At 40.3% G+C, this 576,284-nt stretch overlaps 2 protein-coding genes, 1 long non-coding RNA gene and 3 other non-coding genes across 7 annotated transcripts; 3 read left to right on the forward strand and 3 right to left on the reverse strand.

Moving 5' to 3' along the window:
• Positions 1–13,149: 13,149 nt before the first annotated feature.
• On the reverse strand, positions 13,150–438,623 carry SLC35F1 (solute carrier family 35 member F1). Its single transcript, XM_081530916.1, has 8 exons — positions 437,979–438,623; positions 181,130–181,305; positions 102,428–102,555; positions 71,283–71,442; positions 63,061–63,217; positions 60,850–60,902; positions 52,625–52,779; positions 13,150–14,242 (listed from the first exon to the last, which is right to left on the reverse strand). The coding sequence occupies exons 1-8, from the start codon at positions 438,143–438,145 to the stop codon at positions 14,018–14,020; spliced, it is 1,221 nt and encodes a 406-aa protein (XP_081387042.1). The 5' UTR covers positions 438,146–438,623; the 3' UTR covers positions 13,150–14,017.
• LOC145522171 (U6 spliceosomal RNA) lies at positions 32,523–32,629 on the forward strand. Its single transcript, XR_014065969.1, has one exon. It is a non-coding gene; the product is annotated as a U6 spliceosomal RNA (small nuclear RNA).
• On the forward strand, positions 68,357–71,944 carry LOC145521976 (uncharacterized). Its single transcript, XR_014065818.1, has 2 exons — positions 68,357–68,805; positions 71,105–71,944. It is a non-coding gene; the product is annotated as an uncharacterized LOC145521976 (long non-coding RNA).
• Positions 330,828–330,900, forward strand: TRNAW-CCA (transfer RNA tryptophan (anticodon CCA)). Its single transcript has one exon. It is a non-coding gene; the product is annotated as a tRNA-Trp (tRNA).
• Positions 438,624–458,062: 19,439 nt separating the features above from the next.
• TRNAE-CUC (transfer RNA glutamic acid (anticodon CUC)) lies at positions 458,063–458,135 on the reverse strand. The gene has a single exon. It is a non-coding gene; the product is annotated as a tRNA-Glu (tRNA).
• An 85,702-nt stretch (positions 458,136–543,837) lies between these two features.
• Positions 543,838–568,232, reverse strand: NUS1 (NUS1 dehydrodolichyl diphosphate synthase subunit). Of its 2 annotated transcripts, none has more exons than XR_014065819.1 (5): positions 567,625–568,232; positions 553,152–553,277; positions 551,689–551,747; positions 549,964–550,063; positions 543,838–547,476 (listed from the first exon to the last, which is right to left on the reverse strand). XR_014065819.1 is itself a non-coding variant. In XM_081530917.1 (5 exons), exons 1-5 carry the CDS (start codon positions 568,037–568,039, stop codon positions 547,386–547,388), a joined length of 882 nt encoding a protein of 293 aa, XP_081387043.1. In that variant the 5' UTR covers positions 568,040–568,232; the 3' UTR covers positions 543,838–547,385. The 2 variants fall into 2 exon arrangements, 1 of the variants encoding a protein (XP_081387043.1); XM_081530917.1 differs by having other exon boundaries at positions 551,598–551,747.
• Positions 568,233–576,284: the final 8,052 nt, after the last annotated feature.

Here is a 576,284-nt window from a genome sequence, read left to right on the forward strand (position 1 = left end):
TCGTTACTTTTCTTTTCCTTCCGGAAGATCATTGTTTCCTGGCATGAAGTCAGAGTCCCTGGGGCTAACACTGAGGAGTCACAAAAGTAATGAAAATGCTTTTTAAAATTCACTTTTTAGAATTTTTATTAATTTTTTTCAGAACCTTGTTTTTCAATAGGAGGGTGTGTTTATATCATAATGAAAGTCCAGCTGACAAACCCTCAACTACTTTTCCTCCATACTGCTAAAAGGTAGTCAGATTCAGTTTCTATAACTAGAAAATCTTATTTCTCTGAGCTTTTTTTCTTCAGAGTTTGTCACTGAGAGAAAAGATTCAATCCCAGCCTATTGGATATCAGACTGTCTATGGCAGGACTGTAATGACTGGTCTTGAAAGAACATGCATGTTTCAGACATTGTTGTTTCCAGAAGGTATACTGAGCTGAGTGTCAAGAGAATCTGGAAAGGGCTATTCAATAAGGATATTTCATATTATGTTCAAGAAAAATCCTAGTTATTTCAGTAAATGTTTACATTTTTTAAATTCAAAACTAAGTTGCAAGTTTGATATTGACAGGTTCAGAACTTGCTATCCCAGAACATGGCACGTTGATGTGTTGAGTATTTTAAGCTGAAGGTGTATGAGATAAAGTCAGGAAGCAGGAGAGTCTGTCTGACCTCCTCCTGTGCTCCCTCCTGTGAGACGTGCCCTCCTCACACCCCAGGGACAGGAACATGCTCATCTCTAAGATGAAGAGAGAAAAATCCAAATACGTAGGACTTAGTAAATTTCCCCAGCTTATTACATGTAGCTCTTACCTCCTTTGTCCTGCCATAATTCTCTACAACTGTCCACTCTTGGCCTAATCTAGCCTGAAAACACTCAGGTTTAACCATTTCTTTAATTCTTCATTTCTTGAGGAAGTCTCCCATGTCACGTAAAACTTACATTAAATAAACTTGTATTCTTTTCTCTTGTTACCATGTCTTCAGCAGTTTAACTTTCAGACTCAGCCAGGGACCCAAGGGAGTCAAGGAAAAGTTTTTCTTCCCCTATAATATCAAAGGTTAGTTCATGTTTTATTAAACAAATATTCAAGTTCATTGCCACCAGGGCCAAGATAAATAATTTTTTATTTTCCTTTTTTTTTGAGTTAATGTTCTAGCTGAATCATTTCTCTAAGAGACAGTGTTCATCATCATTGTTGTCTAACTTCATATTTTCAGCCAGGAATTTTTACCACTTCCCTGAAGGCTGTTTTCTTTTTGTCCAGACTTGGATAAATGATCATGGATCCACAGTCCAAAGTCACTCATTCACTTTGGTATATATCTGTGAAGGGGTTGAATATTTTTGAAAACAGTATTTCTTGTTTAAAAAAAAAAATTCTTCCCAGTGATTGTAAGTCAGGTTTTGTTTACTAAGGTCACACCAGGAGCATAAATGCTATTAAAATTCAACCTCGGAGAATTAGAACCTTCCCAATGAATTTCTTCCTCCTTAATCTGCTCACCTGGTGTGAAGAGCCGACTCACTGGAAAAGACCTGGGTGCTGCGAAAGATTGGAGGCAGGAGGTAAAGGAGATGACACAGGACGAGATGGTTGGATGGCATCACCGACCTAATTGACACGAGTTCAAGCAAATCCAGATGGTGAAGGACAGGGAAACCCGGCATACTGTTGCAAAGAGTCGGACATGACTTAGTGACTGAACAACACTAACCTGCTCAGAGCCCGTTTATGTTTGCTTCAAACAAAAACAACTACCTAATATTCTTTCTAGCCTTACAGAGTTTATACTCCAGGAGAGACTACGGTAATACAAGTACAACAAGATGCTAAATAGCAAGAGGTGTGATGAGAAACTAAACCAGGATAATAGAAAGATAAGACTAGGGTGAGGATGATCAAGGCAGGCCCTTCAGGGAGACAGCATATGAGGTGAAATCTTAAGGACAAGCACATCCTACAGATGGACATGAGGGTCTCGCGGTAGGAACAGGCTTGGTCAATTGGAGAAAGAGACAGGGTGTGGTGAGTGAGTGATGAGAGTAGAAAAACATGCACTTGTAAAGCTTGGCAGGATCCAGGTCTGGTGAGTCTTGAGAACCACGCAAGGCAGTTGAGTTTTATGCTAACAGCTGATGGGAGAGAATGGAGGGATTTATGCAGAGAAATAACAGGATGTAATTTACATTTTAAAAAGATCTGGCTGCATTGAGTCTTAGCTGGCACGTGTGACCTTTCATTGTGGCTTCTCTCTAGTTGTGTGTCCTGGCTCTAGAGCTCGTGGGCTTAGTAGTTGTCCCGCAGCAAGCAGGATCTTAACTCCCAGACCAGGGATCAAACTTGCATCCCTTGCATTGAAAGGCAGATTCTTAACCACTGGACCACCAGGGACAGCCTGTAATTTACATTTTTAAAAGATTACTCTAAGAAGGTTATAGAGAGATGGGAGAGCACTTGGATGGCAGTTTCCACAGCTGAGGCTAGAGAGGGAGGAGGCTTGGACTGGGGCGGTGTTGAGGGGTCAGATTCAGAACACGAGTTGTAGTATTTGACAAGATTTCCTGGTAGGTTGGTTGCGGACGCGGATGAAAGAACAAAATCGAGGATGTCTCTGGGGTGTCTGGCTTGAATAACTGGGTAGATGATGGGCTGATGAGATGCAAAAGACTGGAGGAGAAGCAGATTTGGGGAAAACTAAGAGCTCTGTTGTGGACAAGTTAGGTTGGAGGGTGTCAACCAAGAAATGCCGAAGGCTGCAAATAAGAAAAAGAATTTGCTTGCTGCCTTAAGAATTGAAATTCAGGAGGCACTGATTTGAGTAGTAACTCAAATTTGTTCTGAGAAAAATAGGAAATCGTGGGGTTAGGGTTCCAGAGGGCTTAAGAAGGCCGAGTCAAAAGTTTCTATTGCATCCAAAGTAGATATAAGTTTCACATCCTTAATGGCCTCCTGGATTCATTCTAGGTCCTTTGACATAAGTGACTCCATGTTGTTGTTCATCATCCATAAGAGGCTCAGTGGACGTTCACGTGGAGACATTGAGCAGGCAAGAAGTGGTCTGGGATGGGGATGCAAAAGTGAGTTGTCAGCATGAAGCTGGTATTTAAAGCCATGTGCGTGAGTGCAGATAAAAAGGAGAAGCAAGCTAAAGGCAGAGCCGTGGGCAGGTCCAAGGAAAGGCTTTGTGGACGAGAAGGAGGACCCAGTGAAAGACACCAAAAAGGAGTGGCCTGCGAGGTGCAGGGATGCCAGGCTACTGTGGTCCACAAACTTAAAGTGAGAGAAGCATTTCAGGAAGAAGGGCATGGTAGGCTGTGTCAGGTCTCCTGAGAGGAGGGGCAGGAGGGGTACAGATAAGATGTCCCCCTGGGAGAGGTGGGGCGCCTGCTGCCTTGGCAGATAGGATGCGGCCTTTGGAGGAGAAGTCAAAGACATTGCCCCTGATCTCATCTTTCTACCTCCGGGGCGAGCTAGTATTTCTTCTATTTTTGTTTTGTTTATTCTTTTCTTCAAATCAGTGTTGCTGTTGGGATTACACAGGGTGAATCTGTCTGTCACCCATTTTCCATATCAAAGGAAAGTCATAAATATGGTTGGCATTGGTTTCTTAGGCTCACTGATTTCATCATTACAATGTAATCCATTCTTTATTTGGTTACAGAGTCACTTTATTCTTCCCCGACGTGCTTCTTTTTACCGGGTCCTTGTGAGTAGCTCCTCAAAGGCAGGATGAACTTGAACCCTTTTCTGAGTTTCATAAGACAACTTGTTTAATGGAATCTTCCATCTTTGGAGTCAGGCACACCTCGATTTGAATCCTGGCCTCATTGCTTGCTTGTTTTGTAACTTGGCAACTTTATACAACCCATGTGTGCCTCCATTAACTCATCAGAAAACAGGGATTACAGGACTTCCCTGGCTCTCCAGTGGTTAAGACTCAGCACTTCCACTGCAAGGGGTACAGGTTGGATCCCTGGTTGGGGAAGTGAAATACCACATGCCACTCAGTGAGACCAAAAGCAAAACAAAACAAAAAACTGGGACACACTTTACAACCCACCCACAGAGCTGTTTTGAGATAATTGCTACAATGCCCAGTGTCTAGCACACAACAGAATAAATGATATCAGTTGTAGCTTCAGCAACATATAAATCTGTAATAGATTCAAATAAAATGCAATGGCTTTGCTAAAATTTTGAATCAAGATGCTGCAAGATTAAAGATCTCTTTAGAGGGAGAGACAGTGAGATATGACACTTAGCAGTGAGCTTCATCTTCCCCTTGACGATCTTGCACTAATTACTGTAGCTTCAGCATTATTCCCCAAGTATTGGGGCAGTCTCCATCCATTGTCAATATCAGAGGACCAGGGATTGATTTTATAAAGGGAGCAACAGGGTTTCCCTTACAGATGCAAATGAAAAAGCTGGGTTTTGCCTGTTTGGGGGCTTTCATTTGTCTAACTTTAAAAGGCATTCAGGGAAACGGTGTCCTAAGCACAGCTCTAGTTGTATACAGGAAGAAAGAATGTATTGTAACTACTTTGTTCTCAGGCATTGTCTCATTCTGAACCACATATGCCATGGGATGCTGGGCAAAATTAATGTCTTTGGTCTTATTATTAGCTGCCCTTGGGCTTCCCAGAGAAATCTTGGAGAGCTGAGTTCACAGCTTTGCTGGAGATTCACAGCTGGAATAAGATGTTCAGGCAAGGAACACGAAGAGGAATACACCTTTAATGTAAAAGTAGACTAGATCAAGTTGCAAAGGAGAAAGGATTTTCAAATTTCCTTTCCTGGAGAAAACCACCATCTCATGTTCGTAATAGGACATAATCTGAAAGCAAGTGGCTGAAAGGTGGTCTGCAGTTCCCATGTGGAGGTAGGTTTTGGAATCCCCTCTGGCGAGTCCAAATAGGAGCATTATCTGGAGCAACCCTGGACTCATAGAAGGTGACCTGGATTATTTCATGTAACTTAGATTCTCTTACCGCATCTTGAGGTGGCCTCCTTGTAGGCACAAAGTTTTGCTGGCACCTGCTTTGCCACATTGGCTGAACATGTGAGCTGAGCTGTGTCTGTCAAAAACCCTGTCTACATCTGTCCATTTACTGCAAGTGGGTCAGTCAAGGGCAGAACCTGGGTTGGTGCAAAACATCTGACTTTAACCGAAACTTTCATTTAGTTAGATTCAGGGGACCTGAATTTATTGCCCTATTTTTTTTATATTTCATCTCCAACATTAATACTTTTATTTATTACTCTGTTCTTCTAAGGATAAAGTATGTAAGAAAAAAGAAAAGCTTTTAGTTCCTTGTAATCAGGATAGCAATGCACTATTTGTGATACATTATTATCTCCACATTATCTACTTGGTCATAACTTCCTCTCAAGAATGTTTCCTTGAGAACATTATGAATAAAAGAATAGTGTAAAAAAATTTTTTTTAATGCTGCTAGTGAAAATGCATTAAAGTAGCTAATAATCCCAATTGAAGAGACTAAGATTGACTCTGCAGGATGGATGGTATGAACCAGCTCCACTAGCAGTAAAGCATTTCACAGTGTTTTGCTAATGTGGGAATCTTGACGTATGGTGTTGACAGGTAAGGACGTTAGACAAAGATAATAATCTTTAATTTAAAAAAAACATGATTTGATTTTAAAATTACTATTATTTAGGACCCAGAATATTTTCATTTAATGAATATGCAGTGTGATAAAAAAAAATCTAATTCTATTCTATTTTTTAAAAATCAAATGTGCATACAGCCTAGACAGTATCTGAGATACGATCATTCCTGCTCTGTAGTTTTGTCCTTTTCTTAAATAATTTTGAAGGCAAAAGATCAAATACCACTGAATTCTAAAGTGAAGAAAACTATTTTCCTGAAATGCTCAAAGAAGGAATGCTCAGCAAGAATGAATTCGGGAAGCAGAAAGACCTAGCTGAGTAGATGGTAGGAGGTGTGGACACTGCTGGATCAGCCACTTCAGGAGGAGGAGACAGAAATAGTATGAAGCCAAAAACCAGATACTGGCACAATCACATTAGAAGCAGATGGGAATTACATTGTACCCTGAAAAAGAAGGGCTTCCCAGGTGGTGCTAGTGGTAAAGAACCCACCTGCCAATGCAGGAGACTTAAGAGATGTGGGCTCGATCCCTGGGTCAGGTCGATCCCCTGGAGGTGGGCAGGGCAACCCACTCCAGTATTCTTGCCTGGAGAATCCAATGAACAGAGGAGCCTGGCAGGCTGCAGTCCACAGGGGCAGAAAGAGTCAGACATGACTATATTGATTTAGCATGCACCTCCTTCTATAAAAGAAATTCTACTTTTTCATGATAATGTAAATAATGAAACTTGCATTAGTACATAAAAGTCTATTCCTTTACAATGTCGAGAAGCAAGGAAAGGAGACTGCATTATGAACAGAAGCAATCCATTCAATAGACCACAGAAGAAATAGCAAAGGGGTGTTTTCACCCTGTTAGCCCAGGAGTAGAGGGTGGTGGCCCCACAGAGCTCTGAGAGTTCTAAAGAGCCTCTGGTGCCTCAGGACAGGCAGGGGCAAATTTTGCTTCAAAAATTTTTGCATCTCCAGTTACCATGATTTCTTGTTCAATAACTTTTATTTCTCTACATCTTTGCATCCCAGGGGCCACTGGACTGAGTGGTTTCTATTGTGCCAATAAGGAGGAAAATAGAAGCTCCTCCACCTCTAAGTCAAGTGGGCTCCACTCAGGGCAGGTAAGTGTCTTCCCAAGGGTGGTGGCCTCACTAGTGACACTGACCTGCCACAGGTCTTTGGAGATTAGAGCAGCGGTGGCTAGTGGGTGTCTGGGACTAAGAAATCCCCCTATGGAAGCAGTGAGCTCTCAACTCTGGCATAGCTGTTGCAGATGGTTTTGGGAGTCTCACGGGCAAAGGGAGTCCCAAGGAACCCTCTTACACTTGTGTGTTGAAAAGGAGTAGCAGAGGGAGAATTTCCTGTCTGTGTACTCGCCTGGATGGGTTCAATCCAAAGGGCAAAGACAGTCAAGCTTGGGTATGTACTGGGTGCTTTTCCTTCCTTTTCCCTTTGGGATCCCACTTTCAGAGTTGGTTGGAAGTAGGAATCCTCCTCAGGATTATTTATCCAAGCTGCCTAACAAGCTGCCTGGCCCCTTAATGGGAAGGATCTGCATTGATCTCTGACCCTGGTCTCCGGTGATCACAAAGCAGCCTCTTGAATGGAAGTATTGCACATTGTTGGTATCTACAGGATCTTGCCAGTGATGAACAAGGCTATATAGCTTCTCCAGGCTAAATGTCTTGTCTTCAACTAAATTATCTCCACCCTTAGATGTCATAACACAAGTTGAGATTTTGAACGCAGTGATCTCCAGTATTCTCACTGGCTCTCAAGTTCTGTGTCTAAGCTTGTGACTGAAATGAAAATGAACATCACAGTTGTTTGAAGGGTATAATTATGAATTGAAAATTGAATGCCAAGTGAAGTCTCAGTCTTCAACTAGGACACCAGACTCCTCACGTTAAGTTGTCCTCTATTCCTGACGATTTTCCTTTTAATTAAAATGCAGCCTGATAGGCAGAATCATGGGGCCCATGAAGCAGTTATGTGATTCAATCAACCATTTATATGCATGTGTGACCTATTTAGCTTTTAAAATCCTATTCAGTGCCCAAAACGCGACATCAGAGAATTCAAACAAAAGCTCTCAGGGAGTCCCATAATGAGACTGTTTTGATTATTCCAGTGATTAGCCCATTTCCTCCCTCTTTAGTAATTTCATTTAGAAAAGTAGTCATTTTAAGAACAACTAGATTTTCTTTATTGCTTTTCTAGTTTACTGTGAAATTGGCAAGTGGCCAACCATCTGTGAAACTGCAATCATTACTATTACTTAAAATTTATCAAACCTCTTGAGGTACTATGGAAGTAATTCTCCTTGCCTACACAGACAAGGCCAAGAAAGGCAGGAATGAGACCTAACGTCGCACAAAAGTAGGTATCACCCCATGTTTAAGTCTTTTATCCCCAAATCCCAGAAATGGAGTTTGGGGACACTGTTGGGGGAATGTCGGGTGCAGGAAGCTTTCGAGCTGCTGCCAGGAAGCCATGCATGCATTTATCTGCCATTCACCATTTCGTGTTGCCCTTGAATGTAATTTACTTCTGAATAATTCGTATCCTTTAGCCTTGCATGTTTCTCTCTTGTTCTTTTACATTTTTACACATTTAGCAATGACACAGTGGAGAAGATGTTTGAGAAAGTACCACTGGAACTCCTCTCACTTCACTGCCCCTGGCCACAGATGTCTCCAAGGAGGAAGGCTGAACGGTAAAATGAGAACATAGGCCAGGGCGGCCCTCCAGGAGTAAGAATCCAATGTTGCCACCGCTGTAGGCAGGCGGTCATCCTGACGTTTCCCCTCAGACAGCGACATCTAGTGGCCGAGAGTCATAGGCACCGCGGTGCTGCCCAAGTTCCCAGGGGCGGGGAGGCACTGGTGTATGCCTCTTCCAGCCAGTGTAACCACACAGCCAGGTTCTTCTGCAACAGACCGGGTCTATGGTCCTGTTGTTCAGGAATAATTATTAAAACTGCCTGCTTGACGGATTGGATAATGAATTACACAGCCTACTTACTGCCTGATTGTAGTGCTCCCGTCTATTCAGTGACAGGACACATTTTTAGCCAGTGTCATCACTGTGGGGTAATGAGTTTGGGAAGATTACTCCCCATTGTGTAAAGTAATATTTATGGTTATCCATTCTAAAATTATCCTTCAAGCATTATGGAATGGCTCCCAGCTCTAACGCTGAGGCCTGGTGAGCAAGTTCATTTTCATGCTTTTGTAGATTTATCTACACCAGGCCTTTGTCTACCCAGATGGACGCCCCTAATTTTAGTCTATTCCCAGGGACCTCCCTCCCTCTGATCATTAGTTTCCCTTGTTAATCAGGCTGCAGTAGTGTTTGGAGGCGACTCGCCTGGCTGTCTAAAAAGTGACACGCAATGCCTTGTCCTTTCAGGCACTAATGAAAGGCCATCTGGTAGGTGTGGGGCTTTCCAGCTGTATTATAATTTTTTGAATTAAACGTTTCTGACTACGTACAGAATAAAGGGCAGAGACTGAGTAGGTGGCCCATAGTGAACCCTCTGTTTATGTTTGCAGGAAAAAATAAAGAAAAAAAGAAAATTAAAAAGGAAGAGAAGAAAAAAAGAACAGTGAACATAATTAAGAAGCAATGTTATGAATTCAAAGACACTATTTGCAAGGGAAAAACGAGCTTCACTGTGTTGTTTTTTATCCCAAAGTCAACCTGAAGGAACACCCTAACGTTTTAAAGGTTTGTTAAAAAATTCAAGGGTGATTTAAGTGAATCTCATAATTTCTGCTTTTCCAGGAATAGGAATTTTACAAAAAAAAGTACTTAAAAGAAGTAGAAGGAAAAGGGGGAACATTTTGTAATCCATATCTTACCCTTGTACTTTCTGTTTTTGATTTAGGAGTAAGATTCCATTATATATATATAAAAAAAGATGTGTGAGAGACTTCCCTGTTTTGCATGGGGGACCTGAAAAGAGATTAGCTGGATCTGATTCCAGTCCCGCCTTACTGCAGATGTTACAATCTGTCTTCCTGTGAAACATCAAGAGAATGTAACACTTAACAGGTCCTTTGCTGAATTTGACTTGTTTCTCCTCTTCATGCTAATCATCACAAAAACTGTTTTAGTACTGCCTTATCTTCCCTTTGTAAGAACTTCCAAGCATTTAGGAAACCGATTTCCTTCTCTTAAGAAAATTATAATTCACTGGGAACACAGTCTAAACATGAGATACATGTTTATTGTGTATACTATTTGGACTCCAATCATTTAGAATTGCTGGACATTTAGACACAGACTAGATTGAAGTTCAACTGTATTTCATCTTTGATCAAAGAGTTTACTAAATAAAAATAAACCATACTTTGCAGAAAGAGTTATATTTCTCAAGGAAAAAGCTATTTTTAAACTGAGTCACATTGTTTTTGTTAAGCGCTGTTTTGTACTATACTATTTATAGAAGCAGATCACAATGGATCTGTACTTAAGAGTCCTTTATAAAGGCTGTATGCGACTGTTCCTTTTTTCCTGCAAAATGAGTTTTTCTTTTAAAAAGATTTTAAATATATAACTCGGGCATACAGTCTTTCAGCTCATTTAATTTTTGAGATCTGATTATGAACATAAATGACAAAAAAGTGTAAATTTATATACCATCATCTCTAAGTATTTCAGAGTTATTGGATAACTATAGTTAGCGGGGGAGAAGGACATGGCAACCCACTCCAGTATTCTTGCCTGGGAAATCCCATGGACAGAGGAGCCTGGTGGGCTACACAGTCCACGGGATCACAAGAGTGGACATGACTTAGCAACTAAACAACAACAGCAGTTAGTGAAGAAGTAACCATGACAATACTGTATGAGTTCAGAGCAGAAACATAAACAGCCCTGCTTTATAAATGTGCTCTTTCTTTATGCCTGGCATTGTGCCGAGGGCAGCATACAAAGAACTTTCTTCTGTATGAGAAACAGTTTCTTGAGGGCAAATTTATAATTGCCCCACATACGTTTTAAATGTGGGTTTAGAGGTTGTAGCCCCAGTCTCCTTAAGTACCCAGATAAATAATTAATTTTGCAAATTACAAACATGTTTAATTTGGCTTTTTGAAGCTACAGCTCTGAAACCAACTGTGCCCTTCCTAATTTGGAAATATTTTCTGATTTTTATTTTGACATGTACCCTGCTATCTACTTTCGTTGCTATTTCTAGCATCCCATGAGAGCTGCTTCCCTGGTTGTCATAGAGCAGACAAACACTCAAGAAAACCAAGAACTTGGTGCTTTCATAAAGCATTTATTTTTATTTGAAAACATTATACAGGCATTACATTGCCACAGCCAGTCCATAGGGGAGCATGCAAATATCAAAAATGGAGAGTTTGTTTAACTTACTGGTGTCAATTTCCTTTTTTGGTTCATATTTTCCATTTGCAGTGTTGGGATTAGTGTGCTTTGTTATTTATGTGGCTTGACAGTAGAATCCTACCCATGGGGTAAAAATCTGTACTGGTAGCTAGCTGGGAACTACTAAGTGGTTACAAATCAAAAACAAATCCAAAACAAACAGTACTACACACTTGTCAAAAGGTTAATAGCACAAGTTAGCAATATCTAAACTAAACATTGAAACATTTTCATGGGACAGAGTGGTACAAATTTTTCCATTGCTTGGTCTACCTGGTGGTGTATTTCAGAGCGTGGAAGTGTGGGAAGGTGTGACCAAGGCAAGCGCTAGCCTCAGGGCAAGTTGTCATGGAGTAAGTGAGGACCACCACTTATCTCGAGCAAGATTTAGGAGAGCTGTGGTTTGCTTACCCAACCAAATTCTATGCAAATTGCTACAGTCTTATTTGTGGAAGAGAGAGTTATGGTAGATTGAAAAGCTGAAATTCTTGCTGGTGTCTACTGAGGTTATGAAATTCCAGAAACTCAAACAGCTAGAGTTAATGATGTCCTACTCCCATTTCCTACCCCATTCCCAAAGGATTGATGTCTTAACACAGAAAAAGAGTTTGTTTCTTGCTATTGTCTTTTCTTCCCCCAAAAGGTCAGTCTGGAACTCCTGATTCATGGGATGAGTCTCGGACAATTCGAGTATGTTATCAGCCTTTCTAAATGGAGAAGAACCAACACAGTGAGGCACCCCAGTGATGTGAAAGTCTTGTGTACAAAGATGTGGGATGATAAAGGGTATATAGTGAATTCACCTTAACATTCACACTTGGTTTCCATACAATTTGGAGTCAATTAAAATATCCTAGAAAATAATTCACAGGGCAACCTGTAGCCATCCATTGATTGCAAACCTTTTTGAAATTTAAAAAAAAATTCGCATCCACTGAGTTGACTTGGAAATACTTTCATTCACTTATTTGTCTTAAGACTTTACTAAGCTTCTACAAATTAGTGTCATAAAAATGAATAAAAAAAGATGAAAACATTTGGCTTAAAATAAATACTTAAAATGCAATAAATCAAACAAATTATGCAAACCAAAGGAATGTAAACACAAAAATAAAACCACAGTCTTTAAAGGTCTTCAGATTTGAATGGACAAAATAGTCAGAGAAAGGTATTTAATTGGTTTGAAAGGTAGCAGAGAGCAAACATTGGCAAAGTTCTTTTGATTTGATACAGCTTTAATGCTGATTTTTTTCACCAGACATAAAACAGGCTTCTAAGTGGGCTGAATGGAGATGAGCATAAAATTTGCATATCAGGAAAGATAACTTGTCTGCTCCAACTCCAAGGCAGGACTACCTGTCCCCAGGGTAGAGGGTAGACAGAGGCGCCACGTGAGTGCTGACTGACAGCATGGGACACTTTTGCAGGTCTGTTTAGGCCTTGTTCAGGCTAGTACCGGAATCCTGACTAAGCTGCAATCTGTTCTCTACCTTACAGAGACCCCACTGGGGTTTTGTTTTGCTTACTTAACTTGAACTGATTTGAATTGCCCAAAGTTTCATAAACATTTGTTTTTCCTTTACAAATCCTGTAACCCTATCGAGGATCTTTCTGAATGATACTGAAGCCAGCCAAACGTAAAGACTATTGCATGTACTGATAGGGAGAAAGAGAATCTACTGTAAACCACAGAGCTCTGTGGTGTTTCTTGATTTTCTGCATTTGAAGAAAGAGCTATTGTAAAGGCGACAAAATTAGATTAGTGACATACCCCTCAAAGCCTTATCAGGACCCTGGAATATTCTCTGTATCCATAAGAATGTTGTGTTGATACATTCTGCTATTGAATGGATGCCAAATATGACCAAAAATGCCAGACTTTTCATTGGTGAGATTTTTACTACTACACAATGGCTGTATCAGATGAGCTCTTGTCAGAAGCTGTGCCACAGCAGCACCCTGACTTTGTTGGGAGGCCAGACAACCAATGATATGCCACAATCCAGATAATTTCCATGCCGGTATATTTCAAAAAGGGTGTCACACAAAAGGGCAGAGAACCATGGTTTTTTCCAATGCCTTGATTGATCTCCATATTATCACTAAAGAAATCTAGGGGGAAAAAGAAAATTAATTTTTTTTTTTTGAAAGAGGGAACAAAGGAAGGGGCAGAAAGATTTTTTAAAAAAAGATATTACCCTAAGCACAAGTGATATTACTCTGGGGTTTTCCATAAGCCACAGAAATGGAACATTCCTTATCCTGTTATTACAGGGACTTGATTAGCAGAATCATGTGTTGCAACAGAAAGGCAATGGCCTGGAGTAATCCGAGGTTGAAATATAAAAAGGCTAAAATGTTTGTTTTATATCTATTCCTAGAATAGAGAATTATATGGTCAGTTGCCACTCCCCACAAGGGTCACAGCACGAAATACATATTGAGCAGGCGATCCAACAGGTAACAGAGGGAACCATGAGCCCCCAGGTGCCTAGGATAAGGAAGCGTCGCAGGGTGGGGCTCCTGTGGCATGCAGCACTCAGAGAAGGTGCACAAAAATAAAGTGTGATTCTTAAAAAGTGACTTGCCATAGAAAAGTGGGAGTGATGCTAACTACATGTGGGTCTGGCGAGAGTTCCCATCAGGAGTACAAAACCTCCTCCTGAAAGTCGCTATCATAACAGTAACCATAATCATACAAACAGTAATACTTGCTTTTGATTCAAACATTTTCACAGTAATTAATGTGGACAGGGGGTGGTGGTGTATGTGTGTGTGTGACCAGGATACACACTCGGTAGGCATCCCTCCAGGTGGATCAGAGCCTGCATCTCCAGGGATGTTTAGCGTGTGCCTCTTACAGGCTTTCGGATTTGCTACCTTGCAGTCCACCTCTGTAAACCGCACCTAATAAATACCTTTCTCTATGTACAAAACAGAGATGACGGGCGGACACACAGCTGTGGAGGCGTCCTCCGTGGTCAGGGAGGGTGTCACCCTAGGCCACGCGAACATGGGGCTCATCTTCGGTCTCCTGGCCCAGGCTGGTGTAGGTGACCGAAGGCTCCACCTGAGCTGTGGCTGGTAAGTCCACGACGGGTCCCGAAGGGTTGCGGAACTGCTTGTAAACCCGAGGGTCCTGGGCTGTGTACGTGGAGGTGGATGAGTAGAGCACCAGCCCGAGGAGGATGGTGAAAAGAGACAGGAGGTACAGTCCTGAAAACTGAACAACACAACAGCCAGGTCACTTAGCAGCCAGAGCTGAACCACGTACACAGGAGTGAGAGGGAGAGAGACCGAGGGGAGCCGTTCTCTCTCGTGACAGGCAGCTTGATGAGGCCACCAATGATCCTGATGGAAGATGAATGTTCTCTTCTACCCTGGCTTGGTCTTATTGATCCTCCTTATCTTTTTTCTTGATTCTGTGGCTAACACCGAGGACCATTTAGCTAATTGTCTCTAAAGCACCCATCCAGGTTACCTGATGTGGGAGAGCTAGTTAATCACGAGTTGAAATACATCAGGTTAAAAGCAAAAAACTCCCCAGTATCACTCAATAAAGAGTTGGTTGTGTGTGGCTTCATTAAACACAGACGAAATATAGATACACCACTTAAGGCTGTAATGAAGCCATAAACACCAAGTCCCTCACTGACACAGCTGCAGCAGGCACTTTCGTTTCACCTTAACCCAATTCAGACACTATTTGTCTTCTGAGTAGGAATTGTTATTGACTTTGGTAACTGTCTTTGCAAGGTTAGATTATCCTTGGATAGAAAGAAATAGTATACCCTTTCATTCTTGCTCCACTAATCTAAAACCAAAACCAAACAGGAATGGATATATAGTGGTGTGTTTCTAAACTACTGCTTGACAACTCAGAGTTTTGTGGGGTAAAAGAAAGAAAATATTGGTGTATACAACTTCTCTGAGAATTTGCATATGTTTTAAAAAAAAAACACTATACCTTCTGGGCCTTCTTGAGTAGTTATTACAGAATTACTTGAGTAGTCAGTGAGAGAGAGGGAGGTAACACTATGAGTATTGCCATGGTAACAATGTGAGTGTTGCCATTTTTGTTGTTTCATTCATTCATTCACTCCTTCATTCATCCACTAGTTTCTTCTATGCCTTCTCTGTATCAAACATTGAACTATGCACTGAGAAAACAGAAATGAAAACATATTGCCCTTACTACCAAAGACTGAATAGTCTCAGTGGAGAACCAGAGGTACAGATAGAAAAAAATAATACAATGCACTTATGGCATGCTGATTATCATTGTAGTTGATGGCTGTTGTCCTAGTCTTGACCACATCCTGCATTTGTTACCCAGTCCAAGCTCGCTCTGCTCATTGCACTATAGGCTAATAAATCTGGGTATCGAGATCTTGAGGCAAGGAATAAAACTTTGGAGAGCCAGCTGACCCAGAAGATGGCAGACTAATGGCTTGAGATAACCATCTTGTTGGGGCCTGGATGCCAGGTTCTATGGATCTGAGATGGGGGGAGGTTAGGACACAAAGTAAAAAAGACCATTTAATTCTTGCAAATGTCTCCTAGAATGGCAAGCCTCAGGCAGGGGGATATGTGAGTTTCACTTCCTTACAGTCATTTCACTGGTGGTATGAAATGGAATATCTTCTATTATATCAACAAACAAAGATGCCACAGCTATCTGCAATTCCAGCTCTCCAAATGTGAACTTCTGAGCCACTCCAGTAAGCAGGAGATGAGGGGGCGCCATTTCCCACACAAAGAACTCAGGAAAGTCACAGTCTTTCACAGGTGGGTAGGGTCAGGCTGTCTCCCTGTGAACCAAACAAAGACATCCTAGCCCAAGGGCCAGGAGGAGGAGGGGCAGGCAGGGCTCCCTGAGGCAGGCTGTTATAAGCCTATAATAACAAAAGCAGCAAAATAAGAGTTAAAGTCACAGAAGCAGATCCAGTATGGATTTAAAATTAACCCTTCCCAATTACACATCCATTTGGAAAAAAAAATCAATTTGATTTTCCTTTTGTGGGGAGGGGTACAAATTACTTTATTTGAGGGAATGGTACTAAAGAAAGAACTTAAGTAGACATTTTGGTACAACTTATAGAAAAGGTGCAGCACAGATGTGCATGTACTGCCTTGGTGACCAGGGACATCACCCCTCTAGGCAGCCAGACTGAGGATGTTTAGCTCACATTATCACTGTTTCCCAGGGTGTGTTTGTCAAAGAGATACTCTGCCATGCCAGATTTGATTTTCCTATTTTACTTTTTTATGCTTATAGTCTTAAACAACCAGGCTTCCTTGGTGGCTCAGATGGTAAAGAATCTGCCCGAAATGCAGGAGAGCCAGGTTTGATCCCTGGGTCGAGAAGATTCCCTGGAAAGGGGAACGGCTATCCACTCCAGTATTCTTGCCTGGAGAATTCCATGGACAGAGGAGCCTGGTAGGCTATAATCTATGGGGTCACAAAAAATCAGACACTGCTGAGTGACTAATACTTTCACTTTACTAAAACTAGGAGAAACTGGGGAAAAAATTAATAAATAATTGGAAGCTGGAAGAAAATAGGAAAAGGATCCAGAGAGTCTAAAAAGTTGCAATGTTATAAGAAAGAGTTATAAGATGGCTGTGTGGTGTGTGCGCTCAGTTGTCCAACTCTTTGGGATCCCGTGGACTGTAGCCTGCGAGGCTCCTCTGTCCATGGAATTTTCCAGGCAAGAATACTGGAGGGGGTTGCCATTTCCTACTTCAGGGGATTGTCCCGAATCAAAGATCGAACCTACATCTCTTGTGTCCCCTGCATTGGCAGGCGGGTTCTTTACCACTACGCCACAGTATTCAATAATAGGAAAGGCAGTTTTGAAAATGGCACATAGAAAAATTATTCATGTGGCTAAAAGTCCTTGCTGTAATATTTTGTTGTTTACCTTACTCTCTCTCTCTTTTAGCACCAACAAGGTAGTTAAGACTAAAGATCACTTTTTAATTTTCTTTCTAGAGCCTGCATCACTGCCTTTAATTCCTTATCAATCACAGTCATATGATAATTCCTTTATCAATCACAGTCATGTGATAATACTTCCTCAGATGGCTTGTATACTGGATTCAGCTTATAACAGCTTCACTAAACTTGATTAATTCAGCTTTTCCCAATGAAAATAATTATTTTTCTTTATGAATTTGCTTATAAAATAAGATGGTAGCAAAACAATACGCAGGTCAGGAGGAAACAGAAACCACGGACTGGTTCCAAATCGGGCAAGGAGTCCATCAAGGCTGTATATTGTCACCCTGCTTATTTAACTTACATGCAAAGTATATCATGCAAAATGCTAGGCTGGATGAAGCTCAAGCTAGAATCAATATTGCCAGGAGAAATATCAATAACCTCAGATATGCAGATGACACCACCCATATAGCAGAAAGCAAAGAGGAACTAAAGAGCCTCTTGATGATGGCAAAGAGGAGAGTGAAAATACTCGTTTAAATCTCAACATTCAAAAAACTAAGATCATGACATCTGGTCCCATCACTTCATGGCAAACATATGGGGAAACAATGGAAAACAGTGACAGACTTTATTTCCTTGGGCTCCAAAATCACTGTGATGGTGACTGCAGCCATGAAATTAAAAGATACTTGCTCTTTGGAAGAAAAGCTATGACAAAACTAGACAGCATATTAAATAGCAGAGACATTACTTTGTCGACAAAGGTCCATCTAGTCAAAGCTATGGTTTTTCCAGTAGTCATGCACGGATGTGAGAGTTGGACCATAAAGTAAGCTGCGTGCCAGAGAATTGATGCTTTTGAACTGTGGTGATGGAGAAGACTCTTGAGAGTCCTTTGGACTGCAAGGAGATGCAACCAGTCAATCCTAAATGAAATCAGTCCTGAATATTCATCGGAAGGACTGATGCCCAAGCTGAAACTCCAATACTTTGGCCACCTGATGCAAAGAACTGACTCATCTGAAAAGACCCTGATGCTGGGAAAGATTGAAGGCAGGAGGAGAAGGGGATAACAGAGGATAAGATGGTTGGATGGCATCACCGACTCAATGGACATGAGTTTGAGCAAGCTCTGGGAGTTGGTGATGGACAAGGAAGCCTGGCATGCTGCAGTCCATGGGGTTGCAAAGAGTTGGACATGACTGAGTGACTGAACTGAAGAGCTTCATCCTTTACTTGAAACTTTCCCTGATGTCTCAGAAGATAAAGAATCTGCTTGTAACGCAGAAGACCCAGGTTTAATCCCTAAGTTGGGAAGATCCCCTGGAGAAGGGAATGGCTACCCACTCCAGTATTCTTGCCTGGAAAATTCCATGGACAGAGGAGCCTGGTGGGCTACAGTCCATGGGATCTCAGAGTTGGACACAACTGAGTGACTAACATTTTCACTTCACTTTCAACAAATGAAATGAGCTTGTTCCTAACAGTAGCAACATTTCAAATATTTTGATACCGACTTTCATTTTCACAAAACCCCTCATGCATCTCCAGTTTCAAGTGAGAACCTTGCAAGGGAGGTTTTGGGTGTGAGGCTGCCTCTGTTGCAGCAGATGGAGGCAGAGAGATTAAGAATGGGGCTCTGAGATTAGAACTGCATTCTATCTATAAACCAGATTCAAATCCTAGCTCCACTCCTCTCTGACTGTCATTTTGGACAAGTTTTTTTCCAGGTCCAAGTTCCTTATCAGTACAGTGGGGATAATAATTGTACCTACTGTATAGAGTGGTTATAAGGATAAAATTAGGTAAAGCATATGAAGCACTTTTCCTAGCACCTACATCACAGTGAGGATTCAATCTCCATTGGCTCCATTGTTATCATCAGTGACTATATGTATCAGTGTTACCATATTTTTATATAATCACTGATTAAATTGCCTTTCTTTTATAGGCTCTTGACTACAGGACTATGTCTTTCTTGACCAGTGTTGTGCAGAGTCTGGCATAGTGTGTGTGCTGTAAGTCGTGTCTGACTCTTTTTGACCCCATGGACTATAGCCCCAGGTTCCTCTGTTCACGGAATTCTCCAGGCAAGAATACTAGAGTGGGTTTCCATTTCCATATCTATTAAGTTTCATTTGCTCTTTGTTTACAGTTTGAATGAATTAATGCATTTAACTGAAGTTTCGTACTAAAGAAAGAAACAATTAAAAAATCAGCCTGTACAATAGTGGATTTCAAATGTTTTAGCTTTCAACTCAATCCAGCATTATTTCTCATACATAACATGCTAAACAGAGACTCCTTGAGAGAGAAGTTGTAGTAGTGATACTTAATCATTGACTCCAAAAGTCATCATCTTCAAACCTGTAATCAATTAGGGGAGAGTGATAAGATGATGAATTGGGAGGGGCAATGCTGAAGGCAAGAGTCTGGTAGAAGATTGTAGACTGCTGATCAGAGAGCTAACAGAGGAAGTTTCATAACTTGAGGTGAACAGTCTTTGGCAACTGAAATAATGTAGGGTCAGGAAAGGATCTGATACAGGATATGAGAAAGGTTTGAATTTCTCTCAATTTCAATTTTTTTTTTTTTGGTTCCTATATACTGACTTGATTAACATGATAAAGATTTTAATAGCCATTTCTTGTAAAGCTAATGTCTTTGCCAGTGTTAAAAAAGATACTACTTGAACCAATCACTTTTGAGACATGGAACTATTAAGTTGAATGATAAATCCAATACAAAGAGTTTTTTTGGGACACAGCTTTCACATGGCAACACATATCTTACTTCCAATGCATTTCTACTTAATTCAAATAGAATTAACACTAAAATAGTTCAAAATACAGACAGAAAGGAATTTTATATGACAGAGGTGTCTTGGAAGTCATCAAGAGGTTTTATTAATAGTTAGGAGTGAAAGTTTTCATTTAACACACAAGCTCAAAAAGGGATCAGAAAAAAAAGGATTATGGTGAATCTGGATAAATATTGAATGTTAAAAAGAATTACAAAAAGATTTGGTATTTTAAAAGGTAAGAAAAAGTTTCCTTTTCCTTTTTTCTTTATAGATTGATAATACCCCTATTAGGGGGACCTAATAGGTTGACCCTCAGTTCTGGATGCTGTACTTATCCTGATAGAGTGTTTGTTTTTTTTAAAAAGCAGTCAATCAAACAAAAAGTCTGCATATTCTAGGCTGCTTTACTTGTTAACTTCAAAGAAATACTCATGCCTACTTCCCAGAAAGCTATCTGCCAGTGAAAGATATGGCGAGTTTCAGGTGGAAGTTTGCTGTTTCCTGTATGAATATGGGCTGCTGTTTGCAGTATACTCTGTGAGCCTCTCCAAGGTCAATTGTGGCCCATCAGAAGATGCTGTGGTCCACATATGAGCGTCAGAAATGCTGCAGTTTGCCTGCATTTTATCTGACTTGTAATTTTGAGAAGTTGCACAAGGATGCACCCTTTTTCACTACCCCACTGCACATGCTGCCGACTTTCCTCTTGCCGTTTTCTATTTTGATAGGTGTCTTTGCTAACAAGGATCAGAAAGTACTCGCTGTACATAAGGAGAATATCTGTGGTGTTGCCGAAAGCAATCTGACTGGAATAAGCCTTTGTCCAGAACGGGGTGGCTTGGAGGACTGGTGATAAGGCTATATAAATCTCTCTATCTTCAACTAGAGATGAAATCTAGCTCTTAGCCAGTTACTTGTTAGCTAATGGGACATCTGGGCTTCCCTGGTGGTTCAGTAATAAGGAAACGGCCTGCCAATGCAGGAGAAGTGGGTTCGATCCCAGGGTCAGGGATCGATCCCCTAAAGAAGGAAGTGGCAACCCACTCCAGTATCTTGCCTGGAAAATCCCATGGACAGAGGAGCCGGCGGGAAGTCCATAGGGTCACAAAGAGTCGAACACGACTGAGCGACTAAAACACCACTGACAATGGGATATTGGGCATATCAGGTAGGGACAGGCCAAATTTTCATTTTAGTTTTGGTATTAAACATCTAAGTTGAGATTTAATACTCAAATGACTTTAATGGGCCTAAATCTATACGAATAGAAAACCACATGGTTTTAAAGCCATTTCAATGTACTTTTGCAAATATATTGACTAGATTCTGTGAGGAAGAGGACCATTTTTAAAGAAGGTATTTTTTTATATTGATGAAAAGATGGCAGGGGTGAGCAGAGAGAAACACGGGCAACCCTCAGAGAGTGTGCAGCAGGATATGAAGTGACCATGGGCTAATGCTCTACTTTTACTGGATGTGTGTACCAACTACCTCCAGGAGGACCTGGATTTTCCTTCCTTCCTTGAGCATGAACGTCAAAAGATGTCTTTTATGATGTATGCCTCTCTGTAACATGGCTTTTACAAGGTTCCTGATGTTGGGCTCTGATTGTTTTTCTTCAGTGACCCCACTTGGACCTATTCATGATCAGAACTAATTGTGATTTAATAGGTAATGAAAAGCTAAGAGATTCTCTTAGCTCTTAAAGAGAGACATATGGTAGTTTTGTCTCCAAAAGCACAAAGATTCAACAGAAATAGATACTATCACTTGTGAGAGGTAGAGAAAAGACCTGGAAAAGAACAGTTGTTGGTGGGTTTCTTAGGAAAGTGGGGTTCAGGGGAATGAGACTTGCAGCTCCTGCAGCAATCTGAGAAAAAGGAAAGGTTTAGATTTAAATCCAATTTAGATCTAACTTATAGAGCTGACTGTGGCTCAGATCACGAACTCCTTATTGCCAAATTCACACTTAAATTGAAGAAAGTGGGGAAAACCACTAGACTATTCAGGCATGACCTAAATCAAATCCCTTATGATTATACAGTGGAAGTGAGAAATAGATTTAAGGGACTAGATCTGATAGACAGAGTGCCTCATGAACTATGGACTGAGGTTTGTGACATTGTACAGGAAACAGGGATCAAGACCATCCCCAAGAAAAAGAAATGCAAAAAAGCAAAATGGCTGTCTGAGGAGGCCTTACAAATAGCTGTGAAAAGAAGAGAAGTACAAAGCAAAGGAGAAAAGGAAAGATATATCCATTTGAATGCACAATTCCAAAGAATAGCAAGGAGAGATAAGAAAGCCTTCCTCAGCAATCAATGCAAAGAAATAGAGGAAAACAATAGAGTTGGAAAGACTAGAGATCACTTCAATAAAATTATAGATACTAAGGAAACATTTCATGCACAGATGGGCTCAGTAAAGGACAGAAATGATAGGGACCTAACAGAAGCAGATGATATTAAGAAGAGGTGGCAAGAATACACAGAAGAACTGTACAAAAAAGATCTTCACGACCCAGATAATCACAATGATGTGATCACTCACCTGGTGTCAGACATCCTGGAATATGAAGTCAAGTGGGCCTTAGGAAGCATCACTACAAACAAAGCTAGTGGAGGTGATGGAATTCCAATTGAGCTATTTCAAATCCTGAAAGATGATGCTGTGAAAGTGCTGCACTCAATATGTCAGCAAATTGGGAAACCTCAGCAGTGGCCACAGGACTGGAAAAGGTCAGTTTTCATTCCAATCCCAAAGAAAGGCAATGTCAAAGAATGCTCAAACTACCGCACAATTGCACTCATCTCACATGCTAGTAAAGTAATGCTCAAAATTCTCCAAGCCAGGCTTCAGCAATATGTGAACTGTGAACTTCCAGATGTTCAAGCTGGCTTTAGAAAAGGCAGAGGAACCAGAGATCAAATTGCCAATATCCGCTGGATCATTGAAAAAGCAAGAGAGTTCCAGAAAAACATCTATTTCTGCTTTATTGACTATGCCAAAGCCTTTGACTGTGTGGATCACAAGAAACTGGAAAATTCTGAAAGAGATGGGAGTATCAGACCACCTGACCTGCCTCTTGAGAAACCTGTCTGCAGGTCAGTAAGCAACAGTTAGAACTGGACATGGAACAACAGACTGGTTCCAAATTGGGAAAGCAGTACATCAAGGCTGTATTTTGTCACCCTGCTTATTTAACTTATATGCAGAGTACATTGTGAAAAATGCCGGGCTGCATAAAGCACAAGCTGGAATCAAGATTGCTGGGAGAAATATCAATAACCTCAGATATGCAGATGACACCACCCTTATGGCAGAAAGAAGAAGAACTAAAGAGCCTCTTGATGAAAGTGAAAGAGGAGAGTGAAAAGGTTGGCTTAAAGTTCAACATTCAGAAAACTAAGATCATGGCATCTGGTCCCATCACTTCATGGCAAATAGATGGGGAAACAATGGAAACAGTGACAGGCTTTATATTTGGGGGCTCCAAAACCACTGCAGATGGTGATTGCAGCCATGAAATTAAAAGACGCTTACTCCTTGGAAGGAAAGTTATGACCAATCTAGACAGCATATTAAAAAGCAGAAACATTAATTTGTCAACAAAGGTCCGTCTAGTCAAGGCTATGCTTTTTCCAGTAGTCATGTATGGATGTGAGAGTTGGACTATAAAGAAAGCTGAGTGCCGAAGAATTGATGCTTTTAAACTGTGGTGTTGGAGAAGACTCTTGAGAGTCCCTTGGACTGCAAGGAGATCCAACCAGTCCATCCTAAAGGAGATCAGTCCTGGGTGTTCATTGGAAGGACTGATGTTGAAGCTGAAACTCCAATACTTTGGCCACCTGATGCGAAGAGCTGACTCATTAGAAAAGACCCTGATGCTGGGAAAGATTGAGGGCAGGAGGAGAAAGGGATGACAGAGGATGAGATGGTTGTATGGCATCACCGACTCAATGGACATGCGTTTGAGTAGACTCAGGGAGTTGGTGATGGACAGGGAGGCCTTGTGTGCTGTGGTTCATGGGGTCGCAAAGTCAGACACAACTGAGCGACTGAACTGAACTGATAGAACTGAGGAAGCTTAGTGAAAGTACAAGTGGAAGGAGGGAGAAAATAAGGTCCAGTTAGAAAGACAAATGATACAGGAAAAGAAAATTTCTCAATAGCTAGGAGGAAACAGGACTGAAAAACTTGGATTAGCCACCCCTTCATATAATTCTTTTCTATATTCATTTAACATGTATTTTTTTTCTCTTTGTCCCAGTTTGTGTATGTACACACATGACACACATACCTCCGAGCCACTAAGACTGACCTGATAGGCCTGCCATGTGAACTTTACTTAAAAAAAATTTTTTTTACTTTAATTTATTTGAATGATATAAAATATTTAATTAAAACCACAAAAGGCAAAAAAAGGAATGAAACATAAAAATAGAACAAAAATCAAGGGCAAGGAATAGAAAATAGTAACAAACATGGTAGACAATAATTCAATTATATCAATAATCACTTTAAACATCAATGATCCAAATACATTCTGAACTTTTCTTGAGAGAAGCTGAGTAGCCTGAGAGAACACCATCCCTGAAGGCTTCTCATGTGGCAGATGAGCAAAGGACAACACTTCCAAGCCTCCTGAGGTTCCAAAGCTACATATGAAGAGTGGAGGAAGGAAATACCACGTTCATCAGTCAATTCAGTGGCTCAGTTGTGTCCGACTCTTTGCGACCCTATGGACTGCAGCACGCCAGGCTTCCCTGTCCATCACCAACTCCCTGAGTCTACTCAAACGCATGTCCATTGAGTCGGTGATGCCATACAACCATCTCATCCTCTGTCGTCCCCTTCTCCTCCTGCCTTCAATCTTTCCCAGCATCAGGGTCTTTTCAGATGAGTCAGTTCTTTGCATCAGGTGGCCAAAGTATTGGAGTTTCAGCTTGGGCATCAGTCCTTCCGATGAATATTCAGGATTGATTTCCTTTAGGATGGACTGGTTGGATCTCCTTGCAGTCCAAGGGACTCTCAAGAGTCTTCTCCAACACCACAGTTCAAAAGCATCAATTCTTTGGCGTTCAGCTTTCTTTATAGTCCAATTCTCACATCCGTGCATGACTACTGGAAAAAACATAGCTTTGACTAGATGGACCATTGTTGGCAAAGTAATGTCTCTGCTTTTTAATATGCTGTCTAGATTGGTCATAACTTTTCTTCCAAGGAGCAAGCGTCTTTTAATTTCATGGCTGCAGTCACCATCAGCAGTGATTTTGGAGCCCCAAAAAATAAAGTCTGACACTGTTTCCACTGTTTCCCCAACTATTTCCCATGAAATGATGGGACCAGATGCCATGATCTTAGTTTTCTGAACGTTGAGCTTTAAGCCAACTTTTTCATTCTCCTCTTTCACTTTCATCAAGAGGCTCTTTAGTTCATCTTTGCTTTCTGCCAGAAGGGTGGTGTCATCTGCATATCTGAGGTTATTGATATTTCTCCCAGCAATCTTGATTCCAGCTTGTGCTTTATGCAGCCCGGCATTTTTCACAATGTACTCTGCATATAAGTTAAATAAGCAGGGTGACAAAATACAGCCTTGATGTACTGCTTTCCCAATTTGGAACCAGTCTGTTGTTCCATGTCCATTTCTAACTGTTGCTTCTTGACATGCATACAGATTTCTACAGGAGGTAGGTCAGGTAGTCTGGTATTCCCATCTCTTTAAGAATTTTCCACAGTTTCTTGTGATCCACACAGTCAAAGGCTTTGGCATAGTCAATAAAGCAGAAATAGATGTTTTTCTGGAACTCTCTTGCTTTTTCGATGATCCAGCGTATGTTGGCAATTTGATCTCTGGTTCCTCTGCCTTGTCTAAATCAAGCTTGACCATCTGAACACAGTTCACGTACTGTTGAAGCCTGGCTCAGAGAATTTTGAGCATTACTTTGCTAGCATGTGAGATGAGTGCGATCGTGTGGTAGTTTGAGCATTCATAGCCCAAGGACAACATTACTGGTAAAACTTCAAAAGACAAGTTGCCTTGCCCAAACAAAGGGGCTCTGGTGTGCATGAGCCTGCCATGGAAACATGAGAATGGTTAAGAGTTGAAACTGGTTCCTCAACTGCGCAAGGAAGCTGCTCAGAAATGAATTCAAGGCTATTTCTAGGTCTTAGACATGGTTTCTGACATGGAGGTATTTCAGGTATACAAAGAATGTGTGGCCACAATAATGATATCCTCTCTAGTTCTTATTCATCTTTTAAAGAGATACAGATATAATCAAACCTTTCCACATTAAAAAAACTTTTTTTAATTGAATTTTTAAAAAACTTGGTTTTTTTGGGCCACACTATGAGGCATGTGGAATTTTAGTTCCCTGACCAGGGATTGAACCCACATCCCCTGCACCAGAAGCATGGAGCCTTAACCCCTGGACCACCAGGAAAGCCCCCACTTTCCACATTTTAAACTCTTAATTAGAAAATACCTAGGATGGTAGAGTCTGGGAATCTGCAAATTTAGCAGTTGCTTCAGAAGTCAATGCAACCATGGGTAAATGGAATGATGAAGGTTATACACACAGGCTGGTAAAGGTGAAGTTCAGTAGCTGCTGGAAAGAATTTCTGTGTATGGAGACTGGCCTGGCATTTCCAGTGGCAAGTTATGCCTGGGAAGAATTAGACTTTTCATTAAACTTGTAAAACTGTCCTAAATATTCTGCACATAAAGCACAGGCTCCTCTCCCTAGTACTACCACTCTCTGTGATATGAAAAGCATATATAAAGATAAAGCTTCTGGCACATCTAATTGAGATTTATAGATCAAAACAAATAAATGAGCCCAATACTATTTCAAACAGAACCAGATTTCATAGTTTGGAGATCTTAGGTACTGCTGCTGCTGCTGCTGCTAAGTTGCTTCAGTCGTGTCTGACTCTGTGCGACCCCATAGACGGCAGCCTACCAGGCTCCGCCGTCCCTGGGATTCTCCAGGCAAGAACACTGGAGTGGGTTGCCATTTCCTTCTCCAATGCATGAAAGGGAAAAGTGAAAGTGAAGTCGCTCAGTTGTGTCTGACTCTTAGAGACCCCAGGGACTGTAGCCTACGAGGCTCCTCTGTCCATGGGATTTTCCAGGCAAGAGTACTGGAGTGGGGTGCCATTGCCTTCTCCTCTTAGGTACTAGGGTAGTTTAAAGATTCAGTGACAAAGTTGGGCAAAATACCAGTCAAAAGAATGAATCATAATTAAAGATAATGCTGCTGCCGTGGAATTTTTAAGTCCCAATATTATGCATAGGTAAAATTGGGTTTTATAATTAAATTGCCTGAAGAGCCCAAGGTCTCAAGCGAGTCCCCACTTGATATGTGGTTTGAAAGGTGGATCCTGTGGACCACAGCTGACCTGCTGATTGTCCTGGGGCAGGAAGGAGAGGATGGATTATCAGTGACGACACGTCTCAAAGCAGCTGGTATGAATCTCAGGGATCTGTAGCCCACACCTTGAACCTGGGAGTAGAATGGTAGGGAGAGAACCAGAGGCAGCTGGCCATTGCTGGCAGGCTGCAAACTGTGTCCTCACTGGGATCCTGTGACAAAAGGCCCTGCCTGGTTCTGATCTATTGCTCCTGAGTCTGAGCCAGCTGCTATTCAGGGCAAGGAAACTAGACAGACTTGACTCCACAGAAACACCAACATAAACACGCTGGTACTTGACCTCCTAATTTTGGCTCTACCCTAACCTAACAAGATCACTTTTATTATTATTAAGGGCACTAAAAATGCAAAAGTTCTGCTTCTGGGTTTACTGAGCTGGAAATAAATTGCCCACAAATGCCCGAACTTTTTCAAATTCTTTGCATCTGCCTCATTATTGCTTTGTCTCCTACTCTTGTCTCCTTTTATTTCTATTCTTCTTCTTTTTTCTTCATTTTTTTAAAGGAAAAAATAAAGGGCTAAATTTCTCTGGCTACATTTTGCAATATTTCTTTATTCTAAGTCATAGCACAGAAAATATTAAATGTGGCATGGTGCACGACAGACACCAAAATTGGTTGTTTTTAGGGACTAAGAATACTGACCTCTAAGCCTGGTTCCACATGCTTTCTCCAACTGGGAGAAAAGAAATAACCCCAAATTCATGCTAATTTAATCAAGAGAGAAAGTAAGTTAATAAGTGCCTTAGTTAAAATGCCAAATGGTCTTTCAATCCATATCAGAGAACTAAGACATCATTAAGGTTTAAATATTTGGGAAACAACTTACTCTCCAAGAATCTTATTGTTAAGGAGAGAAGCAGTAGCCAGGGCCCTTACCTCTCTGTGATCTGAGGCTGTCACTCAGGGCAAGCCTATACCCTCACTGTAATCTGAGTTCAGTTTATGATGCCTTCTGTTTGGTTTGCAAAACCAGTTCATTTGGCAGTGTTATCTGTGCAGCCAATCACATCTAAGGCCAATAAGAGTTCTTTTACAGGCAAATCTCTTCCCCTGTGGGTAATTTCACACATGAGTACAGCAATAAGGAGCTAAAAATGGATTCCTGCCACTATCTTTTATATGACAAACAGACATTTTCACTTGGTTTGATGAAGTGATAGAAATCCTCATTCACACAGATTACTATTCTCTGCAGTCCAGCAAAAGAAGATCATCATAGCCAAGTTGGAAGTGAAATAAAAGGGGCAATAGTCTGTGGGTAATTGGACCATAAAGAAGGCCGAGCACCAAAGAATTGATGCTTTCGAACTGTAATGCTGGAGAAGATTCTTGAGCGTCCCTTGGACAGCAAGGAGATCAACCAGTCAATCCTAAAGGAAATCAACCCTGAATATTCACTGGAAGGACTGATGCTGAAGTTGCAATACTTCAGCCACCCGATGCAAAGAGCCAAGTCACTGGAAAAGACCCTGATGCTGGGAAAGATGGAAGGCAAAAGGAGAAGAGGGTAGCAGAGGATGAGATAGTTAGATAGCATCATCAACTCAATGGACATGAATTTGAGCAAACTCTGGGGGATAGTGGAGGACAGGGGAGCCTGGTGTGCTACAGTCCATGAGGGTCACAAAGAGTTGAACATGACTTAGCGACTGAAGAGCAACAAGGTTGTGGGAATGTTTAATTATAGGCTCAGTTACAACAAAGCCATTTGATGGCTCATTAGGTCACCCCACAAGGTAAAGAACCACAGGGTCAGCTGAGATACTTGCTGAGACAAGTGGAATACAGGATATTGGAAGAAGGTAGTTATAAGTTCCAGCTACAGTAATATGATCAGTTACAGAAATAAAGACAGTAATTGTCATGAGTATTTACTCTTTATTTTGTTTTAAATATGCTTGTCTCTGTGTGTGTTGCCTATATAAAATATTTTTGTTTTCTCTCTTCTCTTATCTCCTTATCAGATAAGATGTATTGACTTTACATCTTAGTATTTAACTAACAGGATATCAAAGAGAAGAGTGAACATTCCCCAAGTTGTTTGCATCCTCTTCTAGGGAAAAGGTTAGTGTGTTTTCAGTTGTGTGCAGGCTAGTTGTGTCATGTTGGGCAAAAGTGTGACTTTGTTATTGTCTTTATGTTGAGATTAAGTATGATTTAAGGAGATGTGTGTATATGGGTGCCAAGTTGAGAAGACGTAGACTTGTGATAGTTAATTTTACATGTCAGCTTGGCTAAGCCATAGTATCTAGATATTGGTCAAACGTCAGTCTAGATGTTGCTGTGAATATATTTTCTAGATGAAATTAACATTTAAATCAGTAGACACTGATTAAAGTAGATTAACCCTCATAATGTGGATGGACTTCTTTCAGTCAGTTGATGTCTTGAGAGAAAGGACCGAGGTCACTGAGGAAGTAGAAATTGTGTCTTTCCACTCAACCTACAACAACAACTCTTCCCCGGGACTCTAGCCTGCCAGTCTGCTCTTCAGATTTCAAGTTCGCCAACCTCTACAAAGGCATGTGCCACTTTCTTAAAGTAAATCTATCTCTGTATCTCTCTAAATAGGAAGGTATATAGATAGGAATGTGTAGAGATAGAGAGAAGGATAGATACACAAACACACACAGACATCCTATTGGTTCTATTTCTCTGGAAAACCCTAATACAATTAACAATGCAAAAATTTGTTATACTAAAGGTCTAGATGCTGATGTGAATTTTTATAACAATGTATTCCCATGGTAAGTTTTAGAAATGGAGTGATTAATGATGTTTTCCAGGCAATATCAGGGCTCCCTGTTGGCTCAGTGATAAGGAATCCAGTTGCAATGCAAGAGATATGGTTTTGATCCCTGGGTCGGGAAGTCCCCTGGAGAAGGAAATGGCAACCCACTCTGCTATTCTCGCCTGTGAAACCCCATGGACAGAAGGGCCTGGTGGGTTACAATCCAGGGGGACTCAAGAGTCAGACATGACTTAGCAACTAAACCATTACTTCCAGGCAATATCAAGTGGCGATTCACAGTATGAGCTCTCGAGTCAGAATGTAGGGGTTTGCATATCTGTTTGATACTTCCTTGCTATGGTCTTGGACAAGTTCTTTACTTCTCCACACCTCTGATTTCTCATCAGTTAATGAAGGATAATAATAGTACCTCCCTGTTGTGAGCATTAAATTAAATACATGTATAAAACTTTTGGTGCAGTGCTTGGCACACAGCAAATGTTCAATAAATGTCAGCTATATTGTTATCTTTACATCAGAGGGAGTAAATGCTAAAGCAAAGATAGATATAAAAATCTTCTTCAGTAACTCCCTCTGAAAAGTTCAACACGAATCAAGTTGAACTGAAAATGCATTTATAGAATTGGCAACTTAAAAGAAGAGTGTGACAATCAATCCATATGGAGAGAAGGCTTTCTTGGCAATGAAAATAATAACCCCCTGGCTTATAAGTTCAGTGTCTTGACTTATTTAAGTTTTCCTACAATGGTGATTATGGACATGAGTTTGGGTAAACTCTGGGAGTTGGTGATGGACAGGGAGGCCTGGAGTGCTGGGATTCATGGGGACGCAAAGAGTCGGACACGACTGAGTGACTGAACTGAACTGAACAATGGTGATTACATAAGTCCTTACAAATTCCTATTCTGCTTTACTTTGTTTATTAATTGTAAGCAACTACTCCCCATTGACACAAATCATGTTTGAGTAGCCATGAGTATGTGTAAGTTTAGCAGTTCACTTTGCTTCCTCATTATGTTAAGCTTTAAAGTGGACCCCAAATTACATCCACATCCTAATGCCTGGAATCTGTGACTCTTAGTTACCCTATCTGGAGAAAGGGTCTTTGCAGATATGTTTGAGGATTTTGAGATGATAGATTAGGCTGGTGCTATGGACTGAACTGTGCACTACCCCTCACCCCCAACAAATTTGTATATTGAAGCCATGACCCTCAATGTGTCCGTATTCCGAGATGGGGCCTCCATCAAGGTGAAAAGTGAAAGTGAAAGTGAAAGTTGCTCAGTCGTGTCCGACTCTTCGCAACCCCATGGACTATAGTCTATGGAATTCTCCAGGCCAGAATACTGGAGCAGGAAGCCATTCCCTTCTCCAGCTCTATCAAGTTAATTAAGGTTAAATGCAGTCATAAAGAAGAATTAGAGTCCATATGAGAAGTGATCAGAGAACTCTCTCTCATTGCCCCTTACTCCTCCCATGTGTACACACAGAAGAAAGGCCATGTGAAGATGTGAGAAGGCAGTTGTCTGTAAGCCAGGAAGAGAGCCCTCACCAGAAACTGGACCCTGCTGGACCCTGACCTGGGACTTTCAGCCTTCAAAAGCTTGACAATAATTTTTCTGTTTTCTAAGCCACCCAGCCTGTGGTATTTTGTACGGTGGCTAGAGCAGAGTAATAGATACAAGTTATTCGGCCACATGTATCTTACAAGGTGGAGCAGAGGGAGATTTCAGACTCACAGAGAAGAAGGGGATATGAAGAAGCAGAGGAGCAAGAGATTTGAAGATGCTGTCCTTAAAGACTGGAGTGACAGAACCACAGGCCAAGGAATGTTGGCAACCAGAGAAGCTGGACAGGAACACATTCTCCCCCAGAGCCTCGAGTTGGAACATGGCTCTGTTGAACCTTAGTCTTGCCCTGGGGAAGCTGATTTTGAACATCGGGCCCCAGAACTGTGAGAGAATAAATGTCTGTCTGTTTTAAGCCACCGAAGTTTGTGGTAATCTCTTAACAGTAGTCCTATGAAACTAACATAGTCACTAATTAATTATTCATTTAATAACTGAGCTTAGCTGTGATCTGAGATTCTAATCATTGCCTCACCATCCATCCATTCAAGAAATGCTTACTGAGTTCCTATTATGTGTCATGTGCTGGGAATGCAGTGACAAATACTATAAAATGGATACCGCCCTGTTCTCAGTTTCCAGTCTGTTGTGGGAGACAGAATAAAACAAAGTTGAAGGAATTAATCTGCAATACAACTTTGGGAAATACTGGTGTTACTGCAGAAACTCTTACATATTTTGGCTCCCCCATTTCCTCCTTGGAATAGTTTTCTCAGCATTTATCTGAGAGACTGTCTGCCAGACTTGAAGTCCTAAGCAAGTCTGCTGAATAAAATATAACTCTCAACTTTTAGGTTTTACATTTTTTTTTTTCCAACTGACAGAGCCATAGGACATAGACATTCAGGAAAGTTATCATTTGACCTTTAAGTTGACCTTAGAGGTCAGGAGGGCACCTAAATTTTGCTCCAAATGCAATAAGAGAGAAGTGTTAAGTGCTCGCTTCGGCAGCACATATACTAAAATTGGAACAATACAGAGAAGATTAGCATGGCCCCTGCGCAAGGATGACAAGCAATTTCATGAAGCGTTCCATATTTTTAAGAATTAATATAGTGAAAATGAGTATACTACCCAAAGCAATCTATAGATTCATTGCAATCCCTATCAAGCTACCAATGGTATTTTTCACAGAACTAGAACAAATAATTTCACAATTTGTATGGAAACATAAAAAACCTCGAATAGCCAAAGCAATCTTGAGAAAGAAGAATGGAACTGGAGGAATCAACCTGCCTGACTTCAGGCTCTACTACAAAGCCACAGTCATCAAGACAGTATGGTACTGGCACAAAGACAGAAATATAGATCAATAGAACAAAATAGAAAGCCCAGAGATAAATCCATGCAGCTATGGACACCTTATCTTTGACAAAGGAGGCAAGAATATACAGTGGAGAAAAGACAATCTCTTTAACAAGTGGTTCTGGGAAAACTGGTCAACCACTTGTAAAAGAATGAAACTAGAACACTTTCCAACACCATACACAAAAATAAACTCAAAATGGATTAAAGATCTAAACGTAAGATCAGAAACTATAAAACTCCTAGAAGAAAACATAGGCAAAACACTCTCCGACATAAATCACAGCAGGATCCTCCATGACCCACCTCCCAGAATATGGGAAATAAAAGCAAAAATAAACAAATCGGACCTAATTAAAATTAAAAGCTTTTGCACAACAAAGGAAACTATAAGCAAGGTGAAAAGACAGCCTTCAGAATGGGAGAAAATAATAGCAAATGAAGCAACAGACAAACAATTAATCTCAAAAATATACAAGCAACTCCTGCAGCTCAATTCCAGAAAAATAAATGACCCAATCAAAAAATGGGCCAAAGAACTAAACAGACATTTCTCCAAAGAAGACATACAGATGGCTAACAAACACATGAAAAGATGCTCAACATCACTCATTATTAGAAAAATGCAAATCACAACCACAATGAGGTACTATTTCACGCCAGTCAGAATGGCTGCTGTACAAAAGTCTACAGGCAATAAATGCTGGAGAGGGTGTGGAGAAAAGGGAACCCTCTTACACTCTTGGTGGGAATGCAAACTAGTACAGCCACTATGGAGAACAGTGTGGAGATTCCTTAAAAAACTGGGAATAGAACTGCCATATGACCCAGCAATCCCACTGCTGGGCATACACACCGAGGAAACCAGAATTGAAAGAGACACGTGTACCCCAATGTTCATCGCAGCACTGTTTGTAATAGCCAGGACATAGAAGCAACCTAGATGTCCATCAGCAGACGAATGGATAAGGAAGCTGTGGTACATATACACAATGGAATATTACTCAGCCATCAAAAAGAATACATTTGAATCAGTTCTATTGAGATGGCTGAGACTGGAGCCCATTATACAGAGTGAAGTAAGCCAGAAAGAAAAACAACAATACAGTATACTAATGCATATATATGGAATTTGAAAGATGGTAACGATAACCCTATATGCAAGACAGAATAAGAGACACAGATGCATAGAGCAGTCTTATAGACTCTGAGGGAGAAGGTGAGGGTGGGACATTCTGAGAGAATAGCACTGAAACATGTATATTATCATATGTGAAACAGAACACCATTCCAGGTTCGATGGATGAGACAAATGCTCAGGGCTGGGGCAATGGGATGACCCAGAGGGATGGGATGGAGAGGGAGGTGGGAGGGGGGCTCAGGATGGGGAACACATGTAAACCCATGGCTGATTCATGTCAATGTATGGCAAAAACCACTACAATACTGTAAAGTAATTAGCCCCCAACTAAAATAAATAAATTTATTTTAAAAAAAAAGAAGTATTAAGTGGTATTCAGAAGAAGAGAACATAGTCTGGTTGCTATTTTAAAAGAAACACCCTGGCTTCTGGTGGGCCATTAACTGTAGAGTATGTCAACTAAAAAAAAAAAAAAAGCACAACATAAAAGTTGAGAATTATATTTTATTTGGCAGACAAAACTGAGGACTGAAGCCTGGGATGCAGCTTCTCAGACAGCTCTAAGGGACTGCTCCAAAGAGGTAAGGCAGGCGTCAGACACATAGGAGTGTATGAAACAAAGATCAGGTTGTCAGAACATCAAAAGATTACTATTAATTAAAGAAGAACAGACATCTCAAGTCAAGGAATTTAGCACTTTTCTATTAATGGGAAGATGCAAGAGTATGGGAGAAGGCAATGGCACCCCACTCCAGTACTCTTGCCTAGAAAATCCCATGGATGGAGGAGCCTGGTAGGCTGCAGTCCATGGGGTCGCTAAGAGTTGGACACGACTGAGCGACTTCACTTTCACGCATTGGAGAAGGAAATGGCAACCCACTCCAGTGTTCTTGCCTGGAGAATCCCAGAGACGGGGGAGCCTGGTGGGCTGCCGTCTATAGGGTCGCACAGAGTCGGACACGACTGAAGCGACTTAGCAGCAGCAGCAGCAGCAGCAGCAGCAGCAGCAGCAGCAGCAAGGGTATGGGCTCACTGAAATCTGAGTCTCCTCAGGGTGCACCATCCGGAATGGCTGTGTGTGCATTCTGTTTCTATACTGAATTCCCTCAGGGCTCACTGCTGGGGTGGCTGTAATGTGGGGGCTGTAAGTGATGGTTGCAACAGCCTTTGTTTGTGGGTGTGGCAGGCAGCATTGTTTCATTGACAAGAGGAATAAGTGGAAGCAGGAAGACCAAGAAGCTATTGAAATGGCCCTATTCCAACAACACAAGAGAAGACTCTACACGTGGACATCACCAGATGGTCAACACCGAAATCAGATTGATTATATTCTTTGCAGCCAAAGATGGAGAAGCTCTATACAGTCAGCAAAAACAAGACCAGGAGCAGACTGTGGCTCAGATCATGAACTCCTTATTGCCAAATTCAGACTTAAATTGAAGAAAGTAGGGAAAACCACTAGTCCATTCAGGTATGACCTAGATCAAATCCCTTATGAGTATACAGTGGAAGTGACAAATAGATTTAAGGGACTAGACCTGATAGACAGAGTGCCTGATGAAATATGGACAGAGGTTCGTGACATTGTACAGGAGACAGGGATCAAGAAAATCCCCATGGAAAAGAAATGCAAAAAAGCAAAATGGCTGTCTGAGGAGGCCTTACAGATAGCTGGGAAGAGAAGAGAAGCGAAAAGCAAAGGAGAAAAGGAAAGATATTCCCATCTGAATGCAGAGTTCCAAAGAATAGCAAGGAGAGATAAGAAAGCCTTCCTCAGTGATCAATGCAAAGAAATAGAGGAAAACAACAGATTGGGAAAGACTAGAGATCTCTTCAAGAAAATTAGAGATACCAAAGGAACATTTCATGCAAAGATAGGCTCGATAAAGGACAGAAATGGTATGGACCTAACAGAAGCAGAAGATATTAAGAAGAGGTGGCAAGAATACACAGAAGAACTGTACAAAACAGATCTTCACGACCCAGATAATCACGATGGTGTGATCACTCACCTAGAGCCAGAAATCCTGGAATGTGAAGTCAAGTGGGCCTTAGAAAGCATCACTACGAACAAAGCTAGTGGAGGTGATGGAATTCCAGTTGAGCTATTTCAAATCCTCAAAGGTGATGCTGTGAAAGTGCTGCACTCAATATGCCAGCAAATTTGGAAAACTCAGCAGTGGCCACAGGACTGGAAAAGGTCAGTTTTCGTTCCAATCCCAAAGAAAGGCAATGCCAAAGAATGCTCAAACTACTGCACAATTGCACTCATCTCACATGCTAGTAAAGTAATGCTCAAAATTCTCCAAGCCAGACTTCCACAATACGTGAACTGTGAACTTCCAGATGTTCAAGCTGGTTTTAGAAAAGGCAGAGGAACCAGAGATCAAATTGCCAACATCTGCTGGATCATCGAAAAAGCAAGAGAGTTTCAGAAAAACATCTATTTCTGCTTTATTGACTATGCCAAAGCCTTTGACTGTGTGGATCACAATAAACTGTGGAAAATTCTGAAAGAGATGGGAATACCAGACCATCTGACCTGTCTCTTGAGAAACCTGTATGCAGGTCAGGAAGCAACAGTTAGAACTGGACATGGAACAACAGACTGGTTCCAAATAGGAAAAGGAGTCCGTCAAGGCTGTATGTTGTCACCCTGCTTATTTAACTTATATGCAGAGTACATCATGAGAAACGCTGGGCTGGAAGAAACACAAGCTGGAATCAAGATTGCCGGGAGAAATATCAATAACCTCAGATATGCGGATGACACCACCCTTCTGGCAGAAAGTGAAGAAGAACTAAAGAGCTTCTTGATGAAGGTGAAAGAGGAGAGTGAAAAAGTTGGCTTAAAGCTCAACGTTCAGAAAACTAAGATCATGGCATCTGGTCCCATCACTTCATGGGAAATAGATGGGGAAACAGTGGAAACAGTGTCAGACTTTATTTTTGGGGGCTCCAGAATCACTGCTGATGGTGACTGCAGCCATGAAATTAAAAGATGCTTACTCCTTGGAAGGAAGGTTATGGCCAACCTAGGTAGCATATTTAAAAGCAGAGACATTACTTTGCCAACAAAAGTCCATCTAGTCAAGGCTATGGTTTTTCCAGTGGTCATGTATGGATGTGAGAGTTGGACGGTGAAGAAAGCTGAGCGCTGAAGAATTGATGCTTTTGAACTGTGGTGTTGGAAAGACTCTTGAGAGTCCCTTGGATTGCAAGGAGATCCAGTCAATCCGTCCTAAAAGAGATCAATCCTGGGTGTTCTTTGGAAGGTCTGATGTTGAAGCTGAAACTCCAATACTTTGGCCACCTCATGCGAAGGGTTGACTCATTGGAAAAGACCCTAATGCTGGGTAGGATTGGGGGCGGGAGGAGAAGGGGACGACAGTGGATGAGATGGTTGGATGGCATCACCGACTCGATGGACATGGGTTTGGGTAGACTCTGGGAGTGGGTGATGGACAGGGAGGCCTGGTGTGCTGCAATTCATGGGGTCGCAAAGAGTCGGACACGACTGAGCGACTGAACTGAACTGAAGTGAGAAATGGTTGTATTCTGAACCAAGATGATGGCAGTGGAAACAGAAGGGGGTCTATTTTGGAGGAGGATGGGCAGAATTTGTTGATGGAGTAAAGAAAGTTCGGGAGTGAAGAAAGAAATTAAGAATCTCAGTTATTGAAGCTGACTGTTCTGAGTGTATATAATTCTCGTCTAAGCATTTCTCGTGGTACTTTAATCCTCCTGTTGTCATATATCATCTTTTTAAACAGAGAGGATTTACTCTAAACATCTTCTATAGTGCTACTATATGCCATGCGGTGTTGTAGGTATAATTCCTGCTAACATTTAATCTATAAACTTATCTCATTTCTCCATTAGTCTACTTTCTTGCCACCTGAGAAGTGTTCTAAGATGAGAACCATATTTAAGAAAGTATGCATGGGTGTGTGCAAAGTCACTTCAGTCATGTCATACTCTCTGCGACCCTATGGACCATAGCCTGCCAGGCTCCTCTGTCCATGGGATTCTCCATGCAAGAATACTGGAGTGGGTTGCCATGCCCTCTTCCAGGGGATCTTCCCAACCCAGGGATCAAACATGCATTTCTTACGTCTCCTGCATTGGCAGGTGGGTTCTTTACCACTACCACCATTTGGGAAGCTGTAGGAAAGTATAATTCAAAACAATTCTAAATTAAGATTTATAGTTACTAAGCAAAGCTGAGGTCTACTTTCTCCAAAGTATTTTCATGTATATCATCTCATTTGATTTTCAGAAAACCAGTCCCTCAGAGAAGCATGGAGCTCCACGATGAAGGACTTGGAGCTGAGGACTCGGGAGGTGTGAGAAGGGAGAGAACCTAGAGCTCCATCTTGCAGTGACACCTGACACAGTGCGCAAGGCCTTGACATTCCACCCAGTTCTCTTCCCATCTCCTAACTGCATTGCATTGGTTAACTGCATTGCAACATAATTCTTTTTGTTTCTTCCATTCCCTATATCCAAGCTTCTAGGGCAATCCATATCTCTTACTGCATGGGGTGGAATTTAATTCAACATATAATTTGGAAGCTGTTCTTTCTCAATTGGTAGAAATGAACAATCGTCAAAAAATATCCCAGCTGCAGGAGGGGAAACCCCTTGACAAAATGAAAACTGAACTTTCCTGCAACGGTAGTGGGCTTCCCTGATGGCTCGGTGCTAAAGAGTTTGCCTGACAATGCAGGAGATGTGGGTTCAATCCCTGGGTTGGGAAGATACCCTGGAGAAGGAAATGGCTATCCAGTCCAGTAGTCTTGCCTGGAAAATCCCATGGGCAGAGGAGCCTGGTGGGCTAAAGTCCATGTGGTCGCAAAGAGTCGGACACGACTGATCACGCACACACGCTACCATATTGGGACTGACTGATCACGCACACACGCTACCATAATGGGATTCGACTGATCACACACACACGCTACCATGTTGGGACCGACTGATCACGCACACACGCTACCATATTGGGACACAACTGATCACACACACACGCTACCATGTTGGGATCAACTGATCATGCACACACGCTCCCATGTTGGGACCGACTGATCACGCACACACGCTCCCATGTTGGGACCGACTGATCACGCACACACGCTCCCATGTTGGGACCGACTGATCATGCACACACACTACCATATTGGGATTCGACTGATCACGCACACACGCTACCATATTGGGACACGACTGATCACGCACACACACTACCATGTTGGGACCGACTGATCACGCACACATGCTACCATATTGGGATTCGACTGATCACGCACACATGCTACCATATTGGGACACGACTGATCACGCACACACGCTACCATGTTGGGATTCCTCGTTCTCTTCTCTCATTTGCACCTGGTGGTGGCAGGAGAGGTGGAAAAATGAAATAAATTTATCATAAAGAATATCTTGATGTGGCAGCTGTCAAGGAAGGAATCATTGTATGGTTTTAATGGCTAATCAATTTTTTTCCTAAATAAGAAGTTTGGTACTGTTGACTGAAAAAAATGCACTGCCTATAAGTTGAGAATTATGTTTTATTTGGTGAATTTTCTGAGGACTTAAGCCCAAGAGACAGGCCCTCAGGCAGCTGTAAAAGGGAGTGTTCTGAAGAAGTAAGGAGCAACCAGGATAGACAGGCATTTTGCAAAAGCAAATTGGGTAAACATCAAAAGATTTCTGCTAATTAAACAAAAAATAAACATCTCAAGTTAATGAATTTAATAAATACCTAATGAACTTATGTATGGGAAGATGTAAGAGTCTCAGGTCATTGAAATCACTCCTTTGACATGCTCATTAACTATCTAGGGTCAGTATCCTGTTTTTCTCCATTCTGAATCCCCTTAAGGTGCACAGTCTTGACTATAGTGGCTGATAGCTTGATGGCTGCAACATTCTTTGTTTACTGATAAGGCAGGTAACATTCTTCATCCACAGAACCTGATAAACAGCTGCCACCTTCTCTTACATAGCCCCAAAACTCACTTTTTAATTCCAAAATATCACTGAGAAGTATCAGCAATATGTAAGAATATTTGGTTATTTCATCATAAAATCTTATATAATTATTATTACATTTTCCCAGAATTGCATAATACTTGAAATCCACAAAGTGCTTATAAAAAATGTGACAGACATTTAACATTTGTTCATTTCTTTTCCCCCTTTTTTAAAAAAATTAATTTATTTTTTATTGAAGGATAAGTGCTTTACAGAATTTTGCTGTTTTCTGTCAAACCTCAAGATGAATCAGTCATAGGTATACATATATCACCTCCCTTTTGAAACTCCCTCCCATCTCCCTTCCCATCCCACCCCATTTTTCCCCTTTTAATTTAAACTTTGTACCTATTATTGGACATGTATACACTGCTATATTTAAAATGAATAACCAACAAGGATCTGCTGTATAGCTCGTGGACTCTGCTTGGATGGGAGGGGAGTTCAGGGGAGAATGGATACCTGTGTATATATATATGGCTGAATTCCTTTGCTGTGCATGTGAAAATATCATAACATTGTTTGTTAATTGGCAATACCCCATTACAAAATTAAAGTTTTTTAAAAATTAAGTTATCTAATGTCTTAAGACTTGAAAACAATGTGACCTTTGGGTTATGTTACTATTATATAAACATGTTTTAAAAAATAAAAATCTAGAGGCATCCCCTAAATTTGACCTCCACGAACTGATATACTCATCTATATGTCTCTCTTAATATATAGTTTTGGGGGAGATGATGAGAACTCACTAAGCTGTAAAGAGATCTGTCACTTGGAAATGACCTTCTTTATTGTCAAGTTAACCTGTGCGTACACACAATGGCATCTTTTCTCTGGACTCGTGATTCTGGGAAAGTTAATTTTAATCTTTCTGTTATTACCTGATATTATTGTTTTTTTCTGGGATACACTGTATGCAGAAAATCAGTTTAGAATGTGCACCTTGTCTCCAAATGCTTTTGCTCATCCTTCTCTGTAAGCTATGGCTTTAATATCCTTCATCTTAGCTCAGAGGTGCTGTTTAGCACTGGAAGTCCACTCATTTCTTTACGTAAAATGAAAACAATTAACCAATAAACTGAAGACTTCTCATTGTATTGTACACAAGCCACAGATATCCTTAAAACAGAACTAACAGATGTGCCCTTAGATGCCACCAAGAACTCAAATAGGCGGCAGACATTCCACTTACTCTAAAACTGCGTGGAAATGATTACAATTAGCTTTGAAAACAAGTCCACACACTTGAAGTCCAAAAAAATTTGCAGCATTTTGTGTAGAGCTTTCATTTAATTAATGATGCACTTGGCAGAGGAAATGGTTGCTTCCTGGTGCTGAAGATTAGGGAAAAGTTTGCAAGGACAGCTATAGTCTATGTCAGGGGTCAGTAAACTAATATATCTGGCAGTTGTCTTGTTTTGTAAATAAAGTTTTACTGGAAGACAACCATGTCCATGGCAGAGTTGAGTAGTTGTGAAGACTGTCTGGCCTGCAAAGTCTGAAGTATATGTTACAGATCTGTTATTTTATAGAACTGCTTGCAAACCCTGTGGATGTAGACACAGCAACAATACTCATACAGATACAAAAATACAGTACATGATGATGACGTCTCACAATTTTACTTTGGGTTGACTTGCAAATAATAAATCTGAATATTAGATATGATGTTTTTCTGTAAACAGAATAAATTTCTTAGCAAATGTTCAACCCTTGATGTGAGTTCCATTCTTCTCATCTTCCATGACAATATATACAGTTATTATGGCATTGAACTGGTTTCTAATATTCATGTTCCTTAGGCAATCCATCAACTCAAAGAATGAATCAAAACAGTGACTTGTTATTGTGGGATCTAAATGTTTAACTTTTCAGCTGGTGTCATCAACTTGAGATCTAAAGAGTCCATATCAATCAAAAGCTTTTTGCTTCCTATGTGAACATTCCTAAATAACATTCAGTGTAGAAAACTGAAGTTTAACCTTTAATGTTTTTTTTGTAGAAGTAAGCCTGCATGCATGTACATGATAAATTGCTTCAGTTATGTCCAACTCTTTGTGACCCTATGGACTGTAGCCTGCCAGGCTCCTCTGTCCATGGGATTCTCCAGGTAAGAATACTGAAGTGGGTGGCCAAGCCCTTCTCCCAGGGATCTTTCAGACCCAGGGATCAACCCGCATCTCTTGCATCTCCTGCATTATCAGGCAGGTTCTTTACCACTAGTGCCACCTGGGAAGCCCAGAAGTAAGTCTATCATTGAATAAATAATTGTGAATACCTACCATGCCAGGCACTGTACCAGATATCAGGGATGCAGCAGAGAAAGAGATGTGCATGGCCCCTGTCCTGGGAATTTAGTACTTACTTCTAATACAAGGTGGGACTTTCACTTAAAGTTGGGACTGGCTAGTGCACAAAGACAACACCAATACAATCCATAATTGCTGAGACTTCCAGAGCAATGGGGGACAGCTCTACTCCTGCTCAAAAGTGCCTGGTTCCATGAAACATCAAGAAGGAAATACATGTGACACTAGTAGCCAAAATTTACATTCAAGCTACACTGAGTTACATTGCTAAATGAGAAGGCCTGCAGAATGGTTTACAATGTATCTGTTAAAAAAAAAACCATAGTCTAAAATATATTTAAATAAGGAAAAAACTACATGTATGACTAAGTTAGTGTTTAGCAATGTAAGAGTGAAGAGTTTTAGTTATGTACAAAGAATGAAGTAAACAGAAACAGGGAAATGATTTAATTTGCTGTACATGTTTGCCAATTAAAACTGAGAATAAGCCACTTATTGATATCAACTTCTAATCAGCATCTCATTGCAATTTTGTCCCATTTTTCAATAGCACTTTTTCAGTGACTATAGTCTCCCTTTTTTTAAGGTACTTGACTACCATCTACTGGAAAATATTCCTCATAAATGGACAAAGAGCACTGTGGGCAGCCTGGACAACCATGCATGCCAGCTTCCTGATATGAACAGTGATGAAACTGAACCATTAAGAGATTAATCAAGATAAGGAATTCAGATAAGAAGAGCTGGCATTTCAGAGACTGGTGGTATAGCAAATGTAGTAAGTATGGAAATACTACATAGAGACTATATTGATAGAAATTAGCTAATAAAATAACTACAATATAAAAATAGTAAACAGAAGTCAGGAAATAAAGAAAGGATAGCATGAATTATCTCTTATAGAGGGAAGTAAATAAAAACTCTCAAAACTGTAAGTGTAGTCTTTTTAAAAAACCTCCCATCTATGGTAGCCCCTAAAGATGTGTAGAGTGATGTTTCAGCTTTAGTCAAGACGACGTCTGAGTCAATCTTTATTCTTTATCTTAGCAAACTGATGCTCTGATTTCTGTGACCCCATCCATGAGAGATGGATCCATACAGGTCTGCTGACAAAATTAGGTGTCTGAGAATGCAGGAGGGGGCCAGGGTATGCACCAGGATGACAAACACACCCCACACATTCTCCTGGAAGACAGCTAGCTGGTTTTTCCTGGCTATGCTCCAGTCCAACCACAAGCCTTTCCATTTGAAACTTCTGCATCACTATTAGCTCATTCTGTTCTTCCTTACAGCTTGTCCTGAAGAGACGAGTTCAAAATATCTGCTTGTGATGTGGAGTTTATGAATAGATTTGTGTAGCAGGAATTTTGACTTCTGGTTATAATTTTGAATCTCCCTCACAATTTATCCCCAGCTTCTCTAATCCTTTCACTATTTCTGGTAAATGGAAATTGCTAATGCACCAGAGACTGGCTACTTGCTCACTAAACCACTTTTACTTTCTTCCCACACTGTTTGACTACATTTCCCAGGCTCCCTTGCAATAGAGTGTGGCCACATGACTGAGTTCCGGCCAATAGAATGAGGAGGAGGTTTGTAGACCAAAAGTCTCTAGGCTTTCTCACAGAGAGCCCTGAAGCAGACTGCAAGAGCCTGGCCCAGGAGCCAGCGAATTTTTTCTTAAGGAGACAGACAGTAAATATTTTAGGCTTATGTCATACAGACCCTGTTACAACTCCTTGGTGCTGCTGTTCTAGGCCAAAAGCAGCCATGAATAACATACAAAGAAATGGACATGGCTATAGTCCTATAAAATTATATTTACAAAAATGGGAGGCTGGCTCACAGTTCATAGTTTTTGATCCTTGCTCCAGAGGATGGCAGAGCCACGAGATGAAAGGAACCTGGGTTCCTGAATGGCTATCTACTGAGCACTTCCTCCCACCCATTAAAGCACTTGCTCTAATTCAGCAATATAGAAACCTCAGGAGACACTATACTGAGTTTTCGGGCAGGGGGAAACCAAGTCTAAACATTCATTGCTCTCACTATTTGCTATTTCATGTGAAACACTTTGAGGCCTCAGTGATGCTGGTTTCTCCAATATTCTACTCACCAGTCATAGTTTAAAAAAATACGAAGTCATAAAAGCTGTGTCGGTTTTTAAATCTACCATTTATAATTGTATCAGGGATAATGAACTTAAAATTTACAGCCTTTTAAGATGTTGTTCTTACAAAAGAAATATAACTGGTCACATATGTGGGTATTTTTCTAAATAAGATGTGCAGTATTGCTTTATACTTATTGGCTGCAATGGGCTGGAGCTGCCTGCCCCGGCTTTTCAAGTGCAGTTCCATTACTGAAATTGCTTACTGTCGCCAAGGATGAACAGGGTTGCTTGGCTGCAGATTAAGATCCATGGCTAATGAAAGATTCCACTCTTGATGCAATCTCTGCAAACTCTGGCACTGAAACTCAGATGTTAAGGATGCTTGAAATTGCTGGTCTATTCAAGTTTCAGTGGTTTGGAATCTCTTCCTTTGCATTAATCCCCCTGGTGATTTTTGGTGTTCTTGTCACCTTTATTTATAAATAAAGAGTTAAGAGCTGAAACAGTGCTTGGAGCATAGCAGGCGCAGAATACATAAACATTTGCTGAATGAAGTTCTTTCAAACTTAGTGCATAACAATATTTTATTAAATTAGCCCTACATTCAGAGTTATTAAATTTTTCTCGCCAAGTCTCCTATAACAACAACAACAAAACCAGTAAGAGAAACTGGCACACACTGGGGGGTAATTTTTAGTGGCTGACAGAGAGGGTCAGGTTGAATCAGGGAGTTTGACACCTGTCCTCATAGGATATAATCTGGATTGCTTGAATAGTCAGTTGACGATGTAAGAAACTTTTCTGATTATTTGTCAAAAATAACTCATGGCAATTACAAAAAATTAAGTTTAAAAATGAGACTAAAACATACAGATAAAGTTCTAAGTGTGTTTAAAAATGAGACTAAAAATGTGTTTAAAATATGGTTTAAAATGAGACTAAAACATACAGATAAACTTCTAAATGTGATTCATAGGAATCACATTACCCAGAATAAAGTGGCCTTCTTGGACAAATGATTTTGAAAACTCTCTCTTTTTCAGTAGTGAATTTTTGGGTGGTATAAACATCTTCCTGATGTAAGTGTGTAAGTTTTATGAAGCCCTTACCTTCCTAAAATATTGCTCTTGCACTAGAATCACCTGTGGCTTCATGCTGCTCCATTTGGGGAACAAGGTAAGCCAATGGACTAGGTGGAGTATTTTTAAAGGGGACTTAGACTTTACAGTGTTCTTTTTTTTTTCTCTATCAATTTTTTATTTATTTTGATAAAGCTACAAAAAATAATCACCTCTTATGAAGTTACTCTCAAGTTTAACCATTACAGCAATTCTGTGGCAATATTAAGTAAGCCTTGATAAGGTAATAGCAAAATGAAGTGAGGTAAGCCATTTTCTATTTTAAATATCAGGCAAAAGGGAATATCCTGTATGTTTAACACTGGCTACTTTTTTTCCTGAAGAATGTTCAGTACATAATGGCATATCATGAAAGAGTGATTGATATTTTATTTTAACATTTGAATTTTTTTAATTTATGAGTATCATCTAAAAATTCTACTATAATGAAGGAATCGAGGAAGTCAGTTGAAAATGACTGATATAATATTTTAAAAAATTTTATGCATGAGACCCAGTTCTGCCTTTTCAGATAAGGAATAAGAGAAATCTCAAACAAAATTGTTTAAAGCTACATATCCAGTTATAAAATCTGACTGTTTAAGAGCAGCATCCTAAAAATGGAATGAGAGAGAGATTACTAATCCTGAATTATACTTTCACTCAGAGAGATACATCACCACTGGTCACCATTCAAAAATTATGTAGTGCCTTCAAAGCCTCCCTAAGGAAAGTCTAATCACCTTGAAGTTTGGAGAGAATAAATAACTGGATCAAAACACTTAAATAAGAAAGAGAAACCACAAGTTAAATCTAGGCTCCCTTGGCTTGGCAGCCCAAGCTCATTTTGCCACACCAGACTGCTGAACTCATGCTGGACACAGCAGACACTGAAGTAATCTTCCCACCCAATTCATTTTCTCACCACCTGATGTAGTGTTTTCTTTCTAAAGTCACATATCAGCAGGCAACATAACTACTTTAAAAAGCAGCTGGGAAATTCAGCAAAGCACAGTTGTATAGATAGGTGGAGGGTGGCTTCACTGCCCAGCATTGGCTTCTGAAGAGCACATTCACATGTCCCAGGTGGTCCAGCTTGAAGCCAATGCACCCTCATTTGTCTTGGGGTAAGTTATTAATGGGCCTCCTGCGGCAGGCAGAATAATGGACTCCCCAAAATGTTCACATCCTAATACCTGAAAGCTGTGAATATATTACCTTAAGTGGTAAAAGGGGCTTTGCATATGTGATGAAGTTAAGCATTTTGAGATGGTGACATTATTCTGGATTATCCGGGTGGATCCAATATAATCACTTGAGTCTTTATAAGGGACTCAGGAATGGCAGAGTCAGATCTGAAGATGCTACAGTGCTGGATTTGAAGATGGAGGAAGGGGCCACAAGCCAAGGAATGCAGGTAATCTCCAGAAGCTGGAAAGGACAAGGAAACAGATTCTCCCCTAGAGTCCCCAGAAACCACACAGCTCAGCTAACTCTTGATTTCAACCCAGTGAGACTTCTGACCTTCCTCAGAGTGAAAGTGTTAGTTGCTCAGTCATGTCTGGCTCTTTGTGACCACATGGACTGTAACCTGCCAGGCTCCTCTGTCCATAGAATTCTCCAGGCAAGAATACTGGAGTAGGTTGCCATTCCTTTCTCCAGGGGATCTTCCTGATCTAGGGATCAAATGCAGGTCTCCTGCATTGCAGGCAGACTCTTTACTGTCTGAGCCACCAGGGAAGTCTCTGACTTCTAGTACTGTAAGGTAATAAATCTGTGTTGTTTTTAGCTACTAAGTACATGCTAATTTGTTACAGCCATCATAGGGATACTCCTTCAATTTCAAAAGTGTTTTTGTGTTTAGTAAATAGGGGGATAGAGTTCATAACTGGTCAAGCTTTGACCTTGAAAAGCCATGACACCATCAACTTGAAAACTTCCCATGTGAATATCTTCCAAGGTTTGGTTTTAGGGAATCTCTGAGGTCCAGCAGAGCTCATCTCCTGTAATTTCCAAGGATTGCTATGGATTTACTGTTCTGGATTCCATAGTGTTGGTGTAATAAAGAAAAGAAACATGACCACTTCTCAAAAGTCTCATAAAATTAGAGTCTGAAAGAGCTCTATACCATGTAGACAGCATAATTCAGAATTAAGTCCTTTGCTTCCTTGAGATGTGGGGCTTTATTGCCCAGTCAGCACAAGAGGCAGAGAAGCTGCAGACAGTGGACTGGTGGGTGGGGAAGCGAATGGATTTTTTCCAAGGATAGAAAGCAAGAAAAAAAGCAAATAATCAATGTAGGGCAGGAGAGCTTCATTTAATTATTTAGTTCTGCCTGGGTAAGCAACATCTGTGAGCAAAAAGCCCTCCTCTCTCAACTGGTAGATATTTATAACCAGACCAGAGGTTGTTCGAAGACATCATGATGAGCTGAAAGAATAAACTCTAACTGCAGACTATAGTAAAACTAAATGAGGTCCCAGAGGTCACGGGTTAATCATCGGAAGAGTGAGTCCCCTCCACAGCATCCCTCTAACATTTTTGTACTGCTTCCTCTGGTGAGGGGAACTCCCAAGACAGTGTATTCCACTTTTGGATGACTAACTGTTAACAAGGTCTCTTTCTGTTTCACTATAATCTTATAACCTTCACCCTCTGGTCCTGGTGCCACCTGCTTGCAGCCACATACAGTAATTCTGAACAAGTGACTCAATTCTGGCCGCACACCAAGATCAATTGTTGTTCAGTCGCTAAGTCATGTCTAACTCTTTGTGACCTCATGGGCTGCAGCCCGCCAGGCTTCCCTGTCCTTCACCATCTCCCAGAGTTTGCTCAAACTCATGTCCATGGAGTTGCTGATGCCATCCAACCATCTCAGTTGGGGGGTCTTTAAAAATCGAATGCCCAGGCTGAACTGCAGACCGCCAAAATATAGAATCAGTGAATGGGATCCAAGCATCGGTATTTTAAAAAACTCTCCAGGTGATTCCAACATGTAATCAAGGTTGAGGGGTACTAGCTTAAGCTGTCTTCAACACTACACTCTAAATAAAGACACTCTGGCCTGAAATGAATCTTCTCTTCCTTAGGCTGTGACTTTCAGCCATCTCATTAGGGCAGACACTGTGAGGCAACTGGCAGTCATTACTAAACCCTGGAGAGGAGTGGTATCCAAAACCACCTGGGAAGACTTGGTGGCTCAAAGGCCATGGTGGGCTTGAATTGGTTCCTTTCATGTTTTTAAAAGTATGTGTGTGTGTGCTAAGATGCTTCAGTTGTGTCCAACTCTTTGAGACCCTATGGACGATAGCCCACCAGGCTCCTCTGTCCATGGGATTCTCTAGGCAATAATACTGGAGTGGGCTGTTATGCCCTCCTCCAGGAGATCTTCCAAACCTAGGGATTGAACCCACTTCTCTTAAGTCTCCTGCATTGGCAGGTGGGTTCTTTACCACTAGCACCACGTGGGAAGCCCCTTTAAAAGTATAACAGATAGATAAATTGGAATTCATCAATATTAAAAACATTTGTGCTTCCAAGGACACTAACAAGAAAATGAAAAGACAATCACAGAGTGGGAGAACCATAAGCCCAGTAATTGTACTTTTGGGTGTTTTTTTCAGAGAAATGAAAACTTTGTTCACACAAGAAGCTGTACATGAGTGTTCATAGCAGCTTTATATGTAATAGCCTCAAACAGAAACAACCCAGAGTCTTTCACTGAGTCTGTGTTAAATAAATTTTGGTATAACCATGCCATGGAACGGTACTCAGCAATAAAATAGAATGAGCTACTGATATAAATATCTGGATGAATCTTCAGATGACTATGCTGAAAAATTATGCTGTGAAAAGAGTCAATCTCAAAAGGTTACATACTGTATTATTCCATTTACATGCCATTCTCGAAGTGACAAATTTAGAGAAATGGAGAATAAATTAGTGGTTTCAAGGTGTTAATGAGGTGAGTGAGCGCTAAGTAGGTATGGTTGTAAAAAGGCAAGAAGAACACTTGTGGGGATGGAAATGTTCTGTTTGTTAACTGGGTCAGTGTTAATATCCTGATACTATATCACAGTTTTGCAAGATGTCACCAATGAGAGAAACTAGATAAAGGGTAAATGGGAACTCGTATTATTTCTTAAAACTTGTAGATTCAAAACTGTGAATCTATAACTTTGTCTTGAAAGTTTGATTTAAAAAAAAAACAATAGGAATGAATTTAGAGAAAACACATATTGTGTTGAACCAATTTTGCCTTGAGGGAATTTATCTGTTAAACTGTAACCAAATACATCTGTATAGTGCAAAGCATTGTTTTAAGAATTAAAAAACTGCTATGACTTCTCCAAATTGGTGAATCCAGGAATGTCATTTTCAGATAACACAGGTTCCCTTCTGATGGCAAGATGAGAGGTACTACATGACTTCCTCTTCTCCTGAGTTACTTCTCCTAAGTTAGCAGTAACATAAATGATAAGAGGAGAAGATGGACGTTGAAGAATTGGAATTTACCTGGTTCATCAGCCTTCTCAGTTCCTGATGTCTGTTTATGTAGAGAGCCCCAAGTCTAACCAAATGAAGTGAAGTGTGAGGAGTGACAGACTCGGATAGGCACAAACACTGTGCAGGCCCCCCTTTCAGGTATTTGTTCTCACAATCAGAGAACATCAGCTTTACTGGCAGCAGACTCCCCCTGAAGATCCCCAGACGCTTATTCTGTGGCTATGGACCAGGAATCTGCATTTTTAGCAGTTTCCCCTGGTGAAAGCAGACTTTCTGAGCACTGCCATGAGGGATGCTGATAGCTGAGCTGGATCTGTACTGCCCAAGAGCTGACCGCAGTCCTGCATAAAAACAATAGGCTTTAGTCATCTTCCCTTAAGGACATTAAAGGGATTCTTCTAGTTCAAGAGCTTATAAAGAGGATTACAGGAGGAAGTGCTGAGATTGGAACTCATGCTGAGGAATGGATGCGATTTGGATGCTTAGTTGTAGAGGAGAGAAGAAAAACGGCAGCAGCGGCACTGTGCTGGTGAGACCCCGGCTTAGGGGGTGCTTGGGGGTGATTCTGAGGGAAAGGGGCCCTGCCAGCTCTGTGGTGGGGAGCAGTGGGAGGAACATGCTGTGATTTTGCTTTTTACCCTTATGAGGACCAGGGTGCACTCAGGACTCAAAGATTGCACCAGGCAGAGAAAATGAATTACCAACAATGTATCAATGCTATCTGACAATACACAGTCTGTTTGAAGCTGCCATTGTTGCCTCAAGGCTGGGCAGAAGGTTCCATGTAAAGCAGAGACTCAGCATTTTATCTCTTTCTGCTGCCACGGCTGCTTTCTCCACCTCTCCTCTCCCAGATCTGCTTCTGGTCCTCCCAGCTGCCAACCTTGTTGGTGACCTCCTTTCCACCTGTGTCTGCTCTCCCTGGTCTGTTTCTTGGCTATGATTTGGCTTAGCACAGTAATATTTCTGATGATTTGCTTCTGCTGCTTTGCCTCTGGACCTCTCAAGTGTATACTCACTCCAGCTCAGCACTTCTCTGGGAACCTCCCAACTCAGTGTGACCTGATTGGAGATGCCCTGCCCAGTAAGATGCCCCATCCGCTGGCCAAACCCGTGAGAAGGTGATATTAACTATAATGCCACTGATGAGGCATTGGCTAGAAGTGGCCATAGCAACGCTTCTTCTGCCTCTTCTTTCCTTTTTCCTGTCCTAGCTTGGTCTTTTGTGTTGGATGTCCCATGTGTGCGTGTTAAGTCACTTCAGTTGTGTCCTACTCTTTGTGACCCCATGAACTGTAGCCCGCCAGGCTCCTCTGTCCATGGGATTCTCCAGGCAAGAATATTGGAGTGGGTTGCCATTTCCTTCTCCAGGGGATCTCCCCAACCCAGGGACTACACCCAAGTCTCTTAAATCTCCTGCACTGGCAGGCAGGTTCTTTAAAACTAGCGCCACCTGGGAAGCCCTTGAATATCCCATATTTGTCCCTTTTCGCACTTGTCATAGTCCCCGCTGGCTAGTTATAGGACTAGTTAAGGAATGGCAAGTGGGTCTCTTCTCATATACCAATTCTAGTCAGTTGTTAATGAATCAGTTAGTATAGCATTTAAAAGACAGCATCTGATAGTCTAGCTCCGGGGACCGTTAACCAGTCAGTCATGCCTGTCTTGGTTGAGGATATGGGTAGAGTCTTACTCTTGAAGAGATTGATATCTTTGGACTAAATGATTTCTTCTTTCCTTTGGGGCTGATATATTAACTGCAACTGCTTCATAGTATCTCTTTGCACTCCTTTACTAAAACCCTGCTCTTTTAATAAAGAAACTATTTTGAATGCATTAGCATTTTCCATTCATATTTACTATGAAAATATATGCAAAATAGAAACTGCAGGAACTGTCTTTTCTCCAAAGAGAATACACTCCTCAGGTGCCTTTGGCAGAATCCATTTGGCAGTTATAGTTTTGGAACTGGATGTCTTCTGAGCTTTAGGTTGGAAAAGGAGTAAGCTTCTGGGGTGAACGACATCAGAAAAACTGTCCCCCATTATCTGCAAGCCCTTCCCTCTATGGCTGTTTCTTATCTTTCATTATCAAATGTCATAGTTACTAGTCTCTCATAACAAAATGTTGCCTCTGTCTTATGTGAGTGAAAGTTGCTCAGTTGTGTCCAACTCTTTGCAACCCCATAGACTAGCTCAATAGGTTCCTCTGTCCATGGAATTCTCTAGGCAAGAATACTGGAGTGGGTTGCCATTTCCTTCTCCAGGGGATCTTCCCAACCCAGGGATGGAACTCATGTCTCCTGCATTGCAGGCAGCTTCCTTCCCATCTGAAACACTTGGAATGTAAACACCCAGTCATGGGGGTCAGCACACAGAAGTACAGTCCTCCTTCTTGATGCAAAATTGCAGCATTAGGGCAATTCCACTGCAGAGCATTCCTACCTATATGTGTTCTTTCCTACAGAGTATCATCTTCAGACAGGAGCACTGACTCAACTTACCTTGTAATGGAAGAGAAACAACCCGCAGAACAAGCTGTACAGATCTGCGGTGAGCAGGGAGAGGTTGACCGACGTGGCGCTGGTTTTCTTTATGACCACGGGCATGAAGCTGTAGAGACCAAACATGCAGGCACTAAAGCCGACGTAGAGCAGTCCTGGAGGCAGAGGAAAGACAGGTGACATCATAGCCTCCTCCAGGGCCTCAGTGGAGCTACAGTGGGTGAAAGGGCACAGCACCCTCCTCCATTTCACTCTCACACAGAAGTTTTCCTTTCACTCTATCAACTGATGTTTTTTATTGGGTAATACACAGCTAAAACATAAAATCAGAAGTGAGAACCTGCATGTGGAGCAAGAACTATATGCTTCTCACACACATCTGATGTTTCGCCTCTGCTTTGAAGGAGAGTGGCTACAATCAGAAATAGGGTCAAGGCTTCTAAATTCTATTTCTGGTTGTGCTGTAATTACTTTCTTGTACCCATGTCTTTTAACACTTTTTTCACTTCTTTTTTATTTGCAACATAGGAACAAAACTACATGGTACTATGTATTGCTCACAACAATGAATAACAGCATAATCCTTAAAATGAAAGTGCTTACATGTCAAAGAGATGTGGACTAAGTCAGAGTACTGAACTAAAGTCCTAACTGTGTGACCTCAGATAGATCACTTCACATAAGCTGTCAGTTTCTTCCAGATTTCTGAATCCTGCTTAGCACTACTCCTGAGACCAGAGTCCTACTCCACCATCACTTCTCCTAGCATATGTGGGCTCTCACACATAGGCTCTGCTCTTTTATAAATAGGTAAATGCTTTGCAGGCCGTCAAATAATTAGGTTTGCAAAACAGAAAGGTTAAAAAAAAAATGCCCTTTTGCTACATGATTAGCTTCTCAAACTCTGAAATTCTCTCTCGCTCTAATTATAACTCAATACACAATTGTTAATACTAACCCCATAAGTCTATAATTTTGTTCAGTCCAAAGCAGAAGATTATGGCTAAATCTATGCTTTGGTTCTTCATTTCCTCAATGTTGATACAACACAAATGCAGAAAAATTATGCTCGTTTCTCTACCTTAAAAGAATAAGGCATAGAATAAGCACAAGTATTACAACTCAGTGGATCTTTGGGCATTTTTATATAATATTAAATAAAAGATCCAACCTATCCAAGGGAACCTTGATGACATGTCTGGTTTAGGCTGTAGGCAGATCACTTCTTTGAATCTTGTGAATTTTGGAATATTTGGCAGGTACTGGACACCCAGTCCCTTTGACCATGAAGAACAGAGATCCCTCCAAAGGGAAATTTGGTTTTCCCACATGGAAATTCTTTAAGGTCACAAATTATTATTCTACATGTTTCTGATATTAAGTTTAAGGGTAGCCATGTCACATCCATATAAAAATACTAAGTAAGCAAACTCAGTGCAACAGCCCCCTCTAGTGTGGTGGAAATTCCCTAAGAGGAAACTAGAATAATCACTTTTCTATTAATTGTTCCGTAAATTATACAAGTCCTCTTGTGGAAATTCTGTCACAGTTGTGTCAGATGGCTTTTGACTCTCTGTCTGAAGTTTTAATTCCCTAAAATTGGTCAATTTTCCTGTACTTGGGTTTCATGCTATTTATAATTCATCTTCCTTTTAAACAAGTTACTAAAAAGTCAATATTAAATAACCTATGATTAATACATGAAAAGACATAAAAATTAATTCAGTATTCCTTTAAGGAATCTGAGATGAACAAACTAGACTAGGGATAAGATATACCCTTAAATTAATCTACTAAAAGTAATCAAACTTGATTAAAATATAGTCCAGGAACCAGAGGCTCCCCCCCCACTACTTTTTAAAATTTAGATTATACATGACTGGGTTAGGCAGTTCAACAATCCCACCCTCCCATCACCTGACCTAGTGCTGATATACTGTGAACTCTCACATGTGAGATCTGATGTTGTATATTCAATTATTCAACCATGTATTCACTGCATACCTACTGTGTTCTAGGAACTCTGCTATGGGCTAGCATGCAATGAAAAAAAGGATAGACAAGAAGCTTAGAACTGATATTAGTGCTATGAAGCAAGAAAAGGGTTGCTTATGGGGAATTACAGGGGTATTGCTTTAGGAAAGGTGGAAGTAGCATTGACCTTAGATGCTGAAGGACTAGAAGGAGATGGCCAGGGGAAAAATAATTTAGGCAGGGAGACGTACAAATGAAAAGACCCTAATGGTTTCCAGGAGCTGCAAGAGGCCAGAATATCTGAGCAGGATGAACCGACAGGCAGTGATAAGAGAGGAGACCGGAAAATTAGGCAGGGGGTGGATTATGTGGGGGGCGCCTTGTAGGTCTTGGAAGGAAGTCGACATCTTATTCTAGTTGTAGTGGGAAGCCATTGAGGAATTTGTAGCAGAAGGCTAACTTGTAGTCTGATCTACCTTTCTAAAAGATGGCTTTAGACATGCATGGAGAAGGGACTGAAGGAGAGCAGCTCAGAGGAGACCAGTGAGGAGTACAGGGTCTCAGTCCAGGCAAGAGATGCTGGTGGGTTTTGCTCAGAGTGGAAGTGGAGATGAAGGGAAGTGGCTGGTTTATGAAGGTTCAACATGCCCTGCTGGTAGACTGGATGTGTTGCTGCTGTTGTTTAGTTGCTAAGTTGTGCCTGACTGTTTTGTGACCCCATAGCCTGCCAGGCTCCTCTATCCATGGGATTTCTCAGCAAGAATACTGGCTTGGGTTGCTGTTTCCTCCTCCAAGGGATCTTCCTGACCCAGAGATTGAACCCAAGTCTTCTGCACTGCATTGCATAGTCTTGCAGGCAGACTCTTCATTGCTGAGCCACTGGGGTAGCCTAAAATCTTTCTACTCAATTTTACAACCTTTCAGAGTAGCTGTTCAGAACCATTTGTGTTCTCCCAAGACTTTCCTGGTGGTCCAGACTGGATGTATGTAGTGAGAAAAAGGACAGCATCAGAGATACCCATGGGTTCGTGTGGTGGTGGTAGTTTGGTCCGTTAAGTCATGTCCGACTCTTGCGACCCCATGGACTGTAGCTTGACAGGCTCCTCTGTCCATGGGATTCTCCAGGGAAGAACAACTGGAGTGAGTTGCCATTTCCTTCTCCAGGGGATCTTCTCCAACTGGGAATCGAACCTGGGTCTCCTGCATTGTAGGCAGATTCTTTACGAACTGACCTACAGTGGGTTCATGTGGATTCTGGCTAATTAGAAATTGACACTGGATTATGACACCATTTACTGAGTTGCAGAGGACTGGGTTTTCAGGGGAAATAAAAAGCTCCATTTTGAACATGTTAAATTTGAGATGCTGGTGCATCATCCAGAAAGATTTGTCCAGTGGATTTATAATTGGTTTTTCTGAGAGAAGAGTGTGACTTTACAAGCAAACTGATGAGCCAAGGAGTGGAGGAAAACAGACACAGCAGAGTTCACTCTACTCATCAGGCTACCTTGAGATTCTCCGAGCTTAAACACTTAAACATCCTAAACTTATTCTTTAAAAATGCAGAAATTAAATTTAGGGGGATGGGAGTAAAATACAGACACCATCACATTTAATCACTTTGCTGGGTCCACCAGCGTTTCTGTGTGTGGATATCCAGGCAGCCAAATGAACACAAGATTGAGAGCAGGCATGTTGTGTTGCTGCAATTTGCTGATTTTTTGTTCTCAGATAAAAAATTAACTAGTTAATGGACATTAGCGATGCATCCAAAGGCCCAACTTGCTGTCCTTATGGGATTTTTCAAGCACTCGATCGACAGGATCAAACAAACTGAATTCCTTTTGACTAACAAACACATGGTGGGTACAATAACTACATTTTCAGACAAAGTATATGGATGATCGTTTCTTTTTGGAAATGTTTTCCCTCTCACTAAAGACAGGATTTGGTAACTCTTGTCCTCATACACTAAAGAGACTTAAGCTAGAGAAACTGGGAAGAATGCCATCAACTAAGACTGACTAAGTACTTGCTGTGTGTCACGTACTTTATGTACATTAATCTCCACAGCAGTGTAACACCATGGCTATTGTTGTCCTCTTTGCACACGTGAGGAAACAGGCTCATAGAGTGTATCGGTTAATAAACACAGTCCACAGCAGGTTCAACAGAGGAAATACAGTATGGGGTACAAGTTATAAAGGAGTTTGAATGGGAGGTGGGGAAAGATGGATGGTAATACAACCCAGACGTTAGCAACGGCAGTAAATTATTCATATCCCTGGGGCCAGAGAGGTCCAGGGAGGAGGCCATGTTATCAGAGGTCAGAAGTCAGGGAGGCCCAGCAAAGGTGTAATCAGAGGACACTTGGCCACTTCTAGAGACTTGACCTGAAACAGGGAGACACATCCTGGTCCCTTGCTTCCTCCCACCCTCCAGTCTCCTTCTACGGCCTCCCAGTGGCCAATCTAGCTGAAGTCAATTAACATGCCAGCCTGGGAGGCATTGTTTGCATGGGTCAGTCTCTGCAGTGCAGAGCAGAGTAAGGGTAAGAAACAAATCTGTGAGTAGATAGGCAAAAGACAAGCTGATAGAGGTCGAGTAGCTCACCTTCAGGTCACTCAGGCTGCCTGACTTTAAATTCTGAGTGCATACCACTAACCTATATTGTTTAATTATTATGAAGAGAAATAGGACTTGGATGAAGCATTCTATTTGACTGTAATGAGCATCTCATTTTATATGGGATATATACACAATGCATTGTAATGCATGATATATCATGTGATATGGGATATACGTGTTTATTTGTAATGGATATTGTATATACTTGCATATAGTATATGTCTATGTTTGCTGCATATATTTTATCTCATCATTTTCTTTGGGATCCTACTGGTATTCTTTCACTTTCCTTTGACTAGATTAGATTTTTAAAATATCATTTTTAATTCTTAAAAATAAAGGCTAGGTAAGATGATATCAGGACATATGTACTAAGGCGCCAGGCTGGGGGGCTGGCTCAGAGGGTGCAATTAGTCCCACCACAGGCAGCCATGAGCCCAGTGAAGTGGCTTCAGTTCCCCAGCCTCCAGTTCAGCATCAGTAAAAAGAAAAGCTATACTATTCTTAATGATATTTAAAGTTTTTTCTGCTTTGTGGTCCCATTACTGCATCTTCAGAGAAAGGTCAAATCTCTTGTTTTGGCCTCCAGGACAAAATCAAAACCAAAGCAATCTTTGCCCATGGCAAGAAAAGTGAAGCCCCAGGGGCTTCTCTCGTAGCTCAGTCAGTAAAGAATCTGCCTGCAATGCAGGAGACCTAGGTTCGATTCCTGGGTCTGGAAGATCCCCTGGAGAAGGAAATAACAACCCACTCCAGTATTCTTGCCTGGAGAATCCCATGGACAGAGGAGCCAGGCAGGGTATAGTCCATGGGGTCGCAAGAGTCAGACATGACTTAGCAACTATACCGCCACCACCACCAGCACACCACAAATCGGTACTGGGTGACCCGCCTCTCACGTTCCCTTCCTTTGACAGCAGACTTGCACATCAGCTAACACTTGTCCTTCAACACAATGGCAAATGGGATAAAGGGAATGCTTAAGCGAGTTATTAGATTTCTCACATGCCTGCTCCACTGGAGACCATGTTAGTCCTATAAGGTCCTACATTTCACTTGAGTTTCATGATTACATAAACAGCTCCAGTCTTTCTGTTCAGGAGAGTAAAATAAGGAAATAAAAACAAACAACATCAAAGACTGTTATTGTCTTGCTTTTAATTACTCTTTGTATCTTGCAATTGGCCAATGCTATTAGAAAGTAACAGAAGCTGTAAAAAAATGCTTTCTGAATCCAGAAAATATGAAACATGTTTATTATCCCATTTGATCCATAGAACAAAAAATGTTTTTACTTTGGTAAAATGGCAACCACAGGAGCTGTGCAAGAGGCTGTGATGGGATCACTGATGGGAGATAAAGAGAGTCTTGGATCTTGGTCTGTCAACTAAGGCACACTGATCAGAGCTTGGCAGTCTAGGGTGATTTCCTACGGCATGTGCTCAGGCCTTGATGGGAGCTCCATCCCCCTGGGTGTCTCCCTGCCTCCAGGGCCCATGAGTTGCTGTAGCTGCTATGCCATCTCCTGGTTTCCCAGAAAGAAATGTCAAAGCCAAGCCTAAGCCCCGTGCCCTGTTTCCACTGTTTTCCTTTTTTTCTACATTTTTGTAAGTTGAGAGACAGCAAGACAAGCCCGTCTCCTTGGCTTGTCATTCATTCATTCACTCATTTAAAAAACACTTGTTCATTAAATTTTATGTGCCTGGAACTGAGCTAAGCACTAGAAGCTTGTAGTAGGTCGGGATGAGGTAGGAGGACAAAGATGACCCTTATCCACGCTTCAGAAAGAAAAGATGAATATTTGGTTCCTTTTCTAGACCATTAGAGACTCATTCCAATCAGGAAAATTAAACAAATGGCTTTATAATGTGTTCCTTTTACACAGCCCTTCATCATCTTGGACCACAGGGAACTGACATTTTCATGGCAATACGAGGGCTCAATGTGCTCTGATGACACATTTAACTAACACTGAATTATAACAGAGCCTTGGTGGACATGCACATGACATCTGCATAATTGGAGGACAAATTATTTTTTATTAGTGCTACTACTATTAATATAAAGTTAATTTATACTCATGGACCACTGCATGTGAAGTGTTACCAAGCACAGCTAACATTCTGGCTCTGAGACTCACAGAGGCCAATGAGGCTGTAACCTGCAGCTGGCTTCCCTTCTCAGCCTCCTTCCTCTCCTCCCTACAATCCCTTCTCTTTATTGACTTTCATTTAATTGTGTCATTTTACAGCAAAACTCGAGAGAAATTAAACAGCCGGACTGTGACAGACACAAGGTCTGGGGAGCCCTTGAAGTCACTAGAGAGAACCCCAGGGGAGTGGGGCATAGTTCTGTAGTGCCTGCTATGTCTTCAGAGGGAATCTGTCAGCAGCAAGTCAACCCTGGATGCTTCAGGGTCAGAGGCAGGTAAATGGTACAGGGAGCTTTCTGTCTCTGTTGTCCTTGTTCAGAGAAGCAGAATTTGACGGGAGCCATTCCCTTGTAGCTCAGTCGGTAAAGGATCTGCCTGTAATGCAGGAGACCTGAGTTTGTATTCCTAGGTTCGGGAAGATCCCCCGGAGAAGGAAATGGCAACTCACTCCAGTATTCTTGCCTGGAGAATCCCCATGGACAGAGGAGCCTGGCAGGCTACAGTCCATGGGGTCATAAGAGTCAGACATGACTTAGCAACTAAACCACCACCACCACCACCATTAGTTCTATGAAAGCACACGTAAGCTGGGGATGGCTCGAACAGTCCGCTTCGGGGTAGCGAACCACCTGTATTTTCACGTCCCATTTGCATTCATTGGGCAGGCATTTTCCAAGCACCCCCATAAGCCAACCTCCGTGCTCGGTGCTGGAACCCAAGTGTCTTGGTATGGACACTGAGGGGAGGTTTCAGGGCTCCCTCCCTGACATTTGAAGGTGTGAAATGTCAGTCCCTTCCAAGGCTTGCTGAGTGATCATTATCAGAGCATCACCTAGGATCTTAACTCCTTGTCCTGATTTTTTTTAAGAGAAAAGTGACTTTCGAAACAGGTGGCACATAGCTGCCCTGGATGACTGTGAAGTAGCTCAAAGCGTGTCTGGTGTTTTCCACTGAGTCCATTTGGAGATCAATTAACCGTGTCTTTTGAGCAAACTGCTCCCTTCTGAAAAGGTTTTTATGGGTTCAGAATGCCCATTACATTGTTTTCTTTTGTGCCTTTTTGTTAAGTTCAGTTTTTGTTTTTCCTTTAGTAAAGTGTCCCTTTTAATGATTGCATCAGTTCTGTGTTTCTCAGCTGGAGCAAATTGCTGTCATTTATGTCCCACCAGCACATCGGGGCATTTTTCTTTCTGGTTGGTCTTTAACCTAAAAACACACTTCTGTGTCTACACTAATGGCATCTTGATGATGATCATGGGCAGAGGCTCACTTAAGAAACATTATGAATCATACAGTTCAGTCTCCTCTAGCGGGTGAGAGTCCCGAAAGTGACAAGGGGGGTTTCATTTTCTTTTGTCCCCTGCAGTCTAAGTCTTTTCCCGGTTGGTGCCTCAGCACCACCCCAGTCACTCTCCAAAGGTTATTTTTCTGGTTTACTAAAAACAGCATCTCAGGTGAGCAAACCCCTTACCTATTTGCCAGTCCCAGGGCACCTTCAACAGCTCCTTGTGCTCCATTATAGCTCTGTGGATTGAAAGAAAGCAGAGCTGATGAGCAATGCGGCCTACTTTTTTTGTTGTTGTTGTTCACTAACCAGATTTATACAAATCGTGAAGCAATCAATTGAATTCCAAAAATAACTGTGGCTCAGCGCAAGATTGGTTCCCGCAGACCCACCACCGTCCTTCTCATCCAGTCTGCCTCTAGCTTTTACTTCTCGCTCAGATGCTTTCTCAAAAGTACATGGCGAGGTTTGAAAATTTCTGGGCTTGCGAGTTTAATCAGTTTTCTGATTGAGCACTCTCCAGGGCCGTGTTTCTCAAACATCAATGTACAAAAATACCACCTGGAGAAGATGTTAAAAAAAGTTTCCTGGGGACTTCCCTGGGGGTCCAGTGGTTAAGAATCTGCCGTGTAATGCGAAGGATGCAAGTTCAATCCCTGGCCAGGGAATCAAGATCCCACATACAACTGAGCCCATGTGCCACAATGAAGACCCAACGCAGCCAAAATTAAAATAAATAATAAACCCAAAAAAATGTCTGAAAAAAAAAGTTTCCTGGGCCCCATCCCTCCAGAGGCTGATTCAGTAGATCAGGGTGGGGCTCATGGATGTGCATTTCTGACAAGTTCCCACGTGGTGCTTGTACTGCTGGTCAGAGAATTACACTCTGAGAACCACTGTTCTGAAAGAGGACCAGGAGGGGAGGGTGGCTCCCTCCACCTGTGTCACTTTGGTTTTATTGTGCCCTTAACGTAACCTATTTGCCAAACACACTCATATGCCTCTTCTGCGATTTTGGCAGCAGTGTCTCTGAAGGGCTCCATCAGTTATAATGGTCTATAACTGAAGCAAATGAGTGTTAGATCTCCGAAGATACTTTTTTTTGGATTCAAGAATAATAATCCATAAAATCAGCCATTCATCTACAAAATGTTGGTTATGAACAGTTGAACCAGGCAATTTCTTTTCCTCTTATGAAGCTGAAGTGCCAAATTTAGGAACTTTAAAATGCCATCATGCTTTCAAAATGAATCCCAAATAAATCTGTCTTAGAGAGTCTTCCTCTCTCCTGGCCCTGTTTGCTATGGAGTTCCCCACCTGTATCTCAGGACACCAAAATTTGGAGAATTCTTGGAAAGAGCCTGTTTGTAAAACAGATTTAAAGTGATGCCAAAATAGCCTCCTTAAATAATTTCAGACACAGACGCAATGACAAAGAACCTGCTTGTAGAAAGTGATGTGGTGAAAATCAGAATTACTCAGTTTGCAAATAGGATTTGTTGAAATTAGACAGGAGGATATGTTATGCTTCTTTATCTCTTATGTGAAGCTAAAATACATGGCCTTTATTGATGAAAAATTAGGCTTTGCTTGACACTTATTCTCATAGCAACTTCTGAGCCCTAGTCAGTGATGACATATATACTCCAATGCCAGAATTACCAAAAGCTCCTTGTTTCTGACTTTTTGATGCTTAGTGAATGCCTGTGTTATATCTTGACCCATTTAAGGAAAATGGAAACACTAAGTTTCTAAGAGATGAATTTTTGTTGTTGCTGGTGTTTGTTTTTTTCTTTGGCTGAGCCACAAGGCTTGAGAGATCTCAATTCCCCAACCAGAGATTGAACGCTGGCTATGGCAGGAAAAGTCCTAACTATGGGACTGCCAGAAAATTCCCTAAGAAATGAATTTGAAACATGGTTCACTTGTGCAAACCCATGAGCAATAAAAGAAAAGAAATTACAAAAGGACAAATTTAAACTCTAAGTTTTCTAGTTGTGGTTACTAGTAAAAGACTAGTATACTAGTTGTCACTAGTTAACAGAATGCCCCTTTTTGGAAGTGCATCAAATCATGGCATTGACACTTAGTTTTCCTATTTCTCTAAGTATTAATAAAGCCTCATTGGCTGGTTTAAGAGAATCAATGTACTTTTAATGCTTTCTTATAAATTATCTTCAAAGTCCATTACATAAATTCACTAAAAATTCATTTAGTTTGGAAGAAATTTATTAATAAAGATACTGAGTTTTCAGATTTCATGTGGGAGGTTGGTAACAGGTTTCTAGCTCCGATTTTTACAAAATAAGGTGAGCAGCCATAACCTAAATGAAAAACATTTAAAAAATAAACTCTAAGAGTATCAACTGCCTGAATTTCTTGTTATTTTTTACTCACAACTGAATTCCACTGAAAAATGCCCCGAAGAGTCCAATCATTCCCAGGAATTCCACTCGGCTCAGAGTTCGGATGATGTATTCTTCCCAAACGTTAGAGATACCATACAGTGTGGCTCCTCCTAAGACCAGGAGATCCCCCACCAGCTTATTTTCCCCTAGGAACAGAAAAAGAAAAAGGAAGCTTTATTAAATCCTAACAAGAATTTGGTCCCAGCAAAATCAGATTCCTGTGCTTAAGACCAGGAGATCCCCCACCAGCTTATTTTCCCCTAGGAACAGAAAAAGAAAAAGGAAGCTTTATTAAATCCTAACAAGAATTTGGTCCCAGCAAAATCAGATTCCTGTGCTTATTCTGAGGCTTCCCTGGTGGCTCAGACTGTAAAGAATCTGCCTGCAATGAGGGAGACCTGGGTTGGATCCCAGGTTTGGGAGGATCCCCTGGAGAAGGAAATAGCTACCCACTCCAATATTCTTGCCTGGAGAATTCATGGACAGAGGAGACTGGCAGTCTCAAAGAGTCAGACATAACTGAGGCACTAACACACATTATTAGTATATGCTGACATTTTTATAGAAGTTCTGTATTTTGCCTACTGAGATTAAGTAAAGTCTGTTTATGTGCGCTTCAGATATGTTGTGATATGAAAAGGTTGCTATGTCTACCCAATAAGAAGTCTTCCCTAGCTAAGAAAGAGACTAGTTTCTTCTGGATTGTACCCTCTCTGAAGAGTACCACGTCTTCTGTCCATGGGTTGAAAAGTCCATAGTCTGAAATGAACTATGGGTTGAAATTTTCAACTCCCCTAAAGTAAGCAACAGAAGAGTGAAAATATATGTAATTCGCTATCACATAAATATTTTTCTTCTTTCATAAAAAGTATCTATTTGTTCTAAATTCACTTTTGGCTAGTTTTGGTTTATGTCCAATCTCTCATAAATTATGTACCCAACTATTTCCTATAATTAGGCCAACTCTTTCTACTCCAGGAAGTGTGAAGCCAGGGAAGGAGAGTGGGAATCAGCAGCCCCAAGTGGTCTCCAACTCTGACCTGTGTAGTCGGCTCATGGGCACTCAGTAGACGTGAAGTTCTGGGGCAGAAGAGGTGCAAGCTGGGGAGGGGACTCTGTCCAGCGAGATTCTAAGAGAGAGACTCACCCTAGAGTAGCCTTGCATTCCCAGCTTAGCTGGAACAATCTAAAACCGCAAAACCAGATTATCTCTGTATAGCTGGGAGCACTGCGTACTCTCCACAAAGAGGTTTCACATAAAAGAATCTGGGTGGGGTTTGGGGAGAGATCTCATGCCTCTGTGGTCACCTCCAGGGATACTGACTCCAATTAGTGTCACTTTTTCTGAGACAAGTTCCACTCCTAGTAAGGATCTCAGAGAGAGAAGAAAGCCTGAAAGGCCAGAGAGCTTGCTGGGGTCACTCTCAAGGGAATGGAGCTGAGAGTCTGGATCAGCAAGGGCTGGCAGCCCTCACTGGGCTCCTGGAGAGTAGATGACCCAAGAACGTGATGAGGCTCCAAGGAACCTCAGGCCTGTGTCCTGTGTGCGTCTTCTGGGGAAATGAATGTTGCCGTTCCAGAGTAACCTGATTAATCTTTTTTAATTTAATTTTTATTTTTTTAACATCCAGAACATTTTGTATTGGGGTACAGCTGATTAACAATGCTGTGATAGATGTGGTATATATATATATATATATACACAATGGAATATTACTCAGCCATTGAAAAGAATGAAATAAGGCCATATGCAGCAACACTGATGGACCTAGAGAGTGTCTGCTGAGTGACGACAGAGGAGAAATATCATATAACATCCCTTATATGTAGAATCTAAAAATAAATGAAACAAATGAACTTACAAAACTGAATAATCTTTTTTATGTGTCAACTAGAAAATCATGACAGAACTCGTAATTTTAAGGAGTTCATTTGAGGAATAACTAATAAAATAAAAAGCATCCATTACTAAGATTACCAGAGAAGGCAATGGCACCCCTCTCCAGTACTCTTGCCTGGAAAATTCCATGGATGGAGGAGCCTGGTAGGCTGCAGTCCATGGGGTCGTGAAGAGTCGGACATGACTGAGCCACTTCACTTTCACTTTTCACTTTTGTGCATTGGAGAAGGAAATGGCAACCCACTCCGGTATTTTTGCCTGGAGAATCCCAGGGACGGTGGAGCCTGGTGGGCTGCCGTCTATGGGGTCGCACAGAGTACGACACGACTGAAGCTACTTAGCAGCAACTAAGATTATAAAATTATAATGAACATGATTTAGTCACTTTTCAATAAGGAGTCATTTCAGAATCTTGTGACATGGGGCCATTACTACAAATCTCAATGATTGTTGTATTAGCGCAGTGTGGAAATGTTGCTTGATAGAATTGTTGGTTAATGAAATTTATTTTATATGAATGGATTCAGGAAAGTTAAATTATAATGAAACATTTTAATAGAAATTAGAGAAACATCAGTCCAGCTTGTAAAAGTCCTAAAACGAGGCTGCACTGTTTCAATGAATAGTCCCACCAATCTTTTTCAAACTCCACATTTGTTTCATTATGGTCTATTCTGTTAAGCCTTTGACTATGTGGCATCTACTCCCCAATACTTTCAATTTTTCACAGTCATAATTTTTGTTAATAATGATACAATGTTGTGTAACTGCAAGCTCAGAAGTATTTCCTAAGTTATTGGGGACAAAATGATTAAATACTATCTATTAAAATTTTACCAGTAAATGTATTTATCAGTTTTTAAATCATTTGAAAGTAGATACTTACACATACAGCATGTGTGAAATTTTAGGTGATTAAATAGAATTGAACTAACCAGGACATGATTTTATCATATCATATAGTGAAGTGTTTAATATAATACAATTTGTAGTTAACTGGAAATTACAACATGCCCTATTAATGCAATAGATATTTAACATGGTTGAGTCAGTTTTTCTGAATGTTCACAGGGAAAATTATATCTAGCAAATGCGTCATTTATGTATGAGTGAAACCACAATGAGTGATAATGATTTGCAGATTTGGGGTAAACGGACACATCTGAAATTATGAGAAGTCCATTCAAGCCCATGCCTTCTTTGTCTCCTCTGAATTTCACACTCTTGTACCTGTGTGAATTTGAGTAAGCTGCAGGAGTTGGTGATGGACAGGGAAGCCTGCTTGCTGCAGTCCATGGGGTTGCAAAGAGTCGGACACGACTGAGCGATTGAACTGAACTGAACTGTACCTGTGTGTGGCCCTCACTGCACTCTGCTTCAGGTCTGTTATTGGTTACCTTGCAAGTCTTCCCTTCTCTCTGTTTTCTTCCACAGTAGGGTTGAAGGGTCTACTGTGACTTACTTGGTTTTATATTCTGTGTGGTCCCTAGCACAGATTCTGGCGCATTGTAAGTTCTCAATAAATGCTTGAATGAGTTGAGCTGACAGAAAAGGTTTTTCTTTTTCCATCCCATGGTAAAGATGTTGAGTGGCGATGACATCTTTCAATTCAGGTAGACATGGATTCTAATTGCATCTCTATCACTTATTACTTGTTAAACATGGGCAAGCTATAGAGTCTTTCTGACTTGAGTTTCCTTATTTTAAAATTAGGTTATGGTGAGGATACTGTAAAATAATGTCTGTAAGATTTTTAAAATGCAAAATAATGTAAAATGCCTAGTATATCATCTGGCACTTATTAAGTGTTCACTAAATGGTGGTTAAAAAGAGTGAATCATGTAAACCCATGGCTGATTCATGTCAATGTATGGCAAAAACTACTACAATATTGTAAAGTAATTAGTCCCCAACTAAAATAAATAAATTTATTTAAAAAAAAAAAAGAGTGAATCAATCATTCTCTTTGAATCACCACCTGTCAGATTGGGTTGGCCATTTCTCATTTTGGATTGCGTCTTGGTTCTAATCAACCTAGTCATAATTGCTCTGCAAGAATTGGTTTTCCTTATTAAAGTTTTCATTAAGTACTAGAAACACTATTTTTGGAGGGATACTTGTGCCTGTGTAGTAGAGAGAGAGGGAATGTTATTTAAAATCACTACTTACCATTAGTTCAAGAATAAGTGGTGAATTATAGATAGCATCACTGTCACAATGGATATGAATTTGAGCAAACTCCAGGATACAGTGGAGGTCAGAAGAGCCTGGCGTGCTGCAGTCCATTGGGTGGCAAAGAGCTGGACATGACTTAGCGACTGAACAACAACAACATAGTATTCTAGAGTGTTGAAAGACTACTAATGAAATTAATGAAAATGAAGCCGTCTCACTAAACATTTTTGAGTTTTAAATGCAACCAACTGCTTTGTTTCTCTGAGACTCATTTGGCTTTAGCACACAAAGTCCTACATCTGGGAAACACCTCCATTCTGGACAATCTGGGACAGTCATTCATCCTAATTTACTACAATTGAACAATAGTACAATTGAACAATTTTTTACAAGAGTCACAATTATGGAGAAATAAGTATTAAGTGGTATAGCTGAAAAATTTCACATCCTACGACACAATTTTGTAGTGGTGTGCCCTTGCACAAATTTCTTATCTTCCCTGAGTCGTGATTTCTTCAACTGCAAAAGTGAGAATAAAAATACTTTCTTTGCTTAATTAGGAGGATAAAATGAGATGATTCATAGGAAAGTACTTGGCACCTATAAAACTATCACCTTCTAAAATTATGATTAATTATCTAATTCCTTGAAAATATTTTTTCTCTTTTGAAATAAATATAAAGTTATATCTGGTAATAAAGAAAAGTGTCATTATGTTATCTAACATCTTTGATAAGTGAACTATAAGCTGCAATATAAGTGCACTGTGATAGAAAGGAGATATTTTGAAGAGTAAGAAATACATTTTATGACAAAGATCTATTTTAATTGAGTTTTAATCTTAAACCTATTATTTTCTAACCTTCTCTTTTATTATATATTCATACATTTTCCAAGGAAAGTAGAAATATCATAGAGAAACCTCTTTGGCCTTATTACTAAATCATTTTTACACCCTCCAACACCTATCACATTCTCAAGAGCCACTTTCTCGCATGTCTTTCCCGCAGGTATCAGTAAATGCAGAGCTGGTCTCTTAGAGGAGGCTTGTGACACTACAGGAAGGTGGCAAAGAATGAATGCACATACTAGGCCCCCTGAAGTTCACTGACAAACTTGGAAAAGACATTTCCTTTGAGTTCAGCCTGGGAGCACCTATAGTAGATGATCAGTTGTTCCCAAGACAACCATAGAACTGGAATGTGTTTTTGTGTCCGTCCTACTTTGTAGACCATTCCACCGGCTCCAAGGCAGTCTCCACGGCCAATATCAAAAGTCCTTGAGGACTGATCTACCGTATAGCACATGGACCTCTGCTCAGGGTTATGTGTCAGCCTGGATGGGAGGGGAGTTTGGGGGAGAATGGATACATGTTATATGTATGGCTGAGTCCCTTTGCTATGCACCATAAACTATTACAACATTGTTCATTGGTTATACCCTAATACAAAATTGAAGGTTTAAAAAATAAAATAAAAAGGTAACAGATCAAGTCAAAAAAAAAAGTCCTTGAGGACAGAATTTGAAAAATCCCAAGCTAAGGAGAACCATGGACTAGCACTATAACAAGGACTAAGTCAGTCATCCTCTTTTCCTGCAAAAAGCTATTGATACAGTCATGAAAATTTATATCAAGTTGAATGCCTGATTCAAGTTCTGGTGAGTGCTTGAAGGATTTTACAAAAGTTCTGACCCTGGCTAATTAATGCAATTTAACCAACTCTTACCGTTAGGGTAACCAATGGAACATTTTTGATAATGATGCACATAAGGCTTATATTGTCTTCAAAACCAGTGAGTTATTTTCTCTTTTCAGAATATTTCATATGATAGCTTAAATTACTGCATAATTTAATATTTTTAAAGACATAAGATGTGTCCAATCATTGTTTTACAAAATGAGCCCTTGGGTCCTAAATTTGGGCTGCCTTCAGAACATCAAGCCGTATACTTGGGCACCATTATGTGAGCATGGATGGTACTCAAAAATTTAATTTTGTTAAAACTGGCCCTTCATATGTTACAACAGGAACAAAGCTACAGGCCTTAAACAGAGTCACACCAACAGATAAAACACTGCTCCCGCATGTGTCATTCTTTTAAAAAATGACCACTTTAGAAAGACTCCCAAATGGACTTACTTTCTTTTTCTTAAGTGTAATAGTATTCCTTTCCTAACACTTCACTTCAAATAAAAAAAAAATTTTTTTTACAGGATTAGTGAATACAACCTAGTGAAATCATCTCAAGTCAGTTTAACATTCTGGGCTTAATCGCAGATTTATCATGACAATTGTCTTCCTTGACTATGATGCAAAAAGATGGCCAGGGCGAATGGGGAGGGTTCAGCAGAGCAAAATTTTCATAAATAAGAGCACCTGTTGCTTAGTCTGTGCTTACACAGTTCAAGCAAAGCTGAGAAAGGGTAATTCAATTGTGGCTTTATGACAACTAGCCACGTTGTATCAGATAAAAATACTGTCTCACTGGCTCAAAGAGATGATCTACATTGGGACCATGATGGAAATACAGCAAAAACTAGCCTTTTCATGTAATATCTATCAATATCCCACGGAACACTATTTCATAGAAGAGAATCTGGGAAGAGCTGGTGTGTGTGTTTTTAGCGCATCTGTTGCAGTGGGGACTGATGACGCTGTGTTTTAGCAGCATTTGGAAGGGATACAGACTGCTCTTTTGCTCTGTGTTATCCCTTCAGTTCCCAGCAATGTGGGAGAGGGAAGGAAGCCTGTTCTAGTCTCAGCTGTGTGACCTCGGGCAGCTCGCTTGGCTTCTCTGTGTCTTGGCATTTTTTGTGTGTTAAATACAGGGCTGCCAGACAATGTCCCTTTCAGCCAAAAAATTCTATGGTGCAACTTAAAAACATAAATGATGCTCATTTCACATATTTCCTATTACCTAGTCTCAGAGAGAAATGTCCCAATTTTAACTTTTTATCCTTAATTCCGTCAAGGAAAAGGCAATTCCAAACCGACAGAGCTGTACTTTTTATCCTGTTCCTGATGCTGACAAAGAACATTGTTTTTGTTTTCCTGCCCCCTGAAGCTTTCTGTAGCTTGAGGATCTGGAGTATGTTTTAAAGAAATACACCGCTTTAAAAGTGATCCTCTATTGTAATATTGTAAAGTAATTAGCCCCCAACTAAAATAAATAAATTTATAAATAAATAAATAAAATAAAAGCAGAGATATTACTTTGCCAAAAAAAAAAAAAAAAAGTGATCCTCTAGAAAGCATTCTGGATCAGCGTCCCCCAGAAGACCGTAGCTTTGATGAGTAAACATTGAAGCTTACCATGTAGGTCTACAAGGTAATTACCTGTGAAAGTGAAAGTGTTAGTCCTCAGTCATGTCAGCTCTTTGCGAGCCCATGGACAGTACCTTGCCAGGCTCCTCTGTCCATGGAATTCTCCAGGCAAGAATACTGGAGTGGGTAGCCCTTCTCCAGGGGATCTTCCCAACCAAGGGATCGAACCCAGGTCTCCTGCATTGCAGGCAGATTCTTTACCATCTGAGCCACCAGGGACTGCTACCCAAAGCCCTCCCCTCAAACAAACAAACCAACAAAAAGGATGCATGAGCAGATTGAACTTCACTCTCCCTCACAAAAATATCGAGTATTCCTAATCTAGTCTTCAAAGTTTAAGTAACCACTCGTAAGCCTATATGACTAGCTTCACCTAGTAATTTGAAAGCTCAGTCTTTCTCTGACTTGGGAGAGAAGGCATAGGCAGGTGGGGTGTGGGGATGGTCCCGGTGGCTCAGGAATGGCCTGACCCACTGAAACTGTCTCTAACAGCTGGTCTGGGACAGGCAGCTTTAGCCTCCAGCACATGCTCCAAGTGGGTCATGACTCCCAGCTTTAAATACAGTCTGAATGTTTCTGAATTCCTGTAGAATGGGCATGAAAGCTGTGTTTTGCTTCCTTTGTTCACTCAGGAAACATATCTGAAGCACCTCCGATGTGCCATTCTCCTGGGTGTAAGGGAACAAACGAGGGAAGGACACAGACTATAGGGCGCCCAGGTTCCTGGTTTGCACCATGAGCCACAAACGTCCCATGTCATTCCTCGGGCTCACCCACAGAGGTAAGTAACCTGGCGGACTGGAGACTCACCTGCTCCCTGGTGCCTGCCCACAAGCACGTCGGCGCCCGCCATGCAGCCCATTCCCAGGATGCAGACAACGATGCCGATGAAATGTACAGCCTTGTACCGGATCAGCAGGAAGAACCAGGAGAGCAAGATCACCACCGGGATCACAAAGCAGTCCAGGAGCTACAGCAGGGAGGGAGGGAAACAACAGTAGGGAGTTCAGAGGGAAGCTTTCCATACAACGGAAACTTGGAAAAATGACTTCTCTCTGCAGAGAGGACATTGCCCCTGAATCTGAGTTTTGGGGAAGACCCAGGACTGCTGCAGTTAAAACAGACTCTGAAACAAATGACATGAACTTTACTTAAACCCAAGCCTTGAAGAAAAGGGGAGAAGGCGAATCAGTAAGACAGGCTGGTGGTGAAGATTCTCCTGCCCCTACGGTGTCAGGGCAGCTCAACTTTTATCTTCCTTAGCACACAGGCTCACTCCATGGAGACACTCAGGGGAGAATAGACGGAGCCATTTTAGATGGTCCCAGAACTCTGGAAGCAGATGTGGAAATGGGAGGTGAAGGGGCAGTGGTCTTATACTAATCTATAAACTATTAGGATCTAGACAGAAGTTGAACTTAATTTCTCCCGGAGCTTTCTCCCCACTACCAATAAAAATTACTTTAATCTGTTTTAATCTGTCACTCTTTATAGGAAAAAACCCTAAATATAAATACAAATATTAGTCTCAAAAGTTTACAAATACTTAAAAGATACTGTAAAAAAAAAAAAAGTAAAAAAGGAGAGCGAGAAAAGAAAGAGTATTAAGAAATCTTTGATTTCATTTCTTATATATTTTGCACAAATAGTGAGATTCCATCTGACAAGGAAGCCCTAAGAGATGGTGGAGAGTTTGTTCCTGATCATGTAGTAAGAATCTGATGAAATGAGAAGACCCCTGTGTTGGGAGCCAAAAGACCTAAATTTGAGTACTAAATCCTTATTTAGAGCAGTGTGACCTTGGGCAAACCACCAACTCAGGAAGCCTCAATTTCTTGTTAGTATAAATAAAGACTATCTCTAAAGATCATTGTGAAGTTTGAAAATAACCCATGTGAAAGCATTTTATAAATTCTGAGGGCCCCAATTCCAGTCTGTGCCCTGCTTCCAAACACGATGCTCTGGACTCCACAGAGCTGGTTGTCTCTACCACCTTCTGGTAAGAAGTGACCTCTGGACACTCCATGAGAGGTAACGTCTCATTAGACTCATGGATGGCCCCCAGGACTCCAGACTCCATGTACTAAACAAGAAAAATGAGGAACTGGTGATCCGGTCTCATGGCCCAGTACTGCTCCTCTGCTAGAATCCTAAACAGGTCACCCTACCACCCAGTAGCCAGATCCAGGGCAGTGGTCACTAATACCCCTTCCCTTTCACTGTCTACATCCTATGGATCACAAACCAACAGTCCTTCCTTCTTACTGTCTACATCCTGTGGATCACCAAAGTCTGTCAGCTCATCTTCTAAACAACCTCTCAAATCTACTCTTATCACTTCTGCCACGTAGACTGGGCTAGCATCCTCTCCCACCTGGAGCAAGCCCTTCCTTCCTGCCTCAGGGTCTTCATTCATGCATCTCCTTCCTTCTGGAATGCTCCAACCAATTCTTGAAGACCTGCCTCCTTCTTCAGGCCCACACCTATATACTGCCTCCTCAAACAGCCTCTAGGGTCCCCAGGCTAGGTCAGGTTCTAGTGAATGATTACCTTGCATTCTATACCTCTCCTTTACAGTGTCAATTATAATAATTCATAATTAATATGGAATTATTACCATAATGTCTGACTTCCCCACTAGTCTGGAGGTCCCTGAGAGCAGGACTAGATTTCTAGCACTCAGAGTAATGCTGGGCTCATGAGAAATGTCCCATAATAGTTACTGAACAAATACATACAAGGATTTTTAATAATCAGTAACATCAAAATGGGGTCTCCAAGATTCATTAAAGGCTGAAAAATGTTTGTGTATTTCCTAAGCACCCCTGACCATCAGAATAGCTTTCAGGCACTGTAAACAACACTTGGGATCGTCACTGTCCATAAAGCTTTTTGTGACCTGGACAGACCCTCATGCTTCTCTGTGTTGCAGTCATCCCCTCTGCAGAATGGAGAGAGCAGTCAGAAGAGTAAGTTGTCCCTGAGGTTACTGGGAAATGATAATACTGAGCTGCACCACAATGGATGAGGGGCTGAGCCCAGAGGTCATATACTCTGGCACAGGGGTGAAAGCTGGTAGGATGGCACTCCAGCATACGGTCCCTCATTGCACACTTAATTGTCAAGTTAATGATAACTACTTGATGTGACAAAATGCTCTTAAGGCAAGTTTTACAACTGGCCTCAAATACCATTTATTAGGAAATTTGAGTTTGCCAGTGAAAACTCTTCACTGGGCATAAAACAGTTAGTGTTTTGCTTTAAAAATTAGAAATGATTGACTCAACGGTTAAAATATCTAGCTGCATGCTCCACAAATGGGATTTCATTATCTGGCTGGAAGCCCTCAGTCAGTGAAGCTGAAGGCTTCCATGCTTGAATAATGGACGGCAAACCAGGCCATTATCTAGTCTTTGAGGAGGGCTCAAGTGAGCTTTTCTGGTTCTCAGTGTCATCAGAAATCCCAAAGCACTCAATGAGTCCTGGCATCTGTCCCCTTAATGAGCTGAGCTGAAAAATCTGTACTTGTGAGTGTCAGTTGGTCCTATGGGTAGGGAGGACTTTTAGAAAGAAGAGAAGACAAAAGAATACTACAGTACAAGCCAGAGTTTCTGGGACATTTCAGCTGGGAACCTTGGTGCCAAGCATACAGTAGGGTTCAATAATGGGTGACTAACGAACCAAAGAATGGATAGGCACTTGGTATCACTGACTATCAGAAGGGACATTAGAGGTAATCCAGGCTGCTTCCGGCATTGGGAGTAGGACAGTTCTTTGTTTTGCAGGACGGCCCCATGCTCTCTGCAAGGCATTTAGCATCCCTGGGCTCTGATCACTAAAAATGTTGTTGTTCAGTCTCTCAGTCTTATCCAACTCTTTGTGATCCCATGGACTGGGGTCCATTCTTCCCTGTCCTTCACCATCTCCCAGAGTTTGCTCAAACTCCTGCTCATTGAGTCAGTGATGCCACCCAACCATCTCATCCTCTGTTGTCCCCTTCTCCTTCTGCCTTCAATCCTTCCCAGCATCAGGGTCTTTTCCAATGAGTAGGCTCTTCACATCAGGTGGCCAAAGTATTGGAGCTTCAGCTTCAGCATCAGTCCTTCTAATGAATATTCAGGGTTGATTTCCTTTAGAATCGACTGGTTTGATCTCCTGCAGTCCAAGGGACTCTCAACAGTCTTCAACACCACAGTTTGAAAACATCAATTCTTTGGCACTTAGCCTTTTTTATTGTCCAGCTCTCATATCCATACATGACTACTGGAAAAACCACAGCTTTTACTATATGAACCTTTGTAGGCAAAGTAATGTTTCTGCTTTTTAATATGCTATCTAGGTTTGTCATTCCTTTTCTTCCAAGGAGCAAGGGTCTTTCAATTTCATGGCTTCAGTCACTGTCTGCAGTGATTTTGGAGCCCAAGAAAATAAAATCTGTCATTGTTTCCATTGTTTCCCCACCTATGTGCCATGAAATGATGGGACCAGATGCCATGATCTTAGTTTTCTCAATGTTGAGTTCTAAGCCAGCTTTTTCACTCTCCTCTTTCACCTTCATCAAGAGGCTCTTTAATTCCTCTTTGCTTTCTTTCATAAGGGTGGCATCATTATGGCCTAAATGTTGAGCAGCTAGTTGCAATTTTGGTATTCTTGCAGGAGATGAGCACAGGTCCTTCTGCTCTGCCATCTTGATGATCATGGAAAATTGGGGACCACTAAAAATAAGTGCTCCTAAAAAAAAAATGTTCCTATACAGGTGGCCCTAGTGGTAAAGAACCTGCCTGCCGATGCAGGAGACATAAGAGAAGCAAGTTTGATCTCTGGGTCAGGAAGATCCCCTGGAGGAGGCATGGCAATCTACTCCAGTGTTCCTGGAGAACCCCATGGACAGAGGAGCCTGGCAGGCTACAATCCATAGGGTCACAAATAGTTGGACACGACTGAAGTGACTTAGCACACAGCACACATTTACAAGTGCCCTTGGAGGCAGTATCTCCCCAGTTTAGAATCACAGAATCCTTTATTTAAAAACAGGATTCAGAAGTTTCAAGACGTGAAGTGACATGCTCCAGGTCACTCAAATGGCTGATACCAGAGACAGTCCTCTCCTGATTTTTTAAACCATATTTTAATGAAGGTCAGTGACAGAAATTGCTACAGGTGGGAGATCACACCACTGTATCTGTAACTAGAGAGAGAAAAAAAGATACATTTGGGAGTTGCTGTTAGTAAACAGGCTATTATTTTTTAGCGATTTTTAGCTCCAACTTTTCCCCTGTGGCTTTATCGCATAAAACATACTGACAAAATAATTTTCCAATAGATTTCTGGTAGCTTAACTCCTTAGCAAAGTGGTTGTTAGAGTAATAATAGAGAGCAGCATTGTAACATATGCTCACGACTGGGACTGTTAAAGCAGAAAAAGAAGTGAAAAACTAGTAGATTTACCTTTCTTTGCATACATTTCTATATCCAAAAGGAAATTATAAAATATCAATACCAAAAAATAAACAAATGAATACTATTTCATAATCATATTACACTCTGAAAAATCTCAAAGAACGTGAAGAACTTTAGAAAGAGAAGTTCATTACCTCTTAGATTTATATAGTATCATTCCCCTCTAAAGGTACAAGCTAGTTTTGCTCTTCTATGTCAGTAATCCTTAAGTGATACCTGCCAGTAAGGTCTATGACCCCAAGTTATCTGATTCTATTGATGAGATACTGAGGCACTCCATGCTTAGTGGCTGACAAATTCTCTGAAGTCATTATGATAATACCAAGATTATTATTTGAGCTTGGTAGTCTTAAATATTTCCTTAGGATAGATTCCTAGCTGGAAATTACAGAGTTAAAGTTTGAGTTTCCCTTGTGGCCCAGATGATAAAGAATCTGCCTACAAGGTAGGTGGTCTGTGTTTGAACCCTGGGTTGGAAAGATCCCCTGGAGTGGGCTCCAGTATTCTTGCCTGGAGAATTCCATGGACAGAGGAGCCTGGCGGGCTACAGTCCATGGGGTCACAGAGTCTGACATGACTAGGTGACTAACACACACACACAAAGTATACATTTTAAAAAACTATGGATGCATATTGCATTTTTCTTCCAGGAAGTTAGCAGTTCAGTTCAGTTGCTCAGTCGTGTCTGACTCTTTGCAACCCCATGGACTGCAGCGCGCCAGGCCTCCCTGTCCATCACCAATACCTGGAGTTTGCTCAAACTCATAACCATCAAGTTGGTGATGCCATCCAAATATCTCATCCTCTGATGTCCCCTTCTCCTCCTGCCTTCAATCCTTCCCAGCATCAGGGTCTTTTCTGGTGAGTCAGTTCTTCACATCAGGTAGCCAAAGTATTGGAGCTTCAGCTTCAGCATCAGCCCTTCCAATGAATATTCAGGACTGATTTCCTTTAGGATGGACTCCTTATTTATTTTACCTACTTGTCCACTTACTACTTAGTAACTACTTACTACTTAGTAAGTACTTACTTGTCCACTTACTACTTACTACTTAAGGGGCTAACTTACCTGTCCACAATTAGCAGACAAATACAAACTAAGATGAAAGAATTGCTTTGCAAATTAAAAATAGGTATTCCCATTTTGTACTTATAGATGTAAAAACTCAACATGGCTTGTAACTTATCATCAAAATATGACCCTTAAATATCTTCAGAAAAGCTGAGAAATAGCATTATGTTTTCATTCTGATAAAATGTCTATATTTAGAGGCTGTATTTTGGGTCTAAATTGCTCCATGTACTGTTTTTTTCTTTAACATTGGATGCTTGTGGTCATGTCTCCTCACCTTTGGATTCTATCTGGCAGGAAATAATAGCTTGATCCATTTGGAACGGTCATTTTTGTAGGTAAAAAAAATGACTATTTCAATATTGACAATTTCACATAGTTCACCTAAGAGATGCAAGGAACTAAGTAGAGATGAGACCCCCCCCCCCCCCTTATTAACTTTAGACTTGGGATTACAGAAGCAGTGTTGCCTCCTGTCTCCCACTCCGATTTTAATTTAGCCTAAAATTTCTTATGGGCTTCCCAGGTGGCTCAGTGATAGAGAATCCGCCTCCAATGCAGGCAACACAGGAGACTTGGGTTCAGTCCTTGGGACAGGAAGATCCCCTGGAGGAGGGCATGGCAACCCACTCCAGTATTCTTGCCTGAAGAATCCCATGTACAGAGGCATCTGGTGGGCTACAGTCCACAGGGGTTGCAAAGAGTCGGACATGACTGCAGCGACTGAGCATGCATGCAAACTTTCTTAGGCAGATATATTGTAGTAAAGGGCCCTCAAGTCTTGGACCCTGTCTCAGGGGTCCTTCCAGCAAAGAACAGTTCTTACTAATCCATAAAGCAGGCAAAAATGAAACACTTTGAAGACAGCTTGTTTCTTCTTTTTTGTTTACCTTTAAGGCATAACAACCCCACCAAGTGGTAAAGTCCCCCACTGGATACTGAATTAGCTATTTCCCATCTGGGTTGGAGCAAGAAGGAATGGGGAGAGAGGAAGAGATTTCTTCCAGTGTCCCAGCATCGGAAGGGAATGGATGTCTCCCCTGGCCTCCTGGGTGGTATGATGGGGAGAAGAGAAAAGTCCCTCGACATTCCTTCCTTACCACCACTTGGTTTGGGTGACATCTATCTTCACGTAAAAGTTATTGATTGAAAATCTACATATCATAGTATTAGGCATAACAATCTCTGGAAGAAGAAAATCGAACCTATACAAATAAAATGTTAATAATGGCTATCTTTGAATAGGATCACTGAGTCTTCACACCTCCCCCCAATTCTCTGTGGTTTCCAAATTTCCTCTCGTGTGCATATAGTACTTTCAAAATACATAAAACAACACCTGTTATGAGAGTGTAAAAAATCTACAAGAGTCAGATCAGTCTTTCTCTAAGGAAGCAAATGGTTTTAAAAAACAAAAAGTCATACAAAAATGTCCCGATACCCAACTGCTCCCATTCCAGGAGAGCATAATGAGGAGGTGACCTCACCCCTCTTTCTAATTCTCTCTGCCCAAAAGAGACTCCTCCACCCGCCTTCAGCTCCTCATTAATGCTCCCCTCCGGCATTGCACAGGGCTCCGCGCCCTCCTCACGGCCCAGCTGTCAGAGGCTAAACCTGAGGCAACTGGTAGGTGATTCCAGGAAAGAGAACATCTCCTCTCTCCCTGCCTCTGCTCCTAATTGGCAATCCTCTTGTGTTTCTAAAAGTGATGTATATTATAAATTCATCTCCGGTGAGTAAAACTGAATCGTTAACAGGGAAGGATCTTAAAAAAGACAAACTTCAGTAACACACACACAACAAAAGTCCTCTTTTGGCTGACAGTCCAGCTGAAGAGAGCGGAATATAATTTGGGAAATGCACACTCATACGCAATCAAGAACCATTTGATTCAGTGGCCTCGACATGCAGCCAGGCCAGAAGCATTTGAAAACCCAAATACAGTTGCAGAGAGCAGTATCTTTCATCTGGAACAGACTTCTCTGGTAGATGCCCTGACCCACTCCACCTCCACCAGATTTTTTTCTTTCCAGAGCTATTGTATTCATAACACCTCGACTCGAACTAACCCCAAATCTTAGGATTTAATGTTTAGGTTTTACTGCCTTAAAATGTCCATAATGGATGAAGCCATGTTTCCATCAAGTTGCCCAGGAGATTTGAACTAATAGAATGTGTCATTATGATGACTATATGACAGTCATTTTCCAGCAAATGTCCTATTTTCAGAATTTAGAGATTTCACCAAACTTTCTTGTTTCAATGTGTGAATTTTATGGGGTTTTTTGTGTGTAATTCATCAGAACTTCCTACTTGTTAAAATATCTTATTTTACTTTTTCAGCTTCAACTCTAAAGACAAAAGAAAGACACTACCATGCACTAAAAATCTAGGTGATCACTGGAGCGTCTCTTTAGTTGTTTAGTCAGAGTTCGATTCTTTGAGACCCCATAGACTGTAGCCTGTCAGACTCCTCTGTCCATGGAATTCTCCAGGCAAGAATACTGGACTGGGTAGCCATCTCCAGGGCATCTTCCCAACCTAGGGATCAAAGCCAGGTCTCCTGCATTGCAGGCAGATTCTTTACTGTCTGAGCCACCAGGGAGGCCTGTATCTTCTGGTGGTCACCTAAAAACCTGGGACAAGCACTGGAAGATGCAGAAAATTAGGAAGACACATGCTCTCTAGCTCTGCTGGATGGAAATCTTTCTTGGGTGAGAGTAGAGCTTTCCCACAGGAAAAACTCCTACAAGTGAGCATCACTAGAGCTTTAATCAGATTTAAAAACAAGCTCTGACTGTCAAACTGGATTCTAAAAGCAGAAAGCAAGGAATTAACATTTACCGAATGCCTACAACTTCCAGATGTTCAAGCTGGTTTTAGAAAAGGCAGAGGAACCAGAGATCAAATTGCCAACATCCGCTGGATCATCGAAAAAGCAAGAGAGTTCCAGAAAAACATCTATTTCTGCTTTATTGACTATGCCAAAGCCTTTGACTGTGTGGATCACAATAAACTGTGGAAAATTCTGAAAGAGATGGGAATATCAGACCACCTGACCTGTCTCTTGAGAAACCTGTATGCAGGTCAGGAAGCAACAGTTAGAACTGGACATGGAACAACAGATTGGTTCCAAATAGGAAAAGGAGTACGTCAAGGCTGTATATTGTCACCCTGCTTATTTAACTTATACGCAGAGTACATCATGAGAAACGCTGGGCTGGAAGAAACACAAGCTGGAATCAAGATTTCCGGGAGAAATATCAATAACCTCAGATATGCAGATGACACCACCCTTCTGGCAGAAAGTGAAGAACTAAAGAGCCTCTTGATGAAAGTGAAAGAGGAGAGTGAAAAAGTTGGCTTAAAGCTCAACATTCAGAAAACTAAGATCATGGCATCTGGTCCCATCACATCATGGGAAATAGATGGGGAAACAGTGGAAACAGTGTCAGACTTTATTTTGGGGGCTCCAAAATCACTGCAGATGGCGACTGCAGCCATGAAATTAAAAGACGCTTACTCCTTGGAAGGAAGGTTATGGCCAACCTAGATAGCATATTTAAAAGCAGAGACATTACTCTGCCAACAAAGGTCCGTCTAGTCAAGGCTATGGTTTTTCCAGTGGTCATGTACGGATATGAGAGTTGGATGGTGAAGAAAGCTGAGCGCTGCAGAATTGATGCTTTTGAACTGTGGTGTTGGAGAAGACTCTTGAGAGTTCCTTGGACTGCAAGGAGATCCAACCAGTCCATCCTAAAGGAGATCAGTCCTGGGTATTCATTAGAAGGACTGATGTTGAAGCTGAAACTCCAATACTTTGGCCACCTCATGCGAAGAGCTGACTCACTGGAAAAGACCCTAACGGTGGGAAGGATTGGGGGCAGGAGGAGAAGGGGATGACAGAGGATGAGATGGTTGGATGGCATCACCGACTCGATGGACATGGGTTTGGGTAGACTCTGGTAGTTGGTGATGGACAGGGCGGCCTGGTGTGCTGCGATTCATGAGGTTGCAAGGAGTCGGACATGACTGAGAGACTGAACTGAACTGAACTGAACTACCATATACCATAGGTGCAAGGCCAGTTCTTTTTCCCCATTTTACAGATGAGAAAACAGAGTGCTGAAGAGAACAGGTAACTTACTTGAAGCCCCATAATAGAGTCAGAGCCAGAATGTGGTCCCAGGTCTGCCCTTCTCCCACAGAGTGAGCTTAAGCAGTCAAGGTCTAGGTGCAGTGCTGTGCTTAGTCGCTCAGTCGTGTCCAAGTCTTGGCGACCCCATGGACTCTGTCCATGGAGATTATCCAGGCAAGAATACTGGAGTGGGTTTCCATGCCCTCCTCCAGGGGATCTTCTCAACCCAGGGATCGAACCCAGGTCTCCTGCATTGCAGGCAGATTTTTTACCATCTGATCCACCAGGGAAGCCCTCTAGGTGAAGCAGAAAGTACATAAGATCCAGTTCTTATAAAAGCAGTCTAGGCTGGGTCAACCTTAACTCGATCGAGCAGGTTTGTATGTTCTCTCTTATGCTGAGAGCACTCTAGGAGAGAGGCAGACTCCTAGAGTACTGAAAAAATAATCACTAGTTGTCTGCATTTTTCATACGAAAGAAGGTGAAAGGTATATGAAAAGTATATGAGAATCAGAATCATTTCTTTTTAGTGATGGGTTTCTGATACTGTGTAGCTATCTTGAGAGCTTTTGGAGAAGTGCTTGCCTTAAGTCATGCAAGCACTATGAACTCGTATTTCTTATTTATGGAATTCATGAACATAAGAACATGAACAATAACATTAAAGAAAGTACACATTTCAAAGCACATATTGAAGGAAATGAACGTTTTCTGATAAAATATTAATTCCCCATTAATTTTACATTACTTGTGATTCTTTCCAGCATTAAAACAGCAGGGAGAAACCATTTCAAAAGCCAGAGGAAAGAATCTTGTACCTTTTGGGGTCTATCTCTAGGTCTAATTCAACTATTCCAAGTTTTATTTAAAAAAAGGTGAAGTCAGATTTTCATTACCTTATACTTGTCACTGGGCTTCCTTGGTGGCTCAGACAGTAAAGAATCTGCCTGCAATGCAGGAGACTTGGGTTTCATCCCTGGGTTGGGAAGATCCCCCTGGAGATGGGAATGGCTACCCACTCCAGTATTCTTGCCTGGAGAATTCCACCAGAGGATCCTGATGGGCTATAGTCAGCAGGTATTTATTTATTGCTTACTGCTTGCTCAGCATTGTTACAGGTGCTGGGCATGACCCAAACACTCTATATGGAGATTCAAGTAGACAACTGTCAATAAACACACAAGTCTTTCTGCCAGTTCACAGCCAGTGTCTTTCCTTAAGGACTTGCCTGGCACTGAAGGAGATTCTGCCCTCTGTTCTTTAGGACCCTTTCTCCCTGCGTTCCTTTTGGGTCTTCATCCCTCCCTCGCTGCTGTCTGTTTTCCTTCACCATATAGACATGCCCCAGTCTCACCTTCAATGCCCAATTGCTCTGTAGCTATTTATCTTTCCCTCTTCACAGCCAGGCTTCCTGAAAAATTAATCTACAGTCTGTTTCTTGTATCTGGGCCCCATCCACTCCTCAAGCTGCATCGATACAGATAATGGCCTTTGCCATGATGACCAAAGCTTCACTACACGTTCAGTTTGGACTAACCCTTTCTGCAGCATTTGGCATTATTAACTACTGTGTCCTTGAGTCCCCTTCTTTCCTGTTTCTTTTTCCTCCTCCCTCTCTGGCACTTCCGTCTGACTTCTTGTGGGCTCATTTTATTCTTTCTGTTCCTCATAGTTGGTGTGTTTGAGGTTCAGTCCTTAGCTCTCCCATTTCCATTTTCTAGGTACCCTTTGGTTCTCACCCAACTCTGACTTCCTTTCATGCCAAACCTCTTGAGAAGGCATTCAGCCTGAGCATTCAGCATTCAGCATTCAGCCATGGTCTCCATCTCTTTGAAATCCATTTAACCCCTCAACTCAGGGCAGTCTGGGTTCTGTTCCCCAAACACCATCAAAATCGCTCAAAAACACATCCCCTGTTTCTGAACTGGGCAGAGACATCGCAGTCCTTCCCTTACTCAGCGCAGCATCTGATGTTCTCTCCTCCTGTTGGTTCTTACCTGCCACGCCTGCCCGTCTCCCATTTCATCTCTCATGCCTCATGTGTTCCTGGTCTGTGGGCCCCTAGATCTACTCTTAATTCTCAAATGCTACACTCTCAGGACTTTGTCACAGTGTCTCTTCTCAACTCTCCACATTTACCCTGCAAGATTTCACCTATTTGTTCTGGCTTGAAAAGTCGTCTCTATACTGGTGACTCCCAGATCTGCATCTCCAGTCTGGATCCAGCGCTACACTCTAGAGCCATGCAACCTCCTGATGATCAGGTGCAGAGGTACCAGGAGCGCCTACCGCTCAGCGTGGCTCACCCAGATGCCCAGACTGCTCCTCCCTCACCTGAGTCTTCCCTGGGTGAATGGAACCACTAGGAACTTGGCATGTCTGGTGTCTAGGGGGTCACTCCTTCCCTCTTGAGATAACAGTCTTGGCTTGCTTCCAGATTCTCCTCTTAGCACATTGGCCCCTTCTCAGCCTACTTTCTTCCATTTATACTCACTCCACTGGTGACCTATCGGACCATGACTTTCAGCACCTTCTATAGGAAATGACTTCAGATCCGTAATTCCAATCCCACCTCTCTCCTGAACCAGAGACATAAACCCAGTTGCCTCTACTGAGCTCTGCTTGGATACTCACAGGAAGCTCAGACCTACATGGCCAGACAGAACCCTTGACATTCTGATCCACATCAGCTAGCCTCCAGTCTAGTTCATCTCATCACATGACACAACCTAGCAGCTCAGGCCATCCATTAAAGCATCATTCTTAACTTTTCCTGTTCTCTCAGACTTTCCCCATCCCTCCATTTAAACATTTAGAAAATCCTGATGGCTTTATCTTATCAATGCACCCAACTACCCCTAACCACTTCCACAGTTGGCTTCAAGTCCCCATTACCCATCAACTTCCTTTTTTTTTGGCCACCTGCTTGACATGCAGGATCTTAGTTCCCAGACCAGGGATTGAACCCATACACTCTCCAGTGGAAGCTCAGAGTCTTAACCACTGGACCACCCAGGTAATTTCCCCTGCCCCCACCATCAGCTTTCAGCTGTGGCCTCCTGACTTCTAACCAGATTCACTCTTCCTCCTATGTAATCAATCCTCCGTGAGCAGCCACAGCCACAGTGATCTCAAAATACAAACCAGTTCATGTCACTCCTCTGCTGAACATACTAATGATTTTCCTCAGAACAAAGTCAAACTCCTTTCCTTGACGTGCACAGTGTTCTAGCATCTGACCCCTCCCTCCTTCCTAATGTCATCTCTTACTACTATTAAATGCATTCACTCCTTCCATTTCTTAAATGTGCATGTTCAGGACTGTCACCCTTGTACTGTTCCCCCCATATCTTTACATATCTCACTCCCCTGCATTCTAGTGGGAGAGACAGAGAATAAAAACTAAGCATGACTTGGCAGGGAAGCATCACGAGGGTAAGAGTGCTGTCTTCATGCTATATGTCTAGCGTCATGGAAAAGTATATATAATATGGGCTGGGCTGTGCTAAGTTGCTCCAGTCGTGTCTGACTCTTTGCGACCTTATGGACTGTACCCCACCAGCCTCCTCTGTCCGTGGGATTCTTCAGGCAAGAATACTGGAGTGGGTTGCCATGCCTCCCTTCAGGGGATCTTCCAAACCCAGGGATCGAACCCAGGTCTTTTACATGTCTTGCATTGGCAGGTGGGTTCTTTGCTACTAGTGCCACCTGGGAAGCTCCATATTTATAATACAGGCTCAGTAAATATTTGAAAAATATTTGAGTGACTAAAACAGATTGATCCTTCTTTTTCACCCACACATTAAATAAGTCACCAAGTCCTGTCTGTTTAGCCACCTGAATATCTCTAGAATCTCTTGTCCTGTCCTGTCTGCCCCTTCCTCATTAGGACATGTGACTCTTTCTAAACTGCACATCTTGTCATGCCATTCCTACACTAGCAACATTCAAGGTTAAGCCCAAACTCTTTGATGTGGCTTATAAGTCCCTTTGTGATGTCACCAGTTACTCCTTCATTCTCTTCTTTGACTATGTCCTTCTTCAAAATGCCTTCAAACTAAGGCATTTTTAGTTCCTTAACATGCTATGGTTTTCTCATGTCTATTTCTCCTTGGCTCACTCAGTCTTATCTTTCAGAGCTCAGACAATACTTCCTCCAGGAAGCTCTCTCTGATTTCCTAAGGTAGAGATCAGACACCCCCTTCAGGGTCTCCCGGAGAAGGAAATGGCAACCCACTCCACTATTCTTGCCTAGAGAATCCCATGAACAGAGGAGCCTGGTGGGCTCCAGTCTATGGGGTTGCAAAGAGTTGGACACGACTGAAGTGACTTAGCACAGCACATCAGGGTTTCCCACTGATCTCTGTATTATCAAATTGTACTTATGATGCTAAAACACAAACACCTTCCATAAGGAGACAACTTCTCCTCCGTTGCACTCAGTTACCTCCTGCAGCTGGGATGGTGCTTAGTATACAGTAGGGTCCCTTAAGCAGTTTGTTAATTCCTTGCAAAATATTTATGGAGCATCTTCCAGATGCCAGCTACTATACTGGGAAATAAAAAAATTTAGGTAATAAAAAAAATCACCCCCCCCCCGCCTTATGGGGGTTTGTAATCTTGCATAAGAAGAGATAAACAAGGACTATATATCCTATGTCGATAAGAAGAACTACAGAGAAAAAGGAAGCAGAGGGGAGGGAGTGTTGAGTGGGGCAGGATATTGCGATTTTTAACCAGCGGTCAGGGAAGAACTCGCTGACCCCTGAGCAAAGTCCAGAGGTGCTTATTCCATTTGCAGATAGTAAATGTTGAATGAATGAATAAATCGTGAGTGAGTAATTTTGATTTATTTGAGCCACTTAGGGGAGATTTGTTGCTGCTGAGGTGAAGGGTACTGTCTAAAGCTGCAATTTGACCTGATTTCAGTCAAGAGGAGCTGCAGGTGAGCGTCCTGTGCAGTTGCTAGTTGCCTCATCATTCTCTGGCCCAGATGGTGTCTCAACTCCTAATCTGGTCATGGAGCCCCCTAACTTGATGGCCCCAGAAAATGCACACAGGCACACTCTGTCTTCTGGTTCAAGGGCTCTTGAATTGGAAATGGCCCCAGCCCTGAAGATAGAAACAAGAGGGAAGACAGGAAGAAAAGGGACAAAAATAAATCCTGCTTCTTTCTCATATGTTGGTGTTTTTATGAATTCTCATTGTCTGAGTCTTAAAAAGTCTGACAGCTTTAAGACTGCACCCTTCAGTCTGAAAGTGGCTCACAGGATTTTATTGACTCACGATTTACGAACAAACACATCCCTCCAAAGGCATTGCCAAAGGAAGCAGGCTATGCACGCTTTTCCTTTAAGGGCAAGGCCATGCTCTCACTTTAACCATTATTACAGGTAAATTCTGTACAGTGATTGAGTCAAAATGAGAAGTTCTGTAAAAGCAAGCAGGGGAATATGCTCAGGTGCATCTACTCGCGGCAGACAGCACCGAAGTGCTCCTCTAAGGAGCTCATCTAGGGGCTTTGGGAGCACTCTTTTCTCAAAGGATGAAAACACCAACACAGATGGGCAAGAGAAGCCTGCTTCGGCTTCCACACTCAGGTTCTTTTTGGAGAAAGCCCTGCAAAGTTCAACGCCTTCAAATGTGCTTGGGAGTGGAGGTGGGGGAGGAATTAAATATTATCTCCAACTGTATTTGTTTCCTATTGCTGCTGTAACAAATGACCATACATGCAGTGGCTTAAAACAATACAAATTCATTATCTTACAGTTCTGGTGATGATATCCTTCTAATGATAGAAAGTGAAGAGGAACTAAAGAGTCTCTTGAGGGTGAAAGAGGAAAAAGCTGGCCTGAAACTCAACATTCAAAAAACTAAGATCATGGCATCTGGTCCCATCACTTCATTTCAAATAGAAGCGGAAAAAGTGGAAACAGTGACAGATTTTATTTTCTTGGGCTCCAAAATCACTGAGGACAGTGACTGCAGCCATGAAATTAAAAGACGCTTGCTCCTTGGAAGGAAAGCTATGACAAACCTAGACAGCATATTAAAAAGCAGAGACATCACTTTTCTGACAAAGGTCCATATAGTCAAAGCTATGTGACTACTAGTTTCTCTAATAGTCATGTATGGATGTGAGAGTCAGATCATGAGGAAGGCTGAGCGCCAGAGAATTGATGCTTTTGAACTGGGGTGCTGTGGTGGGTCCCTTGGACTGCAACGAGATCAAACTAGTCAATCCTCAAGGAAATTAACCCTGAATATTCACTGGAAGGACTAATGCTGAAGCTAAAGCTCTAGTCCTTTGGCCACCTGGTCCAAGAGCTGACTCATTGGAAAAGACCCTGATGTCGGGAAAGAATGAGGGTAGGGGAAGAAGGGGGCAACAGAGGATAAGATGGTTGGACAGCATCATCAATTCAATGGGCATGAATTTGAGCAAACTTTGGAAGACAGTGGAGGACAGGGGAGCCTGGCGTGCTGCAGTCCATGGGGTCACAAAGAGTTGAACATGACTTAGAGACTGAACAACATAGTTCTGGAGATCAGAAATACTAACACAAGGACAATGCCTGGCTTTTCTCTGGAGACACTAGAGCAGAATCCCTTTCCCTGCCTTTTTTCCCGTCCTGGCTTCTGGTGTTCGCCTGCTTTCCTCGGTTTGTGTCTCCTTCCTCCATCTTCAGAGCTAGGAGTGTAGCATCTTCAAATCTCTCTCACTCTTTGACCTTTCATTCCATTGTCACAATTCCTTGCTTCCCTGACCTCTGCTCCTCTCTTCAAAGAACTTCTGTGATTACGATGGGGCCACTCAGATAATTTGTAATAATCACATCACCTTAACTTCATTAATTTAATCACACCTGCAGAGTCCCCTTTGTGTTAAAACAGTGTAACATATTGTAAAGTAATGTATTTATGTATTACAGGGATTAGAACATCAATATCTTTGTGGGGTCTTTATTCTGCCACTATACCAGCTTTGTTCATGCATAATGAAAAATGTGTCTTGAAAATAATGAGGATTTTTTTTTTAAGGAAAAGAAAATCGCTGCTTATTGAGCAGGGTGTGCAGATGTTTACATACCTAATCCTGTTTAACACACTGGAATTCATTCATCTGAACATGGTTGTCATTCAATATAGTCACTCTGAAGGTCATGGGTGTTTTTTAATGAAGTTCTTGTTGCTCAAGAACAATTTGAACTCTTTGAAATTGCCTTCAGAGCACTCACTGGAATATCCTTAATGGAAGCAACTGCTCATTCTTTGGGATAAAGATTTACTTTTTGGAAAGAAGCAAAATGCCAGATTAAGCTAGATAATACTTTTTAGATCCAAGAGGAGGATAAATTATAAAGAAACCTGCATAACTTAAGACTGGCTCTTAAGATTTTAAAAGAGAAATTATAACATATTTTGAACACTGATAGTCACATCAGAATAAGAATATAACAATAAAAGATAAGCACTTTGAATATTGATTTGAATGTATAAAGTTTTGCTATTTACCAAACTACTTTGTTTGCATTGTGTATAGTAAAATATCATTATTATGTTGAGGACATTTTTATTTGAAAAGTAAAGAGAATTTTTATATAGAAAGATGTTTCTAATGAAACTATCTGGAGTTTGCTTACTCTTAATTCTCATGTTATGTTGCCTAATTATGGAAGCTATTTGTTACAAAATAGCTCTTTTCAAGTCCATTATCTTTCATATTGTGTTCTCTAATTAAATCCTTTATAGACTATACTATCATGCTTTAATATGATCCAAAACTAGATCATTGGTTTAAAAAAAATCCTCAAGTCCTGTGCCCAACCCAGGAAATCACTGACTTTTTCTTTCATCTTACTAATGATCTTTAAAATTTCAGGAACCACATATGAGAAAATTATCAGTGATGTTATTTATAGAATTTTGCTTCAAGAAAGCTGGGAAGGATGACTTAAAACCATGATTCTAAATTTTTATGAAAAAATTTCTTATCTATAAAAATCACTTAAAAGGCCAAATGAACACATGCAGCCAATGAACATACCCTAACTGGCAAGATCTTTAAGCATGACTCATTGGAACATTCTGACTTTAGAAAATTTAAAATTAGCTTGTATCAAGGCTTATAAGTCATAAATTTCTGAAGTAAGAAAATTTTGAGTTTTAAAATTTTATTTATTTTGCCATTAGACAACTTGTCTACAATGCTAAACTTTCTTTCTGTCTCTATCTTGGTTTCTCTCTTTCTCTGTCTTTACACACACATACACACAAATTCCTTACCATTGATTAAAACTGCCCATTCGTACAATCATTTGCCCACAATTCTACCAGGTGTATTCTGTAGAAACCATTCATGTTCAGAAGGTCTCAGGCTGTCAGTGGTTAACAGATGAAGCACTGAGCACACAGCAGCTTTGAGGGCAGCCAAGGCTGGACCTCCTGTATCTTCTCACCTGCCCTATTCATCCTCATCCACCTCATACGCCAGGCTGGGCTATTTGGCCACTAACTCTGAAAAATATGAATCTTTGTGTGTGGTGTAATACTGGACTATTGGGCTTCTCTGGTGGCTCAGTTGTAAAGGATTTGCTTGCCAATGCAGAAGATGTGGGTTCAGTCCCTGGATAGGGAAGATCTGGAGAAGGAAATGGCAACACACTCAAGTATTCTTGCCTTAAAAACCCCATGGACAAAAGAGCCTGATGGGCTATAGTCCATGGGGTCACAAAGAGTCAGGGCACGACCAAGTGACCAACAACAACGATATTGGACTATAGGAGTGTTTTACCTTTCACAAACTCAGTATACGGAAAGAATACCTAAGGAAACAAGTATGAGTTATTAGTCATAGCACAAAATGATTTTTTAATTTACAAGAAATACTCTGTATGTTTCCAAGTATGTTAAAAATATAAATTATTCATAGAAAGTTATTTGGAGGTATTATTTCAGGAACATGTTCACTGCTGAAAAGGGGTACCATTGTACCATAGGAGAAAATTTTCTTGATTTTACAGGTCAAGCAACAGCATTCCAGGGCTTTAAGGCTTGTTTAGCCTCTGGTACTGTGAAAACATTCCAAATAGGATATTACCATATTTTCTTGTACAATTTCCCTTGATATTTTCACTCTCCAACAGAGTGGGTTAGGAGAATTTTGTTTGTACCTAGAAGCAATCTCACTAATCTTTATGAGATTTTACCTCTACTGACTGGCAAATGGTCCCACCTGAGGTAACACAGTCATCAGTCAGTGGCAAAGCTAATTGGAATGTGGATTTCCATAAACTTCTCCTTGTGTCTCAAGCAGTTCTTTCACCTAGACCACTTTGCACGCAACTGTGAATTTTTTCATTGCTCTTAAGTTTGCTGTACAAGAGTGAGAATGTAAGAGAGGATGGAGTGGTTTAGGCAACGTGTCTCTTTTTAGCTTTTTTTCCCCCTTAAACTGGATCAGTGGACAGAATATGTGAAGTGAAAAATATGGGAGTAAAAGGAGCTGGCATTTAATGAGCCTCTACTACATTTTGGAGGCGTTGCTAAGGCAGGTGCATCACTGATTGGCTGACTGGCTGTCACATGGATCTCAGACAACTCTGAGGATGTCAGAAGAGCAGAGATAGGTCTATTTGTAGGAAAGACAGAGGAAATTTACTGAGAAAGGTGCTAGAGTTGGCTTAGGAGATGATGGCAGGATCAGACAACATCAGATGTTATTGTTTGTTACATTATTTTTGCCTTAGAGCTGGTAGAGAAACATGGACTATAGGATGTTGTATTTGCATACCCACAACTGCAGCAGGAGACTGGTTTTTTAAATTTTTTTTAAATTTATTTTTAACTGGAGGATACATCGCTTTACAATGTTGTGTTGATTTCCACCATACGACAGCATCAATAGTTGTAAGTACACGTATATCCCCTCCCTCTGGAAACTCGATCCCCAAATAAGAGGGGAAACTCATGTTCAGAGAGAGAGAGAGAACAAACACATGAGGGCACTTCACTATTTTAGAACCCTCTACATAAGCCAGGGGAGCTGACAATCATCAGGGAGTCACGTTGTCTAGTTTTACTGTTAGATTCTTGTTGTCAGCAAAGCCCACTGAAATGTGTCCTCCAGAGTCTTTTCTGAAAACCGGTGGATTCAGTCATTCCACCTCTGTAATCCCACAGTATTTTCTGTATAGATCCATTTTGTTGCCTTTCCTGTAATTTGTTCACAGATCTTTCTTCCAGTAAAATAGGATAACATTTTTTGGAAATTTAATTTTCCCTCTTAATCATGCCCCATCCACCTTCTAACTGTAAAACTGAGCCATGAGGAACTCAAGAGCAGGTGATTATAGAACAGAGAGGTCACTGATGTAAATGGTGGCTCAATGGTAAAGAACCCACCTGCCAATGCAGGAGATGCAAGAGATGCGGGTTTGACCCCTGGGTTGGGATGATCCCTTGGAGTAGGGAATGGCTATCCACTCCAGTACTCTTTTTTTTTTTTTTGTAAATTAATTTATTTATTTTAATTGCCACTCCAGTATTCTTACCTGGAAAATCCCATGGACAGAGGAGCCTGGCAGGCTACAGTCCATGGGGTTGCAAAGCCCGACATGACTGAGCACACAGCATGCAGGAGGTCACTGACGAGCTTTTAAACACAAAACAAATTCTCCTGATGCCTTTAGCAAGGAAGGGTCTAGAGAGTCAGGTCTGTGGAAGGAGAAGGGGTTCAAAATTCTATAATGTCTTTCCAACCTATCAAGAATCCATACTACCAGCTCCACTAGAGTTTTCTCCAGAATGTGGAAGGTTGCCTTTTCCTCTCTTAGGGCTGAGCCAGGAGGGCAGGTGTCCCAAAAGGAAGGTCCATGCTAGAGCGAATGAGGGAGGGTGCACTTGTCCCTCCCATCTGTGGACATGGCCAGAGGAAAAGAAATTGACAGAGGAGAAATGGGTGTTGAATCATCTGTGCCCAGAGGGCCCCTCTCCAAACAGAAGTCCCAGGGGGGAGAAACAATGCTAGATAGTTTGAAAGGACACTGAAAGCAAAGCATCGGTTTCCTTTTGAGCAGCACCGCACCAACTTGAAGAGGCCACATCGAGAGCAAGCAGAGGTGGGGTGTCATCAGTAGAACACTCTGGCTCCCCAGCATCCTTCTCAACCCCTCTTTTGCCAGAAGTCAGAGTGCTCTGTAAAGAGGTGCAGGCTGGCTGACCTGGGGTTGGAACAGGGAGTTCTATGTGGCAGGAACCACCGTGGCTGGAGACCAGATACAGATCATGGCTGGAGACCAGACACAGATCCAGACCAGCCAGATACCTGGAGGTGCCCAGCATCAAAGAGAATCAGGGGAGGCTCAAGAATGGGGGAGAGAGCACTAGAGGCCAGCAGAAGGCCAGGCACACAACTGAGCCACAGATTCACATCCAACCAGCAAGCGCACACTCAACAATCAGCCAACTGCCCAATGGTGGACCGCAGCCAAAGGACCAACGAGAGGCCAAAGGTCATCCTAGAGACCCACGTGCCTTCTCAGAAATGCATAAGGGAGAGAGGAATTCTAAGAGCCTGAGCGTTTGTCCAAAAGCAACTAAACTATCCAAACCAAGTGTTTAAACTGGAAGAAATTGGCAAGGTTTACATCTAACCAGACTTTTCCCTCTATCCACTGCTATTTAGCTACCTTGAGGATACTTAGGGAAGGTTCACTATGAAGATTAGAGAACTCAGCTGCCAATGCAGGCGATACAAGAGGCACGAGTTTGATCCCTGGGTCGGGAAGATCCCCTGGAGGAATGCATGGCAACCCACTCTAGTATTCTTGTCTGGAGAATCCCATGGACAGAAAAGCCTGGTGGGCTACAGTCCATAGGGTCGCAAAGAGTCAGACAGGACTGAAGTGAATAGCATGCAAGCACAATTCCTTTGAACATCTAAGCAGAGCATGAATGAATCTGCACCCGCAACACCTGAACTTCTTGGGAGCTAGGACAGTTTCATCATCATCTTTATATCCCCAGAGCATAGTAGAATACTTAAAAAGGTGTTTTAGAGTTCCATACTTGGGTCTTATATGAGTAAATGCACTTACTGACAATAAAACTATTAAAGGTGACTTGCGCAGCCTGGCCCAAAAGCTGGTCTTTAGAAATTAATCCTTTCATTCTTTAAGCTTTTTATTCAAATATTTCATTTATTTTTGACATCTATATGTACATGATCTTGTGAAGAAGACAAAGATGAACTGTTTCCACATTTATTCAATACATCAGACATTTTTTTCAGCACTTATTGTATATCAGGTACACAGGTCTCACCTCAAGGACCTTACAGACTTAAAGGAGAAAGGAAATATAATATGTGAACAACTACCAAATAAAGTAGAAAGTGACAGTTACAATAAGGGAGATGAAGATGAAAAAGCAGAGTCAAGACAGGATCAAATGCATGTTTTACTGTGAGCATGGCTATTGTGGCATGAAGCGGGAGGAAGGCAGAGAGATGCTCTCCTTACTTGCCAATGGAATTACCTGATGGCATCGAGGGACCAGCCCACTTGACCAGGGTCAGTGGAGGTAGAGTATGAAAGCTCCCTTCACTAGAAGGTAGTTTGAAAGAACACATTTAAAGACAGGTTTAGGGATAGGCATCATATGGAACTAAAGAAAGACTGAAGGTAGTTTTAGCATGTCCTTCAATAATGTACAAGGGGCTCTCCCCTACATTAGAATGAAAGGCTGATCAAAAACTATGCCACAACCAATCAAATGTTTAGATTTAGACTGCTACATATTTAAGTTATTTTCACAATCATAAGAATAGGAAGTCCGGGTCTAAGAAATCTGAGAGTCAGAGTATCATGTTCCCTTTAGGGGTAAGAATGTTGCTTTTGAATGCTTTGCCTTTAAATGCACTTTAAAATAGCTCTTGAATAGTCATTAAACTGCCATACTCCTGCATCGGTGACAGGTAGAAACAGTGAGGATAAAGAAGGAAATACAATTTTAAAAGCTGAGCTCATAATCGTAAACTCAAGCCCACAGGACACGTTTCTAATGTGCACAGGCGTGCTTTCTCTCTGCTCATCCATGCAGGTGGCAATTCAGGTTGGCTACAAATAAAAAGCCTACTTTGTGACTTTCTCTCATGTGTCACAACTTCTTAACTATAGGACCACTGTTATATACATCTCAGGGGTGACAAGTATTGCTCTCCTGTGTCTGCACTGAGCTGAAGGCATATTTTTCCTACCATACTGCCACATTGTGTTCTAATTGTTAACATAGCTGTCTATCATCCCATGGTACGGCTCAGGTCTGATCAGTGTCTGTGTCCCCAGCATCTAGCCACAGTGTTGGCATTTTTTTAATCAATAAAAGAATCTGTTGCCAAGTCTATTCATTTGTCTTAAACTTTAGACTCCAGGGAGACATAAGAAAGTACAAACTACCCAGCCTCTCTATCATATACAACTTAATTCTTAGCCTACTGAAAATCACAAAGAGTGGACCTAGAAAGAACTGAGAGTTACAAAAAGCCATTGCTTCAGTAAAAAATTGTTGCATGAGTATAGTGTAGTATGATGTGTATGCAACACATGTAGGTTGCATGTGTATGCCTTGCACAATGAGTCCCAGGGTCAGTGTGCATGGGAGAAGCTGGCTTTCATTCTGTATTAACCTCTGCGAACACACCCAGGGAGAGGATTGGGGCAGAAGGAACATAATCAGGACTAGAAGTATTTCTTTCTTGTTCTTTGCTCTTGGAAAACTGCTTAAAAACAGGAAGAGCTTGTACATGTGCACTGTGTGAAGGAAAGGTTGTGTCGGAGATGCAGCCTTCTCAGCATGGTTAGCAAGAGAAACGGAGACTGTGTCCCATGTGAGTTAATTTTAATTACCAAACTATCATGTTTGAAGAGACCTTCTCTTTTCTTATTTCACAGATACACTAGTTTCATCTGTTTGCATTTTAGTACTACACGGCTGAAGAAAGATGAATCATCTTTGGGTGAGAAGTTGTAAAGCTGGTATTTCTACTGAAATGGTTCATATAGCACAGTTATAAAAATAGCACAGCTTTTAGAATTTATCCAAATGTCATTGCTAATCTGTCTCAAAGTCACAGACACAATCTATTCATTCTCTACAAGTCAAGAGATACAAATCCACAAATGTGTCTTTAGACTAAAACCCTTATAAATCCAATATGATGGTGTTACCATTTCTCGTTTGACTTTCTAATAAAGAAAACAGCTCAATTTCTTCACTTCAACGTCCATCTTTCATCACCTTTTTCCTGAATAAATGTTATCTCTTGCCATTGTTAGCTTTCTTTATCTTCTTACTATAAAGGTAAAGTTAAATTTTTTTTCCCCAAAAGATGTTTGACATTATTAGCCATTAGGGAACTGCAAATTAAAAGCACAATGAAGTATCACTGCATATCTCTTAGAATGACTAAAGTAAACAATAATGATAATATTAAATGCTAGTGAGGGCAGGGAGAATTGGACCTCCGATACACTGCTGGTGTGAGTGTGAAAGGGTGCAGCCACTCTGGACAGTTGTTTAACTGTTTCTAAAACCAAATAGTCATTTCCCACATGATCCAGAAATTGCACTTTTGAGCACTTATCCCAGAGAAATGAGATCTTATGCTAATATAAAACCTGCATATGAATGTCTTACTAGGTTTAAATGTAAAACCCCAAAGTTGGAAACAACTTAAAAGTCCTTCAACAGGTGATGGTTAAACAAACTCTGGTATATTTATGCCATGGAATACTACTCAGACTATGGATATATGCAGTTATTTTGATGGACTTAAGGACATTATAGATTGTTGGACCATAAAGAAGGCAGAGTGCCAAAGAACTGATGCTTTCAAACTGTAGTGCTGGAGAAGACTCTTGAGAGTCCCTTGGACAGCAAGGAGATCAAACCAGTCAATCCTAAGGGAAATCAACCCTGATACTCATGGGAAGGACTGATGCTAAAGCTGAAGCTTCTATACTTTGGCCACCTGATGCAAAAAACTGACTCACTGGGAAAAAAAAAAAAACCCTGATGCTGGGAAAGACTGAAGGCAGAAGGAGGAGAGTGTGACAGAAGATGAGATGGTTGGATGGCATCATTGATTCAATGGACACTAACTTGGGCAAACTATGGGAGATGGTGAGGGACAGGAAAGTCTGGTGTGCTGCAGTCCATGGGGTCACAAAGAGTCAGACACGATGTAGTGACTGAACAACAACAGGGCATTATGCTTAGCGAAAAATGCCAATCTCTAAAGGTTAAAAAACTAGAATCATGGCATCCGGTTCCATCACTTCATGGGAAATAAAGGAGAAAAAGTGGAAGCAGTGATAGATTTTACTTTTTTGGGCTCCAAAATCGTTGCAGATGGTAACTGCAGCCATGAATTAAAAGATCTTGATTCTTAGAAGGAAAGCTATGACAAACATGGACAGTATACTAAAAAGTAAAGAGATCACTTTGCCGACAAAGGTCTGTATAGTCAAAACTATGGTTTTTCCAGTAGTCTTGTAGGGATGTGAGAGCTGGATCATAAAGAAGGCTGAGCGCTGAAGAACTGATGCTTTCTAATTGTGGTGCTGGAGAAAACTCCCTCCCTCGGACTGCAAGGAGAGCAAACTAGTCAATTCTAAAGGAAATCAACCCTGAACATTCACTGGAAAGGAAAGACTGATGCTGAAGCTGAAGCTCCAATACTTTGACCACCTGATGCAAAGAGCTGACTCACTGAAAAAGACTCTGATGCTGGGAAAGATTGAGGGCAGAAGGAGAAGGGAGCAACAGAGGATGAGGTTGTTAGATAGCATCACTTACTTATTGGACATGAACCTGAGCAAATTCCGGGAGATAGTAAAGGACAGGGGAGCCTGGGGTGCTATGGTCCATTAGGGTCACAAAGAGTTGGGCATGACTTAGCAACTCAACAACAACAACAAAAAGGTTAAATACCATGTAGTTCCATTCCATGCATATTCTCCAGTTCACAAAATCATATAGGTTGAGAATAGAGCAGTGGTCGCTAGGGGTAGGGATGAGGCTGGTGGAATGGGTGTCACTTCACAGGGGTTGTTTGAGGGATTTCCTTTGTGGTAATGGAACAGCTTTGTATCCTGACTGTGATAGTGGTTACATAAAATTACACGTGGATCAAACTGGGTACAGCTACAGAGGAGGCTGGTGGGCTACAGCCCATGGAGTCACAAAGAGTTGGACACGACTGAATGACTAACACACACACACACACGCACACACACACACAAGTGAAGGCAAAGTGATGAAAACTGAATCAGGTCTGTAGTCTAGTTAACAGTATTGTACCAATGTCAATATCCTGGTTTTGACATTATACGCAAGTCATACAAAATGTCACCATTGAGGAAAAGCTGTGTGAACAGTTCAAAGAATCCTATGCAGTTTTGCGGTTCCCTGTGAGTTTATAATCATTTCAGAAATATGTATTTTCCTCTCATGTTTCATGTATCAATTGCTTGTGACATTTAATACTAAGTTTGGTGAATGAACTGAAAGGGCAGGAGGATAAAGCACGGAGAGGCTCTTCATCGCTGTTTCTGAGTCAGAAAACAAAAATATTTGGTGTTCTGCCAGCTAGTAATGAGGACTGTCTTGTAGAAGCAGAAGTGCCTATAAAAAGGGCGGTGGGGTCACATTCTATCACCTCTTTCCTCAGAAGACTTTACGGCTCTCTTTTACTTACAAAATTAAGCCAGACTCTTCATCCTGGCATTAAAGACCTCCTCTTGTATGACCCCAACTTAACTTTCTAGCTCTGTCTTCCTTTATTCCCTTGTGAGCACGCATTGCTCCAATCTGTTCTCTGCACCACAGCCTGACTGCCTTTAAAACTCAAATGTGGCTTCCCGCGGCACTTAGCTTATAGACTCAAACCTTTGCACTGGCTGTCAAGACCTGTGGAAGCTGGCTGGCCCCTGCCTCCCTCCTCAGCCCATTTTATTTACCACTCTTTTCTTCACTCTCCTCGCCCAGTCACAAGCCCTTGCTCACAATCTCATCCTCTCCATGGTCCTTCCCACCACAGAGCCTTGGGCATGCTGTCTTCTTTGATTGAATCCCTTTCTTTCCCAACTAATCTTCCACTTCTCTCACAAATCTCACTCCATCAGTTCAGTTCAGTTCAGTTCAGTCGCTCAGTCGTGTCCGACTCTCTGCGACTCCATGAATCGCAGCACGCCAGGCCTCTCTGTCCATCACCAACTCCCGGAGTCTACCCAAAACCATGTTCATTGAGTCGGTGATGCCATCCAACCATCTCATCCTCTGTCGTCCCCTTCTCCTCTCGCCCCCAATCCTACCCAGCATTAGGGTCTTTTCCAATGAGTCAACCCTTCGCATGAGGTGGCCAAAGTATTGGAGCTTCAGCTTCAACATCAGACCTTCCAATGAACACCCAGGATTGATCTCTTTTAGGATGGATTGATTGGATCTCCTTGCAGTCCAAGGGACTCTCAAGAGTCTTCTCCAACACCACAGTTCAAAAGCATCAATTCAGCAGTGCTCAGCTTTCTTCACCATCCAACTCTCACATCCATACATGACCACTGGAAAAACCATAGCCTTGACTAGACGGACCTTTGTTGGCAAAGTAATGTCTCTGCTTTTAAATATGCTATCTAGGTTGGCCATATCCTTCCTTCCAAGGAGTAAGTGTCTTTTAATTTCATGGCTGCAGTCACCATCAGCAGTGATTCTGGAGCCCAAAAAATAAAGTCTGACACTGTTTCCACTGTTTCCCCATCTATTTCCCATGGAGTGATGGGACCAGATGCCATGATCTTAGTTTTCTGAACGTTGAGCTTTAAGCCAACTTTTTCACTCTCCTCCTTCACCTTCATCAAGAGGCTCTTTAGTTCTTCTTCACTTTCTGCCATAAGGGTGGTGCCATCCGCATATCTGAGGTTATTGATATTTCTCCTGGCAATCTTGATTCCAGCTTGTGTTTCTTCCAGCCCAGCATTTCTCATGATGTACTCTACATAGAAGTTAAATAAGCAGGGTGACAATATACAGCCTTGACTTACTCCTTTTCCTATTTGGAACCAGTCTGTTGTTCCATGTCCAGTTCTAACTGTTGCTTCCTGACTTGCATATAGGTTTCTCAAGAGACAGGTCAGATGGTCTGGTATTCCCATCTCTTTCAGAATTTTCCAGTTTATTGTGATCCACACAGTCAAAGGCTTTGGCATAGTCAATAAAGCAGAAATAGATGTTTTTCTGAAACTCTCTTGCTTTTTCGATGATCCAGCGGATATTGGCAATTTGATCTCTGGTTCCTCTGCCTTTTCTAAAACCAGCTTGAACATCTGGAAGTTCACGGTTCACGTATTGCTGAAGCCTGGCTTGGAGAATTTTGAGCATTACTTTACTAGCATGTGAGATGAGTGCAATTGTGCGGTAGTTTGAGCATTCTTTGGCATTGCCTTTCTTTGGGATTGCAACGAAGACTGACCTTTTCCAGTCCTGTGGCCACTGCTGAGTTTTCCAAATTTGCTGGCATATCGAGTGCAGCACTTTCACAGCATCACCTTTGAGGATTTGAAATAGCTCAACTGGAATTCCATCACCTCCACTAGCTTTGTTCGTAGTGATGCTTTCTAAGGCCCACTTGACTTCACATTCCAGGATGTCTGGCTCTAGGTGAGTGATCACACCATCGTGATTATCTGGGTCGTGAAGATCTGTTTTGTACAGTTCTTCTGTGTATTCTTGCCACCTCTTCTTAATATCTTCTGCTTCTGTTAGGTCCATACCATTTCTGTCCTTTATCGAGCCTATCTTTGCATGAAATGTTCCTTTGGTATCTCTAATTTTCTTGAAGAGGTCTCTAGTCTTTCCCAATCTGTTGCTTTCCTCTATTTGTTTGCACTGATCGCTGAGGAAGGCTTTCTTATCTCTCCTTGCTATTCTTTGGAACTCTGCATTCAGATGAGAATATCTTTCCTTTTCTCCTTTGCTTTTCGCTTCTCTTCTCTTCCCAGCTATCTGTAAGGCCTCCTCAGACAGCCATTTTGCTTTTTTGCATTTCTTTTCCATGGGGATTTTCTTGATCCCTGTCTCCTGTACAATGTCACGAACCTCTGTCCATAGTTCATCAGGCACTCTGTCTATCAGGTCTAGTCCCTTAAATCTATTTGTCACTTCCACTGTATACTCACTCCAGCAGCAATCCCTTAAAAAAAACCTCCCCTACTTTCCAGTTTAGGTCAGGTCATTCTACACATGTCCTTGTAGAACTGTGTTGCTTTCTTTTAAAACCTTGATCCCTGACTATAATGATGTTGTTGCTGTTTAGTCGCTAAGTCGTGTCAAACTCTTTTGTGACCCCATGGACTGTAGCCTGCCAGGCTCCTCTGTCCATGGGACTTTCCAGACAAGAATACTGGAGTGGGTTGCCATTTCCTTCTCCAGGGGATCTTCCTAACCCAGGGATCAAACCCATGTCTGCTGCTTGGCAAGTGGATTCTTAACTGCTGAGACGATCTATCCATTCACTTGGTTATTTGACCAAAAGCTGCCTTTCCCATTTCCTGGAAGCTCCATGAGAATACAGAAAGTATCTATTTTGTTCTTTTGCTCACAAGTGTTTCCTCCCTAATACACTGACTTGAACACAGAAGTATTCAGTACTTATTTTTGAAGTGACCAATTCCTCAGGTTTCCTGCCCCTAAGCTTTTGAAGTACAAAACAACAGTACCAACATGGTTCCAAGAGCAAATGCCTTTTCTTTTGACTTTTTATTATTATTTAATAGTTTTTTTTTTTGTAGGAAGCAAAATGGTTCTAAAATTATTAGATTCAACTTGTTTTTTTACTTCCCGCATCCCTTGCTCAGTAAGTTATAATGAAGAAAAATGTGTATCGGTAGCATTATTATTTTTCTGCCTTTCTACAGAGTTAAAATAAACTTTTTATAGAATGCAACATTAAACGGGATGTGAGACAGTTAATTTGAGAGACGTGTTGGATGGATCAGTGGTTATGCCTAACATGGGTTGAACAAAACACTTGAGGACAAGGGGAATGTTGTTAAAAACCTTGTCACTGTTCACAAAAGGAAACTGAAAAAATAATTTGTATAAATCCCCACAGAACTTGAGCAACCAGTAATTGGTTGTGACTTTTCAATGCTTAACAAAAGAAAACAAAGGTCAACTGGATTTCCAAAGGGAGAAGTTTCCTTTTCATGCTCCCCAAGCCAATTTATAAGTTTCGATACTGCACTAATGGGCCCAGTTCCACCATGAAGCCAGTGCTCCTTTTTCTTCTCCCACATACCAGGGGCCTCCACATGTGGGTAGAGAACGGCTGGGAATTGCTGTGCCCCAAAACACTGGAAATCAATGCAATTTCATTAAGTTCTTTTTTTTTTTTTTTTAATAAATTTATTTATTTTAGTTGGGGGCTAATTACTTTACAATATTGTAATAGTTTTTGCCATACATTGACATGAATCAGCCATGGGTTTACATGTGTTCCCCCTCCTGGACCCCCCACCCACCTCCCTCCCCATCCCATCCCTCTGGGTCATCCCATTGCCCCGGCCCTGAGCCCTTGTCTCATGCATCGAACATGGAGTGGTGTTCTGTTTCACATATGATAATATACATGTTTCAATGCTATTCTTTAAATAAATTTTAAATAAATAAAACTTTAAATATTTAAAGTTCTTTAAATATTTTTGAGTATCTATTATGTGCTGGGTTTCCTATGAGGTACTAGAGAGTCAAAGGTGAAGAAGATATCCTTCTTGCTGTGAAAGAGCTCACAGCTTGGTGGAATAGGTAGAAATAGTCAAACAGCATTCTTAGGTAAGACATACCATGAAGACAGAGCTTTAAAAGGAAGTGTTGGGAACGTACGAGAGAGAGACAGAGGGGTGTGTTGTCATTGTGGGGCTTCTGGTAGTGGGTAGGAGCTAAGCTGGTTTTGGAGCACTGTGGCTGTTTTCCCAGCACCCATCTACCTCACCTCTCCCTTAATGGGTGACAATGGTTCTTGTGGTATACTAAAATCAAAGAAGAAAGAGATGTCCAATTACATGTGAATTAAGAAAAAATAAAAAAACACAGAAATAAAGTTTGATTTGATTTCCTTCTCACTGCAAAATCTACAGACTAGTATTCAGATTCCCAAGTGACTAAACTGAAAGCAAACTACATCTATAAGATGATACGGAAGATAAGAAGGAAAAAGAGCCTTGGTACCTGGATACTGGTCAGAGTCGTGTACTGGTAAGCCTTGACCACCAGATAGTTTGCTTCCAAGTCTATCAGTCCCAGGATCATGTATTTCCACCATCTTCGTCGTAAAATTGCCAGGAGGTTTTCTTCTCCTGCATTACAAAGTTTAAAAGAAATGGATTAAGTTCTGAACACACTGAGAAACTATATTTAGAGGATGGTTAGATGGCATCACCGACTCAATGGACATGAGTTTGAGCAAACTCTGGGAGACGGTGAAGGACAGGGAAGCCTGGCATGTTGCAGTCCATGGGGTCACAAAGAGTCGGACATGGCTTAGAGACTAAGCAACGAAAAAGCATTATAGTATTATATATATATTTTTTACCATAACTTATCAAACATTTAATTAAACAAATACATGAGCGTGTCGAACAATGACGTTTTTACTTAGTTTACTAGACTTTATGGTAGATTTCAGCCCTTCAAATTAGCTCCTATCCCAGAACAAGACAAGTTTTTTAGTTCATGATGTGAACTAATTTTCTCATGAACATTTGAGAAAAAAATTTCTCATGAACATTTTAAAAAAATTAGGTCAAGTAAAATGAAAAGGAAAAATGTTCAGAAAGGCTGCATAAGCACGTGAAATCCAAATCATCCTAAATGTCTGGATTGTGGTAAACTAGACAAAAACAGAAAGAGCTGGTCAAGTGGAGAAAAGCCTGTGCTCTGCTGCAGATCTATAGTCAGGCTCCAGGATGCTACGAGGAGGGCTTGCTCAGAGCTGAACCTTACATTCAGGTGGTGTGTGGGTGATGGGAAGACAGAGGAAGCTGGGGGTCACTCATGGACGAAGAAGAGTGCCATGGGCCTTGGCTTCAATGCTGCCTGCAACTGCAATCTTCACATCTTGCTTAAGCTGGTGGCATCAAAACAGACTTTGAGCTGCTTAGTTCATCATCCTTATTCTTACATATTTCAGGCCTGAAACATAACTTTTCTTAAAGTAGGGCAACATGTTATTAATAATTATAGCTTTCTGGGGCCAACTTGTGAGGTATTCTTAGAAGACGTGGAATACGCAAAAACCCTGAGTGAATGGTGATTCTTGATACCAAAGAAACAATCTGAATATCTGGTCCACAGTATGCTTTCTCTTTGGCTTCTTTGGTGGCTTAGTGATAAAAAATCCACCTGGCAATGCAGGAGATGCGGTTTCAACCCCTGGATTGGGAACATGCCCTGCAGAAGGAAATAGCAACCTGCTTCTGTATTCTTACCTGGGACAGAGGAGCCTGGCAGGCTACAGTCCATGAGGTAGCAAAAGAGTTGGACATGACTTAGCTACTCAACAACAACAACATGCTTTCTCTTGCTTTTCCATGTGTGAACTCCCCTACATGGACTATTCTTATGCCAGCCTTCAAATGAAGAAGCAGCCTAGACTCTACCACCAGGAAGCCTCCCTGGATCTCTCACTTTGATCTTCCAAGACTCAGTTGAGTTTCCTTGCTACGGGTTCCTTTTTTTTTTACCATTTTTTTAAAAAATAAATTTATTTATTTTAGTTGGGGGCTAATTACTTTACAATATTGTAGTGGTTTTTGCCATACATTGACATGAATCAGCCATGGGTTTACATGTGTTCCCCATCCTGAACCCCCCTCCCACTTCCCTCCCCATCCCATCCCTCTGGGTCATCCCATTGCCCCAGCCCTCAGCATTTTGAGTTTCCTTGCTATGGGTTCCTTTAACAGTCTTTCTTATGCCACAGATACAGTATTATCTCCCTGTATTACAATGGTCTGTTTTCTTGATTCAGTTTCTCATTAGATTATTAATAATTTGAAGACAGTGGCACTGTCTCGGTCACCACTCTAAGACCCAACCGTGCATGGTGAGTAGTCAATAAATAACACAGTATCTGTGAATGCATTTCATGTTTAATAATCTCAGCAATGTTAAATAACACTGAAATAGAAAATTTTAATTTTTAAAATATGTATACTAGAAACATTCATGCTCCAGACAATGAAAATTGTTTTCTAGGTAGAATGTAGACAACAGCTGACATAAATTAATTTGGTGACCATTTTACACATTACTACTCCATAGATAGGACATAAAAAGGTCAATGGCATATTGAGCCACAAAGCTGCAATTCTAAGGTCACAAGTCATTGTCCCAGTTAATTTATACGATGAACAGAGAATTGCTAAACTCAGAGCACACCGGCCACATTTCAATACGTGACATTGAAAATCTAGGTCACGGTGCTGTTTGTTTCACCAATCAATACATATTCAAAGTGATAAAGATTCAAAGGGATGATTTGTTTCTTGCTGTTCTGTTGAAGAAGTTTGCAAGCAATCCACTAAACTGCTCCCAATTGTTTCATTTGAGCACCTGAAAATGTACAACACGCTTGCTTAGCAAAATTATCCAGGAAGTCAAGAAAGCACTTTTTATTTTTGGCTGAGCAAAAAATGCAACCCTTCAAAGGACTGCTTAGGGATTTATCTACATGACTGTCATTAACACTGATGAACGATAGGTCATTAAAATTCTTTCTAGAATAATGAAGATATATTCTTAAGAGCCTTTGTGCCAAAGTGCTTTCTAAACCTCATGAAATGGGGCCATCCATAAAAACACTAGCACAATTGGTAGTATGTTAACATTCTGAAGAAAAAATAATTTAAAAAAATTAACTAGGAGGAGTAATATAATCTATGGGTGGAAACTTTAGAATTATAATTTGGCATTTAAATGGGTTCTGTTATTATTTTATTATCAATATGTTCAAATATAAATAAAAAACACAGAGAATAATATGATAAGGTAATCTTCAACCTGATTTTAATCAGTGTTAAATGTTTCCATGTTTGTTTCAGAATTTTCTTTTTTTTGAGAAAGGAAATGCTGAAATGATGAAACTGAGCTCCCCTTTGTGCTCCTGCCAGATTCCATTCCCTTCCCTCCTTTCTTAATTTCCATCTTGATATTGTTGCGTATCCTTCATGTTCATGTTTCTGTTATACATTTTCTACACGCGTATGTATTTCTTAAATAATTTTATGTATTTATTTTTGGCTGTGTTGGGTCTTCATTACTGCTCGGACTTTCCTCTAGTTGCAGCGAGTAGGTGCTACTCTCCACTTGTGGTGTGTGGGCTTCTCACTGCGGTGGCTTCTCCAGTTGCAGCTCCCGGGCTCTAGAGAACAGGCTCAATAGTTGCGGCGCACAGGCTTAGCTGCTCCACCGCATGTGGGATCTTCCTGGACCAGGGATCCAACCTGTGTCTCCTGCACTGGCAGGTGGATTTTTTACCACTAAGCCACCGGGAAAGCCCTACATGCGTATGTATTTAAGTGAAAGTTTATTGTATGTACTGTACATGTCATCCTTCTAGGGTTCTTTAAACTCAACATTTTTCTAGAAATATATCCCTATCTTTTATGTAGAGAATAAATGTAATATCTTTCAAGTATATATAATCATATATATATAATATATATGATCATGTATATATAAATAATATGTAATAATAATAGATATATTTTATGAATATGCCACAATTTATCCAGTCTCCCACTGACAGACACCTAAGTTGCTTCCAATTTTTCTCTAAAGAACATCCTGTACATATATATCTCTATAATTGGCTTAGAGTTTAATTTTGTTTTCATTCTCTTTTTAAAGAAATGTGGAGTATGCAAGTGTTCACAAATATGTAAAACATAGTTAAAGGTACCCTCCTAATGGCACCCCACTCCAGTACTCTTGCCTGGAGAATCCCAGGGACGGTGGAGCCTGGTGGGCTGCCGTCTATGGGGTCGCACAGAGTCGGACACGACTGAAGCGACTTAGCAGCACCCTCCTAATTAAGTAACATAGCATTCTGGCAACAATAATTATGGCAATAATTGAGAATAGACAGAGAAATTATTAAACAGTCTTGGTCATGTGAGTCATACCTTAATTCACTAAGCATCAACAGAATGATCAATGTGGTTTTTTTTTCATTTTTATAACAAATACTTATATGATACTATGTATCAGGCAGTGTCTATGTGCTTTACAAATATTAATTTACTTAATCCTTATAATAATCCTGTTTGGTTTCTATTAACTTTATTTACAGATGACAAAGGTGGGACCTGGAGGAGTTAAGTCACTTGCCAGAAAGTTCACACACATGAGCCAGAATTTGAACTCATGACGATCTGGCATTAGGTTTCATACTCATTGGTACTGCACTATTTTGCCTCACTGGTTTGTAATCATGGCACTGTCCTCAGGAGTCATTCATTTCTCATTAAAGGAGCTGTTTGTCCAAACTCTCCTGCAGGGTGCTGCTGCTAAGTCACCTTAGTCGTGTCCGACTCTGTGCGACCCCATAGACAGCGGCCCACCAGGCTCCCCCGTCCCTGGGATTCTCCAGGCAAGAACACTGGAGTGGGTTGCCATTGCCTTCTCCAATGCATGAAAGTGAAAAGTGAAAGTGAAGTAGCTCAGTCATGTCCAACTCTTCCTAACCCCAGGTACTGCAGCCTCCCAGGCTCCTCCGTCCATGGGATTTTCCAGGCAAGAGTACTGGAGTGGGGTGCCATTGCCTTCTCCATCATTCGGAGGAGCCCGGTAGGCTGCATAAAAGGAGTGAATAACGTTGTTTTGTTCCTAAAAGTCCTTTTCTTATTAATTCCTTGAGATGAAAAGTCCTGGCTGCCACCTGTTTTAAGTTTCTGTAAATTTAGCATATTTACAAGGGACAGAAAGAAAACTCTTTTCTCCCTAATACCAGCTGCACTTCCTGTGCAATAATTTCAGTAAAATTACTCCACTGCCTAAATAAAAGGAAGGTGTTTGATCTCAGAAACAATGAGTCAGACTGTAGAAAACTAAGTAAGGTACTTGGAGCTTCTTCAGGGGTATACAAGAGGTAAAATCAACCCATCCTGTGAGTCAATTCAGCATTTGCTCTGAGCAGTTTGGTAAATTCTGTTTTATCTAGACTGAATATCGGTGTTATCAGGATATTTAGAAGATCATTATAAACAACTCTAGCAGTACAAGCTGGAGTTCTTAGATTCTTCTCATCACACGGTTTAAATACGAGGTTATCATTGTCTTAGGTTCCGTTTCTAGAAATGCGGCCAACTCCAGGGAAGTGCCCGTCACCTTGAAGCCGACATATATGGCGCCCCCTGGCGTTGCCTGTGCTCAGCACCCCAGCCCTGTATCCACCCCGAAGCTGCTTTGGAATGCGCACGTGTCCCATCACCATCAGTCCAGTACAAACATGTTGATGCCTCCCTGCCTGTCTAACTGCACGACAGAGTTTCCCTTGTGAAATGTAAAATAAGGCTTTCAATCAAATTTATGGCTTAACAAAGTCTAATGATAAAAATTACTGTTACGTGCTGTCCTGCTAGTTGAAGCCTCGGGCATAATAACAATGGTTTCACATCGAGTGGGGCGAGCGTGGCGGTGGTTAATCAATGCTGAATGAAGGAAGAGGAAATCCCTGTGCAAAGAACTGCCACGTTCACGGCAGCGACTGGAAAACAAAAGGGCCTTGATTCATAGGACTCTTGCTCACCCCCAGTGGTGGCTGAGCAGAGAATAAAAGGACTGTGAGACAGCACCCAAGGTGAATTCAGCAAAGGGAACAAGAAGCTTCATTATTCTCGGGGCTGCATTTTCATTAAGGGCTTCCATAGGTGGTGTGATCCTTCACGGTGTTTTTCTGCAAGAACGGAACACAGCACTCACTGCACAGAGGGTCCCCAGCAAGAGTGAAGCCCCTGCACAGGGGGAGAGACCCCTGCTTGAATGAATCCCTCCTTGGCTCACGGCTTGAAGCCATAACGCCATCTTCCTTTATCAGAACTCCAAGGGAGGAGGTTAAATATTCATCAGTGAATTTTAAAAAAAGGAACGACTGACGATGGAAGTTTTAATTACTCACCTTTAAAAGCTGAAATTTAGTATTAGGATGTGGAGAAGTCAATGGCAACCCACTCCAGTACTCTCGCCTGGAAAATCCCATGGATGGCAGAGCCTGGTAGGCTGCAGTCCATGGGGTCACTAAGAGTCGGACACGACTGAGCGACTTCACTTTCACTTTTCCCTTTCATGCATTAGAGAAGGAAATGGCAACCCACTCCAGTGTTCCTGCCTGGAGAATCCCAGGGACCGGGGGAGCTTGGTGGGCTGCCGTCTATGGGGTTGCACAGTCGGAGACGACTGAAGTGACTTAGCAGCAGCAGCAGTATTAGGATGTAGAATTCAAAACCATTCTCCTTCGTCAGAAAGGTGAACCAAATAAATGTGCTAATAATAAGGAAATGGAAATGGTTCACAAAAAGCACTGTAACCATTTGCACTTTCTATTGTGAATCTGAGGGTAGGGATGGACTATAAAAAGACAAATAATGAATATTAAATTTTGTTTTGTATAGTTTCATTCATTTTTACTATTAGAGTCAGAGAGTGAGATTAAGAAGAGCATAAAAGTCCATCCTTTACTGTTTTAGTTTAATAGCAAACAGACTTTGGTTTGGCCTCTGATGTACATTAGTAGTATAAGTTGGTTGATGGCTCTGAACCTTAATTCCTCTATTGTAAAGTGGGGAACATCACAATAATTTTATAGGGCATTGTAGATTACAAGCAGTATGAGTGTCATATTTAAGCTAATATCAAATGCCAGGTATGTGCACGAGATGAGCTAGCAAGTAATGTGGTCCTGGAATCCCTGAATCCTTGACCAGTCACACACCACACACGTGCTCAGCAAGTGTGATGGAGACTGCATGGAGGAAGCCCAGGAAAGTGAACTCTCTGCATGTCTCAGTAAGGCTTTGGCCGCACATCCTGTCTCCTACTCTTGTGATTGTGGTGGATCACACTGCAGCCAGCATATGATGTTTGTTTGTCCAGACTAGAGGCAGGCTGAGGGCTATGTCCTTGACCTTGATGCCTCTCCTCCGGGCCAGATCCTCATCGTGGCCCTCTGGATCTCACTACTTGATCTGGGAATGGAGGCCCTGTGAACATACCCTTCCCTTGAACTAGACCTGACTTTGTTTCCTGCGACGCTAGTCCACCTTTCCAGGGTGGGGGTCTCTCAGGAGGTGTTTCCAAGGTGTTACAAGGTGACCACGTTGTCTGCCCGTGACAAGCAAAACATGCAAGAGGAAACCACACAAAAGGGTTCAAAAGAAGCCGAGAGGAGAAGAGACACGGCCTCAGTTCCCACCTAACTCTTTGCACATCCTTCTCACTCAACTCCCACTTAGTCTGCACATCCTGGGCTAAACGCTCCCTCCCATGTGAAGCTTCCCCAGGTTCTCTGCTCCCCCCTCAGCACTTATTTCTCTTTTTCGCATATCCTCAACTATGCCTAGCAGAGTGAGTTAGACAAATTATTACTCAATGTAAGACCTTGTTATCAAGGTAAGATATCTGAATAACACCCTTAAAGTCTACTCAATCATCTGGCTGTTTTTTAGAAATGCCTAACAAAGCTTTGGAAAAATATCTAAAAGTAACTAAAAATTAATCATAATCACATAAGGTTCTGGTGGCCATGACTTTAAAAGTCACACGTGTGTAAAAATGATTGTGTACAGTATAGGTTTCTTAACAGTAAGTTTATTTTATTTTTTTCAAAGTTACATTTTTGCATTGATGAGTAAAACAAAGTATTCTAGCTCTAGTTACAAACACAAACCTTTCTGATGCAAAAACATATACACATGGTAATATGAAAATCTCAACTTCTCAACATGTATCTTTCTATGTATATTACCCTTTTAAACATGAAACAGATCTCTTAAATCTTAGAAACCTTCTTTTTGTTTTTTTGAAGCTGTCATCTTTTATGACGGAGAAGGCAATGGCACCCCCCTCCAGTACTCTTGCCTGGAAAATCCCATGGACGGAGGAGCCTGGTAGGCTGCGCTCCATAGGGTCGCTAAGAGTCGGACACGACTGAGCGACTTCACTTTCAATTTTCACTTTCATGCATTGGAGAAGGAAATGGCAGCCCACTCCAGTATTGTTGCCTGGAGAATCCCAGGGACGGCGGAGCCTGGTGGGCTGCTGTCTATGGGGTCACACAGAGTCGGACACGACTGAAGCGACTTAGCAGCATCTTTTATGAAGCTAAGACACACAATTTCATGTGTCATACATATACCCTACATCTTTTGAAAGAGAAAACATTCCTGTGTTCTTGATATGTCATAGGAGAAAAAACACAATTGCTAACATTTTCTTCTTCATAACAATATAAAGCAGTATGAGTGTGCCTTATATTGACAGTATGATGCTGTGAAAGTGCTGCACTCGATATGCCAGCAAATTTGGAAAACTCAGCAGTGGCCACAGGACTGGAAAAGGTCAGTTTTCATCCCAATCCCAAAGAAAGGCAATGCCAAAGAATGCTCAAACTACCTCACAATTGCCCTCATCTCACACGCTAGTAAAGTAATGCTCAAAATTCTCCAAGCCAGGCTTCAGCAATACATGAACCGTGAACTTCCAGATGTTCAAGCTGGTTTTAGAAAAGGCAGAGGAACCAGAGATCAAATTGCCAATATCCGCTGGATCATCGAAAAAGCAAAAGAGTTCCAGAAAAACATCTATTTCTGCTTTATTGACTATGCCAAAGCCTTTGACTGTGTGGATCACAATAAACTGTGGAAAATTCTGAAAGAGATGGGAATACCAGACCATCTGACCTGTCCCTTGAGAAACCTGCTTCCTGCAGGTCAGGAAGCAACAGTCAGAACTGGACATGGAAAAACAGACTGGTTCCAAACAGGAAAAGGAGTACGTCAAGGCTGTATATTGTCACCCTGCTTATTTAACTTCTATGCAGAGTACATCATGAGAAATGCTGGGCTGGAAGAAACACAAACCGGAATCAAGATTGCTGGGAGAAATATCAATAAACTCAGATATGCAGATGACACCACCCTTATGGCAGAAAGTGAAGAAGAACTAAAGAGCTTCTTGATGAAAGTGAAAGAGGAGAGTGGAAAAAGTTGGCTTAAAGCTCAACATTCAGAAAACTAAGATCATGGCATCTGGCCCCATCACTTCATGGGAAATAGATGGGGAAACAGTGGAAAGAGTGTCAGACTTTATTTTTTTGGGCTCCAAAATCACTGCAGATGGTGATTGCAGCCATGAAATTAAAAGACGCTTACTCCTTGGAAGGAAGGTTATGGCCAATCTAGATAGCATATTTAAAAGCAGAGACATTACTTTGCCAACAAAAGTTCGTCTAGTCAAGGCTACGGTTTTTCCAGTGGTCATGTACGGATGTGAGAGTTGGACGGTGAAGAAAGCTGAGCGCTGCAGAATTGATGCTTTTGAACTGTGGTGTTGGAGAAGACTCTTGAGAGTCCCTTGGACTGCAAGGAGATCCAATCAATCCATCCTAAAGGAGATCAGTCCTGGGTGTTCGTTGGAAGGACTGATGCTGAAGCTGAAACTCCAATACTTTGGCCACCTGATGGGAAGAACTGACTCATTGGAAAAGACCCTAATGCTGGGAAGGATTAGGGGCAGGAGGAGAAGGGGACGACAGAGGACGAGATAGTTGGATGGCATCACTGACTTGATGGACATGGGTTTGGGTAAACTCCGGGAGTTGGTGATGGACAGGGAGGCCTGGCGTGCTGCAATTCATGGGGTCGCAAAGAGTTGGACATGACTGAGTGACTGAACTGAACTGAACTGAACTACTTGGATTTTACCATAAAGGCAATTACAAGTGGATAAACAAAGAGCTTTTCTGAAAGTTCAGGACATCTAAAACCACATACATGGAAACTGAACACTATTAAACTCTGGTGACTAAAATCTAGGTATTACAAGTTGCTCTACCTCTTAAGGAAAATAATGTGTGAGATCCAAACAACTCCCCCAAAGTCCATTCAGAATTGAAAAACTAGATATACATTTAGAGCATCCATTTAATATTCTTAGAAAGAACACACTGTAAAGAATACAACCACTTGCATGGCTAAACACTGTCACTATTGATCACTGGAAGAGGAACGTGAAAATATTAAAGATGTTCAGTTGTTGTAAGATCAAATACAAACCAATACTATTGTCCCATAGTAGGGACATAGAAGGCTTTGGGTCACACCTAGTGACTAGAGACTCAGATCACCAAGTGGGCAGTCGATCATGCCTACATAATGGAGCTCCAATTAAAACCCAAACACAGAGGTTCCAGTTTCTATGATTGGCGATATTTTATCCATATTGTCACACACTGGTGCTGGGAAAGGAACATGTCTTGTCTCCACTGGCAGAAGACCATGGAAGCCCTGGACGTGGTACTTCTTTGGGACTCTGTCCCTTGATTCTACGTTGTATCCTTTTCCTGTAATAACTATAACTATGAATGTAATAGCTTTCAGGGAGTTCTGTGAGGCTTAGTAAATTTCTGAAACTGGCAGTAGTTTGGGGGACCACAGTTCCATCTGTGAACTTGCAATTGGCCTCAGAAGTGAAGGTGTTCTTGTGTGGACTCTAAACTTTCTCATTTGGACTAAACTCTCACACTGGTGTGAGGTAAGCGTAGTGTTGAGGCCGTGCCCCTAAAACTTTGCACTAGGTTTTCCTCAAACACAACTAAAGTTGTCCCTCACTTGCTCAAGAACTTGAGTACTGTATTTGGCACATCTCAACAAAACCAGAACCCAGAACCCTTCAGGTCTGAATTCAAATTAAAATGAGTGTCCTTTCCAGGTGATTTTAAACAATGTATGTGATTAGTTGTTGTCTTGAAAGAGTATTACAACTTTACACTTTCAACCTACATTTTCCATCATTATAAAGATATCACTTACAATGGGAAATATTGTTCATCAGCTCAAAATGGTTAATGATAGGTTGGCTGTGTGTGGGGGGAGGAGGGGAGATAGTGGATGCTTTGATTTGAAATTATTTAAAGCAGTCACAATGAATTGATGGACGAATATAAATCCATTTTCCTGTGGCGAGTCTGCAGAGAAGAAAATGTATTTGTCCTTTTTAATGACAAGACTATTTTCCTTCTCTTCATCCCATTTTGTGAAAAGTGACAGTATTTGCCTTCTGAAGTTTTCCTGTAATTGGCTCTGATGCCTCCCGACATTAGCAGATGAATCTGTCAGCTCTGTGAATTTTGTTTTGAACAAAGAGCTGTGTAGTGGCTAATGACACACGATGTGAGGGGGAAGAGGCCAGAGCAGCCTTGCCTCCGGACTCCTGCCACTTGCTGAGCATATTCAAAAGACAGCATGACAGAAGGTGCCAGGCTGAACTCTCGAGAGCTGACCTTGAGTTCTGACATGAGAGCATCTGTCATGATGGACACATAGGTTAGACCCAACACGGGAAATTAGCAAGAGGAGCATCAGTGGGCCAGAAGCCTGGCTAAGCAGAAAGCTGGCGGCCTCCCCCTTCCTGTCCGCGCTCCCATCTCCCATCCCAAATGTCAAGCACAGATCTACCAAGGCCACTTCTGCTACCTGACATTTATTTTTCATTGAACACCGTTTGTCAGGACAAGGCCAGAGGCACCATATACTTACTCTCTCATTTAACTGACATGCTCTATTCTAGATTAAAAGCGTGGCATCAGAGAGATCTGTGCTAAAGTACTGACTCTGTCACTTAACTGGCTGTGTCACCTTGAGAAAGTTTACTCATTCACAAAAGGGGAAGAACACTACTTAGTTGAAAGTGTTGCTATACCAATTAAATGAGAAAATGTATGTAACGTTTCTGGCTTCCAGTAAATACTTGGTGAATGACAGTTTTGCTATTAATAGCTTTATGAAGAAGCTATTTTTCAGATCATGAAATCGGGTTTTGAAGAAGTTTAAGCAATTTGTCCAAGGTCTGTCCTGATTTTTACTGCAAAGCATTCATTATTCTAAGAAAGATGCTTTTTGTTTACAAGGTATGTTTAATGCAACAAATCAGAAATGTTTTTTATTTATATAATCTTTCTGAAATTAAGTTCAGTAGAAACAGGCAGCGTCTTCTGAGAAATGCAATAATGGTATGCAATGTATACTTTAAAAATACAAAGAATACACATACATATATTTTGAAATATATTTCCATCTGAAAATATTGAAGAACATATTCATGGAATTAAAGAGTTTCCACTCTACTAGCCTAATGGAAATGAGCACCATAGCACCCAGATTATCATCTTAAAAGTTTCCACCAAAAGAAATAATTATCTTGGAGAAATGATCGATTGCAGATCTGGGTCAGGAAATGTAATACAAGTCAAACCTGGAACATTTCCATACACAAAAGAGCAAGGAAGCAATAAAAAAACTACTTGAGTTGTGTCAGAAGGACTCAGAGGCCAACTTGAAATGTCTTTCATATAAAAATAACAGAAATGAATTGAAATGCATCAGATACATTTAAATCTATGAGTTCACAAAGAACCCAAAAGCAATAGCAATAACAAGATGTCCATCAGCAGACGAATGGATAAGGAAGCTGTGGTACATATACACAATAGAATATTACTCAGCCATTAAAAAAAATACATTTGAATCGGTTCTACTGAGATGGATGAAACTGGAGCCCATTATACAGAGTGAAGTAAGCCAGAAAGAAAAACAACAATACAGTATACTAATGCATATATATGGAATTTGAAAGATGGTAACGATAACCCTATATGCGAGACAGAATAAGAGACACAGATGCATTGAACAATTTTATGGACTCTGAGGGAGAAGGTGAGGGTGGGACGTTCTGGGAGAATAGCATTGAAACATGTATATTATCATATGTGAAACAGAACACCATTCCATGTTCGATGCATGAGACAAGGGCTCAGGGCTGGGGCAATGGGATGACCCAGAGGGATGGGATGGGGAGGGAGGTGGGTGGGGGGTCCAGGAAGGGGAACACATGTAAACCCATGGCTGATTCATGTCAATGTATGGCAAAAACTATTACAATATTGTAAAGTAATTAGCCCCCAACTAAAGTAAATAAATTTATAAAAAAAAAAAAAAAAGAATCACAACCAAACAAATTTAAAAAACTAACTGGTTGCTATTGGAAGGTAGTAGTAAACAAACTCATTAGTTTGAAGATTGGTAAAGGAAAAGAATCAAGTTTTCTGTTCAGGGACTCTTATATGAACAATGCCACTAGGTAGCTAATATTAGTAGATGAAGGGAGAGTGTTCTTTATGGTATTACTCTAGCTAATGAAGAGGAAATAAGAGAATTAGAATACCAGGAGAAAAGGGAACCTTCTTACACTGTTGGTGGGAATGCAAACTAGTACAGCCACTATGGAGAACAGTGTGGAGATTCCTCAAAAAACTGGAAATAGAACTGCCATATGACCCAGCAATCCCACTGCTGGGCATACACACTGAGGAAACCAGAATTGAAAGAGACACGTGTACCCCAATGTTCATCGCAGCACTGTTTATAATAGCCAGGACATGGAAGCAGCCTAGATGCCCACCAGCAGATGAATGGATAAGGAAGCTGTGGTACATATACACAATGGAATATTACTCAGCCATTAAAAAGAATACATTCGAATCAGTTCTAATGAGGTGGATGAAACTGGAGCCTATTATATAGAGTGAAGTAAGCCAGAAAGAAAAACACCAATACAGTATATTAACACATATATATAGTATTTAGTTAATTGGTAAAGATAACCCTGTATGAGAGACATCAAAAGAGACAGAGATAAATAGAACAGTATTATGGACTCTATGGGAGAGGGCAAGGGCGGGATGCTATAGGAGAATGGCATGGAAGCATGTAAATTATCATATGTGAAACGAATCGCCAGTCCAGGTTCAATGCATGATACAGGGTGCTCGAGGCTGGTGCACCGGGATGACCCAGAGGGATGGGATGGGGAGGGAGGTGGAAGGGGGGTTTTGGAAGGGGAAAACATGTACATCCATGGTGGATTCATGTCAATGTATGGCAAAACAAATACAATATTGTAAAGTTAAAAAATAGAAAAAAAATACCATTATTTTTGTACTCTCTAATGAACTAATGGATATATGCCTTGAAGATTAAGCTACTGGCGTTTTAAAGAAAGAGGCAATGAATGTTTTATGTAGTTGCAGATAAAGGAACCAACCACTACCTATGGGAAAAAAGAAACCAAACCTGATCGATTCTCAGGACTTAACTATACCAATTTCTCAAATATAGAGGTCACAAAAGTATGTGTTGACACTGCTATATTTAAAATGGATAACCAGCAAGGACCTACTGTGTAGCACATGGAACTCTGCTCAATGTTATATGGCAGCCTGGATGGGAAGGGAGTTTGGATACATGTATATGTTAGCTGAATCCCTTCACTGTTCACCTGAAACTATCACAACATTGTCAATCAGCTGTACCCCAATACAAAATAAAAAGTTAAAAACATATGTGTTGAATTTCTCTAGAAAGATTCAATTAGCAAAAGTTCATCTTGGAGGTGGGAGGAGAAGGGGATGACAGAGGATGAGATGGTTGGATGGCATCACCGACTCAATGGACATGAGTTTGAATAAACTCCGGGAGTTGGCGATGGACAGGCAGGCCTGGCATGCTGCTGTCCATGGGGTTACAAAGAGTTGGATACAACTGGGCGACTGAACTGAATTGAACTGATACTGCGGCATATACTGTAGGAGAGCTTACTCAGTTTGGCATGGATGATGGCAGGGACAGCAGCAACTGAGAATTTGTCACAAATGCAGACTCTTAGGCGAACCTGAGACTACTGACTCAGAATCAGCATTTGATCAAGGGGCCAGGCAATTTGTATGCATCATAGTTTGAGAAGCAGTGATTGCATGAGCCACATGATTCTCAAACAAATAAATTACAATTAAAATGAAGTCTGTAGGTTAAAAGAACTCAAGAAAAATATCAACCACATGCAATTTGTAGACCTCATTTGCATCCTGATGCAAACAAACTGTATATCTATTAGACCATTAGAAATGTGAACACTGACAGGATATTTGGAATTACTGTTAATTTTAAATATGATCATGATACCATGATCATGTTATTTGTAAGCTTTTATCTTTCAGAAACACACACTGAAATAATTAGAGATGAACTGATATAATATCTGAGATTTAATTTAAAATCATACAGGAAGAGGGAAGTGGCAGGAGTTAAAGATAAAATAAGCCTGACTATGAGCTGAAATTTGTTGAAGCTCATAGGTGTTCATTATACTATTGTCTACTTTCCTATATGTTTGAAAATTTTCATAATAAGAAAGTTATAAAGAGAAGTTCCACTGTGAAGAGAGAGTTTAGCTGGTAGAGTAGCACTGGCTGAATGTCTGATTATCAACGGTGTCTGTGTGCCTGCAGCCCTTTAAAGCATGTTACTGGTGTAGTCATATCCCCCCTTACAGTGTCTTTGAGTTGCAAGTGGTATTATCCTCTTTGGCAGTCAGAGAATACAGAAGCTGGAATTCCGTTTCTTTCATGTCCTCATTTTGGTCTTGGAGGTCAGGAAGAACACTTGGTGACTCCTCCAGCTGAAGTTCTGACAAGCACTTAATAGCTAGCTAAGCTTGTTCATTTCCCTGCAGTCTGTGTTTGTGGCAGTGGCGCCCTTGTGCTAGTGGCCAAGATGTTCCCTGGCCTTGTTGCTTCCTTTACAGGCAAAGTCTGTCTTTGTTTGGACCCCAAAAGCCCCCCTAGGGAATCTTTTGTTGGTGCAATGTAGCATCTGCACCAACCACTGACGCTTTGTCAAGTTACAGATGAAGTCACGCCTCTCAAGGTCGGTGGCGCTGTGTTCAGGCAGATAGATGCTGTAAAAGTGGAGCCCCCTGAGTGCAGTAACATCAGACACAGTTTTAAGAATGGCATGATCTGAATCGTGACTAACACGAACCAGGAGAGGAAACGATGGCAAAAAATAATCTAATGTCCATACCAAGCAAAGCCTCCTGTGTCATTTGGCAAACACATTCAGAGCCACAGATATCAATCAGTTATTTCAGGTCACAGTGCAGGGAGGCTCCAGACTATGTCACCATCCTTAACCACAGACATAGGTCTAGTAAGCCATTTGACAAGGCTAAAATATTTGGACACAAAAAAACAAAACAGTATAGCCAGTGATTCAGTTGTTTCTGCGTGCGTGCCAAGTCGTCACTTCAGTCATTTCCAACACTTTGCGATCCTATGGGCTGTAGCCCACCAGGTTCCTCAGGCCCATGGGATTCTCCAGGCAAGAATACCAGAATGGGTTGCCATGCCCTCCTCCAGGGGCTCTTCCTGACCCAGGAATCAAACCTGCGTCTCCTGCATTGCAGGCAGGTTCTTTACCATTGAGCCACCGGGGAAGCCCTCAGTTGTTTCTAAGATTATATAGATGTTTACTTCTTGATGAAATCAGATTTTTGCCATCTCCACCCCCTCCATCCTTCCGCCAGCTTTTTTAGTCTGGCTCCTAACCTTGAGTGCACAGTAGACACTTAGGGAGCTTTTAAAATTGCCAATTCTGGGCACTACCTCGGTAATTCTCGCTTAGCAAGTCTGGGTAGGGCCCAGGAATTTGTATTTTAAAATGCTTCCCAGAGACTTCAAGGCTGCTTGTCATCGATTCCATACATGTTGGCAATCTTGATCTAAATTAATACATAAACTGACCTATTCTTCCCTGAGGCATTTAATCTCCTGGGCTGACTACCTGGTCGGCTGGTGACTAGAACCAACTGACAGGGTGGCTCTCTGATGTCTGTTCTAAATCTATCGACCCCAAGGGAATGGAGGGGCTGTTAATGGACAAACAGAGCTTTGTCCTAAATCCTATCTTCTAAGAGAAACAGCCCCAATTTCACCCACATTGACTTTTCCTCTGAATTTTTACGGGCCTTATGCATAGTTTTATTGATTTGGGAACTTATACCATTTCCCATATTTTTACATTTTGCAAGTGTGTATTTTTCCTGTCCCGAAATAGTATTAAACTTAGGAAAAGCAAAGCCTCCATTTTATACTTTTTTTTCTGTTACATACATTATTGTCTGCTTGACAAATATTTATTGACTTTCTATTACAAACCAATCCTGAAATATATATATTATAGAGCTATTCCATAGGACCTAAAACCTCTATCTTTACTATCTTCTATTACACTTTAGGATGATTTTAACTTTCCACAAATTTATTCATTTATTTAGTGTGTGTCAACTATGGCACTAGTGAATCAGCTTGTATGCATTGCCAATGTTGATAAAACCTAATAATCCAGGTTAAAATTCATAGACATGTATACTTCTAAGGAAAAGGTCAATTTTACCATATAATATTTTTTACAAAACTCCACAACAAATACAAACCTTAATGACCCCATACTAATTGTCTTGCTTGAAAAGTGTTTCTGTTCTTGGATATGTGTCCATCCAATGAATGTAAACCTCTGAGAGTTAAAAGAATAATGTCTGTGAATGTGTTCCAGAAATCACAGACTACACAGTAGCTTTTAATACGGTGTTCCATTGGGACTTCCTAGGACACGGAGAAATAGTAAGAGCTTAAAAGTGAAAAAGAAAACTCTTCAGATTTCCAATCAGCAGTCCGGATCAGAAGTAGGAAGCACAGGCTAAAATTAGCATCCCTAATGTAAACCTGGAAGACAGTTCAAGCTATTCAGCCAAGTAGTCCCATCAACCTTGCTTTCTTCACTTCTCAAATCTTGGATTGAATTCAAGACCAAAGGTGGCATCATCATCCCCCACACCCAACAAACCCAGTCTATTTTCAGATCTGACTTCAAATGAAACACAGACATCTATTGTGAAAGTTATGGAGGTGATCTGAAGGCTGCCTGAAGGTTGTGGGTGTTCACTGGGCTGAGACACGAAGACGCTAACACAGCTAACTCCTCTGGAGGAAACTTGACCACGAACAGGCACAGTGTCAAAGGGCATTTAGAGTGTTTCTTCCCACCAGTCTTCTGAGTGCCCCAGGCCAGTAAGCACCCTTCCTCCATTCTCCTTACTTAACCATTTTGCTGAGAGGCCTCTGCCACTCTCATTTCTTCCTTGATAATGGAAACTTAGACCCACCAAAAGACTGATATAACCGCACCCAAATCCCAAGACTCGCATTCCACTTGAGAATAAAACTTGGGCCATCTGTCCAGTCTGTGGACCTGCCGTCTGTACCCTGCCATCTGTCCTACAAGCTCCATCCAGGGCAGGAAAAACTAGGCTTTTCTCTTGTCATCTCCGTGCTGCTCCAAGCATGAAGCTGACCTTAGCAAGTAAACAGATAAATAAATAATGCTTCAGGAAAGCAACAGAAAGAAAAATTTCCAAGAGAGGAAGTTATTAAACTGACCTTGCAGTATCCTACCAGAGTTTAAATAAAGGCCCATTGTGATGTCACTGCTGTATTTTTGAACCTGAGGTCAGGAGTGGAAAAAGCAGACGGGCACAGTTTCAGCAAGGAATATTTCAAACGCTGAGTTAGGATGAGATGATTCTTTTTCAGCGATCATTTCTTTTTTTCTCCATGTGGTAAAATATACATAAAATCGACCATTTTAACTGTTTAAGGGTACAGTTCAGTGGCATTAAGTACATTCACACTGTTGTGTAACCATCACCACCACTCACCTCCAGAACTTTTTCATCACCCCATTCTGAGACTGTTTAACAGTGATTCCCCATTTCCCTCTTCCGCTGGCCACTGGTAATCATTGTTCTATTTCCTGTCTTTATGGCTTTGACTACTTAGATTCCTCATATAAATAGAATCATACATTATTTGTTCTTCTGTATCTGGCTTATTTCATTCAGCATAACATTTTCAAGGTTCATCCCTGTTGTATTAATAGAAAGTACCTGGATTCCATTCCTTTTGAAGGCTGAGTAATATTTCATCATATGTATGTTCCACACTTTGTTTATCCATTCAGATGTCAGTGGACCCTTGGGTTGGGTCCACCTTTTGGCTATTGTGAATAATGCTGCTGTGAACATTGGTTACAGGTATATGCTCAAGTTCCTGCTTTCAATTCTTTTGGATATATACAAGGAAGTGGAATTGAGGTAATGATTTTTTTATAAATTCTCGACTCGTTAATCAAGTTATGTAATGAAGAAGCTACTACAGAGAGCTCTTTTCGTGATTGTTTTGGCCCTTCTTTGTAGTCATCAACACTGGGTCTTTGAAATCACTGGGTCCTCAGGCCAGTTAGATAATCATTCAATTTTTATCACTTTGGAATCTAACTCAGTTTAAGAGCAGTCTAGGCGAATGAGGATAGGCATGAGAGTGGGACTTACACGTTATTACATTCAAGTTCTATAGGAAGCCTGGATAGCTGCTATTTTTGGATTAAACTAAAGTTCACATATAAAACCACTTCACTCTTTATAAAATTTGAAATTTTGCAATCTTGTGAACCTCTGAAATCATGACTGTAATAAAGTGATACTGTGTTAGTATTTCAAGCTCTTCAAATAAAGACCATAAGGAAATCAATCCTACATTGTAAGCATATGATTGACAGTGAATGAATAATCTTCATCAATTCTTATAAGGACTTGCTTGTAAATAAACTACTATAGAAGCCTCTGACCCAATTAATTTCAACCATTTCCTAACTTTTAACTCTGCCAACTTAAAATAATTAGACAGCCCCCTGTTTATTTTCTTCAACATTTTTTTCTGGAGATACTTACCTTCTTTACCTCCCATAAAACTTTTTAGTAGTAAGAATGATAAAATAAGAGTTCTAAAGACTATGGGATCTAGAATAAGAACTGTGCATGCCAAACATCCAAAATCTTTGGATTCTTGAAATGAACAGTGTTTATATCCCTATGGAAAAAAAATTATGATATGAAATACACTTTAAAATCTGTTAGTTTTAAGTGACATGTCACTTTTAAGTGACAACCAAATTTCTTTGATAGGTGAGTGAGGAATCAAAAGTCCTTGTTTCTAATTCGGAATACACCACATTCACACTGCTATGATGATTTCAAGCTTTGCTGCTGCCTGTAATATTTGTCTAATATACTCTGAAATCCTGGAGCTTCTGACTGACAGAGTCATCATAAGCTAGAAAGTTGAAAAAATTTCAGATAAACAGGCCATTCTGAGTTAAAAATATTAACTGTATCACACAAAAATTTGATATATTAGGCAAATAAATCAAGACACCTCACCTCGCTCAGTCCATCAGATCTTCATTTCTGCCATTTCCCATTATAGGAGAAGCTCGTCAGCCTGGTTCCTATTGTGGCAAGAATTCACACTAAAATACTCATGAGTTCCTCTACCTTTCTGGCCCACCATTGTCTTGGTGTTTCTGTTGCCTAGCAACAAGACCATCTTATCTATGCAGGCAAATAACCTTTAATACATATTAGTTGAAAGTATTTCTTGGTCTTTCTTTTTTTAAAACTTTCAAAAATACCCTTTTCTCACATGCATTTTAAGTTGTATATTTTTTTGACATATAAAACAACAAGGGAAGAGTCACTGTGCAGTTTTCAAATCTCTCCTGCTTTATCTACCTCAATACCTTGCAGTCTGGCCAAATATAGAAATCCTCCAGGAACGGAACACATCTGAATGCCGATGTACACTGTGGTTGACAGCTTTTTTCCTGGCTTTTCAATGACACCTGCCACATAGCGCACCTTGCTCAGGTCAAGGACACCAATGGCCAGATCCTGGAGGAACACTGAGGTTCTCCTTTGCCTTCTGATACTAGGGAAAATAGTATAAGCAAACTCCTTGGGGAGAGATCTTTGGACACATTTTGTTCACCAAATACTGAAGCTGTATCTTTCACTTACAATTTCAAGAAAAGTGGGAGAGAAGGAACAGAAACTAAAGAACAAAAGTCACACATTCATAAAAAGAATTAAGGATGTTATTGCTTCTCTGTTTCTGCTCCCCTGCCCCCACTCCCCGTTTATACTTCTGTCCTCTTCTCTCTCTCTCTCTCTCTCTCTCCCTCTCTCTCACACACACACACACACACACACACACACACACACACACACACAGAGGCAGTCTGCCATTTTTTGTCTCTCTGTAATTGCTTAGGGGTTTTTCCATCACATCAAACCTGGCTGCTCAGGGAAAAGGGAGCACAGACAAGGTGCAAAAGCATGTGGAAAGCCATTGTATTAGCTGAGGGAACCAATCTAGGATCATCCTTCAAGGGCAGGGCTCTTGTGAGTGTAATGTTTCAACCCTTACCTTCAGAGGTAGTAAGCTGTATATGCTGTGGATTCAAACTCCTTTTGATGCCCCAGAAGATTCATGCATATACGATGCATTCAATATTCAAGACCTCAGTCAGTGGACACACATTGAGTTTCTACTGAAGGTACAGACCTTGCAGGACAGTCTGCCTTATCAGTACCCTTCAAATTCCTCTCCTCTCACTTAGAGTGCATATCAATTCTCTTTGCTTTCACTGATGACCTTGACCTTTCTAATTAGCTCTATGAAAAACACAGACTGTATTTGGATTCCGCCCCTTCTTCCAAAACTCATCCACCATCCCCTTTCTAGTCAGGGCAGAGGTGTGATTCTTTGACTTCTGATAGACAGCTTTCAGCTTACCATTCTTCACCTGGCTTCCTCCACTTTTGGCATCTGCAACAATAATTTGTATGTTCCATCCACTGTTGCTTTGTGGAAGGAAAATAAAAATGGAGTTGGTTTTGCCAAGAGAGCTCTCTAAATGGAGCTGAGAGGCCACTGCAGAAGTGTGACTTATGCACATCTTGTCCTGGATGGAATCTGATCTTTTGGTCACTTACTGTCCTAATGAAGGCATCCAGAACATCTGCCAGAAACTCAAGATACTTATCAGACCCTTATCCTAAAATAATGTGTGACAGCTGATATACCTATTGAGTTCTTAACCTAAAATAACTCGTGACAGTCTATCTACTTATCAGACCCTTATCTTAAAACAATTTGTGACTGCCATGCATTACAGACAAATATTTCCTTTCTTGTATCAGAGTATAGCCTCATGGCTTTTGCCTTTGAAACAAATTTTTTTGAAATTTTTTTGGCTATGCCATGTGGCATGCAGGATCTTAATTCCCCAGCCAGGGATTGAACCTGTGCCCCTGCAGCTCAAGTGTGGAGTCCTAACCATTGGGCCACCAGGGAAGTCTCACAGCTTTTGCCTTTTAAAGCCCGTGACTCTTTCTCTTCCCCAGAGCACTTAGTTTTACCCTAATCCATGTCTCCCAAATGCAATTCTTCCCAAATAAACTCTTTCCCTATTTGCAGCTTTCTGTGTTTCTTGACATCTATTATATCAGGTTAAAGTTCCTGTGGCATCTGCAGTGGAGAGACACCTCAGATGATGGTTTTCCACTGGATTTCCAGCCCAAGTATGATCCAATTTATCCACTTGGAATATCGATATTATAGAGAGATACTGGGAAAGCATAAAAACATGATGATGTATAGTCATGCAGAAATGGATAGAAGACACTCTGAGTATAATCAGCAATTTTCCAGAAAATAGTGCAGAGCCAGACAAGGAGCTACTATGAAGGGCTCCACCTACATGTCTCATGCAGGCTTGACCTATGTACTGTGTAGCAGTGAAACACTCTCCAGGTGAAAAGTCTCTGTCCTCTACTGGTATTCTTTACATAATGAATGTGTTACCCAAAAAAGTCAATGCAAAGAGATTTAAAAAAAAATAGCATCATATTTTGTATCTTTGAGAAAGGGACCTACAATGAATCACTTTTTTAAAAAGTAATAATTCCTTTTTAAAGTGTCAATCACACTCTCATTTAATCTTTCATAAGTGGTGATTTTCTTGTTATGTTTTCATAGAGTGAAGCCCACCCATATGTAAGTTCATAACAACTGGAATAATTTCATATCATGTGCCTATTGAAAATATCTCTACATTGAGGCATGTCTAAGCCCATATGTACTGTCTACAAGAGGACTTTAAAGTTCTAAAGCCACAAGATCCTTTGAAAAGGACTAAGACCCTGATGCTGGGAAAGATTGAAGGCAGGAGGAGAAGGGTACAACAGAGGATGAGATGGTTGGATGGCATTACTGACTCAATGGACGTGTGTTTGAGTAGACTCTGGGAGTTGGTGATGGACAGGGAGGCCTGGTGTGCTGCAGTTCATGGGATTGCAAAGAGTCAGATGTGACTGAATGACTGAACTGAACTTATATGCCTTTGTTATTTCCTATTGTACCAAACATAGTGTCTTATACATAGCAGTCAAGTAACACATATGTGTTGAAAAATGAAGGAATGAATCAAGCATCTTGTGTCATAGATAGTGGTGGACTTGAGAAGAGTTTTGGTTTTGACAAAATAAAAATACAGAAAAATAGTTGGCAGCATCAACATTATCAATAATGAAAAAATGGTAATTCTTAACATTTTCCAAAATACCTTCAAAACTATTTTAAAAACACAATCAAATAAAAAGTAAAACATTCCATATAAAGTTGAAGTCTTCACTTTCCTTCATGCCCTACACTATTTCTCCCATCCTCAGAAGGAAAAATAGGGAATTTATGAATTGCCTTCCAATCCATTTTTGTTTTTATACACATGTACATGCATATGTATACATAGCCATAAATATCATAGTTTAGTAAGAGTTATATAAAATTTAGAATACTGGTATCATACTCTAGTTACTCTATATATCAATTTGCAACTTACTCATTTTCTATTCAACATTATATTTGTGAATTAGCCATGTTTCATTCAAATAAACCTGGGCATTTAAAAAAATCTGCTGAATAGCATGCTATATTTTATTTATTCATTCCCCTCATTCTTAGACTCACAGACTGTTTTCAACATTTGTTACTATAAATAATGCTGCAATGAGTATGCATCTATGCCTGTGTCAAACTTTTCAGTTCCCAAGCTTACTGGTTTATGGAAAATGCATATTTTTTACATTCCTAGCTATAACCAAATAACTTCCAAAATGTACCAATTTACACTCCACTTGCAGTGAACTAGAGTTTTCCTTCTTCTATCCTTGCCCATATGAACCACAAACATCTCACATGCTTATCTCTCAACAGACAAGCAGGATAAGCTCTCATCAAATTTATGTTTTGTGATCAAGACAATGAAATTAAATAATCCTTAAATGATGGCTAGTACAGTTCCCATAATTGTAACGTGCTGTAGACTTGCTGATTTTAATACAGTGGGTTTTTTTTAATTTTTATTGAAGTATAGTTGATTTACAAGATTGTGTTACTTTCTGCTGTATGCAAAGTCAATCAGTTATATATATATACATATATCCACACTTTTTAAGATTCTTTTCCCATATAGGTCATTGCACAGTATTGAGTAGAGTTCTCTGCTATACTGTCCTTATTGTGCTAAGTCACCTCAGTTGTGTCCAATTCTTTGAGGTCCTATGGACTGTAGCCCACCAGGCTCCTCTGTCCATGGCATTCTCCAGGCAAGGATACTGGTTGGGTTGCCATGTCTTTCTCCAGGGAATCTTCCTGATCCAGGGATCAAACCTGTGTCTCTTATGTCTCCTGCATTGGCAAGTGGGTTCTTTACCACTAGTACCACCTGAGAAGCCCCAGGTCCTTATTAGTTAGTTAGGTTAGTGAAGTTGCTCAGTCGTGTCTGACTCTTTGTGACCCCATGGACTGTAGCCTACCAGGCTCCTCTGTCCATGGGATTTTCCAGGCAAGAGTACTGGAGTGGTTTGCCATTTCCTTCTCCAGAGGATCTTCCCAACCCAGGGATCGAACCCAGGACTCCCGCATGGTAGGTACACACTTTACCGTCTGAGCCACCAGGGAAGTCACCAGGGAAGTCTGAGCCACCAGGAAGTCCTTATTAGTTATCTATTTTATATATAGTAGTGTGTGTATGACAGTCCCAATCTGCCAGTTTATCTATTCCCTCCAACACAGTGGGTTCTAATAAAGAGGTAGGTAATTCTTCACTGAGAGTTGAGATGTGATAACCTGAGCAGAACTGGAGTGCATCCTTATGCATGGCTAAATTTTAAAAAGATGTCTAGGTGCATCCAGGCTTGCCTTAATTTGGATTAGCCACATAATAATATTGCAAGGTATCCCACCTCTAAGTAGTTTCTTCAATACTTACACTTTTAACTTTTTATAGGTGAGGTCCAGGCTAGATATCAATTACTTCCCAATATAAATGGTGTTCGAACACTAGGAGATTTCCCACAGTCTGTTACACTATTTGTTTCTATAAGAAAACTAGATTAATTATTGCTCTAAATGGCTTAGAATAGTGCTCATATAAGAAGGTGGATGACCACTAGCTATATGATTATTTCTGTAGCAAGATTTTTATAATTGAAAGCAACAAACATCAGCTGTGATACATGATAAGCAGAAAAGACAATTGTTGGAAGGTTGGGGAACTGAGTTTGAAAAAGTCAGGACCCAGGATTTCTGGGACATCTCTAAAGACACATAATCTTCTAGGATTCAATGGCTGAAACAAATCAAGACCATTTGTTTTAACAATATGCCTCACTCTACTCAAGATTTAAAGACCTGGGAGAAGATAAAACGTTGACCTAGCTTATATCACATGCCTAGCTCTTGCTCAGAGGAAGACAGGGTGCTTTAAGTAAAGTTACACAAAGAATACATACATAGGAAAAGAGCTTATTTCTCTGAAAAAAAAAAGGCATAATCTAGCTAAAGCAGAGGAGACTGGCACAAAATAGCAAATAGCTGTCACACGCAGTGGGCTGAACAAATATAGATCTTTAATGTCTACTATATGCCAAGAATGACCAACACAGACAGGGCACCATGCTCCAGGAGGCTCCCACAAAGCTGCTGAGCCTGCAGACTATAGCTTAAGTAGGTCTGTGTGAGTCCACCACCTGCAACACCTCATGGCACGGCCAGTGGCCCCCCAAGTATCCAAAAGGATGTGTTGTAAACAAGTGAATCTTTAAAACTGAGGGCACGTATGCCTTGCTCTGCAATGCTTTCCTCCCATTAGACTTCCAATTCCTGTTAATGGTGTCAACAAAGTCTTAAGCCTCAGAATCATCTTTGATGTTTCCCTCTTTCTCAGCTTGTCATTTTGAATTCCTGCTCATTCTCTTTCTCTGCTTTCTCTTCTGCAATCACCATATCTCTAACCTCCTGTGCTGATTCAAGTTAAGTCTTTTTATAGTTTCTCACCTAAACTATTATACTCGTCTCCTGGCTGATCTCCCCAGCTCTCTTTCTGAACCACTTGGCTCCGCTATATACCAGCACTAGATTTACCCTTTCTGAATACACTGAGAAAGGAGCAGGACAAATCAGGGCAAGAGGGTGGTTTCAGGTTGGGACAGAAAATGCCACGTGTATACTGGCATTTACCTTTTCAGCTGCTCAATATTCATATATCCTTACATATCTTCTTGGCTTCCTTATATTTACATCCAAATAAAATTCACTCGCTTTCCTCTCACAAAGGGAAACAACTGACGTCTCATCCAGCTAAGGTCTTTTCTCGAGGGCTGAAATCACTGTCGCCAGCATTAAACTTGGAACACACACTTGTTGGTGGTGGTTTAGCCCCTAAGTCATGTCCGACTCTTGCGACCCCATGGACTGTAGCCCGCCAGGCTCTTCTGTCCATGGGATTCTCCAGGCAAAAATACTGCAGTGGGTTGCCATTTCCTTCTCCAGGGAATTTTCCCAACCCAGGAATCAAACCTGGGTCTCCTGCATTTGCAGGCAGATTCTTTACTGACTGAGCTACGTTAGATCCAAGTCAAAAATTCCAGAGCAACAAGCAACCTCTCAGTACCTCTTAAAGGTCTAGCAACCTTCCTCTGAATGAAAGCTGACCGTCCCTAATGCACTGACTTACACCATGAGGGAGAGAGAGAATAGGAAAACCACACAAGAGCCCTCATTTGAAACAGTGGAGAACTTTCTGCTTTGGTATCCAGATACTTTTGTTCAATCAGTGTAGCTGACTGCACTTCTGCCCTGAGAGGCACCTCTTGACCCTTGCCCTCCATAGTCCTCGGTTCTTCCCTTGGGGAGAACGTTTTTGTCCATTTTGCTCTGTGGCCACATGTTGGATGGACACACTGGGGAGGAGTCTTTTGTGATCTGTGTCTTGTGAGTAACCCCCTTCCTGGGACTGGTGGATGGCTGGAGGGTCAGACTATCAAGAACCAGGGCAGAGTGAGATCCTTGCTCTTGTCGTCAGGGCTGCAAACGGAACATGGTATCTCCACCTCTTCCTCCTGCTTTTGTTGTGTCTTTTCACAACACACCTCAAGGCCCAAGGTCCCAGGAGACGATGTCCCACTGGCTTCGTTTTGGTCATACATCCACCCTTTCCCTCAAGTAAGAATTGGGGCTTCCAGAGACTCACAAGGCCTGGATAGGAGGTGGAGGTATGACCTTCTGACAAAAGCTGGGCTTCTGCTGAAATAGAGTGAATGGATGCTGGTTGAGTACAAACGAAAATGTTCACCCCGGAAGGCCTTATGATACATGGTTCTGGTTCTTTGATAATCTGTGGATGCCTCCGTACTGCATTCAGTGTGAGAAAATCAACAGTTAATACCCAAACCTGAGAAATCCAATTATTTAGGTAATGTATCAACTAAGTTCCCATACTCCTTCCCACCTAGCTGTGCACGGTTCTGGTTAAGGTCAGACAAGGCATTTATTATAATGATGACCTGTTAATACTATGTAAGCTCCTAGCCCTGCGGGGATAAGCAACATGAACGTATTAAAATGCTGTAGTCAGCATAACCTGATCTTGGCACCACTTCTCCTCCTCACAGGTCCGTATGTTCTGGGTTGTTGTTCTTCAATTGATCAAATGTTAAGAACTGACATTTCATAATGATTTATGACAGTCACCTGCCTCTTCGGGGTCACATTTATTCATTCAGCAAATATTTACTGAGTGACTAGTAAGATCGCACTACGCTCATGGTTTATTGCAGGCACAAAATGACTATATGATGAATTAACGACTGCAACATGGGCAGTGTGAAATGAATTAGACTTAGGTCTTGCGAAAGATCTCATTTCATATTGCCCGCATTGCAGGCATTAATTCATCAAATAGTCATCTCTCTCTTCACATGTAATACCAGCACATGCACAGCTGTAATACACGTAGAGTTTGGAGGCTAAAACTGAGGTAGATTTCTTAATCACAAGCAGAGAAAAGGCTCATTGGATAGTGGATTGTACCCAGGGCAGAGCTTCCCAGGTGGTGCGGTGGTAAAAAATATGCCAATGCAGAAGGCTCAAGAGATGCAGTTTCGATCCCTGTGTCAGGAAACTCCCCCAGAGGAGGAAATGGCAAGCCAGTTGAATATTCTTGCCTGGTGAATTCCATTGACAGAGGAGCCTGGTGGGCTACAGTCCATGGGGTCACTAAGTGTCAGACATGACTGAACATCCAGGGAAATCCAGAGTGAAAAGATGTAGAAATGGACAATTAGGTCCTAACGCATAATTTGAGCCAGGTCAAGCTATTCAATACATGAAGCCAGCACTACCCTTCAATTTCTCCAGTCTTCTTTCAAAATTCCTTTTTGTTTTATTTAATAGAAAATGAGGGACATGAACTATTTTAGTAAATCAGGTGGATAATTTTTAATTGCTAAAAATTATTGGAGAGTAATAGTAGTAATCACTAAGTAGATCTGACTTTAATTGTAAGAAGCACTAATAACTCGGCAGAAAACTCGGCCTGCCACTTTCTCCATTTTCAGCTAACCTGCTCTAGGTGGAAAAGCACACATTTGCATAATAAAATATGCTCCTTTTGTTCTTTTACTTGCTCAACTAAGTGTCTTGGAATGCCCTGCTATTGTTTCCACAGTCACATAGAAAAGAGGTAACTTCCTTTTTTTCATTAATCTTTATTGGCTTATAGTTGCTTCACAATGCTGTGTTAGTTTCTGCTGTACAGTAAAGTGAATCAGCTATATATTTACACATATCCTTTCATTTTTGGATTGTCTTCCCATTCAGGTCACCACAGGACATAACTTACTTTTAACAGGTCACTGAAATGATCACTGCCATTACTAAGTTAATTTAGAAAAGCAAAAGTACAGATAAAACCTTTTAAAAAAAGGTTGACAATTGAAAAAAATACTAATCCCTGTTCACCAGGGTAATAAAATTACCTTAAATTATCTCTAAAGAATTTATAAACTTAAACTTGTGGTGTTCCTGGTTCTATGAGAGTCCAGCAATGTCCTAACAATATGGTCCTTCTGGGAATCTAAATACCTAATAACCCAACTATAAAAGTAAGATTTACTACATCTACTTGTTAGAATATTTAACAGTTATTTTAAAAAAATCACTTTTAGAAAGGCTTTGTAAAACAATGTAAAATGATGAAATATTAAATGTACAAAAATCAGGTGTGAAAACTGTAAACACAGGATGACTTCAATTATGTAAAATAAAAGCACAAATACTTCAGTATAGAAAGGCTCTAAAAATGATGTCAAAATACTAACAGATGTGTTTGTGATCCGGTGTTGGCACAGTGGATGTTTTTTCTTTCTGGTTACAAGTATTCTCCTAATTTTCTTTAATAAGCGTGAATTGCTTTCATATTAAAAAGCACTTATTATTACATAAAAAACCTGTGCACTCCAAATAATAAAAGGGTTATTTTAAAATAAATTCCTCTTCACAAGTTTGAACTCTGATAATTTTAAAAAGATTTATAAAGAAATCAGAGAATGATTTAATCTACCAACCAATAAATGTCTTGGTCAAAGGAAATTGCAAAGTCATTTGTCATTATTTTATGAGCATTCTTCACACTCTGGGGTAGGTTCTCATTTCATTATCCAGTGCTTCTGGATCAGAGAGAGAAAATTACTTTCCAGGGTCACTTATGAGTGGAACATAAAGAACTGGAGACCTCATCACAACCTGGCAAAGTGGAGGGTATAGGGAGGTCATATAGGACGTGCTTAACTGTGCGGGTGCGCGTTTGTGTGTGTGTGTGTGTGTGTGTGTGTGTGTGTGCGCGCACGTGCGCACGCATGTGCACACGTGCTCATCCCTCCCTTGATACCTTCATTTTCTTCTAAGGACTTTATTGCCCTTCTTTAGGGGCCCTGAGCAGAAATCATCACCCTGATCAAAAAAGGTAAAAGTAAAGAATTACTATTATCCCTTAAACTTAAGGGATTCCATTCATGCCAGGTGGCTAACTCTATTAAATATTTAAATGTCAATGGTATTTATGTCTAACAATGGGGGGGGTTTCAATTAAGGGAATTTGAGGTGATAGTCAGCAGGCAGTTTAGATGCAGGGGGTGAGGGAGGCCGTCAGGAGACATAGTTTCTTGCCCATGAAATCAGACTAGCTTTCCAATTTGGAAAAACAAAGAACAGCTTCAGTTTTCCTTAGGTACCTAGGAAGTTTCTGCTGACATTGTCTTTCAACTTTCTTTTTCTTTTGAACTTTACCTGTCCCTCCCCATCTGTGGGCCATCACCCCAACCCAAAATTCTACCCATATTGATGACCACCACTTGCCTTTGAGTAGAACAGTAAATTTCACGTGTATAGAGAAATGTAACCTTTGTGGTTTCTATACATGTATCTTCCCTGGTGGCTAAGGTGGTAAAGAATCTGCGTGCAACGTGGGAGACGGAGGTCCAATCCCTGGGTGAGGAAGATCCCCTGGAGAAGGAATGGCTACCTACTCCAATATTCTTGCCTGGAGAATTCCATGGACAGAGGAGCCCGGTGGGCTACAGTCCATAGGATCACGAAGAGTTGTACATGACTAAGCAACTAACTTTTTCACTGTTTTAACTTCATACAAGTATCTTAGGTGCCTAGAACTCCAGGAATGGACTGTAAATCATATTCAGAAGAAAATACCTCCTAAGACTTACAAGTCATTGCATATGAATATTTTAAAAGAAATTACTGCTTAAAATCAGTCAACTAACCAGTCAATAAAATTCTGACTCATTTACTGGTTTATTTTAAATATGCCTTTTTATTCTAACATATAACTTAGGAATATTAATTTTGATGAATTGACCCAATATTTTCTTCTACAAAAGGCAGCAAATGTTTCCTGAGGTTCTCTCAGTGGTCTGTGCTCACATTCCTTGGTCATATATTCCTCCTTCCTTTTACAGTATGCTTGTGCCTAGACTTATCCTTTATGTAAACATAGATCGAAGCATTTTTCTTACTTTACCCATTTATTTTACCTAAGGGATACTTCCTCTTCTCTCTTTTTGTTTTTCAATCAAGAGTCTTATTTATAACTGAAGGTGAGCATGTGTCAGAACTTGTTATATGAATTGCTTTAAATTTTTAAAAAATTTTTTAAAGAAAATAAGACAAATTGTTCAGAATATCAGCTTCTTTGCTGCAACAAGTGATTAAATCCTGAGTCTTCTAAGTGCTAAGAGATTTGATAGGAAAAATAAACGTTTCTGTGCAAAAGCTGTGATCCTGCCAGATACAGTGCAGATAATTCAGTTTGCCTCTTGGTCCCCTGAAAAGGATGGAGGGTATTCGGTTTGTTCACCAGACAGCCTCTGTGACATAAAGAGTGGGAATGGCCCACTTCTTGTGGCCCTGTGTGATTGATTGCAAGATTCTCAAACCTCGTTGGAATTTTTTTCTGTTTAAAAACATATAGAAATATAAGGTTAGAGTAGTCACATCATTCTTTGAGAATCCCGAAATGTTTTCTATAGCTTTGTTTAGAATGAGAATTCACAAATTCAAAATTTGATTTCATGTAAAAAGTTTTGTCTGTTGGTGATGTCCTCCTCCTGGAATAAGCCACAGATCACGGAAGTAAGCTAAGAGAGGGATGGGTATGGTCCCTAAGTGCTTTCTACAAAATTGGCCCCTTATCAGATTTTTTTCTAAAGATGTTAACATAATGGCTACGAGGATGACAAAAAAAAATTGTTAAAGGATGCAGTGTGAAAGCCAAGTCATCAAATAGGCAGAGAGAGGAATCAAAGAGTCGTAGCTTTTTCTTTTTTATTATGGTAAAAGTATTCTTGCCTGGAAAATTCCATGCAAAGAGGAGCCTGGTGGGCTACAGTCCATGGGGTCACAAAGAGTCGGACACGACTGAGTGACTAACACACACACAAATACATGTAACATAGTATTAACAATTTTAACCATTTGTAATTGTACGATTCATTGCATTAAATATATTTACAAGGCCATGCAGCCATCCGCATGCTCTATATTCCAAACTTTGCCATCATCCCCAGCATAAACTCTGCATCCATTAAACAGTAACTCCTCATTCTCCCTGCCCCCAGCCCCTGGCAACTTCTATTCTGCTTTCTGCCTCTACGAATTTGCCTATTCTAGGTAACTCAGTATAAGTGGAATCATATAATATGTGACCTTTTATGTCTGGTTTGTTTCACTTAGCATAATGTTTTCAAGGTCCATCCATGTTTTGGTATGTAGCATAATTTCATTTCTTTATGACTGAATAATATTCTATTGTATATATATATATACATGACAGTTTGTTTATTCATCAGTTGATGGACACTTGACTTGTTTCTACTTTTGGTTCTTGTGAATAATGCTACTGCTTTCAATTCTCTTGGATATATACCTCAGAAGTGGAATTGCTGAGTCATACAGTAGTTCTATGTTTAAATTCTGCAGGAACTGCTCAATCGTTTTTCACAGTGACTATACCATTTTACATTCCTATTAGCAATGCATGAGAATTCCAGTTTAAGTATATCCTTGACAACGCTTATTTTGTTTTCTGTTTGTTTTATTATATTCATCCTAGTAGATAAAATGGGATAATTAACTGGAGTTTTCATTTGCATTTCCCTAAACAAGCAATGGTATTCACTTTTTATGTACTTATTGACTGCTTATTTTCTTTAGAGAAATATTTATTCAAGTTCTCTGCTCACTTCTGAAGTGGATTTTTGTGTCGTTTTTGTAGATGGTTGCTTTTTAACGCGTTGCTTTACTTCTAACCAACAGCACAGGCACCGTCTTCTATCTACGTGAAGCCACCCACTAGCTTACACTCTACTTTAGAACTGCACACAGGTTTGCAATGTCCCATGACCTTCCTTCCCAGCACTGTCCTGTCTTTATGGAAGATGGGGAGTGCAGGCACACCTGCAGCAGGAAAGAAGGGGAACATCTTCCGGGGGGCCTGGATGTTGCAGGAGCCAAAAAAACTGACACAAGAAGTAGAGATGAGAGGCAAGCACCCTTTTCACTCCACTGTGGCTTTCTTGCAACCAGGATCATGTCATACTATTCATGGGATCCATTGCTTTTTGGATCTTCTTGCCTTTTTTCCTTGGTTCTCAAGGAGACTTAATTTTTAATGTACCTAATCAGCTGGTGAATGGATGATGTGATGAAAAGTTTCTTCTCACTCTGGATTTCAAAAGTAGACAAAGGGGTTTGCAGTAGACTGTGGTAGGTATTATAATGGTGGCCCCCAGAATCATGCCTTCCTAGGAGCACATCCTTGCACAGTCCCGTCCACACTAGCTCTGGACCAGCCCGGGGGGTCTGCCTCGGGTCATTAGCAAACATGACACAAGTAGAAGTTTGAATAGTACTTGGGCATTCAGGTTTGCTCTTTTCAGGCTGTGGTTGGAACGTTGAATTTTCCATGTGAACAAGCTCAAGTCCACCTACTGGAGAAACCATGGAGGGAAAGAGAGGTGCTCCAACCAACAACCAGACATGTGAGTGGGAACACCTTAGATGGTCTAGCTTCTGTGGGGTCTTCGGGCACCTGCAGCCACATGATCAAGCACAGGTGAGCCCAGCCCAAGTCACTACTAACCCACAGTATCATGAGCAACAGCAGAATCATTGTTTTAAGCCAAAGTTTTGAGATAGTTTCTTATTCAGGAATGCATAACTGGCACAGTCTTGCACTCACTATATTTAAAGAGTTACAAATCAATAAGAAATGGACAAAACTCCAAAGAAAAATGGACAAGGCTTGAATAGGCATTTCACACATTTCACAAAAAAAGATAAATATAAACATACAAATAACAAATAAACATATGAAGAAGTGTTCAATCTTCATTATGCATCAGGGAAATGCAAATTAAAATGATACTGAGATCTTCAACAGAATGGCTAAAGTTAAAAAGACAGAAATAATTAAGTGTTGGTGAAGATATAGGGTGTAGTGATTCTCTTAGATTGCTGGTTCCCTGTGGGAGTGGAAATTGGCATGATTACTTGGGAAACCTGCCTGTCTGTATTTACTAAAGATGAATGTATACAAAAGCCAAGGCTCTGGAATTTCTCTTGAGTATCTACCCACAGGTGCTATTATATGTTTAACAACTACCCTTCTAGGAACAATAAAAAGAACAAGAAATAAAAGCCCCAATTTGTAGCATATGTTTATTTCCATTGTATAAATATTCTCATTGTGTGATTTTAAGCTACAGCCTGACATCAGTGAGCACAAATTGGGAACAACTGTGGACAACTGGCTTTGTGAGCTGTTACAAGCTAGTTCCAGAACACCAATGTATATACTCAACAGAGAGAGAAGTAGGTACAAGAAAGCTTATAGCAGCAAAATACCTGAATGCCCATAGAGAGTGGAATAAATTGTGGTGAATCCACACATTGAAAAACCATTTAGCATTAAGAAGGAATGAACTACAACTATATACAACAAATATGAATGTATTTTATAAATATAGTGTTGACTGAAAGCAGTCAGACATAAAAGGGTACAAATGTTAATGATTCTATTTACACAAAGTTAAAAACCAGGTAAGATTAATTTATGTTGTTAGAAGTTAGGATTGTGGTTAACTTTGAGAAGAGAATAGAGACTAAAAAAGTTTTGGTTTGAGCGGGGCTTCTGCTCTGGAAAGTGGATAATACTCTGTTTCTTCATTTAGATGCTGATGACAGGGCTATGTAGTACATTTGGAAAAATTCTTAGAATTTACTGACTATTCTCTATGTATGTTATATGTCAACAGAGGATCAGAAAAGAAGAAAAAACCCTGCCCACTCAACAGATTCAATAGCTTCATGATAAGTCTATTTAGTAAGTAAGCCACCTCTGAAGGCACATCTAGACTCAAGCCTAAAAGCTTAAATAGTTTAGAAAAACAGAAATAGAACTTTTCTAGTGGTCAGGAATCCAGAGAAGACGCTTTATGTGCCCAACTGTTATTATAAGGCAGAGTGATGTTTTTTGAAGGGAAATTTGATCATCTCTGATTCTAAAGTAAGACGCTTCCGGGACTTCCCAGCACAGTGACAGCAAAGTCTGCCATCTTTCCCCTGATCCAGGAGGCCTCCCGGATCTTGCACCTGCCTGTCTCTGCCTTGGCGTCAGGTCCCACTGGTTCCCTGGCTTTCAGTGCTGCAGGAACACAGGTCTTCCCTCAGTCCCTCAAGTCCACCCACTCCTCTCCCTACCCTCCACCGTCTCACCTTCGTGTCTGCTGCTCCCTCTGCTGGGATCCCTGTCCCCATGACTTGCTACTTCTCTCTCTCCCTCTCTTTCTTGCCTTTGGTCCATCTCAAGCATCACTTCCTCAACACCTCTTTAAACCATCTTGTGTAAAATAGGCCCTCCATCATTATTAATCTCTATATCATATTCTTGTTTCTTTCTTTTATGGCCTACACTACTAGTAGCAATTATCTTAATGACTTGTCTTCCTCACTAGCATATTATTTCCCATGAAGGCAGAGTCTTTGTCAGTCCCATTCATGGCTATATTTCCTGAATGCTTGCACATTCAGTGTTGCAGAAATGCCTATTTGCTACATAAATAAATGAAGTCAAGAGTGGCTCTAAATTAATTGGAAAGAAACCAGGTCAAGGTGGAACACAGCAAACAAACAGCATGTGCTCCCTTAATATGGTTTCCAAAGGACGATTTAGATTAGATGGGTACTCAGCTAGGAGTAACAGGGATTTTGCAGTTATTTCTCCTCTAACGTCTCTGTGGGGACAGACTTGTCTATAAGTCTTGGCAGGAAACAGATACGTCCCTCCCAAAGGCATGGTTCCCTCCCCTTCACAGAGCAAGGTGTCCCTACAATAGCCTTGGACGCTTGTCTATTGCAAACAGAGACCTCACAGGGAGACGTTTATAGGCGCCCTCCCGAAAGATGGGAGAATGTGAGAAAGGAAAGAGACTAGTACAAGCCACTTACAGAAGAGGCTGTGAGAATCCTCACTCTGTAAGCTCCTGCCTTGAGTTTTGGAGAGGCAGCTCCAAAGTCAGGCATCTCTCTGGCATTTGGTGTTCATTCATACAGATGGCCCTTGATAGCAGAGTGCTAACAGAGGAGGACATGACTGCTCAAGTGGGCTGTGCTTCACTTAAGGGAACCACTGCCCTGAGTCCTGTGAATCTCAGACAAGGATTGAGATTCTTCATCAATAAGGTGGAAGAGTGTGTGGAGATGTGGCCCAGCTTAGGAGCGAATAACAGGCATGAGCAGGAGAACTCCGAGCCCTGCCGTGAAGTCTTGGCCACTGTGTGAGAGCAGCTGGGCTGACATGTTGAACACAGTTTGCCAGAAATCAGTTAGCCACAGGTAGGAACAATAGCCTCGCTTTCCTCAAGGAAGTTGGTTCAGACTTTTTACCTCCTTGGGTTTTTATGCACAATTTGTAATCAAAATCATTGGTACCTCTACTTAGAACGCTCTTCACCTACATTCTTTCAGAGCTAGAATTTACCATTCAGGTCTCAGCTCAAATGTCATCTCCTCATTAAGGCCTCTTCGAGGACTCAAACTACAGGAGTGTTTCCAGTCTCACATAAGCCGCTCCATCACACAAGCCTATCTAATGACCTTCATAACATCTGTTATAACATGAAATCCATCCATGTGATTTGTTTCTGCAGTTGTTTGTCCCCCTTTACCAGATCAGAAATTCCACAAGGACAGAAACTTTGTCATCATCATAACTTCAGTGTTTAAAACATCCTAAGAGCTCAATAAATTTATTTATTAAAATACTGGAGATTTAAAAAGTCATTCCATAATGTAAAATGGTTCGGTCACTTTGGAAAAGTCTGACAGTTCTTCAAAAGATTATACATAAGTTACCATATGACCCACAATTCCACTCTTAGGTATATATCAAAGAGAAAAGAAAAACTTGTATATGAACATCTATAGCATAATTATTCATAATATACAAAAAGTAGAAACAACCCAAATTTTTATCATCTGATGAAGAGATAAATAAAATATGATATATCCATATAGCGGAATATCATTTGGCAATAAAAAGGAATAAAGTGCTGACATATACTACAAAATGGAAGGAACTTTAAAATATTATGATCAATGAAGAAGCCATTCAGAAAGACCCATATTATATGGTTCCATTTCTATAAAATGTCCAATAGGCATGCCTATAGAGACAGAAAGAAAATTAGTATGTGTTTAGGGCTAGAGAAGTTGGCTGGAAGTGAGGAGTGATTGGTATAGGATTTCTTTTGGGGTGATGAAAATGTTCTAAAATTGACTATGGTGATGGCTGTAAACCACTCTGAGTATACACTAGAAACCACTGAACTGTATACTTTGAGTGAACTGGATGACATATAAATTCTTATGTCAAAAAGCTAGTATTAGAAGTTTATGTTTAATAAAAAATATTTAATGATAAAAAACTATCATAAAATCACTCAACCATACATGATACCTGAAAGTATTCATTCATTCAGTCTTCCAACATGTATTCATCAGCTGCTTTGCAGCAGGCTCACGACAAAATGAGAGAGATACACAGATCAACAACTATGATCTCTACTTTCAAGAACAAGTAATCTACTGAAATGTTTGTAGTCTCTGTGCCAACTCCCCATCTTATTTCTCATTCTGTAGGAGAAATCTGATTACAAAAAATGAGGTGGAGACTGCTATTTGTTGAGTAAAATCTTCATCTTTTTTTCTCAGGCACACAACTAGATTATATTTCCTAGCTTCCCTTGCAGTTGCGTGGCCTTGTAACTAAGAGTTAGCGAACACTTTGTAAGGCTAAGGAACAGATCTTCCAAGTCTGGTATATAACATCGTCTGCCTACTCCTACAGGCATTTCCTCCCTTCCTCCAATGGAATAAGCAAACTGATCTTGGAAGCCACATGTTGAAAATGGCAAAGTCTTCACCAACTTGAGCCCCTGAATGACTCTGTGGAGGTAAACTTCCCAAGCTGACCCATAACTTCATTCTTATGCTAGGAAGAAATGCACCACTAACACTAAAGCAAAACCTAGTGTTACCCTAACAAACACGTTGGGGTATAATGAGAGGATGGAAATATTGTAGGCTGTGAGGCCCCTTTCAATCCCTTAAAAATTTCGGCTTATATCATATTGATAGTAAGTGATCATTTTATCAAGCTTTAATTAGACATGTGTTATTGCCTTTATTGAGGAGGGCATGGCAACCCATGCCAGTATTCTTGCCTGGAGAATCCTCATGGACAGAGGAATCTGGTGGGCTGCTGTCCATGGGACTGCACAGAGTCGGATACGACTGAGCAACTAAGCACAGCACAGCACATTGCCTTTATTACTTAACCCTGGTTTGGTTTTTTTCTGTTCCTTGAAACTCTTGCTATTCCTTGAAACTCCTGCAACCAGGTACCTGGAGTGACACTAGCAGGGAAGAAGGTAGTTGTGGTTAAATACAGTGGTCCAGGTAGGTGATGCTAAAACATAAAGGCAAACAAAACACCATGGTGTTCATATGTAAATTATCTAGAAAACACTGGGTTGATCCCTTAGCAAAAGCATTGCCTCATCCAGCCTCCTCCATTTTCCTTCCTGATTTATTTTCCCACTAAACCTTTCATTTTTTCCTGCTTTTTGACTAACCTTGATAGTAATTTAAACTCGTTTTTGCTCATTTTATCATACTAGATGGTAAAAGACACTTTGGGATGGATTCTAACTCAGGGATTGCAAACAAACTTTGATATTTGTTCAAATAAGCCCACTTTAGGAAGGTCAAGTTGCCATGAAAATATCATCAAGCATTTGAGAAAACAGGGAAATGCACAAACAATAACAACTGTCCCAGTGTCTATTCATTTGTGGGAAAAATTGAAAATCATTTCCCATTATAATTCCTGGACTTACTGCCAAGACCCAAATTCTTCCACCTGCACAGAAACAAAAGATTATAAAATTATGTAAACATGGGCAATTCTGCTTTTTGAATTACTTTTCCCACAGGCCACCAGGTGTTTAGCTCTGTCCTAACAATCAGGGGGCTTCCCCAGGTGGCTCAGCAGTAAAGAATCCACCTGCAATGCAGAAGACGTAGGAGACACGGGTTCAATCTCTGGGCCAGGAAGTTCCCTTGGAGGAGGGCATGGCAACCCAGTCTAGTATTCTTGCTGGGAGAATTGCATGGACAGAAGAGCCTGATGGGCAGAGGTCCAAGGGGTCACAAAGAGCCAGACATAACTGAAGCGACTTAGCACACACAACCACCAGAGGGTCAAGGGAAGAGGAGAAAGAACCTGGGAGAGAAAAATATGGCCAGGGCAACTGGCACCAAGGTTCTAGCTCTGGACAGAGTGAGCAGAGTCCCTGTGCCTGAGACTTCCCAACAATAGCTAAAGATTAAAAAGAGCAGCCAGGGACAGCTTTAAACTAACACCAACGAAGATGCCCAGAAAAAGCATGAGGGAAAATGAAAATTGATGCAGAAAATAGAGAAGATCATATCTGGTACACACTCGAGGGCTTTGCTGCCACTCTGGAGCTCTTATTGCTCATGGGACTTTGAAAATAGAGGGTTGACAGGACTTCCCTGATGGCCCAGTGGTTGAGACTCTGTGCTTCTGATGCAGGAGGCATGGGTTTGATCCCTGGTCAGGAAACGAAGATCCCACAGGCTGCCCAGTGCAGCCAAAAAGTAAAAATTGAAAAACAAACAAAATAGAAGGCTGTTGAAGCTACAGTTCCAGAGTGCTATGAAATAGACATCAGACGAGAAAGACACAGGAGTCTGAAGGGGTGCATTTTATGAGGTTTTAAAAGTCATAATCTCCATCACAAACTGAAGCCGTTTATAAAAGCTGAGTAAGTTTTGGTGTGATCTGGGGGACCTAGCACTCACCTACACTGCTGGTGGGAGTGAGAATGGTACAATCTTTCTAGAGGACAGTTTGGCACTATGTGTCAACCGCCTTCAAATACGAGCTAATTCTCCATGCCTTCAGTTGCAGACTCTGTGCTCTCTCATCTAGGTGTTACAGGTCTAGCAATTTATCCTACATTTTAAAATGAAAACAGGGTTTTCATTGTTGGAATTTTCACAGTACAGTGTATTATCTGGAAAATATGATATAACAGTGAGATTGTAAGGGAAAATTTAGAGATTTTGAAACTTACTAGGTGTTCTGTTTAGCTCTCTATCATTATCTGTGTTTAAGTGTGCTATTTCATAATTCTGGAGGGAAGTTCCCATGTAGAAAACAAATAGTAATGCAAATAATTCTTGTTTATAAAAATACAAATCATGTCTGGTGGAAAACAACTGATTATTTCCCTGTGGATGTTGACCATTTTTTTTTTAACCAGTTTTGCCTCTATTTGTAAATTTATTTCAGTATTCTTTATCTAACTCTAAACATCTGAGATAATTTGAGGTCTTTTAAAACTGGTTGTAATAATTTCCTGGTTCCTCATTAATTAATGAGATAAAATCTTTGACATACATTTGTTTTAAACTTGTATGGGAGTCATGATTTTATCCTCTTTAAAATGTACCCTTTAATATGGAGATTAGTTAAATGTGGAGATTATATGATACATTCATATAACGGGATGCGACATAGCCTTAAAAGTTGTTGCTACAGAAGAACATTTGATACCGAAACAACAAGGCAAGCTGCAGAACTAATGTACAGTACATAAACACAGAACAAGAGTTCTTCTCATATGAAAATGTAGATATAAATATGTAAATATATATAGATGGGGTTCAGGACACACTACCCCAAAATAAAAATTAAAAAAAATTTTAAAGTTAAAAAAAAAAAGAGGAGAAGGGGGCAGCAGAGGATGAGATGGTTGGATGCCATCACCGATTCAAAGGACGTGAGTTTGAGCAAATTGCGGGAGATGGTGAGGGACAGGGAATCCTGGTGTGCTGCAGTTCGTGGGGCCGCAAAGAGCTGGACATGACTTAGTGACTAAACAACAGCCACCTCAAAATATGGCACCTTGGTGTATTAAATATTTTAAGCTGATAGAGTTGAGAAAACAGTAGAAGCAGAAAGATCTTTCTGACACTCCCCTGCCCTCCTCCCCAGAAGCAGTCCTAAGACCCTCCTGTGAGAGGTACCCTGACTGTACCCAGAGGAAAGGAGCCTCCTTAGCTGCAGTTTGGAAGCACACAGAGAAGATTGAATACATAGGCCTTGCTAAATCTCCCCTACTTCACTACCCTTAGCTCCTATTCTTGCCCTATAGTATTTCTTCACAACCTTCCACTCTTCACCAAAACTAGAATAAAACCACTCAATTCAGTTGTTTCTTCAGGTCTTCATTTCTTTAAGTTTCAGGTAAAACTTATATTGCAAGTGAAAGTATTAGTCTTCCAGTCGTGTCCAACTCTTTGCAACCCCATGGACTATAGCCTACCAGGCTCCTCTGTCCATGGGATTCTCCAGGCAAGAATACTGGAGTGGGTTGCCATGCTCTACTCCAGGGGATCTTCCCAACCCAGGGATATAGAACCTGCATTGCAGGCAGATTATTTACCATCTGAGCCACCAGAGAAGCTCCAGAAACTTGTATTAAAGAAATCCACAGGCTTTTCTTCTGTTAATCTGTCTTTGTCAATTTAATTTCCAGATCAACCGAGGGACCCTAAGAGGACTGAGGAAAAGTTTTTCCTTTTCTACTAAATATGTATATGTGTGTGTAAACATAAATGTGACATACGGGTATATATTCCAGTTCTGGGGTAATATACATCAAGATAATAACAGGGATTATCTCTGGAAATGAAAGTAGAATTATTTCACTCTTCTATACACTTAAATGTATTTTCTTGTTTTTTTGAAATTAATTACACTTTTACACCAAAAAAGGGCATTTTAAAAAATGCAGTGGGATGGGCCAGAACATGTTTATCTTGTGCTGATTTATCTTCATATTTAAAAACTCAATCACTCATGTGTACATTTGCTCAGGACAGTCCAGATTTCTGCCTGATGTTGCCATATGAATAACAACAGCCCCTTTCATTCTTTAAACTGTCCCAGTTTGAAAGGAAAACAATTCATGGTAATTTTACTTCTGTGATATAAGATCACAAGATTTGAAGCATGTCATTCCTGACTGCAGGGAGTAAGCAGTATAAAGAGAAATTAAAATATCTGTAAGCAATTTCATAATTCATCAGTTCAAAATCTGAATTTTACCTAATCCAGAAAGATATTCTTGCAAAAAACACAGGACGCTTGCCTTCACAGATTGCACAATTGAATTTCAAGTTGATTTAATTGTCTGAATAAATGGGGCGAGTGATCACAGCATTTCCTGCCATTTACATCTACTAACATTTACATTGCAGTGGAGAGTCCTCAAGTCAATTGAAAATTTTAGCAGGAAAAGTGTTCCAGAAGAAAAATACCTATGATATAAAAACTGCTCTTAATAAAAGAAAATTTTTTTTCCTGTGTAAATTTTATATAACTGCAAACAATGTACAGATTTTAGGACAGAGAAGAGACTTCAGATGTAAAGCAGCATTTAAGACAAGATGTCTGCACAGAGATTAGAGTGATGCCTTGACAAATCCACCGCCAACCCCATCCGAGGCTCTCCCAGCGGGGAACCAGCCGTTTCAGAAAGTGAGCTTTTCAAATGTAAACTAGGTTTTTTTTCCCTTCCCTCTGCCTTCTTCCCTCTGAAAGGAGACAACTTAAAGTCTTAAAAATTCCACCCCGAATTGTTACAAGGCCATTCGTAAGGGCTGAGTACAGTCTGGACCTTAGGCCACGGTCTTAATTCTGGCTGAAGCCTTACAAGGCGGGAGATTGATTTTTATAAGCTCAGAGTTGTATATTTTCCAGAATCCTCTTTCACCATATTAATATTACAGTGGAATCAGATAGGAAAATTTTTCCTTTATCTGAGAGATAGTGGAGTTGGTCTGATCCTCTGTGCTTTCTAAGCTAGATGTGGGAAACTTCATAATAAAGTAAAACCTCCTTTTGTTCATGTATTTTGCCATAATGAAGAAGGAATTCAAAGGGCCTGGACTCCATCTTAGGCCTGTTCGTGCTGATTATGCTTGGCCACCTCTCTAATGGACTCTGAACTCTGTGCTTAGTGCCTGTGGAAATGACAATAGAAGGATAAGACCCCCTCCGGACAGGTCATAAATTCTTATCTGTAACCTCAGGCTTATTGATTATTGACTGTTTGGAATGTAACCTCAGGCTTATTGATTATTGACTGTTTGAACACATAACACATGAATGATGGAGTTATTGTGATTGCATTTACCTTTCCTTTGTTTATGTAAGTCACAAGGAAGTTGGGTGGTGGGTTCAGACACGTACACATGGGGTATAAAAGATTTTCACAAATGCTGGTCGGGGTCCTTGGCTAAGAGGAGACTCTGCCTTGGGCCCGCCGGTGTAATAAACTGCACTTCACTATCTGCATCGTCCTTCTGAGTGAGCTTGTTTCCCGGAACGCGTGGCTATAACAATAAAGGCAGCACAAAGACTCCCTGAATTTTTTAAAAAGAGAAGTATTCTAACATTATTAATTTTTCACGTCATTTGGTTTCTAGACACTTGGAGAATTAACGATACATCTTAGGAAATCTAATGAAAAAAAAGAAGCGAGGTGGGGAGGCAGAGAGGGAAGGGAAGAAGTTTGAAAAGGAAAAGAAAAAAGAGAAAAAAGGGGGAGGCAAATAGCTGATTCAGTCACTAAGCAAAATAACTAAGGCAGGCTGAGAAATTTTTTACACGCCACTGAGTTACCAGTGCTCCGATAAGCCAAAGGGATCTCAACCAGAAGCATAGTTTTTCTTGCTGTGTGATTTTCTTTGGCTGGACTTTAGTGAATGAAGACAGCTCAAAAGACAGTGGAAGCACAACAAATATAAATGGAATTTTCATGAAGCAGAAGTGCCATCCCCAGGAAAGATTTAATCATTTTGTGGAAAGCCCAGCTGGGGTCCACAGCAGCAGATCTATCTCCCCTGAATCTGTGAGCCTGGGTCAAGTTCTAAGTGTTACTGGAGCATCATGGCTTAAGCTAAGGACAGTTGCACATAATGAAGCAACTGAGCCAGTATTAAATGCTTTGGTAAGAGCTGATCACTCAGTGACTTATGTGAATTAAATACTCTGTGTTGTGGTTCCAGAGGTGCTGGGCAATAGTAATTTATCCCGTTATTCTTGAAACAACTCCGTCTCTGGCCAACAGGGACTGGTGTCAGCTTCTTCCCAGTGTGGAGCTGGCGGATGATTTGTAGGCCAAGAGGGAGAAGAGTGTCTCATTGCCTGTAACAAAGACTATTTTCAACTCTCTCAGTTGAGAAAATTCTGCTTTCTGGCTCAGGCATCTTGTAGATTAATACACTTCCTAAAATTGCAATGACTCATTAGGCTCTGTGCTTGGAATGGGTGGCAAGCTTTATTTGCACATCTCTCTTCGAGAGGGCCGTTTCATCCCACAGCCTCCAGAGAAGTCCCTTCAGCCACCCACACACCAGACAACCAGAAGAAACCTGATTAACAGGCTGTCAAGGAAAAAGACCCAAACAGTGCAAAGTGTAAACTCCTTTACGACTGAAGAAAGGCTTTCATGACCAAAAGGTGAACTAGTGCAGAAAAAATTCAACTTCTTTTGGTCGTTGGATCTTTTTCATGGTATATGCTCAGAGAACTGCCTTTATGAGTTGGTTACAGCTTTCAGGCCTCTTCCCCTCCCCGCTTACATTTGGGGGAAGGGGGTTTGGCATTAACTGGAACACCTGTCAGTCTCAGCAAAGGAGGTGAAGAGAGAGAGACATGGAAACAAACACAGGCTCTGAGACTGAGAGCGCTCCATCTCACAAAAAAGCAATTTCAGCCTTGGCTCTTCAGGGATGAAGAGAGAAGAGAGGTAACGTTCATGTGTCTGCCTTGTACAGAGTGTTGGCACATAAATTATCTCATTTAACAGGTTTGACTCAGTGACAGAGTGGGGGCCATGAGCAAATCCCAACTTGTGCACATCAGGGAAACATGAGATCTTTTGCAAAGACAGCTGGTTGAGATGGAAAGAGAGAGACAGTGGGGCACAGTAATGGGACTGACAGGAGAAAAAAGGGGAAATGTTGAGAGGGAAACAAGATTCTAGAGAAAATATTTGCCCAGGCCACACCCAGCTTGAGAAGGTACCCAAAGCCCTGGGAAGCTGGCTGTGGTTCCAGTTGTCCAGGAAACTCATCATAAGACCTCAGTGGTTCACCAGACAGGAAAAGTTGTATTTGGGTGTGGGAAGAGCTCCCCGTTCTCACCATTTCCCTGGGGATAGATCTCTGTGGCTTCCTTTACAGAATGTGGGCTGCCTGTCTCATTCACTTCTCCAGCCCTGGTACCCAGCTGGGCACCCGGCAAATAAAAGCAGTTCAATAAATGCTCATTGAATCAGTGCCATGAATAGTTGAGCCAAACACTTATCTGTCATTTGAAAAATTGGGGCAGACTCTCTCACAATAAATTTACTCCATAGGAATGGCTAAAAAAGAGAAAACTGGAGACTGGGAAGAAGGGAAAAAGATGCAGTGACTTACATGGTATGCTAGGAATAAATGGGTTTGCAAAGTGGTTTGGGGACATTGGACAGGATAGAGGCTGAAGGAAGGTATAGTTTGATGCCCTGGAATTGTACTCCTGAGAACTGTCCTGGATTTAACTGAGGGGTGTTGGTCTTTTATTTCCGTTCACATGTATTGAGTGCCCTTTTCTGTGCTGGGCTTGAGGCTACAACAGAAAAAACTCTTCTTTCTCCTCTCCTGCACTCACATTCTAGATGTGAAGACTGACAAGACATATGCATCAAAAATAACTCTCTATATAGCCAAGATACAAGGCGGTGATAGTGGGGGTGTATGGTGTGTGTAATGTGTGTTTTTGCATGTTGTGTATGTGTGGTGTGTGTTAGAAAAGGCATCCCTGGTTCTGGACAGTTTGGCTCCAGGAGGCCAAGGAGTCCCATGACTATGTCTTCTGTGTTATATTCCCTCGAATGAGACCATTGAGAATAAAACTTAAGCCTCTTGACTTTGTACATGGTGGGAAAATGGCAGAATAGTCATATAAACACATCAAATCTTTTTTTGAAGGAGGGAACAAAGCAGAGTTGAATAAAAATAAAATTTTTTTTTTTCAGCAGGGAGAAGGATCTGAATCTATTCATTTTAGACACATATGTCGAGTACTAATATGCAATAGACTCTGTCTGTTGTAAATGAATGAGAGACCCTCCTTGATATCCTAGAACTTGAAACTTACAAACTTAGACCAGGGCTCACAAACTCAAGTGCCCACCGGCTGAGTAAAGGATGAGATGGTGGCCACCTGGAGGTGTGGGGGGTGAGCTACAGCAGCTCACTTCCTGGGACTGTTGCTGTTGGCCATGTAGACCCACTGTTGCCATTTTGTTACTTCTGTGTTAGACAATTTTAGTAAATCATTATGACAAAAAGAATCATCAGTGTACTACCTGAAGACCTAAAGGGGGTCCCTACACTAGCTAGAGAATGCCTCCCTGAAGCATCTACATCAAAGTTACCACATGCAGAAGAGAACTTCTTATATTATCTGATTTTCTTTTCATGTTGACTTGTAGCTAGAATCCGTTTTGTGTTTCCCCTTCCTCCTCCAATTCCTTCCACTTATTCAAACTGAGAGTCGAGTTTCTGTTTCATTACCTCAGAGAAAATATGACAGGGCCAACGCAGAATTAGCTTGCAAATCTTTCTGGCTTTTATTTTCCCAAAGCTTCATACCTTAGGAGTCATTTGCAAATGAGGTAAAAGAAAGAAAAGATTTTCCAGTATATGCAGAACCTTGGATATCCACAGGACAAAATACGACTTATTTCATGCCCTGAGCAAGAAAGAAACTCCTTCCAGAGTGGGAAGAAGTAGGGGAAGGAAAGAAACAATAATGGGCTTCAGAGCAGTCGGGATCCCAGCCCAGCTCTTACTGATGCCACTGCTGGTGCATCTAGACAGAGGGATCTGTAGGCAACTTAAAGGATATAGCTGGATCCCAAGTGCAGCATCGGGAGCAGCTGGGAGCTGGTAAGAAGGGGCCATGCAGACAAGTAATTCAGTGGAGACTACATCTCCTGGTTACCCATAGCCACAGAACCTCTGCACAGCCCTGACCTTGGAAAATACCTTGGAACCATGGCACAGCTCTAATGGGAGAGGAGAGCCCCAAGGGCAACTGAAGTGAGGTTTTCTTCCTCCTCATCAGTAAAAATAGAGTAAGTCACAAAAAGTGTGAAGATGTGTTATTTCCTCCAAATCTGAGGATGTGGCTTGAAATTGAAACCCACCATAGTTTTTAGTTATAGGAATCATACACTAAAGTGTCCATGTTTTCATATTAAGTTCTTTGGAATTCTTTTTTAAAAATACAGATATGGAACATATTTTTCTTTTTTTGCCACTAAAGACAGTTCCTGCTGTTCCCTCCCTAAAAATTCAGCTGCAGGCTACACTTGTCCTTTGAGGGACTGATACGCAGGAGGAGTGGAGTCGGGGCATTTGTCGCCTTCTTAGAGCGAGGTCTCTGGGTGCTGGTGAGAGAAGACTTCACATGGTATATTATTTGCCTTTAACAGAGTCGTTAAGAAGGATTCCATGCTGTGGTGAAGCTCCGGCACCCCTCAGACTGCATTTCCAGAAAATCTAACCCATGCGGTAGGGCCAGGTACCACATCATCTAGAAACACTTTTGAAAGTCATGCTCTTAGTAAGTATTCTAGGACATGGGCACAACAGTACTGCCATATGCAAACCCTCATGTGCGGAGGTCCTGTTATGGTATATGGTACATGTTCTATTGTAATCTGTTCTCTGCGCTTTGTCAGGAAAACATCACATCCTAAAAAATTACTAGAAACTTCTCTTTTCTACATGACCCAGAGGAATCTGAACCAATAATGAAGGTGAACCGTGTGCTGATGTGTGTGCAATTCCATAAGGTCTTTGCTGGAAGATTCACTCTCCCAAGATGGGTGTAGAGAGAGACAAATTTTTCTCTGCTCCTTGATTCTGAAAGATTAGGGAAAAGAATGAAAGTTCAAGGAATAGAGAATATTTTTACCTCTTGCTAATAAGAAAAATATAAAATAAATGATTAAAAAAATCACAGAAAAGAAAAGAAACAGTAAAATATCATAGTAGGAAGAAAGACGGATTTACAGTAATTTGCAAAACACTTATATTAATTTTCAATTACTTGCAGAGTGGGTTGTAGACTGTAGGCCTACAGAGCCCTATTCCAGGAAGGCATCTCTAGAGAGCTTGACTCTTCTTGAACTAACTAGATTGGGATTCTAGGTGACAAGAACTTTGGGTTCCAGGGACATATTTTAAAATGAGTGTTTTTTGATAGCCACTGTTGTGTACCTGTCTCTACTCATAGTGTTGTCGTTTCACAGGATCCATCCAATTTTTCTCTAAAAAGCAATTTCCTCTTTCATGTAGGTCTTAGCACTAAGGAAAATTTTGCTCTGACACCGTCACCCTCTGTCATCAATAATGGTTCTCAAATATCCAGGTGGAATTTACCTCTAATCTTAACTTTGAAAAGTGGAATTTTAACTTAAATTGTGACCACAAAACACACAAACACATGCTACCCAATCATTTGCTGTCTATCACTATCTGTCATGGGTTTTAAAGCCACCTAATAAACTTTAGAAAATAAAAGTCTTCACTGCTGGTATTCAAGACGTCTGGGGGGTGGACCACAATTGATTGTAGCAACCTGAGCCATATAATTTCTCTTATTTTGAAACAGATTTTGAGAGAGGTGTTTTGAGAGTCAGACCAAAGAGAAATCCTTCCATGGAAAACATTTCCAAAAAGTAAGAATATGTGTTACGTCATTCATTTGAACAGAAGAACCATGAGAATCACCTAAGATTTACGCAAATGGTCTTTAAGGATTAAATTTGGTCATGAAAGAGCAGAGCCAATACTAATAAATAACCAAATAATAATAATAAATAACCAAATTATTTTACATTACAGGGCTTTGATAAGTATAAAAGAATAATTTTGTTTCAAGTGTTTTTTGTGCATATGTTTATAAATGAAAACAATAATGTCATTTCATAACAATAAATAATATAGAACCTCTATATCCATTTACCTCTTAATTGTTTTCAAATTGCTTTTTTATGATAGGATTTATTAATGCCTTGGGCTTATTTGTACTCTACTGAATTTCTTAATCCCCCCAAAAAGATAAGGAAGGAGATAGTAAAGGATAAGTGGAGAAAATAATAAAATAGAAAACAAAGACATAAAGAGAGTATCATCCAAGTCAAAAGTTGTTTCTTTAAAAAAAATAGCAAACATATTTCACAATAATTCTTGATCTATCAGTTACTGAAAGCCACCTTAAAAATCTCCTACGTTGATTGATCAGTTTTTATCTTATCTATTTTTAATCTGTATTACTAGGTCCTGAATTTATTCTAGGTCTTTGGTCCTACAGTCTATATTTGCTGTGTTCTAGGCTTTTACTTTTAAATGCATACATGTGACCTATTAAAACCCATTTTCTAAAATCAACCTCTGAACCAACAGGATGGTAAAGAACCTGTCTGCCAATGCAGAAGACATGAGAGACTTGCATCCGATCACTCAGTCGGCAAGATTCCCTGGAAGACGAAATGACAACCCAGTACAGTATCCTTTCCTGAAGAATATCATGGACAAAGGAGCATGGTGGGCTACACTCATGGAGTTGCAAAGAGTCAGACACAACTGAAGCGACCTAGCGTGCACGCAGGAGGGTAAACAGCACCCGTATATGTCCATTCAGATGGGCTGCTGGCTGCCAACTGTGTCTGCCCTCTACAAATTCCCCTAAGCTTCCTGTAAGGTCAACTACGCTTAACAAAGAAGAAAAAGTGAAAGTGTTAGTCACTCAGTCGTGTCCGAAAAGACTCTTAAAACAATGTAAATTATAATCTTAGAGGTGCTGTACTGGGAAAAATTTCTCAGAATATATATCCTATGTCATGTTTACAAATTAAAAAAAAAAGGAAGAAATCCTAACGTGGCCATTCTGAAAAGTACTCGTTATATGGATTCCAGTAACATAAAAAGACATGCAGGCCCACCTTGCCAAAATATACTAAATGAAAAATAGAAGATAGAAGACTGATTTATTTATAGGCTATAGAATTCTTGAGGGGTTTTCCAGGTGGCACAGTGATAAAGAAACCACCTTCCAATGCAGGAGACACAGGAGACATGGGTTTGATCCCTGGGTCAGGAAGATCCCCTGGAGAAGGAAATGGCAACCCACTCCAATTTTCTTGCCTGGAAAATTCCATGGACAGAAGAGCCTAGTGGGCTACATCCATGGGGTCACAAAGAGTTGGACATGACTGAGCACGCACACACAGAATTCTTGAAGGTTAACCCATTCAACTATATCAACAGTAAAACTACCTCTTCACCTCCCCAAGGCTAGGAGGACAGGCTCTGATTACAGCTCTGAACACTAGATATACATTTAGAGGGGAAGTATAGAGCTGCCTTTGTCCTGGAAACCTCTGAAATAGGCCTGGCTCCTGTCTGTTTCTCCTTAGTCCCCAGGTATGAAAGGGGTATACATGAATTTAACAACCATAAGAAAAAAATTAGTTTAATCTCTGTCTAGAAAAGAGATGAATCCATTGAGTCATACATGTTCTGCATTATAGACTCTTCATTAAAATCTTTAGTAACGTGGAAATAATCCTTTTATGGCTCCTCATAAAAATATCCTTAAGGGTTATGTTCAAAACTATTTTGCTGTTTACCCGAGTTTAGTTTTAAGAGACTTAATTTCTGAACCACCATGGGCAAATCTGATTTTGTGTCAGTTACAGACATGGGCTTTTAGAGCACAAATCTACTCACTGAGGTACTGAAAAATCCTGGAAACAAGATAAGGAGTTATCTCTGGGATAAATGTTACATCTGTCTTGTGATTGTCTGGGTTTCTGTATCAGTCCTGTCGTCTCTTCTAGTTGACTCTGATTAGGATGGTGTCCTCAATGAAGCTCAGTGCAGGGAATTTTCTTCATTTCCAGGGTATAGTGGAATAAAAAAGGTATCTGGTTTTACTTCGTTTGATTCTCCTTAAGCTACTGTCGATCCTTCTTTTATAAGCAAATGTTAGGTAATAGGCATCACGAGAAATAACATGCCAAAATTCGCTTTCACTGTTAAAAAAATAATACTGAAAGTAAATTCTTATAACTAAGATGGTCAGGTGAATTGAATACAAACATCAAAGGACATGAAAGCTTTTTTAAAATGTAGCTGTAGACACAATGAGGTACTATCTCACGCTGGTTAGAATGGCTGCTATCAAAAAGCCGACAAACAATAAATGCTGGAGAGGGTGTGGAGAAAAGGGAACCCTCTTACACAGTTGGTGGGAATGCAATGTAGTACAGCCACTATGGAGAAAAGTGTGGTGACTCCTTAAAAAGCTGAAAACAGAACTGCCAATACGACCCAGAAATCCCACTGCTGGGCATACACACCGAGGAAACCAGAATTGAAAGGGACACGTGTACCCCAATGTTCATTGCAGCACTCTTTACAATAGCCAGGACATGGAAGCAACCTAGATGTCCATTGACAGGTGAACAGATAAGAAAGCTATGGTATATATACACAATATTACTCAGCTATTAAAAAGAACACATTTGAATCAGTTCTAATGAGGTGGATGAAACTGGAGCCTATTACATAGAGTGAAGTAAGCCAGAAAGAAAAACACCAATACAGTATACTAATGCATATACATGGAATTTAGAAAGATGGTAACAATGACCCTATATGTGAGACAGCAAAAGAGACACAGATGTAAAGTACAGACTTTTGGACTCTGTGGGAGAAGGCGAGGGTGAGATGATTTGAGAGAACAGCATTGAAACATGTATATTTTCATATGTGAAACAGATGACCAGTCCAAGTTCGATGCATGAGACGGGGTGCTCAGGGCTGGTGCACTGGAACAACCCTGAGGGAGGGGATGGGGAGGGAGGTGGGAGTGGGGTTCAGGATGGGGGACACATGTACACCCATGGCTGATTCATGTCAGTGTATGACAAAAACCAGCACAATATTGCAATTAGCCTCCAATTAAAATAAATTAATTAATTTAAAAAAAAGTAGCTATAGAAACACAAGGTCAAAATATATCCTTCTGCACATGGGCCAACAGCTGGGCTGTAAAAACAGGGCGTTCTAACAAGAGAGGCATGGAGGACATGAGGCAGAGCATTCCAGCTGGAGAATGGGGGTGGGTGGTGAGAGGACAGAAGAGTTGACATCCTCTAGAGGAGGGTCAAGAATCCACATTACCAAGCCTTAGGAGGTGTTGATGTTTAGTGGTGCAGACACCCTATGGGTCGGAACAGAAGGGATAGGAAGTGGTGATGGGGATCTGGTGCCCTGTGGTTTTCATTTTAGGGGTTACTGGAGTTGCAAGGTTGGAAAAGTTACTGTTGTAGGAGTGGTAGCAACCACACCTCACCAAAGTGAGCATGAGAGAATTCAACGTCCACCCAGCCCAAAACTGCAACAAAAGGAGGTTTAATAGTGGGACACGGGAGGTAAAGAAGTAAAGAGGAATAGGGACTGGCTTGATAGCACTTAATCAAGACATTGGGTTTCCCTCATAGCTCAGTGGTAAAGAATTCACCTGCCAATGCAGGAGATGAGGGTTCCATCTCTCGGTCAGGAAGATTCCCTGTTGAAGGAAACGGTATCTGGTCCAGCATTCTTGCCTGAAGTATCTCATGGACAGAGGAGCTTGGTGGGCTAGAGTCCATGGGGTTGCAAAAGAGTCGGATACCACTTAGCAACAAAACAACACCAACAACACCCAAGACACTGTCTTCTGGTCAAAGGCCAGTGTGGTCTATGTACCCACTGCCCCTTAACATTCATGCAATGAAAAACCATTCCCAAACAGGCAGAGACTATTCTTCTCAGGGTTCATGGTAGATGGCAAAGAGACTTGGAAACTACAGTAACAAATTAAAAAGATCACTCTCTAAAGATGATCAGAGGTTGTGAGTAGGTGGATGAAGAATTATTATTGTTTAACAGGTACACAGGGCTTCTGTTTGAGATGAAAAGGTCTGGAAATAAATAGTGGTGGTAATGGCACAACAATTGGATGTATTTAATGCTACTGAATTATACAGTTTAAAATGGTTAAAATGATAAACCTATGTTATATTTTCTTCACCAAAATGAAAAGATCATTGTCTAGAGCAATGGAATGATTAATGAGGAAGATTCTACTTAAAGTATGAATACTGATTATTACATGTATTACTGTATTACATGTATTACTGATTATTACATCACATGTATGGATGTGAGAGTTGGACTATAAAGAAAGCTGAGTGCAGAAGAATTGATGCTTTTGAACTGTGGTATTGGAGAAGACTCTTGAGAGTCCCTTGGACTACAAGGAGATCTAACCAGTCCATCCTAAAGGAGATCAGTCCTGGGTGTTCATTGGAAGGACTGATGTTGAAGCTGAAACTCCAATATTTTGGCCACCTCATGCAAAGAGTTGACTCATTGGAAAAGACCCTGATGCTGGGAAGGATCAGGGGCAAGAGGAGAAGGGGACGACAGAGGATGAGATGGTTGGATGGCATCACCGACTCGATGGACATGGGTTTGGGTAAACTCTGGGAGTTGGTAATGGACAGGGAGGCCTGGCGTGCTGCGATTCATGGGGTTGCAAAGAGTCGGACACGACTGAGCAACTGAACTGATTATTAAAAAAAGACTGAGAATTATCTGAAATCTATAACCAATCTGTCAGAGATCAATGAGGAGTTTAGAGGACAGTAAAAGAAGAGACTGAACTGGATTAGAACAGAGATCATTCCCTGTCAAAGGTTCGAGCATTTTCCCACTTAAATTCAAGAGGAAAATTCTTAAAGAAATTCCAACCATCCTTTTCATTTTGAGTTTCCACAATGGACCAAACAACTATCCCATTCTCCAGCTATAAGGGGCATAGAAGGGCTTACCTCCTTTACTTTCTTAACCACTTAACAGGAGAAATATAACAAAATAAAATTTGTTTAAGACCATGAAAGGATAGGGAGGCTTACTCGGAAAAGATGAACTTCTGTCAGTTATACTATATTTAACAGTATCCAATGTATAGCTTCCATTTTTAGGAACCATGGAGAGATCAAAGAGGGTATGAAGGTGTGCAGTGAAAGCTTTGATAAGCCTAGAAAAAAGGACCTATGAAGCAAGTTCTAAAAAGTGTGCAGTAGTCCTTAATCAAAGTTGGAAAGGTTTTAGTGATTTCATATAACTTAAGATGACTTTGAGGGATACAAGAGATAATTAGAAACAAGTGGGTTTATAACACAGTGGCAGAAATTCTGGTCAGGTATAAGGAAAAAAAAACTTTAACAAGTTAAAAGTTATGGAAGTAGGTGCTTGGGAAAATTCTTTCCTACAATAAGGATAGGAATATGTAAGAAAATAAATCACTTTTTCATTTGGCATTATTTAGGTTGCAGTGAGCTTTGAGTACAAAAGAGATCAAGCACAGGTTAAAATTTTATTTAAAGTGTATTATTTAGAAAGAGGGAAGTGATTACTCTCTTTTCACTCTGAACAGCAGGGAAGTGGGTTTTTCTCTCTCAAAGGGAAAAGGAACAAATGGAAGATGAGCAAAATGTACAGGAAGTGTGTTTCAAATAGCTCAAGAAGAATTTAATATTCTATTGCTGTTGTTGTTCAGTTGCTAAGTCATGTCTGACTCTGTGACCCCATGGACTGTAGCACGCCAGACCTCCCTGACCCTTGCTATCTCCCAGAGTTTGCCCAAGTTCATGTCCATTGAGTTGGTGATGATATCCAACTATCTCATCCTTTGCTGCCCTCTTCTCTTTTTGCCTTCAATCTTTCCCAGCAACAGGTTCTTTTCCAATGAGTCCCATGATATTCTTTCGGGCCACCCAAAATAGATTTCGGATATAAGGGATCAGTGAAAAGGAAACAGGTTTTGATTCATCTTAAGGAAGAAATTTAATGTTCAGAGCTACCCAAAGATGGGATGAATTTCCCTGAATATAATGAGCTCAAAATACTTAAGTATAAAAGAAGATGTGGTACACATATTGCTGTTGTTCAGTCACTGTCATTTCTGACTCTTTGTGACCCCAAGTACGGCAGCATGCCAAGATCCTCTGTCCTCCACTATCTCCCGGAGTTTGCATATATATACAATGGACTATTATTCAGCCATAAAAAGGAACGGATTTGGGTCATTTGAGTGATGTTGATGGACCTAGAGTCTGTCATTCAGAGTGAAGTAAGTCAGAAAGAGAAAAACAAAGATCGTGCATATATACGGAATCTAGAAAAGTGGTACTGATGAAACTATTTGCAAGGCAGGAATGGAGATGCAGGAGTAGAGAATGGACTTGTGGACATAGTGGGAGATGGAGAGGGTGGGATGAATTGAAAGAGTAGCACTGACATATATACACTACTGTGTGTAAAACAGATAACTAGTGGGAAGCTGCTGTATAACACAGGGAGCTCAGCGCGGTGCTCTGTGATGACCTAGAAGGGTGAGGTGAGGGTGGGGGAGGCAGGCCCACGAGGGCGGGGCTATAGCTAATTTACTTTGTCGTACAGCAGAAACTAACACAACATTGTAAAGCAATCATACTTCAATAAAAAATTTGTTTTAAATACTTAAGTATATTCTGAGTCCCTGGATATTGAAGAAATAGAAATTCTACAGTTGGAGTAGGTGACTCTTAAAGTTATCCATCAAGACTTTTTTGTCCTTTAACAGCTTCACAATGAAAATGGTGAAAGTGAGGCTGCTTCATGTCACCAAACTGGAAAACATTGGAGTAATGACATGTGGAGTTAACAGAGTATACTTGGCAGGAGGAAACCACATCAAACTTTTGCTTTCTTTTATAACTCAGATAGGGCTTCCCAGGTGGTGCTAGTGGTAAAGAACTCGCCTGTCAATGCAGGAGACTTAAGAGTCTTGGGTTCAATCCCTGGGTTGAAAAGATCCCCTGGAGAAGGGCATGGCAATGCGCTCCAATATTCTTGCCCGGAAAATCCCATGGACAGAGGAGCCTGGTGGGCTACGCATTCATAGGGTCGCAAAGAGTCGTACACAACTGAAGTGACTTCGCATACACACATGCATAACTCAGATAATCACCTAAGTGTTACTGTGGTAAACTCATTGAAAAATTTTGCTCTTTCTGATTTTTTTTTGAGTTAGAAAGAAATAAAATATTTCAAACTTGCACATTTAAAGTATTGAATTTCTTATTTTTATTGCCAATGAGGATTTACTTTAATAAAGAAGGGTTGACAAGGATGCTTGTTATGACTTTTCCCAACTCAAGTCTAAAAAAGAAATCAAGGATAATGAGACACACTGAGCTTTCCAACAGGTCATTTCAGATTTGTCAATTTGAATCTGTGCTGTGCTAAGTCACTTCAGTCATGTCTGACTCTTTGAGACTCTATGGACTATTGCCTGCCAGGCTCCTCTGTCCATGAGATTCTCCTGGCAAGACTACCTGAGTGGATTGTCATTTCCTCCTCCAGAGGATCCTTCCAACCCAGGGATTGGACCTGAGTCTCTTATGTCTTCTGCATTGGCAGGCAGGTTCTTTACCACTAGTACCACCTGGGAAGCCCAAATTTGAGTCTGTAGGAGGTAAGAAATAAGGGATTTTACTTTCCATACTTACTACTGATTAAATTTCTATAAGACACTCATTATTTTTATGATGAAAATAAACTGCAAAAATTAAAACATTTAAAGTTTGTCATTGCCGATGATATATCCCCAAACACAACAAATACAACGAGGTGAAGGCAGAGCTGACTGTGGTATGACAGGTCTGGTTCCAGTTTTGGCCCTGCTTCTTAATCAGTATGTCTTTTATTTGCCTTCACTTTAAACAGATAAAGTGAAAAAGACATATAGATTTATAAGATAACAGGTTTTTTTTTCCAGCACCTTAAAAAAGTTGGTCCATTGCTTTCTTGCATCTATTGTTTCTAGAAAGAGATGTTTTTCCCTTTTTGTAATGCATATTCTTTGTTTTGTTGCTTTTAAGGTTTTCTCTTTTCTTTGGTCTTCCACAGTTTGGCTATGATATACCCAGGTGTAGCTTTCTTTGCATTTATCCACTTTGGATTTCCTGAGCTTCTTGGATCTATTTGATGTCCTTCAGGAAATCTGAAAAGTTCTCAGCTATGATCTCTTCAAATATTTACCCTGCCCCATTGTCTCTCTTCTCTTCTTCTGGAGTGCAATTACATACATAGTGGATCATTTCATTTTGTCCCAGATAGTCTATTCTGTTTTTCTCTCTTTTTGTTTTCACTCATTTTCCCCTGTTCCAACTGGATATTGTGTACTCAGCTATGTTCAAGTTCCCAGATTCTTTCCTTCGCTGAATTCTACATTCTTCACTCCTTATGTTGAATTTTTTTTAATCTCTAGCATTCCTACTTGACTATTTTTAAAGTAGTTTCCTGGTCTCTGATGAAAATCTCTTTATCTTCATGAAGTTGTTGACCTCTTCCACTAGATTTTTATCATAGTTATTACTAACTTCTTGTCTGATAATTCCAGTATCTGTGACATCACTTCATGGTACTTTTATGACATCTATGGGTCTGCTTCTATTGATTATTTTCTCTCTTGATCATGTGTCACATTTTTCTTGCTTCTTCATTTGTTTAGTAATATTTTATTGTATCTGGACATTTTGTATGAAATAACAGTAGAGACTGAACTAAGTAATATTTACTTTCCAAAAGAGGATGTCCTTTTATGTCAGGCTACTTGTTTTGGGGGTTGAGTCAATCTGACCAGTGGGAGTCATCTTTCTTGTATCTTTAGTTTGACTTCGTTCACTGCTGACTTCAAATGTTTGCAAGCAGGATCAATACAACTCTTCTTCAAGACTTGGCCTCTGAGCACTGGTGAGGTTTTAGAGCTCTCTTCACTTTGTAACCAAGCAACCAACTGTCTGAATCATTAAAAATGTATCTTTGCATTATAGCTCAGCAGACTATTGTTCAGGTTGCTGGAGAATTCTCTTTGCTCTCCAGGAGTGTAATAGGCTTTCTGCATTACAGAAATTTCTCTCTGTCTGGAACGTCTCAGAGAGATTTCCCTCAGCTATCTTGCAGTGCCTCCGACACCTACCTGGAAGGCGAATGTATATAGTGCCTCAAGTTCGTTTCTCTCAGTTCACCTGTACTGCTCCCTCCAACTTCAAAGGATAGCTCTATGCACCTGGGGAGGCTCCACACATCTCAGATGGAATCCCTTTTAGTTCTCTTGCTCCACCCCACAGGCTCTGTATACTACATGCCCAGCACTAGGCACAGATCCATGAAATATGGTTTGCAGGTACACACAGACCTTCTCTGTGTCCTGTGTCCAAGAACCTCTGAGGTCCTTGAGAAACAAAATCTGTCACACCAGCTCACATGTGGCTAGTGAAACCTACAGTTTTGGCTGCCTCTTTCTTATCTCTCTGTGGATTCCTTCTATTGTCATTCTGCCATGAATGAGAGAAGCTGTGAGCTTTTTTCTCTTAAAAGGGGACTTTTCTGGAGTTTATACCTTTAGGTCTCTTTTCTTTTCTTAGATTTCTGGTAAGTTCATAAAAACAGTGATGAGAGTGTGTGTATGCGTGTGTCTGTGTTTGTACTGTTGTTGCTGTTAGCAGAGTGAGACTCATGGTCTTTCGTGACTGATTATATGCTAAATGGAAGTAGCTATTTACTCTTTGATAAGTTAATATCTCAAAGCCCCAGTTTCATTACCCATAAAATGACCTAAATGATGGTTACAAGGCCTATAGATGATGTAGTTGTGTTATGTATTCTCATTTCCTTTCTCTTTCCCCTTTGGGTGGCACTTGAAACTGCATAGCTTGGTCATAAAATCAAACAAACTCACTGTGCACTATTTTTTTCTTTCTCCCTCATTGAAGTGTGCTATTCTCTATCAATGATTATCCAAGCTGGATGAATTGGCATTTTACCTATTGCTTCAGAAAAATCTTACTTATCTTGGAGTATACTAGTTTTATTCAGAGCCAGGAGCACATAAAAGGTCAACCATAAAAAAGTCACATATAATTGAATACTGTCTCTTAAATATCAGCTAGATTGACATTTTAATGAACCTTGGAGTATATAAAATGATCAATATATATTAGTAAACAATTTTTATTTTATGGTCATCCCCAGTTTTTTCAGGGATGAAATCTGAGTCACAGAGATATTAAGTTGACCTGCTTAAGGAAGGAACATAACCCTAGTAGAGACCATCCTTGAATGTGACTTGACTGTCCTGAATCCCATAGCAGTCAACCAAACCATTCTGCTAATTTATACTAATTTGGAATTCCTGGAACCTACTTCCATGCCACATTCATTATTTTTTACAGAAGACATAAGAAGCATATATACTAAACTCACTTCATTTTTTTGGCTTAAACATTAATAAAAATGCCACAAGAGTTAAGAGAACCATATGTAAATGACACTGAGCTATAGAAACAGACAGCTTCTATTTGGTGATGTGCATATTCCTGCATTAATATTGGCTAAAATGTCTGTGTTTCTCTGATCCATTCTTCCCAGACATATTAACACCAGTAAACCTCCTCTGGGGAGAAGGCAACGGCACCCCACTCCAGAACTCTTGTCTGGAAAATCCCATGGATGGAGGAGCCTGGTGGGCTACAGTCCATGGGGTCGCTAGGAGTCGGAGACTACTGAGCGACTTCACTTTCACTTTTCACTTTCATGCATTGGAGAAGGAAATGGCAACCCGCTCCAGTGTTCTTGCCTGGAGAATCCCAGGGACGGTGGAGCCTCATGGGCTGCCGTCTATGGGGTCATGCAGAATCAGACACGACTGAAGCGACTTAGCAGCAGCAGCAGCAGCAAACCTCCTCTGGAATCCAATATCCAAATGCTAGAAAATGCCCATGGGTTATCCCTCATATCTGCTTTCTAAGCAAACATAATCTTTCATTTTTTGAATGGAGATTTTGATTAAGGGCTTCTCTGGTGGCTCAGATGGTAAAGAATTTTCCCTCAATGTGGGAGGCCTGGGTTTGATCCCTAGGTCAGGAAGATCCCCTGGAGCAGGGAATGGCTACCCAGTCCAGTATCCTTGCCTGGAAAATTCCATGGGCAGAGGAGTCTGGCTGTCTACGGTCCACAGGGTCACAAAGAGTTGGACACGACTTAGAGACTAACATTTTCACTCTTTTCAACACTTTTCACTCTTCTGATTAAATCACAGCTAAAATGACTCAGTTTACATGATGCCCTAAAGGATTATTACTGATATCATTTATGTGATCACAAGCTGTGTTTACAGCTATAAAGAAAGCTAGGCTTGAGTAGTATTAATAGCACTACTAATTACATTACTATAAAAGGTTTATGGGTGATATAAATTTCAAATTATTACTCCAATGTTGTGGTGGTGGCATTCTTCCAGAGGCAGGTATCACAGGGCCCATTTGTTCTCCCTTCTTTGCAATAATTCACGAGGAGATGAAAACAAGACACTGAGTTAAAGACAGAAGGAAAGTAGTCCACTGGGACTTACTCTTATACCAAGAACAGACTGTGGAGGGATCTTTATCATTTCATACTTTAATTCTAGGGTTTAAAAGTTATTTCATCTTTCCCATAAACATATGAAAGGATGCTCATCCACTGGTAATTAAGGAAATGAAATTTAAAATAAATATTCTTCTCCTTACAGATTGGAAAAAAAACTTACTGATAATATCAAGTGTCAATAAATAAGCGGGAAAAGAGATAACTCTTAAATACCGTTAGTACACTTTTGAACTGGTACCACCTTTTAGAGGACACAGATTCAGTGATATGTATCAATATTTAAAATGCCCCTTGACTCTCACATATATTTAAAGATATACCTACAACATTGTTTCTCATAAATAAATGGAATAATGTAAAACTAGAACAATCAGTATCACCATGACTTGTGAGTTTATCAAAACTATTGTAACAATTAAAAGTGAGAAGGTAAATGTACTTGTACTGAGATGGAAAATTTTCCAGGATATATTATTAAGTGAAAAAAAAGTTTCAGGACAATATGTACAGTTCCTCACATTTACATGAAAAAGACATTATAACTATGTATATGAATGCATATGCATAAAAAAATTCTGTGAAAGGTGAATAACAAAACTTTAACAGAGATTTCCTTAGAAAAAGAGAGTGGCATTTATGTGATGGGTGGGAAGCACTATCTCTTTTTTTAAAAAAATGTTATTTCTTTATTTACATTGCTTATGAATGCTTATAATATTTATATTCATGTATTACTTGAGTAATTTAAAAAATACAAATAAACTTTATAAATGTTTTCAACATTGTCACCTCAAATACTGTCTCAGAGTTTTTTGAGTTTTCATGGCTTCTTCTTCGTATTTCATAGCTTTTATGAAGTGGGCATCTGCCTTAGATGTAGTCCAACAAAAATCTTTGATCAGAATATTTGTTATTAAGGAGATCTTCTGGTTTATTTTAACTGTCAGCCAAAGTGAACCAATTTTAACTGGAATTTCTACATTAAGAGATGAACTGAATTCTTATTTTTTTGGAGTGGGGGGAGCCATGCAGCTTATGGGATCTTAGTTCCCAACCAAGGATTGAACTTGGGCCACAGCAGTGAAAGTGCCAAGTCCTAACCACTGGACAACCAAGGAATTCATTGAGTTATAGTGATAATGCTGTGTGGAGCACAGTAGGAACCACTCATTTCTTTTGAAGCTAGTACCTAAAATATTGAGTTTATTTTTTTATATGAGGATCAGCATCTCCCACTATAAAGTCCAAGGCAACTTGGCTTGCACTTTAGAAGACACCCTCTTCAGTGAACAAAAATTAGTTATTATATCTCTGGTCTCCTTTCCTCAAGGAGATGGGCTAATTAGAAAGCAGAAATTGCAACACTGTAGTATCTCGATCTTGAGTCTCTTTGAATTCTTATTAAAAGACTGTATTTTGGTTCATAAAATGAAGATGGAAGAAAAAATGCTGATTTCAATGGGTATAGAAAATAATCACCTTCTATTAACCATTTCTTCCCCCAGTTGTTTTAAAACTTCTGATTTCAATAAAAAATCACAAATAAACAAGGGTTTACATGATTATCCTAAGCCTGGTTGACTGCTGCACTTTAATTTAGCACAAATAAAATTTTAAGGGAGGGATACACAGCTCAGTTGGTAAAGAATCTGCCTGCAATGCAGGAAACCTGGGTTTGATTCCTGGGTTGGGAAGATCCCCTGGAGAAGGAAATGGCAACCCACTCCAGTATTCTTGCCTGGAGAATCCCATGGACAGAGGAACCTGGCGGGGTGCAGTCCATGGGGTTGCAAGAGTCGAATGTGACTTAGCGACTAAACCACCACCACCATGACAATAATGAAGATGTGGCAGAGACAGGCAGAGAGCTGTTCAGGGGTCATGGCAGGTGTCCAGCTGAGAAGGGATGAGTGGCCAGGGCTGGTGGGGATGGAGAGAGGGCATCTGAAGGAGTCTCGCCTGGTGTCTGGTACCCAGTAACTTCAAGAAATATTTGTGAAATTTAACTGAAGACAACTGTACCAGTCAATATATTCTACCATCAAATGAAACTTCAACTCCAGAGATGACAGGACTTTTCTAAGTTGGTTGTTGGGTGAGTTAAAACTTTAACCTTGGGAGCTGTGTAGATACACATAGGATACCTGTGGTTGGATATGCTTGCTAAGGGGGAATATTCTTTTCTGGTTTTCACATGAAACCATGAATAAACAGACTTAAATCAGGGATTTTGGCACAAGACTAAGAGGATGCAATAATGATTTCTTCAAAGGAATCATAATCATTGCTGTGTTTAGTTGGCTATATATCTATGCTACTTTCTGGAAATGAATAGGGACTACTGGAAATTGTACATATTATAACTCTCTAGAATACTACCAAATAGTAACCTAACAATCTGAAAGTGATGTGGTGAATATGTGTTGAACAGAGCACACTGCACACCAAGAAAATGAGATGAGCTGGTTGGTTGGAAGCAAGTGGTTGATATTATGCCTTCCCTCCCACTCCTCCACAAACACTAAAGATCCCAGTGAGTGGCTGGCAGCTTTTTTCCTCAGTCAGGTACTGGGATAAAGCCTGTGAACTCTGATATCCTACACTGTCTTATTACATTTCATTTTATAACATTAAATTATTGTGATTTCTGTTTTATGGGGGTTGTTAGAAACTTGGAAGCAGCTTAAATTCATACACCAGTAGTGCTAAAGGTACATTCCCCAAAACCAGAAAGGTAAAGGCCTCTTAAGAGGATAAAGCCAGGAAAGTAAAGGACTATTTGCCACCCCACAGAGGGGTCACTTAAGTTATGTAAAAAGATGTAAATCTGTGATAAACTGCCTGTAAGAGAAGAGACCTTTGAGGGCCTTGGAAGTCACTAACAATAATGAAAATACCAAGTGCTCTAGTTCATAGAAGCCTAGCAGCCAGGAGGTTTCCATAGCCAAGTCTAAATAAAGGAAGTGGATGATGTCTGTGCTGTGTCCTCCCAGGAGACAGAGTGGTGGTGGGGCGGGGGGAGAGGGGAGGGGAGTGCAGGGACCTGGGAACAGCAGTGGCTCTTTTTGATATAAAGTCAGGGTCCTAGAGCAAGGAGAGTGCATGATCAAGGAAAGGGCAAGGGAAGACCATGAAACAGCAATGGATCGATTTTAACTGCTTGTACTGAATTCTTCTGCTGTGAATAATTGTGAAAGGGTGGCTGGATGGAGTGATAAAATGGACGGTAGAGAAGTGAATTATTTTGCAATGGAGATTTGGGGGAGATAAGGAGAAGGAAGGCCCCCAGGTCTGTACCTTTGCAATGAAAGAGACTCTTTACTCTCCTCCTCTTGTCTGTGAGCTCAGAAGGGGGTGTGAGAAGAGAGATCCTCTTCACTCAGGTACACTTCACACCTGGTAGTACAGCACCTAACAGAAAGAGGCCCTCAAAAAGTGTTTGCTGGGACTTCTCTGGAGGTCCAGTGGTTAAAACTCCATGCTTCCAAGGCAGGGGACGCAGGTTTGATTCCTGGTCAGGGAACTAAGTTCTCACATGCTGCACATGTGTGCAGGCCAAAAAAAAAAGAGGGATTGCAGACTTAAGGAATGAAGTTAAGGAAGGAATTAATACACGAAAGAGGAATTAAGTGACTCAGGAATGTAAGATAAATTTAGATATTGTTGTTGTTCAGTTGCTCAATGGTTTCTGACTCTGTGACCCCATGAACTACAGCACGCCAGGTTTCCTTGTCCTTCACTATCTCCCAGAGTTTGCTCAAACTCATGTCCATTGAGTCGATGATGCCATCCAACCATCTCATTCTCTGTTGCTCCCTTCTCCTTTTGCCTTCAATCTTTCCCAGCATCAGGGTCTTTTCCAATGAGTCGGCTCTTCACATCAGGTGGCCATAGTACTGGAGTTTCAGCTTCAGCATCAGTCCTCCCAATGAATATTCAGGATTGATTTCCTACAGGATTGACTGGTTGGATCTCCTTGCAGTCCAAGGGACTCTCGAGAGTCTTCTCCAGCACCATAATTCAAAAGCATCAATTCTTCAACACTCAGCCTTCTTTATGGTCCAACTCTCACATGACAGTTGAAAAGATGTAATCAGGTCAAAGTGTTCTAGAAGTTTCTGAATAAAGTAATCATGGGCAGAACTAAAACTATAAACCTCTGTAGGCTGGGGAAAGTCTGCCTCCTTGGCTTGTACACCCTGTTGATTCCTTCAGTTAAGAGGCACTGAGTACAGAAACTGAGTATCAGTGACTTTCCTGTCAGTTATATAAATCAGTTAGCATATCTGACGCCAAAACAAGACAAATCAGGGATTGAGACCTATTAGGTTTCCATATAGTAAATAACTTAGTTTTGAACAGTACTGAGGCTTCTGTATTTATGCCACTTACATAAGCTCTGCCTACACATTCCTCTGTGAAAAATAAGTTACCAAGTTCCTTAACTTTATTTTTAGAAGTCGAGCTCTTTGCTTGCTCCTGAATGATCTAACTTAGTTTCTTTTAGCCTGACAAAAGTTTAAAATCAATAGTTTGCTTAAAGCTGTGCTAAAATGGTGTGAGTTTAACACAGCACAGCTGGAAACTGCGACCTCAGTGAATGACATTCACTAAGCCCAAAGTTGAAATTGCTTGTAGGCATAGAATCTGCTGCTTTGGATTTGGTGAGGCCCCCCAGACGTCCATTGAGTTTGTCTGCAGCGTGTTCCTCCCGCTGAAAGACCGCGGAGCAATGGCTCCCTGGTCCGTGATAGCCTCCCCGCTTCCGAGCTGGAAAGCAACACACTGGCGGCCACATCTCTGGCTGTGTGCTTTGTTCTCTCGGGGTATTTTGCAACTCTTTTTCACCTTGAATTACTTTTATTTTTCTCCGATCTCCACCCTGATTTTATTTTTCAACTTAGAAATAAAAATAATATTCTTACCCTGTCAAAAAAATGGGAGTGACGTTCCTTTTAGTGAGCTCATAAGAGGAAAATTCTTTTCCCTGCAGTAGTTCATTAGTAAGACTAAATCTCCACTCATAGAATTCTCACTACCGTTTTCCTTGAAATGGCCTTAAAAGGGAAGTATTGCTCACTGATTGTTCCACATAACTCACAGAGCTTTGGCATTTTTACTATAAAAAAGTGACTCAACTCACCCCCTGGGAATGCCTACTCTTGTAATGATAGGATCTGCTGAAGCATGTACGGCCTTTGCTCTAAGAAGTGATTCCTTAATGGAAATTATCAGGGACAGAAATGCCATCTTCTCCTGGTTTTGGCCAAACTCCACTGTTATTTCCTCAACTTCTCTAGCCAGTATGTGCCTCAGTCAAACAGCCCAAATGGAAATGTAATTTTCTCAGCTGTTTTTTGCTTGGCTTTCTGTATGTGTATTCAATTACTGGCAATTCATAGATGCATTCTATGTGTGTTATGGAAGAAAAAACATTGGAAAACATGTAGTCAAGTTTGGTTTACAACATACTTGATCTTGATTGGTGTTCTTGTGTTCTGAGCCTTTTCTTGAACAAAGGATAGGTACTTGGAGTGGTTATTTGCAGACATGGTATAAACATAATCTGGATCTTCTCTGTAGGGTCTGAATTTATAATGACAGTCCTGCCTCAGTCCAGGGAATGGGGAGGAGGATAATAATATTCTCCTCCTCAATGCCTCCCATTTGTCTATCATTTTTGACTGCGTGAGAAGGAAAGTGCTGGGTGAAAAGAGGAAACAGGAGAAGAGATAGGAAAACACACAGGAAAACCATTGGGAGAGAAAAGGTGGGAAGTGATTCTATCCTGAAATTTCACAGGCATATTCAAAGCTCTAGAATAAAATATGCACTCATTTCTGGGGCAAGCATCTGCCAAGGGAATTGTCTTTTCAGCTTTTTCCTTCGGCAACCCTCCCGCTGCTTCCAATCTCTTGTAGTTTAGACCATTTGATTGCAGTTATGCCTCAGAGTTGAAGTGGGGGCTCTGGCTCCGTTTAAGCAGACTCTGGGTGCCCATGGTCTCTCTCAACGTGGCTTCCTCAGGCGGTAGGAGCCCTCTCTACATGCTGGGGGAGGAGGACTTGGGCTCAGGCATTTTAGAATTAGTCCTGCACCAGTGTAATAATTATATCAATGAATTCCCTCACTCACAATGGACACTATAGGGGTAAGAAAGTATCTAAAATGTCTTTCCTTTTGGATCCCTCTATGAATCATACCAGTGCCTGCTCTGACATCCAGTGACAAGTTAAGGATAACATAAGTGGTAGGGATATGACTGATGAATTTCAGGGTCCTCATGACAGAATAGATTCAAATTAAGGTGTACATGTGTAAAATCCAACTTTCTGGGGAGGAAATTAGTCATTTATTAAGAAAATCTAATACCAATGATGGCCGATTATATTCGTTGAATGCTTTTTCTATGTCTGACACTGTGCTAGAAATTTCCCACATATATGACCTCATTTGGTCCACACAGAAACTGAAGGCAGTTACTATTATTATCCTGACTTTGAAAGGAAGAAACATAATACAGGCAAGTTAAACCAGGATGACTCAATGGTCCTTGAATTTTGATTGAACTGAGAAACAGAAAAAGTCTAGATCCTAAATGTCTAAAGTTAGATTTAGATTTAGCGAACTTAAGTAATCATTTCTGAATATGATTCTTAAGGGGAGACTTTTTCTTAGGTATGACTAATTAGGCAGTTAAAGGTAAAAGAATATAATATTCATGCTCTTTCATACAAGGAAGTGTCAAACAGTAAAAAATTGGCAAAAACATAAACTCTGATCATTTTTTTTCTCTTATTTAGAAGTCATTTTCTTTATGTTTTTCCTCCTATAGGTCACTGAAGGGGCCTAGTCACTCCAATTTGTAGTTAGAACCCACCATTTGCAAGAATCACATATAAATTTGGTGAGTTACATGTTCTTCTTCCTGGTTCTCAAAAACTCAGAAGTGGAGACCAATGAAATCAGACACTCAAAAAATGCAGGGACAGGGTACTCTGATCTAAAGATAATCACAAGGCAATTCTTCTCCAGGGAAAGAAAAAAAAAAGTCCCCTTCATTGTTTTATTTTCTCCCCCCTGCAAATATCCTGAAGCCGACTGCAATAGTGTCTGCAAGATGGCTAACCGCTGAGTCTTTGATTTAATGAAAACTTTGGGAAAGCAATTCAATTCACTGCAGGGACTGCTTTGTTCTTCCATTATGATTCTTTTTTAATGAGAAAGATGATTGTAAGGATAAACTCTATTCCTCTGAATTTTTACACTAATTACATACAAAGCACTATTTTGGCAGAAGGGGACTTATCTCCTTGAGGCAATATAGTTATCATCTTGTAACCACCCTTCAATCTCCCACAAGAATGTTGGAGCTTCGTGCCAGGAATGAGTATTGCTCTGTGCCAGCTCGCAGCATGGAGAGATGAGCGCTTAAAGGTTTCCAGAATTAACAGTCAACGCAGACTCTGGAGAAAACAGGGAGACAATCCCTCCCTCCCAACTCATACACTGTTTGGAAGCAAAGAAGCAGAAGGGTATCTGTTAATGAAGTATTTGGCATGAGGAATGAGGGAGGGCCTTGCATATGCATGTCATTTTCCTTCCATCTAGAAGTCATTGATCGTGCTAAGTCATATTGAAAGTTCTGGCTAACATATCACTTTATTTGAGAGTCAGCCTCTATCACACAAAGAGGACATGCACTCCTAGGTACTGTAAGTTTGATGAAGACTGTGGGAGACTTGATTCGGTGCACACTGCCCCTGTAAGCAATGCGTATGTATGAAATATATGTACTTTTACACTATTTAATGGATTGTGAGCTTGATAAATAATAATTCATGTCCCACTAGCAAGTTCTTTAGAGTTGGTACTTCTTGTAGTCTGAAAACAAGCCACAATGAAGGAGGATATTTTAATGGCCTTTCCTAATATCCATAAGTGAGGGAAAAGCTACCCAGTGGGAACTCGAGCCCAGAGATACGCAATTTCATCATGGCAGCCATGGGGTGAGAGTAGGCGGTCAGTTCTTTCTCCTTTTCTCCCCCTTTGGTTAGGTATATTAAAGCATAATTTATATGTGATAAAATTCACTTCTTTTAGTGTATAATTTGAAGAGTTCTGACAAACATATATAGTCATGTAACCTCTAAGCAATCAAGACATATAGAACATTTCCATTACCTCCAAAGTTCCCTCGTGTCCCTTTGCAGTTAATCACCCCCACCCCCTGGTTCCCCACTCAAGCAATCATTGATCTATTTCCTGACTTCACATTACTATGCATTATGTAATCATACAATGTATATGGTCCCATGTCTGCCTTCTTGCACATAGCATAATACTTTTGAGATTAATACACATCATTGCATGTGTATCGATAACATTGTTCTTCTATGGCAGAGTCATACTCTATTGTGGGAATTTACCACAGTTTTTATCCTTTCACGAGCTGATGAGCCCTTGGGTTGTTTACATTTTTAGCTTATGAATAAAACTGCAATGGACATTTGCACATAATATTTGTGGATATTATGTTTTCATTTCTCTTGGAAGAATGTGAGTGATGGGCCATATAGTAAGTGGGTATTTAACTTTATAAAAAGTATTAAGCCATTTTCCAAACTGTCTGTATCATTTTGCATTTCCAGAAGCAATATATGAAAGTTCCAGTTGCTTCACATACTGAGGAGCCATTTTGCTAAAACGGGATATTTATTTTCTCCTGTGATCTTCACTAACTATTTCCCAGCATAGTTTGCAGAGGAGCCCCCACCCTTATCCCCTGTCCCACCTTCTCTTCTCCCTGACCTATCAACATAAGTAAAATTCCCAGGGAGTATCCACTAAGGTTCATTTCAAAAGTCATTGAAGAACAACCTTTCTATATTATGAGGGCTAAAACTCTCCAACATGTAAACATAAATACAACCTAACAACGAATAGAAATGGAGGTTCGCCAAGTAGTTTCCCACAAGGAAGATGATTTAAGAGGCTCCAGTGAGTATTACCTCACCAGACTTAGGTAAGTGACAGTAATATTTCCCTCAGGACTCACAAGGGAGTTATAATTCAGTATTTACATTTGCCAAGTCCTTCCTTATCCAACTCTCTAAGAATCCCTTCTCCTCCATGATTTAGTCAAAGTTACCCACAGAATTGGAAACTGAACAAGCTATGTATGAGCAGAACTCAGGCTTCCACATACAGATAGCCAAGAAGCACATGAAAAGATGCTTAACATATTTAATGCTTAATGTCATGTTTAATATCACCTCACATTGGTCAGAATGGCCATAATCAAAAAGTCTACAAACAATAAATGCTAGAGAGGATGTGGAAAAAAGGGAACTTTCTTACACTATTGGTGGGAATGTAAATTGATACAGCTACTATGGAGAACAGTATACAGGTTCCTTAAAATGCTAAAAACATAACTCTTATATGATCCAGCAAGCCCACTCCTAGGCATATATCTAGAGAAAACCATAATTTGGAAAGATACATGCCTCCCAATGTTTGTTGCAGCACTATTTACAGTAGCCAGGACATGGAAGCAATGAAAAGGGCCATCAACAGAGGAATGGATAAATAAGATGTGGTGCATATATACAATGGGTGATTCTCAGTCACAAGAAAGAATAATGTCATTTACAGCAACATGGATGAACCTAGAGATTATCATACTAAGTTAAGTCAGACAAAGACAAATATCATATGATATCACTTACATGCAGAATTTAAAAAAACAACAACAATACAACGAACTTATTTACAAAACAGAAACAGACTCACAAACTCTGAAAACAAATTTATGGTTACCAAAATGGAAACCTGGGGGGAGGGATAAATTAGAAGGTCGGGATCAACAAATACATACAACTATATATAAAATAGATAATCAACAAGGACCTACTGTATAGCACAGGGGACTCTATTCTGTGATTACCTACATGGGGAAATAATCTGAAAATGAATGTATATATATGTGTGTGTGTGTGTGTGTATATATATATATATATATATCAGTTCAGTTCAGTCACTCAGTCATGTCTGACTGTTTGTGACCCCATGGACTGAGGCATGCCAGGCCTCCCTGTCCATCACCAACTTCTGGAGTTTACTCAAACTCATGTCCATTGAGTCGGTGATGCCATACAACCATCTCATCCTCTGTTGTCCCTTTCTCCTCTTGTCAACAATGTTTCACAGCATCAGGGTCTTTTCCAATGAGTCAGCTCTTCACATCAGGTGGCCAAAGTATTGGAGCTTCAGCTTCAACATCAGTCCTTCCAATGCATATTCAGGACTGATTTCCTTTAGGATGGACTGGTTGGATCTCCTTGCTGTCCTAGGGACTCTTAAGAGTCTTCTCCAACACCACAGTTCAAAAGTATCAATTCTTTGGCGCTTAGCTTTCTTTATAGTCCAACTCTCACATCCATACATGACTATTGGAAAAACCATAGCTTTGACTAGATGGACCTTTGTTGACAAAGTAATGTCTTTGCTTTTTAATATGCTGTCTAGGTTGGTCATAACTTTCCTTCCAAGAAGCAAGCGTCTTTTAATTTCATGGCTGCAGTCACCATCTGCAGTGATTTTGGAGCCCCCAAAAATAAAGTCTGTCACTGTTTCCATTGTTTCCCCACCTATTTGCCATGAAGTGATATATATCACTTTGCCATACAATGGAAACTAATACAACATTGTAAATCAACTATACTCTCCTATAAAATAAAAATTTTAAAACAAGAATTCAGGCTTCTGCTCTGAGAAAAACCCTGGATCCCACTTTACGTCTTTTTCCTGCTCTGTCCTGTGTCTTGGAGTTCCTATGATAAGCACCAAAGAAAATTCCAACAAAGGTAAGGGGCAAAGATTCACAGAGGCAGAGCCGCACAAACAGAAGTGGGGAGGTGAGATCTTCGAGGGACTCCAGCGTCTGACATACTGTGAAATGCTGGATACTGAAGTTCCCCAGATGTTGTTGTGGTTTTCATAGAGGCCTATATTATTTTGTATGAAGTTCTACATTTCTTCTAATTAGACAGGTATTTTTGATCTTGCAACATTGGTAATTGAGAAATTAGCTTATGTAATTATAAGAAATGTAGTGTTTCTGCAGGGAGCACATATGAAGCCTGTCTTACATTGGAAGAGGCAACTATCATCTTCCAATTAGTGGAGGAATACTTTTCTGGTACAACTTCTGAGAAGGTTCTTACAGGGACTAGACTACTGGGCCATGAGTTGCATGTAGCTATTGTGTATAGACGAGACTGTCATCTTTATATATTTCTCTCGCCAATCTGGCTACTTCAGTGCTTGCTGTTGCCCAGTCGCTAAGTCCTACCTGACTCGTTGTGACTCTGTGGACTGCAGCATGCCAGGCTTCTCTGTCCTCAACTATCTCCTGGAGTCTGCTCAAATTCATGTCCATTGAGTCAGTTGGTGATGCTATCTAACTATCTTATCCTCTGCTGCCCCTTTCTCCTTTTGCCTTCAATCTTTCCCAGCATCAGGGTCTTTTCTAATGAGTCATCATGTCAGTGCTCTGGAAGGAAAAAGAAGATAGTGGGTAGAGGGGATCAGGAGAGGGTGAGTGCTCCATAGGCCTGAGCCAAATTCATTTCATCAGCCTCTCCACTGACAACTGAAATTTGAACCTAGACCTCCAGGATTTCTGTCTTATGGTATTTAGTGTTCAAACCAAGAGTATTTCTCTTGAAGAACATGGCATGAATTTACGTTTCTGTGTTCTCTTTGGAAAAATTCAGACTACACACAGTGATATATTTGAGTGTGCTGTTAGTACTATTAGTAACTTGCTTCATTTTTTACACTCACACAAAGAAATATATAAAAGATTCAACAAATATTTTAATGTCTATGTAAGAATTTGCTAGAATTCATGCAGTACTCTTCAAATTGTGTGTAGCTGCAAGCTTGTCTTTTATTCAGAACTAGAAGAGCTTATAAACACCTCTCTCAGTGGAAAAGCAAAACTTGCAGAACCAGTCACCAGGAATATCTCTAATGATGCCCAATGTGGCAAACTTTCTTCTCTTTCCAGGGTCTGTATCCAAAATGAAGCAGGCACTTCGGGTTCTATTCATGTTCTCATTACAGATACCCATTCTTTCCCCATCATCACGACTTGAAGAGGAAAATAAGGGATGAAAATGTTTTCTTTTCACCCTCAACATCCTGCTTTTGCCTTGCAGTCCTTACCTCCCTCATCACTGAGCATCTTGTTGATGGGAAAACAAAAAGAAATTGGAGAGGAAAGAACTGAGAAAAATTGACAGAAGAAAAGGAAGAATAAATTATTGACTATTTAAAAATCTTATGGTTTATATGGATAACCAACAAGGACCTACTGTATAGCACACAGAACTCTGCTCAATGTTATATGACAGCATGATAGAAGAGGGGTTTGGCGGAGAATGGATGCATGTGTATGTATGGCTGAATCCCTTCACTGTTCACCTGAAATTATCATGGCATTCTTAATTGGTTACACTGCAATACAAAACAAAAAGTCTAAAAGCTGAAAAAATTTTGTGTGGTTTATATATATTCAGAAGTTACAAACTGTCAAGAGAAGAATCATGGATATCTATTGTTTAAGAACTACTGAAAGTGATTCTGGGAGGAAGCAGGATTCGTATAATAATTGATAAAAGAAGCTTATGGGAAAAGTTTGATGACACAATTTTTCTTCATAAGAAATATATCTTATTTCTCCTTTGTTTTAAAAGTTGGTCACATTTCTAGCTTCTACATCACAAATGCAAGAACTGCATGGTCTTTAGTTGTTCATATGTGTGTGTTTAGTTGCTAAGTTACGTCCAACTCTGTGACCCCATGGACTGTAGCTTGCCAGGCTCCTCCGTCCTTGGGATTTCCCAGGCAAGCATACTGGAGTGGGTTGCTATTTCCTTCTCCAGAGGATCTTCCCCACCCAGGGATTGAACCTGCGTCTCCTGCATTGGCAGGGAGATTCTTTCCTGCTGAACCACCAGGGAAGAAGCCCTTAGTTGTTAATAGTCTGCTTTTTGTGTTTTTCTGTTTCCTGATTTCAGCTAGTATTACATGGAATTTTAAGAAAAAAGGATACATGAGGAAGAGGCTTCAAATCCATAGGTTTTGGCAGCACTACACTTTCTTAGTCATTTACCTGTGAGATAATATACACATAGTTCTCTGCCCCTGGTTCTTGGCATAGAGCTCCTCAAACCCTTGCAATTTCCTAAGTGATAAGAGCACTAGTGGCCTTCCATGGTAGCTCAGTTGGTAACAAATCCTCCTGCAATGCAAGTGACCCTGGTTCGATTCCTGGGTTGGGAAGATCCCCTGAAGAAGATCCCCTGGGAAGATCCAGGGAGATAGGAATTTTTTTCTTCTAATGAGTTGACTCTTGGTGGGCTCCTAGATGGGGCTGGTCACCAGAAATACCAAGCTATGATTAGAATACTGGACTTTTCAACCCTGCCTTCCCATTTTCCAGAAAGAGTAGAGGGGCTGGAAATGAGGTTAATGATCATGTCTACCTATTGAAGCCTCCATAAAAATTCCAAAAGCACGCAGTTTGGAGAACGCTGGGGTTGGTGAACATGTGACATGGAGGTTCTGAGAGTGCTGTGCTAGAAGCCACGTCCCCTTCCACATACCTTGCCTTACTCACTTCTTCCGTCCAAAAATACATCAAATCCTTTTGTAATAAACTAGTAAACATTAAGTAAGCTGTTTTCCTGAGTCCTGTGAGATGCTCTAGTAAACTAACTAAATCCAACGAGGGTTGGTGGCAACTTCTGACCTATAGCAGGTAGGGCAGAAGCACCAGTAATAACCTCCATCCATCTCCCGACAGAACTGTCAGAACTGAGTTATGTTGTAAGACATTCAGCTGGTGCCACAGAACTGCAGGGTGTGGGAAAGCCCCACACATCTGGTGTCAGAAGAACTGTAGTGTAAGAGTAAAGGAGAAACACAAGAGGAAGAATACATTTTCCTTTACAGTTCCTAAAGCCCCATCTTGCCCATATAGCCTGAGTTTGGATTTCAGGCATTACTTCAATCAACGGGTATGTTTTAACTGTTTGAGTAGCTTCCCCAAAGTGGTTACAGCTAACTAAGTAACAATTATCTAAATTTTATCTAAATTCTCAAATTTGACACAATCGTATTAGAACTAGTTTTTTGAAGTACATTTTTCTACAGTGCTGTATTAATGAGGCTTTTTATGATAAACAGCAAGATGTTTAAAAATTTTAGAACCATCTGGAATAAAAAACACAACAACCTAGCTCCAATAAAGAAGGGCTAGCTTTAAAACCTGTTCTACAATACACAATTTTAGGAGGATGGTCTTTGTAAGAATCAATTTTTGGTTTTCTAAAAATTTTGTAGGAATCCATTAATAACCAGGGGCAAATTCAAAACTCCAGCTTGAACTGGAGTTACTCTGAAACTTATACTGGAGTCTGTTGCCTCAGAGTCTTTGATCATAGCTTCATTGCAAATTTGATGAAAAGAATTCACTTTAACTCAGAAGTCAAATTTCTATAAGACTTTGTAATGACATGGCCCTTAATGCTCTTGAAAGGCTTCTTGCATTTATCACATTGTGTTTACATGTGACAATCATACATTTTATGATTAAACTGATAAAGAAAGATTGTTAGTTCTTGAGTCTAACCCCTTGCTGTTATGTGGCCTAAGGTGGTATCAAATGAATAGAGAGGCCCTGCAGGATCAGTGACGTCTGTACTGGAAGAATTGAGAAGGCTGCATGTTGTTCAACCCTAACCTGCAGCCCTCCCAGGAGATTAGTCAGGGAGCACCGGGAATGGAGGAGGAAATGTGGCCAAGACAGTGGTTCCCTCACACACACCACACTTTCCACCCTTTCCTCTTTGCTCTGTTCATCGCCTCTCATGTCTTGAGGTGCATAATGAAAGAGATTATTATGTTGCTAGAACATAGCACTGAATCAGCCTATACAAAATTAATGTAATTACTATGTTGATTTCCAGATGTTAGCTTAATGCCGGTCTACTAAAACTTCTAAAGATGAAGCTTAAAACAAACAAACATTATGAGTAAACACCCAAATGAAGACACGCCAGCAAGTTTAGTGATAATCTGAGGCCATGGCAGATATCTCTGGATAGGGCATTTTAGAAGTAGATTCTCTCCATCATCAACCATAATGACAGAATGTTCTCAGGTCCTTTTCAGTCTTTTTCTTCCAAAGAGCCTCTGAATTCCTCACTGCTTTTAGCCCCTGGACTCTTTCCAGTCATCCCTCTGCCCTACCCCCATGCCCATCCTCTCTTGGCACCATATACAGCCATATCCTCTTGACCTCACTGCTATGCATCACTGGACCTCTCACCCAGGGTTTTGAAATTTCAGGGTTTTGAAATTCAAGGGGAAAAACCCTCCTTTTGCTCAAACATGTCTCCCTCCCCTCCTCCTTCCTCCCCTGGACTCCACATGGGTGGGCAGGGTTGGCCATGAAGGTGCCCAGCCTGGCCTCAGAGGGATGCGTACTCTTCCTAGTTCTGTAGCCTACAGCAGGTTTCTGGTGCCAGGAGAGCCTCCGATTTCTCACTGATAAACTTTTGGATAATAATTCCTATTTCCTTGTTTTGAAGGACTAAAAGGTAATTCACATACATAGTGGCTGACACATTATAATAATAATACAATAAAATGTATTATTATTAACTTTGGGTCTTTTTCTACAGTTAATTTTTTTTAAGCTTTTCTGTCTCTACCTGTAACTGTGAAATTATTCTGTTTCTTAGAATGGCTTACTTTTATTTTTTTTCCCCTGATGAGAGTTTTTGTTAAATCTCTGGGCTCCTAGAAAGCAAGAGTGACAAGAACCCGAAAACTAATTGCAGTTCATCATCTTATAGTCTAGAGCAGGGGATCCCCAATCTCTGGGATCTAATGCCTGACAGTCCGAGGTGGAGTTGATGTAACAACAGAAATAAAGTGCACAATAAATGTGATGCACCTGAATCATCCCCAAACTATTCCCCAACTCTGGTCCATGGAAAAATTGTCTTCCATGAAACCAGTCCCTGGTGCCAAAAGGTTGGTGACCACTGGCAGACTGTTTGGTTCTAAAAATCTCCAGAGAACACAAATTTACCACTTCCATGAGATTTTGTTGTTGTTGTTGTTGTAGTATCAGAATGTTGCAAATTTGTTCTTCAATCTTACTATTTTTAATTATAATCCTTGTACTGGGCTAAAATAATTCTATCCTTTAATAATTCTAAACTATCATTCAAGTTTTCATTGAATTATTTTTAAGTTGAATTGCATAGCTCTCTCTTCTTGATGTGATCAAAATATACATTCTTCATATTGACAGTTTCTCATAAGTAAATATCTAATTATCCTCCTCCATTTTCTCATTTTCTGGAGTCACTTCCTGGATTGAAGCAACTGTTAGATAATGCATTTGTAACATTCAAAATCATTAGCTTCCAAATCATAGCTGAGACTCAGTGTCTTAACTTGCATAGCCTGAGGTTTTGTTTGAAATTTTATTCTTTAATTATGTCTACCAATGTTGAATTTTAAAAAAACAAACACCAAAAACACCAATTTTTGAGAAGTAAACGAAATTAGCTCCTCCAATACCTTAAACAATCCCAAGTTAAACTGGAAGTCAGTCCTAACTTGTTCATTTATGCTCTTCTTCTAAGATGAAATCTAGTCCTTGCCAAATCATTATAAATAAGCAATATTATTCTGGATGACAATCCAAATAAGGAAATCCAAAAATACAATGCTGAGATATGGTTCATGGCAAAGTTTCAAAAAAGTATGACTGTTAGGACTGCTGTATACAGCTATTCATGTATCTTTATTCATTATTAAGGTATATAATTATCTTCAAACCTATTATGGTAACTTTTCAGTGCATATTTTATAGTTGATAGCTGCGGCTAATAATAGCAACATTATTGGCTATTTCTAGGCCATAGATAAGAGTGTTTATACCAGATTCAATGGTATAATCTTATGTCTCTGAAGTGTACCCTCCAGAGACAGACCACAAGGATTTCAACTGCAACTTCCCTTTAATAGGTTTTTGCTGCACTGAGACTTGAAGGATTTGTTACATTGCCTTAGCTATTCTAAGTTTAGGCAGAACATCTCAGATGAATGTGGTAGCTTCTTTTTCTTTCTTTTCCCCTTTGTTATTACTAGAGTTGTTTGTGTGTACTATTTTTATCTTCCTTTCCCAAAGACATATAATTGTCTGCAATCCCCTTGGAATTCTCAGGGCTAGCATGTATTAGGGACAGCTTCATCAGGACTGTTTCAGGTTCCAGGGAAGCTGATTCACCGAGAGGTACAAGAAATGCTAACAGAAATTCAAGTAGTGAGCAATTGTACTTTTCGGCCTATACATGGATTTCTTACTTCCTGCTGAATTCACGCTTCTTTGTGATTTATTCATTCATTTTGTTTGCTGTATTATCACAAAACAGAACAGCGAGTTTTGGGGTTTTGAATCGTCTTATGATGCTGTAAGTGAAAAAAGTTAATCTGGTCATAGCTCATCACTCTTGAAGATATTGGTAAAAGAGAAACGGGTTTGGCATGCTTACCTTGTCTGACAGCTAGTGTGGTGGTATAGACCAAGAAGAGAAGAATGTAATTGAGGAAACTCTGGAAGACTGGTGTATTGGCATGGAAATCTTCTGACAGGTATTTGCTGGTCAAGCTAATTCCACAAATAAGTAGGGATAACACCTGGCCTAGAGCCACAGAGATTAACATCTCCCTGAGAAATAAAGAGAAACATAGCAAAGATCAGCAGAAAGTCCATTAGAACAATCACTTAAAATTTACTGAGCACTTATGCCATTCACTAGGCTACATGCAATAAACAGTGACTCTTTTAATTCACCGTAACAATCCTACTGGGAAGGTGCAGTTATTACTAGGGTTGTGCAAAGGAAGGGGGCTTCCCAGGTGGTGCTAGTGGTGAAAACCTTCCAGCCAATGCAGGAGACATAAGAGACACCGGTTGGATCCCTGGGTTGGGGAGATCCTGTGGAAGAGCGCATGGCAACCCACTCCAATATTCTTGCTCTAAGAATCCCATGGACAGAAGAGCCTGGTGGGCTACAGTCCATTGGGTCACAAAGAGTCGGACACGTCTAGAGTGACTTAGCACGCATGCAGAGGAAGAAACCAAAGTTTAGAAGGGTTAAGGAATTTGCTTACAGTCACATAATTAGTGACAAAGTTGGGAGTTGAGATCAAATCTCTCCAAGTGTTCCTGACTTCTTCCCACTTCTCCTAGAGCTCTAGGGGAAATTACCGTTTTCCTGTTGCCACCATGGCATGAACAAATCTTCAGAAATCTGAGAAAGAACCCAAATCCTGACCAGGAGGGACCATATTCCAACCTTGTCCTAAGGTTCTCATGTCAAAAAAGGGAGACTCTTCTCTTTCATAGACTGAAATCTTGGCTCCAGGAACACTTAGAAGAAAGGGCTATACAAACCCCTGAAAATCTAGGAGTATCTCCTCTCCGTTCCCAGATTTTGAATCTCAGTTTGCTCTAACAAACACTAACAAGCACTAGTCTCTGCTCTCTGCTCAAGTCACAGTTGTTGACATATTAAAACTCTTATTCATGAAGGAAATTTAGTAACTGAGGTGGTATAGTAAGAGATTTCAAATTTTGTAAGTATTTTCCATGGCATTTTTATAGGCACTGACCCTAAAGACTTCTGTAGTTGAGATTACCTGCAAGAGTCAAAGAGTTCACTTTGCATAGAAATAAAATGCTCATGAGGGCTCTGTGGTCACATACACCTGTATCCTCTGACACAAGACCAACCCTTGGCTTCAGCAAAGCGGGCTTCTGCTCTCGCCAAGAGTCTCATCTGACTTTCCAGGTTTATTTATTTATAGAAAAAGCAACATCAAATAAGCAGGGTCATATTTCTAAACAAAGAAGCATTAGGCAGAGCATCTGCAGCATTATGTATTTCCTTCCCCATGGCGTCTGTGAATCCATCTTTCTGGAAGGGAGCCCCCTGCGCAGGATCCTGGGTAGATATCTTTTTTGTGCTCCAATAAAACTTTATTTACCAAAACAGGTGGTGAGCAGATGTGACACATGGGCCAGAGTTTCCTGACCTGGTATAGACTCTGGGCCTCAGCCGGGTGGACACCTTGGTGGTATCCTTTAAAAAAGAATGGCAAATTCATCCCTCATTCCATTTGCTTCCATGGGGAGGAAACACTGTGGCAGGGCATGTGCGCTCATGAAAAAGACTCTCCACGGGGTAGCTTGAAATCTATTGGTAGAGGCTGCCTTGATAGATTGGTAGATTGCTTTTTCCAAGTACTGGCCCTGACTCCTCAATTCAATCTCTATAAAGGAGTCAGAGATATTTTTAGATATATAAGTTTAAAATGTTAGTCTTCAGTTTACAATCCTCCCCTACAGATGATACCCCATAGATGGCATCCTATAGAAAGCAGTGATCTATAAAGTCTATGTTACACTGTCTAAAAAGATGGCTGCCAACATTGCCTCACATCTTTCTACACTCAAGCTGCTCCTTCCAAAGGGAGGTGGGTTCTATTTTCGTTTTCAGGAAGCTGAGCTTGTCTTGTGACTTACTTTGACCAACAGAAAGTAGACGGAGAGATGTCAAGTGACTTCTGGGCCTAAGTTTTAAGAAGCTCTGTGGCTACCATTTTCTGCCCTCCTAGAATACAACTTCCATGTACAGAACCCCGAGTTAGACCACTGAATACTGAAGGCTGTGAGAAAAGGAAAAGAGAGACCCAGCCAACCACTGCCACAGCAGCTGAAGCACCAGACATGTGCGTGAGGATCGTGGATCCTCTGGCCCCAGTGGAGTGGTGCCAAACTGTGTCACATTGAGCAGAGATCAACCATCCTAAGAGATTGCTGCCCAACTGGAGAACTGTGAGAAATAATCAATGGTGGTGCTTTCAGAGCATGAAGTTTTGGGTGGTTTGTTAAGCAGCAGCAGCAGCTACTGAAACAAGGCCTTTGATGTCTCCTCTACCCTCTACTCCTACCACCTTGGAGCCCTGCCTCCTGCTTCCCCCGTTTTATTTCCCCATGGAGCCAGAGCTCCAGCCCTACAGAGCTACTCGCATTTCAACAATGAGTCATGGTCTTCTTCGTCAGCATGTCTTATTATTTCCCGAGTGTTCATCCCAACTTGTCAGTCTGACTCTCATTCATCTTTCAAGATTTGGCCCACATGTTATATTACCCCCTTTAAGAAGTGTTCTCTGTATAATGGGCTCCAGTTTCATCCATCTCAGTAGAACCGATTCAAATGTATTTTTTTAATGGCTGAGTAATATTCCATTGTGTATATGTACCACAGCTTCCTTATCCATTCATCTGCTGATGGACATCTAGGTTGCTTCCATGTCCTGGCTATTGTAAACAGTGCTGCGATGAACAGTGGGGTACACGCGTCTCTTTCAATTCTGGTTTCCTCGGTGTATATGCCCAGCAGTGGGATTGCTGGGTCATATGGCAGTTCTATTCCCAGTTTTTTAAGGAATCTCCACACTGTTCTCCATAGTGGCTGTACTAGTTTGCATTCCCACCAACAGTGTAAGAGGGTTCCCTTTTCTCCACACCCTCTCGAGCATTTATTGCTTGTAGACTTTTGGATAGCAGCCATTCTGACTGGTGTGAAATGATACCTCATTGTGGTTTTGATTTGCATTTCTCTAATAATGAGTCTACTGAGATGGATGAAACTGGAGCCCATTAGGAGTGAAGTAAGCCAGAAAGAAAAACACCAATACAGTATACTAATGCATATATATGGAATTTGAAAGATGGTAACGATAACCCTATATGCGAGACAGAATAAGAGACACAGATGCATAGAACAATTTTATGGACTCTGAGGGAGAAGGTGAGGGTGGGACGTTCTGGGAGAAGAGCATTGAAACATGTATATTATCGTATGTGAAACAGAACACCATTCCATGTTCGAAGCATGAGACAAGGGCTCAGGGCTGGGGCAATGGGATGACCCAGAGGGGTGGGATGGGGAGGGAGGTGGGTGGGGGGTCCAGGAAGGGGAACACATGTAAACCCATGGCTGATTCATGTCAATGTATGGCAAAAACTATTACAATATTGTAAAGTAATTAGCCCCCAACTAAAATAAATAAATTTATTAAAAAAAAAAAAAAAAAAAAAGAAGTGTTCTCTGCCCTCTCTTTCCCTGGGATGTATCTCCTTTACTTCTGTATCATTGTTCTATAATGACTGTTTTTACTGGGACGTTGGTACAGTGCTCTTCACTCTGTCTATAGCTGGGCAATGCCATTCAAAGGAAGTAGAAAATGAACACTTCAAAGACAGTAGGTACAACTAGGCAACACTGAACAGTTTTATTGAAATGAAAGGATGATTTTTTTAAAAGGCAGAAGTAAAGAGAAGTAACAGAATCAACTCAAGAGCTTTTAAGCCAGCCTAGGAAGTGTGATATCCACTAACAAAAATCATGGTAGGAGTTGCAGGACTTTCTTGATGGTCCAGTGGCTAAGATCCCACTCTTCCAACGCAGGGGGTCTGGGCTAGATCCCTGGTCAGGGAACGAGATCTCAGATGCCACAACTCAAGATTCCACATGCCACAGCTAAAGATTCCACATGCCACAATGATGACAGAAGATTCCTCATGCCACAACTAAGACATGGTACAGACAAATAAATAAATTTTTAAAAGATGATTTGCAAAAAAAATCATGATAAGGGGTTGTCTTTAGTGTAAAGATAATGAACATTTTTGGTATATTGAATTTGAGCTGCCAAATGAACTTCCAAATGATCCTGGAGTGTTAGAATTCTGGGATCAGAGTTGAATAGGGAGGTCAACCAGGAGAAACATATGGAAGTTATACATATAAATGTGGTGGCTAAAGCACTAAAAAGGGATGTATTACCATGCAAGGAAGGAGAGAAAATAGGAAGACCTAGGAAAAATCCTTGGAGAATCCCCAGATTGGGTTTAGGGAAGAAACTAGAGGCATATGAATGGAGTCAGAAGCAGTTAGACCAGTGCTCTGTGAGGTGGGATGGGGTAGGAGGTGGGAAGGAGGTTCAGACAGAGGGGATTACGTATATCTATGGCTGATTCATGTCGATATATGGCAGAAACCAATACAATATTGTAAGGCAATTGTCCTCTAATTAAAAATAAATAAAAAATTAAGCAGCTAGAAGTCCAAAGGGAAGATCATGATAGTTCTTGGTGTCAAGGAAACCAAAGGAATAGAGGTTTTTGTGGAAGAAATAGATGTAATATTGAAGTTGCTTAAAGGGCAGGATGAATGAGGACTGATAGGAGATGATTTGAAAGTCACTGCCAGCCTTTGTAAGGCCACTTTTGAGTGAAGCATACCAGAGCAACAGGGGTATCATGGAAAAGAAGGGAACAGAGAACTTCACAGAAGCACTAGTGGTAAAGAACCTGCCTGCCAATGCAGGAGACATAAGAAACACAGATTCGAACCCTGGGTCAGGAAGATCCCCTGGAAGAGGGTATGGCAACCCACTCCAGTATTCTTGCCTGGAGAATCCCATAGACAGAGGAGCCTGGAGGGCTATAGTCCACAGGGTTGCAAAGAGTTGGACATGACTGAAGCAACTTAGCACACACACATACACACAGTTAGTGGTACTAACTAGACACGAAGTGATGAGAAACAAAGGTGCTAACTTTGAAGAATTTTAAAGAATTCAAAGAATTATTTGCAGAAGTTTGATCTAGTCACCACACAATGTAAAATAACAAACAGTTAAAATAATAATGTTTAAAATGGTTAAAAAATAATTTAGAGTGGATTCATGATTATCCTCCTTGTTGGGTCATTCTTATTTGCATAATAACTTACATCCTCAATATGAGCTGTAGGGGAGAGCTACAACTCATATATCAGAGAGTGGGTACTGATGCTGAGTATGTCTACTAGAGGATGCTGTGTATGGAGTGTGTCTCCTTGGGAAAAGAAGGTCAACAACTACTGCTAGGACATGGTCATTCCTACACCTGCTTAAGTTACAACCATAGTATTTGAAACCTTGGCAATATCTTGAACAAAATCAGGGCATAAAAATTGACACATTAATGACATAAGAGAATAAGATTTTAGACCTTTTAATGTGTATGTGCCAATACACTATAAAACAGCCTTCACATGCCATGCTCTATATATGCAAAGATGAATAAGACATAGTCCTTGTCACTGGAGAACTACTAAACCAAGATTTTGGAGCTTAGTTCCCAAGTAACTTCCTACAAAACAGATGAAATAGAAATAACAATTCATATTTAATAAGTCCTTACTACATGCCAAGTCCTAGGCTTGGCATTTATACACACTGTTTTATTTAATCCTCACAAGAACTTTATAAAGCAGATATTGTCATGGTTCCATTTTATAGATAAGTAAACGGATACATCCAGACGTAAACAGCCAGCCCAAGGTCACAGAGTTAGCAGGGGGAAGAGTTTGGATGGAAACTAGGTTGTATGATTCCAAATCCCAACTTCCTAACAACTAGGCTACACCACCATTATGCTGCCCCCAAAATACCCTTTGCCCTCACAAAGGGCACAGAGCACAGTGCTAAGCCTGAGTGGCTGGCTTCCAGAAATATTCTGTGGAAGGTGAAGATAAAATAAGTCTGCCCAGCTGACTGATGAAAGCTCTTCCACCAAAATATCTGTAATGTGTGCCTTTCAACAGAGGTCAACACAAGCCTATTCTTGTTTCCTCAGCCAAACAGAACAGCAAATCTACTGTATTCAATTTCTCCTTTTAATTAGTGGCCATGCTGTTCAGGTGCTGCAGATATGATTTGATAAAAACGCAAATTATGGTTTTATCCATCATGCTAATCAACATGACTTGTAAAACAAGAAGGAAAGGAAGGGACCTTTTATCAGATTAGTTCACCAATCCCTTTCCACGTGAAGGGAGCTCGATACTGTCACTATTGCAGTCTGCAAATCCATACTAAGTTACTAGAGTCACCAAAGGAAAATAAATAGGCAAATAAATAAGAATACAAGTAAACCTAGATGCTGACACTCTGCGAATTCCAATGCCCACCCCCTCCACTGCCCCCACTGTCTTCCTCTCATAAAATTCTCTGATGTTCTTTTTTAGCACAGAATGAATACTTCTGGGGATCTGTTTCTCAGCATGTCCTCTTTACCATCTTCTGTGATTTAGGATCTTTTCACTTTATTTACTGTCACCTTATCCCTCCTAACAATTTTTTCCCTGTGCTAACCACTAGAGGAGATATGTGGTCCCTTCACCTAACTCCTCATAATCTTAAGGCACCATCTTCTTGAGAAAGCCTCCCCTCGGCCGCCCCTTGCTCACTAAGGCTGAGTTAAGTGTCCTCATCTGTATATTCCTATCTCTACTTGTGCTTCCCATACTGTATAACTCATGAGCTCCTGAAAAAAAGGGAATGCATGCTAATCATTTCTATATTCTTGGTTGCCTTGAGGATTGCTGAATGGGAAGGAGACGTTGTTTAGTCGCTCAGTCATGTCCAACTCTTCTGTGATCCCATGGACTGCAGCCCACCAGGCTCCTCTGTCCATGGGGTTTTCCAGGTATGAGTACTGGAGTGGGTTGCCATTTCGTTCTCCAGGGGATCTTCCTGACCCAGGGATCAAACCCACATGTCCTGCTTCGGCAGGCGGACTCTTAACCGCTGAGTCACCTAGAGAAGCCCCAGGAAGGAGATAGATACTCAATAAATACAGAAGAATGAATGAACACATTCACAAGTGAACAAATATCTATAAATGAAACAGATCAGAAGAGCTGAAAGATGGCTGCTTATCTTATCTTGAAAAACCATTTGCTCCAAAAGACAAAAACACCTCGTTTTTACTGTATTCCATCTGCCAGTTAGACAGTGAGATTAATAAGCTCTTTTCTGCACAAGCCTGGTAAGGTGCTATCTTGCAAAAATAATGCTAAATATGGTGCGGGGTGGAATTTTGCACTGGGAGTTGTTGGTTATTCATGTAGTTTATAGAATAGCACACCAGATGCATTTTAACATAGAATATAGAGTTCCTATAATTTTAGCAGCAGAAATGGAGAAGAGACTATGATACACATTTTCTCTTTTTTGTTTATGCGTTTAAAAGGACATCCTATCCACTTTAAATTCAGAATGACTAGACAATGAAAAATGCATGAGTCTCAGGAAAAATAGTGCTGTTGGAAGCTGAATACCTGTTATAATAGAGCTTGTATTCATAAAGACTGACATAAACCATTACCAAGAGCACTCTGTTCTGTTGAAGAAATAGACATTAGAATCTTGTGAATAAACCTGTGTTTTACAAAGTCGATATTCAAAATAATAAGATTTAAAATAAAACATTAGTTGAATCTCATTTTTTCCCCTTAGAAGAATACATTAAAGAATACATTCCTTTAAAAAGGTATGAAAAATTTCAACACAGAGTTACATAAACATATTGCTTTGTAATTCTTTGGCATGAGAGTGAAACAATTATGTCATCATCTTGAATGAGAGCACATCAATCTTTGTGTAGAGACACCATCATTCTGTTAACTATTCTCAGGCAAATCATGTAAGATCTGAGTCAGCATATGAATTCAGATACACAAATGTAAGAACACTTACACTGCCTTGGTGAAACTCAACACCATTTGACCATGGGAAGAATGTGTTCTACTATGTTCTTTGACAAGATTCCTGTTTATAGAAGTTAGGACATTGGCTTCTTGAAGCTCTTTGCTGAAAGGATTTATTCCCTTTGAGTATTAATTAGACTTCGATGTAAGGAGATTTTTAGGCAAGAAGCAAAAACACATCTCCAGAGGATTAACATTAACTTGTGTTTCTTTGCCTCAGATTCTGCATTTGTGGAATTTAACCTATTCTCTGGTTCTGTTGTGTCAGTTTTTTTTGTTTTTGCTTTTTAGAAGAAACCAAGTAAGCACAAGCTGGAATAAAGATTGCAGGGAGAAATATTAATAACCTTAGATATGCAGATGACACCACCCTTATGGCAGAAAGCAAAGACAACTAAAGAGCCTCTTGATGAAAGTGAAAGAGGAGAGTGAAAAAGCTGGCTTAAAGCTCAACACTCAGAAAACTAAGATCATGGCATCTGGTCCCATCACTTCGTGGCAAATAGATGGGGAAACAATGGAAACAGTGACAGACTTTATTTTCTTGAGCTCCAAATCACTGCAGATGGTGACTGCAGCCATGAAATTAAAAGACGCTTGCTCCTTGGAAGAAAAGTTATGAAAAACCTAGACAGCATATTAAAAAGCAGAGATGCTATTTTGCCGACAAAGGTCTGTATAGTTAAAGCTATGTTTTTTTTCCTGTAGTCATATATGGATGTGAGAGTTGGACCATAAAGAAAGCTGAGCACCAAAGAATCAATATTTTTGAACTGTGGTGTTGGAGAAGACTCTTGAGAGTCCCTTGGACAAGCAAGGAGATCAAACAGTCAATCCTAAAGGATATCAGTCCTGAATATTAGTTGGAAAGACTGATGCTTAAGCTGAAGTTCCAATATTTTGGCCACCTGATGTGAAGAACTGACTCATTGGAAAAGACACTGATGCTGGGAAAGATTGAAGGCAAGAGGAGAAGGGGACGACAGAGGATCAGATGTTTGGATGGCATCACTGACTTGATGGACATGAGTTTGAGCAAGCTCCAGGAAGTGATGACAGGGAGGTGATGGACAGGGAGGCCTGGCGTGCTGCAGTCCATGGGGTCGCAAAGAGTTGGGCACGACTGAGTGACTGAAGTGAACTGAACTGAAGTAAACCATAAGGAAGCCCTCATAAACGATCTTCCACTGACTCTGTGAGGTAGTAAGTATAGGAGATATTTGAAGCTCTAGTGTGAGAGGATGAGTCAGAGACGTGCATGTGTATTAGATGTTGTATGTCTAGAGAAGTATGTAGAAGAGTGAAAAGCACAAAACAGGACATTGAAGCCCCTGGCTCTTGAGTTCCACTGATTAAGATCCATGATCTCGTGCATCTCCAACTCAGGGCTTGGATTCCTTTGTGCAAAGTAAGGATATTTTAACTGAAGAGTGTGTGATATGACTTATGCATGTGTGTGCTTGTAGGCGTGGCCAAGTCTCTTTAGCTGTGATTGACTCTTTGTGATCCCATGGACTGTCGGCAGCCAGCCTCCTCTGTCCGTGGGATTCTCCAGGCAAGAATACTGAAGTGGGTTGCCATGCCCTTCTCAAGGGTATCTTCCTGACCCAGGGATTGAATCCCTATCCCTTATATCTGGTGCTTTGGCAGGTAGGTTCTTTTTTTTCACTAGTGTCACCTGGGAAGCCCTGAGACACTTATGTCCTCCTTCAAATCCTCTTGGTCTCATTATGTCCAGGGTCTCTCTCACTAGCCTAGCTCCAGCAGTGACTGCCAGGAAAGACTATGAATAAACTGCAACCAACACTATTTCTGTGCCTCTTCCACCTCCTACCCTGGAGATTCCAGGTTGATTCTGAGGGCCAGACCTTGTAGGAACCAATTTTGTGCCCACTCACCAGGGATTGGGAGGTGCCAGGGAATTATTGCACTTGAACAATAGAAAACTAAAGCATAGTGCTTTGTGATAACCTAGAGAGGTGGGATGGGGTAAGAGGTGGGAGGGAGGTTTAAGAGGGAGGGAACATACATATACTTATGGCTGATTCAAGTTGATGTATGGCCGAGACTAACACAATATTGTAAAGCAATTATCCTTCAATTAAAAATAAAAAATTAAAAAAAAAACCCTGAAAACTAAAGCAGACAGACAGATTCTCCTTTCTCCTCTCCTTCTCCCAGGCAGACCATCCCTAGAAGCAGTCACTTCCGCAAGCTCTCTGAAGATGCTCCTGGCTGACAAGGTCCTCTGTTAGGTACTCAGGGCCCCAGTACTGCCTCTCTCTCCTTCCCCTCCTCACTCCTGCTCCCTGGATTGCAGTCCTTAATAAAGTAACAGCACTTAAACCTCTGCTTTCTGGGGAACTCAGGCTAAGATAATGAGATTTAAATTTCCTTCGACTCTGTAATTGTGACTTACTTGCAGAAGACGCTGATGTGTAATCATTAGCTCTTGAAATTGGTATCTTTGATCTTAAAGTCTATTCTTTTCGTGTATTTGATTAAACTCTTTGGTAGCTGAGTTACCAGCCATGTTTACTCATTTAATATATGCACACTCTGCAGGCTTGGGAATTAGCTGCAGAGAAACAGATCAGTCAATAGCATTTGCCAAGGCCTGCTGGTACAGGTTATGAGAAAGGAATGCCTGGTCTCTGCCTCCAAAAGGCATAGAGGGGGCATGGAGCGTAAACAAATGAAACTATCTGAATAGAGAACATAAAAATACCTATGTACTCCAGTAAGTCTATATAAAACTGCTAGAAGTTATTGCAAATAATTTGTCTTTCAGTTCAGTTCACTTGCTCAGTCGTGTCCGACTCTTTGCGACCCCATGAACCACAGCACGCCAGACCTCCCTGTCCATCACCATCTCCCGGAGTTTGCCCAAACTCATGTCTATTGAGTTGATGATGGCATCCAACCATCTCATCCTCTGTCGTCCCCTTCTCCTCCTGCCCTCAATCCTTTCCAGCATCAGGGTCTTTTCAAATGAGTCAGCTCTTCGTATTAGGTGGCCAAAGTGTTAGAGTTTCAGCTTCAACATCAGTCCTTCCAATGAACACGCAGGACTGATCTCCTTTAGGATGGACTGGTTGGAACTCCTTGCAGTCCAAGGGACTCTCATGAGTCTTCTCCAGCACCACAGTTCAAAAGCATCAATTCTTTGGCACTCAGCTTTCTTTATAGTCCAACTCTCACATCCATACATGACCACTGGAAAAACCATAGCCTTGACTAGATGGACCTTTGCTGGCAAAGTAATGTCTCTGCTTTTAAATATGCTGTCTAGGTTGGTCATAACTTTCCTTCCAAGGAGTAAGCGTCTTTTAATTTCATGGTTGCAGTCACCATCTGCAGTGATTTTGGAGCCCAAAAAAATAAAATTTGACACTGTTTCTACTGTTTCCCCATCTATCTGCCATGAAGTGATGGGACCAGATGCCATGATCTTAGTTTTCTGAATGTTGAGCTTTAAGCCAACTTTTTCACTCTCCTCTTTCCCTTTCATCAAGAAGCTCTTTAGTTCTTCTTCACTTTCTGTCATAAGGGTCGTGTTACCTGCATATCTGCGGTTATTGATATTTCTCCCGGCAATCTTGATTCCAGCTTGTGCTTCCTCCAGCCAAGCATTTCTCATGATGGACTCTGCATATAAGTGAAATAAGCAGGGTGACAATATGCAGCCTTGATGTACTCTTTTTCCTATTTGGAACCAGTCTGTTGTTCCATGTCCAGTTCTAACTGTTGCTTCCTGACCTGCATACAGGTTTCTCAAGAGGCAGTTCAGGTGGTCTGGTATGCCCACCTCTTTCAGAATTTTCCACGGTTTATTGTGATCCACACAGTCAAAGGCTTTGGCATAGTCAATAAAGCAGAGGTAGATGCTTGTCTGGAACTCTCTTGCTTTTTCAATGATCCAGTGGATGTTGGCAATTTGATCTCTGGTTCCTCTGTTTTTTCTAAAACCAGCTTGAACATCTGGAAGTTCACAGTTCACGTTTTGCTGAAGCCTGGCTTGGAGAATTTTGAGCATTACTTTCCTAGCGTGCGAGATGAGTGCAATTGTGCACTGGTTTGAGCATTCTTTGGCATTGCCTTTCTTTGGGATTGCAATGAAAACTGACCTTTTCCAGCCCTGCGGCCACTGCTGAGTTTTCCAAATTTGCTGGCATATTGAGTGAAGCACTTTCACAGCGTCATCTTTCAGGATTTGAAATAGCTCAACTGGAATTCCATCACCTCCACTAGCTTTGTTTGTAGTGATGCTTCCTAAGGCCCGCTTGACTTTTGTCTTTACAATTGGGCAAAGCAAATACGGAAAAAGCTTCACGAAGAGCATAGTTTTGAGACTTTTTCGGGGGGGGGGTTGTTTTAAATAATGGAAGAAGGTACTTTTGGTATTTTGAACTTGGCATGATATCTCAGGAAAAAAGAACACTGCTGTTTCAGAAGCTGCTACATCAAATCACTGGGCTGGCTGGTAAGAATTCTGATAACAGTAGAGATGGATCGAGAGAAGTAAGAAGCAGAGGAACCTAAAGTGTAGGGCAGAGTTTTAATTCAGTAAGAACTGTTCTCTGGAATTTCTGAGAAAGGAAAATGAAGCAAGCTCCTGTCATAACATTCCCAAATTTCTCTGCTCATTCCGTTAGTCAGAACCAAATCCTGCTTGTATTATGGTGGGAAAGTTTCAATGAGGAGAAAGATTGGAAAGCCAGATGCTTCTGTAAGTTTGACACTCTGAAACTCCATAGTTTCATGGTACATTCACCCCTGACCCAGTGTGACAGACTTATCTCTACTTTCATCTCAACACTGCAAAGCTGCAGGCTTTTAATTTTTGCTTCTTCAAATCTTCAGCAGAGCTTTTTATGCACCTCTCAATACAGCTCAGTTGGTAAAGAATCCACCTGCAATGCAGGCGACCCCGGTTTGATTCCTGGGTCGGGAAGATCCACTAGAGAAGGGATAGGCTACCCATTCCAGTATTCTTGGGCTTCCCTGGTGGCTCAACTGATAAAGAATACTCCTGCAATGCAGAAAAGCTGGTTTTGATCTCTGGGTTGGGAAGATAACCTGGAGAAGGGAAAGGCTACCCACTTCAGTATTCTGGCTTGGAGAATTCCATGAACTACAGTCCATGGGGTCGCAAAGAGTCAGACATGACTGAGCAACTTTCACTTTCACTTTCAACATAATTTGCAGACTGTGCTTTAGTCTGTTACCATCTTGTTCTTCTGGTGTAATACAGCCATCCTTACAGTGATAAAAAGAAGAGGCATTTCTTCAGAAGTATAAAGATTTTGATCATTCATTAATAAGTAAGAAATACCAATTGAGGTGGATTAAATAATTATTATTACATTTAACGGCATTTTAAAAATGATGGGTGGTATGACACTTAACTTCCTTTCCTCCCCCTAAATTTGGAAAGGTTATTTTTATGTTACGGTTGCTTAAGTTTTGAATTGCTTGCTAACAATGTGTCAGGTAATATATTAAGGCACAGTATATACTGAGAGCAAAGCCCATCCTTAATAAAAGTAGAAGATATGCATATTTTTTATTGTCATATTGACAATCACAAATTGTAGCTAATATTTTTGTTACATGTGATTCATTTCACTGTGTTTGTTTTAGTTTGCCACATAGCTGATGGAGAAAGGTCAAATTAAGAATAAGAGAAATTTCAGTTGAGCACCATTTTTGGTTATTTATGATACACTGTGGTATTATCTCTGACTCTCAAATTTTGTGTGGGAATCATTTAAAAGTCAACAATCCTCTTTGAGAAGCTTTGTTACTGAGATAATACAACTGCTAAATCCTTTAACCAGACTCACATTAACTGGGTCAAGTCAGGGACTACCATGAACCCCTCTGTCAGAAGAACAGTCACTCCTCTATCAAAGAATCTCATACAGCTTATAAGTGTCAACCATCCAAAGAAGCCAGTGACAAGAGACCACGGTTTGCATGATTCCACTTATATGACTTGTCCAGAATTAGAAAATCTACAGACAGGTATCAGATTACTTGTCAATGGTTAGGGGGATGGGGAGATGGGGAGGTAATAATTAAAGGGTTGGGGGATTCTTTTCAAGATGATGAAGTGTTCTAAAATTGACTATGGTGTTAGTCACACATATCTGTTTACAAAATACTAATATTCTAAAAAACATTGAATTATACACTTTAAATAGATAAATTGTACGTTATGTGAATTACATCTCAATAAAGCTGTTATTAAAAAGAATGAAAGAAAAAAGGAAGAAAGGAGGAAATAAAACAGATAAGGAAAAAAAGATAAAGGGAAGAAAAATAAAATTACACAGCAGTTAAAAAATGAAGCTGCAACTATCTAATCTATAAATTGAAAAACTCTACCAGGGTCAATCTGAATGTTAAAAATTAGTCAAGCTTAATTATTTTTCCCCCCACCAAATATAAATTAATGATGATATATTCTTCCTGGGTCCCAGTAGATCAACTGATATTTTCTTTTAGATGTGTATTCTCACTTTGGAGACAATGGACATAAAAGATGTTTTTAATCCTTAGCTTTTAAGGTAAAAACGTTTGTCATCTTCCTTCAGAGAACCTGCATGGTGTCATAAAATATATGAAAAAAGTATATGTTTTGAAATGCAAAGTGTGCCTTAAAAGTATGTGCTTTTCAATATCATATAAAAAAACTTCTGTTTTGAAATGAATTTGGATCTTGACTCTTCACTAACCAGCTGGGACTCATTTTTTTAATCTATAAAATAGGGATAATATTAATAATACATATCTTTCAGGACTATCATGAGGACTAAATGAGACAGTTGACATAAACCGCTTTCTACAGTACTTGGCTCACGAGAAATACTCAGAATAATAGCTCCTATTACATTTTGGCATACTTTGTAAGTACCAAATGTTCTTATTGAGTACTTAAATCTATATGATTGCATTATGATACATTGAGAAAAAAAGTAGAGAAAGTATTGCTAACATGCATCCCAGATTTATTTTTTCAAGTTCTAATTAATTTATTCCTAAATATAGAAATTTTAAAGGATTCCTGCTCTTCAGAAATTGGGGAAGGAGAGAAAACAAACAAGAAGAAACAGAAGGAAAAAAAAACAAAAACAAACAAGAATGAGGAATATTTAAGGAGTTTTACCGGATACGACTACTATGAAACTAACAGATCTTAGTTTTAAACAGGAATTTCTGACTTGAATTCTTACACTTCCTAACATCTTGGAGAATAAGAAATAAATTTCTACATATTTAGGCTAACTGTGTTGATGTCTTCTTTCTTAAAGGACTTTGACATTTTTCATTACAAAATGCTTTTAACTTTGCATTTTGAATTGTGTTAGTGAACCCTGAGGCCAAATGGCAAACATTTAACTTTAAAATCTATTGAATAAATAAAAACAAAGAAACTACACAAGTGGACTGGTGACTCACTTTCTTTAAAAATAAAGACCCATGTCAAACTCCATTATTTTATCACATATTTACCAAATTTGTATGCATGAAGTGTAGTGTATTTGAAGGAGAGTAAATTGGGAAAATCAGATTCCACTAAGTGCTGAACTTCTTCACATACAATTAAAACCTGCTTGAAAAATGTATAATCAACTGAGATCATCAATTATGCCTTTTACTTGGAAGAACCTGCAGGGAACTCAGGATAAATAGGGAAGCCATGCCTCATTTTAGAAGACAAATATATCTGGCTTTTGCTTTCAAGTCATAAAAGGATTCTCTGAGTGGAGACTGGCTGACATCTTCCCACCTCATTCTTTGCATCAAAAGATGACTCCAATTGTCCCATCACAAGGATCTGACAATAATGCAGTAATTTCTTCTCAGTACTCCTGACATACTATCTTGAAAAACAACTAAAAATTACATCAAAATCCAATTTTTGCAACATGGGCTGGACAAAATTTATTCTAGAGGAAAAGATCTTCTGCAAGAATGAACACTGGCTACTAACCATAATTATATATTACTTATTTAAGAAATTTGACCTGTTGAAGTTTCTACTGCAGGGATGATTCTAAAAAAAAAAAAAAAATATTGCCACTTCTGCTTCAGGGTTAAAGAGGAAATGGCAATTAGAAGATCAGAAGGAAGGGATGTCCACAAATGGAAAATACCAAAAGGTTCTCAGCTGCCATTAAGATGAAAGAGGACAGAAGGACAGACCACCAGGGTGAGAGGCAGAGCAGGGACCTCCTGAGGCCAGGCAATCGAAGGAGGATTTTTAAATTTTTAAGACTTGAGGTAGGAGTGGGGCTGGTGGAAAAAGAGAAAAGAAGAATATTAAATTGAGGAATTTGCTCAAAGACAAGTGCAAGCTAAGTCACTTCAGTGATGTCTGACTCTTGGCAACTCTATGGACTCTAGCCCACCAGGCTCCTCCGTCCATGGGATTCTTCAGGCAAGAATACTGGAGTGGGTTATCTTTTCCTCCTCCAGGGGATCTTCCTGACCCAGGATTGAACCCTTGTCTCTTATGTCTTCAGCATTGGCAGGCAGGTTCTTTACTACTAGCACCTCCTGGGAAAGCCATTCAAAGACAACTCAGGATGGTTCATGAGGTACAGAAGATTCCAACTTTTTAAAAGGTACCAAGACTAAGCATTATGGTAAACACGTCAGGCCAAACAGAAATATCAGGCAGATTACAAGCCAGTGGTGCCATATTGTTTTTGTTCTGAGTGTTTTTATTCTCACTAAATTCATGTTCTATATAACAGAGATCAGTTTATTCTTGTAAGTGGAGTGGCTGCCGAAGTGACGACTGAAAACCAGTCTCTGGCCCTCAAGGCGTGTTCTTTAAGAACAAGGAGGAAAAGAAAAATGAAGGGCCACTTATGTAAACATAAACTGTACACTCACCATTCTCCTTGAGCTCTCTGAGAAACGCTGTTGAAGTCACAAGGTGTGTTCTGAGACAACCAGCTTCATGAAATCCAGTCCCCAGAGCAGGAAGGGGCAGGGCGGGGTCCCTTCCTAACCTTCACCATGGCTTCAATCATGTTTGGCCCTTTTACAATGAGGACTTCTGTGGAACGAGTCATTCACTACCTCCAACAGAAACCATTTACAAACCACCTTTCCTTCCTTTTCAAGATTTAGGTAAATCCAAGCAATTTCAGATCTTTCACACGTTTCACCTAGCTCACCTGTGTCACCTAGTAAAGCCCGCAGTGATGATTCTAAAGTGTCCAAGGAACAGAGCACATCCTATGCTGCTGCTGCTAAGACGCTTCATTCGTGTCCGACCCTGTGCGACCCCATAGACGGAAGCCCACCAGGCTCCCCCGTCCCTGGGATTCTCCAAGCAAGAACACTGGAGTGGGTTGCCATTTCCTTCTCCAATGCATGAAAGGGAAAAGTGAAAGTGAAGTTGCTCAGTCATGTCCGACTCTCAGCAACCCCATGGACTGCAGCCTACCAGGCTCCTCTCTCCATGGGATTTTCCAGGCAAAAGTACTGGAGTGGGGTGCCATTGCCTTCTCCAACATCCTATGAGTATGCAGCAAAATACCAAAGGAGACAATGCTAAGACACTGTCTTTCCGATTTTTTTTAAAAAGGGAATGCCTTCATTTACTTTTATAAAAGTTCCACTAACAGGTAAATGATGTAAAAATTCAAGAGCTAAACACAAACATTACAATCTTAATTTTAACTTTTTTTTTTTGCTATAGGTTTATTTCCTATTCCCCCACCTTTCTTCCAGCCTTACTTCTTGAAACCACCTAATATTCCTTAGAGAAAAGCTTCTGGATTCCAGGGGACAGTGAAGGCTTGGAAAATATGCATCCTGGTAGTCCAATGTGTTTGGATATGCATGACAGCCTGTGACATATACCTATGCACTGGGCTGCCAGGCTCCTCTGTCCATGGGATTTCCCAGGCAAGAATACTGGAGTGGGCTGCCATTTCCTCCTCCAGGGGATTTCCCTGACCCAGGGATCAAATGCGCGCTTATTGTGTCTCCTGAATTGGCAGGCAGATTCTTTACCACTAGCATCACCTGGGATATATGTGTGTGTATGTGTCTGTGTATATATTTGTCCACTGAGGCCACTTAGGTTGTTTCCATATTGTGGTTATTGTGAATAATGCTGCAATGAACATGGGAGTGCAGATATACCTTTGAGATATGTATCTTCGATATATTGAAATGATTTCATTTCTTTTGAATACATACTCAGTGTGGGATTGCTGGATCATATTGTAGTTCTATTTTTAATTTCTTGAGGAGCCTCCGTATTGTCATATGGTTTTCCAAAATGAAGGTACCAAGTTACATTCTTATCAACAGTGTACAAGAGTTCCCTTTTCTCTACATCCTTACCAACACTTGTGATCTCTTATCTTTTTGATAATACACATTCAAACAGGTATGAGGTGCTAGCTACCTCATTATGCTTTTATTTGTATTTCTTCCGCGATTAATAATGTTGAGCACATTTTCATATGCTTACTGACCATTTGCATGTCTTCAGAAAAGTGTCTATTCGGGTCTTTTGGACATTGTTTTAAAATTGGTTTTCACTTTTGTTTACTACTGAGTTATAGGAGTTCCTTATATATTTTGGCTATTAATCCCCTTTACCAGATACACGATTTGCAAATGTTTTCTCCCATTCTGTAGATTGCATTTTTCATTTTGTTGACTGTTTCCTTTGTTGTGCAGAAGCTTTTTAGTGTGATGTAGTCCCACTGTTTATTTTTGCTTCTGTTGCCTGTGCTTTTGGATTGACATCTTAAAGATTCGATAGTGACTGTGAAGGTGACTTCAATAGAGTCTGAATATCACTTTTTCCCTTTACTGGTCTATTTATGTGTGTGTGTGTGTAAAGGAAAACAAGGGAGAGGCTAAAAATTTCTCTGTTTCGGAAGTATAGTGAACTGATACCTCAAGTACCTGTCCTCCCAGCGCACACACTGCCAAAGAGATTAAATTCAAATGAGTTGCATGTGGTATGCATAATGATGGACACATTTGGCTTCCCTTAGTGCTCCTGAGGACCAGTTAGTTTATGTATGAAATGGATTACTGTGGATAGGCTACTGGAGGGCCAAACAACTCCACTGGATCTTTGAAGTAAAAATAGCAAATAAAATGAACCAAGGTGCAACATCTACAATGATGTATGCATTCTGCTGAATTTAATTGAATTCTAATTAAATTACTTGGAGCAAGGTAAATTAGATTATTTTTCATGCACATTTTAGATAAACCTAATGAAGTTCTATGAGTAAGAAAGGCAAGATGGGCTTTGTTTAATGACTCAGTTGCTGATATATTCCCTTAGAGGGAATAAGAGGTTGGACTGACCTTGGGTCCTTTATTTCTTGAGTAAGACAGATATTACATTAACTTCAGAAAGACTGGCTAAAAAGAGACTAGGGTTTACTTTATGTTGATAGTGAAATAATTTATTGAGGCATTTAGATATATGGGTTTCCCCCTATAGTTTTTCCTCTCAGCCTTGAGTTCTCTGGCATAAGAACTATTGGGAAGGAAAACAAAGGCCTAAAAACAGAGGGCTAAATTGTTTCTTGAATCCCCTGGAGAGGATTGTGTCAGGGGTAAGGAAGGCAGACTGCTAAAGAGAGGAGGGCATAGAAGTATCAAGCTGAGGCAAGAGTCCTCAAGAACTAGGGTTGACTCTACAAATGAAGTGGACCCAGAGCTAGCCCCTGGGGAAGGGCCACTCTGGGGAGGGGAAGGGTGCAGACATTTGGGTGAATTGGCTTGGTAAACCATCAAGGGAAGCTTTGGTAAACCATCAAGGGAAGCTATATCCCAGGAACCAGGGCTCCTAGACTGAATTGATTTTTGTGCCATGGTGGCATAAAACTCACAAAGCTTTGGGATTCCAAGGGACAGTGCAGGCTTGGAAATCTGCACTCTGGTAGTCCAGTGTATTTTGACATGCATGAGAGCCTAAGTCATCTATGTGGCCCTAAAGGAATGGATGGGATTGTAAGCAGTGGGATGCTAGGGTTTGGGGTGAATTGGGAATGAGAAAAGGGAACCCCTCCCCCAAATGGCTGAGAGAATTTTCTCTGAGTCCAGAGTGAAGAAACTTGGAGTCAGATTTAATTTGTTTTGTGGAACTTTGTGGAAGAGAAGGTCTCAATTTCTTCCACTCTTGGGAAACTTTACTTCCATTTTGGTTAGCTAAGAAGTCATTCACAAGCAAAGAACTTTGCTTCCCTAAAATGCCCTCTTTTCCTCCTTCTTTGGAAATGTCTGGAATTTATTTATGGGAAAGGATTATAGTTTCTTTAACTTTGGGAGACAGTGACAAGTAAAGTCTGAGAGGATGGGGAAGGGGCAGAAAAGAAAGGTTCATAAAGCTAAAAGATACTTAAATTATGTGCTCAAGGATGAATGAGGAGTAGACAGGATCATGTGTAATAATGGCTAGAAAAATAGAGCTATTCATATGATAGTTACTCATTTTTCTAGAACAACAAATAAAATTAAAGGAGAATGGGTTAAGAACCTGTGAATATTACCTAGCCATGAATGAATGGATATTGCTAACCTACATTCCAGCTCCATAGCCAATCTGAGGAAGGTGAGAAATGAAGCCCTCTGAAAAACAGAATGTGATGGCTGCTGTGATACATATTTCATAAAATATTTTCTTATGGAGTGTGCTCTTCTGCACATTCCCAATGCTGTCGGAGCTGGATCAGGGAGAGAGATGAGAGGTGCTAGTTTTCTCACTAACTCACCCTTTCACGTTTGGCACACAAACCTTTGGTTCAGTTGACAATCTCAGAATACATCTGCAAGCATTTTCCCATTTGGTATTAATGAAAATCCCTGGAGTAGGAAATGGCAACCCACTCCAGTATTCTTGACTGGAAAATCCCATGGACAGAGGAGCCTGGCGGGCTGCAGTCCATGGGGTCGCAAAGAGTCAGACACGATTGAGCACGCACGCAGTTGTGGAAATATTTATTGAAAGTATATGAGTGGAAGTAGAGCAAGACTCCTGAGCCGCTTTGGGGGTTTCTAAGAACAAAAAGGGGAGGGATGAAAGTTGATGGGCTAATGAGAGAAACAAGGCTCCATCTTCTACTAGTGCAAAAATTCCTTTAAGATACAAACACTGTGATTCAACTATAATAAAATTAGAAACTAGAAGGAAAAAATGTTTCATTCCCATCAAGGCATGCATGTTAGCATAGAGACCTAAAAGCCTCAAATCAGTTCAGTTCAGTCGCTCAGTCGTGTCCGACTCTCTGCCTCAAATAGAGACACTCAAATAGACCAGAGGGTATTTTTCAATGAGCTTTGTTAAATGTTTCAGCACTATGGGGATGATTCTATATCTACATCTCTTCAATGAAACAAATACAGACATAGAACAGTGTGTTTAATGGGTTAGTAACTATAGATTACACACAAGACAAGGATAAGGAGACATCTGAATTCTTCACAAATATTCTCAGGTAAATGTAGACTATTGTTAACAACAGGAGACTTATTAAAAAAAAAATAATGCCAACTTATAGCACAGCATAGCCAGCTAAGGGCAGGCAGTGGGGAAGAGATATGACATGCTCACAATATGGCATTGTGGGAGAAATTGTAAGACAGACAGTCTTTATAAGGTGGTGTTTGTTTGTCAAAGCCAATTCCTGCATTCAACATGATGGCAATGACCTAAGGTCATTAGAAACCTTAGGGTCTCTGATCCTCTGTGTTCTGGTCTTCCCTAAAGCCCAGCACATGGAGTGGGAACCCAGGCAGCCCAGTCTTTTAGAGGCCCAGTGGCAGAAGTGAGTCTCTGGCTTCTGGGCCCATGAGGAAGATTTAATTCACCTCCCAACTATGGGAGACCGGTGGTCGACACCTGATGCTATTTTCCCTCTACAGAAATATTTGGAAGAGAATTAGTAAGGGAGTTGTGTTGGAGATAATGTGAATTTTGTATAGTGTATTTAGTTGTAGTGTCAGAAACTGCCCAAATGCGCTGTCCAAGCTCCAACTTTCCTTCACTCCACGGGTGGCAAAGGTCTTCAGAGGGTTTAAAAGCCAGCAGGTGTTTAATCTGGGCATGAAGAGACAGATGCTGAAGTCCAACTGGACTGTGAGCCAAGGGGGAAGTTCTGCTGGCCTGCAGAGCAACTGAGCCAAATGAAGGGTTTGGGCAGGTCCCACACAACAACTAGCACAGATGGCTGGTACCAAACGCCTAAATATGTCCAAAGGTGGAGATTTCACAGTGCTTCAATCCTCCCCTTTATTCCATATATGCCCTTCTGTTAAACAACATATACAATATTTCTCCTGTAGAAATAATAGACAGTTCAGGTAGCAATTGACATTTCTTGAATAGTATTTTAAAGAGAATGCTATGATTGACAGAGTTGGTAAGCTGGAGAATAATTTTGAAGGCTAGAAGGATTTTTAAGTTTTCAGTTTATTATCATGCCAGTAATTAAGAGCCATACTTGAAATGTGGCTATTTTGAGTTTTAATGGCTCTCTGGTAAAGTAGTATCCTGAGCACACTTATAGAATAAAGGCTGGGGTGTGGGGCAGGACACTGCTCAAAGTGCCTAGCATGGTCCATAGCTATATACATCACAGAGACACAGACGTAGAGAACAAACATATGCATACCAAGGGGGAACAGTGGGGGAATGGGATGAATTGGGAGATTGGGATTGACATATATACACTACTGATACCATGTATAAAATAGGTAACAATGAGAACCTACTGTACAGCCCAGGGAACTCAATGCTCTGTGGTGATCTAAATGGGAAGGAACCCCCGCCAAAAGGGTAAATATGTATATCAGTCAGTCAGTTCAGTCGCTCAGTCATGTCCGACTCTTTGTGACGCCATGGACTGCAGCATGCCAGGCCTCCCTGTCCATCACCAACTCCCGGAGTTTACCCAAACTCATGTCCATTGAGTCAGTGATGCCATCCAGCCATCTCATCCTCTGTCGTCCCCTTCTCCTGCCCTCAATCGTTCCCAGCATCAGGGTCTTTTCCAATGAGTCAGCTCTTCGCATCAGGTGGCTGAAGTATTGGAGTTTCAGCTTCAGAATCAGTCCTTCCAATGAATAGCCAGGACTCATTTCCTTTAGGTTGGACTGGCTGGATCTCCTTGCAGTCCAAGGGATTCTCAAGAGTCTTCTCCAACACCACAGTTCAAAAGCATCAATTCTTTGGCACTCAGCTTTCTTTATAGTCCAACTCTCACATCCATACATGACTACCGGAAAAACCATAGCCTTGACTAGATGGACCTTTGTTGGCAAAGTAATGTCTCTGCTTTTTAATATGCTGTCTAGGTTGGTCGTAACTTTTCTTCCAAGGAGCAAGCGTCTTTTAATTTCATGGCTGCAATTACCATCTGCAGTGATTTTGGAGCCCCCCAAAATAAAGCCTGCCACTGTTTCCCCATCTATTTGCCATGAAGTGATGGGACCGGAAGCCATGATCTTAGTTTTCTGAATGTTGAGCTTTAAGCCAACATTTTCACTTTCCTCTTTCACTTTCATCAAGAGCCTCTTTAGTTCTTCTTCACATATACACACACACACGGATGATATCTTTGCTATACAGCAGAAACTAATACAACATTGTTAAGCAACTTTTGGACTTCCCTGGTGGCTCAGGTGGTAAAGAATCCACCTGCAATGCAGAAGACCTTGGTTTGATCCCTGGGTCGGGTAGATTCCCTGGAGAGGGGAATGGCTTCCCACTCCAGTATTCTTGCTGCAGAATTCCATGGACAGAGGAGCCTGGTGAGCTACAGTCCATGGGGTCACAAAGAGTCAGACATGACTGAGCAATTAACACACGTAGACACACAAGCAACTATGCTCCAATAAAAATTAATTTTTAAAAAAGAGACACATTTGTGAAGTGATGGGGACTTTTACTGTTTAAATGGAAAGGAGAGGGAGGGGAAAAAGAAACATACATCAGAGGAAAGGGGCATTGTTTTTTCATACGATCATAGAGAGGTAACATTCTTGTCTTGATCTCTACCTACTTGAGCTTCTCCATCTGCTGATTTAGCCTTTGTATATATAACTTCTATTACAAAGTAAGCTTTTGGAAGTCAAGATTCAAATTTTAATCCCTGGTTGAAAAAATGAAAGACAAAACTTGGAGATGCGGAAGAAAGACAAGCAGGAGAAGAAAGAGGGAGTGGGAGAAGAGGAAGGAAGAGGAGGAAGTAGACCAGATCCTGACATTACTTCTGCTGCTTTATGAAGGAAAGCAACAGCAGGTTTCTAAAACTGCAGTTCTGAGCCACTCTTCATGTGGGCATATCTTGGAGGGCATTTCTTTTGTGTGTCATTAGATCTTTCTAGTCCCTGGCTGCACACCCCAAGAGACGACTACCTTACAGGGTCAAACTCAGAAAGCAGAGATAAATAGAATGTTACTGCCCACATCAGGTCACCTTGCTCTATGTCTCTGCTTCAAATTCACCTTGGGAAAGCTTTTTAACCTATAAAAAAGTAAAAATAAACATGGCATAACTCTTAAAAAAATTCACCTTGGGACTGTATTTATTAAACTCTGTATCATGTGGCCTTATTCTGGGACTCAGCACTATTTACTGACCAGCCTTCATCAACCATCTGCTGCTGTGAGCAGCTCATTTGCAGACCAACACGTTTCTCTTGGCTCTCATGCTCCCAAAGTGCTGAATCAGGGCTGGAAACAGCCAACAACATTCTTAATCCCCTGTCTCCAACTGGACTTGACAGATGATAAAGCAAGTGACCCAAAGGCTGGGAGGAGAATTTCATAGTGAGCAATGAGATAACACACTATAAAATGCAGCCAAACTCTTTTCTCTCTGAAGCAAGACCTTGATCCTGTCTAACAATGTATTCTTCTTTAAGGCTGAATGACCATCTTAAGCAGTTCACCTTCGAACATGATATTAAGGGCTGTCTTCCTTTTTCTAGTGATGCAGTAATCTATTCCTCTTACTGATATATCTTTATTAACTTCAGATTTTATAAGGATTTGAGTTTTTTTTAAAGATCATTTATTTATTTAGGACTGTGTTGGGTCTCAGTTGTGGTGTGCAGGCTTCTCTCTAGCTGAAGAGCACAGGCTCAGTTACTCTGAGGCATGTGGGATCCTAGTTCCCTGACCTGGGATGGAACCCATGTCCCCTGCATTGGAAGGTGGACTCCCATCCAGTGGGCCACCCGGGAAATCCCAAGGATTGCATTTTTAAATGTGGGTTGTGCTTCATCTTCTATAGAAAGGAGATAGATAGATGGACACCCTCAAACACATGACACATTGAGATTGCCTTGATGGTCCCAGAAACTCTTAGGAAACAGAGCTGTCAAGACATTAGAAAGGGGTGGACAGGTATTAACCAAGAAGGCTCTCTGGGGACAGAAAGGCCAATGACTGAAAGATGCAGAGCCCTAGATTTTTCAATAGGACCACGCTATGTAGCTCCTGCGCATCCAGTGAGAACCACAGTGACATGGTCCTAGTTCCAGAGACTGTGATAAGCGAGGTCAGAGCAGATATGTGTAATTACCTCTAAGAGTTACGTGATCTATCAGTAAATTGAAGAATCTCTTATTTTTGACATTTAGAAAACCTATAAGCAACAACAATACCAATCACAAAATAGTGTTCTAGATCTCCGCATTAGACGGAAAAGAGGGAAAAAAATCAAAATGCTTTTTCCTTGAGAGTTGAATGCTGTTTTCTGTAAATTTAACTCCAAAATGGAAATCAAGAGAAAACAGTTCTCCTCTCCGGTAATTCGGCACATTGAAATGTTTCTTTGCAGTAGAAATTGGTCTATTTTATTCTAACAGTATGATTTAACCTTTCTATAAACTTGTTCTAGGAGGAAATTTTTTTTTCCTAGCCAGATATGTTGCCATTTATGCACCTAAAAGATAGCTTTAGTAAAAAGGAATGACATTTTTTTAAGAACCTAAAAATAGTTCTGTCACTTGATTTTGAAAAAAACCTTCTAAGTCAAGGCAAGAGTTTCCTGCTCATTCATTTCAGTGAGAATGCACTCTTTTGCAGCTGGGTTTTATCTTTTTTTTTTTTTCTTTCGTCTTTTTTTTTCTTTGCCATCAGGAGGTCTTGCCTACAGAGTTCTTTGGAACAGATCCTGCCCCCGGATCCAAGGGCAAATCACAGATTACCAGTTCTAGGAAAACATCATTTCAAGTGTAATGTAGAGACCTCTTGTTCAGATCAACAGTATAGCTCCTGGATCTGTCCTCTGCAGAGATTCAAGTCCATTCTAGTCATGTGTGCGTGCGTGCTAAGTCACTTCAGTTGTATTCAACTCTTTGCGGCCCCATGGACAGTAGCCCGCCAGACTCCTCCGTCCATGGGATTCTCCAGGCAAGAATATTGGTGTTGGTTGCCATGCCCTCCTCCAGGGGATCTTCCTGACCCAGGGATCAAAGCTGCATCTCTTGCATCTTTTGCATTGGCAGGCAGGTTCTTCACCACTAGCGCAACCTGGGGGCCCCCATTCTAGTTATATCCAGATGCAATACCCCCAAAGCGTACGGAGCTCTATGTCAACCTTTCTTCCCTCCACAGCAGGAACCACCTTCAGTCCCACAGGCCCCTCTCAGGCCTTTTTTCCCACCTCCATGCCTTCTGTTAGAAGCAGCATCGGCTCCTGCGTTCTCTTGATCACTCAAGAAATTCTGCTAATCCTGTTGATGCCAAGGAGATAGTGAAGTAATATGCCACTCTTCTCCATTTCAAAACATGGTGATAAAGGGAGTAGGGCAAAACTTAATAAAAGGAATGGTATAATAGTAGGACTTGACAAATTAGTGGAAGACATGGTTGAGAGTTGGGGCTCCCCAGGTGCCTGAGTGGTAAAGAATCCACCTGTCAAACAGGAGACGTGGGTTCAATCCTTGGGTCAGGAAGATCCTCTGGACAAGGAAACGGCACCCCAGTCCAGTATTCTTGCCTGGGATATCCCGAGGACAAAAGAGCCCAGTGGGCTACAGTCCATGGAGTTGCAAAGAGTTGGACATGACTTAGTGAGTAAACAACAGCAAGGGTTGAGAGTAGTCTTCCACATACTGCTCAAATCACACCCTCTGGGCAAATATCTTGGAGTCGTCTATGTGTTACAAAATGAAAGAGAATTAAATGTCTCTACTCAATTAATCTGTACTGAGAGAAACAAGTCATTTTGGATATTTCAGTTCTTATCATACAGTGATAATAAAATCACAATGCTAACTTTTAAGCACTTATTAAGCACTTACTGTATACTAGGCACTAATCACACAATAACCCTATAAGATAGGTATCTTCATTCTCTCCATTTTACAAGTGGAAAAACTGAGACACAAAGTGGTTAAGTGCCCGCCCAAGATCACACAGCTAGCAAGTGACAGAAATGTTATCCAACCAGTCAAATTCCAACTCCTGGATCCTTAGCCACAAACTATATGGCCATCCACAGACACATCACACAAGCGCTCACCAACATATGTTACACTGCTTAACTGCATCTCTATCTTTTCTTTTTACTTCATTACTTTTCTTTTTCGTATATTCTGCACCCAATAAGTCTTCAATGTTTCGATTTTTATATCACTCTGTTCTGCTTATGATTCTTCAAATAACTTCCTAAGGGCAAGGCCCCATCTTTTGAATTATTTACTAAATCTGTTTATCTATTTTTTGAGGTCCTTACAAAATAGTATTCCTATAAAAGATGGATTATGTATCTGACACTTACAGAGTTTATGGAGTTTTCTTAAAAGATTTAACTATATTTATGTGGTGTTACTTATTTCTAGAAAAGCTTATTTAAAAAAACAAGATCATTAGTTTTAGCATGAAGATGAAATAATTCATCAGAAGGGTGATACACATTATTTATATCAGTATATAAATATACTGTAAACACTGATATTTTATATCAGTATTATATTTCCATGTGTGTAGTATATGATATTACAGCACAGAATATTAATATAACATAGAATAAATTCAACTGTCTTTGATTGCCAGAATGCAAAATTTAGTCACTGCATCAGTATGGGAAACTTTCATCAACTTATACTCATGAAAGTAGAAAAGGTGAAAGCACCCATGTTTTAAAAAGGAGGCAAAACATGTCCTGCATTACTGACAGTTTTATATACTCAGGTACAACTATATTATATTCTTTGATGATTCCAATAATCTCCTATTTGAGACTGTATTATAAGGAAGTCATCCAAAAAGATGGATAAACTAGACTTGTGTCAGGATTATTATTCATAAAGATAAAAATTTGGAAATGACCTAAATGTTATTATAACATAATGGTTCATTAAGTCACAGGCCATCAGTCTGATTGACTGCTTGGCAGCAGTTTTATACTACTGCCAAAAGATTACAGAGATATAAAAATGCTTAAAATATAATGCCAAGTGAAAAACATTACAATAAAAATTGTTTGAAACTGAATAAAAATTATTTTGTGCATATCAACAGAGAGATTTGCCTCTTTTTTGCTTTCCTTATATGTTATGGATTTGATGGGATGAATTAAAAAATTCTTACTATTGAATATATCCCCCTCTGTGCTGCACTCAATATGTCAGTAAATTTGGAAAACTCAGTAGTGGCCACAGGACTGGAAAAGGTCAGTTTTCATTCCAATCCCAAAGAAAGGCAATGCCAAAGATGCTCAAACTACCACACAATTGCACTCATCTCACATGCTAGTACGGAGAAGGCAATGGCACCCCACTCCAGTATTCTTGCCTGGAGAATCCCAGGGACAGCGGAGCCTGGTGGGCTGCCGTCTATGGGGTCGCACAGAGTCAGACACGACTGAAGCAACTTAGCAGCAGCAGCAGCAGCACATGCTAGTAAAGTAATGCTCAAAATTCTCCAAGCCAAACTTCAGCAAAAGTGAACCATGAACTTACAGATGTTCAAGCTGGTTTTAGAAAAGGCAGAGGAACAAGAGATCAAATTGCCAACATCCACCGGATCATCGAAAAAGCAAGAGAGTTCCAGAAAAACATCTATTTCTGCTTTATTGACTATGCCAAAGCCTTTGACTGTGTGGATCACAATAAACTGTGGAAAATTCTGAAAGAGATGGGAATACCAGACCACCTGACCTGTCTCTTGAGAAACCTGTATGCAGGTCAGGAAGCAACAGTTAGAACTGGACATGGAACAACAAACAGACTGGTTCCAAATAGGAACATGAGTATGTCAAGGCTGTATATTGTCACCCTGCTTATTTAACTTATATGCAGAGTACATCATGAGAAACACTGGGCTGGAGGAACCACAAGCTGGAATCAAGATTGCCAGGAGAAATATCAGTAACCTCAGATATGCAGATGACACCACCCTTATGGCAGAAAGTGAAGAAGAACTAAAGAGCCTCTTGATGAAAGTGAGAGAGGAGAGTGAAAAAGTTGGCTTAAAGCTCAACATTTGGAAAACTAAGATCATGACATCTGGTCCCATCACTTCAGGGCAAATAGATGGGGAAACAGTGGAAACAGTGGCTGACTTTATTTTTTTGGGCTCCAGAATCACTGCAGATGGTGATTGCAGCCATGAAATTAAAAGACACTTGCTCCTTGGAAGGAAATTTATGACCAATCTAGACAGCATATTAAAAAGCAGAGACATTACTTTGTCAACAAAGGTCCATCTAGTCAAGGCTATGGTTTTTCCAGTGGTCATGTATGGATGTGAGAGTTGGACTGTGAAGAAAGCTGAGCACCAAAGAATTGGTGTTTTTGAACTGTGGTGTTGGAGAAGACTCTTGAAAGTCCCTTGGACTGCAAGGAGATCCAACCAGTCCATCCTAAAGGAGATCAGTCCTGGGTGTTCATTGGAAGGACTGATGTTGAAGCTGAAACTCCAATACTTTGGCCACCTGATGCAGAGAGGTGACTCATTTGAAAAGACCCTGATGCTGGGAAAGATTGAGGGCAGGAGGAGAGGGGATGACAGAGGATGAGATGGCTGGATGGCATCACTGACTCGATGGACAGGGGTTTGGGTGAACTCCGGGAATTTGTGATGGACAGGGAGGCCTGGTGTGCTGCGGTTCATGGGGTCGCAAAGAGTCGGACAGGACTGAGCGACTGAAGTGAACTGATTAAGTTAATTGCAAAGTTACTCAAAATTGCAGGAAAAAAATGTTATTGATGAAAGACGTATGTGTTTGAGGAAAGCAGAATACTGGAGCAATCAGCATCTATGCCAACTATGCCTAACCTGTGACTTTAGTAGGACAGTGACATTTTCATATTTCTGGTGTGATGGCAATTTTTGCTACCCTTCCATGATACACATTTTATGAAGTATAAACAGAAGATTGTAAAGTAACCAGAAGTAATTGCATGAAAAAGTTCTTATAGAAAACATAAAATATTTATAAAATCTCTGTATACTTTTCCCTTTCCTTTACTTGCTTTAGTTCTGTAACTTTTAATGATTTATGATCTCTGAGCCCCTTACTGTAGTCCACCTCAAATCCTTTCTGAATGTAGCACAGTGTAAACAAGTAAGAAATAATAATAATACTTCATGCATATGAAGTACTGGCTAGTCTCTGCAGGTAAAACTGTACATAAAATTGAAAAACTAAACTTACTGCCTTAAGGAATATATCTTTCCACACTTTTCAACATTTGGTATCACATAATGTGATTGGCCAAGTGTTGTGCATTTGGTGTGAACCACCCAAAAAAGCTATGACCAACCTAGATAGCATATTAAAAAGCAGGGACATTATTTTGCCAACAAAGGTGCATGTAGTCAAAGCTATGGTTTTTCCAATAGTCATGTATGGTTGTGAGAGTTGGACTATAAAGAAAGCTGAGTGCCGAAGAATTGATGCTTTTGAACTGTGGTGTTGGAGAAGACTCTTGAGAGTCCCTTGGACTGCAAGGAGATCCAGCCAGTCCAACCTAAAGGAAATCAGTCCTGAATATTCATTGGAAGGACTGATTCTGAAGCTGAAACTCCAATACTTCAGCCACCTGATGCGAAGAGCTGACTCATTGGAAAAGACCCTGATGCTGGGAACGATTGAAGGCAGGAGGAGAAGGGGACGACAGAGGATGAGATGGTTGGATGGCGTCACCAACTCGATGGACATGAGTTTGAGCAAGCTTCAGGAGTTGGTGATGCATCTCACGCTGGTCAGAATGGCTGCTATCAAAAAGTCTACAAACAATAAATGCTAGAGAGGGTGCAGAGAAAAGGGAACCCTCTTACACTGTTAGTGGGAATGCAAACTAGTACAGCCACTATGGAGAACAGTGTGGAGAGTCCTTAAAGTGGAAACAGAACTGCCATACAACCCAGCAATCCCACTGCTGTGCATACACACCTAGGAAATCAGAATTGAAAGAGACACGTGTACCTCAATGTTCATCTCAGCACTGTTTACAATAGCCAGGACATGGAAGCAACCTAGATGTCCATCAGCAGACAAATGGATAAGAAAGCTGTGGTACATATACACAATGGAATATCACTCAGCTATTAAAAAGAATGCATTTGAATCAGTTCTAATGAGGTGGATGAAACTGGAGCCTATTATACAGAGTGAAGTATGTTAGAAGGATAAACACCAATATAGTATATTAATGCATATATATGGAATTTTGAAAGATGGTAACGAGACAGCAAAAGAGATACAGATGTAAAGAACAGACTTGTGGACTCTGTGGGAGAAGGCAAGGGTGGGATGATTTGAGAGAATAGCATTCAAACACGTATATTATCATATATGAAACAGATCGCCAGTCCAGGTTTGATGCATGAGACAGGGTGGTCAGAGCTCATGCACTGGGATGACCCTGAGGGATGGGATGGGGAGGGAGATGGGAGTGGGTTCAGGATGGGGAACACATGTACACCCATAGCTGATTCATGTCAGTGTATGGCAAAAACCACCACAATATTGTAAAGTAATTAGCCTCCAATTAAAATAAATAAATTAATTTTTTTAAAAAAAGGAGTTGGTGATGGACAGGGAAGCCTGGCGTCCTGTAGTCCACGAGGTTGCAAAGAGTCAGACCTGACTGAGTGACTGAACTGAACTGAACTGAATACCCTGTTGTTGGATTAACGGCTTCTTAGAAAGGCTCGGCATTCTGTAATAAACCAGACTATCCACTGGTTTCTGAAAAGGGAACCATCTCTATTTCGCAGATGAAGAAGCTGAAGCACACATTTACTAAGAAGCCTGTCTAGACTAATAGTAAGAGCTAAAATTTATTGAAATAATTCTATGTGACAGGCATTGCATAGCACTTTACAGGTACTGAGTTGCTTAATTTTCACAACCACCCACTGAGGAAGGGGCTACTGTTAAATTTCAGTATGCAGATGAAGAAGTCACTAAAGGGAGGTTATTATTTGCCGCAGGTTCAAGGTAGGAAGATAAGTAGTTCAAATTGCTCATAACAGAATGCTTAATAAGTTCTAGAATTATAAAATGTTTTGTAAATAACATGTAGGTTAGAAACCATAACCTACAGTATGTATAAGGGGATGGAGAGTTTGGAAAATTAATGGTGATACATCTAAGGCAACCTAGCAAGGTGAAAATAATTTAGGAAACTTACCTAATATTCTTCTATTCAGCAGAGAAATTTCCCAAACATCATACAACTCTTCTAGCTATTAGATTCTGTCGCATATCATGCAGTATAGGATCCTATATTTATGTGCATTATATGTAAATCTTCTCTTAAATATGTAAAGATTGTTCCTTTGTCAGCACTGACTTAATAGTCATCATATTTATCATAAAAATTAAGGTAAGGACTTTCATTTCCCTACCTTAATTCTTTCCTACCTCTAATATCCCAGTTCCAATCCACTTACAGCAAATTCTATTGACTGATTCCCAATACATCTCTCAAGTCCACCCCTTATCCCCACCACCACAGTAAATACCCTGGTCCAAGCCACCAAACTTTCCCATCTAGACTCTGGGAATTACACCAATCTCCCTGCTCCCATTACCTCACCCCACACTCTTCAACCTCTTTTTTTTTTTTTTTTGACATTTCTTTTCTCTCTCTCTCTTTTTATTTGAGGAAAATTGCCTTATATGGATGTGAGAGTTAGATCATAAAGAAGACAAGAGTGCCAAAGAATTGGAGCTATCGAACTGTGACGCTGGGGAAGATTCTTGAGAGTCCCTTGGACTCCAAGGAGATCCAACCAGTCAATCCTAAAGGAAATCCAGTCCTGAATATTCATTGGAAGGACTGATGCTGAAGCTGAAACTCCGATACTTTGGCCACCTGATGCAAAGAGCCGACTCACTGGAAAAGACTCTGATGCTGGGAAAGATTGAGGGCAAGAGATGAAGGGGGCAACAGAGGATGAGATGGTTGGATGGTGTCACTGACTCAATGGACATGAGTTTGATCAAACTTCCGTAAATAGAGATGGACAGAGAAGCCTGGTGTGCTGCATGCAGTTCATGGCATCATAAAGAGTCGGACATGACTTAGCAACTGAACAATGACAACAATTGCTTTACAATATTGTGTTGACCTCTCCCATACATCAACATGAATCAGCCACAGGTATACACACAGTCCCTCCCTCCTGAACCCCTCTCCCATCTCCCATCTCATCGCACCCCTCTAGGTTGCCACAGAGCACCGAGTTGAGCTCCTTGTGTCACACAGCAAATTTCCACTTGCTATGTATTTTACACATGGTAATGTATCTGTTTCCATGCTACTCTCTCAATTCACCCCACTCTAGAATACAGCTAAAGGAATCTTTAGGAAATGCAAACCACAATACGTTAACCCTCATGCTTAACAAGCCTTTGTGCTCTGATGCCTCCTCCATTCTCACTCTGCTCCAGCCACTCTGGTCCCTGGATAGTGCCTCTGCACCTAAGCCTTTACACCTCCTTCTGTTCCTACTGCTCAGAACATGCTTGCCCCGCTCTTCTCAGCCTTCATAAACCATCGCACGCAGCACCTCCTGAGAGAAACCATTTTTCATCTCCTCCACCTAACCTGAGACCCTTATTATTATTCTTTACTGCCACTGCCACTGATTTCCTTTGCTAATCAAAATCCATAATTATTTGACTTACTCATTTGCTCACTTATTTTTCATGTATCTTCCCAACTAGACTTGGCTCTGTGAGGAAAGAGATTGGGCATCCACTATGCACACTGTATCTTGCCTGACTAGTTCCTTGCCCCTTGCATGGAGACTGTTAATAAACAGTGGATGAATGGATCCATAACAATCTAGTGAAATATTGGAAAGGGAGCAATGAGTGTGCTGTGCAGGTATTGCTTCATCATTTTCATGAAATACCCAAAGTTAAAACACTGACATTCAATTTTTTTTTTTTAAAGTAACCTAATGCAGCTCTTTTCCAAGTGTTTAGTATGAGTTTCTTCATGTAATCTTAACAACAGGCCTCTAAGATGAGTGCTATTTGTGTCTGTTTTTTTAATGGATGAGACACCAGGTCCAGAAAAGAGAGCCATTGCTCGTTAGTTAGTGAATGGAACATTAGGGCTAGCATCTTTAAAGGCTTAATGACTAACTATTCTGCCTTTCAAGGTAAAACTACGACTGTATACGTCCTGAATTTATTTTCTTAAAATGTTCTGATATCGTATTATTTCTAACTCAGGCAGGGTTTCCATGGCCAAATGCTAGCAAGAAATGTCTACTGCCCTAAAAATTAAGCCAAACAAGCTGGAAAAAAGAATAGAGATTATCCACATGGGCAGTAGCCCAAAAGCCACTCCAGGCCATGGAACTGCCAGTCCTCCTCCTTCACTGGGGTGACTGGCTGAGAGTAGCTGTAATAATATTAACAAGGTCAAGTAGTCAATATGCCTTTTCTCCAAAATCTCATCAAAATCACAGATGTCATCTGGCTCGGCTTGCTCATCTCTGGCGCATTGGCAAACTCTTCCTCTTAGAAACATGGAAAAGTAGAACCAGCTTGGGGCTCCATTTATGAGACTTCTTGAGCACTGTGTTAGTGGGATCTCATATTTTATGAACGCTAATGAAGAGGAACTCTGGAGGAGTCCCTGTGAAGCTTAATGAAGCTTAACTCACACTGCCCAGGGAAGTCCATGAACACTCAAGTGAAAGTGAAGTAAAAGTCACTCAATTGTGTCCAACTCTTTGCGACCCCATGGACTGTAGTACATGGAATTCTCCAGGCCAGAATACTGGAGTGTATAGCCTTTCCCTTCTCCAGGGGATCTTCCCAACCCAGGGATCTAACCCAGGTCTTCTGCATTGCAGGCAGATTCTTTACCATCTAAGCCACAGGAGAACATTCGAGAGATGCTCACAAATAAACAAGTCAATTGGAGTCTAGTTCTTACTCCACATAAAACCTTCTCAAGGACAAATCATTTGCTCATTTTCACCTTTTAGAAAAATGTCAGTAAATAACTATATATCATATGTAAATATACTAAATCTATAGTAAGTATGACAAACAAATGAGCTTTTAAAATGTTCAAATTATATATATGTAAATGTATATATATGTATATATATATGCAGACATGTAAATACATACATATACATTTGGTATCTTTGCTCAAATAATGTGTAAAGTTAAGATAGCTTGGAAGGAAAAATGCTACACTCCCCATAACAAGAGATTTTAGCTAATAGTTTTAATCAATTTCAGTAATCAGAAACAAAACCCAAGTGCTTAATTCTGAAAATACCATTTTCTTTTTTTTCTATAAATAAATATGTCTTTTATTTTTGTTTTAACACACACACACATGCCTGCAAGTACCTACTTATATATCTGTATATCTGAAGACACAGAAATTTGTGCAAATACTTTCTTATGCTCTTGAGATTCTGGAATATGGGAATATATATGAGAAGTTAAGCAGCAATACACCCTTCCAGCATTTCTTTTGTCCATGGCTCCTGGGTGATCAAGTTTTGCTTCATTATAATTTACTATTCATTCATTCTGTTGCTGTCTATTTTGCACATGGTGAAGAATACTGAGTTGCAGAAAGAAAGAGGTCAGGCACCAGAAAGAATAGCATTTATAATCGTAACTGACAGTCATTTTTATAGTTAGGTTTTCAGTGGCACCCTGAGAATACATAGCATTTCTTATTGTGTGCCTGAGACTAGATTTGAATAAATGCACTTGGGTGCTACCCAAGAGAAAGGGAGGAAAAGGCATGTAAATAAGGATGTGGGTCTTTCATTAGGTTTAGAATATTCAAGTGGTCTGACAGGTGACCTTGGGATGTCACCTGAAGCAGATCAAGTCAGCCTGGACTTGGGCTCAGTTACAACACAGAGGCCTGAGACCTGAGATAAGGGGCAGACAGTGGAGGATTTTCTGTTTCCTTCCAGTGTGGGTATAGCTGTTAATATTTTATTTCTCTCCTCTTTGAGGAGAGATAGGGATATGCAGGTCTAATACCGTAGAGGGGATTCTTGGACTGGAGAGTGCAGTTCAAAGAAAGAGAATGATTATCCCAGAACTTCCATGATTTTATCTCTTAAATCAAATCCAACAGATTTAACAGTCCTTGTCTTTGAGACTGGAGAGTAATTGTACACTAATTTAAGATCGTGAGATCTCAAGAGATTGGGTGAGCTTAAGAATCACACAGTTCACCTCTTTCATTTTAGAGGCAAGGAAAATAAAACTCAGAGAGGCTAAGTTGATAATTCAAGGTCACAACTTGCTAGTGGCAAAGCCAAGCCTAGAGCCCAGATCCTCTGATTCTTAATCCAGATATCATTTCTTTATGTCTCCCAGAGTTTTTGGTCCCTGAGAAAACCAGAAATCTCCTAAGACTACAAATCCCTCAAGAGACAAATTCCACTCAAAATGCAGCTTTCTTCAGGTCTGTGATTTGAATTTCTGCTGAATATGCATAAGTAAGTAAGTGTTAGTTGCTCAGTCATGTCCAACTCTTCGCAACTCCATGGACTGTAGCCCGCCAGATTCTTCTGTCCATGGGATTCTCCAGGAAAGAATACTGGAGTGGGTTGCTATGCCTTTCTCCAGGGGATCTTCCCAACTCAGGAACTGAACCCACATCTCTTAACATCTCCTGCATTGGCAGGCGGGTTCTTTACCACTAGCTCCACCTGGGAAGCCCATTGCAGAGGCCAATTTGCTGTGTATAGAACCGATCAGTTACAACCACACCACTTTCCAAGACAGTGGTAGGCTTGGCCAACCATTGCTTAACTTGAGCTGACTAAACAGGCCCCCAAAGATTCCTTAGTCCATCTAAAAGTGAATGCTTCCAGAATCATCATTTTGACCCAGAGTTTCTAGAAACTCTCACCAATGGAACAAAAGCGTACCCTCAGTTCAACAAAGTTGTTCCTGAGAATGGTGGGATGTTTTGACAATGACAGGAGTTCACTAAAGGCTGCAAGATGTCAATTCAGAAATGTTTTTCATTTTAAGCCTGAGATTCTGTCATTCTGTTCAAGGAACACTAAGGGTTGTGGAGATCCCCTGAGTCTGCTGGCATTTTCCAAAGCTTCAGCTCAAAAACCAGCAAGGCACAAAAGGAACTCACTTCTCTAAGTGTACACAGGCAATTTCTTTCCTTGCCATTTATTAAATATCTTATCTGTTAGTGTAGAACCCATCTCCATGATAACTGTAAAAAATATGCCATTTGTTATTGAATTTATAGAAATAGTTTTATAACACCCATTAAATATTTTACCTTGGATCATCAATTCTATTAAACAACAGTTAAGTGCTGAAGGTAAAGTCTAAGTTTTTCATTGAATTTGCCGGTTAATAAAGGCAAAAATGAGATTGTGTGTGTGTGTTAGTCACCCGATTGTTTTCCTTTAAATCTTCTGAGTAATTGCCTTCAGTTCAGTTCAGTTCAGTCACTCAGTCGTGTCCAACTCTTTGCGACCCCATGAATCACAGCATGCCAGGCCTCCCTGTCCATCACCAGCTCCTGGAGTTTACCCAAACTCATGTCCATCGAGTCAGCAATGCCGTGCAGCCATCTCATCCTTTGTCATCCCCTTCTCCTCCTGCCCCCAATCCTTCCCAGCATCAGGGTCTTTTCCAATGAGTCAACTCTTCACATGAGGTGGCCAAAGTATTGGAGTTTCGGCTTCAATATCAGTCCTTCCAATGAACACCCAGGGCTGATCTCCTTTAGGATGGACTGGTTGGATCTTCTTGCAGTCCAAGGAACTCTCCAGAGTCTTCTCCAACACCACAGTTCAAAACATCAATTCTTCGGCGCTCAGCTTTCTTCACAGTCCAACTCTCACATCCATACATGACCACTGGAAAAACCATAGCCTTGACTAGATGGACCTTTGTTGACAAAGTAATGTCTCTGCTTTTTAATATGCTATCTAGGTTGGTCATAACTTTGCTCCCAAGGAGTAAGCGTCTTTTAATTTCATGGCTGCAATCACCATCTGCAGTGATTTTGGAGCCCAAAAAAATAAAGTCAGCCACTGTTTCCACTGTTTCCCCATCTATCTGCCATGAAGTGATGGGACCAGATGCCATGATTTTAGTTTTCTGAGTGTTGAGCTTTAAGCCAACTTTTTCACTCTCCTCTTTCACTTTCATCAAGAAGCTCTTTAGTTCTTCACTTTCTGCTATAAGGGTGGTGTCATCTGCATATCTGAGGTCATTGATATTTCTCCCGGCAATCTTGATTCCAGCTTGTGCTTTTTCCAGCCCAGCGTTTCTCATGATGTACTCTGCATATAAGTTAAATAAGCAGGGTGACAATATACAGCCTTGACGTACTCTTTTTCCTATATGGAACCAGTCTGTTGTTCCATGTCCAGTTCTAACTGTTGCTTCCTGACCTGCATACAGGTTTCTCAAAAGGCAGGTCAGGTGGTCTGGTATTCCCATCTCTTTCAGAATTTTCCACAGTTTATTGTGATCCACACAGTAATTGCCTTACCCTCATTTTAACTGAACCTGGAGACATAACCAGAAAAGTGTTTCTCTCAGGGTTCTAACTTTAGTTTGTAGATAGGTATTTATTATACAACATAAATGGAACATAAAACAAGCAAAAAAGGGGGGTGGCTATTGAGAATAAATCTTATTCAAACTACCAAATACCCACCATCTCATCACTGAAAATGAAAGCTGATCTTTTTTCCAGCTCTTAGATGACTTTGCTGCTGCCAGCCAGCTGTCTAATTTCCTTCTGTCCTATTTGGGTCTCTGTTTCTATCTAACGTTCTGCTTTTACCAATTGCCTTGGACTCCCCAGTAGTTGATAAATGTTCCAAAATTTTCAATGCTCTTTTGCTGTAGTCATTGCTGAGCCTCTATTAGGTGTTGGGTATTTTTTTTTTTTTAAAGCCAGCTCTTAATTATTTGGACACCAATTAGCCAGGAACTGAATTAACTTGACTCTAGCTCTCTCTTTCTCCATTTCTTTTCTGCAGCCTGCCTTTTGGCCACAGCAAGGCTTGTTAGTTCCTTCATGAGGGAATAAGGGGCAGGGGTAGGGTAGGTATAAAAGCCTGGAGACTCAAATAAGCTCATTTTGTCTTTTGTTGGCAGCTCTGGTTAAAAGTTTGGCAAGGTAGTGTATTAAAAGCACACAATGAAAGTAAACTTGATCATGTACCTCTCATTTACCCGGGCTCTTCCAGGCTCCCAGTGCTGGGGTTAAATTGGAAGCTGGCAGAACTGCACTTGATATCTTATATTATGGCAGTGAAAATAAAGTTTTTCTGACTTGGCAAAAGGTTGTTTCATGAGCAGCTTTACTTGGTACTGAGTCCTTTCCAATTAGCAAGCACAGGGCAATCGGCCACTGGAAATCAAGCTACCAGGCACTTTGTCACAAGCTCCCCACTGCTGAGCTTCTACGGTACTAGCTGACAATGGAGTTTATGTTATTCTCTTTGAATTTTTTTTTTCCTGAATTAAAAAAAGAAAAAAAGAGATGAGGGTACTAGAGTAAAGATGCTCTTCTATATTAAACATGTAAAAATGCTGTGCTAAATTCTTCAATTAGAATAAATCATTATATCGGTATTTTGCCTCATTTGAGATATAAAAATAAAATTTCACTGGGCCATGAACTACCTTCTAAGAATAAAGGTAGAATTCATTTTTATCAGTTTCCCATTTTCTGAGGGCAACTTCAATTTGAAAGAAAATATAACTTCAAAATGGAGGAATCATTCTCTTGAAGGATTTGATGACAACGTTGGATTCTGAAAGACAAGAACAGTTATTCAAACATAAAGTGTAAGAGGAACTTATTCTGAAATCCCCAGCTGTACTATTAGTAAATCACCTAGTAATGTTTACTTTACTGAAATCTAAAAATCTGAGGACTGCTTTTCCCTTAAGTCTCCCACAGTGCGTCAGTGTGTCTGAGAGCCTTGCCCTCGACTGAGAAAAAGACAAAAGGGAAAGAACCCGGGAGAGCACAGCAAAGATAAATCCAGATACAAAGAAGGACTTCACACCTTTGACAGGAATATTAAGCATCAGAATGTAGCTCTAAGGAACGGCAGGACTAATGTCTTTGAAGACAAAATAATTTCTCATCTACACAAATAACTTAAATGTGATTCTGTGCAATGAGCAAGGAGACGGTGGTTCACTAAACTGATCCTCAAGGAGGCTGTATCTATTACAGTGGCAAAGAATCTGGCCAGACAGTGCTGGGTTTAAATCCTCGCTCTGCAACTTACTAGAGATGTCGCCTTGAGCAACACACGTAACGCTCACAGGCTTCAGTTCTCTCAATTGTAAAATGAGGGTCATGATGTCACACGTTTTTGTGAATATTAAATTAGATCAGTATTAGTAAGGCCTTACCATGGTGTCTATATCATCAGGTGTTTTCTAGAGGTAATAGCTAATTTTATTAAGGTCCCTTTCAACTTTCTAAAATAGAGTAGTGCCACAGATTCTAATTTATGCTTCTGAATCGCTTCCCTGAATGCATAATAAAATAAAGCAGTGAATATCTCTATATTAATACTCATCATGGTCAATCAGGGCATGTGGTGTGTGGTGTCTGTCCGTGTGTGCATGTGTGTGTGTGTGTGTGCTCAGTCATGTCTGACTCTTTGCAATGCTATGGAATATAGCCCGCCAGCCTCCTCTGTCCATGAGATTTTCCAGGCAAGAATACTGGAGTGGGTTGCCATTTCCTCCTCCAGGGGATCTTCCTGACCCAGGGGTTGAACCCCCATCTCCCACGGCTCCTGCAGTGCAGGCAGATTCTGTACCACTGCACCAAATCAGGGGATAGACATAAGAAACAGGTGCTAAGGCAAATAAATTTTTGCCTGATTCTTGGCTTTTTGATAGCTCATAACATTAAACTTCTTTGCATTGCTATTATTTTTATCTGTTTTTGAATTGGTGCTCTACTTTCAAAAAAGCTTTAAGATCACTTAAAATATATATATGTATATATATATATATATGTATATATATATATTATATTTCTGACAAAACAAACATTTAAACACAGGGTTTAAAGGACAGCAGTTTAAAAAAAAAAAAAAGAAAGAAAAGGTCATTATGCCAAGAACTAGAGATAATCATTGAGCTACTACAGTTAAGACTTAAGTTTAGGGAGCCCCCTGGTGGTCCAGTGGTTAAGTCTCCACTTTGCAAAGCAAGGGGTGTGGGTTCAATCCCTGGTCAAGGAACTAATGTCCCACACGCTTCACGGTACAGCCAAAATTTTAAAAAATAAGGTGATTGTGCTATTTAAAAACTAAACTTTAAAAAAGACAAGTTTAATATTGAGAGTCCTGGCAGCCAAAGCAAAGGGCTTCTTTTATTGTTAAATTCTTAGAGTCTTCACAGAATTAATTCTGTCTGTGTCTCTTCAGTGTCAAATCTTGTGAGGGGTTGTGAAGCCTTTCATGAGGCTTCGGCTCACCCATCACCCTCTACCATCAACTTCTTCCCATTCCTGTCTTTATTTTCAAAATACAATGAATTAAGCATTTGAGACTGTTTGTTATTCTGATTTATCTCAAGAAAAGATGAAAATTGCTTGTATGCAGAAAACCTAACTCAACAAACTGACTTTTATAAGGTCTGAACTACATGTTGGTAAACCATAGGATAATATGGCCAAATGTTTCCCTTCTAAATTTAAATCAATAGATATAAAGGGAGTTCCTTACTTTTGAGGGTATTGTAACCATGAGCATGCATCTATGAGGGAACTGTTGAACTGCTTTTAATACAAAGTAAGTTCTCAATTTCTTCTTGAATGAGTTAAATTTGATTTTATATGATGAGCAGGTGGTTGGCTGAAGTGATGCTTAAAGAGGTGATATTTGTACAAAAGCAAGCAGATTTTCAGGAATGATCCAGATAGTGCAGGCTTCATAAGCCTGGTCTCGGCTACTCTATTTGTAGCATCAATGCTTGTCACCAGATATGAAAGTTTTAAAAAATTTTCTTTTTTGCTCTGGATACAATTCTTCATATTCTTGAGAATTTCCAAGTAGCTCATCAAATTGTACCAACTGTCTATTCCATGCCAGGCACTGTGCACTGTGGGAAACCATCTGCATGTTTATCACTGGTGTCAAGTTGGCCCAGAAGAAAAGAGGAGATGCTCTGAAATTCAGGGTATATCAGATCCAGCCTGAACCTAGTGGCTGGAGTAGTCCTTTGTGCTGTGGCCAAAACCTGCTCCTTTTTTATGCCACTTGTCTTTTCTGGTTTCCATTTCAACAATTATCTTTTTCAGTATATAATCTTCTTATTTTCACAAAGACTATCATAATTTTTGACCTCCTAATTTGTTTTATCTCTTTTATCTCCATCTATTATTTACTAATTATTATGCTCAGTACTTCAAAATCTAAGTTATTTATGCAATTTGAATTGGATATCTACAAAAGATCAGCTACAGTGATCTGAATGTCCCTCAAAAAATGTGTGCCTGTTATTTCATCTTGAAAAAAATGAGCACAATATTTTTCAGAGAAAATTTCTATTTCTTGGTAAACTGCCAAGATTATTGAGATTATGTTGGGTAGTTCTCATGGGTACCTCACAATATACACAATGGTGCCAAATAAATATTATGTGGCGATGACTCCTTAGTATAAAATTATTATGTAATAGATAGCATATATTGTATTATTTGCATTTCTAGATATTTATCTAATAGGAATGAAAACATGATGCACAAAAACATGTATGAATGAGAATGACCATAAAAGCATTATTTATAATAGAAAGAAAGAAAACAACTTTAATCTCCCTCAAGCGTTAAGTAAATAAAAAATTGTTCTATCTCTACACCACAAACAAAACTCTGCAATAAAGTTGTATGTGATATTAATATAACAATGTAGAAATCTTTAAATAATCACTAAAATAAAAAAATACTGTCACTGCTAAATTATTTTACAACATCTGGTATATAAGCATTCTATTTTAAATCTTTAAAAAAGAATGCTTGTGCTATAATCCTTTTCTTCTAACATAAGGTTTAATGACCATGTTAAACTCTCTGTGCTTTGAGATCTATCACCACATAGCTTTGAAATATCTCTCACTTCAATATGTCTAAAAATTTCCTTATGTTATTTTGGAGGAACTTCTATCCAAAAAAAGAATAGTTTAATATCTCTTAGCTCAAGAGGAACCCATTCCTGGATCCTGTAGCAAAAATAAATTAAAAAAAAAAAAAAGCAAACCATAGCTATCCCTGGAAGCTGCCATTTTCATCACAGGGTCTTGCATTCGCACCCTACCATGGGTATAGTACATCACAGATGTGCAGTACACACCATCCAGCGCACTGTGCAGCCAACCTGGGAAAGGAGGCTCATTAGCTCCCAGCTCTGTTCCTTCCTGAAGTGAATTCTCCTCTGTTTATCGACCGGATTTTTTACTTCCTCCACATAAGAAGGCATTCATGAGAACTCAGAGACTCCTGAATTCTTTAAAACAATTTTTTGAAGACAAATAACCCAATTTAAAAATGGGCACAAAATTTGGACAGACATATCACAAGATATATGAATGGCCAAGAAAGGTATAAGAAGATGCTCTACATCACTAGTCATCAGAGAAATTCAAATTAAAGCCACAATGAAATCCCACTACACCTCTACTAGAGTGGCTCAAGTTATAATAACTGATGACACCAAGTGTTAATGAGGATTCAGAGGAACTGGAATGCTCACAGGCTGCTGATATGACTACAAAATAGACAGTATAGCCACTTTGAAAAATTTCATCAAGTTAAACAGACATCTCCCTGAGTGAAGCAGCAATTTGCATTTCTAGGTATTTATCCAACAGGAATGAAAACATGATGCACAAAAATGTATATGAGAATGTTCATAGAAGCATTCTTTATAAAAAAGAAAGCTTTCAATTATCCTTCAATAAAAAATAAATTAATTTAAAAAAAGAAAACTTTAATCTCCCTCAAGTGGTAAGTATATAAAAAATTTGTTCTATACCTATACCACGGAACAATACTCAGCAATAAAGAAGTAAGAGATATTAATACATGGAACAACATGGATGAATCTCAAAAACATGCCAAAAGAAAGAAGTCAGACACAAGTTAAGAACTGACTGAATGACTTCATTTATATGAAATTCTAGAAAAGGCAGAACTACAGTGACAGAGAGCAGATGGACAGCTATTTCCAGCTGGAAGATTTCAGGGGGGGATTTTCTGCAGAGGTACAAAGAATCTTTAGGGTATGGAAACATTCTGTAGATTGATTCTGGTATCAAACTGTACATTAACACTGACTGATTTGTTGTTTGTGAATAATAATGTAAACCTTATTCTAGACTGCTGTTTTGACTCATCCTATTTATCAGAAACTGATAAAACTGACTCCAAGTTATCGACCCTTGTTACTAAGAAAATCAACCCTGATAATCTCAGACACCCTCTTGCTTCAGCACTGTTCCCTTGACATGACCCATTCCTTTTCTTTTTCCTTCTGCTTTCAGAATGCAGTTGCTGCAAATATCCATGTGTTATTTTTTTCTCTCTTTGATCTATATCATAAGCAACAAGGACAGTGTTCTCAGAGAAGCAAGCTATTCCACAAAAATGTGTATCCTCTCACTCAGGAAAATGTAGTAACAATTCTTTACAAGACTCTTTTTTGGAACTGTTTGTATTGATGAAGGTTATGATATTTAGAATCAAATATATGCAAATAGGGGCTTCCCTGGTAGCTCAGTGGTAAAGAATCCACTAATGCAGGAGACGTGGGCTTGATTCCTGTTGGGGAAGACCCCTGGACAAGGAAATGGCAACCTACTCCAGGATTCTTGCCTGGGAAATCCCATGGACAGAGGAGCCTGGTGGCCTACAGTCCATGGAGTCACGAAGAGTTGGATACGACTTAGCAACTGAACAACAACAACAACATTTGCTTTTTCACCAAAATCATGGGTCAAAAAATCTAGGCTGCACAAGAAATGAGCTAGTGGTCACAGACCACTTGCATGAGCAAGTTTGCGAAGCTGGTCACAAAGAGCAGAAAGGAAGAAATCGGCAAATGTTGCAGGGTCTCAACAGGGTCAAGGGAGTACCTCCCCTCCCTTTAAGAACATTATTGCAAACACAACAGGAAGCAAGCAAGTTGAAAAGGGGAAATTGAAGTGACAGAGAGAAAGAAAATGAGAGGATATAGTGTAGGTCCCTGTACATGAAATAAAGTCACTGGATGGTTTCCGTCTTTTCAGTAAAATGGGAGGCAAAGTCTTTTGAAAAGGAGGGGAAGAAAATGAGGCTGAGAGTTTAAAGAAACATAGAGTGGAGAACAGATGAATGAGAAGATGTTTGAACAGATGCAAGTGTCAACATAAAATTAAACATCTTGGATGGGTTATTCATATGTCCTGTATCTCTCCTGGTGGCTCCCATACAAAGAAAGCAGACAGCAGGTAATCTAGGTCTGACAGTAAGGTTTAGTCCAGTCTTAGTGAAAAATCAAGGGAGAAAAGAGAAATTTCAATTCCAGAAAAGAGCAGCATTAATGTAATAAACACTAAAGACCCAGTGAATCTATATGGTTTAATGATGTGGGTAAAGAAGAAGATGCTTGGAGGGCTTGATAAACAACAGAACGGGAACAATCTCATCAATAACCCACATTTGATGGTATTTTACCAATGCTTTTTATAAACATGAGTTTACTTAATTGCCACAACAACTCTGTTGTAGGCCCCTAAGTAGGCTTAGAGACTCTCAGGGCACCTAGGTCACCAGGCTCATATGATGAGGCTGGGATATTAAGCAGGTCTTCTAAACCAAACAATCCTCTTTCTTTTAACTCTACTGTCCTTTCTGTATGTAGAGCCTAGTGTGGGAGAGAGAAGCAGCAAGCGTCCTGAGACAGAGATTGTCGTGTTCCTTGCCACAACCTCAGCACCCAGCAGTACTCACCAGCACAGAGCAGATATTCAATGAACACAAGTGAATTCAGTAATTTATAAGAAAAACTGTTCTGGAAAGCATCTTGAAAACCACAGAAATATAAATGAATTAACCACCTCAAGTCACTCTTCCCTTATAATACATAAACCATCACACTCAGATTTTTTACATCCACACTCTTCATTCTTTTTATTGGTTGCATTTTTTTTAGTTGCACTGTTTGACATGCACATCTTAAATTTTCTCTTTTTGGTTTTAAAATAATGAGTCTTCAGAACCATAACATATTAAGGCAAGTTAGAATGGATTAATATAATAATGTATTTATCTTTTCCACTTGTTAGATGCTAAAGCACTATTTAAATACTATAAATTGTCAAGTCATTTTCATTTTGGTGTGTGTTGCTTACTCTATGAATCTTAGATGATTGCAAATATGACTTGAATCGTATTACAGTTATAGACATTATATTCCAATGATACGTATATAATGCTCCCAGAAGGAAGGCTTTATTTCTATACATGTCTTCAAGATTTTCATTAACTTCAAAGTTGTAAAATTTGACCACACTTGTATTCATTTTACAATCCAGTGGTCTTCAAACTAGCCTATGGGTCCCCGAGGAAACTGTACAAAGCTTTGCAAGTACAGTCAGTTTGAAGACAACCCATTTGCAGAACATCAGCTTCCCTGTGTATGCTCCTCAGTGGATATGCCCAAGACCTATGATTGAATGTCAAGCAAGAGCTCCTTTCGCATCTCTTGTATAATCTTTCTCCCAGTTTACAACAGAAATGAATGCCTCTCACAAATCCTGCATTTCAGTATGGCCAAGGGAGACCTGAGGCATAAACAGAACTTGGGGACACTACAGAAAGGGACAGTTGAAACACGGTGTCCGCCAAGCCTTCTTTCATCAAGACATCAGATCTGTCTCTCAGTTGCATGAATTTATTTCAAGGATGGAAAGAAAATTTCCATGTCTCTCCAATAGTTCAGCACCAAATAGTCAAATGAAGAAAAAGATATGGAAGGTAAGTTGATGCTTAATAGTTGTTTTTTATTCAGACTTCAACAATAAACCTTTTACTTTAAAACATTTTTCATATTAACACTTTTATTGCATGCATGCTGACTTGCTTCTGTCGTGTCTGACCCTTTACAACCCTAGGGACTATAGCCCGCCAGGCTCCTCTGTCCATGAGATTCTCCAGGCAAGAATATTGGAGTGTGTTGCCATGCCATTCTCCAGGGGCTCTTCCCAACCCAGGGATTGAACCTGTATCTCTTATGTTTGGAGGATTGGCAAGCAGATTCTTTACCACCTGGGAAGCCTAACACTTTTATTAACCTTAGCCAAATATTTCCTGGATATGATAAATCCATATTCATTTTTTACTTGGGTACAATTACCTTGCTGTCATTTTTCCAACCAGTTATTTGATCATTTATTCCTTATTATCATTTTTATATTTATATTGTTAATAGAGTTATTTTGTGGTTAGGTGAAAATGTGAGAAGAAAACGTCAAAGGTTAGATTAAGAATTACCTGGACTGTCTCAGGTTCAGAGACACGTAGTGTGGTGCAAAGAGCGCTCCCTACTGGTCAGTTTCAGCATCTGTAGAATATACTATTCACCTTAAGGACTGGTGGTGCAACACCCAAAGAAAAAACTGATGTTAAATGCTGTGTGGATTGCAAAATAAAAGTATGAATAAAAGTATTTACATTCTCAAATAAATAGAAGAGAAGAAGATGTGATCATTAAAACCACCACTTTGTCCTTGATTCCTCTTTCACCTGACTTTTTTCCCCCTATTGGTACTATTAATTTTCCTTCTACTTCCATTTGTCAATCAACATGGGCCAATTGCACGCCTGCTTTCTGGTCACTGCACTTTCTTCCTCTCTAGCAACTTTAGAACCTTATCTTCCTCTACAAATCTTCCTTTTATCTCCTTTCCTGCAGGTAGGTGATGGCTAGCTTTGACACCCCAAGCATAAATCTTTCTTCCTGGGCCACTGTGACAAGCTCAACCATGTGTAATTAGGGATACAGCTGCACCCAAGAGGCTCAGCTGGACCAGCCACAAGGTCTGAAACAAACCTGTGTCTCTGAACACAATAAACAATGACCGTGATGAAGATGCTTAGGTCAAGGCTAGTCTCTTCAATTGCATAGGAGGAGAAGGGGATGACAGAAGATGAGATAGTTGGATGGCATCACCGACTCGATGGACATGAGTTTGAGCAAGCTCCAGGAGTTGGTGATGGACAGGGAAGCCTGCCGTGCTGCAGTCCGTGGGGTCAGAAACAGTCCGACACGACTGAGTGGTTGACCTATTATTCCCTGGTGGCTCAGATGGTAAAGCATCTGCCCGCAGTGAGGGAGACCCGGGTTCGATCCCTGGATTAGGAAGATCCCCTGGAGGAGGAAATGGCAACCTATTCCAGTATTCTTGCTTGGAGAATTCCATGGACAGAGAAGCCTGGTGAGCTATATAGTCCATGGGGTTGCAAAGAGTCGGACACGACTGAGCGACTGATCCTTTCCTTATTACACCTCTATTTCACAAAAGTAAAGCAATTCCCTGGTGGCTCAGATGGTAAAGCACCTGTCTGCAGTGCGGGAGACCCGGGTTTGATCCCTGGGCTGGGAAGATCCCCTGGAGAAGGAAATGGCAATCCACTCCAGTTCTCTTGCCTGGAAAATCCCATGGATGGAGGAGCCTAGTAGGCTACAGCCCGTGGGGTCGCAAAGAGTCGGACACAACTGAGCAACTTCACTTCACAAAAGTGGTGATATCCTAGTGGTGCTTTTCTAAACAGTCATTTTAGTCTTTCATGGTTAAAAATGCAATTCCATACATGGCACTGATAGTGTGTTGTAATTATATGGAAATGGATTTCTAGTTACGACCCATCTTTTGATTAGAGGACAGCAAAGCACCTGCCAGAAAACATAGCACATTGTAAATACTATTAGTTCCTATTTTATGTCAGTGCAGAACCGTGCTGGCAATAAAATCAGCTGATTGATGCTCGTCATTATCTGAAGCAAGAGCTGAGAGAGTCCCTCAGAGAGAATTGTGGGTTTAAAAGTCAACTAATAACTGAAGGCATCTGTTTGGGAAGGATAGTCTGGATCCTAACTTAGAAGTCTCTAAAATAAACAACTTCTGTGCCAAGTGGCTTCCACATATTCTTGTTGTTAGATGTGCATGGCTATTAAATGCAGCAAACTATGTGTCACTTAAGCTACTCTTCTTTTTAAAAAAAAGGCAATCATTGTTACACTGAATGAAGACAGTGGATATATTAAATAAACTATTTCCTCCCAACCCAGTGGTCATGATTCCAATTTGATACAACAGGATGGCCTGTTTCAATGCCTGAATGGTGTGAGTTGTGGAATGGAAAGGAAAAGCTATGAGGGAAAGACTTCAACAGTTGGTGTGAAAGAAGGAGTGAGAGCATGCATCACTGGAAGAAAATAAGGAGGCCAGACATCTTGGAGGCAAACCTGAAGAACACAAGTAATGGCAATATTTAAGAAATATGAGAAACCAGGAGAAAATAAACATGGTAATTCACTTGTGGGCTAAATACTCCAACAATACCGACTAAACGTAGGAAGCAAACCGGAAACATTATTGTGATGATGATGGAGTATTTATAGAGGGAAGCAAAGTTACTTTGGCCACCTGATGCGAAGAGCTGACTCACTAGAAAAGATCCTGATGCTGGGAAGGATTGGGGGCAGGAGGAGAAGGGGACAACAGAGGATGAGATGGCTGGATGGCATCACCGACTCAATGGACATGGGTTTGGGTGGACTCAGGGAGTTGGTGATGGACAGGGAGGCCTGGCGTGGTGCAGTTCATGGGGTCGCAAAGGGTCGGACACAACTGAGCGACAGAACTGAACTGAAGGTATAGTGGGTAACTATTGGGCTCTGGAGTCCAACGCAGCCAAATTCAAGCCTCAACTTTGCCACTTAGCAGCCTTGGCTAAGTTCTGCAGCAGCTTCTCTGAGATGTGGTTTCCCCATTAGAAGAACGCGGATGAAACTAGTACCTGCGTCTTACAAACACTAAATGATATAAAGTATATAAAAGGGCTTAATGTAAGTTAGCTAATAGTAGTATTTTTGCATCATTATTTGTAGTATTAGGTATTACACTATGCTGAGTAGAAACAAGCAAACAAGTCACTGAACACTGCAAATACATCGTTTAACAGATGAGACTCGAACTACAAAATATTAACAGTTATAGAAAAGAAGAGAGACAACATATTTTAAGTAAGTAAAAAAATTATATAATATTATTAAAGCTGTTAATAACCTGGGCTGAGTCACTAAGCCAAGTTATGACATCTCCCTTCCCACGTGTCTTTAAAAGTAGCCCAACTCTGGTGTTTCTGGCATAGTTTCTGAGTTCTCTCCTGTCAGAAAGCGAGAGGATGGTTCTACCAGTCTCTCAATGTTCCTCACAGGTTCTTTTCCTGTTTCTTTTTCTTTGTGTGTGTGTGTGCATTTGTCTCCCTAAGGATATCCTGATGATCAGTGCATTTCTTCATAGGGATTTAGAAAGGTTTACACCGTTACATCTCAATAGAGGATTAGTTTTTTATGCCTCAGAATTACTATCTTCCTTCAACAAATAAATGGCTGGATACCTCCCATGTGTGGATTACTGGTATTCTATTTATCAATACACTATCCTGTGTGATTTATTCCTACTCTAAGACAAAGTAACTTAGAATAATTCCTCTTTCTAATACACATTTCTCTCAAACTATTTTAGATCAACTTTAGTTTTTGTTTTTCCCCCCAAGAAAGGTTTGTATCTTCTCCCAGTTCTTACATTCTTTGTGCTAGACGTTGAAACCCTAATGAGATTTCATATCCAACCGAAGCGTGATCCTGAGCATTGCTTACTTAGAACACGGCACTTCCCTTTCAAGGTAGGGCAGAGAGAAAGGTTATGTATCAGCCATGAACAGAATGCCGTCATACCTCTGGCGCAGGAAAGAATAAAGACAAGGGTTGTTTAGGAAAGATCCCTAGATGCATCAGTCAGTGCTCTTGGAATTCTAAGAGCTAAGATTCCCACACTCACTCCTGCTCGCTTAGATTGTGGCCGAGGGCCTGGCACAGTCGCCCACCTTTGGCCATCCAAATTTCTCCATATGTTCCACATCTGTCTATATCATCCATTTCTCATTTGTGTAGGTAAGCCTCTTTAATCCAATTACTTCAAATATTCAGATTTTATCATAAGGCTTTGCCCTCCTTTTTCTTATCTGAATCTCATCTTTCCTCTGAAATGTGAGTCTCATCTTTTCTCTTTTGTGATACTCCTACAATGAGAAGTTGTTCCTACATGTGAAGTTCCATTTTAAATTAATCCATTCCTTTGACATTCTTCTTCATTAAGTTTCACTGTGTTTTCTCAGTTTCTCTGACTTGAAACTCTTATGATATACCCAGCAGAAATGCCTTCAAAGAAGCACAGGCTAAAGAACTTGAGAATGATTCAAAACAAAGAAAAGTAATAAGTATTACAATTTAATCTTATGAGAAGTTTAATTTTCCCAGCATGAGAAAATGATACATCCATAAAATGTCACTGTAACACAAGACTCTAAACTCATTTCTCTGTCTGCAGCTTGATAAAAAAATTTTAATAGATAGTAGCTGATTGATAGTTTTCAGCGTGGGGAAAACACAGTAAGAATGGAATCCAAAACAATTCCCCGACCCACGCTCTCATAATAACATGGTGCAAAAACAGACGAGGTATTTTAGGGAGACAACTGCTCTTGAGAAAAGATTTTCAAGTAATTCCCTTTGCTTTAATCAGACATCCAAGGTGTTTTTACATATGTACGCTAAAAAGCACCTGCAAGCAGACTCCTAGCACTTTTAGCATTTTGGGGGGTCCTCACCATCTACTATATATCATTGTTCTAAGCACTAGACCATAACAACAAGCAAGACAGGCTCCATCCCCATCCTTACTGAACTTGCCATGTATTAGGGAAACCAGGAATAAATTATAATCAAATAACATTAATTTCAGTTGATGATGAATGCTATAAAGAAAATGATATAAAGTGATGTTGGTGGCAGAGAGACATTTCTGTGGAGGTTGAAATGAAGAGAAGGACCATGTGTAGCAGAGGGAACACACAGCCTGGTGGGTCCAAAGGGCTGAACACAGGGTAGTCAGTGAGTATGGAAAATGAGGAGAAGTGGTAGAAAATAAAATGTGAGAGGGAGGCATAGCCCCTCTGTCATAGAAAGGACTTTGAATTTTATTCTAATCTCAATAGGAATGTTTTCACAGAGTTTTCAACAGGGGGAGTGATCTTGTAGCAAATGAGCTTATTTAAACATCAAAACAACCAGTCTCCTTGTTAGTGTGTAGGGAGTGGATTATAAGAGATTAAAAGAAACAAACAGTAAGACCAATCAGATAGCTCCTACTCCAGTACATGGAAGAGAGATGTAGCAGTGAAACTGAGCAGTGATCAGACTTAGCTCAACAGTGGATATAAAGTCAACAAGACTTGCTGATGGCATGGCTCAGAAAGAAACCAAGGAACAAGGATGTCTGAGGATGTTGCCATGAGGAACTGTGTGGATGGTGGTGCCATCAAGAAAAAGAAAAATGAGACTACATCATTGGGTTGGTATGGTGAGAGGAACCAAGATTTCTCTTGAATTTAAGTTCCTGTTGAAAGTAAAACACTGACTGCAATGAGAGACCAAGGAAAACTAATAGCTGTGATTTCTAGAGAAAACAAGGAGAGTTTATAAAACTTGGGTGGCGGGGTCATTACTAGTTTTACGAAAGGTCTGCTCTCCTGTCCTTCAGCAGGTGAGAGGGAGAGGATGCATACTGAGTCATTGTTTTTCAGACTTGATAACATCAGTCTTATCAAGACCTAGTTGCTGGCTCATGGCTACTAATTTGTCCTTAAAGTACAGAGAAGCAGAGATGGGGTAACTGAGATTTGAGAAGACTGGAGATAATTTGAAATATTTATTGTGGCATTTGGGCAAATGAATAGAAAAAAGGAGGAGGTTTGTCAGGTAGCACTGAGGGTCTCTTTGAGGTTAGAGACCATGAATAGGTAGTCATATTATCTACTTTGATGTGTGATTCTTCTTTATCAGCACTGCACTGGTCAGAAATAGGCATGAACTAAGTATTAAAGTGTGTTCCTCTAGAGTTCAATCTCTTATCTAATGAGTGTTAATGAAAATACAGAGAAGGAAGGAAGTTAATGGTATCAGCTAGAGTCCTATTAGAAAAATAGACCTTTGAATCTAAGATAGTTAAGGATGCTATTAAAAGACACGTGGACAATGAGTAAAGAGGTCAATGAATTGGAGGGAAGGATGGAGTGGAAAGAATGTCAAAGAATGGGCATAGTATGAGTAGTGGAGCAAACAAACTAGAACAAGAGAAGGGTTCAGACAGAGTGTAGAATGCCAGAGCTATTTATTTTGGAGATGGTGACACAAAGTCCGGGGGTAGACATAGGGTGCATTTCTAAGATGATAGAAGGTCAAGGAGGAGGAGATACACAGGTGAAAGATTTGAAGTCCATGGTGTTAAATGGGTCATCACTCATGTGGATATTGAAATCGCCCATTGAGGCCTTCCTGGAGATGGAGATGGAGACTATTAAGCAATTATCCAAGTCTTCTACGGATGAGCAGGATTGGGGAGGAGAAAACAACAAGAAGGCAAGGGGAATCAGAGAATGGCATGTTCACAAGAGAAGGGGTTAGGTTATAGTTGGATGTTAACAAAGCAAACAGAGCAACTAAGCTGCTGCCTTACCCTGAGGAACCACAGATGCAAAATAATACTAAGCTACCCTTTGAGAAAAGTGGTGTCCTCAAGAGAAAACCAGGCAGAGTGGAGGGAAGGCTTTGACAACAGTGTGGAAATACGAGAGTGAAGGAGCAGCTCTGGAGGGTAGAACAGAAGGACTCAAGAAGGGGAAGGAGCAAGGAGGTCCCACCACAGTCATAGTGACTAGCGGGGCTGGACTTGGAGGGGAGTCATTCTATGGGCTTAACACAGAGAAGACAGAACAGGTAGATTCAGTCTCAAGGATCTTTTTCCCTTGAAAGGGCACTAGGCAAATGGCTGGAGATCACTAGGGTTTGTGTTACATTGGTCCAAAGCTTTGCAGCTCCTGCCTTCAGGAGCTATAATGAGACTTCACAGAATGATACATTTTCTTTATTTTCAGTTCTTTATTCATTAAGAAAAATCATCTTAGTTAGGGCTGCATGATTTCTCCCTTCTATGTATTTGCTTACACTACAAAGTCTACAGGGGCTGAACTTGAGAAATGAACCAGGAACAATGAAAACAATGTTACTAAAATTTACAAAATTCCGCATAAGTTAAGGAAAAAAGTAGCTAACGTTTATGGAGCCCTTATCATGTAAGAGTGAACATCGACATTCTAGGAATCAGTGAACAAAGATAGACTGGAATGGGTGAATTTAACTCAGATGACCATTATATCTACTACTGTGGGCAGGAATCCCTTAGAAGAAATGGAGTAGCCATCATAGTCAACAAAAGAGTCCGAAATGCAGTACTTGGATGCAATCTCAAAAACAACAGAATGGTCTCTGTTCGTTTCCAAGGCAAACCATTCAATATCACGGTAATCCAAGTCTATGGCCCGACCAGTAATGCTGAAGAAGCTGAAGTTGAACAGTTCTATGAAGACCTACAAGACCTTGTAGAACTAACACCCAAAAAAGATGTCCTTTTCATTATAGGGGACTGGAATGCAAAAGTAGGAAGTCAAGAAACACCTGGAGTAACAAGCAAATTTGGCCTCGGAGTACAGCATGAAGCAGGCCAAAGGCTAATAGAGTTCTGCCAAGAGAACACACTGGTCATAGCAAACACCTTCTTCCAATAACACAAGAGAAGACTCTACACATGGACATCACCAGATGGTCAGCACTGTAATCAGATTGATTATATTCTTTGCAGCCAAAGATGGAGAAGCTCTATACAGTCAGCAAAAACAAGACCGGGAGCTGACTGTGGCTCAGATCATGAACTACTTATTGCCAAATTCAGAATGAAATTGAAGAAAGTAGAGAAAACCATTAGACCATTCAGGTATGACCTAAATCAAATCCCTTATGATTATACAGTGGAAGTGACAAATAGATTTGATAGAGTGCCTGATGAACTATGGACGGAGGTTAGTGACATTGTACAGGAGACAGGGATCAAGACCATCCCCAGGGAAAAGAAATGCAAAAAAGCAAAATGGCTGTCTGAGGAGGCCTTACAAATAGCTGTGAAAAGAAGAGAAGCGAAAAGCAAAGGAGAAAAGGAAAGCTATACCCATTGAATACAGAGTTCCAAAGAATAGCAAGGAGAGATAAGAAAGCCTTCCTCAGCGATCAATGCAAAGAAATAGAGGAAAACAACAGAATGGGAAAGCCTAGAGATCTCTTCAAGAAAATTAGAGATACCAAGGGAACATTTCATGCAAAGATGGGCTCGATAAAGGACAGAAATGGTATGGACCTAACAGAAGCAGAAGATATTAAGAAGAGGTAGCAAGAATACATAGAAGAATTGTACAAAAAAGATCTTCATGACCCAGATAATCATGATGGTGTGATCACTCACCTAGAGCCAGACATCCTGGAATGTGAAGTCAAGTGGGCCTTAGAAAGCATCACTGTGAGCAAAGCTAGGGGTGGTGATGGAATTCCAGTTGAACTGTTTCAAATCCTGAAAGATGATGCTGTGAAAGTGCTGCACTCAATATACCAGCAAATTTGGAAAGCTCAGCAGTGGCCACAGGACTGGAAAAGGTCAGTTTTCATTCCAATCCCAAAGAAAGGCAATGCCAAAGAATGCTCAAACTACCGCACCATTGCACTCATCTCACACGCTAGTAAAGTAATGCTCAAAATTCTCCAAGCCAGGCTTCAGCAATACGTGAACTGTGAACTTCCAGATGTTCAAGTTGGTTTTACAAAAAGCAGAGGAACCAGAGATCAAATCGCCAACATCCGCTGGATCATCGAAAAAGCAAGAGAGTTCCAGAAAAACATCTATTTCTGCTTTATTGACTATGCCAAAGTCTTTGACTGCATGGATCACAATAAACTGTAGAAAATTCTGAAAGAGATGGGAATACCAGACCACCTGACCTGTCTCTTGAGAAACCTGTACGCAGGTCAGGAAGCAACAGTTAGAACTGGACATGGAACAACAGACTGGTTCCATATAGGAAAAAGAGTACGTCAAGGCTGTATATTGTCACCATGCTTATTTAACTTATACGCAGAGTACATCATGAGAAATGCTGGGCTGGAAGAAACACAAGCTGGAATCAAGATTGCCGGGAGAAATATCAATAACCTCAGATATGCAGATGACACCACCCTTCTGGCAGAAAGTGAAGAAGAACTAAAAAGCCTCTTGATGAAAGGGAAAGAGGAGAGTGAAAAAGTTGGCTTAAAGCTCAACATTCAGAAAACTAAGATCATGGCATCTGGTCCCATCACTTCATGGCAAATAGATGGGGAAACAGTGGAAAAAGTGTCAGACTTTATTTTTGGGGGCTCCAAAATCACTGCTGATGGTGATTGCAGCCATGAAATTAAAAGACGCTTACTCCTTGGAAGGAAAGTTATGACCAATCTAGATAACGTATTAAATAGCAGAGATATTACTTTGCCAACAAAGTTCTGTCTAGTCAAGGCTACGGCTTTTCCAGTAGTCATGTATGGATGTGAGAGTTGGATGGTGAAGAAAGCTGAGTGCCGAAGAATTGATGTTTTTGAACTGTGGTGTTGGAGAAGACTCTTGAGAGTCCCTTGGACTGCAAGGAGATCCAACCAGTCCATCCTAAAGGACTGGGTGTTCATTGAAGGACTGATGTTGAAGCTGAAACTCCAATACTTTGGCCACCTCATGCGAAGAGTCGACTCATTGGAAAAGACCCTGATGCTGGGAAGGATTGGGGGCAGGAGGAGAAGGGGATGACAGAGGATGAGATGGCTGGATGGCATCAGCAACTCGATGGACATGAGTTTGGGTAAATTCCGGGAGTTGGTGATGGAAAGGGAGGCCTGGTGTGCTGCGATTCATGGGGTCGCAAAGAGTTGGACACGACTGAGAAACTGAACTGAACTGAACTATCATGTATCTGACACTGTGCTTCATGCACAGTTACCTGAGAATGCTATGTACCCGACCTTAGTATTTACATGTCATGGATGCTGTAAGGATCAGGGAGGTTAAGTAATCTGCCCAAGAGCTTACAGCCAATAGATGGCGAAGCCAAGATCTGATCCTGGGCAGTCTTATTCTGGAGCACTATGCTATACAACCTCTGAACCATGCTAGACACACAATCTAATCTCTAAATATACCTTGGAGTATTTAAATACAAGGACTTCAATAACGTTAAAAAAAGGGGGGGTTTCAAGACCCCCTACTCCAAAACACGGCACATTGACATATTTAATGTTTTATGCCAAAGGAGTTTGAGAAAACAGTAGAGAAAAGAAGGGCACTAGTTCCCACCCCCCACCCTTTTCCCTTTTAACAGATCATAAAACCCTCCTGTTGAGAGGTGTCCTCCCTGTACCTAAAGGAAAGACACAGCCTCATGATAAAGGGACTCCGAGAAGAACCCAACAAACAGGGCTTGCTCAGTTTCCTCCACTTACCTCACGCCCTGGGGCTGATCATCCTGCTACATGACTGTCTGTGTGCGCATGTGTGTGTTCAGTCACTCAGTCATGTCCAGCTCTTTGCACCTCCACAGACTGTAGCCCGCCAGGATCCTCTGCCCATGGAATTTTCCAGGCAAGAATACTGGAGTGGGTTGCCATTTCTTACTCCAGGGGATCTTTCCAACCCAGGGATCGAACCCATGTCTCTTGCGTCTCCTGCATTGGCAGGCGGATTCTTTACCATTAGCACCACCTGGGAAGCCCACATGACGGTTGACTCTTCATCAATCCAAGCACAAATATCTCAGGTCTGTTTCTTTCATTTCCTTGTGAGGCTTCTGTGTCAGGTAGAACTTATATTAAATAAATGTGATGCTTTTCTCTTGTTAATTTGAATTTGGAAATTCAAGGCAGGAAAAGACTCTTCTTGCCTTTGCTTAGCCAGTCCTTACAGAAGAAAGGAGAAAAGTCCAATATGATTCTGAACTGGCATGCATGGTGTTTAAAATGCTACCTGGCCAGGAAGGAATACACAGTATTTCTTCTGTGTGTTGACATTTTCAGAGTAAGTTCACTAGGAGGCATCTGCTGATAAAACTAGTCATCTACTTCGAACTCTGAGGCTTTTTAAAGTGGCATTATTGGTTAAAAATAACTTCTGGCAGAACTAAATGATGGAAAACGAAAATGTTCAGTGTAAAACGTTCAGTGTAAAAACCATTTCCAGGCTGCTGAACAATCATTCGAGTTTGGACAAGCTTTACTTGTAAACAAAGCAAGCTTAGACGTGCTGGGACATGACCCCTCTCTTCAAAGATCCGCTCTCTCTTGCAGAAGGACAGGAAAGGGTAGAGAGGTGCTGCTCACAGCTCCACATAAGCTGTCTCCCTTCCCAGAGATAGTTGACGTTTCCCTAAATAAGCCAACACACACTTGGGATCTTTTGGCACCATGTGGTGACTCCCCTGCCATTTCTGGGGCAGCATGTTTGGCAAGTGGTTTGAAAAGTGCTCCCTAAGGCTTCCCAGACCTGGGCATGGAGAGCAGCGGTATAGGTGGGCACAGTCTTGGGGTGGGGAGCAGCCCCACCCGCTCGACATACAGACAGAATCAGCCTTCTGCTTAGGCAGCAGGCATCAGAGCAGGAGAGCCAAAGGGCATGCTGCCAACCAACAGATGAATGTTCTCAGCTGAACCTTATGACCCCGATACAGCAGGTCACTAAGTTGACAGCTCATAAGATAAACTAGGCATTGTGATAGTATGATTTATGATAAGAAATATGTATTTAGTCTCCATTCTTGGTTCTCAGCACAGAGCTCCTAAATCCTTTGCAATTTCCTAAGTGATAAGAACTACATAAATCACAGCAGGATCCTCCATGACCCACCTCCCAGAATATTGGAAATAAAAGCAAAAATAAACAAATGGGACCTAATTAAAATTAAAAGCTTTTGCACAACAAAGGAAACTATAAACAAGGTGAAAAGACAGCCTTCAGAATGGGAGAAAATAATAGCAAATGAAGCAACAGACAAACAATTAATCTCAAAAATATACAAGCAACTTCTGCAGCTGAATTCCCGAAAAATAAATGACCCAATCAAAAAATGGGCCAAAGAACTAAACAGACATTTCTCCAAAGAAGACATACAGATGGCTAACAAACACATGAAAAGATGCTCAACATCACTCATTATTAGAGAAATGCAAATCAAAACCACAATGAGGTATCATTTCACACCAGTCAGAATGGCTGCTATCCAAAAGTCTACAAGCAATAAATGCTGGAGAGGGTGTGGAGAAAAGGGAACCCTCTTACACTGTTGGTGGGAATGCAAACTAGTACAGCCACTATGGAGAAGAGTGTGGAGATTCCTTAAAAAACTGGGAATAGAACTGCCATATGACCCAGCAATCCCACTGCTGGGCATATACACCGAGGAAACCAGAATTGAAAGAGACGCGTGTACCCCAATGTTCATCGCAGCACTGTTTACAATAGCCAGGACATGGAAGCAACCTAGATGTCCATCAGCAGATGAATGGATAAGGAAGCTGTGGTACATATACACAATGGAATATTACTCAGCCATTAAAAAAAATACATTTGAACCGGTTCTACTGAGATGGATGAAACTGGAGCCCATTATACAGAGTGAAGTAAGCCAGAAAGAAAAACAACAATACAGTATACTAATGCATATATATGGAATCTGAAAGATGGTAACGATAACCCTATATGCGGGACAGAATGAGAGACACAGATGCATGGAACAATTTTATGGACTCTGAGGGAGAAGGTGAGGGTGGGCCGTTCTGGGAGAATGGCATTGAGACATGTGTCATATGTGAAACAGAGCACCATTCCATGTTCGATGCATGTGACAAGGGCTCGGGGCCGGGGCAGTGGGATGATCCAGAGGGATGGGAGGGGGAGGGAGGTGGGTGGGGGGTTCGGGAAGGGGAACACATGTAAACCCATGGCTGATTCTTGTCAATGTATGGCAAAAACTATTACAATATTGTAAAGTAATTAGCCCCCAAGTAAAATAAATAAATTTATAAAATAAATAAATAAATAAATAAAATAAAATCAAAAAAAAAAAAAAAAAAGAACTACAGTGTTATGTGGCAGCCCGGATGGGAGGGGAGCTTGGGGGAGAACGGATATATGTGTGTGCATAGCTGAGTTCGTTGGCTGTTCACCTGAAACTATCACAACATTGTCAATTTGCTATACTCTAATATAAAATAAAGGTTAAAAAAAAAAAAAGAAACTAAAGGGGCACCTTTTGTTTCCAGCTCCTGAAATAGCTCCAGAGCAATAAAGGTGAAATGAGGGATTTTTGTTATCGATAACTAGCCCCTTTCAACCACATCTGAGTTTATGTTAATGAGGTGACTTTTGAAAAGCCCTTAAGGATGGGGGCTGGCTGCCAGGTTGCCAGGGGAGCCAATCACATGATTAGAGAACTGGAGATTTCAGTCCCAACCCTGACCTCTGGGGAGGGGAGGGAGGCTGAAAGATTGAGTTCCATCACCAATTGGCAATGATTTAATTGATCATGCCACTGTAACAAAGCCTCCATAGAAAGTTCTAGAGAAAGGGGTTTGGAGAGCTTCAGGATTGCTGAACACATGGAGGTGCTGGGAGGGTGCACACAACGAAGGCAGGGATGCTCCACAGCCCTTCCCACATCTTGACCTATGTATCTCTTCCATCTAGGTGTTCATCTCTATCTTTTACCTTATCTTTTTATAGTAAACTGGTAAATGTTCTGTGACCTTTTCTAGCACATTTTCAAACCCAATAAAGGGGCTGTAGGAATCCTAATTTGTAGCTGGTTGGAAAGAAGTATAGGTGACAACTTGGAATTTCAGTATAGCGTCTGAAGTCAGGGCCTTGTTGCGGGACAGAGATCGTAATGAAATTGAATTTCCCCTACAACCGAATTCCTTTGCCAAGTTCATGATTAACTTTTCTATCCAAAACTTCATTCTCTTTCTTGCCCTGCCCCTGTTCCTCTCAGGATTGTGGAGTATTGAAGGAAAAAAGGAGATGGAAACAGCAGGACCCTGTGGGGACATCCCACTTATAAAAACTCCTCTGTGCCCCCCCCCATTTCTTGTTTGTAGAAAAAAGCTTTAGTGTCCTAGGCCTTCCACGAGTTCCAGTGAGCAAACTCAACAGTTACTAATTAGGGAAGTGAGGGAATACAGAAAGAAAGGAAAAGCAGTTAAGCAAGAAAAGTAATGATAGATCAAATATATATATTATATGTGTATATATATATATATACACTCAGTGATAAAATAGAGTCCTAGTTTCTTCTCAAGCAATACACATAACAATCTAACACACATCTTTGAATTCTTTTGCAGATAAGAAATTTGTCTGCCAGGTAGGGGGTGGTGACTACATGCTGACCACAAGCACTTAGACCTCAGGCTGGTTGAAACGAGAGGCTTAATGACTAACATCCCAGAAATACCACCTTGTTACCGCACCACCATCCAATCAGAAGAAAGTCTACAAGCTGCAACGCTCACCCCAAAAGTTGCCTTTAAAAATCGTCCCCTGATAGCCAGCAAGTTGCCCGTCCTCCTTGCCTGGCACCCTACAAATAAATGCTGTACTCTCCTTCACTACAGCCAGGTGTCAGTAGATTGGCTTTGCTGTGTGGTTGGCAAGCAGACTGCAGTTTGTCTTGGAAATATTAGTTTGTGGATCTGATGCTAACACAAGGTAGATAGTATAAGAACTGAGTTGAATGTAGGACACCCAGCTGGTGTCACAGAATTGCCTGATGTGTGGAAAACCTTTCCAGACATCAGGTGTCAGAAGTGTAGCAGTATTTGAGTAAAGGAAAATACACATGTGTTTTTCTAAGACATGCATCAACTTTTGAAGTGAATGATAATTTTTTTTTGCTTCAATTTTGCATTAGAAATTCATACACTTGATATTCAATGTATTCTTCTTAGGAGGGGGGAATCTACTGTGTTTCAGAAACTACAGATATGTTCACTTATTTAATCCTGAAAACCACCTTGGGATATAAGTGTAAGTGAAGTTGCTCAGTCGTGTCCAACTCTTTGCCCAGGCTCCTCTGTCCATGGGATTTTCCAGGCAAGAATACTGGAGAGGGTTGCCATTTCCATCTCCAGTAGATCTTCCCAACCCAGGGATTGAACCCATGTCTCCCACATTGTAGGCAGACGCTTTACCATCTGAGCCACCAGGGATACCTTGGGATGTAGACCTAGAGATTATCTCAGTTTTACAGATGGGTAAATGGAGGTTCAGATCAGTAGAATAAGCTGCCCTAGGCTATTGAGCACTGAGCAGGGGTGCAACTGTAGGTCTAGGCAGACACAGAAGTCCATTTGCTTTTCAATGCCCTGGCATCATAGCCAGCTGTGTTAAATGGGAGTTTTCTTCTGTATCTAGACCTGCTCCTTTCAGAGAAACACTTCCTTTCCTGCCAAGCACTGGTTTTACCTCTGGCTGATGGGGACAGACCTAGAGAAGGAGAATTCAAAGAGGACGGGAGACATTAAGCCTCAGATCCCACGGGTGAGTTCCTGAGGCACAGCAGTGGCTGCTTTCTCTTAACGTGAAGCCACTGATTTCAGCGCCGCTTGTGACATGACATAAAAGTTTCACTCAGCTTCCACTGACATTTCTAATTCCTCCTCACCCAGAGCTGTCACATTACAAACAAGCTGGTTGTAATTATTACAATATTAATCCATTCTTTTTTCTTAAAAAAAAAAAGGCGGAAAAAGTACTTGCTGTACATTGTTATTGGGTACCAGTTTATGTTGCTTAACTCAGAAGCACTGGACCTAAAGGGAGGAGTTTAATAGTTTAAAAGCTGCCACAGTGATCATAAAATCCCATCTCTCTCAGATGTCTAGTTAGGGAGTGAAGAATAAAGACAACACGGCTTCCCAGGTGGCGCTTGTGGTAAAGAATCTGCCTACCGATGCTCCAGACATAAGAGATGCGGGTTCGATCCCTGGGTTGGGAAGATCCCCTGGAGGAGGGAACAGCAACCCACTCCAGGATTCTTCCCTGGAGAATCCCCATGGATGGGAGGAGGAGAAGGAGTCTGGCGGGTTACCGTCCATGGGGTCACAAAGAGTCGGACATGACTAGAAGCAATTTAGCACTTTCACTCACTTGCCACCAGTGAGAAGGCAAATCAATCAATGTTGCAAATGTCCAGGATACTCAGATGCATATATTCAGGAAAAATTAAACATTCCTTCACCTCTTCCTCCTTCCTAGTGGAAATCCTAACTCTATTCTTCAGATTTGATGGGCTTCAGTTTCCGAGAAAAGAGGGCTGAAGATAAAAGGAAATTCTGTGTTTTGAGTGAGCTATAAACATGTGTGTAATGTGCATATTTTTTATAACTGCCAGCCCTTTAAAATAAAAGGCTCCATCCATGCATAAAAGGCTTCCCTTCAGAGCTCACCACTGCTTTTATTTATGTACCTCCTTACTATTTTCTCATCTGCTTGTTCTTATTTGTAGAGACAGACATTAATGGCGTACAGGCAGATTTTCATGGAAGATTGGTTCTTCTGATGTTTTACCCTCCCGTTCCCCCTTCCATCCCTCATTATTTTTCATTCTAGAGGTCTCTTGGAATCAGAACAGCTCTCTCTCTCTCCCTATTATTTCCAAGTACCTCAGTACAGTCTTTAGTTCCTAGATATCCATTCTTTTCAAAGACAGACTTGGTTAACTCTGGCGTTTTCTCATTTACATGTGAACCAACCCCCATTCACTAGCACTGTAATTTACATGTGGGGTGTATAAAAGCTTCACAACTGTGGAGTTCTGTGGCCCTCAATTCACACAGCAGACACTCGCTGTCTTGCTAAGGAGTTTCTTTGGTTTGTCTGCGAGCGAGTTCACTGCAAATTGCTGCTGGGCCGTGGCACCAGCCGCCGCCGCTGCTTAGAGCTCTCTGGCTTTCTCCCAATTTAGACATTCTCTCCAGTGTTACTTTTTCTGACTTAGTGCTTATTTACAGTAATTCCAGGAGAAAATTCTTCCCCTTTCTATGACAGCGAGATGACTGCCTGGCCCAGAAATAGTGCTGCTGACCTAAAAAAAATGTCATAAAAGTCACATCGGAGCAGGCAGCCCCGTTCCACCACCTTGCTGGGCTCTGCTTCCGTGTATTAAAGCATTGAGCTGGCCTTTGTCTCCAGTCCTGGGAGGCAACCTTCAAACTTTTGGAATTTCCCAAGTAAATGGGAGTGTGTTTGATATGCATGGTGGGTCCCTGGACCACACCTGAGAGTTTACGCTGAGGATGTGGTTCAAGCATGGAGCCTGGCCACACCAGAAAGACCAACCATGTTCAGGCTTGAGCCCCTGATATCAGCACTAACTCCATGGAGGGGAGAGAGGTTCGAGACTGGGTTCAGCCACTTGGTTGGTGATTCAATCTGTCATGCCTGCATCAGGAAGCATCAATAACAACTAGGTGAGCTGCCATGGTTGGTAGTACTCTGAGTATTCTTACAGTTTGATATGGGGAGAGAAACACATCCCCAAAGATGATGGAAGCTTCGCATTTGAAACCCTCTTGGACTTCTCCCTATGTGCCTCTTCTTTTGGCTGGCTCTAATGTGTATGCTTTTGCTATAATAAACATTTAATCTTTAGGTAGAGCACTTTCTTGAGTTCTGTGAGTCATTCCAGCAAATTAACAAGCCTGAAGGAGTTCATAGGGACCCCCACATCTGGAGCCAGTCTGAAGTGAAGGTGGCTGTGGGGACCCCCTTAACTGGGCCAGGCTGGTGTCTGAAGTGAGAGCAGTCTTGTGGAATGTTGTGCCCTTAACATTGAGTTTAGCTAATTCTGGGTAGCTGTCTCAGTGGTCTATTTGGTTCAATACTTAGGAACCATTTTGTTAAGGTTCATGAAAGGCTCCAGCTTGGGTGATAAATATAAAACAGTCTGATATGATAGTTCAGTCCAGGCTTTTGCCTTGGTACAAATCCTGCCTCTGTAACTTATACCTTGAGTGACCTTGGGCGAGTTATCTAAACCCTCTGTGCCTCAGGTACTTCATTTTATAAAAAGAGTGTACCTTACTGGATTGTTGTGAGGATAAATGTGTTATGCATGCAAAATGCACCATGTTACTTATCACACTCAAACTAATGCATTGTTTTTTCTATTAAAAATAACAAAGGAGCAAAAATATACCAATAGTTTTTAGACATTTAACCAAAGGCTGTTTCCATTGCCATTTTGAGAGCACAAGAGGAATAAGGATGGATACCTCTTTAATCCATCCAGGTGTGACCTGGAACCCTAGCTATGTCCACTGCGGGCTGTGCAAGGTGGGAACCCTCAGGGGCAGGTGGCACTGACAGTCTCGGTTCACGGCTGACCTGAGATACGCCCTTTGTCACTAGGCCATTTCAGCCTGAGGTCACTGCCTCCAGTTCCCTGAGCAATCAAGTCCATTTATATGAGAGATTGCATGACAGCATTTCAGTTCCAAGAATCAGCAGTCAGCACTAAGGGATTCTGGTGGTGGTTGAGGAAGAAAAGAGAGAGAGAGAGGTAGGCTGTCTCCTTGGTTATATGTTTTTCCTATTTGACAGCTGTAGTATCTAGATCAGTAGTTCTCAAAACAGAGTCCCCCAGCTAATAGCATGAGACCTCCCGTATCAGAAACCCAGGGGATAGAGACCAATAACCTCTTTAAACAAGGCTTCCAAGAGATTCTGCTGCTCAAGTTTAAGAATCACTGTTCTTAATGATTTTGTCAGAATATATGAAGTTGCCCTCAGATCAGAAAATCTTGGCCTGTCTTTGTGACACTGCCACCCTCATCATCATCTTGCTGGAATTCCCCTCTAACCTCTAGGGGATACGGTTCTGTCCCTCACACCATGAGCATAATTCCCTGTGACCTCTCCTTTATCTAACTTCTCTAGCAACATTGCATTTCCTGATGCTATTTTCTCCATGGCCCTTATCACACCATCATACATCATTCACAGGCAGTCCTAGAGGCTTGCACAAAGCAGGAGCCCTAGAGAAGAAGCCAAGCCCGTGCTGAGAAAATAAAGGGACCTGGGTTGGGGGAGACACATTGAGAAGGGGACGCCCCCTCCTTCTATTCTTCGTATATTTTACTAATGAAATATAATAATAAATATTGTCTTAATTGATTTCTCCTTTGCCCTGATTAGTAAAAATAAAATTCCACCTCTAATCATTTTACCCAAGGGCATATTATGAGATACATTAGTTTAGTCATCAAATTGGGAATATGCTGGAGAAGATACTGCCATTGGGGACTTCTATCCTTGAATGGAGAACCATTCAAAGATGCTGCCTAAATAAAAAGAGGGATGTATACAAAAATACACAGTATGGAAGTTAGAGAAAGAAGCAAAAAGTCATTAGAAGTATAAAGAAAGGGAAGCTGATAGAAAAACAGTAGGTCTCCCTGTGTGGGGCGCTTTAGTGACCTTCACTTCCAGTATACAGTGCATGAAGCCTACTGGCTGGAGGAACTGGATTGCCAGTGGAAAAACTGGATGATGAAAAAATGCACTGGCTCTAGCATCAGGAGACCTTGATTCTGATCTGGAAAAATGGGAGCAGTTGTTATCCAGGGGCAACTGGAGGCAGCTGTATGAATTTTAAAATCATTAAGACATAGCCTTAGCTTAGGTTTTCTTAATTTAGGCGAAGGATAATAGCCTTATCTGGGACTTCCCAGGTGGTTCAGTGGTAAAGAATCCTCCTGCTATACAGGAGACATGGGTTCAATTCCTGGATTGGGAAGATCCCCTGGATAAGGAAATGGCAACCTGCTCCAACCTTCTTGCCCGGGAAGTCCCATAGACAGAGAAGCCTAGCTGGCTATACAGTCCATGGGGTTGCCAAAGAGTTGGACCGACTTAGTGACTAAAACAACAGCCTTACATACCTCATAATATTATTGCGAAGATCAAAAGTAGACATGAATATGAAAGTGCTTGGCAACTTCTTATTGTGAAGCAACAGGAACCCCAGGAGCACAGAGATTTTTGACTGATTCATTTGTTGTATCCTCAGCATCTAGAACCGTGTTGGCACATAATAGATTATAGATACTTACGGAATGAACTGAAGTACTCTTGTGATTAATGAAGGGTATTGGTATTAGTGTGAATTTTCCATTCACACTGTGTGAGGGCAGAACACACAGGGGACAAAGAGCCATTATCTTATTTTTAGAAAGGAGACACTGGTACTTGGAAATAAACCTATTTATAAATAGATGTGAGAACACCAGGAATTCCTAGACCACACCTATTCACTTAGCAAGACTGAAAACTTCATTCTAGAGTAACTGCTAGGTAACTGGTAATTGTAGGACGATTATTACTGATTTAAGCTCAGTGCTGTTTTTAATGGATTAGTGTCCTTTGTTTAATCTGTACAAAGAATGACCACTGGGGCATTATCAGCTGCTGCAGCTAGTATTAGCAACAAGGTAATTCTCTAAATGAGATTTGAGACTGAAGATTCTCTCCTGTACAAAGCGATCTTCACAGAAAAAATATCGCTGTCAGAGTCAGCCCTGGCTGTGGACTCGGACATCCCGCTGGTGATGGCTGACATTTAGACCAAAACGGCTTCCATCGCCCTTGGGTCCAACAGGAAAAGAGGCAGAGATATACACACACCCCTGAGATATAACTTATTGGAAACCTTCTAAAAGCGAAGAAAATACAAAGCCTTTAATCCTCTGGCTCGGGACAAGTGGAAATGGGGTGGAGATGTTTTAAAAGGAAGGGAAAACTCCACTTGCCTTGGACCCTCCTCTCCTTAGAAGCCTGCCTTCCTCCCTTCCTCTCTCTCCTCCTTCATTCTGCCTCCTTCCCTTCCTTCCTTCCCTCCATCTCTCTCTTCCTGCCTCTCTCCTTCCCTCCCTTCCTCCCTTCCGTCCTTCTTTCTTTCCTTCCATCTTCCTGCCGACCTTCCTTAGTTCTACAACATTTATGAAGCTGTCCTGAAGGTAGTACAGTGTGGTCCAGGCATAGGATAAAAGGAAGCTGGGAGGTATGAAGCCACAAAGGGATGTGGGGTCCAGTGAGGGAAAACAATTTGAGTCAGCCTCAGAGTGTACCCTTATCCTGGGGCAACTGGAAGCAGTTGTATGAATTTTAAGTGAAGTGATAGCTTTGACTTTTAGAAGAAGCTGCAACGAAAAGCACAGAGAGAAGGATAAAGAGAGGAAAGGGGGCCAGTTAAGAACGAAGTGAGAGATTTCTGAGATCCTGAACTGAAAAGAAGATAAAGAGATCCAGCAATTGCAAAACAGGCAGAATTGACAGAACAGTATGACCAGTTCTGTGTAGAACAAAAGAGAGAGGGGGAGTATTCTGCTGGAGCACAGAAATACACACATAGTAGAAAAAGAAGCAGAATGGGGGTAGGGGAGAATGATACCGTGAATACTAGAACATATTTCCAATCACAGTTCTGCATTTTCCAGTAATGTTACCTCATGTCTACAGTTAGACATTGAACAAATAAACAGTTGAAAAGGAAAGTGAGTGATGTATCTTCCTTAGCTCATTGAAAGTTTCTCAGTAGGAAAGTTCTAGAATGAAGAAAGCTAGAGATGAAGTGTGATCCTGCACAGTCAACACTTAGGATTTTGAGAAACAACAAAGGCACATCTACTGTGCATTCTAAAGAGATTTTACAACAGTGCCTGGGTGACCAGGGGCTGTTCAGTGTGGAACCAGTCAAAGCTGAAGATCCAAGCACTTTGGAAACTCAGCCAAGAGAAGTATGATTATTTATTTATAGCCTTGCCTTTTCCAAAAGAGAATTGCAGTAGTTAAAAGAGGCACCATGTCTACAAAGACTTGTTTTACAAGTGGTTTATTCCTTGCAATTTATATTCACTGCCTTCTGCCTTAACTAAAGAAATCTTACATATTCAGCTATAGGATGTAAATTCTTAGGACAAGATTTTAGGCTTACCTAAAAATATCTATGTCCATGGTATTAGCATGTATTAGCATTTCATTATTTATCCAGTATTTACCAACTGCAAATCTCAGTCCTGAATCACTGAAGGAAGAGGTTGAGTTTGGGACAGAAAAAGCTCAGAGAAATAGGTCTTAGCAGCAATGTCCCAATCTTTTGTTGATTCAGTTCCTTCCTTTCCCCACTCCTGAGAGAGTACACTTGACCATGCCTGTCTCATGGCCTACATTCTCACATTTTCTTCTGTCAAAGTAAAATGAGTAAACTGGGGACCCAGGTCTAGGGTTTGGCACTGAATTGGTAACGATAAAGATCAGCTATGGAGCCATCTTAACCCTCAACACGAATGCTGAACTGTGTGTCTGTGACCTTCATCAGGTCCACAACTCCATTCCACACTCCTGGCCTTTCTACCTTTTCCTGCTTCTACTTCCTTCTTTCCTTCCTAGTTGCTTCTTTTTAACTCCAAGTCCATTTGCACTGCCATATTAGCCTTCCATCAGCTTGGTTTCTTCTTGAGCCCCTGGGAAACTTACTGGTCATGTTTCGTTTGATGTTCCTTTTCCCTATGCCTCAAAGTTTTAGGCCCACTTTAGGCACTTATGAAATCTGCACACAGGGAGCTCAGCTTGGTGCTCTGTGATGACCTAGAGAGGTGGGGAGGGGAGGTGGGGTGGAAGAGAGAGTCAAGACGGAGGGGATATATGTATACATATAGCTGATCGACTTCAGTGTACAGCAGAAACTAACACAACACAGGAAAGCAGCTATATTCAAGTAAAATCAAACAAACAAAAATGCAATATTGAGTCAGATAAAAAGGAAAAAACCTGCACAGTTCTTATTAATCACCAATCCTCATAGCTGCTTATCCAATGACAAATGGGCAGAAAAAGACTAATAGCAAGTTTTTTAAAGCAAAACATTCATCAAGTATGTTGTCCAATTTAATATGTACAATCACCCCATTGGGCAGAATCTACCACCTCCATTTTACAGATAAAGAACATAAGACTTTGCTAGTGTAATAATGTGTCCCTGTTTACACAGCTAACCTCTCACCCCTGCCCCCTCATCTTTGCCCAAAACCATGCTCTTTTTTCATTGAGATATTCAGTGAACAGAACAAAGAGTATAAATTCAGATTAATGACAGATCTTTTGAGGGCATTAAGTGTTACCAAGTAACCGTACCCTATTTCTCCGAAAAATTTGCTTTCTCTCTCTCCTTAAATTTTCAACACCACTTTCTCTGCCTTCTTCACTCTCAGCTGACGAACTTTGCTTCACATTTCACTGAAAAAATGAAAACATTCTTATAAGATCTGCATGGTTTACTTGTCACGTCCTTTACACACCTAAGTTATTTGGTCCTGTATATGTGGTCTTCCCTGGACTTCCCTTGTGGCTCATCTGGTAAAGAATCTACTTGCAATGCAGGAGACCTGGGTTCATTCTTGGGTTGGGAAGATGCCCTGGAGAAGAGAAAGGCTACCCACTCCAGTATTCAGGCCTGGAGAATTCCATAGACTGTATAGTCCATGGACTTGCAAAGAGTCGGACATGACTGAGCAACTTTCACTTTACTTCATGTGGTCTTCCCTAATGTTTGCATGGAAGAACAATCCCTGCTCTTATCAATGGCCAACTTTCCCTCCATGTCCTGGACACCATCTTCTCTCACTTACTAGATGATTTTGCTCTTGAGAATATCCCTGCTGTCTGATTTGCATCTTGATTTTCTCTCTTGATCATTCTCAACAGCACAGATTCATGCTACAACTGCCACCTTAAAAACAGAACTGCAATGAAAGGCAACCCCTCTAAGCTGTCACGTGATTTCCCTCAAGTCCTCTGGAGGAAAACTTCAAAGACTCGTCTACTCTCTACTCATCCACTGCAGGCTTTTGTCCCCACCTCTTCACTGAAAGTGCTATTGTCAAGTATAGCCACGGCCTTTGTCTTTTCAAATATAGTAGTCAGTTACCAGTCTTCTACTGACTCATCTTCTTAGTACTTCATTCCCCTGGCTTCCAGGATACCATATTCTGCTGGTTTTCTCCTACTTTACTGGATCCTCTCCCTGTGTACTCACTAAAGATTAAAGGGCCTTAGGTTTTGTTTCTTAGATTCCGCCTCTGTCAATTTCACTCCCTTGGTAACTCATCCAGTGAGCCTTAATGACCAACTAGACATCATCACTTAGTTGGATAATAGGTATCTCATATTAACCAGTTTAAGACTAAATTCTGAATTTCTCCATCACCTCCATCTAAACCTGTTACTCATTTGGGTTAAAGACCCAATTCATTCATCCAGTTAAGACTAATCCACCCAATTGCTTGAGGGTGAAGAATTTAAGTCACAACCTGTCATCTTTTACTTCTTTTTCTTTTTTCATCTCCCAAATCCAATCCCCTACCAAGTTCCATCAGTTCCTCCTTCAAGCCCTATTCCATCTCTAGCCACTTCTGACCAGCCTTCTCACTTGCACCCTAGTCCAGTTCCACCATCTCCTTTTGCCTGGACAACTGCAATTATCTCCTGTTCAGTCTTTCTCCTTCCATGTGTGCCCTCCAGAGTCCATTCTCCACACAGTAGTCAGAGGGATGATTTTAGAAACCAATTCTGTCAATCCCATTCTTATTTAAAACTCTGGTTTCCATAGAATTAAACCAAATTCCTTATGATCTAGAAGGCAACACTTGATCTGGATTCTGCCAATATTTCTTCTTCTCCTCACACTTCAGACTCCAGGCCCACCTGCCTTCTCACCAATCTTCAACTTTTCCAAGTCCATTATTTCCTCAAGGTTTCACATATGCTGTTCCTTCTTTGGCATGCAGATTTTCCTCCAGGTATGTATCCTGTTGGCTCTTTATGTTACATCATTGAAACTTCTGCTCAGTTGTTATTTTTTTGGAGAGGCCTTTCCTGATATTTCATTTTAAAGTAGCATCTTACCACTTCAGCTTTATTTCCAGCACAGCTTTCATTACTATGTGAATTTACATATAACCTTTATTTAATAAGTTATTGTCTGTTTCTTTTCACCATGACATAAGCTCAACAAGGGCAGGGATTCCATCTCATCACCACTGCATTCATCATAGGCATTCAAAACCCATTTGCTATGAGTAAATGACAATACTGTCCTAGAAGAATTGACTTGGAGCATCCTGGATGGTTAAACAGGGGACATCATGAGTTTTCATAATGCCAAATGTTTCTAAAATTTATATACAACTTTGGGGTTAAAATATGCTAGCAGTTGTCCTAGAGAGATACAATCCCTGCCATGATTTTAATAACTATCTGGATATCTTTGAGTTCTAAACACCCACTCTAAGTCTCACATCAGAGATAGTTCCTACTGCTCAAAGGCATGCAGAATTCAAGCAGATTTTAAAGCATTCCAACTGATCAATCTGTTTCCAAGACATTACCAGCTGCTGCTTTAATCATTTATGGGACCATTACAGCTTTTAGGCTTCAAGTCAAGAATTGAGGCATTGTTTTTTGTTTTGTGAAATTGGCTTATGGAAGAAGGACTTTCCTTCTCATTTTGCAAAGTCAAATTGCAGGCTGATGATTATCTGGGAGAGAACTATTAACAGAACACTCTGTAATCCACAGATGCCCCCCTAGGATCTAAATCTAGGGTAGGAGAGTAGTCTTTCACTGGAATTACAGGCATGAAAACATGTCCACAAGTCTTCCAAGCATCTGTCTTTGAGCCAGTACTATTGCAAAAAATAACATGTCCGGGAGCAGCTTGAGGCTTCTGCATGTATTGTTGATTTTGTTTTTTCACTTGGAGAATCTGCATTAGTTTACTATTAATGCCACTCTCTTTTCCTGAGTGATATGCACACATAATATCACAAAAATGAGCAAAAGGATATAGAAATTAATGGTAGTGTTTTATGGTAAGGAAGTACTTTGGTACTAATGAGTATCTAATGAGTAATGGCAAACAGGCCCCAAGATGGTGGCTCACTTATCTAAATGGTCAGCCCAGGCTCTTTTGCTTTTTTTAGACTATGGGCACACAATAGAATGAGCCTTCTCATGGCTGTTTTTTTGGAACTTCAGAGATGTATAAAGTAGAAAATCTTCAAGCAGCAACTACAGTAAGACTCCTCACAACAGAACTGTTAAATTTCTCCATAATTCTGGCCCTTACCTCCAGTCCTTCCCATCTTAGTAAATGGCAACTCTGATCACTGAATGCTCAGACCAGTGTTCCAGTGACCCTTTCCATTTTACCCCTTCTTTCCCACACCCCTGTCTCTAATCCATCAGAGGTCCTTCAGTTCTATCTCCTGGTCCTAGACAACCTCATTTCTTTCCTGGGTTTCTACAAGAGCTTATCAACCAATTTCTCTACTTCCACTCTGGCCCCCCAGTTGTGCAATATGTGGTAGATCCATCTCTCTCTAATCCCCAGGGATGCTGCCAGTTCACAGGGTATCTTTACAAAAGCTGCAAAAAAAGGTGTCCCTCAGGGTGGATGAAACTCTTCAGATGCAGAGTTTGATAAATGCACAGTACTTTCATGCTAATTAGAAAAAGCCTTCCTTTCTCTGGGTTAACATAGCTGCATGCTGGGATGCATGAATTGATGAGGCTTAATCCGACTGGTTTCAGCTGCATCATTCCTTTGGTTGATGTCTCTGCTCAGTGCACAACATGCACATCAAACATAGTAGCTTTGCCCCTACTAATACCACAAACATTATTTTCTTTCAAGACATTCTATTTATTTCCAGGATAAAATGTATTACAAGTGGTGCTCATTAATATTTTAATATGTAAAAGGCGACTGGATGAAACACAGTGGGAAAAAGAGGCTAAGAGATAAAGTAGGAGGAAAGCTGCCTAATTGCTAGATTCAACAATTCTTTCAAATGAGCTCTTTCTGAGACAGTACTTTTGTGACCATGATCTGATACTTACTTGCACAACTGATGAGAGGAACCCTCTGTGGCCTGCCTTACATTATCTACTGTTTATTGTAACAGGTGTCAGGGATGGAACATGTATAAACCATTGCCCTTGTTCACCAAGGAACTATATTTTAATATAAGTGGCTAGAAAAGATGTTGATAAAAGGGTACGCCATCATTAATAATATATCTGAAACTGGTGCTAGGAACAAACAGTGCTTTGGGAGTTCAGAAGGTGAAATCACCATGAAAAATTTATGAAAAGATACACATTTTAAATAGGCTAAATACTTCAGGCAGCCATTAAAAGTAACTATTAAGATAATCCAATGATTATTTTCTTCCTATTAAAGATTTTTTATATAGTTCTTTTGAAAATATTTGTAACTATAAAATATAATTTTACAGTTTGTTGTTTCAAATGCTAGTCTAAATCTATGATAAAAGTCAAACCAATGTAATATTTGTTGAATGGTTGCTGGGTACAAACCACATGCTTGGTGTTTTAGGGTGAATAAAGATGAGTATGGTATCAGAATGTTTCTACAAGATGCTCATTATCGTATATGAACAAGAAGTATGCCTGCTAAGTCGCATCGGTGATGTTCAACTCTTTGCAACCCTATGGACTCTAGCCCGCCAAACTCCTTTGTCCATGGGAATCTCCAAGCAAGAATACTGGAGTGGGTTTCCATTCCCTTCTCCAGGGGATCTTCCCGACCCAAGGATCCACCATGGGTCTTCTGCACTGCAGGTGGATTCTTTACCACTGAGCCATCTGGGAAGCCCATGAGCAAGAAGGACTAGCCACAGATAACACTAACACAATAGAAAAAGTAAATAACTATAAATGTTACCATGCAGACAGAAGACTACAGCACCTGAGAGCAGGAAAACAGCGGGTGGTATCTGAGCTGAGCTTTATGGATAGGAGGATTTTGATAGATGGAATTTGGACAAAGGCATGTGTGTGTGCTCAGTCACTTCAGCTGTGTCTACCTCTTTGCAACCCTATGGACTGTAGCCCGCCAGGCTCCTATGGGATTCTCCAGGCAAGAATACTGGAGTGGGTTGCCATGCCCTCCTCCAGGGGATCTTCCCAACTAAGGGATTGAACCTACATCTCCTATGGCTCCTGCATTGCAAGCATATTCTTAGCTGAGCCAACGGGGAAGCCCTGAACAAAGGCACAGAAGGAATGTGTTCAGGCTGCTTTCTAGGAAGGAAGGAAGAGGAGAGTTAAATGAATTCAGTCCTGGAACACTGGGCTGAGCCTCCTTAAAAGCAGATCAACAGAGATGAACTTGACATTTTGCTGCATCTCTGAAAGGTAAACAGAAAGGCAAAATAACAACAACAAACTAGTATCATGGACCTAATTCTCATCTGTTAGTGCCAACTGCTAAAATGAAGAGAGGCTTGTTAGGGGCTGAACTGTGTCTCCTCTGCCCCACCATTCATATGTTTAAGTGCTAATCCCTAACTACTCAGCATGTGACTGAATTTGGATATTGGGTGCTTAAAGAGGTAATGAAATTAAAATTAGTTCATTAGGGGGAGGAAAATCCAATCTAACTGGTGCTCTCCTAAAAGGAGAAAATTTGGACATAGATGGTAACAGAGGGGAGACCACGTGAAGACACAGGGAGAAGATGGCCATCTAAAAGCCAAGGAGAGAAGCTTCAGAAAAACAACCCTGTGAACACCTTGATTTTGACTTCTAGCCTCCAGAACTATAAGAAAATAAACTCCCATTGTTTAAGCACTCCTCCGTCTGTAGGACCTTGTTGTGGCAGCTCTAGCAAACTAATACAGGGCCCCAGCGTTTCTGAGCATAGGAAGAAGGGAGAACAGTGAGACATGCAGACCAGGTGTTACAGACAGGCTTTTACAGATGGCAGTAAGTTCAGAGTAGAGGTAGGCATGACATACTTTCTAAGACTATACAGTTCTGTGAGCCTGATGAGGAAGAAGGGGAAGAGACAGCAAAGAAACTGCATGGGCAAGCTCCACCTCGCTGCACCCCCACCCCCACCCCTGAGCCTCTATTTTAAAAGACATGTACGAAATACACAAAGACATACAATCAAGGAAAGGTTTGTGACAAGTGCAAACTAGTCAGAAACCTCAGAAAGACCAGGAAGAATTGAGGCATCTAAAAATAAAACAGGACTTCCCTGGTGGTCTAGTGGTTAAGAATCGCCTTCCAATGCAGGGGATGTGGGTTTGATTCTTGGTGGGGAACTAAAATCCCACATGCCACAGTGAAGAGCTTGAGGACTGCAACAAAGGATTCTGTGTGCTGCAACTAACAGCCAGCGAAGTCAAAAATGCATAAATAAATAGCTCATTTTAAAAATAAAGACTTAAAAATAAAACATTAGAGCTGATGCCCGCAAACTAAGGGAGGCTGGAGCCCAGGCTGGGCAGACGCTTTAATGTGTTCAAACAATAGCTGTACAGCAGAACTTTCTGTTCACCTCCTGCTTCAGTCTTTGTCAGCAGGGTGCTTCCATGGAAGAGATAGGAATGCTTCTTGGTAAGACGAAGTTGTCAAGGAAGGGAGGTGAAGGAGGTGAAGGATGATGAAAGAGCATGTGCTTCTCTAAGACAGTTCAAGTATAAATCACATGTGGAGGTGACTGCAGAACTTGCAAATGGATGGCAGAACTGCTGACATTGACCTCCGAGAGAGCACAGAAAATGGAAGAGGGAGCCATGACAGGAGATGGGCATATGCTGACCTGGTTGTCACAAAAAAGGAAGAAAAAGGGGTCAACAAACTATAAAATGAACAGTTTGACAACAGTCTCAGAAGAAATTTTTCAACTAAGTGGATTATGAGCATTTAAGAAGGGGAAATTTGATCATTAGCATAGATGTAACACAAAAAAAATAAGAATTGTAGAATTTCAGGAATGGAAAGATCTTTCAGGGTGACTTAGCCCCCAAGTTCATCAAATGCTTAAATTTCCACAAGTTTTGTGACCCAGCTTACATTCGCACACCTCCTGTGGTTAGAAACCCATTGCCTTTCAAGGCAACTCATTCACACAATCATATTGAACATAATCATGAATTCATCCAGGGAAGCTATGATCAGTATATTAGTATTCAGCATGACATATTAGACAGTATATTAAAAAGAATAGACATCACTTTGCTGACAAAGGTCCATGTAGTCAAATCTACGGTTTTTCCAATAGTCACATAAGGATGTGAGAGTTGGACCATAAAGACTGAGTGCCAAGGAACGGATGCTTTCAAATTGTAGTGCTGGAGAGAACTCTTGAGAGTCCCTTGGACAGAAAGGAGATCAAATCAGTCAATCCTAAAGGAAATAAACCCTGAATACTGTTTGGAAGGACTGATGCTGAAGCTGAAGCTCCAATACTTTGGCCACCTGATGCGAAGAGCCAACTCATTGGAAAAGCCCCTGATGCTGGGAAAGATTGAGGGCAGGAGGAGAAGGGGATGACAGAGGATGAGATGGTTGGATGGCATCACCGACTCAATGGATGTGAGTTTGAGCAAACTCCAGGAGATACTGAAGGACAGGGGATCCTGGAGTGCTACAGTCCATGGGGTGGCAAAGAGTCAGACACAACTTAGCAACTGAACAACATTTTCCATAATAGAAGTTGTTATGCAATGAACGTGTCCCTCCAAAGTTCTTATGTTGAAGCTTTAATCCTCAATGAGAATGTGTTAAGAGGTGGGGACTTTGGAAGGTAATTGATTAAGATGAAGTCATCAGGGTAGAGCTCCCGAGATGGAATTAGCTGTTTTATAATAAGGGGAAGAGACATCAGAGCTCCCTTGCCACCATGGGAGGATATAGCAAGAAGGCAGCTGTCTACAAGCCAAGAAGAAGGCTTTCATCAGAACTCAATCATGTTGGCACCATGATCTTAGACCTTCTAGACTTGAGAAGTATGAGAAAATAAATTTCTGTTGTTTAAGCCACCTAGTTGATGATAATTTGTTATGGCAGCCAGAGCTGACCAATACAGAACATAAATTATTCACAAGCAAGTATTGTGTTTAAATTATTCTGTATCTCTTTTGACACATTAGAAAATACAGTAAGGATGCAAGAAATTCAGAGAACGACCTTGTATTGTTTAGAATATATGTGTAAAACTGCAGCTAAAATAAGAATCAACATCTATGACACCTTTTAAATTATCTATTACAACTAAATATGGAAAACTATATATGGTTTTAGACAAGGCAGAGGAACCAGAGATCAAATTGCCAACATCCACTGGATCATCAAAAGAGCAAGAGAGTTCCAGAAAAACATCTATTTCTGCTTTATTGACTATGCCAAAGTCTTTGACTGCATGGATCACAATAAACTGTGGAAAATTCTGAAAGAGATGGGAATATCAGACCATCTGACCTGCCTCTTCAGAAATCTGTATGCAGGTCAGTAAGCAACAGTTAGAACTGGACATGGAACAACAGACTGGTTCCATACAGGAAAAGGAGTACGTTAAGGCTGTCTATTGTCACCCTGCTTATTTAATTTATATGCAGAGTACATCACGAGAAACGCTGGGCTGGAAGAAGCACAAGTTGGAATCAAGATTGCCAGCAGAAATATCAATAACCTCAGATATGCAGATGACACCACCCTTATGGCAGAAAGTGAAGAAGAACTAAAGAGCCTCTTGGTGAAAGGGAAAGAGGAGAGTGAAAAAGTTGGCTTAAAGCTCAACATTCAGAAAACTAAGATCATGGCATCCGGTCCCATCACTTCATGGCAAACAGATGGGGAAACAGTGGCTGACTTTATTTTTGGGGGCTCCAAATCACTGCAGATGGTGACTGCAGCCATGAAATTAAAAGATGCTTATGCCTTGGAAGGAAAGTTATGACCAACTTAGACAGCATATTAAAAAGCAGAGACATTACTTTGCCAACAAAGGTCTGTCTAGTCAAGGCTATGGTTTTTCCAGTAGTCATATATGGATGTGAGAGTTGGACTATAAAGAAAGCTGAGTGTCGAAGAATTGATGCTTTTGAACTGTGGTGTTGGAGAAGACTCTTGAGAGTCCCTTGGACTGCAAGGAGATCCAACCAGTCCATCCTAAAGGAGATGAGTCCTGAGTGTTCATTGGAAGGACTCATGTTGAAGCTGAAACTCCAATACTTTGGCCACCTGATGCAAAGAGCTGACTCATTTGAAAAGACTCTGATCCTGGGAAAGATTGAAGGTGGGAGGAGAAGGGGACGACAGAGGATGAGATGGTCGGATGTCATCACCGACTCAATGGACATGAGTATGGGTAAACTCTGGGAGTTGGTGATGGACGGGGAGGCCTGGCGTACTGAGGTCCATGGGGTGGCAAAGAGTCGGACACGACTGACCCATTGAACTGAACTGATGGAAAACAATTAGATTGAGAGAGTATGTATGATTTGTGTGGCTGGATTTCTCACGTAATTTAAGAACTTTAAATTTCTTCTTTTTTCTTCTTTCATACAGTTACGAGTTAAGAGAAAGGAAGAGAAGAAAGGGTCTGGGATCAAGAAGTTGAGCTTTGAAGCCAGACATAACTGGGATGAAATCCTGGTACCAGAATTTATTAGCTGTGTGACCCTGGACAAGTTACTTAAATTGTCTAAGACTCAGCTTCTTCAGATACACAATGTGGAAATCAAAGCATCTACTGCATCTGGCTGTTATTAGAATTAAATACATATACAAAGGGCACCTATAATGCAGCTAGCACTCAAAAGATGTTGTCATCATGCAACCACACGTGAAGAGACAGAAAATGGCCAAAGCTCTAAAATCCATCCAAATAACCTCCGTGTAACTGGTGAAACCTTAAAACAGCAGAGAGTGTTTGCATTCGTGAAGCTGAGAAAGATGCCTTTCATAACTTGAAGTGTCAATAATAACTGCCCTTAAATGATGCTAATTAGTTATAGCTAAATTGCAAATTATTGTTGATCTGTGCCAGAAGCCAAACATATACTGCCAAGAACCAATCAAGATTAACCACAGAACATTTTTAAAGGGAACATCATACAACAGAAAACCAAATACTAAATTATTTTTTGACCTTGACTTCTTAACAGTGACACAAGAGCATCACTCGATTTAGTAATATGGATCCCCTTAATTATTTGCTTTTAATATCAAAGGGAAGTACTTCAGGAGTGATTTTAATGATTTTTGAATTGAAAATATTTTCCTTTAATGTTTCCTCATTTCTTTTCTTATAAGCATCACTAAATAGATTTTGGAAAGCTGTGGGCGGCTCAAGTTCAAGGTCATATTCTCAACACAGGAACACATTTGCATGCAAATATATTGCAATAGCAAAATCCTTATTACTTTACCAGTTAGGTCAGCCCGTTTATCTTGAAAAGGTTTATAAAGTGCCTTTTTGGGTGTCCATCTACACATTTGTACACTTAATCAATCCAGTTTGATAATATTAAATGTGGGAAAATTTGGTTTCCATTTCAGCCACACATCCTTCCCAATGGACTATTAAATACACATAACCCGAAAAGAAACTTATTCTCCTTGCCCCGGGAGTGTCTGATGAGTGACTCCCCACAGATTACAAAGCTGAGCAAATTCTAGAGCTTGGGACAGAAAAAGCAAAATCATTCAGTTTGTTTTCTAGAGGACAGCTGTTGGCTTTTCCCTGCCCAATAATTGTTTCCCCTTCCCTTCTTTGGGGAATCACTTGATCCTACTTTCAGGAGTCCTGGGGGACATGCTGGTATCCCCAGCTCCAAAGGTGGATGTGTCACTGGCTGACCACTTGGCCACTTTGCTTCCCCAGGCCAGAGGGACAAATTCAGGGATGCGCCAATGATTCAGGCAAGGCCCTTCAGTGCCTACTGGAGATGGATACCACAAGAGGGAGAGAGATACTCTTTCTTTTTGGATTACTTAGTGGAGTAAGTTCGAGACTGTCAGTGGACTGTCCTTGTCATTTGTAAAGTGCTTGCTTGAGAAAGAAGCTAACAGAAAACCAGAGCTGAAAGACAAAGAGAGTTCTACCATTTTTTAGTTTCTGGACTCAGCTGTCCTAATTTTTGATCTCCCCTATATGCAAAAAAAAAAAAAAAAAAATCTCTTCTTTGCTATTTGGAGTTGAGTTTCTGTTACTTGTAACAGAAAGACACCTGACCATAATTGTTTAAGGAAAGGCCAGACTTTACAGTTTTAGCTTAATATTCAGTGTTTCTTTAATCTCCTGAATTCAAATTCTCCTCTTCTTTTATGGATAAACTCCAGACCCTGTTTGTTCCTATTGCTTTCTAAAACAGTTCCCCAAATCCTTCAAATTTCAGCAACTTCTATCACTAGTTACTGGCATCTTATGATAAAGACATACATATAGTTTAAATAAGACATTTCCAAATGTCTTGAACAAGAACAACTAAGCCTTTTTCTTATCGGTACAGAATGGTTTAGATCAGGGAATCTCACGTAGGACTGGCATATGAACCAGAAATATCTATTCTGTTTTTAAGAAAATTATGATCGCCTAAGGCCCCAATCTCAATAAGCTATCTCTAAAGTTCAGAGTTTTGCAGACACAGAGCAAAGAGTCTCTGAAGGGATAACACATGCTGAGAATTCCTGAGATCTGGTCTGGAAGGCTTTGGACTGACCAGCATTTATCTGTACAGTGACATGTTGAACATGGATAAGTCATGCAAAAAGATCTGGCCAGGTCATGCCATCCACAAAACAAAAACAGATCTGGTTGTCTTTGTTGTTGTTGTTCAGTCACTTAGTTGTGTCTAACTCTTTGCAACCCTACAAACTGCAACACACCAAGCTTCCTTGTCCTTTACTATCTTCCGGAGTTTGCTCAAACTCATGTCCATTGACTCAGTGATGCCATCCAACCACCTCATCCTCTGTCATCCCCTTCTCCTCTTTCCTTCAATCTTTCCCAGCATTAGGGTCTTTTCCAATGTGTTGGCTCTTCACATCAGGTGGCCAAAGTATTGGAGCTTCAACTTCAGCATCAGTCCTTCCAATGAAAATCCTGGGTTTATTTCCTTTAGGATTGACTGATTTATCTCCTTGCTGTCCAAGGGACTCTCGAGAGTCTTCTCCGGCACCACAATATGAAAGCATCAGTTCTTCAGCACTCAGCCTTCTTTATGGTCCAACTCACATTCGTATATGACTACTGGATAAACCATAGCTTTGACTATATGGACCTTTGTCGGCAAAGTGATGTCTCTGCTTTATAATAAGCTGGTGGTCTTAAAGGAAATATAAGCTGAAAGCCAGTAGAAGCTCACAACTGTAGGTTTCATCATTCTGGTCTTTTCTCTGTATGCATTCTTGTGTGGGCACAAGCATTGCTCTAACATCTCTACAAAGTGTGTGCTAAATATAAAATGCTACTTCAGTGAGAAATTAGACTTTCTATTACTGAAAAGTTCAGTAGTTCCCTGGACCAAATGGAAGTAAATCAGAGTAAAAGAGAGGATAAACAGAAGATTCTACCTGAATCTCTGAGCTTGTGAAATTAGCCATGATGAAATGGTGGCGCTGAAGGAAGACCTTGGCTTACCAACTTCTCATACACAATGAACGAGCAAAAGGGGCTGGAAGTCACTATTCCTAGGCAGACTTTGGCAAAAATCAGTGGAATGGCACTGATGTGCTCTGAAGAACTGTTGATTTTTTCATTAACTTTTTCTCTCCTCACTGACTGTTAACAGGTTTCCCTGCCTTACTGCCTTACTCTCCAAGCTGAGGACAATGGAAATGCTGCCCAGGACAGCTACTGTTTCCTAGCGAGGTGATGCATATTAGCTCTGTAGCCACTAGGAACCCAAGCACTTGAGGAAGGACTCCCACTGTCTTCCCAATCTCTATTTCAATCAATCTGGAAGAGCTCCTGCATATGCAACAAGCACTTTCCTTTTATTTCACACCTGACTTAGCCTCTAATAGCTCAATTAAGTCACAGCAAAGCCATTAGAAATCAACAATCACATAAAACAGTAGCCTGAACTTCTGCAGTTCTTTTTACCATGCTGCCAATTTATTTTTCTTTACCTCTGTCATATTACTTTAAGATATATGTATTAAAGCTTTAGTTAGGCTATATTCTGATCTGACAATACTCACCACATCTGAAAACAGACCCTACATGCATATGCTAATAAGCCATTTAAAGCCTCTCTCCAGAACTCAACAAGTCAAACGTAATCCCACTGGCCCCACACAGCAGTGTGACATCACCAAGTCAGAACTGAGCTTGTAAGACACAGCAACAGAGTCCAGGAGGGACACTGACCAGAAACTGGCCACATAAACGGTGCTGCTAAGTAATGGTGACAGTAGTTTTGATATATTTCACTGATGTATTTTTTCCTACTCTGCTGTTTCCCCATTTATTGAACAGGCGGCACTTACTATACTTCAGAATTCAGTGAATACCGTAAAGAGGAAAGATGTTAGAGCACAGCCTTAAGTTTCAAGCGAAATTTCTGAACGCTCAGAATGATACAACAGATTTGAAAGCCTGATTTTGTTGAAAATAAGAGGCTTTCTAAATTCCAAAAAGAGTTGCTTTACATATTAAAAGCTAAGTTTGAGATGTACATGCTTTACTGTAAGTCTTAACAAAGAAGGTCAGAGGATATGACGCAGGGGAAATTCTTGACAACAAGGAGTGGAAATAGAAAGTCCTCTGGTACTGAGGAAAAAGACAGAGAAGGTGAAGATCAAGTGATGAGTGTGAGTGCCTAGGCTCACTTCCTCCCACAGGTGAAACCTCAAACCAGAGAGGCTGGAAGGAATCACAGAGCATGGAAGTTGTTCCTTTGTCTAGTGAATATTGTGCATCAACATTTAAGTCCCCCTTTCAGCCAGCACCAGGGAAGTACCAGGGAAAAACAGCCAGGCCCACAGACTTGAGGACAGTCTCACAATGTCATGCCTACCTCAGTGAAGTATGGAGGAAGAACGTGAAAGTTCTCAGATCTCCAAAATTTGGGATACCAAAAATCACTAAGATAAAAGGTAGACCCATCTCCAGCAATTCCACTCCTGGGTATATACCTAAAATAACTGAAAGCAGCGACTTTAACAGATACTTATACACCCCTGTTCACAGTAGCATTCTTCACAATACCTAAAACGCAGAAATAATTCAAATGTCTATCAACAGATGAACGAATAAATAAAATGTGGCATATACAAACAATGGAATATTTAGCCATAAAAAGAGATGAAATTTTGCCACATGCCACAACTTGGCTCAACCCTGGAGACATCATGCTAAGCAAAATAAGCCAAACACAAAAGGACAAATGTTATTTGAACTCACTTATATGAGGTACCTAGAATAACAAATGCATAGAGATAGAAAGTAGAAGTTACTAGGATCCAGTGGGGAGAGGAGAATGGGAATAATTGTTTCCCATTCTCCTCTCCCCACTGGATCCTAGTAGGCGTACCTCAAGAAACAAGAAAAAAATCAAATAAATCAACTAACTCTACACCTAAAGCAACTAGAGAAGGAAGAAATGAAAAACCCCAGGGTCAGTAGAAGGAAAGAAATCTTAAAAATTAGGGCAGAAATAAATGCAAAAGAAACAAAAGAGACCATAGCAAAAATCAACAAAACTAAAAGCTGGTTTTTCGAGAAGATAAACAAAATTGATAAGCCATTAGCCAGACTCATCAAGAAACAAAGGGAGAAGAATCAGATTAACAAAATTAGAAATGAAAATGGAGAGATCACAACAGACTCCACAGAAATACAAAGGATCATAAGAGACTACTACCAACAGCTATATGCCAATAAAATGGACAACTTGGAAGAAATGGACAAATTCTTAGAAAAGTATAACTTTCCAAAACTGAACCAGGAAGAAATAGAAGATCTTAACAGACCCATCACAAGCACGGAAATCGAAACTGTAATCAGAAATCTTCCAGCAAACAAAAGCCCAGGACCAGACGGCTTCACAGCGGAATTCTACCAAAAATTTAGAGAAGAACTAACACCTATCCTACTCAAACTCTTCCAGAAAATTGCAGAAGATGGTAAACTTCCAAACTCATTCTATGAGGCCACCATCACCCTAATTCCAAAACCAGACAAAGATGTCACAAAAAAGGAAAACTACAGGCCAATATCACTGATGAACATAGATGCAAAAATCCTTAATAAAATTCTAGCAAACAGAATCCAACATCATATTAAAAAGATCATACATCATGACCAAGTGGGCTTTATCCCAGGAATGCAAGGTTTTTTTTAACATCCGCAAATCAATCAATGTAATACACCACATTAACAAATTGAAAGAAAAAAACCATATGGTTATCTCAATAGATGCAGAAAAAGCCTTTGACAAAATTTCCCCTAAAGTCAGGAACAAGGCAAGGATGCCCACTTTCACCACTACTATTCAACATAGTTTTGGAAGTTTTGGCCACAGCAATCAGAGCTGAAAAAGAAATAAAAGGAATACAGATAGGAAAAGAAGAAGTAAAACTCTCACTGTTTGCAGATGACATGATCCTCTACATAGAAAACCCTAAAGACTCTACTAGAAAATTACTAGAGTTGATCAATGAATATAGTAAAGTTGCAGGATATAAAATTAACACACAGAAATCCCTTGCATTCCTATACTCCAATATTGAGAAAACAGAAAGAGAAATTAAGGAAACAATACCATTCACCACTGCATCAAAAAGAATAAAATACTTAGGAATATATCTACCTAAAGAAACAAAAGACTTATATATAGAAAACTATAAAACACTGATGAAAGAAATCAAAGAGGACACAAACAGATGGAGAAATATACCGTGTTCATGGATTGGAAGAATTAATATAGTGAAAATGAGTATTCTACCCAAAGCAATCTACAGATTCAATGCAATCCCTATCAAGCTACCGATGGTATTTTTCACAGAACTAGAACAAATCATCTCACAATTTGTATGGAAATATAAGAAACCTCGAATAGCCAAAGCAATCTTGAGGAAGAAGAATGGAACTGGAGGAATCAACCTGCCTGACTTCAGGCTCTACTACAAAGCCACAGTCATCAAGACAGTATGGTATTGGCACAAAGATAGAAATATAGATCAATGGAACAAAATAGAAAGCCCAGAGATAAACCCACGCACATATGGACACCTTATCTTCGACAAAGGAGGCAAGAATATACAATGGAGAAAAGACAATCTCTTTAACAAGTGGTGCTGGGAAAACTGGTCAACCACTTGTAAAAGAATGAAACTAGAACACTTCCTAACACCGTACACAAAAATAAACTCAAAATGGATTAAAGATCTAAACGTAAGACCAGAAACAATAAAACTCCTAGAGGAAAACATAGGCAAAACACTCTCCGACATAAATCACAGCAGGATCCTCCATGACCCACCTCCCAGAATATTGGAAATAAAAGCAAAAATAAACAAATGGGACCTAATTAAAATTAAAAGCTTTTGCACAACAAAGGAAACTATAAACAAGGTGAAAAGACAGCCTTCAGAATGGGAGAAAATAATAGCAAATGAAGCAACAGACAAACAATTAATCTCAAAAATATACAAGCAACTTCTGCAGCTGTATTCCCGAAAAATAAACGACCCGATCAAAAAATGGGCCAAAGAACTAAACAGACATTTCTCCAAAGAAGACATACAGATGGCTAACAAACACATGAAAAGATGCTCAACATCACTCATTATTAGAGAAATGCAAATCAAAACCACAATGAGGTATCATTTCACACCAGTCAGAATGGCTGCTATCCAAAAGTCTACAAGCAATAAATGCTGGAGAGGGTGTGGAGAAAAGGGAACCCTCTTACACTGTTGGTGGGAATGCAAACTAGTACAGCCACTATGGAGAACAGTGTGGAGATGCCTTAAAAAACTGGGAATAGAACTGCCATATGACCCAGCAATCCCACTGCTGGGCATATACACCGAGGAAACCAGAATTGAAAGAGACGCGTGTACCCCAATGTTCATCGCAGCACTGTTTACAATAGCCAGGACATGGAAGCAACCTAGATGTCCATCAGCAGACGAATGGATAAGGAAGCTGTGGTACATATACACAATGGAATATTACTCAGCCATTAAAAAAAATACATTTGAATCGGTTCTACTGAGATGGATGAAACTGGAGCCCATTATACAGAGTGAAGTAAGCCAGAAAGAAAAACAACAATACAGTATACTAATGCATATATATGGAATTTGAAAGATGGTAACGATAACCCTATATGCGAGACAGAATAAGAGACACAGATGCATGGAACAATTTTATGGACTCTGAGGGAGAAGGTGAGGGTGGGACGTTCTGGGAGAATGGCATTGAGACATGTGTATTGTCATATGTGAAACAGAGCACCATTCCATGTTCGATGCATGTGACAAGGGCTCAGGGCCAGGGCAATGGGATGATCCAGAAGGATGGGATGGGGAGGGAGGTGGGTGGGGGGTCCGGGAAGGGGAACACATGTAAACCCATGGCTGATTCATGTCAATGTATGGCAAAAACTATTACAATATTGTAAAGTAATTAGCCCCCAACTAAAATAAATAAATTTATAAAAAAAAAAATAAAAAAAATAAAAAAAATAAAAATCAAAAAAAAAAAAAAAAAAGGTGCAGAATTTATGTTTGAGATGGTGATAAAATTCTGGAAGTGAATAATGGGGATGGTTGCACAACACTGCAAGTGAACTCAATGCCGTTGAACTATAGATTTAAAAATTGGTTAAGTTTTACATTATGTGTATTTTGCCACTATAAAAAAATTGTTAAGTGGATCCTTAGTGGCCTGGCCAAAAGACTAGTAGTTACATAGTGTTCAAAGGCCATGGCAGACACAATAGATTTCAGTGGTGAATGCCCATAAGTCACTCCAACAAACCAGCCCCAAACACCCATGACTCGGGCTGCTCAGTGTTCAGGCTGCTGAAGAGCGTTTCCATGGAGGCCAGCGAAGACTCAAAAGCCAGCACCAGGGCCAGAGGGACATTAGATATCTCCCTATCAAGCTGCACCATGTTAAAAGGATACACAGGCTTCCTCCTGCACCCTGACGCCACCTTGGGTTGAAGAAGTGCTTAAAGGAAGGGAAAAATGTGATAGAAAAAAGGGAAAAGAGCCCTGACAGAGCTACTAAGTTCTGAATTGATTAATTATTACCAAGTGACAAACTTTTAACCAAGATTGTATTAACTGAAAAAAATCAGTGTAATCCACCACCAGAATAATAAAGCTTCAAGGGGCTTTATTGTAAGATCAGTTTTACTATAAGATCAGCTTTATGATAAGATCAGTTGTATAAATTTATCTATCTACTATCTATCTCTCTATCTATCTATGCGAGTACCAGTCTCCTACAGAACCTGGTACATGAGGCCTGTGGCCCTCAGCCTGACATATTAATAGGGTACACATTGTTATTCTCTTCCTGCAGTTTTCCAATGCATTCTTCTAAAAATTTTTACAATATTTTGTTGTTGTTGTTCAGTCGCTCAGTCGTGTCTCACACTTTGTGACCCCATGAACTGCAGCACATCAGGCTTCCTTGTTGTTCACTATCTTCTGGAGCTTGCTAAAACTCACGTCCATTGAGTCGGTGATGCCACCGAACCATCTTGTCCTCTGTCGTCCCCTTCTCCTCTTGCCTTCAATCTTTCCCAGCATCAGAGTCTTTTTAATGAGTCAGCTCTTCGCATTAGGTGGCCAAAGTATTGGAGCTTCGGCTTCAGCATCAGTCCTTCCAATGAGTATTCAGCATTGATTTCCTTTAGGATTGACTGGTTTGATCTCCTTGCAGTCCAAGGGACTCCCAAGAGTCTTCTCCAACACCACAGTTCAAAAGCATCAATTCTTCAGCGCTCAGCCTTCTTTATGGTCCAATTCTCACATTCATACATGACTACTGGAAAAATCATAGCTTTGACTATATGGAACTTTGTCAGCAAAGTAATATTACAATATGAAACAACACAAATAAGGCAGGTGAATCTGCTCCTATTTCTGAATTGCTGACCACAAATTTCACCCATTCTTCTTTTTATTAGTGTCCTCCAAGGATACTTTCCATCTCTTTGTTCCTTTACTACATTTAACTTCAGCTGTCCCTAGATTAGGACATACCTTTGGCCTTACATTCTCCCTATTAACTTTGGATAGAAATACAGAAAGAATGAGTATTGGGTCTTTCTCTCATCCATGAATTTTAAAAGTACTCCACCGATTATGCCAGGCCTTTAAGGAGACATTACTGAAATGAGACACCATTTTAAAAAGAAGAAGAAAAGAAAAAAAGTTTCCACTGCTTTAGTTTTTGTAGGACATCAATTAATGAAAGACAACTGCCTTCTGACAATATTTTTTTTTGAACCTCAAGAGGCAGAACTTAAATTGACTACCATTGCAAGCTTAACCCTCTAGTGAGAAAAACTTAGTGAGACAGAAAATTAAAACACAGCCTGCCTAGGTGAAAAATGGTATAAGTAATACATTTATGACTGAATGTAAAGATCTTTATACTGTAATGTTTTGCTGTTTCAGAGTTTTCTCGGAATTCTCTCCCTCTACTACTAAAAGTAGTTAATTTATTTCCCAGTCTGCTGATTCTGCCTGTCATAGGATTCTCCAGGGGTAGCTGTATGCTCTAAATCGCCTTCGGTATGCTGACAAAGCTTCAAAATAAAACTGTCTTAAAGTCCTCAATTTGTTGTCCAGCATTTAGATTATATATTGCTTTGTTGGAGTTGAACACTTGTTACCACGTTCCACATTTACTATGAGTAAACTAAAAGTCCCCAAAGCTTTATAAGATCTTCTACTGCTGCTGCTAAGTCGCTTCAGTCGTGTCTGACTCTATGCGACCCCATAGACAGCAGCCCACGAGGCTGCTCTGTCCCTGGGATTCTCCAGGCAAAAATACTGAAGTGATTTATAAGATCAATTAGACAAAAATATTTCTGCAAAAAAATTGATAGAATTTTATCCATTCCATTTCCAGCAGTGACTCGATAAACTTCTGATTGAAATTCTCAAAGGGCATTTTGCTGTCTCTCTTATAGACTAGTCAAACAGTTATGTCTATTTTTAGGCTTGGCAAAGTGATATATTGGAAAATTGTGACATGACAACAGAGTTCAAGAGTTCCACATGGCTCCTCTTCTGTTCATGTGCGTTCCCATCTACCTGTAACCTCAACCCACACACAGTCTTCCTGCAGAGCCTTCCCTGGACAACACTGCCTGTCCACTCCTGGACCTGCACACTCTACACACTGAATGTTTCTGAGTGTCTAACTTGTTGGTACCATTGTCTGGTTGCAGTGAAGAAACTCCGTTTTATTTACAACCACTGAAAACTGGAAGATGTCAGTTCTCCAAAGACTAATCCATCAGTAAGATTTCAATTTTGATTTTAAAAATAAAGCATTTGGAAACACTAATGTAGGTGAAGGAAAGAAAGGGGGCTTGAAAAATCATTCTAAAGTAAACAAAAAATGATTGCACAAAATTAGGCAAGAAGGTTTCAGAAAGAGAAAAGAGCTCATTCTATATATAATAAATATGGTAAAACTTGTAAGCCTGTAGTAACAAAAACAGTGTACCTATAGGAAGAGTATACCTAATTGTATGTAATAACAGTATACAATAAAGTGTGCATGCTCAGCTGTGCCTGACTCTTTGCAACCCCATGGACTATAGCCCGCCAGGCTCCTCTGTCCATGGGATTTTGAAGGCAAGAATACTGGAATGGGTTGCCACTTCCTACTCTAAGGGATCTTTCTGATCCAGGCATCAAACCCACATCTCTTGAGTCTCCTACATTGACAGGCAGGTTCTTTACCACTGCTCTACCTGGGAAGTGAATAGGAGGAATAAGGAATACATTTCCAAAAATGAACAATTTTCTTTAGAAAAGTTTCAGAACCAAAAGAAAAAGAAAAGCTATAGAGAAAGTAGTTGAAAAGTCCATTCATAAAACTTTTACTCCATTTACATGAACTTAATACACGTGTTTTTAACAATTATTTTTGGATTGTTCATAAAAATCTCAATAAAAACACTATTTTAAATTCACTGTGAGAATATGAATTATTTAGCAAACAGTGTTGGAAACAACTGGCTGAAGTTCCCACCTCACACCTTAGATTAAAGGTTAGTTCTTACTGCATTAAATATTTCAATGTAAAACCTGAGCATAAAAATACCATAAGAAAATACAGAAAACTACTTATATAATTTGGGAGTGGGAAAAGTTTTCTAACCATAACACAAAAAGCTGAATCTATAAAGCAGAAATCATATACTGAAATAAGTACACAGGCCAAACAGATAACATAAGTGAGCAATTATCAGACTAGATAAAATCATTCTGCTTTTTTTTTTACATTCTCTTGCACATAAGTAATGAGAAGGAAATTGCAACCCACTCCAGTATCCTTGCCTGGAGAATCCTGTGGACGGAGGAGCCTGGTGGGCTGCTGTCCATAGAGTCTCACAGAGTCGGACACAACTGAAGTGACTTAGCATGCATGCATGCATTGGAGAAGGAAATGGCAACCCACTCCAGTGTTCTTGCCTGGAGAATCTCAGGGACGGAGGAGCCTGGTGGGCTGCCGTCTATGGGGTTGCACAGAGTCGGACACGACTGAAGCGACTTAGCAGCAGCAGCAGCAGCAGCAGCAGCACATAAGAAAGTCATAAGCATGTATGTATAGCATAAGTTTTTAAGTCTATATACATTTGAGAACCACAATCGACTTCAAATAACAACCGGGTTGTTTCCAAAAGTAATGTGATAATAGGTCAAAAATACTGTATTTGCATACCTCAACGACTAATGTGCAAACAAAAATACAGATGCAGTTTTAAATATTATATGAGTCAGGGGTTACTCCTATTTGTGCATCTAATTATAATATTTGTTCCCTTAATGTTTGCATTAGGCTCCCAGTGCATCTTGGTTTGCAATTATGAAATGTTTCTAGAAAAAAACTGGACGTGTGACCACAAAACCTGATGGACTATTTTGTAATGCTAAAAAGATGCCAATATAAAATTAATTACAGGTTTTCTTTTGGAAACAACACTAGTTTCCATTTATCATGTAGATTTAAGCCCTTATTGGATTGCTATTAATATACTATGACAATGAATGCAAAACCACTGGAGAAACTAAAACTCCTCTGAAGAATAATTAGAAGTGAGAAATGTTCTGAGTCCCAGGGTTTTATTTTCTGACCATTTATATTCTGACCAACATAAAAAAGATCCTGACTGCACGTTCGAGAATTCAACTAATTCAACCAAACTCTTAAAGATTCAGTATTCTCACTAAATAAGTACCATGTTGTAAAACTGAACATGCCTCCTCATCATTCATTCAGAAGGCACACAGAGAGAATGGGCTACAAGAACACTGTATAGGAAAGGAAGCTTTGGCACTCAGGTAGAGCCTCTGCCCCACTCCACCTATCTACTTCTTAAATCTCAAAGTAACCGGATAATTAACAAATCACTCCTCTGTACTGTTGAACCACCAGAACCTCAAACTTGGTTTCAATTATGAAGAAGATATGAACTGAGAAAAAGAGATTGCTGGATGACAAATGGTATCAGTTAAGTCAAGCTGATGATGCACTTTTGAGGAGGGCATGCATGGGTACAGAGGTTTTTACAGAGCTGCTCCAACAGTCAGGCTAATTCAGTCAACTCTCCATCCTGCAAACACGACTGTATTGAATTCCACAACCTGAATGACCCTATTTCTTTCCCACCAGTAGGAATGGTATCTGTGCAAGCTTAGGACGATTGTAGTGAATTTGAAAGAAGCGTGACTGCCTTGCGTTTCCTTAAGGCTGTACACATATCAGGGAACAGAAAGGATATACTTAGAGGCTGCAGTAGAAACAGGACTAGACCCAAGTTTCCCAACGTATGGTACAATGCTCCTTCTTTACTGCAGGGCATAATTATAAAAACATGCTACAATAAGTGAAAAAAAATAAGATAGTCTATGAGGAAAAGCTAAAGGATATGGATTTACATGATCAGCAGGAAACATTTTTCAATTTTGACAAGCAGTTCTTTCCTGTATTTGCTGACATCAGAACAATAAAATAGTGGGCCATATTTCTTTCCTTAAATTTTAATATGATAAGTGATTTTTGTGTCATTTACAATATAAATCAATTTAAAATGTGTGGGCCAATTTAACAACAAAAGGCTAGTTTGTCTTATGTTAAATAAATTATTAGGTTGTAAATGGTGTTCTTAAAATACAACATAAGGCTGCAAGTAAAAATATACATTATTCATTATTTAAATAATAAGGCAGGAAATTCCTTTTTAATATTGACACTGAAAATAATACTAACATATGTCTGTCCAAATATATGACATAAATTTAGTTTCATGTATAAACCTCATTTTAATTTTAGGTTATATAGCTAAATATATTGAATTTTATAACTGATTTACTCATATCTAAATTTATGAAAAGCATTTTATTTATTCTTTGTTCCTTGCAATTTCATGGTAAAGTGAATAGATACTTTAACAATAAATAATAACAGTAAATAATCATTAAGTGCTGACTATGTGCCAAGCATAATATTCAGCTCTTTGCAAGCATTATCTTATTTTAATCATCATTACCACCCTATGAGGTGGTTGTTATAAGTACACTCAATTCAAAGATAGGCAACTGAACTTTGGTGAGTTTCAACCACTTTCAAAGATCATTCAGCTAGTAAAATCTAAGCTGTCTGACTACAAAGGCAGAATTCTTAAAACTCTAGGGTACATTTTAGTCTTTTCCATAGAGAATAAGGGCTTCCCAGGTGGCTCAGTGGTAAAGAATCCTCCTGCCACTGCAGGAGATGCAGGTTTGATCCCTAGAGTAGAAAATGGCAACCCACTCCAGTAGTCTTGCCTGGGAAATCCCATGGACAAAGGAGCCTGGCAGACTACAGTCCATGGGTTAGCAAAGAGTCAGATGGGACTGAGTGACTGAGCACACACACCCACATAGAGAATAAAATTCAAGGTGCAATTAAGTGCTTCTATTTCATGTCTCTATCTTCTCTGAGCCACTGTCTATCAATGTGCTCTCCTCACCTTAGGTCAGTGGTTCCCAGATATTAGCAAAAATCCTCCTGAGAATCTTACCAAAAACAGAGCCTAAGACTTTGCATTAAACATGAAGACTTGACCAATGCAGCAAAAACCAGAGAGAAGCAACCCTGATTAAGGCTGCAAGATGGTGGGATAAGGAAAAGGAAAAAGGACTCTTAATAGAATGTCTAACATGATGACACTTTTGTGAAAAAAAGGTAAAGATACCATAATAGGGCAAGAAATAAAGAAGAGTAATTAAAAACTCCAGGAAAGCAAGAGATTATACAGACAGGAAATATTATCATAGTACACTACTGTGTGGGCAGTATTTACAAATATTGCTATTGTGACCAATAGCCATAGTGTAAGCAGTAATAATCAATTTTTTAAAACAGAAAGTAACGTCACTATATCGAGCAGTTGGGAGATGGAAGATGAGTTATCGTATAAAAATCTAAGTCTTTGTCTACCATAACAAGAAGTTAGTAGATGTTTAAAATTTTCTTAAAAGAAAATAACAAAGGGGAGAGGCAATTAATTTAGAGAGATTGAAGTAACTATCAGAAGGAACAGTTATAGCAGTTTAAAAGAAATTATTTGGGAAGCAGGACTGAATGTCGGTACTGAAGTGGGAATATGGTGCAATAGGATGCAATTATATAAATTTGAGGGCTTCTCTCGTGGCTCAGTGGTAAAGAATCTACTGCCAATGCAGGAGACTCGGGTTGATCTCTGATCCAGGAAGATCCCACATTCATTGCTGTGGAGCAATGAAGTCCGTGCACCACATCTATTGAGCCTGGGCTCTATAGCCCAGGAGCCACGTCTACTGAGCCCATGTGGTGTATCCACTGAAGCCCAACTGCCCTACAGCCTGTGCCTGGAAACAAGAGAGCCCACCTCGGTGAGAAGCCTTTGCACTAAAACTAGAGGGTAGCCCCCACTCTCTAAAACTAGAGAAGAGCCCGGGCAGCATTGAAGACCCAGCACAGTCAAAAAATAAAAGAAGTACACAAATAAGTACTTTAAAAGATGTTTTGTACTATTCAATTTTTAAAATATGTATATACATGTGCGTGGGTAGGCATGTGCAAGGACACCCTTTTCTCATGAGACTTGACTAGTTGCTGTGTTTAACTCCTATCCAAGAATATAGGGCTGACTGTCATTGATTAAAGTAGATTCCAGCTCCCTGATGCAAGATTTATGTTCCCATACCTACTCTGCCACAGAAGAAACATAAATGCCAGTTGGAAATAAAACTCATTTGATAAGATTTAGTGTAGGCTGCCTTTTCTCTGAAATTTGTGCTTACCTCTCTCTGAAGAGAGAAGTGGTTTTTTTAAAATCCTATTTTAGATTTCCTTAGCTTTCACTGCATAATTTATAATGCATCAATTAAGTTGTTCTTAATTAAATGAACATTCTTGCATAAATGATCTCATTTTGAGTAAGCAGCTAAATATGGGAAATCTCTGTTTTTTCAGACATAGAAGTGCTTTACATTGGGTACACTGTACTTTCTCCATCATTCAGAGCTAGTAAATAAGTATAATTATTTCTGCTGCAAAGAATAGTTTAATAGCTAGATATTAGATGGAGAAGGAAATGGCAACCCACTCCAGTGTTCTTGCCTGGAGAATCCCAGGGACGGGGGAGCCTGGTGGGCTGTCGTCTATGGGGTCGCACAGAGTCGGACACGACTGAAGCGACGCAGCAGCAGCTAGAGAAGCCAATAATGAGACTGACTAATCATTGCTATGATAATCTTTTGCTTTATTTTCATATGTATCTCATGAAACTGTCAAAATTGAGTGGCAAGCTGCAACTTGGAGAAAATGAGTCTTACTAGCCCAGGTGGTTTTAGTAGAAAGGGAATGTTAATAGAAAACATCTTATCTCTTTGGACCTGATCCTATATACATTCCAAGGGGAAGGTGGCTGGCAAAAAAGGTATTAAATAAGACATCTCATTCCTCTCTCTCTCCCTTTCTTCTTCTTCCATGACCCCTATCTGATTTGATAGACGTGAGTTTGAGCAAGCTCCCAGAGTTGGTGATGGACAGGGAAGCCTGGTGTGCTGCAGTCCATGGGTCACAAAGAGTCAGACAAACTGAGCGACTGAACTGACTGACTGATCCCTTCCCCTCCCCTCCTCCTCTTCTTCTTCTTTCTTTTCCCTTTTCTTCTCCTCCTCCCCCTCTTCCAAGGATATACTGGTCTTCAGGTGAAGAGCCACAAAAACTTTCATAATGTCCTTGGCCATGCTTAAGATGGACTCTGAGGATGATGTCAAGACTAGGTTTGACATGTCTTACAAGGCAATTTTAAGGTTACTTTGACACGATGGGAAAATTATCAAAAACCCGAGTGAGATCAAAGGAAGAGTTGCGTATGATGCAAGTGAGATGGCTAATTAATATCCACAAGTATTAAATGGCCTCAAGTTTATATAAGTGACCACAAGTAAATACAAGTACTTTATGTATATGTACTTGAAATCATGACTAAGAACCTTGTCAAAGGGAAACTATTTTATAACATCCTTGAATCCTCTTAACTAGAGTAAGTCCCCTACATAAGAACCTTCAAGATTCAAACTTACAAAGCTGCATACGTGCATTCACATGTCCAGCCATGTAAGTTAGTTCATGCATCTGGCATATATTGTCACATGCATGCATCCACCACAAGTGGTGGTGCTTTTGTGTACTTTGCTGTTTATAGGGTACAGTTGTACAGTATCATTATTTCAACCCCAGGATGTCTGGAAACAAGTGCAGACGCATCAGTGATGTAGCTGGTACTGCTAAAGAACCGAAGCAATTCGTGACACAGGAAACATCAAGGGAATTTTCTTTATTTGAGGAGGCGCTGTTAGTAAGTGAGGCACAGGGCCTGGACATAGAATGGTACACGAAAGCTGAAGCAGCCATTCATGAATGCACAAGTGAAGGCATGTTCTCATCTTTGAAAGCTCACAACTAAAAGGATCGTATGTTAGGGGACTTGGGCTTCCCCAGTGACTCGGCTGTAAAGAATCTGCCTGCAATGCAGGAGACCTGGGTTCAGTCCCTGGTTCGGGAAGATCCCCTGAAGGAGGTAATGGTAGCCCACCCCAGGATTCTTGCCTGGAGAATCTCATGGGCTGAGGAGCCTGGCGGGCTACAGTCCATAGGGTCGCAAAGAGTCGGACACGACTGGAGCGATTGAGCATGCAGCCACATGTAGAGGACTTACTGTATTGGCTGAGCTGCACTCTCATTTGGAGCCTAAACTAGGGAGAAACTATTTCCAAGCTCACTTAGGTTGTGGGCAGAATTCATTTTCTTGTGATGTGTGGCTGAGGACACTGGCTTCTTACTGACTACCAGCTGGAGCTTGCCTTCGGGTGCCAGAAACCACCTGTGGTTCCCTTCCACTTATAGTTCAAGCAGTGATAAAAGAGGAAATTTTGTCTTTGTCCTTCAGATGTTCTGTTGACATCAAATAATGGAGATTTTCTTTTTGAAGATGCCGTGAATCTGTATTTCAACTGAGTTGCCTAGTCATTAAATGATGTAAATATTATAAATAAGCCAAATCCCAATGTTATAAAAATATTACTTTCAAAGTCTGTAACACTCTGGATAAGACTCTCCAGGGTGTTTGTTACAAGTGCACTTTCTAGGGCTCCACCCCATGCCCCCCAGGCTTCTTATTCAGTAAGTCTTCATGTTTAACAAGCACACCAGCTGAATCTAATTCAGATAATCTAAGGCTCACACTTTGGCAACCACTACTCCATAGGACATAAAGAAAAATAAACACATGTAGGTTTAAATGTCTTATTTTTGATAACAAACAAAATCTTCTAACAAAGCTATAAAATTACATACAAGAGGAAAAAAATCCTTCAGTTACATTAGTGATGTTTCATCTACTTCCAAAATCAGGCAAAAATGAATAGCTCAAATTTATAACATGATTTGACAAATCAAAGATATTCTATGATGATAAATCCACTATCTAATATTTATTATTCTGAATTATAACAATAAAATTCCACTAAATTTAATTAGCTAAAAAATGTCAACCAGTTTTATGTAAATCTTCCAATAAGGAATCAGTTCAATCTTTTCTTTGCTCAATAGCAATATTTTTATTTTAAAAATTTTCTATTTCCTATTCAGAATGCCTTTTTGTTGTGACCAGGGCCTGACTGAAGAAACACAATGCAGTATAAATCTGACAATCACTAAACATCAATGGCCCAAAAAACCCTATAAAATCACATTTAAAATTAATCCAGCTCTGTCTTTGAGTATCTCTTAATTTTTATAGAAGACAGATTACAGATTATTAGAATATAAATTCATGTTTAGTTTACTATCCTGTACTGAAATATCTTAAAGCAAGATTTTTTTTTTCTGCTCTGCTTACCTGGGAATCTCTATGTGATACATTTAGTGAATACAGCACTAACCTAGAAGCTAGATGCACAGCTTCGATCTCTTTCTATCCCATTATCAGTCTCTAGTGAAGGATCATGCAATAATTTAGGATTCTTCACCATGGTAAATCCAACTAATTCAGGTAATATGGTGACCTTCCTCTCACTTCCACCCCAAATTAAATTAGCTGTGTGATTGTTCCCTAATACACCAATCAGCGGTGGAAGCTTTCATTCGGTTTCCTGTGCTTTGAGTTATTCAATTCAGCACATCTAGATCAAGTAGCCAATAACTACTAGACACCGAGGGGGATGTAAAATATATAGAAGATAGCACCCCTTAGCAACCAAGAAGAGAGAAAAGACATGACAACAGATAAGCAATACGTATGTGGGATAATGTAGAAAGTGGTAAATTCCCCAGAGCTGTTACAAAATTCATAAAGCAAGGTCAGATTCTGGCTTTATCATTTTTTTCATAAAAAACTGGGTCTGAAATTTCTAGGCGCTCTAGGGGTCTGACAAAATTCAAGACCTGAGTCTTGCTATCAGAAGCATTCACTGTGCGCTCACTGGGGCAGCCAAAGCCCAGCTCGGGTCACTCACATTTGTCTTTGACTTGCCCTCCTGTCATCTGCACAATGCATAAGTGCTGTCTGACTGCCAGTTGCCCAAGTATATGGGGACCCTAGACAACTCTAGGTGTGATGGCTTCGGTAGATGTGCTGTGGTTTTGAATGTATCGACTACTATCTATGTCAGGCTATGATGCAAAAGTAACCCCCCAATTCTACAAGAGCCATTAAATTAAAATGATCAAAACCTGTAATAAAGAAGCTATTGAGTGTGCTTCCTCCAGCCTTGGCAGACATTTTCTTTACATGATTTAATCATGCCACTTTGGTGTATTATTACACCAAAGTGACATTTTTTTAAAAAAAGAAGTTGATCTTAAGTTTTCAATAAAATTATTCCAAAATCATCCCAAGTTTCTTTTTAGGTATTTGTTGAATACATCATCTGATCTCAGAGTGGAATCAAAAATACTGGAAGCACGAGACCACTGGATGACATAGTAAAAGATGAATGTTACGTGCATCAGTCACTTACAATAGCTAATCCTCTGTAATTATTTTGAGGAGAAGGAAGAATGACTTCATGGAGTGAGAATGCTGCAGGCAGCAGTACACAAAGTTTGGATATAGGGGGGTGGGGTGGGTGAGGGTGTGGTGAAGGATGGCTTTTGACCCATTTCTGAATTTCAGAAACAACCAGCCTTTTATACAGTGAATAACTGAAAAGTATGTCAATAAAAATACAGAGAGAAAAAATGCACACATATTACATAATTTCCTTTAGGGACACTTTGCCTATTTGTCTGGTTCTGGATCCTTAACTATAGAATACTCACAAAGGGGAGTCTTGAAAGGCAGTGAACTGGTGTGAGGATGGTAGCATTCACAGAAAGGAAAGAAATGAATTCTTTTTGCTAATTAAAATTTTCTCTCCTCTGTTGTCAAAATCTTCTATAATGGAATAATAAACTTTACTCCACTGAAAACTTACAGTAGAAAAAATTTAGAATATTTGTGTGGACATTTGATGACAAACTAAATATGACAAATGTATGGGAAACTATAAGATAAAATAAGAAAATTTATGCGAAGTTTCACCCAAAATAGATTTTGTCTCCTCCACTCCTGATTATAGACTGTAGCTCTCCAATTTTTGGTGACTATGTGACAACATGACATTAAAATTTAGCTGCTTTTTAACTTACAATAGCCAAGACATGGAAGCAACCTTCCACGATGGACATGAAAGTGTCCATCAAAAGATGAATGGATAAAGAAGATGTGGTGTATATATGAGTTCAGTTCAGCTGAGTCGCTGAGTCGTGTCCAACTCTTTGCGACCCCATGAATCACAGCACGCCAGGCCTCCCTGTCCATCACCAACTCTCGGAGTTTACCCAAACCCATGTCCATCAAGTTACTGATGCCATCCAACCATCTTATCCTCTGTCGTCCCCTTCTCCTCCTGCCCCCAATCCTTCCCAGCATTAGGGTCTTTTCCAATGAGTCAACTCTTCACATGAGGTGGCCAAAGTATTGGAGTTTCAGCTTCAACATCAGTCCAATGAACACACAGGACTGATCTCCTTTAGGATGGATTGGTTGGATCTCCTTGCAGTCCAAGGGACTCTCAAGAGTTGCCTCCAACACTACAGTTCAAAAGCATCAATTCTTCGAGCACTCAGTTTTCTTCCTCGTCCAACTTTCACATCCATACATGACCACTGGAAAGACCATAGCCTTGACTAGACGGACTTTTGTTGGCAAAGTAATGTCTCTGCTTTTAAATATGCTATCTAGGTTGGTCATAACCTTCCTTCCAAGGAGTAAGCGTCTTTTAATTTCATGGCTGCAATCACCATCTGCAGTGATTTTGGAGCCCAGAAAAATAAAGTCTGACACTGTTTCCACTGTTTCCCCATCTATTTGCCATGAAGTGATGGGACCAGATGCCATGATCTTAGTTTTCTGAATGTTGAGCTTTAAGCCAACTTTTTCACTCTCCTCTTTCCCTTTCATCAAGAGGCTCTTTAGTTCTTCTTCACTTTCTGCCATAAGGGTGGTGTCATCTGCATATCTGAGGTTATTGATATTTCTCCCGGCAATCTTGATTCCAGCTTGTGCTTCCTCCAGCCCAGCGTTTCTCATGATGTATTCTGCATATAAGTTAAATAAGCACAGTGACAATATAGAGCCTTGATGTACTCCTTTTCCTATTTGGAACCAGTCTGTTGTTCCATGTCCAGTTCTAACTGTTGCTTCCTGACCTCCATATAGGTTTCTCAAGAGACAGATCAGATGGTCTGGTATTCCCATCTCTTTCAGAATTTTCCACAGTTTATTGTGATCCACACAGTCAAAGGCTTTGGCGTAGTCAATAAAGCAGAAATAGATATTTTTCTGGAACTCTCTTGCTTTTTCGATGATCCAGCGGATGTTGGCAATTTGATCTCTGGTTCCTCTGCCTTTTCTAAAACCAGCTTGAACATCTGGAAGTTCACAGTTCATGTATTGCTAAAGCCTGGCTTGGAGAATTTTGAGCATTACTCTACTAGCGTGTGAGATGAGTGCAATGGTGTGGTAGTTTGAGCATTCTTTGGCATTGCCTCTCTTTGGGATTGGAATGAAAACTGACCTTTTCCAGTCCTGTGGCCACTGTTGAGTTTTCCAGATTTGCTGGCATATCGAGTGCAGCACTTTCACAGCATCATCTTTCAGGATTTGAAATAGTTCAACTGGAATTCCATCACCTCCACTAGCTTTGTTCACAGTGATGCTTTCTAAGGCCCATTTGACTTCACATTCCAGGATGTCTGGCTCTAGGTGAATGATCACACCATCGTGATTATCTGGGTCATGAAGATCTTTTTTGTACAGTTTTTCTGTGTATTCTTGCCACCTCTTCTTAATATCTTCTGCTTCTGTTAGGTCCATACCATTTCTGTCCTTTATCAAGCCCATCTTTGCATGATATGTTCCCTTGGTATCTCTAATTTTCTTGAAGAGATCTCTAGTCTTACAAATAGGAATATTACTCAGTCATAAAAAAGAATGAAATAATGCTATTTGCAGCAACGTAAATGGACCTAGAGAATATGATATTGCTTATATGTGGAATCTTGAAAAAAATGACACAAATGAATTTATTTACAAAACAGAAGTAGACTCACAGATATAGGAAACAAACATGGTTGCCAAAGGGGAAGAGGGAAGGAAGGATAAATTAGGAGTTTAGGATTAAAATATACACACTACCACATATAAAATAGATGACCAACAATGACCTATATTATATAGCAGAGAGAACTATACTCAATATCTTGTAATAACCTATCATGAAAAAGAACCTAAAAAAGAATATATACATATGTGTATGTGTGTATATGCATAAGGATCATTTGCTCTTCACCTGAAACTAACACAACATTGTATATCAACTATATTTCAATAAAATTTTGAAAAATTAGCTGCTTTTTTCTACAACATAAACATGAGAAACAGAAGAATTACATGACATACCATACACCCAAAGTCCTTGCATTAAAAGATAAAATGCTTTTGAAAAACACCCTAAATCCCCTAAAAATAATTACATCTTGCTGTAATTTTTTAAATTAAGGAAAGTATCAAATAATAATGCTGCAGTGAAACTTTAGGAGTTGGTGGGGTTTTTTTTTTTTTCACTTCTTCTTATCATTATTTGACACCATAAGCAATCAATAATTTTATTAATTAAAATCAGAACATCTTTTATGTGATTTTTATGGAGTGACATTTTTCTTTCAGTATATTTTCATTTAGAACTTCTGTTTTGTATAAAAATCATAATCTTCATGTTTAAAATATATTTTTAATTTTCAAAAATCTCATTCTGATTTTTCTATTAGATAAAAAGTTCAAGGGCTCTATTATCAGTTTTTAAAGGACATATTTTGCTCAGCTTAATGCTGTCAGTTGAGTATTTTCCTAGGCCAGTAAACTTGAAATAGAGACAAATAACAGGCATCATACAATTTCATTTAAACTTGTCTCTTTTTTAGATTTAATTCTGAGTATATGTGACCTCAGGAAATAATAGCCAATCAGCCCTCTGTTAACACTGACAAGAGATTTAGTTTCTTACAACTTTAAAGGTATTTTGCATTGGAGAAGGAAATGGCAACCCACTCCAGTGTTCTTGCCTGGAGAATCCCAGGGAAGGGAGAGCCTGGTGGGCTGCCGTCTATGGGGTCGCACAGAGTCAGACACGACTGAAGCGACTTAGCAGCAGCAGCGGCAAAGGTATCTTAACTGAAGTTTGGGCACCTTTTTGAAGTGACAGGTTCTGCAGACATTTAATCATTGGTAGGAAGCTCAGTCTTCAAAAAACACTCTCAGTTGTACAGATGGATTCTTTATTTTTAGTTACTTTTCTAAAAATATAAAAAGATTATGTATTTATTGGAAAACTATGAAGAGAAGTCCTAGGTCACACATACCATTAAATAACAACATAAAAGACATATCAAATACATATATATACACATAAATGTAATTATGTGTGTGTGTGTGTATATAATATGTCTATGTCTGCATCTTTATATCTACACATAATTGGTCTTAGGACAATCATCAAGCATCCAGTTTTTTAATGATGGTATTTGTTTAAAGCTATCAAGTAAGCTATCTTTAGGAGTTCATTCTTGATCTGGAATTCAGAAAAAGAAGCAAAACTCATCAAGAAAAGCAATTTTAGAAGGATAAAAATTGGGGCCAAACAGGTTGTACAATCTATTTCCTCTAAAAATAACCAACAGAAGGTCTGGCAGCCTGTCTTAGTTATCAGCAGCTTCCCTTCATTAAATCTAATTGCTATGCTGTGACCATTTCAATTGATGGATACAAAAAGCAATTTCAAGTCCATGATGGTGGCCTCCAGCCTCTTTAGGGATTAGATTTGGTCCATCCTGCTCCTTTTTATGTTTTCCTTAGTATGGGAAGGCATTTGAGATTACTAATGCCTGTCCATTCTGTTACCATCACTTGGCCTAAACTTGTCAATAAGTTTATCAAGAAGACTTGCAGTATATTTGTAATTGTGAAATGCAAATAATTTTACTAGAGAGAAAGAGAAAAGAAGATGAAAAGTGGATGAATGAATAAATGAACAAGTGAGTGGCAGAACTATGGTGCCTGAGGTTGTGCTTAAGGACCACACTGCATTGTTTCAACCTGGCTCAATCTCTTATTCTCTGTTCAACAGTGGACAAGCCACTTAATTCAGTGTTCATGTCTGTAAAATGTGGAACAGAGGAGCACCTGTCTTCTTGTGAAAAGTAGATGAGTTAATCCATGTTAGTTGCCTCTGTTTTACTAAAAATCTTCAATTCAAGCTGGCAAAATTGTACAGAATTATGTCTTATTTCACAAAAATTTAGTAATTTAGTCTTTTTGTGATGCATTCATATGTTCACCTGTTTCATATTGTCTGATTTTAAGCCTCTTTTGCTTATGAAAGTTGATAAAATCTTATCAAGTGAGTCAAAGGCTTAAGGTTTCTAAATATATCAAGTAAATTTTAATAATAACACTAGCCACTGCAAAGTAACAAGCACAATAGGAATGTGGATATACTTTATGTAGTGGTAGAGGGACAATTTTAAAATCATTTTAAAAATACATTATCACTGAATATATCATTTAAAAGAAAACAATGACATCAGATATAGACTTGGATTTATATTCCCTAAAAATAGAAATTATTATACATGATTAAACTCATTCATTAAGAGCCTATCTACATGTATGATGTGCTGAAGCAAAATACTTTATATGTTAAAGTGTTCTAATAATAGTTCAGTTCAGTCGCTCAGTCGTGTCCGACTCTTTGCGACCCCATGAACCGCAGCACACCACGCCTCCCTGTCCATCACCAATTCCCTGAGTCCACCCAAACCCATGTTCATTGAGTCGGTGATGCCATCCAGCCATCTCATCCTCTGTTGTCCCCTTCTCCTCCTGCCCTCAATCTTTCCCAGCATCAGGGTCTTTTCCAATGAGTCAGCTCTTCGCATCAGGTGGCCAAAGTATTGGAGTTTCAGCTTCAACATCAGTCCTTCCAATGAACATCCAGGACTGATCTCCTTTAGGAGGGACTGGTTGCATCTCCTTGCACTCCAAGGGACTCTCAAGAGTCTTCTCCAGCACCACAGTTCAAAAGCATCAATTCTTCTGCACTCAGCTTTCTTTATAGTCCAACACTCACATCCATACATGACCACTGGAAAAACCATAGCCTTGACTAGACAGATCTTTGCTGGCAAAGTAATGTCTCTGCTTTTTAATATGCTGTCTAGGTTGGTCATAACTTTCCTTCCAAGGAGTAAGCATCTCTTAATTTCATGGCTGCAATCACCATCTGTCATTGATCAAGTGCCTACTATGGGGCAGGCACTTTATATTTGGCATTTTATCAATCCTTACAATAACCTTACAGACACAGAGAAGTTAAATCATACAGGTGCTAAGAAGGAGAGAACATGTGTGAGCTCAAGTCTAAAGTACTTGTTTTTCTCTGTTATGTTATTTGGCTCTTATCCTTATAATTTAAGATATTTCTCTCTAACCAGATATCATTATCTAGTCTCATTTAATTATATGCTTACCTCCCCTTTCAAATGTAAAGTATTTAAGAGTATAAACAATGTCTTTAATATGCAGCCCTAATGCTTATTTTCTAAACCTTATGGTACACAGTACAATGTTTTTTTCTTCCATCTCTCTAAACATGATATCCTTAGCATGCATGCATGCATGCATGCTCAGTCACTTCAATTCTGTCTGACTCTGTGACCCTGTGGATTATAACCTGCCAGGGTCCTCTGTCCATAGGATTCTCCAGGCAAGAACACTGGAGTGAGTTGCCATGTCCTCCTCCAAGGGATCCTCCAAATTCAGGGATCGAACCTGGATCTCCTGCATTGCAGGCAGATTCTTTACTGCTGAGTCACTGGTGAAGCTGATATCCTAAGACTAGTAATGCACTGATATCCTTAGACTGGCAATGCATCTTTCAATCATTGGCCCCTGTGATTGCCATTAAGACTGTCTACATACACTGGGTCTCTTCCTCTGGTATGGGGTAGAATTCTGTAACTCTTGGCTTGCTCAAAAGCAGTGTGCCCATAGTGGAAATGATGATTGTAAAACCAGCACATGACTCTCCATATTCTTTTTCTCCCTGCCTCAGCACTTGTGAAATCATGGGTGAAGATGGCACCTACCACACCTGGGTTTCTGAGTAATTATGGTGCCAACTTGTAATGGACATGTTGAGAGAGCAGGATCCAAACATGGTTATTGTGAGCCACTGAGAATTTTGGAGTTGAATGTTAACACAGAAGAACCTGGTTTGTACTGACTGATGCAGCATCTTAGAATCTCATCAAAAAGGCATTTACCTTAAGATTCCAATTTAACATAGAAGAGAATAAAGGACAGAAAATTTACCATAGCCTTTCATAAGTATTTGCAATGTGAGAGTCCACAGAATTAGCCTTCATCTTCCTTAGATTGTATCCTTCAGCCATTTCCCCCTTTTGTGCCACTGAGGCATAAGCATCAGGGTGAGGTTGGGAAGACACTGTGGACATTATATAGAAGCCATTCTCCTAAATAACATGATCTACTATTTTTGTTGTTGTTGTAAGTGAATCCAAGGTTGACAAAAGTCCCAGCTAAGGTACATTCTCTATTCTGCTGCAGTGAGTATGACCGGTAATTCAAATGCGTGGAATGCATTTTTCCTGGACTCAGTGATTAAATATTGTGATGTATGCCTTCTCACATCCTGAATAACTAATTAAATTATATTCTTATAACTATGAATTGCAATAAATCATCTCACCAGGTTAACTTTGTGACATCTTTCATTATCAGAAGAATATTTTTAAATCCCCACAAATAATTTCAGTGAGAAATGAAATATTTTGTTATATCTTGAAAAGGTGATGAATAGCTTTTGGTACTGACAATGAATTTCTCCAGATTCTATGTTCTGAAGTTGAGGTTTTCATTTTATTTTCATTGTACTGAAACTAAATGAAAGCTGATCTTATTATAGAAAAAGAATTGTGTTCTATTTTAAGAACTGTTCTTGTAATTCTAATTTATTGTAACATCAGAGGCCAATAGGAAAACAGCAAAGTAAAGGTTTATTAGAAAGAAAAATACGATTATCTAGACAAATAGCACTTCTAATAAGTTGATTATTTCAAGCTTCTTAAGAGATCTCACAATAAAAGTTGCTTTGGAAAGTCCTAATACCTTGATGAATAATGTATTCTCGAACAGAATACTTTCAACTTTATTTACACATTCCCCACCTTGTTTCATAAAAATCTCAAGGTGGCCTGCAGGAATGTATGCAGAGCAATGGGATTTAAAGTATGCTCATTTAAACATTTAAAATTTAAAAAAAAAGAAAGAAATGAAGAAATGGGGTCTATGAAATACAAATGTATGGAAATAAGACAAGAATCAGACTAGCTCAAAGTTAAAACAATAATTTATAAGATGCACAGGCCCTATGTAATAAGCCACTATATATATATATGTGTGTGTGTATATATATATATATATATCCTGATTTAACAAGTCACCAGCTTCTAAACAACAGACATTCACACCTCAAATGTCTCTTCCTCCTGTGGTACACAATTGTCTCCATGTCTCAGATTTTCCTGTGAAGAATCATTAACTTGTTTTACCAAAGCAATGTACTGAACACAACAACCAGACCTCTTCCACTCTTGATTTTTCCCAGAACCTTCAGGATCGAAATTTTTCCAGTATTTTGCTTCCACCATAGCAACCTCTCACCACATTTCAAAACCTCATTTAACAAAATATGGAGATTAAGGCAATAGCTTTTTGGCAAGTTAATCACATATTAAATTAAGAAGACGAATTTTTTCTTTTTACTATACTTTGTTAGGTGGTTAGTTACAACTTCACCTTTCAGCCTTACAGCTTATCGGGTAGAATCCCACACTGTACAGTGTTCTCCTTAGAATTCCACAGCATCCCCTCCTCCTGCTAGGGGTAATCAAGATCACTGCTGTCGTCAGAAGGATCCTCTAGGATTGGCACAAGTGTGATTTTATCCAGGTAGGATCTCATGTCCGTGTGGTCCCACCTCCATCTAATCTTACTATCAAAGCCCATATTAAAGAACTTGAATGGCAAGTTACAAACATCTCTAACATGACACTGGTACAACAGTGCTGTAAATACTAATCAGACTAATTCAGTGCCTAATTTTATTTGCTCCTGCTAAATGGCTCATGCGATATGGCAACCTTAAGGCAGCTTTCTCATACACTCTGGAGTTTAAATTTACATGGGGCAGAGGTAATCACTCCCAAATGCAATTATCTCATTATCACCAAATCTATATGTGGAGAGAAAAATCAGGACCAGCACACTTTGCACCTTTAATTTCTTACTACCCTGATTTGCTTGTTCTTTTTAAACAGCTATGACCAACAAAGTAAAAAGATTAAAGCTGTCCTGCTTGTCAGTGCTGCCAAACAAGTTTTATAAATAAAACAAGGACAAAGCACTCCTTTTATTTTTGTTTTCCATTTCTCAAATGCAAAACTGGAACAATATAAAGACCAATTCTCTACTACCCTGGGCCATTAATCATCAAGACAGTGATCATCAAGCTCAAGGAAATTCTCATAAAAACCTTTGTATAAATACAAACCATTTCTTTCTCACACTTGAACACACATACTCTTCTTAGGTTCACTGAACAAGAATACAAGGTATCAACTTCACCACTGATTATGATAGAGTTGCCTGTGGTTATTGTCTGCCTGAGAACACAACCAGATTTGAGTTGCAAAACTGACCTCTATCAAGCCTTTATAGATTAATTTAGTGTTGGCTGAATATTCATAGATTCAAAGCACCATCCAGAATATGAAAGAGGACTGCCTTCCTCTGGGAATTTATGATCAATTGAACTAAAATATGAAAATGACTTCTTTTATGTTTTCTTAATCTGAAATATTAAATAGAAGCTATGAGACTAGCACCGCTTTTCAGATGTATATCAATGTATCCATACTGAGTCAGGATTTATTTCTTAAGAGAAACTATCAATTTTTCATGAAAGAAGAAGGATGTTATAGCTAAAAGGATTTAAAATGAACAAAACTGTTTAAGAATGCCACAAAAAGAAAATTATATATTTAAACTATATTTTAAGCAAAAGACATTTTAATAATAAAATAAACCCAAAATAATTTTGCATGTTACAGATAACAGGTATAATATTAGTACTACCTAACATTGTCTGAGTTGATGGAAAACCCTTAATACTTTGTTGCCCAACAAGAGGTAGTGGTCAATCCTAGGCCCCCTCTTGAAAGTTTCCTTAAGCCAGCACCTTAGGAATTTCTCTGGACTCCACCTACACTGGAGGTTCCTAGTAATCTTGTCCTGTTTTGATGAAAATCAGAAATCTGAGGTTTCCTCTCAATACTACCCTCTACTCCAGTATTCTTGCCTGGGAAATCCCACGGACTGAGGAACCAGGCAGGCTACAGTCTATGGGATCACAAGAGTTGGACATGACTTAGTGACTAAACCACCACCACCACTACCACCACCCAGGTCCCATCCTTCAGATCAGCTCTTCAGTTCCATCTGGGCTTTTGGTTTCCTGGTCTAGTTTCCTGGTCTCCCCTGCCTCCTTACTCTGCAGATTTCATAGAGAAGAGGTAACCCACGCCTTGCCCTTAAGCTCCTTCCCATTTAGAAAGAGACTCCAGAAAGAAATGAAAAGGCTTGAATAATGAGGACACACTCAGAAGATTAGGACCTATTTTGAGATCTTTAATGTCAAGGGCAATCCCAGGGATGAGGTTGCTGAGGAGGAGCTAAGTCATTCCAGAGAAAAAGCTGCAAGGATTCTCCTTTTTCGGGAAGCCACAAAAGTGGTTTCTCATAGGTGTGCCTCTGGCCCTGACTTCTGACTATGAATCAAAGTCTAGCCTGTCACGGATGCAAAGGCAAATTTGAGCCTTGTTTGGGACCATCCCTCAGCCCACTTAGTTCGGTCACAGGTGTTGGTCAATGACCAAGGTACTGCTCCCTCCAGGGGCCTTCTTATCCAAGCACATTTTTTGGCTCAAATCTCATCCATCACTTGCCTCTAACTTTGCTTCACAAACTACAGCTCTGGCTCCAACATTGGATGATAGGATGCTTTACCACCCAGCCTCAAGGCAACATTTCCAAGAATAACTTATTGGATTGAAGATGTCTCCCAGCATTTTACAAGATAACCAAGCATTATCACGATTCATGCTGTTATTGCCAATTTAATTTGAAAAATATAAAAAAACCTTAGTCACTTTAAAAATAGATCCCTTCCTAAGTGACAGTTCCTCTTAGGGTACACATGAGGGGCCAACAGCAATGGCTTTCAGAGGCTTTCACTGTCAAAGAGATTTTTCTTCCAAATGTTCACTATCCTGTCAAAACCAGGCTCCTTAAATCACAATCTGACTACACAAAGAAGTTACCAACGATGAAAAACAATGCTTGTATCGTAAATATTTAATCAATGAAACCACTGATAAACCAACCAGAACTACATTACGATGCTTCATGACTCATTGTTTAAACACAACATCCTCAAGAATACAAAATTTAAAGTAGAATCTAGTAACAAACATATCTTCAAACACCAATAAAGTAACATCTACTAATATTCCAAACTAGATGTGAATATCCAAACACTGTTTAAATACCCAGACATATTCATCAATTGATCAAGAAGAATGGAGGATTGACTCACACGGCTAACCCAGCACTGGGCTTCTCGCATACAGTTGGAAAAATGGAGCGTGCCAGCATGTCAAACCTGCTACCCATCAGTTCTAACAGATTAGGGTGAATCAGTGTCAGAGAGGAAATGAGGTGCCAGGTAATGTGAAATATCACCAGGGGAAACAACTCCTGCAAAGATCTACATCATCTCTGATGCCAAAACAGCATGAAAAAAAGAATGCAATACTCTGAAAAATGATCTCCTCTCTCTAATCTCAGGATGTAATGGTGCCCAAAACAGGGAATTATATTCCCAGATGGAAAACAATCTTTGTTATCCCTAAGTAAAACATTTCAATCACACAGTCAAAAACATTCTTTAAAGGATCCCAAAATTGTAGTATGATATGTGACTAAGGCAGTATCCTTTTTATTTCTGTTCACACAACAGACAGACACTTGTTGCAGAGAACTCTATCACCATGCTGTCTTCCTCCGGCCAAATAAATTCTGTTCCCAGGGCTCCCTCTCTCTGAATGCCTCATTGTCTAGAAAGTGCTTTTTCTGCCCCCAAAGCCTTGCTTATTGCCTACCAATTGCAAAAAGTTATGATGAAAGCCAGAAAGAAATCAAGACTCCAAAAGAGAACTCAAGGCATGGAAGTCAAGTCTCCAAAGATAAGGAAGGAGAAATGTTCAACAAACACAGGGAGTCATTCTCAGTCTTACTAATTATCAAAGAAATGTACATTAAAATAACAATAGAGTACTGTTGAGCATATATTAAATTAGGAAAAAAGGAAAATTCTCAGTGCTGTCAATGTGGCATAACACAGAAATATAATGCTGTGAAAATAATGATGTATTAACTAGATTTTACCATTTTGGAATGTTATATGGTATTGTATATCCAGAATCATAAAAGTGTTTTTACACTTTGACCCAGTAATTAGAGAACTTACCCTAAAAAACTCTCAATCATAAAAATAATACTTGCATGAAGATGTTTATTACACATTCATCCGTTCTTCTCCTGAGTTCAGTAAATCATTACTCTTATGACCATTGCTTTGAACTCTTTATCAAGTAGATTGCTTCTCTCCATTTCATTCAGTTTCTTTTCTGAGGTCCTGTCTTGTTCTTTCAATTAGAACATATTCCTCTGTCTCCTCGTCTTGCCTAATTTTCTGTTTGTTTCTATGCTGCAGGAGACCGGGGTTCGATCCCTGGGTTGGGAAGATCCCCTGGAGGAGGGCACGGCAACACACTCCGGTATTCTTGCCTGGAGAATTCCATGGACAGAGGAGCCTGGCGGGCTACAGTCCATGGGGTCACAAAGAGTTGAACACGAATGAGTGGCTAACACACATGCACACAGCTATATCAGCTCTCTCTCCTCATCTTGAAGAAATGGTCTTATTAAGGGATGCCCTGTGGGGCTCAAAAGCACAGTCCTGCCTGGCCACCAGAGCCAGGAGCTCAGAGGCTGTCCCCTCTGTGGGCTGTGTGCACCTTGCTCTTTGGACAGGACTGTACTGCCGTGGGGCACTGGTGGACAACGCTTAGCTCCACTGGCGGTGAGGAGTTAAGGGGAACTAACAAGTTGGATGGAGAATTCCAAATTGGTGCCCAACAGCAACGATATTGGCAAGGTGGCCTGAGATGACATAATTGGCTCCTGCCAGTGTCTCAGCCCCCAGGGAAGCATCTCACCTGGTTCCTGCCCCTCCAGCAGACACTTCAAAGTTAATATGTGGGTTCCCTTCATTTACGTTACGGTCTGCACACTTCTCAATTTGGTGCTTTTGCACTGATTTGGGGGACTAGTGAGTCTGTGCATGAGCCCTTTGAGAACAGGATTTCTGTTCTCTGCAGTTCTATAGTTTTTCTGGTCATATGTCCTATTGATTTTCAAAGGTAGGTGTTTAAGGGGGGCTCATCTTTCCTAAGCAGGATCTAGGTGCTGGGAGTGCCTAATGTAGAGCTCAAATCCCTTGCTCTTCAAGGAAAAGATTTGTATCTTTGTGGTTTCTCCCAGTTGTGGGTGGCTACAGCTGGAGTGTGCTTTTTTCTTCCCTCATAGTGGCCATATTCCTGCCTTTCCTGCATGTCTTGATGCTGTCCACATTCTTTTCATCTAGTTTTCAGATGGAATTATTCCACATGTAGTGGTAGATTTATTGTGTCTGTGGGAGGAGGTGAGTTCAGAGTTTTCCAATGTTGCTGTCTTGAACTTTCTCATGCATACCTGCATGTTCGTGCATGCTAAGTTGCTTCACTCGTGTCCAACTCTTTGGGACCCAATGGGACCCACCAGGCTCTTCTGTCCATGGGATTCTCCAGGCACAAATACTGGAGTGGGATGCCCTGCCCTCCTCCGGGGGATCTTCTCAACCCAGGGATCAAACCTACATCTCCTGTGTCTCCTGCATTGGTAGGTGGGTTCTTTACCACTAGTGCTACCTGGGAAGCTCTCTCTCCGATATAATTATTTTTGTGCACCATTGATTTAGATAAGGTGCTTTGAGAAAAGGACAAACATTCTTTTTGAGCATAACTGATCATGGCATCTGGTCCCATCACTTCATGGGAAATGGATGGGGAAACAGTGGAAACAGTGTCAGACTTTATTTTTTGGGCTCCAAAATCACTGCTGATGGTGACTGCAGCCATGAAATTAAAAGACGCTTACTCCTTGGAAGGAAGGTTATGACCAACCTAGATAGCATATTGAAAAGCAGAGGCATTAGTTTGCCAACAAAGATCCATCTAGTCAAGCCTATGGTTTTTCCAGCGGTCATGTATGGATGTGAGAGTCGGACTATAAAGAAAGCTGAGTGCCAAAGAATTGATGCTTTTGAACTGTGGTGCTGGAGAAGACTCTTGAGAGTCCCTTGGATTGCAAGGAGATCCAACCATTCCATCCTAAAGGAGATCAGTCCTGGATGTTCATTGGAAGGACTGATGTTGAAGCTGAAACTCCAATACTACGGCCACCTCATGCGAAGAGTTGACTCATTGGAAAAGACCCTGATGCTGGGAAAGATTGAGGGCAGGAGGAGAAGGGGACGACAGAGGATGAGATGGTTGGATGTTATCACCGACTCGATGGACATGGGTTTGGGTAAACTCCAGGAGTTGGTGATGGACAGGGAGGCCTGGCGTGCTGCAATTCATGGGGTCGCAAAGAATCGGACACAACTGAGCGACTGAACTGACCTGCACTGAGAGTTTATGGAAAAGACTATCTCATCTAAATGTTCTCCTCCCTGCAAATACAAAATAGGAAAGGAATTTCTGTATTTTCTGAAAAAGATGTTAGTTGATATTCTGTACTAACCTAGGATAAACTAGTTTCTCATAAAATTCTAATTCTTGTGCTTGCCTCATATAATAAAAAGAACATTAATATTTAAATCCTTGGGTTTTTCATAACTATTCTCTTAAATAAGAAAAAACAATGTATAGAAATAACTATAGACATTAATATATTTAACTGATAATAAACTTTTCCCTTAAACTTTATCTTTGTTTTTCTCACTGGTCAGATATGAAAGTGATTTGAAGAGGGGATAATATTTGATAATGCTAGCTAATAACTTATATTAAATTCTCTATTGGTTTCCACTTATCTAGAAACATATTTTTCAGACTTCTTTTCAATTTGCTTCTCAAGTACTTCCCACCTATAACTAATTTTGTTTTGGAGCATCCTTGTGCAATAGTAACTAGATATTGAACTTATTCACACAGCAGAAACTGAGGTAAAGTCTTAGAGGTGGTAATAGTTCAGACTCAGAGATTTTGTTTCACTTCCTCAGCCTCCTATTAGCATTTAGGGCATTCTGCTTTCTTTTTTTTAATTAAATTCTATTTTTTATCTTTTCAATTTTAAATTCTGTTTTAATTCTTTCAATGGTTTGAAATTGTGTGTGAACAGCATCTGGGGGAGGTAAAGTTGCATCTTGTGCCATGGATTGTTTACAGGTAGTGTTTAGCACCAAATGTCTTTCATATTTACCAAATGGTGAGGGACAGAGGGAGGTAGTTGCATGTCATCTCTCCGAGCATCATATCTAGACTAGGGAAGGCTTGCTCTACTAGACAAATGGCCTCAGGCAGTGTGTGAAACTGGACTTCCCAGATGACTCAGCGGTAAAGAATCTGCCTGTCAATGCAGGAGACTTGGGAGATGTGGGTTCTATCTCTGGGTCAGGAAGATCCCCTGGAGGAGGAAATGGCAACCCGCTCCAGTATTCTTCCTTGGAGAATCTATTGGACAGAGGATCCTGGGGGGGCTACAGTCTGTAGGGTTGCAAAGAGCTGGATGTGAGTGAACATGAGCCCGTACACACAATGTGTCAATCTCCAGGAGTCACGAAGTATGGCAGACTGGAGACAAGCCTGGGAGTGACAGGCTCTGGATAAAACTAGGAAGGCGGTTTCGATCCAAATCATGGCAAAGCAAAATGTGAGTGCTTGGTCCTGGACAAGAAGTATACTGAGATCATATATTTAGTTCCTGATCATCACCACTCTGCTCTCCTTGGCACTGTGAAAAGCATCAAGATTATTTTCACACATAAAACCTTCCCCAGCAAGACAAGCCATTAACACCCCAAACTGGCTGGCAAGCCACACTCAGTATCCTTCCTGCACACTTCCGTGATGATTCTGGCTCTTTCTGAGGTCTTCCTTCTTTACACCCCTATCACACTTTATGTTGTTTCAACCATAACTCTCAGCTCTGAATATCTGCCATCTATTATTCCTCATTTTTTCCATGTGTCCACTGGTTTCTCACCAATACTGTGAATTACAAGGGACTGAGTATAACATATTTTATACTTGCACATGGCTGTATGATCGGCAAATGACAAATTTGTACTTATTATTAATTAATTTTTCTTCTAATGACAACAGTTGGAAAATTCTCTTATTTATCTTTCTTTTTAAAACACACAACACATCACATTCATTACATTGTATAATTAGAAAATTACTCAATTATTCAGTGAGGTACTGAGCAACAGCCAAGTGCAAAGCTGTCAACAGGACTGACTCTACAATGGGTCCTTGGAAAGAATCAATGCACATTAAATAGAGGAACAAAAGGAAATAAACTTGAAGCTTCTTTTTTGGAAAATTAAATAATGTGTTTCTAAGAGAAACAGATTCATAATGATAATTAAATGGGTACAATTCTTAAATAGGCAAAGCTTTTATAATAGTAAGACGTCAACAAACCAGACAACTAGGAAACTTAAAGTACATTTTAAAACCAGATTGCACAAATCCTTTACATAAACAATTCCTTTAATGAAACATGTACACTATTTTCTATAACTTAATTTGATGGTAGAAGGGGAAAATCTTCTAGATGTCGCTGGACTCATCTGTAAAGTTAGTTACAGATGAGGGATTGCCCTTTCACAGAGGTTTCATCAGCTCAAGACATTTTCTTTACCCTCCAGCTGATCCTCTCTTTAATGCCTTTTCACTCTGCTTAGGATGCAGGCCAAGCTCCAGAAACATGGTCCATAGTAATGACCTGGCTGGCCCCGTCTTCTCCTTCAGCTCCTGGTCCCCAAGCCCCTGGTCCAACTAGGATTCAATAGGGAATTTTTTTCAGTTCCTCAAGCCTGATGCTTTTCTCCAGCCCTCTAAATCCATTCTTTTCTCTGCCTAAATCACTCTTTCTTTCCTTTCTTCCTTTGACTGGATAATTTCTGTTCTTCCTCAGCCTCAAGAAGTCTTCTCTGGTCCTGTGCCTTCCTCTCACAGGCAAGGTTAGCTGCGTGTGTGCGAAGTCGCTTCAGTAGTGTCTGACTCTTTGTGACCTTATGGACTGTAGCCTGCCCAGGCTCCTGTGTCCATGGGATTTTCCAGGCAAGAATACTGGAGTGGGTTGCCATGCCCTCCTCCAGGGGATCTTCCTGACCCAGGGAGCAAACCAACATCTCTTTAGTCTCCTGCATTGACAGGCGGGTGCTTTACCACTCGAGCCACCTGGGAAGCCCCAAGGTTAGCTACTCTCCTTTTTTAGGCCTTCATTGTCTCTGGACTTCTATCACTGCACTGTTGCACTGTAATGCAATTGTCAGATTTTTTGTTTTGTTCTGTTTTTTTGCCTTCGTCCCCCCAATACATGGAGAATTCTTTGAAAACAGCTACCATCTTGTTTATTGGTATTATTTCCAGTGCTGGTTATAAATCTTAATTATTAGAATTACCCACAGATAAGGCTTCTGAAGCTTGTAAACTCGCATTATTGCAAAAAATGGATGTTGTGGTGGAAGACACCATGTTGTATTTATCAATAAAGTCCAGGAAAAAAAAAAACATTTGCTTTCAAAGAGGCACAGCTCAGTCTTTGAAGAATTCTTTATGAAGTTTGTCAGCCAACTTTATTTTTAATTGAAAAGACTAAAAAGACAACTATGAAAAGCTCATACCTGCTAAATATTGCTCAAATGCTTCAAATAAAACCAAATACTCTAGAAACACTTAGCAATTGCAGCCATCCCTCAAGGGCTCAAAGCCAATATAGAGAGCACCAAATTTATGAGATGAATGCACAGATTTTATGTCTACAAACATAATTCCCTTTTGAATTGAAAAGGATGTTATAAATTCTTTGTGTCTAACATTTGTAAAGATAAGAACAATAGAAGAAAAACTGCCACAACCCACCTTGACATGTCTACAGTAGAACTACCCATCAGGCTGAATTGATGGGAGAGCAAAACAGCAGCGAGTTTCAGGAACTAAAATAGAACTTTTTTTTTTTTTTGGCAAAGCTTCTTGTCTTCCTGTGTTCAGCTGAAAAAATATGTGTGTAATAATTATTAGAATTTCTGAGAACACATCTTTTCCTGGTTTTTTTCAAAGCTTACTTACGAACATTCGTTCAAGTCTCCAGACCTTGTTTAATAAGTGCCTTTTATTCTAGGTCCCAGTTACTCTTGTATGAATGAAATCAGTTCAGTTCAGTCACTCAGTCGTGTCCGACTCTCTGCGACCCCATGAATTGCAGCACGCCAGGACTCTCTGTCCATCACCAACTCCTGGAGTCTACCCAAACCCATGTTCATCGAGTCGGTGATGCCATCCAACCATCTCATCCTCTGTCGTCCCCTTCTCCTCCTGCCCCCAATCCTACCCAGCATTAGGGTCTTTTCCAATGAGTCAACCCTTCACATGAGGTGCCCAAAGTATTGGAGCTTCAGCTTCAACATCAGACCTTCCAATGAACACCCAGGACTGATCTCTTTTAGGATGGACTGGTTGGATCTCCTTGCAGTCCAAGGGACTCTCAAGAGTCTTCTCCAACACCACAGTTCAAAAGCATCAATTCTGCGGCGCTCAGCTTTCTTCACCATCCAACTCTCACATCCATACATGACCACTGGAAAAACCATAGCCTTGACTAGACGGACTTTTGTTGGCAAAGTAATGTCTCTGCTTTTAAATATTTTATCTAGGTTGGCCATAACCTTCCTTCCAAGGAGTAAGCGTCTTTTAATTTCATGGCTGCAGTCACCATCAGCAGTGATTCTGGAGCCCAAAAAAGTAAAGTCTGACACTGTTTCCCCATCTATTTCCCATGAAGTGATGGGACCAGATGCCGTGATCTTAGTTTTCTGAATGTTGAGCTTTAAGCCAACTTTTTCACTCTCCTCTTCCACCTTCATCAAGAGGCTCTTTAGTTCTTCTTCACTTTCTGCCATAAGGGTGGTGTCATCCGCATATCTGAGGTTATTGATATTTCTCCCGGCAATCTTGATTCCACTGGAGAAGGGAATGGCAAACCACTTCAGTATTCTTGCCTTGAGAACCCCATGAACAGTATGAAAAGGCAAAAGGATAGGACACTGAAAGATGAACTTCCCAGGTCAGTAGGTGCCCAATATGCTAATGGAGATCAGTGGAGAAATAACTCCAGAAAGAATGATGGGATGGAGCCAAAGCAAAAACGATACCCAACTGTGGATGTGACTGGTGATAGACGCAAAGTCCGATGCTGTAAAGAGCAATATTGCATAGGAACCTGGAATGTTAGGTCCATGAATCAAGGCAAACTGGAAGTGGTCAATCAGGAGATGGCAAGAGTGAATGTTGACATTCTAGGAATCAGCGAACTAAGATGGACTGGAATGGGTGAATTTAACTCAGATGACCATTATATCTACTACTGTGGGCAAGAATCCCTTAGAAGAAATGGAGTAGCCATCATGGTCAACAAAAGAGTCCAAAATGCAGTACTTGGATGCAATCTCAAAAACGACAGAATGATCTCTGTTCGTTTCCAAGGCAAACCACTCAATATCACAGTAATCCAAGTCTATGCCCCGACCAGTAACACCGAAGAAGCTGAAGTTGAACGGTTCTATGAAGACCTACAAGACCTTCTAGAACTAACACCCAAAAAAGATGTCCTTTTCATTATAGGGGACTGGAATGCAAAAGTAGGAAGTCAAGAAACACCTGGCGTAACGGGCAAGTTTGGCCTTGGAGTACAGAATGAAGCAGGGCAAAGGCTAATAGAGTTTTGCCACGAGAACGCACTGGTAATAGCAAACACCCTATTCCAACAACACAAGAGAAGACTCTACACGTGGACATCACCAGATGGTCAACATCGAAATCAGATTGATTATATTCTTTGCAGCCAAAGATGGAGAAGCTCTATACAGTCAGCAAAAACAAGACCGGGAGCAGACTGTGGCTCAGATCATGAACTGCTTATTGCCAAATTCAGACTTAAATTGAAGAAAGTAGGGAAAACCATTAGACCATTCAGGTATGACCTAGATCAAATCCCTTATGAGTATACAGTGGAAGTGACAAATAGATTTAAGGGACTAGACCTGATAGACAGAGTGCCTGATGAACTATGGACAGAGGTTCGTGACATTGTACAGGAGACAGGGATCAAGAAAATCCCCATGGGAAAGAAATGCAAAAAAGCAAAATGGCTGTCTGAGGAGGCCTTACAGATAGCTGGGAAGAGAAGAGAAGCGAAAAGCTAAGGAGAAAAGGAAAGATATTCTCATCTGAATGCAGAGTTCCAAAGAATAGCAAGGAGAGATAAGAAAGCCTTCCTCTGCGACCAGTGCAAACAAATAGAGGGAAACAACAGATGAATGAAATACCTTGAGACTAAAATTGATGTCAGAGAAAAGTGTTTTTCAGCATTGAACTTTTATTTTGGAAACCATTTCATCACAGGATCACAGATTGAAGTGATCTAAAACCTTCAGTTTTACATGGGACAAAATCAGCTGCTGGTGGGACTTTGGTTTGTCCCTCCCCATGAACTTTAGGTCTGGGTGCAATCAGTGTAATTCAGGGCAATGAGCTGCAGTGGCTCAGCCAATTGGATTTATATCCCAGTTCCATTAACAGCTATTGGGCCTTGGACAAGTCATAAACTCTGTGTACCTTCATTTCCTCATCTAAAATGTGGGTCATGATGGCAGCCATCTCTTTTTTGTTCCTTTGAGAACTAAATAATACAATTCTTGGAAAATACTTAGCATTAGATCCCATCCAGATGACCAGTGGGCAAATACAGCCCACAGACATCTTTTATTTGATAATTTCAGGTGATAAGAAATTGGCTTAGTGGCCAATTTAAAAATCGAGGAATTTCCCATAAAATGTAAGATTTCTGGCTACTTGAAAAAGCAAAAGGTCTGGTAGCAGATACGGTTAGTTAGTGACCACTCATACACCCACTGCATCTGCTGTGGCTTACAGGAGCAATTCCCTTATTAACCAAAAGCTCCCCACTTCAAGCTATCTCCCTGCCTACAGTTATCATTACCAGCCTCCCAGTCCTCAAGAGCATGATTCTGGGTTGTGCCCTAAGCAGTCTCTCAGAAGGTCCTCAAGGCTGATTAAACCTCAGTTGCCCACAGGCATTAATACACCTTAAAAAACAAAATTTTACTTTTAACAGCATTTTTAGGTTCATAGCAAAATTGAGCAGAAACTGCAGAAAGTTCCCTTATACTCCTATACTCCTTGCCCCCACACGTGCATAGCCTCCACTTCTATCAACAACCCCCACCAGAGCGTTACCTTTGTCAAAATCAGTGAGCCTATATTGACCGATCATTATCACCCAAGTCCACAGCTGACACTAGTGTTCACGCTCCATGGTCTGCATTCTATGAGTCTGGACAAACATATATAGATTACTAACAACATGTGTCCATCATTACAGTATCATACAGAGTAGTCTCACTATCCTACACAATCTTCTGTGTTAATACATCTTTTATTAGCTTTCATCCCTCTCAACTGTACTTCCCCTTTTCCTCACTATGCTTCCTGGGACCCACTCCCAAGTAAACTAGCAGTACTCAAATTCTGCTTCCCAGGTGGAGCAGTGGTAAAGAATCACTTGCCAATGCAGGAGACACAGGTTCAATCCCTGGGTTGGGAGGATCCCCTGGAGGAGGGAATGGCAACCCACTCCAGTATTCTTGCCTGGAGAATCCCATGAACAGAGCAGCCTGGCCAGTTAGAGCCCATGGGTCCCAAAGACTTGGACACAATTGAGTGACTGAGCACACACACACCCAAATTCTAATCTCAGGATCTGCTTTTGGACAGATCATGATCCTCTCTTCTAGATCAGCAACGCCTGGAGCTAATAAGCAGATGCAGCCCCCAACTCCCCACAGACACCACCACTCATACCACTCTGCACAAGCACTTTCCCTTGGCCCACTGTGTCCACACAAATGACCTGCCTGTCTGTGGACCTCTGAGCTTGCAATCCAAGAGCCAGACCAGCCCCTTAATTTCACAGAGAAAGCCACTGAACACAAACAGGAGCAATGACTTGCCCAATTAGATAGAATTTCAATCTGGGCTAGAACCCAAAATCTATGGCTCCGAGTCCTGGGCTCTCAGATGCCCCATTTTACCTGAAGCAGATGCCACTTATCATCAGCCTAAGGAATTCCTGTTTCCTTGTTTATTAATATTTTCTTGTCTTCGTCAATTCCAATGCCCTCCTCTTCACTTGGATTTCAAGTGGATGAAGCTTGGGATTCCAGAGAAGAGAACATTCCTAGGCAGGAGAAGCTTCACGACTGAGCACCCACAGTCACCTTCCCACCCCTGCACTCCTGAGGGGATGCTGCTGATTCGAGCAGAAGAAAAGAGAAGGGTCAGATGGCAGTCCCAGAGACAGGACAGTGAGAGATCAGATAAAGCTCTGGGAACTTGGAGGAGAAAAGAGGGAGGAAAATGGATAGAAACTCTTTCTAATGAGATTAGAAAATCTAATTTGACTTCCTTCCTGTCTCAAAAATCCATCTGTAATTGAAAAATGTGGATAAAATAAATCTTGATGTGTCTTCAAATTGGAATATTTGAGTCAGAGATCCTAGATGGAGGCCAAGTTCCACTCTCTAAATTGCTGTGTGACCGTTGGCAAGTAGCATTAACTTTCTGGGACTTTGTTTCCTCATCTGACAGATGGGTATAAAGGTAATCCTTGCTTACTAGCTCTCCTAACTCCAATCATATGTGAAGTACTTACAATATTCTAGGCACTATACTGAGAACTTTATGTGTATCTTCTGGTTTATTCTTAATTTTGAGAGTGGTTGTTATTGCCCTCATTTATCTGATAAGGAAACTGAAGCTAGAAGGCTTAGCCACACACCCGCAGTCACAGCTGTGAAGGCTGTACCTGAAATTCAAGCCCAAGCTGTTCAGCTTCACAGTCTGTGCCCAGATCTCCATGCTACTCTTTGAAAAAGCACTTGGTAATGAATACTAACATTATGAACCTCACATTTGAAGTATCATTAATCCATTTGAGAACAGACAAGGCAATGGCACCCCACTCTAGTACTCTTGCCTGGAAAACCCCATGGATAGAGGAGCCTGGTGGGCTGCAGTCCATGGGGTCTCTAGGAGTCAGAGATGACTGAGCGACTTCACTTTCACTTTTCACTTTCATGCATTGGAGAAGGAAATGGCAACCCACTCCAGTGTTCTTGCCTGGAGAATCTCAGGGACGGCAGAGCCTGGTGGGCTGCCGTCTATGGGGTCGCGCAGAGTCAGACACGACTGAAGCAACTTAGCAGCAGTAGCAGAAGCAGTAATGCAAAGGAGTCTCATTAATAGAACTGGTATTGGTTTCATGGTACCATGAAATTTTAGCCACTATCACATTTTGGTCACTTACTGGTGACATGCCACAGTTCAGTTCAGTCACTCAGTCATGTCTGACTCTTTGCAACCCCATGGACTGCAGCCCGCCAGGCCTCCTTATCCATCACCAACTCCCGGAGCTTACTCAAACTCACATCCATCGAGTCGGTGATGCCATCCAACCATCTCATCCTCTGTTGTCCCCTTTTCCTCCTGCCTTTAATCTTTCCTAGCATCAGGGTCTGTTCCAGTGAGCCAGTTCTTTGCATCAGGTGGCCAAATTGTTGGATTTTCAGCTTCAGCATCAGTCCTTCCAATGAATATTCAGGATTGATTTCCTTTAGGATTGACTGGTTTGATCTCCTTGCAGTCCAAGGGGCTCTCAAGAGTCTTTTCCAACACCACAGTTCAAAAGCATCAATTCTTCAGCACTCAGCTTTCTTTATAGTCCAACTCTTACATCCACACATGACTACTGGAAAAACCATAGCTTTGACTAGATGGACCTTTGTTGGCAAAGTAATGTCTCTGCTTTTTAATATGCTGTCTAGGTTTGTCATAGCTTTTCTTCCAAGGAGCAAGTGTCTTTTAATTTCATGGCTGCAGTCATCATCCGCAGTGATTTTGGAACCCAAGATAATAAAGTCTGTCACTGTTTCCATTGTTTCCCCATCTATTTGCCATGAAGTGATGAGACTGGATGTCACTACAAACAAAGCTAGTGGAGGTAGGTGATGGAATTACAGTTGAGCTATTTCAAATCCTAAAAGATGATGCTGTTAAAGTGATGTACTCAATATGCCAGCAAATTTGGAAAACTTCACAGTGGCCACAGGACCAGAAGAGGTCAATTTTCATTCCAATCCCAAAGAAGGACATGCCACAGTCATTACTGAATTTTGAGGAGAGTCAGATTGGAGACAAATCACATTTTACTTTGTAATGAACAGTGTATGAAAAGGCATTAAGTAGTCATACTGTTAACGATGTCATACTTTGCTAACAAATCCAATACACTTTCCAAAAGCACATGTGTCTGTAGATTCCTGTAGTGTTGAAGGAATGTGCTCACAGATTTCTTTAAATGCCTGTGCATTTGAAGTATTTGGCTTCAAATAATTCAAGTACTTTATAACATAGCAGGTGTATGATTATCTTGTTGAGTCACAATGTCATGAAAAAAGTATCCTGTCCAACCACCTATTTTCTCATCCACTAACTGACCTGAGTATCAATCCCAGATATAACAGATACCTGGGAAAATGAACAAATGATGACAATGTCAAAAGAAGGAGAAAAATGAATTAGGCCATACGAGAATACTATAGCATCCTTCTGCAGTTCCTCCAATATATGTCTCACTAGAATAAAATCATCGGCATCATCTCTAAGTATATATCTAGGCTGTTGGTGGTGGGCCCCATGCACTGAGACATTGCCCCTTCATCCTCCTTTTAGAAGCTCATATACACCCAAGCAGAAAATACCAGTGAATCCCAAAGACATAGGAGTCAAGTGTGAGGGGTTCTGTGCAAATGTGATTGGGAAGAGAAGGAGGAATGTGAGAGGTGACTTCAGAAATTAAGACAAATAGCAGTGGGAGCTAAATGTCCAAAAGTAAATTTTTGGACTTCAAAGCTTCTCTATCAGTTCAGTTCAGTACACATCCATCAAGAGCAGGCTCTGTGCTGTGCCCTTGCTACCCCTCGAGCTATAAACAGTATCTATCTAGTGAACTCAGTCTTAGACCTTCTTAACTCAGACAACTGACAAATTGCTATGTTTATAGCTAGCAGCCTAGGAATATCGCTTTCTTGTATGTTTTTCCTTCCTGGTGGCAAAGCATATCTTATTTCAAAATCTCTCCACTACGAGTGATGCAACCTGTGATGGAAGACACAATTCCAAAATGTGAAATTTCACCAGTTTTAATGTCACAAAGCCAATCATTTGAGAGTAAATATGTCAGACAAGGAGTCAGTTCTCTGACAATTCATATTTTGCCTTTGAAAGAAATGGCATAACAAATAATCTGGAATAATTTTCTTGAAAAACTTTCTTCCTATCTAGTAGTGTATGCAAGACTTCATCTTGAAGTATTTACTTAAAACAGATTGCTGTACTTTATAATAGTACAAAATTTATCACATGAAGGATGTTCACAAGCTTTCTTTCTCCAATAGCTCCTAGCTCCCTCTCTTCCTTCCAAAATTAGAAGGAGAACATCTTGTGGAAAGAAAGGTTGATTCTGCTTCATGATAAAGTGCCGAGAAAGAAAAGGGTAATACTGAGGAATAAAGAGTTTAATTGAATGGGGAAGAGAACAGTTTGGGGTGTGAAGAGAATGGACAAAAGGAGAAAGAGGATTTTTTAAAATGCATCTGTGAGCTGTGTTACTTTTCCCCCCTTCAAAAAACCTGAGTAATTCTCAACTATCTGGGCTATTAAGTGTCAATTATTTTGGCTCTTCAGCTGTGCATCTGCCCACACTGCCCCAGGAAGGCTGAACCAGGTGTGTCTGAAAGAGAAGCAAATGTTCGGGGTCTCCTGTCAGAGCCTCTCAGCTGTTGGTGACTCAGAAAACCCTTTTGCTGATCCAAAAGGAAAAGCCCTGGCGAAGAATTTCAGGCCACTCTCATGGATGTAAAGAGTTCAGAGAAATGGAAGGAAAGGAAAGAACTGCTTAGACACAAGAAAAAAGACGAGAAGACCAGGAGGGAGGGAAGGACATGAGAGGCAAAAGAGAGGAGCCCTGGACTGCAGCCCTAAGTGCGGAGCCGAGGTTCCTCACACCCCGGAACAGCCATCATGGCTGACGGGCAGAACGGGAACCTGCATGAGTCTCCTGTGCGCGAAGCATCGGGACCAAACTGAAGGGAACATTGCTTTGTGGCTGCCCAAGGGCTTCCCTGTCACATCCGGGCAGGTGACAGGCCTGCACCCGGCGGGGGGCATCCTGGCGGCCCACAGCGAGTGGCCAGCCTGCCGCATTCAGGTCAATCAGGAGGGCGCGGACCGTCCTCGCCGCCCTCGTCTGTCAGTAATCACCACGGACTTGTCAAAACCAAGGGGAACGGGTCAAGCCGGTACAGACAATGGAGAAAATCAGATTCTCCCTAAAGGCCTGTTGTAAAAGCAATTCTGAAAGCAGTGACAGAGGGGAAAAACAATTTTTTTCTGTCGACCTCAACAAAGGACTTTAGGATATTTCTTCACAATGCCTTTCTGGGAGAGCTGACAAAGGTCAGAAAGTGAAATTTCTAAAAGTTCCAGAGCTATACAACACATTTGAAGAAGTTTCAGAACAAAGGGAGGATTGAGTGTGAGTGAATATGTCTAACAACTTTGATTTCAGGTTTAGATAGAAATACCAATTAAATATGAAAACTTCTATGTTCACTTACTAATCTGTTAAATGGGGGCTTCCATATTGGCTCAGTGGTAAAGAATCCGCTTGCAATTCAGGAGGCCAGGGTTCGATCCCTGGTTCAGGAAGATCCCCTGGAGAAGGGCATGGCAATCCACTCCAGTATTCTTGCCTGGAGAATCCCATGGACAGAGGAGCCTGGCAGGTTATAGTCCATGGGGTCACAAACAGTTGGACACGACTAAGCTACTAACACTTTCACTTCACTTTCAATCTGTTAAATATTTATTAATGTTTATACCTCTAGATACCAGGTAAACAGTTGAAAATAAGATAGACATGATCCCTCCCTCTTTTTTACCTGAAACCTTGAAGAGGTACCATTTACATGCCACAAAATGCCATCACCTTCTCCTATACAAATCATAAAAAGAGTCCATTTAAGGAAAATATAAAGGCCCATTCAGAGTTCTCCTCTGTGAAAGAGCTACTGATAAGACTCACTCTGTTTTCCTATCTCTTCTTTAAATTTATTTTTGATTGGAATATAATTGCTTTACAATGTTGTGTTAGTTTCTGCTGTACAACAACGTGAGTCAGCTATATGTATATATGTATCCCTTCCCTTTTGGGCCTTCCACCCATCCCCCACACCCTACCCCTCTAGGTCATCACAGAGCACCTGGCTGAGCTCCCTGTGCTAGATAGCAGCTTCCTACTAGCTATCTATTGTACACATTCACCCACTCTTTCTAATTCAAGAGTGAAGGTAGACACAAGTAGAAACCCAGGCTGGCACTTAACCAGTGAGCTTAGTTAATGTTCTGTTAGTGCTTAAAGGTCCAAAACAATAGGCAAGCAACTTGTAAGAAAGAGTCATCAATGTTACAATTCTATTTACTTATTCTTTAAAATATGTATTTATTGAGCACCTGTTAGCGACAGGCCTGTGTGTACTGCTAAAGAGCATGTGGGAAAGTGAAATATACAGCTCTGTTCTCTCATGGCCACCATTCTGCCTAGTGACATAAGGCATCCTTATCCATAGAACACTACCCACACAGCATACACCACAGCAGATGCCACGTACCAATTGAGCTGCAAACAAAATAAGCAAGATCGGTATCTTGGGTATACTGGAGGAACTGCCAACATAACCTTTCCAAATGGAACTAATTATTTCTCCTTTCACCATGCTCCTCCTCTGTTTTCTATTTCAGTTAATGAAGGCAACTTTCACCCAAGCCAGCCTTCCAAAGCTTGCCTTTTCCCAAATGTTCCACATTCAGTTGGTCACCAACGCTGGTAGTTTCTAAGACAGAACTGTCCCTTAAGTCAGCCCTTCCTGTTCACTTATTCTGTCACTGCCTACATTCAGGTGCTTATCATCATCCATTTGGACTCTTCCACCAGACTAACATGACCTGCCATCTTCTTTCTCTCCCTACCTAAGAGCATCCTCCATACTGCCACCAGGCAACATTCTCCACATTTCTTTCCCCTGTAGCTCTGAAGTCTAAACTCCGTGACAAGGCATGGGAGGCTCTGTACAACCTCCTGCAACCCAGTGCCCAAGTGTTTGGTGATTTCCATCACCTGATTTCCCTCACTAATCGAACTCACAATGTTTACTGCTCACATTTTGATGTCTCTGCATATTCACAGATGGTCTGAAATAGCCTTCCTCAACTTCCCCTCACAAACTCCTACTCATCCTTTGAATCTCTACTCAAGTAGAAGTACTTGTTTCTTCTTCTGTGTCCCCAATCAACATGTTTCATTCCCATCAGTTATGGCACTCATCACGCTTAATCACAATTATCTGCTCATATGGCTATCATCTTCACTCAATAATGGGCTTTGCAATGGCAGGGATAATGTCTTACTTATCTTTGTATTCCTAATGCTTACCACAGTGCTTGGTACCTAGTGAATTCTCAGTGAATAACATGGCAAGTTCTCAAAATATGAGTGGATGGATGTATAGGAAAGGGGAAAAGAAATAAATTCTATCAGAGCAGTCAGGAAAGACAAACTCATGAAACTCAGTAAACCTCAAACAGAATAAATTAAAAGGATACTATACTTATATACATCATAACCATGTGACTGAAGACTAAAAATAAAGAAAAACTCTTGAAATGAGCTAAAGGAAATGGAACAAACATTCAGATAATCATGGAATTCTCATCAGAAACTATGGAGGTCAGAAGACAGTATAACAACATCTATAACTAAGATCATGGCATCTGGTCCCATCACTTCATGGGAAATAGATGGGGAAACAGTGGAAACAGTGTCAGACTTTATTTTTGTGGGCTCCAAAATCACTGCTGATGGTGATTGCAGCAATGAAATTAAAAGATGCTTACTCCTTGGAAGGAAGGTTATGGCCAACCTAGATAGCATATTTAAAAGCAGAGACATTACTTTGCCAACAAAAGTCCGTCTAGTCAAGGCTATGGTTTTTCCAGTGGTCATGTATGGATGTGAGAGTTGGACGGTGAAGAAAGCTGAGCGCCGAAGAATTGATGCTTTTGAACTGTGGTGTTGGAGAAGACTCTTGAGAGTCCCTTGGACTGCAAGGAGATCCAATCAATCCATCCTAAAAGAGATCAATCCTGGGTGTTCATTGGAAGGTCTGATGTTGAAGCTGAAACTCCAATACTTTGGGCACCTCATGTGAAGGGTTGACTCATTGGAAAAGATCCTAATGCTGGGAAGGATTGGGGGCGGGAGGAGAAGGGGACGACAGAGGATGAAATGGTTGGATGGCATCACCGACTCGATGGACATGGGTTTGGGTAGACTCCGGGAGTTGGTGATGGACAGAGAGGCCTGGCGTGCTGCAGTTCATGGGGTCACAAGGAGTCGGACACGACTGAGCGACTGAACTGAACTGAACTGATAAAGTGTTAAAAGGAAAAAGCTGCCAAACCAAAATTCTATATTCAACAACTGTATCATTCAGGAATAAAGGCAAGATAAAGACTTCTAGAAAACCCTAAGGAATCTAAAAAGAAATCTATTATAGCTAATCAGTCAAGACAGGTTGCACGATATAATATCAATAAACAACAATCATTTTTCCTATATACTAGAAAAGAATAATCCAAAAATGAAATTAAGGAAATAAATCCATTTACAATAGATTCAAAAAGGGATAAACTTAACAAAAGAAAACACATGTAGATTGAAAACTACAAAGCAATGTTGAAAGAAATTAAAGACGATCTAAGAAAATGGAAACACATCCCGTGTTCTTTGATTGGAAGACATGATATCGTTAAAATGCAGTACTCCCCAAATCAATCTACAGATTCAACACAATCCTGACCAAAGAAAGACATTTTCAGATAAAGAAAAACTGAAACAAATTTTGTCCTGAGTTCTGTTTTACAAGAAATGCTAAAGAAAGTTATTCAGACTGAAGAGAAAAATAATATTAGAAGGAAACTTGGTTCTTCAATAACAATAACAACCAAAAAACATTAGAAATTGAGAACTGTCTAGAAATATATTAAAGACTGGATTTCTCCACTTAAATTCTTTAAAATGGTCTGCTTTACTTAAAAACTGAAGCATTTTCCAATGGGTTTTCAAGTGTAGATTTAATACATATGACAACCATAATATTAAAAATATAGCAAAAGGGCATGGTCATGGAATCTACCTGACAGCAAGATTTCTATATTTTACCTGAAGTGGTACAGTATTAACTCTAAGTAAACTGAAAAAAATTTAAAGTAAAAAATATAGCAAAAAATCAGAACATAATTTAAAATTAAGTACCAAAACACACTCAAATAATCCAAAAGAAGGCGAAAAAGGGGAACAAAGGAACCAAAAACAGAGTGCTAAAAAGAAAAAAAATAAAATGGTAAAGCAATATCCAAAAAATACCTAATATTATGTTTAATGCTGATGCTCTAAAGTCCCTAATTAATACGCAGAGACTGACAAAAGTGGATAAAAAGCAAGACTGAACTAGATAGCCTAAAAAAGCCATACTTTAAAAAGTAAAACAGAAAGATTGAATAAAAATGGATGGTAAAAGTATAATATGCAAAAATTAATTATATGAAGACTATAGATGGTATATTAATATCAGGTAAAATAGACAACAAAATGCACTACCAGACATAAGGAGAAACGTTTCATGATGATAAAAAAATTCATCCAGAAAAAACAATTATAAATGTATTTGTGCTTGATAATAGAGGTTGAAAATACACAAAACAAAAATTAACAGAATTAAAGTGAGAATCAAGTCACTCCAAAAAATCACACTTAAAATTCATCTCTCAGCAACTAATAGACAACCTCCATAAAAAAATCAGCAAATACAAAAGATCTGAACAACAGTATAAAAAAACTTGACCTTATTGACATTTGTAGAATACAACATCCTACAACTGCAGAACATACCCTTTTTTTCAAGTGCACATATGCATTTACCAAGATAGGCCATAAACTAGGTGTTACCACAAGTCTCAAGAAATTTAAAATAAATATACAAATATATTTTCTGTTCACAACTGAACTGAATTAAAAATTGCTAGTATTAAGGCATTGAAGAAAACCTCAACTGCCTGATAATTAAACCACATTTCTTAATTATATATGTATCATGATCACAAAGGACAGCATAAAATACTTTTAACTGAGTGACAATAAAAACCAAAATACATCAAAATTTGTGGGATATAGCTAAAGTAGTGCTTTTAAGAAAACATAAATGCTAGTATTGGACAAGAAGAGAAAACTAAAATTAATAACCTAAGGTTCAACCTTAAGAAGCTAGAAAAATAAAAGCAAAGTAAACTCAAGGGAGAATGAAGGATATAACAAAGGTAAAAGCAGAAATAAATAGAACAGAAAACAAAAGAGAAAATGAACAAGACTAGAAGTTGATTCTTTGAAAAGATCAACAAAATTGACAATTTCCAGCTACACTGATTAAGGAAAAGGAGAGAGAACAGAAAGCTCTAATAGGAAAGACTTATCAATACAGATCTTACAGACATTATAAGATAATAAGAAACTACTAAGAACAATTTTATGCCAACACAACTTAGATGAAATGGACAAATTTCTTTAAAGTTACAACTCAGGGAAGCTGACACAAAAGAAATGGAAACTGAATCGCCTTGTTTCTATTAAAGAAACTGAACTCCTTATCAAAATTGCTCCCCAAAGAGAACTTCAGGCCCAAGTGGTTTTACTACTAAATTCTAAGAAACATTCAAGAAAGAAATAATACCAATCTTATACAAACTTTTGCAATTAGGAGCATGAGATACTGCTCAACTTGTTTTACAAGGTCAGTATAACCCAACACCAAAATCTGAGTAAGACGATTATAAATTATATCTTAATGAAGTAGTAAAATTTTTCTAAAAAGTAGAGTCCTATTATTTTTATAATTCTGTAACAGTCTTGGACTACACACAAATGACTTTCATTACAGAAGGGCCTCGAAGGACCCGATTATAATACAGCCTCCGGTGAAACATATAGTATAACATGTACTCTCTGGATAATTTTTATAATGATTTTGTTCTATAGCAGAGAAACTACAACCTGCAGGTCAAATTCAGCTCAGGTTCATTTATTTTATTTTATTTTTTTGTAATGCCTGAAGGCTAAGAACGATTCTTACATTTTAAAAGTGTTGTTTAAAAAAAAAAGAAGTGACAGCATCTACATCTGGCCTGCAAAACCTAAGATATTTACTCTTTAACCTTTACACACAAAGTTTGCTATCCTTGTTAGAGTAACAAGTTTATGACAAGAAGTAATTTTATCATTCTACTATCAGGAGGTGAGGGTAGCCAACAGTGCTTAGAAACCAGGACACCTGCCAGCCCTCCTGTCTTCTTCCCTACACTTAGCTTCTGCTCTGTATTGATTCATTCATTCATTCAACAAATATGTGCATTGCTCAGTCATGTTCGACTCTTTTCGACCCTATGGACAGTAGTCCACCAGTCTCCTCTGTCCATGGGAATTCAAGAGTTGGACATAACTGAGCAACAAACACTTTCACTTCACTTTCACATGCATGCACCATATTACTATATTTATCAGTTGTTAGGCGTGCTGCAATTCATGGGGTCGCAAAGAGTCGGACACGACTGAGCGACTGAACTGAACTGAGTTTTGCTACTTTTATTTTTCACTTTTTTCCTTTCTCTCTCTCCCCTCAGCTTGCCCACCCCCTTTTCTTTTTCTGAGTCAACTGACAGCAACTTTCAAACATCAAGTCACTTCACTTCTAAATCCTCAAGCATATATACCCTAAGAAAAAGGATATTCTCCTAGAAAAATCTCCATATCATTATCAAACTCAAGAAGTTTAACATGATATAATATTATTAGCTTCTCTACCATCCATTTCCTAGTAATTATTCATAATTATTCACATTTCCCAATTGCCCCAACTATACTGTGTATGTGCGTATGTATTGTAAATCCAAGATCCATTTAATAATCACATATTGCATTTAGTTGTCATGTCTCTTTAGTCTCTGTGCTAGTGCTCAGTCATGTCCGACTCTTTGTGTCCCTTTGGACTGTAGCCAGCCAGGCTCCTCTGTCCATGGGATTCTCCAGGCAAGAATACTGGAGTAGGTTGCCATCTCCTTCTCCAGGGGAATCTTTCCGACCTTAGGGATCAAACCCACATCTCCTGTGTCTCCTGCATTGCAGGCAGATTCTTTACCCACTGAGCCATCAGGGAAGCCCAAATATGTCAGTTCAGTTCAGTTCAGTTCAGTTGCTCAGTCATGTCCGACTCTTTGCGACCCCATGGACTGCAGCACGCCAGGACTCCTTGTCCATCACCAGCTCCTGGAATTTACTCAAACTCACGCCCATTGAGTCGGTGATGCCATTCAACCATCTCATCCTCTTGTCATCCCCTTTTCCTCCTGCCTTCAATCTTTCCCAGCAGCAGGGGTCTTTTCAGATGAGTCAGCTCTTCGCATCAGGTGGCCAAAGTATTGGAGTTTCAGCTTCAGCATCAGTCCTTCAAATGCATACTCAGGACTGATTTACTTTGTGTAAATAGAGCCAGTCCTATTATTTATCAGTCACTACACCATTATATGTGCAATATAATGATGTACCAGATAGGCACACCTGCCCTCAATGCGTCCACAGGTTCTACAGAAGAGGTCTCAGTGTTTATTCAATGCATGATTCAATCATCCCAGCCGTCTTACCAGAGTCATGGGAGCAACAAGGATTAGATACACCCATCTTTTTGCTGCTGGGGCTTACTTCACACTATGCACTGGATGTCATGCTTCTCTGAACCTGACATTTCTCATCATTACAATAAAAAGGTAATAATACATTTCAAAATAAAAGATGAAAAAATTAATGTGAATGTATACAGATACAAATATATTATTGTAGCCTTATCTTCCTCAATTGAGTGTCTCAAAATAGTCAGTCCTCCCGAATGGAAGCTCCTTTGTAAATCTCACATTTAAAATAAAACTAACACAGTTGAACATTAGGGAAAGATAATGCTGAGGAGGTTTTGTTAATGCATCCAAAAATAACGTGCTATTTTAAAGTTAATGTAAAAATCTCCAGATCCAAAAGATATGCATCTTAATGTGTTAAAAAGCATTAGCTAACGTTTACTTTGCCACTTATAATTATTTGGGTTCTAAATCCAGAAGGTGCAAGAAAGATTGTCAAAAAGAGTCAAGGGCAGCATTAATATGGGTAAAAAGTAAAATGTAATTCAACAAAATGCAACTGAGAATATTTTTGTGGATAAAGTGGTGGAATCAATTATTTATTTAATGAAATAGAAAAATTTGGTGATCCACTAGAGGGAATACATATTGGAGAGTGCTGAATGAGATGACCATGTTTATAAGGCAACATGGTGATTAAAATAATCAGAATGACTTGGAACTGCAGAAAAAACAACAAAAAGAGAAACAAGACTTATGGCACATCACCTGCAAACTTCAGTTCCCAGTGGATAAATTAAAAAAAAAAAAGGTGAGAAAAGCTAAATAGGAAAAATTATAAGACTTAAGAACTTAACTCAAGGGAAGGGATTTTTAAACTATGAAAAATATAGATTGAAAGGGTCAAGGTCAAGGAACTGAGTCGGTGCCTGAAAGGTATTTAATAAGTAAAGTCCTTTAAAGCCAATAGCTTTTCTATGTTATAGGAGAGCACGATGATAAATCACAGCCTAGGGAAAAGAAGTAGACTGAATAATATCAAAGAGTTTTTTTAAATACCCACAATAACCTTCCTAACAATCATTTTTATTACATTGGAGTCACTGGGAACAGTTACTGGGAGAGAAATAACCTACATTGCATGTAAATTGTATAAGGTCTGATCCCTATTATTACTTTATAGCCAAAGAGGGGAAGAGGAAAGGCAAAGGGAGGGAGGGAAGAGTAGGGGATATTTGAAGTTGAGGCATCTATTTCTACTCCATTTCACTGAGGCAGAAGATTGTGACACCCTGATGTGTCCAGCCCCAGTAGATGATTAATGTTTACCACAGGACTTCAACAAATCTCTCCTTTTTGAGGACATCCTTAGCCAGACTGCAGTATCCTCTACTTGGCTTCTACTTGTTTCTCCAAAGCTGCATAAAATCACACCCTACTCAGAATAGATCAGAGCAGAAAGCATTCTGGCCAAGGCTCCTCCTATGGCCATGAGCCACTAGCCAAGATGAGAAGCAGTAAGGTAAGATACTGACCTGCTGACAGTGATGTGAAACACAGAACCAAAAACCCGGGCTAGATTATCCCACGTCAATGTCCCAGGCCCAGGAATTGCACACTGTCAAAGCATCGCCAAAACCAATATCAGACACATATCTCTGACCATATCTCCGCCTACTCTCCCCTTCCAGCTTTACTGTCCTTGTCATTCTGCAAACATGTTAGACTGCTCTAGCCTCTGCAGCGCTGCACTTGGAATGTGATTCCCCCAGAGGGAAGCATGGTTTGCTTTCTCACCTCCTCCTAATTTTTAATGTCATCCTTCCCTGGCCACTCTTAAAATGGACCTCGTCCACATATGCATACCTTTCTCTACTTTTATCCAAAATACTTTTCACACTAAATATACACTATAAAGTTTATTGACTTATTTATTTTCTCTCTCCCCTCACTGGAAGAAAAGAGAGGGAGAAGGATGCAAAGCCCAGTAAGTAGGAAAAGTTGGATAATATAATCCTCTTCTTTAGAGCTCAGTAATGCACATTAACTAAGTGGTAAAGAATCTGCTTGCCAACGCAGGAGACTTGGGTTCCATCCTTGGAGGGGGGAAGATCCCCTGGAGAAGGAAACAGCAACCCACTCCAGTATTCTTGCCTGGGAAATCCCATGGACAGAGGAACCTGGTGGGCTATAGTCCATGGGGTCGCAAAAGAGTTGGACATGATTTAGAGACTAAACAACAACAATTCACATTAGTACCTTGAAGATTGCCAAGTATTACTAAAAAAAGTTAACCCTTTTCAGTAAAGAAATATTTTTAACTTTGTTAAACTTTTGTAAACAAAATATTTAATCTTGTAGCATTTATTAATAGCTATCAGAACACACAAGTTGGGGAACACAAAGTTAAGAGATGGTGCCCCTGTTTCCTTTCTTTTTCCTTCAAGGAAAAATGACCAGAGTCATTCTTCTAAATGAATATAATTGTCTTTTGTAGATCCTTACTTTTCTTGATCAGTACCCTCTATATTTAAAGCACTTCCTGAAGCATCTCCATCTGTTTACTTACTACCTGCTCTGTTTCCTCTGCTAGTTCTCTCAATATTCTTTCTTTGTTTTCCTCAGTTGTTTCCGATCTACTCTTTCATTTTTAACTAGATACATTTCAAAAGTTAAAGTTTCTTCTTCTACTCTTCTTGTCCTCAGATTGATCTTATATTTTCAATCTTCACAGCTGTAATGATCTCATGACTCTAAACTAAATCCCAAATTATATTTCCAAAGACCAATTTAGATGGGGCCAATTGCTATCTTTTGCAAAAGAGTGTAGTTTAAAAATCCAGCATCTTCATCGTCTTAAACTGGATATTCATCCCTACCGCTCCCATTTCTGCCCCCTAGACATACCATTTTCCCTGTCTACAAAACTTTGAATGTTGGCTCTATCTTTACTATTTTCTCTTTCTTCCCTATATTCTCTCCCACCCTCACTATTCAGTGTTCTCACTCTTTGCACACTCTTTCAATGGTTACTGTGTTCTTTTGGCTCCTCTCCAATCCCTATCCTGCTTTTCTTCCCACTGTGGAATATAACTACAACCTGACCAACTCCTGCCTCAGTGGGGTGGCTCTACTACGATCCTTCCTAATTTGTCCTGTATATGCAAGCCAGACTCCTTGAAATATAAGCTTCTCTCCCTCACCTAAATACTTACTCCTCTGTGTGAATCATCTCTATTTCTCTTTGTATTCCACAGAGTCATGACTATCCATCCAACTACTTATTTTCACCGATCTCAATAGACTCTTTCCAGAGCCTTTGAGTCTTTTGAAAAAGACTCAAGATGAAAGATAGAAAAAGTATTACAAATAAAGTCTCACTGATATTTACTACAGTGGAAAAGAAGAAAAAACAATACAAGAGATGGGAAACAGAGACATTTACCTCTGAAGATGTGTTGTCTGCCAGTCCTTATATTACAGTCAAACTATCATATGCGTTAACAGAATGGAGCCGGCCATAGTATACAAGAAAATTTAAAAGTCGGGTATATATTTTGGATTTTGCATTTGAATATGAAATCTGAGAACTGAAAAAAATATGAACATAAAACTACAACTTTGTACCACATTAAATAATACTGAGTTAAAATGGACACAACTAAGTGTACTTCTACACCTAAAAGTAAAACTTCTAGAAGAAACAACAGGCAAAAATCTTTGTGATATCTTTGGGTTGGGCAAAGAACTATCATAAAAGACATAAAAAGTGTAGGCCATAAAAGAAAATACATAAATTTGACTTTATCAAATCAAAAACTTTTGCTCTTTGAAAGATAATTATCACATAACTAAAAAGACAAGCTACATACAGACTGGGGAGAAAAATTGCAAAACACATATGTGATAAAGAGCTTATGCCTAGATTACATAAAGAACTCCAACAATCCAATCAATAAGAAGATTTTTAGGTGGGGGAGGGAACAAAAGATTTGACAGTTATTTTGCCATAAAGGAGAAACAGGTGGTCAATAAGCAAATGAGAAGATAATTATTATTATTAACTTATTAGGAAAGTGAAATACCACTACACACCAATAAGAAGGTGAAAATTAAAAAGACTCACCATCCCAAGTTCTGGTGAGAATGTGGAGTAACTAGAACTTTAATGCACTGCTGCTAAGACTACAAAAAGCTACTACCATTGCACAACAGTTTGACAGCTTCCTACCAAGTTAAACAAATATTTGCCATATGATACAGCAATCTCATGCTGAGGTATTTACCACAGATGGAAAAAAAAAAAAAAGATACATCCATTTAAAGGCCTGCTCATGAATGCTTCTAGCAGCTTTTATACAACTGCCAAAACCTGGAAACAACTCAAATGTTGATCAGCTGGGTTGAATGGATAAACAAATAAAATGGAGTATTTCCATGATAAAAAGGAATAAACTGTTGACATATGCACCAATAAGAACAAATCTCAAAACACTATTCTAAGTATGAGAAACCAGACGCAAAAGGCTACATATTATATGATTCTATACATATTGTGTTTATTTCATTCTGGAAAAAAGCAAAGGCAGAAATCTAATCAGTTGTTGCCAGGGTCTGGCAGTGGGACTGACTACAATAGGGCACCAGAAAGTTTCTGCAGTGTCTGAATGCACTCTCTCTCTCTCCATTGTGGTGGTGGTTACACAACTGAATACTTTTGTCAAAACTCATTGAACTTCATATCTAAAAAGGGCGAATTTTACTGCATATAAATTGTACCTCAAAAAAGCTGGCTTTTTTTTTTAAATCAAGATGTTTTAAAAACCAGAAAAGAGAAAGTAATTTTTTTATTTTTCTCATCCCAGTCTCCTTGCTAACTTCTGTCCCCAACCATCTTCATACTGAAAATATTTCTCAGTATCAGTTTAATGACACATCTTTAAATCTTTTGAATAGCAAAATAAATGTTCAGAATGGTTCTAGAAGTTACCTGTGGCAAACAAAATAGGAGTAAAAATTGTAAACTGTAAAATTTCCACAACTCTGGGATTCACAACAAGGGTATTCACAAAACAGGAAACTGAGCAGAACCTCAAGTGTGATGTCAACATTCTCACTAACACATCCTGAAGTCAGAATGAGTTTTTCCTTGAATAAAAAGTCTTAAGCAAAAACTACTACAATATTGTGAAGTAATTAGCCCCCAACTAAAATAAATAAATTTATTTAAAAAAAAAAAAGTCTTAAGCTAAAAGTGAACTCCATCTATCAATGAGGTATAGCCACCCGCTATAAATTCACAATGAAAATAACTAGCAGTCCCAGTCACACTGAACTACGTGCCTGTCCCTGTAGGGACCATTATTTTCCCACCTCCAAGTCCTGCTTGCTGTGTTCTGTACACAGATTGTGCTGTTCTTCCCATTTTGTCACATCTGAATCCTTGCTGTCCTTCAGGGTCCATTTCATGCTCTAAAAAGTTCAAGGTCCTTTTGAACATCCTCTTGATCAGCGGTGTGCTCTGCCTTTTGTGAACTGCCTAGCATCTCTCTTACAATTCCCCGGTTTCTGCAACAGACTTATGTGGGTACTGACATAATTAGTCTACTGGATTGCAAGCTGATGGATGCTAGAGCCTTGTGTGAGTCACCCTCAAACTTCCCACAGCACCCAGTACCATGTCTTGAAGTAACAGCCACCCAATAAACATTTGCTGAATGACTGAATATTAAGAGTAGGTTGTATTTGATGTGATTGCAGAAAATGTGGTGCAAACACAGAAAATGGTCCACTTGAAATTTTTATTGACCTCTGTTTTGTGTCAGGGTTATAGACTTATTCTTATATAAGATATATTCTGGTGACTTTTGAAAGTATAACACACTTATTTGAAAACTATCACATAAAACATATGCAAATTCAATGGAAAGAGTTCCCAAAGGCCAAAGCTAAACACTTGAAGCAGCAAATGAAATAAAGTTACATGGGAATGTAACTAAAATTATAAAATATATATCCATACTGACATAAATATATGATTGAATAAATAGAGGGAAGAGAACAATCTACCATTGCAGAGGAATTCTAAATAATTTATACAGATCTGTTGCTATCAAAGAGGTGGAACTTAATCCCCACTCCTTATATCAGCTAAAGAGACTTCCTTCCAGAGAATGCTGTATGGAAATGGGAGAGGGAGAAAGCTGACAGATACCACCTCAGCCAACTGATCAAGACTAAAATCAATGGTAAGTCGAGTTGAGTGTATGTGTCTTTGACACAGTGTGATAGGAATGGCACTTTTCCTTCACTAAACACATAATCCCAGTCCAAACGTGAGAAAAACATCAGACAAATCTCAGTAAGGAACCTTCCACAAAATACCTGACCAGTGCTCCTCAAAACTGTCAAGGTCATTAGAAACAAGTAATGTATGAGAAACTGTCAGAGCCAGGAGGAGCCCAAAGAGACATGACAACTATGAGTACAAATAATGTGTTCTCCTGCATAGGACTCTGGAAAAGAAAACTAAGAAAGTGGAGTTTCGTTCATAATAATGTATAATTATTGGTTTGTTAATTATAACATACTAGCATAGAATGTTAACCATAAGAGAACTTGATGTGGAATAAATGGGAACTCTGTACCATCCTTGAAAATTGCCTGTAAAGCTACTACTGTATAAAATGCAGCTTATTTTTGAAAAAATACACAAGTTTCAAATGTTACCAAGTTATACTGAAACAAAAAAATATTTCTAGGCTATAAAGATTTAAGTAATATCACATGAGAGTCACTCTATAGAGAAACACTTCCCTCGACATACTGTAGTCCAGGATAAAAAGTGGCAGATAAAGTTTCTGAAAACAAATAAGCTTAATATTTCTAATGTCTATTCTAAAATTGTTTTATTTATAATTTAAAAATAATTGTTTCATTATGGCATATGATTTCCTTTATCTTAAGTTCACAAAGAAGTAACGCAATTTTATACTGAAAGCCATACTAAAAAATGAATGATGTTATTTATAGAAATTCATTCTGTGGTAAGCTTTATCTAAAATAAATTCCACTTAAGGAGATCACTGATTTCTCTTTAATCCTTCCCCCTCCCATATAACAGGCTTCTCTGGTGGCTCAGATGGTAAAGAATCTGCTTGCAATGTGGGAGACCTGGGATCGATCCCTAGGTCAGAAGATCCCTTGGCGAAGGGAATGGCAACTCACTCGTGTATTCTTGCCTGGAGAATCCCATGGACAGAATCCTGTCCATGGACTGGTGGGCTACAGTCCATAGGGTCAGACACAACTAGCGACTAACACTTTCACTTTCTTCCAAATAATGGGACATTATATTTTGCTGTTAGAAAGAAAGGAAAGCTTCATGTCCTTAATCACAAATATCCTTACAAGACAAATTGGTAAGAAATTTGAAATTGGTAAGAACTTAGTCTTTTCCATTGCTAAAATTATCATCTGTTTAAAAAAATCTTAATGAGCTTCCTGAATAAATTATTATCAACATTTGAGATACTGCGGTGGAAGGAACTGGGAGAGGGATGTTTTCTGTGTAGTTAGTTGTTGTTTAGGATGGAAGATAACAGAGCATATTGGGATATTGTAAGAGTTCCTCTAGAGTCTCTCAAGTCAACACCTTCCAGCTGACTCATGTGAAACAAATCACAGCTCTGGGTCTCAGATTCCTCATTTATAAAATGAAAAGATTATAATTCACAATCACTTATCTCTAAATTCATTCTAGCTAAAAAAAAAACAACAACAACAACTAAAGTCTGAGTATAATTTCACATTTGCCTTTCAAATAAGGATGGTGAGCCTGACTCTCAGTAACCCCACATCCTCTCAAGGGCAGGCTCTTTGAAATTAAGGGAAATAGCGATGGGAGTTTATGTGTCTGCAATAGAAACTGTGCTGCAGAAACTAGGACTCATTGGGACCAGCATACTTAACTCAACTTTGATTTCAAAATTTGTTTCATGCATTGGTTGTTCAGTGGTAGAATTCTCACCTCCCCAAATTGGTTTCTTGTTCCCTGGACTCCCGAAAAATGCTAGAGAGTAACCCCTCTTTCTTCAGCACAAGCAAGCCAGCATTCAGGTAGATTCAAAGGGAAGGGAAAGAATGATGAAGAAAGCTTCATACATTCCTGAGAAAAATAGAGGATTTTAGGAAAACTGTGCTTAAAATGATCAATTTCATATTAATATTGCTTGAGAACTCATCGGGGCTGTCACAGAGCAGACACAGACAGTGATATAGGGCTTGAGGCCAGAGAGATCAGCTTTTCCATTTAAATAGGCAGAGATAAATAGTGAGGGTCAGCCCCCAAATATATCATGCCAGCAAACATCCTCCATGTCCACAACCTCCTTAGCATCCATCACTTTTATTACCATAGTTATTTATAGGTTTGACAAAAGAAGAGGAAGGAAAAGGATGTTCAAAGAGAAATATCCAAATTTTCACAGTGACTGTGCTCTCCTCAGTCTATGGATAGCTTCCCCATTGCCAGACCAGCTTCCTGAGCCTGCGACGTGCACAGAAGGGCCCCCGGGTTGGCTCAATGCTTTCTCACCGCCATGTTGCATTTCATAATTTTTGAAGAAGGGGCTCAGTATTTTCACTTTGCATTGTGTCCAGCAAAATATGTAGCTGGTCCTGACCATTGCCTTTTCAGGTATCTTATTTTGATCTTCAGAAATCTCTACCTACACTTCTTTTCCTTACATTGAGCAGAGGCATTTTACCGAATACCTACTGTCAGGGCTGATCCATGCAATTCTGTCTGCATATACAGTCTTCCCCTACTATCCCAAAGTAGAGGATTCCCATGAAAACTTTAGGAAGCCGAACTGGCATAAAGCAAAGAAGCAATTACCTTAGGTCATACCTTGCTAACAGATGCACAGATAGATTGAGATAAAGCCCAGATACAAACTCAGTTCAAGGCTACGGCACCTGGATGCTGAGATGCCGAGCGTAGTTCCCAGGGAGGAGTTTGGTGGTGCCCCTCCCCCCCCCACAGAGTGTGCAGTGTCTCTATAACAGCTCATTGCAAAACAAGCACTGAAAGCAATTTTTTCTTTCTTCCTTTTTTTGTCAAAGCAAAAACCCTTTCAGGTTTCTTTCAGTTATCAAAGCAGGTACTAATATAGATCTTTCATAAAAGCAAAGTGGTATAAAGTGAACTCTCAAAAAAGTAGAGCATACCCGTATACATCATGGCTTACCGTTACTAGAAAAAATTGCTTAACTCAGTAGACTTGAGCCACCCACGTTTGTAGTTTCCACTCTCTGCCCAACACTCTCCATTGTCCCACATTTCCCAGTCATCTGTTCCCTTCATTCTCAACAACAGCTTTACCAATTTCCTTAAAACCCTATCAAGCCTTTCATCCTCAGGTGAGACCTTTTCCCTTTTCTTCATTGACATCCTATAAATCTCTCAGATTCAACATTACCCAAACAGCAGTCTTCATCGCTCCATCTAAGTCTGCTCCTATTTCAGTGACTATCATGGTTTTATTCTGCATTGCCTAAACAAGAAACCTAATAGTCATCTTCGACTCTTCTCCACAACAAAATCATTTCCAAGTTTTGCCATCTTAATATTTTTTGGATCTGTTCACATTTGTCCATCCATTTGCCATTGCTTTAATTAACACATCCATAAATATTTTCCTGGTTTACCATAACATCCTAGCTGGTCCCCGTGTTTCCAGTCTAAATTTTCTTCCTGATCACCGAATGTATTTTCATGCTATAGTCTTAAAAATTTTGTAATAAAAATCTGATCATATTCTGTGATGTACTGAAAAAAAACCTGCCACACATTCTTCCCACTCCTGTCTGTATGCCCATTGGCAAAGCAGTTCTGGCAATGCTCCTCAAAAGTGGAATCTATTTCTTTTCCTCCTGGATTCTGGGCCAGCCTTGTGACTTTGCTTTGACCAACAGAATGTGGGAGAAGTGTGATATGGTGGAAGTTCTGAACTCAGATCTCCAGAGGCCCTAGGGCCCTGCAGATTCCTGACATCACTCAGCATGCTCTGCACTGGCTACTGAAGAAATGTCTCCCTGTATAACTATAGTGCTAGATGAAAAGTTCCACTTGTTCATCAGTTCCTAAAACAGTTCTCCCTTTTCAAAATCCCAGATACAGTATCCTTGACCAGGACTCTATGAGTTATCTTTGATCCTTTTCTCCCTTACCTTCCAATTCTGTTTCTCTAAAATCTCATCCCTGCTTATTTCTGAAGGTCCCTGAGCTGTCCATTCCCCTCAATCCCCAATGTCATGCTCTCCCCTGAGTCTAGATCCCTAACTAAACTACATAGCAATGTCTTGGGTAGACTCTAAGCTCTAGTTTTGTGCCCTCCAAATATTTTAAGCTATAGCATTCAGACTAATTTTCTTAACAAGATTCCTTTTATTTCTCTCACACACAAAAGTCATAATAATTCCCTATCTCCCATCTCATCAAGTCAATACATTCTTTGTCACTTTCAAGGGCTCTCCCACAATTCCTACCCCCAAGTTTCTCTGTCTACCCAAACTTATTTCCTAATGAGGGAGGGGAGGTGGAAGGGAGGTCCAGGAGAGAGGGGATCTATGTATACATACAGCTGATTCTTCTTGTACAGCAGAAACTAACACAACATTGTAAAGCAATTATACTCTAATAAAAATAAATAAATAAAGGGACTTCCCTGGTGGTCCAGCAGTTGACTCTTTGCTTCCAATGCAAGGGGTGTGGGTTCAATCCCTGGTTGGGGAACTAAGATCCCACAAACCGCACAACCAAAAATAAATAAATTAATTGAAAAAAATAAAAAAAGAACAGGCCCAAAACAAAACAAAAACAAATTTATTTCCTAGTAGTATTCCTTTGTGTGTCACCTCTTCATCATGTAGTTGAATTCTCTCAGCTACATAGAAAGTGCTCAACAGTAACCCCCTGCCCCGAGTCAGTCATGGACGCTCCTTCTACTACTACTAACAGCCTTCTACTAATCCATTCTTCTGGAACCAACTCAAGTTCTACCTCTGTCAACTCCCTGGATCCTAAATCAAAGACAAGATGCTAATCCTTGCTTTGCCCAAAGTAGCTGTTTGAAGCCAGATTAATGACTTCTGTTTTCACATCTGTACTCTTAGGGGATTGAAACTTCCAGCTGGAATATTTGAAAATTCACTAATACTTCCAAGGCTGTAATCCAGATCCAGCCCATTCTCCCCGGGCTGGCCCTCCTCCACCCTGGACAAGCACTTGTGTTCTAAATATTTCCTTCGTAATCATATTCCTTCACTCTCCAATCACCTAGGACACTTTAGGGGTTGGGCACCATGTCATATTCTGATCAGGTAACCTCTGATGGCCTGACACATAATTCACAATCAAACTAGTAGTTATGAGCAAATACCACACGGACTTTGCAGCCTGTAAGAGGTGACTGGTGCTTAGTTTTAGTTCAATATAATAAGTGCAGCATACTATGTCCTAATAATGAGGTCTCTGAGAAAGAGGGCATAAATGGAGGCACCATGAAGGACTCATTATGGCTAGTTTTAAAGGAGAAGAAACATCTTCTTTCACTGAATGTTCAAATGTACAAGAGGCCAGTCTCTGATATTGTTCCAGATGCTGTGACATTTGTCTAACACTTTCTAAAACACTCCTCGCTGAAAAAAAAAAATTACAGTGATTTAGAGCCATCATGATAAAAGGTACAACACAAGCAGAAGGAGTGTTTGGTTAAAATGATTTTTCACTGAAGACAAATAACAACCAAATGGAACAACATCACCACCATCTAACTATTAATATTACATAAAAGTAGACCTATATTTTTCCCACTAGTGTTGCCCAGGGAGTTTAATCTGAAGAAAGGGAGTTAAAATGGATGTTATTAGAGTCACTGAGGATGATATATTATTCTGTGTATTATATAATACAAAACAAGGACTACTGGAAAGAGGTATATAAGGGTAATTTGGGTCCGAAAAGTAAAAAACAATATTAAATTGTTAGAAATTTCTCTCCCTTCTCCCTCTTCCCCATCCATAATATAGCTACAAAAATGTTTCATCACATAGAAGGTGTCAAATATCCACTAATAATTTAATTGAATACAACTATCCAGAGTAAAAAGAAATCTTTAACTTCCTTCAACTATCAATTTTCTGTATTAATATATTATTAATCTTTATTTACACTTATACAGAAGATACATTCACATGATCAAACCACAAACATGTTTCATAATGTCACTGAAAATACCACATAAAGATTTTTTTACTTACTGTATAAAATATGTATGTACATATGGATAAAAGGTTGTACTGTCAATGTAAAATACCAATAACATATATTGAAATATATTCTAATATCAAGGCTATATTTGTTTAAATCTAGTCCCAGGAATTACTAGATCTTGGTTAGTTTCACATTATGGAAACCATGTTACAAATTTATACACGCAAAGCATTAAAATCACCATTTTTCAGGGTAAAAGAAAAGCTGTGTGGAAGCAGCAACTCCATTGATCTTGTTTGACCCAACACATTCAACTTAAAGAACTGAAATTGTTTTAAATGATTTTAAGTCCACTGTGACAGTCCTCATCAAGTGCTATTGTCACAAAGCAAATTGGAATTCTCTGCCTGACATATGAATTGGAATTTCCTCAAACTGTCCGAGTTAAGAAAGAGTCAGTAAAGGTCAATCAAACTAGAATGTGCATAGCACGGTCCAACAATACAAATTCGGACACCATGCAGCTGCAACCGGTTCCATTAGCCACACATCACCAGTCAGCTCCATGGGGTCAACAGAGGAGCATGTGATTTTTCAGATGAGATTTTTCTACACAATATCACTCATTATAGTTATTCTTAAGAGAAATATTCAAAGATGCCTATAAAACCTTATGCCTAAATCCCAAACATAAAACCCTTAGCTTACATCGAAAGGCATATCTTTTTAAAATTTTATTCATTTATTTATTTCTGGCTCTGTTGGGTCTTTGTTGCTGCACGCAGGCTTTCTCTAGTTGCAGTGAGCAGGGGCTATTCTCTAGTTGCGGTGCACGGGCTTCCCATTGCAGTGGCTTCCCTTGTTGCAGAGCACAGGCTCTAGGGTGAAAGGGCTTCATAGTTGTAGCATGTGGGCTCAGTAGTTGGGGTTCCTAGGCTCTAGAGCACAAGCTCAATAATTGCGGCACACAGGCTAAGTTGGTCCGAGACATATGGGATCCTCCTGGACTAGGGATCGAACCTGTGTCTCCTGCACTGGCAGGCAGATTCTTTACCACTGAACCACCAGGGAAGCCCAAAGGGCATATTTAGAATATTCCTATCTAAAGTATTTTGGCATTAACAAAAATAGTAATAACAAAAACAAAGATGTGTATAATTTGCCCATCTACAAAGTGCTTTGGATAAAAGAATCCCACCTACAAAGGAATCATTTACTCTCATAATAACCCTGTAAGGTAAAAATTATTATGTCCATTTGCAAAAGATAAAGAGATGCTTAGAGAAATCGAGGAATTTATGTAGCTGTTAAGTGACAGTGATAAAATTCCTCCCTTGATTGCAAGTCTAATATTCCTTCCACTTAAAGAATCCAGATTCTGATAATGACTACTTGGGAGACACCAAATGAATTGTTACTGTGACACTTTGGGCAAGAGCTGAGGAACTTTAAAAAGCAAAGTGTAAAGTAATGATAAGGCCCCTTGACTTCTTTGCACGTTTTAAAAAATTGATCTTATATCAAATTGCCATTAACTTTTCTACAAAAAGGGCCTACTACAGTGCAGTCCCTCGCTTATTACGATGATCTTAGAAAACAAAATTAAAAGGGAACTTAACTTCGAGCACTTTATTTAATGAGCAGAGCTTACATAAGTATGCAGAAATAATACCCTGGAGCTACTTTATACAAGAGCCACAAAAGATCTACCACAGATGAGTGACAGAAACATAATTAGTAAGAGTTCATGCAGTGGCCAAGTTGCTATTATTTAGAAGAGCCCTCTCTACAAGTTGAGCTTTTGCTACGAGTCATCAGCAAGTAAAGACCGAGAACAGAGGATCCTGCTGTGAATTCTGGGGAAGCATTGCTAAGAGGTCTCTAATGAGAAGCCACATTCCTACCCTGGCTGGACTATGACTCCATAATATGACCAAAAAAAAAAAAATAGACAAAGGAATACAGTTGTTTCTTGGGAAATTTCACACCAATGCAAAGGCACTCAGTCTAGTAGGGGCTGGCTGGCCCCTACACCCACACTCCAGATTGCATCCTGTTTGCAGTGTTGCTCCAGGCTCAGGTAGGGCCCCAGGGATTCATCCTTTTGCACCCGTTGGCTGTAGCCTGTGCCTGCGTGACATGACATTCAAACACTGCCCGTTTATGTCAGTGTTAGAGGGAACCCAACTAAGCACAGGCCGAAGAATTTATGCTTTTGAACTTTGGTGCTGGAGAAAACTCTCGAGAGTCCCTTGGACAGCAAGGAGATCAAGCCAGTCAATCCTAAAGGAAACCAACTCTGAATATTCACTGGAAGGACTGATGCTGAAGCTCCAATACTTTAGCCACTTGATGCAAAGAGCTGACTCATTAGAAAAGACCCTGATTCTGGGAAAGACTGAAGGCAGGAGGAGAAGGGGACGACAGAGGATGAGATAGTTGGATGGCATCATCTACTCAATGCACATGAGCTTGAGCAAACTCCAGGAGATAGTGAAGGACAGGGAAGCCTGGCATGCTGCAGTCCATGGGGTGGCAAAGAGTCAGATACTACTTAGCAACTGAACAACTACAACTAAGCAAGGTATTAATTCTATTTTTCCCTCTCCTAAACCGGATCTCAAAGCTACTTAACTTTTCCAGAAATAGTTGAAGGAGTAAAAGACAGGAGAGTCCACGATCCTATTCTGGAAGCAAACCTGTGGGTCTCTAGGTTTAGCATACAGGTGAGGAGACCCAGTCGGCACAATCCCCTCAGTATCTTAAAAGTCAGCTTCACATGAAGGAAAAACGACCTTGCAAATTTCACGGCAAGAGTCATCTAGAGGGATTTCCCTGGTGGTCCAGTGGCTAAGATTCCATGCCTCCAATGCAGAGGGCCTGGGTTCGATTCCTGGTCAGGGAACTAGATCCCTCATGCTGCAGGTGTGGCAACTAAGATCCAGTGCAACCAAATAAATATTTTTAAAAAAGAGTAGCCCCGGAGTTTAGGATGTTCTTTTTGTTGTTAATGGTGGTGGTAGAAGTTTTGAGGGGAGATTGTGGGGAAGAGTTGGGATGGCTCGGAGCCATTCCTTTAGAAAATATTCATTAGAAGACATGTCTTTTAACCTTGAAAGCAGCATGTGAGTCTAAAAAAATCTCTTGGATAAGAAGAACCCAGGACACCAGCAAAGAATCTAGTGCTGATTAATTCAAGCATTAAGCAAATATTAACTACCCGACATGGTGCAGGCACTGATTCCACTGAATCATTTTCACACAATAGCTTGGAACCTCTATAAAAACAGAAGTTCCTGAACAAAGAATATTTGCAGTTTAACCCTAAAATGTTGATTTAAGAAATGAATTCTATTCAGTCTAAAAGGAATAGGACACAAATCATTCTCTTTCCCTCCCACCTTTGCTGATGGCTGAGGCTGGGCAAAACAATGTTTTTAAAAATGCTTAAAAAGCTTACAGAATTCAGATTTCTTTGCCTATGGGGAACAATATTACATAGTGAATGATTTTTTTCTGTATTCAGCATGAAATAGTAAATATTAGGGATGCCTTTTACCCCAACGATTGAAATGACACAAAAGTAGCATGAGTGTTGATGGTTGTAGCTATAAAAACACTCACTCAAGACCCATCAGACTGGATGCCTGATCCCCTGAGGCTGACTTAGAAACATTTCACAGGGGAAAACATTAATATTGGGGTTACAGGATGACTCCTGAAAAATATAGCAAACTGATCCCGAGATTAGAAGAAGGGAAGAATTGAATTCTTGAGCAGCAGAACTCACTGACATAAAACTGGACAATGGGTGTATGTTTTGGAAGTCAGTTACATCTCAACAAGCAGATATGATCATTCATAAATGGTAAAGTTTCCTTGATAAAAAAAAAATCCTCAGGGAATTATAATAATGTAGTAAATCATCTTCCAAGAGAGTCAGTACAGATTTATTTAGCAAATAACTGATTTCCTTAGCTTTTCAGGGCTCTCTGAGAGGCATGGGCTACATCTGGAAAATGGTGCTACGAACAAGGATGTACTAATACAGTCTTCCCAGTGACTCAGACGTTAAAGAATCTGCTGCAGTGCAGGACACCTGGGTTCGATCCCTGGGTTGGGAAGATCCCATGGAGAAGGGAATGGCAACCCACTCCAGTATTCTTGTCCAGAAAATTCCATGAACAGAGAAGCCTGATGGGCTATATAGTCCCTGGGGTTGCAAAGAGTCAGACACAACTGAGTGACTAACACTTGGGAATTCAGGTTGGATATAATAAAGAAAAAGGCTTGAATTTAGGAAAAATGTGTAAAGAGAAAACATTGAGACCACAAGCTCAGTTGGAGTAGATGGGTGAAAAGTAAGGAGAGTTAGAAGTGAAAGTCAGCCTGTGGATCAACCAGGACATGGAAAGACTCTCGTTTTAGAGCGGGCAGGAATTCCTAATCAGTCTAAGTCAGCCTGATCTACCTAATTATCATACACCTGCTAACTGATACAGGTGAGTCTCAGAGGGTGGCTGGTGCTTAAGGCACTTAAGATGTCCTCTTGCTTGTTCTTAGTCCATTTTTATCATGTCTGTGACAATGAACACTTGTGTTGTGACATGTATCTACAGCTCCACTTCTGTTTCCTTCAAAGTCAGCATCTCTATGACTGTCCCTGAGAAGGACACAGTGGCTCTTTTCTTCAGATTTTCGTTTTACCTCTGACTTCTGCTCCCCACGCCCTCCACACGTAGCTTCAGTCCAAGAGAAAGCCAATGCTGCTGCCCGTTTTGGCCACACCTACCCTCAAGATATCCAATCACAGCTCAGTTTTAAGGAGGTTAAGTGACAAGTGTGAGTTTGTGTATCAAAATCTGAATACTACACAATATACAATTTTGGTATTTACCAATTCTCATTTTCAAAATGTTACCATGGTTAATATATCCTGGCATCTTTTGCAGATTTCTTGTACATTTAGGACCCACCATTTCTCATAGGCCATTAAAAGCTCAAATTAAGAGGAATTTCCATGAATTCCTCCCACACTACTCCAACTCACAAAGAGTACATTCCTACCCTGAATCCTGACAGCCCTCAATCCATAGTGCATGTTTTGGGATCTTCATAATAGAAGGTAACATTTACTGAGCATCCACTCTGTGTTAATGTGTTGTATACAATGCTTTATTTTATCTTGATCATGTACCTACAAGGGGCTTTCCTGATGGCTCAGTGGGTAAATAATCTGCCCGCAGTGCAAGAAACACAGGAGACGCAGGTTTGATCCTGGGGTTGGGAAGATCCTCTGAAGAAGGAAATGGCAACCCACTTCAATACTCTTGCCTGAGAAATCCCATGGACAGAGGAGCCTGGCGGGCTACAGGTCATGGGGTCACAAAGAGTCAGACCATGACTGAGTGGCTTAACATGCATGCACAATGGGGAAATAGTGGAAACAGTGGCTGACTTTATTTTTCTGGGCGACAAAATCACTGCAGATGGTGATTGCAGCCATGAAATTAAAAGATGCTTACTCCTTGGAAGGAAAGTTATGACCAACCTAGACAGCATATTAAAAAGCAGAGACATTACTTTGCCAACAAAGGTCCATTTAGTCAAGGCTATGGTTTTTCCAGTGGTCATGTATGGATGTGAGAGTTGGACTATAAAGAAAGCTGAGCACCAAAGAACTGATGCTTTTGAACTGTGGTGTTGGAGAAGACTCTTGACAGTCCCTTGGACTGCAAGGAGATCCAACCAGTCTATCCTAAAGGAGATCGCTCCTGGGTGTTCATTGGAAGGACTGATGTTGAAGCTGAAACTCCAATACTTTGGCCACCTGATGCGAAGAGCTGACTCATTGGAAAAGACCCTAATGCTGGGAAAGATTGAGGGCAGGAGAAGAAGGGGACGAAAGAGGGTGAGATGGTTGGATGGCATCACCGACTCAATGGACATGGGTTTGGGTAGACTCCGGGAGTTGGTGATGGACAGGGAGGTCTGGCGTGCTGCGATTCATGGGGTTGCAAAGAGTCGGACACAACTGAGAGACTGAACTGAACTGATGATCGGTGATGTTGAGCATCTTTTCACGTGTCTGTTGGCCATCTGTATTTCTTCTCTGGAAAAAACCTATCCAGGTCTTCTGACCAGTTTTTAATTGGATTATCTGTTATTGCTAGAGTTTTGTTTTGTTTTTTTATACTGAGTTGTGCAACACAGAAACAGACTCACAGATATAGAGAACAAACCAGTAGTTGCTAGAGGTGAGGGAGATGAAGGGAATTAAGAGGTACACAGTTCCAATTACAAAATAAATACTACAGGGCTATAAAGTACAGCACAGAGAATATAGTCAATAATATTATAATAAGTTTGTATTGTGTGTCATCTATAAAAATATCAAATCATTATGCTGTACCCCTGCAACTAATATAATATTATGTCAACACTACTTCAGTTTAAAAAAAAACTGATTCTGTGAGACTTTCTCATCTCTGCTGCCTATGCTGAACCTGATTTCCTAATTGCATCTCTCCTGAGCATTAGCATAGCCTCACAGAAGGTGTGGGAGGTACTGAAAAGGAGAAATACACCTTATTTACAGTCATATCCACCCCAGAAAATAATTACACAAATTTACTTTTAAAACACCTTTATTAATTTGGCTGACTTGAAAATATTACGCTTTTCCTTTACTCAGGGTAAAGGAAATATGCCTCCTCTGGGGGAAATTCAGGCTAAATAGAAATTATGACATCTCACCCCATCTGACCTTGTAATTCATATACTACAGATCAATGTTTAAAGGCCTGCTGCCCAGTCCCCAAGAATGTCATATACACAGAAAGCTGGCACCTGGATAAGCTTCAAAGTCCCCACATGGGCACTGGGGTGAGCTCATCACATCAGGCTAAAAACCAGCCTTTGTTCACTGTGTCACATCTTGCCTTAGTAGGAGATGGCTTCCTCACAATCACTTCCATTCATGAGGGGAGAGAGCTGGGGTCTACGCTGAACAGCTCTTCATTGAGCTGCATAAAATGGGGAAATAGCTGCCGTGTTTTCCCAGTGATGTTATTAATATTTAAGTGCTGTTTTCCGGGGGGCTAGGGGGAGGCATAAGAACCCAGCTCTAAGAAGGCTCTGACCTGTTTTCATGATTAGTGCTGCAGCAATGAACTAATTGCTCAAAAAGAAAAAAAAAATCACATCCGTAGAAATTCCAAGTAACCACCAGGGAAAGCGAGCTTTGGCAAAAAGATACTGCTTGCAAAACTTGAAGCTACTGAGGATGACATAAGATTTTAGATCTTAGCAGACAGCTTAATAGTTTGTAGTATTACAGAAGCACTTGTTTCCATTTGGGTGGTTGAACATGTTATTAATGAAGGATGAAGTTAAGTAATAACACCGGTAAAATAGCACGTGTCTTTAGATGGAGACCTCTCACTGTATCTCTCCATTCTCATTGAATCACAGAAAGCAAATAAAGTGACGCATAATCTCACTTCAGGGAGGTTAAGTGATGTGCCAGGAACCGCTTAGGAAGTTGGCAAGTAAAAATATGGACAGAAGCAGTAGGCTCCTTCAATAACTCAGGGTCCATACACCAAACTTGGCATCTCGGCCCAGGTTTCACGGTCAGGACTAAACTGACAACAGCTTGCTAATCTTTCCTGCGCCACCACCATGAAGACTCTCATACTCATGTATCCAAAGGGTCTTTTTCTTCCCTTTAGTTTACTTTGTTTTCTTACAATCATTTATTGCTCCCATATACTGTCTCCTGTGATAGCTCCAAGCTCAGAGCAAAGATCAATGAAATGACAGTTGCTAATGTAGCTCTAGTAAGAACCTGCTGGCCAATGCAGGAGACATAAAGAGACGCAAGTTCAACCCCTGAGTGGGAAAGATCCCTTGAAGGAGGGCATGGCAACTCACTCCAGTATTCTTGCCTGGACAATCCCACGGACAGAGGAGCCTGGCAGGCTACAGTTCAAGCGGTTGCAAAGAAGACACGACTGAAGCGACTTAGCATGCACACACAAGTTTATTAAAAAGCAAGAAGTATCACAAGTCTTGTTAAATAAATTAGCATACATTTTCCTTTTTCCTTTCCTTTTCTTTTGCCTCCTGCTTCTCTGTCTCCATCTTGGTCACTGATGTTTCAAGTAATAGGGTATCAGTTTTGATAATGTTAAGACACTTAAAACAAGATGCTTTAATCCTTTCTTTCCGGATTTCTTTCCTTTTCTTAAAAGTCTATGCAACTTTTGTTAACAACATTAAAATTATTATCTTTTTTAAAGGATTATGATACATACAAGGTGTTCATTCTGAAAATTCAGAGTACTTTTTTTCTCTTTCTGATGGGCCTAGAAGAAGCTGCTGCTTCTGCTAAGTCGCTTCAGTCGTGTCCGACTCTGTGCGACCCCACAGACGGCAGCCCACCAGGCTCCGCCGTCCCTGGGATTCTCCAGGCAAGAACACTGGAGTGGGTTGCCATTTCCTTCTCCAATGCATGAGAGTGAAAAATGAAAGTGAAGTCGCTTAGTCGTGCCCGACTCTTAGCGACCCCATGGACTGCAGCCCACCAGGCTCCTCCATCCATGGGATTTTCCAGGCAAGAGTACTGGAGTGGGGTGCCATTGCCTTCTCCGAAGGCAGAGACATATGAAGATGTATGATATTTCTCACCCCTCCACCCAGTGCTTTTTCCTCTCTATTAGAGTTTCTCAACCGCAGCACTATGTTTATTTCGGACCAGGTAGTTCTGTGTTGTACAGGCTCTCCTGTGCATTGTAGGGTGTTTTGCATCATCCCCAGCCACTACCCACTAGGTGCCAACAGCAATCCCTACCCCCCCCCCAGGTTTACCAACCAAAAATGTCTCCAGTCCTCAAATGTTCCCCAGCCCCCTGAGCGGGTAGGTTCGGGGGGGCAGAATCAGCCTCAGTGAAGAAGCACTCATCTAGATTATACTGCCTGGTTGTCTGAGTGCTTGTATGAGATGGAGAGGAAAGGAAGTTATTTTGAGTTTTTGTGTGTGTCACAGGTATGGGTGGATGAAACTGGGAACCGGTAAAGTGAGAGATTACTTTTTTAATAATATCTACTCACCTTACATTGGCCTTGAGAGAATTGCTGTGAACACCATAATACTGGTTAAAGAATTTTGAGTTTCTTGGGGGAAAAATAAAACAATAATAAAAAGCACTGAGGAGTAACATTTTCTACCCAAGTCCATTTTATGAATGGACTGAGTGTAACAGAACCATATGTTTCTTCTACCTCTTGCCTGTGTTATTAAGCCAACATTTTTTGGCATCTACTTACTCATAGGGCCTAATAAAACAGTAAAAAAAAAAAATTGAGGATAAGAGTACATTTTTTGAATATAATAAACCACTTTTATTTTCCCTTATCTTTATCACAAGGCTGTATTCATCAGCTCTGGAAATATATTCAAGAGCATTTTATAAACAACTAATTAATCTTTGCAGCACATTAATATTGAAAGAATCAGTATCATCTTTACTGAAGAGGCAGATGTGAAAGCAAGTGGCATTACCATCCTGAAAAAATAAAAACTAATAAGAAGCTCTTGAAAAGATTTGTGTCAAGATATCAGTAAATCTTGGATTCATTATTAGGTCCAGGATATAGAAAACTTCTTGGACCATAAAGGAAAATTTGTTGTGTCAGATTCCAGAATTTTAGCACACTGAACACTAAACTTCTTCTATTTGCTAGCAAAAATAAATTTAGTTAGGGAGGATATTTTCTAGTCAATTCCCACGTATACATATGTATCTTATTTTTAAAAGAATCCCAGTTGACAATGAAAGTATCATATATACAGGTGATTTCCATCTTCAGAGGTCAACTGTAAACTAAGCAGTCAATAAATTTCCAGGTGGTAACTTTCCTAGCATGCAAATTTCCTTCTAAGTAGAACAACAAAATTCCTTTATCTGGAAGCCAGATGCCCGAGACTAGGAAAATTTACTCTTAAGGAGGCATAGGTGGAACATAAATCTAAGAGAAAATACCTGAAAATACAGTTGGATAGATTTGGACAAAAAAAAAAATCTTTAAAGAAACTGAGAATAAAATTTATACTAAGGAGCTGAGGTTGTCATTTTGAAAGTCATTGTACTGAATGAATAATTATATGCACATGAGAAAACGGCAACAAAGGACAGAAGAGTAGAGGGTGTTAACGTATTTTATGGAGCTGTAGTCAAAAGATGATTGGACTTAAAGGATTCAAATCACTGTCTCGCCTCTAATTAGCTCTGTGACCCGGGGCAAAATGGCCCAATTGCATTAGTGCAGGGCACAGAGATGAGAAGAGCAGATAAGAGATTTTGAGTTTCTTCATACCTACTTTATTTTTTCAAAACAATTTCACTTAGCTGTCTCCAGATTCAAAAAGAGGGAGATATGTGACAAGGCTGGACGAGTTGGCACTCTGGAATTTCATTACTAATGCGACTCTGCCCACAGCCTGACCTCAGGTATCTTCCATTCCTTGATGGGCTATCATTTCACTGTTTGGACAATAAACAGAAAGTCTAATTTTAGAGAATAAAGGAATAAAATGATCTTTAGGATCTCTTCAGCCTGTCTAATCTCTCAATCCCCTCCCATTGAAGGCAGGAGCCAGGTCTATTTTGTTCTCTGTCATATCCTGAGCATGAGCACCGTGCCTGGCACACGATAGGCACTCAGAAAATATCTGTAGAATAAATGAACAATTCTGTGCTTTACATCCAACACAATATGTCTCTTTACCTTGATTCATTGGCTATTAAGTGACTAAATCTATTTCTCATTGTCATTGTTTAGCTGATCAGTCGTGTACGACTCTTTTGCAGCCCCATGGACTATAGCCCACCAGGCTCCTCTGACCACAGGATTCTCCAGGCAAGAATACTAAAGTGGGTTGCCATTTCCTTCTCCAGGGGATCTTTACAACCCAGAGATTGAACCCAAGTCCCTTGCATCTCCTCCATTGCAGGGGGAATCTTAACTGCTGAGCCACCAAGGAAGCTGTTAAATAACTATACCTATATGAAATGATAAATGGCACTTCAGCACAGCACATAAGTGTGATGACAACACATATTTTTTTTTTCTTGGACACATAGGTGGCAGGCATGTAGGATCTTAGTCCCCTGACCAGGGTTCAAACCTGTGCCTCCTGCATTACAAGCACGGAATCTTGACCACTGCCAGGGAAGTCCTGACAACACATATTCTTAAGGGCGATCAGTATTTTAAGTTTTACAATGTGGCATGTTCAGTAATTATCAGAGTGCCATCTGAAATTCTTCATATAAGTCTTTGGTTCCTATTAACCGAGATGAAAACATTAGCAGAAGAGCTAAACTCTGAGGAAAACTACAAAGCCAACTCCAGAGGGAATTTGGACAGTGAAAGCAAAATATTAAAGATTGTTATTCCCCACAGAAATAGGCACACTTTTTAAACTGAGGCTGTTACCATCTGCAGTTGTCACTGGCCATCTGCTTAGGTCTAATCAGGTCTGTCTCTAGCATTAAATATAAGTTTAAATTCTGTTCCTCTTTAGTAAATTCCAGAAAAGTTTCCCTTATCCTTTTCTGAATTGTGAGCTAAATTTTTATCCTTGGACTATTTCAGCAGAACATTAAAATGCTCTCATAAGGTCAAGGCAATGGCCCATCCAGCCCAGCCTCCTGTGAATGCCAAGTAAGGGTAGCAGTTTTGTAATTAACCTTCTCACAGTCTAGCCTCTGCTTCACTTTTATAAGTCTAACTTGGAACTAAATTAAATCTTGACCTTAACATATCAATGTCATATATGGGTATTGTAGGCAAAATATTGAAGCACCCACCAGAACACTGGCTGCCTGGCATGTACACCCATCTCTTCCCATGACTGCAGGTGACTGTGAGAGAACAGTCACTCACTCCCCTTAGGTTACACTTACATGTCTATCATAGCAGAACAGAAGGGATTAGAAGTTAGAGAGATGCACCTCAGCTGTCTTAGAAGAAAGCAAATATCCATGCTGTGAAAAGATCTATGGAGACTGTAGGGAGTGGAGCCTGGAGAAGGAAATGGCACCCCACTCCAGTACTCTTGCCTGGAAAATCCCATGGGCGGAGGAGCCTGGGGCTGCGGTCCACGGGGTCGCTAAGGGTCGGACATGACCGAGTGACTTCACTTTCACTTTTCACTTTCATGCATTGGAGAAGGAAATGACAACCCACTCCAGTGTTCTTGCCTGGAGAATCCCAGGGACAGGAGAGCCTGGTGGGCTACCGTCTATGGGGTCGCACAGAGTCGGACACGACTGAAGCGACTTAGCAGCAGCAGCAGCAGGGAGTGGAGCCAGTCTCCTAATTGCTGCAAGTTGTCCCTTCGGCCAACAGCTAACAAACAACAAGGACATCAATCCTGTCTTGTGGGAACTGAATTCTCAAGCACACTCTGAGAAGAGGACTCTGTGGGTGATAACTTCAGCCTGATCTAAGTGGAACCCTGAGCAGGGGACCCAGTTAACCCATACCTGAACTACTGACCACAGAAATGCAAGATAATAAATGGGTACTGTTTTAAGTCACTTAATTTGTGGTCATGTATTACATAGCAATATAATACAATAGGTAAAGAATCAGAAGCACATTATAAAATCATGAGGATGAGTAAAGTTATAGGGGGGAGTTACATTCGGTGTACACTATGAGAAAGGATGAGCTCCAGTTTACAATGGCTAACGTGGCCTTTAGCACAAGCCATCCAATAATGAACGGTATTACTCTAGAGTCACTACAACCATGGGGGTCATAGCTGGTGGCTGGCCCAGCATAGGGTGCAGCACACAGTAAGTGGTCAATGCACATGTGCTGTTGAATTAACAAATGTTGAATAAATAAGCTTATTAATAAATAAAAGCTTCTCAGGTGGCACAGTTGGTAAAGAATCCACCTGCTGCTGCAGGAGATGCAAGAGGCATGGGTTCAATCCCTGAGTTGGGATGATCCCTTGGAGTAGAAAATTGCAACCCACTCCAGTATTTGGAAGGACTGAGGCTGAAGCTGAAGCTCCAATACTTTGGCCACCTGATGCAAAGAGCTGACTCATCGGAAAAGACCCTGATGCTGGGAAAGATTGAAGGGAAAAAAGAGAAGGGGGCAGCAGAGGATGAGATGGTTAGATAGCATCACCAACTCAATGGACATGAATCTGACCCAACTCCAGGAGATAGTGAAGGACAGGGAAGTGTGGCGTGCTGCAGGTCATGGAGTTGCAAAGAGTCGGACATGACTTAGCGACAGAACAGCAACAATAAATAAAATGTCTCAAGAATTAAGAGAACAATGAACATATTTTTTGATGATTCAGTATACACTTCATAAATCTGCAGTGTCTTAAAGTTATTATCATTTTTATCATACATGAAACAGAGTGGTTAAAGATTTATTCATCTCAGGAGTTACTTCTGGGGATGAATTGAGGGGAAGGTGGGTATGGAAGAAAAGTTACTTTCTATTGTGTATACTTCACATCCTTGGAAATTTTCACAATTAAGTGTCAAATTTTTAATAATAATAGATATACTTTAACAATAGGAAAGTTCTAAGAGCATGCCTGGAATCAAACACTTTATAAGATTTACAGTTGCAAGGGGAAATCTTTTCATTCTAACTCTCAACATTCGGCCACATTTATAGTGCTGAGCCAGCCGCTCGGTCTGGATGGCACATCTGTGTGCGGGCCTCTTTTACTAAATGCTCTCTGTATGCAAAGAAGCCATATCCTAAAAAACAAACAAACAAAACCAAAATGATAATAACAATAATTATAATTTTTTGAGCCTACTATGAGCTAGGCATTATGCTGAGTGCTTGATGGGTTATCTCACAAATTTTCCCCTCAAGGAGCTTGAAATTTGAAGAAATCAAATATAATTGTAGAATAACTTAAATAATAATTAACACTTTCAGGCAGCATATATGGGTCAAGATGGGCCAGGTATGTGTATGGCAGAAGCAGCAACTGAAATCGAGAGGAAGAGTGATTCCTACAAAGGGGACACAAAGGTGGCTTGGTGACAGAGCTGGGAGGAGCCTGGCAAGCTAACCCTGGCTGGATGAGAGGGTGGCTTTGGGGAGAAGGGAGGTTGAGGGTAGATGATTCATTGGTGTTGCTGTACCACGGGCTTGGGGAGTCAAGGGAGGAGGTTTATAGTTCATTGCAACACAAGTCAATATTTATTTATTGTATTTGGCAGAATACCATGAGTCACAGAAAGATGCTAAAGCTTTCTGAAGCCCAAGTGATTTAAGTAGATGAACTTGTCAGGGTTAAGATAGTGAACGGACTGGAGGAGAGGGGAGGCAGGGAGAGCATTTAGGGGAACCCCACAGTGGACCCTGCCCAGGAAAATTGAAAAGGTTAGTTCCTCAGTCATGTCCAACTCTTTGCCACCCCCTGGACTGTAGCCAGCCAGGCTCCTCTGTCCATGAGATTTTCCAGGCAAGAAAACTGGAGTGGGTTGCCATTTCCGTCTCCAGGGGATCTTCCTGACCCAGGGATCAAACTTCGGTCTCCCGCATTGCAGACAGATTCATTACCATCTGAGCCTCCAGGGAAGACTCAAAAAAGATGAGACTAAAACAGGGCAAAAATACCTAGTCTAGAGACACCATGAAGAACAAATTAAAAGATGAATTAGTAAACGGTTTGGAAAACAGCAGCGATAATATATACACTATGATATATACACGACTGATACTATGTATAAAATAGACAACTAATGAGAACCTACTGAATAACTCAGGGCATTCTCCTCTGAGGTGCCCTAAATGGGAAGGAAATCCAAAAAAGAGGGAATATATACTTTACCGTACAGCAAAAACTAACACAACATTATAAAGAAACTACACTTCAATAAAAATTGATTTTTAAAAAAAGACAACACACCTTCAATCTATATAACTAGGAGAAAAGTGGTTTCACTGCCAAGGACAGGGAAAACACCTTTCAGCGGCTCCCAAGATTTCTAGAAGATCACTCAAGCTCCTAAGCATCACACTGAAGACTTCCCTGTGGCCAAGCCCCTGTTCTGGCTCTACTCCGCAATTCTGCATCGGGCAGACACATGCATGGGGACCACACTGTCGTGGAGGACCACACTGTTTCCTCCATGCCTTTCCTGGCCATCCTCTAGTCACATTTACATCTCTCTCTGTGTCCTCTGCTCTGGGAACTCCCCTCACACGCACCAGCCTAATGTAGATGACACCTCTCTAGTCGTGTGCTAACCCTTGTGAATGAACACCTCTGTCCTGATGTCTATCAAGTTGCTTAAACGTTCCATGTGTGTCTGTTTCTCCACGTTAGACTTTGAGCTCCCAGAGAGCAAGGATCATATCTTATTTGATTTTGTATGCCCCCAGCAACTAGAACCAGCAGACACTCTAAATATTTCTTGAATGAATTTTGAATTGAGTTTACCTGGATTTCAGGTGATGATAGCAAAGAAGCTAGTACAATTTGAACTTTGTTTTCCAAATGAATGGTTAGCATATTTCATAAGGATTTAGGTTTCAGACAATCAGCAAAATACCTTCAGTGTAAAAAACACCTTCAACTAAAACTCACTGTGATAAAATAGAAACTCGGGATGCTAAATAGAATCCCCAAAGTTTCTGCTGATATTACCTCCACAAGAACATCTAGGACTACTCGATTTCAAGATCTGAAATGAATCAAAATACAACCTTCAAAACAGTACTCTCTAGATATCTGTGTGAGCACTGTCTTTCAAGAAGAAATACATGCTTAGCAAAAATGTAACGAATTAAAGGTGACCTGGTTCACATTTATCCAGACTGCCTACTGACTTTGCAGACTACAGAGACTTGCATACAAACACTGCTGAATAATAACAATGATGATGATAACTTAGTGATTTACATTTTTTAAATTTTTTAACTGATTTATTTTTTATTGAAGGATAATTGCTTTACAGAATTTTGCTGTTTTCTGTCAAACCTCAACATGAATCAGCCATAGGTATACATATATCCCCTCCCTTTTGAAACTCTCTCCCATCTCCCTCCCCATCCCACCCCTCTAGGTTGATACAGAGCCCCTGTTTGAGTTTCCTGAGCCATACAGCAAATTCCCATTGGCTATCTATTTTACATATGGTAATATAAGTTTCCATGTTACTCTTTCCATACATCTCACCATCTCCTCCCCCTCCCCATGTCCATAAGTCTATTCTCTATGTCTGTTTCTCCATTGTTTCACTGTAAATAAATTCTTCAGTAGCATTTTTCTAGATTCCGTATATATGTGTTAGAATACGGTATGTATCTTTCTCTTTCTGACTCACTTCATTCTGTATAATAGGCTCTAGGTTCATCCACCTCATTAGAACTGACTCAAATGTGTTCCTTTTTATGGCTGAGTAATATTCCATTGTGTATATGCACCACAACTTCTTTATCCATTCATCTGTCACTGTACATCTAGGTTGCATCCATGTTCTAGCTATTGTAGATAGCGCTGCAGTGAACAATGGGATACATGTGTCTCTTTCAATTTTGGTTTCCTCAGGGTATATGCCTAGGAGTGGGATTGCTGGGTCATATGATGGTTTTATTCCTAGTTTTTTAAGGAATCTCCATACCGTCTTCCATAGTGACTGTATCAATTTACATTCCTACCAACAGTGCAAGAGTGTTCCCTTTCCTCCACACCCTTTCCAGAATTTATTATTTGTAGACTTTTTGATGAGGGCTATTCTGACCAGTGTGAGATGTTATCTCATTGTAGTTTTGATTAGAATTCTCTAATAATCAGCTATGTTGAGCATCTTTTCATGTGTTTGTTAGCCATTTGCATGTCTTCTTTGAAGAAATGTCTGTTTAGGTCTTTTTCCCACTTTTTGATTGGGTTGTTTGTTTTTCTGGTATTGAGTTGTATGAGCTGCTTGTATGTTTTGGAAATTAATCCTTTGTCAGTTGTTTCATTTGCTATTATTTTCTAGCGATTTACGTTTTAAAGTTACTTTCACATGCCTTCTGCATCTGAGCCTCACACTGTCCCTGTGAGGTGGCCAAGACATCACTCTCCCCATTTTATGAATGTAGATGCTCAGGCTGGACAAGTCCTGAGCCTCTCCTTCTACCTCACCTCCCGTATGGGAACACTGACTTTGCTTTTCTCACCTCCATCTGCCAGACGGGGCAGATTCAGGTTCTGTGGGATATGAAGCTTTATACAACTTGGAATGCCTTCTTTAAGAAAAATAATTGCAAAGTCATTAATATAAAGTCAGGTGCAAATAGTAACATTAGGACTTTATGTATCTGTACTCAATCTTCATAGTAATAGGCCCTATGATTATCTCCATTTTACAGATAAGAAAAGTTATGATTTGGGTTTTCTCTATGATACTCTCTCAACATCTGGAAAGCATGCCTTTAGATTATATCCAGAATAAAAGTGCCTACCAGTGCCAGGACTTCTAACAAGAGGAGCATTGTATGCTCCCACTCTCAACTCAGCTGGGTCCCTAGCCTCCTGGATGAGACCCATCCGGGGACCACAGCCTCTGGGAGGTTGCCACGGGAACCAGCCCAGAATCAACCAGAACCTCCTGCATCCAGGCCACTACATCCTATGATGTTATCGTGATGACTATAAAGTTCACTATGTCTACAGTGACAGAATCTCAGTAATAATCCTCTTTTCATTATTCTTTAGGTTTTTCATGGTTCTGGGTTTGCTGAAAGAGGTATCTTAACCTCTTCAGACATGCCTGAGCCTACACATGCACAGGGATTCAGCTATTCCACTGTGAAGGAAATTCTGATGTGGTGGAGCCCTGAAAGATCATCCTAAACTATTCTACGCTGAGTTTCAACTGATATAAAACTAAGCCTCTCTGGATGTCATTTAAAACAGTCTCACCGCAGTTCACACATGGTTCTGTGTCCTTTTGAATGAATTAGTGTGTTGTATGTATGCTGGTGGATTTACTGGGTAGAATCTGGATACTGTGTGCACAGGTGTCAACATTTCATAAGCCTCACTTCATAGCCATGGGGAAGTGTAAAGAGATGAAGCAATGTTGAAAAAGCACAAATAACTGGAATAATATAAAACACATTTAATGATACCACCTTTGGAGTTGTAGGAACGGCTGCCAAATATTTTTAAGTTCTCTGATACCACTTTTTTCTTATCTCTTATGACTTTTCTTTCACATAGTTAAGCAATTCTTGCCTCATGAAAAAGGTTATGTTTTTTCATATGTCTTGTACAGCAATTAGTCACTTGAGATAGGTCTAATTAGATCTTGGAAAACCATTATTTAAATTGGAAAGAAAGAGATTCCTTTTATATAGCACAACTGTGCAAGTTTTTGCATTTGCTCTAATCTAACACTCTTGAATTGTAAAAAAATTGCATTACAATCACTGCAGATTCAACACAAATGTTTTCTTTGAACTCTTCATTAAAAAATATAAACACAAAGTTTTTATATTCTTATCTTAAATGTGACAATCCCAGAAAAAATCTTGTGGAATAGATAATTATATACACACTGAAACTATAAAGAAAATTGATATGCATGGTTTATTGTTTTTGTATGGTGTTTGGATAGTCTTTGTAATGTTCTCTCAGCCATGGAGAATACCTGTTTCTCCAAAATGGGAAATGGCATTAATGAATTTTCCTACACTGATATTTCATTTAAAATTTATTCAATGGTAATTTGCCTCCTTTTGTGGAATATAAAAAAATATGTACTCTCTTTTCTATACAAGACAATCTATCCAATCTATCAAAATGTCCAAATAAAAGTATTTGGTCATTTCTAAACCAATACTTAAATATGTTTCCTCTTGTGTATGTGAAAAATATAAATCCATCATCCATCTACTGTTTCATTCATTCAATAAATATTTATTTAGCACTAGCTGTGTGTCATGTGTCAGGTTCTAGGCACCAGGTGTACAAGACAACTTCCCTTCACTGAGCTTAAATTTGAATGGAATTCTCAAAGGTCTTCACTGGTACTTAGCAAAATATTTGGTTTGCTGTTGTTCAGTCATTTAGTTGTGTCCATCTCTTTGTGACCCCGTGGACTGCTGCACGCCAGGCTTCCCTGTCCTTCACTATCTCCCAGAGTCTGCCCAAACTCATGTCCATTGAGTTGATGATGCCATCCAACCATCTTGTCCTCTGTTGTCCCCTTCCCCTCTTACCCTCAATCTTTCCCAGCATCGGGGTCTTTTCCATTGAGTCAGCTCTTCACATCAGATGGCCAAAGTATTGGAGCTTCAACATCAGTCCTTTCAATGAATAATCAGGGTTGATTTCCTTTAGGATTGACTGGTTTGATCTTCTTGCCATCCAAGGTGCTCTCAAGAGTCTTCTCCAACACCACAGTTCAAAAGCATCAATTCTTCAGCGCTCAGCCTCCTTTATGGTCCAACTCTCACATCCATACATGACTACTAGAAAAACCATAGCTTTGACTATACAGCCCTTTGTTGGCAAAATGATGACTCTGCTTTTTAATACACTGTCTAGGTTTGTCATAGCTTTTCTTCTGAGAAGCAAGCATCTTTTAAATTTCATGGCTGCAGTCTTTAAATTTCATGGCTGCTTTTTCATTGAACTAGTACTTTTGTAACAATGTCTGACTAAGGAACTGCTCTAATTTCAAAAAGTTTAAATTCACTTTGGCTAAAAGCTATACACAACACGTGATTAAGGGTAAAGATTACCATGGGGAGCCGTATGTCCAGGCAGTGTTTTGGGGATGGAGGAATAAAGAACGAAGAGGATGCTGATGGGCTCCAGAAGAACTAAATGAATATTGGCTGTTCCCCAGCTCGAGCCAGGCATGTGGGAGGGTAGAGAGCATGTTTCTGTGGATTGGCTCATCAGGCTAATGGGCTGCTGGCACTTCTCTCCCAGGACAGTTGAAACTCCTGAGGCAGACTGAGCAGGAAGAGAGAGTTCACAGATCCCTTGAGATAAACAGGGTCCTTGGCTTTTTTTTGCATGAATGGCTGCATTATGTGCAGATGTTCAGTGCACTTCCATAAGCTTTTATTGATGAATAAGTGGCATCATTATGATGTGATTTGACCAAAAATGAAGCATGGCCCAATGCCATATGCAAAAATCGTATCATTCTCATATAGATTGTAGAAGGATGAAGCTAATGTAACTAAAATACTCTTCAGAAATATGGATGACTCCTGGAAAGACTATCAAATAATCTCAAAATAAGAAATTGAATTTCTCTCTGTATCATGCTAGCTTTAAAATTTTTTCACTACTGACTGTCTCTTCACCGCATTCAAAAACAACCTTAAACCATTCCATTAAAAATTGCTCTCACAGAAAAATACATGGAGCTGACTAGGAGATATTTCTAACATCTACAAAAGTCAGCAATTTCTCTTGGTCAAAAAGGCATATTATGTGCTAAGTAATCAAATTTCCTAATTCGATTTCTCTGTGACCAAAGTCTTCATACCTGTCTGGCTGAGAAGACAAAAGACAGATTTTGTATTTTTCAAATGCTAATTAGGGGAAGATGAGAGGTAAAGAGGAACATAGATGCAAAGAAGGAAAAAAGGAAATGTTTTGAGGAGTAGATGAAAAGTTCATACCTGCTCTGATGTCCAGCACACAATGCCAGAAGATCAAAAGGAGGATGTAAACAGATGATCTATTCAGCTGACTTTTTAGATCATCTTATCTCTCAAACCCAAGAACTGAACACTTCAAATACAATTATGTCACATAACTAGTAGGTGGAAATAAACAATACCTTGTATGAAATAGAAATCAACCAGAGGAGGAACAAGTTTAAAAAAAGAAAAGGAGAAATCTTTTTTTATGCCTAGAAGAAAACCTACTTGGATTTTAGATCTCAAGATGGGAAGGGCTCTCTAAATAATGAATAAATTCAGAAATACGGATATATTGATAAAATTTAAACATGTATTTTTATATCAAATATGCCATAAATTTAAAGGCAAGAAAAACAGATAAAATATTTCCAACAAATATGAAAAAAGGTTTGATATCCTTAATAGAAACATAGCAATTACAAAAATTTTGATAATCGTGAGAGAAAAATGTTTAAAGGACATGGGCAGAAATGAAAAATTGGCCAATAAATATATGCAAACATTTACTCCACTACTAATCAAGTAAGTGTAAAATAAAACAAGATACTGTCTTTTCTATCAAGTGAGAAAAGTTGTTTATCATTCCTTTTAAAAATAATACACTCTGGATTGTCAAAGGTACCAAGAGACAGATTTGCTGGCAAGCATATAAACCAGATCTGTGTGTATGTCTGTATGTGTGTGTGTGTTTGTGTGTGTGTGTGTGTGCATGCTCAGTTGTGTCCAACTCTTTGTGACCTCATGGACTATAGCCTGCAAGTCTCCTCTTTCCATGGGATTTCCCAGGCAAGAATATTGGAGTGGATTGCCATTTCCTTCTCCAGGGGATCTTCCCAACCAGGGGTAGAATCTGCATCTCCTGTACTAGCAGGTGGGTTCTTTACTGCTGAGCCACCTGGGAAGCCCAAGCCAGATCTAAGCTTAACACAAATAAAAGTCAGAAACGGATTAAAAGATATATACAGCAGGCTGTTCAGAGAACCTTATTTAAGCAAATTTATAAAACCAGAAACTATCAGAGCCATGACTTACATATTGAAAGTTTCTTCAAAACTTCTTAATGACATGGGAATATCTTCATGATATGGTGAGTGAAAAATGAAGATAAAAAACTACATATTCAGCACCCAAACTGAATTATAAAATTTGCTCTTATCTACCTGAAGCGACTTAGCATAGCATATAAGAATATACACCAAAATAGAAAGAATGGTTATTTCTAGGTAGTAGGACAGAAAGGCAGCACTGGGTCACTCAGTAGGTGGCTAAGATACCATGAGAGCAGAGGTAGTAAAAAAAATGTTTTTCTGAAAAAAAACTTCATGATTAAATAAGACAAAGAATTAGTCATCATGCGAAAATCGTAACATAGCTGGACTTCTTTACATTTATTGCATGGTTTAGTAGTGTTTTTATTTTGAAATACAGTGTGGGTTGAGGGTGCTATATTTGTCTATTCCTTGTGTAATGTCTTGATCTGGTCCTAGCTTCTTTACATTTTCTGAAATTTTCAAGAATTTTAACAATTGGAATGTCCACTCAATTTTCAAATCAGAAAAAAATTAAGAATCACCAAGCCATTCGTTTTATAAATGTATACCTTATTTTTGATATTTGGGAGACAATACATTAACCCCCACAAATTGGCCAAATTTCACCAAGTCCTGGTCTTTCATGAGGATGTACTACAGAATCAACAGCAGACCTGGTGGGCAGGACCACATCCCAACAGCTGCTAACAGACACCAGCTACCATAGCTTGATCTGGGCTGCTTCCTACCCCTTCATGCAACTGTTCTTCTATTAATATCACAGGCTTTTTAACACTTTGTGAAAATCAAGAACAGCTCTTAAAAGGATGAAAGCCAACTCTTTATCTTATTTATATGTCTAGCAGGGCTCAGCATATAGTAGGCACTTATAAACAGGGTCATTTTAAGAACGAATGAGCTGGTGTGTATCTGATCACTCTGTAAACTACAAATTGTGGATGTGAATGCAACTAGTAATTGATGAGTTCCATAGCCTTGCACTACTTCATATAACGATGTCCTATTTCTTTTGTGAACTTGAAAATTATTGAAGTAATATACTCCTTCAGTTATATGGTGACTTTTTTAAAGCACCATTCCTTTATTATGCTACTGAGTTGAATAGCTTCTCATTTAGAGCATTCATGGCAGAATGTGAGCTAAGGAATCATTTTTTCTGTATTGCAAAATTTCCTTTGAAATATGGTTAAAATTGTATGGCTGTTAGCATAACTGATGCCATCTTGGGTACATACAGTTCCTCCTGTCCTTTAGTAGATCCTACCCAGGACTATATTGTGTGGTAAATCACATCTCTGTCATCAGAGGCTTTGTAGTTAATAGATATTGTTTAATAATCATTAGGACCAAGTGGCCTTTGTGCTCTGTTAGTCCAAATACAACGAAGAAGACAGTATTCCCAGGGCCCACAGACTAGATGTTGTCATTTAGTCGCTAAGCTGTGTCCAACTCTTTGTGACCTGCAAGCCAGGTTTCCCTGTCCTCCACTATCTCCTGGAGTCTGCTCAAGTTCATGTCCATTGAGCCAGTGATGCTATCTAACCATCTCATCCTCTGTCACCCCCTTCTCCTTTTGCCTTCAATCCTTCCCAGCATCAGGGTCTTTTTCAATGAGTTGGCTTTTCGTATCAGGTGACCAAAGTATTGGAGCTTCAGACTAGGTTGCTGCTGCTGCTGCTAAGTCGCTTCAGTTGTGTCCGACTCTGTGCGACCCCATAGACAGCAGCCCATCAGGCTCCGCTGTCCCTGGGATTCTCCAGGCAAGAATACTGGAGTGGGTTGCCATTTCCTTCTCCAGTGCATGAAAGGGAAAAGTGAAAGTGAAGTCGCTCAGTCGTGTCTGACTCCTAGCGACCCCATGGACTGTAGCCTACCAGGCTCCTCAGACTAGGTATCCATTCATAAATCTTGACTTAGTAATACACATCCTGTTTCCTAGCATGAACCCCCATATCCTACGTTAACTATAAAGTGGCTCAATGGCCCCTCAGTGGTATGGAGTGCAGCTGTGAATGCTTCTGGATGATTTCCTCCAGATCTCTATCCCACCCTATGAGTAAATTACCCTATAATAAACTTATCCATTGGTTATATGCACCTGCCTGCCTCATTTTATTGATCCCCAGATCCTTCTCAGTTTAGTGGGTACTTTTCATTCCCTCTATCCTCCAAAAGTGAATACATTAATTGAATTATTTTAAATTATCTTTTCACATAGAAGTAATGTGTGAGATTCTAGGCATAGCTACATCACAGAATAAGTAACAGCTTTCTCAACACAGATAAATCTGGTGAAAACTACACTCATTAAAACAGTATGACATTGGCACAAAAGGGGCTTCCACATGCCAATGTAGGAGATGTAAGAGACACAGTTTCGATCCCTGGGTCAGGAAGACCCCCTGGAGGAGGGCATTGCAACCCACTCCAGTGTTCTTACCTGGGGAATCCCATGGAGAGAAGAGTCTGGTGAGCTATGGTCCATAGGGTCATGAAGAGTCGAACAGTACATAAGCAACTTAGCATGCAAGCACTCACTGGCACAAAAATAGAAATATAGAGTGGAATACGATCGAAAGTCCAGAAATTAACACCTATGGTCAATTAATCTATGACAAAGAAGGCAGAACTACCCAATGGGGAAAATTCCCTTCAACAAATGGTGCTGGGAAATGGACAGCTATCTGGAAAAGAATGAAATTAGAACATATTCTAACACCATACACAAAAATAAACTCAAAACAGATTAAAGACTGTACGTGTAACACCAGATACTATGAAACTCTTAGAGGAAAACATAGGCAGGACACTCTGTGACATAAATCACAGCAACTTTTTGGACCCACCTCCCAGAGTAATGAAAATAAAAACAAAAATAACAAATGAGACCTAATTAAACTTAAAAGCTTTTGCACAGCAAAGGAAGCTATCTAGTGACTTCATCGGAAATTTACCACTGGTTAAGCCAGAGAAGAAACTCTACCTGGAGGAGAGAAGAAGGAGCATATGGTGCAAATTACATATGGGAGGCTGTCTTCTACAACTACTCACACTTCCCACAGGCCTTCAGATTAAGACAGAAGTTCCTGAGTATCCATATCTAGTTAATTTTTTTAGACTCCAAAGTTCAGAATTCACAATTCTGCACTGAAAGTCAGTAGAAGTACAATGAGATGAAGAATCTCACCTGTTTGCTTTTTTTTTTTCCCAATAATTCAGGTGCCCTTAAAATGGAAGCTATTCACTTAACCACTTTTAACCAAAGGAAATGAGAACTGTCAACTGCCAATTTGAAACAGATATTCCAGCAGAAAAAAAACTCTGAATTTAAGTAATTCACGGTCACAATCATAGGCTAAATTGGACTCAATCCTGCCACCAAAACCAAACCAAACAAACAAAAGAACAAGTTGAACAAAGCAGTCTGCAAAATAGAAAAAGCACTGTCAATCAGTCCAAATGAAGTTCATGTTTCTAGGAAGGCTTTGCAAGAAAATCAAGTTAGGGGCATTGTTCTAGTAATCTTTACTGTTTTTTAATTCCTCTTCATAAAGCAAAGCTTTACTAGTGATGTTAATATTTATCACCTTACTTTATTCTACCTATAAACCAAAACTACAAGTTTGTATCCATAGTCATTGAAGAAATGAAATCAACCCAACACTAAGTTAAGCGATTATTCCCAATATTAGGATACTAACTTTAAATACCATACTTATTGGTTATAATTTTTAATTAATAATAAAGCAAATCATTTGTAAGGTCAGAAATTACAATCCAAGTTCCATTTTTTTTAAACCTCCTCAGTTAATCAAAAGGGCTTCAAAATGTCCCACAATTAAATACCTGAGATAACTTTTCCTCAAAATGAAAACTACTGGTGAAAATCAGACCACATTTTATTTTGAGTGGGAGAACTTTTTCTCTTAGACATGCTACTTCACATGCAGAAGAATTTCAAATAATCTGACAGGCTACAAGTGGGAAGCATGTCCCCCACCAGTGTCAGTCTTTCAGAAAGCAGGATGCACGGTTTGACAGTATGAGAAGGCTTCCCATCTGGGAACAGAAAAAGGAATAAAATGTGTTCAGCCAGAAATGGTACAAGGATGCTGGTCCTATAACTGTTGCATCTTAGAGACAGAGCCCTGTCATATAGCACAGAGCAATGCTAGAGGTGCTGGGGTCGTGAGTGGGTGGAGGGCAGGGGTCCCTATGCAGTGACCTTTACAGAGATAACCAATAAGCAGTCACTGGCCATAAATCATCTGGAACTTGAGCTCATGTTGTCTTCTTGGGTATGAAGAACTTCTTTTCTACCTATTTTGCTATAGAGATTTCTAAGTGTGTTATATAATTCAGTGACATTAAGTACACTCACAATGTTGTATAACCATCACCACTCTCTGAAATTTTTCATCATCCCAAAGGGAGCTAATAACTCCTTGCTTCCTCCTCCTCTCAGCCCTAAGTTAGACATTGATAATAAATAGTAAGAAACCAACTTTACATTATGAAGTTATAACATTTATCTTCTTCAAGGGAAATCTTTTGTGTTGACACATTACTCAGTATCATACAAGAAGTCAAACAGAGTTTATGGGCAGGTTGGTCAATATTCATAACAGCTACATCTATCTCTGATATTCATATAATACCACTGAAATCACTTTCACACTGTGGGCTTCTCTCCAAAGAAGCATCGTCTCCGTTGATGTGCTGGGGCTTGGAATTCGGTTCATTTACTCTGCACAGACACAAATAGAACTGGGAGATTTGAGAATTTCACTTTATTCTATAGGTTTCCTTTTGGTCTTAAGACAGGTCTTCTATGGCTCAGAGAAATCCTTACATTTATGATTTGAACTCAATTAAGAAATACAGAGTGGATTATTACATTATATCACTCTAGATGAGTTTGCTGCTCTGGGACAGATGTGAACTGACTACAAACAAAAAAATCCACCATCTTGCCTCCCAACTGGGGATAAAATAATAAGGTAGCACTGAGTGATTCACACATGAGATACTCATTATCCTACCCCGTGTTCATTCACTTAATAAACACTGCTGGGGTACCTGCTGTGCCCTACACCTTACTAGAGGTAGGGTTTGGGAACTAAGCAGTGATCCAGCCCACGTGATCCCTGGCTACATGGCGCTGTTGGAGAGTGGTGTGTGTCCTCCGGAATGTCCTGAATGGAGGGATGGAGACTCACAGGGCTGTCCCTCCTGTGGAACTGGAAATCTTGGTCATTCCTTTCTGAATGTCCCACCACCGGTGGGACATTCTGACTCTGCACCTTAAGCTTCAAGCATACTGAAATAAAAGCCATTTTTTCAGCTTTAGAAACTCAGAGTACTGTCTGGACTGCAAAAGTTATAATTTTGCATTGCCAACGAAAATTGTCATTTAAAAGCCATAAAATAATGTGTTTTGGGGAAACGCCCTGGCGCAAAATGAGTCACAAGCTTAATCTATATGTCTGGGAGAGGACAGCACCTTACTATCCAAGGACCTTTTATCTGCAGGCACAATAGTTACTGAAGTAGTCATCTGTGTTTGTTCTTCCTAGATCCATTCCCTCTCTCTTTTACCCTACTCCCACCCTATTTCTAAGCAGGCTTTGTGATGCCTTGCTGGGAGACTGGAAAGTGGAATAAGCTCACATTCAAAGGCTGTGGTAAAACCCTAAATCCATGCAGAGATTGGGTTGGGTGTCCTGGACCGGGCCAGAAGAGAAAGAGCTTGAACATCTCTTGAATGCAGAAAAATCAAAAGAATCTATTTAGAATTAATGAGTGAATGTATCAAAGTCACTACAGATACACAGAAATACTAAATAATGAGTTTTATGTCTATACTAGTAGCAAATAAAAAATATGGTTTAACAAAGTTACCATTTATAATAATTTTAAAATGCATATTTATCAGTTTATTAATTTTTGAGAGTTTGATATTGGAACTCCAACTAAAAATCTTAATCTATCTACTTAAAAAATAATTGTAATATACAGTGGAACTATATGAGACCTTGTTCTGTATTTCCCAAGTCTCCTGTAAACATGTTATCATACCTTCATAATTTAAAAAATAAAAAAAGAAAATACTCACATTTAATATTAAAACCCATAATTAATATTTAATGCCCTAGAACAAATCTAATGAAAGATATCTAAGACCCTACTACTGAAAACTATATATCTTTATTGAAAGCATTTTTAAAAGATTCAAATACCTTGTTCATGGATTGGAAGACTCAATGTTATAAAGACATAAGTTCTTACAAAATGAATTACAGATTCAACGCAATCCCAGTCAAAATCCCACTAGAATTCCTGGTGGAAACTGAAAAGCTGGTTCTAAAATTGATACGCAAATGAACAGCCAAGGCAATCCTGATGAAGCAGCAGTAAAGGGGAAGGGAGGAGGTAGGGGAGGAAGAAGAAAGCAGCAAGAAGACCTACATTATTTGATTGTGAACTTGTTATAAAATCACAGTCTTAAGACAGAAGAGAATTGACACAAGCATAGACAGATGAATGGACAGGACCCAGAACCAAATTCACACATATATAGTTTTCTGATTTCTGACAACGGTGCTCCAGCAAGACAGGGTAAAGTAAAACTGAGAAAGCAGTTAGGTGTGAGGCACAGGTTTGTTTTCTTAACGCAACTTTTGTAAGGAGCATCACTTCCTTCCCAGTAGTTTCTCTGAACGACCTTCCTCTGTGCTCCTTAGTATTCTGTGCTTTTAAAAATCAATACACCTATCTAACTGTGGAAATCAATTCTTTCAGTTCAGTTCAGTTCAGTCGCTCAGTCGTGTCCGACTCTTTGCGATCCCATGAATCACAGCACGCCAGGCCTCCCTGTCCATCACCAACTCCCGGAGTTTATCCAAACCCATGTCCATCGAGTGGGTGATGCCATCCAGCCATCTCATCCTCTGTCATCCTCTTCTCCTCCTGCCCTCAATTCTTCCCAGTATTAGGGTCTTTTCCAATGAGTCAACTCTTTGCATGAGGTGGCCAAAGTATTGGAGTTTCAGCTTCAGCATCAGTCCTTCCAATGAACACCCAGGATTGATCTCCTTTAGGATGGACTGGTTGGATCTCCTTGCAGTCCAAGGGACTCTCAAGAGTCTTCTCCAACACCACAGTTCAAAAGTATCAATTCTTCGGCACTCAGCTTTCTTCACCATCCAACTCTCACATCCATACATGACCACTGGAAAAACCATAGCCTTAACTAGACGGATCTTTGTTGGCAACGTAATGTCTCTGCTTTTAAATATGCTATCTAGATTGGTCATAACTTTCCTTCCAAAGAGTAAGCATCTTTTAATTTCATTGCTGCAATCACCATCAGCAGTGGTTTTGGAGACCAGAAAAATAAAGTCTGACATTGTTTCCACTGTTTCCCCACCTATTTGCCATGAAGTGATGGGACCAGATGCCATGATCTTAGTTTTCTGAATGTTGAGCTTTAAGCCAACTTTTTCACTCTCCTCTTTCCCTTTCATCAAGAGGCTCTTTAGTTCTTCTTCACTTTCTGCCATAAGGGTGGTGTCATCTGCATATTTGAGGTTATTGATATTTCTCCCAGCAATCTTGATTCCAGCTTGTGTTTCTTCCAGCCCAGTGTTTCTCATGATGTACTCTGTATATAAGTTAAATAAGCATGGTGACAATATACAGCCTTGACGGACTCCTTTTCCTATTTGGAACCAGTCTGTTGTTCCATGTCCAGTTCTAACTGTTGCTTCCTGACCTGCATACAGGTTTCTCAAGAGACAGGTCAGGTGGTCTGGTATTCCCATCTCTTTCAGAATTTTCCACAGTTTATTGTGATCCACACAATCAAAGGCTTTGGCATAGTCAATAAAGCAGAAATAGATGTTTTTCTGGAACTCTCTTGCTTTTTCGATGATCCAGCGGATGTTGGCAATTTGATCTCTGGTTCCTCTGCCTTTTCTAAAACCAGCTTGAACATCTGGAAGTTCACGGTTCACGTATTGCTGAAGCCTGGCTTGGAGAATTTTGAGCATTACTTTACTAGCGTGTGAGATGAGTGCAGTTGTGCAGGAGTTTGAGCATTCTTTGGCATTGCCTTTCTTTGGGATTGGAATGAAAACTGACCTTTCCCAGTCCTGTGGCCACTGCTGAGTTTTCCAGATTTGCTGGCATATTGAGTGCAGCACTTTCACAGCATCATCTTTCAGGATTTGAAATAACTCAACTGGAATTCCATCACCTCCACTGGCTTTGTTTGTAGTGATGCTTTCGAAGACCCACTTGACTTCACATTTCAGGATGTCTGGCTCTAGGTGAGTGATCACACCATTGTGAGTATCTGGGTAGTGAAGATCTTTTTTGTACAGTTCTTCTGTGTATTCTTGCCACCTCTTCTTAATATCTTCTGCTTATGTTAGGTCCATACCATTTCTGTCCTTTATCGAGCCCATCTTGGCATGAAATGTTCCCTTGGTATCTCTAATTTTCTTGAAGAGATCTCTAGTCTTTCCCATTCGTTGTTTTCCTCTATTTCTTTGCATTGATCACTGAGGAAGGCTTTCTTATCTCTCCTTGCTATTCTTTGGAACTCTGCATTCAGATGGGAATATCTTTCCTTTTCTCCTTTGCTTTTCGCTTCTCTTCTTTTCACAGCTATTTGTATCTATCTTTCCGTGTCTGTATCTCCAGCACCCTACATGTTGCTGGCACATAATGGGTAGGAAACTGAACTAACGGCAAGAGTTCCAATATAAACTGCTGGAAATCACCTCCAGTGGTAGGAGTTACCATTGTTGTCAAGAACAAAAGCTCTTTAGAGCTGCTTGAAAAAAATGGTACCTCAGAAATATTTGACCCTTTGTCATCTTTAACAAGTGGGGTAAATAGAGTGATTCATCATCTTGAAAAATTCCAGGGTTGAAAGGATAGACTAGCAATTTCTGACTAGTGAAGCTGGAAAACCAAACATGCTGTGCAGAGTGGGTCAGCCATGCAGAGGTCAGTTGCCCTCAGAAGCCAGTGGTAGACGTGATCGAGAACAAAGCTTGGACGTAGGGCAGTGTGTGAGCTGTTCCATCATTCAGCCACAAACATCCCAACTGCCTGGATGGCACAAGCACGGGTAGAAAATAAACTGAACATACAAACATACACACATAAACACACACACAGATAATCTCAGCAAGTTTTCCTGAGTTAAGCAGGAAAAAGTAGAGCTAATAAATAAGTAGTCCATTCATATTTGGTCTGACACTAGCAATTAGGACAGGTAGCAGATTCATTTCTGAGACTCCACCCAGACTGCCACTTCATTTTCCTGAAAATTTTCCCTAAGCCAAGATGTTAATGGCCATGTTTTGACAATGGGACCTATATGCCTGGCCACAGCTAACTGGCCCCAGATCCAAGCTAAACCAGACTGTCTTCTAGACGTTGGGAACTGAGACACTGGTTAGTCTCTGGTGACCTGTGAGAAGATCATGTTCTAAAATGTAAATGGAGAAGCACAAAACACTGGTCTGTAGAAGAAAAGCCTAAAGAAGACACTAGAAAGAATCGGAATCAAGAGACCCTGGCCTAGTGAGAAAGAAAATGAAACACAGCTGCTTACCTTCAAACATTTCTAGCCCTGCTTCTGTGATACTCCATCATACCAAATGCCTTTGGATTCTATGAGATACCCCTGGATCATTTCTATGTTTACAATTTCCCCTTTTCACTCAAGCTGATGATATGGTCTACAACTGCTCCCAGCAAACAAAGGAGGCCTTACTTGATGGTAGATACCAATTTAAATGCAGACGTATTTACTTCAGTTTTTCTACAAATGTAAAGATACATTAAGAGAATAAAAGGAAGTAGTTTTATGAACCATTTTCTTTCTTCACTAATTGAAAGACTTGCAAATCGAAAGGAAATGAACCGATGGATAGAGGTGCTATTCACAGTTTCTTTGAAGATATTTTAACAACATTCGGAGCATATGGCTTAAAAATCACACATATATAGATATTTATATCACTCAACTCCAGGTAGTCAATGGCCTCAGATGCTCCTTTGTGCTGTTTAACGACTGTCTTGAGATATTCCAATTTGAAATGTATAACAAAACGACTTTTTAGTTGTTGCATTTTTCTACATGACAAACAACTCTGCACACTAGTTGAATTATACATTCAGAAAGTGTTTCTCAAGCACTTTCTCCTACTATTACAAGTGCCCATTATAAGCGAATTGTGATTTGTCTAACGTTTGTTTTTAGCTAAGTATTACCATCAAAAATAGAGAAACTGAAATGATTACAATTACTGCTCAATTTAAAAAGCTCAAGCTACAGGCATCAAATTCAAAGCACTAGTTTTACTCATGATATCCTCCTTCTGTGGTTCAACCATTCTTTTCGCTTCAGCCTATTCTCACATCTGTTTGTTTGCTCAGCATGTGCTATAGAAAGTTCATTAGATAAGTACTGAGGAAATGGGAGACAAACCACATTGCATTTTTATTCTCACATATATTCTACCAGACCCAGTCAACAGTAGAGTTTGGCAGATGACTTATTCAATTAAGGAAAAGATTTATCAAATTATGATCTATATTATGCTCAGTTTTACTGTATAACCATGTGCATTCACCAACTCTTCCAATTAATGGTGACATAATTAAGAAGCAGTGTGGAAGACAGCCACACGGTTGTAGAAAAGGAATGACTTGTTAGGCAATAACAGAGTCAATTTAGTATATGACAAAAGGCTAGCACTTTCCCATCAGATGAACATGTATTAATTACTCTCAGCTCTGTCATCCCTTAGCTGTTTCACTCTGCTCAGTTCACACACACTCTTTTAAGCCTCAATTTACTCATGTGTGGAAAGGAAACAGTAAACATACACACCAAATAGCGCTGCTGTAAGGATTAGGTGGAACTAACATAGATTAGAGTATGTGATACAGAGTAGGGGTTGGCAGAGTTTTTGTGCACCAGATAGTAACGACCAGATGAAGTGAAAGCTAAAGTTTGAGTCGCTCAGTCATGTCCAACTCTTTGTGACCCCATGGATTGTAGCCCACCAGGCTCCTCCTCTGTCCACGGAATTTTCCAGACAAGAAGACTGGAGTGAGTTACCATTTCCTTCTCCAGGGGATCTTCCTGACCCAGGGATCGAACCCAGGTCTCCTGCATTGCAGGCAGACTACCATCTGAGCCACCAGGGAAGGATCAGATAGTAAGTACTTTAGGGTTTGTGGGTCACACAGTGTTTAGAGCAACCACTCAGTTCTGCTGTTGTAGCACAAAAGCAGCCTTCAGTTCAGGTCAGTCGCTCAGTCGTGTCCAACTCTTTGCAACCCCATGAACCGCAGCACGCCAGGCCTCCCTGTCCATCACCAACTCCCTGAGTCCACCCAAACCCATGTCCATTGAGTCGGTGATGTCATCCAACCATCTCATCCTCTGTCATCACCTTCTCCTCCTGCCCTCAATCTTTCCTAGCAAAAGCAGCATTAGACAATATATAAAAATACATGGGCACAGCTGTGCTCTAAAACTTTACTTCTGGACAATAAAATTTGAACTTCATATAATTTTCACATCATGAAATATTTTTATTTTGATTTTTTAACCACTCAGAAATGTAAAAATTAGTCTTAACTTATATTCAAGTACAGACAGAGAGCCTACCCACAGCCAACCCTGAAAAATATTATGATTACTGCCAATAACAATATCTGAAAATGGAAGAGGGACTCTGTTACTGTCAGATATTTTGGGGCAAATGTGCTTCTTTTTCCTACAGTTTAAACTGCAATTGGAAGGCAGATTATAACAGGAATTTCTGGATGGATGCCCATGAGATGATAGACTGTATCTCTCAAAGAGTTCAAGAAGGATCAGAGAAGCCCAATCTTCCTATTAGAACTTCCAATTTAGTCTAATTTTATATGACAACCTAGACATGGCAGTTAAATGGCCCTACATAGCTAATATTCAACAATATCAAACCAGTCACAATAGAAACAAGGTATCAATATGGATTTTAATTAAACACAGAGAGAAATGACCAATTTGGTTTCACTTTCTCATCTATACAATAAGTGGGTTTTACTATTTTATCTTTAAAGACCTTTTTAGTTCACCAGTGGGATCAGAATGAGGAAAATTTTGTAGGCCAGAGAAAAAGTTGCTTGGCTGTCTAAAAGTCATAACCTGGATTCATAATTGCTTCTGAATGTTTTAGGGCAAGTGAACCCAATAACCCCCTGGGACTTGAGGAAATCCACTTTAGTAAGAGCTTTCCCTAGTTGGATGAGCATCAGCAGTTAAGAACTGACAATTCTTCATCCATCAAAGAGTGAACCCACCATCTGTGCAAAGGCATGTGCTTGGGGTTGGATTTCAAGTCCTTAAGCTCTACTACCACCACTCCAGTGCTGGCTGTCCTCTGAGACCAAGGCAACACAATTACAAGTCTGCTGACAGAAATGCAGTAGGGAGCAAATTTACATTTTTATTTTCTTCTAAACCAAGTCTCTCCAGTTTAATGAATGGAGTCCAAAAAAGGTAGATAGATGGAGAAGCATGCAAAATTTAAATGCCACCACTTACTGACAGAAGTGCAGTAGGGAGAAAATTTACATTTTTCTTTTTTTCTAAACCAAGTGTCCCAGACCAAGTCTCTCCAGTTTAATGAATGAAATCAAAAAAGGTAGATAGATGGAGAAGCATGCAAAATTTATATGCCACCACTTCGATAAGGTATTAGGGGGTAAGGCTGGATAACTGGGCTTCCCAGGTGGCTCAGTGGGTAAAGAATCTGCCTGCAATTCAGGAGACACTGGAGATGCAGGTTCGATCCCTGAATGGGAAAGATCCCTTGGAGGAGGGCATGGCAACCCACTCCAGTATTCTTGCCTGGAGAAACACCTGGACAGAGGAGCCTGGAGGGCTACAGTCCAAAGGGTCACAAAGAGTCAGTCACGATAGAGGCGACTGAGCACACACACACGCACGCTGGATAATTAAGACCCTACAGTTGAGAACTTGTGTGTGTCCTTAGGCATTTGGTCATGTCTGACTCTGCAACCCTTTAGGCTGTAGTCCGTGGGGATCCTCTGTCCAGGGGACTTTTCAGGCAAGAATACTGGAGTGGGTTGCCATTTCCTTCTCCAAGGGATCTTCCTGACCCAAGAATCGAACCTTCATCTCTGGTGTCTCCTGCACTGCAGGCAGATTCTTCACCCACTGACCTATCAGAGAACCTGAAGACACAGAAAAATTAGTGAATGTATTTGTAGAGTGTCTCCCAGGTAATGTCTCAAAATCAAAAAGGTTACTTTGCTGATTTTTTTTAAAGGAGTGATGATATATAGAAAACTCAGAGGAGAAAAAATAAATAAATATACCAGTTTTTGTTTCAGTTCCATGTTCATTCTCTTTGAACAGGAGTAGCCCAAGCACTAGACCAAGTCTTGACCACTTTCCGCTCTGGGAAATCCTTGTTGATTATGTTAATACAGTTCCGCCAGCTGGAAGCACCTTCCAGTCACAGAGGAATCTATTCTAAGCCAGCTCGTCAGAGGTTCCCTTTGCCCATCAGTACATGAATTTTGTTCTAGTTAAATGCCAAGTCATCACCCACATTATTCAGCACAGCTAATGTTTTGGGTGTTGTGGTCAAAGAAAATCGAAAAAGTTTCTGCCCTTCTGATTTTCATAACGTTTTATATGTAAGGAAATGGAGACTAAGGACCAGAAAGAAAGAACCTGCCTTTCTCTGAAATCATAAGCATTTTTATTTCTTATATTACAGATGAAGGTTTCACTGCTAATCCAAATCCTCATTAAATATTGACTTCTTGGTCTCCTCTCCTGCATTTTGCATTTCAGTAATTTTCAAAGATATGCACTGTCATCTTAGAAGGGAAAGCTAACAAGAAATATATGTCAGAAATACACAGAGTCAAGTTAGAGTAAAAATAACTTCCTTTTCCTATAACTGATTTTTAAGAGACAGAGCATATCATTGTGAAAAGAAATCAGAAAAGGCTAATTCATTTAGAAAGAAAAACAGAAATCTTAAATATATACTTCAACACAAGTTTGAAAAGATATATTTAGGGATTGTAACAGAGCAGAGATTAAGTATCAATCTGCTATTTGGTTGTACCCTTAAAAGCGTGACACAGAGCTGCAATCCTAAAAAAATGTAGATAATGCAGCGCATGGCCTATCAGACCCACATTCGTATCCTTTCTGCCCATCAGGTCACAGAAGTGCCAGAGTTCCACTTGCCCTAAAAAGATCTCTTTCAAAAAAGACCCAAAAAAAAGCAAAGGAAAAACAATACTGACAACGACTCTACAGGTTGGAGCTATAAGAGAATAATGTAGGTAGTGGTGTGAATAAACAAACATACATTCAACCACGGTCATATTCTTTAGCAAGGTTAGAAAATTTAAAGCTTAAAGCAGACTATAAGAGTAAACATAACCATTAACCATAATCCACTTCATGTGGCCTATTTCCTTTTCATCACTGCAAAGGAAAGCCTGCAAGCCCTTTGGTGACACTTGGGAATGAATAAGATAGAGGCAACTAAACGTTTAATGTCAATGCTGCAGTCATGCCAGTGAGGCTGATGAATTTCCTCATGACTTTTGACTCTAGCTCTCAACTCCCAGCCTTCCCTCACGTGCCCCTTCATGCTCCATCACCACCCCTGATGGAAGCCCCCCAGTCAGCCTCCCTGCAGTCTTTCTCTTGCTCGTCTTACTCCCCCACGGTAAATGTTCCAAGGATTCCGCTCTTGGATTCATACATTTCATTCTCCCTGGGGGAGCTCTTCCAGGACTACAGTTTTAACCGGGCCCTACGTCTGTGTAACGACCACATCTGTGTCTGCACCACCGTCTCTCTCCTGCATAGCAGGTGGGTATTTCCAATGTCTTCATCTAGATGTTCCACCTCTAGTTCAAAACAGCCAAAATATAATTAGTACGCTTTTTCCCCCTTCTCTCATCCTTGGTTTCCAATATTATTTACTAGCAACTCAAAATACCTGGTTACACTGGATCCCCCAGTGAGAGGGGATCTTCTTCTGCTCCTCTACAACTAAAGCTGCCTCAAATTCACCTCTTCCTCTCCTTTTCCAGGGTCTCTGCCTCTATTGCATGCTTTTATCATAGCCATAACTGGTCTTCCTACTTTCTGAATTGTGTTTCTAAAGTTCAGAATTGCTGATGTCACTTTATTGCTTAAAATTATCCAGGCTTCCCTATTGCTACCGGATAACTCAACAGCTCACCCATCCCTGGGTCTCCATTCATATTCCTCCCCTGGACTTGAATGGTCTCTAGAACAACTGCTAAATCCTCCATTTCTCTCAGGCTTCACTCAGATGTCACCTACTTTGGTCTCTAAGCATCACTGACTGATTCTTTTACACAGACTCTTCAGTGCTCATATGATACTCTGTAAATATGTCTAATCAGCTTTCAGTACAAGATACTCTGATTACACTTTCCATGGGTATCCCTTTTTAAACTCTGAGCTCCCTAAAGCTGAAGGGACAACCACCAACACAGTGCTAGGGGTCCTCAACAATTGTCCAGTAAGTAGACAAATGAAAACGGAAACTCCTTTCTGTTCCACTTTTGCTTTTCCCTGAATCTTGTGATATTTCTAGAAAATGTAACATCTTCTACTGAGATATATAACCATTGAATTAGACACCTCAACAAATACAACATTAGAACCAGACATCCAATCTAATTCTTGTAATTCTACAAGGTCATCAAGGTCTCATGAAATGAGAATAATTAGGCTCTTCCCAAGAGTGTTCAGGCCTTCCCAGGTAGCACAGCGGTAAAATATTTGCCTGCCAATGCTGGAGACACAGGTTTGATCCCTGGGTGGGGAAGATCCCCTGGAGAAGGAAATGGCAACCCACTCCAGTATTCTTGCCTGGAAAATTCCATGGACAGAGGAGCCTGGCAGGCTACAGTCTACAGGGTTACAAAGAGTTGAACATGACTGAGCGTGCACACACACACACACACACACACACACAGGATGTTTAATGGTGTCAGGAGTTAACCTGCCCTCCCCAATATTTCTTTCATGATGTACCTTCAAGAACCCCAGACTTCATAGGGGGATTGAAGATCACCTAGCCCATTTCATCATCTGCTCCTTGGTGCAAAGGTTTAGTCAGGTAGGTTTCTGAAGCTTCCCTCACACATTTTTTCAAAATCAACAGAGAGGTGAAAAGTGCTTCATAAACAGACACCGTCTTGCTGCTGCAGTCTCACAGTTGAGGCTTGGGACAACATGCAGGACAACTGGCCCCATCGCTGCTATACACACACGCACCAAGGGAAACCCATCCAGAGAGTTCAAAGAATCTGAAGCTCCAGTGTCAGCATAGGGGTAGAAGGAATTTCACAATTGTGCTACCAGCAATTTGTTACCACTGTGAAGGGAAAAAATTCCTGACAAGTAATTTTTACTGGCAGAGCTAAGAGAAACACACGTCAAACATTCCTGCCGAGATGTACGAAAAGCTGCATGTGCCATCATGCTGTGAAACAAAAAGCTCCAATATTGGAAACCACATTAACTGGATCCATTGGACACAAGTTAAAGGATCATGAGGCACATCCTGGAGGAAACAGAACTGGATTTTTTTCAGTTCTCTTACCCCAGACCCTCTTACATAACCTTGGGCTAAGAGCCTAAGAGAAGAAAAGAAATAATAACAGAATGCTAATGCCTCTGTGATTCAAAAAGAGTGATTTAAGCAAGATTTTTTCTTTTTGATGTAAAGGCAGGACACAGCAGGATTGGGAACATACCAGTGGGCTGATTGCTCGAGAACAAGCTGCGCTAGTGAAAGAAAAATAACTATTAATACTTTCCAGATGCAGGTAAGGTGCAATGAATGTATCTGAAATCTACTTCTGTTAGAAAAGGGGAAAACAGCGCAAGGCAAAACCATTCTTTAAGCTTCAAAATTATTGCTATAAGCAATTATTTTTAAGTATTATTTTTTAAAAGAATTATTATAAAGAAGAATTTTAGAGTATTAGTACGTCTCAAATACTGCGTGCAATATACAGAAAAATTATTCTTTGTTTATTTGAAATTCAAATTTTACAGAGCATTGTGTCTATTGCATATTTTTATTTGCTAAATCTGGCAATCCTAAATGAGAGAAATGAGGCCTTAATGGGAAATGGGGCCTTAAATGAGAGAATGAGAATTGACAAGCTGATTCATAACACCCTAGTGACGTGGGTTTCTTAGTGCAGAGAACAGTATTAAGCTGTCATAGGAGAGGGACTCTGTTAAAGGTGTGGAATCTGGCAAGAGAAAACCACTGGTTCTAGCCAAGGAAAGATGACCTAGGTCTGAACCAAGCTGGGAGCCATAGGAAGAGGCCTGGGAATGAAATACTGTTCAGAGAAAAGAAGTAAGATTTTTGCCATAAGCAAGTAGAGCCCATAGATAAAAGACACTAGGGCTACATCGACTGCTCTTCATTGTGATGAGGATGGAAGGGGACAATGAGGCCGGCAAGAAGAGAAAGGCTAAGCGACATGATAAGGCAGACCTGGACCCCACAGCATCTGGCCATCTGACAAGAGTGTTTGTTCTGGCAAAGTGGAGCAAGAGAGAGCCAGACAGCCAGAGAGAAAGACACTCTTCTCACATAGGAATATTCTCTGAAAGTAGAACCAAAGAGGAAACAGACCCTTATTTCTCCTTTCTGATATTTCCAAAGCACACACAAAGATGAAGTACCTCTTTAGTGCTTTGGAGAAGATGGGCCCAATAGAACAGGAAACTGAGTTCAATCCAGATAAGCACACCTAAAGAGGCGAGACAGGTAATTTACTCTGAACAAATAAAATACTAAATCATTCAGTCATTCATTCACTCAGCAAACATGTCTGAGTACTTACTATGCTCCAGATACTGTGCATCAGAAAACAAACAAATAAAAACAGTTTACAGTCAACTAACTCACTAGAGCTATTGGTGACTGGGGCATCTTTAGAAAACATGACTAACACTTCACAAATAAGTTGTGAAATTGAAAAGTCTCTTGAGGTGCAATCATCCTCATATAATTCCAGGGAAATAGAAAAGACTGTAATAAATGCTTGAATTAGCCTACCAGAAGAAGCTTTGATGCAATATGGAGCAAAATCTTCCCAAAATCCCAGTAAAATTCTAATCTACTCCAAAATTAGCATAAGAATAAATTAGGGCTTTTTATCCCTCAATATTTATTACTTCAACTGAAAATGAAATTATACTCCTAGAAACAGATTAAACTCCTGGGAATCTTTTGCTAAGTGAAGCTAAAATTTAAGTCACAGGTTCTGAAAACCTCTCCCTGTCATCAAAATATTTCAATAAAGAATCATCTGAATATTCTACACATTAAAAAGAAAAATCAGTGACAGAAATCACACAGGTACTCAATAGATTTAAACACATAAAAACTGAAAACTGCTCAAATATTTTTTTTAAAGTCATAAGCAGTTGAATGGCAAAGTACAAACTGCGAAATACTCCAAATATAGCAGATGAATATATATCACCCTTACACTACTAAGAGCTTATTCAAAAACAAAATTGTCCACACCATGTAGACAAAAGGCATGAAAAGATAATTCACAGGAAAAAAAAAAAACGGTCAATGAATATAGAAAATAATTAACTTCTCTAGCAATCAATCAAGTCCTAATCACATCAATCATTAACGCTTTCACCTATCAAATTAGCTATTATTTTTTAAATTAAAATATTCAATATTAATGAAGATATTTAGAGAGCATCAGGTCCTCTACTATTGTGCACATTTGTTAAAAAAAAAAAAAGTAATTTAGCAATTTAGCAGTATCTGTCAAAAGCCTTATAAATGACCACATTCTTCCACATATGAATTCCACTTCTAGGAATCTGTCTTAAGGAAGTCATCAGATGTTTTGTCAAAGACTTATGACCAAAAATATCCACTATCATTTATAGTAGATAAAAAGAAACCATACAAATGTTCATTGCTGTTTAGTCGCTAAGTCGGGTCCAACTCTTTTGCGACCCCTTGGACTGTAGCCTGCCAGGCGCTGTCCATGGAATTCTCCAGGCAAGAATACTGGAGTAGGTTGTCATTCCTTCTCCAGGGGATCTTCCTGACCCAGGGATCAAACCTGTGTCTCTAGCATTGGCAGGCGGATTCTTTACCACTGAGCCACCAGGTAAGCCCATGTAAATGTTCATGAATAAAAGAAAAATTAAAATGGAATATTGGAGAGTCATTGAAATTGCATTTTAAACAGTCTAAATGACCCTTGAAAATAACTGATATAACATTAAGTTTTCCAAGTGTCATATAAAACTCTATTTTCATATCTAAATACAGCATAATCACAATTATATATGAAAAGCATGGAAGAAAATATACCAATATGTCAAACTATGATTAATCAAGTTGTGAATGAGTAATTATTGTTTTCTTTTAACATTTTTTATATCTTCTGAGGTTTCTACAATAAATGTGTACTTCCTAGGCAAATAGGAAAAACAACAACTAAGTTTACCTAAAAAGCTTTGATTTATAAAAACAAGGAAAACATTAATATGGGTTAATTTAAGAATATGCACAAGGCTTAGACTCATATATTAATATCTCGGTATTTACTAAAATATTTGTATTTATAGACGTATAGATTTCCTTATGTCCTGCAACTCTTTGTTAACATCTAAACAATATGATAAAAATGGACAAGAATTAAATTGAACTAACAAAACCTTTAACAAAATCAATTTTCCCCTCAAAACTTAGTTTTTCACATTTATCTGACAAGTATGTAATAGGTTCTATTTGTTTTCTTTACAACCTAAGAATTGTAAAATTTGAGATTATTTGCTAAAAGAAAAAGAAGCCAAGTCATAGTTTTCTTGTGGCCAGTGTGTCTCCAGCTTGAGTAAATTTATTCTTTTGCCACTTTAGGCATGAATATGAATCAGCGCCGGAGAAGGCAACGGCACCCCACTCCAGTACTCTTGCCTGGAAAATCCCATGGACGGAGGAGCCTGGTAAGCTACAGTCCATGGGGTCGCTAAGAGTCGGACACGACTGAACGACTTCACTTTCACTTTTCCCTTTCATGTACTGGAGAAGGAAATGGCAACCCACTCCAGTATTCCTGCCTGGAGAATCCCAGGGACGGCGGAGCCTGGTGGGCTGCCATCTATGGGGTCGCACAGAGTCGGACACGACTGAAGCGACTTAGCAGCAGCAGCAGCATGAATCAGCGCCCTCTTGTGAGCAAGGGATGAAATTTTTTAAAAATATTGAGAACTGAAAGAGACTGTTGTATATTAGTCACCATGGGAGAAAACATACAACTGTGCTCACTAGACAGAGACCATTCTGCTTGAAGTAAAAATCACCCCAGAATTCTTGATTATTTAGGTCTGCAACATACAGCGCGTTTTGGAAAGGAAAGTGCCTAATGTTAAATAGAGCTTCTGCTGTTGCTGTTTAGTCACTCAGTCGTGTCTGACTCTAGGAGTCCATGGACGATAGCCCGCCAGGCTCCTTTGCCCATATTTCAGGCAAGAATACTGAAGTAGGTTGCCATTTCCTTCTCCAGGGGATCTTCCTGACCCAGGGATTGAACCTGCATCTCCTTTGTCTCCTGCATCGAAGGTGGATTCTTTACCCACTGAGTCACTGGGGAAGCCCTACATACATGGTTAGCTTGTCTTAAAATTCATAAGAGGCAATTCTGAGGTGTCCTGAGGGTCTGGACTCCAGCTTAGGAATTCAGTCCATGACAGCATATTTGATTGATTGATTTACTTATTTATTTATGTGAAAATGGATGACACTGAATGTGTACAAATTATTTTTACTGGGAGCTGGTTTGCTGACAGTATACTCTCTGGGCTTCACTCCCCATTTCAAGATCAAGATTATTTAGGATTATTGGTGTAATACGTTCATTTCCTCACAACTTTTATGACTGAGCAAGTTAAGGTAACCAAAAGTTCCAGTCAGTCGAACTTTGTAGTCTAATCTGAAGAATCCAGGAATAAACGATAGACTTGAAGTGATAGTTTTTTCCAGCTCTGCCAAGATAAACTAATTCCAGCAAATCTGAGTGTTGCTTTGGGTTCTGCTCTGAGTCATACGCAGCTTAGTCCCAATGTCCAGCTTGGAGACTGTGTGCTGGATGGTGTCACGTACACTGAGGAGGTTACCTGCAGAGATTCTGCTAGTTTAAATCTTGGGTCTACCACTTACCAGGCTTAAAACTTTGGGCAAATTGCTTAATCATTCTGTATCCAAGCTTCCTGATCTAGAAAAAAGGAATGGTTGTGGTTTAGTCACTAAGTCATGTCAACTCTTGCGTCCCCGTGTGCTATAGGCTTCCAGGCTCCTCTGTCTATGGGATTCTCCAGACAAGAATACTGGAGTGGGTTGTCATTACCTTCTCTAGGGGATCTTCCCCATCCAGGGATCGAACCTGAGTTTCCTGCACTGCAGGTGGATTCTTTACTGACTGAGCCACCAGGGAAGCTATAAAAAAAAGAATAATAATAATAATACACAGAATTCATCCTGGGAGTAAATTAGTTATTCCAGTAAGCACCTAGGACAGTATCTAATCCATAGCATGTATTTAGTAAATGTTAGGTCTTATTATTTAGAGGCAGTCACAGATTTTTTTGTTTAGTTTGAGATACTGTTTTATTTTCGTAAACCAGTAATTTATGAAACATAGTTATATTTATATATCATAGATACTCAGATTTTTGCTCAATGTGTGTAAGAATGATATTTCTAGTTAGTTCTGTACTCAAGCGGAATTTAATTTGGATCCTAAGTGGCATAAAGTCAAACTTTGAGGCAAAGCAGGTTGCTTTGATTGTGAAAATTCAGAAAGATCCTTCTGGAGCCTCAGAATTTAATATTATAACTTTTCAATGCTGAGACAACACAGAGTTCTCTGACTGCTGCTCTTAGGAATTTTGGTCTAGGACCCATGTACATACTTCAGAATTATTTAGGACCCAGAAGGCTTTTGCTAATGTGGATTATATCAATTCATACTTACCACAATATAAGTTAAAACTAAGAAATTTTAAAATGTTTATGTATTGTCCAAAATAACAAAATAAACCTATTGTGGGTTAGCATAAGCAACATATTTCTATGGAAAAATAACTGAATTTTCCAAAGCAAAAAAAAATTCAGTGAGTAGAGTGGCATTGTTTATGTTTTTGCCAATCTCTTTAATGTCTGGCTTCATAGAAGACAGGTGGAGTCACATCTGCTTCTGCATCATCTGTTGCAAAATTTGTAAGGGAATGAGAAGGCAAAAGACAAATAACATTTTAGTGTGATTATGAAAATAGTTTTGACTGTGCAGAGCTTCTGAAAGAATCTCAGGGCCTCCCAAGGCCCCCAGACCATACTTTGATGGCCATCAATCCAAACCAAATCCTTTAGGCATCCACAACCTCAGGGTTTGCAGTCCTCTATTTATCAGCATTAATGATCTCAACAGTTGGGAATATTTACTTCCTTCCATTGATGTATAGAAGAAAGTTGACAAAAATGCTTTTCCATGTCATTCACACACCCTTCAGTGATAATGTTCACCCTCAAAATAAATGAGAACATTAAACAGCTAGAAAAATATTTTTGATAAGGTTGAGACAAAAGATTTGATTAGAACCAACTGCATTATAAATGCCTTTCCCCAAATTTAAAGTCCTCTAACTGCAAATAGTAATTAAACTTTGACCTGGGAGTGGCGGGCAGCATCTTAGGGAAAGTTTCCAGTGTTATTAAATTACAGACATGGGATCTGGAGTCTTGAGAAATTCTTTTCATTTAAATATGAGCTTCCCACTTTGGTGTGTTAGGATTAGCAGTACATCTCAACCTGTTGATAAGCTGTGGTGTTGCCATGTGCTGTTTTTATTGTTTAGTCGCTAAATTGTGTTGGGCTTTTCTGCAACCCCATGGACTACAGCCCCCCAAGCTCCTCCTTCCATGGATTATCCAAGGCAAGAATACTGGAGCAGGTTGCTATTCCCTTCTCCAGGGGAATAGAGACTTTCAGGGGAATCAGGTCTTCCTGACCCAGGGATTGAATCTGCATCTTCTGCTTTGGCAGACATCTTCTTTACCACAGAGCCACCAGGGAAGTCTGGTGTTACCGTTGCACGGTACAATAAATAATTCCCAGATTAGAGGGATGGGAAATGTGATTTTGGTAGATGGTGGCTTAAACAACATAAATGTATTATTTAGAAGGGGAAAAAATACATCAAAAGGTTCAAAGTGTCACTGAATCACTTTGATGTACACCTGTAACCAACATAACATTGTAAATCAACTATGCTGCTGCTGCTGCTAAGTCGCGTCAGTCGTGTCCGACTCTGTGCGACCCCATAGATGGCAGCCCACCAGGCCCCTCCGTCCCTGGGATTCTCCAGGCAAGAATACTGGAGTGGGTTGCCATTTCCTCCTCCAGTGCATGAAAGTGACAAGTGAAAGTGAAGTCGCTCAGTCGTGTCCGACTCTTCGCGACCCCATGGACTGCAGCCTACCAGGCTCCCCCGTCCATGGGGTTTCCCAGGCAAGAGTACTGGAGTGGGGTGCCATTGCCTTCTTAAAAAGTAAAAAGAATTTAAAATTCGACCAGAAAGGTTTAAGGATGTCCCATGATGTCATGAAAGGATGCCTGGGCAAGGAGATGAGAGAGCACAGTTGAACATGGTAAGCAGAACCAAAACAAGTCCTATTTAGACCCAACCAAAGTGAGGCTCCTCCACGTGCGTGCATGTGCGTGTGCATGTGTGCACACTCAGTCATTCAGTCGTGTCTGACTCTTTGCGACCCCATGGACTGTAGCCTGCCAGGCTCCTCTGTTAGTGGGATTCTCCAGGCAAGAATACTGGAGTGGACTGCCATTTCCTCCTCCATGGGGAAGACAGCCTCCTTAGTGAGACTCCCTGTTTAAAACAGAGCCCAGGATCCATCATTAAAAACACAGAAAACACTCAAGACTTGGCAAAAAAATCCTCAAGAAGTTTTTTTTTTTAATTTTTAGAAAGACTTTAGGAGTTTTAAAAGCATCAATGAATATAGTTTCTTTGGTACCATACACGTCTACATTTTTTTAACCTCTCTTTCCCCTCTAAAATGGTATGTAATATTCATGATTAGTTTAAGAATTAAAAGATTAATTTTATCCTGTATCAAATCATAACATTTTTTTCTGTGATCATCTGAAGCCAACATTAGCGTTACTAGCACAAAGACTCCCTAAAAGTAGTATGCAGGGGCTTCCCGTGTGGTCCAGTGGCTAAGACTCTGCTCTCCCAATACAGGGGGCCAGGGCTCCATCTCTGGTCAGGGAACTGGATCCCACATACTAAAGAACCCAAATGCCACAACAAGGATCGAAGATCCTGCCTGCCACAGCTAAGACCCAGCACAGGCAAATAAATAAATAATAAATAAAGTGGTATGCAGCCAAGAATCACTGAAATCAGTTCCTATTCAATAAGTACTGATCATATTCCAGAATTTACAGTACTAAGAACTTTGCATACACTGTCTTATTACTCCTGACCATACTCTTAGGAGGTGAACTCTATTAGGTCTATTTTACAGATCCGCAATGATACACTTGTGCTGGCTACTGAGCCTGTTGTTAAACATTCAGGAGTTTTGCAACCCACAACCCTTGATAACTGGAAATCGCCATAGCTGCAGCAGTAGAAATTGGCAAAAGCTACAAATCAGAGCTCCTCCCCTAGCCCCGCCACCCTCCCCAGGCATGACCCTGAGCCAGTTTACCGGCACAGCACCCTGTGAGACACTGAGGCGCAGAGATTTAAGATATTCGCCCGGATCACAGAGCCAGGAAGTCGTGGAGCCAGACTTGGAGCCCAGGTGTCCCCCAGCGTAAGTTGCCACACGCTGTGCATCGGGGCTTTCCCGCATTATGCAAAGTGGGCAAGAGCGGCCTATCGCAATTAAAGAGCTCCGGCTGGTCTAGAGCCCCAGGTCTCGGCAGTTTTCAACATTTCTTCTCCAGCACATTATACCCTGAAGACACTTTCTCCTTTGATCACTCAGGAAGGCCCCGTGAGGAGCCGCTGACTGGAGCTGGCAGCCTCCAGCATTAGCTCTTGGGTGGGAGAAGAGTGGTGGGCGTGAACATCTTCTGCGCATTGTTGCCCTTCACATCCAAGCTTTGTTTGTCGAGAAAGGGAGCAGTATCTGCGCTCTGGGTGAGCAGATGATTATACAAGACCCCTTGGTTTTACATCAAAAAAGAGTGAATCTTAAAACCTTTTGTGCACTTGTGTGTGTGTGATGATGTTCAAGGTCCTGCATTTTTAAAAGCAGCGAAGGGGGGGAGGGGTCATTTCAAGATGTAAACATGCTGAAAGGGCTACAGGAACAATGGGGAATTTTAATAAGTGAAGGAGAAAACAACAATTCTCAATGTCTTACAAAACACTATACCTGGATTTTGGTTTTTCTGTATTAAAATCCTGGGGGAATAATCCATGAGTTATGTGCTCCTCACCCATACAAAGTAGTGAAAATGGAGACGTGTAGACTGGGTGGGAAAGCAAACCACCTTCCTATCTTGCCTCTTGTATGTGGTTACATCTTGGCTTGGAAATGGATTGATCCTGAATTCTAAAAAGTTACACATCAAGGACTCCAAACCTCCAAATGGAAACTAAGGAATTCTGTCCATAATACAAGAGTATTAATAATACAAATATAATACAATAATGTAATAATAGAAATAATAATACAAATATCCAAGAGGATAGAAACATAACTACAACACCCTCAGTAGTATCATCAGACACTCATCCTCACATACAGGAGTAATAGTCACTACAGGCATTTATTCCATCTGCAAATGTTCTGCCATCACTGCTTTATCTCACGCTGGCTGAGGCTTTTCTTCACATACCGTTATCTGTAATCAGTAAGATGAGGCATTACAGAAGAGACAGAAATGTAAAGGGGGATACTGATTTTAGTTGTGCCGAATTAGAATTATAGAAAATGAGAGATGTCACACATTAGTACAGTCAATACTGGAAAGAAATCTCTCATTTTACAGTAGATTACTGGGAAAGATTAAATTTGTAGATGTTGGTTTGTACACCTAACACAAGACTTCAGACTAATATGTAAAGAAACCCACAGTTGGGACTTCCCTGGCAGTCCAGTTGTTAAGACCCTGCACTTCGCTGCAGGGAGTGTGGGCTCGATCCCTGGCTGGGGAGCTAAGATCTCACACGCTACATGTCACGGCCAAAATAAATAGATAAAATTTTTAAAATGATCAATAAATAAAATAGAGACTATTTTTAAAAATAAACCAATAGTGGGGTCAAGAAAAATGACAGTGATGTCCCTCAGCAAACTCCGTGCATCTGTGCCTTCTATGAACTGAGCACAAAGGGCCATGAGAGAAGTGGAGAAGGAAGAAGCCGGACGCAGACACGGGATTGAGAAGACCTGGAGTCACCGCCCCTCTAGGCCTGACCCAACAATGCCGGAGCCGGACAACGGGCTCCCTTCCATTAATCAGCCCTTTGTCTGGCGGCCCGCCTGTCAGCTGGGAAGGAAGAGATCGCAAGGTTTCCACTTGGTTTTATTAAACGTTCTCATCCTGTGGTGATGACCAGAGTCTTGGTGTCCTGCCTGCAATTGTTCTGGTTTTCTGAATAGCCTCAGTGATAAAGCTGGGGAGAAATGTAGTCACAAGAACTGAATCTGCTAGAGATTCTTTCCTCACCCATTCATTGAAATTCTGTTGACTCATTTCCAAGTGTTTCATGGAGTTCCTTATAGGATTTCCCATTATAAATGAGCAGCCGCCTAAGTACTCACGATAGGAAAAAAAACAGAAAACACTAAGCCTACAGGAAATTTGCAATTCACACCACGGTCTGATCCTTCTTTGATTCTCTTGCATTATGTTAGTGAAGACCTGAAGCAGATATAAAGCTATGTTAGGTGACACCAAGTTAGCCAACAATGAGTGACTGGATGCAGGGTGTCATAAGTCATTTTTCTCTTCCTGAGTTCTTAAGTGAAACTAAAAAGCAAATTCTAAGTGCAAAGAGTCTGCTCAGTGCAGGAATGCAAGTTTCATATGGCTATGAAGTAGTAAGAAACAAATGATGCAGATTTTCCTAAATAAGCTCTAAAACTTGCTGTCAAGCCTCATCTTCTCCCTGCCTCTCTGGGCACCTGACTTTTGTCCCTCTCCTGCCTGCACTAATAATTTGTCCCTTCTCCATGGAGCATCAGTTATCACACAATGTTTTTTTCCTGCAAGGATACTTCACCCATACCCCATCCACTTTCTCTGGGAAAACATCAGGATTGCTTTCTTGTTCTTCTTTTTCCATTCTGTGTGAGCTCCACAATATCAGAACAATCAACTTCAGCTATACTAGCATCATGTAAGGAGTCTGAAAACTGATAGAATCAGATGTCTTATTTTAACATGAAGTATGTTATAACTTAACTAACTTATAATTCTCCCACTGATCCTTCAAAGCAACCAAGCTGACGATGAGCCTATACTATATATCATCTAGTCCGTAAGCTACCACGTCAGGTGGCAACGGTAGGTAACGGGGGTGAGAATTTAAGGTGCACATACTTTTTGCACAAATAAGAACATTTAAAAATATTATCTTTAAGAGGACATCTGTCTAAACTGTCCTCAAGATAGAGGCAGTGTCTATTCAAGGCTGATATCAAGGAATGCATAAGAAAAAGAGAAAAGTGAACGTAGTTGGTCGCTAAGCGTTGTCATCCCACCTGGACTGTCAGTTTCCTGAAGCGTGAAGCACACCTGTCTTGTTTGCTTGGATCCCAGTACCTCCTGATGCCTTGCACACAATAGGAGCTGCTATTGCTAGTTTTCCACTGGACTGAACTAAATCATCCTTGAAAGACAACACGATTACAGTGGCAAGCGTGTGGATTCAGAGTCAAAAATTCCCAGATTTGAATGCTGCTGTCAATTCTTAGTTATATATACCCTCAAGCAAATCTCTCACAACTTTAGTTTTACTTACTAAAAATGAAAATGGTAACATGGAATTAATAATCTGTGAAGAACATTGAGGAAGCTTGTGAAAATATTTAACATACAGGAGATGATCAAAAAGAATTGCTTAAATTTATAATTAGTGTTCATTAAATTATATAAATCCAGCATTATACATATTTGAATCTCTCCTGTAATGTTTCTGAAAAACCTCTTGGTTCAGCAAACTATTCTTCAACTGCACATAGAAGACAGGCATTTCAAATGCTGTCATGCTTTCTGTTCTTATTCCATGCATATGTCAGCCAAAAAGTTTGTTTATTGAGTCCTATTCTTATGTTAATAGCTACATATTTATGTAGGAATCTATTTTACTTATTTTTCGTACATCTCAGGTATGGCAAGGTAGACCATTTTCTAGAGGCTAGAACTGCTTTCCTCCCCTCAGTTATGATACATTGGAACCAAAATGGAAAACTCTTAGCTGTAGAATAATCCTGAGCACTTAGGAACTTTGCCTCAGCCCCGCAGGCAAGGATTTAGTTACTGAAATGTCAAAGAGCCCTTGTTTCATGGAAGTCTCACAAGTTCCGGAGCAGAGGACAGAATTCAGTTCTGTGTACTTAAAGGAGCAGGGTACTCAGTCCCCAAACTCAGCCCGGATAATAGAGCTGTTCAGCTGCCTCAGTCTCCCCTGTGGGCAATTCCTTATCCCGCTCAGAATGCATTTCCATACCCATCTCTGGGCTTAAAATGCTAGGAAACAGCAAATATTCAGAGTGGTTACCTTGTGTCACACTGTTCTATGTGTGCAAACTCATCAGTCAGTAGTGTCAGACTCTTTTGCGACCCCATGGACTGCAGCCCGCCAGGCTCCTCTGTCCATGGGATTTTCCAGGCAAGAATACTGGAGTGGGTTGCCATTTCCTTCTCCAGGGGATCTTCCCGACCCAAGGATCCAATCCAAGTCTCCTGCATTGGCAGGTGAATTTTTTACCACTGAGCCACCAGGGAAGTCACGCTGTCTACAGAACATTATTATTTTTTTTTTTAAATTTGGCTATGCTGCGCATAGGCTTTCTCTCATTGCAGAGAGCAGGAGCTCCTGTCTTAATTGTGCTGCATGGACTTCTCATACGGTGGTTTCTCTTGTTGCGGTGTACAGGTTCTAGGGTGTGTGGGCTTCAGTATTTGCTACACGTGGGCTCAGTAGTTGCGGCTCACAGGCTCCAGAGTGCAGGCTCAGTAGTTGCAGTGTGTGTTTAATTGCCCCATGGCATGTGGCATCTTCCCAGACCGGGGATTAACTAGTGTCTCCTGCATTACGAGGCAGATTCTTAACCACTGGACAACTAGGGAAGCCCTGTTCTACATAACATTATTGAGATCAGCCCAATAAGCCTCAGAACGGCCCTATGAATATACCCACTTTATGGATGAAGAAATGAATGCACTGAGTGGGTAAGTGATTTACCCAGGGTCACACAACAAGTGCAGAAGTCAAGATCGGAACCAAGTAGTCTGCCTCTGAAGTCCATGCTCTAATTCCACTAAACTACCTCTCCAAGGTTGTGAATGATAAGTTAGTCCGAGATCAGAAATTCTAGAAACGTAGAGTTCTACCAAAAGAAGGCATTTTTTTACCACAATCTTTCAGTGAAGCACTCTTTGCTGCTAAGAACTGTCCACAAAATGAGAGAGAAACTTAATTTTTAAACAGTATATATATATATATATATATATATATAGTCAATACCAAAAATTCACAACCCTACATAAATCTTTTAAATTTCTCAGTATACATTCTAAAGGAATAATGGATTATACAGCAAAACTATTTTTCATATGCCTCTATCAAAGCTCACATATAAAATTCAAGCTTTTTTGCATGATTGGTGGAATCTATTTTGAAGATTCTAATACATAGAAAGCACCACTACAATGCTTTACACCTTGATGCTCTACTTTTTTTTTCTTTACTTCTTGTGGCTGTCTCCAAACCAGAGTCCCAGGATAATATAGTTCAAGAATCACTAACCTCTGAAAATTGAATGTGACCAAGGTATTTCTATAACGGGTGTAGAACAGCCAAAAAAAAAAAAAGTTAGAGTCAAGATATACTAAAATATTCCCATGGGCAATTGGGGTCGTTCTTTCTCTTGAAATGTTTGTTTGACCTAAAAATATGCCTGGAAAAGATGGAAGAAAAAGGATGACACACTGGATGCAGAGGCAGAATCACAAATCATTCAGGGTACCTGAGTCCTGAGGAGAGATGCTCACCAAGCATGTATCTGAAGGAAAACCTCCCAACCAGGACCAAGAAGGAAATCATTACCACAGGCTTAGAATACTGCCCTGTAGACAAAACTGGGAAAAATGTGTGTCCCCATTCATCTTCTTCCCTTTTTCAGCTTTCATTTGGATGCTAAGAGTTATGACAAATGCCTGACTTGGAAGTTAGATATTTGCTTAAAATACTGAAAATATGCCCATTAAGGATGGGGTTTCCTTGCCTCCTTAATATCTGCTGAAATACCAACCCATCAACGGGGGCCTCGGTGACAACTGGCAGGTCCCAACCCTTTCCAGTGAGGAATTAAAAGCTTCACTTGTAGGCGCTTTAAAATGGCCTCTGCAGCGCCTCTGAGCACCCAGCGGCTGGATCAGATGGCCGAGTTGGGCAGCGGCTGGATCAGATGGCCGAGTTGGGCAGCGGCTGGATCAGATGGCCAAGTTGGGCAGCAGCCCGTTCATGAGGCCTGGGTGCACTCACACAAAGGAATAGTCATGCTTTCAGCCTCGAGTTTCATCAATGAACTGACCAGATTCCAGGCCCTGTCCCCCCGTTGCCTAGTAAAGAAGCACTCACTGAAGGTTTAATCACAGTTTCCCATGCACAATGGAGGGACCAGCATCCTCTACTGAACAAGGCAGCCCAACAGCACATCAAAAGACAGCACCATCTTGCTGCACTGCCCCATACCTGTTCTCTCTGGCTGGGCAAGGCAAAAGGACTCGGGCTTGCTCACCTTTTGGAAAAGCCCACAGTACCCCAACTCTCTCCTGTCCAGAGGCACAGTGCACTCACACCAGTCACCGACTAGAGATAGAGACTGAGGCGCCTGCGTTCTGTCTGCCAGGAAGACACCTTGCTTGTGAACTGGAGAACAGGCATCCGTGAACTACCCAGAAGCACCCAACACAGATGCAGAAAGGACACGTGAGAGTGGGCCCAGAAGCAGAGTCTGCGTTCAGCTCTGGCTGGAGGCTCCTGACTTTCCTGTAAAGCAGATTGTGCAGACCTCCCAAATGGCACAACACTACTCTCCCCACCAGCCAGAGCTCAGCCATCCGGTTTAAGCCAGCACAGTTGCACTGGCAGCTGAAATTCCAGGGTTAGACAATGCTTTTTGGTCCTTAATTCTATGCTACTGTTTCTGCTTTTTATTACCTTAGACCATCCTTAAGCAGGGCACTTGAGTTCAGGTATGGAACTTTCAGTTGAGCAAGGTAACAGAGGCACTGAGTCAACACAGGCATGAATGAGAGAAAGTGGGTAAACCTGGACCAGAATTCCACCGAGGTGAGGCCCCCGCACAGTCCCTACCATTCTTGAATCCTCTCTAGTTTCTGAGAGAGGATTCTTACTCCTTTCTTTACCTTGGGTCTCTGGTGAAGTGGTAAGGTGGGAAAAATTCTTGGGCCATTTTGGGGGCTTGGAAGTCTTGTCCATAATTGTCAGCCATGGAGCATCAAGATCAATGCAAGTTCGATGCATGAAGCAGGGCACCCAAAGCCAGTGCTCTGGGACAACCCAGAGGGATAGAGTGGAGAGGGAGGTGGGATGGGGGTTCAGGATTGGGGGGGGCACATGTATACCTGTGGCTGATTCATGTTGATGTAGAGCAAAAACCATCACAAAGTTGTAAAGTAATTATTCTCCAATTAAAATAATTACTTAAAAAGTGAAAAATAAAAACCTGTCAAAAAAAAGGAGACTCCCTTCATCATCCAAAGAAGCAATAAAGAACTTGAAACCAAGGATAATACAATCCCACACGTGAGAAGTTTCACAGAGCTCTACCTTGTGCAAAGCTCCCCCCCATGCTGGCTGCTCTGTGTGTGGTCACCATAGGCTGGGAAGGTCCCGATTCCAAAATGCAGTCCATTCCATTCTCAGGCTACTCGTCACACTATGCTTTGAACAATAGGTTCCAAATATCACTTTGGAAATAATGTGTCTAGTTTGGGTAGGGAATAAATATTATAAAATGCAATTCAAGTACTAATTTTGCTTGCAGTTCCTAAAAGGTGCTTCTTCTGGGAACAGCAATTTAAAAATCACTTAGAAATCAGGAGGTATGAGTCCTGAGATATAAAATATCACAAGAATTCTACAATAGATTAAGTGGCATAAATGTCATGTTCAGATGTTAGTCAACCTAATGCTAAAAAATGCACTAGCTATAAGAAAGAATCTTCTCATAAAAAATTTTTTAAATGAAGTATTAGCCTCTAGGTGTTTGAAATAGTCTTGGACTGGATTACGAAGCTTTATTTAATATTAAGGTTAATGGACAGTCCAAAATAAATTATAGATGAGTTAATGTTTTTCAAAGAACTACAGTACAGTATGTTTAACATTTCAAATTTTATACTGGGTTTGATATTAATAGTCACTGAGTTAGAAAACCTTGGGGTCATCACTGTATTTCGTGCACATTTAACCATTTGCATAGATGAGAAAACTGAGGCACAGAGAGTCCGTCTGTGGTGAGGAGCCCCAGACCTTACGAATGCTAAGTCTGGATCAGGAGCCATCAGATGAAAGCATGGACCTGTATATTCCCATATAGTTAGATGTTGGGCTGCAGTAGAGCATACATCCAGTCAAGACAATGACTTCTACCTGCCATCTTCACCACCCCCCACCTCCATCTGAACTTCTTCACTTGTGGTCTTTTAATTCTGCAGGTTTAGCTTGAGCAACATAATCTCTGTGGTTGCTGTTTAGTCACTAAGTCCTGTCCAGTTCTTTTGAGACCCCACGGACTGTAGCCAACCAGGTTGCTCTGTCCATGGGATTTCCCAGGCATGAATACTGGAGTGGGTCGCCATTTCCTTCTCCAGGGGATCTTCCCAACCCAGGGATCAAACCTGGGTTTTCTGCACTGCAGCTGATTCTTTAGCATCTGAGCCACCAGGAAAGCCTGATAGGCCCTGGCTGACCCTTAAATTGAAAATAGCAACAACATATATTTGATGAGGCTTTCTTGATGTCTCTATAAAAAGGATTTTCTTAGAGTTTGGTAAATGGATTTGTATAAGGGAATTTCAGGAGGGCTCTATGTTGCCGTCTACTTAGAAATGTATGTATTTCTCAAAATGAACTATGCAAGAATTATACAAAATGGATTTTACATATGTACATGTGTATAAATAAGTAGATATAGGCATGTATATCTATAAATACATCCATATATAGAAAGATAAATTCAATAAAATTAAAGCACAGTTCTTAACAGTAATAAAATGTCTAATGGTAAGGCTATCATATGACAACTACATAAGAAAATTTTCACAAAAAATGTAAAAGTGAAAACATTTCCATTTGACTTTGAATTTTAGAATGGAAAGGATTTTTAGTTACCATTTATCCCATCCTCTGCCTTTTTTAGCCCAAATTGATGAGCAGAAGAGATACCAGTAAAAGTTATAAAATAGCATTTCTGCCAATAGTGAAAAAGCAGAATAAAAATACAAAAATAATAACAATTACTCTCTACAATAGTTTAGCATAATTTTACCCCCAAACAAATAAATATGCTCTACAAGTAGCTTTATAAACTGCATCCAACAGAGCCTTGTACATGCAGATGTTTGTGGGGTAAGATTGAGCCTCTATCCTGCCCATTTATCTCCACCTCAACCAGACCAGCTACAATTGTGTCTGGTTTATCTATGAAGGTTCTGAGTAAGATTTCACTTGAAATTATTTTTTTCTTGAAAACTAGAAACTAGATGATCTTAATGAGTCCTCTAAACCAAATCTTCAGAATAATCTTCAAAAGTTTTCCCCCAAATTAACTTCTCCTTCAGTTCTCTTAGGCTAATGATAATAACCACAGGCCCATTATTGACAAGCAAAATGGGATTTTCTCTTTTTCCAAGGATGATTAAACCAAAGACCAAATCAGTTGTCTCCTGGCAAAGTTTTTGATTTGTCTTTTGGGGTGTTTCTTTCTCTCCTTGGTAATTAAGAAGAACCAGCCTGTAGTTTGATGAATACCACAGGGAAAAGAAATACTGAGGGGGGCTACAGAGACTTTCTCCAGGGAACTGCATCAAAGGCAGAGCAATGGATTTACAGACACTGGCCAAGAGGGACAGAGATTAATCAACCCAAGTTAATATCAGGTGATTAGAAAAAAAGGGGGAAAAAGTCTGCTTAAATATTTTATTCCATAGGCCTGTACTTCACTAGCATTTCTGAAAAGAAGTGACTCCATCCTTCAGTGTTTCCAAAGTATAGCCAAGGTCTTAGTCACTCAAGTTGTGTCCAACTCTTTGCGACCCCATGGACTGTAATTCGCCAGGCTCCTCTGTCCATGGAGTTCTCCAGCCAAGAATACTGGAATGGCTTGCCATTTCCTTTTCCAGGAGATCTTCCCGACCCAGGGATAGAACCTGGGCCTCCTGCATTGCAGGCAGATTCTTTATTGCCTGAGCCACCCCTTCAGTGTTCAGGAGGGAAGAAAAACAAGCTGCAGAAAGGACAGGTAGAGATACCAGCAGCAGCAGCCCAATAGTCCAGTTCTCCAAAGGAGGAGATGATGGAGCATTCCAATTAAAAACCAACCTAAAGCATTAACCTTCTTACAACATCCACCATCTCCCACTGGAGAGAATGCAGACACACACTATCGCTCTGCTCTCACACCACCCCACCCCCCGAAACACACCACACACACACACACACACACCATACACACAAACACACAGGAGTGCCAGCAAAGTACTCAATCCGTCCATCGGAATGCAGATCACATCACAGAAGCTATTGTTCTGTCAAAAGAGAGAGAGAGAGATTCATTCATTAAAGCTGCAGCAGATGGCTGCTCGGCAGAAGGGCACAGCACGAGGCGGGCCACCGGCTGGCAGCCACACCACGGCACAGGCAATGTTCACTCCCAGCTGCACTTTAAAGTTCCTTTCAGAAGCTCTGCATACCACTGGCAGACATTTTGCAGGGAATCCTTTGGATTTAATGGACAACTTTAGGCACAGTCCGTTGGCAATCAAGACGGAATCCATCTGTCTCCCTTGGTCTTATCTTCCACCCGCCTTCTTCCACCACTGTCATTCTTTGGGCAAGGACAGGCTGCTAGCAAAAAGAGCATTAGTGTGGTGTCCTGGAACATTGGCCTCAGTTTGAACACAGGTCTTTTCCCAGTCTCTTATCTCTAGCATATTCCTTGACCTACACAAACAAAGACACAAGCCTGTTAACTATTCTTTCAAAGAAACCAGAAATTTGGAAGAAAGAAAAATTAGATCATTCCTCCAACTTGCAGAAGTGATTTTTTTACTCTTTCCTTTTGTGATTTTTATCTTTCCTTTGTTATTTGATAGTATATCTTATATGTACTTATAATTTTTGCCAGATCATTCAATTCCACTTAATTTGTTTGCTCATTTTTTCTTTACAAAATAAAATCACACTGTTAAATTTCTAGTAAATGAGTTTTTTCCCATCTTTAAGGCATGTCCATACTGTCATCAAGAAAAAACTAAGACTTTTAATCTCCCCAGCAGAAAACTCTTTACTCTTTCTAATGTGACTTTTCTTTTTTTGTTGTTGTTTTCCTGAGATAGAGCAGATTAATTAAGTCCTTCGTTCTGGACATTGAGTTTCATTCCTAAATCTTAGGCTTTTCCAGCTTTGTTCCAAAGCTCCCTCAGTTCAGTCTGGACAGATTCTGAGCTCTACACAAATCCTAAAAAAAATCTTCTTTTTCATAGATCACATTCATGCGATTGAAATAAATTCCTTACGAAGAGAAATGTTCCTGTTCAGGTCTAAGAATAGAACATCCAGACATAAGCGAGTAAGAAAGCAGTTCATTCAGATGTGCATGTCTCTGAGTTTTATTTTAGTTTAGACATATTTAAGAATGAATTCTTTGACTATATGTTAAAGAATTTGAAAAAAATCCTTTCCACTTCTTAGAAATATCTGAGACTATTTGAAAGTCCCTTATTTATCAACATTAATGTTGTTTCAACATCTGCTTCCTTCTGTGCCTTAATTGTAATTTAGGGAATTATAATTCTAACACTGCACATTTTCAAGTCAAAGGCTCTGAGCATGTTTATTGCTAATGTTTAATGCTCATTTAAACTTTAAAAATTTTATCAGATGACTTCCCTATATCCACCATCTTAGTTTTACGGAAATCCTCTATCCTACTTGAATTTATAGCTATACGTGCCAGGAATGTTTGAAATAAGTCAATGACCAGAGTCCTGCACATTGGTCCTTGAGTCACTCTACTGGAGAATGAGTTCCTTTGAAAGGAGAGACCTTTGTATGCCAAGGAGCTTACATGGCATCTGGCACAGAGTAGTCAATAAATGCTGCTCAATAAATATTTCTTGAACAAAACTAGAAAAACCAATTGTCCTTAATGTAAAGAACTGGAGCAGTAGCAGAACACTGTAACCAAGAGCTCTGCCTCCAGCTAATGAAGGCTCAAGCCTCTTGAGATGGCAGTGCATGCTCTGGGATATTAATGACCCTCACCAAGCACCCAAAGTCTAGAAGTCAGGAGGGTCTAGATGAAATGTCAGTTCAGCCATGCTCCTTGGAGACGTGTGGCCACCAGTTACCATATTATAGGCTAGGATCAAACTCCTTGCTAGGGAAGAATGTGACAGAGCTGGAGGAACCTCTCTACTACCTTATTAAAGAAGATGAATAATCCCTGGGCAGAAATAACACTCAAAAGAAAAAGAAGAACATGGGCAACATAGAATGAAGACCCAGTTGAAGGGCTGCAAATGGGAGACAGTAATATTGAAGAAAAAGCTATGCCGAGAGTTATTCAAAAAATGTGAGGCTCTGCCCAAGGAGGAAAAGGCCAGACCTGAAAATGAAGAAGCATTTCATTCCACAGAACAGTAAAGAAGACACATTATCAAGTGCAAGGACCCCAATTATCTCCCAGAGAGAGATGTATGTTACTGAATGTGAACTGTGTAAATCTATGTCTAACGAGGAGGTGTACCACATCCCAGGCCACCTACGCTTCCATTCACAGCTCATTCAGTAGAAACTTACATACAGCACAGGAAACCAAGAGGCCCAGCAACACAAGTAAACAGATACTATTTTCAAATCTTGTCCAACCTGAAGGTGATTATTACAGGAGGGAAATCAGCACATGTGTGAACAGTAGGTTCCACAGATAGTGTTGAAGGACGGAAATTTTTCTGAGCCATGGTTTACAATGCCAGGATCAAGGGCTCCTCACAGGGGTCAGATGGCATATCACATAACCAAGCCTTAGGCAGCAGGCTTGGAGAAGGAAATGGCAACCCACTCCAGTATTCTTGCCTGGAGAATTCCATGGATGAGCCTGGTGGACTACAGTCCATGGGGTCGCAAAGAGTCGGACCCGACTAAGTGACTAACATTTTTGCCAACCTGATAAAGGGGCTTTAAATTCCAATTTGTGGAAAGAGGTGAAAAAATCATCAGAAAAAAATGAAGGCCCTTGTCAAATCTGACAATGATGGAGGGTAGTAGGTGTATTGTGAAGAAGAAGCGAAAAGCCATAAAGAAGGAGGTCCCTAATAATTCCAAGAAGAAAATAATGAGGAAAAGTGTTACGATGAACCAACTTACACTTTCAGCATCAGACCCACATACTATAAATCTACTTTGGCTTTCACACATAGTATAAATCTACTTTGGCTTTGAGAAATCACCCAATCTCTCTATGCCTTAGGACACACATCGGCAAAAAAATGGATTTAATGGATTTACTGTATCACCCCAGAGGGTTGTTGTGAGAATTCAGTGAGTAAATACATAAAAGGCAGTAACAACACTGCTGAGCACAGGCCTTAAAGATGGCTTTCATAACCCCGCTCCTGCTAACCATTTTGACTTTTCCTCCACATGCCTTCTAAACTCTGTACAAACTCTGCACTCCAGGCTTCAAATTATCTTGCCCAGACATATACTACTTTCCTGCTTAGAATATCCTTTGCCTTCTTGTTCCCTGGAAAACTCTTATTGATCCTTCAAGACAAACCTTGAGTATTACCTCTTCTGAGAAGCACTCTTCAATATTTGCCAGGAAGTTGGTTGCTCTCTCCCCAGAATTTCTTTGACAAATTTCCCCTCAACACTCATGTCCACTGCAGCACGCATCAGACTACATTATAACTGCTCATGCACACTAGAATGGGAACTCTCAGGAAAGGGAGTTAGCTTGTTTGGTACTTGTAAACTTACGACAAAGTGCAAAGCTTGATACATAACAGCAAAGTCACTCAGTCGTGTCCAACTCTTTGTGACCCCATGGACTATACAGTCCATGGAATTCTCCAGGCCAGAATACTGGAGTGGGTGGCCTTTCCCTTTTCCAGCGGATCTTCCCAACCCAGGAATCCAACCCAGGCCTCCCGCATTGCAGGCAGATTCTTTACCAGCAGAGCCACAAGGGAAGCCCAAGAATACTGGAGTGGGTAGCCTATCCTTTCTCCAGCAGATCTTCCCAACCCAGGAATTGAACCAGGGTCTCCGACATTGCAGGTGGATTCTTTACCAGCTGAGCTATCAGGGAAGCCCAATAGGTTCTGAAAAATGTTTGTTAAATAAATAAATGAAGGCCATGAACACAAGTCTAGACCCCCCCACCAGAAACAAAGATGTTCTTATCCTCAGACATCATAATAAAAGTATATAATTGAGAAACAAATTAGAGAGAAAAGTTAAACTCCCAGTATATGAAAAAAATTTAGAGGGCAATGGACCCAATTCCAAGTAACAGAGTAGGTGCTGTTTACCTAGTATCCAGGATGTGTATGCATGGTAAGTTGCTTCAGTCGTGTCCGACTCTTTGTGACCCTATGGACTGTAGCCCACCAGGCTCCTCTGTCCATGGGATTCTCTAGGCAAGAATACTGGAGTGGGTTGCCATTTTCTACTTCAGGGGATCTTCCTGACCCAGGGATCGAACCAGGACCCCTCATGTCTCCTGCATTGTCAGGCAGGTTCTTTACCACTTAGCACCACCTGGGAAGCCCAGTTTCCAGGATATCAGAGCCTAAATTGTCTTTCAATACCAAGTCAAATCCAAAGTAATTAGAATTGGTATACCTTCAAGAGCAGAGGCTGTGGAGTGGGGAATAAGTGTAATTGCGTCTTCATCCCTGACCACCACACAGACTTAGTTCTGCCACTTTATCCAGTTAGGATTTGTCTTAGTTAAGCCCTGGCTTCCCCAGTGGTTTAGTGGTAAAGAATTTGCCTTTAATGCAGGAGGAGACCCAAGAGACGCATGTTCGATCCCTGGGTTGGGAAGATCCCCTAAAGTAGAAAATGGCAACCCACTCCAGTATTCTTGCCTGGGAAATTATCAACAGAGAAACCTGGCAGGTAACAGTCCATGGGGCTTCAAAGAGTTGGACTCGACTGAGCACACACACACAAAATCGTGTCATTTATGAACATCTTCCTGGTTTTCCCCTACACCACTGGCCACTCTTCCAGTTTCATTTACTGCCACTTGTTTCATAACTAGAAGAATTACTGAAACAAATTAATCTACTAATATAAAAAATGTTTACTTATACCTCATGGATAACTGCTTCTTCATCTCCTTTGCTGGCTCCTCTTTCCTCTTAGCTCATAATGTAGGAGTGACCCTGGGTTCTGTCCATGGTCCTCTTCCATCCTTCATCTATATCATTTCCTTGGAGATTTCACCCAGTACCATCATTTTAAATATCAACTATGTGATCACTCCCAAACATGTATGCCCAGCCAGTCTTTTCCCCATCCCAGACTCCTAGACTCAAAGGCCTCACCAACAACCAACATGGATACTTAATACACCTTCCAAACACAACACTAAACCGCCGGTCTTTCCCTCACCCCTGCTCACTCACTACCTCCTCCCTATCACAGGTGACTGCAATTCTATCTCTCCAGTTTCTCAGGCCAAAAGACCTAATGTCATCTTTACCTCCTTTCCTTCTTCCACACCTCACACCCAATCAGCCCAGAAATGCTGATGGCTCTCCCTTCAAAATATAACCAGCATTTTACCACCTCTTGTCATCTACACAGCTGCCATCAACTAGCACCTGGATTACTGCCGTCATCTCCTAAATGATCTCTCTGATTCTATTCTTGCCCACCTAGGACTGTCTCTTCTCAGTGCAGCAGCCAGAATGATCTTTCACAAGACAGCTCTTATAGATCAGAGTCCATCTTCCCTTTGCTAGAAATCTGTCATTTCACTCAGAGAAAAGCCAAAGTCTTTACAATGGTCTGCAGCACCCTTCTCCAAGGATCAGTTCTGTTTTCATCTCTAGAACTTCTTTTCCCACTTTCCTCCCAATCCTCTCCAGCCTCCTTGGTCTCCTGCTATTTCTTGAACATCACAGGCACATATAGCATTAGCATTTGCATTGATTGTTCCCTCTGTCTGGGAAACTCTTCCCTAAACAAACAAGAGCTTGTTCCCTCATATCCTTCAGGTCTTTACTCAAAAGTCAACTTCTCAGTCAGGCTTTCCCTGACCACCTTATTTAAATTTCATCATCATTGCCATACTTCACGTCAGCCCCGCACTTTAGGTTTTACTTTATAGCCATTAACTTTATCCCACATATCATATACTTTACATATTTATCTTATTTTTGTATGACTTTCTCCAGATGGATGTAAACTCCATGATATCAGAGCTTTCTGTCTACTTTGTTCACTGCCTGTTCCCCTAAAACCTAAAAATGTGCTTGGCACAGAGTAGGCACTCAAATAAACTCCTGTTAAATGGATGAATGAACCAGGTCATTAAACAGCTTTCCTGCATTCCAGACCTGTATTTTGACAATAAAAACAAATAATACTATTCTATCACTGCTTAAGAAGTCTTCCACAGTTGAAACTCAGTATCAGGTAATCAAAATAATCTTAGCGTCCAAAAAAGGTCAATAATTTTTAAGGATACTTGTCCCTACTTCTCTAGTAATGTCACAAAGTACAACATTTTCATTTAGCCACTATGGTTTTCCATTTGACTAATGGTCAAATAATTCAGAAGAATTTACATAAAAGTTAACAAAGACCATTTTATATACACCTTGTGCATGCATGCTAAGTCACTTCAGTCGTGTCCAACTCTTTGCAACCCTATGGACTAGAGCCCACCAGGTTCCTCTGTCCATGGGATTCTCCAGGCAAGAACACTGGGGTGGGTTGCCATGCCCTCCTCCAGGAGATCTTCCCAACCCAGGGATCGAGCCAGCATCTCTTATGTCTCCTGCACTGGCAGGCGGGTGCTTTACCACTAGTGCCACCTAGGAAGCTCATAGGCACCTTAAAGAGGGATATATTATATGATCTTTCATGCTTATTGCAGAAAATTCAGTTTAAAATAGGATAGTCATAGTGATCTGATGAAGGCTGCAGCGAATGTCATGTGACCTGAGTTCTCATCCAAGCTCCATGCCTTCAGCACTTTGTAAGGAGAGGCATCAATCTCTCAAAACCTCTGCTTACTCAGATTTCAACTGAGAAACACACTATCAGCCCTTCTGCCATCTTACAGTGGTTGTGAGTTACCTGAATGGCACTTTGTATTCTGCTTTCACAGCATAATTTGATTTGTGGTTATATCATTGTTATTAAGAGACTAATTGTAAAATCTACATTTTTTGACTAAGTACAAACCCATCAATACTCTCCTCTTCTCTTATTCAAATCTCAAATCTTTTCCAAAAAGTCTCAAAATGAGTCAGGACTTGGAAGTCAGGTGTGAGGAGAATGGAGGAAAATGGGTGTTACCAGGGAAACCATCCAGTTCATTTTCTTTTATTCTTGAACCAAAGTCAGAATAATGGAGCACAAGGAAAGAGTCAGAGTTTGGGTTCTTCAATTCTAAACTAACAACACTAAGTGCAATTTCTTTCAAAAGTTTTTGTAACTCATGGAGAATGCTCATCATTTTTTTTATACTGGAGTATAATTGCTTTACAATGTTGTGTTAGTTTCTCCTGTATGACAACGCGAATCTGCTATTCGTATACATATATATATCCCTTCTCTCTTGAACCTCCCTCCCACCGCTCCCCCATCTCACCCCTCTAGGTCATCACAGAGGACCAAGCTGAGCTCCCCGTGTTATACAGTAGCTCCCAACTAGCCATTGTTTTACATGTGATAGTGCATACATGTCAGCGCTACTCTCTCAGTTCGTCCCACTCTCCTCTTGCCTTCCCTGCATCCACAAGTCCATTCTCTACATCTGTGTCTCTGTTCCCACCCTGCAAACACATTAATCAATACCATCTGTCTAGATTGCATATGTATGCATTAATACAGGACACTTGATTTTCTCTTTCTGACTCACATCACTCTGTACAACAGACTCTAGGTTCATCCACATCACAACAAATGACCCAATTCTATTCCTTTCTATGGCTGAGTAATATTCCTTTATATCTGAAACACATTTTAACAACTATCATTTTCTCTCAGGACTGTGGTCTCTCTCCTTGTGATGTTTCAGCTCTTTGGAGAGCCATCTCTAAAAGTTCATTTCTGAGGGACCATTATATTGAGCAACTCATACTTTTTCCAAAATTAAAAACACCTCTACGTTATGAAAGGAAAACTTGTTATCCAGAAGAGAAATATTTCCCATTACAATCCCTCTGTGAAGACACAGCAACTCGAATAAGCACGGCATGGATGGTGACAAGACGGGGAGAGTCTCCTTAAACCTGCAGCGCTGGAAGCAAGTCTTTCCTCATAGGTTTAAAAAACTAGAGAACAGGGGGAAAGGATGCTGCTTCTGTTAAGAAGTGATCATCAAAAATGCTTGCAGCACTCTCTAAAGTGATCATGAGCAGTTAGCTTTTATTTTTCAGAAAAGCTGTGAAGAATATATTATCTATATATAAACATATATCATACGAGTTACTCTCCCTAAAGAACAGTCTCCTCAAATGTAAAATGGGGCAATAAATACTGCCTACCTTGTGGGATTATATGAGGGTAACTGACATAATGTATGTAGCAAGTACTAAATAAACAGTAGTAGATTTGTGACTGTATGTGAAAAAAAAAATTAAAACAAGGAGAAATACACCCTCTTATGTAGTAGATCTTTCCAAACAGGGCCAACACCATCTATATGTGCCTTAAGGAGAGGCGGTAACATACCCTGACTGGGACTGGGCAAGTGCCAGATGACCCGTGGATGGGAACCGCGCTGGCCCCCAGAGCCCTGGCAGCTTGCCCACACTCTCTTCCAAGAGAGATTTCTCTGCACTGCCTTCCAACCTGCTGCAAATCTGCTGTACCTCGTCAAAGACAGTTCCAGCTACATTTATGCAAGAATCCAGACCACTTAGAAGTATAGTAAAAACACTCAGATTAGACAGTGTAATTGAGATTAAGAGTAGGAACAGCTTCAGACAGAAATAAGAATCACATCTCGAAAACCGCTTACAAATTACTCTTTAAAACTGGAATCCTGTAAAGTTTAGTTAAATTTGCCTTGTTTGTATGCAGGCATTCTCTCTCCAGAACAGATGCATCCATAAAATGGCAGTAAAATAAGTTGAAACAAATCAACAAATACTTATCATGTGCTTAGGTTTAGAATATATTCTCACCGTGTATGTGTGTCTCGGTGCTAGAAGAGGCGGATCTTAAAAGTTGAAAACTTTTTAAAGAAAATAAAACAAAAATAACAACCAGTTTGTCAAGATGTTAAATTTTACTGTGTTTTTTTCTTCATTACATTTTGAACTTTTCAGCTATTCATAGCATTTTCCAATTGTAGCATAGCTCTGAATTTCTGAGCCCAACAACAGAATTTATGCTACATTTGACAATGAAGTAGGATATCTGGTCTCATAACTTTGTCCTCAGAGATGATTTGTCCCTTCTCTCACCTAGATCCTTTATCATTTCCTTTTTAATGGCCTTTGAATGGCCAATAATATATACAGACAGTGGACAGGAAGAAAAGTGATAACCAATAGGAAAACTGGTCAAAGTTCAATTATAGAAAAAATTCTTCATAATTGCTCATGTTTTGTTTCTGAATAGCAAGCACAAATATAGAACAAGACTATCAAATATAATTGCAGAAAATTGTGTTGTGATGGCTACTTATTTTCAAAAATAAATAGCAATGAAACCATCCATTTTTAGTGTATTTCTCATACCTGCAAAACTAGACTTCACATCTCCATGAAGAAACTTCATCTATGGATGGTGAAGGAACATTCTCATGGAGGTATTGTTGCCCGAGTCTGTGCTTCCATGACCAATGCTTATAAAGTTGGAAATACCATCTTTATTTCAGATTTACGTATGTCAGACCACAAGAGTGGGAAGCAAAAAGGGGAACAACTAGAGCCAGATGTGATGACAAGAAGTGATGTAAATCTAAAGGAACTTCTTCCAGTATCAGCAAAACCATTGCTCTGACTGACACAACTGAGGCTTAACAACATTTTCAGACCTGCAAATATGGAGAGCTTTTATTTGGTTTTATTCTAGTTAACAATCTTTGTGCTCATTGCAACAATCAAATGAAAAGGTTTTTCCTTGGCAGAACATTCAAAATAGAGCCAACTCTTTTGGCTAGGATTTAGGCAATTTCCATCACAAGATGATTTCAATGATTTCTGATCTACCACCAATAGATGCTTAAACCCATAAAGGCCATTACACAAAATTTCACATTGACATCAATGTCCATAGACTTGAGTAAAAGAAAGTGAAAGTGTTAGTAGCTCAGTTATGTTCAACTCTTTGCAATCCCATGAACTGTAGCCTGCCAGGCTCCTCTGTCCATGGAATTCTCCAGGCAAGAATACTGGAGTGGGTTGCCATTCCCTTCTCCAGGGGAATCTTCCTAACCCAGGGATTGAACCCAGATCTCCTGCATTGCAGGCAGATTCTTTACCAGCTTAAGAAGCGGTATTAATTCATCTGTTCAATTTTCCATGACATTAAATTTTTTTCAGATATTTTACAATCCAGTGAAAGTTAGAGTACAGAATGTTAACAGTGCATCTGATAATATTATATATCTAGTTCAGATAGAGGAGATAGCTGTGTCACTTGCCTAAATTCCAATTTGTAAGCTCCAATTCATTGGAGATCATAGCAAATTAATATATTAGAAAACTACAACCACTTTTAAATTGGTTCAGAAAAATATGATTTGGGCTACCTCCACAGATTTGGTCCCAACATGAAATATAAATCAGCTACTAAGATCTACTAAATAATTTGGTTAGAGATACACAAAGCACATTCAAATAGAATGTAAAATAAAGAACCCTGTATTTTAGAAATCCATTAACAGGATCTACAGGACTCAATCCAAAAATGGATCAATAACAAGATTGGTGCATTTGATAGGAAAAGTTGTCTCAGAGGCACTTGACTATTGATTGTGCTAAAATTAAAAGAATTTGAGACTGTCATGGTATTTTGACAAAGGACAATTTGTGATGAGACAAATTTTAATCATAAAATCAAATTTTAATCATAGACTAATAAAGAAATAAAAACTATCAGGTTTTTATTCATTTCTAAATGAATACATAACTGGTAAGGATAAGTGGCTTAAAACAAAATTTACAATAGCTTCAGCCACACATGTCATCTTGCTAGTGACAATGATCTTGAAAAATCAGATTTAGTAGAAATAACCAGCATGAAACTGGCAATGGCTAGCCATTGACAGAAGAATTAAATCTTCCTATTAAAACTTCACTCATGAGAGCATTTTACCAAGAAACTTGGACTTATACTTCAATGATAGAAGCTATAATCATCATTTTAATATAGAAAAAAGAAAAAAGCTGAATAATGTATTATTAAATCACTGTTTTAAAAATTACACCAAATATAAGTGAGCCGATGAAATTAATTTCAGTAAAATAAAAATAAACTAAAAAATGAAATGAGCTGTTCTGAGTAGAATAGAGGTTGCTTCTAGAAAAGACTAAAATTAACTGGTGTTAGTTATTAAAGATTGAAATTCACAAACATGAAGTTATAAACATCCTCAGAGTCAAAAGATTCTGTATCAAACTGGCTGTGATCTCTTGACTACACACACACAAAAAAAAGCCTATTTTTTTTCCTGAATATTTACAATATTTAAATTTATAATATTCACATAATTCATAGCAACAACACAATTAGGTCCAAATTCTATAATGAGTAAAAGGGCTTGGTTGTCAGTGAAACTTGAGTTCAAATCCTTACAATGTCTGTAAAAAGATGATACTTCAAAGTGTTGTAGAGAGGACTAAATGATAATTTGTATAAAATAGGCCTGCACTGGCCTTTCTATTACTTTATTCTTCTCCTTGATGCTTATGATCTTGAGAAAGAGGTATGTGTGGCACACAGTAGGAATTCAAATATAAGGTAACTATTTTGCAAATAATAAGATGATGAAGAAAATCTCCTTAGCTAACTCCTAGAGGATCACCAATATCTACTGAGGCATGTTAATTTTATGAGTATTTTCTAGATATGGGTGGGGATGCCAGTGGAAAAAAGAAGTCTGTTTTCATTCAGAAAAGCCTCAAGTAAACAAGAAATAGGGTTAAGCATATATATGATTGTTTAACTATAGGCTGTTTAAATCTTCAGTGGTATCTGAACAATTCATTGCATGGAATGAATTTGTTTCTGAATCAAAAGCTAATCTGTTGTAATGACATGATACTATATGTAGAAGATCCTAAAGATGCTACCAGAAAACTACTAGAACTCATCAGTGAGTTTGGTAGAGTTGCAGGTTACAAATTAATACACAGAAATCTGTTGCATTTCTATACACTAAGAACGAAAGATCAGAAACAGAAACTCAAGAAGCAATTCCATTTACCACTGTACCAAAAAAAAAAAAAAAAAGATACCTAGGAATAAACCTACTTAAGGAGACAAAAGACCTGTACTCCAAAACCTATAACATGCTGATGAAAGAAATCAAAGAAGACATAAACAGATGGAAAGATATACCATGTTCGTAGATTGGAAGAATCTATATTGTCAAAGTGACTATACTACCCAAGGCAATCTACAGATTTGATGCAATCCCATCCAAATTACCAATGGTATTTTTCACAGAAATAGAACAAAAAAATCTCAAAATCGGTATGGAGACACAAAAGACCCTGAATAGCCAAAGCAATCTTGAAAAAGAAAAGAGGAGCTAGAGGAAATGGGCTCCCTGCTTTCAGACTATACTACAAAGCTACAATCATCAAAACAGTAGGTGCTGGCACCAAAATAGAAATATAGATCAACAGAACAGGACAGAAAACCCAGAAATAAACCCATGCAGCTATGGGCAATTAATTCCAAGACTACACAATTTTGGGAAAACAGTCTCTTCAACAAATGGTGCTGGGGAAACTGAACAGGCACACATAAAAAAAACGAAATTAGATCATTCCTTAACTCCATATACAAAGGTAAGCTCAAAATGGATTAAAAATCTAAATGTGAGACCAGACACTATAAAATTCTTAGAGGAAAACATACGCAGAACACTCTCTGACATAAATCACAGCAAATCTTTTCTGATCCATCTCCCAGAATAATGGAAATAAAAGCAAACATAAACAAATGGGACCTACTTAAACTCAAAAGCTTTTGCACAGCAAAAGAAACAATAAACAAAATGAAAAGACAGCCCACAGATTGGGAGAAAATATTTGCAAATGATGTGATGGATAAGGGATTAGTCTCAAAAATTTACAAACAGCTTACAATGCTTAATAGCATCAAAACAAACAACCCACTCAAAAACTGGGCAGAAGACTTGAATAGACATTTCTCCAAACAGGATACACAGATGGCCAATAGGCACATGAAAAGATGTTCAACATCGCTAGTTACTAGAGAAGTGCAAATCAAAACTACAATGAGGTATCACCTCACACCAGTCAGAATGGCTATCATCAAAAAATCCACAAACGACAAATACTGCAAAGGGTGTGGAGAGAAGGGAACCCTCCTGCACTGTTGGTGGGACTGTAAGTTGGTATAGCACTATGGAAAACAGTATGGAGGTTCCTTAAAAAGCTAGAAACAGAGCTACCATATGACCCTGCAATCTCACTCCTGGGCATATATCCAGGGAAAAACATGGCCCAAAAAGATACACACACCCCAGTGTTCATTGCAGCACTGTTTACAACGGCCAAGACATGGATAAAGAAAATGTGGTGTGTGTATATATATATAATTACACAATGGAATATTACTCAGCTATTAAAAAGAATGAAATATTGCCATCTGCAGCAACATGGAAGGACCTAGAAAGTGTCATACTGATCGAAGTAAGTCAGTCAGAGAAGGAAGAATACCATATGACATCCCTCATATGTAGAATTTTAAAAGAAATGATACAAATGAACTTATTTACAAAACAGAGACTCACAGACTTAGAAAACAAACTAATGGTTGCCTCAGGGGAAGGATAGTTAGGGACTTTGGGAAGGTCATGTACACATTGCAATATTTCAAATGGATAACCAATAAAAATCTGTTGTATAGCACATGGAACTTGGCTCAATGTTATGTGCCAGCCTAGATGAGAGGGGGTTCAGGGGAGAATGGATACATGTGTATGTATGGCTGAGGGGAGAATGGATACATGTGTATGTATGGCTGAGTCCCTTCGCTGTTCATCTGAAACTACTACAACATTGTTAATCAGCTACATCCCAATACAAAATGGTTTTGGTGTTATAAAATTTTTTTTAAAAAAGATGTACAATGCTGTCTACTGAAAAAAATACACACAACCTAAAAGTTAAAAAAAAGGTAATTGCATTATTGGAAATCTAATCAATAAAGGCAAACAGAATACTGAATGAAAGAAAGAAAGAAAAGTCACTGGTTTAAAGACAAAGATTCATTTCACAACCAGATGAACCGCCCTTGACCTCCTATGATTCCTGGTTTACTTGACGGGTCATTATCGTAGTAGGTGTTGCTGCTTTTGCTACTGTTGTTGACTGGTTTAGACTTTAGGGTTTCATCAAGGACATTACTCCTGTTCTATAAACGTTCTTACCTTGATTATAGAAATAGAAGAGGGATGAAAACAGCTATAGCTTTACCCTGAATTTAAACAATGCTAATTTGCTCCTATGTATTTTAAAACAGCAAAACATCTTTCTAATATGTTTTCTCATCTGCAGCATAAAAGCCTAAAAATAACTGATTCTAAATACAGATTTTCCCTCAAGAGGTACTAGAGCTTTTGCTTGAGAAAACACTTCCTTCAATATGGAATTTATAAATCAGAAAGATATGTCTAGATTCTTCAAACCAAACAGGAACAGCATAGCCAACATGTGACCACCAAGCCTTAAAACACTGTAGGAGAGAAACTGTGACCAGCAATCAAATTTGAATTTTAGCTCAGTGAGCACCATATGGGTACAAACGCAAATTGCCATTATTGTATTTCTAGGAAAAGTTTCAGAGGTGGAAACATAATCTAAAAAAACCACAAAGGCAATAAATAGTGTCTTAGTATAGATGAAAGATCCCCAGTGAGCCTCAGAGATAAAACTCCATCCTCCACCGACACTTCATCAGAAGCTGCCTAGTGCCTTCTGATGGGTGAGAGAGGGTACATCCTTTTTCTGTCCCTCTGGGTATTCAGCAAATGGATGTATGTGAGATCAAAAGCAATGAGCCTAGGAAAGAGCTATTGACCCTTATGTATTTCTCTCCTCCAACAACACTCATTTTGAAATGAAAAATGATGTCCTTGCATACATCCTCCATGCCATTGCTCACTTGGTTAAACTGCCATGGCCATTTTCCAGCAGGGCTCTTCAATCAGCAGATACAGGGAAAAGACCGACCTAAAGGAGCCCCCACCGTGTGTTCCTGTGGTCTGGTCTGGCCTGAAGGTACATGCTCATTCCTCTTCACTCATTCACACTTTTGCGCTGGGCTGCATCCTGAGCTGCGGGAACCTGTGTCAGGTCCTTCTGCCCCTTTGCCCCACCAAGGCGACACTGATACGATGACTTGTACTCACTGAGCATGCTTGGGCTTGCCTCTCTGAGCTCATTGAAAAGGAGAATTCTCCTAATTTAAAAGTAGAAAAGGAAAATAATGTGAGCATACGCATAAACATTCAGTTACTTTAAAAATCATCTCCTCCCTACTTCTTTTCCTTTTCCATAAACTTCACAGTATGGTTATTTTCCCAGGTTTACACACTTCATGTGTGTGTGTGCTCAGTCGTGTCCGACTCTTTGCAACCCCATGGACTGTAACCCACCAGGGTCCTCTGTCCATGGGATTTTCCAGGCAAGAATACTGGAATAGGTTGCCATTTCCTTCTCCAGGGGATCTTCCTGACCCAGGAATTGAACCCGGGTCTCTAGCATCTCCTGCATTGCAGGAGGATTCTTTGCCACTGTGCCCCTCGGGTTTATACACTTTCGGTTCATTCTAGTTGGCACGTCGCAGGAGATTTATCAGGATGAAGGTCCTCTGTACTCTAATCTTTGAGTAATGTTCAATGAGTGTCAGAAAATTTCACAGATGAATTGGGCATTATGGAGATTCAGGTCCAGAACACCCACGTAAACTCAGTGTACCGTAACGTGCTGTTGAAACATAAAAATACCATACAAAGAGCTCCTGAGGAAAAGAAACAAATGGAAAAATTATACACGGTACTTGGCTAGGCTGATGTGAGACTCAGATCTGAGAAGTAGAGCTAAGGGTGAAAGGTGTTAGTCACTCAGTCGTGTCTGACTCTTTGCGACCCCATGGACTGTAGCCCAGCAGGCTCCTCTGCCTATGAAATTCTCCAGGCAAGAATAATGGAGTGGGTTGCCATTCCGTTCTCCAGGGGATCTTCCCTGCCCAGGGATCGAACCCAGGTCTCCAGCACTGCAGGCAGAGTCTTTACCATCGGAGCCACCGGGGAAGCCCCTTGTTCTTTAAAGTACCTATTTGTATCCACTGATTTACATTAGGGCTAAAAAGTCTTCCTGGGGAAGGCGGGAACACACTTGATTCATGTCTCCATTTCAAGTTCAGGCATGTACAGCCACATCTGGCAGAACTCTGGAAGGAGAAGGGAGGACACCAGGGTGTAGAAAGGACAGTGGAGACTTACTTGCCTGAAGAAGAAAATCCATTTTAAGGGCAAAAGCTGTCTAACATAGTAAGTCAAGGGCCTGAGGGTGGAGAAGGGAAGTGTGAGCGCAGTATCTATAAGTTGGTATTGAAATCCATGTAAACAAAGCTATCTGGTGATGTGGATAAATCTCAGGTAGGAAAAGAACTCTGTGCGACATGGCAAAGCCATCATACTCAACTCTGCCACAGTGTGGGCCCAAGAACCGGTGTTCTGGGACCTTCTCAGTTGAGCATTACTGAAGGGTGGACTCATCGTCCGTTTCACTTCTCACTAGTTGGCCAAGCTGCAGGAACAGGCTGGAGCTTATCAGAAGCCTTCATGACCTGGCAGGACGCTGCTCCTCCAGTTGGGTGAATGCCAGGGCAGCCAAGGGGTGGGGGGCTCCATGCAGGATGGATGAGGTGGCCAGCAGCAGGGGAGTCCTGACTGGGAAGCAACACTTGAAAGTTTACCAGGAGAAACTACAGCTCCTGTCAGAACAAGCTCAGATTTAGAAGAGACTCAGTTATTAATGTAAACCTCTTCTTGCGTGGTTTTAACCAAAATCACGAGAGCTGACATTTTCTTCTGCTCCTATAAAACAGACATCCAACTTAATGTCAGTGAGATTTATTTCTCCATAATGCTTCTCAGATGACTTAGACTAACAGATTAGAGATTAGTATTTGGCAGAGATAAAGTGAAGTGAAGTGAAGTGAAATTCGCAGTCATGTCCGACTCTTTGTGACCCCACGGACTATACAAGTCCATGGAATTCTCCAGGCCAGAATATTGGAGTGGGTAGCCCATGGCAGAGATAAGAACCTTTGAATTTCAACAAATCATCTTTTCCTCCAACTCCACCAAGAAAAAAAAGTTGAAGAGATAGGGAAGTTACGGAATATTTTTGAGCCTTGATACCCAAGGCCTGATTTCCATAGACTTATATTTAAATTTTATGTCATGGATAATTGAACTAGTATCTAAAATGGTTCAGTGACCCACAGACAGGAAATTGCGTCTTCAAAGCACGTGTGGAGACCTAACTCTACCTTCCAATCAGATCCATAAGAAACTAGAGGGTGGAGACAGTAGGAGCTGTAACAAGAGGCCACATTCAGGCCATGTTCTCAGGAAATTTCTCTTAAATTAGAGTTCATTCTGATTTTAAACAGCTCAAGATGGAGAAGTTAGAAACTGGGATCTTGTTGCTTTTATTTAAAGTACTCACCATCTCTACAGATAAAAGCAGCAGTATTTTTCTGACTTCAATCCTTAAGTAACTCCTTTATGTTTCTGCAATATAGATGTTGGAAGAATTTTTGAACTGTTTGGAGCTAGATGCCTGCTGTGTGCAGTATTTCTTGATTTATTATCTGTTTATTTAAATGAAAAACCCTGGGGAGAGTAGAATTATTTTTCTTAAATAAATGTTTGATTGCTATGCCTTAAATTAGGATGGAATTTTTTTTAATGGTTGATAATGACACTAAATTGATCATTAATTTGTTTTTAGAAGGATAAAGTTTTTAAATAGTTATTCCTTCTAACATGGAGAAGAATCCGGTAACAGGAGGCTGTAGCATATGCCAAAATGTTTACCACACAGTTCCTGCAACGTAGCTCCCATTTCTCATAACTTTCCCATCATCCTTATTTGCACACGCATGAGCACACGCACAGAGAGCTGATGATCAGCATCGTGGAAGCAGCGCCAGGCTTCCATAAGAGTGTGATATCCAGATGAACTTGGAGCCAGAGAGCAGGAAGGTCAGGTCCAGTATCTCTACTTACTTGGGACCCACTGGAAAACTAAAGTCACTGAACCTGCTCCCTTCTCTTCCAAATGAAAATGACCCACCACTGCATGATAGGATCTCTGTTAGAAGTAAATGAGATAATGAACCATAAAGTGCCTGGCATCACTGCTTTGATACAAATATTAGAGCACAGAAGGTACTCATATAAAAATATGATGAATAAAGTATATGTGAATAATCATGAAGATAAAAATAATCCACACAATAATAAGTGCAACCATTAACAATAATAAATTGGAATCTACTAATGTGCTCTTACAGATGCCTATGCTGTGCTGTGCTTAGTTTGCTCAGTCATGTCCAACTCTTTGTGACCTCATGGACTGCAGCCAGTCTCCTCTGTCCTTGGGGATTCTCCAGGCAAGAATACTGGAGTGGGTTGCCGTACCCTCCTCCAGGGGATCTTTCCAACCCAGGGATCAGATCCAGGTCTCCCACACTGCAGGTGAATTCTTTACCAGCTGAGCCACCAGGGAAGCCCACAGATGCCTATATAAGTCATCAATAAAAAAAAATCCATGTAAATCCTGCCTTGAAATCCGGAATCGAGACATTTTTGTCTGGAACATTTGAAAAATACAAAGTTTTTTTTAAAAAGAACTGTATTATTTTTCTAATTAAAATAGTATGGAATTAGATCAAAATGACAGACTAAGACTTTATGCCTATCTACTCCCACCTCCATTTCCTAAAAATATCAGAAAATCTGTCTTTAAAAGGAATAAATTCACAACAGTGCTAGAAAACAAGAATGGGTGGAATTGATGGACGGAAATTTTGAGGATTTCCAGAAGTAAGGAAGAATGACAGAATCATACTTGATGGGGAAAATCACAACCCAGATCACAGGGAGGAACCATCAGTTGCAAAGGTGGGAGTAACTCTGGAAACACTCAGAGCCCTGAGATGACAGACAAGGCCGCAGGTGGGAGTCCTGAGGAAAGTGTCTCAGGAACTAGATGGTAAATGGTCCAGGACACCCTGCTCTCCCGCCTTGCACAACTCCACCACCACAAGCTGCAGTAGCTGCATTACCCACCCCTCTGCCTAGGCACCATATGAGGACAGTAGTCTGGAGACGGACGTGGATTGTCATTGCCAGAAAGAACTGCAAGTACCCATTTCCAGAAGAGGAGCATATGAACATCACCCCTCGGCAGCACATGCCAGCTTCCCCCACCCAACAGAGAAGATGGATTCTGGTAAGAGTATTCAAAGAGAAGCAAAGAATCTCCAATATAAAAATGAGCACACACAAGAATTACCAAATATTTCAAGAAAATCAACCCCTGAGACAGGGCACCAAATTCAATAAAGGAAACCTCAAACATCTAAAGAAATAGACTTTAATAGAACAAACGGAAAATGACTTTGAAAAAAGTAGAGTTGATCTGCAGTGTTTGTGGTTTCCAAACTTGTGAATTTGACTACTCGCTAAAATTAATTTGTAACCCCAAATCGATACTCATCGCACTTTCAAGGTCAATCAGGACATGCACAGAGCTGGGAAATTTTTGACGGGTCAGATCTGCACATTCAAACAAGGTGAAAACAAGGCAACACTCTGCCTTCTTGTCTCAGCTCTCATACTGTAAACAGGTGTCTTTTCTGGGGCGTATTTAGTGCCAAGGTTTTCACATTTTTTATGCTCAAGTCCGTTACATAAAATTACTTACAACAGTCAGCCCTCTATATCCTACAATTCTGCATCTGCCAACACAGAAAGCCGACGGTATATTAAATAAGGTGCCTACAACAAAAACACACATTACAAACGGTCATGTGTTGGTAAAGAATCCGCTCAGTTGGTAAAGAAACCGGCTGCAGTGCAGGAGACCCCGGTTTGATTCGTGGGTCGGGAAGATCCGGCTGGAGAAGCGATAGGCTACCACTCCAGTATTCTTGGGCTCCCCTTGTGGTTCAGTTGGTAAAGAATCCACCTGCAATGTGGGAGACCTGGGTTCAATCCCTGGGTTGGGAAGATCCCCTGGAGAAGGGAAAGGCTACCCACTCCAGTATTCTGGCCTGGAGAATTCCATGGACTATAGTCCATAGGGTCACAAAGAGTCAGACATGACTGAGAGACTTTCACTTTCACTGTTTTATTTCACAGTTGAATAAAACGTTATGACCAGAAACTCACAGGCAGCACCTAATGCTGTATTTCCCATAGGATCAATGGTTCAGTATTCACTAATTCAGTATTTGCTAATTCACTAATTCACAGCAAATTTAATAGATCGTAACTACTGTGAATAATGAAAACTGACTGTACAATTAATACCCTCATATGGGGTTTCCCGGGCTTCCCTGGTAGCTCAGCTGGTAAAGAACCTGCCTATAATGCAGGAGACCCCAGTTTGATTCCTGGGTCAGGAAGATCCTCTGGAGAAGGGAATAGCTACCCACTCCAGTATTCTTGGGCTTCCCTGGTGATTCAGACAGTAAAAGAATCCACCTTCAAGGCAGGAGACCTGTGTTCGATCCCTGGGTTGGGAAGATCCCCTGGAGGCACAGCAACCCACTCCAGTATTCTTGCCTGGAGAATCCCCATGGACAGAGGAGCCTGGTGGGCTACAGTCCATGGGGTTGCAAAGAGTCAGACACAACTGAGCAACTAAGCAGAACACAGCACAACATGGCTCAGCAGTAAAGAATCTGCCTGCCAATGCAGGAGACGTGGGTTTGATCCCTGGGTGGGGAAGATCCCCTGGAGGAGGAAATGGCAACCCACTCCAGTGTTCTTGCCCAGAAAATCCCATGGACAATGGAGCTTGGCAGGCTACAGTACATGGGAGTCACAAAGAGTAGCACATGACTTAGCACACACATGAATAGGAAAGGCTATTGCATCTAAGAATAATATTAGACTGTATGAAAAAATAATTTGAGATTCTTAGCAAATAAATATGTGATTGTAGAAACTGCAAAATCAGTATATATATATACTGGATAGCAAAATTGACACTAGCTTTAGAATAAATTAGCAAATTGGACTAAGCCAAAATTCTCCCAAAGATACCACAAAGGGACAAAAAAAAAAAATGCAAAGTAAGTAAGAGAAGTTTAGAATTAGAAGTATAAAAGTTCTGACATCTAGCTAGTAAGAGTTTCAGAACCAAAGAAGACAGAGAACAGAAACATTTCTCAAAACCAAAGAAACACACCTTTTCAAATTGCCAAAGCTTACTAAATGCTCAACAGGATGAATTTTAAAGTCCATAGATGGGTACATTGTGGTAAAACTCAACACCAAGGATAAAGAGAGGATCTTAAAAACTTTCAGAGAGAAAACTAGGTTTCCTGCAAAAGAACAAGACTCATTTTAACCTCAGAATTCACAAGGACAACACCAGATGCTAAAAGAAAGTGGAGTAATATCTTCAAAGTTCTGACAGTAAATAAATCTGAGCACCAAATCTAGGCTCAGCCAAACTAGCATCCAAGGAATTTTTGTGTTTAATGCAAGAACTTTGGAAGTTTGTCACTCATAAATCTACTCCAGAAGAATTATTAATGTACTTCAGCAAAACAAAAAATAAACTCATGAGGAAGACATGGGACACAACTTGACCATTATTAAGTACTATGTTTCCAAATAATTATTTAGACATACATCTATGTTTTACAGACTTCTTTAATGACCACTCATATTTTTTAAGTGGTGACTGCAAAAGTATTACAAGCCCATGAGGGGTCCAGGGAGATAAACGTTGGGAAACAGTAAAAAATGAAAGGAAAGCAAGTCACTGAATCCTACAGTAGGATATTTCATGGACTGTACAGGCTAGTGTCACCCCTGGAAAAAAACATTGCTCTCTTCTTGGAAAAGAATGCTTTGAAATCCCAAAGCTTAACAAGTTCAAGAAGAAGGCTAGGAAGGGGGAATAAAAAAGCAAAAGAGAATTTAAAGAGGGAAACAAGTCACAGTCCTAAAGAAGGGATTTTTCCTGAAATCAGAGCAACAATTAGGAATACTATCTAAAATTCTTGACTGCCAATTTTATGCTCAAACCCACCCTACCTTTCTAACTTAACTTTAAGGTAACTAGCACTGAAACAGTTATAATCCTGTCCTGAACTAAATTAGACCGTTAATAGGTGATGCAGTAGTAATGAATGTGCCTGCCAATGCAGGAGAGGCAAGAGACTCGGGTTCAATACCTGGGTGGGGAAGATCCCCTGCAGAAGGAAATGGCAACCCCCTCCAGTATTCTTGCCTGAAAAATTCCATGGGCAGAGGAGCCTGAAGGGCTACAGTCCATGGGGTAGCAAAGAATGGGACACAGTTGAGAGCACAGACACGCAGACACTTCACTGAAGGACTGGTATGGTGCAAAATAGGTCAAGTTGAGAAAGGAGACACAAATCGTAAAGCCGTTCACTAGATGGGAAAACACATTAGAAGTCAAGTTCATACCCTCTCTGGAGACTTGTTTCCTCAATGCTGTGTATAGTTAGACTGTGTGTGTGTGTGTGTGTGTGTGTGTGTGTGTGTGTTCAGTAGCTCAGTTGTGCCCAACTGTTTGCGACCTCAGGAACTGTAACCCACCAGGCTCCTCTGTCCATGGAGTTTTCCAGGCAAGAATACTGGAGTGGGTGGCCATTTCCTTCTCAGGGGATCTTTCTGACCCAGGGATCGAACCTGGGTCTCCAGCATTGCAGGCAGATTCTTTACCACTGCACTATCTGAGAAGTTCCACATTTAGACTAGGTCACAGAAACCACTATTTTCATTTGAGATTAGTCAAAAAGCTCGGCTACCTTATTGCATGTTTACCTAATTTTTTAGCCTGTTTTTTAAAAATAATTCTTTATTTATATTTTGCTGGCTGTGCTGGGCCTTCATTGCTGTGCAGAGTTTTTTTTCCAGTAGCTGAGAGACGGGCCTGCCCTCTAGTTGCGATGGGCAAGCTTCTCACTGCGGTGGCCTCTACAGCACAGGCTCAGCAGCTGGGGTGTACCGGCGTAGTTGCTCCGCGGCATGTGGGATGGTCCCAGATCAGGGATGGAACCTGAGTCTCCTGTATTGCAGGTGGATCCTTTACCACTGAGCCATCAGGGAAGCTCGACTAGCCTGTTTTAAAATGCGTTTAAGAATCAGGTGATTTTCTAAGTGTCAGAGTCTCCCAGTCTCTCAGACCTAGCACGGTTCTAGGCTGGGGCTGGCAGCCTGCCCAGGTACTGGGTGTACCCTGGGTCCTCTCAGAACACTCGGGCTCTGATGTGACGCTTAGTGCTTCCCACCAACGATGATAAGCTTTCACCAAGTAATGAAGACAATATATCTGAGGGACTTGGTCTTTGTTTCTAGCAGTTAGATACGATGTTGTTCCCGATACAAATCATATAAGGCAAAAAGAGTGATTTTACTGTCTAAAACGCTTGAAAATTACTGCCTAGAGAAGAAACGAGGGCTTTGTAATAAAAACAGATCTTGGTTTGAATATCAACTATAGTATTGTCCACACAACCTTGAACAACATGTGTAACTTCTCTGAATCTATTTCCTCATCTCTTCAAATGTAGTGGATACTGACTACCCACTTGGTAGCTGGTGACTTTCAAAAGGCTGTTGTACAGAGTAGAGCTGCATGGCACCCAGCACTTAGTAGATGCAGATAAAGTGCTGGTTCCTGTAACTGAAGGCATTATATTCACCAGCCACATGGTTAGTGGTAAATTTTGAGGACTGAGGGAGATGGCTTAGCTAACTTTTCAGGGATGTCTATTTGAACTATTTGGACATGCATAAGCTGTAGAGGTAACTTTTCCATAAAAAATTGATATTCATGTAAATGAAATAAAATCTAATTCTGTTGGCTCTGATCTGAAACACACTACAATTATTAAAATCAATTTTAAATTTCTCTCCCTTTCTATGCTTCCAGTTTTGCTACTTTATACGTCATGGTTAGAAATTCTAGCATTAACTAAAATACTGAAAAAATAAGAAATCTCTTATTGTATTAAATGTGTTTAATTCAAGGGGTATTTGCTGGAGAGTAAAATCCATTCAGTGGAACAAATTGGTAAGTGTTCTTGGTGTAGAATTTGTGCATAAATTACATGAGTGACTAAGTGAGCTTTCATGCCAGAGGGATCTATAAGGTCTACACAGAATTCTGTATCTTATTCTTTAGTCAAACATGAAAATTTTCATATCTTGAAATTTGCTTTATACAACGGTATCAGAAAAGAATCATTTTCATTCAAATGAAACCATTAAACATAGCAGGTTTTCTTAAATTTTGTGTTTGATATTTACATCTCAATCAAATATTGTCACAAAATAATAATTATAATTTTTATAATTGGGAAATGAACTTTTTCCAAACCAAAAGCAACTCCGTGTTCTATTGAGGCCAGAATTCACTTTGACAAGTGACTTTTAAACTATCATGTAAAAGTGACATAAACCTGCACATGAATTATTGAGGCTTCTCTTTGTGACTATTACTTCTATTTAAAAATATATCCTTAATAATTATCAGATATTCCCTTATCAAAACTTGTATCCCCAATACTGTCAAAGAATATCTTCTTAATATGATTCCTTGAATTGTCCTAGCTAAAAACACCTGCAGTATATTAACCTGCTTCCATTAACCTTTCTATAAGAAATCCTTTCAATCGGGAATGGCCTTGTACACCAGCCATACAGGAATGCATCACATTTCTGAAAGATAGACTGTTTTTGAAAGGATTGGAAGCTGCAGGTCTTGACCCACTAGGAGTCGGCAAAAAGGCAAATCCTATTCTAGGTGCCAGATGGCACAGCTCAACATAGCTTAAATTTTGGAAATCATCCTTGAGCTGCTCGCTCCCTTTTGAGCCCTTTTTTTCTGGAGTTCATGAATTTCCCTTCACAATGCTTTCCTCTGTCTCAGCAGATCACTGCTCAACAGTCAACCCGCAAAATAATTTCCACTTTTGTTATTTCTATTGAATAGAAATCAGTGGTAAATTCCAGCTCAACTCGAACGACCTAGGTCAGGACACGCAGAGAGCGCCTGCCAAAGCAGTGGGGCCCTGAGCTCTGAGTTCTCCTCTCAGGGTCTGGAAAGTGCACAGGCGATTCAGAATCTGAATGCAGAATATTCATAAAGCGATGGGCCCTGCCATGCCCAAGTGTATTTTGCAATTAGTTATCACAAGAGCCTTCTCTGTCAGTTAAAGTGACTGCCTTCCTGCCCCACAACCTTCTGGCACTCGCCAGTGGGAAGAGAAAGCCAGGCAACCAGAGCACAAAAGCAGCGTTCTCCTTCCTTTTTCCATGAAAGAGAAAAACATCCTTTTTTTTTTTTTCCCTGAAATTCCTCATAAACCAACATGCCCAGAGGGCAGTTCTAACCACTGTTTTGGGTGATTTACATGGATTTGTATTCTCCACCATTCTTTTTTGGAGGTGATTAATTTCTATGGCAACCATTACATCTCAAGACATCTATCTATGCTTATTCAGAAATATTGTGAGTGCAGTGTATCTTCTTTAAAAGAAAATAATGCTTTAAAAATGGGAATTCCTTAAGTGTGATGTTGCTTTAAGACAACTGGCTACTCCAAAACAATACAATCTGGAGTGCTTTGGGGGCTTGCTTCTGTTGGAAGAGAGAAAACTAGAGAAAGAAGAATCTCAGTACTGAATATGGTACACATTAAAAATGATTTAAGATATATACGTAAGTATGTATGTATGTATACGGGGCTTCCCTGGTGGCTCAGTGGTAAAGAATCCACCTGCCAATGCAGGAGATGTGGGTTCGATCCCTGGGTTGGGAAGATCCCTTGGAGAAAGAAATGTCAACCCACTCTAGTATTCTTGCTTGGAAAATCACATGGACAGAGGAGCCTAGTGGGCTACAGTGCACAGGCTCGCAAAGAGTCAGACATGACTTAGCAACTAAATAACAACAAATGTGTGTGTGTGTGTACACACATGGTATATACATGGTTTATAGTGCCTTACAATGTATGCATGTCCAAGAGGCATTACAAGGAGCAAAAAGTGGAAGAAAGGAACTGGTTATCATAAAGAAATAAGTGCTGTATCCCCATGTGTGACATATCTCAACATGCATCAGATTCTTTCACAAGCATCAGTAGATGTCTCTGTGCAATTCCTAGTTATGAAGCACAAAAAACAGGAGTCAAACAAGTTCTGAGCTTTAGTGAAATCAACATAAGAAGTTGATTTTGTTACCACCTGTTCTCTAAGCAGTACCTCTGAGAAAGCTCAGCAGGAAAGTTAGGGAAGTTGAAGTACAGGGGATGGGCCAGGGGCCAGGGACAAACTGCTGGCTTGTCCAGCTCTGCAACCTCAGTCAAGTAGGTGTCCTGTCTCTTGGATCAGAAGAGCCTCCAAAGCTCATATTTTCTGACCATCTCTGAAGGAAAACTTGGATCGACCTCCGTAAGTCCAAGTTTTAGAAGTCCCATGTGGTTTTTTCATTTCCCCAAAACGTCATATACATCTTGAAACATTACACCACATAGAAAATTTTTAGAAATGAATGGTTTTGAATGTAATGGTTTTGCCAGAAGAAAAGACTCAATTTGTCTGAGATTTGATTCATCCAGCATTCTCCATCTTGGATTTGGGTATGGAAAATTAATTCATCTGAGCAGAGACCACAGGAGGCTTTAAAAAGGTGTTCTTTCATGCTGTCTTTGTAGGTATACCATGATGGTTTAGATAGCCAACCCTAAAGTCAACCTGAATTCACATCTCAGCTTGGCTACTTGCTCTGTTATCTGCAACTTTGTAATGCTTGGTTTCCTTCTCTGTGAAACAAATATAATGATAATTGAAAATGTATTAGGCAACAATGGTAAAAAGCAATAAGGATGTATTTCTACCTCATCTGGAGGCACTTCTTTATTCATAGTTTCTCAGAATCCAACAGCAACAATGAAGCAGAAAACTGCCTCAAGAGTTCCTTTGTATGCACCAACCATAGCAAAGCTACAGGTAATTCTCATCCTCCCCAAGGTGGAAATGCAAAGAGAGAATTCCAGAGAAGTCTGGGCAGCCTCCACTGCCCCTTCCCTTCCCTCTCACAATTAATTACCTCTATCTGCAAAGTGAAATGGGGCTTTCCAGGTGGCAAGGTGGTAAAGAATCTTCCTGCCAATAGAGGAGATGCAGGAGATATGGGTTCGATTCCCAGGTTGGGAAGATCCCCTGCCGAAGGAAATGGCAACCCAATTCTGTACTCTTGCCTGGGAATTCCATGGACAGAGGAGCCTGACAGCTGACAGTCCATAGGATCACAAAGAGTCATAGGCGACTGAGAACATATGCACACAAAGTGAAATCGCCCGCTGGGTGACTTGGGCGCATTTGGGACATAAAAATGATTAAATGATGTGCCAGGAATTGACTGTACCATACGAGAATGAGCATAGGAGGGTTTAAGTCATTAGTCGATCATTAGCTTAGAGAGAAATGGCACACTCGTCATGAAAGTAGATCTGTGTGACCTAAAGAAGAACATATTTGGGGATCATCAAAATGAGCCAGCTGCAGGGACTTCCCTGGTGGTCCAGTGATTAAGACTTTGCCTTCCAATGCAGGGGGCACAGGTTCCATTCCTGGTGGAAGAGCTAAGATCCCACATGCCTTGCAGCCAAAAAGCCAAAACTTAAAAGCAATATTCTAACAAATGCAATAAAGACCATTAAAAATGGTCCACAACAACAACAAAAAAATTAAAAGAAAAAAAAAGATAAGCTAGTGGCAGCTTTATCATGCTGAATTCCTGAGACCAGGATCTTTAGAGAACAGCCTCCTATACACTAGTATTGTTTCTTGCTTGTGTGTATGTCTTTGCAACAGCTTGATGAGTCTTGTTTGAATAAAAAGTGGAAAGAACAAACTTATTTTGAAAGATATCTCTTTACTTTTGCAATGCGAGTAAAAATAGACAGAACTTCTGACCTGTGACAGAGGCACAATGATGAGTATAACTAAATCAGATGCTCACCAGGTTCAAATAGAGCCTGGTAACCTTCTAGTAATCAAATAACAACAGTACAGTTGGTACCTTGAACCACACGGTTTGAACTGCATGGGTCCACTTATACACAGATATTTTTCTATAGTAAATACTATACAGTGTTTGTTACACAATCCACTCCTAGTTGAATCTGAGAATGTGGAACCACAGATATGGAGGAATCGAGTACAAGGAGGGTTAGCTGAGAGTTACATGTGAATTTTCCACTACGAGGAGGGTTGGCACCCCTAATCCCCATATTCTTCAAGGGTTAACTATAATTACAATAGCTACTGTTTATTGAATGCTAACCATGGGCCAGAAGCTTACAATATATCTTAAGATCTCTATACTATGTTGTTACAATCTCCATTTGATAAATGACAGTATGAGGTTTAGAAAGTGTCAGGCACGCTGACCCAGACCAGTGCCCTTAGGCCTGTTCTGTGTTCTGGTCCTTTAAAAACGTACCCTGGAGAATGCTCTGAGTGCAGCACACAATGGCTGGTTTTACTCTATAATGACTTAGATTCACCCACTTGCTCACAAGCACTTCACTGAGTGCCCACTGTGACAGAAATCTGTGCTAGAACTGTAGGGAGTTACTAAAAGAAATAAGATTGGGCTCTGCGCCCTAATAGCTCACAGTTGAGAGGAAGATAAGATTGTCAGAAGATAAGACAGGAATACAAACAACCAAATTTCAGGGTAGTACTCGATGTGCAGTTAGGATGAGGCAATATGAGCATTCAGTTGTACCATCTCCTTTCCTAAGACAGCCTTTGATGTTTAGGTACCTACTGGGAAGCTAATTTAGCATTAAAGCTTGAAAAGACCTTTGCCTGGGTCCTTTGCTTTGAATCAGGGGAAAAAATTTTTAATTCTATATTTAAATCCTAAAGAGTTTAGGGCTGGCTTTCTTCTCAAATAGACCAAGGAAGTCAAAAGAGTGCTCCCTCAAAGGGCCTCAAGGTACTTCTGCCCCTGTGTGTGTGCGTGCGTGCTCAGTCACTTGAATCGAGTTGATTCTTTGCAACCCTATGGATTGTAGCCCGCCAGGCTCCTCTGTCCATAGGATTCTCCCAGCAACAATACTGGAGCGGGTTGCCATGCTCTCCTCCAGGGGATCTTCCCAACTCAGGGACTGAATCTGCATCTCTTATGTCTCCTGCATTGGCAGGCAGGTTCTTTATCACTAGCGTCACCTGGAAGCCCACTTCTGCTCCTGGGGAATATAAAACTGTCACACCCAGCCCAGTCCTAGGAGGTACCCTCTCCAAGGCGATGTCCACAGGCAACTGTCTTCGGAGGGAGGCCTGAATGCCGCAGGGCCCTCCCACCTCACCTGTTCTATACAGCTAGGCTTTCCATCATCCTGCCCTGCTCCCGGATTCCCAGTCTGCCAGCCCAGAGTTAGATCTGAGAGTTAGGTGCACGTTTGGGACCTAGGATTTAGACCAGAAACAGGCGCATCATCCAAGCAAGGCCAACATCATTTCATGGAATTGTTATACAGCTATGGAAGAGCAAAGCCCCTTTCTACAGTGCTTGCTGAGTCGGAGGATGAGTCCTACCTTCCACATACAGAGAGGCTGTCAACAGAATAAGGCTAACCAGTCCATCCTAAAGGAGATCAGTCCTGGGTATTCATTGGAAGGACTGATGCTGAAGCTGAAACTCCAATGCTTTGGCCACCTGATGCGAACAGCTGACTCATTTGAAAAGACCCTGATGCTGGGAAAGATTGAGGGCAGGAGGAGAAGGGGACGACAGAGGATGAGATGGTTGGATGGCATCACTGACTCAATGGACATGAGTTTGAGTAAACTCCAGGAGTTGGTGATGGACAGGGAGGCCTGGCGTGCTGCGTTTCATGGGGTCACAAAGAGTCGGACACGACTGAGCGACTGAAATGAACTGAACTGAAGAGGAAATAAGTAGGGCCAAGAGATGGAGGAAAAGACAAAATCCTGACAACATGCTTTTAGCTCCTGGGTCCAGCTGTGCCCAAAGCCAGTCACCTTAGACTTCCCAAGGATGAGAGACAACATATTGTATCCTCCGGTTAGGCTTCTTTCACTGGGAGGAAACAAAAAGGCATCAGTTAACACTTGCCTTATAAAATGCTACATTATAGCATGGGCTTCAGAACTAAGCCCTAGCAAACCATGCAGTCTCTGTGCAGCTCTGGGCAGTTTAACAACCTCTCTGACTCAATATCTTCATCTTTCAAACAGAGATGAAGGTTTAAGAAGATTAAACAGAATAACGCACAGAAAGCACTTGGCCCCCAGTGACTGATACATGGTAATGCTAGGCCATCTGAGGGCTACAAACAACACCGTCACAATCATCAAAACCACCAGTGTGACAGTTAATTGTATGTGTGAGTTTGGCTAGGTTATGATGCCCAGTTATCCGGTCTAACACTAGTTTAGATGCTGCTATGAGGGTATTTATAGATGTGATTGACATTTGTAATCACTTGATTTTAAGTAAAGCAGATTACCCTTAACAAGGAGGGTGGGTCTTATTATTATCCAATCAAATGAAGGTCTTAAGAGCAAAAACTGAATTTTCCTGAAGAATTTTGTCTCAAGACTACAATAGAAATCCTGCCTGAGTTTTCAGTGTACTGGCCTGCCTTACAGATTTTGGACTTGCCTGCCCCCCGCCGCTGGGTAAATAGATTCCTTAAAACTAACATGGTGGACTTCCCTGCTGGTCCAGTGGTTAAGAATCTGCCTGCCAATGCAGGGGACATGGGTTCGATCCCTGGTCCCAGAGGATTCCACAGGCCATGGGGCAACAAAGTCTGTGTGCCACAACTACTGAGCCCATGCTCTAGAGCTCGTGTTCCCAAACAAGAGAGCCACTGCAATGAGAAGCCCACACACCATAACTAGAGAGAAGCCCCCACTCTCTTCCACTGGAGAAAGCCCACGCATAGCAACAAAGACCCAGAGCAGCCAAAAATAAAATTAATTAATTAATTTAAAAAAATAAATAAATGAAAACATCTCTTTCAGTATATATAAATCAATATTTCTTTATTTTTATACTATATAAAAATATATTTAGCATATGTGTATTTCCTATTGGTTCTGTTTCTCTGGAGAGCCCTGACTGATACAGTCATCACAACTTGCGTAGCTGTTCCCCACCCCTTTGCGGTACCAGTCAGAATACGATCCATAACCGAGACAGTGCACAGTCAGCTGGAAGCAAGCCACTAGTGTATCTGATTGACTTCCACAACTTTTCTCCAGGAAGCAAGACATTTCCAGGCTTGTCCTCACCGAAGACCTAAGTATGGCATCTCACAGTGGAACATATAAACAGAGAGTAAACTAATATTTGTAGCTTCCACTTTATCCATCTCTGATATAAATCTAATGTATGACTGGAAATTTATCCTAGGAAATAACTGTTCTGGAGACAGTTCTCATCTCAGAACTATGTGTTGTACAGTTTCCTATGGATCCATTTTTCAAAGCATTAAGTCATTGTGTTTTCACCAGTTGATTCGGAGGGGATTTGTTTTTAAGCAATGCACAAAGAATACTGATCGGCCCTTCCGAGCTAATATGTATCGACATCTAAAATTATAAACCAAGGCTCTTGGTACAGGAATTGATTCAGAGGAAGCAGGAAGCCATGCATTGTTTCCAGGGATGCAGAGAAACTTCCTCCACATACAGCAGACAGTAGTGTTTATCTGCCATCTCCCTCCTCCATGACATTTCTGTCTCCTCTCTTATCGACTACCCATTCACTGTGGGGTCAGGCTCTGTGTTAAGCACTTCATATATTTTTCCTTGGTTATTCTTCCCCATGATCCCCTTTCCTACTCAGAAAACACAAAGCAGCATGTCTCTGGAATGGAAGAGATGAAAGTTACATATTCTGGGTAAAATGGAAGTAGAAGGAAACCCTGCCAAAAGCTTCTAAAAAGCTGCAACACCTGCAGACTAAAAATAGCTGCTCACGCAGCCCAAGGAAAGAATCTGTTCTTTTCTTTCAAACTCTGGCCTGAGAAATCTATCTCCATGAATCAGTTCATCAGCCATTGATCAGCTCCTCTAATTAGCTTCTCTAATGACTGTAAGAAAATACAAGGCTGCTTTGTAGGTGGCAAATGGAGGGAATTCAATCCAGCATGTGCCTAGACCTCAGGCAGAAATTCTGAGCCCAGAATTTTGAAGCTTGATAAAAGTACATCCATCTCTTCATTCATTCATCCGACAAATATTTGTTGACTACAATAGCTACTATACGGCAGCTGTTCTACATGATTAAAAAGAAAAAAACAGCAGACAAAAGCCTCTGCCCTAAAGAAATTCACCTGCTTTCATCTAAACTTCCAGTTGTGTCCTGCAGAATATTGTCACTGAAGAGAAGCCATGGGTCTTCTGGAAGCCCTTGCTCCCAGCATCTCCCAGATCTCAGGACCAAATTAACCTCTTCTTCCCCTGCCCTGAGAATTCAATACCCCTCCCCTCCTCTAAAAATAAGCATACTTTCTATTTATCCTTTTTCTTATCTTGATTTCTACTTCTTCTCCATCTAAGAACAATGATTATTAGAAATCTGTTGTTTACACAATAAATATCAATCCTCCTCCCAAAGAAAATATGATAACACCATAACTATTGAGATTTTCATGTGACTCTCAAGTCCCCGACTACAAAGGAACTCAAGTAGAAAGCTCTTCCACTGCCTTGTTCTTCTGCCTCTTCCTTACACATTTATTCATAATTATAATGACTAACATGTTTCAGGCATGGTGTCAAGGACTATAAATATATAATCATATTTAAACCTCCTCCGTGACCCTGTAAGGTAGGTGTTTTATTGCAATTTCATAGATGATGAAACAAAAACTCAGTTTAGGCAATGCGCCTGAGATCATGCAATTGTCACACCAAATAAAATAGCATACACCTACCATCAAACCTGATTCACCTTCTCTTATGTAGTAATGACAATCAAACCCATGGTTTTAGAAACTAAAGGTTAAGTGTATACCATAACGCCACATCTCACATCTGCAGCCATCTCCTAGCTTGAGACCAATCTTACGGTATTCAAATTCACTGTTTATACTGCAGGTAGCTAGAGCTTAGGAAAGTATACATGGGTCATATTATTCTTCCGCTTAGCGTCTCCAATATTGCTCAGTCCCAACTTAAACTTCCAAAGCGCAGCCTGATCTGAGCCCTACCTGCCACTCCAGCCTCGAACACCTTGCTACCCTTCACACACACCTGCTGCCTTCAGAACCAACTTCATTTCCCAGAATGCACTGTGGTTCCAATCACAATTTTGTGATGTGTGGTTTCCTCTGCCTAAAACATCATTCCCTATAAACCCTCACCACACACCCACACGCCTCCCTTTACTCTAAGTTCTCCTCATTCTCCAGTTGTTGGCTTAGCTGTCATAGGCTCAGATGCCTTCCCCAGACCCTTATGTCTGGTGCCCCACGGGTCTCCACCGAACTCCATGAGATCTTTCACATATACAGTGCCGAGCACTGGCCTGGCACAAAGCTGGCTCAGAACAGATGCTTATCAAACAAGGGAATAAATGGATGATGTGGTGGGGAACCTACCATCCGGCACTTCCATCCCCTCAATATGTGTCTGATCCAGACCAGCTCGGGATTATCAAAGGCACCACAGACTCCTGCGGGTAATCAAGCCCATTCCTTCTGCTTCCTATGCAACCACAGCTTGAGAAAACCAACCCTTTATACCACAGACTGGAGCAAACCAGCCTCTGCTCTTCCTTGGCAGAGATGTCCAGAAAGAGATAAAAGACATGGAATTGCCCGGGCTGGTATTCATCACAGGTCATCAGTTTCAGAACAAAGAGTGAGAGATGTGTCTATCTGTGAAGGAAGAGCTCAATGTCAGGTCAAACAAGTCGCAACTCAAACTGGCCAAAATGGTTAAGATATTTATAATCTCATATAATGAAACTCCAGTAACTTGGGCAAGCTCCAAGCATGTAGCAACGCTGTCAGTTGCTCAATAATATCTTCAAGGACTCGGGTACTTTACTACTCTCCACTCTGCTGTCCTTGCCATCACTGACATCTGAAGGTTGGTTTCCTTCTTGATCATAAGGTAATGGACAGTAACAGCCAATAGCAAGATGGCTGCTTCTGTGTTCAAATCCAGCAAAGAGAAATCTCTTCCCTCACCATCAAATGGAAGTCTTTCCCTTCATTCTGATTGGGCCAATCTGGGACCTGTGCCGCCTGCCTTAAGACCAACAACAATCTGTGGAAGAATGCCAAGAACTCACTGGATTATGCAAACCATCTGGGGTGAGATGGATGCACTGGGAAAGACTGATGGCAGGAGAAGAAGGCGGCGACAGAGGATAAGACAGCTGGATGACATCAACAACTCAATGGACATGAGTTTGAGGAAACTCTGGGAGACAGTGAAGGACAGGAAAGCCCGGCATGCTGCATTCCATGAGGTCGCAAAAAGTCAGACACGACTGAGGGACTGAACAACAATGAGGGAACCAAAACAGACTCTGGAGAACAAAATCTCCAACAAGGATAGAAAAGAAAGAGTATACTCATTGCCACGTTAAAGCAATTACTGTATTTTTCTCTTTCTATTTGCAAAGGCTCCTGAAGATGTCACATGGAAATACTCCCTATTCCTTTTGAATGTGTGGTTGTATTTCTTCTTGCTGACGTTAGCTTCTCTTCGAGTTAATCATCTTCTGCAGACATGCTTATGTTGAGTCAGCATTTAAAATTTAGAGGCTTACTGCTTACAGCAGCTACAGAAAACTGCTTCACTCAACCCTTCACAGAGGTAATACAAATGATATCAAGAATGTAAGCCAAATGACTTCATTACTCTTTTTTATGTACGCAGATCTTTGATAATATCATAAAGTGGAAGTTTCCATCACCCCACATTGGCAAAAACATCACATCTTAGTGAGGCAGAAAGGCTGGAGAGAGGGGAAAAGAGGCTGTCACAGTTAGCAACCCTGTGAATCTGTCCTGCTTCCCAAAGTGTCACATTTGTGTGTTCTGGAAAAGGAGTTTAAAAGCCAACTAGTTTTCAGAAAAAAAAAAAATGTATGCTAATGTCCATTCTATTCCAGTGCAAATAACTTGTCAAGTTATCCTGAATTTATCTTTGCAGGGTTTATCTAAGAATACTGAGGTGTCCAAAAATTCCCTGGTTGAAACTCTAATCTAGCACACAGGATCTTCAACTTCTAAACTCTCTGCATGAGCTCTTTGCCCCCAGGACACAAGGACATGGAACCACCACTGAAATGGCTGAGCTGTCATTTTATTCTGAGGGACCAACACTTCAAGAAGAAAGACTACACATATGCTTTAGAAATAAACAACATTCGATGTGTCAGAAGGCCTTTGGGTCTTGTTGTCATGTATAATCAAATATCATAAGAGCTGGAGAGGGATTTAGTGACTGTGTATGTCAAATGACTTGTCAGAATTCTCACAGCTGTCACACAGACACGTCCTCAAACATCTATTGACCAGTATGCCTCTGAAAGTCTTTGGGTGAAGTTGATTCTGAGTCCATGGGTGGGGAGTTTTAGATACGGTTCAGAGACAGCAAAGTTGATCTCTGGTGGTCTCCCTCACTTGTGTGTTGTTCTCTACCCCAGGAGGCTTAGCTCTCTAGTGCTACAATCTCCCACTCCGTACAAACATGCCAATGCCTCATGTTCCACAGCGACCTTTAAACAGTGCTCCATTCTTTCCTGTGACTAATCTCAGCTCTTAAGAGGGAAGCAATCTAATTGATTAATTGAAATAATAACTGATTATAAAAAAAACACTGGCAAGCAGAGACCTAACTTCATATGTGTTTGCACCTCTTAACCACACTTAGAACTGCTTTCCTTGAAGGGGTTTCCCAGGTGGCGCTAGCGGTAAAGAACCTGCCTGCCAATTCAGGTTAGACGTAAGACACACCAGTTCGATCCCTGGGTTGGGAAGATCCCCTGTGGAAGGGAATGATAATCCACTCCAGTATTTTTGCCTGGAGAGTCCCATGGACAGAGGATCCTGGCGGGCTATAGTTCATAGGGTTGCCCAGAGTCGGACACAACTGAAGTGACTTAGCACGGCATGCCCCTGAAGCAGACATGCAAAGGCTATAAATCTAATTTTGCTTAACTTTCCTAGGGTGATGTATTTAAAGAAGAAATTTAACTGTAATTTCGAACTGCTATAAATTGTTTTGGAAAATATTTAGGAACAGGAATAAGATGTGTTCTCCCTCCGCCTCACTTGCTTTGAGCAGGAATTCTATCGTAAAACTCTTCTACCTTTGCTTTCTCAGGACACCATAAGACCATACTATTAATTCATTACACAAGTATTATCAACATTATCATGCCCAAGGGCTATGCTGGGAGCTGGGCAAAAGGCACTAATCAAACCAGATGGATGACTTCCCTGGTGGTCCAGTGGTTAAGACTCCACCTTCCAATGCAAGGGGTGTGGGTACAATCGCTGGGGGGGAGCTAAGACCCCACATGCCTCAAGGCCAAACAAACAAAAACAAAAAAACATAAAACTAAAGAAATGTTGTAACAAATTCAGAAAAGACTTTAAAAATGGTCCAAATAAAGAAACATCTTTAAAAAAAACAGACATGGACCCTACTTTCATAGTCTTCTTAACAATCAGTTTCCTTCTTCCTTATTTTTTCCTGGGATTTTTACCGGCCAGTGATGATGATGGTGATGATGGTTGATATTAATACTGACGCTAATAATAATAATACAACTTTGAGTAGAACTCTCTATACGTCAGATGCTATTCTAAGTGATAGATACAGTCTTTTAGTCCTCACAACAACCTAGAAAAAGAGAAGAAATTGTTTCCAAGATCAGAGCACTCAGGTGCTACAGTAGGTAGTCTAGCCCTGTTCATAACCACTGCTGCCTATAATGAGCTTGAAATGACTTCTCTTTGCATTCCCACAACTGATGATCCCACAAGAAACTTCTTGGCAGAAAGAATTGAAAACTTTGGGGAAAGAGAGTTGATAGAAGTGTGAATTGAGTTGTAAAGTATCAGTAGGACCTGTGTAGCAAACCTAGTGTTTTCCTAACCCTGTCACCATTCAAATTACCCTTTGATACTTTTTTCTATACTCCCTACCTTTCCACAGATCAGTTTACAAAAACTAAAATTTATTGAGTACCAACTCTATGCCAGGCACTATGGCACACATTATTTGACAAAATAAAATCAGAGGACATCAACTTGCTGAAAATAACTTCTGTTTTGAAAGAGCCTCTAGCAGACCATTTGGCCCATCACTCATGGGCTCAATATTTACTGAGCACTTACTTTATGCCAGGTTTTATGTAAGACGTTGATTAAAGAACACCCTTCTGGTCCTACAACACATGGGGAGGGTTCAGACAAGTAAATAACATAGAATATGAAATGATAGGAAATAGCCAGCACATGGAATGGGACATGCAACCCAGACTTGGGGGTTGAGGGTCCAATGTCAAGGTTTTCAGAGGCATCGGTGCCTCTGTGTCTTGGTTGAAGGGTTACAATGTCTCACAGACTGAGTTTCTATGTTAGTTCATCTTTGGACTGTACTCTGAAGCCTTCATAGCACTGCCGAGCAGCACCTGAAGATTGAGGACCAGGGCTCTATCATGCCATTCACAGCTTTACTTTATTCATCGCTTAAGTTCAAAATATTTCCACAGAGAGCATTAATAGTTCACCAAAAATGGAATTTTTGACATGGGATGAAGTAGTCATTTTTTTTTACTTTGATTCATTCACATGTCACATGCTGTCTGGGACTTTTTTCTTCATTTGTTCACTTGCTAGCATTTCCCTAAGAAGGGACAGTGATCGATATTTTATGCTTTATGAAGTTAATTACTTCAATGGTTAAAATAGCAGAGAATATTAGAAATGCAAGGTTAGCTCTTTGAAAGGCTCCCCCATTTCTTTCTGTATTTCACTTGAAAATGTCTTTGCTTCTCGTATGTATCTTACTTTCCCCCCGCCCCCACCATTTGGAAGAGCGTGTGGTAAAGAATAGCAGACTGCAGAAAATTCTTTTTTAGTAAAAGAGTACATTATAGGCTCTGACTCCTTTACCTGCTACTCCAAGAATAACTAATAAGGAAGAGATTCCTAAATCCAATGAACTGCTTCTTGCTGTGACAAGGGGAAAACAGGGAATGAAATTTTTGTTGTTGTACCTCAATTCACCAACCCACCGCCCAGGCAACTGCAGTCATGGCCCAGTAGTCCATCTACATACACTCCCACCTGCACATTTTTCATCTCTTTGACAAACTGATATCCAAAAGGAGCAGTCTGATATCCATTGCTATAAATGCTTTGGATGGTGCTTTTCTTCTGTCATCTTCAAAGGCATACCCTCAGGTTGCAATGCGCTTTGGGGCTAAGCAGATGATAACTATGGTCTCTTCACATTGGATGCAGATGTGTCCACTTATCAGCATTAGAGTAGCATATGATCAATTTTCTAAAACCAGTGCAAGCAGCACCTTATTGCCTACTATACTTCTTTAGGTTTGCACTGGGGAAGGTCAATCCAAAACACATGGACCCCATTAGCAGCAGGAAATAGATAGGAAGCATTAAGGAAAAGAAGAACTAAAAAAAAAAAACGAGAAAAAAAATTAAATCAAGTCACCAGACTCGTCACCACTTGGAACTGAAGTGTTGTAATGCAACCATATGTGGCTCAGGGAAAGGAGAGGAGGGGGAGACAGAAGCTTTCTGTGCTGACTTGTTCCACAGTTGTATTCACACATTCAGATATAGCTAGCTCATAGGTAATTCCACACTGAATATTTTTGTTTTCTTAAGTGATATCAGTTCAGTGTGGTTCCTAAATAAAAAGCCAACACATTAAATATAAAGCATTTTCCTTGAACCAACTCTGAGCCAAAAAAAAAGCATGGTAAGGAAAGTTGAGGGCTATCTTCAAGAAGGAAACAAACTATTCCAAATGGAAAATTATTCTCTATCAATCTGTGTGTGTGTGTGTGTGTGTCAGAGAGAAACAGAGAAAGGTGGAAAGAGACAGACAGATGAATAGACAAAGATTCATTACAAATAATATCAGAGATGCATTATTTGGTGCTCAGTTGCTCAGTCATGTCCGATTCTTTGCAACCCATGGACTGTAGCCCACCAGGCTCCTCTGTCCATGGGATTTTCCCAGGCAAGAGCACTGGAGTGGGCTGCCATTTCCTCCTCTAGGGGATCTTACCGACTCAAGGATCAAACCCATGTCTACTGCATTGGCAGGTGGATTCTTTACCACTGAGCCACCTGGGAATCCCACATTATTTGGGAAATAATATATATATACATATATATATAATAGATAGGGATTCCCAAGTGGCACTAGTGGTAAAAAAATAATAATAATAATAACTGCCTGCCAATGCAGGAGACATAAAGAAAGTCAGGCTTCAATGGCTGGGTCAGAAAGATCCCCTGGAGGAAGGCATAGCAACCCACTCCAGTATTCTTGCCTGGAGACTCCCATGGACAGAGGAGCCTGGCAGGCTACAGTCCAAGGGATCGCAAAGAGTTGGACACAACTGAAGCAACTTAACACAAACACACACACATATATATATAATAGATATTATATTTAAGCATTTACGTATTCCCAGAAAGATTCAGAAATGAAAAGTCAGAGATAAAGAGAAGGTCAAGGCACCGTGGACTGAAGGCTTCATTTGTTGATCTTCTCTGGGAACTCATACTTCCAGAGACAGCAGCAAACCTAGGTGTGCTTTGGCTACCCAGTCTCTCTGTCAGTAGATGGGTCAGTACAAGTAAACACATGAGCTTTGTAAATAGTATGTCCTCCTATGCAAACTCAGCTTTAGGACAAGGTCCCTGATCCTACTCCTGACCTCTCCCCACTAGCCATCACTGAATGGAATAATCAGAACGTGAAATTCATCCCAGCACTCACTGGCTGACGGTAGTTTGGATTTGCTTAGGTTTTGTGGTGTTTCAGACTTACTCCATGACTAGATGAAAACTGACCTGCGCTATTTTCAAGGACAGATCACCACCTTCTAGACTGGCTTGAACACTGCCACTCATCAAGCTCGGCAGCACCGGAGGGACAACAGTTCATTCTGTGATGCTGAAAAGGTCCTTCCTGGCTTCCCTACTGGCTCAGATGATAAAAGAATCTACCTGCAATGCAGGAGACCTAAGTTCAATCCCTAGGTCAGGAAGATCCTCTGGAGAAGGGAATGGCAACCCACTCCAGTATTCTTGCCTGGAGCATCCCCACGGACAGAGGAGCTTGGCAGGTTACAGTCCATTGGGTTGCATAGAGTCAGACACAGCTGAGCGATTAACACAAAGCTCTTTCCTAATTTTCTGACTCCACACACCCTGCAGGACAGTGCTCCCCCTTCCCATCCTCCATCCTCCCCACTTACTCGTCCCCCACCCCCAGCATCCCTGCTTTCCAGCCCTCACCTCACCCTAGGACTTTCCGCAGCCCCTCAGCGCCCAGCAGCACTGGGAGCCCTGTGGAGGGCTATCTCTGGAGGAAAGGCCCCTGTGTGAGGGCACAGTGTTTCTCCTCCCTGCGGCAGGATCCAGATAAGGACAGAGCCTCCAGCCATCCGCATGTCACAAAGAGCTCCTCTGATCTGCGGGCATCTGGGCTTCCCCTCATTAGCACATTAAAGCTGCTCTGTCCCTTCCCTCTGAGCCGCTCTGTCTGTCCCACTGCCGGGCTCTATGGAGTCTTTTAGGCGCACGCTCATTGTGAAATCTCCCTGGTTCAAGAGGCACTAACCCTTTCCTGAAGCCTGTCAGACTCTCCTTAACAAACACAGGTACCTCCGAAGGAACCATCACTCTGAAAGGCGCGATCAGTCGGCAGGACAGATGCCTTCTACCAAGTCAGTCTTTCCCTAGAAGAGGCTTTCTTAAAATAAAACCAAAAGTGTTTTAAATCTATCTAGCTTTTGAAAAAAAAATGGAATACATTGAAGTAAACAGATTTGTGCATCATTCATGGATGGGTGAGTTCTACTTCAGACTCTCGACCAGGCTCGGGAGGAAAACCCCCGAGCCAGCAGCGCCTGCATCTCCAGGTCTTCCGCATGCCAGGGCGCCCATCAGCATTCATCCAGGGCTGGGATAGCGCAAGGCCATGAGAAGCCGGGTTCCCCATCCAATTTTGTGACCAAGACAACAGATGCATAGCACTTGGCAGCTTTCCAAGCCCTCTCCCAGATGTTATTTCATTTAAAACTTCCCCAAATGCAATGGGAAATGGAGGCCTGGGATTATTTTAACCAGTTTACAAATGAGAATTTTGAGGCCACCCCCCGCCCAGGAAAAAAAAAAAAGTAAGGTCAGTTCCCTGAGACAGAACATCTGACATTTCACATTCTGAAGGGGACGTCATCATTCCAGGGGCCCACAAAATCTCCAAGGGATGTTTAGCCCCCTCTTCTCTCTCTCACACCCCACTCCCAAATATAATCAAGCCCTCAATCCTCCCCAGCTCCCCTAAGTATGCCCTGCACTAATATCCTGACTTCTTCACAGCTGCATCCACTGGGGGTTCTTGCCTGCCCTGTCACCAGGGCCCAGATCTGTTTCTGAGTTAAGCCTTTCCAAGACGCACTCTAAACATCAGTAGCTTCTTCCCATCCATCACACTCCTCACCCCTCCCCCACCACAAAGTTAAATACGCACATAAATCCTTAGATCCCACTCTGCTTCTCTATGTCTCCTTTCTGACTCTTCGAAATGACTGCTTCCCACTTGTCTCTGTACAAACGCCCTATACCCCTTCCTCACTACCCAGCACCTTCAGTCTGAATTGACAGGATGAGCTCACAGTTCACAGAAAAAGAAAAGCCACCATAGAGAACCCGTGGAAATTGGCTGTATGACTCAGAAAACTCAAACTGGGGCGCTGTAACAACCTAGAGGGCTGGGAAAGGATGGGAGGTGGAAGGGAGGTTCAAGAGGGAGGAGACAGAGGTACACCTATGGCTAATTCATGCTGATGGATGGCAGAAATGAAACCAACATTGTAAAGCAATTATCCTTCAAATAAAAATAAATTAATTAATTAAAAAAAAAAACCAAAGAAAAGCCACAAGACAGGAATCAGCTTTTATTCTCACCACCAAATCTACCCAGTTATCTCCATTGATACCCATGCTCTCCCTCTCCTCTCCTGGGCCACGGAGTGTCCTGGCTTCTCAAAGCCTACCCCCTCCCCTGCACCTTGGCTCCTACCATCTCAGCCCTCCCAAGCTTTCCTCCTTCCTCCATCCCACTCCTTCCTCCATGTGCAATTTTTCCCTCTCCACTGTATCATATCATCAGCACACAGGCCTTTTGCATGATGTGCGCTATGAACAGACTCTTCACTTACTCAGCTCCTAGTCAGAGCAGAGCTTCTCAAAAGTTCTGTTTAGAAACCCCCACCTCACAATCCCTCCCCAAACCATGCCATCCGGACTTCCACTGGCACCTCCAGCTGAGCCTGTGCTTGTCTGGCCCCCAGGGTTCTCTCTGGTCCTACTCTGTGCCCCTCAGAGCCTGAAGTAGAGCCATGCCAGTGGCCCTGCCACTCATGCTGAGGTCCCATGTAACCCTGACCCTCCTTTCTGTCACTCAGACCTAGAATCTGCTCTCTTTAACTTCAGAGTCCCTGAAAAGTAGCACTGTCCACTTGTAGCCTATTTCACAGAACTGGGATGCTGCGCTGTACCCCTTCTCATCTCTAAATAGTTTCCCCATTCCAGGGGGTCCCTTTTAGGTGATTGGGTGGAGTCCTTGACACTTGGCGCAACTATTCTCAGGCCCAACCTGCTGCCTCCTTATCACCAACTGGGATACACAGATCTCCAGGGCCATGACAAGCATCGCCCTAATATGCTATCCCGCCCCCATGATCAGACACCCTTCCAGGATCCAGACTTGATGTAGCTCCCTCTTGGATACTGGGCTGGAACCAGTGCTTCTCAAATGATCTACTGCAGAATATCAGTTCTTTTTTTCAATTCACTGAAGATAATTCTTTTGACAAGTGCAATTCAAAAAATTGACTGCTAGAAAAATAAAATGGCAAAAACAAAAAAATGAAAATACATGACTCAGTATTTTAATATTAGAAGAAAAGACATAAAAGTAATCTGTCAAGTTGCTATCGATATTTCGAAATGCATACTCCTGACCCGTGTCCTCATCACAGTCTGGTTACACAGTCTGAATTAGCACAGGTCCACGGACCAGACTCTGAGTAGCTGGCCGCGGCCCTCAGGCTGACTCTCTAGTTCAGGGTAACGTTAGGTGTCTTCTGCTCTAATGAGCAGATGCCTTTCTTATAGCAAGTTTATAACCTTTCAACAAACAAGTATTAAACACTCACTATGTTGTAGGCACTGTTGAGTACACTCTCAAAAATAATCTGATCTAATTTACCTCTCTCTGACCCTGGTCCACACTCTATTCAAATCACAGCACTTTCGTCTCCATCCCATTTAGACTGCTATCTCCACTTCTCTAAATGGCTATAGTAGACACCTAACTGATCCCCCAAATCTATCCTATAGATTTTACCCAGAATATCATATTCAGGCACATATCTGATTAAGTCTTTCTCTATTCAAGAATCTAGAGAATGAAGTCTAACTCCTATAGGAGTGTATAAAGCTTTCCACTGTCTGACTCCATCCTACAATTCTAGCCTTACTTTACTGCCTTTTTACCTATACATAATAATACAAAAACTGAACACCTAATCCTCCTCCAACGTCTTTACTCTCTATTTGGTTCATCCTTTCTATCAACTCCCTTCTTGTCCAAGTTCCTATCTTACCCATATGCTATGATCAAACGTTTATGCTCCCCCAAAATTTAGGTGTTAAAGCTCGACTCCCTGGTGCGATGGTATTTGGAGGTGGAACCTTCGGGAGGTAATTAGATTTAGATGAGGTCACGAGGGTGAAGTCCCCATGATGAAATTAGTAGCATCCTTATAAGAAGAGAAAGGATCTCTCTCTCTCTCTCTCTCCCTCTACCATATGTGGATACAAGAAGACAGCTGTCTGCAAGTCAAGAAGGGCCCTCACCAGACACACAATCTGCCAGCACTCTGAACTCAGACATTTCAGCCTCCAAGAACTGTAAGAAATAAACGTCTGTGTTTAAACTACCCTGTCTAGGATATTTTGTTATATACCCCCAACCTTAGACACCATCTTTCCATGCCAAGACAAATGCCAACACTGAAGCCTCCCACCCTGTCTCCAGCCTAGTCTCTCCTTCCTCTGTAGTCTTATAAAAGCACTTAGTTGCATGACCATAAAGATTGGTTTCCATATCTATAAAAAGATGATTTTGAGAATAACATGTAAAATTTCATAATATAAAATGTACGCTTTATAATGTAAAAATGTAAGAACTTGAGCCACTATCTACATGCTCATTCAAACACTCTCATAGATTATATCAAATTCTATAGTAAAGCAATCTAGTACTTCCAACTCATCCTCATGTTTTTGTCATCTTTTACTTTTCTCTTACCTTGCAATGAACGAACATGTGCCCAAGCTCCCTCAAAGCTGTGTATGCACTGTCAGAATGTTATTATTTCTAGGAAACTCTATTTTCTTGGGTTATAATGGCGATGACCTGGATAGGCTCGCCCTGAAATGGCAGGATGAGATCCAAATCTCTTCTCCTTTTCCTTCTAACACTTTGAAAGTATATGAACATTAAAGGTTATCCTGTCTTTTTTGTTTTAAGTCATAAGTGAAACGAATTTTGTTGTATTCATCAAGAAAGATCTGCCTCTCTTTGTACACTTCAAGTAATTTTATTATGGGTTCAGTCTCCCTTTTGAGTAGTTTTCCTACAGGAGAAACAGCTAAATTATGGGACTTTTAAAAAACAATCTCTGTTAGATCAGCTTGAAAAATCTAATCATTTTGAGAAAAGATGTATGTTGTCTTTATCTCTACTTTACTTAAATTGTCCACTTGATGGATAATATTGGAAGGGTAATAACAGAAACTCGAGCAATGCATTCAGGAGTCCACTTCAGTCCACACCTGTCTGGTTTACCACTGTGATCCAGCAGTACTCAATATATAGAAAGCACTTAATAAAGATTCATTAAATAAGTGATTGACTGATTAAATGAATGAATGGATGAGAAAAAAGAGAATGCAATGAAGTATTTGTTTACACAATGGATCAGAACCTTATACTAACCCTAAGCCAGGAATCATTAGGAATTAGAGCCCTACCACTCTAAATCTGAATATAATTAGCATGATTTGGCTTTTAATCTCCTTTAAATGCATTTTCAGCTGTACTAAGTTTCCCTAATTAATTTGTTTAAAATGGCAGGAATTGATGGTTTTTCCCTAATTAATTTGTCTAAAATGTCAGGAATTGATGGTTCATAATATCAGAACTTGCAAAATGGTATGTAAGGTACTTCTTAATCATCACAGTTACAAAGGTAAATTTTCCTGAGATAGCGTTCAAAATTTAAATTCTATAGAAAACAATATTTTTAAAATTTTAGTAATAGTATATTTAAATCACGTTCATGTGGCCACTGATTGAGACATGTCATTTTTCTAAGAAAACATTTTCTGAGACATTGATTTTAGTGTTTCACTTGCCATTTCCTGGGAAATTTCTTCTCAACTTTTGTGCATTCAGCTAGTACCTGTATAAAACTGAATAAGTTCAATATGGATCACATACAGGACAATTTATTTCTATGATTCTAGTATCTAGACATTTGGAAGCATACAATTAAGCATTAAATGTAAAAATTCAGATTACAATCACTCACTCTCAACAGTAGTACCTATGCCAAGTTTTCCAGTTAGATTTTGAGGTCCTTCAAGCTAAGATTAATGTTTTGCTGTGTATGTGTGCTCCAAAAGATGCCTCAACACACAGCAAGTGATTAAGGACAAATAAATGTAGATATAATTAACAGAGTGAGAAAGCAATGAATGGAATGGAAGAAAATATTTGCAAATCATATATTTGATAATGGGTTAATATCCAGAATATATAAAGAAGTCCTAAAACTCAACAGCAACAACAAAATCCAATTTAAAAATGAGCAAAGTATTTGAATAGACGTTATGACAAACACAGACAGTGTGCTAAAAAGCAAAAACATCACTTGGCTGACAAAGGTCCGTACAGTCAAGGTTATGATCTTTCCCGTAGTCATGTGTGAATGTGAGAGCTGAACAATAAAGAAGACAGGGCGTCGAAGAATTGATGCTTTTGAACTGTGATGCTGGAGAAGACCCTTGAGAGTCCCTTGGAAAGCAAGGAGATCAAATCAGTCAATCTTAAAGGAAATCAACCCCAAATACTCTTTGGAAGGATTGACGCTGAAGCTGAAGACCTAATATTTTGGCCACTTGATGCGAACGGATGACTCATTGGAGAAGACCCTGATGCTAAGTAAGACTGAAGGCAAAAGGAGAAGAGGGTGACAGAGAATGAGATGGTTGGATGGCATCATCAATTCGATGGACATGAACTTGGGCAAACTCTAGGAGATACTGAGGGACAGGGAAGCCTGGTGTGGAGCAGTCCATGGGGTCACAAAGAGTCGGATATGACTTGGCGACTGAACAACAACTTGAACAGACATTTCTTCAAAGAAGATACACAAATAGCCAACAAGTTCATGAAAAGAAGCTCAACATAGTGATTAAGGAAAATCAAAACACAGTGAGGTATCACTTCACACCCATTAGGATGGCCACTATCAAAAACAAACAAACACAGTGTTGGCAGGATGTACAGACACTGGAAAATGCAAAATGGTACCACTGTTATGAAAAATGGTACAGCGGTTTCTCAAAATGTTAAAAAAATAAAAACAGAAATTCAGCAATCCAGCTCCTGGGTATATAGCCCAAATTTTTGAAAAAAGGATCTTGAGGAGACATTTGTACATTCATTTTCCCTGAAGCTTTATTCACAATAGCCAAGAATAGAAGCAACCTAAATGTCCTTCAACAAGTGAATAAAAAAGTGTGATACAGACAGATATAGAGATACAGATACATAGATATTATTTAGCCTTAGGAAATCCTGCCTCTTGTGATAATGTGGATGAACCTTGAGAACATTATGCTAAATAAAATAAGCCAGTCACAAAAGACAAACACTGCATGATTCCATTTATATGAGGTATCTATTAATAAAATAACAAACTCCTAGAAACAGAAAGTAGAATGGCAGTTGCCAGGGTCAGTGGGGAAGGGAAAAGAGGAGCTATTGTTTAACAGATGCAGATTTTCAGTTTTGCAAGGTGAAAAAATTCTAGAGATCAGCTGCATAATAATACCCATCAGCTAGGACTACTGTACTGTACACTTAAAAGTGGTTAAGATGGTCAATTTTATGTCAAGTGGATTTGGCCCTTAATAAAAGAATAAATGAGTGTGTACTTACAGATGCTTAAGCCATAGTCAAGAAATATACCAAATAGTATGGGGTATTTTTCCAGGTGTTTATTGGTGTTTGACTTCCTAAGTATACATCTTTAGAAACATAATCAAGAATTAATGTGTTTGAACAAGGTAGAGTGATTGCTCACTGGCCTGAACTCGAATGAGAAAGCTAAACTAAAACCCAGTGGTAGTACTTTCGCATGCTGCATTCTGCTTTTATGAGAAATGGCAATTAAATAAGCCATTAATTAAATAAAGCCACAATTAAATAAGCCAAATAAGCTCTTGCATTAAGTAACTTAGAACTATATGGGCAGTCGAGTCAATTTGCTATATCATCTACATCTATAGCAGTGTACACTAAAAGCAGACATCTCTTATTATATTCCTGTGACACTGAAAGATCTTGAGAGAGCAAAAGGTCACAGAAAAATTACACGAAGATAGGTCCATTTCCTTCCATATTACTTCCTTGGAAATGCACTGTCTTCATCCGGGGTAAACCAAAATTCCTTTAATATGAACATTCATTTTTCCAAGCTCTGTGCAAAAAAAAATACACTGATCTTTTATTTTTATAATATTGTCCTTTATTTAAAAATAAATGTGTCCTTCAGACATCTTGTGTTTACTACTGATCTCAGAAATGTCTGTTTTGAATCACACCATCCTATTCCATTTGCAATACTTTGTATTAATTATCCTCATTACTGGTTGGTCTTCCCCTTTCATTCTGACATCTGTTAGGAGAAGCAGCTTGAGGAGGAACCTCTTTATCAAGTTTTTAACAAAAACCATTTGATAAATAAGGATCACCTAAGAGATAATAGATGTCTTCATCAACTGTACTTAACAGGACAAGCATAACCCTGTTCTTGGCAGGCACTCCGTTGGTTCACCATGTTCTCTCCACTTTATTTAATAACCCGGAAAAGCTATATATACATACTGTTCCATCACATACGGTAACTCCCCACGTGGATGTCAATTCTATGTAGGCTTGCTACCAACTCTTCCATGTATCCTTTAATGCTCTTTAGCTTTCAATTCAGAAAAGTTTCACATATTTGAAAATTAATGAAATATATCAAAGTGTAACTTAGAAACCAGTTAGTTTTAAATCAGATGAATGGATAACCCAGAGTCACACTCATGGTTCTATTCTAATGATTAAACATCCCCACCACAAGACTCAAAAAGGCAGGAACCCCTTCATAACTTGAGACAACCCAATTCATCTCTTATTGGAGAGGAAATGGGTCAAAACTGGAAAGTCATGGTGATTATTATTAAGATCTGAAAATAATATTCAAGTGGGGAAAGATAAAACCACACACATCCAAAACATAAAACAAGCCGTCACTCATTTTTCACAAACATATTATTAAGAAATAATTTTAGAGGAGAAAATCTTCAGATACAACATAGGTCAGTATCTACTCATATGTTTCTAAGAAATCTACTAGTATCAACAGTTTCTGTGAGAGGGTCATCAACTGTTGCCCTTCAAGTATTTTCTTTTTTGTCATACCTTGCTTGCCTGTAGCAGGGTAATAAATGCTATTCCACACTCAAGAAACAAGTGAATAGGGGTTTGCCGTAATTTTTTTCTTCTTTCAACCAAGACATTATTCCAAATCTTTGGGAATTAAAGAAGTAACAATTATATCAGCATCTAAATCATTTGGTAATTTTTGCACTGACAGAAGCAATTTTCATTAGGACAGGGGAGAAACACGTGACATATCCCATTAATTGGTTAAAAAAAATTATCTAGCAGTTCCTCTTTCACCAAAATCATGGATGCTATTACATTCTACTCTAATGTTTTACAGGGAGTAGTCAACCAGTGGGGGCTTCCCTGTTGACTCAGACGGTCAAGAATCCGCCTGCAATGCGGGAGACCTGGGTTTGATCCCTGGGTTGGGAAGATCCCCTGGAGAAGGGAATGTTAACCCATCCCAGTATTCTTGCCTGGAGAATCCCATGGACAGAGGAGCCTGGCGGGCCACAGTCCACGGGGTCGCAGAGAGTCAGACATGACTGAGTGACTAGGCACACACAGCAGAGCAGTGAAGCAGTGAGACGACCCATTTGTCATATACGAGAGGTAACAATCCAACTCTACATGCCTTTAAAGAAAGGGGAAAAGGATATGGAGCCAGACTGCGAAAATGAAATGATGCAGGACAATGCAAGGCAGATTGCATTAAGGTAACGTTGCATTTTCCTTCTAAGATTCTTGAGAGCAAGTACCTTTAATTACTAATCGGTACTTCTCTCTTTACCTGTCCCTAGGTAGACAGGATATAGGTAACATATGTGTTTGCATTTCTTCCTCTGGGTTGGCAGGTAGCTATTATTACAGGCTGTGACCAGTGGCAGGCAGTTAACCAGGCTTGCCAGCTTGCAGTGCTCACACTTTGACCCTCCTCATCCCAGAACACCATCCTCAGTCTCTCAGCACCGCCCCTCCGGCCCAGTGGGATGCTCAGAGTAACTAACAGGGGTGCAATGCCCATCTCAGTCACTGAAGACACTCAACTGGCCAGCTCACAGCAATAGAACGCTGCCAGCAGTACATCTCCATGCCAGAAGTTAGAGGGATATTTTTCATATTGGCTCCAAGCTTCCAGATTTGCAACCTCACTTTCTGCTAGCAGCTAAGCTGCTGCAGGCCAGGGTGAGATGAAAGGAAACAAAGTCCAGAAGACAATTAGTTGATAGGGCAAGACAGGTGAAGGAAATACAAATATTATGGAAAGAAGAAGAGGAAAAGAAGAAAAAGGAGGAAAAGGTGATCTTTAGCTTTTAGAAAAATGAACAAGGATACTTGTGATATGGCACCCCACAGGCCAGCCTTAAAGCCATTAGTGGACTAGTCCAACACACCTGGAGGGTTCAAGCCAGAGGGGAGCCATACTGAAGTGCTGGCACAGAATCTCAAAAATTCCACTCCCCACTCCGTGCTCTTTTATTTAGAGCTCAACCATTCAGCAGTTACAACTAGTATTGTCTCCTGTTGCCAAACCCATGGAGCAAAAGTCAAGCTCATCAGCATGCTAATGAAATTAATCCACCAGGATTTTTATACTTATACTGATTTTTTTTTTAGTGTCCTTACCAAAGGCACTCCTTCTCGAAAGAAATATTTTCTTATCCTTTAAGGATAAGGAAAGAACATTATTTAATGCCAAATATTACACAGAAAATTTTGCAAAACTTTGAAAGACAACCAAATGTTTCAGTTGAAGTCTAGAGGCTATAACCCTAGGGTTCCATTCACAGATGTACGAGCCATGGAATGCCATGGACTCAACCTTTCAGTCTAAGTTCCTCCTCTATAAAACTCATGTCATAGATCACTGAAAGCTGATGAAACACAACATTTCCCCCACGATGTCCCATGACTTCAGTTCATTTGCTTACGATGTTCCCACCACCCTCCCTTAGATAACAGAATTCTGCTGAACAATGAATTCATGTAAAGCTTTATACTTTCCCAAGTCTTTTTTTCTATATTACCCCATCTATTTCTCAAAACTATGATAAGAGAGGTCAGACAAGTATAAAACACATTTTATAAGTGAAGAAATCAGGGACCAAGATGAACAGCTCTTCCCCAAGCCACATGGCAAGTCAGCGGCAGGGGAATGATGACAAACCAAGTCGCCTCAGCTCCTGCCTCAGTGATCTTGTCATTCTGGACTCTAAGATTCATGAAATACCATGAAATAAACTGCACAGAATCAATAATAACTAATAATCAAGCAAAGATAAATGAACTGTAGCACCAGGTTTTTTCCCCAGTTTGATGAGGGAAATTAATAATTAACATATTCGGCATAAAATTTTAAACATCCAATGCCAAGGCATTTATGATTCAAAAAAAATCACAGATATTCAAAAAGACTAGGAAGCCCTCGTAATATGCACTGAGCCAGCATCTTCTTGATTTATTCTGCTCATTATTTTTTAAATGTAGTATTTTGGAAGGTGTTATCCTAAGCTACCAATCAGAGGAAAGTAAAGACTTGAGTTTCTATCACCATCTCTTGTCTCATTTCAGAGTGAATTTCTTCTCCTTTGATAATAAATGGAAACACACAGCAGTACCCACAAGCTAATATACCTTAAGTCTTCACAAGGGACTCTTGAATGGTTTGGGATTCATGTAACTAAATTACACCATACTCGGAAAATATGGAGCTTTTTAGGCTTCTATTTCTGTACATATTTTGTGTTCCCACTAGCGCTTCCAGCCCCAAAGGGCTCGAGGGAATCCCTTGTGGGACTCTCAGCTACCCACAATAGCGCCCTACAAAAACCTGTATGAACAGTGCAACCTTCTCAGTTATCCCCAACAGATGCATGGAAAGGCACACAGGTACCCAAATAAAAACACACAAAATCAGTTCTCTACTTGAATTTTAAGGGTCAGCTCTTCAATCATGTCAAGTTACTTTAATAGAAAAAGTCCCTTTCGCATCACAGCCGACTCAGGGGCGCCAGAGGGGCCCCATTTCACATCAACCCGGGTTCTCATCCTGAACGCCTCATCCTTGCTCCATCCACTGCGCAGATTCCAGCACTGGAGCCGGCCGCCTGTGTTCGCTTCCTCTGGCTTTGCAACACCCGGCGCCTCCTTCCTCACCCCCTTCCCGCAACATTTGTGCACTTTGCCTGGGTCTGACCCAGGCCTCTAATCTCCCCTTCCCCGCTCCTGGCTAGGAAGAGTCGGAGCAGCAACTGGAGCAGCGGGTGGCAGAAGTGGGTCCCCTCGACCGCCCGCGGGGGCTGCTGCCGCCTTGACCCCATCTGCCGGCGAGGGGGTGCGAGACCTCCCGGGGGACGCGAGGCCGGCGACTTCCACGCCATCCCCGCAGCCCCGCGCCTTCCCGGCCACCCCGGCTCCTCTCTGGCCCCGGAGCGCAAAGCTAGGGCCCAGGCGGCAAAGGGAATTGAGGCGACACGCGTGTGCGAGGGTGTGCGTACGGACAACCGCAACCCGGCAGGCACAACCCCGCCTCTCCCCGAACTCCCGCCTCGGACCAGCCGGCGCCCGGGCGCTCCGCGGCTCCCCGCTCCGGGACAAAGCTGCCGCGCGGCCTCTCCGCCAGCGCGGGGCGCGTCGTCCTCCGCCCTCCCCAGTCTCCCCGCCGCGACTCCGTCCGTCCCAAAGGGCCTCGGGGCCGCCCGGGAGACGGAGGGGGTCCCCTGCCCCGCGCCCCCGCCGCCGCTCACCTGTTCAGCACTTTGCGGATCCTCTGGCGCACGCCGGCCCGGGAGGAGGCGGACAGGCTTCCGCCGCCGCCGCTGCCCTCGGCCGGCAGGTTCTCGATGGTGGTCACCACATGGTTCGGCGGGGCCGGCGGCGGCGGCTGGTGCGGCTGCGGCTCGGGGGGGATCATCGCGGCGGAGGCGGCGGCGCGGCGGCGATCAGAACGCGGCCGGGCGCATCGCGCGCCGGCTCCGGGCCCGGGAACGCGCGGAGGACCCGGCCGGGCAGCCGCGGCCCGGGGAGGCGGTGCTGCCCGCCAACCAGCGAGGCGGGGGAGGCCCCCGCGGCTACGGCCGCCGCCGCCGCCCAGCCCGCGGCTCACTCCTCTCCAGTCCCAGGCTGCGCACCCTCGCTCCGCCGCCGCCGCCGCCGCCGCCTCCCGCCCCGGCGCTTCCCCAGCTGCGTCCCCCAAGTCTCGGCACGCCCCGTGAAGTGGCCCGTGGAGGGTGTCGCGCGGGGGGCGCCGAGCGGCCGGTCAGCTCAGGAGACCCCCGCAGAGAGAGAGGATGGGGCTCCGGCCTCGCCTTCTCTTCCGGTGCCCAGGTCGGCTCGGGGCGAGCGGCCACAGTGGTGCTGGCGCCGCCTCAGCCCGTTCTCCGGCTCGCTCGGAAAGCTGCCGTCTGTGTCTCTCGGAGTAAGAGACCGAGAGTGAACCCGGAGAGCCGGGCGGGGGCGCCGCGGCGGCGGGGAAGGGGGGCCGGGCGGAGCACGCGCGCTCTGTTCTCGCCAGAGGGCGCTCCCGAGGTGCCTCGATGCCCCGGTGCTCCTGGTCCCCGTCCACCCGAGGCACCACCCGAGGCGCCGATTGTTGGGTTTTGTTTTTTTTTTTAATTTTGTTTAGGCTGGGAAGGGGAGGGGGAGCGGGGTGGGGTGTGCGGGGAGCGGGTTCCCGGCCTGTGAGATTGAGAACAGATCCTCCTCTTTAGTTGGCGGGGAATCCCCGCTCCTGCCGCGAAGCCCCAGAAACTAGCACCACCTTCCCGGGACAGCGACAGGATGCTGAGAAGCATGCCGCCCGGATTACAAACCCAAACTCGAGTGGGTATCCTAAACAATACACCCACAGTCACCATAATGGGCCTGGAGGAAAGCGGAGGAGAAACAACGTCTCACGATCATTCTGGGAACTGGAAAAAAGCCTAGCGTACCAACTCAGCGTCTCGGTTTCATAGCGCGGTGAGAGAAATGCAGGCAGATTTGAGTTCCCTTCGTGCCTCTGAAACTTATTAGCAGAGACTCCCTAAGCCATTTACTTGAATTCTGAGACACAGACTCCTTTGTGCAACGAGGCTACTTTGTGTCTCTCTCCCTGTGGAGCTGTAAGAGTTAAATGAGGGGAACCACCCAGCAGGGGACCCTGACAACTTCTTTGGTGGTGGGTCGTGGTGCTGTACCTCGGATCTCCACTATCCGAGGGAGAACCCCTGTGTACCTGGCTCGGAAATCTTACACCTGCATACCATATTGCCTCCAAAAGAAACTGATTCTCTGTCCAAAGCATCTCTTAGACCTCTTGATCCAGATCCCAGTTAATAGTGGACTCCTTAAGAAAGAGCGATTTTTCACGTTTTACTTTATCTAGATTCCCTGGATAGAGATTCTACAATGAAAACTGATACACATTAATTTTTTTTTCCATTTCATGCAGCATTTGAAATTATTTGCCCTAGATAGACCCAAGTTCGATCCTAGGGTTGGGAAGATCCTCTGGAGAAGGGAATGGCTACCCACTCCGGTGTTCTTGGCTAGAGAATCCCATGGACAGAGGAACCTGGCAGGCTACAGTCGATGGGGTTGCAGAGTGGGACAGGACTGAGCAACTAACACTTTCACTTTTCATATCTATGGAGAGATAAGCTGATACCACTACTGCCAAATGCACTGGAAACCAGCAAATAAAAAATATTGGTGATAGGATTTGCCACAGAAAGGGGGGTTGTGGAGAAAGCAACACTCAAGAAAGTAATGAATTAGAGTGTCATACTGAGTGAAGTCAGACAGAGAAGGCGAAATATTGTATGACATCCTTTATATGTGGAATGGAAAAAGAAATGATACAAATGTTTACATGCAAAATAGACTCACAGACTTTGAAAACGAGATTATGGTTGGGAGAAGCAGGGGGGAAGGGATAGTTAGGGAGTTTGGGATGAACATGTATACACTGCTATATTTAAAATGGATAACCAACAAGGACCCACTGTATAGCACATGGAATTCTGCTCAATGTTATGTGACAGACTGGATGGGAAAGGGGTTTGGGGAAGAATGGATACATGTATATGTATGGCTGAGTCCCTTTGCTGTTTACCTGGAACTGTCATAGCATTATTTGCTAACCAGCTGTACCCCAATACAAAATAAATAGTTTAAAAGTAAAAAAGTTAATTTTTTTAAAAAAGGAATTAATTATCTGATTAACAGAGGGCAAATGGAAGAGAAGAGGATAAAAAGAAGATGAGATTCATTTTTTTGTTGTTAAAATGTAAGTTTCCATTCCTTTAACAATATTGGGAGCCCTTTTTAAAAACCATGGAACATTTGAGGAAACAGCCATCTAAAAAAGCTCTCCAACCTACATTTCAATTTATGTAAATTCCAGTTCCCACCTGAAATATCCCTAAGGTCTTTTTCTACCAAAATTAACTCAAATTAGAACATTTCCCCTTTGAAAATGAACACACTGTCCCGTTCTCTCTCAACAGCCTTTCATTCTCAGATTTTTTCCACTTCGGACACTCTGAAGAATTGTTACAAATAGGACCAGAGTTTGTAACCTCATGGGCATTAAGATTCTAATAGTTCATAATGAGTTTGCCCTTGGAAGACCCACCAAGTGTAGGAGACGTGAACGAAATACACTTCAGCTGAAACAGGCAGCAAATCGTGGCTGGAGTCTCTGCATTAAAACAACATTTATGGTCATTTCAGGTGTATGCCTAGAATGACTGGTTGCTTCCATGCCCTCTTCCTTCACATTTGGCTTGCTTCCCTTTCACTGTTTTTGGCCCATCACAACTCGGTGCTGTGTCTGCACTTTAATGTCAGCGTTTGTGCCTGGTCATTCCTCTCAAGAGACTGCTGAATGCAAATGATGTAAATCTCCAGCAAGTCAGAAAGGGAGAAAACCAAGATGGGAGGGAGCAGGATGAGAGATGTAGGATTTCAGTCTCCCTATAAAGACCCCAAAGAAGCCTCCAGCCTTGTGTTTTTATTATTCTTTATGGTAAAGGGGATACAATGTCAGCTCCCCTTCTTATCCTATAATTCTGCGTTTCATAAGCATCACTTAAAAAGGAGTTGAATTGCATTTGAGAGACAGGTACCAAAAGTGCAAAGGTCAAGTTGTGTGTCTAAATGGAATTAAACAGAAAAGATGTGGGAAGACCTATTTCCCTTTTCCCTGCTGCCTCCTTGGCCTCAAAATATATCCTCTGTGAGCTGTAAACAAACAGAAAAGGAATGAGGTCTGTTGGCTGGAGAAGTATGTAGTTTTTCAGTGCTGGCACATGGATGTCAGGGTCATATTTGATTGCTCAGTTTACCTCTCTGGCCAGTTGTGGTTAGTGGCACATCACTATTGCAAAATTTTCATTCTATTCTTCACTTAGATCTTCTGAGCCTCGCTTAAGACACACAGACTTCTGTTGTTGTTTAGTCATTAAGTCGTGTCTGATTCTTTTGTGACCTCATAGACTATAGTCCCAGAGGCTCCTCTGTCCATGGGTTTTCCCAGGCAAAAATACTGAAGTGGATTGCTATTTCCTTCTCTAGGGGATCTTCCCGACTCAAGCATTGAACCCACATGTCTTGTATTGGCAGACAGATTCTTTACCACTGAGCCACCAGGCAAGCCCACATACTAGCACTGCTGAATTCCTTTAAGAAGCACAAGTTGACTCTCAGCTACACCTTCTCTAATGTTGCTGATTTTGAAGACACTTCCACTCAAGAAAGAGTAGAATTTCGTCTGGGATTCAGACCTCAGGATTACCAGGCATTTTGACCCATCTGTTTAGCATAGGCCACACCTATGTGTTTATCAGACAAAAACTTCAAAGTCATGCTCCAAAAGTGACTGATGATTCTCCCCAAATTGCTCAACAGTTGCCTGGAATTGCTTGTGCTGCTGCAAATGCCCAGTGCCCATCTACTTTTCCAGTGCCATTTTATCACTCTTTTTTTTCTCAGGTCTGTCTAGTCAAGGCTACGGTTTTCCCAGTAGTCATGTATGGATGTGAGAGTTGGACTGTGAAGAAAGCTGAGCACCGAAGAATTGATGCTTTTGAACTGTGGTGTTGGAGAAGACTCTTGAGAGTCCCTTGGACTGCAAGGAGATCCAACCAGTCCATCCTAAAGGAGATCAGTCCTGGGTGTTCATTGGAAGGAATGATGTTGAAGCTGAAACTGCAACATTTTGGCCACCTCATACGAAGAGTTGACTCATTTGGAAAAGACCCTGATGCTGGGAATGATTGGGGGCAGGAGGAGAAAGGGACGACAGAGGATGAGATGGCTGGATGGCATCACCGACTCGATGGACATGGGTTTGGGTAGACTCTGGGAGTTCGCGATGGATAGGGAGGCCTGGTGTGCTGTGATTCATGGGGTTGCAAAGAGACGGACACGACTGAGCAACTGAACTGAATTGAACTGAAGTCTGGTTGAATCTACGCAACACACACTACTAAACACGTGGCATCTTGAATGATAGAGCTTCAGAGTTTCATTCACATAATCGAATTCATGCAGGAGAGAAGAAAGCAAACTGGTGGAAAATTTGTGGAGAGGGTAAAGGGAAAATAATGGGCAGATCTTAACAGCAAGTAAAAAATAAAAATTTTAAAACGGTACTTAAGAACTCCAGTGATAACCAAGAGTTGTTAAGGCAGGAGGTGAAATGTAATCATAGTTCATTAATTGTCTAAACTCTGAATAGTGTTTGCTGAGCCATAACAGTGCAGACACTGCCTCTTGATCTAGTTAAATTTTTAACTAAACCTGATTGATGAGAGAATGGAATGATGCATATGTATATTTATGGACAGGAAAACAGAAAGCTAAACCCACAGCTTCTATAGTGACAAATTAATCAGTAAGAGAATCAACTAAGACAGTGGAAAGTGATTGCTTTTGATGAAAGGAAAAAATGGTGGAAGGGAAAAAAAGCAAGGTTTTTGCTTAACAAACCTTGCGGGATTGAATCTTGAAACTATGTGTATTATGACTGATCCATGTTGATGTATGGCAGAAACCAACACAATACTGTAATTACCCTTCAATTAAAAATAGAATAAAAAGAAGTAAACAATGTGCAGATATAAATTTGACAAAAATAAACATTTTTTTTTCTAAAAAAAAGTGGAGGGAAATACAGAAGTATAACCCTGACATTGTTTTTCCTCCACTGAATTCTTGGAGTTGTCAACACACCTGCTTGAGCAAATGCAGCTAACAGGGGAAAGAAGGGGTCTCTGCCAAGAGAGGCAAAAATTTCTTAGTTAAGCTAACAAATAATTGTCACAGTAAATCTACAGACAGATTCATTAATTTGCTACTTGTGCTTCCATTCTCCAGAGAGATCTATCCTTTCCTCATTTATAAACCTTCAATTTCCCAACAGATTAATTCAGCTACAATTCAACAATTTCTTGTCTGTAACATTGACATAACATGATAGTATATTAATAAATGGTGAGACGTCATTTTCTAGTTAATATCCTTTGACAGCAAAATGGGGAAGGTAGGAAAATGGTAAACATTTTTTTTCACTTGGCAAATCAGAAATTAAACATGGTTGAGTTTATTCATTCGCTTGGATACAGTTGATTTGTCTTTACCCTGTAAGGCTGTGAACATGAGTGAGTTGTTAAAGTCAATGGAAATAAGTTACCTCATATCAGGTATTTTTCAGCATTAAATTGTCAAACAGTGAAAAGGCAAAGAGCCTACCTCCAACTCAATAACAACTTTTCTTTTATCTATAAGTTCTTTTTTATTTTTAAAGCATTTCTACTCACTTTTCCCCATAAATACAAAAACATGTTTGTGATATTTTTGTTTACTCAGAAACCCAAGTAAGCTCCTAATTTTGTATTTAACTCCAGTTTTTTATTTTGTGACTCACAGTGGAGCCTGCCATATTCTCTACTTGGTAATAAACTTTACAGAGGCCCAAAACCTTACTGAGGGTCAATTTTTCTCAGGGATAATTTAGTTAGGGCTGACTTGGCAAGGTCATGAGATTCTATGAGCACTGGTTACTTATGTATTGATTCAGTCCTAAAATGATGTCTCTGTCACCCAGCACTGAGGTGTATTCACCTCGGAAACAACAACAAATAGCATCAGTGTTCTATGTGGAACCAGTGTAAAGCTCACAGATTTCTGTGGGATCTCGAAATATGAGTGTTATCTAGTCTTAGAAGCCAGCTACTACTCCAAGGTCAGTGCTGTCCTGAGAGCAACTATCCTACAGTCCTATTAGAACATATCCAGCTTCTAGTAGTTGAAACCCTTGGTTCAAACTGGCTCACACAATAGGAAATGTATTGTATAGTATAATGTTCTCATTATACAAGAGTTGGGCAGGAGCCAGAATCAGTTAATACAACGTCTCAAAGATATTACCATAGAACTAGATTCTATCCATCTTTCTCTACCAGCCTCAGTGAGTTGGTTCTGCCCTTAACTTGTTTCCTTCAGTGTTGCCAGAGATTGCATTTCTGGGTGTCAGATCCAAATATACCAACATCCAGAAAAGAAAGGAGCCATGTCTTCCAGAAACCCATAAGCAGATCTCTCCTACATGTTATTGACCATGATGAGGTCACCTACCAGTCCTAGACTATTAAGGCAAAGAGAGTGATATGACCATGATTGGTTAAGACTAAATATCTGGGATTAGAGGTCGTTTAGAAATCAAACACAAAAGCCACTAGCTATACCTCTGACACTCTTTCTCCAGCTATTTTACTCTTTGACTTCCCAACCAAAGTTTTTTTGTGTGTCCTCTGAGAAGAAACGTTATTCTATCATTCCTTCTCAGTTATATTATCGATCAATTGTCTCTTCTCCCTCCTATGTACAAGACATCTTCCTTGTCCTGCAGATATTCAAACATACTTAAGCCTCTTCAATCTTAAAAAAGGTACCTTCTCTAGATTCCTCATCACCCTCCCATTTCTCATCATCCCCTGAAAGCCAAACTGTTGAACTCATTGATTCATTGTCCCAGCTTTCTCACTTTCCCTTCACTCCTCAGTCAGTCTGACTTCTGTCCAGTAACTTCACATAAAATCTTTCACTGAGTCTATCAGTGATTTCCACATTGTAAAACTCAGCACAGGTTTTAGTCCTCACCTTAACCTTTGATGATACTAATTCTTTCTGTACAAAATTAGATTTCCCAGTGAATCCCATCATTACCCACATGTTCCTGGTTTAATTCTAACCTAGCAGCTCTTTTTAGTCCTTCTATAAACTCATTCTCCCATACCCAGCCATCAAATGTCAGAATTCCTCAAGTCTCAGTCTCTAGACGTCTTCCTTGAGGTTGCTTACAAAATCACAAGCTTTCTGAGTTATAAGCCATCCCCCACACAATGGTAGCCATATATTTTAAAATAATTTGGTAACTGGTTGCTCCACAACCTCTCCTTAGTCAATCTCGTATGTTTTTATGGCTTCAATTATCATCTATAGGAAATGACTTTCAAATTATTTTGACATGATTTTTCAGAACAAAGTCCTTCTCCAGAGCTTCTGACTACTATAGAGTACTGCCTACTATCTTTACTTTTTTATCCCACAAACATCTAGAACCCAAAATACTAAACTGAATTCAGTATCTTTCTCCTGAAATAACTTCACAAATTCAGTGAATGGCTGTGATATTGAGATTTATAAGAAATACATTTTTTATATATTTGGTCTTCATGGCTCACAATTCCTAAAATTCTTAGAATTTCATGAGTGTTATTGTTCTCTTTACTGTGACCTTTTAATCACTTCTGAACCTGAATTCTTCTGTCAGTGAAAAATCTAATAATTATGTCTGCAGTAAAGAGTAAATTAAATGAGACGGCACATAGGAATTAGTGGCTACAAACATAGAAAATGCCAATAAATACAAGTGAAACATATGGAAAGTCTTTCTCCATTCATAGCGTGGTTTTCTAACAACATGTAAAGCTGAGATTCAGTTTCCCAATCTGCGAGTCTGCCACTTCACACATAACAACCTCCACCTTCATGGTAATCAATAAACCAACAGCCATCAGATGTCACCTCTGCACCAGACACCAGAGTGTCCATGTGGTCTGTAGTCTTCTTACAAAGTACAGGGATGTCTCTCACATTCAAAGAGCTTAAATCTAAATGAATATAGAAGCCCTTTAAGAGCTGGGTAGCCTTTCTCTTCTCCAGGGGATCTTCCCAACTCAGGGATCGAACCCAGATCTCCCACATTGTAGACAGATTCTTTACCAGCTGAGCCACAAGGGAAGCCCAAGTGCAGTCATCGATGAGGAAATTGTGGCTGCCACCAGTAAGGCTCCAGACAAGCTCTGAAAGTCAAGTCAAGGCCGCCACCATCATTGGAAATAACGATCCAACAGCAAACGGAGAGCCTCAAGGCAGCAGGCACATTTGACAACATACCACTGAAACTCTTCACACCTTCTTGTGGACTAGAAGGATTTGAAATGGAGAGAGGGGGACCAGAGTTCCAATACTGACAATGGTCAAAGTCAAAGCTGGAATCTCTGCCTCTGAATTAGAGAATCACATTATCAAAATTTGAAATGTATGAATACTAGTAATAGTTGGACTTATACTTGAGTATATGACATATTTGGTAAAAGGCCCTTAAAAACACTTGAAATATAACTTGTATATGAATAATTCCTGGGCCTTTTAGTTTCAGTTCTAACATGATCTCTCCAAATTTCTACAAAAATATTTATGAAGAACCATAAAGAGATATCTACGTTTCTGAGGCTGCAACCTGAAAATGATACTCGGTTGATGCTCAGATTTGAGAGGCATTTCCTCTAAGTGTACAACAGATCAAACTAACTATACAGAGGAGCCAAATGATACCCACATGATAATAGGGAGTGAGACAACTTTACTACTCCCCACTGTTTAATCACTGGGTCAGAAAAACATCAATCGGAAAACCTGGCAACTTCCCATCTGCCCTGTAAGTGATGCTTCTTGAGAAGTCATCCTCTTCTCCACCTCACTCTCCCTCAGAAGCTCTTTCTATTGTTTCTCAGGGATAGTTACTCCCAGAAAACAACCAGGCACAAAGAAGGAAGGGATACAGAGGTTGATATATGTGGAGGATAAGTTCTCTTAAAGTTTTAAGGTAAGGGTGTCAGGTATTGCTGAGGACAGCCTGCATGGGGATTGAAGTTCTTGCGTATGTGATTTACTCAGAGTGTTAGAAAGTCAGAAGGCAGAGTAAGGAGAAGACTCATGTCTGTTCAACAGAGCTACAGTGGAAGAAATCGTGCTTAACATCTGAAAAGGGGTTGAAATGATGTATTACTCAACTGTGTTTCTCAGAAAGTGCTCAAGAGCAGAGTTGAGCCACGGATAACTGACAAACTCTGTAGTTGAAAATAATGAATTTAGATGGGCTTCCCTTGTGGCTCAGCTGGTAAAGAATCCACCTGCAATGTGGGAGACCTGGGTTCGATCCCTGGGTTGGGAAGATCCCCTGGAGAAGGGAAAGGCTACACACTCCATTATCCTGCCCTGGAGAATTCCATGGACTGTATAGTCCATGGGACCGCAAAGAGTCAGACTGAGCCACTTTCACTTTCACTTTCTTCTTCTCAAAAGATAAGGGCTTTAAAAAAAAAAAACAATTCTCAGTCAGGATTATTAACTTCAAGCAACAGAAATCAAATCTATCTTAAGAAAAATTGAAGAGTCACTGCAGGAATGGAGGAGAGGGACTCTTCTTCATTCATTCACTTATTCATCCATTCAGTGAGCCTTGATTAAACCTCTAGTATGCATCACACACATACACACACACCACATATATATACTTAGTATATGTTGTATACATTGTATATACTAAATATATATACACTTAGTAAAGTAGCATGTATATGTTATAGATACTAAATATATATATATATATTTAGTATATACAATGAATATAACATATACTATACAGTATATAAAATATACTACACTATCACTATACTACACTATATACATATAGATGTGTATACATATAAGTATGTATATGTATGTGTGCGTGTGTTTGTGTACATATGTTATAATTCTAGATAGACTTACCCAGACCTCAGAAAACATGCTGCTGAGGAAGGTGATGAATCCTGGGGAAAATAATTTCATGGTTATAGCACAAAGTTTCTGAAAGATGGATTCACATGGCAAAGATTTAGAGAGTGTTCTAATGGGGCATCTCAGACTTAAGAATGGTTAGCAGTATCACTAACTCCAGTCCTTTTTTCCCCATTATACTATACAGAAAGTCATATTTAGTGTAGTTTTAAACACTTACCTATTTACAACATCTTTTTCTTTAGTTTTGCCAAATCCCAGTAGGATCAGATAACATGATGGAAGTGTGGAGTAGGGAGGCACTGTGGGATCAGTCCTCACTTTGGTTCCAGGGAGAAGGAGTAATATTCTCTGAAGCAGACTGTGTCCAGGAGTGTCATAAAGTGACTAGAAGCAAGGTGAGTAGTGGTCCATGGTACAAGTGGGAGTAACAGGGGCTTCGTACGACATGGAGGAGCAACTGCTAGGCGGGAAGCTCGAGAGGACTTAAAGGCATTCTTCATTTCACAATAGACACCAGACCCAGGTTTTTCCTCCAGGGGCACTTTTGGCAAATAGATGGGACAGTTCTTCCTTTTAGAAGACCGTCCTACTTTCTGCAGGGCGTTTAGCATCCCCGCTACTGTTCACTAGATGCCATAACTGAGCATAGATCTATTAAATTACCTCACTCCCAGTCACCACTACTTCACAAAAGACTTCTATACAATAAGCTTTCTCCCCTCTGGGGTTTCACCAGTATCAAAGAGTCTGATCATCTTGTCAAAGTGCCAAGTTCCTATGTTACCATCGTTTACTTGCCAAGAACATCTAGAAAACGTAGATAAGCCAATGATCAGTTACCTAACTAAGTGACAGGGGGAGGACCACTTCATTAGAGCAGTCAAATCAGTACTATTACTGTAGACAAGACAGGCAGGATCCCGTTGGGGGAGGGCGATTGTAATTGCTAATATCATCATTTTTAAAATAATTGGGGTATTTTTAAGAGGAAAAAGTCAAATCTTTTCAAATGGATTTTTTTTCAAGTACTAAATACCTGTTGATTGACAAAAGAGCTTAACCAGATGTTGGCTCTGCTGCCCAATGAGATGGTTATGGAAATGTGCTCAGAGCGTCTATAGCGCAGTCAGTTGGTGGGACATGTTAAGGGAAAGAGGAGTGGGGAGGATGAAAAGAAAATGAAGAGGTTTAGTATTCCTCCAATTATCTAACTGTTTCATCTTATTTCACACACACACACATACACACACTCCACATCTTTTTCTCCCCGCAAGGAGTGAAAAATTCTGCTTTTAGAACTTCCAAAAAGAAAGGGGTAAGAGAAATAGGTAGACCTTTAATGCTATAGAAACACCACTCTATTATGTTATGTTATGTTAGTTTTCTTTTCTTCAGAAATAGCAGTGAAAAATGTTCCCATCATCCTCTTGAAAAGGCTTTTTTGTTCAGTGAAGCTCAACTGGGTCTTACGGGATTAATCAAAGGATCATATGGTTACCTCTTTTCTTAGAGAAAACACACATGTTTGGGCAAACCAAAAGACAGCAACTAGTAAAACAGAACAATGGAAATGCTTTGCTCCTTTATTTTGAAGGACATTTCATTCTGTGTCTGTAGAATGACACTAAAGCAGGTGCTTGTGTGAGGCCCCAGTAGCGTGTGTACAATCTGCCCTGTGCACCAAGATGCTGCCAGCTCAGCAACATCTTAGGTACCGCACGTGGACCCACTGGAGGGGAAACCCCCAGGGAAAGTGATCCATTCCCGATGGTGACTACTGTGGGCATGGATCCTATTTTCTGATAAGCTGACATAAACATTTCTGAAAGCAGGTGAGAGGGAATCAAAATGGAAAAGAGCATACTGTTAGAACAGAGAGTGGTTGTACAGCATAAGGGTTTGCTCTTTCTGGAAAAGATGTGGAAAAAAACCAATAAATTGCTGCAGGCATGAAAGCAGATGTGAAGTTTCTGTCTTCTCAGTATTAGACCCATGGACCTAAGTCACCTCAGTCTCAAAGTAAAGAGAACCATTGGAATTCCAAGACACTCCAGAGATAATTTCATACATTGATTTATCAAACGCTCACAATTCTTGGGCCTCCAAATTATTTCTCAGTGATTACTGGGTAAGCATCTTTGTAACAATGAACATATATTAATACTTCATTCAATTTACATCTCTTTCTCCTTTCATAGACAAGGCAAAAAAATTACAGTCAATGACAGTCAAAAATCTTGCACTGAGCTTTCTCTCTTTCATAATTACTAAGCTTTTCCTAGAAAGAGAACAATTAACTGTATCTGATTCAATAGAAATTTCTTTAATATTTGCCAGACTATGTAGATGAGTAAGAATGTTTAGATTGTACAAATATTCACATTCAATGAATTCTTTGATCTCCAACTGACATTAATCACACTAGGATGTGATTAATTTCATAAGAAATGACCATGAATAAAAAACAATCTCCTGGTTGTACACTGCACTTTGGTTCTTAGAATAAATCAATTGAAATATATTTCCAGTGATTATATTTGTAAAGGGTTTAATAATTTCCCACAAAATGCACAGGTATGCTTCTAATTTATTTACTTGGAGCAGTCCACAAGTAGATACCAAAGATTCATTACACATAATATTTACTACAAAAATTTGGAGAATTTGGACTTAAAAAATAACAGTTGTGGTTTACCCAGCCATAACTGATCCTTGAATTTTAATCAACATAATACATCATTAATATGGATGTCAGAGTTAAGCAAAGAAATCTAGTTAAGTGATTCTCACATCACAGTGGTGAATTATTTAGTTGCATTTTTGATAGAATCATTCCTTCTGTTTAAAAATAATATAAGCGATGTAGTATCAGCTACATTTTACAACTAAAATTAATCTGGCATCAGTGGAAAAGTTTAGTTACAACATAATACAGAAGGCTCTTGGGTTTGTGTTTATCTTGTCTTTACTTGTCTCTCAACAAAATTAGAATTAAACTCACAATGTTAACTTACTTCTTTTATATGATTCTTTCTGTCAGTAAAGAGCTTTGAGAGTATTCAGTTTTATAAACAGCTGACTAGTATTGTTTTTTACGTGTAATGAGACAACCACAAATATGCAACCAACTATTATAAAGAGTATGCAATAAGGAAGAATAAACAAGACCTAATGGAAAGAGAGCATTTTGGTAATTTTCTTCTTCCAAACTCTTAGCCATAAAACATTTTACTCCCATTTTGATATATCCAAAATCAGCCTCTTCCTTAGCAAGAGAAAGTCCAGAATTTGACCTACATCCCTAAATCTAGATATTTTAATCTCATCATTTTAAATATTTTTTCACATGAGCAGCTGAGCTATAAATATTGTCTTTGTAAATTCCAGCAAACTGATGAGTTTGCATATGGCTAATATTTGAGTTAATATTCTGCAGGTTTAGAGGTATTTGTGTTTGCCAAGTACTATCCTGTTCCAAAATTAGGCTGGCAAATTAAATATACTTCAGGGTACCCGGAATGAAGTGGAATCCATTCTAAGTCTAATGGGATCTTCTGTTCTCTATTGGTTCTACAGCAAAATTTCAAGGGCAGTTGGTCACAGTAGAGAACTCCGGAAGTCTTTAGAACTCAATTCCTTTTTGAAAAGAAGAAGTCATATATGAAAAGGCTTAAACTTTTTGAAACAATTCCAGTTACCCCACGAGTAGGAAAGTAAAGCAGACATGCCAGAGATGGGCATGAACAGGATTCTCCTACCAACTCACTCTGTAACCTTGGGTCCTGCAAATTTTCTGGTGTTTGTTTCCTTAGCTGTGAATAGACAGAATTTCTATTTGATACAGTAGATGAAGCTAATGTGAAGATACACACACACACATAAAAATGCTAGATGAAATACATCAACTATTTTTTCTTATAGTTACTAGAGTTCCAAAGTAAGATAAAGATGCCCACAGATACCAGAAACGATGAAGAAAGTGAAAATTGAAGGGGTGACAAAAGCTAAACAGTCCTGAGGAGTATCAGGAGACATGAGGTAAGAGGGCAGGACCTGCTGTCTGGCTGAGGATTGCGGTTGAGGCTGCAAACCCTGTGTTTAGTGGGGACTGAGCTCCCTGCTTTAAAGATAAAAGTCAGAAAGAAGAGCCCAGTCCATTAAACAGAGAGAGAAAAACTCTGCTCACTACCCCCAAAACATATCATGGAAAGCAGGCTGGCAACACTGAGTGATGAATAGAAGATATGTCCTCAAGAAACTGATGCGAAGAGTTGACTCATTGGAAAGGACCCTGATGCTGGGAAAGACTGAAGGCAGGAGGAGAAGGGAGCGACAGAGGATGAGATGGATAGCATCACTGATTCAATAGACGTGAGTCTGAGCAAAGTGTGGGGGATGGTGAAGGACAGGGAATCCTGATGTGCTGCAGCCCATGGGGTCGCCAAGAGTCGCCAAGACACTACTGAGCAACTGAACAACAAGAAACTGAAACCAAAATCTGTGCCTGTAAATTGGATGAAATTTCTCATCATCTGCATGAAGTTTAGAAGCACACATTTAGATTACTCATTTAAAAGGGTAAGCCCAAATTTATTTATTTTCAGTGTGATACTCTGGGAACTTAAACATCTCCAAATAATAAACTCTACTCAGGACCCAGCTAATTAGTTACTTCTCCTGATAAATGGCAAAGGGATGCTGAGTCCATAAACAGGTTTAAGTAGTGGTTTCACAAGTTTAACAAGTACATGATTGGGACCTTTTCAACAGGATAAAAACGAAGATGCATTCACTCCCCACTCTCAGCATGAAGGAAGGACTGGTTCTATTTTTGGTGCTGTAGGAACCAGCCTTCCAGCCAAACACTGCACCGTGGTTGCTTTCCAATATGGTAAGACTGAACACAACCTCTCTTTGACTGGGCTGCGGTGTTCTTTAAACTCCTCAGAATCTTCATCAGAGTTGTAGCATTTACCTAAATCCAAAAGGCTCTGGGATGGTTAAGTATTTAATTCAACCAACTTACCCACCTATTGGGTCTTCCCTGGTGGCTCAGATGGTAGAGAATCTGCCTGCAATGCAGGAGACCCAGGTTCGCTCCCTGGGTCAGGATGATCCCCTGGAGAAGGGAATGGCAACCCACTCCAGTATTCTTCCCTGGGGAATTCCAGGGACAGAGGAGCTAGTGGGTTACAGTCCACAGGGTCGCAAAGAGTCAGACATGACCAAGCGACTAACACTTTCTTTTTCTTTCACCCACTTATTATTAAGCCTTGCAAGTGCCAAGGCACTGGATACTCCTGTGCAACCCCAACATTACCCCTCCCCACACCAGCTTTTCTAGAACACAGCGGGGAACTCTTTGCACTCATAAAAGAGAAAAATAAGTATCGTTAAGTCCACGAGCCACAGCTTAATAATGTACCACGCACAGAGTGACCATACAATTTATCATCCCCAAACCAGGACGCGTTGAGAGTGACTGTGAACTCTAACAAGCAGGATCATGGGAACAATGTGTGCTTGTGCAAACCAGTATGGTCCAAACATACTAGGATGCATGCTGTGTGGTCCAACTAGCATGAAAACAGGGTGACTGAAAGTAATAATATGATGATAATAAGGTGCTTAGAAGAAAATGTGCCCCATGCCATTTCTGCATTGGCATTCGTGTCTGTGAAGCTGCTGTTTATATTCATCCTGTCTCACACTCCTTAAGTTTAGCCTTAGTTAAGGAAAGTTTTCTGCATGATGTAGCAAAATGCCATCCTCAATCACAGGCCCAAGGGACTGTTTCTGTTACTTATTTTCTGGTGAATGCTTTGTCACCAGCTTTCAATTTCATTTGCGAGAGCAACTTGTAAATATAACACCATCTGAGAATGTCAAGCCTTTTCTGTTTCTGTCCTCTGAAATTCGTCTATTTCTAGAGCTCTGTCTATAACCACCAGCTCCTCAGTCTAGTTTTTAGCAACCCTTTGCACTGGTGTTGACGTGGAGTTCATGATGAACTGTGACTTCAGATGTGCATGGCTGCTGGCTGCCAGCATTTGGGAACTAAGCATCTGAGTCTTTGTGCCACCTCACAAAAGAAACATTCTCCATCTTCAATATTTCGTCTTGGTCAGAAGCTTTTCTCAGATAGTCTTCGCAGTTAAAATAAATAAAATAAAATGTTATATCAGAATGATGCAGTTACATTCCTGTCTAGCAAAATAATGATTTTTTAAATATCTTATATAATAATTTCACATATTCAGCACAGGTCTTTAGGTTTAAATTTGGGCTATAGATTCATGAACATCTATCCAGCCAGGATTTACATCTTCATTATGATATTTTTGTCATTTCACCACAATGTCTCCTCTAAGGGCAGAAAGTAAAGAGGAACTGAAGAGCCTCTTGATGAGGGTAAAAGAGGAGAGTGAAAAAACTGGCTTAAAACTCAACATTCAAAAAACAAAGATCATGGCATCTGGTCCCATGACTTCATGGCAAATAGAAGGGTAAAAAGTGGAAGCAGTGACAGATTTTCTTTTCTTGCACTCCAAAATCACTGCAGATGGTGACTGCAGTCACAAAATTAAACGATTCTTGCTCCTTGGAGGGAAAGCTATGACCAACCTAGACAGCATATTAAAAAGCAGAGTCATCACTTTGCCAACAAAGGTCCATATAGTCAAAGCTGTGGTTTTTCCAATAGTCCTGTATGATGTGAGAATTGGACCATAAAGAAGGCTGAGTGCCGAAGAATTGATGCTTTTGAATTGTGGTGCTGAAGAAGACTCTTGAGAGTCCCTTGCACTGCAAAAGAAGATCAAAACAGTCAATCCTAAAGGAAATCAAGCCTGAATATTCATTAGAAGGACTGATGCGGAAGCTGAACCTCCAATACTTTGGCCACCTGATGCAAAGAGCTGAGTCACTGGAAAAGACCCTGATGCTGAGAAAGATTGAAGGCAAACAAAGAAGGGGTGGCAGAGGATGAGATGGTTGGATGGCATCACTGAGTCAATGGACATGGATTTGAGCAAACTCCAGAAGATAGTGAAGGTCTGGTGGGCTGCAGTCCATGGGGTCACAAGGAGTCAGTCAGACACAACTTAGTGACTGAACAACAACAACACAGTGTCTCAGTTTCCTGTCTTGTGAAATGACACTTCAACAATACTGTTATTCTCTCATTTTAATAAAGCTGAGCTTTGAGACTATCATTCAGGGAGAAATTCTGACCAAGGAAACTCATTAAAATGTCAACTACCAAAAAACACAAAAATGCAATTCAAAACCCAAAATGCATTTCTTTTAACTTCCTGAAATTTCCAAAAGATCTGCCCAGCTTTTCTGCTCATCTTTTACCTTGGAGAAGGGGTCTCAGATCACCCACACCAAACAGAAAGCTGGGAGAAAGTTTAGTGGCCCAACCCAGAGCTTAACAGTTCTAAGCCTATTATTGTTCACTGGCTTTGTAATTTCCCTCAGTGTGGAGCAAAGAACTTGCGAACAAAGTTGGCAGAGTTCTAATGCTCCAGCACTGCTGGCAGTGGGGAGGAAAAGTCATATCCAAATTCCACAGACAACTCGGTGCATGCTTATTCAAAGTGTGCACAGACACAGTTCCCAACTAAGTATTTTACCCGTGCGGTGTCCATTTATAATTGCAGTAACAATATGAACTGAATGAGTGTGTGCTCAGTCGTGTCTGACACTTTGCGACCCCACAGACTGTAACCCACGAGGCTCCTCTGTCCGTGAGATCTTCCGGACAAGAATACTGGAGTGGGTTGCCAGTTCCTCCTCCAGGGGACCTTCACATATTATGAATTAGGCATTATCATTATACCTATTTTAAAGATTAAGGAACTGAGGTGTAGAAGGTTAAGTGACTAGCTAAAGGATACCCTGCAAGTCAAGAGTAAAGCCTGCACTAGACTGAGAAGCAATTTACTCCAGATTTCGTAGTATCACCATTGGTCTTCTTAAGTATATTACCCACAATGCTCGAAACTCCTACAACAGGAACACGTGTAAGCAATGTGCTTTGGATGAAATGGTGACTAATATGATTATGCTAAGATGAGACTTTAAGAAACATTTGAGTCAGGAAGAAAAATGATCTAGGTAGCATTGAGAAAATAAGATTTGGTTTGCCTTTAGGTTATGATGAGGAAAATGGCTCTATAGATTTTTGAAATGTTATGCTAGTAATATGTGTAAGAAAAGATTTTCATTTATTTTCTTATCCAGTCAGCAAATTTTTTGAGTGTCTACTATATGCCAATGACTGTTTTACATCCTGAAGATACATGGTGAAAAGAAATCAAGTCTCTGCCCTCATAAAACGTAAATTCTAGAGAAGGAGCTGGATAATGTATACAAGTAGGCAAATAAAAACACAATTTCAGGCAGTAATAATCAAAAACTGTGAGTGGTCTGAGGTTGTACCCTACTTGCAAGCTAGCAAGTTAGTCTGCCACAGTTTCATGGATGCTGGCAGAAGACCTAACATTATACAGCGAGCAAAGATTTTTTTTTAATGAAGCCCAAATAAAAATTTTTTCAAATGAACAATAAAGTAAAAAATTTATCAGCAAGAGACCAGCACTAAAGGAAAAACCGAAGGGGTTCTTAAGCCATAATAAAATATGATGCCAGTCCTATGAGTTTAGGGCCATGAAAATGTGAGAAGAAATAAAGACCAATTCTTTAAAATGTAAATTTCTGCATAAATGAATACAAATAGATACTGACTATAAAAAACAATAATGTCTTATAGGATTTAAAACATATGTGCAAGCAATACTATAAATCAACCATACTTCAATTAAAAAAAATGTGCAAATAAATACACTGCAACAATTGCACAAAAGGCAGGAGAGAGTAAGCGGGTTGTGTTAGTCCATATCCTCCTCTAGGAAGCAGATGTCAGGACTGGAGTAGCCACGAAGCAGAGGATGTATGAAGGCAAAGCCTGTGAAGGGACATTGGGAGGGAGCTGAGAAAGGACAAGTTGGTGAGGTCAACCTGTACAGCCCATGTCTTTCTCACACGCACATGGAACATTTGCCAACACTGACGATGTGTTAGGTTAAAAAACTTGTCAAGTAATGGAAATCATTCAGAATATGTTTGCTTGATACTATAATTAAACTAGAGATCGATAACAAAAAAAAAAATCTCCCAAATGTTGGAAATGCATTAAGCAATGCATTTCTGAAAAATCCATGTTCAAAACAACATACTGGACATAAAATCTTTGAAAGATAATGAAACATTACCTGTCAAAATGTATGGATATTTGTGGATATCAACTAGAGTTCTGAGGAAATTTGTTAGATACAAAGTGAAAGTTGGGGAAAAAAAAAAAACAATGATTAAAATGTTTTCCCAAGAAGGTAGAAAAACAACAGCAAATTAAACCCATAGAAAATAGAAAAAAGGAAGTAATAGCAATAATAACAGAAATTAATGTTAAAATACCCACAGGTTAATATATTACAATATATTACAAACATAAACAAGTTTGTGTTTAAACCAGAATTGTAATATATGACAAAATTGACACATACATGAACTAGCTCTTCTCTGACAGCTGGAAATTGTGCATAATCCCCTTTCTTCTTAAACTTGTATTTTCTTTAATATTTATTTATTTAGCAATGCCCAGTCTCAGTTGCAGCGCACAAGATATTTAGCTGCAGCATGTGGGATTTAGTTCCCTGACCAGGGATTGAACCTGGGCCCCCTTCATTGAGAGTGAGGGATCTTAGCCACTAGACCACCAGGGAAGTCCCTTAAGCTTGTATTTTAATCCCAATTTCTCCACACAATTTTATCCTAAAATATTTCATGCTTCAAATTTTATTCATCATCCTACCTTGTTTCTTAGCAACACACACACACACACACACACACACATATGCATCTATATTTAAATACTGGGGCTTCCCTGGTAGCTCAGTGGTAAAAAAACATCCCTCTGCCAATGCAGGAGACGTAAGAGACGCAGGTTCCATTCCTGGGCCAGGAAGATTCCCTGGAGGAGGAAATGGCAACCCACTCCAGTATTCTTGCCTGGAAAATCCCATGGACAGAGGAGACTGGCAGGCTACATTCCATGGGGTCACAAAGAGTCAGACACAACTGAAATGACTTAGCACACATGCACGCATGTGCGTTAGTATAGAATTCTCAGGACCTCCTCTCTGAATCTCATGCATGGATCTCAATTAAGATTCCTTGGCCAGATCCAACAAGCTAATCTGAGGGTGAAGGACTCAGACAGAGAAGAGTTTTAAGTGATAAGAAATAATATAAGTAAGATACCTGCAAAAATATATGGAACCAGAGAGTTATTTTTTAAAAATTTGTTTCCTCTCTCTTCTTAAAATCACTGGCTTAGATTGTTTCAGTAGCAGAATAAAAATTTGGATCTCTTGAATTTCTAGGTATTTTTAAAAGTAAGGTAATTTATTTAATTACCTAAATAAACCAAATGTCTATGTTTGTAATCACATCTTTACTTTGTCACTCTGGAATAATACTTTAAAAGCCTCTCTGTGTCTTAAATATTGAAACTTTCATTCCAACATAAAATTTTTGATGTTGTACTTCAAACAAATGTTTGTTGGGTCAGAAAAAGTTTTTGTTTTTACTGGGTATTTCAAGCTTAATTATTATTTCTGGGGTCTGAAAACTATTCCTGCAACCCTGAAGCACTTTCAAAGATCATAGAACATATAAACAAACAATAGTGACAATACACCCCAAAGGCCACCCAACGTGGTTTGAGAATGAAACTCAGGTAAACAGTCATCTTTCTTTTCAGCTGCTGGGAAAAGAAGGAAATAATTTTTCATTTCACCCCAAGGGCTAGATTCCAACTGTTTAAGATATCCTTAGGAATTAAAATAAAAACACCATAGGCTCAAAAATGAATCACAGAAAACAACAACAACAAAAATGAATCACAGGTAATTGCTAGGTGCTTCCAGTTTTGTTTTGTTTTGTTTTTTCATTGTATAGGTGCCTGACTTTTTTGTCTTTATTAAGTTGACAACTTGCTCATTTGGATCTGATATGAAAAAAAAATTTGCATAATGAGTGCAACAGAGTGAAAAAGATGCATCTATATCATTACAAGCCCTTGATATGATACTAAGGTGTTTCTATGGCACATATTTCATGTATTAAGATGCTTTTGAAGATCTTGGAAGTGAAAGTCTCTCAGTCATGTGCAACTCTTTGTGACCCCATGGACTATACAGTCCATGGAATTCTCTAGGCCAGAATACTGGAGTGAGTATACTTTCCTTTCTCCAGGGGGTCTTCCCAACCCAGGGATTGAACCCAGGTCTCCTGCATTGCAGGTGGATTCTTTACCAGCTGAACCACAAAAGAAGCCCAAGAATACTGGAGTGAGTAGGCTATCCCTTCTCCAGCAGATCTTCCCGACCCAGGAATACCGGGGTCTCCTGCATTGCAGGCGGATTCTTTACCAACTGAACTATCAGGGAAGCCCTTTTTCAAGATCTTGTAAGAACATCATTAAGCACTTCATTAGAAGTTGCTTCCATGTTTTATATGTTTATGTAACACAGTGTCTCTTACTTGGAGGTGGGTGGTAATTTTGTCTCCCAGGGCACATTTGGCAACACCTGGAGACATTTTTGATCATCACAACTTGGGAAGGTTTATGCTATTGGCATCTGGTATGGAGAGGCCAAGGATGCTGCTAATATCCTACAAGGAGGACACCTTCCACAACAAAGAGTTACCAAACCCAAAATGCCATCAGTGCTGAGGTTGAGAAAGCCAGGTGTAAGCTCACATGTGTAAATTCTACTTATTTTTCTTACAATTCCATATTGTCATTTATATCTATTTCTCCCAAAATAAACAGAAGTATTCACAAAATCAGCTTACTTTACTTGTTTAGAAACATTATCAAAAAGATCACTAAAAGCAAATGTATTATTTCCAAATTTTCAAGTTTATCAGTATTCTATGTGGGATAAAAATCTGTTCAAGAATACAGGAAAGGGCATATAGAAAAAAGAAATAACAATTAAAACAGTTTGACCTTCATGCTATCTGGATATAGAAAAGAATTACCATAAAATACATTTGAAATATTAATAGTTTTTACTTCTTGATTCTTTAATCATAGTCAATTTTGTAACATAATTTTTTCCTACTAAGAAATACTTTTAAAAGAAGCAAAAATCAAAGATATGTTTATAAAATATACTTATTTATGAAGTTGCTCAGCCTCTATCCTTAATCAAAAGTAACTTTCCACAACATTTTGACTAAAGATCTATAAAAATGGCACTCTAGGCCTAAAGCAACTCCCAGCAAAGAACCCCAGACGCTCGCATCATCCGCCACCAGCAAGTGGGGGCTGAACGGAGAGGAGCGGGCGGCATTGCCTAGGGTAAGGACCGGGCCCGAGTGCCCCGAGGGCAATCTGAGGGAGCTAACGTGAGATAGTAACCTAAACTGTGGGACAGCGAGAGAGAGAGAGAACTATCCCGCGAAAAGCCCAACTCTAAGGCACTGCCGGCCCGCTCACAGAACAAAGGACTGAGCGATACCAGAGGAGAGCTAGCCGGCTGCGGACCGCCCCATCCCCCGCCGGACACAGCGGGCAGGCGGGGCCCGCCAGAGCCGGAAAGGGGCAAACTCCGCTCCAGAGAGGGCACCCCCTACCAAACTGCAAACAGGCTCCCAGTTTCTAAGCAAAGACTGCCTGAGATCCCGGAGGGTCGACAGCCGCCGGGAGGGTCGCAGCCAGAGACCAGCTCCCCAGAACCGACACAAAGCACACCGGAGCCGGGCGCGCCCGTAAACCGAGGCGGGGACCAGGGAGGTGATAAGCCGCACCGCCCCAACAGGGGAGAGCGCCCTCGCCAAACTCCTGGCAGCTCCGACCGGGAACGGCACAAGCCGCGGGCGAAACCGAGTCTGCGCCTTTGTGGAGTAACCGGGAGCCTGAACCTGAGCGGCTTAGACCTGGGAAGTGCACGCAGCTCAGGGCCCGCTCCCCGGCCGAGTAACCTGAAGCCTGAGCAGGGTAGACGGGGAAAGCACACACGCCGTGAGCGGGGGCGAACCCAGTGCGGCCGAGACACTGCGAGCTTACCACACACACGCCAGAATTGCAGTGTTCCTTCCTCCCCACAGCACGATTGAACAAGCGAACCTAAAGAGATCACCTCCACCGCTTTGTTGCAGGGCGGAAATTAGATACTGAAGAGATCTCCAAACAGAAGCCAAATAAACAGAGGGAAGCGCTTTGGAAGGAACAGGCCAACAGATTAAGATCCCTGTAGTTAATACCGACTGCATTGAAAAGGACCTATAGATCTTGAAAAGTATAAGCAGGAATAAGGATCTATCTAAAACTGAGCAGATCCCACACTGCTCACAACAGCTCCAGAGAAAGTCCGGGATATATATATTTTTTACTATTTTTTTTTTTTTAAATTAAAAAAAAAATTTTTTTTTTCTCTTCTTTCCTTTTTCTTCAAGTCCTCTATTACACCTTTAACTTTCATTTTCATAACCCACTATTAACTTGCAAAAAAAAAAACCCTATTTTTGAAGCAAACTACATACATATATCTTATACCTTTTGTGTTTTCTTTTTTTTAATGTTTTTTTTCCTGTTCTACATTTTTTTACTGTTTCCTTTTTTTACTGTTTTACTGTTTTTTTTTTCTTTTTACACTGTTTCCTTTTTTTCTTTTTTTTCTTTTTTTTTTTTAGATTGTAAGTTTTATAAGAGTCTAACCTCTACTCTAGATTTTTAATCTTTGTTTTACATATTTGATATCAACTTTGTACATTTAAGAACCCAATCTTTAGGACCCATTTTTACTCAGGAGTGTGATCACTGGCCTGATTACTCTCTCCCCCTATTGATGCTCTTTCTTCTCCCCCAGGGAACCTCTATCTCCCACCCTCCTCCTTCTCTTCTCAACCCAATTCTGTGAATCTCTGAGGGTGATCTGGGTGCCGGAGAACACTTGAGGAACAGGATACTGCCCAGATCTCTCTCTCCCCTCTTGATTCCTCCCTTTCTACTCATGCTCACCTCTATTACCTTCCTCCCCCCTCTCTATGTATCTCTGTGAACCACTCTGAGGGTTCCAAACTGTGGAAAGCACAGAGGGAAGTGCTTACTGGCTAGATTGCTCTCTCCACATTTGAATTCCCCTCTTCCCCTCCTGGTTACCTCAACCCACCCCCCCCCACCTCATCTCTCCATGTAACTCAGTGAACCTTTCTGGGTATCCCTCACTGTGGAGAATCTTTTCACCATTAACCTAAAAGTTTTATTATTGAGGCTGTATGGAAGGAGAAGTCTTCAGGCTACTGCAAGAATAAGACTGAAAGCCAGGGGAAACATTAATTAATAAGAGACCATCCAATAGCCTCCATAAATTCACTGAAACCAAGCTCCACCCAAGAGACAATAAGTTCCAGAGCAAGACATACCACGCAAATTCTCCAGCAACGCAGGAACATAGACCTGAGCATCAATATACAGGCTGCCCAGAGGCACACCAAATCCATAGACATCTCAAAAATTAATACTGGTCACTCCATTGCACTCTAGAGAGCAGAAATTCAGCTCCACCCACCAGAACACCGACACAAGCTCCCCCAACCAGGAAGCCTTGACAAGCCAACTGTCCAACCCCAACCGCAGTGAGGAACCTCCACAACAAAGAGGAACTTCATACTACCAGAATACAGAAGGGCCACGCCTAACACAGCAATCTAAACAAGATGAAAAGGCAGAGAAATACTCAGCAAGTAAAGGAAAATGAGAAATGCCCACAAAGCCAAACAAAAGAGGAGGAGATAGGGAATCTATCTGAAAAAGAATTTAGAATAAGGATAATAAAAATGATCCAAAATCTTGAAAGCAAAATGGAGTTACAAATAAATAGCCTGGAGACAAAGATTGAGAAGATGCAAGAAATGTTTATCAAGGACTTAGAAGAAATAAAAAGGAATCAATATAGAATGAATAATGAAATACAGGAGATAAAAGACACTCTGGAGGGAACCAACAGTAGAATAACGGAGGCAGAAGATAGGATAAGTGAGGTAGAAGATAGAATGATGGAAATAAACGAAGCAGAGAGGAAAAAAGAAAAAAGAATCAAAAGAAATGAGGAAAACCTCCGGGACCTCTGGGACAATATGAAACGCCCCAACATTCGAATCATAGGAGTCCCAGAAGAAGAAGATAAAAGGAAAGGCCATGAAAAAATACTCGAGGAGATAATAGTTGAGAATTTCCCTAAATTGAGGAAAGAAATAGTCACAGAAGTCCAAGAAACCCAGAGAGTTCCAAACAGGATAAACCCAAGGCGAAACACCCCAAGACACATATTAATCAAATTAACAAAGATCAAACACAAAGAACAAATATTAAAAGCAGCAAGGGAAAAACAACAAATAACACACAAGGGGATCCCCATAAGGATAACAGCTGATCTTTCAATAGAAACCCTTCAGGCTAGAAGGGAATGGCAGGACATACTTAAAGTAATGAAAGAGAATAATCTACAACCCAGATTACTGTACCCAGCAAGGATCTCATTCAGATATGAAGGAGAATTCAAAAGCTTTACAGACAAGCAAGAGCTGAGGGAATTCAGCACCACCAAACCAGCTCTCCAGCAAATGCTAAAGGATCTTCTCTAAACAGGAAACACAGAAAGGATGTTTCAACACGAACTCAAAACAACAAAGTAAATGGCAACGGGATCATACTTATCAATAATTACCTTAAATGTAAATGGGTTGAATGCCCCAACCAAAAGACAAAGGGTTGCTGAATGGATACAAAAACAAGACCCCTATATATGCTGTCTACAAGAGACCCACCTCAAAACTAGAGACACACACAGGCTGAAAGTGAAAGGATGGAAAAACATATTCCATGCAAACGGAGACCAAAAGAAAGCAGGAGTCGCAATACTCATTTCAGATAAAATAGACTTTAAAATAAAGGATGTGAAAAGGGACAAAGAAGGACACTACATAAAGATCAAAGGATCAATTCAAGAAGAAGACGTAACAATCATAAATATATATGCACCCAACATAGGAGCACCACAATATATAAGGCAAATACTAACAAGTATGAAAGGGGAAATTAACAATAACACAATAATAGTGGGAGACTTTAATACTCCACTCACTCATATGGATAGATCAACTAAACAGAAAATTAACAAGGACACACAAACTTTAAATGATACAATAGACAAATTAGATTTAATTGATATTTACAGGAGTTTCCACCCCAAAACAATCAATTTTACCTTTTTCTCAAGTGCACATGGAACTTTCTCCAGGATAGATCACATCCTGGGCCATAAATCTAGCCTTGGTAAATTCAAAAAAATTGAAATCATCCCAGCCATCTTCTCTGACCACAATGCAGTAAGATTAGACCTCAATTACAGGAAAAAAACTATTAAAAGTTCCAACATATGGAGGCTAAACAACACGCTTCTGAATAACCAACAAATCACAGAAGAAATCAAAAAAGAAATAAAATTATGCATAGAAACGAATGAAAATGAAAACACAACAACCCAAAACCTATGGGACACTGTAAAAGCAATACTAAGGGGAAGGTTCATAGCAATACAGGCGTACCTCAAGAAACAAGAAAAAAATCAAATAAATCAACTAACTCTACACCTAAAGCAACTAGAGAAGGAAGAAATGAAAAACCCCAGGGTCAGTAGAAGGAAAGAAATCTTAAAAATTAGGGCAGAAATAAATGCAAAAGAAACAAAAGAGACCATAGCAAAAATCAACAAAACTAAAAGCTGGTTTTTCGAGAAGATAAACAAAATTGATAAGCCATTAGCCAGACTCATCAAGAAACAAAGGGAGAAGAATCAGATCAACAAAATTAGAAATGAAAATGGAGAGATCACAACAGACTCCACAGAAATACAAAGGATCATAAGAGACTACTACCAACAGCTATATGCCAATAAAATGGACAACTTGGAAGAAATGGACAAATTCTTAGAAAAGTATAACTTTCCAAAATTGAACCATGAAGAAATAGAAGATCTTAACAGACCCATCACAAGCACGGAAATCGAAACTGTAATCAGAAATCTTCCAGCAAACAAAAGCCCAGGACCAGACGGCTTCACAGCGGAATTCTACCAAAAATTTAGAGAAGAGCTAACACCTATCCTACTCAAACTCTTCCAGAAAATTGCAGAAGATGGTAAACTTCCAAACTCATTCTATGAGGCCACCATCACCCTAATTCCAAAACCAGACAAAGATGTCACAAAAAAGGAAAACTACAGGCCAATATCACTGATGAACATAGATGCAAAAATCCTTAATAAAATTCTAGCAAACAGAATCCAACATCATATTAAAAAGATCATACATCATGACCAAGTGGGCTTTATCCCAGGAATGCAAGGTTTTTTTAACATCCGCAAATCAATCAATGTAATACACCACATTAACAAATTGAAAGAAAAAAACCATATGGTTATCTCAATAGATGCAGAAAAAGCCTTTGACAAAATTCAGCATCCATTTCTGATTAAAACCCTCCAGAAAGCAGGAATAGAAGGAACATATCTCAACATAATAAAAGCTATATATGACAAACCCACAGCAAACATTATCCTCAATGGTGAAAAATTGAAAGCATTTCCCCTAAAGTCAGGAACAAGGCAAGGATGCCCACTTTCACCACTACTATTCAACATAGTTTTGGAAGTTTTGGCCACAGCAATCAGAGCTGAAAAAGAAATAAAAGGAATACAGATAGGAAAAGAAGAAGTAAAACTCTCACTGTTTGCAGATGACATGATCCTCTACATAGAAAACCCTAAAGACTCTACTAGAAAATTACTAGAGTTGATCAATGAATATAGTAAAGTTGCAGGATATAAAATTAACACACAGAAATCCCTTGCATTCCTATACTCCAATAATGAGAAAACAGAAAGAGAAATTAAGGAAACAATACCATTCACCATTGCAACAAAAAGAATAAAATATTTAGGAATATATCTACCTAAAGAAACAAAAGACTTATATATAGAAAACTATAAAACACTGATGAAAGAAATCAAAGAGGACACAAACAGATGGAGAAATATACCGTGTTCATGGATTGGAAGAATTAATATAGTGAAAATGAGTATACTACCCAAAGCAATCTATAGATTCAATGCAATCCCTATCAAGCTACCAATGGTATTTTTCACAGAACTGGAACAAATCATCTCACAATTTGTATGGAAATATAAGAAACCTCGAATAGCCAAAGCAATCTTGAGGAAGAAGAATGGAACTGGAGGAATCAACCTGCCTGACTTCAGGCTCTACTACAAAGCCACAGTCATCAAGACAGTATGGTACTGGCACAAAGATAGAAATATAGATCAATGGAACAAAATAGAAAGCCCAGAGATAAACCCACGCACATATGGACACCTTATCTTCGACAGAGGAGGCAAGAATATACAATGGAGAAAAGACAATCTCTTTAACAAGTGGTGCTGGGAAAACTGGTCAACCACTTGTAAAAGAATGAAACTAGAACACTTCCTAACACCGTACACAAAAATAAACTCAAAATGGATTAAAGATCTAAACGTAAGACCAGAAACAATAAAACTCCTAGAGGAAAACATAGGCAAAACACTCTCCGACATAAATCACAGCAGGATCCTCCATGACCCACCTCCCAGAATATTGGAAATAAAAGCAAAAATAAACAAATGGGACCTAATTAAAATTAAAAGCTTTTGCACAACAAAGGAAACTATAAACAAGGTGAAAAGACAGCCTTCAGAATGGGAGAAAATAATAGCAAACGAAGCAACAGACAAACAATTAATCTCAAAAATATACAAGCAACTCCTGCAGCTGAATTCCCGAAAAATAAACGACCCAATCAAAAAATGGGCCAAAGAACTAAACAGACATTTCTCCAAAGAAGACATACAGATGGCTAACAAACACATGAAAAGATGCTCAACATCACTCATTATTAGAGAAATGCAAATCAAAACCACAATGAGGTATCATTTCACACCAGTCAGAATGGCTGCTATCCAAAAGTCTACAAGCAATAAATGCTGGAGAGGGTGTGGAGAAAAGGGAACCCTCTTACACTGTTGGTGGGAATGCAAACTAGTACAGCCACTATGGAGAACAGTGTGGAGATTCCTTAAAAAACTGGGAATAGAACTGCCATATGACCCAGCAATCCCACTGCTGGGCATATACACCGAGGAAACCAGAATTGAAAGAGACGCGTATACCCCAATGTTCATCGCAGCACTGTTTACAATAGCCAGGACATGGAAGCAACCTAGATGTCCATCAGCAGACGAATGGATAAGGAAGCTGTGGTACATATACACAATGGAATATTACTCAGCCATTAAAAAAAATACATTTGAATCGGTTCTACTGAGATGGATGAAACTGGAGCCCATTATACAGAGTGAAGTAAGCCAGAAAGAAAAACAACAATACAGTATACTAATGCATATATATGGAATTTGAAAGATGGTAACGATAACCCTATATGCGAGACAGAATAAGAGACACAGATGCATGGAACAATTTTATAGACTCTGAGGGAGAAGGTGAGGGTGGGACGATCTGGGAGAATAGCATTGAAACATGTATATTATCATATGTGAAACAGAACACCATTCCATGTTCGATGCATGTGACAAGGGCTCAGGGCCGGGGCAATGGGATGATCCAGAAGGATGGGATGGGGAGGGAGGTGGGTGGGGGGTCCAGGAAGGGGAACACATGTAAACCCATGGCTGATTCATGTCAATGTATGGCAAAAACTATTACAATATTGTAAAGTAATTAGCCCCCAACTAAAATAAATAAATTTATAAAAAAAAAAACACAAAACAAAACCTAAAAAAAAAAAAAAAAAAAATGGCACTCTAGCAAATGCGTTGTTAATAAAATTGATCAAATCTCCCATCATTTCTGAACATAAATACAGGCAACAGAATCTCCTCTTTTTTTGGTTTGTGTAAAGAAAGCTCTTTTAGAAAATCTTATGTAGTCTACAGAATATAGAGTGTCCAAGTGTTAGGTTTAAACATCATACAGCCAGGAACAGAGCAAACAGGAGAAAAGTTGAAAGACAGCGCTGGACGTAAAGTAGAGACACAGCTGCCCCCGCCAGTCTGATCCTGTGATCCCAAGTCAGAAACTTCACTGTATCCGACCCAAGAAAACGGAGCACCTTTGCCATCAGTCTTTTCAGGAGACACACTCTGCACACAGCCACCTCCCCAAACCCGTGTGCTCACCACTCTCTCCAAATCAAGTATAGGTGAGTCAACGTGATGAAACCTAGGTAGCTTGGGGAACACTGGTGGCTAGAGAGTGTGGAATGTAGATTTTAGATTTATAGTCTTTATATTTCTAGAAGTCAAGTTAAAAGTGACTGGAAGAGGAGCTGAGTGGGCCAAATTGTATTATCGGCTACAGTCACCAAATTATTTTAAGATACATCTGCATTTTTTAAAATATTTATTGTATAGCAGTCTAGTTAGTTAGCTAGAGTTAGTTGCTCAGTCATGTCCAACTCTTTGCTACCCCCACTGTAGCCCACCAGGCTCCTCTGTCCATGGCATTCTCCAGGCAAGAATACTGGAGCAGGTAGCCATTCCTTTCTCCAGGGGATCTTCCCGACCCAGGGATCAAACCAGGTCTCCCGCATTGCAGGCAGATTCTTTACTGTCTGAGCCATGAGTTCTAAAGCTAGTCATAATCCTGTTTTTTTCTTATTGTTTGTCACTACTTTTCATGCTTGCATTCTTTCTGCAGATGAGTTCTTTCCTAAAATATTGAGCTTAATTGCCATATCATTTATCTATTCTATCAAAAAGTATTGACTGTCTACTACGGAATGAGCATTATTCCATTATGTGGACATAAACAGTGATTTTAAAAAGAAACATCTTTGCCCTCATGAAGTTCACATTCCAGTGGGAACTCAATAAATCAATTAAGATTAGGGTCAGCTGCTTACAACAAAAATGAAACTACCTTTGGAAGACTTTCAGCTTAGAATTTTTATCCCATCTCAAAATGACATTTTAAATACTCCATATTCTATCTTTTAAAAAATGAAACTAAATTACAGAAGCTTCAACGAGACAGAAGTTTTCTCTTTTACATGAAAGAATTCTAAAATGTGACAGATTGCAGAAGTAGCCTCTATTCTCCACTCTTCCCACTGTCGTCCCCTTTGTTTTGTAATTTGCCATTTCTCTCACTAAAGAGGTAGAATCCACTTCCTTGAATCTGGGCTGGTTTATGACTTACTTCAGCCAATAGTATGAGGCAGAAGTGCTGGTGTTCCAGTCCCAAGCTTACACCTTCAGGGACCTTGCATGCTTCCACTGTCTCTAGTGTGCTTCCATCGTGACTCGATAAGGATGTGCTCCAGCTGCTCTGGTGGAGGATGAAAGGCGGACCAAGCAGAGCTGAGTCAAAAACTGCCCCCCTCTAACCCAACCTAGGTCAGCCAACCCTCTGCTGACCCCCAGAAGGGGGCCCAGCCTCAGACCAGCTGAATCCCACATACCTGTGAGAGCTAGGTATTGTCACATGCTGCTGAGGTTTTGTGAACATTTCTTACTCAGTATTACTGTGGCGACAGAGAACTGATGTAGGAACAAAGCGATCTGAGTAAGTGAGAAAGCTCAGAAGTGTTAGGGACCCATGCTCCTTTACTTTGACTTTGCTGCTCTGCATCCTCAATTCGTGGCTTCTATTTCATGAACCCAGGCTTCCCAGGTAGCGCTAGTGGTAAAGTAACCCACCTGCCGATGCAGGAGACATAGGAGACTAGGGTTCAATCCCTGGGTCAGGAGTTGGACACGACTGAAGCAAGTTAGCACACACCACATTTCATGACTCAATATTACTGCTTGGCCATCACATCCAAATTCTGGCCAGTGGGGAAAAAAGAAGAGATAAAAAGGGGACAAATGCTCCTTTTAAGGAAACTTTCTGAAAGTTCAATACAGAAACTTATTAATAGTCACATCCAGGCTTCCCTGATAGCTCAGTTGGTAAAGAATCCACCTGCAATGCAGGAGACCTGGGTTCTATTCCTGGGTTGGGAAGATCCGCTGTAGAAGGGATAGGCTTACCCACTCCAGTCTTCTTGGGCTTCCCTTGTAGTTCAGTTGGTAATGAATCCACCTGCAATGCGGGAGACCTGGGTTCGATCCCTGGGTTGGGAAGATCCCCTGGAGAAAGGGAAGGCTACCCACTTCAGTATTCTGGCCTGGAGAATCCCATGGACTGTAAAGTCCATGGGGTCACAGAGAGTCGGACACGACTGAGCGACTTTCACATTCACACACCAGCTACAAGAGGTGAGGACCAGAAAATGCAGCCTTTATTTCTATTGCCTGTGCCTAGATAAGAATTGTAGACTCTATCACCAAGGAAGAAAGGGTGGATCAATACTAGGGGACAATTAGAAGCCACATGTGCCAATAAAACATCACTGACCGAAAAAATATTATCTATTTCTCGCTTTTATTCCCATTTATGTCTCTTACCAAATGAAAGTAGTTTTCTAAACTTTCTGAACATTTCTTTCTGGATAGATAGTGAAATTACAAAACTTCATAATTAAAGAAATATTAATATTCATAAACCCAAAATAGAATTTTTTTCCTGTGGCATTTTGCTTTTATGGAATTTAGTTTTTTTTCAAAATTGACAGGACTTTGGGGGGATAATAATTCCAACAGTGTTCAACTGTCTAAATAATTCAGCCAGTGTCACCAACTATTAGGACAAAGAAGCATTCATTTTTGTCTTAAGTGGTCATCAAGCAAAACAACAGATTCCATGTGGAGTGAACAGCTAGCTTTTTAAAAACTGGGGGGCTAGGGGATATGGGATATGGTGAAAGAACTAGAAGCAGAAGAAGAATTGCTTCAGCACCTGCAGGGCCATGGTTCAGCCCTGCAGCATAGAATTTACCTGACAATATTCAACAATCTTTTAAGTAAGGAATTTAAATTTAGTAAGAGAATGCACACCAATAACTTAAACTATGCTAATTTAAACTATGCATTAATAATTCAAGCCATAATTTAAAATACAATTTCCTTATTCTTGGGTTCTTAATTCCAAAATGAGATTCTAAATGCACTTGAGCAGAGCAATAGGTATTTTTAAGGATGTTGAATGAAAGATACAGATTGACTTTGGATGTTTTATATGCAGGCCCTGCCCACCTGTGCACACACAGATACACACACACAGAGTTGGAAATTGGAATCATTTCCTCTCCAACTCCACATCCCCTTTTAGAACCTGCTTATATGTGCTTCTCAGAGAGAGGGTCTTCACAGTGCCTGCAAAGTGAGCAGTGGGGCAAAATACCAACCGCAAATAACTGAAACCCTGGTAGGCCCCTAACCTCAGATGGGAAAATGGTGTGGTTCTCTCCTCCAGAAGTTTATTATTGAAACTGAATAGCAGCTCTAAGCTCTTAGGTTGATGACCTGAAAGAATTATGGTGGAGCTATTTCCTATCATAGCCCTGCTTAAGTATTGCATATCAGACTTCAAAGAGAATGGAGAATGAAGCAAACAGGGAGAGTTACAAGAAACCATGATGCCCAAGAATCAGAGAAAGAGAAAGGAATTATCTGTCTGTTTCCGATGACTTTCCTGGCTTCAGTCCCTTATGAGGCCAAATCAATCAAACTACTTGCATCTGGGCCAAATTACTGTCTTCCTTCCTGTTACAACTTCCTAGCGTCCAGTGCGCAAGCTCCTGTCTAAAGTCAATCTCTCCACGTGTAAATTAAGTCACATCCTCTTACCTCTTAATAGAGGACATCATTCCAGATATTATCCATAATTTCTCCTGCAACATCAACTTTTTTGTCAATACTAAATCATTTCCCCAGTGACAAAGCAGTACCTGGAACACAGTAGATGCCAGACAAGTATTTGTTGAAAGGACTCAACAAAAGGGGAAAAAACACACTCTAGAGATCAGAGCTTTGGGGAAATAAATTGGCCATATCGCAGTGAGAGAAGGGAGTTGGAAGCAGGATTGGGATGGGAGAATTTCACCACTGAGAAATATTTGGGCAAGTCACAGCACACTGAAAGACTGAGATTTAATCATAAGATTATAGAATGCTATTTCACTTCCAGGTTTTATCACAACACCCACGGGGCCCCAGTTTAGTATCAGTGGATTGATTGTAGCTGAAAGAGCTGTGGGACACAGACTATCTCTGAGGGCAACGACTTAGGGAAGCCTCAAGTCAGGAAGAGAGACAAGAACAAGTGCACTAAAGAAATGTTAAGGCTCTGACACCTGTAGCAACAGCAAACATGAACACAGCCCAACTTCTAGCCCAGTTAATGTAAATCCACCCACTAAGGGCTCATTCATCTTAGTTCCCATCACTCGGCACAAATGTCCAACCTTCAAAAGTAGCCGAAGGAGGAAGGGTGATTAAATATAATGTAGTATCCTGAATGAGATTCTGGAATAAATAAGGACATTAGGGAAAATTAAGGAATTCTGAACAAAACATATACTTTAGATAATAATAATATACCAACATTGGTTCAGATGTTGGTATGCGAGATGTTAATGGCAGGGAGAACTGGGAAAAAATTATATGAGAACTCTGTACTATCCATGTAATTTTTCTGTAAGTCTACAACTATTTTAAAATTGTGTTTAAAAATCATTTAAAAAACTGAACATCATTGCTAAGTAATCGTCACTCAGCACCATATTGCTTGCTTCTCTGTTCATTAAAAATATCCCTTCTGGGATCTGGAGATCATGAAGTGTCAACAACAGTTTTCACACAAATTAAAACATATAGCAGCAAATGTGCAAATAACAGAAAATACTTAGTGTCTGGTTTTTTTTTTTCCTTTTCCACATCAACAAGACACACATTAAGGCTGACAGTGGCACCTAGAAAAGAAAACCTACAGTCCACTGCTATTCTAAAGCCTATTTAAGCTAGACTTGCAGGAGAAAAAAATCAAGAAAAATCATTAACATCTATGGCTGTTGGCTTTGACAGTTCTTGGCATATTCTTTTATTTCACAGAGAATGCTCTCTTTGGGGTAGAGAGTAGATGTAAGCATTTGTGTTGGATATTTGCAGCCCAGGGCAACAGAAGTGAATGTTCATGCAGACTTGTTTGGTTTCCATGCCAGGAAATGATGTGTGTTCTCTGGCCTTCCATGGGTATTCATAGACCATAGCAACGCTTGAGCCTCACTGTCCAAGTTACTTCTGTTTTTGTAGCTCCAACAAACATGTATTAAGTAGCTAAATATAAGGTTATAATGAAGGATGATTTTAAAAGTTTCTCCCCAAAAGTGATAGCTATAATTGATAGCTATAACAAAACATGTAACATTCTGTACTATATAGTGATATATGGGGGAGTAAATAAAGGAATTACAAAGTATGATTCCTAAAGTGTAATTCTTTCTATACTACTTAGAAAAAAAGGGCACAGAACCAAAATTTGAAAACAATGTAAAATCATATTCACATATTATAAAAGAGTAGCTCTAATGATCACCACCCAGGTATTCAGTTCAGTTCAGTCGCTCAGTTGTGTCTGACTCTGTGACCCCATGGACTGCAGCAGGCCAGGCTTCCCTGTCCATCGTCAACTCCCCAACTTGCTCGAACTCAAGTCCATCGAGTCAGTGATGCCATCCAACCATCTCATCCTGTTGTCCCCTTCTCCTCCTGCCTTCAATCTTTCCCAGCATCAGGGTCTTTTCTAATACCCAGGTATTAGAGAAATGCATTTTCTGGCTTTCTGATGTACAAACTCTTTCCTGTCATCCTCTCCCTCCAACATTTCTCCCTTCTAATTGGTAACAAGCAGTGTGTGTGTGCGTGCTGAGTTGCTTCAGTTTTGTCCAACTCTTTGTGACCCCATGGACTGTAGCCCTCCAAGCTCCTCTGTCCATGGGATTCTCCTGGCAAGAATACTGGGATGAGTTGCCATTCCCTCCTCTAGGGAACCTTCCTTACCCAGGGATCGAACCTGCATTTCTTTTGTCTCCTGCATTGGTGGGTTCTTCATCACTAGTGCCACCTGGGAAGCCGGGTAGCGAGCAGAATTGACCTAATAGCATTCCCATAAATATTTTAAAAATTGCTGAAGTTCAGATATGTCCAAAATAGCATTTCTTTGTAATTCATTTTGGAAACTTGGAATCAGTTAATTCTCTTTGTATCACACAGCCCTGTCATCCAAAATGCAAGCCTCAGGATCCTCCATCCTTCTCCCTACCCTCATTTCCACCTGTCTGTCCCCGTTCCTGGTTCCTGTCTCCTCACCTCTGAATTTCATCTTTACCTGTTCCTTTGTGCTCCCCAAACTCCCAAATCCTCTGTAAATAAACTCTTCTCCTTCCAGAATATTTCCCACACTCTCTTTACGGTAAAGTCTTCTCTATTGGCTCTTTAGTACTTTCTCAGGAGACACGAGTTTGATCCCTGGGTTGGGAAGATCCTCTGGAGAAGGGAAAGGCAACCTACTCCAGTATTCTTGCCTGGGGAATGCTGTGGACAGAGGAGCCTGGCGGGCTACAGTTCATGGGGTCACAGAGAGTCGGACACGACTGAGCACGCAGGGACACATTCCTATGCTCCCAAATCTACTTCCTGAATTTACCCTAGAGTTTATCACTCTGTTCTAATTCTGTTTCGGGTTTGTTTTTGCATTTCTAAGACCCAGGAAAGGCCTTACTAAACATTCAATAAGTGGTTAAAGGAACATTTAGTACATGCAAATTTACGTGGGGAAAATGTGCATGTCTATGGTTTAGAAGGAGGGTTGATTGTATTTAGATTAGAGTTAATCAAGCAAAGCTGCAGCTCTCCAGAAGTGAGCTGGAGGATTCATCTTTGAAAGTACAACTCAAATCATGTAAAATGAAAAAAAAAAGGTGATTAAAATTCCCCTTTTTTCCCTCCAACCCTCCTAAATCCCTAAAGAAATTGAAGAGTATCATCAGATTGACAGCTTCTCTCTATGGACTTTCATGTACTTACACATGCGTGAGGACAGATGAGGATGAGGTAAGAGCCCCTACACAGTCAATAAAAGGCAGTTCACACGTTGGGAGGTTATCTGCGTCGCTGCACGGCTAGGAAGAGAAAGGGGAACCAAAACATTAGTGAATGTCAGAGTTTCCTAGATTTCGTTAACAAATCAACAAATATAAAAGCAAAACGTCACGTTCTTTTCCTCACCAGAATTTACATTTTGAACAGTGGGTGTCCAGTGATAATTCAAAGAATTAAATAACTTAATTCATGTTGGTGTACATTTATATCTCATACACTTTTCTGTATAAATGTTATATAATGATTTTTTTAAAGCGAAATGAATTTCCATGGCTTAATATTATGGAATGAGGAAAACTCATTTATAAAAGAGCCCAAATTAAATATATCATTAATAATTATATTATATATGTAGTAAAGGTCAGAGGAATTCTATATTAATAATTGAACTCCCAACAATTTCATTTCAGCACTTCTTTTATTCAAATAGTATTGGTGTAGGAAATAACAGTCAAGTAATCATATTTACAAATAGGTTATGAGAATAATTCTGTGTTTCTTAGACTTCCTCTCTAAACCAGAGATGCTTTAAAAGATACTTGCTATAATCAGTACATGAACTCAATAATTTATACCAGTCTCTCTCACCTGTATAGCTTTCTGAGCCACTTAAGAAGTAATACAAAAGAGTAAGATGCAGTAGGGTTAAAATATCCCCTTTATTAGTCTTTAAGTTGATATGAAAGAATGTGGCTTACATGTGGAGCAACAATATGTTTCTAATACTGTACCACCTGGTCTCAACAGGGTTGAAATTCACAGACCTTCCCAGAGGGCAGTATGGAGGAGCAGACAAGAGTGTATGTGTATATACATATACTTCCGGGGGCAGACGCTCCCAAAAAGAAAGGAAGTGGAAGGAATGGGACTGTAAGTGTATCTGTCTCTGGATCCTCCTCCCAAACTCCCTAATCAGGTAGGATTGAATGGAGAAGGGTAGAGAAAAAGAGTGATGATAAACAACAGTGACATCCAGAGACCAGACTACAAACTGAAAGACGCAGGAGTTAATGCAAATTCATGTCCCCCAACAAGGATGGAAACATCAGGAGTTGGGAAGCAGTGTTCCTCCACTCCCCAAAGCTACTTAGTCGTTTGCTGGTCTCTGACTTATACTTTTTCACTATTTTCAAGATCTCCTTCTCCACACTCTGTTGTCATAGGTATTATCTTTTTTCCCAACTGGACTAAAAGCTTCATGAGGGAAAGGAATCAGGTATCTATACTTTTAACTGTATTCTCAGCATCCAGTACAGAGCCTAGCATAGAGTAAGATGCTCAAGTATTATTTAGTGACTGAATGAATACCAGGCATAGCTCAACAAAATCTCAAAAGTAGTGCACAGGAGCCACCATTATCGCAACAGAAAAACAGATTGCTCCCTTTTTGTGTGAGCTAGTTAAACTTGGCTCCTGATGGATCTAATTACTCTCTCCTGTGTCCCCACCCCCCACCCCCCCACACACACACAGAGTGAGATATTTACGATGGAAGAACAGAATCCCCTATTGAACCCAGCTGTCTCGTGACTGGGTAGTCAGGAGGACTTTTAGGCTAAGGGACAGCAGAATACCTGCTGAAGAATGGTGGGCTCTGTCTGAGGTGATGGTATATGGGCCTGTTGAAGATATGAGAAGAATTAAGCAAATGAAGAGAAAAAAATTTAACCAGACAACAGCTTTTTCCATTTGTTTCCCTTTTATGTAAATACATTATTTTTCAAATCATAACACTTTGGGAGCACGGCAGGGAGCAGCAGTAAGTATTTAACATTAAAATCTATTTGTGACATCCAGTGAGGCGGGACAACAGAGTTTTTAACAATTGATTTTGCAGTCACACAGATCTCAGCTCTGACCTTTTAACAAGTTACATGATCTTAGTTAAGTCACTTCATCTCTTTCTCATCCGGAAAATGACAAAAAAACTAAGGCTACCTCATAGAGTGGCTGTTAAAGAGTTCAACTGACAAAGTAGATGTGATGCATTTAAGAAAGTGCCTGAAACACAGGGAATAACTGGTAGCCATTGTTATTTTAAATCTTCAAAAGCTTTGCATACTGTAAATCACTAAGTAACTGTAAGAGATTATTATCATTACTATTATTGTAGGAAATTTCACTGCTGTTTCACCAAAAGGCAACAGCAAAATAGAGGCTGTTTTGTTCCATATCTCTATTACACAGAAGCCAACAGCTGTGTATTAATGGCTGCCTCCTTCCCCTCTGGGATGTGCAGTGTATTATAATAGAGAAGGTTACATCCTCATTAAGCATATAAGGTGTGTTGTGGAGCAGAAAAGCACACGTCAAATATGCTCAGCTGTCCTCTATCACGTGTCATCTTGTCACGTGTAAGTCAAGAAATCCATATAAATTCATAACAATTCAGGTGTTGTGATTTTTTAATAACTTTTTTAAAACATTTCTTTTAAAACTGGTTTTCATCTGATATCTCTGAGGTTAAATGCAGGACATTGTCATTGCCATGTACTTCAATATATAACCTGTAATTGAGATTTCAAGTGACTCTTGTTCTGAAGTACATTGTCTCTGCTTTGCATAATGCACAGTGTGTTCATTGTTGTGGCTTCCTTTGCATAAATCAATCTTATTAATAACTAATTCATCTTGTTGCTTTCCAGAGTCTTGAATCAAATTAATTCTCCGAAGGAGGAAGTGTCAGGACTCAGGCAGCTAGGGAGATCTGCATAATTCTAGTTCTGTCTTTCAATAAAAATTGGTACTACAGATGGTCGTGTGGTTTATTAGCAAATTTTAACTCTGCTGCCTCTTTGTTTCTCTAGGAAACAAGAACAAAGATTTGTGTCTCCATGTGATGTGCAGGGAACTGGAGTAAAAGGGTTAAAGGAGAAGAGTGGGTATCAAAGCTGTGACAATGAATCGCAGTGGATTCCCCCAGTGATATTCTAGAGGGAACCGCAGTTTGAAAAGAAGAAAAGTGAATATTTTATCACTATGGAAACTTGAAGCATTGAACATTTTATTCCGTTAGCATAAAGCTGAGGTGTCACCATGCTAGTCAAAGTGGTAGACTTCCACTGAGGAATAAGCTTGATGCTGGCCACTCCCACCCTAGTTGGTGACACAGAATGGACCTGTGGGACCCAAATGTAGAAGGATTCCCCCAGCTGATCTTGTTTAGACCCAGCTGGGTCTGGTGAGAAACCACAAAAATATCCCTCAGAAAACAAGGTGAAAATTGCTGAGAAGGAAAGAGGGTTGCCCTCTTTATAAAGCTCCTTGGGAAGCTGATGATGACATCCCCAATCAAACAAGATATGGATTTCTTAACAAGTCACCCTTTCTTATTCCTCACAGAAAATTATGTTTCTTCTGATCTCAACAACAAGGTTGCTTCTTCCCAGCCAAGTCTATTTTCCCTCCACCTAGAAAGTAATTTGCATTGTGTCAATGTTCCTCAATCTCCTCTGTAGTGTTTACTAATAAAACAGCTCTGGATACAGAAATATTTCCATTTGCACAAAGTACAAGCTAACTAAAAATCAGAAGGAATAAAAAGTTCCATATTAACACTTAGTACCTTCCTCTACTCCTATCTTCCACATTTGTAGTGGACCAATAATGGAGTTTAAGGGTAGGTTTTCTTTGAAATCTTATAAATTTATCTGCTGCTGCTGCTGCTAAGTCGCTTCAGTCGTGTCCAACTCTGTGTGACCCCACAGATGGCAGCCCACCAGGCTCCGCCATCCCTGGGATTCTCGAGGCAAGAATACTGGAGTGGGTTGCCATTTCCTTCTCTAACAAACATTTATTAAGCTCCAATTGTGCCAGACTTGAACACTAGGAAGGCAAAGTCAAATTCATTCATTTATGCATAAAAATGTTTTGAGTGTTGGACTTCCACTTTGGGCCATGGTGGAGTAAGAGGTATTGGAATTATTCTCTTACCACGAACAACTCTAAACCAGGACAAATAAGTGGCAAAACTTTTTTCAGAAATTGAACAAGAGCAGTGGTTTGATGCTTGAAAGATAGGAAACACAAAATGAGCGGCACATTCACTACACTTTTCTTCCTTGGGGCAGTTTCCTGACCACCCAGAAATGTGGAACCTGGGAGAAGAATAAATAAATATCTCAGTGATCTGAGGCAGCAGAGTACTTCGAGGCTGCTGAGGTGGCTGGAATGCACATGTCACGATACAGGTAAGAGAAAGCAGTACAGAGGGGTCCCAGATATTTGTATGCTGAGTACCCTGGAGTATTTGCCTGAGTGCTGGGCAGATATAAGCAACATAAGACTCCAAGGGTGTAGCAGAGACCTAGCACGGGTGTCAGAGGGCTGAATGGAAATACTCCCAGGCTGTTCTTGGAGGAATTGGAATCCAGCCATGCCAGAGCTGAGAGACCTTGCTGAGAATTGGGCTTTCAAGTACCACCCAGAAAGGGTTACGAGCAAGTAGCACTTCCAAGAATAAAAGTCATGACCCAGGACGGGACAAAAGCAAAATATATCAAAAGGATTCACCAGTAAGTTGACCTGCTTGCCGGAACAAAATTTAATATAATTCTGACTCCTCACAATTTATTACCTAAAATGTCCTGCAGATAATACAAGTGCCTAGTGATGGGGGAAGGAAAATGTGACCCACAATGGCACAAAAAAGCACACAATAGCTACAGACTCCAAAATGATCCAGATATTGAATTTAGCAGATAAAAGGTCTTAAAAGCTATTGTAAATATGTTCAAGAGAATATGGACAATGATAGAATAAATGGATGGAGAGTCTCAGCAGAGAAATGGAAAATATATTTTAAAAAGAACTAAATGGAAAAAGATTTAGAAAAGAACTAAAATACAAATAAGAACTAAATCTTGAAAACAGATGAATGGAAATTATTCAAATTGAAGAACTGAAATAAAAAATATTGGGAAAAAAATGAACAGAGTCTTAGTAACCTGTGGTATAGTATTATTTCCTTTGATGACTGAAGTCCAGGGGGAAGAGAAAAAGAATATGGCAGAAAAAAATATTTTAAGACGTAATGGAAAAAATGTATCCAAATTGGATGACAAAATTAATTCATAGGTAACCTCCAAGCAGGATCACTGGGCCCTGTAAGTTTTGAACTACTGAAAATCAAAGATTAAAATAAAACCTTAAAAAGTATCCAGAGGAAAAAAAAGAAACATTACCTATAGGGAAATAATTATAACAACTAATTTCTCATTAGAAAAGATTCAGAGGCCAGAAGAAAGTGGAACAAGATCTTTTAAGTGACAAGAAGTGTGTTAGTTTGCTGGGGTTGCCATAACAAAGTACCATAGACTGGATGACTTAAACAACAGAAATTTATTGCCTCACAGTTCTGAAGCTAGAAGTTCAAAATCAAGGGTTGGTTGGCTCCTTGACAGGGCTGATTGTCTCTGAGGACTCTGAGGGACTATGAAGACCTCAGAGTCCAGGTCTCTATTTTTGGCTTGCAGATGACTGCCTTTTCCCGGTGCCTCTTCACACTGTCTTCCCTCTGTGCTTGTCTCTCTATCTACATTTCCTCTTTTTTTAAGGACACCATACCACATTGGGGTGTGTGTTTTATCACTCAGTCATGTCCGAATCTTTGCAACCTTGTGGACTGTAGTCTGCCAGACTCCCCTGTCCGTGGGATTCTCCAGGTAAGAATACTGGAGTGGGTTACCATTTCCTTCTCCAGGGGGTCTTCCTGACCCAGGAGTTGAAGCCGGGTCTTCTGCAATGCAGGCAGATTCTTTACCATCTGAGCCACCAGGGAGACCCATCATATTGGATTAGGCTCCCCTAATGACAGAATTTGACTTGATTACGTCTGTAAAGACTCTATATCCGAATAAGGTCAAGTACTGAGGATGAGAACTTCAACAAAGGAATTTGCAGCAGATAGGAGGGGTGGAGAGACACACAAATCAACCCATAGCAAAAGAATGTTTAAAAAACCTCGCAAACTATAATTCTTTTTTTTCAAAATTTAAACTTTTTATTTTATACTGGGGTATGGCTGATTAACAATGTTGTGGTAGTTTCATCACCACAATATTGTAAAGCAATTATCCTTCAATTAAAATTAATTAATTAAAAAACAACAACAGCAACAATGTTGTGGGAGTTTCAGGGGAACAGCAAAGGGACTCAGTCATACATATACCTGTATCCATTCTCCCCCAAACTCCCCTCCTATCCAGGCTGGCATGAAACACTGAGTAGAGTTCCATGCACTATACAATAGGTCCTCGCTGGTTATCCACTTTGAATATAGAAGTGTGCACATGACCTTCCCAAACTCCCTAACTATCCCTTCTGCCATGCAACCATAAGTTCATTTCCTAAATCTGTGAGTCTCTTTCGGACAAACTATAATTCTATATCCAGTGAAAATATGCTTCGAAAATGAGTGTAAAATTAAGGTGTGTTTTTTTTTCAGATAAAACTCAGGGACCTTTTCTGCAACCAGACCTTTATTTTCAGAAATGCTAAAGGATATTCTTTAGATTGAAGGGAAATGCTACATAAAAAAGTCAGATCCACAAAAAGAAATTAAGAACTCCAGAAATGCTCCATCTATACATAAATATGAGTCTATTTTCTTTTTTCCTAGTTTTTCTAAAAGATAATGTTTACAATATGTATAGAAGAAAATACGCTGGTGCTGCTTGCTAAGTCACTTCAGTCGTGTCCGACTCTATGTGACCCCATAGACGGCAGCCCACCAGGCTCCCCCGTCCCTGGAATTCTCCAGGCAAGCACACTGGAGGGGGTTGCCATCTCCTTCTCCAGTGCATGAAAGTGAAAAGTGAAAGTGAAGTCACTTAGTCGTGTCCGACTCCTAGCGACCCCGTGGACTGCAACCTACCAGGCTCCTCCGTCCATGGGATTTGCCAGGCAAGAGTACTGGAGTGGGCTGCCATTTCCTTCTCCGAAAAATATATGACGAGAGCACAAAAGAATCACACTGTTACAAGTCTCTTAAGTGGTAAAGTGGTACGATGTTGGTTCTAAGCAGGCTGTGATAAAATAAGGATGCAAAACAACCCCCGGAGCAACTAAAAGAATACAACAGAGTTAGAGCTTAAAAGGAGGAACAATAGAATTGTAAACGTAATAATAATAATTAAAACAAAGGAAGGCAAGAAAGGTTGTGGAGAGTGGGGAGGAATAGAACACTAGAAACAGATGGGACAAACGGAAAACTAACAGAAAGCAGAGGGCTTAAACCTCACCGTAGCAGATGGTACTTTCCATATATTGCCACAATAATATCTCCCATCTTCTGCATGGGTCTGTATTCATTTTCAGTTTCCAACCCTACTATAGTGAATACCACATTCCAGATGTCTTACACAACAGAAACGTCTTTCCTCCCGGTTCCGGTGGCTACAAGTCCAAGATCACCATATCAGCAGGATTTCCTTCTGAGGCTTCTTTCCTTGGCTTGTAGATGCTATCTTCTCCCAGGGTATTCATGTTGTCTTCTTCCTCCACGCGTGTCCCTGTCCTAACCTCTTCTTATAAGTGTTAGTTGCTCAGTCATGTCTGACTCTTTGCAACCTCCGTGGACTATAGGCCCCCAGGCTCTTCTGTCCATGGAATTCTCCAAGCAAGAATATTAGAGTAGGTAGCCATTCCTTTCTCCAGAGAATCTTTCTGACCCAGGGATCAAACCCAGGTCTCCCACATTGCAGGCAGATTCTTTACCATCTGAGCCACCAGGGAAGCCCTCTTATAAGGGGTACTGGTTATATTGCAATAGGGCACACCCACAAAATCACATTTTACCTTAATCACCTCTTTAAAGGCCCTATCTCCAAATACTTTCACATTCTGAGAGGTAAGGTGTTAGGACTTTAACATATGAATTTGAGGAGACAGTTTGGTCCATAATAGGGCCTTTGCCACTTACCTCAAGAGGCAGAGTTGTGGGCGGTGGCAGTGGCAAGAAGCTCATACTCAGGGTCCCATGACAAGGAGCAGAAGGAGGTAGCATGAGGAGGGGACACGGCTGCCGAAAACAAGCTCGAAGAGCATTTGCCCAAGTGTATTCTGCAGAACTAGCATCTACTGTGTTCTCAACACCGTACCACCTATAGAAGTTAATCATGGGAATAGCAATAGTAGTCATATAAAAATCTGTTTACTGATAAAGCTGCTTGAATGTCTGCCAAAATGCTCAAGTTTACTCAAAGAGAGTCACTTTTGGAACACTAATGAGACCATGATGCAGCCGTCCTTTTGGATTTCTTTTGAATATTGTATGACCCTTCACCTTTGCTCTCCTGCTCTGCATTACCTTGCATAACCATTTCATTTTTTAATTCAATGTCATTTTTTGATTTTGGTGCACAGGCTGTTACACGTCATCTCTCAAAGTGTAACACGCTGATTTCCTCAAATAGAGATACCCCTTTAAGTGAAAAATTTGCAAAACGCTCTCTTCATTGTGTTATTAAAATTTATTTCAGTTTTATATTTTTTAATAAATTTATTTATTTTAGTTGGGGGCTAATTACTTTACAATATTATAGTGGCTTTTGCCATACATTGACATGAGTCAGCCATGGGTTTACATGTGTTCCCCTTCCTGGACCCCTCACCCACCTCCCTCCCCATCCCATCCCTCTGGGTCATCCCATTGTCCCAGCCCTGAGCATTTGTCTCATGCATCGAACCTGAAATGGTGTTCTGTTTCACATATGATAATATACATGTTTCAGTGCCATTCTCTCAGAACGTCCCACCCTCACCTTCTCCCTCAGAGTCCATAAGACTGTTCTATGCATCTGTGTCTCTTATTCTGTCTCACATATAGGGTTATCGTTACCGTCTTTCAAATTCCATATATATGCATTAGTATACTGTATTGGTGTTTTTTTTTCTGGCTTACTTCACTCTGTATAATGGGCTCCAGTTTCATCCATCTCGATAGAACTGATTCAAATGTATTCTTTTTAATGGCTGAGTAATATTCCATTGTGTATATGTACCACAGCTTCCTTATCCATTCGTCTGCTGATGGACATCTAGGTTGCTTCCATGTCCTGGCTATTGTAAACAGTGCTGCTATGAACATTGGGGTACACGTGTCTTATTTCAGTTTTAAAAATGGAAAGAATTTTAAAAAGAGACAGATTTATTTTTCCATGCCTTTCAATCTGGGTAGGTGCTGCTACAGCTTTGACCAGTGGATTATGACAGAAGTTTTGATTTCAGGCATGGTCCTGATCTAACCTGACTGTGTGCTTAAATGCAACACTACTATGCTGTAAAAAGGGCTGAACTACTGGGACCTCCCTGGCAGTCCAGTGGTTGAGGCTCCACTTGTTTCCTCTGCAGGAGCTGTGGGTTCAATCCCTGGTCGGGGAAATTAGGATCCCACAGGCCACAGCCTGGACAAAAATACTTTTTGAAAAAGGGGTAGGGGGTTGAACAGATAGACTCAACTCTGATAAACTTCAAAACCAGTATGTTGAAAGAAACTAGAAACAAAAGAATGCATACTCTATGATTTGGTTTATGTGAAGTTCAAGAACAAGCTAAAGTAATTTAATGTGATAGAAATTAGAACAGCGATTCCCTCTGTTTGGGGGAGAATGGTTTGACTAGAAGGCCTCAGTGAAGGAAATACCTTGGTGATGGAAATAGCTGTAGCTTGGTTGCTTGCATGAGTAAAGATATTTATTAAGACTTGTCAATTTATATGCTAAGATGTGTAAACTTCACTGTTTGTATTAGTTTCCTATCTCTGCTGCAACAAATTGTAACCGGCTTACTGGCTTAAGACAGACAGATTTACTATTTTATATTCTGGGCATCAGAAGTGCAAACTAGGTATCACTGGGTTAAAATCAATGTGTCGGCAGGGTTTCTTCCTTCTGGAGCTCTCAGGGAGAATCCATTTCTTGTCTTCTCCAGCTGCTAGAGGCTGCCCACATTCCTTGGTTTATGCTTCCCTTTTGTCTCCAAAGCCAGCAATAGCCATTCAAGGCTTCCCCACACTGCATTGCTCTGACACTGCCTCCCTCTTCCACATCTGAACCATTGTGGTGATTTTGGGTGCCTCCAGATGACCCAGGATAATTTCCTTACCCTAAAGTCAGCTTATTATCATTCTTAATCCCATCCATGACCTTGATTCTCCTTGACAAGTAGCATTCATAGATTCCAGGGATTAGGGCATGGACATTTTTAGAGGGACATCATCTTGCCTACCACACTTTATAGAAATTTTACTTCAATAAAAACTGTTTTTGTAAAAACTACTGAAAGCCTATTATATGCTAGTCACTCTTCCAGGTACTTAGATACGTATCTAGTTACATATTTATTTATTTTTGTCTGTCTCCTCTACTGGAATCTGTGCTTCTTGAAGTCAAAAAGGTTTTTCTGGTTTATTGTGATTAGAATAGTATCTAGCACATAGTAGGGATTCAATAAAAATTTGTTGAGTGAATGAATGTGAACTCAATGATACCTATTTTTGCTGATTTTATTGTTATTGATTTATTGGCAGAGCATTACATAGACAAAATCACAGAAATTAAGAATTTGCAAACCTCATTAAAAATGTTGTTTTCCATCACTAAATGTCAGTATTATAATAGAACACCACCATCACCTTATAGAACTGCCTAGTCCTAGTGACAGGACAAAGGGATAGAGTTATTCTTTGAAGGAGTCAGTCTCTATTTCAGAAAATAGAATTTGCTCAGAAAATGATTTGGTTCAGGAGAAATACTCAAGGATTTATTTCCTAATATATATATTGGTTATTTATGTTGTTATTCCTTATGAAGCTGAAATATATTATTTCAAACTAAAACATATGCTGTTTGAAATGTCACCAAAGAGAATATATTTCTCTTTTATTAAGTACTTTTCTAAGGGTTTGTAAAAATCACACCAGAAAACATTGTTTTGCTCCATCATTTCTAATATTTTTAAACAATTGAAAGATCAGTCTTCAGAACTTCATATCTTCAAATATGAATACATAAAGTCTTTGAAAAAAAACCAAAGATGCTGCATTTGACTATACATGGAGGAGAATAGTGTTTCTTATTTCTGTTTCCCCACCAAGTTATTAGTGTTCCCTTAGGAAATAAACACAACAATATGCAAATTTACCAACAGTCTCTGAACCTCCCCCTTACTCTGGTTTATTACTGCTAAAACTCTGAGTCTTTATAGCTCTGTCCATAAGAGAATAAATAATTCATTTCATTGAATAGACAGAACAATTTTGATTACATCTAAGTTATAGAGTGATTCTAATAGAATTAGTACACGTATACTGCAATGATCTATTTACTTCCAAGGATCTACTGATCCAAGATATCTTATTTTTATTTTATTTATTTAATTTTAAAAATTGAAGTACAGTTGGTTTAGAATATTTTATTATTTGCATATGTACACCATAATGATTCAATAGTTTTATAGATTATACTCCATTATAAGCTATTATAAGATAACAGCTATAAATCCCTGTGCTGTATAATATATCCCTGTCACTTAACTATTTTATACATAGAAGTTTGTATCTCTTGATCCCATACCCCTAATTTGCCCCTCCACCCTTTTAACTCCCCCTTGGTAACCACAAGTTTGTTTTCTGTATCTGAGTCTTTCTGTTTTGCTTATACATTTGTGTTATTTTTTAGATTCCACATACAAGTGGAGTGGTGAGCAGTGGCTGCGTGGTGCTGGAGCGGAGATACCCCACATCCAAGATCAGGAGCGGTGGCCGTGAGGAGATACCCCATGTTCAAGGTAAGGGGCAGTGGCTGCGCTTTGCTGGAGCAGCTGTGAATAGATACCCCATGTCCAAGGTAAGAGAAACCCCAATAAGATGGTAGGTGCAGAGAGAGGGCATCAGAGGGCAGAGAGACTGAAACCACAATTACAGAAAACTAGCCAATCTGATCACACAAACCACAGCCTTGTCTAACTCAGTGAAACTAAGCCATGCCGTGTGGGGCCATCCAAGACGAACGGGTCATGGTGGAGAGTTCTCACAGAATGTGGTCCACTGGAGAAGGGAATGGCAAACCACTTCAGTATTCTTGCCTTGAGAACCATATGAAAAGTATGAAAAGGCAAAAAGATAGGACACTGAAAGAGGAACTCCCCAGGTTGGTAGGTGCCCAATATGCTACTGGAGATCAGTGGAGAAATAACTCCAGAAAGAATGAAGGGACTGAGCCAAAGCAAAAACAACACCCATTTGTGGATGTGACTGGTGATAGAAGCAAGGTCCGATGCTGTAAAGAGCAGTATTGCATAGGAACCTGGAATGTTAGGTCCATGAATCAAGGCAAATTAGAAGTGGTCAAACAGGAGACGGCAAGAGTGAACATTTTAGGAATCAGTGAACTAAAATGAACTAAAATGGACTGGAATGGGTGAATTTAACTCAGATGACCATTATATCTACTACTGTGGGCAAGAATCCCTTAGAAGAAATGGAGTAGCCGTCACAGTCAACAAAAGAGTCCGAAATGCAGTACTTGGATCCAATCTCAAAAAAGACAGAATGATCTCTGTTCATTTCCAAGGCAAACCATTCAATATCATGGTAATCCAAGTCTATGCCCCAACCAGTAATGCTGAAGAAGCTGAAGTTGAACAGTTCTATGAAGACCTACAAGACCTTTTAGAACTAACACCCCAAAAAGATGTCCTTTTCATTATAGGGGACTGGAATGCAAAAGTAGGAAGTCAAGAGACACCTGGAGTAACAGGCAAGTTTGGCCTTGGAGTAAAAAACAAAGCAGGTCAAAGGCTAACAGAGTTCTGTCAAGAGGATGCACTGATCATAGCAAACACCCTCTTCCAACAACACAAGAGAAGAATCTACACATGGACATCACCAGATGGCCAATACCAAAATCAGATTGATTATATTCTTTGCAGCCAAAGATGGTGAAGCTCCATGCAGTCAGCAAAAACAAGACTGAAAGCTGACTGTGGCCCAGATCATGAAGTCCTGATTGCCAAATTCAGACTTAAATTGAAGAAAGTGGGGAAAACCACTAGACCATTCAGGTACGACCTAAATCAAATCCCTTTTGATTGTACTGTGGAAGTGACAAATAGATTTAAGGGACTAGACCTGATAGACAGAGTGCCTCCTGAACTATGGACAGAGGTTCATGACATTGTACAAGAAGCAATGATAAAGACCATCCCCAACAAAAACAAATGCAAAAAAGCAAAATGGCTGTCTGAGGAGGCCTTACAAATAGCTATGAAAAGAACAGAAGTGAAAAGCAAAGGACAAAAGGAAAGATATACCCATTGAATGCAGAATTCCAAAGAATAGCAAGGAGAGATAAGAAAGCCTTCCTCAGTGATCAATGCAAAGAAATAGAGGAAAACAATAGAATAAGAAAGACTAGAGATCTCTTCAAGAAAATTAGAGATACCAAGGGAACATTTCATGCAAAGATGGGCTCAATAAAGGACAGAAATGGTAGGGACCTAAAAAAGCAGAAAATATTAAGAAGAGGTGGCAAAAATACACAGAAGAACTGTACAAAAAAGATCTTCATGACCCAGATAATCACGGTGGTGTGATCACTCACCTAGAGCCAGACATCCTGGAATGTGAAGTCAAGTGGGCCTTAGGAAGCATCACTACGAACAAAGCTAGTGGAGGTGATAGAACTGCAGTTGAGCTGTTTCAAATCCTAAAAGATGATGCTGTGAAAGTGCTGCAGTCAATATGCCAGCAAATATGGAAAACTCAGCAGTGGCCACAGGACTGGAAAAGGTCAGTTTTCATTCCAATCCCAAAGAAAGGCAAGTCCAAAGAATGCTCAAACTACTGCACAATTGCACTCATCTCACACACCAGTAAAGTAATGCTCAAAATTCTCCAAGCCAGGCTTCAGCAATATGTGAACCGTGAACTTCCAGATGTTCAAGGTGGATTTAGAAAAGGTAGAGGAATCAGAGATCAAATTGCCAAAATCCACTGGATCATTGAAAAAGCAAGAGCATTCCAGAAATCATCTATTTCTGCTTTATGGACTATGCCAAAACCTTTAACTGTATGGATCACAATAAACTGGGGGAAATTCTGAACGTGATGGGACTACCAGACCACCTGACCTGTCTCTTGAGAAATCTGCATGCAGGTAAGGAAGCAACAGTTAGAACTGGACATGGAACAACAGGCTGGTTCCAAATAGGAAAAGGAGTACATCAAGGCTGCATATTGTCACTCTGCTTATTTAACTTGTATGCAGAGTACATCATGAGAAACGCTGGGCTGGAAGAAGCACAAGCCAGAATCAAGATTGCTGGGAGAAATATCAATAACCTCAGATATGCAGATGACACTACCCTTATGGTAGAAAGTGAAGAAGAACTAAAGAGCCTCTTGATGAAAGTGAAAGAGGAGAGTGAAAAAGTTGGCTAAAACTCAACGTTCAGAAAACTAAGATCATGGCATCTGGTGTCATCACTTCATGGCAAATAGATGGGGAAACAGTGGCTGAGTTTATTTTTCTGGGCTCCAAAATCACTGCAGAGGGTGAATGCAGCCATGAAATTGAAAGACACTTACTCCTTGGAAGGAAAGTTGTGACCAACCTAGATAGCATATTAAAAAGCAGAGACATTACTTTGCCAACAAAGGTCTGTCTAGTCAAGGCTATGGTTTTCCCAGTAGTCATGTATGGATGTGAGAATTGGACTATAAAGAAAGCTGAGCGCCGAAGAATTGATGCTTTTGAACTGTGGTGTTGGAGAAGACTCTTGAGAGTCCCTTGGACTGCAGGGAGATCCAACCAGTCCATCCTAAAGGAGATCAGTCCTGGGTGTTTATTGGAAGGACTGATGTTGAAGCTGAAACTCCAATACTTTGGCCACCTGATGTGAAGAACTGACTCATTTGAAAAGACCCTGATGCTGGGAAAGATTGAGGGCAGGAAGAGAAGGGGATGACAGAGGATAAGATGGTTGGGGGGTATCACCGACTCAAAGGACATGAGTTTGAGTAAACTCCAGGAGTTGGTGATGGACAGGGAGGCCTGGTGTGCTGGGGTCCATGGGGTCGCAACAGGTCAGTCACGACTGAGCGACTAAACTGAACTGAACTGATAAGTGATATCACACAGTATTTGTCTTTCTCTGTCTGACACTTCACTAAGCACAATATCATCTGGGTCCATCCATACTGTTGCAAACGGCAGAATTGCTTCTCTCCACATGACTGAGACACATGTACACCACACATTCTTTATTCATTCATCTGTTGTTAGGCATGGAGGTTGGTGACATTTTACAGGAGGCAGGGATCAAGACCATCCCATAGAAAAAGAAATGCAAAAAGGCAAAATGGTTGTCTGAAGAGGCCTTACAAATAGCTGTGAAAAGAAGAGAAGTGAAAGGCAAAGGAGAAAAGGAAAGATATACCCATTTGAATGCAGAGTTCCAAAGAATAGCAAGGAGAGATACGAAAGTCTTCCTCAGTGATCAATGCAAAGAAATAGAGGAAAACAATAGAATGGGAAAAACTAGAGATCTCTTCAAGCACAAAGGCAGCCATCTGCAAACCAGAAAGAGGTCCTCACCAGAGATCAAGTCTGCCAGCACCTCGATCTTAGATTTTCCAGCCTCTAGTAGTGTGAGAAATAAATGTCTGTTGCTTAAGCCACTTGGTCTATGGCATTCTGTTATAGCAACCTAAGCCCACTAAGATGGCATCTAGGAGCCTTGAAGAAATGAAGAGCCAATTGAATTTGGTAGAGTTAGAATTCTAAAGGAAAGATACAGATACATTAAAAAGTAGGACTAATAATGGACTGCATGCAAAACAAGAAAACAGAAACATTGCAGAAATAACTTGTTAAAGAAGGAACTACAGACTCTCTGTGGGTGGTTCTGTACATGACAAAATTAACCTTGTACTGGAAAATAGAACTGATCTGAAAAGCTACTTTACATTGAAGAAGAAGATAATGATAAGATCAGATAATGATAACAGAGAATTTTTAATTCATCATAAGAGATTGAAAAGCAAAGCTAGTAAAAGACAAATAACTGTCTTTTAGCACACGTCTTTGAAGCTCCCAAGAAGACGGGAGATAACCTAATACAACCTCTCAAAGTCCTGGGATAAATATAGACCAAGTGACAAAGTAATCAGACCTGGGAGTGGGATGGGGTGTGAGTGGGCTTGGGGTGGGGATGGAGGAGCATCATAGAGAAGAAAGTGTTCTTTTAAAATGAAAAGATGGCCAAAGAGAGGAGAATAAGCAAAAACAAACTAGATGTTAAGGCACAACCAGAAATTATGCAGAAACCAAGAGAAGGAATTCAAGGACAACCTTGCAAAGAATGAAAATGCATGTTTTAAATTTCAAATAAAGGTAACCAGCTTCAAACTCTGAGAGAATATTTCATAATCAGAGAGTAAATGATGCAATCAGGAGATTTATTTATTTATTTTTCTATTTTATGTTTTTTTTATTGCTTTTTAAATTAGTTTATTTATCTATTTTTTAACTTTACAATATTGCATTTGTTTTGCCATACATTGACATGAATCCACCACGGGTGTACATGTGTTCCCCTTCCAGAACCCCCTTCCCACCTCCCTCCCCATCCCATCCCTCTGGGTCATCCCAGTGCACCAGCCCTGAGCACCCTGTATCATGCATCAAACCTGGACTGGCGATTCGTTTCACATATGATAATTTACATGCTTCAGTGCCATTTTCCCATATCCTCCCGCCCTCGCCCTCTCCCACAAAGTCCATAATACTGTTCTATTTATCTGTGTCTCTTTTGATGTCTCGCATACAGGGTTATCTTAACCGACTAACTAAATACCATATATATGTGTTAGTATACTGTATTGGTGTTTTTCTTTCTGGCTTACTTACTCTGTGTAATAGGCTCCAGTTTCATCCACCTCATTAGAACTGATTCGAATGTATTCTTTTTAATGGCTGAGTAATATTCCATTGTGTATATGTACCACAGCTTCCTTATCCATTCGTCTGCTGATGGGCATCTAGGTTGCTTCCATGTCCTGGCTATTATAAATAGTGCTGCGATGAACATTGGGGTACACGTGTCTCTTTCAATTCTGGTTTCCTCAGTGTGTATGCCCAGCAGTGGGATTGCTGGGTCATATGGCAGTTCTATTTCCAGTTTTTTGAGGAATCTCCACACTGTTCTCCATAGTGGCTGTACTAGTTTGCATTCCCACCAACAGTGTAAGAGGGTTCCCTTTTCTCCACACCCTCTCCAGCATTTATTGCTTGTAGACTTTTGGATAGCAGCCATTCTGATGGTCATGAAATGGTACCTCATTGTGGTTTTGGCAATCAGGAGATTTAAAAGCAAAAAACAATATGTCTTTAGTTGCTTAGAGCAGTTAGCATAATGCCTTGAACAAGAGGAGCACTCAGTTTTAAAAATGGATGCATTTGATATCCTTTTGGTCTTTACCTTGGAAAAAGGAAAATTTCTACTTTCAATTGCCTTTTGAAGGAAACAGATCAAAAATAATACATAAAATAACAGTAATAAACACTAATATTCTATATCTAATTAGGAAATATTAGGAAATATAGTAGAGATAAAAAATAATCTGTGCTAAGCTTTTTTAAAAAGATTTTTTAAGTGGGAACCATTTTAAAAGTCTTTACTGAATTTGTTATAATATTACTTCTGTTTTATGTTTTTTGGCCACAAAAAACATGTGAGATCTTAGCTTCCCAACCAGGGATGGAACTCATATCTGCGGCGTTGGAAGGTGAAGTCTTAACCACTGGACCACCAGCGAAGTCCCTGTGCTAAGTTGGTGAAGAAGCTTGAGGGTTTAATCATAGAATCCTTGGCAAAAAGTGAAGCTTAGAATCCATAAGCTCTTACGCATGGCTGAGGTCTGATGAATTGTCCTGAAAATTCACCTACATGAAAGACTCCAGAGGAGATTTTGGGTTCTAAAGTCAGTGGATTTCATTTCCATATGAATAGAGTCTCTGGACAAATGAATAAACACCCAGTGGGGAAAATGGAACCTGTGTTTTGTTAGCAAAATGCTTCCTGGCTAATCAAATGCCAGGGCACTTGAAGATATTCTTTTCAAACACTGATCCAATGAAAATGTACAAAGTTCTTTTTTAAAATTTATTTTATTGAAGTATAGTTAATTTACAACGTTGTGTTAATTCCTGCTGTACAGCAAGGTGATTCGGTGATACATATATATACTTTTCCTATTCTTTTCCATTATGGTTCACCATAGGATATTCAATTTAGTTCCCTGTGCTGTACAGTAGGACCTTGTTTAAAAATATACAAAGTTCTTAACTGCACATGTTACTAAACCCAGTTCCACATATACAGAGATTTTAATAGACAGATAAGGAAGGCTTTTAATCTAGCATAGCAAGACCCTAAGGCACCAATCTGAGCCTTGAAACTTCTATCCATTTGTTCTTTCCTTCACATTTTGATTTCTGCTTTGAACTCCACATCCCAAGTACCTCATCCCTTATCAACAAGGCATCTGAAATAGTTCTAAAACAACACATTGTCACGCTGCTAAGAGATTCAAAATGATCACCCTTTTAAAATCACAAGCCTGGAAATGAGACTTATGGAACATCCAAATGAATAAGATAAAAAAAATAAAAATGAATTCAAATAACTTGTTTTCTATGGGCACAACAATGTTTACATTAAAGAATGTCCTTCTGACTTCCAGACTAGGAATATGAAAAACTAAGTAGACTTGTACAGTTTAAGTCACTGATAATTAAATAACCCATTGATTGTCCCCATTCCTTCTGCACATCACTGAGGACAGTTTCAATGCCTGACAACTCTCTGTCGTGGTTATCTTGAAGCATCCTCCTGCAGTTCAAGAACTCACAGTAACAAAGAATGATTTCACCGGGGAGGGATTTGGAGTCTGGAACTAGCAGATGCAAGCTATTATATATAGCATGGATAAACAACAAGGTCCTACTGCATAGCACAGAGAATATATTCACTGTCCTATAACCACAATGGAAAAGAATAGGAAAAAAAAAATACATCTGAATCTCTTTGCTGTACACCAGAATTAACCCAACATTGTAAATCATTGAAAATAAAGTGTAGTTGCTCAATCGTGTCCGACTCTTTGTGACCCCATGGACTGTAACCCGTCCCACTTCTCTCTCCACGGAATTCTCCAGGCAAAAATACTGGAGCGGGTTGCCATTCCCTTCTCCAGTGCATCATCCCAACCCAGGGGTCGAACCCAGGTCTCCTGCATTGCAGGTAGATTCTTTACTGTCTAAGTCACCAGGGGATTCAAATCAGCTATGCTTCAATATTTTTTAAAAAAATAATGATTTCTTTGCTTGAAGAAAAATCTCAACACCATGTTGGAGGCTCTTTACATATAGTTTATTAGTTTAATTTCACGTATTTACATGGTTTGATTTTGTTGATGGAAAAAATTATAATGCAGTTAAGAAGGACTGCTTCTCCAGTCTGAAATATTAATGAAAATACAGAACAGGATTGTTACATTCAGAGCAGAGCCTCCCAAGTTTGACAGCCACAATTAGCGATCTGAGAACCACACATTTCCTCCCCACCACCTGGCTGCCAGGCTGTATGTTAAACGAAAACAAGTTAGACTAAACTGTGTCGCACAAAAAAACATTTGTCTGCACGCAGGTACAGAAACAGTCATACAACCTGTTCTTTAAGCTTAATAAACTTTTCTCTAAGGTACCCCTGGTGTGGACTGAATGTGTCCCTCCACACTGCAAATTTATAGTTGAAGCCCTTAGCCGGATGGTATTTGGAGGTGGGGTTTAGGAGTAATTAGATTTACATGATCCACAGGTGATTCCCATGACGGGATTAATGCCCTCCTAAACAGAGAAAGAGACATCAGAGCTCTTCTCTCTCTACATCCTATGAGGACACAGCAAGAAGGCAGTCACCAAGTTAAGAAGATGGTGCTCACCAGAACCCAGCTCACGCTGGCACCCTGACCTCAGACTGCCTAGCTTCCAGAGCTGTGAGATATAAAGTCACCTAGGCTGTGGTATTTTGTTGTTACAGCCCACGCTAACACAACTCGACTCAGAAAGGCATCCTGTAGGAAACTACAAAGCAAATCCAACAATATTTTGTAAACATGATCAATAAGCCTCTTAGTTCTCCATCGCAGGAGACACAAATGACCTAAAGGAGCTCTAGAGCTAAGGCCTCACTCAGTTTATGCTGCTGTGTTTGCAAGATGTTTTCTGGGTGCTTGATTTGTTTTTCATAAAAGGATAAAGATTGGCTGTACAGTCGTTCTAGCCAACCATACACTTTAAACACTACTCATTTCTTCAGTGAGTAATTATTTGTAACATCCTTTTGGTTAAATAACAAAACTCACTGGTGCAGATTTAGATAACAACAGGTAACTAGTTACCTCTGAGATATGGACTCCTAATTAGCATTTTAAAAATGCTAATTAACCAGTCTTAAGTAGATTGTATTAATAAATTATGTACCACATATATATATATATATATATATATACACACAAAATAGAGGCCAAGCTACTTTAATTTGTTTACAAGGCTACCATTATATTAAAAATATGAAATTACAAACTTCTATATATTTCAGTGAAAGTTTTCATTAAATAAATAAGTTCTTTGATATAAAGTATATACAATAGAGGGCTTCTTTGGTAGCTCAGCTGATAAAGAATCTGCCTGCAATGCAGGAGACCCCAGTTCAATTCCTGGGTCAGAAAGATCCCCTGGAGAAGGGATAGACTACCCACTCCAGTATTCTTGGGCATCCCTGGTGGCTCAGATGGTAAAGAATCTGCCTGCAGTGCGGGAGACCTGGGTTCAATCCCTGGGTTGGGAAGATCCCCTGGAGGAGGGCATGGCAACCCACTCCAGTGTTCTTGCCTGGAGAATCCCCATGGACGGAGGAGCCTGGCATGCTACAGTCCATGAGGTCACAAAGAGTCGGACATGACTAAGTGACTAAGAACAGAACAGCACATATACAATAGAACATTAATTCATAGTCAGTGTAGTCTAGGAACAGGACACAAGTGGAAGTTGGCTTCTTCTCAATGCTTCAACTATATCTCATGAGAGTTGGACAGCCTAATTTGGAAATGACATCAAAATCTGAAATAGAGCGCTTCATATGAAGAAAGTTAGGCCTGGGTCAAACAAAATGACCTATAACTCAGAACCTAATACGTAAAATCCTAATGGCTTGGAAGTTTTCCCCAAAGTGTTTGCCTATGCTGTGCTTTCAATCCCCTTGTCCTGCCTCCCACATGAAGCCAGTCCTGGCACTGCTCTAGGCTCAACTGTCAGACACCTACCTGACCACACATGTAATCTGACCCAGGATAGTATCTCTCACGTACATAAATGTCAGTTCAGTTCAGTCACTCAGTCGTGTCTGACTGCAACCCTGTGGACTGAAGCACGCCAGCCTTCCCTGTCCATCACCAACTCCGAGAGCTTGCTCAAACTCATGTCCATTGATTCGGTGATACCATCCAACCCTCTCATCCTCTCTCATCCCCTTCTCCTCCTGCCCTCAATCTTTCCCAGAATCAGGGTCTTTTCCAATGAGGCAGCTCTTCACATTAGGTGGCCAAGGTATTGGAGCTTCAGCTTCAGCATCAGTCCTTCCAATGAATATTCAGGACTGATTTCCTTTAGGATGGACTGGTTGGATCTCCTTGCAGTAAATAAATGTAGTCCTCTTTTTACCATTTTATTAACTGGATAAATGTTACCTTCACTGCATTCAGGGCCAATCTGAAGATACCAGGTAATAATAGAAAATTCACCAAAATTGGATGAATATTTTTCACTTAATTCACAAGTGGAATGAGGTGGACATATTTTAATCACTGACCTTTTTTAATATCTGTAGTGAGTTGTTAATGAGCTGCCAACAACTAATCTCAAGTGAAGAAAACCCTTTAGGATTTGCTGTAACTAAGATGAAAGTAAATCAGATTGAAGTGCTAAGGAGTAAATCTTTCTCACTTTTATAATTATCTCAACACATATGCCATTACTCTGTTAGTAATTAAACTACAATGCTAGGGAATCACCTAAAAATGCAAGTAAATCCTCAGCAATGACCTGGAACTCTACTTATTAATAAAACAATATCAGACACCAAATCCTACAGCAACAATAGTATTTACATGGGATCTATTACCACAGATGTTCATTGGACTGTACCTATACACAGGTGACAAGAAATGAACGAGAAGAATGGAGGAAAGAGAAAATGAAACAGAGAAATAATACAAGTGAGTTTTCGGTTATCCTCCAAAGTAAAGAGAATCTTCCTTATTCTCTAAACCTGCTTCTACCTTCTTGCCCTTAATGCTTATTATGAAGCTCTAGGATTGGTCTCCCTGGTCTTTATGAAGAGTTTACCCTTTCCTGGTGGCTCAGACGGTAAAGAATCTGCCTGCAATGTGGGGAGATCCAGGTTCGGTCCCTGAGTGAGGAAGATCTCTTGGAGAAGGGAATGACTACCCACTCCAGTATTCTTGCTGGGGAAATCCCATGGACCGAGGAGCCTGGTGGACTGTAGTCTGTGGGGTCTCAAAGACTTGGACACAACTGAGCAATTAACACTTTTAATGGAAAAGTAATATGCTCCTACTTCATAAGGCCTTGGATTTCTTCTACTATGTCTGACATCTTGTAGATGCACAGTCTAATTCAGAAGTTTAACTGGACTGACTTAAATCCTACCTAGGCTTACAGAGCAAATTTCCTCTGGTCACTGTCTGTCAGAAGGTTCAATTCTTGGGACTAGCAACATTCCTATATGACTTAACTCTCCCTTAAGAGGTGCATTAGAACCCTTAGCAATTAATTCACCAACTAGCTCCATTTCTGGTTGAACCATGCCCAGAAAATTTATAGAGACCTATTACCCCAAACAGGCTAAATATATTATATTTTATGCCAGGTAGGTCTGCTACTCAATTCAGCTGTAGTTATGCTATGTTAAATTGGGTGAGACCAACGGTTGTGTAGATTACTTGGGGTCTCCCCTATCTAGACTATGTATGATGGGTAAGAGCTTTGTATATGGGTTTTACTATTCAATGTGTATAAGAGATTTGAAAAGAGTTTTATGAAACACTTTTCCTTGAATTAACATTAATGGAAACACATATTCTCATGTATTCCCTTTGTGTGTAGGAGTCCATTGCATTTCTATGAAATTAACACTATAAAGGCACTGAATGCTCAGTCACTATTACACTGCACTCTCCCACCACATCCATAACTGTGGACACGTTGCTCCTTCCATTAAGTGCACGGTGAATGAGAAAGAAACTGCCAGAAAATTAACCTTATAGGGTGGCCCCGTCATCCCACATTAAAGCTGGTTGAAGCACTCTTTCAGACATAAACCTATCCAGGCAAAACCTCCTTCAGAGATTTCCAGTGAAGTAACAGCAATCTTGGGAATACAGAACTAACTAAAGGCACTCAATCTAGGTCTCTGTTTCAAAGACCCATATGAGAAACAACTTGACCAAGTCATTAACTTCAGTTAGATTTTTTAAACTCAAGTTTGTCACAGAGATAAATACACACAGGAAGACCAAACTACACACCCCCCGTTAATTTATGTGTGTATCTGTGTGTCCCATGTTGCAAGGTAATATCTGTTCTGTATTCATAATAATTTAATCATATATCATAGTGATATCTCAGTCATTACCCTAGTTTCAGATTGTTTATATGACAAGAGAAGTAAATACAAAACAGAGACAAGCAAACTAGAACGGAGGATGAAAAAAAAATCCTTGACCTTTTTGTTTATATGGGGCTATTAGTTAACTCAATTGCATGTGGTGCAAATGGATGTTGATTTTAAATGCTGAGTGTGTAGATCATAGTTAAGAACAAGTGACATGACTCTTTGATATAGAAATTAAATGTCAAATTCTCTTCAAATTTCCTGTTTTAAATTCTGTTCTGAATACTTGGAAACAGCTAGGCAGATTCCAAACCTCAGACATCTCATTTTCCAAGAGATGAAAAAAAAATCTAGGTTTGTATTCCCTCCTTCTTTGTAAACATACATATTGGAGTCATGGGCAAGGAACTGAAAAAGATTTCCTATTAGCTGACACTGGAATTCACAGACTATGAGAATCAACAGGACAGGCCAGAAATCTTATTCAAGTGATGCTAAACATTCACTTTCAAACGCAGTATCCTGAATGCTAAATGGCATGTGCCAGTTCCACTAGATTTCCTCAGGGACAGCGCCTCCTGCTGGTGTGCAGATGAAAGCAAAATTCAGCCTTGGTGCAAGGAGGAGCATAAAATTTTAAATGCTGTTTTAAGATGAAGTGCTATTTATTTTAAAATAAAACAGCATTTTCAAGGCTTGTTAGGGAGTTATGCCAGTGTTTACACTACTAGCTGTGCATAAGTACATCCTACGTTTTCCTAGAGAGAAAGGAAATCTGCTAAACTATCTACAGAATGATAATGAATGTGCCCCTTCTGGACGGCAGAGCACAGACCAATCTTTCCTAATTCAACCAGGGAGGAAATTCACTTCACTTACTTTTTGGCTTACTGGAATGGTCATCTTTGAGACCCTTCTGCTTGCTTATGTAACAGGTAAGCTGAGTGCTGGACCCACAAGAACCAATATTTATAAAGCATTTCTCATGGTGTCTGGCACTTTTGTATGTGTTTGTTACTTGTTAATCAATTTAATTCTCATAAGAACTTTATGAGGTAGATTCTACTATTATTGCCATGTTATAGGTAAGGAAACAGTGAAAGTAAAAGTTGCTCAGTCGTGTCTGACTCTTTATGACCCCATGAAATAGTCCATGGAATTCTCCAGCCCAGAATACTGGAGTAGGTAGCCTTTCCCTTCTCCAGAGGATCTTCCCAACCCAAGGACCGAACCCAGGTCTCCCACATTGCAGGCAGATTCTTTACCAGCTGAGCCACCAGAGAAGCCCAAGAGGCAGAGAAAACTTAAGTAAATAGTGTGTGCTGGTTTACTCACTCAGTCGTGTCTGACTCTTTGTGACTCCATGGACTATAGCCTGCCAGGCCCCTCTGTCCATGGGGATTCTCAAGGCAAGGATAATGGAGTGGGTTGCCATGCCCTCCTCCAGGGGATCTTACTTGCATAAGGTCAAACAGAGGAGTGTAGGGTGCAAACACGTGTGATCTGGCTCCAGTCTCTTCTCTTACCCATTACCTTGTTCTTGTGGATTCATACAGCAGAATTCACTCCTGAATTCAGTTCATTCAGTCCTGCCTCTGCAAATCTGTTATCAGCTCCCTTCTACACATAACCCAGGCCCCACCTCCTCCTTGAATGAAATCCCAGGCAGGTCTCACAGTCTTTTTCCTAGAGAAGAAAAGGCTTCCAGTAACTTCAAAGCAAAAGAACAGTCACCATTAAGTAAATAATAGATGAGGTACAGTGTAATATTAGCTTTTAATGCTCTAAACAAGAATCTTCTAGCATCTAGCACCTGCCAGCTAGCGGCTGTCACAGGTATCAGGAGGAGAGGCTTGGCGGGCTTCTCACCCCCTTCTAGCTAGCTGGCTGTGGGCATTTGGAAGAGAAAGGAAAGTAGATAAGAGAAGGCCGGAGGGGGGCACCCTCCAACAGTGAGCTAGCATTAGCTCCCCAGAACATGCTGATGTTTAAAGCCAACCTAGCCTCAGGAACAGACCTCAGTGAGCTCCTGGGGAACCCCCATCCCCAGGCTGGCACCTGCAGTTCCCGTCATGGAGTTGGCTTTCCTATTAGCTTCTTAAAATTCCCCTCTGGTTCTGACTTTCAGTAATATACTATACTTTGCTATGCTATGCTATGCTATGCTATGTCCCTTCAGTTGTGTCCAGCCCTATGTGACCCCACGAACTGTAGCCTGCCAGGCTCCCCTGTCTATGAGACTCTTCAAGCAAGAATACTGGAGTGGGTTGCCATGCTCTTCTCCAGGAGGTCTTCCTGACCCAGGGATCGAACCCACGTCTCATTATGTCTCCTGCATTGAAAGGTAAGTTCTTTACCACTAGTTCCACCTGGGGAGCCCTCTCTCAGTAATCCACCTGCATAATTTTTCTGTTTTAATCTCCCCTCCCAGCAGCCCTCTTGTTCCAAGTGCTATCTGAAGACTCCAGGTCAGTTCTCTCTCTCAAGCCCATCATGGAAAATGTCCCTCTTTGTCCCATCACTAGTGGGATTGCTGTTTCCTAAACCGCAGTCTTCTGCTCTGCGGCCCAGGCTGATTTCCAGCCTCCCTCTGGCGGGAGATGTGACCCAGCCCTTGGGGTGGTCCCTGGAAGCCACTATCACTTTGCTTGAAGGTGGGGTGGGGAGCGGTAATCTCCCTTCATTGCTCCTCATATTAACCACTCCCTCAAGACAATGCTCCAATTTCCAAACTTTAGCCTCTTTATAAGAGCTGCTTACCCATGGTCAGCTTCACCATGTGTGAGTCTTAATTTGCTTAATTAAGGTAGACATGCTTCTGTTCTAACAGCTCCAGTTATACTTAAGAAAAGAATATGCAATGTGCAAGGCAAGAATCTATTTCCCTTTTTATCCTGAAAGGTACTGAATATGCTCAGTTGGTTCTAAGGGGATCAATAAGCTTTGTGAGATATGGAGGTCTCTGTACAGTCAGATATCCATTTCCAGAAACTATGAAGGACAAAGAGAATCCACCCAAACTGCCAGAAAGCATTAAGCTATTTCCTATCATGGTGAATTGCTAGCACCATCACCACTGGCACACCTCCATCCATACTTCTCTTCCTCTTTCCTCCTGTACGAGAGAGAAACTCGCAAATCTCATACGCTGTTTGAATGGAAGTAGATGAAGAATCAGAGAAGGCAATGGCAACCCACTCCAGTACTCTTGCCTGGAAAATCCTATGGATGGAGGAGCCTGGTAGGCTGCAGTCCATGGGGTCGCTAAGAGTCGGACACGACTGAGCGACTTCACTTTCACCTTTCACTTTCATGCATTGGAGAAAGAAATGGCAACCCACTCCAGTGTTCTTGCCTGGAGAATCCCAGGGACGGCTGAACCTGGTGGGCTGCCGTCTCTGGGGTCGCACAGAGTCAGACACGACTGAAGTGACTTAGCAGCAGCAGCAGCAGATGAAGAATAGGGCTTCCCTGGTGGCTCAGACACTAAAGAGTCTGCCTGCAATGCAGGAGACCCAGATTTGATCCCTGAGTTAGGAAAATCCCCTGGAGAAGGGAATGGCAACCCACCCCAGTGCTCTTGCCTGGGAAATCCCATGGACAGAGGAGCCTGGTGGGCTACAGTCCACTGGGTCGCAAAGAGTCAGACACAACTGAGCGACTAAGACTTTCACTTTTCAGATGAAGAATATGTCACTAAGGGGGGAGACCAACTGCTAAATACAGAGTATCCTGTGTTATCAAAATAATTTTTATCCTATTTCAATATTATGTTTATAGAAACTGGTTTCATGATATAACCAAATTACTTACCACCTGTACTTAACTGAAGACAGATTAACAATAAGTAAAAGATTCAGGCAGTTCTGAGAGTGACTTCTAAGAGAGTTGGGTTTTTAAGCATATTCAGAAAAAAGAGAAAAGATCATGCCAGGGCAGCATCGAAGCCAGCCAGAGCTCTGACTTCATTACAAGGCCAGCTCCAAACCTGAGAGCCAGATGGGGATGGAGGGGAACACTGAGAAAACACCCCCAGGTACCTACTTCCCTGGGTCAAGAAGAGTCGTAAACTTTACTTTTCCATATGTTCAACTGAGGCACCCAAGCTGTGAGTACGGAAACAAGTGTCAACTCTTCATTTTGAACTATTTATGGAAAACCAAAGGGGTAGCTAACGCTGAGTGAGCAGGTGGATTTTAGTAAAATATTTCCCTGGCTGCTTTAACTTATGCAAAATCCAAACTGAAGAAAGCAACATAATGCTAATTAAAGCTGTAGCTCAGAGTTTGCCAAAACTGCTGGCTTTGATGAATGATCCTTTCAAAGACTCCCAAGCTCATAGACGATCTACCAGCCAGCATTTACCTCATTCAAAGACTCCCTAATCAAAGATCCTTATTAAGTCACTAAAGGATAAATCCTAATTTATTTTAAAAGAATAGCAACAACAATTACTATTTAACATTTACTTTATAAGGCTCAAAATATTTTAGACATTCACACAAAATCTTTCAAAGGTGTAGAACCACTCCAGACTTTCTCTTTGAGTCACTGTTGGAGAAAATCCTAGTAACCTCTGCTCCCCTCTGCTGATTCTGTGAAAGGAACAGCTGGTCTCTATAAAGGTATTCAAGGCATTTGATCTAGTCATTGAAGACCAAACGATTGAGGGATCCAGGTAAACTGAACTCCCGGGGAGTTTCAGATCAAGAGGGGGAAAAAAAGGACAATATGAGTCTATTTATTCTGAAGCTTAGTGTATGCTCTGGCTACACTTAGTCCACCGGCCAAGTGTGGGGAGCATCACAAGTGTTCACCACAAGCAAGCCTTTCTCAGTTCCTCTGCAGGTGGGTGGGGTCACCTGACTAGTTCTAGCCAGCGAAATGTGAGCAGAAACCATCTGTGGCATTTCTGGGCTGAGGTGGTAGAAAGCCCACTGGTGTTTCTCCTGTCTTGTCTGTCTGCTTCTGCAGCAACAGAGGAGCTGTGTGGTCCAGATGATGTAACCACAATATGACTGAGTTCCCGTCCACCCGGAGCCTTTTTTCCTCTGATTTTGGATTCCCTCCTCTTACCAGCACGTAACCATTACCTTGAAGTTGGTAGTGTCCTCCACACCTGTTTTTATAAGTTTACACCATTTATATTTGTCCATAAACACATTATAATGTTTTGCATGGATTTAAACTTTAAACAAATGGTACCTTATTGTATAGGTTTATCAATATGTGGGTTGTTTTTCAGTTAATTTTATGTGTTTGACATTTTCCCATGCTGTTACATGTAATTCTTTTAAGATTGAATGAACACACCCAATTTACTTATCTATTTTCCTCCTACTCTTTTGGATAATTTTTGCTGTAATAAACAATACTGCAATAATATTATATAGGCCCCCTGAGAATATGTACAAGAGTTTCTCAAGAATTTGCACTTCAAAATGCAGTCATCAGATTGAAGTATATGAATGACTGTTTACTTTAGATATTAACATCTCTAGTTTAGTTTTAGTTTTACTTTAGATATTAACAAATAAAAATGCCTAACACTTATATAGTATTAACACTGGACAAGGAACTATTTAAAGATTTTCATTTAATCCTCACAAAAACTCAGTGAGGTCCCTTAGAACAGGGCTTGGTTTGATATAAGTAAGCTCTCTTGACATTTGGCTATTACTGTCATTTGTGATTCACAGATGAAGCAGCTGATATGGGTATTTGAAGTAACTTGACCATGTCACACAGCCAGGGAGGGAGAGAGGCTCCCTTAAAAGTCCACCCTTTTAACTACTAAGCTCTCCTCCCCTGGACTGCAAAGGTCCTGGAAAAGAGTTCTTATTTCTCCAAAGATTTGCAGAATTTGCTATATTAAGCATTTCCATTTTTGCCAGTCTTAGGTGTTTAAGATATTATTTGATTATTGTTTTTTTTTTCTCAAGTCCCTCACTAGAAATTGAGTGGTTTTGCATATGTTCACTGGCCAGTCAGGTGTTTTCTTTGGCCAGTGATTGGCTATTCACATGTTTCTTTTGTCCATTTTTATGTTGGTTTGTTTGCCTTTTGCTTATTGATTCGTTGGTGCTTTACATATATCCTAGAATGAATTCTTTGCCAAATACATTTATTTCAAAGATCTTTCCAGTCTGTAGGTTGTAATTGAGCCCTTTAAATACCTTTTATAATGAAAAAGCTTTACAATGCTAATATAATTAAATTTATCAGCCTTTTTGTTTGTGCTTTTCAAGCCTTTTGTTCAGTCCTAAGTCATGTCGGACTCATTGTGACTTCATGGGCTGCAGCACTTCAGGCTTCCCTGTCCTTCTCTATCTCCTGGAGTTTACTTAGACTTATGTCCACTGTGTAGGTGATACCATCCAACCATCTCATTCTCTGTCACCCTCTCCTCCTCCTGCCTTCAATCATGTCTTTGCATTTACAAGACCCTTCCCTGTGGAGAGATTATAAAGATATTTATCTATTTTCTCTTCTAATAGTTTTAAAATTCTGTCCTTTGTATTTGTCTAATCTTCCTGGAATTTATCTTTGAATTTATCTAGCATCATTATATTATACAGACATTATTTAATAAGACCCAACTTTTCTCTGCTGATTTATGATGGTATCCCTGTCACGTATCAAGTGGTCATATGAGCGTGGGCTTTTGCTGAGCTCTATTTTCTACCGATCTATTCCATTAATCTTTTTGTTTATCTCTGGAAAAAAGCACCACCTTGTGTACCCTACCTTTATAATTTGTCCTTATATCTGAATGGCAAGCCTCTCCTTTTTGCCTTCTTGAAAATTGTCTTAGCCTCTCTTGGCCCTTTACACAAAAGGCCTCTTAGCCTTTTTCATACAAATTTCAGGATCAGTTTGTCAAGTTTCATAAAAAACTCTATTGGGATTTTATTGAAATGTTATTGAGTTTGTAAGTTTTTTCAGGAAAGAAATAACATAAACTACGATATTAAGTCTTTCCATCTATGAACAGAGTATATACCTCTATCTGTTCAGTTTTTTCCTTAGGTCCTTTAGTAATGTATTTTAATATTCTCCATGGATAAGTTGCACATATTTTTCTGTTGCTCTTAGAATGACATTTCTTTTCCTATTTCTATTCTTATTTGTTTATTGCTGATATGGCAATATAAATTATTTTTGTATGTTAATCTTTTACATAGTAAATTTGCTGAACTATTTTATTATATTTAATAATTTGTCTTTAAACTTATTTGGAATTTCAAATTTATAATAGAGTACAATTTATATGGTAGCACCAGTGGTTAAAAAAAAAAAATCTACCTGCCAGTGCAGGAGACATAAGAGATGCAAGTTTGACCCCTTGGCCGGGAAGATCCCCTGGAGTAGGAAATGGCAACCCACTCCAGTATTCTTGCCTGGAAAATTCCATGGATAGAGGAGCCTGGCGGGTTACAGTCCGTGGGGTCGGAAAGGGTTGGACATGACTGAGTGACGGAGCATGCACATGCTCAATTTATATAGAAAATGTCTTTTTCTCATGCTTATACTCTGTATCTTTTATGTCTTATAACACTGGCTGGAACTTGCAATAAAGTCTTAGGCTCACAAAGGGAGAGGGACATCCTCAAAGTTACCCACTTAGATAGTGCCAGCTAACCCAACGCTGAATATCCAAGTCATGGCTCTTTGTCACTCTATAAGCATTTTTTTCTGAAGGAGATTTCTTCCCTTGGTCTTCTGTTAAATTATTAGATCAGTTTTAGATGACTTGACACAATTTTTAATTAAGTAAGAGGGAAAGACACAATCACACAAACATGAAAAGTAGATTGATTATGAAGTAGTAAACTTAAGATAGTACTTTTTTACCTTTAAGTAGTCACAGGACAGCTTCATTACATGCTTCAAGTTAGATCACTTAGCAACAGCTCTTTAGAAATTTCAGTTATCAGCATGATCACTAAAAAGAGAATAAGCTGCAAAACTAATCTACAAAAGTGAGATACATTTGCAGCTAGAAATAAATGAGTAAATATCTAATTGTGTTTCAAAATATGGAATGGTCCTTTCTGAATCTATCATTTTTGAGGCATTGCAATGCTAATTCTTCCCAGCATGGGTCATTTGCTTTCATTTTCTCCATTCGTATACAACATTATATATGGAGACAGTGGCTTTAATGTTTTGGCCTTCACTTTCCAGATTTGGGGACCGACCCCTTTCCTTGACTTGAAAAACAGCAGGGGAATCCAATGTTTTGACCAGGGGACTCCAGTGCTTCCCTTCTGGGGAGCTGCTTTTGGAATAATGCTGGTATATCATTAGTATTCAAAACTGGGATGAAGAGAGCAAGATTGCATGTCTTAATCTTCCATGGATCCAGCCTGGGGGTGCATTTTGGAAGAAAGAGAAAAAAGAAAGCCAGCTGGGTTTGCTTTTGTTACCATTTTAGTGGCCACTTTCTAGGAGTGTCACCTTTGGTTCCAAGGGACGAAGAGGAACAAGAACTCTCCCTGCCTCCCATGAGTTACAGGTTTAATGAAGGAGTCAGTTCCTGAAACTCTCCCTACTAGGTTCAAGCTAGTGGATACATATCCAAAGCACCACAGAAGGCACCACCCAACTCAATATGTTCTCTCCAAGATGACTGGGGCTACATAAGAAACAAACCCTCAATAAGCTGGATAAAGAATCCTTCAATAAGCAAGTAACTTCTACAAATACAAACCACCGGTGCCCTTACTATATAAAAACTCTTCCATGTAAAAGATTAACTTCTCCTATTGACAATAGGCAAAGGATATGCTCAAGCAATTAACAAAGTATGAAATACAAGTGGTCAATAAGCCAAGGAAAAGGTGTTCAGCCTCACTAGTCATTAGATAAATACAGAGCAAAACATCAATGATATTATCTTGCAGATTGACAAATATTCAAATGATCGTTACTTGGCAATAACAAGGATATTGGGAAGAGGGTCTTCTTATTCATGGTATATAAGGATGCAAATCAATATAAGAGAAATCTGCTGATGTGTAGTAAAATTTTAAAGTACTTTGAATACAGTCATTCCACTTCTTAGAATATATCCTCAGGAAAATAATCAGACAAGCACATAAGGATGTAGGTACATAGAATGTCCCCTATAGATTTGTTTGCAACAGTTTTTAAAAAGTTTTAAAATTCTTCCTTATTTGGTTAAATAAAGTATGGTATATGTACCCATTGGACAGTTAGGCATCTGTTTTAAAAAATGAAGTGTGTAACTTTTAACTTGGAAAGATGTTCAAGATATATATTTTAAGTGACAAAAGCAGTTTATAAACAGTATGCTGAGTGAGATCCCATTTATACAAATATATTATGTATGCATAAGAAATGGGAAGTCTGTGCACAAAATAGTAGCTGTGGTCTGTAGGAGGCTAAGCTGACGGGAAACTTCCACACTACACATTTGAACATCTGAATGTGGAGTTTGAATTTGTGTCATGGAGCATATGTTACTTTTATACTCAAAACGAACAAGCTAGATCTCTTCAAAGGGAAGAAGATGGCTTTACAAGTTTACAGGATGTTATTGCAATGGTATTTTGTATAAAATATTTTTTAATTCATTTATTTTTAATTAAAGGATAATTGCTGTACAATATTGGTTTGATTTCTGCCACCCATCAACATGAATTGGCCAGAGGTATACTTAAGTCCCATCCCTCTTGACACTCCCTCCCACATCTCACCCCATCCCACCCCTCTAGGTTGTTACAGAGCCCCAGTTGAAGTTCCCTGAGTCATACAGCAAATTTCCATTGCTATCTATTTCACGTATGGTAGTGCATATGCTTCCACGCTACTCTCTCCATTCACCTGTGTAAATATTTCATTTTGTGGAATAGTTAGTTTATAATAACTTTTTCTAAAACTTCTTATTAAAATGTACATCCAGTTGGGTTATTTGAGCAAAAATTCCAGCAGCTTCACTTCCCATTCTTGACTCTTAAATATGACAAGGCTATAAACATACAAAAAAGTTTTTAGAGTGGTTAAATAGAGGTAACCAGGGTCTTCCTACAGGAAGCCTGCTTCCTTTTCTCCAAAAATATACAGTTTAATCTTCCTGGTGAATTTATGTAATTCTACAAAATATTTTCATTGAAGAAGTGTGGCTCCATGTGTGGGTGGTAACTTGTAAGCTTACGCTGTTAATCAGTCTGTATTTGAGATTTTTTCTTCCCACTTCAAGTAATTAGCTATTAGGACTAGCAAAACACAGTTTTTGTGTCAAGCGTGCAGCCAATTTCAAGAATTAAAAAAAAAACCAGGATGGCAGAGGAGCATTGTAAAGAGCCAATATAAAGAAAAAATATATAACTATCAGTAAGATATCATTTGGGTTTTTTGTGACATTGTTTGGTTTTCAGGTTTGTTTGTTTGGGTAGAACCAGTTTTTGAGGTTATGGCAGCAAGCATGACCCTGTCTGCAAGCAACTAAAAATAACATAACTGAAGACTCTCAGTATGGGAATTTCTGTTGTCCCTACACAATTGTGTGAATAAACTTGTTAACTGGAGATGCACTAGGATCAAGAGCAGTCACATTCTGCTCGATCTTCTTCCAAAGAGACAGAAAATATCTATCAATGGAGTCAGACTCCTTTACCATATATTATAAAACACAGACCAGTACGAAGAGTAAAATCAGGAAAATTTGAGATCAACATTTAACCAGAAATTATCAACTAGATCTTGTACTAAATTGTCTTCTGACTAGGACATCATATTGCACCTAGGCAGAATCAGGACCAAAGCAGCATAACAAATTAGCCTCTTCATTATTATCTCACTTAGCAAAAAGTCTGAAGGTAGTCACTTTCGGGGTAGAATCAGTGGATCAATGATGTAAGAGCTCTCCATGTTCATCTCTGGGATTCTCTTGATCTCATGGTTGCAACATGGCTGCAACATCTCCAAACATCACAACTTTTCATGAAAAGTTCCAAAGCAGGAAGGATGGGGTGACTCTCCTGCAGCAGAAAGGAGGATCTTTCATAGAACTCCGCCCCTGACTTCTCATGCCATTGGCTAGACCCCTAAACCAAGTGTTGGCAAAGGGGAACAGGATTGCTCTAGTTGACTTAGTTCATTCATGATTCATCACAAGTTATAGTCCAAATAAAATTGTATTCTGTAAGCAAGGAGAAGAGGAAGCAACCATTGAGTAGGCCATCAGCAGTGTATGACACAGAAAACAAAGTTCCCACACAATGGACCAGGCAGCCCTTTGACCATTCTGGTGTTCAAATTTTTCTTTACAGAATCTCCCCTAAGAATGATTCCTGGGAGTTATAGCCCCCGAAACAGCACTAGTTTCATGGAGACTCTCCTAGAAAATTGTCCCCAAAGTCCAAACGTGCACTCTGTTGAAAAAGTGGAACATATTAATAAGCAATCTTTTACAGTCTTCCGTAACCACATTTGCCTTTTGGGAAAAATCTATGGATGAAACATGCCCAGAGTATACTTAGGTTCCTTCATGCTCTTTCCTGAATGACCAATCATCACTGTGGCTGGCAGGAATAAATGGGCATTTTCTCCTCTAGTCCTAAATGCAGGCCTCTGGGCTTGTATCACAGGAGGAAAAGGCACAACGCTGATTGACACAGCCTGGCCCTGGCCCAGGCCCAGGCAATCTTGCCAAAGGGTGGTGGATTTGGTTAAATCACGAATTTACACATCCATGTTTTTAAAAGGTATACCTACAAACAAAACCATGTTGAAAAATTAGGAACATAATAGCTATTTTTGAGGGAGGTGGGAGGGGGGTTCAGGATGGGGGAGAAACATGTATACCTGTGGCTGATTCATGTTGATATATGGGAAAAAAGCATCACAATATTGTAAAGTAATTATCCTCCAATTAAAATTATTCATTAATTTAAAAAATAATAGCCATTTTTTAAAAATTAAATACTTACTTAACCATATGCCAGTCACCAGGCTAAGTGTTTTACCAATATACATAGGTTATCTTACCTAATCCTGTACAAGAATCTTCTAAAGCTGTTGCTGACATTTTACCCACATTCCAACAAGAAAACTGAGAACTCCAGGCCATGTATGGAGGAGCTGGATGCACTCGGATGTGCCTGACTAAAACTTGTGTGCATGTCTGCCTTACTTCCTTTTACTGCCAATGTGTGCAAAATCAAGAAATCACCTCCAAATGACTCTTGTAATTGATCATTGTAATCACAGATACCCAACAAAGTGAAGCTCATAAACGCCCAGACCTGTCTGCCCTGTATCCTCACCAGCAGTTAGAAGGAACTCTTAGATTCTGGATTTCTGGTCACCAGAATGTATGTGTGGCTCCACAGTCTGATGCTCGGCCAGTGAGATGGGTGCACAGATATTTTAGACGTGTAGCAATAGAAAGATGACCGAGTCTTTGAATCCCAGAAACCTGTCATTTCATTCAGGGTTGGTTTAGCTGGAGAGAATAGAAATCACGGTGGCTCATCTAAGCAGAAAATTTAGGCATAGGAAATTTGGTATCTCCTGAATAACTGAGAAGAAGGGCTGGAGGAGAATCTTTCAGTGGAGATTTCAGGAATGTTTCCTAGAACAGCTCGGCAGAACTGTCTGCTGGGGGACAGCATTCTCTGCCATAGTTGGAAGTAAAGCGTACCAGTCAGGTTCAGTTGATGGAAAGGACCCCAAATTTCTCTTGACATTTCAAACAGAGGAAATTCAATAAGGTGTTGGTTACAACAGTGTTGGAAGGACTGGAAAGACAAAAGAAGGCTGTGTGCGTGCATGCATGAGTGTGTGCTAAGTCGCTTCAGTTGTGTCCAACTCTTTGCAATCCCATGGACTGCAGCATGCCAGGCTTCCCTGTCCTTCACTGTCTCTCAAAGTTTGCTCAAACTCATGTCCATTGAGTCAGTGATGCCATCCAACCATCTCGTCCTCTGTCACCCCCTTCTCTTCCTATCTTCAATCTTTCCTAGCATCAGGGTCTTTTCCAATGAGTCAGTTCTTCACAACAGGTGGCCAAAGTATTGGAGCTTCAGCATCAATCCTTCCAATGAACATTCAAGGTTGATTTCCTTTAGATTGACTGGTTTGATCTCCTTGCTGTCCAAGGGACTCTCAAGAGTCTTCTCCAGCACCACAGTTCGAAAGCATTAATTCTTCGGGGCTCAGCCTTCTTTGTGGTCCAACTCTCACATCCATACATGACTACTGGAAAAACCATAACTCAGACTAGATGGACCTTTTCAACAGTATGAAAAGGAAGGTAGATGGAACTCACTTATTCCCTATCCCTGCCTTACCAGTCTCCTGACACTGTTCGTGTTAAAAGAGAAACAGTAGTCTCCAAATGAAGTCACTTATGCTAAGCCCCATGACACCAAACTGAAACTTAAGACTTACAGTTTTGGTTCTTCCAGAAATAAAATTGTAAACTAGTCAATCAGGAATCATCTGGTCAGCACTAGTGATGTCATCTGGTGACAGATGGACCCCTGCCTTCCCCTAAAGGAAAGTGACCTTGCCACAACCAATCCACTTCTTCCTAGTATAACTTCCTTGTTCTTGCTTCACTCTGCCCATAGAAGTCTTTCATTTTGTACAGTTCCCCACAGTTCTTTTCTTTCTGCTAGATGAAATGATGCCTGATTCATGAACAGCTGAATAAAACCAATAAAATCTTTAGAATTTCCTCAGTTGATTTTTTTTAACACCCGATGCTGGGAACGATTAAAGGCAGGAGGAGAAGGGGACGACAGAGGATGAGATGATTGGATGGCATCATCGACTCTATGGACGTGAGTTTGAGTAAGCTCCAGGAGTTGGTGATGGACAGGGAAGCCTGGCATGCTGCAGTCCACAGAGTTGCAAAGAGTCGGACATGATTGAGCGACTGAACTGATACTAACACTGATTGGCCAAAACTAATTAGGCACTTGTTGGAGAGGGAATCTGCTCAGGTAGTTTTTACAGTATCTGTGCCCCCTTCAACAGAGAGCACAAAAGTCGGGCAGGAGTGGGAGCAAAGAGGCAAACGACCAACAACACTTTATGGAATCAGAACATAGCTGCTGTGGCTGTCAGCTCCTAGAACCTCCCACCACAGGGCTGGTGCTCTTATGTGGCTCCATTCCTGTATTAGTTTCCTAGGGTTGCTGTAACAAATGATCACAAATTGAGTGGCTTAGGGACTTCTCTGGTGGCTCAGTGGTTAAGACTTTGTGCTTCCAATGCAGGGGGTTTGGGTTCGATCCTTTGTCAGGGAGCTAAGACCCCACATGCCGCTTGGTCAAAACAAAGAAAGAAGCAAACAAATTGGGTAGCTTAAAACAACAGAAATGTATCCTCTCAAAGGCCTAGAGGCCAGAAATCTGCAGTCAAGGTGTTGCAGGGTTAGTTCCTTCGGGAAGCTCTGAGGGGAAACCTGCTCTGTGACTCTCTCCAAGCTTCTGGTGACTACTGACCACCCTTGGCGTTCCGTGGTTTAGGTTGTGTGCATGTGTGCGAAGTCACTCAGTCGTGTCTGACTCTTTGTGACTCTATGGACTGTAGCCCACCAGGCTCCTCTGTCCATGGGATTCTCCAGGCAAGAATACTGGAGTGGGGTGTCATGTCCTTCTTCAGGGGATCTTCCCAACCCAGGGATTGAACCCACATCTCTTATGTCTCCTGCATTGGCAGGTGGGTTATTTACCACTAGTGCCAAGCACTGAATAAATGGTCCACACCATAACAATGCTAATAATTATTGTCACAATTATAATTATCATGTAAAATGAAAACCCAGTATTGAAACTATCTTAGACCATTATACATCAAAAATAAGCACTCTCTCAAATCATTATCAAAAGTAGTATTCCAAGCTCATATAAAAGTACTACTGATACTTGCTTGTGATCATTATGACTGAAATCAGAGTTATGGAGAGACGGTGTGTAAAATGGATACACTTTTTTTTTTTTGTAAAAGCAAATATCACAGTGGAAGCCTGCCACTGCATCTGATTATTGTCTTCTGAACTTAGCACCCTAAGAGTTAAACATGAATTAAAGGAAGCCTCCACAGAGATGGGAGTGTTCTGTCATTGATCATTTGTATTTTAAGGCCCCAGGAACTAATGTTGTCTCCCAGGAAATAGATTCAGTGACATTTAGCTTTTTGACCTTTCAAAGAAAAGTGAAAGTGAAAGTCGCTTGGTCGAGTCTGACTCTTTGCAACCCCATGGACTGTATAGTCCATGGAATTCTCCAGCCCAGAATACTGGAGTGGGTAGCCTTTCCATTCTCCAGGGGATCTTCCCAACCTGGGGATCGAACCCAGGTCTCCCACGTTGCAGACAGATTCTTCACCATCTGAGCCACCAGGGAAACCCTTTGACCTTTCAAAGGAAACAACAAAATCCGCCCCCAGAAACCTCTCTCAACCTGATTCTCTGCTTTTGCTGATGTGAAGTTATTTCCCACAGCCATCATTGACAGGCTGGAATGGGACCATTTTCTCGCCCACAGATTGTTCATTTGTTCACATATTTATAAATAGTCATTGAGCATCTACCATGGGCTGGGCATTGGGGACACCCTGGTGAGCCAGACAGACCCTGACTCACAGAGCTCACAGGACAGCAGGAAGGACAGGCAAGCAAATGAGGGAGCTGGGATGAATCTTAGTCCTCATCCTGGGTGGTGAAAAATACATACCTTTTTTGCAAATCAAAACTACAGTGAGGTACCACCTCACACAGCTCAGAATGGCCATCTTTAAAAAGTCAACAAAAAACACATGTGGGAGAGGGTGTGGAGAAAAGAGAACTCTCCTACACTGTTGGTGGGGATATAAGTTGGTGCAGCCACTGTAGATAAAAAACTAAAAATAGAATTATCATATGATCCAGCAATCCGGCTTCTGAGCATACACCTGGGCAAAACTATCATTCAAAAAGATTCCTGCACCCCTATGTTCATAGCAGCACTGTTCACAACAGCCAGGACATGGAAACCACCTCAATGTACACTGACAGATGAGTGGGTAAAGAGGATGTGGTACACATATACAATGGAATACTACTCAGATGTAAAAACAGAATGAAATAATGCCATTTGTAGCAACATGGATGCAACTAGAGATTATCATACAAAGTGAAGCAAGTCAGAACGAGAAAGACAAATACCCTATGATATCACTTATGTCTGGAATCTAAAATATGGCACAAATGAACCTATCTAGGAAACAGAAACAGACTCACAGACTTAGAGAACAGACTTGTGGTTGCCAAGAGGAAGGGGGTGGAGGAGGGAAGGACTGGGAGTTTAGGATTATCAGGTGTAAACTATTATATATAGGATGGATAAACAACAGGGACCTACTGTGTACCGTGGGGAACTATATTCAATATACTGTGATAAACCATAATGGAAAAGAATAAAAAAGAATGTCTATATTTGTTTAATTGAGCTACTTTGTCATACAGCAGAGATTAGATGAACTATACTTCAATAAAAAAATTTTTTTTAAAATACACATTTCTGAATCTTAATCTACAACCTAACCTAACTTCTGTTTTAAGCTCCCACTTCCCCAGAGTAGCAGAAACATCATCTCAGCCTATTCGAGGCCTCATCTTTCCACAGCTTGCATATAGTTTTGGAGGTGGGTCTTATAAAGTGTTGAAGAGTCATTAGGGAGGGTTTGGGAAGGGCAACTCTGGCCTTGAGGTCACCTGTGATTACCTGCCCGCTTGCATCTGCTGAGACATCCAGCATCCCATCTGATGCTCAGTGTCAGCCTCGGTAGTCACCAATGACAAGTGGCGGTCATTTTCAAAGCGCCTGGTAAGGAAACCCCAAACTGGTGAACATGCCATTTGGTAGAGTCCCTGTACTTGTAGAGACACATAGGCAGCCCTGACCAACCACCTGGAGATGTTTGTTGAGGGCTAACCATATACCAGCATTGTCTAGCCACTCTAGGTGAGTTTTTAAAAAGATAAAATCTCGTAGCCAAAGTTCTTGCACTTGTAATTTAGTTGTAGAAATACTGCTAACAATCACTTAACTTTTATCTCACTGTTTCCACTGTGAGGTTCTGACTGCTGCTGCTGCTAAGTCACCTCAGTCGTGTCCGACTCTGTGCGACCCCACAGATGGCAGCCCAGCAGGCTCTGCCATCCCTGGGATTCTCCAGGCAAGAACACTGGAGTGGGTTGCCATTTCCTTCTCCAGTGCATGAAAGTGAAAAGTGAGAGTGAAGTCGCTCAGTCATGTCCGACTCTTAGCGACCCCATGGACTGCAGCCTACCAGGCTCCTCCGTCCATGGGATTTTCCAGGCAAGAGTACTGGAGTGAGGTTCTGACTAAAAGGAGTCAAAGATGGCAGTAAGCAGAGAAAGGTTTCATTGAAAGGAGACAAGCTGACCCCTCAAAAGAGAAGGGTGCAGGAGTGGTGCAATCAGCTTCTAGGAAATGGTTTCAGTGGACACCAAGTTGCAAGGGAACACAGTGGCAAGAGGGGAAAATAAGGTGGGAAGGAGATAAGGACTGATCAGGTCCCTCATTCATCATGGCCTCTGTCCCACAGTCCTGTATCCAGTACCTGAGCTGGGCTGCATGGTGTTCGGGGACTCCAGATTCACTCCGTACATGTTCTTTTTGCAGAGTTCTCCTACAAACCTGGTCTCCGTGTTCGTTTTCAGGTTCCACCTGTTTGTATCAGGTCTTTCTGTCCCCCAGCTCATCCTCCATCCCCTCATTAGACAGTTCACTGGAAGTGTGCAGCAGCAAATCTCCCACGTGATGATTTAGGGAACTATTCTCCTGCCCTTTCATGGCTCCACCATCCTCTGGGTCCTTAGGGTCCTCTCCATGCAGCCAGCAGAGGAAGAGAGATGCAGACTGGGGACTTCTAGGGAGGTTTCTATGGGCCAGGTGTGGAAGAGGCCCGGATTGTTTTCATCAGTATTCCATAAGTCGGATTTAGTTATGGTCTCATCTGACTCCAGGGGAGTCCGAAAAACATCATCTAGCTTTGTGTCCAAGAGAAAAATGAAATGGGTTTTGGTGAGTACAACAGCAAATCTCGCTATCGGGGAAGCCCTTCTACTTCCAAAATGTTGAAGAAGCTTTTCGCTTTCTGCTCTCTACACTGCTCCTCTGAAGCAATGAGCATCTAATAGCTTCCCAGGGAGGCTGTGATCTATTCTCCAGTCACACACATAATTTAAATGGTTGTAAGTTCTTTGCTAGCAGAAGTACAGGATGCTCTGGGAGCACACACAGTCCTCAGAAAATTTCAGCAAGTGAAAATGGAGAAAAGGCTGTGACTGGGTTGGGTGGCACAAAGCAGATGTTGGGCAAAGGACTAGGTTTGTTTAGGACAGAAGAACAAAAAGGATCAAAAGATCACTGAATAACTTGAGCCCTGGCTTATGATTTACATCACATCATCTAACTACTTGGCGCTAAATGACACCAAAGTATTCCTCATGTTAAAGAACCTTTCCTCACTAAAGATTCTTAATCTACACGTGCCTGGCAGATGGCAGGTCTCACCCCATTTACTGGGTTGGTCATTTTCAAAGCGCCTGACAAGGAGACCCCAAACTAGTAAATGTGCCATTTTGTATAGTCCCTGTTCTTGTATAGACACACAGGCAGCCCTGACCAACTACCTGGAGATGTTTGTTGCAGCTGCTGCTGCTAAGTCGCTTCAGTCGTGTCCGACTCTGTGCGACCCCATAGATGGCAGCCCACCAGGCTCCCCCGTCCCTGGGATTCTCCAGGCAAGAACACTGGAGTGGGTTGCCATATCCTTCTCCAATGCATGAAAGTGAAGTCACTCAGTCGTGTCCAACTCTTCGCGACCCCATGGACTGCAGCCTACCAGGCTCCTCCATCCATGGGATTTTCCAGGCAAGAGTACTGGGGTGGGGTGCCATTGCCTGAGGGCTCACCATGTACCAGCATTGTCCAGCCACTTCAGATGAGTTTTTAAAAGATAAAACCTCGTAACCACAGTTCTTGCTCTTGTAATTTAGTTGTAGAAATACTGCTAACAATCACTTATCTCACTGTTTCAACTGTGAGGTCCTGACTAAAAGGAGTCAAAGATGACAGTAAGTAGAGAAAGGTTTCATTGAAAGGAGAAAAGCTGACCCCCAAAAGAGAAGGGTGCAGGAGGGACAGAATCAGCTTCTAGGAATTGGTTTCAGTGGACACCAAGTTGCAAGAAAACTCAGTGGCAAGTTGAGAAAATAAGGTGGGAAGGAGATGAAGACTGATAGAAAATAAAATTGGGACCATGTCAACTACTCCCAGGAGGCTTAGTGGTAAAAGAATCCACCTGCCAATGCAGGAGAAATAAGAGATGCAGGTTCGATTCCTGGGTCAGAATCAGAGGAAATGGAAACCTACTCCAATATTCTTGCTTGGAAAATTTCCATGGGCAGAGGAGCCTGGCAGGCTACAGTCCATGGGGTCTCAGAGGGTTGAACACGACTGAGTGACTGAACACACACACACACACAACTACTCCATCATTTATGCAGAGAAGCCATTTGTTGGTATTGGAATGGCCAAAAAGTTTGCTTGAATTTTTGCATAACATCTTCTAGGAAAACCTTAACAAACTTTTTGGCCAACCCAATATATTTTCCTTTGGTAAGCTAGAGACTATTTTATAAAACTCTCAAACCAGGAATATAGAAAAGAGAAAAATCCTCAGTAGAAAATGCAACTGGTTAAATATTATAAGATATCAACAAAACTATCTCTAATATCTCATACATGTCCACATATGCATATATGTACATAGAGTACCCTCCAAAGCAGTTTACAAGAGACACAGAGAATCCATTGGGAACCACAGTGAAACTTTTAAGAGAAAAAAAGTCAATACCAGTAAAAAAGAAGAGAAATACTAAATTTTGTGGCACTCCCTAGTCACAGTAAGATGTAACATTGTATACATGAATAATCACAGGCTTCCCAAAGCAATCGTAATTGGATTGAAATCCAGGCTCCCCCCAACTCTGTGGTCTGTTGGTCAAATCAAATTACTTAAGCTTTCCGAACCCCAGTGCACTTATCGAACAGAATGAAAATAATCTCTTCATCACTGGATTATGATGGGAATTAAAACAGGATAGCACATATAAAGCACTTAGTTCTGTTTTAGTACTCTATGTGATCAATGAGAGCCAATTTCCTGCATTTCTTAATAATATGAAATGAACCAACACCAGGCTTGCCATTGACAACATAACACAAGGTCTAGTGGAGAGACCTAGTGGAAAGAGAGAACATGAGAATGGCCTGGCACAGATAACAAGTTCAGGAAACCCCAGCAAGGATCCAGGATAGAAGAGGAGTTACCTTGCATTGCAATCACAAGCCAAATTTAAATTACCACCAGCTGGTATTTGTCTAACAAAAATAAAATGCTCTGATACAATAAGCTTGAATTTCTACGTTAAGAATTTGAGAAATTCATTTTTTCCACTTGCTGTGAATCTTCTTTGGGGGGAAATGATGAGATGAAATAAAAATACGAGAGCTAGGGAGGAACTATTTTAACCACACTTTGGACAATAATTTAAAAGACAATTCTGAAGAAAGAGTCCTTTTACTAGTGTGGAGGTTAATATGCTCCAAACAACTTTGCCTCCTCCGCTGACTAAAGGAGACCTCTTGCTTTATTACTCACAGATTGTGTTTTCCCCACATGTTGGCCACCAACCCCATGTCACCAGAGGCACAGAAGCTTGGGTCTCTAGGAAGTGTAACGTCTGCCTCTAATATTGATAGCTTAAATCAAATGGTTACAGGCAATGCAGGATCCAGAAAAACAAACTAAATTGCAATATATGTCTAGAACATACTTTTGATGTAACAAAGTTACAGGGCAAAAGAGAAACATATAAAAATAAATAATTTCATTTTACTGAAATGACTAAAAGAGAAGCAGGGTTTGAGAAGGCACTAAATATATCAAACAGGAGGAATGTGAGACTATAACTTTCAACCATTCTGCTGTTATTCCTACTCCAGGAAAGAAAAATCCAGAAAGGAGAACAGAGGCAAATGAAAGCAACCTAAAGCAGATGGGTATGTTTTGGCAAAGCACAGAGAAAGGTAGAGTCAGTCAGTCAAGATGCATTAAGCATCCACGGTACCGGGGGAAGGCAGCAGGTGTTCACAGAGCCCTCCAATCGATTTTAGATTCTCAGGAACTCCCTACGGACGCTGGGTGTCTCGATAATTCCCCCAAACACTGAACAAAGACCAGGTAGTGGTCCCAGCATTGCCAGTTTCAAGTCTTTTGAAATGATAAGCACAATCTATACAGTAACAATGAACACACCCACCGCGCTAGTGTTCATCATTTACAGTCTTCCTGCTTGGGGTGATCAGTCCTTCAAATCTGTAAACACTTGCTGAGCTTCTAGTGAGTGCCAAGCACAAATCCAGACTGCCTTCAAGGGCTTCACGTTGCAGGGAAGAGCTAGAGAGGCAAACGGGGAGAGGACACAGTATCTCCTGGTAAGTGGAATGGAAGAGGCAGTCGTGAGGATGAGACCAGGGGGAGGTCACTTACCCCACAACTGCACACTGGGGAGCTCAAGAAAATCCTCCTAAAAGAAATGCATATCTAGTTTTTAAAGATAAGTAAGAGCTATTCTAACAAAGAGGTCAGGGTGAGTTGGTGATGATGACAATGGACCAGGTAGCCAAGAGATGCTGTGGAAATGGACAAGACACAGTTAGCATGACTTCGGTAAAGAATCTGCCTGCAATGCAGGAGACATGGAGAAGCAGTTTCGATCCTTGGGTCAAGAAGGTCCTCTGAAGGAGGAAATGGCAAACCACTCCAGTATTCTTGCCTGGAAAATCCCATGGACAGAGGAGCCTGGTGGTCTACAGTCCATGGGATCACAAAAGAGTTGGACACGACTGAGTGACTAAACCACAACAACAAAACATATGGTACCTCTCATCCATCCCATCCCAGTCAGTGCGCCCACTTTGATTTATGAAAGAGGTTTGGGATAAGAGCCACAGCCCAGGGACAGAGGTGACTGTGGATGCCCTGGAGGCAGGGCTAACGTCAGCTGGTATGCTCTGGCATGGCTAAATCTGATGCTCATGGCCAGTATCTGTTCTGTCAGTGCCCAACTGTGCCAGCTGTTAAATATTGTGACTCTCACCTCTGTATGAGACGATCCAGAATGACAACAGGAAAGGGTGGAGGACAGACCCCTGAAAAATGTTCATGTGTTTATTGGAGGAAAGGAGAAGCAGCAAGAAGAAAGAGGAGGACGAGGAGAAGGAAGAGGAGTTGGTGGGAGGAGTGGGAGACAAGGAGGTAGGAGGGGAAAGGAGAGAGAAGGAAGAGAGGGAAGAGATTTGTAGCAGGAAATACCAGGAGACGTGTTTCAAACAGAGAGCACAGCCAATAGTGCCCGAGGAAGGGGGTCACCTGAGGAAGAGAAGATCCTGAACACGTTTGTACTTTGAAAGAGACAGCAAGTAGGTGGAAGAAGGGTAAAGCAATGAAGACAGCAGAGACGAACAGTGAATGACACCCCTAAGGAAGGATAGGGTACAGAATCTTCTGCTACAAGAACAAGTGGATCCGTATCATTGGAGGAGGAGTTGGAAAAGGACTGAGATGCTGGATGTAACAGAAAGTGAAGGAAGTTTCTCTTATGATGTAGATGGCAAGAGCGTAGGAACTCAGGAACTCAGCAGGAACTTTCAGAGGGGTGACCTGAAGGAGGGGAATGTTGTGGGTTGAAACATAAGGACATGGAAGCAACCTAGATGTCCGTCAGCAGACGAATGGATAAGGAAGCTGTGGTACATATACACAATGGAATATTACGCAGCCATTAAAAAAATACATTTGAATCGGTTCTATTGAGATGGATGAAACTGGAGCCCATAATACAGAGTGAAGTAAGCCAGAAAGAAAAACACCAATACAGTATACTAATGCATATATATGGAATTTGAAAGACGGTAACGATAACCCTATATGTGAGACAGAATAAGAGACACAGATGCATAGAACAGTCTTATGGACTCTGAGGGAGAAAGTGAGGGTGGGACGTTCTGGGAGAATAGCATTGAAACATGTATATTATCATATGTGAAACAGAACACCATTCCATGTTTGATGCATGAGACAAATGCTCAGGGCTGGGGCAATGGGATGGCCCAGAGGGATGGGATGGGGAGGGAGGTGGGAGGGGGGTCCAGGAAGGGGAACACATGTAAACCCATGGCTGATTCATGTCAATGTATGGCAAAAACTGCTACAATATTGTAAGGTATTAGCCCCCAACTAAAATAAATACATTTATTTGAAAAAAAAAAAAAGAAACATAAGGCATGGCACAGGCAGCTCCCAGGGCAAGGCTGAAGACCATGAACCTACAGATCCTCAGTTCAGTTCAGTCGCTCAGTAGTGTCCAGCTCTTTGCGACCCCATGAACTGCAGCACACCAGGACTCCCTGTCCATCACCAACTCCCTGAGTCCACCCAAACCCATGTCCATCGAGTCAGTGATGCCATCCATTCATCTCATCCTCTGTTGTCCCCGTCTCCTCCTGCCCTCAATCTTTCCCAGCATTAGGGTCTTTTCCAATGAGTCAGCTCTTCACATCAGGTGGCCAAAGTATTGGAGTTTCAGCTTCAACATCAGTCCTTCCAATGAACACTCAGGACTGATCTCCTTTAGGATGGACTGATTGGATCTCCTTGCAGTCCAAGGGACTCTCAAGAGTCTTCTCCAACACCACAGATCAAAAGCATCAATTCTTCAGCACTCAGCTTTCTTTATAGTCTAACTCTCACATCCATGCATCACCACTGGAAAAACTATAGCATTGACTAGATGGACCTTTGTTGGCAAAGTAATGTCTCTGCTTTTTAATATGCTGTCTAGGTTGGTCATAACTTTCCTTCCAAGGAGTAAGCGTCTTTTAATTTCATGGCTGCAATCACCATCTGCAGTGATCTTGGAGACCCGAAAAATAAAGTCAGCTGCTGATTCCACTCTTTCCCCATCTATCTGCCATGAAGTGATGAGACTGGATGCCATGATCTTAGTTTTCTGAATGTTGAGCTTTAAGCCAACTTTTTCACCCTCCTCTTTCACTTTCATCAAGAGGCTCTTTAGTTCTTCTTCACTTTCTGCCATAAGGGTGGTGTCATCTGCATATCTGAGGTTATTGATATTTCTCCCGGTAATCTTGATTCGAGCTTGTGCTTCCTCCAGCCCAGAATTTCTCATGATGTACACTGCATATAAGTTAAATAAGCAGGGTGACAATATAGAGCCTTGATGTACTCCTTTTCCTATCTGGAACCAGCCTGTTATTCCATGTCCAGTTCTAACTGTTGCTTCCTGACCTGCATACAGGTTTCTCAAGAGGCAGGTCAGGTGGTCTGGTATTCCCATCTCTTTCAGAATTTTCCACAGTTTATTGTGATCCACACAGTCAAAGGTTTTGCCACAGTCAATAAAGCAGAAATAGATGTTTTTCTGGTACTCTCTTGCTTTTTCGATGATCCAGTGGATGTTGGCAATTTGATCTCTGGTTCCTCTGCCTTTTCTAAATCCAGCTTGAACATCTGGAAGTTCACGGTTCACGTATTGCTGAAGCCTGGCTTGGAGAATTTTAAGCATTACTTTACTAGTGTGTGAGGTGAGTGCAATTGTGTGGTAGTTTGAGCATTCTTTGGTATTGCCTTTCTTTGGGATTGGAATGAAAACTGATCTTTTCTAGTCCTGTGGCCACTGCTGAGTTTTCCATATTTGCTGGCATTTTGACTGCAGCACTTTCACAGCATCATCTTTCAGGATTTGAAATAGTTCAACTGGAATTCCATCACCTCCACTAGCTTTGTTCATAGTGATGCTTCCTAAGGCCCACTTGACTTCACATTTCAGGATGTCTGGCTCTAGGTGAGTGATCACACCATCATGATTATCTGGGTCATGAAGATCTTTTTTGAACAATTCTTCTGTGTGTTCTTGCCACCTCTTCTTAATATCTTCTGCTTCTGTTAGATCCCTACCATTTCTGTCCTTTATTGAGCCCATATTTGCATGAAATGTTCCCTTGGTATCTCTAATTTTCTTGAAGAGATATCTAGTCTTTCCCATTCTATTGTTTTCCTCTATTTCTTTGCACTGATCGCTGAGGAAGGCTTTCTTATCTCTCCTTGCTATTCTTTGGAATTCTTCATTCAGATGGGTATAGCTTTCCTTTTCTCCTTTGCTTTTACTTCTCTTCTTTTCACAGCTATTTGTAAGGCCTCCTCAGACAGCCGTTTTGCTTTTTTGCATTTGTTTTTCTTGGGGATGGTCTTGATTCCTGTCTCCTGTACAATGTCACGAACCTCCATCCATAGTTCATCAGGCATTCTGTCTATCAGATCTCATCCTTTAAATCTATTTCTCACTTCTACTGTATAGTCATAAGGGATTTGATTTAGGTCATACTTGAATGGTCTAGTGGTTTTCTTCACTTTCTTCAATTTCAGTCTGAATTTGGCAATAAGGACTTCATGATCTGAGCCACAGTCAAGCTCCCGGTCTTGTTTTTGCTGACTGTATAGTGCTTCTCCATCTTTGGCTGCAAAGAATATAATCAATCTGATTTCGGTGTCGACCATCTGGTGATGTCCATGTGTAGAGTCTTCTCTTGTGTTGTTGGAAGAGGGTGTTTGCTATGACCAGTGCATTCTCTTGGCAGAACTCTATTAGCCTTTGCCCTGCTTCATTCTGTACTCCAAGGACAAATTTGCCCGTTACTCCAGGTGTTTCTTGACTTCCTACTTTTGCATTCCAGTCCCCTATAATGAAAAGGACATCTTTTTTGGGAGTTAGTTCTAGAAGGTCTTGTAGGTGTTCACAGAACTGTTCAACTTCAACTTCTTTGGTGATACTGGTCGGGCCATAGACTTGAATTACCGTAATATTGAATGATTTGCCTTGGAAACGAACAGAGATCATTCTGTCATTTTTGAGGTTCATCCAAGTACTGCATTTCAGACTCTTTTGTTGACTATGATGGCTACTCCATTTCTTCTAAGGGATTCCTGCCCACAGTAGTAGATATAATTGTCATCCAAGTTCAGATCCTCACTGAAGTGCAATTTCATTTTTCTAACAGCTCTCTGGAGACTGGGCATAAAAACAGAAGAGGAAATCACCTGGTTTGATTTAGCACTAGGGATTTTGCTAGAAAGATGCAGAGGAAAGACGAGAAAGCAACTGTCAAAGAATGTTGTTAACAACATCATGAGGTCTGCGCTCCTTTGAAACATAAGAAAAGAGAGGGCAGAGAGCAAGGAGGAATTGAAGATCAAGGAAAGTTGAAGAACAGAGAAATAAGACAGATAGAATAATAGAAAAATGTGGTGTAAAGAAGGTAGATTTTTAGGATCTTGCAGGAAAAATGATTCAGATTGCTAGGGTGTAGCCCAAAGCTGAAAGTGGCTGGGTGATGCGGAGGTTGACTGTCAACATCATAGCAATCCTCATAGGCAACATTTATTTATTAGTTTCTATGAGTTGTCCACTGTGATAAGCAATTTACACGTCTCCCCACCTTTTTGAAATAAGCACCATTACTATGTTTTACATGAGAAACTAAGGATCAGAGATGTTATGCAATGTGCGTATGGTCATACACTTGGTAGAGGGCAAAGCTGTGTTTCAAAACCAGTTCTCTTTGATTCCAATGCTTGTGCTTCCTTCACGAATGATGGTGGAGCCTGGGATGAATAGGGAGACATGAGCCACAGCCCACAGTCATTACTGAGTGTGGACCAGTGACCAGCTAAGACAGCGGTGAAAAGGAGAAAGATGAGAGGCCTGAGCCTTCAAAGAGAAAGGCTTGCATGTAAGCGTGCAGCCATGGTGCTTTTACTATGGTACTGGGGATCCAGAGAGGGTCCTTCAGCCTCTGAGGCTCTGGGACAGAGGACAGTGTGTGGTGGTCAGGTTCTAAATAGAGTGTTGGCAAGAAATTACTGTGTTGCCTCCAAAGAAACTTGAGTCCCGATTTGAAGGCAGAAATGGGATTGGATGGTTCTATAAGCTGAACCAAACTCTGCAAATCCCTGGAGTCTCCGGGAAATAGACAGAGAAGGACTAAGGTTCTTTTGTTGTGGTTCAGTTGCCAAGTTGTATCCGACTCTCTGTGACCCCATGGACTGCAGCGTGCCAGGCTTCCCAGTCCTGCACTACCTCCCAGAGTTTGCTCAAATTTCTGTCCATTGAGTCGGTGAGGCCATCCAACCATCTCATCCTCTGTCATCCCCTTCTCCTCTTGCCCTTAATCTCTCCCAGCATCAGGGTCTTTTCCAACGAGTTGGCTCTTTGCATCAAGTGGCCAAAGTGTTGGAGCTTCAGCATCAGTTCTTCCAATGAATACTCACAGTTGATTTCCTTTAGGGTCTTTTTAGAAGTGGTCAGTTGTGGCCTAAATGATCACATTTCTGAGGGAGTGGAACAATAACTTGAAAAATAAAAGCAAAAATCCAAGGGAGCTACTGTGTAAGCTCCATAAGGAGAACTCCTGGGTAAATCGTTCTTATCAGTGAAGATTTCTGAAGGCTTTGCTGATGACCTCAGTCATCTTGATTGCCATCCTTTTGATTCCTACAGTCCCTGGTTTTGTCTTCTATCATGCTGTATACTATTCATCATTGTATATTTGCCATTATGCAGTGCCTAAATAAATGGTTTTTTCAGCCTGGCCAAGTACTAAGCGCACTGTCGGTGCCTAACAGGCATATCTTTCACTCTCTGGAGAAAGTGATGAAAGCTCTTAGTGTAGCATTTTGTGTTTTTGTCATCTCTTAAGATACATTTCTACGGCTTATACATAGTCATTTTTTTTCCTGAGAACTTAAAGTCCATTGGGCAGGATGTGCTCTTGGAGAACTATGTGAGTTAACACAGAATCTCCAGGAAAGGTAACCTAAGCTTGGCCTCAATTCTGTCCACCATGCAGAGACAGCTGGGAGAAAGAATACCATAGAGAAGGAACTGGACCCTAGGAATCTGCACAGACCCAGGCTCTCAGATGCAACCCAAAGTTAAGGAGAGGTTAGAGTCCACTTTCATTATTTAGCCAAAGAGAAATTATTTGCTTTGTTAACACAGAAATTGCTGTTTCCAAGAGCACTGAGAATGATTAATAAATAACTCTATTTTTCGGATTTTGAAAGTGGTGTATTTTTACCCTTTTTGAGGGGAGGGGCATCCGGCATGCAGGATCTTAGCTTCCCAGCCAGGGGTCCAACCCACACCCCCTGCAGTGGCAGTGCAGAGTCTTAACCACTGGACCACCACAGAAGTCTTGATGGTGTATCTTTAATCAAGAAGATGCATCTCCTTTCTAGGGACATGGCTAATGGGAGGCTCCCGAGGTTGTTGACAAGCAGGTTATTTTTGAAAACTAGGAGATTTCTACTCGTGAGGACTGGTGAGTTGAAGGAGAGAGAATCTAATAACAAATAAATTTTCCTCAGACTCACAATCCACTGTCCAGTCCCTAAATACCATGACATATCTGACCCACAAGTGTTACTGCTAAACTTCATCAAACAGATAAATATTATCAGTCTTCTAAATCTCAACAGAAATTAGCTGAACAGCCAAACAGGTCATCTTTACTCACCTTGGAGAGAAGCAGAGAAGTCTGCATTAATCTGCTTTCCACACGAGGTCCTTAATCATTTTCAGTCATTTGACAGAATGAACTAGAAGCTAATACATGAGACAGAACCTGAACGGATCCAGGCAAAAGCTTATGGGAAATGAGTCTATTAAAAATAAGCAGTATGCACACTTAGACCACCTCAGGGAGATTTGCTTTTTTTTTTTTTAACTCATTTGTTCACTGGCCAGTGTGCTTGACTCATCTGAACTAGGCTCTGGAGTTCAGTAACTGAAGAACAGAACAAAGTGCAGACAGCGTGAATGAGGGGTGAGTGGAGCTGACACCGGAGGGCTGGCTCGGGATCGCTAAGAAGCTTCTGCTTTATTCAAAACTGGGTGAGAAGCTGTGGGTGGGTCTTGAGAAGGGAGTGGGGTGATCTGACTTTGTTTGTTTGACAATCACTCTCCTGCAGTGCAGAGGAGGGGTTCGAGGGTCAGGAGTGGCAGTGGGCATTGGCGGCGGGGCGGGTGGGGGCAGTGTTGTTGGGAGACTCTGGCGGGAGTGCGGCAGAGACAGGCACACTGCGGGCTCCAGCCAAGATGGCGGCGGTGGGAATGGAAGGATGGTTATGAGGCCCAAGACGGAGGAAACAAGAGTCAATGTTGAATGTCTACCTTTTTTTTTTCAAATGGAAGGAGCTATAGAATGAAGAATGAGGCATGGATGTATCATTTTTGTTCATTTTACTAAGATTTTATCTCAAACTTGAAAATGTTTGTAATATTTTTATCTTCCAAGTCCAATAAATACCATATTCTGACAACTCAAAATAGAAAATGAGCAAAAATTCATTTGTTCTGGTCTTTTTACAGCATTTCATGTATTGGAAAATAATTATGAAAAAGAATATTAAGTCTGGTGGAAGCACTGATTATTGTTCTGGAACTAATTCTACCTAACATGATTTAATAGGCTTTACAGAATTCTACAAACAACCAATTTAAATTAGACACACCAAGATTTAAGTCCATAAATGCAGTTAGTTTAAAACATTGGTATTCAGTTCAGTTCAGTCACTCAGTCGTCTCTGACTCTTTTCGACCTTATGGACTGCAGCACGCCAGGCCTCCCTGTCCATCACCAACTCCAGGAGTTTATTCAAACTCATGTCCATTGAGTCAGTGATGCCATCCAACCACCTCATCCTCTGTCGTCCCTTTCTCCTCCCACCTTCAGTCTTTCCCAGCATCAGGGTCTTTTCAAATGAGTCAGTTCTTTGCATCAGGTGGCCAAAGTATTGGAGTTTCAGCCTCAGTATCAGTCCTTCCAGTGAATATTCAGGACTGATTTCCCCCAGGATGGACTGGTTGGATCTCCTTGCAGTCCAAGGGACTCTCCAGAGTCTCCTCCAACACCACATTGGTATTAGTTCCCTTTCAGTCCCATATCTACTCTTAAAATATGTAAACATTAACAAATACCATAAGTGACTATGACTCTCAGTCCATAAATTTATATGGGTGTGTAAGAAATACCCATTTATCCTTTAAACGTACTTTAAAAAAAGTACAAACTGAACCCTCACTCCACGCAAACTGAGGGCAGTAGCTCTCAACAGGTTCCTTGACTTCCAGTTTCTCTACTCCTGTGGAAATCTCTCCTGCCCCACCTTCATCACTTGAAGAGCATTCTCTTCTCTTCTCCTCTGCCCCTCAAAGTAATCAATTCAATATGGTCAGACTGGGACTTCCCTGGCAGTCCAATGGATAAAAATCTGCCTGCCAATGCAGGGGACAGTGGGTTCAATCCCTGGTCAGGGAAGATCTCACATCCCGCTGAGCAACTAAGCCCATGAGCCAAAATTACTGAGCCCACACTCTAGAGCCTGTGAGTTGAAAATGCTGAAGCCCCTGCATCAAGAACCCGTGCTCTGCAACAAGAGAAGCCACTGCAATGAGAAGCCCATGTACTGCAACAGAGGGCAGCCCTTCCTCACTGCAACTAGAGAAAGCCCATGTGCAGCAATGAAGATCCAGCACAACCAAAAATAAATAAATAAAATTATTATTAAAAAAATAAGGTCAGACTTTTTGCAAAACAAAAGTCAGAGTGTAAAGTTATTAAAGGTGACTTCAGCTTTCATCCCTAACAATGATTTCTCTCAAGGGCTGGACTTAGAGACTTCCTTTTAACAAATAGAATATCATAAAAGTGTTAGGGCATTATGTTATAAAAAATTGTGACTTCTGTCTTGATTAAGTTAGAGAAGAATGTGACTTCCACCTTGCCGGCACTCTCTGGCCCTCCTATCTATCTGCTCTGATAGAAACTAGCTGCCATGTTCTGAGCTACTGTAGAGAGAAGTCTATGTGGGAGGAAACGGAGATCAGTCTCCAGTTAACAGCCTGTGAAGAACTAAGGCCCTCAGCCCAGCAACCATGAAGGAAGTGAATCCTGCCAACAACTACCTAGGAGATTGGAGCAGCAACTCCCCTACTCCCCACACCCCTGACGAAACCTGTGAGAGACTTGGGAGCACAGCACCCAGATAAGCTGCACCCAGCTCTTGACCTCCAGAAACCAAGAGATATAAAGGCTATTGTTTTAAGTGACTAAGATTTGGTGGATTGACTTGTTATATATCAATGCCTAACACAAATTTCCAAGCATTTGTGGTACCCTTGTCAAAGTATGAAGTTCAGAGAGTCAGTGAGAGGGTCTTACACTGTTTGCACACTGTACCTACCGAATATCCTATTCACTATAAGTATTTAAAATATTTATTGATGAATGATTGAATAAATATAAACAAAACAAGGACAGACACATCATACCCAAAGATCTTAAATAGGGTTTTTTGGTGTTTTGGTTTTTTTTTTAATAAATTGATTTAAAACATTTTTTTAAATTCATTTGGCTGTGCTGAATCTTAGTTGGGCACTTAGGATCTTTGTTGCCTCATGTGCAATCTTTGTTTTGGTGTACAGGATCTAGATCCCCGACTGGGGATCAAACCTGGGCCCTTAGGAGTGAAAGCACAGAGTCCTAACCACTGTACCAACGGGGAATTTCCTTTAATAAGGTCTTTGAGATAAATGATGATATGTGGAAATGTATACCAGCATACAGGCAAAATGCCATATTAAAAATGAAGTAATTAAATGATCATTTATTATCAATTATCAATAAATAATAATAAGATGGTAATATTAGTTCTTTTAACATCTTCCAAGCTGCACTTGGAAGAAACCCACCAGGGTTGATAAAGAGAAGTTTCTTTAAGTGACAGACAAGCAATGGGAAGGGAATCTATGTTTTTAGGCCAAGTCAGACTTGCTCTGTGGAAATGTGACTCTGGAATCAACCACATTCCAAATATGTGTTTGACCCTAGAACAAAGTCTGTGCTACCAATGACAGTTAATGGCCCAGGGAGCAGTTGTCAGATGAAGCAAAAACACACAATGCCCCATGAAATTTTAAACTTCAGATAAACACAAACAGCTTTTAACATAAGTATGTTTTTCCAGGAGTCATGCACAGAAATGAGAGCTGGACCATAAAGAAGGCTGAGCGACAAAGAATTAATGCTTTTGAACTGTGGTGCTGGAGAAGACTCTTGAGGGTCCCTCGGACAGCAAGGAGATTCAACCAGTCAATTCTAAAGGAAATCAACCCTGAATATTCATTGGGAGGACTGATGCTGAAGCTGAAACTCCAATACTTTGACCACCTGATGTGAAGAGCTGACTCACTGGAAAAGACCCTGATGCTGAGAAAGATCAAAGACAGGAGGAGAAGGGGACAATAGAGGATGAGATGATTGGATGGCATCACTGACTTGATGGACATGAGTTTGAGTAAACTCCGGGAGATAGTGAAGAACAGGGAGGCCTAGCATGCTGCAGTCCATGGGGTCACAAAGAGATAGACACAACTGAGCGACAGAACAACAACAAATGTTCCTGCAGATAAGCATTATCTACTTGGTGGGGAAGAGTGGAGTTCCTCAAGAGAGGGTAGACTGGTCAGTGAGGAGACCTGGAGGAGGGCTGCTGAATGAGAGGGCTGGAAAGAAAAGTAGAGGATGATGAGATGTCTGTAGGGGACACTCTGAATAACTAAGTGGGGAGGCACCAGTGTTCCTTTATGAAGCATGAGACAGTCAGTTATATTCAGGTATAAATGTTTCACCTCTGATTTTGCTGTGCTGTGAGTATTTACTTCAGTTCAGTTCAGTTCAGTCGCTCAATCATGTCCAACTCTTCGCGACCTCATGGACCGCAGCACGCCAGGTCTCCCTGTCCATCACCAACTCCCGGAGTTTACTCAAACTCATGTCCATCGAGTCGGTGATGCCATCCAATCATCTCATCCTCTGTCGTCCCCTTCTCCTCTCTCCCTCAATCTTTCCCAGCATCAGGGTCTTTTCAAATGAGTCAGCTCTTCGCATCAGGTGGCCAAAGTATTGGAGTTTCAGCTTCAACATCAGTCCTTCCAATGAACATTCAGGACTGATCTCCTCTAGGATGGACTGGTTGCATCTCCTTGCAGTCCAAGGGACTCTCAAGAGTCTTCTCCAACACCACAGTTCAAAAGCATCAATTCTTCGGTGCTCAGCTTTCTTTACAGTCCAACTCTCACATCCACACATGACCACTGGAAAAACCATAGCCTTGACTAGATGGACTCTTGTTGGCAAAGTAATGTCTCTGCTTTTTAATATACTGTCTAGGTTGGTCATAACGTTCCTTCCAAGGAGTAAGCGTCTTTTAATTTCATGGCTGTAATCACCATCTGCAGTGATTTTGGAGCCCCCAAAATATTTACCACATCTAAGTGACACCGTTCACATTGGAGACCTAATAAAGTACATTGGGAGAAGGCAATGGCACCCCACTCCAGTACTCTTGCCTGGAAAATCCCATGGATGGAGGAGCCTGGTGGGCTACAGTCCATGGGGTCGCACAGAGTCAGACACGACTGAAGCGACTTAGCAGCAGCAGCAGCAGCAAAGTACATTGCTTACCGCAAGTTTCCAGCAGAGGGCAGTAAAATGTCCTTGAGAAAGGAGCAGGTTATCAGCCAGGCATCTAATATAATACTGTACACCAACGATATTTCAACTTTTAAAAAATGTCATAGACCCCATCTTAAACCATTTACATCAGAGTTCTTGGGACTAGAGTTCTTACATCAGTGTTTTTAAATCCTCCCCAAGGGAAGTGAGAAAAAAAGTATTACTCCAAAACTTCTTATGAGTAGGAGCAATGCCTTATTTATTTTATAGCTCATATATTTTATGCCATATGTACAGTTCAATATTTAATTGAGCTAACTTGAATCAAATAGCTAAAGGGGATAATTAATGAATGGGAAAAATTATAAAACCATATTTTGATTATACAACTTGGAAAGATTTAAATGAAAAACAAAGAATAGTTTCCTTAATTAATGCTTTTTCCTCTGAATCTGTAAAGGGCATAGGACCCCTATACTTTTCTCAATTATCATTAAGTCAAGAGAATATTTTTAAAAAAGCATTTTTATGAAGTAATGCATTTGCAATTCTGTGATGTTTATTTGCATGAGATGATCTGAATGCGGGAGGGGTGGGTGGAGAATATCTGTTAGAGGAGCTTGTCCTAGGGGGCCTGGGGAGGGAGAGAGAGCATCTGACTGTCACCAGGAGGACAGGAGTCAGAGCCCAGAGGCGAGAAGACGTGCAAGGGCGAGAGACAGCAAGACCTGGGTTATGCTTCCTGATGGAACCTGCATAAAACACTCACCCCATCTGCAAAACTCTGTGATTTAATACAGGCAAAGATGAGATCCACCTTTTTAGGACAACCTAAATATGACAGTTAAGCATTTTAAAGATGAAAATGAGTAAACGAGGAAATTGGAGTTGGTGAAAAATGAGGCTAAAAATTATAATATGAAGGCAGAATTGATTCTCACACTCAGCGGAAGTGAGGAACACTTCTAAGCATCCTAGTAATCAATGCAGAGGGAGAAACAGGATCTGCTGCCTGAAGATGTACAGTGTCGACAGGAGAAACATCAACCAGTAACTCAGTCTGACAACAAATTCTTCACTCTAGAAGCCCCGTAACTGAAGAGTCTCAGGAGACACCAAAGGAAGTTTTTCAGTCCTATGAAGTAGGGGTGTATATGTCTTAATAAATTTCTATATTCTGATAGAAGAATTCAGTTCAGTTGCTCAATTACATTTGACTCTTTGTGACCCCACGGACTGCAGTACGCCAAGCTTCCCTGTCCATCACTAATTTCTGGAGTTTGCTCAAACTCATGTCCATCGAGTCAGTGATGTCATCCAACCATCTCATTCTCTGTCATCCCCTTCTCTTCCTGCCTTCAATCTTTCCCAGCAATAGGGTCTTTTCCAATGAGTCAGTTCTTTGCATCAGGTTGGCAAAGTATTGGAACTTCAGCATCCATCCTTTCAGTGAATATTCAGGACTGATTTTCTTTAGGATTGACTGGTTTGATCTCCTTGCTGTCCAAGGGACTCTCAAGAGTCTTCTCCAACACCACAGTCCAAAAGCATCAACTTATTGATGCTTTTGATGAAGAATTAGGTTTTTCCTATTTAATGTAATATATGCAAGAGAAATGCGGTTTCTCCAAGTAAACTGCCCTTTAATCATGTGGTGCTGGTTTAGTTGCTAAGTCGTGTCTGACTCTTGCGACACTATGGAATGTAGTTTGTCACGCTCCTCTGTCCGTGGGATTCTCCAGGCAAGAATACTGGAATGGGTTGCCATTTCCTCCACCAGGGGATCTTGCTGACCCAGGGATTGAAACTGGGTCTCCTGCATTGCAAGCAGATTCTTTACCAACTGAGCTACGAGGGAAGATTAAATCATGTATCTGGCTATGAAAATAAAACAAGACAAATGAACCACAATGGATATGACTCCACCCCTAATGAAATAAAGAGGCATGAAGGTAACCCCAGAATTTTATTTCAGTTGACTGATTTGTCAAATGCCATTTTGACACAATATCACTGTGAAAAATAAAGAAAACGTTAATATTCACTACATAAAGACAAGCATATTCAAACCTTGTTAGTTTCAGTCTGATAAAGATCACTAGGAAGTGACTCTGCTGCATGAAGAGCCAGATATGCTTAATAATAACCACTTTGTTGAAATCTGCTGATGCTGCAACTCTTTTTGAGAAACAGGATTTATAACAACAAGCCATGGATAGTAACAATATTACTGCGTCAAAAACTGGCCCTTATTTCATCTATGTTTAAAGCAGGTTGAAGTGATGTCAGCAAGATGGTGCAACCGGAGTTTCCAGCACTGGTCATCTCACAGAAACATCAATTTGAACAACTCACAAAAATACCTGCACAAGAGCTAAGGATTCAGGTGAGAGATTACAGCACGTGGATGGAACAAATAAGAAAAGATGCACTGAAGAAGGGAGGAAAGACAGTTTCACATCTCACCCTTCACCCTACCCCAAACCCAGGCAGCACAGCAGTCATCCTCCCATGAGGGAAGGAGAGCAAAGTGAACATTGTGGCTGACCCCAGCACCTACTCTGGTGAACCAACAATTTGGCGCCTCCAAGAGACGCAGTTTAGCTTTAATGACACATGAAGCCTGAAAGTGAAGGGATCGAAAAAGATATTCCATGTAAATGATAACCAAAGGAGGGAGAAATGACTATACTTATGTCAAATGAAATAGCCTCTAAGTCAAAAAAAGACAAATAACATCACTGTGCAATGACAAAGGGGTCAATGCATCAAGAGGATATGACAATTGTAAATATATATGCACCCCAGTATAGGAGACCATAAATATATAAAGCAAATATTAACAGGACTGAAGGAAGAAATAGACAGCAATACAATAATTGTATAATTATATTCTTAATTTGATTACATCTGCAAAACCATTTTTCCAAATGTTAAGATAACATTTACATATTCCAGGGTTTAGGACTTGCTATCCTTGGGTGGCCATTATTCAGCCTAGAACACCATCACAATCTGTTGCTAAATAGTATTTTTTAAATTTCCGTTTCCTTGGCATGTTATATGAATACCAGAGACAAAAGTGCCCAGTAAAAGAAGAATGACACATTCAGTTTAAGGGGAAATTTGAGTTCAAGGAAATGATGAACAGTCGTGTTTTAAATTCTCCTTGAAAACAGAATGGCCAGATCATGTCGAGTCACACAGTGTTCCTGGTCTCTATTTATATCACAGATTTGGTTCCAGCAGACACATTCAAACAGGGATTCAAGATGCCTAGGGACAGTCATTCATGTTATTTACTATTCATCAAATACCCACTATGAACAGGTTACTACTATGGGGTGGGAGAAGGTATAACAAGAAAGGACAAAAGAAAATGATAATGAAAATATCAAGTGCTTTCCTGGTGGCTCTGACAGGAAAGAATCCGCCTGCAATGCTAGAGACCTGGGTTCGATGCTTGGGTCAGGAAGATCCCCTGGAGAAGGGCATGGCAACCCACTCCAGTATTCTTTTTTTTTTTCCTGTAAAAGTGTGACTTTTATTCATATAAGTCTACCTAAATATATATATATATATATTTTGGTTTATTTTATTTTATTTTATTTTTATTTTACAATATTCTTGCCTGGAGAATCCCCATGGACAGAGGAGCCTGGCAGGCTACAGTCCACGGAGTCACAAAGAGTGGAGACGACTGAGCAACAAGCACAGCATAGATTTTTTTAAACTGTCGTTTGAAAAAAAAAAAAAAATTAACACAGAAACCTCAGTTGAATAGAGTTAGGAGACCAGAAGGGGGAGCTCTCACACCCTGCAACAATAGCAGATCAATGGAAGAAGAAAGACTCCTTTCCTAACAAGGACTCAGCCAGTAAAGAGCCATGGGCTCTCTGTTACCACAGCCCTACCAACTTTCTTTTGCCTCTCTGCATAAGCATTCTCCTTCCCTTGCTGTGGGGGGACTTGAACAAGGCTCAATGTGATTGCAGACCCAGAACTGCAGTTCTCTGCTGATCCCACATAAATCTACCTTTGCTGGAGAAATATTTGTCAGTCTATTTATTTCAGGTCAACACTGTCAATCAAAGAAAAAAAAAGCCATGCAAAACATTTTAAAATAAAAATATTATACATATATAAACTCTATATAAGTAAAATTAAATATATACAATGAGTGCACATGTGTGAAGTCACTAAAGCAGTGTCCAACTCTTTATGACCCTTTGAACGGTTGCCTGCCAGGCTCCTCTGTCCATGGGATTCTCCAGGCAAGAATACTGGAGTGGGCTGCTATGCCCTCCTCCAGGAGATCTTCCCAACCCAAGGATCGAATCTGCATCTCTTATGTCTACCTGAAATGGCAAGTGGGTCCTTTACCACTAGTGTCACCTGGGAAGCCCATGCACATAAAATATAAAACCCTGGCTCTTCTAATATAAAAGTTTACTCTATATAGGTGTTCATTTACAAAAATAATACACATTACTGAAAACCTAGGAAGCATGAATTTGGAAGTCTTCGGCAAACTGTCTCCACATCAATGCACAGACTTACTGAGTAAGATATACCAATATATGTAAAGAGGCTTAACGAACTACTTATTTTTTCCATATAGTTTAACAAAGTAAAGTCCAAGCTTATGCTGTGTCCAAGAGACATCCCTTAAAAAGGCTAAAACTAGAGAAATAGGCAGAATAGACTAGGCAACTGCAAAAAGGAAAGCAGGGTTGTGAGCATAATATCCAACAAAGCAAATTCAGGCCCCAGAGCATTAATCAAAGATAAAGGGCATTGTGTAACATTAAATTCATAATTCATAATGAAAATACAGCAGTTTTGAGTATCTCTATACCAAAAAACATCACGGCCACCTTCATAAAGCAGAAACTTCAGAAGATGCACAAATTGACAAGATAAATTAATAATACATCATTATTAGTTCAAGACAGATAAAGCAAAAATAAATACATGTCAGTATATAAAAGCCCTAAATAGTAATAACATACTTAATAAGGTAGGTACTTGTATGTATGAATGTATATAAAAATTTGTACTATGATATTAAACTATCTTCTTTCCAAGAAACATGAAACATTTGAGAAAATTGACTATGTATTATGTCAAAAAGAACATTTCAAAAAGTTGTATAAAATAGGAAAAAACAAATGATATTCTTTGATCACAATATAACAAAATTATAAGACAATAAACAAGTTTTTAAGAACATAAATGTCACTTTACCAGGAGAATTTTAAAAACCACTTATTAAACAAATAACTTACATAACAGCAAAAAGACAAGCCAAAATTGCCAGATTTCTTTAAAAATTATAATAAAAACATCATATTATCAGGATATGTAGGATACAACTAAATCAGTGATGGGTGAACAATTTAAAGCTTATGATATAAAGTATATATATATACATGTATATATGTATCTATTAAGAAAAATAAAGAATAAATATATTGAATTAAATACCCACTTCAAATCTATAAAAATAACAACAGAGAAAGCTGAAAGAAGAAATGTAATAATAAAGATAAGGTACAAATAACAGTTTAGAAACAAAATGAAACAATAGAACTAACAAATTTAAAAGATGGTTTTTAAAAATTAATCAACAAAATAAACGAGGGGACTAGATAATTAATCAAAAAAAGAAAAAACATAAATATACAACATAGAAATGAAAAGGAAAAAATAACTTGGAAACAAAGGCTGTATTTAAAAAAGGAAACACTGAAAGACGACTTAGTTCATGTCTTTCCAAACAAATCTGAGAACTTATAATATACTAGGAAAATATATTTTACCACATTTAGCATCTATTCAGATAGAAACTATAAACTGAAATTAAAAACTTATCAAAGAACTAACCCCAGAACAAGCACCAGGTCTGGGTGGTTTCAGAGGGAAATTCTATCAAATCTTCGAAGATCAAATAATACCAACCCTATTAAACTGTTCTAAAAGAATAAAAACATTTCAGTGTATCCTTGTAAAATATAACATTGATTCAAAAACCTGAATTATATTGCAAAGGACAGAAAACTTCAGATCTATTTATGAACATCAATGCAAAATTTGAATTAAAATATCAGCAAATAGAATCCAATAGTTCATTTTTAAAAAAAGAATAATGTATCTCAGTGTGGTTCATTCCAGGAATACAATGATGTTAGGAAACCATTAGTATAACTCACCATATTAAAAGATCTAAGAAGTAAAATCATATGATCTTCCCTATATATTCTAAAAAGTCTTGAACAAAATTTAGCATCCATTCTTGATTTAATAATCAACTGCTTTTTTCCAGTCCTGTGGCCACTGGTGAGTTTTTCAAAACTCAGCAGTGCTGCAGTTCACGGGGTTGCAAAGAGTCTGACGCAACTGAGCGACTGAACTGAACTGAACCCATTATCTCTACCACTTATTACATTGGAGGTACTAGCAAACATAATTAGAAAAAACAGTTAAAAGAATTGGAAAGGTAGAGGTAAAATTATCTCTATTTGGTGATGATATGATAGAATATCTACAAAATCTAAGAAAAACAAAAGTAAAACTACTATAAACAATATGAGAATTCAATGAAGTAGAATATAAAATTAACATACAAAACTCTATACAAAAGAAAGTGCAAGTCACTCAGTCATGTCCAACTCTTTGTGACCCCATGGACTATACAGTCCATGGAATTCTCTAGGCCAGAATACTGGAGTGGGTAGCCTTTCCCGTCTCCAGGAGATCTTCCCAACCCAGGGATCGAACCCAGGTCTCCTGCATTGCAGGCAGATTCTTTACTAGCTGAGCCACAAATACTTGCATGTGAACTTAGAAATCTGCAATACTTACATGAATAAAAATTTAAAATAATCCTGAAGGATTAAAAAACTCAAGAGTTAACTTAAACAAATGAATGATGTCCACTGCACCTGGTCAATTCAACACCATAAAAATATCAGTTCTCTCCAATATGTAAATTTAATATGAAACAAATAAAAAAAACACACAGAAGTTTGGATTAAAATAAGGTCTACACAAGGGAAATGACTGATGTCTTTAAATCTCCATTTAAGCCTCTTTCTCTCCTCCTGTCACTGAGACCTTCCCCCCTCCACCCACACGTGGTCTCTCCAGTAAGACAGACAGACCTCATTATGTGATAGCTCAGCACTCTGAGAAAAAGGAGGAAGAAGCAAGATCTTTAAAATGCAGCCTTGCAAGCTGAGTGTCACTTCTGATACATACATTAACCATCAGTCACAAGGTCAGCCCAGATTCAAGGAATAGGGAAATAACAGGGAAATAGACTATCTCATTACGAAAAACTGGCAAAGTAACATAGTTAAAAAGTACATGGGAAAAAAAAGCACATGGAATAGAAACTACTCTTGCAGGCTTCTTTGAAAACACACTCTACCATAAAATGCAAATTAAAAGCACAAAAAAATTTCTTGTCCATCAAATTGCAAAAATCTAAGAGTTGACAGCAGCAGACTCGAGGAAATAGGCAATCTCATATACTGCAAGTGGAAGTAAAACATGGTATAGATCCTATGAAGAGGAATTTGGCAATAATTACCCTTTGACACAGAAATCAATCACAGTCTTACTTCTACCTGCATGAATAAAATATGTACACACGCTGGTTGTGTTAACTTTACTTTTCTTCTTTTCCTGGGCTGTAACAGTAAGTAGTAGGTAAGTTATGATTTTCTTTTAAAACAATTAAAAGCACCATCAAGTTGACATGCTGAGCATCATGGCTGGTCTTATATTCCATCTGGTAAGCTGAGGACTTCAGAGTGTAACTGATAAGGACTGATTTTGCACACTTAATATTCTGCGTATTTATATACAGATGAACTTCACTATTTTCACGTATACATACATACATCCCATGAACACCCAAATATAAGCAGGTATGTATCTCTATAATTATCCCTCAGAAAAGTCCTATGTCCAGGCCAAGCAAAATCTCTTCACAAGCAGCACTCTCAATTATTTATTTGAATTGCAGGTAGTATTTGGGGAAATCACATTAGACTGAAGCCACTTCTATCAATGTTATTTTCAGAGGGCCAAAAATGGTAAATTATTTAAAAACAAGAGGTAAAGAAATATAAAACCTATTTAGTTATTATTCTTGGAGAGAGGACCTCAAAAATAAGCATACAATGTATATACAAGCATTTTAAAGATGATTTTTTGTATGGCTGAGTCCCTTTGTTGTTCACCTGAAATTATCACATGGTTAACTGGCTAGACTCCAATACAAAATAAAAAGCTTAAAAATACATATAATTTTTAAGAACAAATATAAATGGTTGTGGAAATAAGTTACCTACAGGATGCATGAAAGAAATTGCTAACTTGTTTATACAATGGGTAATTTGAAGCATTAAATTTCTTACAATATCATACCATACCTGTGTATAACACTACTATCTTTCAAAAAACATGACTTCCTTTCAAATAAATTTAGACAAAATCTGACAAGCTTTGGAAAACTGGTAGGTATCTCAAAATGTCAAAGATAAATGTAAAAATAATGAATAGAACTCATGAGTGGGAAAGTTAATATCAGCTCAGTTCAGTTCAGTCGCTCAGTCGTGTCCAACTCTTTGCGACCCCATGAACTGCAGCACACCAGGCCTCTCTGTCCATCACCACCTCCCGGAGTCTACCCAAACCCATGTCCATTGAGTCGGTGATGCCATCTAACCATCTCATCCTCTGTCGTCCCCTTCTCCTCCTGCCCTCAATCCTACCCAGCATTAGGGTCTTTTCCAATGAGTCAACTCTTCGCATGAGGTGGCCAAAGTATTGGAGTTTCAGCTTCAACATCAGTCCTTCCAATGAACACCCAGGACTGGTCTCTTTTAGGATGAATTGATTGGATCTCCTTGCAGTCCAAGGGACTCTCAAGAGTCTTCTCCAACACCACAGTTCAAAAGCATCAATTCTGCGGGGCTCAGCTTTCTTCACCGTCCAACTCTCACATCCATACATGACCACTGGAAAAACTACAGCCTTGACTAGACGGACTTTTGTTGGCAAAGTAATGTCTCTGCTTTTAAATATGCTATCTAGGTTGGCCATAACCTTCCTTCCAAGGAGTAAGCGTCTTTTAATTTCATGGCTGCAATCACCATCAGCAGTGATTTTGGAGCCCCCCAAAATAAAGTCTGACACTGTTTCCACTGTCTCCCCATCTATTTCCCATGAAGTGATGGGACCAGATGCCATGATCTTAGTTTTCTGAATGTTGTGCTTTAAGCCAACTTTTTCACTCTCCTCTTTCACCTTCATCAAGAGGCTCTTTAGTTCTTCTTCACTTTCTGCCATAAGGGTGGTATCATCCGCATATCTGAGGTTATTGATATTTCTCCTGGCAATCTTGATTCCAGCTTGTTTCTTCCGCCCAGCGTTTCTCATGATGTACTCTGCATATAAGTTAAATAAGCAGGGTGACAATATACAGCCTTGACGTACTCCTTTTCCTATTTGGAACCAGTCTGTTGTTCCATGTCCAGTTCTAACTGTTGCTTCCTGACCTGCATACAGGTTTCTCAAGAGACAGGTCAGACGGTCTGGTATTCCCATCTCCTTCAGAATTTTCCACAGTTTATTGTGATCCAGTCAAAGGCTTTGGCATAGTCAATAAAGTAGAAATAGAATTATATATCATATAATTAAAATATGCATATAAATATTTCATCTCTAAACTACGATCTATGGATTCAAATCTAAACAAATTGTTTTTTTTCCCCACAATTACCTACAGCATATTTTAGGCAACCCTCCTCAAAGATTCTGAGCCTCAGCACTACTGACATTTGAGGCAGGACAGTTGTTTTAAAGGCTCTCAGATGCATTGTAGCACACTGCCAGCGGCAGCCTTGGCCTCTTAAGATACCAGTACTCCTCTCTTCCCCGAGCTGTAACAAATAAAATTGCCCCCAGACATTGTCAAACGTCCAGCAGTGGGCATAACCACTCCAGTTGGAGTAAACAACTACATCGGATAGATGTTGTCAAATATCTTTAGTTGAGTCAACTTCCACAGTTTGATGTCCCATTTTCTAATTATCTGAAACCTAATTAAAATATAGGTTCCTCTCTGGGGAAAACAGTTGGTTACTATTACCATTACCCGTTATTTCTCTAGTGAATTCTGTACAAGTATCTTAAATCTGTTGTTGCATACGGCTGTTACTGGGTAACGACATGGCAAAATATACTTCTCAAAATAAAGGAATGGTTCATGGACCAAATTTATAAAAGGTTTAGCAGTTGAAATCAATCATCAGAAAGGAAATATATACTTTAAACAAGTAGAACTATTATGTTGGCACTTAGGTATCATTCTGATGTCATCATTTTGGTCAGGTCTTCCTTCCCTGAGACAGATTTTTTCCCCTGTCCTTATAAGGGCAAGTTAAATTATTAGTGCTAATGAAGAAAAGTATAAAAATGGTCAATAGCAAATAATCCAAATAGTTTGACCTGGGAGTACATATAGTTTTTACCTTTTGAATCATCTGGATGCTAAATACAGATGCTTAATTTACAGTACTTGGATCTGTAGAAGATGGTGGGAATAGAAATGAGTATAAAATTTCTTGAAGATTTTGGACCAAGGCTAAGTACTCATTAAGGACAACTCAATGTGGACTATAATTTTTTCAAACATTTTATCTTCATGTGATGTAACTGTTTATATCCAGACACAAGAGCCAAACACAAAACAGAATGCAACACTCAATTTGGGGTTTGTAGTTTAAAAGGAATTTCTTTATTAAACCTGTTACAGTAAGATTCATTTAAATATAAATACCAAAAAATTTTAGGATTGTCACCAAAAACGTAATCAATGAATGATGGTATTAGAAGTTTTTTCCTTTACATTTGTTTCTCTGTTTTTTTTTTTTAAATGAATGCGTTTTTTTTAAGTTGCAAGCAAATTTTTTTTGCACTTCCCTTTCCCACCAATTTTATCAAGTATATGGCCTATCAACTAGGATTCTTGGACAACTGTTGACAGCATCCTTATTTCCTGGGTTTTATCTCAAACTTTTTTGAACTTCCCCTATACTAGCTTTTGTTAACGGCATTTCCTATTAACTAAAGTTAAAAGGTGACTTTTGAGAAACTTGATTTCAGACGAAAATTATGCATAAAAAGCCAACTACCTTACAATTAGATTCTCAAGTTAGAAAGTGAATACTCTATGCAACATAAGAAAAACCATGGCTCTTACCCTTCTATTTTCTGGTTTGACGAGAACTGTCAAATTCCTGTCTAAAAGAGTACACATATACATTTTCAATTTGGCATTCCATATTCAGTAAAAAAAAAAAAAAACTATTCAGATTTTATTTATTCTGGAATTTTGACAATTTTAGCAATAGCAAAGCTCAATTTCACCTTACTTTTACTTAGCAAAAAGCAAATTAACATTTTAAGATTCCAAATGTTTAATCTGGTAAAAATGAGAATATACTTCAATCAAGAACACACCATCTAAAAAAATAGTATTGCTATCTTGTCATATGAGTTTCTCATTACATTTCTGCAGTCCCTACACGTTTAGAATAAATGTAGCATCCACATAATACTACAGTCCATGAAAAGAGTATATTCTTTTATTGTTTTTGTTCATACATGTCGTTTCAACCTTCAATAATAAAATTCAGTAAATTTGATTCCTTAATCATAAAAACTTTACACATTATTTACATGTTGCCAAAGTCTACGCCATACAAAACATCACAAGGATTTGACTTTATGCACAGTACCATCACACAGGAAGGAGGGGGCTAATCCAGCAACATACATTCAAAGATTAATTTGTAGATGTGCACAGTGTATTTGGCACTGTTCATCAACATTATAACACATTCCTCTCTTAAGACAGGCACTATTCAGCCTTAGTCATAATATATCAGAATTTGCTATTCACATCAAAATCAGCTTTCAAACTTTCTAACAATAATCAGTGTTAAGAAACGAAACACAATCAGAATTGGGAATGGAATTCAAACCCTCAGCCTCTTGCTAGGCTCCAAGCTGCCATCTGCAAGGTAGGCTTAATTTGATAATTCTTCCATTGTAAAGAGTGTCAAGAAGAAACAATATAAAGATGATATTCTTCAAACAGATAAAGACAAACAACACTTTAAAGTTTTCAGTTCTTCTTGGGAGTACAAAGAGAGCCCTGATAATGCATAACTAGTAGGTGATTTTGGCAGGAATTATAGAATGATTGATGTCATTCAAGTTGTGGAGACTACTGGCAGTTAACCTCATGGAAAGAAACTGGAATGCCTAATCTGAAATCAGAATCCTCAGCAACTTGTTTTAAGGGTTTCTTCCTGTCTAGGACAATAACAGACTCACATCAGATTACAGATTTACTCTGATATGTAACACTACACTGCTATGAAATATAAGGACAAAATAAAAATACAAAAACTCAACTGTTAAACCTGTAGGGCTTTGGCTATATCCCAGTGGGTAATTTATTTGACTAACTTCATTTCAACAAATATGAAATCCCTTCACTTCAATTGGGCCCATTAAATTTAATTCATTAAAAGCATATATATTCCAGAATGTTTAAAAAAGACACATATATAAAAGGCATAAATTCAGTCTTCAACTAAGGCCAAAAAGCCTCAATAGAACATGGATGACAGTACAGGGGGACAGAAATAAAAAAAATTCTCTGGTAAAGTTTAGAGATATGATGTCACATCACACAAAGCTTTTAGCAATAAATTAAGACTTAAAAAAAAAGTCTCACAATGTACAAAGAACTATAATGTGCAAAGTAATGTCACTGAACCAAAATTTAGTTTATAATCATTTTATTTCAAGTGTATTTTTAAAATCATAAATTGAGTTTTTGAATCCAAAGTCAAACCACTTATTCTTCATAGACTCAGAACTTGACAAGCAATTCCAGACCTTGCTTTCCAAATCCAGTGTTCTCTGCTATTTTTCAGACTGAGACCTAGTATTTAAAACTACTCCATTCTAAACATATCATTTTGGGTAACTGTTGTGCACTTGCTATTGATAAAGACTCTTCTGAAAACAGCCCATCAAATTTATAAAGAATGATTTCTGTCCAAGTATCAGCAGAGAGGGGAGAACTACTAAACACCTATCAAAATATCATCTATTCATTTAAAAAATAACAAAACCAGTGCTGTTCTCTGCCATGAAAGAGAACATGCAAAATTAAATTACTTTTGTAGACTGTGGTAATACTTTATTACCTACACAGGCCTCAATCTCACTTAAAGATCTTTCAATGCAAAGTCACCATCAGGACTTACTCAGTAAAAATCCTGGGTACTAACATGGCCCTACATGTGCTATTCCAAAGAGGAACAGGTTACTTTTGAGGAAAAGAGCTGCCTTGGTAACTTCCCTCAAATGCTTATTTCAAATAAACATAGTTAATGGAAATATTTTTTAAACCAACTCTGGGTACTATTTCGCACACTGCCCACCAAAGGGAAAAGGAAATCAAAACTTTCTCTCCTTATTCGGGAAACTTTCCACCTTTACTTTTCAGATTATGACTTTTTACCTTTTTTGTGACTGTTTCATACAATATTTAAATTTTTCTGTATTCCAATGGAAGAGTTCTTTTTCAAATGATCTTCACAACCCAGAACACAGACAACAGAGCAACATTTTCAAGTCACATTGATAATAATGAAGAGATGAAAATGGACGGATGTCTGAAAACAGGTATTCCCTCTGCTCCAAAGGTGAGCAAACTTTTAACACGTGAACAACACGGAACTCCATCCCTCAAACTCAGAATGCTTCCATTTCATATGTCAATATATTATTCTTAAAACTTAAAGTTTGGTCACTTGGAAAGACTGAACAAAAATTACTCCCCTACCCCCCTAAACAACAAAATAGCTTTAATTGCCCCTTTCTTTCCCCACAAAAACAGGGGAGTAGTTAGGGCTGAAGCCTTTAAATCTGAAATTTCAGCCCCTAAAACACTGCTGCCATCTGCTCAAAGGCGCAAGTTCACCATGTCTCCGTCTCCGCTACTTCCTCATTTATAAGTTTATTTCCACACACAAATGCACACACACACACACGCACGCACACACATACTCGCTCACACGTACTCTTACTCTCAAGTAAGACACTTTTTTGTGTTTGTTGATAAATTATGAGGATTATGAACTAGGTGTGTACAGGGTTTCATAGGTGCTTTGTAAACATCAGAGTCACTTGAGTCCTTTTCTCCAAAAGCCTGAAATCAAATCATGGGACCAGCAAATCACTATTTCCCCAGACGCTGTTCACAGGCTGCATACTGACGAAGGGCAGAGAAAAAGTCCTCATAACTGATGTTTAGGTGGGAAGGCAAAGAGCTGGAAAAAAATAAATCAAAGGATAAAAAAGCAATTAGATGATATGCTATAATTTAGAGGAGGGGAACCAGAAGGGTAATGATCAAAAAGGTTAAGAACAGAAGAAAGTAAATTACAAGCATAGAGTACATCAAACTATTTCTACTAAATGATTATTAAATTCACTGTGAAGGAGTTCAAATAAAAAATAATCCCTCTATACATTTTTTTTGACATTTTGAAGGGACTTGTAAAAAATAATTTTAATCTTAATGGAGTCTAGCTGACTTACAATGTTGTGTTAGTTTCAGGTATACAGCCAAGTGATTCAGTTATACATATACACCTTCTTTTTTAGATTATTTTCTCATATACATTATTACAGATATTGGGTAGAGTTTCTTGGGCTATGCAGTAGGTCCTTGTTGGTTTACATCCTACACTTCCTAGGTACTGATAAGTCCCAAAGATCCACCCTTAACGTGACTTTTTGTCCAAACACCAAACTTACATCTTCATCTGCCCTCTTAAGTCTAAACAGACCACGGCCTCAAAATCTTTTTATTCTTGAATTTAACCTGTTCCCTTTAAAATCAATGTTTCCTTGACTTTCCCATTTGTCTCAACGACACTGTAATTTATCCAATCACTTGGGCTTAAAAACTCAGGAGTCATTTCATTTCTACTCTAGTTTTTACTGCAATTAGTAAAGTGCTAGGCCTGCAAGTATACTTGGTAATTATTTCTTATGAACAAGAGAATTCATAGTATATTCCTCCTAGGACCCAGAATTAAAATATATTTTTAGGCTGCTAAGTTTCTTTTATTTTTTTTTTTGATCTCTGCATGTGCTTTATCTCACGCAGCAAATTCTATCAACAGTATAACACAGTGTGTATTCTTTTATTTATGTCTGGGCTTTTTTTCAATCAACATTATGTTTGTGAGATTCACCTGTGATACATATTTTTAAAATTTGCTCCTTTTCATTTTAATCCAGTTTTCCCTTCTATAAATATTCCACAAAAGCGGCATGGGACAGCGGCTGGAGTGCGATCTGCCCCATGTGGAGGTAAGAAGGAGGTGAAGCATCTCATCGTCTCTCCTTTTCTACCCAATGGCATCCACTTTCATGAAGTAAGTATAGATTTTAAACGTATCAAACAGGGAATATTATTTTGCAAACTTGTTTCTTTCACTCAGCCATGTTTTTGAAGGTTTATTCAGTAGATACATGCAGATTCTACATCCGGTTTATTCAGTTTAAGTGTTACTGTATGTGTGTGCCATAGTTTAACTGTTCTACTGATGGACATTTGGTTCTTTTTTAATATTTATTTTTATTTATTTTGGCTGTGCTGGGGTCTTAGTTGCAGCATGTGAGATCTTCGTTGTGGCATGCAGAATCTTTAGTTGTGGCACCTGGGAATCTAGTTTTCTGACCACGAAATGAACCTGAGCCCCCTGCACTGAGCTTGGAGGCTTAGCCACTGGACCACCAGCGAAGTCCCATTGGGTTATTTCTTCATTTTCTAGTATTCCTCACCGAGCTGCCCTTCTGTATTTTAAATCAGGGGTCTGCAATTACAGTCCAGGAGACTGCCACCTATTTTTGTAAACAAGGCTTTATGAAATCATGGTCACACACATTTGTTGACATAATTGTCCACGCTTGTTTAGCTATACTGGCATGTGTTTAGTTGCAACAGAGAACAGCAGTTCTGAAAGAGACACAGCTTCTAAGATCTAAAATATTTAGCCTCCGGCCCTTTATTCAAAAAGTTTGCCAAACTCTGCTCTAAATAAGCAGTTTCATTCTCATCCATGTACTCCTTCATAAATTACAGGTATGGCCTCTTCAGTTGTCATTTTAGCTCACTCTTACCTAAGACCCAATCTACTCTAAAACATAGTTGCAAAACAAATCTTTCAAAATCACCATTCCCACTGATTTCCTACTGCCTTTCTAACAACTACACACATTCCTTATGCTTATATTTAAAGCATTCTCAATGTCAATAGTCCTAAACTATTTGATTTCACCATATACTACTAGAATCTAACACTAAGTCTCTGTACTGGTGTGGCCAGTTACCTATTTCCTCCTAACGTGATGCTCATGTCTTGCCCCCTAGTTTTTCTTTGTTCCCTGCAGCTCACTCCCTACACTTTCTACCTTTTCTCTAATTACAAAAATTCTACCCGCTTTACACACCTTGCATCAAGTTCCATCTTTTCTGTAGAATCAACAACTCTGGCCCACAGAGATCACTCCTGATCTCCTATGATGATTAGTTTTAATACCAAATATCTGCACAACCACAACAACTCTTGTGTCTGAGTCATTTATATAGGTTTTTATTTTACCACTGATACCGTCAAATACCTGAGGGAAAGGATCCAGTATTACAATAATTCTTTGGGAATTCCCACCACATCCAGTATGGTGCTGGGTTCAAGGAACACTTGCTGGACCGAACCAAAGTCAGTACACTTTTAACTACTTACATAATCTCAGTCAACCTGATGTGCCAGGGAAGAAAGCCCAGTGTGCTGTCCACAGGACCAAACTTCAATACTAAATCAGGGTCAGGGAAACCATTTGAACCTTGGAAAGAAAAAAAGACACATGAAATTAATATACATTGTTTACCAAAAAATGACCTATGGCAAAATCTGTTCATCAAATTGGTTTCTTATGTTTTCATGTATCTGTTCTCTTCAGAAACTTTATTTATACGTTCCATACCCTAATTTCTTGGCACAACATATACTTTTATATCTGTTATTTCCAAATGTGGAAATTTTCTCTAAAGGCTGCTTAAATGGACTGATTATCTGACAAAGAGGGGCATCCCAACTCCCACCCACTCTACAGGTAGTCCCCAAATCCCATCTATCTTTCAAGACTCAACTTATGTGTTCTCTTGGCATCCTGAGACCCACACTGCTTTAAGGACTCAAATACTTATTCTGGCCACAGAACCAAGTAACTTCAGGGATGAAAAGTGACTTTAAAACTTGTCTATTCTCCTTCTCTCCTCATGTGCCGATTTTACAGAGCAAGACCAACTCTTAGCTATACAGTACAAACGGTCTCAGTATTCCCTAGAGCCCGAGCTTCCTAGGAGGGGAAAAGGAGACTGTACACCTGCCTCAACCAAGATCTGGGCATTCTTTGCTCTGCAAGCTGGTTTCCATATGAGATCTGGCTTGAGAGGAAAAGGGGATAAAAATGTTTCAACTACTAAAAAATAAAGTAAAATAAATCTTAATATAAAGAATCAATGATGTAGCAGAAAAGATGCTATAATCCAAGGGACCCAGGTTCTAAGACTTTCTAATAACCGCAGTTCAGCCAGTAACTTTCTGGTCACAAGGTAAATGGAGAATTTATCTGAATGAATGAAAAATAGATCTGAAATTGTATGGCTATAAAAGCTAACAATGGACATGAATTTATTAAAATTATTGCCTTTCTTCAAAAGGATCAAGGATAAGGCTAGTAAGCAGAAGGACTATAATGTTAAGGCAAAAAGTTCCTAAGGAACTCTGGAAAGAATAAACAAACTAAAGGCTGTTATAAGTAACTGAAGAAAAATAGATAAAATATAATGTACATGTGGTATAACATGACAAAATCAGTGGTATAGTTGGTATAATAGAATAGAAGGAATACTAAAAAAGGAGTCACAGATGATAGTAGTATTATATTCCCAGGACTGTTTCCTAAATAGCTGTTGAGTTCAAACTTAATATTCAAACTTAACAGAGAGTTCAAACTAAGAAGAAAGAGGAATGTTGTATGTCATTTTATTTCAATAAAACTGAAAGATAAAATAAAATAAGGCAAAATAAATTTTAAAAGAAGGAGGAAGAAGTAGAATTTCTATTTTTAAGGCCTGCCCCCCAAATCCTTTTAGATCCTCTCCTTTACCAATAATTCTAAAAGCAAATGAGTTGACTACAAATTTTACTATCTCAAAACTATCTTCATATGTGGGTCTCTAAACTTTAGAAACATAATAAGAAAAACAACCACAACAACATAATCAGGCTTTATGGTAAGAATGAGACATAGATATTCTCCTTCATACAGCATCCTTGTGAGACAAGACTAAAAACAGACATATACGACTTACTAAGTAAACTGTCTAACATATCTACATCCAAATCTGTGGATTTCTTTTGCTGCTGGGCTACTAATTGGCAGAAGTCTTGAGCAGCTCTTACAATATCTGCTTTTCCATCTTCTGGGGACAGCACCTTCACTGCCGACTGGCAATTTAAAACTGGAAAAAAAAATAAGATATTTTTAAAAAATACCCTCTTCCAAATATATTTCAAAATCAGTTTCAAGAAAAAGTACAGTTCTTATAGTAAACAAGAATCTTTTAAGCCCTTCAATTTTAACATCAAAGCATATCTAGCTACTCTGCTCTGAAAGAACCTGTACGTAACATTTGTGTATGTATTTACATACAGTCTTCTTATCAAAGTGCTCAGAATGACCTTGCATCTATGAATAAATCCTCTAGTAAACAGAAATTTTAGTTATAGTTCAGTTCAGTCGCTCAGTCGTGTCCGATTCTTTGCGACCCCATGAACCGCAGCACACCAGGCCTCTCTGTCCATCACCAACTCCCAGAATTCACCAAACTCAAGTCCATCAAGTCGGTGATATCATCCAACCATCTCATCCTCCGTCGTCCCCTTCTCCACCTGCCCTCAATCTTTCCCAGCATCAGGGTCTTTTCCAATGAGTCAGCTCTTCGCATGAGGTGGCCAAAGTACTGGAGTTTCAGCTTCAACATCAGTCCTTCCAATGAACACCCAGGACTGATCTCCTTTAGGATGGACTGGTTGGATCTCCCTGCAGTCCAAGGGACTCTCAAGAGTCTTCTCCAACACCACAGTTCAAAAGCATCAATTCTTCAGCGCTCAGCTTTCTTTATAGTCCAACTCTCACATCCATACATGACTACTGGAAAAACCATAGCCTTGACTAGACGGACCTTTGTTGACAGAGTAATGTCTCTGCTTTTTAGTTATAGGGTAACTTAAAATTTCTGCTCACCCAAAATGCCATCTACAATTACAGTATAGTTAGCAATAATACAGATAGAAGACAAAAATGAAGGCTGTAGGAAGAAAAAAAATTACTTCAATGGAAAGGAATTGTCTATAGCACATGGATCTACCTTATGAAATTCTTATTCTATGGAGCTGTTTTACAATTGATAGGATTCTAGATAACTAATAGCTCTGCCTAATTCTTGTTTATAGACATGCAATTCTTTGTCTGGTAGAGGTTCAATTATGTTCATTCTAATCCTATAGAAAAACAAGTTTTGTCTCTATTCATATATTTATTTTTATATTTTTGATCTATAAGTGTGTCCACTCTTTGGATTCTCTTTGAACAGGCTATAAAATCTACTGATTCCTGGTTGTTTGAGTTAAATAAAATTTTGAACATGTGTTTATTTTTTAACATATATAAGAGTCATGATTTTCTTTTTCTGAAAATTATCTTTTAACCAGATGAAGAAACAAAAATCTAACTCTGATGATTAAAGGTAGTGATAATAAACATTAGGGCAAAATGAATAAATAAAGGAGTAACAGAATCTGCTTTGAAACACAAAAACCATTATCTGCATATGTTAGATATTCAATTTTACACTCACGCTTACCTTGATCATCTTTGTCATTACTATTTGCAAACTCTGGCGAGTATTTGGAACAATCTAAGCCCAGAAGTTCCTGCTGTTGTTTTAAAATTTCATCCATCAATCTGGAATTATTTCTTTTGAAAATACCTTAAAAAGAAAAAAAAAAAACAAGGAAATGTCAACTAGGTTAATTTATCGTCATCAATAATTAATGGATGCTTGTTATGAAAACAACACTGGATCCAGAACTGAAAAAATTCCAAATGAAGCAATGATGACTAATCCTAAACTAGAATCTAAAAGGAAAACATGACAACAAAACTCTGTTATTTTAAGAGTCTGGCCTCGGACTAAAGTCAAAAAAAGGACAGGAGTAACAATTCTGTGTCAATATGAATATGAGAGAAATTCAGACTTATAAAGAAATTTTAAGAGACCATTTACTTGACGTCTTCATTTATAGGTTAAGAAACTAAGACCCAAGTCTCAGAAATACCCTTAAGGACTTGTCAGAGCATTTAGAAACTGCAGCAGCGGTCCAAAGTTTCTATCTTCCTCAGACTACTTTGATTCCTTACAGATTCACTCTGTGCATGCAATACTGTTACCTCAGGTTGATTAGTTTTTTTTAACAGTAAGAATAATATGAATTATGTAAAAGGAGAAAAACAGAAGGGGCTGAGAGCCTGGCAGGCTACAGTCCATGGGGTCGCAAAAGAGTCAGACGCAACTTAGCGACTCAACAACAACAAAGAGAAGAGACAAGAGTACAGAAATCAAAATTTAGTAAATTCAAGTAAAGCATTAAAATATACTACATAAAACTCTTTCTGATCCTCCAACCATGCACATAAAAGTAAAAACTACAGTTACTATACCACTGAGAAAGATGAAGGAACTATTAACAAACTTAACTAATACAGAGAGCTCTAATAAAAAACAATTTGGCTATTTTCAGAGAGGCCAGCTTTCTAGTGGCCATTGCCTCTCAGACCATTATCAAGGGCTCCTTCTCTGTACTCTCAGTCAGCTCTGTCTTTAACAAAACAGCTCAAAGATTAACTGGGAGAGAGAACACAATAAATATATATATATACAGTAACACAGAATCTGCTGAATATGCTGTATAATGCCAACTTGGTTGAGTATGTGTCTATCAGTAGTTCAAAGGTACAAGCAGTCTCTTTGGTTAAGAAAAGGCTTTGTAAAACAACCAAGACTTAAGTTGAGCTGACCTCAGAAAGTTAAGAGAAAAGAAAATGAAGAAGATAGATCGTGAAGAAAAAAAGCACTGAATGCTCAAACAACAGACAAATACTACTTTTGATTTGAGAAAAGGAGCAAGGGAATGGGCCTAATTTTTACTTCATTTTGCCTACCCAATGGGTAACCAACCTTTTCTGGGTAATGTATAAACGTGTATAAATATTCATCTTTAGGAAAACCAACCTGGCAACAGTATAGAGAAGGACTGGCAGCCGACTACTGCAGTAGTCCATAATTTGATAAAGCAGTGAAAAAGAATTCATTGTAAAAGAAGAGCTGAGAGAATAAAAAACATGACTTGAATAGAGGTAAACGCAGAAAATTCCCTGGCTTTAATCCCAGGAAAGAGAAATTGATAATATTTTTTAAAGTAGGGAAATTCTACAAAGAACTGTTTGAAGGAAAAGACTAGTTTTAGACAGCTGATGATAGACTATTTAGATGCGGTTACTGTAAAAGCGATCAAGCAACATAAGGAAAGGGTGTTCATGACACGGGCAGGTCATATAAGCTCCCTGGGTAGGGCTCTTACTGTTGCGCCTACAAGAGGCTAGCAGTGCCAAGCACAGAAAGTGGAAGTTGCTCAGTCACGTCCGACTCTTTGCAACTTCGTGGACAATATAGTCCATGGAATTCTCCAGGCCAGAATACTGGTGTGGGTAGCCTTTCACTTCTACAGGGGATCTTCCCAACCCAGGGATCCAACGCAGGTCTCCTGCATTGCAGGCAGACTTTTTTTTTTTTTTACCAGCTGAGCCACAAGAGAAGCCCAAGCACAGAACAGACACTGAACAAATAAAGGTCTGCGGAACGACCATGACACGTCAGAGACCTTCTTTCTTCACAAAATCCTATCCTCATCCCAGATTGCTTGAATTATCTTCTCCTGGATCAATTCCCAATCTACTCCTTGAATGGCCTCTTCTCACTCTGCACTGAATCTTTTTCCTCTCTCCATCTCTAAATGGAGACTACTCCTCAGCGTTTCTGCCTCAGCCCTCTTTCTGTCCATGTGCTCCTCCTTGTCTGGTTCTTTACGGGACTTTAAAACCCCAGCATCAGGACCAGGGTAAGATGAATGAGGCAAAACTGGGGGCAGGAGGCTGTGCGCTGCAAAAATCCCAGTAACTAAAATTAATAATAACTTGATGTAATACCTGTAAAACTTTAAAAATAATGCAAAACATCCATAATGAACAAAATATTAAAATTTTAAGTAAAAAAAAAGGATCGGCATTTGGTTCCCAACATTTTGAGTTTATTCAAACATCTAATACCACCTTGAAGTTCTGTAAGCATCTGAAAATGAACAAATCTAAAACTTGGTAGCTTATCTTTCAAAAAAGCTCTCAAACACTTATATTGCATCAAGTTAAAAAAAAGAAACAGTACTCAAGTGTAAAACTTGTACGTACTTAGGGACAAAACCTAAAGGAGAACAGTAAATGTGTAAGGTTAATGGGACAATGGGTGATTTAAAATCACAACTGCTGTAAAGTTGCTCATATAATTTTCAAAAATCACCACCAACACCAACCAACATAAAACACAGCCCTTCTTGTTGTTGTTTTCTTTCTAATAACATCATCAATAGCTGCCCAGTCACCCAGACATGGTCTCTGCTCTCTGGCATTATCACCACCAGCCCTATTAGAATGCTAACCCTTGACTCTTCTACAGCAATGCTCCCCTGAACCTATTTCCCTTTGTCCACTGTCCCCACTGTTTCAAGCAATAGTATTCTTTATAATATTACAACCACCCTCTGATGGGTCTTCTGCCCATTCTAGCGTGTATCACTACAGACGGATCTTCCTTGGGCACATCTGTAATCCTGGCACATTCCAACTTTAATCTCTTCAATGGTTCCCAAAATGCTTAATCTATAGTATTAGGAACAAACTATGCAGATCTGAAGTAACATTCCATGTTATGCCCCCACATTTGGTAGGTAGACATAATTTATGTTTATAACATAATTGAATCTTCCAATTTCTCTACACTTCTCTATCCCAAGCAAATCTGATTGCTTTATATTGCCCCCAAAACACCTGAAGTGACTCTAACCTTCAACCTTTGTTATTTCCCAAGCCCCACATCTGTAAAATTCTCCTAATTCTTCAGGCCAGCTGAAATGTCATTTACCCCCAAGAAGCTGCTCTGAATCTCTAGCCAGATATGCCCAATTTCTCCTCTGACTTACGTCACTCCTTGCAAATACAAACATCTGCTCAAACTCCTTAACAAACCAATACTCTACTTTTATTAGTTATAACTTAACTCTCCCCCACCCCCACTGAACTGTAGTCTTACTTGTGAACTTGGGTCTTATTATTTCTTTTCCCCTAAGGTGCCTTCCACGTAGCAGGTGTTCAATGTTTATTTAATAAACTGAATTATCAGTGCACAAAGTGCCACCTAATAACAATGAAACCTAAACGGACATGACACTGAATGGAATTTTTAAGAAGTTTCCAGGAACCTCTCACAATAAAAGGAGACACTTCCTTACTGCACACAGGCAGAAATGCTGTTAAAAAGGAAAATTGTTACACAGAGATGCAAAGTACCTTTTATAAAGAAGACCTCCAGAAAGTTATTTTAAACTGAACCTTTATCTTGGCTGATTCGGATGGAAGGATGAAATTAAAAAGTAGTTTCTGAAAAGTACTAACTGCAAAAAAAGTACTAAACGCAAAGATAGATTACCAGCAAAATAATTCCCGATACTCCGCAGCTTGACCGCCATCCAGAAATCTGATTACACTCTATGGTTCTTATCTTACTGATACTTCCCATAAGCAATATTCTTGGGCTACAGTTTTCTTCAGGATTCAAAGTCCATACATACACACTTCACATAACAAGATCTGTGACAAGATATAAGAATGCCTCTGACTGAGACAGGCAATTCCTCTGGCAATATCGTAACGTATGTGGAGAGCCTTTTTCTCATATCATAATTTATCTTGTTTGCCTTCACAGAATCTAAACTAAAGCCAAAATGATGTAATAAAAATAAAGAAACTATAATAAAAGTCCTTTTATGCAAAAGGAAGTGGCACACATTTACAAATAGTTGATCTAAGGGAAAAACATTAGCAAATTCTCAAATTTATGAAAAAACTGTGTTTTACAGAATTATATAAAAATGAACTGTAAGAATTATTTTATCCCATCCTTTACAGATGGGGAAATAGACCCAACAAGGCCAAGCAATTGCCCTTGGTCAAGAGTCTAAGCCTTTGGATTGAAATCCAGGTCTCCTGACTTTCAATTATTCAGTTCAGTAACTATGTAATGCTGATAAACAGTGCTAAATTCATCTTACTATTAAATTCTGAATTTCCCTCCTCCAAAAGTTAAACAAAAGCTGGCCATTTTACAAATGAGCAGAACCTTTAAAAACAAAACAAAACTAAGACTAGAGCTCTTTTTAAGGTTTTTGAGAAGTTACAGGGTAACAGATACTTGAATTCTTTAAAGATGACTTAGGAATCTAAAGTTAGGTTTTTGCCATAATGATTTGAAGACTTTTACATTATACTTGTTGCTCTACAACTGTATCTCATGCACAATCTCCCCTATGTAAACTATCTGGAAATATATATATATACAGAAAAGATATATGAAAGAGCCAAAATTTTTAAAAACACACACATGAGCACACACAGGAAAGTCTAAAATTTCCATGAAAGAATAAAATATTATGCTAGGAAAGCAGACCTCAGAAAGACAACAATGTTTTTGGTATTTCTGATAAACACTATGCCAAATGTAGATCTCTTTTTATATCCTAAGAAAGAGCCTTTTTAAATTCTAGTATTAAAAACTGTATAAGATGTTCAAAGTGTAGACAATAAGGAAATGTCCCATAACTATCCATCCTAACAAACTGAATGTCCCTTAATCTCATCATAAAATGACTATTTCTGGTTTTTAATATTTCCTAGGCATACCAGACCAAGCAATTTTGTATCCTGCTTTTCTCACTTGTATAACATGTATCCTTCTTTGGTGCTAGTCTCATGATTATTTTAACAACTGCATTACTTAACAAAAAAGGTCTCTGAATTCAATAAATATTTCAAGTACAATGGGAAGCCACTGGCCAGTTTCATTTAGAGTTTGAATAATATTACCAAAAAAGTTCACTTTGTTGATGGGTAAAGAATGGATTATACAGGGGCCAGAACAGAAGATAAATTAAGAAGCCACTAAAGCAATAATCCAGGTGAGATATAATGAAAACCCAAACTTGGATGGCTGCAATGAAAAAAACACAACCAAGTGGCAAATTCAGAATATATTCTAGAAGATCAAGGAGGCCTGATGACAGATGAGAGGTAGAATATATAAATTTTTAGTCTGAGCAGTTGGTTGGAAGGTAGCAGTTTCCCATTTTCTGAGATGAGGAAAAAACCGAGCAAGGCAGGGTCTGGTGGTGGTGGTGGGGGATTCAAGAGTACTGTTTTGGACATGTTAAGCTTTTGAGATCCCTAATAAAATAAACATGGAGGTGTTAGGTAAGGAGTTAGATACAGGAGCCTGGAATTATAGAAAAGATAAGGACTGGAGATTCAAACCTGAGTGTGAGCATACAGATGATATTTAAAGCAAAAGGATTGGGAAAACTATCTGGGTCAAGAGTCAGCAAACTACTGCTACTGGAACACAGTCACACCATTCATTTATGGCCACTTTCTGACTGTAGTGGCAGAGCTGAGTGTTCGTGACAGGGACCATATGGCTCACTAAGTCTAAAATATTTACTAGCTGGCCGTTTAAGAAAGTTTTCTGACCCTTGATCTAGGAGATAGGGTGAACATCAGAAAGACAAGGGCAAATTGGCCCCCAACTAAAATAAATAAATTCATTAAAAAAAAAAAAAAAGAAAGAAAGACAAGGACATACATACAGCCCAAAATTCTAGGACATCCCAACTTTTAGAAGTGGAGCAAACAAGCCAGAAGCAACATGCAGTGAGACAGGAAGACATCCAAACACACACGATGTCATGGAAGCTAGGAGAGAAAATATTTCAGAGAGAGTGGAATTAAGTATCCCCTACACAGATTATGAAAAGCTATAACCAACCTAGACAGCCATATTAAAAAGCATTACTTTGCAGACAAAGGCCCGCTTAGTCAAAACTATGACTTTTCCATTAGTCATGTATGGACGTGCGAGTTGGACCATAAAGAAAGCTGAGCACCGAAGAATTGATGCTTTTAAACTGCGGTGCTGGAGAAGACTCTTGAGAGTCCCTTGGACTGCAAGGAGATCAAGCCAGTTTATCTTAAATCCTTAGCACGTTAACCAGTCAAGAAACTGAGATTCAAAAAACCAGGAACCCACATATAGTAAGGGACAGATCTTAAATATTGCTTCTTCTAAAATTTATATGAACTGAATAATCAATTCTAGAAAATGAGACTTTCAAAATACACATGTATTTCTTTTTTAAATCTGAAATCTAAACGTTTGCTGCGACTATTGCTTCTCTTCAATAGAAACAGATTTTTAAAGAAATATCTAACAGCAAGTGTTTATAAGGACATGATAAAGAAAGGAAAGAAAAGCGAGATAAACACTCAACCAATCTCCCTTGTTACACTCTCCCTCTCAACTTACCAGCTAAGGAACTAAAGTAATACTTTTTTTTTTAATAAATAAATACCCATCCTTTGAAATAGTCTACCTTTTTTCTTTTTAAACAAGACACCTAAGTAAATTATCTGGTGGTTATCCTCATTTAATTCTCTAACAATCCAATTATAACACTATTAGAGGCAATCTTCAGAGAAGAAAACATATACTTATAGGACAATTTTTTTTTAAATGTACCAATAAAATTTTACATGACGAAGTACTCATAACAAAATAAATCTCATAAGCCATTAAACAATTTTATTTCAAGAGAAAGCCCCAGGATACCTCATGCTGCTGCTGCTGCTGCTGCTAAGTCGCTTCGGTAGTGTCCGACTCTGTGCGACCCCAGAGACGGCAGCTCACCAGGCTCCGCCATCCCTGGGATTCTCCAGGCAGGAACACTGGAGTGAGTTGCCATTTCCTTCTCCAAAGCATGAGAGTGAAAGTGAAGTCGCTCAGTCGTGTCCGACTCTTCGCGACCCCATGGACTGCAGCCTACAGGCTCCTCCGTCCATGGAATTCTCCAGGCAAGAGCACTGGAGTGGGGTGCCATTGCCTTCTCGGAGGATACCTCACAAAACAACAATTAACCTGGACTGAGCATGCTGTAGCAAGGGGAGAGAGATGTGTGACAGTGACACAGTACAATGGAACGAGGGCTGGGTTTTAGTCCCAGTTCTTCAGCAAGAGAGATACGTAAAATAAACAAGCCAAGTGGGTTTTCTAAGCCTCTGGCTGTACATCTTAAAAATGAGATTATCTTCACAGACTGCTCATCTGACAAGGAAACAGTTCAATACAGAGCAGGAGCCCCATAAAATTAAGTTCAGTTGATAAAAAAAAAGTCAAGTGTGTCCTACGACTCACAGCATGAACGTTTATATTAGTGGATGAAGAAAACTCTATTTACCTTTAAATATCTTTTACAAATTATTTTTATTACCTCTAGATAAGTAACACTTTACCAAGGCTTTAAGATGACCCAACATAATTAAGAATAGTACTAACGTGACTGGATTATGGTTATATTCTCTTATTAGTGGAACTTGGCACAGTATAATGGTTAAGTACAAAAGCTTTGGAATAAAACCTGGTTCAAATTCTAGATCTGTCCCTTACTATATGTGGGTTCCTGGTTTTCTTAATCTCAGTTTCTTGACTGGTTAATATGCTAAGGATTTAATGTACTTCTTTGCATAGCATCTGATACATAGTAAGAGTGCAACAAAGAATAATTATTACTATTAAGGAAAGGTTTGTTTTCATACATAAATCCAATACTATGGTTAAATAGAAAGCTACTCAGAAAACAAGGTCATTTCAAAAACAGGATAGGGCTTTTCAAAGACAAAGCAAAACTGGGATAGTCAAGAGAAGCTACCTAGCAGCTAATAGTGAGAAGGATTTACAAGGATCTATTGATAGCTTTTGACAGGATGCTAGCCCTTTGGTAGAAAAAGGGGAGAGGAAATCACAGGATGTTAAGATAAATGTGGAATTCTGTATTATATTTGAAATGTACTATATGAAGGTGAAGATTAGAAACAGAATCTCTTCGAGAGAAGACAAGTACCCTAGTTTGTATCAAAATTTAATCACTTTTATATTTAGACTTCCAACACTTCTGGCAACTCTGTATTTCAGCATAAGGAGCACAATACTTGATAAATTTATATTTCCCAACAGCATCTGTGTCAGTGTGCCAAATAAGTAAACTAGGGCAAACTATGTTCATTTCCCCCCCCACCACTATTTTAAGGCTTCTGGGTATTGGTGCTGGAAAACAAATTACAATTCATCATCCTTACCTATAAAAAACTGCAGCCTCTTCTTTCAATTCAAGGAATACATGCTGACCTACTCATTACATGCAAACACCAACCTACAATCTGTAGGAAAAGCAACATTGAGGATAGATACCATCTGCGGAGCTTACAATCTAGTACGAAAATTTGAGCACATATATATACAGCTACTACTTCGCAAAATGGAGAACTTGGAGATGTATAGCATTTAAGGAGATTCAAGGATACAGCAAGATTAGGAATGGAATAGTTGAGAGAGAGTACCTAAGCAGTGATAGGATGGACTTAAAAGAGCAATGATAGCTTTTTGACGGGTGGATGGCCATTTGCCAAGAAAAGGAAAAGAGGACACTCCAGAAGGAGGGGACATCAAACACCTAATCACGGATAAAGTAAAAGGTATATAAAAGAATGAGAAATAGGTTGGGAAGGCTGGGAGTATACAGGGCAGATCATTTTTAACGCTAGTGTGAAAAATTTGAACCCCAAAACCATTTCATAAGATATCTAGTATGGATTTACAATCATGGAAATAACACAAAAGAGAGTAACACAAAAGATTTATTTTGTTGCTAAATTCTCACATAGAAGCAAATGCCTTATTCTGGATCACTCCAATTTATAGCAATAGTAAGTAATAATCAACTGCAGCACTGTTTACAATTGCCAAGAAAAGGAAGCAATCTGAATGTCCATCAACAGAGGAATGGTTATAAAGAAGATACGGTGTGTATTATATACAATGGAATACTACTCAGCCATAAAAAGGAATGAAACAGTGCTATTTACAGAAACATGGACGGACCTAGAGAGTGTCATACTGAGTCAGGTCAATCAGTCAGAGAAAGACAAATATGATATCACTTATATGTGGAATCTAAAAAAAATGGTATAAATGAACTTATTTACACAACTGAAAGAGAGCCACAGCCATAGAAAACCAACTTACAGGGGGAAGGGTGGTGGGAATGAATAAACTGGGAAATTGGGATTGATATATACACTCTCCTATATATAAAATAGATAACTAATACGGACACACTGTATAGCACCGGGAACGCTACTCAATACTCTGTAAAGACCTAAACGGGAAAAGAATCTAAAACAGAGTGGATATATGTACACGTACAACTGATTCACTTGGCTGTACACCTGCAACTAACAAAATATTGTAAATTACCTATACTTCAAAAAATAAAACAGAAAGAAAAAATATTAACTAATAATTAATATTAAGACCCACCCAAGATCATCCTCACTTATGAAAAGGAACATAAAGATGAATGAATAATCTGATGTAATGTAAGTAGTGGCATGTCCTTTCATCTGTGGTAGGGTCAAACTTCAATGTGTAAATGTATCATGTAAGTAGCTTAATAAAGAGTTGCTCAGGTCCCATTCCCCTAATTTGGTCTGACCAATAACTCTGCTGAATCTGTACTTTTTATGAACACTCCCAATGACTCATTCATAGATGGCCCATGGACTATGTTTTGAAAATACTGCCCTGCAGCAAGGTTCTCAGCATGGCACCAACACAGCTGAGCAACAAGAGCAGGTTTCATCCCTGGAGATATTGATGCATCTCCAGGTAACTTGGATAGAGGAGTATTTAAAGGGAGACCAAGGCAAGTATAGCATCCCTAAAGCTAAAGCACCAAAAGCTCCAAACTCCAATTTTTGTTCCAGCCCAATTATGGTCACTGCATAAATGATAACAGTGTAGACAAAATTGCCAAATCACCCTTCTAGAATTCTGAGCTCAAGAAATTCCTGAGAAAACAACTCAAATTTCTGACAGGTGAAAGAATTATTGTAGAAATTCTGGATTATAATCAAGAAACAGTGCAGGTAAATGGAAATGAAAAGATCAGTCTGTTTGCAGAGTCAAACCAAGGTAAGTAGCAATGAATTTTTTTTGTCTAAGGATTAAATACAATCTAGATCTAGCTGTAATTAGAATGAATGAATGTATGTGTTAGTCATGTCCAACTCTTTGCAACCCCCAGGGACTGTAGCTCGCCAGGCTCCTCTGTCTATGGAATTCTCCAGGCAAGAATACTAATGTGGGTTGCCATTCCCTTCTTCAGGGGATCTTCCAGACCCAGGGATCGAAGCCGGCTCTCCTGCACTGCAGGCAGATTCTTTACCGTCTGAGCCACCAGGGAAGCCAAATTAGAATGAAGAGATACAAGACAGGAAAAAATTTAAGGTGGTAAAGTAGCTCATCTCCAAAATGGCTGCCATCATCCCCATCCCAGCCCCCATCCCTTCTGTATAAGCCATTTTCTCATTGAGGTAAAGTCTATTTCTCCATTTTTTTTGATTTGGGGGCTGACCTGTGGCTTCTCAGACCAATAGGATACAGAAGAAGTAACACTGCATGGTTTCCTAAGCTAGGTCATAAGAAGTCCCACAGTTTTGGCCTTTGGGAACAACTATAAATTCTTTGGGAACAACTGTAAAACAAGTATGACTACCCTAAGGCTACTGTTAAATGAGCAAACTCAAGCTAGCCTGTGAAGACAGATGACCAACCGTCCTCATCTATTCCAGCCATCACAAACTAGGTACTGAATGCATGGTGTGAAACCTTTTAAGTCCCAGCTACTATCTGACTGTAACCTTATGATTAGAATAGACACCAAGAAAGAACTGCCCACCTGAACCAAGTCAACACATAAATTGTTTTAAAACACTATGCTCTGGGGTAGACTACAAAGTTAGAGATAACCAGAACAATCGCCCAGGTCTTTATTCTACCTCATTTCTCAACTTTTCTCAAGTATAATAAACTTACCTATTATATTTACTGATCTCAACACACTACTCAGTAATGTTGTTCAAGCTTCTCCAATGGGAATGCTTGCCAATGGGGAACTCCCCATTCTCTCTGTGTGTGTCACACACTGAACACTGTACTGATTATGGTAATCCAAATTCTACCTATTTTTGCAAGGTCCATCTCACATGTCACCCCCTTCCTTACTAGGGACAGGGGTAAGGAAGTACCCTGTTCTTGGGAATACTTCTCAAGCATGTATGTTGAGAAGTAACTCTGTTCCTCATGGATTTTTCTCTTTTTCTCTCTTTAATGTCTCTGTCATCCACTAGCATTTATACATTAGCTTGTAATAATCTTTAGTAACTATCCCTGACTTTAAGATAAACTCTTTAAGAGACACAATCTCTTGTACTTCTTTGTATCCTAGTGCTTTATATCACAGCAGGTACTCAATAAATGTGACATTAAAGAGTATGTCAACAGGATTTTTAAAATAAGTTAAATATTTACATAGAAATAGCCTCAAGTGAAAGTGTGAGAAAACTGAATAGAGCTTAAGTAATAATATAGTTTCCCAGAAAAAGGATAAGTTTTCTTACATAACCACATAGCTTGCTCACTGACCTCCTTCACGTCTACTCAAAAGTCAATGAGGCTCAAGAGGAAGGGAACATATGTATAACTTATGGCCGATGCATGTTGATGTATGGCAGAAACCAACATGATATTGTAAAGCAATTATCCTTCAATTAAAAATAAGTAAATATTTTTAAAAAGTCTATAAGGCTTTCTTTGGCCACTCTTTTTAAAACTGTACCCCCTACTCCACCATTGACTTTCAACATTCCTCTCCCCCTCCTCTGCTTTACTTTTCCTCACTGCATTTATGATCTAATATATTTTTCTCATTTATACTATTTGCCACACTTCCACCAAAATGTAAGTTCCATGAGCATAAGAATTTTTGTCTTTTTCACTGGGACAACCTCATGCCTAGAACAGTATCTCCCAATTTGTCACCTGTTAAATGAATGAATCAATAAGTCAATACCAAGGATGAGTAAATTCAAAGTCTCTTATTTCAAACAATGAATTTAACCCCTATCCCATTAAAAACTCATCAAAATTGCTTTTACAGTAGGACAAAAAGTGCTCTGAGTCCAGGCACTGAAAATGCTCCATAAAACTGTTTTTGATTATCAGTCAAGACTTGGTTAGCTTGACTTCTTCCTTTTCATTACCAATGGTTTCTTTAGCAAATATGATAGGATATTTCTGAATCACACCAGCAATTCAAGAACAGGAATTGCCAGAACAAGGAAGTGTGGCAATACTATAAACTGCAATCTACTTTTCATTTTCCTTTTCTACTATAACATAATGGTACTTGCTTTATAAGAATTACTTGAATATACGTGATTCACTTAAAGTTAATTCACCACATTGCTCAATGGCTTTAATTAATTTCCCCTCTGTTTCATTTACTTTTCCCTCAGACAACATTTCTGTTGCATTGCTCAAGCAAAGACTGTGTCACCTTATTACAGTCTAGTGATTTCTACTGGTCTTTTGGCAAGTTCCATAAAATCTCAGTACCTGAGTATATTAACTTTAACCTTACAGGGTAAACTATCATTTGATGATGATGGGCTATGAGTCACCATGTTCCTTGCTGGCTGCAAGGAAGGTGATTGGTCAATCAAAGATAACTCTAATACCCTGCAAGAGTTGCTGTCTGACCTCAACCTACCCTTTCTGAAAAAACGTCACACTTAAACCTGCTTATGTGGTAAAGATTTAAAGACTAAAAATCAAGTTGTAGTTCCTGTGAGCATACCATTAATTTACGGTATTGAACGGAGACTAAAATATTAGTTTTCTTTCCTTCATACCAACATTCCTCAATCATTCTTACTTGGAAGGAAATGCTATTGCTTTGGGCATTTGACAAAACAAAACATTTATCTCCTACTCATTCCTCAAAGCCTGGCTTAAACACTATCTCCTCTGCAGGAACTTCTCAAGTTCCTCCAATCAGAATTTCTCTTCCCTCTTCTCACAGCAATTACTAACGCTCAACATCTGTTGCTCACCTTGCCACTCTTGTGAGTGTGTGTCTACCCCCAACAAGCCTGAGTCTGTGGAACTAAATGTTAAGAATCCAAAGAATATGCCTAGCAGTGGGCTTTAACTTTGTAGCTACCCAATAAATGTTCAAGTTCTGTACCTACAAAAATTCCCTACAGTGAAAATTTTCTCAATCAAAACTTACGGGAGGACAAGTACTGTGTTGGTCCCTGAGGATCAAGGATCGCACAACATCCCAGGCAGCTGAAAAGAGAAGGTGACCACTTTACTGGCCGCCTACCCAGGCTCTCAGGTGCTTTTCATAAGCCTACTTCAAATGCCACTTGTCCCCCAGTCACAGCTGTGACTTAAAAACAGTGCTTTGGGCCTCCCTGAGGAACCACTGCGGTGTAATAAAAAGGTAAACCCGAAGGGAAGTTCAGAGTGACTAAAATATCAATCCTCTTACTACCTTTCAAACTTTGGACAAATCTGTAAATGTTAGCGACCTCAACTCCCGCATTTGTGAAACAAGGATATACAAACCATCCACTTTACTAGGACGTGATACTGCTGGTACTGCTACTGCTAAGTCGCTTCAGTCGTGTCCGACTCTGCGCGACCCCACAGACGGCAGCCCACCAGGCTCCGCCGTCCCTGAGGACGTGATAAGGAGTAAGAAATATTTTTAAGTATGCAGAAGGCGGTGAATCGAATTCAGAGGTTTAGCAGGTGTTCAGTTAAGCCTATCTCCCCTCCTCGAAAGCGCTAGCACCGCAATTTGCACTTAAGGGCCTCGGGGCACAAAAACTAGCGGGGCCGGGAGGGCTGTCCCTAAAGGCGTGCCCCGGTACACCTGCTGGATGTGCAGGCCCCCGGCCGGAGAGGCCCCGGTCCCCCGACCCGCTCCGGGTCTCACCTTGATGGTCGTAGACGCTAATGTAAGAGATGCCCACGGCCATACACCACACCACGAGGCTTGCGATGTCCGAGAAGCTGGGTTCCTGCTCCTCCTCCGTGATCACCAGGCCCATGTGCACAGGCAGCTTCTCCAGGGAACGGCCGTCCGCGCGCCAGCGTAGCCGCCGGTGGGCGGCGGCCGGGGCCAGTCCCCCGCGCGGATGCCGATGGTGACGGCGGTTCCTGCCGACAGCCGGGGGCTTGCGGAGCGTGAAGCCGAGCGGCGCTAGGACCGCGGCGGAGGCGGCGCGACAGCAGCGCCGCCAGATCCAGTTCCAGGTCCCGAACCGAACGCGGAGCCAGGAGGTGAGCGTGCGGTGCAGGCAGAGCAGAGCGTGCAGCACCCGCCACACCAGCTCGTACAGCCCCGTCATACTCTCGCGGCGCCCGGGCGCCCTCCTCTCTCCCTCCCACACCCGCGGCGCGACGGCTTCTTATCCGGCCCTGCGGCCGGCGCGGGCCATCGCTCCGCGTTCCCGCGCCCCCTGCACCCGAACCCCTTTCTACTGCCAACACCTCACCTCGCCCCCGCCGCCATCTTCCTCCTGCCTCGGCAGCCCCGCCCCCGCTAGTACATGGACAGTCCTGATTGGTCGACGTGGAACTCTGACGCGGCCTTTGAGTCTGAGCATGTGGCCCAATCCGGCGCAGGGAGGGAGGGCATGGGCCTACGAACTAAGTGGACCGAAGACCGAGGGCGCCCCCTGGTTGTGTGGAGGCCGAGGAGCAGACGCCCGCCGGGCGCGCGTCTTCTTGATTGGAATGGGCGATTCCTGGAACCCCGCGACCCTCGGATCTTGGACGTCTTGTGCGGTCTGTCTCTTCTCACAGCCCCGCCAGAAACGGCTGCCAAAGAGTAAAAATGGCCCAAGTGGATTGGACATTACCAGAAAGAACCTAGGGGGTAGAAAGTAGCCCTCAGCAAGTGTTGATGCTGGAGGTCAACCAGGGTCGCCAGAAGGAAGTGCCTGAAGAGGCGGAAGTGTGCCTCATAGAGAGGTCTGGTTATTGTACTTCGGTCGTCTTCTAGCCGAGGCTAATTCTTCCAAGAGGGACAATGAGGATATTTAGTAACGCCCCTGAAACTCAATGCTTTCTGCCCACTTATTCCTCTCTAGACTCTATCCTTACAGGCTGTTCATTGCTTAGCACAATACATAAAAGAGGCTCTGTCTCCTGGCACTCCGGTCATTTTTTATTCATTCATTCATTCAACGATTATTAACTACCAGCACAACTGAGCTCAGTCATCACCTCTATTTGCTGTGAACTGCCCATGCAGCAGGATCCTCCCGTTCACACAGGCAATCGGAGGACCACTCCGGGCCAGTTCTGTTCTTCCTTGCAGCTCTCTGTACCATTTTTTACCCCTTTTGCACAAGCTCTTCCCTTCTCCTGAATTCCTGTTTCCCTGTTAGGTCTTGCCCAAATCCCAGCCCAGTTTCTCAAGTCTCATCCTCCAAGCCGCCTCCTCAGTGAAACTTCCCTGATTCCCTAGCTTTAAGTTGTCTCTCCCTCCTTGTAAATCTCAGGGCTCCTCATACATTTTATGGCTCTATTAATAGCACTTCTCATTCCTATATGTGGGTCTAGATATATTATTACATGTTATGTATTATATAATTGCATATTATATGTACATGTAAGTAATCTGGGTCAGGAAGCTCCCTGGAGTAGGCAGTGGCAACCCACTCCAGTTTTTTGCCTGAAAAATTCCATGGATAGAGGAGCCTGGCAGGCCACAGTGCATGAGGTGGCAAAGAGTTGGAGATGACTGAGTGAATAAGCTCACACAGACCCACACAGAGCCTATATTTGAAATCAAACAGTTGCATATTTGGGATAGCTATCTAATCTTTGTTCTTTCAGGCCCCCTTTTCCTACTGGGAAACACCTGTTAACATCTTGGCTTCATGACTTAATGTGTCAGTCATTGTCACTTTTTCAATTAATCTCATTTTCATTTCTAAGACGCTCTTCATCTTATTTTAAAACTTGAACCTCCTATTCATCTCAAAATTTTCCTCCCTTTGGCGGCTCAGCCCAAGGAAGTGAGGGCTGGGCAGCAGGCACTTCCTGCTTTGACGTCTCTTGGTCTCCTCTGCACCTGCTCCTCTGGTGATGGGCAGCAAAGAAGGAGCGAGGAAAGCCTGCAGTCTTCTTCCTCACTGGCCGTGCTGTCGAGTACATGCCTCAAGTTGCCCTGCTAAGGAAGCTGTCCATGCGCCAGTGTCCCTTTGAAATTTGGCTGCATAGTCTGCATTTCTCTGCTGTACTCACCTTTCTGCCCTACCGTTTGCCCCTTCTGCCAAGATGAGAGCCATTAGTCTCATCTCCCCATGGCCAACTCAGGTGTGAAAGCACACCCAGGCTGCAACTTCTTGGAACTGAAAACTTTAGCAAACTGTCTCCATCTGACCGTCCCCCCGCCACCACCTCCAGTATTCGGGTCCTGCCATCTCTCCTGTTGTCTGTTTGTTTCCTCCTAGAGAAGCCAGAGGTAGGTTAGCAGGTCTCCTGGCTTAAGGGGTGTTCAACCATCTAAGAGGAGGTGGAAAGAGAGGGGGACCCATTTAATCTCCTTTGGCACCTTTTAGTGGGCTAAGAATGAAGGTGCCTGGTGGTTACTCCCATTTCTGGAGGTAGATTCAATTGCCTTTTCAGACACAACTCTAGGACAACAGGAAAACTGCAATGCATGTCCCATTATATATATAAATCCAACGAAATTTATGAGCTTCTTTTCTAAATAATTTCTTATTTTGACATTTTCCTCCCCAAAAGGAGTAAATATGGCACTTTCAGAATGTGAATGGTTCAGAATACAAATTCTGGGCTTCTTACGTATATCTAAACTCAAATTCTACCATGGAGAGAAAAAGGCAGAAAGAGTTCCACAGCCTCAGAAAGATGTTAAGTACTTAAGATGTTAAGTATTATGGGAACAGTATTTGATTTCTTTGCAGTTTACAAAAATATTTTAAGTTTAGCTTAATCTTCACAACCAAACATATGATCTGTGTAGGTCGGGTAGAAGCATCTCAATTTTACAGAAAAGGAAACTGTTAGAAATGAACAATTCAGGATAATGTGTAAGAGGTTGGGCTCTAAGGAGGGTCCTTTCGGCTTGCTCATCCTCTTACTCCCTTCACTGTATCCTTAACTGTAGTGTGGCGATGGCGCCATGGAAGTGATGCTATTCCAGTCCTCATTTGATTATTGTGAGGATCAGAGCAATAGTGTCCTTGAAGGGTTTAGCACAATGTCTGGTCAATAGTGAGAGCTCAGTAATTTAATCTACCGTGGAAAAAAAAATCAAGACAAAGTTTTGATTTTTTTTTTTTTTTTTAGAAAGAACGTTATCATTTACTGCATTTTTCATTATTGACAGTTGTCACCTTATGGTGGAGCTGATACAAATAGCCCTTTAGATTATTTTCTAATTAAAAGGCAAAAGCCTCTTTAAAGAAAAATACCGAGGCACAGTCCAAATTCAGCTGCTGGACCTTGAAGCATAAAGAATGACAATATTAAGAAAAAAAATGCTGACCCAAAGGGTAAACTTTGATTTCCATTGAATTACAGTCCAAGAATAGAGCTGGATATGAAAATTTTAAATGGACATTATTTTAAAATATATTTTTGTCAAATATGTGAGCTCCAAGAATGAGACCCTGAACTTTTAAAAATATTTGTAATGATATTTTGCAAACAAAAGTTTAAAACCTTCAAAAAAATACTTGGAAACATGCTGAATTTGTCAATAAGGTTCTTAAAATTAAACCAAGGAAAGAAAAAGACAAATAGTTATGGGAACGATTTCTTAGTCATTCAAGAGAAAACTTGAATTCACCACATTTGGTAGCATATCTGTTATAGAGCAAAAGAGAAAATGATCTATACAGCTACTGGAAAGTTATTCTTCAAGCAGTTATGGATCCAGTACATAGAATTTATATGATCAATCAACTGATAAATTAAAAATTAAACCTGTTCAACTGAAGAGCATTTAGAAGCAGTGCTTAACATTCTGTTAAAACCTATTATGGAGAATGCAGACCAACATGACAAGATGGATTTTGCAAGCTGTATAACATTTCAATTTATGTCAGATAAATAATGTGGCAAGGCATTTTGATATAAGATGATTGTGTTGTCTATATTTAATCCCACATCCAACTAAATTAGATATATGTGTTTAGTTTGAAAAAGTGCGCTGTAAGTACATATTAAACTGAAAAAAAAAGTAAGGAAGTTACAAGTGACGAAGAAGCAAATATGACTGGAAATGTAGTATAGTGGAGTTTGTTTAACTTTTACATGAACAATTTCAAATATGTTAAAGTGTGATGAACGTCCATATATCATCACACAGCTTAAAACAGTTACTGATTCATGGGCAATCCTATATCCCCATTCACTTCTCCTCAAATATGAAGTTAGTTCAGTTCAGTTCAGTCGCTAGGTCGTGTCCAACTCTTTGCGACCCCATGGACTGCAGCATGCCAGGCCTCCGAGTCCATCACCAACTCCCAGAGTTTACTCAAACTCATGTCCATTGAGAGGGTGATGCCATCCAGCCATCTCATCCTTTGTCATCCCCTTCTCCTCCCACCTTCAATCTTTCCCAGCATCAGGGTCTTTTCCAGTGAGTCAGTTCTTCGCATCAGGTGGCCAAATTATTGGAGTTTCAGCTTCAGCATCAGTCCTTCCAATCAATATTCAGGACTGATTTCCTTTAGGATGGACTGGTTGGATCTCCTTGCAGTCCAACGGACTCTCAAGAGTCTCCTCCAACACCACAGTTCAACTGGAAAAACCATAGCTTTGACTGGACGGACCTTTGTTGGCAAAGTAACATCTCTGCTTTTCAATATGCTGTCTAGGTTGGTCATAACTTTTCTTCCAAGGAGCAAGTTTCTTTTAATTTCATGGCTGCAGTCATCATCTGCAGTGATTTGGAGCCCCCAAAATAAAGTCAGCCACTGTTCCCACTGTTTCCCCATCTATTTGCCGTGAAGTGATGGGGCCAGATGCCATGATCTTAGTTTTCTGAATGTTGAGTATTAAGCCAACTTTTTCACTCTCCTTTTTCACTTTCATCAAGAGTTAAGTCCCTCATATTTTAAAACAAATCCTACACATCATAAATTTTCATCCTACCTCAAGAGCTCTTTTTGAATCTGTCACCATAATAGATTATCATACTTAAAAAGTTAAGAATATTTCCCAAATGTCATTAAATATCAAATCAGTGTTCAAATTTTCAACTGTTTATACAATCCTCAAATTTTTAAAATTTTTGCATTTTTGCAGTTTGAATCAGGATCCATGTGAGATCCACGTTTTGCATCTGATTGGTAGGTCTCTTAGGTCTCTGTCAGTCTGTTCATCTCACCTCCTTCCCTGTTTTCCTTTCCAGTTTATGTTTGAAGAAACAAGATTGTCCTGTGGAGTTTCCTGCTGTGGTGTAGTTTTGCATGTTCCTCCATTGTCTGTAGGATATTAACAATTTAGACCAAGGGTCAATAAACCATCACCATAGACCAAGTCTGCCCAATTCCATGTTTATTTATTTCTTTAATTGATTTTAGAGTAATTTTAGGTTCACAGCAAAAGAGAGCAGAGAGTACAGAGGGTTCCCTTCTCACTTTAATGTGTTTGAAATAGTCTGTATAAAAGGTAAAACAACAACAACAACAAACTCCATTCCTTCTAGCATTCCAGATGAACAATATTTCATTATCCTTTAGTTACAAATATTTCACTTCCAACATGATGTTTTTGAGCATGCCTTCTTTTCAGAAACGTATTGCTTAATTTCCAAGCATTGGGAACAAAGAAAAGCTCCCAAATGCTTGGAAATTAAACAATGCTTGCATGCACGCTAAGTTGCTTCAGTCGTGTCCGATTCTTTGAAACCCTATGGGCTGAAGCTCGCCAGGCTCCTCTGTCTATGAGATTCTCTAGGCAAGAATACTGGAGTGGGAGGCAACTTAATTACCACATTAAGAAACACATTGTGAATGATTTCCATGATCTGACATGCTTTGACCTAACATGCAGTCAATCTTGATAAAGATTCCATGTGCATGTGAGAAGCACGTGAGATGTACAGTTTGACCCGACAGCTCTCCTGTCCTTCCCAAGCTTCCTCCCTATGTCCCCTACAGGCCATGACCTCACAGGTTCTCCTGTGTGGCTACTCCAGTCTCGTGATCTGCTTTTAGAGGACCTGGACTAAAACATAAACACGCTCACCCCCTACTGCCTTTCCTGCAAGTGTTCAATGTATTTACTTGCACTTATGTTTTATATCCCATAAGATATTATTATATTTTGTGTTATTACTAAGACTATTTTTAGAGCAGTTTTAGGTTCACAGCAAAATTGAGAGGAAGATACAGAGATTTCCCATCCGCTTCCTGCACACACACATGCACAGCCTCCTCCATGACAACAGCCCCACCAGACTTGTCCATTTGTTACAAGTAATGAACATACGTTACCACCCAAAGTCCATAGTTTACAAGTGACTCTTGGTGTTGTACATTCTGTGGGTTTGGGCAAATGAATAGTGACCTGTGCCCATCATTATGGTATCATACAGAAGACTTTCACTGCCCTAAAAATCCTCTGTGCTTTACCTGTGTATCCTTCCCATCCCCCACCCCCAGCTCTTCACAATCGCTGATCTTTTTACTGGCTTTATCAGTTCAGTCGTTCAGTCGTGTCCGACTCTTTGCGACCCCATGGACTGCAGCACACCAGACTTCCCTGTCCATCGCCAAATTCCAGAGCTTGCTCAAACTCATGTCCACTGAGTGGGTGATGCCATCCAACCAACTCATCCTCTGTCGTCCCCTTCTCCTCCTGCCCTCAATCTTTCCCAGCATCAGGGGCTTTTCCAATGAGTCAGTTCTTCACATCAGGTAGCCAAAGGGTATTAGAGTTTCAGCTTCAGCATCAGTCCTTCCAATGAATATTCAGGACTGATTTCCTTTAGGATGGACTGGTTGGATCTCCTTGCAGTCCAAGGGACTCTCAAGAGTCTTCTCCAACACCACAGTTCAAAAGCATCTATTCTTCAGCTCTCAGCTTTCTTTATAGTCCACCTCTCATATCCATACATGACTACTGGAAAAACCATAGCTTTGACTAGATGGACCTTTGTTAGCAAAGTAATGTCTCTGCTTTGCTGTTTAGGTTGGTCTTTTCTTCCAAGGAGCAAGCATCTTTTAATTTCATGACTGCAGTCACCTTCTGCAGAGATTTTGGAGCCCAGAAAAATAAAGTCAGCCACTGTTTCCACTGTTTCGCCATCTATTTGCCATAAAGTGATGGGACAAGATACCATGATCTTAGTTTTCTGAATGTTGAGTTTTAAGCCAACTTTTTCACTCTCCTCTTTCACTTTCATCAAGAGGCTCTTTAGTTCCTCTTCAATTCCTGCCATAAAGGTGGTGTCTTCTGCGTATCTGAGGTTATTGATATTTTTCCCGGCAATCTTGATTCTAGCTTGTGCTTCATCCAGCCCAGCATTTCGCATGATATATTCTGCATATATGTCAAATAAGCAGGGTGACAATATACAGCCTTGACGTACTCCTTTCCCAATTTCTAGATCAAGTGGTAAGAGTATCTCTAGCTTTGTATCTTTCAATGGCTGTACCATGCTGCATTCCCATCATTTAAGATTGAGAGTTGCTGTTGCTCCACATTCTTTTTATTTTTTTGGAGTATGGTGGATTAATATTATTGTGTCAGTATCTGATGTACAGCAACATGATTCAGTTAGACATATATATATTCTGTTTCATACTGGGTTTTTTTTAGTTTATTATAGGATGGATATAGTTCCCTGTGCTATACAGTAGGACCTTGTTGCTCATTTATTTTATATATAGTAGTTTGTATCTGCTAATCCCAAACTCCTAATTTATTCTCCCTCAACCCCTCTTCCCCTTTTGTGACCATAAGTTTGTTTTCTATATCTGTGAGTTCGTTTCTGTTTCATAAATAAGCTCATTTGTGTCATATTTTAGATTCCACATATAAGTGATATGTATGCTATTTGTCTTTCTCTTTCTGACTTATTTCATTTAGTATGAAAATCTCTTTAAAAAAAAAGAAAATCTCTAGGTCCATCTGTGTTGCTGCAAATGGCATTATTTTATTCTTTTTATGGCTGGGTAGTATTCCATTGTGTTTATATGCCAATTATTTCTTTTATGGATGGATCATGTGTTGTATTGTATCTAAACAGTCATTGCCATACACAAGGTTAACTATGTTTTCTCCTGTGTGATATTCTAGGCATTTCATAGCTTTATGTTTTAATTTAGGTTTATGATATGTCTTGAGTTAATTTTTGTGAAGGGTGTGAAGTTTCTTTCTGTATTCGAATTTTGCATGTGGATGTCCTTTTGTTTCAGCACCATTTGTTTTTTTTTTGTTTGTTTTTATTTGGATTTTTTTAAATTTATTTATTTTAATTGGAGGCTAATTACTTTACAATATTGTAGTGGTTTTGCCATACATTGACATGAATCAGCCATGGGTGTACATTAGATCCTCATCCTGAGCCCCCCCCCCACCTCCCTGCCCATCCCATCCCTC

This window comes from Giraffa tippelskirchi, chromosome 9 (assembly GCF_054371585.1).
Source record: "Giraffa tippelskirchi isolate mGirTip1 chromosome 9, T2T-mGirTip1v1.2.pri, whole genome shotgun sequence".
NCBI classification, from domain to species: domain Eukaryota; kingdom Metazoa; phylum Chordata; class Mammalia; order Artiodactyla; family Giraffidae; genus Giraffa; species Giraffa tippelskirchi.

Coding starts and splice junctions, on each gene's coding strand:
- SLC35F1 (XM_081530916.1), bottom strand. CDS start 438,145: ATGATCCCCCCCGAGCCGCAGCCGCACCAGCCGCCGCCGCCGGCCCCG. Junction 181,306..437,978: donor ATCCGCAAAGTGCTGAACAG/GTGAGCGGCGGC, acceptor TTTATTTCTCAG/GGAGATGTTAATCTCTGTGG. Junction 52,780..60,849: donor GCCCTGGGACTGGCAAATAG/GTAAGGGGTTTG, acceptor CTCTGCCTCCAG/GACTGCTCTACGTCGGCTTT.
- NUS1 (XM_081530917.1), bottom strand. CDS start 568,039: ATGACGGGGCTGTACGAGCTGGTGTGGCGGGTGCTGCACGCTCTGCTC. Junction 553,278..567,624: donor TAGCGTCTACGACCATCAAG/GTGAGACCCGGA, acceptor TTTCTTTTTAAG/GTATTTTCAAAAGAAATAAT. Junction 547,477..549,963: donor ATCAGGTTGACTGAGATTAT/GTAAGTAGTTAA, acceptor ATTTTTTTCCAG/CTCTTTGCCTTCCCACCTAA.